This window comes from Pseudophryne corroboree, chromosome 6, assembly GCF_028390025.1.
Source record: "Pseudophryne corroboree isolate aPseCor3 chromosome 6, aPseCor3.hap2, whole genome shotgun sequence".
Lineage (NCBI taxonomy): Eukaryota > Metazoa > Chordata > Amphibia > Anura > Myobatrachidae > Pseudophryne > Pseudophryne corroboree.
This window is the reverse complement of record NC_086449.1, coordinates 555,326,541-555,903,256: the sequence shown is the minus strand read 5'-3', so window position 1 is coordinate 555,903,256 and position 576,716 is coordinate 555,326,541. Positions and strand designations below refer to the sequence as shown.

At 44.2% G+C, this 576,716-nt stretch overlaps 2 protein-coding genes, 2 long non-coding RNA genes and 1 pseudogene across 7 annotated transcripts; 2 read left to right on the top strand and 3 right to left on the bottom strand.

The window, feature by feature from the left end:
- Positions 1 to 47,091: 47,091 nt before the first annotated feature.
- Positions 47,092 to 47,209, top strand: LOC134936880 (5S ribosomal RNA; annotated as a pseudogene).
- A 175,079-nt stretch (positions 47,210 to 222,288) lies between these two features.
- On the bottom strand, positions 222,289 to 223,710 carry LOC134934621 (paraneoplastic antigen Ma1 homolog). The gene has a single exon (XM_063930014.1). It carries the CDS (start codon positions 223,708 to 223,710, stop codon positions 222,289 to 222,291), a length of 1,422 nt encoding a protein of 473 aa, XP_063786084.1.
- A 6,627-nt stretch (positions 223,711 to 230,337) lies between these two features.
- Positions 230,338 to 231,759, bottom strand: LOC134934620 (paraneoplastic antigen Ma1 homolog). Its single transcript, XM_063930013.1, has one exon. It carries the CDS (start codon positions 231,757 to 231,759, stop codon positions 230,338 to 230,340), a length of 1,422 nt encoding a protein of 473 aa, XP_063786083.1.
- A 46,123-nt stretch (positions 231,760 to 277,882) lies between these two features.
- On the top strand, positions 277,883 to 535,025 carry LOC134935447 (uncharacterized). Of its 4 annotated transcripts, none has more exons than XR_010180148.1 (5): positions 277,883 to 278,273; positions 354,259 to 354,342; positions 422,221 to 422,443; positions 496,888 to 496,941; positions 534,607 to 535,025. It is a non-coding gene; the product is annotated as an uncharacterized LOC134935447 (long non-coding RNA). The 4 variants fall into 4 exon arrangements; XR_010180147.1 differs by lacking the exon at positions 534,607 to 535,025 and adding an exon at positions 502,964 to 503,099; XR_010180146.1 differs by lacking the exon at positions 422,221 to 422,443.
- LOC134935446 (uncharacterized) lies at positions 327,068 to 328,120 on the bottom strand. Its single transcript, XR_010180145.1, has 3 exons — positions 328,058 to 328,120; positions 327,770 to 327,982; positions 327,068 to 327,151 (listed from the first exon to the last, which is right to left on the bottom strand). It is a non-coding gene; the product is annotated as an uncharacterized LOC134935446 (long non-coding RNA).
- Positions 535,026 to 576,716: the final 41,691 nt, after the last annotated feature.

Here is a 576,716-nt window from a genome sequence, read left to right as displayed (position 1 = left end):
AGCCACAGAGCCCACAGCACTGCAAGCACAGCGAGCCTGCAAGGGGACTCTTAGTGCTCGCCCCGCTGCCGGCATTCTGGCGGCTGGGATGCTTAGTCGGGATCTTGACAGCTGGCATCTCTCACCTGCCGGTAAATAGCATGTAACCCACCCCCCCCCAGCATATTTAAGGCAGTGGTATGAGGGCAGCACTGCTGATGCCTGTCAATCACAGCTCCATCAGTCTCTCAATGCTGGGCGAGGGTGCCAGCTGAGTGGCATTGTTATTAATATCAGCTGCTGCTTTGTCCATGCGCATTCACTGAGCAAAAGCCAAATGGAAATGCAGTCAAGATCCTCTGCAGCTGTAGTCTATCCACGACACAAATTGAGGCTCACACTGTTAATAAAAGGCTGTCCTGGGGTGCTTCAAAGCAGGAATCTATAGAATCCTACTAAGCTTAAGAGGTGCAATGAAGTGCTACTGTGTCTGTCTGAAAGCATCACCCAAGAAGATGACGATGGTAACTCAGATATGCACAAGTAGGTAACTGTAATCATCAGGGCCGGTGCAAGGTTTCTTGGCACCCTAGGCAAAACTTCTGCCTACTGCCGCTTCCCCATACCCACCCTTCAGGTGAAAGGCATGCTGCTGCTCTCCCCAACCCTCAGTCTGTTGCATGGCTGCTCTCTTCTCCCCATCCCCCCAGTCTCTGTGGGTGCCTGTTGCTCTCACCCAGTGTCGGACAGGGGCATGAAGGGCCCACCGGGGGAATGCAGTGATAGGGGCCCATACTTAGGGGTGTGGCCATCCTACAAAGGGGGTGTGGCCAGCCTCCACAGAGGCTTGAAATACACAATAGTCTAATGCAGTATAATGCAACATATCTACCATGCATAATACAAGTGCACAGTCTGGAACCTGATCCCTAGAGGAAGGAGTGGCACTCAGGCAGTGGGGCCTACCGGTGGTTTCCCTGGTACGCCTGTGGGCCAGTCCGACCCTGCTCTCACCTCCCCCCCCCCATTAAATGTCTGTTCTATCCCCCACCAACTGTGTGCATGCTGCTGCTTATCCCCCTAAGACTGTGTGCATGCCTGCTGCTCATCTTCCCCCCCCCCCCCCCCGCACACACACCCAGACTGCTGCTCTCCCCCTCTTTCCTTATCCTTATCAAACTCAGAGAGTGCACTGTGCAGCCACCTTTACCTGCAGGCTGCATTGCAGAGTAGACTGTGAAAGAACCAGATATGAAGAGTAGCACCGTATGTCACCCCTAGCCAGGACTCCAGGAGATGTCAAAGTTACTGCCTGTGGTGGGTGAAGGCGGAGCTTGGCAGTCGCGGCTACTGTAAGATGAGTGCTGGGGGGATTGCTGCAGCTGTAAGAGGTAGAACCATGGTACCTTTTTCAGGTAGCTGTAGCAGGCTGCCCCCTCAGGTCCCGGTGCCCCTAGGCAACTGCCTAAAGCTGCCTAGTGGAAGCTCCGGCCCTGGTAATCATGCACTATTACCTGTGTGTCTTTAATTCATGTACTGTACTTGTTGCACACACTTATCAACCACTTTGCACACAATACGGGGCATTTTCAAAGGTAATTCGTAAAATAATTTTTTACAATATTTGACAATATTTTCTGACTTCTTGTGACTTGGCTTTAAAAGTGTGATGGGCATCCCAAAGTTGGGGTAGATCGTATAGGCCTGTGATTTGCTATTTTTAAAAGGTATTTATTACCTGCAAAAAGCAAAAAAAGGATGATTGTCCCATGCCAGGTCAGACATAGAACAAAGAAGGCACATTTGCAGGACATTAATAAAAATACATATATAGAAATATATAGAAATATTGGGCCAGTAAGCCCCCCCCCCCCTCTCTTGTCACCCCTAGGTATGTTATTTGACATATGGGGTATTATGGTCTAGACCGATATGTATTACACCAGCCATCACTTAAGAATCCGAAAATTACTATGTGACGATTTTGCAATGCTAAATATTGACTTCTGCTACAATTGATGACTTTAATGTTAAAATTTGATAATACATGAATACATTTCATACCCAGTTCCAAGGCATTCACCATATGCTATTTAGTAAACTACACAAATCTGGCAGTACAAAAGTAAAGCTGAACCTTGCCAGCAAAACTGGCAGAACAAATACTCTGAAAATATGCTTTTTGTTACGATTCAGGTAACTGGTCGTCGTTTCTTACCAGTCAAGTGTCTTCTGAGGCTGGCTCTGCGTTCCAGGGTCGGGTCCCAGAGGTGTTGCTGATGTATATATTCTGCATCGCTTCACTGTTGGCCCGCAGCGCTGTTACAGTGCCCTTCTCAGTGTACTTGTCAGGTCCCAGAATGGCGTTCTCATCCCGCCGCGACCGCCGCAGCCGTGCCTGTGCTTTCAGTGTGCAGAGAGCTGGGTGTGACGTCTCATGCTCACTGCGGTCTCTGTCCCTGTCCCTGTGGCCTTGCTGCGCGGGTGAACAGGTGTGGCGTCTCCTGCCTGTCGCGGCCTCCGCCGCCATTGCTGTTGTTTTCCACATGGTTTTCCCCAAGCTGACTTTTCCCTCCAAGTGATTACATGGGCGCAGCCATGTTGGTTCTTGTCGCATGCTAGTGTTTCCTCCAATTCACTGCGTTACAGAACTCTGCCTAATTGACTACTAGCCAATGCCTGCATCCGAGTAGGTATAAATATCCTGTTTCAGAGCTGGAGGATGGTCAGTGCTTCAGTTGTCATCCCAGTGATACTAGTCTCTCCTCATTGTGGTTGTTCCTGTCTTCAATACTCCACTAGAGACTCGCACCAGTCCTACTCCTCATGGTGCAGCCTGACTCTGCAGTGTTTCATCATTGCACCCTGCGTCTGGCAGATTACTAAACACCGGCTTCCAACATTGCAGCTTCCAGCGGTGCCCTGTCTGTTCTACATCGATGCCCTGCCATCGTTCTCCAGTAATCTGCGATCCCTAGCATCACCTGTGATATTTCTTCGCTCCCTAGCTACATTAGTGCACTCCAGCACTTCCACTACAGCTATTTAGTTGGACCAGTCCCATCTGGTAAAACCCGGCAGTTTACAACACAGTCACCAGCTTCTGCATTACCTCAGCTGGCCAGTTCCCGTTTCCAATCCACTTCTAAGCGCATAGGTGTTGGTAAAGGACATACCACCTCCAGGTCCTTTAAGACTGTCTCCAGATTGTACCACACCTAGGGACTTCCTAATGCACTCCTAGGAACTGTGACTTTATCTTTGAATACCATACTGCAAACTGCCAATACACCTGTTGAGCTGTGTTCTTAATAAAACCCATTGAACATATCTTCAGTTGTCGTGGTCACGCCTTCGGGCATTGGTACCACAGGTCCACACGCATGTCCGGGAGTCCTATCTTATCTCCCAGGTTTAAGTACTCCTCAGCCCCTACAACTGAGGCTTCCCATAGTCAGCACCAGCCCTCATTTGTGACACTTATTTCAAAATAAATAGATGGAATGAATGCATGGCCAGTCAAGGATACCAGTTCCAATCCTCTACCCCTCCTTGCCTATGCACTCCCCATCCCACACCCACTTCTTACCTGTGTGCAGTAAGTGTAGGGGGTAGCTGTCACAGGTTGGAGATCTCAGTGTCTCAGTGATGCTACTAGCTTCTGATTCCCTGTGTCACCCTGGAAGTGTAGTATAACTCTGTGACAGTAATTAGAAATAAAACTGCTCCTCCACATTGATGGCCAAAGTAATCAAAGTAATCAAAGTAATCAAACACTGGTCATCTAGTGCTCAGTGTGAGGCCACCGGGAAACCAAAAAATACTAAATGATTGTCATGATGTCATGCATTCAGTGAGATGTGCACTTGAAATTTCGGGTTTTGTGTTTTGGTTTTGGGTTCGGTTCCGCGGCCGTGTTTTGGATTCGACCGCGTTTTGGCAAAACCTCACCGAATTTTTTTTGTCGGATTCGGGTGTGTTTTGGATTCGGGTGTTTTTTTCAAAAAACACTAAAAAACAGCTTAAATCATAGAATTTGGGGGTCATTTTGATCCCAAAGTATTATTGACCTCAAAAACCATAATTTCCACTCATTTTCAGTCTATTCTGAACACCTCACACCTCACAATATTATTTTTAGTCCTAAAATTTGCACCGAGGTCACTGGATGACTAAGCTAAGCGACCCTAGTGGCCGACACAAACACCTGGCCCATCTAGGAGTGGCACTGCAGTGTCACGCAGGATGGCCCTTCCAAAAAACACTCCCCAAACAGCACATGACGCAAAGAAGAAAAAAAGAGGCGCAATGAGGTAGCTGTGTGAGTAAGCTAAGCGACCCTAGTGGCCGACACAAACACCTGGCCCATCTAGGAGTGGCACTGCAGTGTCACGCAGGATGGCCCTTCCAAAAAACACTCCCCAAACAGCACATGACGCAAAGAAGAAAAAAAAAGGCGCAATGAGGTAGCTGTGTGAGTAAGATAAGCGACCCTAGTGGCCGACACAAACACCTGGCCCATCTAGGAGTGGCACTGCAGTGTCACGCAGGATGGCCCTTCCAAAAAACACTCCCCAAACAGCACATGACGCAAAGAAGAAAAAAAGAGGCGCAATGAGGTAGCTGTGTGAGTAAGCTAAGCGACCCTAGTGGCCGACACAAACACCTGGCCCATCTAGGAGTGGCACTGCAGTGTCAGGCAGGATGGCCCTTCCAAAAAACACTCCCCAAACAGCACATGACGCAAAGAAAAATGAAAGAAAAAAGAGGTGCAAGATGGAATTGTCCTTGTGCCCTCCCACCCACCCTTATGTTGTATAAACAGGACATGCACACTTTAACCAACCCATCATTTCAGTGACAGGGTCTGCCACACGACTGTGACTGAAATGACGGGTTGGTTTGGACCCCCACCGAAAAAGAAGCAATTAATCTCTCCTTGCACAAACTGGCTCTACAGAGGCAAGATGTCCACCTCATCATCATCCTCCGATATATCACCGTGTACATCCCGCTCCTCACAGATTATCAATTCGTCCCCACTGGAATCCACCATCTCAGCTCCCTGTGTACTTTGTGGAGGCAATTGCTGCTGGTCAATGTCTCCACAGAGGAATTGATTATAATTCATTTTAATGAACATCATCTTCTCCACATTTTCTGGAAGTAACCTCGTACGCCGATTGCTGACAAGGTGAGCGGCGGCACTAAACACTCTTTCGGAGTACACACTTGTGGGAGGGCAACTTAGGTAGAATAAAGCCAGTTTGTGCAAGGGCCTCCAAATTGCCTCTTTTTCCTGCCAGTATAAGTACGGACTGTCTGACGTGCCTACTTGGATGCGGTCACTCATATAATCCTCCACCATTCTTTCAATGGGGAGAGAATCATATGCAGTGACAGTAGACGACATGTCCGTAATCGTTGTCAGGTCCTTCAGTCCGGACCAGATGTCAGCATCAGCAGTCGCTCCAGACTGCCCTGCATCACCGCCAGCGGGTGGGCTCGGAATTCTGAGCCTTTTCCTCGCACCCCCAGTTGCGGGAGAATGTGAAGGAGGAGATGTTGACAGGTCGCGTTCCGCTTGACTTGACAATTTTGTCACCAGCAGGTCTTTGAACCCCAGCAGACTTGTGTCTGCCGGAAAGAGAGATCCAAGGTAGGTTTTAAATCTAGGATCGAGCACGGTGGCCAAAATGTAGTGCTCTGATTTCAACAGATTGACCACCCGTGAATCCTTGTTAAGCGAATTAAGGGCTCCATCCACAAGTCCCACATGCCTAGCGGAATCGCTCCCTTTTAGCTCCTCCTTCAATGCCTCCAGCTTCTTCTGCAAAAGCCTGATGAGGGGAATGACCTGACTCAGGCTGACAGTGTCTGAACTGACTTCACGTGTGGCAAGTTCAAAAGGTTGCAGAACCTTGCACAACGTTGAAATCATTCTCCACTGCGCTTGAGACAGGTACATTCCACCTCCTATATCGTTCTCAATTGTATAGGCTTGAATGGCCTTTTGCTGCTCCTCCAACCTCTGAAGCATATAGAGGGTTGAATTCCACCTCGTTACCACTTCTTGCTTCAGATGATGGCAGGGCAGGTTCAGGCGTTTTTGGTGGTGCTCCAGTCTTCTGTACGTGGTGCCTGTACGCCGAAAGTGTCCCGCAATTCTTCTGGCCACCGACAGCATCTCTTGCACGCCCCTGTCGTTTTTTTAAAATTCTGCACCACCAAATTCAAGGTATGTGCAAAACATGGGACGTGCTGGAATTTGCCCAGATTTAATGCACACACAATATTGCTGGCGTTGTCCGATGCCACAAATCCACAGGAGAGTCCAATTGGGGTAAGCCATTCCGCGATGATCTTCCTCAGTTGCCGTAAGAGGTTTTCAGCTGTGTGCGTATTCTGGAAACCGGTGATACAAAGCGTAGCCTGCCTAGGAAAGAGTTGGCGTTTGCGAGATGCTGCTACTGGTGCCGCCGCTGCTGTTCTTGCGGCGGGAGTCCATACATCTACCCAGTGGGCTGTCACAGTCATATAGTCCTGACCCTACCCTGCTCCACTTGTCCACATGTCCGTGGTTAAGTGGACATTGGGTACAACTGCATTTTTTAGGACACTGGTGAGTCTTTTTCTGACGTCCGTGTACATTCTCGGTATCGCCTGCCTAGAGAAGTGGAACCTAGATGGTATTTGGTAACGGGGGCACACTACCTCAAGAAATTGTCTAGTTCCCTGTGAACTAACGGCGGATACCGGACGCACGTCTAACACCAACATAGTTGTCAAGGCCTCAGTTATCCGCTTTGCAACAGGATGACTGCTGTGATATTTCATCTTCATCGCAAAGGACTGTTGGACAGTCAATTGCTTGGTGGAAGTAGTAAAAGTGGGCTTACGACTTCCCATCTGGGATGACCATCGACTCCCAGCAGCAACAACAGCAGCGCCAGCAGCAGTAGGCGTTACACGCAAGGATGCATCGGAGGAATCCCAGGCAGGAGAGGACTCGTCAGAATTGCCAGTGACATGGCCTGCAGGACTATTGGCATTCCTGGGGAAGGAGGAAATTGACACTGAGGGAGTTGGTGGGGTGGTTTGCGTGAGCTTGGTTACAAGAGGAAGGGATTTACTGGTCAGTGGACTGCTTCCGCTGTCGCCCAAAGTTTTTTAACTTGTCACTGACTTATTATGAATGCGCTGCAGGTGACGTATAAGGGAGGATGTTCCGAGGTGGTTAACGTCCTTACCCCTACTTATTACAGCTTGACAAAGGCAACACACGGCTTGACAAATGTTGTCCGCATTTCTTGTGAAATACTTCCACACCGAAGAGCTGATTTTTTTGGTATTTTCACCAGGCATGTCAACGGCCCTATTCCTCCCACGGACAACAGGTGTCTCCCCGGGTGCCTGACTTAAACAAACCACCTCACCATCAGAATCCTCCTTGTCAATTTCCTCCCCAGCGCCAGCAACACCCATATCCTCCTCATCCTGGTGTACTTCAACACTGACATCTTCAATCTGACTATCAGGAACTGGACTGCGGGTGCTCCTTCCAGCACTTGCAGGGGGCGTGCAAATGGTGGAAGGCGCATGCTCTTCACGTCCAGTGTTGGGAAGGTCAGGCATCGCAACCGACACAATTGGACTCTCCTTGTGGATTTGGGATTTCGAAGAACGCACAGTTCTTTGCGGTGCTTTTGCCAGCTTGAGTCTTTTCATTTTTCTAGCGAGAGGCTGAGTGCTTCCATCCTCATGTGAAGCTGAACCACTAGCCATGAACATAGGCCAGGGCCACAGCCGTTCCTTGCCACTCCGTGTGGTAAATGGCATATTGGCAAGTTTACGCTTCTCCTCCGACAATTTTATTTTAGATTTTGGAGTCCTTTTTTTACTGATATTTGGTGTTTTGGATTTTACATGCTCTGTACTATGACATTGGGCATCGGCCTTGGCAGACGACGTTGCTGGCATTTCATCGTCTCGGCCATGACTAATGGCAGCAGCTTCAGCACGAGGTGGAAGTGGATCTTGATCTTTCCCTAATTTTGGAACCTCAACATTTTTGTTCTCCATATTTTAATAGGCACAACTAAAAGGCACCTCAGGTAAACAATGGAGATGGATGGATACTAGTATACTTATGGATGGACCAGCGACTGCCGACACAGAGGTAGCTACAGCCGTGGACTACCGTACTGTGTCTGCTGCTAATATAGACTGGATGATAATGAGATGAAATCAATATATATATATATATATAATATCACTAGTACTGCAGCCGGACAGGTATATATATTTATTATGTAATGACTGATGACGGACCTGCTGGACACTGTCAGCTCAGCAGCACCGCAGACTGCTACAGTAAGCTACTATAGTAGTATGTATCAAGAAGAAAGAGAAAAAAAAAAAAACCACGGGTAGGTGGTATACAATTATGGATGGACCAGCGACTGCCGACACAGAGGTAGCTACAGCCGTGGACTACCGTACTGTGTCTGCTGCTAATATAGACTGGATGATAATGAGATGAAATTAATATATATATATATATATAATATCACTAGTACTGCAGCCGGACAGGTATATATATTTATTATGTAATGACTGATGACGGACCTGCTGGACACTGTCAGCTCAGCAGCACCGCAGACTGCTGCAGTAAGCTACTATAGTAGTATGTATCAAGAAGAAAGAGAAAAAAAAAACCACGGGTAGGTGGTATACAATTATGGATGGACCAGCGACTGCCGACACAGAGGTAGCTACAGCCGTGGACTACCGTACTGTGTCTGCTGCTAATATAGACTGGATGATAATGAGATGAAATCAATATATATATATATATAATATCACTAGTACTGCAGCCGGACAGGTATATATATTTATTATGTAATGACTGATGACGGACCTGCTGGACACTGTCAGCTCAGCAGCACCGCAGACTGCTACAGTAAGCTACTATAGTAGTATGTATCAAGAAGAAAGAGAAAAAAAAAACCACGGGTAGGTGGTATACAATTATGGATGGACCAGCGACTGCCGACACAGAGGTAGCTACAGCCGTGGACTACCGTACTGTGTCTGCTACTAATATAGACTGGATGATAATGAGATGAAATCAATATATATATATATATATAATATCACTAGTACTGCAGCCGGACAGGTATATATATTTATTATGTAATGACTGATGACGGACCTGCTGGACACTGTCAGCTCAGCAGCACCGCAGACTGCTACAGTAAGCTACTATAGTAGTATGTATCAAGAAGAAAGAGAGAAAAAAAAAACACGGGTAGGTGGTATACAATTATGGATGGACCAGCGACTGCCGACACAGAGGTAGCTACAGCCGTGGACTACCGTACTGTGTCTGCTGCTAATATAGACTGGATGATAATGAGATGAAATTAATATATATATATATATAATATCACTAGTACTGCAGCCGGACAGGTATATATATTTATTATGTAATGACTGATGACGGACCTGCTGGACACTGTCAGCTCAGCAGCACCGCAGACTGCTACAGTAAGCTACTATAGTAGTATGTATCAAGAAGAAAGAGAAAAAAAAACCACGGGTAGGTGGTATACAATTATGGATGGACCAGCGACTGCCGACACAGAGGTAGCTACAGCCGTGGACTACCGTACTGTGTCTGCTGCTAATATAGACTGGATGATAATGAGATGAAATCAATATATATATATATATATATATATAATATCACTAGTACTGCAGCCGGACAGGTATATATATTTATTATGTAATGACTGATGACGGACCTGCTGGACACTGTCAGCTCAGCAGCACCGCAGACTGCTACAGTAAGCTACTATAGTAGTATGTATCAAGAAGAAAGAGAAAAAAAAAAACCACGGGTAGGTGGTATACAATTATGGATGGACCAGCGACTGCCGACACAGAGGTAGCTACAGCCGTGGACTACCGTACTGTGTCTGCTGCTAATATAGACTGGATGATAATGAGATGAAATTAATATATATATATATATATATATAATATCACTAGTACTGCAGCCGGACAGGCATATATATTTATTATGTAATGACTGATGACGGACCTGCTGGACACTGTCAGCTCAGCAGCACCGCAGACTGCTACAGTAAGCTACTATAGTAGTATGTATCAAGAAGAAAGAAAAAAAAAAAAACACGGGTAGGTGCGGTATACATATACAATTATATATATATTATATACAATTATATATATATATATATATTAAACTGGTGGTGATTAATTAAACTGGTGGTCAGGTCACTGGTCACACTATCAGCAACTTGCAAGTAGTACTCCTAAGCAGACAATCACAATATATACTGGTGGTCAGTGTGGTCACAATGGCAGTGTGGCACTCTGGCAGCAGAGTGCCAGCAAAAGTGTGCACTGTACGTTAAAATATGTACTCCTGCTCTCAGACTCTAACTGCTCCCCACTGTCAGTGTCTCCCCCACAAGTCAGATATACAGTCACACTATCTATCACTTCAGCAAGTAGTAGTACTCCTCCTAATGCTCCCCAAAATTACTAAAGTAAATAATACTGTGTCTCTCTCTACTCTAGTCTCACTCTCTATAAACGGAGAGGACGCCAGCCACGTCCTCTCCCTATCAATCTCAATGCACGTGTGAAAATGGCGGCGACGCGCGGCTCCTTATATAGAATCCGAGTCTCGCGATAGAATCCGAGCCTCGCGAGAATCCGACAGCGGGATGATGACGTTCGGGCGCGCTCGGGTTAACCGAGCAAGGCGGGAAGATCCGAGTCGCTCGGACCCGTGTAAAAAAACCTGAAGTTCGGGCGGGTTCGGTTTCCGAGGAACCGAACCCGCTCATCTCTAGTGTCTATGACAGGTTGTCATGCTAAAAGACCTCCTCAATTCAAATAAATGAAAGCAATGGCCCCCAATAAAGTATGTGCACATGGAGCAGACATTTGTGTAATTCATTCTGCACACAATATTGTACAAATCTCATGTTAAAAATAAACAACACCCTGTTATATGCTTTCATTTCAATGGAGAAGTGGTGGAAAAATAATTGAACCAGGTAAATCTATAGTATGTCTCAATCTGTATGTACTGTATCTATATAAGGCTGAGGATGGAAGAACCAAGTACCGTATTTCCATTCCATTTTTCATGACTGTCTCTTCAGCATGCCATAAGGAATTACTGGTGGAGAGCTAGCGAGCACACACATTAATAGTACCATGTGACAACACTTTCTCTTACTTCCTCTTATAACATCTTCTGCCCACCTGCGGTGACGGAGGTCAGCCCTACTCAATGGCTCCATGTACATTAGTACATAGAGCCATTAGAATCTACATAAACCTATATATCATATAATTCCTGCTGTTTGCCTAACCATGGAAATTAAATAAATTGATCATATAATTCCTGCCATGTTTGCCTAACCATGGAAATTAAATAAATTGATGCATAAGAGCCTAAATAATCTTATCCAATCTACTAAGGCCAATAAATAGAAACCCACTACAGAGATTCAGATTTCCTTGCTCCGTAAAGTATCTCATCTCAAAAGTGACTATTGTGCTGAGATTAGTGTAATTTAATATAATGTAAACCAACAGATCGCAATGAGATTGCCTGAATGCTCATACTGAAACAATGGGAGTTTTCCGCTGGTCATGGTGAGACTGGCCTTTCATAGTATATTGAATTTCTGCCTTAGAGTGGGACCACCATGCACATTCAAACAGTTCATATGGAAATGCTTTCCATTCATTATAATGTACACAGACAGATTTTAAATGGTTTAATAGGCCCCAATATGAGAATATTTTGAGGTAATAAAAACCACAAGAGGAATGTTCCACATTTTTTAAAGAGAGCTATGTTTCTTAATGATGTTATCTTCCAACAACCATTATGTTTTTTTTCATAAACATTGAAGGTAGAACTGATGGAAAATCAGTTTGTTAGACGGCTTTTGCAGATCATGAACTATGTGTTGAGCCTACTTACATAACTTACAGGTCTGAGAGAGGCATTTTAAGATGTTAGTGACTGAAAAGTACATTAATGGTGGAAGCCATTAACAGGTGAACAAAACTGTAAGATTAAAGAGTTCAGTAATAAAATGTACAGTATGCTTTAGGTGTTGTAAACTATTAAAATTAATTGAACATTTCATTATTTATTATATATGTTGTCTCAAATCAGATGTATTTCCAAAATCACACAACTCAGCATAGCAGAGATTTATATAGGTGGCAGTGGTGTTATAAATTGGGGGCACTGCTCTGGGGCATATTATGACATGGGGGCACTGCTATGTGGTACTGTATTACGGATTCGGGGCAGAATATCAACAGTTATGATGACCTGATTTAAATGCTGGCACCTGGAAAATGACAAGAGGCGTGCACTGTAGCAGGTACCAAACAGCTTTCTAATCACTGACAACCTGCCGGGAGTATTCAGCCAGCCCAGCACTGACAATTTTGGTGGAGCTCGCAGCCTGCTGGAAATTCCCTTTATGCAGCCTTGTCAGCAAGCCCCCTGAGACCAGCATATTCTAAGGTCAGTGTCAAGTACTTCAACCCATTATGCTTATGATGCACTAAAATAACCTTTTTTAATAACACACACTTAAAAACCTCCATCCATTTTGTTGAAAAATTCACTCATTAAGAAAAAAGTTGAATGAAGCTTAAGCTTCAAGGCCTCTATACTGAGCCTCTTGTAGGGCCTCTACTATTAGTTTAATAGTAGAGATGAGCGGGTTTAGTTCTCAGAGAACCGAACCCCCCGAATGTCACACTCTGAGCCCGGAACCGAGTCTGGCTCGGGTCTTCCCACCAGACTCGGAAACCAGAATGAGTCAAAATGTCATCATCCCGCTGTCCGATTTTTGTGGGTTTTGGATTCCATATAAACAGCCGCGTGATGCCACCATTTTCACTCTGGACTTGAAGAGTGAGGGAGACAGACCTTTGTCTCTCTCTGTGGGTGGTGGCATTGGGTGGGGTCAGTTTGTGCGCTGTAGGGGTGCTTGGTGGTGGGGAATGGGGAGCGGTCACTTCTGTATTAGCCTAGGGTGGCTGGAACCAGGGCCGGTGCTAGGGTGTTCGGCGCCCCCCTGCAAACTATAAATTTGCGCCCTCCCATATTCCTTTGGCGCGCGCCGGGAAAAGGGGTGTGGTCTCACAAGGGGCATGGCCACACAGTAGTACCCCCATTTAAAATTACGCCACAATGTAGCACAATCTTATTAATCTTATACGTAATGCCCCACCCGTAGTAGTAGCGTCCTTATACGTAATGCCCCACCCGTAGTAGTAGCGTCCTTATATGTAATGCACCCCAGTAGTAGTAGCATCCTTATACATAATGCCCCTCCAGTAGTAGTAGCATCCTTATACATAATGCCCCCCGAGTAGTAGTAGCATTCTTATACATAATGCACCCCCAGTAGTAGTAGCGTCCTTATACGTAGTGCACCCCCAGTAGTAGACGCGTCCTTATACGTAATACCCCCCAATAGTAGTAGCGTCCTTATACGTAGTGCACCCCCAGTAGTATTAGCGTCCTTACACGTAATGGCCCCCCCAGTAGTAGCATTGTTACACGTAATGCCCCCCTGTAGTAATAGCGTCCTTATACGTAATGCCCCCCCAGTAGTGGCATCCATAGAGCGCGCGCACAGACATACCTCACACACACACAATTCACACATATATACACACACATCCACACACACACTTCTCTCTCACCCTCCACTTACCTAATCCAGTCTCCCTCTGTACAGCAGCCAGGTCCGTGTAGCTCCGCCCCCTTATGGCCCATTTAGCCACGCCCCCTACCGGGCCGTGTAGCTCCGCCCCCTTCTGTCCCGTACTCGGCGCTCTCACAGTCACACAGATGAGATAAGGTGAGGGGAGAGGCGTATCATGCTGCAGGTGCCCGCTGCCAGTGCCTGTCATACAGTGACAGACACAGCAGTGGCAGCAGCAGCAGGGGGGGGGGACTGGACGGCGCAGCAGGGAAGGGATGCAGAGCAGTGGAAGCGCCTATCCGTCCCAGCGCCTCCCTGCACTGCATCCCTTCGCTGAGCGGGTAGCGCCGGGCCTGGCTGGAACCCTTAATCAGACTATGATTGTGGTGACCATGTGCTGTTAGGGGTACTGTCCTGGCTGTCACTGGTGTTTCATGTGCTGTTAGGGGTGCTGCAGCTGTACATCGGTGTCACTGTCCTGGCTGTCACTGTGTTGTATGAGGGGCAGGGGCACTGTCCTCCTGTATGCAGTGAAAATACAGGGGTGCTGACTGTACAAATTCAGGAGTGCAGTGAAAATAAATGTACAGTGGCCCTGTCTTGTATACTGTAAAAAAATTCAGGGGTGCAGTGAAAATAAATGTACACTGGCCCTGTCTTGTATGCTATCAAAATTCTGGGTTGCAGTGAAAATAAATGTACACTTGCCCTGTCTTGTATGCTGTAAAAATTCAGGTGTGCAATGAAAATAAATGTACACTGGCCCTGTCTTGTATGCTGTAAAAATTCTGGGGTGCAGTGAAAATAAATGTAAACTGGTCCTGTATACTGTAAAAATTCTGGGGTGCTGTTGTTAAAATAACAGTAGAAATGCAAATGTTACCAACGCTCTACTTATATAAATAGTGTGGGGGTGGCAGCAGTACGTGTGCGAGGCTAAACCCTAAAGCCTCCAAAAGATTACTGAATGACGTTTAACAAGAATTACACAACTGCGCCTGCGTGCACAAGGAAAATGTTAATAATACTGTATTATAAGAAAAAACCCCAAGAGGATATGTATTATCGTTTAATATGTTAACATTTAATGGTATAGCTATAGTAGAGTCAAAGTTTACTTATTGCAATTATATAGCAATAAATATTAAAAATGAAAAATAAAAAAAGTGGTGGAAGTAAACAATAAAGAAAAAATGGAAAAATATGTATATTTGAAAAAATGATGAAAAATAAAAAATAAATGAAAATCGAAAAAAAGAGGAATTGTTCCAGGTCAGACTTTGTGTGCTGTGCCTGGAGAAAAGAAATAATTTGTAAAAGGTAAGTCTCAACTGTGTGTTGTGGATAGAGTGTGGCGTCCCACCTCTTTTCCACCTTGATGCAGTTCTGTACTATACAGTGACACAGTGGTGATTGGAATTTCTGAAATAACAGGGGAATTCTGGATTCTAGAGTCCGTTACAGTTTTTTGAAAGTTCTCCTCTTTCATAGACAGATTAAGGTCCGGATCCAGTGTGGTTTATTATGGGGTACCGCAAGGGTGGATAACGGTGGGACAAGGAGAGCAGGAAAGAGGTAACTATAAAGAACCCCGGACTCCCCGCTTATCTCCTCCTGTTTTACACAGTGAGAGACGTCCGTAGCCACAGACGTCTATTGTCTGTCAAACTGGAGGGACGCGGTCATGTCTCTGGGGGGAAGGTGTCACTGGCTTCGGGACCCACAGGGGGACTGTCCGCCGTGATCCTTCCCTCCTACGGAGTGTGTTACCTTCTCTCCTGCGCTTGGTTCCAGAACGTCCGTTTCCACTGCTTCCGTCTATCCTCTCTCTGTCAGGCGATCGGTGCTCTGCTCTCTGGTCTTTCTCCTCTCAGCCGTGCGGTTCAATCCTCCTCCACAAGTTCTCCTGTTGTTTTTTGTGTGTTCCGTCCAGATAGATTTCAAACGCTGCTGTGTCCTATGTATTATTGTAAAGGAATGCTGGTGCAGTTTTTGCTTTGTGTCTCCAACGCGTATCGACCCGTTTGGGCCTTCCTCAGGGAGTCAGAATGAGTCAGCATTCCTTTACAATAATACATAGGACACAGCAGCGTTTGAAATCTATCTGGACGGAACACACAAAAAACAACAGGAGAACTTGTGGAGGAGGATTGAACCGCACGGCTGAGAGGAGAAAGACCAGAGAGCAGAGCAGCGATCGCCTGACAGAGAGAGGATAGACGGAAGCAGTGGAAACGGACGTTCTGGAACCAAGCGCAGGAGAGAAGGTAACACACTCCGTAGGAGGGAAGGATCACGGCGGACAGTACCCCTGTGGGTCCCGAAGCCAGTGACACCTTCCCCCCAGAGACATGACCGCGTCCCTCCAGTTTGACAGACAATAGACGTCTGTGGCTACGGACGTCTGTCACTGTGTAAAACAGGAGGAGATAAGCGGGGAGTCCGGGGTTCTTTATAGTTACCTCTTTCCTGCTCACCTTGTCCCACCGTTATCCACCCTTGGGGTACCCCATAATAAACCACACTGGATCCGGACCTTAATCTGTCTATGAAAGAGGAGAACTTTCAAAAAACTGTAACGGACTCTAGAATCCAGAATTCCCCTGTTATTTCAGAAATTCCAATCACCACTGTGTCACTGTATAGTACAGAACTGCATCAAGGTGGAAAAGAGGTGGGACGCCACACTCTATCCACAACACACAGTTGAGACTTACCTTTTACAAATTATTTCTTTTCTCCAGGCACAGCACACAAAGTCTGACCTGGAACAATTCCTCTTTTTTTCGATTTTCATTTATTTTTTATTTTTCATCATTTTTTCAAATATACATATTTTTCCATTTTTTCTTTATTGTTTACTTCCACCACTTTTTTTATTTTTCATTTTTAATATTTATTGCTATATAATTGCAATAAGTAAACTTTGACTCTACTATAGCTATACCATTAAATGTTAACATATTAAACAATAATACATATCCTCTTGGGGTTTTTTCTTATAATACAGTATTATTAACATTTTCCTTGTGCACGCAGGCGCAGTTGTGTAATTCTTGTTAAACGTCATTACTTAAAATAACAGTACACTGGTCCTGTATGCTGTAAAAATACAGGGGTGCTGCTGTTAAAATAAAAGTACATGGTCCTGTCTGCTTTAAAAATACAGGTGTGCTGTTGTTAAAATACAAGTACACTGATCCCATATGCTGTAAAAATACAGGGGTGCTATTGTTAAAATAAATGTACACTGGTCCTGTATGCTGTAAAACTACAGGGGCGCTGTTGTTAAAATAAAAGTACAGCGGTCCTGTATGCTGTAAAACTACTGGGGTGCTGTTGTTAAAATAAAAGTACACTGGTCCTGTATGCTGTAAAAATACAGGGGAAAGAATTTCACAAAGAGAAAAAGAATTGGATTCTTATGGGTGCACTCCTTCCCCTTATTTTGTTGTTTAAAATACTGTTTATTTCATTTCATTAAAATTAGGTATAGACATACCACCCATATCTAAAAGCCTGTAGGGCTCATTTATTATTTTCAATTCAACCTTATTTCTGGTTGAGTAAAGCAAAGTATTAAAGAGTGAAATAGAGAAAAAAGAAAAACGTGACAAGAATAATATAATGAAAATAACTAAATATGTGTTAGAATAAAGTTTTAAAATTATTTTTTGTACCCGTTCTATTATGTGAGTATGATTTATTGTAGACTTCTCTTATTATTGATTTCTATTTGTACTTAAAGGCTAGAATCAAGTATTAACATGCAAAAATAAAAATTGATACATTTGTCTCCACACTTGTTTTGATGTCTTGTGTGTCTTATGGTGTATCCAGGTGTACACTTCACTATAGGGAATTTAACCCTTCTGTTGCAGCAATCTGGAGAGAATATGATGTATAATTCTAAAGGTGTTACCGGCAAGCTCTATGTGTCAGCTACTATAACTCCCAACTTCCATGTAGCAGTATTGCACATGTAATTATATCATGTGCTACGCTTTTGTTGTCCTGTTCTATGTATGGGACTATTTGCACACAATGTTATAATGTTACCCCTCTGTGTCTTATTTATTTTATTTTATTTACTATATTAATAGGGATTATTCACTAAGCATGAGTTCACACTTATGCTGTATGTCACTTCCAAGCACAGTCCCTTCTATGCACATATGATTGTTTTAATTTGCATGGGTAATTGGTCTGTGCCGTGTATTCACACTTGTGTTATGCATAATATTACAATGCTGCTGGCAGATTCAATAAATCAGCTGCCGCAATATCTAGCATTCATATAGTATTATAGCTCAAACAATACTATCCTATATGATATCTTAATTGTCCTATTATAGACACCAGATTTGTTTGTATACAGGGGTGCTGTTGTTAAAATAAAAGTACACTGGTCCTGTATGCTGTAAAAATACAGGGGTGCTGTTGTTAAAATAAAAGTACACTGGTCCTGTATGCTGTAAAAATACAGAGGTGCTGTTGTTAAAATAAAAGTACACTGGTCCTGTATGCTGTAAAAATGCAGGGGTGTTGTTGTTAAAATAAAAGTACACTGGTCCTGTATGTTCTAAAAATACAGAGGTGTTGTTGTTAAAATAAAAGTACATGGTCCTGTATGCTGTAAAAATACAGGGGTGCTGTTGTTAAAAATTAAGTACACTGGCCCTGTGTCTGTAAAATACAGGGGTGCAGTGAAAATAAATGTACACTGGCCCTGTCTTGCATGGTGTAAAATTACAGGGGTGTTGTGAAAATACAGGGGTGCTGGCACTGTCCGCTGCTGCGATGTCTAGGTCTGACCTTCACAACACTGTATGGGAAGAGGAGACTCCTACTACCATTTGCACACCCTCTGCAAGTGCTGGGAGGAGCACCGCCAGTCCAGTTGCTGTTATTGAGACTGAGGATGTCACTGTAGAAGTACACCAGGATGAGGAGAATATTGGTGTAGCTGGTGCTGAGGAGGAAGTTGATGATGAGGATTGTGATGGTGATGGGGTTTGTTTGAATAAGGCACCAGTGGAGACAGTTGTTGGCCATGGGATGAAAAAGCCCATTGTCATGCCTGGGCAAAATACAAAAAAAGGCAACTCTTCGGTATGGAATTATTGCTCCACAAATCCGGCAGACAGGTGTCAAGCAATATGTTGCCTTTGTAACGTTAACTACCTAGGAACATCCTCCCTTATACGTCACCTGCAGCACATTCATCATAAGTCATTGTCAAGTTTAGAAACTTTGGGTAAACAGTCCACTGACACCTAAATTATGTGGTTTGTTTGAATATTATTTCTCTGCGGGGATGAGGATGTAAACACTGAAGGAGGGAATCTGAGGATGAGGATGACATCTTGCCGCTGTAGAGCCAGTTTGTGCAAGTAGAGATTAATTGCTTCTTTTTTGGTGGGTGCCCAAACAAACCATTTCAGCCACAGTTGCGTGGCAGACTCTGTAGCTGAAATGATTGGTTTGTCAAAGTGTGCATGTCCTGTTTATACAACATAAGGGTCTTGCATATCCTATTTATAAAACATAAAGGTCTTGCAACATAATGGTCTTGCACATCTTTTCTTTGGGTGCTGCCCCTCTCCCCTATCAGTCCAGGGGTGCTGTCCCACTGCCATTTAAGTCCAGGGGTGCAGGTGCCTGTCTGCTGTACTGTGTAATTCTCCAGGGGTGCCCCCTATGCTATATGTCCAGTGTTGTGGCTGTATAATTCCAGGAGTGCTGCTGTTCTTAATCATAGGTTTAAATGAAAGCCTAGAGCAGAATATGAAACAACCTTCAACATCACAAACAGATTTGTAAAAACATAGCTGCAAAGGTGGAAATGTAAATTGCAATTTTGATGAAGTGTTTTCCAATGAGACCACATTAGTGGCCAAAGTCAGTCAATCTCAGAAGAGACAGAATCATAATTCAGCGTAACTGCTAGAGAGGTAAAAGAGAGATTTTCTGCCGGAGCATTAGAGAAAGGTTCTTTCTAGTGATTTCATGGTAGGGACTCACTCAAAGGAATGGCTCCAATTAGTCAAACTTCATTTTGATTTATTATTAATGTTCCACATTTTGGGATTATTTATTTACAAGATGCGCATTTGTTGTACAGGGTTCTTTTCCTAAAGGCTGCGTAGGGTTATCGCAAGACCTCACGGTGTTAGAAGAACAGAGTTCCATTGATCTTGCATTGCATCAGCTTTCCATTGCACTGCAGCACTAGATGGGTCAGGAGCTCCTGTGAGGCACAGTTACTGAATAAGGGCCAGTATGGAGTCTCATGGTGGCTTACAGCCAGGAAGAGGTCTGGCTTGCCATGCTGAGGCATGCTGTGGGCACAGAAGTAACATTGCTTCCTCCCACAGTTCTGCTTACAGTAAGAAATGATTGGCACACCTATCTATGTACATGTGATATCTTATTTTTTTTTGTTTTTAATAAGTTTGCCAAAATCTGAAATATATGCCAATACTATTTACACTGAAAAAACAAAGAAATCTGCATTCAAAAGGAAGACTAAGGCCAAGGTGACATATGCAAATCACTGATACACTTCAGACCTGCTACATAGCATTTAATGTAAATCATTTACATTGTATAACAATCATCAATTAGTAAATAAAAATTGGCAAACCAATGTTTAGGGATATAATTTAATGATGCCTCTTCTCAGTGGTGCAAGTATAAATATTTTCGTAGTGGTACTGAGTGTCGAAAAATGGGCGGGGCGTGGCTACATGTCACTAGTGGGAGTGGCTACATGACACTAGTGGCATGGCCACACAGCACAGCCTCTTTTCTTTGTTCTCTGGAGGCAAGACTAGAAATATACAGTAATGCCTCCAGTGTAATAGAAATATCTAGTGATACCCCCAGTATAATAGAAATATATAGTAATGCCTCCAGAATAATAAATATATATGGTAATGCCCCCAATTTAATAACAATATATAGTAATGCCTCCATTGTAACAGAAACAAATATACTGTAGTGGTGCCCATGGTATAATAGAAATATATAGTATTGCCCTCAAAATGATAGAAATATATACCTGTAGTAGTGTTCATACTATTAAAAATTAATTAACCCACAGTGAAGCCAGAGACATGCCCAGCAGCCAAGTGAATAACAAAAGCCGCACAGTGCTGAGACATCACACAAGCCGAGTGAATGGAAACAGTGCACTGCTGCTCCTAGCAAGGGGTCGCTGCAGGAAAGTGCAATCAGTCATCTCTCTTCACGCCAGTCACAGCCACCAGAGGATGTCACCGTCGTGTTCCCACTAACCCTAACAAAGTGGGAGGTGCCGTCATGCTGCCATGCACCATGGTCTTGTTGCTTTGTGGCGCATTATAATTGTGGTGATGGCGGTCACGGGTGCAAAGTGTGTGGCAGGTGGTACTGCGTACCTGCTGCCAAATTCTTAAGGGTATGCCATACCCGAGCGTACCTGCATACTTGCACCACTGCCTCTACTAAGCAGATGCCTTTAGGTCTGCTATTTTCTTACCAAAAAGGTTTCTGCAGTAATTTGAACTGGAAAAATTTAAAATATGCAAAATGGTTTTTAGAACATTTAAGAATATAATGCTGTTAAATACTTGCATAGTTAAGGCACGTTAAAAAGGACCATTTCATTGAAAACCATAACATCATAAATTGTGCCATCACACATGAAAGATTGTTATCGTAAAATCCAGAAGAGATTCTTATACGACAGTCTGTTCTATGGTAGCAATGCATTCCGGTTGTCTCTGCATTCCACACTTGCAGTCAAATTTATGCCAAAATGATCTTTTATGATAAAGCATAATTTTACGATTTATTTGCATTCTAACTTCACTTTTAATCACATTTTGGACCATTCAGTATATTTATGAAAATGCTGAATTTTTTGTTATTTCTTTTTTTCCCCCCAACAAGCTTTGTCTGGGTTGACAGTCTCTGTCAGAGGTTGCATCACATTACAGGTCGCAGTGAGTTGATCACCCCACCACCCAATGCAATTCAGCACAGAATGCAGCTTTGATGCTAACCTCAAGTTGTCTTGAAGAAGAGAAACTTCTAATGAAAATGTTAAAATGGCTGAGGAGCTGCTACCTGGTGCTGGCGATATTGCATTAGCAAGACTTTAAGTAGGAATATCATTGAGCCTCTTCCTAAGGTTTTCATTAGGTAGAGGCAATATTGGATCAAAATGAGTGTTCACACTGCTCAACGTGTAGTAACAATTTTTTTGTAACCATTTTCTAATTTCAAACTCTTTTGTATTGCCAGGCACTTGCTATTAGCTACATGTAGGGTATACGTTTAATTGGCCGGCTGTCAGGATCCCGGTGGTCAGGATACCGACGCCAAAATCCTGACACCTGGCAATGCCGACAGCTGGAATACTGGCGCTACAGGACTATTCCCACTCGTGGGTGTCCACGACGCCCATAGAAGGGGAATAGAACTTCGAGAGCCACAGGGCCCGCAAAGGGGACTTTTTGCGCTCTTCCCGATGTCGGCATACTGGCGGTCGGGATGCCACTATTGGTATATTCTGACTATAAAAATTATTAGTATAATGTAAAGAAGATATTTCTAACATATTCTTTGTAATTTTCATATACTTTTTATAGTCAAAACTCCAAACATTAGTATGACAGGAAAGGCTCTGCCTCACCACCGCATGTTATTGCTGGAGAGTGTTATGCTCCATCTTTTACTATACTCTTGCTGTAACAACTCCAGTTCAAACTAAAGATAAACCTATACAAACTATCCTTCTGACACCTCTCTGGAAGCTGAACTTTATCCTCGGGACCGCTGAGGTTAACTCATTTTTAGAAACAAAGTAGAGTAACTATTTATCTTCTGGGAGGCCCAGCAGCATAAGCAAGGACCCGTCAACTTCTAAGCTGTCAATTGTAGCCTGTCTCTGGCTTGACTGTACTGGCTGTTCTGAAATATCAGATATTGCACCAAGGGACTAGAAGAAAGGGAGGTATATTACAGGCTCAGCCTTCTAATTAACTTAATTTTAACCACGTGTCTAATAAGCAGGGGGAGATCAGAAACTCCATATGTAGTACTGCTGTGAGCACGGGACGGGAAATCAGGATTGCATTGCACAGTGTTTATGCATAATAATATATCTGTAGAAGAACAGGAATGTTTGGTACAATATTGTGGGTCATTTGCTTTTGGCTGAGAATAGTAACTACATTTGATAGGGGTTACATATGATCACCATATGGTTACCATTTCCAGCTATTATACTGTTTCCTTGACATACACATTTTTGCTATAAAGAGTCTGTGATTTCAGATGGGCAAATGTACTACTATTTTATAACTTGAAGTATTGCCTTTTGAAGCTGAAATGGAATGTAAGGAACTACAGGTAATAGGATCTGTAGGATGTCTCTATGCTTTTCTAAGCTGTAAAATGTATTCCTTAAGATAAAACTTTATACAGTGATAAACTGCAGAGCATGCACATAACATAAATGTGGCCATGTGTCTTAAGGCATAGGAGTGATTATCAATGAACAATAGAGATTTGAAAATAAAGTATAAAATGCATACTGTGCATTACAAAATGAATATATACCGTATATATATATATATATATATATGTGTGTATTACCAAATGTGATCTGTTGTTAAAAACTGGCAAAGATATTTGTTATATTTACTTGCTTTGGGCCTTATCATATCAAATGTCTTAGGATGGGTACACACTGGAGCGATGGGGATTCGTTCCGACATGGGAACGAATCTCCGTCAGCCTGAATTGCCTATACACACTGGGGTGATTTTAATGAAGGACAGAATGACCATGTTCCGTTCTTCATTAACATAATACAGAACGCTAGCGACGGACACTTGGCTTGATGTGCAGCACATCAAATCAAGCGTCTGTCGCATGCAACCGTGGGAGCGCATAATCCTCAGTACACACTGCGCGATGTAATGGATATGTCACACCAAACGACATTTTGGTGCAACATCGCTCCAGAATGTACCCAGCTTTAGAGAGGAACATAATGGAACAATAAGCATTGTGAGATAAAGAGGTTGGAATAGAAGGAGTGCTGTTCTGTAAACGCTACATAGGGAATCCCTATCTTAATTGTAGACTAAGCGGGTTATTCAGGTTTGTTAGCAAACCAAAAACGCACACAACTCTGCAAAACCATGTTGTGCTATAGGTGGGACAGATATAACATGTGCAGAGAGAATTAGATTTGGGTGGGGCGTTTTCAAACTGAAATCTAAATTGAAGTGTAAAAATGAAGCAGCCAGTATTTACCCTGCACAGAAACAATATGACCCACCCAAAACTAGCAATAGTATCCAGTGATGTACGGTAGGGTGAGGCAGATGAGGCAGACCCTTTCCTGTCATATCAATGTTTGCGCCAGAGTTTTGACTGTATAAAGTACCTTTAATGCACTTCTCTGATCAAAATCCACCAAATTTCTAGGAGTTTATACCTCTGCACCTTTGCACAATTGTTACATGAAGCATTTGGCTGATATATTGTGATTAAATCTGGCTCTGGTGCAAGCCAGTGCCTCCTCAACCATTTACCTCACTGCATGTACCTGGTAGTAACACAGGGGGTCATTCCGAGTTGATCGCTCGCTAGCTATTTTTTGCAGCGCTGCAATCAGATAGTCGCCGCCTATGGGGGAGTGTATTTTCTCTTTGCAAGTGTGCGAACGCTTGTGCAGCCGAGCGGTACAAAAACAGTTTGTGCACTTTCTGAGTAGGTCTGAACTTACTGAGCCGCTGCGATCACTTTGGCCTGTCCGGTCCCGGAATTGACGTCAGACACCCCTGCAAACGCTTGGACACGCCTGCGTTTTTCCAACCACTCCCTGAAAACGGTCAGTTGACACCCATAAACGCCTTCTTCCTGTCAATCTTCTTGCGATCGGCTGTGCAAATGGATTCTTCGTTAAATCCATCGCTCAGCACCGATCCGCTTTGTATACGTACGACGCGCCTGCACATTGTGATGCATATGCATGCGCAGTTTTGGCGAGTTTTGACCTGATCACAGCGCTGCAAAAAATAGCTAGTGTATGATCAGGTCGGAATGACCCCCACAGTCTTGTGGTTACTCTGAAGATAAATGCAGCTTGAATGCAAAGCAGACTTCTAGGTAAGAAACTTAGTAAAGCAGGACAGGTGTCGGAGGTAAGTCACAAGGAAATTACTAGTACACAAATGAAATAAGTCAGGATCATGACAGTACTCCCCCCTCTTCATTACTGAATCTGTGTGTCTAGCCGCAGTGCTAGTGACAATTTTTTTTAATGGCCAGGGATATCTAATAAAGCAGCAGCAGTTTGACCACAGAGCCCGCCAAAAAGGACACAGCCGAATAAGCAGCAGGTATCGTATAAACCGTTACAAACCTATCCTGGTCATATTGCAGTTTGAATACAAACATAAAAGGAAGAAACAAAACTTGTATTGGAGCCACATAAGGACTGGAGTAGATTTTAAGGGTATATATTTATATAGTGTAATATATTTTAAAATTGCAATAACTTTTATTGTTACTTTTTATTGGAATATTACATTTTGGGGGTCATTCCGAGTTGTTCGCTCGCAAGCGGATTTTAGCAGATTTGCTCATGCTAAGCCGCCGCCTACTGGGAGTGAATCTTAGCATCTTAAAATTGCGAACGATGTATTCGCAATATTGCGATTACACACCTCGTAGCAGTTTCTGAGTAGCTTCAGACTTACTCGGCATCTGCGATCATTTCAGTGCTTGTCGTTCCTGGTTTGACGTCACAAACACACCCAGCGTTCGCCCAGACACTCCCCCGTTTCTCCGGCCACTCCTGCGTTTTTTCCGGAAACGGTAGCGTTTTTTCCCACACGCCCATAAAACGGCTTGTTTCCGCCCAGTAACACCCATTTCCTGTCAATCACATTACGATCGCCAGAACGATGAAAAAGCCGTGAGTAAAAATCCTAACTGCATAGCAAATTTACTTGGTGCAGTCGCAGTGCGGACATTGCGCATGCGCATTAAGCGGAAAATCGCTGCGATGCGAAGATTTTTACCGAGCGAACAACTCGGAATGAGGGCCATTGTGTATATATCTTTGTTTGCTGAGTCTTGAAATTATTCAGTCATATTGGGGTGGTGAAATTATTAACGCAAGCCCATCCTGTTGCCAATGGGTAACAGCACTCAAATTATCCTTGGAAGGATGAGATTAACTTTTCCCTAACGCGAAGTCACAGAACTAGAAACTTCCTTAGATAAGGTGTTTATAGAAGAATTTTATTTCAAAGACTTTTAACTAAATTTTTTATTTACAGTGTCACTGAAGGCCAACAAGTTCGGGAGTATAGGCTCATCAGACTCGATTAGTGGATTAGCCCATTCTAAAGCTTCACCTCTGAATGACAGGAAAACATATTTACCAATATTGGTGGGGATAATACCAGACGCTAAGTCAGACTCCATGATAGTAAGGTATTGGTTAACCAGTGTGTGGTATTGCACCACATCTCCATCAAAGTAGACAGATGAATCATCAGGTGAGTTCTGAGAGGTTGAAGCTTGCGATGTACACCCAGGAGCAGAAATGGAATTAGTTTGAAGACCTTCAGACTAGTGAGAGAATGTCATCTCTGATGACTGGCTGAAAGCCTTCACTGGGACTGACAGACCACTTGGAGTCTCCACTTGAATTGAGATACTGGAAGCTTCCTCTGGAACTGCGGAGCTTACGTCATCTACTGATGCTAATTACTGGATACTTTGCTAAGTAAGTTAAATCAGAACCCCTTTCAGGAATGATAGGCTGAAGTCCTTTACTGGAACAGACTAATGAGAGTCCATTATACGGACACACAGATGGATTCGGATTGATTTTGGGGATACTTGAAGGAATCAAATCCGTATTGGAATTGGAGATACTAAATCCATCTGAGACCGGTGGAGACAGTACTTTAAGTACAGTTGACCCTTCTTGGGCCTGGACGATGCTGGTAGGATGGCACAAGGCAACAGAACCGGAAAAGTCAAATTACCATTTTGAGGCTAAAAGTTTAGGTACCCCTCCTGTGGTTGGAACATTGGATACCCCTTCTGGGGTTGCAGAACCAAATGCTTCTCTAGAAGTTAGCAGAAAAGATGTCTCCTTTGGAACTGAAGACTCATATGCTCCTTCCGGAGCTAGAACATTGTATGGCCCACCTGGGTCTGGCAGATCAGATGGCTCTTCGGGAGGCTGCAGGATTAGATGCTCCTACTTGGGCTATAGAATCAGACACTCACTCTTGAGCTACAGAATCAAATGACCTTCTTTGGGCTGTGTAATCAGATGCCCCTTCATGGGCTGTAGAATCTAATGCCTCTCCATGGGCTGGAACTTCAGAATCCCCTCCTCGGGTTGCAGAATCAGATGCCACTCTTGAGGATGGAACATTGGATGCTTTCCAGAGGCTAAAGGAACTAATATACCATCTGGGACTACATAATCTGACATCTCTGTGGTGATTAGAGATGTAAACATTCCTTTTTAAATCCCAAACTTGGTGTAAGATCTCCTTGTCACTGGACCCCAATCAGACTTAAACTTCCTTTCGAACAGCCTTCATAACCTCCCATGTCTAGAGCAGATGAAACTGGAAGCGTAGATAACTCATGAAATGGTTTATAGATACAAGCACTGTGACTTTGAGCTCTGTCTACTTTCCTCGGCATGTGGAGAGAACAGTATTTAACCACTTAACTGATTATTTATTTCGCCAAAAACTGCTTCGAAATTGTCATTTTTTTAAATCAGTGAATTAGGTGAAGAGCATGAATTTAACCCTATTCTGAATGATTTTAGATAAAAAAAATAAAAAAATGTATTTTTATTTTTTAAAATATTTTTCAAACTTCGAAACATTGATTGGGAACACCGTGACCATTGGAACATCAGAAACATCGCGCCCTTTGTGGCTTTTTGAAAGCCTCCAGATATACATGGGGGGTCTTGGGGTGGCTTGGGAAGGTTAATTTACACTCCCCAGCTGCTGCCATTGTCTGCAACCGCTGGAGGGGGGGGTGGACCTGCCATGCTGACCGATCAGCAGTGATCAGCAGCACGGCAATCAGTAGGGGAGAGTGCAGGGAGGCAGAGGGACTTTCCGGTCCCTCTGACAGCAGCAGCGGAGGAAAGTTTCTCTTCCCTGCCGCTGCTAACACTCTCTATCGGACTGGTCGCATCCTGTGCAACCAAGTCAAACAGAGCACTTGCAGGCATGGTCGCATCTGATGCGACCATGCCAGGCAAGTGGTTAATTACCAAACAAGAAAAGAGAAGGGTGTCTTGCGCCTAAGTAGCAGCTTTGTACTATACCCTCAAGAGCACCACTTCTTGACAAATACACATATACAAAAATAACAGAGTAGTCCACAAGCGCTACTACACTAAAAGAGTCTCTAGTTGATTTCCTCCCAGAGTGATAACTATATCTGGGTGTATAGATCTCCAGTATTCAGAAATTTTCTTCCTCCACACTTAGGTTCGCACCTCTAAACTGACTTCCGTTCAGTATAGGATGTACATCAAAAGGTATCTTTTGGATATTCTTCCACACCGGTATATGCTACATCAACCGAACATCATCCCGGTCCTCGTAAGAGACACTCACCTCTGGTCAATTCCCTATGTTCCTTGAAAGGTTTCTTTCCCACCACCCTGGTCTCTTCCAGACTTCCCGAGCCGACCGTGATATCGAGTATGGTGGCAGACACGGTAATTCAGATGGTTTAAAAAATAGGGAATTTTATTCCACAAAACATTAAAAACAAGCAAGTGAAAAACAAATAAGAATTGATAAAAAAAATTAAGAATCTCCACTATTTTCAGTTTGTTCTGCTATATACCCTCAGGAACCGATTGAATTCCACATGAAAAAATTATTATTCCTTGGATTCTGGATCAACTGTAGGGTTAAGCACAATAGCAAACAAATTACAAGTAGGGAGCAAAACAAGGGCCAACGCGTTTCGGATTCACAATCCTGCCCTGAGGAAGGATTGTGAATCCGAAACGCGTTGGCACTTGTTTTGCTCGGGAAGTCTGGACGAGACCAGGGTGGTGGGAAAGAAACCTTTCAAGGAACATAGGGAATTGACCAGAGGTGAGTGTCTCTTACGAGGGCCGGGATGATGTTCGGTTGGGTCTGGGACTGAGGGTCGACAGCACAAAGGTCGACACACCTTAGGTCGACGCCAATTGGTCGACACACCTTAGGTCGACATGGACAAAAGGTCGACATGGACAAAAGGTCGACAGGAACAAGGTCGACATGGAAAAAGGTCGACATGAGTTTTTTATGTTTTTTTGGTGTCGTTTTCTTCGTAGAGTGACCGGGAACCCCAATTAGTGCACCGCGTCCCCTCGCATGGCTCGCTTAGCTCGCCATGCTTCGGGCATGGTGCCTTCGATCCGCTACCGCTTCGCTCGGCACACGTTACCGTTCCAATCGTAGTCCACGTGGATCGTTAAGTATGAAAAGGTTCAAAAAAAGAAAAAAATCGTGAAAAACTCATGTCGACCTTTTTCCATGTCGACCTTGTTCCTGTCGACCTTTTGTCCATGTCGACCTTTTGTCCATGTCGACCTAAGGTGTGTCAACCAATTGGTGTCGACCTAAGGTGTGTCGACCTTTGTGCTGTTGACCTGGAGTCCGGATACCGTTCGGTTGAAGTGGTTAATTAAGTTGTCAGAACTCCCACAGTAGAATCAGAGGTACAGCCGCCAGTTAGGTGTGTGTTCAGCGCGTTTTGGCGACAGGTACTGTAGCTCTGAAACTTGTCTTTCCTCTGCATAGGCAAGAAAGACTTAGTTCTAAGGAAATCTGGAGCTTTTTTAGTCACAGCAGATCAAGGGAAAGTTTTCACTGCATCAGGACTCAGGAGTACTTCCAAGTATTTCTGATATGATCAAGTTATTACTGGATAGAAGATTTTTCAACAGATGAAGAATCTTCAAATGATCAGGGTTTGCAGTAGTAAAGACCTGTTGAACTGGAGCTGTATTGAATGCAGATGGAAGAACATGTGGGATAACTGAATACTGTCCAGAAGTAGAGACCTCTTGCAAGTACCATGAAACATGCTGCTGGGAGGCTTCCTGATTTCCAAGTCTTGACATAAGACCTAGTTGAGGGCCTGATCTGGTTACCACTTGAATCCATGTGCTCAGAACAGACTGTCATGGTAGAGGGTTCATGTGGACTTGGGGTGGACTCTGTCGGTGGTACGGCAGGTGGCACTAGATGCAGGAAGCTTGGGCTTATTGTATGACTTGCACATAAGGTACTAGGGATCTACTGTAGATACACTGTGACGGCAAGGATAGATTTTCTGGAATGAATGCACCATAAGGTGTAATGCTAGGTGCATCTGTAGCATGAAGTCAGACTGGACTAAGCAAGATGCACTTGTACAGATTGTGAGTTGTACTGAAACCCATCAAGCAGGATACTGTTGGGATGCTAGAGAGCTGGGTTAAACCCAGTGAGCAGAATACACTTGGTGTGCGGAGCTAAACCCAGCAAGCAGGTTGCACTCAGAATGCTAGTGTGTGGAGCTAAACCCAGCAAGCTGGATGCACAGCACAGGGACCGAGAATCAAAGCAGCAGTAGAGCACAGGAGCCAGAAGCCTAGGGACGTCACTCTGGAAAGTGACTTTGTTCTGAGCAACTTGCTGGAGTCTTTATCCCCCTTGCTCACTTGTGATTGGTTGTGGAAATCAACTAACTAATGGCGGTCAGTTGATCACTGGCAACATGGCAGTGCCCAGTAGCCAGAGATGGGAAAACTCATGAGGTACTCGCAGAGGAATCGGGGTGCACTTGCCAGCAGTAGACTCTAAGCGACTTAGAGGAAATGTACACTCAAGTGGGGTCATTCCGAGTTGTTCGCTCATTGCCGATTTTCGCTATGCTGCGATTTGCTGCTAAATGCACATGCGCATGGTATGCAGCGCGCATGCGCTTAGTTATTTAACTAAAAACTTAGTAGATTTGCTGGTGTTCGTGCGGCGCTTTTCAGTCGCACTGCTGATCGGTGAGTGATTGACAGGAAAGGGGCGTTTCTGAGTGGTAACTGAGCGTTTTCCGGGAGTGTACTAAAAAACGCAGGCGTGTCAGGCAAAAACGCAGGAGAGTCTGGAGAAACAGAGGAGTGGCTGGCCGAACGCAGGGCGTATTTGTGACGTCAAACCAGGAACTAAACGGACTGAGGTGATCGCAGTCTAGGAGTAGGTCTGGAGCTACTCAGAAACTGCAGGAAATTATTTAGTAGCAATTCTGCTAATCTTTCATACGCTATTCTGCTAAGCTAAGATACACTCCCAGAGGACGGTGGCCTAGCGTTTGCAATGCTGCTAAAAGCAGCTAGCGAGCGAACAACAGCACACCAATTGAACTGATTAACACTACTGCAATCAGGAATCCTGCAGACTGCATACACAGAAGAACTTACAGGTGAGTAATCAGCCTGGACGGAAGTGTAGCAGTAGTAACACAGTCTTGTGCTTACTCTGAAAGTATTGTAGCTTGAAACTTGGTAAAGCAGGACAGGTGGCAGAGGTAAGTCACAAGGAAATTACTAGTATACAAATGTAATATGTCAGGATTGTGACAATTATTATTTACTGGAAAGTAAATGTTAAGACGTGAAATATATACAAAAACAGTCACCAATCTGTGTCACAACACACGACAGAGACGTATTTATCATAGATTTCAATTACCAAGAACAAATCGGCAGTAGTCCATCATGTTTTGTATGAACACAGGAAATCCCGATTCTGCAAAGGATACCCTTTTGACTGAGCAAAACAATTGTTAAGCATAGGAATCACCTGTGATCCATGTGCTGCTGAAACGCATATCTAAGCAGAACTACAACACTGTGATTATTTCTTGTTTGACGAAAATGCTCTTTTTCATGACAGAAATTAAAGAATGTTTACTGTAGTAAAGACACCTTTGATCTCATTGTTACAAATATGTCTGTAAGATAACAGATGTTACAAGTGATTTCTGTAAATCTGGACTTGGTGTTATTGCAGCAACCATATTGTTGTATGACAAGCGTATATATCTCTGAATCTCTATCTGCCCATGATTTGTAACTCTGTGAGCAATTTTCTACCTTTATTATGAATATATACTGTAGTATACAATTACTAATGATAGAGAGTATGGGGTAGATTTACTAAAGTTTCTAAAAATTAAAAAGGTAGCAACCAATCCGATTATAGCTGTCATTTCTCTATTGCATTCCATAATGATAGAATCTAATTGGTTGCTATGAGCAACACCTCCACTTGTCTGTTTTAGAAGCATTCGTGAATCTAGCCCTTAGCATTGATTTTTCTCATACAAACTAGAAAACAGCTGCAGATCGTATATATTAGAAATGTATAAACAATAATTATAAAATATAGAAATTAGAAAGAAATAGAAATGAGAAAATAATGCGTTATACATTATTACCTACGTAACTCTAATTGTTCTGTTGTCTACCTTACAAATGAAACATATATTTTTTTAAATTATATATTTAATTATATGTCTGGAATTGCCCATACTATTGTTTTTAACTTATATTTTACATGTTTTGGGTACTAAATACATGTTTTCTGTTATTGTCCTTATCTTGATCTGAGTGTGTTGCTTGAATTGGGACTCTTTCTTCACTTCTCTTTATAATTGTCTATATCTTCCAAGTAAGACTGCACCAATCCTGTCCCATATAATCAATAATCCTGGTCCACTAAATCATTGGGGGTAAGGAACCCCCCTCCCCTCCCCCCGTCTTGGTGCCACTGAGCACGAATACAAATGCTATTTTGAGCCATGGTACTTGCAGTACTGTACCTTAGCCAAAGTTTGCAAATGGTACCCTCATAGCCCCCAATTCTCTGCTCAGCTTACATGACACAGTTGGCCACAGGTGGGATACCTGCAGCCAAAACATCTTTTTCATCATCTACTTTTTTTAAAATAATATTTAATTGACCTAGGTACAATATACACAGCAGTGTTGAAAATAGAGTGTTATATAATGCCTATATAAAATGCATTTGTACATTAGAAAGTGCTGAACAACCATAACTCATTAGCAAAAGGTAGGAGTACTGCAATATGAATGAGAACCTGTAATCAACAAGAAGCATGAATCTAACAATAAGGACAACAATGTGATATCAGCCAAAGAAAATACCTCCCAACTGTCCTGATTCCAAAGGGACAGTCCCGCTATTCGCACACTGTCCCACCCGCGGGCCGCAGTGTCCCATGGGTGGGGGGAAAAGGTTGGGGGAGCCTTTGATCACTGCTGCTCTACAAAGCATTGAGTGATCCCTGAATAGATGCCGTCTGCATGCACATACAGTGTAGGGGAGCTGCTCAGGGAGCTGTCATTTTAACATCTCGAACAAATAATATCAAATAATTTTATATATATATATATATATATATATATATATACCTCACAACTTTCATCTTGTCAGAATCGGGACTCATGCACGGCAAAGCCCTGGATGAGCATTCCTGAAAAGGTTGGGGGGTGGCCTTGGGGAATGGGGTCATGGCTTTGTGGTAAAGCCACAGTCATAAGCCACCGTCACTGAGGGGGCATGCCCAGCGCTCTGTGAGCTACTCGCATGCATGATCTCTACAAATGAAGAGATCAGTCAAATTGTGCAGTGGGAGGAACTAAGTTCTCCCCACACTGTACTTCTCCAGAGTATGCGCTCCAGAATTCCGGCCACAGACGCGATTCCAGAAGTGATGCTGGCGGTCAATGATTGTCACATCACTCTGAGAGATCTGAGGAGCCACAGGAGATCTGTTCTGTAGAATGGATCTCCTAATCATCATGACGGTGCAACGCAACACATGTGATGCGACCTGGCCAGGTACATGCGACAGTGGGTGTGGTATGGAAGGTAGATAGTAACTAGGTCGACAGTGTCTAGGTCGACCACTATTGGACGACAGTAACTAGGTCAACAGGGTCTCTAGGTCGACAGGGTCAAGGTCGACAGGTCAAAAGGCGACATGAGTTTTTAATGGGTTTTTTTCGTCGTTTTCTTTGTAGAGTGACCGGGAACTCCAATTAGTGCACCGTGTCCCCGCGCATGGCTCGATTCGCTTGCCATGCTTCGGGCAAGGTGCCTCGCTCCACTACCGCTGCGCTCGGCACAGGTTACCGTTCCCAATTGTAGTCCACGTGGAACGTTAAGTATGAAAAGGTTAAAAAAATTGTGAAAAACTCATGGCGACCTTTTGACCTGTCGACCTTGAACTAGAGATGTGCACCGGAAATTTTTCGGGTTTTATGTTTTGGTTTTGGGTTCGGTTCCGTGGCCGTGTTTTGGGTTCGAACGCGTTTTGGCAAAACCTCACTGAATTTTTTTTGTCGGATACGGGTGTGTTTTGGATTCGGGTGTTTTTTTCAAAAAAACCTAAAAAACAGCTTAAATCATAGAATTTGGGGGTCATTTTGATCCCAAAGTATTATTAACCTCAATAACCATAATTTACACTCATTTTCAGTCTATTCTGAACACCTCACACCTCACAATATTATTTTTAGTCCTAAAATTTGCACCGAGGTCGCTGGATGACTAAGCTCAGCGACCCAAGTGGCCGACACAAACACCTGGCCCATCTAGGAGTGTCACTGCAGTGTCACGCAGGATGGCCCTTCCAAAAAACACTCCCCAAACAGCACATGACGCAAAGAAGAAGAAAAAGAGGCGCAATGAGGTAGCTGTGTGACTAAGATAAGTGACCCTAGTGGCCGACACAAACACCTGGCCCATCTAGGAGTGGCACTGCAGTGTCACGCAGGATGGCCCTTCCAAAAAACACTCCCCAAACAGCACATGATGCAAAGAAGAAAAAAAAGAGGCGCAATGAGGTAGCTGTGTGACTAAGCTCAGCGACCCTAGTGGCCGACACAAACACCTTGCCCATCTAGGAGTGGCACTGCAGTGTCAGGAAGGAATGGCCCTTCCAAAAAACACTCCCCAAACAGCACATGACGCAAAGAAAAATGAAAGAAAAAAGAGGTGCAAGATGGAATTGTCCTTGGGCCCTCCCACCCACCCTTATGTTGTATAAACAGGACATGCACACTTTAACCAACCCATCATTTCAGTGACAGGGTCTGCCACACGACTGTGACTGAAATGACGGGTTGGTTTGGACCCCCACCAAAAAAGAAGCAATTATTCTCTCCTTGCACAAACTGGCTCTACAGAGGCAAGATGTCCACCTCATCATCATCCTCCGATTCATCACCGTGTACATCCCCCTCCTCACAGATTATCAATTTGTCCCCACTGGAATCCACCATCACAGCTGCCTGTGTACTTTGTGGAGGCAATTGCTGCTGGTGAATGTCTCCATGGAGGAATTGATTATAATTCATTTTAATGAACATCATCTTCTCCACATTTTCTGGAAGTAACCTCGTACGCCGATTGCTGACAAGATGAGCGGCGGCACTAAACACTCTTTCGGAGTACACACTTGTGGGAGGGCAACTTAGGTAGAATAAAGCCAGTTTGTGCAAGGGCCTCCAAATTGCCTCTTTTTCCTGCCAGTATACGTACGGACTGTCTGACGTGCCTACTTGGATGCGGTCACTCATATAATCCTCCACCATTCTTTCAATGGGGAGAGAATCATATGCAGTGACAGTAAACGACATGTCCGTAATCGTTGGCAGGTCCTTCAGTCTGGACCAGATGTCAGCATCAGCAGTCGCTCCAGACTGCCCTGCATCACCGCCAGCGGGTGGGCTCGGAATTCTGAGCCTTTTCCTCGCACCCCCAGTTGCGGGAGAATGTAAAGGAGGAGATGTTGACAGGTCGCGTTCCGCTTGACTTGACAATTTTCTCACCAGCAGTTCTTTGAACCCCTGCAGACTTGTGTCTGCCGGAAAGAGAGATCCAAGGTAGGTTTTAAATCTAGGATCGAGCACGGTGGCCAAAATGTAGTGCTCTGATTTCAACAGATTGACCACCCGTGAATCCTTGTTAAGCGAATTAAGGGCTCCATCCACAAGTCCCACATGCCTAGCGGAATCGCTCTGTGTTAGCTCCTCCTTCAATGTCTCCAGCTTCTTCTGCAAAAGCCTGATGAGGGGAATGACCTGACTCAGGCTGGCAGTGTCTGAACTGACTTCACGTGTGGCAAGTTCAAAAGGTTGCAGAACCTTGCACAACGTTGAAATCATTTTCCACTGCGCTTGAGACAGGTGCATTCCACCTCCTATATCGTGCTCAGTTGTATAGGCTTGAATGGCCTTTTGCTGCTCCTCCAACCTCTGAAGCATATAGAGGGTTGAATTCCACCTCGTTACCACTTCTTGCTTCAGATGATGGCAGGGCAGGTTCAGGCGTTTTTGGTGTTGCTCCAGTCTTCTGTACGTGGTGCCTGTACGCCGAAAGTGTCCCGCAATTCTTCTGGCCACCGACAGCATCTCTTGCACGCCCCTCTCGTTTTTTAAATAATTCTGCACCACCAAATTCAAGGTATGTGCAAAACATGGGACGTGCTGGAATTTGCCCATATTTAATGCACACACAATATTGCTGGCGTTGTCCGATGCCACAAATCCACAGGAGAGTCCAATTGGGGTAAGCCATTCTGCGATGATCTTCCTCAGTTGCCGTAAGAGGTTTTTAGCTGTGTGCGTATTCTGGAAAGCGGTGATACAAAGCGTAGCCTGCCTAGGAAAGAGTTGGCGTTTGCGAGATGCTGCTACTGGTGCCGCCGCTGCTGTTCTTGCGGCGGGAGTCCATACATCTACCCAGTGGGCTGTCACAGTCATATAGTCCTGAGTCTGCCCTGCTCCACTTGTCCACATGTCCGTGGTTAAGTGGACATTGGGTACAACTGCATTTTTTAGGACACTGGTGAGTCTTTTTCTGAGGTCTGTGTACATTTTCGGTATCGCCTGCCTAGAGAAATGGAATCTAGATGGTATTTGGTACCGGGGACACAGTACCTCCAACAAGTCTCTAGTTGCCTCTGCAGTAATGATGGATACCGGAACCACGTTTCTCACCGCCCAGGATGCCAAGGCCTCAGTTATCCGCTTTGCAGCAGGATGACTGCTGTGATATTTATCTTCCTCGCAAAGGACTGTTGGACAGTCAATTGCTTGGTGGAAGTAGTAAAAGTGGTCTTACGACTTCCCTTCTGGGATGACCATCGACTCCCAGCAGCAACAACAGCAGCGCCAGCAGCAGTAGGCGTTACACGCAAGGATGCATCGGAGGAATCCCAGGCAGGAGAGGACTCGTCAGAATTGCCAGTGACATGGCCTGCAGGACTATTGGCATTCCTGGGGAAGGAGGAAATTGACACTGAGGGAGTTGGTGGGGTGGTTTGCGTGAGCTTGGTTACAAGAGGAAGGGATTTACTGGTCAGTGGACTGCTTCCGCTGTCGCCCAAAGTTTTTGAACTTGTCACTGACTTATGATGAATGCGCTGCAGGTGACATATAAGGGAGGATGTTCCGAGGTGGTTAACGTCCTTACCCCTACTTATTACAGCTTGACAAAGGCAACACACGGCTTGACAAATGTTGTCCGCATTTCTGTTGAAATACTTCCACACTGAAGAGCTGATTTTTTTGGTATTTTCACCAGGCATGTCAATGGCCATATTCCTCCCACGGACAACAGGTGTCTCCCCGGGTGCCTGACTTAAACAAACCACCTCACCATCAGAATCCTCCTGGTCAATTTCCTCCCCAGCGCCAGCAACACCCATATCCTCCTCATCCTGGTGTACTTCAACACTGACATCTTCAATCTGACTATCAGGAACTGGACTGCGGGTGCTCCTTCCAGCACTTGCAGGGGGCGTGCAAATGGTGGAAGGCGCATGCTCTTCACGTCCAGTGTTGGGAAGGTCAGGCATCGCAACCGACACAATTGGACTCTCCTTGTGGATTTGTGATTTCGAAGAACGCACAGTTCTTTGCTGTGCTTTTGCCAGCTTAAGTCTTTTCATTTTTCTAGCGAGAGGCTGAGTGCTTCCATCCTCATGTGAAGCTGAACCACTAGCCATGAACATAGGCCAGGGCCTCAGCCGTTCCTTGCCACTCCGTGTGGTAAATGGCATATTGGCAAGTTTACACTTCTCCGACGATGATTTTATTTTAGATTTTTGAGTCCTTTTTTTACTGATATTTTGTGTTTTGGATTTTACATGCTCTGTACTATGACATTGGGCATCGGCCTTGGCAGACGACGTTGATGGCATTTCATCGTCTCGGCCATGACTAGTGGCAGCAGCTTCAGCACGAGGTGGAAGTGGATCTTGATCTTTCCCTATTTTTGGAACCTCAACATTTTTGTTCTCCATATTTTAATAGGCACAACTAAAAGGCACCTCAGGTAAACAATGGAGATGGATGGATACTAGTATACTTATGGATGACGAGCGACTGCCGACACAGAGGTAGCTACAGCCGTGGACTACCGTACTGCACGTCTGCTAGTATAGACTGGATGATAATGATATAAAAAATATATATATATCACTACTGCAGGACAGGTATATATTGTATAATGACGGACCTGCTGGACACTGTCAGCACTGCAGACTCCTAAACTACTAGTATGAAGAAGATAGAAAAAAAAAAAACCACCACAGGTAGGTATACAATTATGGACGAGCGACTGCCGACACAGAGGTAGCTACAGCCGTGGACTACCGTACTGCGCGTCTGCTAGTATAGACAGGATGATAATGATATAAAAAATATATATATATCACTACTGCAGGACAGGTATATATTGTATAATGATGGACCTGCTGGACACTGTCAGCACTGCAGACTCCTAAACTACTAGTATGAAGAAGATAGAAAAAAAAAATCACCACAGGTAGGTATACAATTATGGACGAGCGACTGCCGACACAGAGGTAGCTACAGCCGTGGACTACCATACTGCGCGTCTGCTAGTATAGACTGGATGATAATGATATAAAAAATATATATATATCACTACTGCAGGACAGGTATATATTGTATAATGACGGACCTGCTGGACACTGTCAGCACTGCAGACTCCTAAACTACTAGTATGAAGAAGATGGAAAAAAAAAACCCACCACAGGTAGGTATACAATTATGGACGAGCGACTGCCGACACAGAGGTAGCTACAGCCGTGGACTACCGTACTGCGCGTCTGCTAGTATAGACTGGATGATAATGATATAAAAAGTATATATATATCACTACTGCATGACAGGTATATATTGTATAATGACGGACCTGCTGGACACTGTCAGCACTGCAGACTCCTAAACTACTAGTATGAAGAAGATAGAAAAAAAAACCCACCACAGGTAGGTATACAATTATGGACGAGCGACTGCCGACACAGAGGTAGCTACAGCCGTGGACTACCGTACTGCGCGTCTGCTAGTATAGACTGGATGATAATGATATAAAAAATATATATATATCACTACTGCAGGACAGGTATATATTGTATAATGACGGACCTGCTGGACACTGTCAGCACTGCAGACTCCTAAACTACTAGTATGAAGAAGATGGAAAAAAAAACCCACCACAGGTAGGTATACAATTATGGACGAGCGACTGCCGACACAGAGGTAGCTACAGCCGTGGACTACCGTACTGCGCGTCTGCTAGTATAGACTGGATGATAATGATATAAAAAATATATATATATATCACTACTGCAGGACAGGTATATATTGTATTATGACGGACCTGCTGGACACTGTCAGCACTGCAGACTCCTAAACTACTAGTATGAAGAAGATAGAAAAAAAAACCCCACCACAGGTAGGTATACAATTATGGACGAGCGACTGCCGACACAGAGGTAGCTACAGCCGTGGACTACCGTACTGCGCGTCTGCTAGTATAGACTGGATGATAATGATATAAAAAATATATATATATCACTACTGCAGGACAGGTATATATTGTATAATGACGGACCTGCTGGACACTGTCAGCACTGCAGACTCCTAAACTACTAGTATGAAGAAGATAGAAATATAATGAATGACGGACCTGCTGGACACTGTCAGCAGAATGCGTTTATAGAATAAAAAAAAAAAACACCACACGAGTGTTTAACTTTTTCAGGCAGACAATATACTGGTGGTCACTGCTGGTCAGTCACACTGGCACTCTGGCAGCAAAAGTGTGCACTGTTAAAAATGTACTCCTACTATAACTGCTCCCCAGTCTCCCCCACAATTAAGCTGTGTGAGCAGTGAGCACTACTCAGCACAGTCAGATATACATAGATGATATTATCATGCAGCACACTGAGGCTGAGCACAGATATGGTATGTGACTGTGTATCGTTTTTTTTCAGGCAGAGAACGGATTATATTAAATAATAAATAAAACTGGTGGTCACCACTAGTATAACTATCAGCAAAACTCTGCACTCTCTGAGTACTCCTAAATTCCTAATGCTCCAGTAAATCAAGTGTCTCACTCTCTATCTAAACGGAGAGGACGCCAGCCACGTCCTCTCCCTATCAATCTCAATGCACGTGAAAATGGCGGCGACGCGTGGCTCCTTATCAGTGGCGGATCTTGCCACGGGCAAGCAGGACTTTTGCCCGGGGCGCCGCCTTCCGGAGGGCGCCGGCGCCATCCGGAGGGCGCCGCACCATGGCAAGATCCTCCACTGTCAGTGTGCGCCCCAGCAGTGTCCCCCCGCTGTGCCCCCCCTCCCGCTGTGAGAAGGGAACCAGACGCTATGCGTCTGGTTTCCCTTCGTGGCGCTGGTCCTCCCCCGCTCTGAAGGGAATCAGACGCTAAGCGTCTAGTTTCTCTTCATGGAGAGGACCTTTGGTGTGCGGTGCGCGATGATGTCATCGCGCACCGCACAGCAGTGTGGCATAGACGCTAGGGGTCATAATTGACCTCTAGCGCTTATGCTGTGCTATGGGAGAGACGTCATGACTGACGTCTCTCCCATAGATCCGAGGAAAAGAGCGGCGCCGGTCTGCAGGGTCTGGAAACAGGAGCGGGGTACAGTAAGTATACTTTTTTTTTCAGCGGCGCTACAAATGGGCGCGTGACTGACCACGCCCCCATGTTAAGCCACGCCCCTAACTTTTGCCCGGGGCGCCGCAAGGGCAAGAACCGGCCCTGCTCCTTATATAGAATCCGAGTCTCGCGATAGAATACGAGCCTCGCGAGAATCCGACAGCGGGATGATGACGTTCGGGCGCGCTCGGGTTAGCCGAGCAAGGCGGGAAGATCCGAGTCTGCCTCGGACCCGTGTAAAAAGCGTGAAGTTCGGGGGGGTTCGGATTCCGAGGAACCGAACCCGCTCATCTCTATCTTGAACATGTCGACCTAGAAACCCTGTCGACCTAGTTACTGTTGACCAATAGTGGTCGACCTACATAGTGCCGACCTAGTTACTGTCGACCTAGAGACCAGATCCCGCGACAGTACCAGGCAAGTGGTTAAATGAGACCGCTCCATTAGATCCCCTCTAACTACATATAAATTACGGTTCTAAAAAACAGAATTTTGTTAATATTTAGTACACCAATTGTATATAGGAGAAATTAATGACATTCTACTGTTCTGTATGCTGGCAATAAAAGGAAAGAAATCTGGTGCCAGTTCATTCACTTCCTTTACACTACAGACAGAGGAACACAGAAGGTGTCCATTAGAATTTGTAAGTAAATTTGGCTTCTAAATATTGACTCCAGCTATAGTATTATGTATTCCATTAACAATAATGTAAACCTGGTGGATTTTTATTTAACGGTGTTGTTAGTAAGATACTGGATGACAGACTTACAGGACAATCAAAATTTACAATAAATGTAATTGAGCTATATAAAGTATACAAAGGATCTTGCAACTATAATATTATACCACTGTCAAAGTCAGAAAAATGTCTCTATGCACGTTGCCATATTTGCACCGCACACTGGTCCGTGCTGCGCATGCGTACGCTCTCCCGTGAAGGCGCATACCCGCAATAGCGTGCACTCGCAGGCGCGGTATGCGTATTTACGGTAGAGTTTATGTAGTCGTAGCGTGCGACTCATTCGTTACATATTTTCACAATTAATGTAGTTTATAGATCATGGTCCCTTTGATAGTTTCTGAAAGTTTGGTTAATATAGAAGGTCCCTGAGCTAAGGAATCCCTCTTTGTATCGTACGAAGGGTCTAACAGGAATCATACAGCAGTGTTTGGTACCCATCGGAAGAGTATTTAATTAGCAATATTCCGGTGTTGGTTTGGAGCGTATTAATCGCTCGTGCGAATAGTTATGGACATAAGAAGTTTATGTCCATTTCTACTATTTACTCATACTCAGGTATGCGGCGGGAAACCTAGTTCCCCACCCACCTGAGCTGTTTGAAATCGTCACAGCCCACCTGTATGAATCAACCTATGACCTTTTGTTATGATGTAGGGCCGAATTCCGACGTCCAATGGACAATGGGATTGTAGGGACTGTAGGATTGCATTGTGTGTGGGGCATAAATAGGCAGGCCGACCACATCCAGCTCTCACTCTTCAACGGTTCTCATTGCTGAAAATCGGGTGCTGGATGTCCAGGCGCATGCGATCGTTTACCCTTGTGCGTAAGTTTTTCTCCGTAATCATTGTCTTTCTGTGAGCAAATTTCTCTCATCTCATCTCTCTCTCTCTCTCTCTCTTTCCCTTCTCTTTCTCTCGTATCTCCCCTAGACTAGTATTGTATTGTATTAGATAGTATTGTATTTTGGTTAGGAAGTCTTTGTTATATTGTAGTGTATCATTTGTACTGTTATCCCCTTTTTACAAGTATACTAGATATAATACAGTTAATAGGCTTTGGACCCTAAACCAGTATCTGTGTATTTCCTATAGTGTTAAGTGTTCACTTGAGCGACGGTGACGCTCAAGCAGCTTTGTAGTTAGTCAGGTTACACAAGGTTGCACTTACACCCTGTATTCACATTAAGGTATTCCGTGTATTTCATTGGTATAAGGTTTAGACATAAAGGTATAGCGTTGTGAGCGTCTGCGCCGCTGGTGATCTCCTCGTGGTCTCGAGCGTCCGCTACGCCATAGCGAATCATTACTCTAGTCATAGCCAATAACGTGTCCTGTGATCGCTGGGCCGTGAGCGAACGTGACGCTTGAGCGTCTCGCCTACGGCTGAGCGATCGTTACGCAACTAGCGTACCATTACGGTACTTCTTAAGTAAACAGCGTACAGTGTTCTTAGCTTCATAAAGGGTTGTTTATACGACAAGGGAATTTAGCATTGTCACCACAATGAGGTTACGATGTTGAGACAGAGTAATTGGAGTATGACAGTGGTTCATAAAATGGCTTCTCAATATAGGCATGCAGAAATACAGGGAAGAATATAAAAGGTTGACAAGTATGCATTATGGTGCAGGTCATAAGAGTATCCACCATCCCGTCTCTAATTTTCCGTATTTTTCTATTTTTTAACTGTCAGGTCCAGCTCATGTGAGGGACCCGGTGAGTGGAATGAAACTGGGGAAGACGAGACCTCAGGAGGATGGGAGCAAGAAGGATGGTTACTGTATTTGTAGGGCCTTGTGGAAGAGTGTGTTCTGGTGTAGCTGTGACAAGAAATGACAGACTGCTGTAGTCTGATACTGGGGGAATGAGATTTAGAAGAACAACTACCAAAGACTGGAACTGGAATGAGGGAAACTTGAAAACACAAACTGCTGAGGACTGAAGCTGGGTTAGGTGGAACTTAAAAACATGGACTAGTCAAGACTGAAGTTAATTAGATGAGACTTGAAAACGCAGACACAGAAAACTGAGATTGGAACAAGTGAGACTTGAAAACACGGACTGCTGAAGACTGAGACTGGAACAGTTGAAATTTGAAAACATGGACTGCTGAAGGACTGGATAATGGATACTGTGGCTTGCTAATAGAAACTGCAATACTTGAGTACTGATCTGTTGAGCAGGACCGGTTTGCAGGATAACCGGGACACGGCTGCAGGACTCGAGGACTGGACTGAGGAGCATATTACACTGGAGCAGGGCTGGAATCATAAAATACTGAAACCAGCTTGGAACCAGTATGCTGGATCCAGATTGGAACCGGTAAACACTGAGACTAGCCTGGAACCAGTACTTGCTGGTACTGGCTGGAACCGGTAATTGATGGGACTGGGCTGGAACTTGTATATGCTGAGACCAGGCTGGAACCGGTTTGCTGGGACCGAGCTGAAACTGGTAAACACTGGGACTGGACTGGAACTGGTAAACACTGAGACCGTACAGGAACTGGTAAATACTGGAACCAGACCGGAACAGTTATTTGTTGGAATTGCACTGGGACTAGGCTGGAACCGGTATATGCTGAGACCGGCTGGAGCTATTAAAGAGTCAGTGAGTGCTAGGATGACACAGCACAGGAGTCCATAGGCATGTAGTTATCAGAGAGAATCCCTGCAGATCTGTGGATGAAAACAAAGCACTGACATCAGGAATTGCTTTTGTAAGATCTTTATACCCCTGGGTGACTGTGAATTAGCTGGGAGTATCATGTGATCACAGACTGTCTTCCAGTTGGTGTTGACCAATCACCTGATCCAAACTGTCATGGCTGTATATCGGGGTATGGTGTTGGCTGTCACCTCACCCTTATGGGTGTAAGCTCATTGGTGAAGATCCATCACATTGTATACAGGCTGCTATGAAGGTGACCCTACACCTTTATCTAGGTAAGACCTAAATACATTTTTATAATGTGATAGTATTAGCGATGTTAGGGACCCATGTAATGAAGTAACCTGGTCGTGGTGAATGGGCTCACATATTTGTATGGGTGTTGTAGTGTATGAGAGGGGGGTGCCTGGGTATTGTAGTGTATGAGAGGGGGTGTCTGGGCATTGTAGTGTAGGAGGCAGGGGCAGAACTACCATTGGTGCAGCAAGTGCATTGCACCGGGGTCCCTGAGAACTAAGGGGACAAGTGCTGTCAAGATCAGCAATAAGTTATTTACCCTGCAGACCATTTTGAGCAATGTTGGATGAATAGACCAGTGCAGGGAGCAGGATGGGCCCATTGTCTGAGGGACCTGCTCCTACTTTAAGTAGGCAGGACTGACCTTGTGTGTGATGGACTGATAGGGGAGTCCTGCCGCCTATCAGCTCAGATGATCACAGACATATGCTGCCTCTAATTAAAAGACAGATACATATTTTCTGTTTCACTTCTATGTGCAAATTAATGGCAGCTCACAACCATGTAACTGGCACTGTCAGAGTCTGCCTGACCGAGTGACAAACTGAGGAAAGCACAAGAGGTTGGGGCCCCTGTCACAGGTCGAACCAAGGTTCATGTCTCCTTTTCTCTATACCTCGCAGGACATTGTGATTGTACCATTGTTACCCGCTGCCTCTCCATCACCCATTGCCTACCCCTGTCACTCACTGCCTCTCCCGGTAACCCTCTGCCTCCCTTTGCATTCCACTGTCATCCTCTGCCTCTCTATGGCATGCCCACACCACCTCCTTTTGCCTTATGCTGTCACTCTCTGCCTATCCCTGTCCCCCATTGTCATGTTGCATATTGTGAACTTGGGTTGGGGTGGAGGAGAGGGGTCCAATTATATTTCTGCACCTGGGCCCACCACTCACAAGTTCCGCAATGGTATGAGGTATTAGTATTGTATAGGGGGAAGTGCTGCTGGGGTGTTGGTAGTGAATTAAGGGCCAGGAGGATTGTCTGATATGCAGGGGTGTTGGTACTGGGGCATTCCATGTGAAAGTGAACCTGACCATTGTTTTTCAGAACCATTATAAAGGTTCAGTTTTTAATTATTTTGTTAGTAATTACTTCAAATTTAATATTACGTGAAAGAAAAATCATTTTGCAGCACCATTTATTGTCTTAAATCATGGTAGAAATGCATTGGTAGCTGACTACTGAAGACATTTGTTTCCAAAGTTGTCACCATTACATATGCTAAAAGCACAAATGAAGAGAAGAGAGAAGACTTTTTGGTTGGCGCACTCTTAAAACAGAAAAACAAAATAGACTAGTATGAATCTGTATTGCTATAAAGATATTAAAATATACCTTTTATTGAATCAATTTAAAATAAAGTCCCCTAAGAGAAATATTGAAATGGACTGATCGATTAATATCAGTTGGGAGGTTTTTTTTGGCGGCAAAGCAGGTCACTCACAGTGCACCTGTAGGCAGAGACAGAGAGCGCAGCTCCAGGGATTGGACAAACAACAGCCTACAGGCATCACAGCGGCAGCACGCAGGACCCCCAGTGCCAACAACAGAGAGCAGGATCTGGGGAGCGGTAACTTTCCCAACACAGTCTCTCCATAATCACCATTGTACACTGGTGTGTTACTTTTGCATAACAGCAGTTATATACCAACATCAGGCTGTTGTTTAACCCCTTGTCAGCATTACTAGTTGCTTCTTTTTGAATTGTGGTACTTAGCAATAGATATTGATCTGTGGGCTGTTTAACCCCTTGCCTGCAATATTAGTTTATTCTATTATCCAAGCATGAGGGCGAATTGTGGTACTTAGCAATAGATATTGATCTGTGAGCTGTTGTTTAACGCCTTGTATGCATTACTAGTTTCTTCTATTATTTAAAGCATGAAGGCGAATTGTGGAACTCAGCAATAGACATTTGAACAACTAAGGGTATGACTAGATATCATTTCTAAATACCTAACTAATCTACAGCTTGTTATTTTTCTCTGTTTACCAATTCATTGTATTATTACTGCAAGGGATAAACCCTGTGCTATTGTCTTTACTCAGCAACAGGTTCACCTGTACTGTGCAGCCTTACACTTTAATACGTGCTGTACCAGTATTTCCTATACCAGCTTAGCATTTGTTCCTGCACAATTTGTACATACAGGAACTCTACATTAATTCAATACATGTAAATAAGTTTATTATCTTGGATACCAAGGATAACCACATCTTTCTGATCTGTCAACATCCCTTTTTCGGTCTAGGACTCCCTGCTTTTTCTACTCTTTCTATCATTCAGGGACTCTCATTGGTGATCCAGTAGACCATTTACCTACGGCAGTTCTCCAACTGGTACAGTAGGTTGTGGTCGCTGCCTAACACCAACAGCAGATCCCACTATACTCCTGTACCAGGGCCTATTGACCTCTCTCTCCCAAATTTTTCATGAACTCTCATCAATGATTCTGGAGCTGAGTTGAATAGAGACTCTGGTGACCTGCTACCATACCATACTGCATATGCCCAATCTCGTCCGATCTTGGAAGCTATACAGTATAGGGCCTGGCCAGTACCAGGGGGGAGACTTCCTGGGAATACCCGGTATAGTAGATCGGAGCATTGGGGAAACTCAGGTCTAACATCGACAGCAGATTCATTCTGTCATTTCATTTGTACCTGTTGCCAGTCTTTGGCAATCAATTCTTATATTATCACAATTCTGTTTTTGATAGGGATTTGAGTCATGACCTACTAATGACTTATATAGTAGATATACATATATTATATATCTAAGATGTGTACAGGTGTATCGGATCAAGCACGTTGAGTTGATACAATTAATTCACGTTTACTCTCCTTATACAATTACAATATTACCTTTTTTGTACTCTCTCTATTCAAGCAAGAAAAACTTGAGATTTGTACTGTAATCATTGCTTATAAATACAGGTGTGCTTACATAAGTCCAATTTAGGACTAATAATTTGGGACTAACATCCCGGCTACTCCCGCCGCGCTTATAGATCCACACTGATATTCATCAGTCCATTTTAATATTTTTCTTTGGGGACCTTATTTTAAATTGATTCAATAAAAGGTATATTTTAATATCTTCATAACAATACAGATTCATACTAGTCTATTTTGTTTTTTTTGTTTTAAGAGTGCGCAAACCAAAAAGTCTTCTCTCTTCTCTTCATTTGTACTTTAAACTACTTTATGGTGCACTGCCAGCAGCATAAGTAGAGACAGTTCAGTCACATAATTTCGCAAATGCTGGTCTTTTTCTTATTCCTTAGGGCAGTGGATTCCAAACTTTTTTGAATCACGGTGCCCTAGAATATCAGAATTTTTTTCAATGCACCCCTAGGCCAAAAATTTCTTATTGAGAAATTTAGAAAGAAATATTACATTAAGTAGATCGCGTTTATATGTCATCCTTAGATTCAGTTGTGTGGTGAGAGACAGGATTTGCTTCTGTTTGACCACATATTTTATGACTGGCAGCCACCAACACTGGTTTTGACTATTATATTGACCATGAATAATTTGAATTGGTCCTGGACCACCAACCCAGGGCACCCCTGCAAGTGTCCCGAGGCACCCCAGGGTACCACGGCACTCAGTTTGGGAACCTCTGCCTTAGGGACTTGATTACTTTAGACTTATTGTTTTTTTGACTGGTGCGGAGTCACACCCACTTTTCTATTACCATTACATATACATTAGCTGTTTATGTTTTGCAAGTTCTTAGTGGCTCTTGATGCTAATTAAAGTGCTTACTTCAAGATTCATCTAAGAATTTGTTTTATAAGGTAAGTTTATGTATTTAACTTGCAAAAACAGGGTGCTTTAGTTGTCCCACCTGACAAAGCTAAATATTTATCATATATAATACCCTTTATGAGGTCTAAGAACACTGTACGCTATCTACGTATGAAGTACCATAAGGGTACGCTAGTTGCGTAACAATCGCTTTGCCGTGATCGAGACGCTCAAGCGTCACGTTCACTCACGGCCAAAAGATCACAGGCAGGCAAGTTATTGGCTGTTGACTAACGTAATGATTCGCTATAGCGTAGCGGACGCTCGGGACCACGAGGAGATCACCAGCGGCGCTGACGCTCACTATATTAAACCTTTGTATCTAAACCTTAAACAGTGTATTGTGCAGTAAAACCTTAGTGTAATGTTAGAGTGTAAATGCAACACAGTATAACCTTATTACCTTAAAAGCTGTTTGAGCGTCACCGACGCTCTGAGAATACTAGACACTATAAGAAATACACAGATACCTGGGCTTAGGGTCCAACGCCTAATATGTATATATTTTTAATGATAAACTTGCAAAAGAATTAATACAAATACAAATCATACACTACAATATAACATAGACTACCTAACCAGATAACTACACAGGAAATATAATACAATTACTATTTAAAGGAAAATAAGAGAGAAAGAGGAGAAGGGAGAGGGAGAGAGAGAAATTGGCCCACAATAACAAGAAGATCAATATAGTTGCGGAGAAACACTTACGCACAAGGGGAAACGATCGCATGCGCCTCGATATCCAGCTCCCGATTATCAGCAATGAGAACCGTTGAAGAGAGTGAACTGGATATGGTCGGCCTGCCTATTTATGCCCCACACACAATACAATTCAATGGTCCCTACAATCTCATTGTTCATTGGACACAGGAATTCGGCTTCGCATTATAACAAAAGGTCATAGGTTGATTCATACAGGTGGGCTGTGACTGCTTCCAACTGTTCAGGTGGGTGGGATACTGAGTTTCCCGCCGCATGACTAAATAAGAACAAATAATAGTAAATGGACATAAACTTCTTATGTCCATAACTATTCGCACGAGCGATTAATCCGCTCCAAACCAACACCGGAATATTGCTATTTAATAGACCCTTCGTACAATACAAAGAGGGATCTCTCTGTTCAGGAACATGCTATGTTAACTAAACTTTCAGAATCTATCAAAGGGACCATAATCTACAAAATACATTATTACTGAAAATATGTAACGATTGAGTCGCACGCTACGATCACATAAACTCTACCGTAAATACGCATACCGTGCGCCTGCGGGTGCCCGCGACTGTGAGTATGCGCACGCACGGGAGAGCGCACGCATGCGCAGCGCGGACCAGAATGAGGTGCAAATATGGCAGTGTGTATAGAGATATTTTTCTGACTTTGACAGTCCACCCTTTGGCAGTCAATAATAACTGCCACCTTCTAAAACATTTCAAAAGAGAAAAATATATGTCAGGGGTTAATACATTTACATGGTTGGGTAGGGGAGGAGAGGAGAAGGTAGGAAAAGGGTATGACCTAGTGAGATAGCAGAAGCATGTGTGTATGAATCCGTGCTTGGGGGTCATGTATCATCGTGCCGTACGTGTTTTAAATCAAGCTTCGAGGTATTGCGAAGTATACATTTGAATTCCTTCTTATCCCGTGGTACGGGTCTGTGGATGGGCTGTCAAACTTTACCGAGCTCTTTTCGGCTTTGGTTGTAACAAAATGGGGGAGCACATTTTAGTTGATGATACATGAATGGGGGAGATATGTGATTGCTGATATCTGTGCCTGTATTCCCTATCGACTATGTGTGTCATTACCTGAGGGTTGTAGAAATGAAGAAAAGACATAATTACGGTAAATGCGGTGGTATTCTATGTCAGGTAAATGTACATTCGTCGATTGAGGTCTTGTTTGGTGTCTGTTGAATGCAGTCTTCTTTGTACTTTTGCCCATAAGGTGCGAGCAAAAGCTGTCAATGTCCATAGATTTACAAAAGTGTTGGGCTAGCGTAATTTTAAAATTTCTAGGGAAACTGGGGATCCATGGCATAGTTTATCAAGAATCTGTGTATCAGGTTGTCAAAACTTCTTCTTTAATCCCTCTGTTGTCTGTATATCGGCTCATCAAATTCCTCGTCCAAGTGGGTCTTTTTACCTTGGAGAAAACGGAAAAACAGGTGAAAGAAACGGACCGTATAATCGCATTTTCATTACATCATTGTTTCTACATTTGGGTCATAAATCAAATCCATTGGAATTACAGTTTCCTCACTCCTCAAACTCATTACCCTCGTACGGTGTTTGCACTTCATTAAAGCCTGACCGCATCTAAATATCAATCCAATCGATATGACAACACCTAAGATACATAGGAGAAACTTCCCAACATCCATTATGACTCCTTGAGCCCAGTCTCCTAAACCAGAAAACCAATTTCGCGGGTTCAACCATGACACCCAACCAGTCAGCTCATTACCTACAGCAGCAAGAGTGAGATTGTGTCTCCTGCGAAATTCCCACTTCAGTTGGAGAATATCGTCCATCTTTTGGTCTATGACCTCGACCGGATCCTCAGTGCTATTCGTAATATATGTGCAACATTTCACGCCGTATTGTGTTGCCAGTGTGACACAATATCCGCCTGTCACTGCTGTGAGGTAATTGAGAACCATTCTATGCTGTACCAGTTCTGTTTTGTAAGCTTGAAGTTCCCTTCCAGTATACCTAAATGTGTCATCATACATTTCAGTGATATTATCTAACAAATTTGCGAGCGCCGATATGTATTTATAATTCAGCACTCCTCTAGCGGTGCGGGTGAAATCTAACGCGATTAAGAATTGAATCCCGGTGGATTCACTTATCAGATCAGAGGCCGGATGCTCTGTCTTCTCTATCAGGTGCCTTTTAACAACGTGCTCGTAATGGGTGTGAGTATAAGGAGCTTGGGCACCACGGTGTATGTCTTTCATTTTGTCATGTGATACAGTCATTACTTCAGGCAGTACTTTTCCAATATAACACAATCCTTCAGAGTTTGGGGCAAGCCACTTGTACTCCTTTCTCCCGCATATGAAATATGCATCATCGGGGAGAACATATGGGACGGAGTAGGACATAACCATATTACACACCTTCCATGTGAAATCTCCTAACCCTAATTCTTCCATCTGCTTAGTACACGTATCAGGTTGTATGATATGTGCACAGTATCCTGGTGATACCTCTCCAACTCTAGTAATCCTATTTCCTAAGGTATACCTATACCGGAAAGATTTTCCTCTACTGGCTATGTGGCGTACAAGCTCTGTATCTGTAGGCATTCTATCTGCTCTATGCGAAAAGGTCATGGTTTGGTTACTCCATGACACTTCCCAATTTCCCGGCTTTCGGGGATTGGAGATGTTGAAACATAATAGGGACCTATCCACGTGGTATTGGTGGAGCTTCAAACTAGGAGGACTGGAGATATTAAACCTCCTGTCCACCGGTCTCCCACCACTTAACTCAAGTACCTCCCCTATCGTTAAAGGAAATGGTACTAGCCCTGATTTGCTATGACCTTGAGGTACTTGAGAGCATACCCAACAATCTGTTTTATTTAACACACTACCCACTAAGGAGTGATAGTCACTCAATGGATGCCGGTCCATATGGATATTAAAACTGGATTGGCATTTCTTTATGCACCCATCCTCAATGACATTGTTACAGAGCCGACAGATACAGTTTTCTTCAGCTAACAATCCTTCACAATTCCTTCTATGGTCAATGCTATCGGATCGTTTTCTGATACTCGCCTTTACTTGTTGGTTAAGTTGTTCTTGGAAAACTACGCCTCCATCTTTATCATCAGAACCCATTCCAGAACCTCTCTCGACCTCCATGGTACTCTCGCCGGAACAGACTGCTCTGGTCAACATCATGGTCAACAGGAAAATCCGGATCACAGTCTCTTGGGGCAAGTCCATCTTGTAGGAGGAAACGGAGAAGAATGAGAAGGGGGAGAAAAAAATAATTTGAGGGAGAGGGGATGGGGAGTTGGAGAAAAACAATAAAAGGGAACAGGGGATCGACAACTGCTTTTGGTCTTGTGATTTTCAATGCTCAGGTGTTGCCTCAATCTTCCTGGAACAGACACTCCAGTGATACAACCTCTACCGTCTGTTCCTTATCACGGGACCTCTCTGGATCAGCAACCTTTTTACAGTGGGACGAATGAACCCAAGTCTCTCTCTCAGCAACCTTCAATGCTGTAGTGCTAGTCAATAAGACCTGGTATGGTCCTTCCCATCTGTCAATAAGGCAACCTGAGCGTAGAAAATTCCGTATCATTACATAATCCCCAGGTTCAATGTCATGACAATTACTATCTGGTAAATCAGGAATCACTAACTTCAGATTATCATTTTGATTCCTTAACTGTTTACTCATGTTAATCAAGTATTTTACAGTCACTTCATTGTTACACTTCAAATCATCCTGAGGGTTAATCATGACATGCGGTTGTCGACCAAACAAGATTTCAAAGGGAGACAGATTAAGAGGGGACCTGGGAGTGGTTCTGATGCTGTACAGTACAATGGGTAAAGCTTCTGGCCATGTCAATCCTGTCTCTGCCATCACTTTACTCAGTTTATTTTTAATAGTGCTGTTCACTCTTTCCACTTTCGCACTCGCCTGTGGACGGTATGGAGTGTGCAGCTTGCTATCAATTCCCATCAATTTACACATTCCTTGAAAGACATCACCTGTAAAATGGGTACCCCTATCACTTTCGATAATTCTAGGGATACCATATCTACATACAAATTCCTGCACAATTTTCTTAGCAGTAAACATAGCGGTATTTGTGGCCGCCGGAAATGCTTCGACCCAATTTGAAAAAACATCTATACAAACAAGTACATATTTCAAATTTCGACAAGGGGGTAATTGAATGAAGTCAATCTGTATTACTTGGAAAGGGCCGCCGGCAGGTGGGATATGGGATGGTTCTGTAGGTATTGCCTTTCCAATATTCTTTCTCAAACAGGTAAGGCATGACATGGCTCTTTTACTCGCATGAGAAGAGAATCCTGGGGCGCACCAATATGCTCTTACCAACTTGCACATCCCTTCCTTGCCTAGATGAGTCAGCCCGTGAGCTGCTTCAGCCAAACATGGAAGATATGCTCTGGGGGCCACTGGTTTACCATGTCCATCCGTCCAGAGTCCTGAGGACTCCTGGCCATATCCCTTTGCCTTCCAGACTGCCTTTTCCTGTGTGGAACACAGATTTTGCATTTCACACAACTTCTGTGTGTTGATGGTATTAAATACCATCAATTGTGTGGTGTCTGTCTGTCTGGGGGTAGCAGCTGCTAATTTAGCAGCTTCGTCTGCTCGGCTGTTACCAAGTGATACTGGGTCTTGGCTATATGTATGTGCTTTACATTTGATAACAGCCACTCTGTCGGGTTCCTGTATCGCTGTTAGAAGCCTTTTTATGTGAGCTGCATGCGCTACCGGTGTACCAGCTGCCGTCATGAAATTTCTGAGGCGCCATAGGGCTCCGAAATCATGGACTACCCCGAATGCGTATCTAGAATCGGTGTAGATATTGGCTGATTTTCCCTTAGCCAATTCACATGCTCTGGTTAGGGCGACCAGTTCAGCAACCTGGGCTGAGTGAGGTGGGCCTAGCGGTTCCGCTTCTATGGTGCCTTGGTCATCTACGACTGCGTATCCAGTACACAAGTCTCCCGAGTCTGACTGTCTATGACAACTACCGTCCGTGTAGAACGTAAGTTCTACGTCTTCCAGTGGGTTGTCACTGATATCAGGCCTTGCGGTAAAATTTTGGGTCAAATATTCCATACAATCATGAGTGTCTTCCTTTGTATTAAATCCTCCTTCCCCAGTACTCTCATCCTCCACCCTTTGGGTCTGTCTAGACACACCTGGGAGATATGTTGCAGGATTTAATGCACTGCATCTCCTTATGGTGATGTTTACGGGGGCCATTAGTGCCAATTCCCATCTTGTAAACCGCGCTGATGAGACGTGTCTGGTTTGGGCAGAATTCAACAAGGCTGACACTGCATGTGGTGTATGAATTGTGAGGTTATGACCTAGCACGACGTCTTCGCTTTTCGTTACTAGCAATGCTATCGCAGCAACGCTTTGCAAGCATGTGGGGAGGGATCGCGCTACCGTATCTAGCTGAGCGCTGTAATATGCTACCGGCCTGCTGGCATCACCGTGCTTTTGGGTTAGTACGCCTGCCGCGCACCCAGCACTTTCTGTTCCGTATAGTTCAAAGGGTTTCCCATAGTCCGGCATACCTAATGCTGGTGCCTGCGTTAGGCACTGTTTAAGTCTCTCAAATGCTGCCTCAGACTCGTCTGTATGCGAAATCCGATCAGGTTTGTTTGAGGAGACCATCTCCTGCAAAGGTAACGCTAAAATGGAAAACCCTGGGATCCAATTACGGCAATACCCACACATTCCTAAAAATGTTCTGATCTGTTGCTGGGTTTGTGGCAGAGTCATGTCTCTAATTGCTTGAATTCTATCAGCGGTCAGGTGTCTCAGTCCTTGTGTTAAACAGTGTCCCAAATATTTTACCTTAGTTTGGCATAATTGTAACTTGTCTTTGGAAACCTTGTGTCCTGTGTCTGAAAGATGAAACAGGAGCTGTTTCGTATCCTTCAGGGATGCTTCCAATGAATCAGAACACAGTAGTAGATCATCCACGTACTGTATTAATACTGATCCACTCACTGGTTGGAAAGACTGTAAACAATCATGCAAAGCCTGAGAAAATATACTTGGGCTATCTATGAATCCTTGTGGTAATCGAGTCCATGTGTATTGGACTCCTCTGTATGTAAATGCAAACAAATATTGACTATCAGGGTGCAGAGGTACCGAAAAGAAAGCGGAGCAGAGGTCAATAACAGTGAAAAATTTCGCAGTGGGAGGGATTTGCATTAGGATGACAGCTGGATTTGGCACTACGGGGAATTGACTCTCAACTATTTTGTTTATCCCCCTTAGATCCTGCACTAGCCGGTAACCCCTCCCCCCACTCTTTTTAACAGGGAAGATGGGACTATTGGCAGTGCTGGACGTTCTTACCAGAATGCCCTGTTGTAGCAAGCGCTCTATTACGGGATACACTCCTAACTCCACCTCTGGCTTCAGAGGGTACTGTGGGATTTTTGGAGCTATCCTACCATCTTTTACTTGTACAACTACCGGAGCTACGTTTGCCATTAATCCAGTGTCCTGTCCATCTTTAGTCCAAAGTGACTCTGGTATCTGAGATGTCATTTCTTCTACTTGGGAGGGAGTCCTATTTGTCATAATGGTATGTGACATTAATTTTGACGGGGAGTCTAACATGTCTCGCACTTCCTGAGCGTGATTCTCAGGTATGTACAAGAATACACCTTCAGGAGTACAATAAATGACGCACCCCATTTTACACAGTAAGTCTCTTCCCAGGAGATTAGTCGGTGCCGATGCAGCCAGCAAAAAGGAATGCTTGGTATGTAAAGGCCCTACTGTAATCTCGGCTGGTTTACTAACAGGGTAGTGCTGGACTACTCCCGTTACCCCTATGGCTGGAATTGTCTTACCAGTGGTTCTCATGCCCACTGTCGAATTTATCACTGATTTGGCCGCCCCTGTGTCTACAAGAAAGTTTAATGATTTACCAGCTACATTGATTGCAATTTCTGGTTCACTTTCAAGGCTTGCAATCAATTTTACTGGCTGCAGATTACAGGTATGGCCACACCCCTATTGGGTATGGTGACCTCCCTGAATCCCGCTGGCAGCAACTACTTGTGATGGAGTTAATTGGGAGCTACCAGAGGCTTGCCAGTCTCTGTTCGGGGGGTATCTTTTTGTTTCCCCTGTATGTGGCTCATAACTCCGTTTCTGCGGACCTTGCTCCCAATGTCGTGTGTCGTGTCGTTGTCTAGGGGGTTGGTATGAGTTTCGTGAATTCTTCATTCTACAATCTCGTGCCATGTGTCCCTGTTTATGACAAGAATAACAAGTAACCACATTTGACTTACCCACAGGGTTTGGTGATACAAACAAAGGCTGCCTTGTGGTCAGGGCCTGTATACGTACGGCCATTAATTTATCACCTTGTTGTTCCCTGTGTCTGGTGATGTTCCTATCGTGATCAATAGCAGCCTCTCTCAAAGTAGCCACAGACAGACCTCGCCAACATGGTTGTGTGGTCTGTACCCTAGTCTTCAATGACTCTTTCAAACCTTCCATCAGTACCGATACTGCTACTTCTCGATGGTTTGTGTTTGTTTTAATGTCCTCTATGCCTGTGTATTTTGCCATTTCTGATAATGCTCTGTGAAAATACTCTGCAGCTGTCTCTGACTCCTTCTGTTTAATGGAGAATATCTTGTTCCATCTGACTACCGCTGGGAAATACTCTTTTAACTGTAAGCTTATTCTTTTTACATTATCTTTGTTGTACACATCTGTAAGAGGTACATCCTGATCTAATCCGCAGTCAGCTAAAAATTGAGCTGCGTCAACATTGGAGGGTAAACATGCTCTCAGCAATATCTGCCAGTCTTTATTGTTGGGCTCTACAGTGTTACCTAAGTCTCTGATGTATTTTTGACTGGCAACTAAGTCTTTTCTAGGGTCAGGGAATTCAGACACTATGGTCCTTAATTCCATTCGGGAAAATGGGGTGTACATGGCAATGTTCCTAACAGGAGTGACTCCTGAAGTGTCTGTTTTCCCATTTGGAACTACTATTACCTTAACAGGATTAACTCTAACAACCTCATCCTGTGTAGATTCTACAGGCTGTGGTGAAATAGTTTCAGCATAGTGTATGGTGCCGTACTTACCCGTTGATACGACCTCACCTATCCCTCCGCTAGGGGCTTTCGTTACTAATCTCGGGGGTTGAGCTGTGCCTACTGTGGTCTCTGCTATGGTGGCTGCTAGAGAGAGCGCTGAAATTGTTGCCGATTCGTCCTCTTGATCACACTCCTGAGGGAAGTTCAAAACAGGGTACAGCTTGCATGGGTTAATACTTGCATTGGTTAATTGGTTAACATTATCTTTAACATTTACACAGTTGCTAAGAGTTTGTTGTTTGTTACACCTTAATGCGTCATTCTCCGCAACCAATTTTTCTCCTGATATATATGGTGGCGGTGGGGCCGTGGCGATCAGTTTCCTGATAGGGCCAGATCCCGCCGCTTGAGCCAATCCTCTCTGTATGTCACCTTCCTGTTGCCACAACTGCAAATAATCGTAATGTTTGATTCGTCTCTTTGTTGATTTAATGAGACATATCCTCCTCCTTAAATTTTGTAACACTTCTGAGCTGAAGCTACCTACTCTTGGGAATTTCTCCCCGTCATGTACTGTCATTCTCTCCCATTCATCACATAAAGCTTCTGTGTGACTTCCGTATTTCTCACACATTACATACCTTGCCGACCCAATTGGTCGGTTCACTGAATCAACCCGAACCGAGGTTGATCGCCCCCTACCTGAACAAGTGGCCCCCATAGTTCGAAAGTGTTGCTTTATCCAGCCAACCCTTACGCAAACCAAATGTCCAAAATAGGCTGACGGTGGCGGTTTACCGAGTACCCCACTCACTCGCCCACGCCGACCAATACGACCTGATCACACCGATATGGTGCTGGCGTACTCGACCTAGGGCCCCTGCGACCTGAACCTCTATTTACTGGAACCTGTGAGGGTGATCCGAAGAACACTTACTCTTTCCAGTAACTATTGGTTGCTGGATAGTTCCTGAGTGAGCAGCGAACTTCCCTTAAAATAAAAAAAAATTACACAAATCACGTTAGAATGTACAAATAGCGTTTATGACCTTCGTACACAAATAGTACCGGTCAGGTTTACTAATGCACACAATTACGTGCGGTACAATCGTTTAGTACACAAGCAACTAATCTTATGTACTGAGCGACCAACGGAATCGAAAATTTCGGCTGCGAATTCCTTCAGCCAGAGCTTATATGGCCTATATGGGTGTTGCGCCAACCCTTTCTTGGTGTTGTGCCTGTGGACTGTATAGCGGACTTCCTTGTCTGCTGTACCTGAACCTGCGGGTCTGTTATGACCTCCTGGTCTGTTACAGTATGACCTCCTGGTCTGCTACACTCTAATGCTCAAATTGTATATTTAACCAGGGATGCCTCCCTAGCCACCGTGTACGTCACTTACACGCATGTACCTCACGAGTACTCGACTTTTCTTGTGGTTCAACCTTTAAAATTGTAAAAACAAACACTCATTCACTGCATATACACTTTTGTTTCTATTTCTATTTCTGCGCAGAAATTTTTCTTTAGACCAGATGTGTTACCAATTAGGAGAAGGATCTGTTAATTTAAATTTGGAATGTAAAAAAAAGATTTGCGCGATTTATCGCCTGGCGTTATTTACCGCGTGGCGCTACTTATCACGTTGAGAGGAGAGAAAAAACTTGTGATTTGAGTTACGTGGGCGTACCCGTACGCTCCGTTGCGTAATATACGCTGCGTGCGTCGGCCTTTGGTTTGCGTGCACAAATCTCAGTCCTTGTTAGAGACACGTGTACGCAAAGCAAAGATCCACCGTAACACAATTTATACGTTTATCAATGTAGATGATCCTTTATCATCTACCACGCACCACACTGACTTCGCCTTGTCTCTCAGGCACAGCTGTGTGTTTGTCTATACTTTAACTATATTACCTTTACTCTTAAACTATTAAAATAGCGGCAAATCTCTCTCAGCACGTTTATCAACTATAGAACTGGCAAACAGGAGAGTGACATACGAAAATACACCAATGAAAAGGAAATGCAGATATATATGTGTGCGTGCGTGTGTACGCAAGACAGAAAAATAAACAGTTTTTTAAAAAAAAGACACTATTGTTTTGTTCTTACCTCCGGTTCCCGGATTCCTTCAGCACCCTTTACTAAGAGAAGCAGACGCTTATCCCGACAGCACCACGAGGAATACAACCTCCCGCCCTTTGCTGATGGATAATGTCTGCTGTATCTACCTAGTGCAGATATGTGAAGGACGGGCGAGCCGCCAATTGACAAAGCTAAATATTTATCATATATAATACCCTTTATGAGGTCTAAGAACACTGTACGCTATCTACGTATGAAGTACCGTAAGGGTACGCTAGTTGCGTAACAATCGCTTTGCCGTGATCGAGACGCTCAAGCGTCACGTTCACTCACGGCCAAAAGATCACAGGCAGGCACGTTATTGGCTGTTGACTAACGTAATGATTCGCTATAGCGTAGCGGACGCTCGGGACCACGAGGAGATCACCAGCGGCGCTGACGCTCACTATATTAAACCTTTGTATCTAAACCTTAAACAGTGTATTGTGCAGTAAAACCTTAGTGTAATGTTAGAGTGTAAATGCAACACAGTATAACCTTATTACCTTAAAAGCTGTTTGAGCGTCACCGACGCTCTGAGAATACTAGACACTATAAGAAATACACAGATACCTGGGCTTAGGGTCCAACGCCTAATATGTATATATTTTGAATGATAAACTTGCAAAAGAATTAATACAAATACAAATCATACACTACAATATAACATAGACTACCTAACCAGATAACTACACAGGAAATATAATACAATTACTATTTAAAGGAAAATAAGAGAGAAAGAGGAGAAGGGACAGGGAGAGAGAGAAATTGGCCCACAATAACAAGAAGATCAATATAGTTGCGGAGAAACACTTACGCACAAGGGGAAACGATCGCATGCGCCTTGATATCCAGCTCCCGATTATCAGCAATGAGAACCGTTGAAGAGAGTGAACTGGATATGGTCGGCCTGCCTATTTATGCCCCACACACAATACAATTCAATGGTCCCTACAATCTCATTGTTCATTGGACACAGGAATTCGGCTTCGCATTATAACAAAAGGTCATAGGTTGATTCATACAGGTGGGCTGTGACTGCTTCCAACTGTTCAGGTGGGTGGGATACTGAGTTTCCCGCCGCATGACTAAATAAGAACAAATAATAGTAAATGGACATAAACTTCTTATGTCCATAACTATTCGCACAAGCGATTAATCCGCTCCAAACCAACACCGGAATATTGCTATTTAAATACTCTTCCGATGGGTACCAAACACCACTGTATGACCCCTGTTAGACCCTTCGTACAATACAAAGAGGGATCTCTCTGTTCAGGAACATGCTATGTTAACTAAACTTTCAGAATCTATCAAAGAGACCATAATCTACAAAATACATTATTACTGAAAATATGTAACGATTGAGTCGCACGCTACGATCACATAAACTCTACCGTAAATACGCATACCGTGCGCCTGCGGGTGCCCGCGACTGTGAGTATGCGCACGCACGGGAGAGCGCACGCATGCGCAGCGCGGACCAGAATGAGGTGCAAATATGGCAGTGTGTATAGAGATATTTTTCTGACTTTGACACACCCTTGACAAAAAAACATACAAAAGTTTTTGTAGTAAGATAGTGGTTCTGAGGTTAGCGGTGCAGTTGGTGAGAAGTATTTGCTTAAGTTCATTACCCCTAAATATCATTTATACCACTTTCCTACTGCACAAATATTGCCTGGTAGACATGGGTCGCTGTGCGTGTCAAAGGGGTCACTGATGAATTCCCGGGTCACCTGGTAATTCAACCTGGAAATAAAGAAGGGGTATTCTCGGGTTATTACTGGGTCAGGTGCAGTGTGAATGGGTTGCCGGGTCAATGCATCCTAAGACCCATTCACAGCATAGACAGAGGTGGGGCGAAGATTATCTCATCTACCAGCACTGTCTCTGCGCTGTCCACGATGCAGGCTCTGTCCTCACCCCCAATGGCAACCTGCCCCGGCATATTGCCGGATCAGGAAGCCAGTTCGAAAGGGTCCAATGCCAGGTCACACCCGGGAAGGACCCATTTACAATAGCCGGGTGCAACCCGGCATTGCGATATGAAAGCAGTATTACTGTATTATACAGCTGCATTATTAAACTGTCCCACCCGTGACAAATTAAACACCAAGACTGATTGTTTTTAGAACCTCCAAAGGCGAAAATGATTGTCATGAAAGGAGTTTGCCTTTATATTTATTCATTCCTGCAAGTTAAAATTAATATAAAGCCATAGTTAATTAAATAGTAGTATTCGTGAACTTGAAACTTAATTATTGATTGCTCTTCATTGCTAGACTGTCCAGATTAGTGTTTGAATGTATGGAATGTAATTTGGGTGTTATTTGTGTACTGGGGTAATATGGGAGGGCTGTGTATAATTGAATGTAATTGGGGATGCTGTGTGCACTGAGGGGTTGTATGGGGAGGGGGGTCTGTGTATACTGCAATGGGATATGGGTGTACTGTGCATACTGAGGGGTAGTGTGGGGGAGGGAGAGGAGCTGTGGATACTGAGTGTAAAATCAGGGTGCTGTATGCACTGAGAGGTGTTATGCTGGAGGGCACAATGTATAATGAAAGTATTATGGGGGTGCTGTCTGTACTGAGTATTATTATGGGGGGTGCTGTGTATACTGAGTGGTATTATCATTATGGGGGGGTTATGGCTCCTGAGTGGTATTATGGCAGGTGTTGTGTATACTGAGTGGTATTATAAAGGGTGTAGTGTGTACTAAGGGGTGATCAGGGACATACTGTAACTACTGTATAGCGGGGCCCAGGAGCTTCTGGACTTGCTACCGACCATTCCACTCTGTCGCTGGGTGCCTCCTTAGTGGCTGAGCGTTGTCTCTCTGCAGAACATCTCTGCCAGACCACTTTGAGGTCCTTCATTCATTCCTTACTCCTTCTTTACTAAATAGACTCATTCGCCTCTAGCAAAACTTGTTTCGGTGAGGGGTCCAATGCACAGCACAGGAGCATTCCCTCCCTTATAGGGACACCTTTGAGACATCCCATGAAAAAAGAGAAAATGGGATTTTTGTTGTTAACTGTTAAATCCTTTTCTCTAAGTCCACGGGGGAAGCACTCCCTTATGTCCCTGGCTGGCAAGGGGATTATTCTATGGGACATATAAAAATCCAGGTCTGCCAACCACTGTTCGGTGGCTGTTTTATTTGCAACTGTTCTTCTCCTCCTCTCCTCCTATTCCCTGTCCTTGGGCTTTGTTACTATTAGCTGGCAGTTCCAGAACCATCTTCCAGAAATACTGCTCACTACAGATTTGCTGACATTGCACAGGGCTCCTATGAGGATGACGGTTCAGTGAAAGTTATGCTTTTGAAGTTTGTTGGGGAAAATGGAAAACTGTTCAAAACAAATGAAAATTATATAAATTTAGTAAAAGTTGATCAGATTCTTGCAGTTTTACCTATACCAGTTCTTAAAAAAAGTTAGAGTCAGTTTTTTTTTAATGTTTCCTGCTATGGTAGATGTGTTTAAACAGGGTTAAAAGTAGAATGTATAAACAAAACAAAATCTGTACTCAAACCAATAATATTTGTAATATGATTAACTAGAGATGAGCGGGTTCGGTTTCTCTGAATCCGAACCCGCACGAACTTCATGTTTTTTTTCACGGGTCCGAGCGACTCGGATCTTCCCGCCTTGCTCGGTTAACCCGAGCGCGCCCGAACGTCATCATGACGCTGTCGGATTCTCGCGAGACTCGGATTCTATATAAGGAGCCGCGCGTCGCCGCCATTTTCACACGTGCATTGAGATTGATAGGGAGAGGACGTGGCTGGCGTCCTCTCCATTTAGATTAGGAGAGAGAGAGAGAGATTGACCTGAGGCTGATACTGTAGAAGAGAGTGCAGAGTTTAGTGACTGACCACAGTGACCACCAGCAGTGCAGTTGTTTTATTTAATATATCCGTTCTCTGCCTGAAAAAAACGGTACACACAGTGACTCAGTCACATACCATATCTGTGTGCACTGCTCAGCCCAGTGTGCTGCATGCCTGCATCATCTATGTATATATTATATATCTGACTGTGCTCAGCTCACACAGCTTATAATTGTGGGGGAGACTGGGGAGCACTGCAGTGCCAGTTATAGGTTATAGCAGGAGCCAGGAGTACAAGACAGTCACATACCATATCTGTGTGCACTGCTCAGCCCAGTGTGCTGCATCATCTATGTATATATTATATATCTGACTGTGCTCAGCTCACACAGCTTATAATTGTGGGGGAGACTGGGGAGCACTGCAGTGCCAGTTATAGGTTATAGCAGGAGCCAGGAGTACATATTATATTAAAATTAAACAGTGCACACTTTTGCTGCAGGAGTGCCACTGCCAGTGTGACTGACCAGTGACCTGACCACACTGACCACCAGTATAGTTAGTAGTATACTATATTGTGATTGCCTGAAAAAGTTAAACACTCGTCGTGTGACTTCACTTGTGTGGTGTTTTTTTTTTTATTCTATAAAAAACTCATTCTGCTGACAGACAGTGTCCAGCAGGTCCATCATTATATAATATATATACCTGTCCGGCTGCAGTAGTGATATATATATATATTTTTTATATCATTATTTATCATCCAGTCGCAGCAGACACAGTACGGTAGTTCACGGCTGTAGCTACCTCTGTGTCGGCACTCGGCAGTCCATCCATAATTGTATACCACCTACCCGTGGTTGTTTTTTTCTTTCTTCTTTATACATACATACTACTACATCTCTTTATCAACCAGTCTATATTAGCAGCAGACACAGTACAGTACGGTAGTTCACGGCTGTGGCTACCTCTGTGTCGGCACTCGGCAGTCCGTCCATAATTGTATACCACCTAACCGTGGTTTTTTTTTCTTTCTTCTTTATACATACATACTACGACATCTCTTTATCAACCAGTCTATATTAGCAGCAGACACAGTACAGTACGGTAGTTCACGGCTGTGGCTACCTCTGTGTCGGCACTCGGCAGTCCGTCCATAATTGTATACCACCTAACCGTGGTTTTTTTTTCTTTCTTCTTCATACATACATACTACGACATCTCTTTATCAACCAGTCTATATTAGCAGCAGACACAGTACAGTACGGTAGTTCACGGCTGTGGCTACCTCTGTGTCGGCACTCGGCAGTACGTCCTTAATTGTATACCACCTAACCGTGGTTTTTTTTTCTTTCTTCTTTATACATACATACTACGACATCTCTTTATCAACCAGTCTATATTATCAGCAGACACAGTACAGTACGGTAGTTCACGGCTGTGGCTAGCTCTGTGTCGGCACTCGGCAGTCCGTCCATAATTGTATACCACCTACCCGTGGTTTTTTTTTCTTTCTTCTTCATACATACATACTACTACATCTCTTTATCAACCAGTCTATATTAGCAGCAGACACAGTACAGTACGGTAGTTCACGGCTGTGGCTACCTCTGTGTCGGCACTCGGCAGTCCGTCCATAATTGTATACCACCTACACGTGTTTTTTTTTTCTTTCTTCTTCATACATACATACTACGACATCTCTTTATCAACCAGTCTATATTAGCAGCAGACACAGTACAGTACGGTAGTTCACGGCTGTGGCTACCTCTGTGTCGGCACTCGGCAGTCCGTCCATAATTGTATACCACCTAACCGTGGTTTTTTTTTCTTTCTTCTTCATACATACATACTACGACATCTCTTTATCAACCAGTCTATATTAGCAGCAGACACAGTACGGTAGTTCACGGCTGTAGCTACCTCTGTGTCGGCACTCGGCAGTCCGTCCATAATTGTATACTAGTATCCATCCATCTCCATTGTTTACCTGAGGTGCCTTTTAGTTGTGCCTATTAAAATATGGAGAACAAAAATGTTGAGGTTCCAAAATTAGGGAAAGATCAAGATCCACTTCCACCTCGTGCTGAAGCTGCTGCCACTAGTCATGGCCGAGACGATGAAATGCCAGCAACGTCGTCTGCCAAGGCCGATGCCCAATGTCATAGTACAGAGCATGTCAAATCCAAAACACCAAATATCAGTAAAAAAAGGACTCCAAAACCTAAAATAAAATTGTCGGAGGAGAAGCGTAAACTTGCCAATATGCCATTTACCACACGGAGTGGCAAGGAACGGCTGAGGCCCTGGCCTATGTTCATGGCTAGTGGTTCAGCTTCACATGAGGATGGAGGCACTCAGCCTCTCGCTAGAAAAATGAAAAGACTCAAGCTGGCAAAAGCAGTAGCACCGCAAAGAACTGTGCGTTCTTCGAAATCCCAAATCCACAAGGAGAGTCCAATTGTGTCGGTTGCGATGCCTGACCTTCCCAACACTGGACGTGAAGAGCATGCGCCTTCCACCATTTGCACGCCCCCTGCAAGTGCTGGAAGGAGCACCCGCAGTCCAGTTCCTGATAGTCAGATTGAAGATGTCAGTGTTGAAGTACACCAGGATGAGGAGGATATGGGTGTTGCTGGCGCTGGGGAGGAAATTGACCAGGAGGATTCTGATGGTGAGGTGGTTTGTTTAAGTCAGGCACCCGGGGAGACACCTGTTGTCCGTGGGAGGAATATGGCCGTTGACATGCCTGGTGAAAATACCAAAAAAATCAGCTCTTCGGTGTGGAACTATTTCAACAGAAATGCGGACAACAGGTGTCAAGCCGTGTGTTCCCTTTGTCAAGCTGTAATAAGTAGGGGTAAGGACGTTAACCACCTCGGAACATCCTCCCTTATACGTCACCTGCAGCGCATTCATAATAAGTCAGTGACAAGTTCAAAAACTTTGGGTGACAGCGGAAGCAGTCCACTGACCAGTAAATCCCTTCCTCTTGTAACCAAGCTCACGCAAACCACCCCACCAACTCCCTCAGTGTCAATTTCCTCCTTCCCCAGGAATGCCAATAGTCCTGCAGGCAATGTCACTGGCAATTCTGACGAGTCCTCTCCTGCCTGGGATTCCTCCGATGCATCCTTGCGTGTTACGCCTACTGCTGCTGGCGCTGCTGTTGTTGCTGCTGGGAGTCGATGGTCATCCCAGAGGGGAAGTCGTAAGCCCACTTGTACTACTTCCAGTAAGCAATTGACTGTTCAACAGTCCTTTGCGAGGAAGATGAAATATCACAGCAGTCATCCTGCTGCAAAGCGGATAACTGAGGCCTTGACAACTATGTTGGTGTTAGACGTGCGTCCGGTATCCGCCGTTAGTTCACAGGGAACTAGACAATTTATTGAGGCAGTGTGCCCCCGTTACCAAATACCATCTAGGTTCCAATTCTCTAGGCAGGCGATACCGAGAATGTACACGGACCTCAGAAAAAGACTCACCAGTGTCCTAAAAAATGCAGTTGTACCCAATGTCCACTTAACCACGGACATGTGGACAAGTGGAGCAGGGCAGGGTCAGGACTATATGACTGTGACAGCCCACTGGGTAGATGTATGGACTCCCGCCGCAAGAACAGCAGCGGCGGCACCAGTAGCAGCATCTCGCAAACGCCAACTCTTTCCTAGGCAGGCTACACTTTGTATCACCGGTTTCCAGAATACGCACACAGCTGAAAACCTCTTACGGCAACTGAGGAAGATCATCGCGGAATGGCTTACCCCAATTGGACTCTCCTGTGGATTTGTGGCATCGGACAACGCCAGCAATATTGTGTGTGCATTAAATATGGGCAAATTCCAGCACGTTCCATGTTTTGCACATACCTTGAATTTGGTGGTGCAGAATTATTTAAAAAACGACAGGGGCGTGCAAGAGATGCTGTCGGTGGCCAGAAAAATTGCGGGACACTTTCGGCGTACAGGCACCACGTACAGAAGACTGGAGCACCACCAAAAACTACTGAACCTGCCCTGCCATCATCTGAAGCAAGAAGTGGTAACGAGGTGGAATTCAACCCTCTATATGCTTCAGAGGTTGGAGGAGTAGCAAAAGGCCATTCAAGCCTATACAATTGAGCACGATATAGGAGGTGGAATGCACCTGTCTCAAGCGCAGTGGAGAATGATTTCAACGTTGTGCAAGGTTCTGCTGCCCTTTGAACTTGCCACACGTGAAGTCAGTTCAGACACTGCCAGCCTGAGTCAGGTCATTCCCCTCATCAGGCTTTTGCAGAAGAAGCTGGAGACATTGAAGGAGGAGCTAACACGGAGCGATTCCGCTAGGCATGTGGGACTTGTGGATGGAGCCCTTAATTCGCTTAACAAGGATTCACGGGTGGTCAATCTGTTGAAATCAGAGCACTACATTTTGGCCACCGTGCTCGATCCTAGATTTAAAGCCTACCTTGGATCTCTCTTTCCGGCAGACACAAGTCTGCTGGGGTTGAAAGACCTGCTGGTGAGAAAATTGTCAAGTCAAGCGGAACGCGACCTGTCAACATCTCCTCCTTCACATTCTCCCGCAACTGGGGGTGCGAGGAAAAGGCTCAGAATTCCGAGCCCACCCGCTGGCGGTGATGCAGGGCAGTCTGGAGCGACTGCTGATGCTGACATCTGGTCCGGACTGAAGGACCTGACAATGATTACGGACATGTCGTCTACTGTCACTGCATATGATTCTCTCACCATTGAAAGAATGGTGGAGGATTATATGAGTGACCGCATCCAAGTAGGCACGTCACACAGTCCATACTTATACTGGCAGGAAAAAGAGGCAATTTGGAGGCCATTGCACAAACTGGCTTTATTCTACCTAAGTTGCCCTCCCACAAGTGTGTACTCCGAAAGAGTGTTTAGTGCCGCCGCTCACCTTGTCAGCAATCGGCGTACGAGGTTACATCCAGAAAATGTGGAGAAGATGATGTTCATTAAAATGAATTATAATCAATTCCTCCGCGGAGACATTGACCAGCAGCAATTGCCTCCACAAAGTACACAGGGAGCTGAGATGGTGGATTCCAGTGGGGACGAATTGATAATCTGTGAGGAGGGGGATGTACACGGTGATATATCGGAGGGTGATGATGAGGTGGACATCTTGCCTCTGTAGAGCCAGTTTGTGCAAGGAGAGATTAATTGCTTCTTTTTTGGGGGGGGTCCAAACCAACCCGTCATATCAGTCACAGTCGTGTGGCAGACCCTGTCACTGAAATGATGGGTTGGTTAAAGTGTGCATGTCCTGTTTTGTTTATACAACATAAGGGTGGGTGGGAGGGCCCAAGGACAATTCCATCTTGCACCTCTTTTTTCTTTTATTTTTCTTTGCGTCATGTGCTGTTTGGGGAGGGTTTTTTGGAAGGGACATCCTGCGTGACACTGCAGTGCCACTCCTAAATGGGCCCGGTGTTTGTGTCGGCCACTAGGGTCGCTAATCTTACTCACACAGTCAGCTACCTCATTGCGCCTCTTTTTTTCTTTGCGTCATGTGCTGATTGGGGAGGGTTTTTTGGAAGGGACATCCTGCGTGACACTGCAGTGCCACTCCTAAATGGGCCCGGTGTTTGTGTCGGCCACTAGGGTCGCTAATCTTACTCACACAGTCAGCTACCTCATTGCGCCTCTTTTTTTCTTTGCGTCATGTGCTGATTGGGGAGGGTTTTTTGGAAGGGACATCCTGCGTGACACTGCAGTGCCACTCCTAAATGGGCCCGGTGTTTGTGTCGGCCACTAGGGTCGCTAATCTTACTCACACAGTCAGCTACCTCATTGCGCCTCTTTTTTTCTTTGCGTCATGTGCTGATTGGGGAGGGTTTTTTGGAAGGGACATCCTGCGTGACACTGCAGTGCCACTCCTAAATGGGCCCGGTGTTTGTGTCGGCCACTAGGGTCGCTAATCTTACTCACACAGTCAGCTACCTCATTGCGCCTCTTTTTTTCTTTGCGTCATGTGCTGATTGGGGAGGGTTTTTTGGAAGGGACATCCTGCGTGACACTGCAGTGCCACTCCTAAATGGGCCCGGTGTTTGTGTCGGCCACTAGGGTCGCTAATCTTACTCACACAGTCAGCTACCTCATTGCGCCTCTTTTTTTCTTTGTGTCATGTGCTGATTGGGGAGGGTTTTTTGGAAGGGACATCCTGCGTGACACTGCAGTGCCACTCCTAAATGGGCCCGGTGTTTGTGTCGGCCAGTAGGGTCGCTTATCTTACTCACACAGTCATCGGGCTCACGGAGGAGGTCATGTGACTGTTGGTCAGCTGACCGGCGGTCACATGAATACCACCCCTACTACTGTGTGGTGTAATGTGTGTAATGGGCACTAATATTGTCAGGGATAATGTGTATAATGGGCACACTGTGTGGCATAATGTGTATGATGGGTACACTGTGCAGCTTAAGGTAGCTTATGAGGTGCTACTGCTGTGCTACATAAGGTTAATATGGAGTACTACTACTGTGTGGCTTAAGGTCTAAATGGAGTACTACTACTGTGTGGTGTAATGTGAATATGGAGCAATATTGTTTGGCAATTGAGTTTTTGGCATTTATTACAGTACATATAATGTGACATGGATCATATTAATTTATAAAAAGCCACTCATGGCTTAAATAGTTTTTTTTTTTTTTTTTTAATTAAAACCCCCCAGGCCTTGCTTAAGAGTGAATAAAAAAAGAGTCCAAAGCCTTTTTTTTAGATATTAAAAAACCTTATTTTTTAAAAGAAAAGCCATAGGCCTTGATCCAGACCTTGCTTATTTATTAATAAAAGCCCCAGGCCTTGCTTATTTATTTTCAAAAAACCCCAGTACTTGGTCTTTATTAATTATTTAAAAAAAAGTCCCAGCCGACAATAAAAGTTTCATATTTGTACATTTTATTTTGTAATCAATTATGTAAGCCATTTTATAGCAACTAACCTGGTTTATGTATCTATACAAGAATTCTATCTTGCTTTTATAGGTTTTTGTTTTTAGGGTGTGCCATTTTTCATTTTGCCCAGGACGCCAAAAACCCTTGTTATGCGTCTGCTTATCTCCACAACCCTACTTAAATCTTTTTTTTTTCCTGCATAGCCTTGTGTGAACTACTGCAACCCTCTCATTGGCTGGGATGTAATGAAATCCAAGTTTGGCGGCCATGCAGGATGCTGGCTGAACGCAGACTTTTTTAAGGGGCAATCATGTACAAGGCTAAACCATGCCTTCTACATGATTGCCCCTTTAAAAAAAATCAGAGTTCGGCCGGCTTGCTGAGTAATTGCTTATTATTCATTAATGTAATTTTAAGTTGCAGCTCATAGAATAACCTTCCCTTGTATTTAGCTCCCTGGTAAATTCAGACTTACTACCTTTATGTCTCCTTGTGAACTACAATTGGTACATAAATGCCACAGTTAAAAATATATTTCTTTAATTTAAAAAGCCGATAGGCTCTACCTTTATCTTTTCTTACAGCACATGCCCAAATTCCCCATTACACACACTCCATCACACCCTAATATATAACCTAACATTGACATTTAAAAAAAATTATATTGAATTATAATCTTCTCAAGGGATTTAAATGGACAGCCTTCCACCCCCTCAATTCAGATGTTCAGGGCTTGGGCCCCTCTGCTGCCTATCCTAAACATGGCATGCATGTGTTTTATACATGTTGTTAACTTTAAATGCTTTTTTCTGAGCTTAAATATTTCACTTCAGTAATTATTCATCCAACTTCGTTCTGGGTGTGATAGTATCTGGTTTTAATAGAATTGTCGAAGGCAACCAGTCCCAGAAGAGTTAGTGCATTCAAATTCCTTCAAACTACTGCAATGTGAAAAATTATCATAGTTATACTAGATGCCTAAAACAATAGTGGGGAGACTCCGCCAATGAGGAATGAAACAGATTTTCACAATGCTGGTTACCAGCCCGTCAAAATGACAAAACAACATAACAGCATACATCCCAAATGACCCGAATTTCGTGCGACAGTCACTTTTTGGGGGGACCGCACCGCCCTGTGCGCGGGGGGGTGGGGTGTGTGTAGGGGGGTAAATTGGAAATCTCCTGTCACTCACTGTCCTGCTTAGCAGAGCTGCGGTGAATAGATGCTGTGCGCACTGTGTATGACACAGTGTATTTCAGCCAAACACTGTAACATAATTTGGCATGCTGATAGAGTTGCGATTACACACTGAATATAGCCATGCCGCATATCATTTAAATCAGCATAAGCTACTTCTGCTTCAAACTTTCTGAGATCCCGAGTAGTGCCAGAGATAGACATATTAGATAATTCCATATTATCATTAGGTTGTAATTTAAAAACCTGATCCACTAGAGCCTTTTACAATACCCATTCCATATGTTTCCTCTTTCTCCATTTCCATGTTTAGTGAGTTTTCGCCTTCAAAAAAAGAGGTTGGTAAAAACACTGACCATGAGCAGTAGTGTCACAATAACTGCTTGGCTGTCTCCACGTAGGTGGTAGCATTTTCTAAAGGTAAATAAAAGTGTCCTCCCAGGACAAGTGTTGTAGACCTCCATCCATATATTGCCTTGCAGAGTTTGTTAAACAAACATGCCCAGTAAATCTGTTAAAGCAATGGTTGTTTGAAGATGTTGAATCATTGAATAAAGACTTCTTTATATACATTTATAGTAAATCCTCAGTTGTCTTGCTTTAGCATGCCCTGTTCATCAGTTGATACAACTATAACTTTGTCTTGCTGAGAGGAATTTGTTCAGGAAAAGGCAACATAACGTTGCCCATGACTAAATACCACAGATGATATATGCCAACAGAGTTTTATGTTTTACCTTGGCTTTTATTTATGGTCATCGAGAAAGAAGCTGTTTTGTTTTAATGTTATTGGATGGTCATGGTCACTTTATGTCAGTACATTTCAAGGGACAAACACCTTTCTACCCTTTGAATTTTCAGTCAATCAACCTTGATATCATTTCCTTGAATACAAATTCACCATTACACTCAATGGGGGTTACCATGTTTTGGGAATACCCTCTTCCTCAGACAACCAGAAACACCCTTCCCACACATAAGTGAGCAAAATACATAAGCGGCACAGACACACCGAGGCAGAAAGTGGGTCAGGTGCCCAGAATTGCCCAAATCCACTCACCCTTCCACCCCCCAACTAGAGCAACAAAAGAACTCTCTTTGGCATTGAATGGCATCAGTGGTGCTTCTCTTTGCACTACATATGCAAACATATCAAATTAAAATAATGGAGATGCTGCCTATGCCCAGCTGCCTCCAATGTGGATCTCTTCTTTTTTCCAGTGCCACCCTGCTACCAGGGACCGTCCTATGGAAATGGGAATTGCCTTAGGAAACTAGAGATGCTTGGTAACCATAACTTAAGGCAGTGATTTATAATACTGCTCATAAAGTGACCTGTACTGCTTTCATATGTCTATTGTTCATGGCCACATAAGTACCTCCACTGTGTGTAGCCATCCAAGGAGAATATAGGCTTGTATATGGGTGATTTACTTTTCCAAGCAAAAACATGAAGACTGTGGACTGGTCAGTAATTCAGGAACTATAAAGTCAGGAAAAAACCTGTTAGTTGTGAAGTCAGTTTTTAAAAAGTCACCTTTCTACAGTAAGGCCATACTAATTTCTACTGTTGAGGCCTTGTAGGGAAGTCTGGTGGCCCAATAGAAAGACTTTCAACCACTTAATTGAAGATTTTATTTTTTTTAAACATTGCAAATTGTTAATTTAAAAAAATATATATTTAAGTTTGGAACATCTTTGAAACAGCATACCTAGGGTATGTATGGCATTCCCCAATGTCCATATGTCTCCTTTGTAACAGTTGATAGAGAGGAGCACACTCCAGTGCGTACTCCTGCTCCTTTACTATTGTCAAAGTCAGAAAAATATCCCTATACACATTGCCATATTTGCACCTCACCCTGGTACGCGCTGCGCATGCGTGCGCTTTCCCGTGAAGGCGCATACCCGCTACTGTGTGCACTCGCTCGCACTCGGTATGCGTATTTACGGTAAAGAGTATGTAGTCGTAGCGTGCGACTCATTCGTTACACATTTTTATAAATAATGTATTTTATAGATCATGGTCCCTTTGATAGATTCTGAAAGTTTGGTTAATATAGAATGTCCCTGAACGGAGGGATCCCTCTTTGTATTGTGCGAAGGGTCTAACAGGAGTCATACAGTGGTGTTTGGTACCCATCGGAAGAGTATTTAAATAGCAATATTCCGGTGTTGGTTTGGAGCGGATTAATCGCTCGTGCGAATAGTTATGGACATAAGAAGTTATGTCCATTTATTATTATTTGTTCTTACTTAGTCATGCACCTGAACAGTGGAGACAGGTATCAGTGGGTCTCAAATGGCTCTTTGACCTCAGAGATCCCCCAAACAATAGTTTGCATGTTGGGAGGGCCTCATAACTTTACATGCATAAGGTAAGCACCGGAATAGTAATTGAAGATCAATTGTACTCCAAATCAGTATCTTTCCCGCAGACGGAGTACAATAGTCTTTAATTACACTGAGCTTTGAGACTCAATGAGGAGGGCCAACACCTGTGTTTTCGAATGGATTAGGGTTTGTATCCAGGAGAATGAGGGCTGAGATGTCATTGTCTCAACTGAAAGTGGACATCATGAATATAGAACAAAACCCAGACAGGATTCTGTTTTGTATTCGTCAAACAATAGCTCTCCAGAAGACAGGAATGTGTTGGTCATCACCCATTGTGTTGCATAAACAAGGCCACTGATACAACACAGCCCACCTGTATGAATCAACCTATGACCTTTGTTATAATGCGAAGCCGAATTCCTGCGTCCAATGGACAATGAGATTGTAGGGACCATTGGATTGCATTGTGTGAGTAGCATAAAAGACGGGCCTGTGGCATCCAGCTGGCACTTCTCATCAAACGGTTCTCATTGCTGATAATCGGGAAGCTGGCTGTCCAGAAGCGCTTGCGATCGTTACCCTTGTGCGTAAGTTTCTCTCCGTAATCATTGTCTTTCTGTGAGCCATTTCTCTCATATCTCTCTCTCTCTCTCTCTCTCTCTCTCTCTCTCTCCCTTCTCTTTTCTCTCGTATTTTCCCTTGATTAGTATTGTATTGTATTGTATTTCTTGTATAGTTATTTGGTTAGGAAGTCTCTGTTATATTGTAGTGTATCATTTGTACTGTGATTCTTTTTGCAAGTATAATAGTCATAATACAGATAATAGGCTTTGGACCCTAAACAAGTATCTGTGTATTTTCTCATAGTGTTAAGTGTTCACTTGAGCGTCGGTGACGCTCAAGCAGCTTTGTAGTTAGTCAGGTTACACAAGGTTGCACTTACACCCTGTATTCACATTAAGGTATTCTGTGTATTTCATTGATAATAGGTTTAGACATAAAGGTATAGCGTTGTGAGCGTCTGCGCCGCTGGTGATCTCCTCGTGGTCTCGAGCGTCCGCTACGCCATAGCGAATCATTACTCTAGTCATCACCAATAACGTGCTGTCCTGTGATCACTGGGCCGTGAGCGAACGTGACGCTTGAGCGTCTCGCCTACGGCTAAGCGATCGTTACGCAACTAGTGTACCCTTACGGTACTTCTTAAGTAAACAGCGTACAGTGTTCTTAGACTTCATTAAGGGTTGTTTATACGACAAAGGAATTTAACATTGTCAATTGGGGGACTCGTCCTGTCCTTCTCATATCTGCACTAGGTAGATCAGCAGACATTATCCCCCAGCAAAGGGTGGGAGGTTGTCTCGCAGTGCTGACGGGATAAGCGTCTGCTTCACTTAGATAAAGAGTGCTGAAGGAATCCGGGAACCGGAAGTAAGAACAAAACGCTTGTGTTTTTTTTAAAACTGTTTATTTTTCTTCTGTCTTGCGTATATACGCACGCATACATATATATATCTGCATTTCTTTTCCATCTGTGTATTTCATTTTTCGTATATCACTATCCTGTTTGCCAGTTTTATAGTTGAAAGAAAAGTGCTAAAAGAGACTTGCTGTTATTTCATAGTTTAAGAATAGAGGTAATAGTTAAAAGTGTAAGACAAACACACAGGTTTGCCTGGGAGATAAGGCAAAGCCAGTGGGGTACGCAGTAGATGATCAGGGATCGTTTACATTGATAAAAGTATATTGTGTTACGGTGGATCTTTGTTTTGCGTACACGTGTCTCTAACAAAGACTAGCGTACGCAATCCAAAGGCCGACGCACGCAGCGTTCATTACGCAACGTAGCGTCCGGTTACGCCCACGTAGCTCAAGTCACGATAAGCGATAATTAGCGCAAAGCGGTAGATAACGCGACGCGGTAAATAACGCAAGTCTATTTTTGGAAATCTGAAATTTAGTTTAACAGATCCTGCTCCTAATTGGTAACACAGCTGGGCTAAAGAAAATTTCTGCGCAGAAATAGATATAGAAACGAAAGTGTACATGTGTTGAGTGAGTGTGTTTTTATTACATAAGTTTATATAACTTAGAGGTTGAACCAAAAAGAAATCGGGTAGGACATACGTGTAAGTGACATATACGGTGGCTAAGGAGGCATCCTTGGTTAAATAAAATATGAGCATTAGAGTATAGCGGACCAGTATACAAGACCAGGAGGTCAGACCAGGAGGTCGTACAGAACAAGACCAGGAGGTCATAAGGAGACAAAGAAGGTCCGCTATAAAGATACAAGAAGCACAACCCCGGGGGTTGGTGCTAAAACCCATATAGGCCATTGGAAGCTCTGGCTGAAGGAATTCGCAGCCGCAATTTTCGATTCCACTGATCTCTCAGCACATAACAGGTAGTGCTTATGTACTGAACGATTGTACCGCACGTAATTGTGTGCAGTAGTTAGTAATCTGACCTAATACCATTAGAGTAAAGTGGTCACAAACGCTATTTGTACATTCTGACGTGATTTGTGTAATTTTTTATTTTTAAAGGGAAGTTCGCTGGTCACTCAGGAACTATCTAACAACCCCACCTTTACTGGAAAGAGTAAGTGTCCTGCGGGTAACCCTCATATGTTCCAGTAAACAGAAGGTTTCTGGTAGGGCCCTGTATCGAGTACGCCAGCACCATATCGGTGTGATCAGGTCGTATTGGTCGAGGTGGGCGAGTGAGTGGGGTACTCGGTAAACCGCCACCGCCGGCCTATTTTGAATAATTTGGTTTGCTGTAAGGGTTCGCTGAAGACCGTGATATAAAGATCAAAGGAGTAGTAAGCAACACCTGCAGATTATGGGGGCCAATTGTTCAGGTAGGGGGCGATCAACCTCGGTTCGGGTTGATTCAGAAGACCGTCCAGTAGGAGCGGCCAGGTACATAATGTGTGAGAAACATGGAAGTCACACAGAAGTTTTATGTGATGAATGGGAAAGAATGACTGTACATGATGGGGAGAAGTTCCCAAATATAGACAGCTTTAGCCCAAAAGTGTTACAAAATTTAAGGAGGAGGATATGTCTCATTGAACCAACAAAGAGACGAAGTAAACATTATGATTATTTGCAGTTATGGCAACAGGAAGGTGAATTACAAAGAGAGTCAATTGACTTTTCTGACTCTTATCTTGAGAAGAGAGACATGGCATCAGGGAGGATTGTGGTTGCGGAGAAAAGCACAAGGTTGAACAATAAAAACGCTCTTAGCAACTGTAGTATAGATCATAAGAATAAGTGTAATAAATGTAACAATGATTATTGTAATGTTGTTGAATGTACAACTATTAACCTATGCAAGTTGCACCCCATGTCAAACTTTCCCCAGGAATACAAACAAGAAAGTGAGCCCAGAACAATGTCGGCACCTCTTCCAGAAGCCATCCTACAAGACATCCAGGTGGACACGATCAAATCGGTAAAGGCAATAATCAAACCCCCTAACGGAGGGTCAGGTGAGGTCGTGTCCACAGGTACGTACAATGTTTTATATCACGCACAAACAAATGTACCCCATATTGTAAGACCAAAACAAGGTGATGTAGCTGAGTTCGATCCGGTCAGGGTGATTGCAGTCCCCAATGGGAAGACTGGCGATCAGGGAACCATTCCCGTCAAGGACAGTGCAATGCGCCATCCCTGGTCCCGGACAGAATTGAGATCAATCATATCTGATTACCCAGATCCTAGGAAAGATCTAACTGTATGATCAAAGATTCACAGAAGGTATATCAACTCCCTAGACAACGACATAATCATGGTATCCAAGGAATCAGGTAGGTACAGGGAAAGCGGTTGATGGTGATGAGCATCCAAGCGTTTGAGGAGGCATCAAATCAGCCAAGACCCCAGTTCACTGACACTTGGAGAAAGCCAAGGATCTGTTACCATTGTAGAAGAGAAGGGCATTATGCCAACAACTGTAATAACCCACATAAAGTTAGACCCCCTAGACCAAGAAATGAGCAAAATTACAACACACACCATTATAATCAGAGATCAGATAGGAGGAATTTTGAGCCACACCCATGATAGGTAGTCAAGAAAGATGAGCATACGACGGATGGTAAGCCTGAGGTAACGGTTAACAAAGTGGGAGGTCATTCACTGAAGACACAGGAATGACCAGGTGAAAAGTTGTAAATGTATTTGTGAAAAATGTTTTTTTTTCTCTCTCTCTCTATCCCCATCTCTGACGAGTAGTGGTAAGAATTCACACATTGCATATCCACTTGGTCCTTGCAGAAGTCTACCAAACCCCAGCATGACCTCCGCCACAATGTATTTCTGGCCAGATACAGACAGTGGAGTAATGCAGGTGCTGGTGGGGAGGGACTGCTCAAGGAGACCATTAGACACATAGATATGACAGCCTAATAAGTCTGACAATGTTTTTCTAATGCTAACAATGTTTTCTTAATGTTGACAATGTTTAAAAAAATGTTTTGTTTCTCTTTTCTTATTGATGGTTATTGTCGAGTTATGTAATGTATATATGCACATGAATTGTTCTCTATCTCTTTTGTTTTTTTTGTGTTTTCTCTCTCTTCTCACTCATGTTTCCATGGTTTAAAGATGCTATGTCACCCCTCAGTTGGACCAATGGTAATGCCAGATTTTTGCTCCTTACAGAAAGATCGTCGGTTAGGAAGGGAATTTTGCATCACCAGAATGTTCGTTTGGAAGACTGAGAGACAGCACCTTTGAGAGGACAGCAGAACAAGAAGAACAACAAGACGAGAGAACTTATTATCGTAACAAGTTCTCTCCCCCTCAAACTGTTTTCTTATACCCCCTTTACAAATTTCTCCTTTTCTCCTCCTGTAAGATGGACTTGCCCCAAGAGACTGTGATATGGATTTTCCCATTAACCATGATGTTGACCAGAGCAGTCTGTTTCGGTGAGAGTACCAGTGAGGTCGAGAAAGGATCCAGAAAGGTCCTGATGACTGAGACGGAGGTGTAAATTTCCAATAGCAACCCAATCACCAAGCAAAGGCGAGTACCGGGCACGATCTAACAACCATGTTATCTGTAAACATTTTCTTTGAAGGATTGTTAGTTAAAAAGAAAACTGTATCTGTAGGCTCTGTAACTATAATGCCAATCCAGTTTTAATATCCATATGGACCGGCATCCATTGAGTGACTATCACTCCTTAGTGGGTAACGTATTAAACCAAACAGATTGTTGGGTATGCTCTCAAGTACCTCAGGGTCATAGCAAATCAGGGCTAGTACCATTTCCTTTAACGTTAGGGGAGGTACTTGAGCTAAGTGGTGGGAGACCGGTGGACCGGAGGTTTAATATCTCCAGCCCTCCTAGTTTGAAGCTCCACCAATACCATGTGGATAGGTCCCTCTTATGTTTCAACATCTCCAATCCCCGAAAGCCGGGAAATTGGGAAGTGTCATGGAGCAACTTAACCATGACCTTCTCGCATAGAGCAGATAGAATGCCTACAGATACAGAGCTTGTACGCCACATAGCCAGTAGAGGAAAATCTTTCCGGTATCGATATACCTTAGGAAATAGGATTACTAGAGTTGGAGAAGTATCACCAGGATACTGTGCACATATCGTACAAACCGATACGTGCATTAAGCAGATGGAAGAATTAGGGTCAGGAGAGTTCACCTGGAAGGTGTGTAATATGGTAATGTCCTTCTCTGTCCCATATGTTCTCCCCGATGATGCATATTTCATATGCGGGAGAAAGGCGTACAAGTGGCTTGCCCCAAACTCTGAAGGATTGTGTTATATTGGAAAAGTATTGCCTGAAGTGATGACTGTTACACATGACAAAATGAAGGACATACACCGTGGTGCCCAAGCTCCTTATACTCACACTCATTACGAGCACCGAGTTAAAAGACAACTGTCAGAAAGGTTAGAGCATCCGGCCTCTGATCTTATCCATGAATCCACCGGGATTCAGGTTCTGGTAGCGTTAGATTTCACTCGCACCGCTCGAGGAGTGATGAATTATAGATACATTTCCGCACTCGCCAATTTGTTAGATAATATCACTGAAATGTATGATGACACGTTCAGATACACTGGAAGAGAACTTCAAGCTTATAAAACAGAACTAGTTCAGCATAGGATGGTTCTTAATTATCTTACAGCAGTAACGGGCGGATATTGTGTTACATTGGCAACACAGTACGGTATAAAGTGTTGCACGTATATCACAAATAGCACCGAGGATCCGGTAGAGGTCATAGACCAAAAGATGGACGATATTCTCCAATTAAAGTGGGAATTTCGCCGAAAACACAATCTCACCCTTGCTGCTGTAGGTAATGAGCTGACTGGTTGGGTGTCATGGTTGAACCCGCGAAATTGGTTCTCCGGTTTAGGAGACTGGGCTCAAGGAGTCATAATGGATGTTGGAAAGTTCCTCCTATGTATCTTAGGTGTTGTTATATCTATTGGATTGATATTTAGATGCGGGCAGGCTTTAATGAGGTGCAAACAAAGTACAAAAGTGATGAGTTTGAGGAGTGAGGAAACTGTAATTAACCTGGATTTGATTTATGACCCAATGATAGAAACCATGATGTGATGAAAATGCGATTATACGGTCCGTTTCTTTCACCTGTTTTTCTGCTTTTCTCCAAGATACAAAGACCCCCTTGGACGAGGAAGTTGACGAGACGCTATACAGACAACAGACAAGCACCAAAGATGAAGTTTTGACCACTTGAGAAATGGACATTTGATGAACTTTGCCATGGATCCCCAGTTTCCCTAGTATTCTTAAACTCACGCTAGCCCAACATTTTTGTAAATCTGATGGCACTGACAAAGCTATTTGCTCATGCCCAAGGAGCAATACAGCGCAAAGAAGACGACTCTCAACAGATACCGAACAAAACTTCAACAACAGATGTACATTTCCCTGACATAGAATACCACCGCATTTACCGTAATTATGTCTTTTCTTCATTTCTACAACCCTCAGGTAATGACACACATAGTCGATAGGGAATACAGGCACAGATATCAGCAACCACATACTTCCCCCATTCATGTATCATCAACTAAAATGTGCTCCCCATTTTGTTCAAAAGCCGAAAAGAGCTCGGTAAAGTTTGACAGCCCATCCACAGACCTGTACCACGGGATAAGAAGGAATTCAAATGTATACTTCGCAATACCTCGAAGCTTGATTTACAACACGTACGGCACGATGATACATGACCCCCCCCCAAACATGGACTCATACACACATGCTTCTGCTATCTCACTAGGTCATACCCTTTTCACACCTACTCCTCTCTTCTTCCTTACCCAACCATGGAAATGAATTAACCCCTGACTTATATTTTTCTCCTTTTGAAATGCTTTAGAAGGTGGCAGTTATTATTGACTGCCAAAGGGTGGACTGTCAAAGTCAGAAAAATATCCCTATACACATTGCCATATTTGCACCTCACCCTGGTACGCGCTGCGCATGCGTGCGCTTTCCCGTGAAGGCGCATACCTGCTACTGTGTGCACTCGCTCGCACTCGGTATGCGTATTTACGGTAAAGAGTATGTAGTCGTAGCGTGCGACTCATTCGTTACACATTTTTATAAATAATGTATTTTATAGATCATGGTCCCTTTGATAGATTCTGAAAGTTTGGTTAATATAGAATGTCCCTGAACGGAGGGATCCCTCTTTGTATTGTGCGAAGGGTCTAACAGGAGTCATACAGTGGTGTTTGGTACCCATCGGAAGAGTATTTAAATAGCAATATTCCGGTGTTGGTTTGGAGCGGATTAATCGCTCGTGCGAATAGTTATGGACATAAGAAGTTATGTCCATTTATTATTATTTGTTCTTACTTAGTCATGCACCTGAACAGTGGAGACAGGTATCAGTGGGTCTCAAATGGCTCTTTGACCTCAGAGATCCCCCAAACAATAGTTTGCATGTTGGGAGGGCCTCATAACTTTACATGCATAAGGTAAGCACCGGAATAGTAATTGAAGATCAATTGTACTCCAAATCAGTATCTTTCCCGCAGACGGAGTACAATAGTCTTTAATTACACTGAGCTTTGAGACTCAATGAGGAGGGCCAACACCTGTGTTTTCGAATGGATTAGGGTTTGTATCCAGGAGAATGAGGGCTGAGATGTCATTGTCTCAACTGAAAGTGGACATCATGAATATAGAACAAAACCCAGACAGGATTCTGTTTTGTATTCGTCAAACAATAGCTCTCCAGAAGACAGGAATGTGTTGGTCATCACCCATTGTGTTGCATAAACAAGGCCACTGATACAACACAGCCCACCTGTATGAATCAACCTATGACCTTTGTTATAATGCGAAGCCGAATTCCTGCGTCCAATGGACAATGAGATTGTAGGGACCATTGGATTGCATTGTGTGAGTAGCATAAAAGACGGGCCTGTGGCATCCAGCTGGCACTTCTCATCAAACGGTTCTCATTGCTGATAATCGGGAAGCTGGCTGTCCAGAAGCGCTTGCGATCGTTACCCTTGTGCGTAAGTTTCTCTCCGTAATCATTGTCTTTCTGTGAGCCATTTCTCTCATATCTCTCTCTCTCTCTCTCTCTCTCTCTCTCTCTCTCTCTCTCTCCCTTCTCTTTTCTCTCGTATTTTCCCTTGATTAGTATTGTATTGTATTGTATTTCTTGTATAGTTATTTGGTTAGGAAGTCTCTGTTATATTGTAGTGTATCATTTGTACTGTGATTCTTTTTGCAAGTATAATAGTCATAATACAGATAATAGGCTTTGGACCCTAAACAAGTATCTGTGTATTTTCTCATAGTGTTAAGTGTTCACTTGAGCGTCGGTGACGCTCAAGCAGCTTTGTAGTTAGTCAGGTTACACAAGGTTGCACTTACACCCTGTATTCACATTAAGGTATTCTGTGTATTTCATTGATAATAGGTTTAGACATAAAGGTATAGCGTTGTGAGCGTCTGCGCCGCTGGTGATCTCCTCGTGGTCTCGAGCGTCCGCTACGCCATAGCGAATCATTACTCTAGTCATCACCAATAACGTGCTGTCCTGTGATCACTGGGCCGTGAGCGAACGTGACGCTTGAGCGTCTCGCCTACGGCTAAGCGATCGTTACGCAACTAGTGTACCCTTACGGTACTTCTTAAGTAAACAGCGTACAGTGTTCTTAGACTTCATTAAGGGTTGTTTATACGACAAAGGAATTTAACATTGTCACTATGAAGCCAGACAGCCACCTTTACCAAGATGGCCGCCACAACCCGGCAACATCTTACATGTGTGTGACTGTGTTGTACTGCACAGGGTGCAGCGCATGTTACAAACTGTTGACAATTATATTTTTAAACTATACTATACAACTGACAGACTTAGTTGAGATTTCAGTCAAAATTATTTCACTGTTTTAGTTTCTTTAAGGGATTATTCTCACTCAGTTCTGCTCAAAATGTAAAGACAAATGAAACACAATATATTTTATATCAAACATATTTTATGACATTTATCTACACATGTCGATTTTGATGTTAGGCTCAGGCTTCATATTTTGCTGCAGCCTACAGGAAAGCATCTGTTGCTAGGATGCATAACTTTTCCACACACGTTTTATATATTCTTTCTTGGCCCATCCCCATGTTTGTTTTCCTTCCCTACAGAAAGTTTCTATGTACGCATTTTGTACTGAGGCACAATAGTTTAATTATTACATCCATGTCCACATCTGTATTGTGTAAACAACACATTATTTTTGTTGCTGTCTGTTAGGTGCTGTGGGGGTTCTGGGCTGGACCTAAGCCTATAGTTTACATAACTATGGTGATATAAATATCTTATCTACAGTATTCTTTCTAGAATTCTTTTATATCACATTGTACTGAGGATGAATAAAAAATGTTTTCAAGTGAACACACAGGTACCGATATAACAAGCTGTGTTGTGCAAAGGTATTATTTAATGTGATGCTTCTGTACAGTTTGTTACTGAAACAATTCTAACTTTCTATTTAGGAGTGTTATACAGAAAATGAGGAACACAGATTTCACAAACAGTATATGGGGAAATCCAGTTAGGTGCGAACTATGTGGCTGCAATCAAACATCTGCTAGTCCGGCACTAGAAGGGTCTATGAGGGGGACGAGTCTGTAAGCTGAAACCTGTTCAGCCCATTGATATTATGTCAGCCACAGCAACATTCACCATCAGTTTTGCTACTTGCACCAGCCAAATGCTAGGTGCAAGAGCTCTTTCTGAATAAGGCTTCCAATCCTCATCACACAGAGCTGACACTTCTATGGCTCTCCCACAAGACAGGGCAATTCCATGCACTTGAATTGTTGCCATCCAATTGCCACCCTGAAATGCCCAATTTCTCTGAAAGACAGATCTGTCCAGGTCCAGTATCACTCAGAACAGGCTGGAGATACACAGAATGTTTAAATACGCATTTGTGCATGCGCTGCCTATATGCAAACACTCACCATTTGCACACATGCACAGAGATCCAGCCAACTTAGTCCCTATGCATCTAATCCCCACGAGTTTTTGTGAAAAATGGCATCAGTTATGAGGTTAGTATATTCTGCATGGATGGATATGGATAGGTGGGAACATTCTCGTCATTGTGATTTATGCAAACTAGAGATGAGCGCCTGAAATTTTTCGGGTTTTGTGTTTTGGTTTTGGGTTCGGTTCCGCGGCCGTGTTTTGGGTTCGACCGCGTTTTGGCAAAACCTCACCGAATTTTTTTTGTCGGATTCGGGTGTGTTTTGGATTCGGGTGTTTTTTTAAAAAAACACTAAAAAACAGCTTAAATCATAGAATTTGGGGGTAATTTTGATCCCATATTATTATTAACCTCAAAAACCATAATTTCCACTCATTTTCAGTCTATTCTGAATACCTCACACCTCACAATATTATTTTTAGTCCTAAAATTTGCACCAAGGTCGCTGGATGACTAAGCTAAGCGACACTAGTGGCCGACACAAACACCTGGCCCATCTAGGAGTGGCACTGCAGTGTCACGCAGGATGTCCCTTCCAAAAAACCCTCCCCAATCAGCACATGACGCAAAGAAAAAAAGAGGCGCAATGAGGTAGCTGACTGTGTGAGTAAGATTAGCGACCCTAGTGGCCGACACAAACACCGGGCCCATTTAGGAGTGGCACTGCAGTGTCACGCAGGATGTCCCTTCCAAAAAACCCTCCCCAATCAGCACATGACGCAAAGAAAAAAAGAGGCGCAATGAGGTAGCTGACTGTGTGAGTAAGATTAGCGACCCTAGTGGCCGACACAAACACCGGGCCCATTTAGGAGTGGCACTGCAGTGTCACGCAGGATGTCCCTTCCAAAAAACCCTCCCCAATCAGCACATGACGCAAAGAAAAAAAGAGGCGCAATGAGGTAGCTGACTGTGTGAGTAAGATTAGCGACCCTAGTGGCCGACACAAACACCGGGCCCATTTAGGAGTGGCACTGCAGTGTCACGCAGGATGTCCCTTCCAAAAAACCCTCCCCAATCAGCACATGACGCAAAGAAAAAAAGAGGCGCAATGAGGTAGCTGACTGTGTGAGTAAGATTAGCGACCCTAGTGGCCGACACAAACACCGGGCCCATTTAGGAGTGGCACTGCAGTGTCACGCAGGATGTCCCTTCCAAAAAACCCTCCCCAATCAGCACATGACGCAAAGAAAAAAAGAGGCGCAATGAGGTAGCTGACTGTGTGAGTAAGATTAGCGACCCTAGTGGCCGACACAAACACCGGGCCCATTTAGGAGTGGCACTGCAGTGTCACGCAGGATGTCCCTTCCAAAAAACCCTCCCCAATCAGCACATGACGCAAAGAAAAAAAGAGGCGCAATGAGGTAGCTGACTGTGTGAGTAAGATTAGCGACCCTAGTGGCCGACACAAACACCGGGCCCATTTAGGAGTGGCACTGCAGTGTCACGCAGGATGTCCCTTCCAAAAAACCCTCCCCAATCAGCACATGACGCAAAGAAAAAAAGAGGCGCAATGAGGTAGCTGACTGTGTGAGTAAGATTAGCGACCCTAGTGGCCGACACAAACACCGGGCCCATTTAGGAGTGGCACTGCAGTGTCACGCAGGATGTCCCTTCCAAAAAACCCTCCCCAATCAGCACATGACGCAAAGAAAAAAAGAGGCGCAATGAGGTAGCTGACTGTGTGAGTAAGATTAGCGACCCTAGTGGCCGACACAAACACCGGGCCCATTTAGGAGTGGCACTGCAGTGTCACGCAGGATGTCCCTTCCAAAAAACCCTCCCCAAACAGCACATGACGCAAAGAAAAATAAAAGAAAAAAGAGGTGCAAGATGGAATTGTCCTTGGGCCCTCCCACCCACCCTTATGTTGTATAAACAAAACAGGACATGCACACTTTAACCAACCCATCATTTCAGTGACAGGGTCTGCCACACGACTGTGACTGATATGACCGGTTGGTTTGGACCCCCCCCAAAAAAGAAGCAATTAATCTCTCCTTGCACAAACTGGCTCTACAGAGGCAAGATGTCCACCTCATCATCACCCTCCGATATATCACCGTGTACATCCCCCTCCTCACAGATTATCAATTTGTCCCCACTGGAATCCACCATCTCAGCTCCCTGTGTACTTTGTGGAGGCAATTGCTGCTGGTCAATGTCTCCGCGGAGGAATTGATTATAATTCATTTTAATGAACATCATCTTCTCCACATTTTCTGGATGTAACCTCGTACGCCGATTGCTGACAAGGTGAGCGGCGGCACTAAACACTCTTTCGGAGTACACACTTGTGGGAGGGCAACTTAGGTAGAATAAAGCCAGTTTGTGCAATGGCCTCCAAATTGCCTCTTTTTCCTGCCAGTATAAGTATGGACTGTGTGACGTGCCTACTTGGATGCGGTCACTCATATAATCCTCCACCATTCTTTCAATGGTGAGAGAATCATATGCAGTGACAGTAGACGACATGTCCGTAATCGTTGTCAGGTCCTTCAGTCCGGACCAGATGTCAGCATCAGCAGTCGCTCCAGACTGCCCTGCATCACCGCCAGCGGGTGGGCTCGGAATTCTGAGCCTTTTCCTCGCACCCCCAGTTGCGGGAGAATGTGAAGGAGGAGATGTTGACAGGTCGCGTTCCGCTTGACTTGACAATTTTCTCACCAGCAGGTCTTTCAACCCCAGCAGACTTGTGTCTGCCGGAAAGAGAGATCCAAGGTAGGCTTTAAATCTAGGATCGAGCACGGTGGCCAAAATGTAGTGCTCTGATTTCAACAGATTGACCACCCGTGAATCCTTGTTAAGCGAATTAAGGGCTCCATCCACAAGTCCCACATGCCTAGCGGAATCGCTCCGTGTTAGCTCCTCCTTCAATGTCTCCAGCTTATTCTGCAAAAGCCTGATGAGGGGAATGACCTGACTCAGGCTGGCAGTGTCTGAACTGACTTCACGTGTGGCAAGTTCAAAGGGCATCAGAACCTTGCACAACGTTGAAATCATTCTTCACTGCGCTTGAGACAGGTGCATTCCACCTCCTATATCGTGCTCAATTGTATAGGCTTGAATGGCCTTTTGCTGCTCCTCCAACCTCTGAAGCATATAGAGGGTTGAATTCCACCTCGTTACCACTTCTTGCTTCAGATGATGGCAGGGCAGGTTCAGTAGTTTTTGGTGGTGCTCCAGTCTTCTGTACGTGGTGCCTGTACGCCGAAAGTGTCCCGCAATTTTTTTGGCCACCGACAGCATCTCTTGCACGCCCCTGTCGTTTTTTAAATAATTCTGCACCACCAAATTCAAGGTATGTGCAAAACATGGGACGTGCTGGAATTTGCCCATATTTAATGCACACACAATATTGCTGGCGTTGTCCGATGCCACAAATCCACAGGAGAGTCCAATTGGGGTAAGCCATTCCGCGATGATCTTCCTCAGTTGCCGTAAGAGGTTTTCAGCTGTGTGCGTATTCTGGAAACCGGTGATACAAAGCGTAGCCTGCCTAGGAAAGAGTTGGCGTTTGCGAGATGCTGCTACTGGTGCCGCCGCTGCTGTTCTTGCGGCGGGAGTCCATACATCTACCCAGTGGGCTGTCACAGTCATATAGTCCTGAGTCTGCCCTGCTCCACTTGTCCACATGTCCGTGGTTAAGTGGACATTGGGTACAACTGCATTTTTTAGGACACTGGTGAGTCTTTTTCTGAGGTCCGTGTACATTCTCGGTATCGCCTGCCTAGAGAAGTGGAACCTAGATGGTATTTGGTAACGGGGGCACACTGCCTCAATAAATTGTCTAGTTCCCTGTGAACTAACGGCGGATACCGGACGCACGTCTAACACCAACATAGTTGTCAAGGCCTCAGTTATCCGCTTTGCAGCAGGATGACTGCTGTGATATTTCATCTTCCTCGCAAAGGACTGTTGAACAGTCAATTGCTTACTGGAAGTAGTACAAGTGGGCTTACGACTTCCCCTCTGGGATGACCATCGACTCCCAGCAGCAACAACAGCAGCGCCAGCAGCAGTAGGCGTTACACGCAAGGATGCATCGGAGGAATCCTAGGCAGGAGAGGACTCGTCAGAATTGCCAGTGACATTGCCTGCAGGACTATTGGCATTCCTGGGGAAGGAGGAAATTGACACTGAGGGAGTTGGTGGGGTGGTTTGCGTGAGCTTGATTACAAGAGGAAGGGATTTACTGGTCAGTGGACTGCTTCCGCTGTCACCCAAAGTTTTTGAACTTGTCACTGACTTATTATGAATGCGCTGCAGGTGACGTATAAGGGAGGATGTTCCGAGGTGGTTAACGTCCTTACCCCTACTTATTACAGCTTGACAAAGGGAACACACGGCTTGACACCTGTTGTCCGCATTTCTGTTGAAATAGTTCCACACCGAAGAGCTGATTTTTTTGGTATTTTCACCAGGCATGTCAACGGCCATATTCCTCCCACGGACAACAGGTGTCTCCCCGGGTGCCTGACTTAAACAAACCACCTCACCATCAGAATCCTCCTGGTCAATTTCCTCCCCAGCGCCAGCAACACCCATATCCTCCTCATCCTGGTGTACTTCAACACTGACATCTTCAATCTGACTATCAGGAACTGGACTGCGGGTGCTCCTTCCAGCACTTGCAGGGGGCGTGCAAATGGTGGAAGGCGCATGCTCTTCACGTCCAGTGTTGGGAAGGTCAGGCATCGCAACCGACACAATTGGACTCTCCTTGTGGATTTGGGATTTCGAAGAACGCACAGTTCTTTGCGGTGCTACTGCTTTTGCCAGCTTGAGTCTTTTCATTTTTCTAGCGAGAGGCTGAGTGCCTCCATCCTCATGTGAAGCTGAACCACTAGCCATGAACATAGGCCAGGGCCTCAGCCGTTCCTTGCCACTCAGTGTGGTAAATGGCATATTGGCAAGTTTACGCTTCTCCTCCGACAATTTTATTTTAGGTTTTGGAGTCCTTTTTTTACTGATATTTGGTGTTTTGGATTTGACATGCTCTGTACTATGACATTGGGCATCGGCCTTGGCAGACGACGTTGCTGGCATTTCATCGTCTCGGCCATGACTAGTGGCAGCAGCTTCAGCACGAGGTGGAAGTGGATCTTGATCGTTCCCTAATTTTGGAACCTCAACATTTTTGTTCTCCATATTTTAATAGGCACAACTAAAAGGCACCTCAGGTAAACAATGGAGATGGATGGATACTAGTATACAATTATGGACGGACTGCCGAGTGCCGACACAGAGGTAGCTACAGCCGTGAACTACCGTACTGTGTCTGCTGCTAATATAGACTGGTTGATAAAGAGATGTCGTAGTATGTATGTATGAAGAAGAAAGAAAAAAAACCACGGTTAGGTGGTATACAATTATGGACGGACTGCCGAGTGCCGACACAGAGGTAGCCACAGCCGTGAACTACCGTACTGTACTGTGTCTGCTGCTAATATAGACTGGTTGATAAAGAGATGTCGTAGTATGTATGTATGAAGAAGAAAGAAAAAAAAACCACGGGTAGGTGGTATACAATTATGGACGGACTGCCGAGTGCCGACACAGAGGTAGCCACAGCCGTGAACTACCGTACTGTACTGTGTCTGCTGCTAATATAGACTGGTTGATAAAGAGATGTAGTAGTATGTATGTATAAAGAAGAAAGAAAAAAAAACCACGGGTAGGTGGTATACAATTATGGACGGACTGCCGAGTGCCGACACAGAGGTAGCCACAGCCGTAAACTACCGTACTGTACTGTGTCTGCTGCTAATATAGACTGGTTGATAAAGAGATGTCGTAGTATGTATGTATGAAGAAGAAAGAAAAAAAAACCACGGTTAGGTGGTATACAATTATGGACGGACTGCCGAGTGCCGACACAGAGGTAGCCACAGCCGTAAACTACCGTACTGTACTGTGTCTGCTGCTAATATAGACTGGTTGATAAAGAGATGTCGTAGTATGTATGTATGAAGAAGAAAGAAAAAAAAACCACGGTTAGGTGGTATACAATTATGGACGGACTGCCGAGTGCCGACACAGAGGTAGCCACAGCCGTGAACTACCGTACTGTACTGTGTCTGCTGCTAATATAGACTGGTTGATAAAGAGATGTCGTAGTATGTATGTATAAAGAAGAAAGAAAAAAAAACCACGGTTAGGTGGTATACAATTATGGACGGACTGCCGAGTGCCGACACAGAGGTAGCCACAGCCGTGAACTACCGTACTGTACTGTGTCTGCTGCTAATATAGACTGGTTGATAAAGAGATGTCGTAGTATGTATATATGAAGAAGAAAGAAAAAAAAACCACGGTTAGGTGGTATACAATTATGGACGGACTGCCGAGTGCCGACACAGAGGTAGCCACAGCCGTAAACTACCGTACTGTACTGTGTCTGCTGCTAATATAGACTGGTTGATAAAGAGATGTCGTAGTATGTATGTATGAAGAAGAAAGAAAAAAAAACCACGGTTAGGTGGTATACAATTATGGACGGACTGCCGAGTGCCGACACAGAGGTAGCCACAGCCGTAAACTACCGTACTGTACTGTGTCTGCTGCTAATATAGACTGGTTGATAAAGAGATGTCGTAGTATGTATGTATGAAGAAGAAAGAAAAAAAAACCACGGTTAGGTGGTATACAATTATGGACGGACTGCCGAGTGCCGACACAGAGGTAGCCACAGCCGTGAACTACCGTACTGTACTGTGTCTGCTGCTAATATAGACTGGTTGATAAAGAGATGTCGTAGTATGTATGTATAAAGAAGAAAGAAAAAAAAACCACGGTTAGGTGGTATACAATTATGGACGGACTGCCGAGTGCCGACACAGAGGTAGCCACAGCCGTGAACTACCGTACTGTACTGTGTCTGCTGCTAATATAGACTGGTTGATAAAGAGATGTCGTAGTATGTATATATGAAGAAGAAAGAAAAAAAAACCACGGTTAGGTGGTATACAATTATGGACGGACTGCCGAGTGCCGACACAGAGGTAGCCACAGCCGTGAACTACCGTACTGTACTGTGTCTGCTGCTAATATAGACTGGTTGATAAAGAGATGTCGTAGTATGTATGTATAAAGAAGAAAGAAAAAAAAACCACGGTTAGGTGGTATACAATTATGGACGGACTGCCGAGTGCCGACACAGAGGTAGCCACAGCCGTGAACTACCGTACTGTACTGTGTCTGCTGCTAATATAGACTGGTTGATAAAGAGATGTAGTAATATGTATGTATAAAGAAGAAAGAAAAAAAAAACCACGGGTAGGTGGTATACAATTATGGATGGACTACCGAGTGCCGACACAGAGGTAGCTACAGCCGTGAACTACCGTACTGTGTCTGCTGCGACTGGATGATAAATAATGATATAAAAAATATATATATATCACTACTGCAGCCGGACAGGTATATATATTATATAATGATGGACCTGCTGGACACTGTCTGTCAGCAGAATGAGTTTTTTATAGAATAAAAAAAAAACACCACACAAGTGAAGTCACACGACGAGTGTTTAACTTTTTCAGGCAATCACAATATAGTATACTACTAACTATACTGGTGGTCAGTGTGGTCAGGTCACTGGTCAGTCACACTGGCAGTGGCACTCCTGCAGCAAAAGTGTGCACTGTTTAATTTTAATATAATATGTACTCCTGGCTCCTGCTATAACCTATAACTGGCACTGCAGTGCTCCCCAGTCTCCCCCACAATTATAAGCTGTGTGAGCTGAGCGCAGTCAGATATATAATATATACATAGATGATGCAGCACACTGGGCTGAGCAGTGCACACAGATATGGTATGTGACTGTCTTGTACTCCTGGCTCCTGCTATAACCTATAACTGGCACTGCAGTGCTCCCCAGTCTCCCCCACAATTATAAGCTGTGTGAGCTGAGCACAGTCAGATATATAATATATACATAGATGATGCAGGCATGCAGCACACTGGGCTGAGCAGTGCACACAGATATGGTATGTGACTGAGTCACTGTGTGTACCGTTTTTTTCAGGCAGAGAACGGATATATTAAATAAAACAACTGCACTGCTGGTGGTCACTGTGGTCAGTCACTAAACTCTGCACTCTCTTCTACAGTATCAGCCTCAGGTCAATCTCTCTCTCTCTCTCCTAATCTAAATGGAGAGGACGCCAGCCACGTCCTCTCCCTATCAATCTCAATGCACGTGTGAAAATGGCGGCGACGCGCGGCTCCTTATATAGAATCCGAGTCTCGCGAGAATCCGACAGCGTCATGATGACGTTCGGGCGCGCTCGGGTTAACCGAGCAAGGCGGGAAGATCCGAGTCGCTCGGACCCGTGAAAAAAAACATGAAGTTCGTGCGGGTTCGGATTCAGAGAAACCGAACCCGCTCATCTCTAATGCAAACTGATTTGCTGAGTTACGCATCTCATTTAAGGTAGAATTTTCTTAATGGGACAGTGTATATAATTGAAACCAAAGGTGTTCTCTTTTCTGTTGACACAAATAATGCCCTGGGTGCCCTGGATGAATAAATATGCAGACAGGTTTCCAATAGGTAGTATACAGGAGAGTTTCCAGTTGCTTGGAAACGTTTGAAGAAACTCTGAGGTTCGTCAAAGGGAGCTTATAATGCTGGGTGATTTTAATTTAGTCCATGACCCCAAGTTGGATAGATCTTCTCCTCATGGTCACCCTTTTTCTCCTTGTGACACGGGCCCCTCACTAACTTTTAAGAACTTATTAGCAGAGTTTGATCTGTTATGACGTCTGATGCACCCATTTACCAGAAGAGAGGGATTATACTTTTTTCTCCTCTGTCCATAATAGTTAGTCAAGAATTGACCTCATTACTCTGGATAAAATAATTCTTCAATCCTCCCAATTACAAGGTCTGATCATGCCGCTATTTTATGAACATGAGATACAGGCCGTCATTTCCCTCCTGCGCATCCTTTGGTGTGCTCCTGAGTACCAATTAAATGACCCTGGGACTCTAAAGGCCCTTACTGAATCTCTCTAACTTCCCTACTGACACCTCGATTTTCACATATCGGTGTGCTTTAAAAGTGGTCTCCCTCGGAACTTTCATTCAGAAGGGAGTTCAGCTTAAAGCCCATTCCTGAAAACGCAGAGCGACTAAGAGTTTACTCTGTGGTCTTTGGAATCACAAAAGCAGGCTCACCCTACTAGAACATGACGTAAACAACTTCAGAAGGTGCAACAACAGCTTCAGAAACTTTTCATGCTAAGAATGCATTTAGTTCTTGCTCACTTCTGCCATAAATTGGAAATAAAGCTTCCCGCCTTCTGGCATGCAAGCTTCAAGATCATCAGCCCCGAAATAGGATCAAACATCTTCTCACTCCTTCTGGTTCAAAGTGTCTTAACCCTCTCTACATTGAAATTATTATGCAAAATTATTTAATTGATATGATGACCCTTCCATTCCAACCTTCCGTTAATGTTATTTTTTATTTTTTGGACGGCCAGTCTCTCCTTTCTTTAGATGATGATAGCCTCCTTAAATGCACCCTGGTCCCTGGAGGAAAAATAGATAGTAATTCAGCAGCTACCTAAGAGTAAGGCCCTTGGCCCCAATGGTTTTATCAACTTCTTTACTCAGCATTCAGTGAGACCCTTTCTCCAATTTTTTTTACGATTATATACAGACGCTTCTACCACTGGATCTTTCCCAGCTGATATGGTGAAGGCTCAAATCTTCACTTTTCCAAAACCTGGTAAGGACCCATCTGAGTGTAAAAACTATAGACCTATAGCACTATTTAACTCAGATGTAAAAAAAAACTATGCTAAACTGATAGTGAATTGTTTGAGCCCTTTGCTTCCACAATTGATAAATGCTGACCAGGTGGACTTTGTTCTCTGACGTCAGGCTCCTGACAACACCCATAGAGTTCTGGATTTCATTGAATGGGTGTCACATCCTTCTCTCTCTTAATACTGAAAAAGCATTTGATAGACTTCTGTAAACGTTGATTTACATACAGGACTAAAAGCAACACTTTAAAAAGACATTCAATACACTTTAAATGGAGCCGCTGCGGCCGCTGTAATAAATCCTTAGCCTATGTACTTTTTACACCATTAGCGTACAAATCCCTGTACCGTGTATGTACTTTGCGTACAAACGCTGCGCTGGCCGTACAAAGTACACGCAGTACAAAGATACTCCGTGAGCACTTTGCAGCTACACATGTGACTGAAATACACTTATAACCTTAGCAGTGAAAGGAGACACGACACCAGATTGTATTTAAAATGTCGGGTTCTGACACACCAACATATAATTACTGAAAGGGGGTTACAATAACAATACAATACAATACAATAGAAAAATGGCTACAGTCAGTGGTACATAGGTTTTGGTTTCGCCTGCGCTTCCCGGCCGGTCCTCAGTTATCAAGGGAGATGACCTTCAGAGTCTGTGATAGTGACCTGGCCTGCAGCTGGCTTTTTATACAGTGGATCAAAACATAATACAATAGACTCTGTGTGCTCTTCTTCCATTGGTTCGGAGGTGGGACATATCCTGTGCACTGGGGATCATTGGTCAGCTCAAGAGGTGGGCGATGGACAAGACTTGAGATGTAATTTCTGTTGTTTGCATCTGTGTTCCCGCCCCATGACCAGTTAAACCCATCACATTAATCATACATAAATCTGGTATTATTAACTGAATGTTGCAATATATGATAATATTCTTATACCCACCAGATTAATGTTTACGTGATGCTGAACAATATGATCCCACACATGATATGATTATCTATCTCCATCCTCAAGATATACATATATCCATACATATCCATATACATATATATATACATATATAGGGACAGGGACACATATATATATATATATATATATATATATACACACATACACACACACTCCTGCTATTACAATTTGTTAGGAAATATATTATATATATATATATATATATATATATATCTCCAAGAGTTTAGACTATGAATGTTATTACCTCAGATTTCTAAATGTCTGGTTTGTAATTTGTTAGCTATTGCTAATTGAGTTTCTCTTCAGTCAACCTAGGTTTCTGGATATTGTCTTTCTGTTTGTCCTGTATTCAGATAAGACAATGACAATCCAGTATTTATTGTCTTCGACAGATACTGGACAACTCTAGAACAATAGGGGTAAACAAAGGTATTTGCCTTCTTCATAGGATTTCAAAGCTTTGCGTAAATAAGGCCATCTGGTACATTGTATTTGAGTCTTTGGGAGGATAATTTATGTGCGAACCATCTTCATGCTATTAGAAGGGTGAGCAGACAGTGGGTGATTTATGCAATATATGGATTAAATATATGATATGTCTTTGTGGCTTTTCCATGCGAGTACAAATGCCTCCATAATTACTAATATCACGCGCTAACACGCACGACCACGTGAGCGATCATACACAATTTGCGAATATGTGCATGCACGGCCAAATACGTACACGCACGAAGGCCATCTATGTGGTGTTTGTACGTGATGTGTGTACTGTAATATTTTCCGACTTCGACAGTCCACCCTTTGGCAGTCATCAATAACTGCCACTAACTAATCAATAAACAGAAAAAAAATATTACCTATACAATATATACAAAAGCTTGGATGATCGGGGAGAGTTGTAGGTGGGAAATGTATAGCCTAGTGGGACAGTAAAAAGCATGTATGTATGAATCAATGTCTGAGGGGCATGTATCATCGTGTCATATATGTACTAAATAAGCTTCGAGGTATTGCGAAGTATACATTAAATCCTTCTCATCCCGTATTAAGGGTCTGTAAATGGGCCAACAAACACTACCAAGCTCTTTTCGGCTTCTTGTTCCAACAAATGGGGTGCACATTTAGTTGATGATACATGGAGGGGGAACATATGTGAGTGCTAGTATATGTGGATATCACCTGTCGACTATGTGTGCCATTAACTGGAGGTTGCAGAGATGAAGATAAGACACATATATAAAAATACATTCACATAAACACTTTGGGTAGGGCTGACTTCTTTTCCAGTTGGATGTATCTGGACAGAGGGGGGAGACAAAGAAAAACAGGTGAAAGAAACAGGCCATGAAATTCATTTGCAATCCTTATCATAACGCTGTCTCTATTGTGGGGTAATAAATGAAATCTGCTGCTATAACAGCGCCCTCGCTCCTTAGACTCATCAAATTTGTGCTGCGCTTGCGCCGCTTTAGAATTTGAACACACCTAAATATCAAACCAATAATTATGTTGACTCCCAGGATACAAAGGAGAAACTTCCCCACACTCATAATGACATTTTGAGCCCACTCTCCTAAACCTGAGAACCATTTGCGTGGGTTCAACCATGAGACCCAACCGGTCAGTTCATTACCCACAGTCGTTAAGGTAAGGTTGTGCTTCCTCCTGAACTCCCACTTCAGCTGCAAGATCTCATCCATCTTCTGATCAATGATCTCCGTGGGGTCGTCAGTGCTGTTCGTAATATATGTACAGCACTTCACACCATATTGAGTTGCCAGAGTAACACAGTACCCACCTGTCACGGCTGTAACATAATTAAGGACCATCCTGTGCTGGATCAGTTCCTTCTTGTAGGCTTGTAACTCCCTTCCCATATACCTGAAGGTGTCATCATACATCTCAGTGATAGTATCTATCAAGTTCGCTAGCGCATGGATATAACTATAATTTATAGTTCCTCTGGCAATACGGGTGATGTCTAATGCGAGAAGGAACTGAATCCCGGTGGATTCGTGGATCAAATCAGAGGCTGCGTGCTCTGCCCTATCTATGAGGTGTCTCTTGATGATGTGTTCATAGTGAGTATGAGTATAAGGAGCCTGAGCACTGCAGTGAACGTCTTTCATTTTATCATGGGTTATGGTCATGACCTCCGGTAGTACTCTCCCAATATAACACAATCCCTCAGAGCTCGGGGCAAGCCACTTGTACGCTTTCCTCCCACATATGAAATAAGCATCATCTGGGAGAATATAGGGGACAAAATGTAACATCACCATATTGCAAACTTTCCAAGTAAAGAAACCAATCCCTAATTCTACCATTTGCTCAGTACAAGTATCAGGCTGGATGATATGGGCACAATACCCTGACAATACTTTTCCAACCCACATGGTCTTGCTTCCACGTGTATACCTATACCGAAAATACCTCCCACTGTTGGCTATCTGGCGTACAAGTTCAGAGTCAATAGGTATCTTATCAGCTCTGTGTGAAAAGGTCATTGTCTGGTTATTCCATGTCACATCCCAATTTCCTGGTTTTCCGTAATTGGAAATATTAAAAAAAATAAGGACCTGTCTACATGATACTGGTGGAGCTTCCAGCTAGGGGGCCTGGAGATATTGAATTTCTTGTCCACTGGTCTCCCACCCTTAATTTGTGTACCTCATCTATTGCTAAAGGGTATGGTACTAATCCTGACTTACTCTAACCTCGAGGTACCTGTGAGCACACCCAGCATTCTGTCTGGTTTAAGACCTTACCCACTAATGAGTGGTAATCACTCAACGGATGGCGGTCCATGTCGATATTAAGGTTGGACTGACATCTCTGGATGCACCCATCCTCGACTATATTCTCACAATTCCTACAAATACAATATTTATCAGACAATAACCCTTCACAGTGCCTCCAAACTCCATGACTACCAGAGCGCTTACTGGTACCAGCCTTTACTTGAGTGATGTGCTGCTCCTGAGATCCTACAAATTCGTACTCACCATCAGAACCCATTCCAGATCCCTGGTCGACCTCTCTGGGACCCTCACCAAAACAAATTGTCCTGATCGAAAACAGAATTACTAGCAGAACCCGAAACACAGTCTCTTGTGATAGATCCATTTCGTTAGGGGAAAGAAAGAAAATAAGGAGGAGAAAAGGAAGGAAAATGCAAGGGGGGGGGGGTGAAAAAAGAAAATGGTGCGACAACCGTCCTAGATCTTGTTGCTCTCCGTGCTCAGGTGCCTTTCAACAGTCCTGCCTCTCACCTTTCCCGGAACAAACACTCTAGTGATATGAGGTTCTCTTCACCTTGCTCTTTGTCCCGAGTCCTCTCTGGGTCAGCGACTTCTTGCAGTGGGACGAGTGGACCCAAGTCTCTCTTTCGGCAACCTTTAGTGCTGTCATGCTGGTTAACAAGACTTGGTATGGTCCTTCCCACCTGTCTATGAGGCAACCTGAGCGTAAGAAATTTTGAATCATCACATTATCCCCAGGCTCAATGTCATGACAATTACTGTTCGGTAGGTCAGGAATCATCAGCTTTAGATTTATTTGTTGATTTCTCAGCTGCTGGCTCATCCCAACCAAATATTTCACAGTCACTTCATTATTGCATTTCAAATCATCCTGGGGGTCTATCATTACATGAGGTTGTCGACCAAAAAGAATTTCAAAGGGTGATAAGTTAAGTGGAGACCTGGGAGTGGTTCTGATGCTGTACAACACTAGTGGTAAAGCTTCTGGCCACAGCAATCCAGTTTTAGCCATCACTTTGCTCAGCTTGTTCTTAATAGTGCTGTTCACTCTCTCTACCTTTGCACTCGCCTGTGGCCGGTACGGAGTATGCAGCTTGCTATTGATTCCCATCAGTTTGCACATGACCTGAAAGACTTCACCTGTAAAATGGGTACCCCTATCACTTTCAATCATTCTAGGGATACCATATCTACACACAATTTCCTGCACCATTTTCTTTGCAGTGAACGTAGCAGTATTTGTGGCAGCAGGGAACGCTTCTACCCAGTTGGAAAATACATCAATACAAACTAACACATATTTCAAATTCCTACAGGGTGGTAACTGTATGAAGTCGATTTGTATTACCTGAAAAGGTCCATCTGTAGGAGGGATACGGGATGGCTCTGTTGGTATTGTCTTACCAATATTCTTCCTCAAGCAAGTAAAACATGTCATTGCTCTCTTATCTGCATGAGAAGAGAATCCTGGCGCACACCAATAGGCTCTTACCAGCTTGCACATACCCTCTTTGCCCATATGAGTCAGACCGTGTGCCGCCTCAGCTAGACTTGGAAGATATGCTCTGGGGGCCACTGGCTTACCGTGTCCACCTGTCCACTCCTGGCCATACCCCTTTGACTTCCAGACTGCCTTTTCCTGTAGGGAACACAAATTTTGCATTTCAATTAACTGTTGTTGTGTTGATTGTGTTAAATGTCATCATTGATGTGATGTTCATTTGTATGGGGGTGCTTGCTGCTGATTTAGCAGCTTCATCTGCCCGGCTGTTACCAAGTGAAATTGGGTCTTGGTTGCAAGTGTGTGCTTTGCACTTGATAACAGCCACTCTGTCTGGTTCTTGTATTGCTGTCAAAAGCCTTTTGATGTGGGACGCATGTGCTACAGGTGTGCCAGCTGCCGTCATGAAATTTCTGAGGCGCCATAGGGCCCCAAAATCATGCACCACTCCAAAGGCGTACCTAGAGTCTGTGTATATATTAGCTGACTTACCCTTGGCCAATTCACACGCTCTGGTTAGGGTGACCAACTCAGCAACTTGTGCTGAGTGCAGTGGGCCAAGGGGTTCAGCTTCTATGATACCTTCGTCATCTAAAACTGCATATCCAGTGCACAAGTCTCCCGATTCCGTCTGTCTGTGGCAACTACCATCAGTGTAGAAGGTAAAGTCTACTCCTTCCAGTGGGTTGTCACTGATGTCAGGTCTCGCTTTGAAAGTCTGATTCAGGTATTCCATACAATCATGCATATCAGTGTCTGCACTAAATCCTCCTTCACCATTATTCTCATCCTCCACCCTTTGTGCCTGTCCAGTCACACTTGGCAAGTAGGTTGCAGGATTTAGTGAGCTGCATCTCTTAATGGTGATGTTTACCGGGGCCATCAGTGATAATTCCCACTTTGTAAACTGAGCAGATGAGACATGTCTGGTTTGGGCAGAGTTTAGTAAGGCTGATACTGCATGAGGTGTATGGATTGTCAGGTCGTGTTCTAACACTACATCCTCGCTTTTACTTACCAGCAAAGCTATCACTGCAACACTTCGCAAGCAAGTGGGGAGAGACCGCGCTACAGTGTCCAACTGTGCACTGTAGTAGGCTACCGGTCTGCTGGAATCACCATGTCTCTGTGTTAAGACACCTGCCACGCACCCAGCACTTTCAGTACCATACAATTCGAAGGGCTACTCATAATCTGGCATACCTATTGCAGGTGCCTGTGATAGACACTGTTTGAGTCTCTCAAACGCCAGTTCGGACTCATCTGTGTGAGAGATCCATTCCGGTTTGTTCGAAGAGACCATTTCTTGCAAAGGTAAAGCCAGTATAGAGAAACCTGGAATCCAGTTTCGACAGTACCCACACATTCCAAGGAAAGTGCGAATCTGTTGCTGAGTTTGTGGCAGAGTCATGTCGCGAATCGCCTGTATTCTATCAGCGGTGAGGTATCTAAGTCCTTGAGTCAAGCAATGTCCCAAATATTTGACCATGGTCTGGCACAACTGCAACTTATCCTTTGAAACCTTGTGTCCTGTATGGGAAAGATGAAACAAAAGCTGTTTCGTGTCTTTCAAGGACGATTCGAGTGAGTCAGAACACAACAATAAGTCATCGACATATTGTATTAGTACTGATCCACTCTCAGGTTGAAAGGATTGTAAACAGTCATGCAAGGCCTGGGAGAAAATACTCGGGCTGTCAATGAAACCTTGGGGAAGACAAGTCCAGGTGCACTGTACTCCCCTGTATGTAAAGGCAAAAAGGTATTGGCTGTCGGGGTGAAGAGGGACAGAAAAGAAAGCAGAACAGAGGTCAATGACAGTGAAGAATTTTGCAGTAGAAGGAATTTGCATGAGGATGACAGCTTGATTGGGCACTACGGGAAATTGGCTTTCAACTATCTTGTTTATCCCCCTTAGATCCTGCACTAGCCTGTAACCCCTCCCCCCACTCTTTTTCACAGGGAAGATGGGACTATTGGCGATGCTGGACGTCCTGACTAGGAGCATGGTTCTCAGGTATATCTAAAAAGACACCCTCAGGAGTACAGTATATGACACACCGCATTTTACACAATAGATCTCTGCCGAGTAGATTAGTCGGAGCCGATGCAGCCAGCAGAAAAGAATGTTTGGTTTGCAAGGGCCCTATCGTAAGGTCTACTCAAAGGGTATTGTTGCACCATTCCTGTTACTCCCTTTGCCAAAATCATTTTTCCCGTTGTCTTTACACCTGATGTGGAGTTCAACACTGACCTGGCCACCCCTGTATCTACAAGAAAAAGGTAATGGTACACCAGCTACATCAACCGTGACCTCAGGTTCACTACCAAGGCTAGCAGTCAACTTCACTGGCTGCAGACTACAGGTGTGGCCCAACCCCTATTGTGTAGTGGGACCCTCCTGCAGCGCATTGGCAGCTACGATATGTGAGGGGGGTAGCTGTGAGTTTTCGGAGGCCTGCCAGTCTCTCCTTGGTGGGTACCTCCTTGTTTCCCCTGTATGTGGCTCGTAATTTCTCCTATGTGGTCCCTGATCCCAATTATGTGAATTGTAGTGTGGTTCATATTCAGGTCTAGGGGGTCTGTATACATTATGTGTCCTACTGCTCCTACAATCCTGGGCAAAATGTCCTTCCTTTTTACAAATGTAACATATTCTCGGCCTTTTTGCAAAAAGCAGGGGTCTGGGGTCTTGGCTGATGTGGTTTTGTTGTAAGAGCCTGTATACTTACTGTCATCAGCTTATCCCCCTGTGACTCCCTGGGCTTACTGATGTTCCTATAGTGCTCGACAGCAGAGTCTCTCAATGCAGCCACCGAGATACCTCTCCAATTAGGTAGAGAGGTCTGCACTCTTGTTCTCAGTGCCTCTTTTAACCCGTCCATTAATACTGAAACAGCTACCTCCCTATGGTGTGCATTATGTTTAATATCCTCGATCCCAGTGTATCTAGCTATTTCCTGCAGTGCCCGATGAAAATATTTGGATGCCGTTTCACCTTCCTTTTGTCTTATGGAGAAGATTTTATTCCATTTGACAACAGTAGGGAAATATACTCCTAATTGCGGATTGATTTGCCATACATTCTCCTGATTGTATTCATCAGTGAGAGGTACCTCTGCGTCTAATTTACAATCTGTTATGAATTTTGTGGTGTCAATATTTGAGGGTAAACACACCCATAGCACTATTCGCCAATCTTTATTTGTGGGCTCATGGGCGTTACCTAACTCTTTAATGAACTTCTGGCATTTGACTAGATCTTTTCTGGGACCGGGAAATTCTGACATAATTGACCTTAATTCTGCTCGGGACCAAGAACAATGCATGGCAATGTTCCTGATGGGAGTAACTCCCTGAGCGTCAGTCTTCCCATTGGGGACTGCAATCACCCTGACAGGATTTAATTCAATTAAATCATTCTGGTTTGACTGGTATAATGTGAGGAGCTATTGTTTCTGCATAGTGTATGGTACCGTACTTACCTGTGGACATGACCTCACTTATCCCTCCGCTAGGGGGCCTTGCTACAACCCTTGGTGGGTGGGCCGTGCCCACCTGAGTATCCTGTATGGTGGCTGCTAGAGAGAGTGCCGATATCGTGCTGAGTTCATCTTCCTGCTCACAGTCCTGGGGAAAACTTAAAATGGGATACAGCTGGCAAGGGTTAGCATTAGTACATTTATCAATCACTTTCCTATCCTGTACCAATGCACCATTGCTTGTAGCCACTTTCTCCCCATCAATATATGGTGGTGGTGGTGCGGTCGCCATTGTTTTCCCGCTAGGTTTGGCTGTGCGAGATAATTCCCTTTGCACATCCCCCTCTTGCTGCCACAAGTTTAAACAATCTGTATGTCTAATCCTTTGTTTTCTGGATTTATCAGACATATCCTTATCCTTAAGTTCTGTAATACCTCTGGCTCAAAGCTGCCCACCCTAGGGAATGATACCCTATTTTTGTCAGTCATACGTACCCACTCATTGCAAAAAAACTTCCGTGTGTGAACCATATTTTTCACACATGATAAACCTTGCTGACCCTTTTGGTCTCTTTTCTTCAGCCTGAACCCTGCACAAACGTCTCTCACTTGAGCAACTGGCTCCCATATTTGTGGGTCTTCTTAATAACTAAAAATTCCCACAAACACCAAAATACTCAATGCAAGTAGACGGTGAAAGTTCTTAGAGTGCTTTCACCCACTCTCGCCCATGTTGGCCGGTACTGCAATACACTGTTGAAAGCGGAAGGCAATGTACCCAACCTAGGGCTTCTATCAGACCTTACAGCACCGTGATTTCTCTCGGTGGATGTTCTGTTGGAATATTTTCCTGAGAGAGGCATCGAAAAATTCCTTTTCGGTATCTTTCTACTGGAATTTTTTTGTAGTGTGAAAAACAGAGAAATTAGATAACTATTGTTCACACTTTCCAGTGGAAGCCCACCAGGGAGATTTCCCGACGTTATCAAAGAAAAACCCCTTTGTCTATACAATCACATCTGCGTATGCTTTTCCACAGCGCATATGACACAATGCTATCACGTTGTGCTGTGTAGAACACACGGACATGCGATGCAATTGCACAGCCTATAGATACTAGTTATCTATATGCCCTAGGATTGCTGTAGACCACCTGAAACACCTAGAGATCACCTAGTTGTATGGGACACCTAGACCACTTCAGGTCACCTAGACCACCTAGTTCTAATCATGCAAGGTAGCGAACCCTACGCCACCGGGCCTCTACTAACCCAGTGTTTCCACTCTAGAATATCACCTAGACCACCTAGTTCCCTGGTTCAGCTCCACTCACTCCGCTTTCACTCACTCAAATACACCTTGTTTTTTTTATCTGTACAGAAAATTTCCACTCGTTCTGATCGGCAGCTTTTCCCCCAGAGGCAATACAGTTTAAATAAAAAAGTTTTCTAATAATCTGCTTTTGAAACCGGATAGTTATGTGCTATTGTAGCATGGCTACTATCCCACCTTTTAATTGAACGAAACTATCGTGTAATTTGTACTTAGTGTCCACACTCTTATGCACTTTGCGTAACCACGTGACCAGCGTGCATTTTACGCTGCGTGCGCGGTCCTGTACTTTGTCTGAACCACATGTACAAAATTGTGCATCCGCAATAAAACAAATCAGACAGTCTCTATAAATGTGAGCAATACTAACTACTATTGCCCACTAGACACAACTTGATCTGTGTAACCCTTTATGACTGGGCCAGACCTACGTTTGTGTCTTTACACTTACTTCCTTAAATACTTTTATTTCAAATTTAACTATATAGCAACAAATGTATCCGAATTCACACAGATCTAAACGAATCTAGCAATCTAAACCTTGTGGCAGACCAATATGAGAGGGTATGCAAAGTATCGGTGCCCTTTGTGTACGCTTTTGGCGCCAAAAAATTTTTACACAGAGATTTTTTAAATAGCTTTTTTCCTGTTTACCTATGGGTTCTATCATCACCTCTGCAGACCAGACAGAGCAGATGCAATCTAACAGCACACAAATAGGGTTTTTTAGAACATTCACCAACCAGGAAAAGGTTATGTAAGATAACTTTCCACCCTTTGCTGATAGATTAAGTCTGCTATGACCTGCTAGGCTGTGAGCATGTAAAAAACCGGAGGAGCCCCCAATTGTAAACATTTATTTACATACAGAACTAAAAGCAACACTTTAAAAAGACATTCAATACACTTTGAGCACTTAGCAGCTACACGTGTGACTGAAATACACTTATAACCTAAGCAGGGAAAGGAGGCATGACACCAGATTGTATTTAAAATGCCAGGTTCCGACACACCAACATATAATTACTGAAAGGGGGTTACAATAACAATACGATACAATACAATAGAAAAATGGCTACAGTCAATGGTACATACATTTTTGGTTTCACCTGCGCTTCCCGGCCGGTCCTCAGTCATCAAGGGAGATGACCTTCAGAGTCTGTGATAGTGACCTGGCCTGCAGCTGGCTTTTTATACAGTGGATCAAAACATAATACAATAGACACTGTGTGCTCTTCTTCCATTGGTTCAGGGGTGGGACATATCCTGTGCACCGGGGATCATTGGTCAGCTCAAGAGGTGGGCAATGGCTAAGACTTGAGATGTGATTTCTGTTGTTTGCATCTGAGTTCCTGCCCCATGACCAGTTAAACCCATCACATTAATCATACATAAATCTGGTATTATTAATAACTTAATGTTGCAATATATGATAATATTCTTATACCCACCAGATTAATGTTTACGTGACTCTGAACAATATGATCCCACACATGATATGATTATCTATTTCCATCCTCAAGATATACAGTACATATATCCATACATATCTATATCTATATCTATATATATATATATATATATACATACACACACACACTCCTGACCTGTACCTACCTCACTCTAAAGATAAGGAATATTTGCTTTTAAGTACTTTTAAAATATTTTTACTGTAGTTTTTAGTTTATTTAGTGTTTTTTAGTCCAGCTGTGTATTTATTGTTGTCCCATTTTTTATGTATGTTTTTTATATATGTTTATATGCATCTTTATATTAAATCAACTTTATTACTATAGGCGCCTAAAACTATTTATTGATACAGTGGTCGCTATATATCTCTCTTCCCCCGTATCTCACACAATTGTATCTCAGGGTTTACCACCCCTGGTTTAGTGAGAGACCCAGCTGACGCCCCATTATTAGCAATAGGGGAGTATCATTCAGGGCAGCCTATTCAAATACATATCTGTTATACATCACATGTGGCGCAGTATTAATCTCTATTTTTACGCATATATATATATATATATATATATATATAAAACAAATGAAAACGGCGGCACTCCAAGGACTTCCAAATGCAGAAGAATTACATCAACGTTTCGATTTTATTCAAATCGTCATCAGGATATACATAACAGTGAAACAAACAAACATATATAGCTCACCATCACCAAGGACGCCAGACCCGCTTCCTCCCGCCCTTCCGCACAACAAGCGCCGGCGGCTGTCAGTGACGTCACACGCTGCACTGTGCGTCTGACGTGTGTTGCCGTCCTGTCGCGTCCTGTTGCTAGGTAACGGGGGAACGCGAGAATATGTAAAAACTTTAAAAAAAAAAAAACAGGGCAATGTTCCTACTTGGTTAATTCAAGTCCTATCCACAAAAAGCGATACCAGTAATAGACTGTAATAAACAAATTGTAGCAGACACAAAAATATATACCGGAATTATATTACAACATAGAAAATAAACTGAACAGTTTATGCAATAGGTATAAATCCCTAAGTCTTACAGAAAACTATTTAATCCCAGATTTTCATTAAGACCATAAGGAGAAACAGTATTGAGGCAATGTATCCATCTAGCCTCCTTCTGGAGAAGGATTCTATCCCTGTCACCTCCACGTATTTTTTTCTCAACATGTTCAATGATTTTATATCTAAGGGTAGCTAGTCCATGATTGCATTCTCTAAAGTGACGAGTTACCGGTTGTTCTTGAGACACTACAGTACCCTCCACAGCTTTTCTAATGGAGGGTCTGTGCATGTTCATACGCTCTTTAAATTGCCTTGTGGTCTTTCCTATATAGAAAAGACCACAAGGACAACGTATAAAGTAAACAACATGGGTGGTAGTACAGGTAAGTACTTGCCGAATGGCAATACGTTTACCTGTGTGGGGATGAGCAAACAAGTCCCCAGTCTCTAAAAAAACTGCATGTAGTGCAACCCGTGCACTTGTAACACCCAGGTTTACGTCTTAAAAAAGTGCCCGGCATAACCGTGACTTTACTACCAGTAATATCATTCTTAACCAGCTTATCCTTTAAATTTCTGTTGCGGGAGAAGCTAGGTAAAACAGACATATTCTGAAACACTTTCAAATCAGGATCAGTAGATACCAATGGCCATAACATTTTAGTGTGCTTAACAAGGTGATCACTGCGTGAATTAAATCTTTGTACAAAAGGATTTTTTTTCGTTAACGCTACTGACTTACGATTAGTTGAATGTAAAAGTTCAGAGCGTGGGATAGCAAGAGCCTTTTCCTTAGCTTTTATCAAATCTGAATATTTATAGCCCCTGGCCAAAAACTGAGTGATCATGATATCAATATCTCTTTTCGTAGATTCGATATTGTCTGAAATCCTATGTACCCTCAAAAATTGAGAGTACGGAAGGCCTTTTATAGTAGATAATGGATGCTGGCTAGAGAAATGTAATACGTTGTTTCTATCAGTAGTTTTTCTAAACAAGGCAGTGTGTAACTGGCCTTGGTCAAGGGTTAATTTCACATCCAGGTAATTAACCTCTAGATTGCTGATACAATAAGTAAATTTGATAAATTCATTACAACTATTAGCATGTATCATTAATTGATGAAATTCTGCTTCATCCCCCAACCAAATAACCAATAGGTCGTCAATATACCTAACAAACAGTAAAATCTTGGAAGCAATATTAGAATCTTGAAAAAAGATGGTCTGTTCAATCTCAAACATAAAACCATTGGCAAAGGCAGGGGCCACGCAGGACCCCATTGCACAACCCTGGCACTGGAGATACCACTGCCCGTCAAAAAGAAAGTAATTCCGTTTCAGCGTTAATTCCAACAACTGAATAAAAAAATTTACATCAGGACCTGTGTACATATCACTAGATGCCAATAATTTCCTGATAGCTAGCAACCCCCCATCCTGTGGAATGCTGGTATAAAGATTGACTACATCTAATGAACATAGAAAACATGGAGGTAAAGGTGATGGTAATGAGTCCAACTTGCGTAATAATGTCGTTGTATCTTTCAAATAGGTCCCCTGTGCCTGTATCACAGGCTGAAGAAAACTATCTAAGTACTTGGATACTTTATAATACACAGAATCTCGAGCTGCAATAATGGGCCGGCCCGGAGGTCGGACCGGATCCTTATGAATTTTAGGGAGGGTGTAGAGTACAGGGGCGACAGGATTATCCTGTATCAATGCATTTTTAACCACAATGGTAATGATATTCTCATTAACCGCCTGTGACAGTACACCCTCCAATTCACGATTAAATACCCCAGTAGGGTCACTTGACAATTTACGATATACATTAACATCACCCAATTGTCGGTAAACTTCAGAGCAATATTTATCTAAGTCCTGAATAACAATCCCGCCCCCCTTATCAGCGGGACGGATAACAATGCTACGATCTTTGCTTAGCTGATTCAAAGTGTCCCATTCCTCCTTGGACATATTCGAAGCAACAGGAGACTGTTTATTAATAGAATGTTGCTCCAACCGACGTTGAAAACATTTAAGCGATGCATTAGACGTGTAAGGATCAAATGTCGATCTAGATTTGATAGAAGCAGGAAGATTCTCATCACTAGATGTAGTGATGCGTGATTGAAAATATTCTTTTAAGCGAAGATTCTCGCGTTCCCCCGTTACCTAGCAACAGGACGCGACAGGACGGCAACACACGTCAGACGCACAGTGCAGCGTGTGACGTCACTGACAGCCGCCGGCGCTTGTTGTGCGGAAGGGCGGGAGGAAGCGGGTCTGGCGTCCTTGGTGATGGTGAGCTATATATGTTTGTTTGTTTCACTGTTATGTATATCCTGATGACGATTTGAATAAAATCGAAACGTTGATGTAATTCTTCTGCATTTGGAAGTCCTTGGAGTGCCGCCGTTTTCATTCGTTATACTGTGGTGTGGATACATCGTGGTGAGCACCCGGGCCAGTTGTATTTTGTACTGTGAGTGCCGGCCAGAATTTTACTGTATTACTAAGGACATTTACAGTGGCTTCCAGCTAGGAGCATTGTTGCATTGTACCTTGGGCATGGCACCTATCGTCTATTGTCTGTATATATGACTCATCGGACTCAGTGACTTTGTTTTATAATACAGAGGAGATTGTTCTTACTGTGGTATTCTTCAGTGATTATCCATTATAAAGTTGGGATGGCTGAATCAATTGGCATTAGAGACATTACCTTACCGGTTAGAGAAACCTGGAGTTTCTCGGATGCAGATGCGGAATCCATTAGATTTAAGGAGAATTTACTGTTTACTGGAGGTGATGAAAGTAATGAACAACTGTTTACTCAATTACTACGTTTAAAAAAGAAGGAGGTTGATTATCTCTTGCACGGCATTACATTGTCAGATTACCACCGGAGCGGTCAGATTCCTAGGGGGTTCCGTATCAAGAATTCCCCAACAATTGGAAAATTTAGTAGCGATTTTTGTCGCAAATGGGCTGCAATTCTCAACAAATGCAGCCTTGACCTAATCCTGTTGGTGGTCGAGGAGTCGGCAAGGGAATTACAGCTTGTAAAGTCTAAGATTGCTACCTTTGAGGACTTGCATCTGGCTAAATTAACCTCCGATGTACCTAATGGCTGGATTGAAAAACTCACAGTACAAATTGATACCTATAAACGAAATTTGGTAAAATTTAAGCGTGATAAATTGGCAACAGTACAGCTGACTATGCTGAGAACAGAGTCTACACATGGGCTTATAACCCCACTCCTGTTAATAAAAACTTGTTTCGTTCTAGACAGAGGAAATTCCGCAAATTTCCAGGTGATACAGAAACATCTAGTGGGGGCGCCTCAACATATAGTGAATCTGAGGATGCTACCACAGGTAAACCCCCTTTAGGGATGAGTACACGCGCTCAACGTGGTGTCAAAAACGTTGCAAAACGAGGAGGGGGCAACAGTGCTTCCGGATCCGTAAAAGGGAAGCAAAACAAGTCCAAGAAGACTTAGTCTTCAATTTATCTAATAGAACGCTGACCAGTAAAGAATTGGACATTTTGAATAAAGGACTTTCATTCGTCCCTTCATGTGATCTCGATAATTTCCAGTGGAAACTGGATTCTTATCGTTTCAATAGGAATCTTCGCTTAAAAGAATATTTTCAATCACGCATCACTACATCTAGTGATGAGAATCTTCCTGCTTCTATCAAATCTAGATCGACATTTGATCCTTACACGTCTAATGCATCGCTCAAATGTTTTCAACGTCGGTTGGAGCAACATTCTATTAATAAACAGTCTCCTGTTGCTTCGAATATGTCCAAGGAGGAATGGGACACTTTGGATCAGCTAAGCAAAGATCGTAGCATTGTTATCCGTCCCGCTGATAAGGGGGGCGGGATTGTTATTCAGGACTTAGATAAATATTGCTCTGAAGTTTACCGACAATTGGGTGATGTTAATGTATATCGTAAATTGTCAAGTGACCCTACTGGGGTATTTAATCGTGAATTGGAGGGTGTACTGTCACAGGCGGTAAATGAGAATATCATTACCATTGTGGTTAAAAATGCATTGATACAGGATAATCCTGTCGCCCCTGTACTCTACACCCTCCCTAAAATTCATAAGGATCCGGTCCGACCTCCGGGCCGGCCCATTATTGCAGCTCGAGATTCTGTGTATTATAAAGTATCCAAGTACTTAGATAGTTTTCTTCAGCCTGTGATACAGGCACAGGGGACCTATTTGAAAGATACAACGACATTATTACGCAAGTTGGACTCATTACCATCACCTTTACCTCCATGTTTTCTATGTTCATTAGATGTAGTCAATCTTTATACCAGCATTCCACAGGATGGGGGGTTGCTAGCTATCAGGAAATTATTGGCATCTAGTGATATGTACACAGGTCCTGATGTAAATTTTTTTATTCAGTTGTTGGAATTAACGCTGAAACGGAATTACTTTCTTTTTGACGGGCAGTGGTATCTCCAGTGCCAGGGTTGTGCAATGGGGTCCTGCGTGGCCCCTGCCTTTGCCAATGGTTTTATGTTTGAGATTGAACAGACCATCTTTTTTCAAGATTCTAATATTGCTTCCAAGATTTTACTGTTTGTTAGGTATACTGACGACCTATTGGTTATTTGGTTGGGGGATGAAGCAGAATTTCATCAATTAATGATACATGCTAATAGTTGTAATGAATTTATCAAATTTACTTATTGTATCAGCAATCTAGAGGTTAATTACCTGGATGTGAAATTAACCCTTGACCAAGGCCAGTTACACACTGCCTTGTTTAGAAAAACTACTGATAGAAACAACGTATTACATTTCTCTAGCCAGCATCCATTATCTACTAAAAAAGGCCTTCCGTACTCTCAATTTTTGAGGGTACATAGGATTTCAGACAATATCGAATCTACGAAAAGAGATATTGATATCATGATCACTCAGTTTTTGGCCAGGGGCTATAAATATTCAGATTTGATAAAAGCTAAGGAAAAGGCTCTTGCTATCCCACGCTCTGAACTTTTACATTCAACTAATCGTAAGTCAGTAGCGTTAACGAAAAAAAATCCTTTTGTACAAAGATTTAATTCACGCAGTGATCACCTTGTTAAGCACACTAAAATGTTATGGCCATTGGTATCTACTGATCCTGATTTGAAAGTGTTTCAGAATATGTCTGTTTTACCTAGCTTCTCCCGCAACAGAAATTTAAAGGATTGGCTGGTTAAGAATGATATTACTGGTAGTAAAGTCACGGTTATGCCGGGCACTTTTTTAAGACGTAAACCTGGGTGTTACAAGTGCACGGGTTGCACTACATGCAGTTTTTTAGAGACTGGGGACTCGTTTGCTCATCCCCACACAGGTAAACGTATTGCCATTCGGCAAGTACTTACCTGTACTTCCACCCATGTTGTTTACTTTATACGTTGTCCTTGTGGTCTTTTCTATATAGGAAAGACCACAAGGCAATTTAAAGAGCGTATGAACATGCACAGATCCTCCATTAGAAAAGCTGTGGAGGGTACTGTAGTGTCTCAAGAACAACCGGTAGCTCGTCACTTTAGAGAATGCAATCATGGACTAGCTACCCTTAGATATAAAATCATTGAACATGTTGAGAAAAAAATACGTGGAGGCGACAGGGATAGAATCCTTCTCCAGAAGGAGGCTAGATGGATACATTGCCTCAATACTGTTTCTCCTTATGGTCTTAATGAAAATCTGGGATTAAATAGTTTTCTGTAAGATTTAGGGATTTATACCTATTGCATAAACTGTTCAGTTTATTTTCTATGTTGTAATATAATTCCGGTATATATTTTTGTGTCTGCTACAATTTGTTTATTACAGTCTATTACTGGTATCGCTTTTTGTGGATAGGACTTGAATTAACCAAGTAGGAACATTGCCCTGGTTTTTTTTTTTTTTAAAGTTTTTACATATTCTCGCGTTCCCCCGTTTCCTAGCAACAGGACGCGACAGGACGGCAACACACGTCAGACGCACAGTGCAGCGTGTGACGTCACTGACAGCCGCCGGCGCTTGTTGTGCGGAAGGGCGGGAGGAAGCGGGTCTGGCGTCCTTGGTGATGGTGAGCTATATATGTTTGTTTGTTTCACTGTTATGTATATCCTGATGACGATTTGAATAAAATCGAAACGTTGATGTAATTCTTCTGCATTTGGAAGTCCTTAGAGTGCCGCCGTTTTCATTTGTTATACTGTGGTGTGGATACATCGTGGTGAGCACCCGGGCCAGTTGTATTTTGTACTGTGAGTGCCGGCCAGAATTTTACTATATATATATATATATATATATATATATATATGAGTTTAGACTATGAATGTTATTACTGTACCTCAGATTTCTAAATGTCTGGTTTGTAATTTGTTAGCTATTGCTAATTGAGTTTCTCTTCAGTCAACCTAGGTTTCTGGATATTGTCTTTCTGTTTGTCCTGTCTTCAGATAAGACAATGACAATCCAGTATTTATTGTCTTCGACAGATACTGGACAACTCTAGAACAATAGGGGTAAACAAAGGTATTTGCCTTCTTCATAGGATTTCAAAGCTTTGCGTAAATAAGGCCATCTGGTACATTGTATTTGAGTCTCTGGGAGGATAATTTATGTGCGAACCATCTTCATGCTATTAGAAGGGTGAGCAGACAGTGGGTGATTTATGCAATATATGGATTAAATATATAATATGTCTTTGTGGCTTTTCCATGCGAGTACAAATGCCTCCGTAATTACTCATACCATGCGCTAACATGCACGACCGCGTGAGCGATTATACGCAATTTGCGAATATGTGCACGCACGACGAATAAGTACGTGCACGGAGGCCATCTATGTGGTGTTTGTACGTGATGTGTGTACTGTAATATTTTCCGACTTCGAGACTTCATTGGGATTATTTGCGCCAGGTGTTATCAAGGTTCGGACTTCAAGGTGATATTCTTTGATCCATAAATGCTTTCTATAATGGACCTTCAGCCTGATTTTTTAGCAATGGTTTCTCTCCTCTCCTTACTGGATTTCTAATGGTACTAGGCAGGGATGCCCCCTCTCCCCATTAATATTTATGTTATCCATAGAACCCCTGGCCCAAAAGATCAATTTAACTGCTAAATTTCCAGGGATCTCAGTTTATAATACCTCTCACAAACTGTGCCTCTTTGCTGATGATGTGTTATTATTTGTGACTGACATGGAGACCTTGTTGATATTCCTCCATAATATTTTGGACAGCTACAGTACAGTGCTGCTTCCTGTTATAAACTTAATGCTACAAAAACTGAAGCTTTACCCATTAACATTCCCCCTCGGACCCTACGATCTGTTTAAGGATGTTTCCCTTTTATTTGGAAGGATTCATCTTTATCTTATCTAGGAATTTCTATTCCTACCACTATTCAAAATGTTTTTAATGTAAATTATTTCCTGTTATTGATTCAAATTACATCTATGGCTACCACTTTGATGAACCATGAGGTCTGATGAGTGGGCTGCTTAGCAGCGTTCAAGATGATGTTATTGCCTAAATTGATGTATCCATTTTGAGCTATCCCATATACAATTCCACATAAATTGTTACATCAGATGCAGCGATTGATGCTCTCCTACGTGTGTAAACATAAAGCTCCTAAAATGGCTTATTGCCTTGCCATATGGTTCATTCTAAACCACAGGGCCTCAATCTCGCCGATCTGACTAGATACCATGAAGCAGCCTTACCATCTCAATTATGTGACTGGTTCCTTCTCCTTTGTTCTAATCCTTGGGTTGACCTGGAACATGCTCTTCTTCGAGGAATTCCCCTACCAGACCTCCTTTGGTTACCATACCAACTTCAACCACAGCTCCCATTCCTCCCTAAGCCTTCTTTGATACCCTGAAAACATGGGACATTAATTTTCCGACTTGTTTTAATTTTACGAGTTCCTGCTGGGAATGTTTTCTCTCCAAACGTTAGATAAATCTTTTGCTTGATCTCCATATGTCCTACTGGATATGTTTGGGTATTGAGTGCCTGGCAGATTTCTTTTCCTAGTCCTCTATTTTATTATTTTATAATTTCCTGACCTTTGCATTAAGTATACACTGCTCAAAAAAAATAAAAGGAACACTAAAATAACACATCCTAGATCTGAATGAATGAAATATTCTTATTAAATACTTTGTTCTTTACATAGTTGAATGTGCTGACAACAAAATCACACAAAAATTATCAATGGAAATCAAATTTATTAACCCATGGAGTTCTGGATTTGGAGTCACACTCAAAATTAAAGTGGAAAAACACACTACAGGCTGATCCAACTTTGATGTAATGTCCTTAAAACAAGTCAAAATGAGGCTCAGTAGTGTGTGTGGCCTCCACGTGCCTGTATGACCTCCCTACAATGCCTGGTCATGCTCCTGATGAGGTGGCGGATGGTCTCCTGAGGGATCTCCTCCCAGACCTGGACTAAAGCATCCGCCAACTCCTGGACAGTCTGTGGTACAACGTGGCGTTGGTGGATAGAGCGAGACATGATGTCCCAGATGTGCTCAATTGGATTCAGGTCTGGGGAACGGGCGGGCCAGTCCATAGCATCAATGCCTTCATCTTGCAGGAACTGCTGACATACTCCAGCCACATGAGGGCTAGCATTGTCTTGCATTAGGAGGAACCCAGGGCCAACCGCACCAGCATATGGTCTCACAAGGGGTCTGAGGATCTCATCTCGGTACCTAATGGCAGTCAGGCTACCTCTGGCGAGCACATGGAGGGCTGTGCGTCCCCCCAAAGAAATGCCACCTCACACCATTACTGACCCACTGCCAAACCGGTCATGCTGGAGGATGTTGCAGGCAGCAGAACATTCTCCTTGGCGTCTCCAGACTCTGTCACATCTGTCACATGTGCTCAGTGAGAGCCTGCTTTCATCTGTGAAGAGCACAGGGCGCCAGTGGCGAATTTGCCAATCTTGGTGTTCTCTGGGAAATGCCAAACGTCCTGCATGGTGTTGGGCTGTAAGCACAACCCCCACCTGTGGACGTCGGGCCCTCATACCACCCTCATGGAGTCTGTTTCTGATCATTTGAGTAGACACATGCACATTTGTGGCTTGCTGGAGGTCATTTGCGACCAAACTAATTAAGGGTATGGAGACGCTGGAATACGAGGAAAGGCTTGCAAGACTAGGCATGTTTACACTGGAAAAGAGGAGATTAAGAGGGGACATGATCAACATTTACAAATATATAAGGGGACAATATACAGATTTTGCGCAGGACCTGTTTTTGGTTAGATCAACACAGAGAACTCATGGACACTCGCTCAGGTTAGAGGAGAGGAGATTCCACACAATACGGCATAAAGGCTTTTTTTTACGGTAAGGACGATACGTGTTTGGAATTCCCTGCCTGAGGGAGTTGTAATGGCCGACTCGGTCAACACCTTTAAGAATGGGTTAGATAAATTCCTAATGGATAAGGATATCCAGGGTTACGGGGCATAGTCACGCACTATGGTTATTATAAAAAAAGGGGTAAAACATAACGGCAGTCATCAACTTCAGTCAAAATTTTATACAAGATAATCGTGCATAGGAGACCACAAATAGGTTGAACTCGATGGACAATTGTCTTTTTTCAACCTTAGATACTATGTTACTATGTTACTATGTTACTATTTTGCAGGGCTCTGGCAGTGCTCCTCCTGTTCCTCCTTGCACAAAGGCGGAAGTAGCGGTCCTGCTGCTGGGTTGTTGCCCTCCTTCAGCCTCCTCCATGTCTTCTGATGCACTGGCCTGTCTCCTGGTAGCGCCTCCATGCTCTGGACACTACGCTGACAGACACAGCAAACCTTCTTGCCACAGCTCGCATTGATGTGCCATCCTGGATGAGCTGCACTACCTGAGCCACTTGTGTGGGTTGTAGACTCCGTCTCATGCTACCACTAGAGTGAAAGCACCGCCAGCTTTCAAAAGTGACCAAAACATCAGCCAGAAAGCATAGGAGCTGAGAAGTGGTCTGTGGTCACCACCTGCAGAACAACTCCTTTATTGGGGGTGTCTTGCTAATTGCCTATAATTTTCACCTGTTGTCTATTCCATTTGCACAACAGCATGTGAAATTGATTGTCAATCAGTGTTGCTTCCTAAGTGGACAGTTTGATTTCACAGAAGTGTGATTGACTTGGAGTTACATTGTGTTGTTTAAGTGTTCCCTTTATTTTTTTGAGCAGTGTACATTAAGCCCTTCAGTCTGGTTTTACTATCTCCAACTAAGACACTGGTTTGCCATGATGCGTACTGGTCCTACTGTTTTTCAGACACATCGAGTCAAATATTGAATAAGTTATTTAAACCCTCCTCCTATGGTGCTATATCTTACTGGTATTCTCTATTGTCTCCTGCGGATTTAACAACCAAATTCTCAGTTAAGCTTCAGTGTAAAATGGACCTTCAGCACTCTTTCACCCTTAAACAGTGAGAGATTATTCATCTCTCTTCCTTTTCCTTATCTAAGTGCACTAGCCACACTGAAATGCATGTTAAACTTTTAAATAGACTATATCTGACCCCTTATAGACTGTATAAGATGTCCTTTAGTTTCAAAACTTTGCTGGAGCCTTTGCCACTCTGATGGCACTATCTTTTGATAATTTCTGGTACTGCATTGTTTTAAATCCTTTCTGGGAAGAAGTGTTTACTATTTTATATAAGATGTTCTAGGCCTCACCCTACGTCTAGACCCCTCTCTTGCCCTTCTACATTAGTTTCCCACTTCTGGGCCTAATTCAGACCTGATTGTAGCAGCAAATTTGTTAGCAGATGGGCAAAACCATGTGCACTGCGGGGGGGAGGGGTAGATATAACATGTGCAGAGAGAGTTAGATTTGGGTGGGTTATATTGTTTCGGTGCAGGGTAAATACTGGCTACTTAATTTTTATATACTCTTCCCTTCTTACAGGATCTATATATACAAACGGACGAATACGTATACCACAAAGCTGGAAAATTAACATATACGTCAGTATGTGCATATAGTTTCAGGCGCAATAATAAAAAAAAATTTTGGGGTTCAACTGTTATTGTATTGTAATCTTACTCAAAACAAATTTCTTTCTAAAAACTGGTCACCACAAATGTTATAAAACCTGTGAGCCGCTCCCACATAGTATTCTGAAGTTGTACTATAATCCTATCAAGCATATATAAATATCAGAGAGCGCATCAAGTTTTAAACCATTTATTATACAATAAAAAGCAATAAAATACTTTATCAGAAAAAAATTTCTTAGATCAATTAATAATACAATTGCATATAAACACCAAAAGGCTATTTTGAAACACTGCAGTATAAATTATATTCTGTAACTACAGATGAATTGGTCTTTCATGAGCATTTAACAGTCTTTACTTTCCATCTATTACCAGCTACTGCTTGGTGGAAAAATATATTTTTAACTCCTTAGATGGATGGTTAGCTTGTATCTAAAACACAGTTATTGTTTCTAAATCCGATTTTTAGGAAAATGCAGACTGTGGACCAATGTTATTCACTCAGCAATGCTAATATATCACCTGAATGTTGTTCCTTATTATGGCACAGTACATTGAAATTTACTGCCAGTCTACAGGTGATATTATACGTCGTGTCTCACCTCACCGCGGCCACATGCTATGATGTGATGTTCCGGAAAAAAGCAGTGCCCGGCTGTGGCAGCACGCCGCTGGATGAACCTTTGCTGGAGTCGCTTAATTACCGGAACAAATTAACTTTTTCTACCCCGGCTGGGGTCAGCGGTGCTTTCGTGTGGATAGTGGTGCCTGGCTGCAACTGCACGCCACCCAACTTCTCCTGGTTAATACCGCTCAGCTTCCCCTCTCACCGGAGCTATTGTTCAGTGATTTTGCTGTGGCTGGGTGGTGAGCACAGACGTTCCGAGTGCAAGAATGTTTCAAAGCCCAAATGATAAATGTCCTTAACGCGTTTCTCCGTTATGTCCTTTCAATGGTTTCCTCAGAAGGTATCCATCAATGCTTAGCACCCTCCTATTTATCTCAAATCTCCTCCAATCAACTTCATTTATTAATTAAAGGAGACAGGTGTGCTTCTGGTGTCTTATGCAATAATTAGTGACCAGCTGGATATTCTCTGTGCCAGTATATCAAAGGAAGTCACACATATATATATATATATATATATATATATAAATTTTTTCCATGGCACAATATATCCATAAGATTAAATGTCTCATAATAAACATCAACATAAAACCATTAGTAAAAATGCATATATATATATATATATATATATATATAGACGAATGCATAATGGCATTGGTGAATATCCAGCTGGTCACTAATTATTGCATAAGACACCAGAAGCACACCTGTCTCCTTTAATTAATAAATGAAGTTGATTGGAGGAGATTTGAGATAAATAGGAGGGTGCTAAGCATTGATGGATACCTTCTGAGGAAACCATTAAAAGGACATAACGGAGAAACGCGTTAAGGACATTTATAATTTGGGCTTTGAAATATTCTTGCACTCGGGACGTCTGTGCTCACCACCCAGCCACAGCAAAATCACTGAACAATAGCTCCGGTGAGAGGGGAAGCTGAGCGGTATTATCCAGGAGAAGTTGGGTGGCGTGCAGCTTCAGCCATTATTGTATAATAAATGGTTTAAAACTTAATGCGCTCTCTAAGTATATATGCTTAATTTTTACACTGCAATTTAGATTTCAGTTTGAACACACCCCACCCAAATCTAACTCTCTCTGCACATGTTATATATGACCCCCCCCCCTTCAGTACACATGGTTTTGCCCATCTGCTAACAATTTTGCTGCTATGATCAGGTCTGAATTAGGCCCTCTGTCCCTAAATCTGCCGGTTATGCCTTTGGTTTCATTTTGATATCTGCTAACGCTACTATAGCTCAACAGTGGAAATCCCCTTACCCCTCCAGTTATAGCCAAAATACGAAAGGAACTGCTTAGTCTATGACTCCCTCCTCCCCTACTGTAAAATGGTACCCTTGGAATCTTTATGTTATAGATGGAAAAGGGACACTTTTTTTTGTATCCCTATAAAATAGTTTTTGTTTTTTATCTTGAAATGTATTCAATAAAAATGTATTGCTGATTAAAAAAAAAAAAACATTCTGGGTATGATATGCTTTACTGGCGGTCGGGATGCTGGTGGTCAGAAAAACAATACCCCCCAACCCTAACCCTCCCTTCCTGTAAACCAGGGGTGGGGAACCCCCAGCCCGCGGGCTGTATAAGGCCCACAAAGCCATTTGTTCTAGCCCACCTGCTGCTGTGTGTCAGCGAGACACACCGCCCCTCAGTCCAGTGGCAGCGTGTCTCAGCTGTCAGGGCAGGGAGGAGAGCGCAGCTATGTCCGGTGGCAGCGGCGGGTAGGATCTCAAACCAGTCACAGCCGCCATGGCCGATCCGCGAGCTCTGATTGGCTCATGAAATCTGATTGGCTCTGATTGGCTGGTTTGACGTGCTACACGCCGCCACCACCGCCTGACATAGCTGCGCTCTCCTCCCTGCCTGGCCCCTGTCAACTGAGACACACCACCGCACAGAGCACTAAGGGGCAGGAGAGGTGCACGCTGCGCTCTCCTCCCCTGACACACAGCAGCAGCAGCAGCAGCGGTGAGCAGCATAGTGGGTTGGGGGGGGCATGTGTGGGGAAATATGTATCTGGCACTGTTGGGGCATATGTGTATCTGGCACTGTGGGGGCATTTGTGTATCTGGCACTGTGGCGGCATATGTGTATCTGGCACTGCAGTGGCATATGTGTATCTGGCACTGCCCTATTGGGGCATATGTGTATCACGTCCCATTTTAATTGGCCACACCCATTTTTTGGTGCACGCACTCAGTACCACTAAGGGGCATAACTACTGGGGGCATAAATACTGGGGGGCAGGGTAAATTTTAAGTTGACAATTTTTGTATGGCCCCCGAAGGATTTTATAAATATCCAATGGCCCTTGGTAGAAAAAAGGTTCCCCACCCCTGCTGTAGACTAACTCTGGACCCCAACCCAACCAACTCCCCCCCCCCCCCGCTGTCCCCCCTGTAGTCTTACCCTAACCCTCCCCAGTTGTGCCTAAACCTGAACCTCCCTCCCAGCAGCCTACAAAACTTTCAATCTCCACCATTGCAGTCCAGGTTTTAAGGTTATCCATGCTTGTGTCCAGATGGGTAAATTAATCCAATTGACTTAGGTATTACTTAAGTCACCTGTGTTGAAGCATGGCAAACTTTGATATAGACCATTTATAGTGTCAATTATTAATACTGTGCTACATGTTCTATCCAGTCTATAAGGAGACCAATGTGTACATACAGTATATGTCCAGGTCCAATGCTAGGTTTTTCTGCCATTTCCCAAGACTCTTGACTTGCAAAGCAAGGGACCTGGATACTGGAATAGTGCCCACATCTGGAAAAGTATTCAGCCCCATTCAGTCATAACTTTGTCTTCACTGCATATACGGTTGGGAGGTATGTCCTGCTTCACGATTCTCTGCTTGTGAAGGGTGAGCTGTGTGCACCTTACACAGTATTTCCTATGTATCTGAAGATGATGGGAATGAGTTGTAGAGAGGACTACACTGGATAAATGGATGCCCACAATGCTTGCAAAGAAATATGGATCACTCAGGTAGGGTAGATAATTATTATATTCTTCTTTCGTCCCTTTGGCAACTGGCCACACACCCTCAGGCAGCTTACATTTCACTTCAGTACTGCATTCCCTAGGTGGGCACTTCATGATGTCAGCATTTGGAGTCTTACCTCCGGTTCTGGTCCGTGCGGCCTTCCTGTTAGCCAGCTGGTATGGCTGCGGCAGATAGGAGTTACGGCAGCGAGGTCCTCCAGTGCGGCTGCTGGGTGTTTGGAGGCCGGGGTCCAGGGGAGCGGAGCATTGCAGCCGGAGGTGTCTGTTTCCAAGTGTTCTGTTGCTGGAGTGCGGCCTCTGGGAGGCTAAGGCCTGAGGTAGTGGCTGTGTGCTGGTTCCACATGTGTCCTAGCCAATAGGTATCCCAGTTTGCATCCAGCCAATCCGGTGCAGCCTTCCCTTATAAAAAGAGGTTGATGCTTAGTCATGGTGCCTGTGCTTCAAATTACTTGCTGCTGTAAGGTGCTCAAGCTCTGTGCTCCCAGGTTAATCCCTGGTATCCTGGTTCTGTTGTGGCTACCCGGTGGTCGGTTCTGTTATTGCAGTCCTTTGATCCCAGTCCACCTGCTCTTGCGGTTTAACTGCTGCGTCCTCTATCTGGCAGAGGGTCTCTATTTGCTGATGGTGCTCACAGCGATCCTCTCTTAAACATAATTTTTCAAGTCATCTCTTCATTCCGTGTTCTTCAGCATTGTTTACAAATCACAAGTCATCTCTTCATTCAGTGTTCTTAAGCATTGTTTACAAATCACAAGTCATCTCTTCATTCAGTGTTCTTCAGCATTGTTTACAAATCACAAGTCATCTCTTCATTCAGTGTTCTTCAGCATCGTTTTCAAATCACAAGTCATCTCTTCATTCAGCGTTCTTCAGCATTGTTTACAAATCACAAGTCATCTCTTCATTCAGTGTTCTTCAGCATCATTTACAAGTCACAAACATTTCGTCTTTCAGAATTCACTCAGACTTATCTCCTAGTCGTTGTGTATGATTGTGGTCTCAGTAAAGCTGAATTAATCTTTCTTTCTTCCGCTGTCGGCATACTGACAGAAATTGGTGCAGGCAGGCAAAAAGGCAGAGTGGCTTGCACAGACAAGAGAAGAAAGTGGATGACAAACAAAGGAATAGAAAAGAGAATGCAATAACAGGAGAAGGTAAGACAGACTGGCACAGACAGGACAGGTGACTCAGATAGGAGAGAGTGATAGGAAGACATAATTATTGTATAGTGTTTGCCTCCAAGGGTGGAGGAGAGGTTCTGCACCTCATTGGAAGTGCGATTAGATGGCAGGCAGCAAATATTGTGGCACTAGCTAATGGCCCACTCCAGATAAATATGGAGCTTGCACAGATCATAGCACAGCTGCTCTAGCACCTGGGTAATTTTAGTTTATGTTACAGCGGCTGTCCTCTCAGGTGACCACCAGGCTGTGATTTCCCTGGTGGACCCGTCTGAGTAATTATACAGGTTTATGTTTGTTAAGCCTATAAAATATCGTTGTATTGATCTGATAGATTTACATTAATATGTACACTGTATGAAGATTTAAAATGGGATTTGTGCTAGTTATATGAATTGTTGAATTTACTTTGCAGAATTTTAAGCCATTACAAAAAATATGGTTGCTTTAAATAAGAAGAATTTTCTAGTTATAGTATTTATAGTCTCCTAACCTTAGAACTCAATATATTTCTTTCCGATAGAACAGCTCCACAGATTAAAGCCATTTAACAAATCGCTAACAGTAACTGCTTGTTTGTTAAATATGCTAATAGTGAAGGCTACATATCTGCAAAATGTATTATTAAAATCTAAAAACGCCAGAAGCATGTTCTCCAGATATATTTTATATGCTGGAGCTTGGCAAGGATACGAGGTTAAATAATGCCACTGCCAGGCACATTAGTATAAGCCTCGATTTGTGAAATGAAGGCTAGTTGGAGCATACACCAGGAATGTTATGCTCATGGAACGTATTAAAAGATATAAATCATTTTTGTTGGCTCAAAACAATGCATACATAAAACATGAATTAAAGAGATATATCAGAGTGTGACATCTAGTGAGTCAAAACAGATAGTACAGACCATCAGGTTTACAGGATAACATATATTGGAATATTGGACCTTGAAAGTCAGCATGAGGTTGCAGGTCCAGCCAGTTTACATTCATGGCAACATGTATATTTCTTTATTGACTCTTTACGTATGCTCTATATAGGAGATCTTCAGGACCTCTGCTTGTATCTCTCAAAGTATTTGAACAACATTTTTGTATAAAATGGTAAAAAAGAAACATAAAGAATATTTAAGCTAGTATCTTAGATGCTATATTAACAAATATATTCCCATTTCATTTCAAGGACATAAGTTATACAGCGTGACATTGGGGCACCTATGTTTTATGCCCAGTGTTTATGAAGCTGAGAGATATATTACACGGTTCTGTACGCAGTACTTGTTAAAAAAAAATCACATCATCACATGCTAGTTGGATGTGCTGGTTACAAACGGAGGTTTAGTCCTGGCAAGCAGACTCTTTTTGCAAAGATTATTCCTTATCTCGATCCGATCTTGTTAGCATATAGGCGGTCATTCCGAGTTGACGAGTTGATCGCTAGCTGAATTTGTTTGCAGCGCAGTAATCAGGCAAAAAAATGGCAGTTCTGCGCATGCGGCGCAATGCGCACGTGTGACGTACGGGCACAACGAACGATGTAGTTTTGCACAGGGTCTAGCGATACATTTCAGTCACACTGCTTCCCGCAGAGTGATTGACATAAAGTGGGCGTTTCTGGGTGGCAACTGACCGTTTTCAGAGAGTGTGTGGAAAAACGCAGGCGTGCCAGGAAAAACGCAGGCGTGGCTGGGCGAACTCTGGGCAGGTTTGTAACGTCAAATCCGGAACTTAATAGTCTGAAGTGATCGCAAGCGCTGAGTAGGTTTTGAGCTACTCTGAAACTACACCAAAAAAATGTGTAGCTATTCTGCGATATAACCGTTCGCACTTCTGGCCCTTGGGTGGCTGGGGGGGACCCCTTGATTGAAGGGGTCCCCACTCCTCCAGTTTACCCTGGCCAGGGGTGACTAGTTGGGTATTTAATGCCACGGCCGCAGGGCGCTGTATAAAAGTGACCCCCGGCTGTGGCATTATCTGTCCAGCTAGTGGAGCCCAGTGCTGGTACAAAAAATATGGGGGACCCCTACTCTTTTTGTCCCCTGTATTTTTTGCACCAGGACCAGGCGCAGAACCCGGCGCTGGTTGTTAAAATACGGGGGATCCCCTGTCATTTCCCCCCCCGTATTTTGGCAACCAGGACCGGCTCAAAGAGCCCGAGGCTGGTTATGCTTAGGAGGGGGGACCCCACGCATTTTTTTTCTGATTTTTACACCATTCCATTAAAAATAAATTTTAAAAAAATAATATTTTTAAAAATATTTAAATAATACTTGTGCCTCCTAAATAGACAAACCAAGTACCTAATCCCTTCTAATATAAATAGATATGCTATTACCAATAAAAAAAAACACAAAAAAAACATGTCTTTAATTTTTTTTATTAGATTCCGCCAGCAAAGTGTGGCGGATTGAAAATGACGAATTTACTGTCTAAAAGCACTGTTGTCGAATTTACAATCTTCAATTGAATATACTTTTGTCGAAATGCCGCATTTATACCATTGCAGAAATGTCAAATTTGACAAATGTCGAATTTTCAAAAAGTCGAATTTGGAATGGCCGTTTTTTTGGCGAAAAGTACTCTATTGCATTGTCGAATTTTTTTTGGCGAAAATGTCCCGTTTTTTTACATTTTCGGGAATTCGACCGCAATTGCATATACCCCCATGTCTCTCTAATAGTCTGGGATCCTGATTATGACCTTGTCCTAACCAGCAGTCTTTGTTTTGGTTCTAATTCATCATCACATTTTTTTTTGTCGTATAAAACCACCCTCAAGTGTTTTGGTTTGGATTCGGTTATGGTTCAGTTAAAAATCGATATAAAAAGAAAAATCGATAAAATTTGTTTAATAATCATTGATAAAAATTAGTAAAAAACCAGCTAAAACAATGTGATTTTTGCAATCCAAAACGCAAAATTTGTATTTAAAATCCAATTTCCGAACTAGGACTCTATTCGGATCAGATCTCCTCAGGAGATCCAAAACAGTTTTTTAAAATCATTTTAATGATTGCCCATATTTGTAGGATTTGCGTATACCCAGAGCAGAGATGCGGAGTCTAACGTATTGGTGGTTTTTGCCAGGAACCCCCGCAAGGGTGTTTGGGCTTCACTGTGCCCAAGACATAGGTCATGGCCCTCTGACTGGGATCCAAGTGTATGGGACTGGTAGATTCTGGAGGAACTAAAGGCAGGTAGTAAACTGGACACATGAGGTGTATATAGTGTGGTCATCAGAAATGGATCAAAACTAGGTGGGAATGTGATACCAAGAGATAAGCAGGTTAGAAGAATAGCCAAATTCAGAACCAGGAAGTCAATAGAAGCTGTTTCAAGGGAGCAGGCAAGGAGAATAGGCAACACAAACAAAGCAAAGATCCCTTCTCAAGCGCTCCCAGTGTACTGCAGCTGTAATTTCAAAATGCTGATCAGCCCATCAGCTGTAGAACATATGCAAATGAGAAATTTTTTTGAAATCTCCACAGCGCTGTCACTCCAAATAAAGTCTCACTTCTTATTCCTTTTATATATGTTAATTAATTAATTAATTAATTAAAACTTGCACCAAAATTCTTCAGTCAGATCCATAAAAGTCCCAAGGAAACTTGATAAAAATCACCAACTTTTATTTAAAACACACACTATTGTCTGAACATGGAGCAAAATCCAGACACATTTGACAGGTAGTGCAGTGCAGCTATACGGAGAGATGTTCTGCTCACCGGACCTCCCAGACGGTAAGGATTTTTCTATATAGCGGTACCCACTCTATCGGGACTTTAGCTACCCGATGATATCCAAGATATTGGTTTTCTCTCACCCGCTTTTTGGTCCGTCACTCACGAGACGCCCGGTGCTCCCGTAGCCGCTAGCCACTACACCTCCCGCTTCCTCCGTGTCCGCTCCCGGCTTCTCCTTCCTTTCACAGTGACCAAATCCACCTGCCGACGCGTTTCCACCCAATCAGGGTCTTTGTCGAGGCATAGGTGGATTTGGTCTGGTCACCTTTTTATACTATCCTGGAAATCCGGTGAACAGAACTCTTATACAATTATACAGATTCTGACTCGTCTAATACACATTCCTGGGTTTGTGAAAATTAATAGAAAGCGCTAGGTGCTAATGAAATATATGAATGTATAGGTGAATTATTAATATTTTAAGTGCGGTACCTGTGGAAAAAAACTTACTGATTAGTATAAAATATTTACACTCTTTTGAGTGAGTATATCTAGGAGTAGCCAGCAACACTTTGGTTTTATTAGTCCTGGGTTGTCCGTGATTTTCCTACCTTTCCCTGTGCTTAGATGATTCTGTGCCGCTAAGAGCGCTGCGGCTCTGATGTTCCTTTCTGTTGCGGCGGCTGACGGCGCTTCCAGTCCCGCTGCGTCCAACGGGGCTGTGCGCTGATGTAGTCTGTATCCCGGCTCCAGGTGCAGCTGTTGTTAGCTGCTCGTGTTGCGGCCGATGGTATGGCCATGCAAAGGGCTTTCCTCCTTGTTAGAATAAGACTCTCCAACGCGTTTCATGCAGTTAATTGCACTTTTTCGAGGAGTGGAAGTGAATAAAAGGTCTTTATTAGGTTACGTTTTTTATATTAAAAAATACCGTCATTTCCGGCCGGAAATGACATCATTTTAAGTGGGAACCGTGTGTTAGGTTATATACCTGGTTTACAGCTCACCTGCCAACAGACTCAGTTCAGAATCAGCGCACAGCCCCGCTGGACGCAGCGGGACTGGAAGCGCCATCAGCCCAGCCAGCCGCCGCAACAGAAAGGAACATCAGAGCCGCAGCGCTCTTAGCGGCACAGAATCATCTAAGTATAGGGAAAGGTAGGAAAATCACGGACAACCCAGGACTAATAAAACCAAAGTGTTGCTGGCTACTCCTAGATATACTCACTCAAAAGAGTGTAAACATTTTATACTAATCAGTAAGTTTTTTTCCACAGGTACCGCACTTAAAATATTAATAATTCACCTATACATTTATATATTTCATTAGCACCTAGCGCTTTCTATTAATTTTCACAATATCTATTCCTAAGAAAGCAGCTTTTATTTAATTAAGCGCAGTAAATTAATTTTTTTTAGTAGAGAACATTCCTGGGTTTGTACGACAGGTATACTCTATAAAAACCTCTCTCAATACTGGTTCTGGCTGATTTCATTCATGTTGCAGGGTTTTTTTATCACAGGTGTATTCTATCAAAAAGCCTGTCTTTATATAATTATCTAGCAAATAACCCTGTATCTTTAAAAATACATTTATAAGATGTTTCCATCTGTTTAACAAAATTTCATCAAACACTTAAAAATCATAATCAAACCTCCTTATCAAAAAAATCATGCTGCCTTTCATTGTTTTATTTATCCGATTCATTATTAGTCAAAAAAAGGACTGAAAGACGACTCCTCCCAGAAGTGGATTTTTGAACCTTTTCTCCTTCACAAAAACCACTTAATTTCAAAGTTGCCGTTCAGACCTTCCGGCTGCAAAGTTTTTAATTCATAGATCCACCGCATCTCTGCTCTCGCAAGAGACGCGGCCGTATCATTTTTCCTCCAATTCCCCTTAACTTGTTCTATGGCTTTAAAGCTCACTATACTATTTATAGAGCATCCATGTTTTTCTTTGCAGTGGGCGGATAAACAGTGATTGTCAAAACCTTTCCTTATATTAGCTATATGCTCTCGCATTCTAATTTTAAAGGCTCTGCTCGTCCTCCCCACATATTGTTTCATACAGCTACATTGTATCAGATAAATCACATTTTTTGTTTCACAGGTCATAAATTGATTGATTTGATAGCTCTTTTTTGTTACTGTAGATGAAAAGGTTTCTATTTTACTTCCCTCATTACTTTTAATATTTTTACATGGTCCACACATTCCACACCTAAAATAGCCTTTTGTTTTATTTCTTGTAATCATTATGGGTACAGGGGCTATTGCACTTGACCAGGATTTTCTTTAAATTCGGAGCCTTTTTATATATAATTTTTGGCCTCCTTGATATCTTGGATATCATCGGGTAGCTAAAGTCCCGATAGAGTGGGTACCGCTATATAGAAAAATCCTTACCATCTGGGAGGTCCGGTGAGCAGAACATCTCTCCGTATAGCTGCACTGCACTACCTGTCAAATGTGTCTGGATTTTGCTCCGTGTTCAGACAATAGTGTGTGTTTTAAATAAAAGTTGGTGATTTTTATCAAGTTTTCTTGGGACTTTTATGGATCTGACTGAAGAATTTTGGTGTAAGTTTTAATTCATTAATTAATTAATTAACATATATAAAAGGAATAAAAAGTGAGACTTTATTTGGAGTGACAGCGCTGTGGAGATTTCAAAAGTTTTTCTCGTTTACAAGGAGAATAGGCAGGCAGACTGGATCTGAAGAAACAGGGAGCCCAAGTAGAACATATGCTGGAGATCAGGTAGTGAGCCTAATACTCTGGCATTGATACCCCAGTTTACATAGGTTGGACCATTTGCATTTGGAGCTAGACTGACATATGGTTGCAGCTACAAAGAGCACGGAGTGTCGGGAGCAGAGGAAAGGATGACTACTGATGCAGGTGCCAAACAACAGAAGACCAGAGCCAGCCTGTGACAGCCACCAGACCCAGTAAGGAAAAACAGGGCTCTGGCATGCTGTGACAGCCACCTTTTGCAGATATAACCACTAAACAGGCTGATGGCACTCTTTCTACAGTTGAAATCTCTTACTGTTTGGGAAATTCTTTTCAACACTGTTGCAGAAGTACCTACAAATGTGTTGCCTGTGTAGGATGCTTTGCTGTCACCATTCTGTCCAGTTAATCCCAGACTACCTTGATGAATGTAAGGTCTGGAATATCTTTGCTGGCCATTCCATTATTTGAAGCCTAATATTGTGTTCTTTTTCTCCAAGGTTGTTCTGAGTCCTGACATCGCCTGGTAGTATGTTTTGGGTCATTATCTTGCTCTAGGATGACCCATTGACAAACTAGGCATAGATCGGAGGGTATTACATGGCTATGCAAAATACTGCTTTGGGAAGCATGCTTACCTACTCTTCAGAAACGTCTGGGAGACTGTCAAATTTGGTCGCCAGTATGAAAAATTCCACAGTTCTCTGAAGAATATTTTATCAAGATCTTCACTTGTAACCCAGCTACCCTGCCAATGCCTTCTCCCACAGCTGGAACAAACATGTCAAGTTTAGATGAAAATGATCAGTAATTTCATACTGTGCATGCCCAAGCCTTAGAACTGAAACATTGTTAGATTTCCATGTAATGGCATGTCTGATTGTATAATTGGGTACATTTAAATAACTCCAGAATTATGCACAAATCCAAAAATCTACTTCTAATGTTTTAATACATTACCTAATTTTAAAGGTTAAAGAAAATTATACAAAAAATGAACTTGTCAGATATAATACTGTTGATGTACTGGGAGAACAAATGGATGTATGGCTGTCCACTCTCTCTGCCAGGAAAAGGCTGCACTTTTGCTGCACAAAGTTTAAGTTCTATTTAGTACACACTATATAAGTTCAAGCATCATTCCTCCATCTCTCTCTCTCTCTCTCTCTCTCTCTCTCTCTCTCTCTCTCTCTCTCTTTCTTTATAACTTTTAATACTTGGTTCAAATCCTGTACATATTGTTTTCCTTCAAATTAAATATATTATAGACTAAGGCTACAGTATTATTTCAAATCACCTTTTATATTGAAACAACATTTAACTATTCTCTATATTGTTACCCCATACACCACAAGAAAAAGAGCAGCTTTCCCACTCATATGTTTTGAACTAGAGGTAGTCAGTTTGGGATGCTTCATTGAGACTTACTGCATGGAATCACCATTAATCATTGTAACCAAATCCAGATGACCCTAACTATATGCTTTTCATAAACAGTGTGGTTTTAGTAAAGGGGATATATGGAGGAAAGGGGGTATAGTTCAATTCTATAGAAAACACAAAGCAACTAAAGCTAAATAAATTGTATGTGCTCTGGTGTTTTATTTTTTGATGATGCCCCAAGAGGTGGCAGTTAAACAACCTCCATACAGACCATTGTAGCACTGAGTTCCTTCAACAGCCAGACCCAGGGCCAGTTTGTGTGGGCTGGTTATCTTTCGCAGACATTATTCCTAGGAGTAACTATCCTCCACCCTTTCTAAACACAATGAATCCCAGCACCAAGAAACTTCATAGACATATTAAAATTATGGAGTTGATTTTGGTTAACATAATAAACTGGAAACTACAAACACCCCCAGCTTGCCAAAGCTGGCCTCTTGCTTTTAGTAGACAGGGTCAATAAAATAGACCTTTACAACTAGCAGCCAACCACAAAACTGAAAAATACAGTGGATGTTCTTCCAGAACAGCTTCCAGATAGAGATACAGCTTCTTCTTCCAGATACAGCTAATGGTTAGAGTAAAAGAGGGGTCTTCTCTCAAGAGGCGGACACTGCTTTGTCTATCCAGGATTACATTTACAAGGACAAAATCTCTGAGACTCTGACCCATAACTTAATTGACCCTGTACCAGCCGGGTGTGGTTCATCAAATCGACAGTGTCTAGGTCGACAATGTTTAGGTCGACCACTATAGGTCGACAGTCACTAGGTCGACATGGATGGAAGGTCGACAGGGTTTCTAGGTCGACATGTGCTAGGTCGACAGGTCTAAAGGTCGACATGAGGATTTTTTTTTTGGTGTCGTTTTCTTCGTAGAGTGACCGGGATCCCAAATTAGTGCACCGCGTCCCCTCGCATGGCTCGCTTCACTCGCCATGCTACAGGCATGGTGCCTTCGCTCCGCTACCGCTTCGCTCAGCACACTTTACCGTTCCAATCGTAGTCCACGTGGATCGTTAAGTATGAAAAAATTCAAAAAAAGGAAAAAAAAATGTGAAAAACTCATGTCGACCTTTAGACCTGTCGACCTAGCACATGTCGACCTAGAAACCCTGTCGACCTTCCATCCATGTTGACCTAGTGACTGTCGACCTATAGTGGTCGACCTAAACATTGTCGACCTAGACACTATCGATCTTCAGACCGGATCCCGTACCAGCCATCCTGGTCTACCAAGTTATGGTTACAGCACTTGAGTTATTCAGAGCTGGGATTATTGCTTTTCTGAAGGCCCATGCACACTAGAAGATTTTTGACATAGGTATGAGTGATAACGATGGTTGTGAACGATCAAATCATTCAAATCGTTCAAGTTTGTACACAGCAAATGATGAACGATGCGCAAATTTGAAGCAGGTTTTCAGTCGTTCATTCATGCAACTCAATCCCTTCAATCCCAGCAGTTAAATCCCAGCCAGATCATTCATCGTTCAAATCAAATATTAAAGAAAATCACCCAGCGCTAGCTGATAATATTTAAATATCTGCAGCCTCTGTAGTGGGTATGCTTCTCCCACAAAATAGCAAAAAAAACTGAAAAAGTTTTGTGGAAAAAACTTTTTCAATCGTTCAAATCGTTTGTAAAAAAAAGCTCAGTGTGTACACTCAATATCGTTTGTCAGATACTCAAGGGAAATCGCTTATCTTCCAAATTGTTCATCTTTTAAGTATTCTAGTGAGTATGGGCCTTTTGATTGGGGTAAAGCAAAAAGGGTTTTCCCTCTGACCTGCTAAAAAGTACAGGGACTCATCATGTCCAATATAGTACAGTGGTGAATGGAATGCCAGCTGGTCCATATATGGGACAACATTTGTTAACAGACTCTGTACTAGCCAACCTGGCACAGGTAATATGATTTTGTTTGTTTTTATGGTAGATTGGGGCTACACTAGCCCTCTGGGCAGTGGGAATGGTTACGGAAATGGAATGTAGATATGTAACCGGTTCACAATACTGGCACTTACATCCCAAACCCTCACTAACCCAATGGTTGGCATGCTGACCAACAGGGACTATTCCCTATTCTATGACAGCTCTCCACCGATCCTGCAGCGTGGCGAGCAAAGCGAGACTGCAGAGGGCTCTGTTGCACTCCCCCCCCCCCCCCCACCGGGCATGTAAAGGCCAATATCCCACCATCTTTATTATGACTGGCACACATACCCAACCCACAGAAACTTGTGTGAAGTTCCACAATATGCAACCTCTCATGTAGGAACATTTTAGTGATTAGTGAGGTTTGAAACCTAGCCGCTTGTTGCTTCTCATGATACTGTACGTAAGCTACTGTTCAACTGAGTATGCTGAACCTGGATCCAACATTCTGTTGTAGCATGGGCATTTCTTTTGAGAAACTGTAGGTCAGGGGAAAAAAACAATTATCACCCTATAAAAAATAAATTTTACTGAAGAAAATCCAAGAAAAAGACACATAGTCAAGTGGGAAGAAGTTAGACTTGTCCATAAAAGAATGGAGGCAGGTAAATTTACAATTGGTAGCTGGTCATCTTTCTTGGCCATGGGCACATATTTATAGCAGGTGTTCAAGATAAATATCTGTAAGATACATTTTTTGGCTGCTGCAGAAATTATCATTGCTAACTTTTTAACACCCTGTGCCACCCTAGTACCCTCCGGCATTATACCAAATATTGCCCATTCAGGGGTAAGCGGTAAATAGTTGACTAAGTGTTGAGTAGCATATCTCCATATCTGAACCCAAAATCTCCGGATTATGGGGCACTCCCATAGGCAGTGAAACAGCTCAGCCCGTTGTGTACCGCATCTAGGGCATGAAGAGTCTTCTAACAAACCCATTAGGTGTCTACGGTGTGGTGACAAGTATGTTCTATGCCAGATATTTAAAAAGAGTTCGACATAGGACGCAGTAGGTATTAATTTAGTGGATAGCTCAAAGGACTTCAACAATTTTGTCATAGTAAGAGACGGAAAATAAACTCTCCACTGTGCCATTCCTGTCGCCATGTCATCATATTGTAGGGGGGTGTGCAAGAATGAATAATGGGTAGAGATTGTCTTGGAAGAGGGGGTTTCCATCTAATAATAATTTATCTAACGGATTGTCATAGTCCTGCGGGGTTAACAACCTAGAAGCAACAGCCACGTAATGCTGAGCCTGTAGGTACGCTAAGGGAAATCTATTCAATATTGGAAAAAGTGCCACCGCCTGCGCAAACGTGAGTGGTTTTCGTAACTCGCCATTTGTAATTTGACGTATGGAGGTGATACCATGCCTCTCCCAGAGACTGAAAGGATAGCTCGCGTTTCCGTCCTGAAAACGGATATTGCGGACTAGGGGAAGGAAAAGGGACACATGGGGGTTTAAGGAGCATTTACACCGTAAGGTGTGCCAAACTCTCCGGGTGGACATCAGCAGTGGATTCGCGCGGACCGAAGGGGATATTTCTCAAGATAAATATCAACAAAAATCAAATCTCATCTGAATTGATCACATATGAATTTAAACAGCTAGAACATCTGATGGCTCTAGTGTACCAATAGGTGCATGATCAGCTTACATCATTACCTGGCCTCCAGGTCATCATGTGCATGGCAAGCTGGACACATTTCAATGGTCAGGCCTTACAGATAAATCTTCCTATTTATGGACAACAGAATTAATTTGGATAAAAAGGCCTTTTTACAGTTTTATTGCCATGCAATTTCTGTTTGAGTCCTTCATTATTACTTGGTAGAACACACAGCCTGACCTTATTGAATGTGACATTTAGGTCAGAGTTGAATTGTAATAAATGTTAACTGTTAATATTTAGATTGGCTGAAAAAATTGATGTGTAATGTGTTTATTTATTAATCCATGGTGCTTGGCAGGATATTGATAATGAATGAATGCGCTTTTTTGCAGAGACGTGTAAATTGCATATTGATATTACAATACTGTATTAAAGTGTTGTTTTCAAAAGACTTGTGAAGTTCCTGCATTTCTTTCCACAAAATTATGTGAGCCACGGACAAAAAATGTTGTTGAAAAAAATATATTCTGTTTAAAACTATTAAATCAATAAAGTTTAATTTCTGAATGTGTGGCATCACTTCTTTTCTCAGCATGCATTGGTAAGTCCTCAGGGAACTTTATATACGAGGTCCATGCAAGGATATATTAAAAATAGCAGAATTAATGAAGGGTATATTTAATGAGTCTGTTTTATCAAATCAATGCTTTGTTTTTCTGCAAATTATTAAGAGACCTAAAGCAAACCACGATTTAACTAGATTCTGTCATGTCTAACAATTTCCATACATAGGTTTGATCTACTAATATACATTGCATCCCATTCATTCACTGCTAATTTTTTTCACTCTCTGGGGCAGATGTATTAAGCCTGGAGAAGTGATAAAGAAGTTATAAGTGGAAGGTGATAACGCACTAGCCAGTTATTACGGGTTTGAAAAATGACAGGAGCTGATTGGATGGTCCGTTATTACCTTCCACTTATCACTTCTTTATCACTGCTTTATCACTTCTCCAGGCTTAATACATCTTCCACTCTTTCCCTTACACCTTTTATCCTGTTTTCCTTGCGTTCTCTGTTTCTTCATTGTTTTACATGGTGTTGGTGGTGATATGTCTCAATAATTATCACTATTCTATATGATGAAGACATTTTGCAAGTGTTGCATAGAAAATGTATAACTGTTATAAGGATAAAGTCAAACATCCTCTAAGTGTTGCTCTAGCAATTTGTTTAAGCAGTAGAGGGAATGCTTTGGATACCTCAATATAGCCTATGAGCCATAAATGTGTGACCTTGGTATATACTGTAGGTAATAATATTATATATTATTAAAGAGGGTGGGCCATCTTGAATTTGCTCAGTTGCAATTCCAGGTCAGTCACACCATTCCCTGCTCCTTTAGAGCATAATACTAGGGTTCCATGTTGTCAGAAACAAGTTAACCTCCTGAGTAGCTAAAAGTAATTTGTGGATAATATCATACACAGATAAGGCCCTGGTAGGAATTGAACCCAGGACCCCAGTTCTGTGAGGGAGTAATGTTAATCTCTTTGTGCTGTGCATCTATGTATATATGTATGTTTAGCTGTATATTTAGCATCTGTTATACTATGCTCAGCTGCCTATTACTGTGTATACAGTTAATTAAGGTAAAGCACATTTTCAGAGTGAGTACATTTTGGTTGTGGACATTTTTTGACTGTTGACACCTATTTAATTATATCTGCCTACTTGTACAGAACTACCTTTTCTTATGCTTATGCATGTATTATTTGTTTGCTAGTGTGTGAACTGTTACTTAGGAAAATCACATTTTAACATGCCTTGATAGAATCCTGGGACAAGGACAAATTGTTTTAACAGGAGAGTGTTCATAAAGTTGCAAGTACCCTGTGCGATTAACCCACAGATCATATACACAGTGCATGGCCTGCTCTTTATTTCAGAATTATCACACAACCTATACAGTACCAACTATCTCTGGCTGAACAGGAAGCGCAATCTGACACAGGCTGAGTCCTGTTCCTAACATTGGAGGGCAAGCTGAGTGTCGGTTCATGGCTTCCACATACCTCCCAACATGACCCTTTCCAGTAGGAACAGAATGCTTTGCTCCTGGATTTCCCTCTTAATTTATGATTACCATCACCTGTGCTGAAACACCTGTTCAAAACAGATGTCAGCAATCATACATTAAAAGAAAGTCCAGGAGCAGAGCATTTTGTCCCTCTTGAAGAGGGTCATGTTGGGAGGTATGCTTCCGTATCACTGGGGGTCACCCTGACTACAACAGCTCTGGGGTCTCCCTGATTGCCATATCACTGGGGGTGACATAGCATTGGAGGAGTGCAGTAGAATTATCAAGTGCTCAGACAATCCTGTTTCCAATATCGGAGTAAGATTTAATGACAATGAGATTCCTCTGCCATTGAGAAACTCACGCTCAGCTACCATAGCAGTGCTGTTAACATAGGAAGTGGAAATTATTTGGGACTCAGATGCTACATATTGAATGTGATTCCCCTAATACCTCCTGATCTCAGGACACTGCCAATATAGGGTAATTGAACTTTGTACTGTCCATCTATTATATATCACAAAGGGTCTACATATTAAACATTTGGGCAAATGCATATTCTTATTATGGAGCAATTATTGATATATATATATATATATATATATATATATACAGATATATCATATATTTTTGCTGTTATTGTGTGTTTTTATGTCTAGATATAATAAATTATGCTTTATATAAATGAGAAGCCATCCCTTATGACTCTAATGATGAGCAGATATATATGTAACTATAATTAATTTCCTCTTCATACTAGCACAGCAGTATTGTATGCATTACAAACTACCTTTAACCTAAAATGCGGGGTGTTTTATTATGTTCACTTCCTTTTTTTATACCAATATTTTGACTGTGTCTATATTTTAACTGTCTTCCTTATGTCCATGTCCACCTTTTGTTTGTCAACATTTTGGTATCAACATTTTGACTTGAGTGTCTAAGTTTTGACAAACTTTTGACTACTTCTCATGCCAGTGATAGTTCCTGCTTTGTTGTAACTGAGCCTGCATTATCTGTACTTTCATTACTTTTTCCTGGCATTTGATGTATGTATTCTCCTGACTTCCCCTGCTCATGACCTCAGCCTGTCTCTGGAAGATGTATTTGGCTGCTGCATACCTCACCTTAGCTTTATCTAACCATTTATGCTTGCCGGCTGCCAGCCCTGAACTAAACGGTCTTATTGTTTCTACCTGTCTGCAGCCTGCCCTCACCCAGCATTGTACGATCTGCATGACAGCAAACTACCGGTCCTGTTTGCCAGTAGCACCTCTTTGCTACTGTCTCACATCTGTGTCCAGTCACTTGTACTCAGTACTTGGACATCCTAGTGTCCTCTCCATCATAAACTTAGGCAATACCTCTATTACTTGGAGTGGGGGCTTATGAGTACCTAGAAGTGTGTCTAACTTGAAGGGGATGGCATAAATCATAAATCAATAATATGCTTTGTCTTGATTTGGTGTTTGGATGTCTCTGGACCTGTGTCAGAGTCTCTGGTAACTGGAGTTGTGTTCTGTTGGAAGCTAGGAGACTTTATGTGGGTCCTAATCATAGGAGTTGAGAGTTGTTCTGATCCTGTAGAAGGTCAGCAGGCGTTTAGAAACTAGTGCCAGGTGGTTGACTAGACACAGAGCAGGGGTATGGAGTCTTACCCCAGCGGTGGTCTTCTCCAGGGATCCCAGCAAGGGGATTTGGGTTTCACTGCAGTCAACAGGCCGGTCGCGGCCCCCTGTCTGGGTCACCCTGGCTAGCACTAGAAACTTGGAAAGGACCAGCCAGAGTCTGAAAGTTGAAGACTGTGATTTTATTGGGCAGGAACTGATGGACACTGTGAATGATATCAGAATGGAACCGATGGTGACTGAGAATGATATCAGACTGGCACCGATGGCTGGAGATATCGGACTGGCACCGATGGCTGGAGATATCGGACTGGCCCCAATGGCTGGAGATATCGGACTTGCACCGATGGCTGGAGATATCGGACTTGCACCGATGGCTGAAGATATCGGACTTGCATCGATGGCTGGAGATATCGGACTTGCACCGATGGCTGGAGATATCGGACTTGCACCGATGGCTGGAGATATCGGACTTGCACCGATGGCTGGAGATATCGGACTTGCACCGATGGCTGGAGATATCGGACTTGCATCGATGGCTGGAGATATCGGACTTGCATCAATGGCTGGAGATATCGGACTTGCATCAATGGCTGGAGATATCGGACTTGCACCAATGGCTGGAGATATCGGACTTGCACCGATGGCTGGAGATATCGGACTTGCACCGATGGCTGGAGATATCGGACTTGCACCGATGGCTGGAGATATCGGACTTGCACTGATGGCTGGAGGTATTGGATTTGCACCGATGATTAAGGAGTATCGGACATAAACTGGAGAGATTCAATACCAGAATCAAGATTCCCAGGAACTCTCATGCAGAGCTGTGTAACTTATGGCACTGACAACCTGAGCCCTGGAAAGCAGGAAGCTTTATACCCCTAGGTTGTTCTGAATTGGCTGAAAGTGTCAGCTGAGTACTAGACTGGACAGGATTGGTAGCGAGTCAGCTGACTGAAACCAAGATGGCAGCGTCGATGACTAGTTTTGGAGGGAACTTAGGTTTAAGTCCTAACACCAGGCAGTGGAGTACTATGGAGGATCACACTTAGGATTATACACAGACTGCTGAGAGCGCTGTGCAATATGTATAGACTTCACTGACAGCTAAGCACAATGAACAGAGAGACCAGCTGATGAACACAGAATCCTCCAATTACTCTCACAGAGGAATTCTCACACAGGTGAGTAATCAGGAGTTTTCAGCAGCAAGTAACAGACTGCAGCTTGTATACTGAACTGCAGGAGTGACGGCAGGGGTAAAACACAAAAATGAGGAATTGAGACAGGATTGTGACACACTTCTTATCACCCTTCCTCAGGTATTGTACTAAAACACCACCATAGACATGAGGCTTCACAGTTTTAGTAATAAATACAAAACTGACATTGCCCTATTATACACAATAAAATGTAGTGAAGTGTCAAACACACAACAGTGTCCTGACAGTGTGAATAATAAATGTAAAAGCTGCAAAGCCATAACGCTTACAAGGGATTATTAGAGCAAATATACAAATGTGTAAATTCTCCACATACACCAGTCACCTTATAGTGAGCATTGACTCCAGTGTCTAAGTGTATGTATTGAAAATTCAACCGGCATATAATTGTGGGTAACTGTGGGATTTATCCTTAGTGCGTACTGAATGCAACAACACAGCACAAATTACAAAATCCCATTGCCTGTTGAATATATTAACAAAATACGGAGTGTGATACAACTGAACATAATTGGGAGAAATTTCAATAACTGCCTAACTATGCATCCTTTGTGAGTGATATTGTTCATATCATGGAGTGAAGTGTAAATGAATGACATGATTCAACAATTTGAAATCTGGCAAGAATATTATACTTGTTATAGTGAGTAACATCTCCATCATCTACTTGTATTGAATGATAAATACTTTACAGGATCCAAACAGCAGGTTTAATAACTGTCTTTAAATCATCATATTCCTGGTATTGATAGCCATGTACAACCTAGGATAAATGACATCAAATACCCCTCTAACACTCATACTATAACTATACAGTGCCCATTTATATAGAAAGCACTGACCTACCATTGTCTAGAACCTGGCAAGAATAAAAGACATATTATAGTGAGTGCCATCTCCACTGTCTGCTTGCTGAGAATGAATAACATTCTATAGAACTGGGAAAACAGGCTGAATAATCGTCTATTAACTACGATACCCCTGGTATTAATAGCCATGTATAATACACGACAAATGATAGCAAATACCCCCCTAATATCTATATTTTCAACCATACAGTGCCTGGAGATACAGTATATTAAACACTGTCTAGAGAGCAACCTCTATTCCCCCTTAAATCATTGAGAATATCTCAATAAATATACAGCAGCTAACCATTACACTAAAGGGGGAAGTTATTCCCTACAGAGTATCTGGGAGAGGCAACGACATATTGAATCCAAACAATAATTATAAAGACAGACAAGCATTGGATGCTCAGTTGAGTTTTTAATACAAAAATTCTTTCCTTTATTCACTTGTATATTTTTTTAATAATAAAAGTTAAATTTTAAACAGATTTCTTCTGTCCAGTGCTCCAAATCAGACACTATTCTTTTTTTCTTTATGTTTTACTGTATGTGTGATATCAGTCTGAGGCAGCACCCACAAAGAGATACAATAATAATAGATACACTTCGATTTGGGGTATAAAAACAATAAACACTAGGACCCGTTGCAATAGAATCTCTTTATCTCTTCAAATAAATGTTTCAAATATCCAACTCACTTGGAGCAGTTTATTTTTATCCCACACATGTAGACGCTCGATTTCTTCTGATATTGTAATCAGACTGTAAGGTAATTATAATCACACATGTATCTATCCTGTTTTTTGAGTATGTGTATCAGTTGTTGTTCATTTAGTATTTATACACCACCGCCATACATAACAATGGGGTTCCCCGTGTTAGTGTATTAGCTCATGTTACTAGTGTATTAGCTCATGTTACCACCTAAGTCAGATTTTTGTCTTACTGGTATCACCTTTGGTTGTGATAGTATCACTTAGAGATGCATCATTAGGTAGGGTGTACTGCTGGCATTAATCACTAGGTGCGTAGGTGAAACACAACTTAACCCTCCTATAGACGGTAAATCACCATCAGACCAAACATTGCATCCTTAACATGGGCACAAATATAAATCCTGGATTTACTACAAATTGTGTTTGTCAAATTGATCAAAATTGGACTAAAATCTCAGAACAATAGACAAAATAAAGAGACCTGCACGAGCGCAGTGGGTTTGACTAAAGATCATACTGATCTGTGCAGGCTTTGGTGTATTATGCAGTAAATAAAGGGTTAAAATTTAGAAAAAAATAGTATGGTCATAAAGTAAAGCATAACCAGCCCCGGACCTCTAAGCACGGTCTGGCACTGTAAAATTGGTTCCCCTATTCCCCTATTTTCCCAGCAACCAACACCAGACTTAACCAACTGGGGGGTCTTATGTCATAGCAGTTAGATACACATTATGGGGTCCCACTGCCACTACTTAAACCTGCCCTAAACTTGTCAACCCAGGCCTGGAAATTAGCAGGAGTAGAGAAAAGGAGGGCCCAGGGCCATCTTAACAGCAGTGTAGGATCCTGGGTAAAGCAATGCACTGGAGCCCCTACCCATCCACCAGATGTGGGGGTGCTATTGGCAGCAGCTGTGATTTTACTGTGGGCAATAGGGGGTGTTCTATCTTCCACTCAGCATGCAGGACCTGGACCAGTAATTTCTGCTAATTAATCCTTTACTGAATGGTTGGGGGAAGGGGGTATTGGGCTGGTTGGGAAGAGGGTTATTGAGATGGGGGCAGAAGGGAGAATACTAAACTGTAGAAGGAGATCATTGGCATGAATGGGGGGGACATTGTGACCGGACTGGCTGGGGGATCTAGGTGGGAAGGCAGGGAGATAGGGAAGTGGGCTGATTTGAGAGGAAAGGGAGGAGACACAGATCTGCCAGAGTTGGAGACACTGGGATATGGGTGTGTCAGTGATATAGTGAGGACACTGAGCTGGAAACTAGATACTGGGATGAGAGGCGGGACACTGGTATGGGGAGATGGGAACACTGACCTGTAGACAGCCTGCCTGGCCCCACACAAGCACTCCAGCACCGTGCATACTGGCAGCAGCTCTACACTCTTCATGTCTCTGCTCTGGCTGCTGCTGCTGGGATCTGATGTGTCCAGAAAAGGTGGCTGCCAGCGATCACTGCCTCAACATAATGCAGAAGCCCAAATGCTGGGAGGAGTGGTACCATTTTCCATGGCAGTGCGCTCCGGCTCAGAGTAGAAAAGAGATACATTGTGCCCAGGCATCAGGCACACAGGTAGCCACCATATGTGGGAGCTGTAAGGACTGGAGGCAAGGTCTCCCTTCAGCACTCTCTAATTGATGAATGCAGAGGCATGGCTCCCAGTTTACTTACCAGGAACTCCCAAACTCCTTGATCCCAGTCCTCATCTATGGTGTATGCTGGGCCCTTAGCACCCCCCTCTATAGCCTCTGAGCCCACACCAGTGACCTCCAGAAGGGGGACAGCTTGCTATCGGCATGGCTGTTCGTTCAAGGGGAGTGGAGTATGGGTGCTATCAGTGCAGCTGGAATTTATTGGCCATGTGATCTTAGAATCCTTAAAAAGCCCCCCAAATGGGATCCCTCTCTCCTGAGGAATCTCCCAGGCATGGGCTGAAAGTCCAGGGCTATTCTCTGCATCCCTGGCGGCTGTGGATGTGGGATTATGGTGTCAAAAATATAATTAATTTTGCTCTTTACAGTGGAACTACAGGCATGACGGCACTTTGAGAAGTCGCAGGGAGTCAGATCTGGTCTGTATGGTTTTATGACCAAGCTCTTGGATGCATTCATGGGCTAGAAAATCCATCACTTTCCTGAACTTGTGGACAGATGCATTGTCAAGATTGAGAAGGACACCATGAACGTGATTTCTTGGATAGTGCATGGAAATTGTGACAACTGTGCAGGCATTGGTGCCTGACTCCAGTGACAGTTCACTGCTGCACAAGTGTGTCAGGACCAAGTGATTTTGTGAATCCGTTAACCTTAACCGAGGGTGTAGGTGCTGGAGTATGGTGAAAACAGGGGGCAGGACAAAGATAGTTCCATTTCATATATTTATTAATAGGCAACAATTCCAATAAGGAGTTAAATGATAATCTTTAGTCACCATATATAAACTGACGTATTGCAATGAATGGCATAAAGATAAGCAGGATCAGTATTAAAGATGCATTGAAGAAATGTTCATAAGAATAAGATAAAACGTGCCGAAGATTAATGAAGAATTGTCCAATATAAAGCAATGATTGGTGCCAAACTGTAAGAAGTGTTAACTGGATATTGTAGACATAGATGAATAACTGTAAAGACTTGTTACTGAAGCTTAAAAGGCTGAACAGAAGAACTGTGAAGAATTGTCTTTGAATAATGCAAAATGTAGATACAAATGCTGAAAGGAGTACTTGCAGGTTGTGAAGATTATACTTGAAACACTGTGAAGAGCGGCAGCAGACGACAACGGTGAAGAATGGGTTAAGCTGAGTGATGAGAGAACGAGGACCAGGATTAAGTAGAAACTTCCACAGGCTGTGTGATTTATAGCAGGCAGTCACTGAATGAACAGGGTAACCTCTCGCGAGCCTCCGGGAATCCACTTGTTGTCACTTGGAGAGCGATTGACTGACAGCACAGCAGGGAGCTGGTGGATCACTTGCGTTGAAGGCTGCAGGCAGACCTCTGGGAGCGGAGGAGATATCAGGACCGCTGTAATCACACAGAAATCCACAGGGAGAGCACAGAGCTAGGGTACAGAGTAGCTACAACAAAGCACTGGCCAAGAGTGAAATAATCCCAGCCTACTTATAGGCAGCACAAGCACAGGATTGGCTAACACTTACCCACAGGTGCTCACAGTTGCTCACAGGTGCTGCATTTGGTCTCCAACAAGGCCACCTCCTATACTGCAGACACACAGAGGCACCTCTGGCCATTTGGGCCCCGCACTCTCGGCTCCCAGAACCTGCATCACTTCTGCCACTGATCATGTCGCGTCCCCACATGGCTGCACGGCACCGTGAGCAACCGCACTGGCAACGGATAGACCCCAAAACCCACAGCGGTGAGTGATCGGTTCACGCCAGAGTGCTATGGTAGCTACATAACCAGTCTTGGACACAAAAATAGCCATCATCTTCTTGGCCACGCTGTGCTCTTGTTGGGACTTCTGTGGCAGCGCACCTCCATCAAGGGTCCTCTGGACTGACTATTGTTTGGTCTCAGGGTTGAAACTGTAGATCAAAGATTCATCGCCACTGATGATCTCTCAGGCAGTGTTTGAACAACCACCATCAAACCTGGCCAGCATGTTGCGACACTAAGTCACCAAAGCCTCCTTCTGCTCTCGAGTCAGCTGATGGGGCACCCAGCGTGCAGAACCCTTGCTCAGGGCAATATTTTCATGCAGTATCAATAAGATGGATCCCTATGAGATACCTATTTCCTTCTCTAACTGGGCCACGGTCACCCTGGTGTCCACATCAACTATGGCCTGCACTGCAGCAACGCTGTCCATGGTCATGGCGGACACAGGCTGCAGTGCTCCTCATCTTCCAGGCAAACTACTCAAACACAGTGGTTAGGATGGTACTTCCTCCACAAAAGTAGCTAGTAGTTGGTCAAAACTCTCCTGCTGTCACAGACCACTCTTGTCGTCATAGAAGATCATGGATATCCAGTGGCCTGTGTTGAACTCCAAAAGAAGTTTATAAAGGAAGAAAAATTATGACTTCTTTGGTGTGCAGTGCTGCTTATGTATGATTCTGTGCCTTGACATTTCACAAAAACTTTAGTCAGATATATTACACTTCACAGCCAGACAATCAGATTGTGTCTACCTATGCACTGAACATACGGAAACTTATTGTACAACCCTCATAATTCTAAGTAAACTGGACTATGCCTTTGTCAGTGGTTTTATTTATTTTATTTATTTAAATTAATTATTAAATGGTCATAAAGCACTCATCTTGCTATTAGCCCCTCTGTTATAATTATTTGATATTTTTGATAAGAGAATTGTGTTTCAAGCCAAGTTGTGTGCAAATTAATTTAATATTATTTATTTATTTATTTATTTATTTATTTTTACAAATATGGAGTAGAAAATGGAGTTTCTTTTTTATTTAAGCCCACCTTCAGGTAATGTAAAAGCTATGCCCTGCAATTGCCTTTAAATTTATATCTTTGATAATATGAGGAAGCACAGCTGTACTGCCGCATTACTGTATTTATTCAAAAGCTAAACCCAAAACAGATGTTTTAAGAATGTCCATATTTTAAACAACTGGATTCTTTGTACAGCATTCCTGACATCAGTCTTATTAACACAACTTTTCTTTCTGTTATACAGGTTGAGTATCCCTTATCCAAAATGCTTGGGACCAGAGGTATTTTGGATATCAGATTTTTCCGTATTTTGGAATAATTGCATACCATAATGAGATATCATGGTGATGGGACCTAAATCTAAGCACAGAATGCATTTATGTTACATATACACCTTATACACACAGCCTGAAGGTCATTTTAGCCAATATTTTTTATAACTTTGTGCATTAAACAAAGTGTGTGTACATACACAAAATTCATTTATGTTTCATATACACCTTATACACACAGCCTGAGGGTCATTAATACAATATTTTTAATAACTTTGTATATTAAACAAAGTTTGTGTACATTGAGCCATCAAAAAACAAAGGTTTCACTATCTCACACTCACTCAAAAAAGTCCGTATTTCGGAATATTCCGTATTTCTGAATATGTGGATATGGGATACTCAACCTGTACTAAAATTATTCTTATAATGTTATTAATCTTTTTTTATGTTTTTATTTTTTAATTCTGCTTGTTTCCAGTTTCAATACCACTCTATTAACCATTCATTAACAAAACACAAACACAATGATGTAATATTTTTTGTATATTTTTTTTAATTTCTTTTGTGGGTAGTATAAGTCTGTGTATATGTATACTTTCATATATATGACAAAAGTAATTGCCATCCATCATTGTTTATTCCATATTTAATATAAATCAGACTTTGTATTTGATTTTTGAGAGTTGGAGATACTGGGATATGGGTGTGTCAGTGATATAGTGGGGACTCTGGGCTGGAAGTTATAGATACCGGGATGAGAGGTAGGACACTGGTATGGGGAGATGGGAGCACTGACCTGTAGACAGCCTGCCTGGCCTCACACAACCACTCCAGCGCAGTGCATACTGGCAGCAAAGTTGGTTACAGTCATATGGACTTTTTTATACTTCTTAATAATATTTACAACTGTAGTCACAAGAACATCAAGCTGCATGGACATGGTCTTATAGCCTTTACTTTAACATGCTTGACTAGAATTTTCTTTCTGATCACCTTAGACAACTCTCTCCTTTGCTGGCCCATGTTCAGTGTGGTGCACACAATGATACCAAATACAGAGTGACTACATTTCTCCATTCATATAGGCTAAATGACTGATTAAAAGATTGAAACCATGTGTGATGCTAATTCAAGAAATATCACTATAATCCAATTTTTGTTGTCTTTTTGGAGTACCAACAAAAATCTGTCCAGGCCATTTTAGGATATCATCGGAGAATAAGCAATCATTTATCTCTTATTACAGTTTCATTGATTTATTCCATGGCATAGCAAAGATATGCAGGTACTGCATACATGACACAATAATGGTACTAACAAACAGGGCTGCCACCAGAATTTGTGGGGCCCGGGACTGACAAAATAGGCAGTCCCCCCCACCCCACCCCCACTTATACAAAAAAAATATTTTAGTTAGATATTTGACAGCCAGCCCCCGGGTCCCCTTCTGCCTCACTCACAAGTCACAACAATGACATAAATACATTACATACTTACCCTTTGAAAATCCGTCCTCTCTCCCACTCTGTCTGCTCCTGAGCTCTTCAGTCCGGACTCCAGCGTGGCTGCTCCTCTTCTCTTCACTGGTGTGGCGTGATGTCATGACGTCATGATGCGCCACATCCTACAACAATAACTTTATTAAACAGCAAGCTGGAGCTTGCTTGTTATGATCTGCGGCGGGTGGGAGGGAGCGGCCCACCGATGACAGGAGAAGGGGAGTGCAAATACAGAATTTATGAAGGGGGGTTTCCAAAGAGTGGGTGGAGCCAAGCATAAGGGTGAGGATACTGAGGTAGTATGCACTGTCTAACCTGCCACGGTGCCTCCCAACAGTAAAGAAATGCAATGGCAAACTATATATTTATTGAGGGATGTAGTTATGTGACCGGCACCGAACCCGCATCGTGGCCAACGCAGCAAGCCCGCAAGGGGCTTGTTGAGCTCCCCCCCCCCATCGGCATTCTGCTGCTGGGATACCCGCATACACAACCCATTATATATATATATATATATATACATATATACACACACACACACACACACACACACAAACACACATGTGCATGTGACCCCATTCCGCACCATGCACATCATCCCTCACTATGCTCCCCATCCCACACTGTACACACCATCCCCCACCCCACACTGTGCATCCCATCCCGCCACAGTAAACACCATTCCCCATCTCACACTGTACATTCCATCCCATAATGCACACACCATCCACTATTATGCACCAAATCACCCCCCTCCATGCTGCAGTTACCTACAAGGTGCTGCTGCCTGTGCAATATTCTGCAGCCAGGGACTGTGCCAACGCTGTCAATGGGGCTGGAGAGGCTGAGCGCTGGGCTGCCTGACAACTCGTGGCCCAGCCTGCCGTCGTCGCACACAATTTGAAAGCAGAGTTGGGGAGAGATAAGGTCCCTTTCCTCCTATGGCCGGAAACGTGTGTCCTCAGGCCACACCAGGTCAACAGAGCGGAGCGGCGGTGTACTAATGAGTCAGTTTGACTCATTATAAAGCTGCCGGCTGAGGGCCCTTGATTAGCAGTGGGCTAGTTCCGTTACTGGCACTAACCCAGCTGCTCCTCTGTCTCTCTCCCCACCACCGCTAGTGAGTGGCGCCGGGTGTTTACCAGCATTAGCAGCCACAGGCAGTCCCAATGGCGGCGGCCGCTGGGAATAGGGGAGGAGGTCAGCTTGAGCAGCCCAGGCCCTCCACTCTCTGGGGCCCGGGACAAGTGTACACAGGGCACCCTCTTGATGGCGGCCCTGCTAACAAATTTGTCCTCGTCTGTATATGGTACATATACATTTATTGACTTTGGACACTGCTGACGAGTGGTTTATTCTAGTAAAACAGTTTCATCTTTTGGAAAATATTGCCTTTTTTTGCCATTTATGCAGTTACATGTACATATATGCACCCTTACACACTTGTTATTGTTGTAACACCTGCCTTATTAATAAAATAACTATAGTTTATTATTAAATAATATTATCAGTTGATAATAGCTGTGAATGTTTTTTTTCATATTTACCATGTTTATTAGATTGATTTCTGATTACAGGGTTAGAGATTATGCATTCCCATAGATAATTAAATCATTAAGAAAATATATTTGGCGTCCCTTCTATGTTCAATTGTATCTCGTTTGACATAGTCCCTAACTGAAGTTAAACTTGTACAAACTGTGTCCCACAGTTCCTTCTATAAAGGCTCATATGTTGTGTAATCAACATAGTCCATTAATGTGACATTTGGCCTGACTACATAATAATAATAATAATAATAATAATAATAATAGTTATTTATATAACACTTTTCTGCTAATAGGACTCAAAGTGCTTTACAGCTCAAAATAAAAAAAAAAAGCTTAACAATAGATATTAGTGAAATGCTTATGATGCAAAATCAGCACAAATTTTTCTCTTTGACAGAATTTGCCATTTCTCAGCAAAATAGTCATACTACAATAAAAAAGGAAAATATTATTTTCTTTGGTTAATACAAGTGAAATGTTGTTTTCATACTTTAAATACTCTGGCATCTGTTTATTAGATATACAGTATAAGTCTCCATTTTTATTGTATTTTAATTTTACTCCACCAAAGATACCTACCTTTATTTTCCTACTTATGAACCAATGAAAATAGTTTAAACAAAAATAGATGAATTAGTAAAGCTCCTTAATGCAGTGCTATGTAAACAGATCTTTTCACTTCTTCAATTTTATAATTATTAAATTCTCAAAGGCATAATACAAGGGAGAACCAGAGGAACAAAAAGAATGAGGTTTGTGCCTATTTTCATCAATAAAATAAAATTGTTCAAAGAAAAGTTTTTGTATACTTTTAAGATTAAAATACTACTACTACTACTACTACTACTACTACTACTACTACTAATAATAATAATAATACAACTATACTTGTAAAAGTACAAAAATGTATATAAATAATAAAGGTCTCTTAAAATAGACATTATTTTCTGTTCTACCTCGAAAGAGTCTTCAATTAATTTAAGTCCATCTCTTTCCCTAATTATTCAATGATAGCATTTTACTCAAACAAAATAGTGGCATTGAAAAAAGTTCCAATGAAGACACCTTGATGCTTTCTAAGACCTCCCCACCATAAGTATTGTTTATGTTTGCAAAGAACAGTATGATTTTGGAATTTATTTATTTAAATAAGCAACTGAAATTTTTATTGCAGAAATACCACTTTAACCATTAATTAATAAATATTTAAGAAGCAGAGTGAAATTACATTCCAGACATATATTATCAAAGTTCTGAATTCAAAGACAATTTGGGTTTTCCTGTACTGGTTTTGCATAACGTGATTTCTTTCTATACTAAGATTGTCTTCAAGATACACAAATGTGATTATTGGGGTTGACTGCAGAAAAGAGTTGACCTAGATCAGGGGTAGGCAATATTTTTCTCTTTGGGTGGCAGATGTTCAACATTACAAGCCAAGAAAGTTTCCAGAGCACCACCATGATTACACCATATACAAATATTTACAAAATTAATTGCTGGATACTAAAAATGTTAGTAGCTTTCTTGTCCTTCTTTGTGATGCTTATTTGCTCAGGATAGGGTGATGATTTGTAGTCTGGAGATGAAACATGTTCCAGAATTTTGTACTTTTTAAACCACACTTTTTATTGAGAAAAACAAATTGCATATAAAACATGATAGTGTATATCACAGAAAAGAAGGAATTGCCAGGATGAAATATACCACCCGAGGCCCAGTTTTTGATGAAAAGGAGCATGGAGACCGGTAGTAAAATCAGGGTTATACAAGAAGGACATGACAGGAGAAGCTAGTGAAGAAACATTAGATAGTATTCTCAGTTTCTTCCAGCAATGCAAGGTGCTGGTGCTAGTGGGATGATCAACATTAGGGAGTTTCAGAAGTCAAGGGATTACTTCTATTTGGAGAACAAAGTAGCATTTTACCATTGAGACCCACTGTTTTGAATATTTAGCACATGTCCATTGTAGGATTTGGTTCAATAATATGGCATGGTGGTATCTAGTGATATGAGGGAGTTGTAGTCCAAAGATATGGTATAAAATGTCATGTTTACATCTAGGTAGTGACTGACCACATACAAATTGGGGAATATGATGTTGAACTGCCTGAAGCCACAATGGAGGAGTTTGAATTGGCAGGCTTTGCAGTAAATATAATACTTTTGGTAAAGAAATAATTTTAACTATGTACATCTTGCCTATCCAGGATAAGCTCTTTGATTGCCATTTTCTATAATCTGTGTGAATGGCCTGCAATAAGGGTATGAAATTCGATGAGAAAAGATCACAGAGGTCTCTAGTCTCTAGTCTAGTGAAACTGTCCTACAACTCGGACACAGGATGGAATCCTTTTCATCTTTAAGGAGGACAGTCATATGAGCCTCAAAGGATTGCTTGGAGAAACGGGTCTTAGCAGAGATGAAAGTATAGGCCTAGACTAATTGAGGTGCTAGTTTTTCTTTAAATGCTTTATAGTAGCCTATGGAAAAGCCATCAGTACCTGAACTTTTGCCAGTGTGGGGATGAAGAGATTACCTGCTCTACCTATTGCAAGTGGAAGGACTCTTCAAGAAAATCTATGTCTGCTTGTGATAGAGTGGGAAAGCGAATTGACCGAAGGTACTGATTTACTGCAATCCAATGGGTATAGAGGATGCTGGAGGGGGAGGTTAGGTTTAGGATTAGGGGTAGGGTAGAAATATTGATGGGAAGTGTCAGTATTCTGGCCAATGGAATCCCACTGTTAATCTTCTGACTGTTGGAATTGGAATCCCAACTGCCAGTATTGCGTACCCAACCCACCCATTTAAAGCTACCTGTGCCTCTTCAAGTTCAGCATAGTAAAGAGGGCATAAGGAGGATTTATGGAATGTTTCTAAATATTTAATTTTTGCGAATAAAGCATCTCATGTAAAGCATGGTGAGTCTTTTGCTGTTTCAAAATGGAGCCCAATTGGATGCACTTGTCCCTCAAGACACACTTATCATTACATTCGAAATAGGAATGTAAAGAGGACTCAAACTGGATCTTATAACGAGTATCTTGAAATTCAAGTCCAGGGTTTTAGAGAGGGGTGTGGGAGAGACAAGGGGTGTTTTTCTCACCATGTGATTGGGCCTGTAGCGACTTCATGCAATAGATGGAGATGATGGTGACTCAAAAATAATTAATTAATAATAATAATAATTTTATTTTTATAGCGCTCTTTCTCCAATAGGACTCAAGGCATTTAACGGATACATAGCATAATATAGTACAGAAAATAATGAAGTACAGAACAGCTTTTCATAAAATACAGAAGCATGTAGATACTAAAGGGACAATTGTTATGATTCCAGCACTCTGGTCTGAGGTGGTCCTATTGCAAGGACCGGAGCACTGGAACGGAATGCTGGGGAAGGGAGCGGGAATAGAAAGTAGCCCCTGGCGCCCTAACTCCGTTGTCTCGCCCGTGTGGTCAGAAATCCCCTGCGAGACTATGGTTGCTTGAGCCCATGGCAGCCGCGTTTGAAGGGCGGATTATGTCTGCCCAACTCCGATGCCCCCTCAGGTCTTAATGGGAGACAAAGGGAAATCCGAGACAGGGTGATAACAAGGGGCCCTCTGACTAAACAACCAGGCCAGGGGCTACAAGCTAACTGACTAAACCTGAGGTATGTGCGGTAACCCGCCAGGGAAAAGGACTACCAAAATCCACTAGTCCGTACTCCTACCCAGCACCGCTGGATACCAGAGTGGATCTGTGGGAGCGGAATCCCCCGCAAAAGCTCCGGAACACAAATAATAAATGATAAATAATTAAGCGGCCCAAGCCGCAACACACGGCTACGCCGTGACTCACGAACACCACTGGATGTTCAAAGGTGCTCAGTCAGGACTCCAGGAACAGATGACGACTTCCGAGTACAGGACAACTGAGAACAGGAACGACCGGATACAGCAGGACTGGAAACACTTTCAGCAAACAGATTCAGCATTCAGGAAGCTATTACCGGCGTCTGTGAGAAGCCCAGGAAGTGTATTTAACAGGGAGTCCTCCAATCAGCTGTTTGGAGGCTGATTGGATTAAATGCCATACAGCTGCCAAGCTGCATGGCCAGGAAAACAGACATCTCATTATTTAAATTGAACCCAGCAACGGGGAACGCAGTCCGTAAGTGGCGTCCCCGTTGCTAGGGTCCGTGCGGCTCCGTGCGCCCGGCGTCTAGCGTTGCCAGGGAGCCGGCGGCTGTACGCGCACGGCGTCCCTGGTTGCTAGGCGCCGGGCCGCAGCGACGAGCGGACCCCGGCGCCTAACACAATTATGGGAATGCTTGAGTCAAAAAGAAAGTCTTGAGTCTACTTTTGAAGGATTCTATAGTTGGGGACTCTCGCACTGTGCGGGGAAGTGAGTTCCATAGAGTCGGAGCTGCATGACTAAAAGCTCGACCCCCGGGTGAATTACGGGAGATTCTAAGTCCTTCAACTACAGATCTCAGTAATTGAGTGGGGCAGTATGGGGTCAGAAGCTGCTTCAGGTACCTTGGGCCCTGGTCATGTAGTGCTTTGAAACTCAGTAAGCCAATCTTGAAGATGATTCACCATTTTACAGGCAGCCGGTGAAGGGAGTAGAGTATGGGTGTTATGTGGCTAGAACGGGGCTGGTCGGTTAACAGCCTGGCAGCTGTGTTTTGCACCAGCTGTAAGCGGTGCAATTTTTTTGCTGGGAGACCAAGGTAGAGGGCATTACAGTAGTCTAATCGAGATGATACAAATGCATGGATGACTTTTGGCAGATCATCTGAGTGAATTAAGTGCTTAATTCTGGCTATGTTCCTCAGGTGAAAGAATGAGGATTTGATTGTGCTGATATCTGATGTTTAAGTGTCAAGCCACCATCCAGGACAACGCCAAGATACCGCACACGATCAATGGTTTGTAATTTTGAATCCCCGAGTCCAGTTGGTTGGCTATGCTGCAGTCTTGTCCTTTGATACTGCGGTCCTATCATAAGGACTTCTGTTTTATCCAGGTTCAGTCGCAGCAAACTGGCACTCATCCATTCCTGGAGTTCAGCTTCAGTGGAGTATACCAGGTGAGGGTGTGAGAAAAAAGGTATAATTTAAATCCAAAGGGTGGGATAATCTCCAAGCATAGTCCAGCTGGTGTTCATGCAGGTTACTTCTTACTTGCCTAATACTGGATTGGCTGGTGAGTATCACGATCATGGTCAAGAGTTCAATTTAAATCACCTCCCACCACCCCAACCCCTGCCAAAAGAGCCTCACCATTCTCCAACACAGAGGATATACTGTAAATTCAGGTTGATCTTGATTAGGTGTGTACAAGTTAAAAAAGGAGAATCACTGGTTCTAATTGACACTTGAACAAAATGCCTCTCACTCTTACAAGTCTATGTGAAGACACATCAAATAAAGGCAAGTGTCTGGCAAACAATATAGATCTTCCTGTTATGAACCAGGTCTAACCCAAATTGCAGTATACATTAAATCAAATACCTGAGTTCTCAGAAAACATGTCAGAATTGCAGCTGTGTAGCAAAGGGTTCTAGTTTTTATTTATGGGCAGAACACATCCAGCATAGCAGAATTTTCAATAAACTATTGCTCACCAAGTTGCAGTGCCCAGCAGATTTCAGCAATGCTATATCAAATCAATTTCAACAGCAGAGGTTGGTGGCAGGGAAATTAGACATTTCATAACATGCAACGCTAAATGGTAATGAACAAGGATCCAAGGCTATTAGCAGGTTCAGAAGTCTGTGACTGTAGACAAGGCAATTCCAGACATAGCTATTAGTAGGATACTGTTAGCAGGATTAGAAGTTTGCGGCTGTAGATGAGGCAATTCCAAACATTGCTGTGAGCAGGATTAAGTTTTAAAGGGAAGGAAAGAGATTGGGCTTTTGGGTGGCGCACAAGGAGTAAATAATCATACAATAAAATATAACTTTTATTTCATTAAATTAAAAGAGCCAATAACTGTGAAATATTAAAATTGCTAAAGACAGGTGCAGGACACAGTGTAACATATATTGTTAAAAAACCACACTCCCTTAGTCCACTGTGCTGTGCAATGTCCAATGTAATCAATGAAATAGTTTCAGGTTCTATGACCTTATACATAAATTAAGTCAGTGCTGTCAGACTATAATTCCAATAATCAATTGGGTTTATTAAGTGCGAACTCTAGTATGGTAATCACATATGTATTGTCTGAGGTTTTTAAGATCTCAGGCAGCTATCCTCTGATACATTAAATGATCCGCAATGGGAAAAATTAATGGACAGCTAGTGTTGCCACATGTAAGTTTTTATTATAAATGCTCTATATTCCTTTATGAGAGATATTCCCCAGTTATGAAACAATTAAGGGATTTCCAGACATCACATGTATTAGTGGGTATAGTATAAATGGTGCCTTTATATGCCCAGCTAGTTGGCGCTCTCAGTCTCTGCTGTCAGCGCCTATAAATGAGCATATATTGATAACATGTATGTGTAGGATTAGCTGGTTAATGGCAGTATTCATACCATAATGTACATTAGGGTATTGGTAGACTATTTTGCTTATAGTATTGCTCAACATTCTCAGTCTATGCTGTCAACGTATGCAGAACCACCCTTTTAGGCAATGACCAACTGTATATATGAAGCTGGTTAACTGGCGTTCTCAGTCACTGCTGTCAGCGCCTTTCTGTTATAACCTAACCTACACAAAACATGTATTGATGTGGTAAAATAGGTTAATCTGAATGTAATATTAGGCAGCGCTCTCAGTCATGCTGTCAGCGTTCACGATTTCACCTATAATAAATATATCCACCAACAACGGATGTCATTCCTATATGTAAGTCTATTCAATTAATTATAGGATTTATTGTTTCACCTTTATTAAAGTGCTTATAAACTGGGGAAAGCAATACACTATCAGTATGAGTGCTTTCAAGTCAAAAAGAATGAGCCTGTATTCCTTTTATAGCAGAGAATGGTATTTACAATAATAGTTAGTAGATATGTGATACACCAGGCTTATGTCAATAGTTGAACCTGTCTTTGCAACATAGTATATTTCAACATAAGTTTGAGTTCCAATATATCTATACAATGTTGCATTTACTTTGAAATGTTTCATATGTGATTCACAGTCAAGAAGCCGTTTCTGCAAGCCTTTATATAGTAATTATTGGTGCCTCTGCACTGCTAAAGCCTTATCAGGTGTAACCATCCTATGTATGTCCTGAAAATAAATACATTCACTGCATGCTGAGCTGTATATACAATGTTGCTATCTATCACTGCTACCTAGTGATTCTCAATCTATGTTTTAAAGTAGCATTTGCGCTCTCATTGTATACAAGTACAAGGTAAATTCCCCAGTATATGGTATGCAGGTCAGCTATTCATTCAGTGCTAGGCTATATCTTGCATAATGGAATTAACTTGACTGATAAAGCTAGTTAGAGAGCCTGTTTCGCCTTGATAAAGGCAAGTGAGGTCCCTCATATGACTAGGTCCGCACATGAAAATCACAAAATCACAAAGTTCTGACAAACACATCTAAATGTGACATGCACAATTTGTTAGGCACATGGACGGAGTGTGAATCGCCGACGCGCGTTTCACAGTTAGTTTCGTCAGGGTTCAGGATTAGAATTACAGTATGTTGCTGTAGACAAGGCAATTCCAGACAAGGCAAGAGTGCCTTAATAGTCTGATCTCACTAACTCCCCATTGCTGGTGATAGTCTGATTTGCTTCTGTCTGTAATCATTACCCGATATCTCTATTGGGGATTTATTCCAGACAGAAGCAAATCAGACTATCACAGCTATGGGAAGTTAGTGAAACCAGACTATTAAGGCGCTTGATTGCCTCACCTAACCCACTTGCTTGACTCTTACAATCAGATGCTCCACTAAGTATCTCCAAATGGCTACGCCCATAACCGTAGCTCCCAGTAGCCATGACAATTAGATGCACTGCACAAATTGCTGCACAGCATGCAGAAACAGATGACTATTTCTGGGCTGCAGTTTCCTGAATAACGCAGCACCTCCCACAGGTTCATATACTTCCTGACATAATTGTCACTACTAACGATATGATGATGATAATAATAATAATTATTATTATTATTATGTAAAGAGGGATATTTACCATAATTCAAATGAGCTTCCTGTACTAGAGCCATATTAATTTTATCAGCCCATAGCATTTTACATCATTTTCAGGAACATTTAACCCTTTGACAGTTATAGTTGTAACTCGTAAAGTGTCTTCTCGACCAGTCATGAGGATATGGTAAAAAGAGCTATACAGACTCCAGCCGTATGAGGAACAATGGAAATGGAGAACCATATGCAAGATAAGAGGGATTGGTGGGAAGGGAAGAAGAAAGGGCAGTGGGTTCAGAGGGAGGGACACAGGGATAAAAAAGCAAGACCACAAAAAAGGAAAAGCAATGCTTAAGGAAATGAACCAAAAGAGTAAATAACTCACAAAGGCTGCACTTGAAAGATGGGGAAAGTACAGGTTGAGTGTCCCATATCCAAATATTCCGAAATACGGAATATTCCGAAATACGGACTTTTTTGAGTGAGAGTGAGATAGTGAAACCTTTGTTTTTTGATGGCTCAATGTACACAAACTTTGTTTAATACACAAAGTTATTAAAAATATTGTATTAAATGACCTGCAGGCTGTGTGTATAAGGTGTATATGAAACATAAATGAATTGTGTTTGTACACACACTTTGTTTAATGCACAAAGTTATAAAAAATATTGGCTAAAATGACCTTCAGGCTGTGTGTATAAGGTGTATGTGTAACATAAATGCATTCTGTGCTTAGATTTAGGTCCCATCACCATGATATCTCATTATGGTATGCAATTATTCCAAAATACGGAAAAATCCCATATCCAAAATACCTCTGTTCCCAAGCATTTTGGATAAGGGAGATTCAACCTGTATAACCATCTCCTTGCCCAGGGTAACAAGTGTTGCAGTAAAGGGGCACAAAGGGACAGTAACAATGACCTCCCATAGGGATAACTAAATGAGGTGTGATTTAATGCTAAAGATTACAATAAACTAGATTTAAACAGTGAAAATTGCTACATAGCTAACAAATGGAATACAATAATAAGATTATTTTATAGCTGTAAGTAGAAAACAGGAACAATCTAACCAAAGTCAGAGGGGTTCAGGTTGCGTCAAGTGAGTTTGAGTTGGACAGACGTCGTGACTTTTAACTATTTCAAAGTTGTGTCACACTGCCAATTTTACCCATTCATAGGGAGAGAAGGGATCATGATGTGACAATGAAGGTCTGTCCATTCTGGAAGTACCAACAGTTGAATATCCAGGGATAAGTAAAAGGTGTTAAGGTCTGGTGGTGTATGTAATGATATAACCTTGCCAATTATAATTAACTTGCAGGGAAAATAAAAAATCACAATGATACTTCAAGTCATGTTTGTGGACGTTGTCTATAAGGAGTTTTAGGGTCCTCGATTGTTGTAAGGTATACCATAGCAGGTCAGGAAACACTTGTATTTTTTTTCCATTAGTATCAATACCATCAAGCTATTTTGGTCAAAACAACATGGTTCTTCAGAAAGAGTTTATAATGTGCCAACAGGGTTTCCTCTCTGAGAGAAGGAGGTAGAAGAGCAGTAACACACACGTCTAGTAGGAGAGGGACTGATACCATTTGTGCCACTAAAAACATCTTGTGGTACTAGTACCAAGGGTTGGTTACTCCTGACCTAGATATTGTAAAAATGTAAATACTGTATAAGCATCACCTATATGCACTCATTAAATTAAAATGGTATTACTGTGTTTTAGTAATGTTGTTTTGACCAAAACTGTATATATAATAAATACCACAAGATAGGATTTTCTACAGTATTGTGGTGTGTGTATAAAATGCAATGTAAAAAAATCCATAGGGAGTTGTTAAAATACATTAATCACTACATGATAAGAAGATGCTGGTGAGCACAGGTTAGGTAATATATGAATAAGAATTGAGGGAAAACATTAGTTAAAACAGGCCTGAACTTATTTTTTGGTAGACAGCTCATTTTATTCAGTCCAGATTTAGAAATAACTTCCAGGTGGCGAAACAATGCTGTACAAACAACATTTGTGATTCACAATGCCAGCAGAGGGATTTATGTCTCTCAGATGTGGCTGATGTTACTAGATTACAGAGACTAATATAATATTGTATATTGATTTAGGGAAAAGAAGAACAGGAAAGAACACTGATGGGCCAACTATTATTTAAGCAAAGAAGCACTGATATTAATCAGAAAATTACAAAGAATGATATGCTCATTTACATCATATATAACAATGACTAAATAGAACATGATCAATGGTATGAGATGTCAAAGGGATACATTTTTGGCACTCACTTGAACTTAATATGTATTATTATATTTTGGTCATGAATACATATAAATTGTATAAAATTAACTTTTGCATATACATTGAATGTCCATAATATGCATATATTTACATAATTGTCTTTGTCTGCCTGGCATATATGTTCTACAACTCAATACTCCAGCAAGTGGTCACAGTATAAAGTCTTAGTTACCATTAATGGTATTGGAAAATTAGAAGTTCCATAGACTGACAATAAGCTATCGTTGATGGATTAATACTAGGCAAAACTTTTCAATCCCCTCCATAAGAGTCTAAAGCAGTGGTTTTTAAACTGAGTGCCGTGGAAAACTGGGGCTGCCTCAGGGCACTTTATAGGGGTGCCTAGAACTGGTGGTCCAGGACCAATTTAAATGATTCATGGTCAATGTAATAGGCAAAACCAGCACTAGTGCCTGCCAATCATAAAATATGTGGACAAACAGAAGCAAATCTTGTCCCTCCCCAGACAATTATACCTAAGGATATATAAAACACAATTTAAATTAATTTAATATTTCTTTCTAAATTTCTCAATAAGAAACATTTGGCCTAGGAGTGCCATGAAAAAAATTCTGATACTCTTGGGCGCCGTGATTAAAAAACGTTTGGGAACCACTGGTCTAAATGGTTGACTCTCATTGTAGCAGCTACTGTGTCACGGCTGAGGTTATTTGTGAACCCGAACTGGTACTGGACACTGGGTTTGGTCCCTCTGGATCACTGGAGGACTTCCAGTGAATCTGGAGCTGCTGGGATATAGTGGCAGCGATGGCCCTTTAAATCATCCAGGGAGTCAGGCAGAGCAGAGAATGGTAATTTGCACCTAGTCTATTAGCAGTAGGAGATTCTGGAGCTCACTCCAGGCTGAGAGACACCAAAGCACGGACAGCTTGCTAGTGCTTGAGACCTGAAACTTATACCCAGTGCTTACAGCTGAGTGGATGAGCGGCTCACATGATGCAGAAGTGAATCCGGATTGGACTCTGGGAGGTCAGCTGACCAGGAACTGCCATGGCGATGTCCATAGCTGGTTTTGGAGGGAACTCCGGCGTGGTATGTGCATAGACAGGCAATAATGGCCACAGGTCCTGAGAGCACAGGAAGGTATATCTGGTAACCACTGGACTTGTGGATACTGGCACAGAAGTATAGAACTGCATGAGAATCCTCAATGGTTGCTATGCAGGCACACCATGCAGAGACTTACTGAGTTCTGAATTCACACAGAAGATTAATCACTACAGCTGCACTCGTTAGCAGAGAGTGAGCTCAGCACACAGAGAACTCATGATACTGGTGAGCTGTTTATCCCAGCCAGCAGAAAACATGCAGGTTACAGGACAGATAGCAGAGGTAAGTCATCCAAATGATATGATTTTAGTAAGGATTGTGACATACTGTATCGGAAAAAGAGGTTAACTTGTCAATATCGCACTGCCACAAGTGTACTAAATAAATAAAAACATTAATGAATAATCCTGATTCCTGAATGGTTTATTTACAGTGCATTCGGAAAGTATTCACAGTGCTTAACTTTTTCCACATTTTGTTATGTTACAGCTTTATTCCAAAATGGAATAAATTCATTTTTCCCTCAAAATTCTATACACAATATTCCATGATGACAATGTGAAAAAAGTTTTTTTTTGAGATTTTTGCAAATTTATTCAAAATAAAAAACTAAGAAATCATATGTACATAAGTATTCACAGCCTTTGCTCAATACTTTGTTGATGCACCTTTGGCAGCAATTACAGCCTCAAGTCTTTTTGAATATGATGCCACAAGCTTAGCACACCTATTTTTGGGCAGTTTCGCCCATTACTCTTTGCAGCACCTCTCAAGCTCCATCAGGTTGGATGGGAAGCGTTGGTGCACAGCCATTTTTAGATCGATCCAGAGATGTTCAATTGGATTCAAGTCTAGGCTCTGGCTGGGCCACTCAAGGACATTCACAGAGTTGTCCTGAAGCCACTCCTTTGATATCTTGGCTGTGTGCTTAGGGTCGTTGTCCTGCTGAACGATGAACCGTCGCCCCAGTCTGAGGTCAAGAGCGCTCTGGAGCAGGTTTTCATCCAGGATGTCTCTGTACATTGCTGCATTCATCTTTCCCTCTATCCTGACTAGTATCTCCGTTCTTGCCGCTGAAAAAAATCCTCACAGCATGAAGCTGCTACCACCATGCTTCACTGTAGGGATGGTATTGGCCTGGTGATGAGCGGTGCCTGGTTTCCTCCAAATATGACGCCTAGCATTCACCCCAAAGAGTTCAATCTTTGTGCCATCAGACCAGAGAATTTTGTTTCTCATGGTCTGAGAGTCCTTCAGGTGCATTTTGGCAAGCTCCAGGCAACGTGCCATGTGTTTTTTACTAAGGAATGGCTTCCGTCTGCCCACTCTACCATACAGGCCTGAGTGCTGCAGAGATGGCTGTCCTTCTGGAAGGTTCTCCTCTCTCCACAGAGGAATGCTGTATCTGTGACATAGTGACCATTGGATTCTTGGTCACCTCCCTGACTAGGGCCCCTCTCCCCCGATCACTAAGTTTAGACGGTTGGCCATCTCTAGGAAGAGTCCTGGTGGTTCCGAACTTCTTCCATTTACGGATGATGGAGGCCACTGTGCTCATTGGGATCTTGAAAGCAGCAGATATTTTTCTGTACCCTTTCCCAGATTTGTGCCTTGAGACAATCCTGTCTCGGAGGTCTACAGACAATTCCTTTGACTTCGTGCTTGGTTTGTGCTCAGACATGCACTGTCAAGTGTGGGACCTTATATAGACAGGTGTGTGCCTTTCCAAATCATGTCCAATCAACTGAATTTATCACAGGTGGACTCCAGTTAAGCTAGAGGAACATCTCAATGATGATCAGTGGAAGCAGGATGTACCTGAGCTCAGTTTTGAGCTTCATGGCACGGGCTGTGAATCCTTATGTACATGTGATTTCTTAGGTTTTTTTTTAATAAATATGCAAAAATTAAAAAAAAACTTTCTTAATGTTGTCATTATGGGGTATTGTGTGAAGAATTTTGAGGGAAAAAATGAATTTATTCCATTGTGGAATAAGGCTGTAACATAACAAAAATGTGGAAAAAGTGAAGCGCTGTGAATACTTTCCGGATGCACTGTATATCTGAGATACACATTAAGCTCTCATGTTTCATAAAACTGTGATAAAATATATAAAAGTAATTACTGTTTAGATGAGCTTTGACAAGTGCACATCATATTCCAGTATAATATGTAATGCCTAGAGTGGGTGCATTTTATTTCAAAACATTACTTTTATCATAAACCATCTTATTATGAAGATTTAATTGTATTATTTTTTTTCAAAGAGGAACATGTTTGTAAATTATGGAGCATTCGGATCAGAATCATCTGTACTGAACACTGCAAATATCCATGAATTTGCAATTAAAGATAATTTTTTCCAGAATGGTAAATTGGCTTTTCATGTTGGCTTTTTTTATGCAGTTTTTTCTAACTGATAACATTCACATAGATATTTTATACAAGTTGATTCCTTATAATAAGTTTTAAGGAAAAGGCAACTGCTGTAGGTGAACATCTTTCCAAGCAATGCTAGGATTTTATTACCTCCTTTCAGATGTTACAATAATAGAGTCCCAATACTCCATTACTTAAAAGTAGAGATGTGCACCGGACATTTTTCGGGTTTTGTGTTTTAGTTTTGGATTCGGTTCCGCGGCCGTGTTTTGGATTCGGACGCGTTTTGGCAAAACCTCCCTGAATTTTTTTTGTCGGATTCGGATGTTTTTTTTCAAAAACCCCTCAAAAACAGCTTAAATCATAGAATTTGGGGGTAATTTTGATCCTATAGTATTATTAACCTCAATAACCACAATTTCCACTCATTTCCAGTCTATTCTGAACACCTCACACCTCACAATACTATTTTTAGTCCTAAAATTTGCACCGAGGTCGCTGGATGACTAAGCAAAGCGACCCAAGAGGGCGGCACAAACACCTGGCCCATCTAGGAGTGGCACTGCAGTGTCAGACAGGATGGCACTTAAATAATTGGCCCCAAACAGCACATGATGCAAAGAAAAGAGAAAAAGAGGTGCACTGTGGATGCTGGACGGCTAAGCTAAGTGACACAAACACCTCAATATCACAGGAATTATTCGTTCTAATCAATGGTATTATTGGTCCAAATCACTGGAAGAAAATAACAAAATCACTGGAATTATTTGTTCTAATCAATGGTATTATTGGTCCAAATCACTGGAAGGAAATGACAAAATCACTGGAATTATTCGTTCTAATCAATGGTATTATTGGTCCAAATCACTGTAAGAAAATGACAAAATCGCTGGAATTATTCGTTCTAATCAATGGTATTATTGGTCCAAATCACTGGAAGAAAATGGAATGGATGGATACTTGCAGTGACACAGAGCTGCAAGATACAGCAATGGCCTACTGTACAACTATATACTGTTAGTGACCAAAATGCTGCATTGTAATACTAGAAGCTATAGAAAAGTATATATATTATTGTATATATCAGTACAGACAGAGCGGTGTAACTGTGACCCATGTGTCCTGACAAGCAGTATAGAAGCTATAGAAAAGTATATATATTACTGTATATCAGTAGTAGTACAGAGCGGTATAACTGTGACACATGTGTGTCCTGACAAGCAGTATAGAAGCTATAGAAAATGATTTAAAATTATTTTATATATCAGTACAGAGCGGTGTAACTGTGACCCATGTGTCCTGACAAGCAGTATAGAAGCTATAGAAAAGTATATATATTACTGTATATCAGTAGTAGTACAGAGCGGTGTAACTGTGACACATGTGTGTCCTGACAAGCAGTATAGAAGCGATAGAAAATTATTTAAAATTATTGTATATAATTCAGTACAGAGCGATGTAACTGTGAGACGTGTGTCCTGACAAGCAGTATAGAAGCTATAGAAAATGATTTAAAATTATTGTATATAATTCAGTACAGAGCGCTGTAACTGTGACCATGTGTCCTGACAAGCAGTATAGAAGCTATAGAAAAGTATATATATATATATATATACTGATGGTCCCCAGTCCCCACAATGCAGCACACTGATCAGATATTTGCAACACACTGAGCACAGATATGTAGCGTTTTCAGGCAGAGAACGTAGATATTTTCAGCACACTGACCACAGATTCTTTGCAGCACACTGAGCACAGATATTTTCAGCACACTGAGCACAGATTACGGAGCTTTTCAGGGAGAGAAAGCTGCCACGTCCTCTCCGTTCAATCTCCAAAGCACGAGTGAAAATGGCAGCGACGCTCGGCTCCTTATATAGAATACGAATCTCGCGAGAATCCGACAGCGGGATGGTGACGTTCGGCCTTGTTCTGGTTAACCGAGCAAGGCGGGAAGATCCGAGGCTGCCTCGGAACCGTGTAAAATGGGTGAAGTTCGGGGGGGTTCGGATCCCGAGGAACCGAACCCGCTCATCTCTACTTAAAAGCAGTAGATCCTTATCACTCAAAGGTATTGCCGGACTAGGCATGGACATAATACTAGTGTTGTAGGCATCAACTGAGTACTTGGCGAGCAACTGAGATGTACAGGAGGCAGCAGGATACGTCATTCGAGATGGTTAAGTAAGGTTATAGCACCAACAGTACTCATGGGTGGGATGAGATAGAAATGTCAGGTATGGTTAGGTCACCCTCCAGAACCCTTATGATGTCACCTGCAAGAAATCAATCCATGCTGTTATTTTGGGAAATGCCCACAATCGCAGCTTTGGAAGTTACATATAACAGGAATTCCTTTTGTTTACTGGATTTAGGGCCTAATTCGATGTTGATTGCAAAACAAAATTTATCTAACGTCCTAGTGGATACTGGCAGAGCCGGCCTTAGGCATAGGCAAACTAGGCAAATGCCTAGGGCATTTGGTATGCTTAGGGGCACCAGCAGCTTCTGCTGATTAAAATGATATGCAGCATGCCTATATTCTGTGGGTATTCCTGGAAATCACTGTAATGTAGCATTTCATATAAAGCAGCAGTCACACACAGAATACAGGCATGCTGCATATCATTATAATCAGCAGAAGCTGCATGTGCATCCTAGCCACATAGTAATACAAATAAGATGCATTTTCATTAGAGATGAGCGGGTTCGGTTTCTCTGAATCCGAACCCGCACGAACTTCATGTTTTTTTTCACGGGTCCGAGCGACTCGGATCTTCCCGCCTTGCTCGGTTAACCCGAGCGCGCCCGAACGTCATCATGACGCTGTCGGATTCTCGCGAGGCTCGGATTCTATCGCGAGACTCGGATTCTATATAAGGAGCCGCGCGTCGCCGCCATTTTCACACGTGCATTGAGATTGATAGGGAGAGGACGTGGCTGGCGTCCTCTCCATTTAGATTAGAAGAGAGAGAGAGAGAGATTGACCTGATTTACTGGAGATTAGGAGTACTGTAGAACTGTGTAGAGACTGAGTGCAGAGTTTACTAGTGACTGACCACAGTGACCACCAGACAGTGCAGTTTTATTTAATATATCCGTTCTCTGCCTGAAAAAAACGATACACAGTGACTCAGTCACACACATACCATATCTGTGTGCACTGCTCAGCCCAGTGTGCTGCATCATCTATGTATATATCTGACTGTGCTCAGCTCACACATCTTATAATTGTGGGGGAGACTGGGGAGCACTGCAGTGCCAGTTATAGGTTATAGCAGGAGCCAGGAGTACATATTATTATTAAAATTAAACAGTGCACACTTTTGCTGCAGGAGTGCCACTGCCAGTGTGACTGACCAGTGACCTGACCACACTGACCACCAGTATAGTTAGTAGTATAGTATACTATATTGTGATTGCCTGAAAAAGTTAAACACTCGTATCTGACTGTGCTCAGCTCACACATCTTATAATTGTGGGGGAGACTGGGGAGCACTGCAGTGCCAGTTATAGGTTATAGCAGGAGCCAGGAGTACATATAATTATTAAAATTAAACAGTGCACACTTTTGCTGCAGGAGTGCCACTGCCAGTGTGACTGACCAGTGACCTGACCACACTGACCACCAGTATAGTTAGTAGTATAGTATACTATATTGTGATTGCCTGAAAAAGTTAAACACTCGTCGTGTGACTTCACTTGTGTGGTGTTTTTTTTTTTATTCTATAAAAAACTCATTCTGCTGACAGACAGTGTCCAGCAGGTCCGTCATTATATAATATATACCTGTCCGGCTGCAGTAGTGATATATATATATTTTTTATATCATTATTTATCATCCAGTCGCAGCAGACACAGTACGGTAGTTCACGGCTGTAGCTACCTCTGTGTCGGCACTCGGCAGTCCGTCCATAATTGTATACCACCTACCCGTGGTTTTTTTTCTTTCTTCTTTATACATACATACTACTACTACATCTCTTTATCAACCAGTCTATATTAGCAGCAGACACAGTACAGTACGGTAGTCCACGGCTGTAGCTACCTCTGTGTCGGCACTCGGCAGTCCGTCCATAATTGTATACCACCTACCCGTGGTTTTTTTTTCTTTCTTCTTTATACATACATACTACTACTACTACATCTCTTTATCAACCAGTCTATATTAGCAGCAGACACAGTACAGTACGGTAGTCCACGGCTGTAGATACCTCTGTGTCGGCACTGGGCAGTCCGTCCATAATTGTATACCACCTACCCGTGGTTTTTTTTCTTTCTTCTTTATACATACATACTACTACTACATCTCTTTATCAACCAGTCTATATTAGCAGCAGACACAGTACAGTACGGTAGTCCACGGCTGTAGCTACCTCTGTGTCGGCACTGGGCAGTCCGTCCATAATTGTATACCACCTCCCCGTGTTTTTTTTTTCTTTCTTCTTTATACATACATACTACTACTACTACATCTCTTTATCAACCAGTCTATATTAGCAGCAGACACAGTACAGTACGGTAGTCCACGGCTGTAGCTACCTCTGTGTCGGCACTGGGCAGTCCGTCCATAATTGTATACCACCTACCCGTGGTTTTTTTTTTTTTCTTCTTTATACATACATACTACTACTACTACATCTCTTTATCAACCAGTCTATATTAGCAGCAGACACAGTACAGTACGGTAGTCCACGGCTGTAGCTACCTCTGTGTCGGCACTGGGCAGTCCGTCCGTAATTGTATACCACCTACCCGTGGTTTTTTTTTCTTTCTTCTTTATACATACATACTACTACTACTACATCTCTTTATCAACCAGTCTATATTAGCAGCAGACACAGTACAGTACGGTAGTCCACGGCTGTAGCTACCTCTGTGTCGGCACTGGGCAGTCCGTCCATAATTGTATACCACCTCCCCGTGGTTTTTTTTTCTTTCTTCTTTATACATACATACTACTACTACATCTCTTTATCAACCAGTCTATATTAGCAGTAGACACAGTACAGTACGGTAGTCCACGGCTGTAGCTACCTCTGTGTCGGCACTCAGCAGTCCATCCATAATTGTATACTAGTATCCATCCATCTCCATTGTTTACCTGAGGTGCCTTTTAGTTGTGCCTATTAAAATATGGAGAACAAAAATGTTGAGGTTCCAAAATTAGGGAAAGATCAAGATCCACTTCCACCTCGTGCTGAAGCTGCTGCCACTAGTCATGGCCGAGACGATGAAATGCCAGCAACGTCGTCTGCCAAGGCCGATGCCCAATGTCATAGTACAGAGCATGTCAAATCCAAAACACCAAATATCAGTAAAAAAAGGACTCCAAAACCTAAAATAAAATTGTCGGAGGAGAAGCGTAAACTTGCCAATATGCCATTTACCACACGGAGTGGCAAGGAACGGCTGAGGCCCTGGCCTATGTTCATGGCTAGTGGTTCAGCTTCACATGAGGATGGAGGCACTCAGCCTCTCGCTAGAAAAATGAAAAGACTCAAGCTGGCAAAAGCAGTAGCACCGCAAAGAACTGTGCGTTCTTCGAAATCCCAAATCCACAAGGAGAGTCCAATTGTGTCGGTTGCGATGCCTGACCTTCCCAACACTGGACGTGAAGAGCATGCGCCTTCCACCATTTGCACGCCCCCTGCAAGTGCTGGAAGCAGCACCCGCAGTCCAGTTCCTGATAGTCAGATTGAAGATGTCAGTGTTGAAGTACACCAGGATGAGGAGGATATGGGTGTTGCTGGCGCTGGGGAGGAAATTGACCAGGAGGATTCTGATGGTGAGGTGGTTTGTTTAAGTCAGGCACCCGGGGAGACACCTGTTGTCCGTGGGAGGAATAGGGCCGTTGACATGCCTGGTGAAAATACCAAAAAAATCAGCTCTTCGGTGTGGAAGTATTTCACCAGAAATGCGGACAACAGGTGTCAAGCCGTGTGTTCCCTTTGTCAAGCTGTAATAAGTAGGGGTAAGGACGTTAACCACCTCGGAACATCCTCCCTTATACGTCACCTGCAGCGCATTCATAATAAGTCAGTGACAAGTTCAAAAACTTGGGCCGACAGCGGAAGCAGTCCACTGACCAGTAAATCCCTTCCTCTTGTAACCAAGCTCACGCAAACCACCCCACCAACTCCCTCAGTGTCAATTTCCTCCTTCCCCAGGAATGCCAATAGTCCTGCAGGCCATGTCACTGGCAATTCTGACGAGTCCTCTCCTGCCTGGGATTCCTCCGATGCATCCTTGCGTGTAACGCCTACTGCTGCTGGCGCTGCTGTTGTTGCTGCTGGGAGTCGATGGTCATCCCAGAGGGGAAGTCGTAAGCCCACTTGTACTACTTCCAGTAAGCAATTGACTGTCCAACAGTCCTTTGCGAGGAAGATGAAATATCACAGCAGTCATCCTGTTGCAAAGCGGATAACTGAGTCCTTGACAACTATGTTGGTGTTAGACGTGCGTCCGGTATCCGCCGTTAGTTCACAGGGAACTAGACAATTTATTGAGGCAGTGTGCCCCCGTTACCAAATACCATCTAGGTTCCACTTCTGTAGGCAGGCGATACCGAGAATGTACACGGACGTCAGAAAAAGACTCACCAGTGTCCTAAAAAATGCAGTTGTACCCAATGTCCACTTAACCACGGACATGTGGACAAGTGGAGCAGGGCAGGGTCAGGACTATATGACTGTGACAGCCCACTGGGTAGATGTATGGACTCCCGCCGCAAGAACAGCAGCGGCGGCACCAGTAGCAGCATCTCGCAAACGCCAACTCTTTCCTAGGCAGGCTACACTTTGTATCACCGCTTTCCAGAATACGCACACAGCTGAAAACCTCTTACGGCAACTGAGGAAGATCATCGCAGAATGGCTTACCCCAATTGGACTCTCCTGTGGATTTGTGGCATCGGACAACGCCAGCAATATTGTGTGTGCATTAAATATGGGCAAATTCCAGCACGTCCCATGTTTTGCACATACCTTGAATTTGGTGGTGCAGAATTTTTAAAAAAACGACAGGGGCGTGCAAGAGATGCTGTCGGTGGCCAGAAGAATTGCGGGACACTTTCGGCGTACAGGCACCACGTACAGAAGACTGGAGCACCACCAAAAACTACTGAACCTGCCCTGCCATCATCTGAAGCAAGAAGTGGTAACGAGGTGGAATTCAACCCTCTATATGCTTCAGAGGTTGGAGGAGCAGCAAAAGGCCATTCAAGCCTATACAATTGAGCACGATATAGGAGGTGGAATGCACCTGTCTCAAGTGCAGTGGAGAATGATTTCAACGTTGTGCAAGGTTCTGATGCCCTTTGAACTTGCCACACGTGAAGTCAGTTCAGACACTGCCAGCCTGAGTCAGGTCATTCCCCTCATCAGGCTTTTGCAGAAGAAGCTGGAGACATTGAAGGAGGAGCTAACACGGAGCGATTCCGCTAGGCATGTGGGACTTGTGGATGGAGCCCTTAATTCGCTTAACAAGGATTCACGGGTGGTCAATCTGTTGAAATCAGAGCACTACATTTTGGCCACCGTGCTCGATCCTAGATTTAAAACCTACCTTGGATCTCTCTTTCCGGCAGACACAAGTCTGCTGGGGTTGAAAGACCTGCTGGTGAGAAAATTGTCAAGTCAAGCGGAACGCGACCTGTCAACATCTCCTCCTTCACATTCTCCCGCAACTGGGGGTGCGAGGAAAAGGCTCAGAATTCCGAGCCCACCCGCTGGCGGTGATGCAGGGCAGTCTGGAGCGACTGCTGATGCTGACATCTGGTCCGGACTGAAGGACCTGACAACGATTACGGACATGTCGTCTACTGTCACTGCATATGATTCTCTCAACATTGAAAGAATGGTGGAGGATTATATGAGTGACCGCATCCAAGTAGGCACGTCACACAGTCCGTACTTATACTGGCAGGAAAAAGAGGCAATTTGGAGGCCCTTGCACAAACTGGCTTTATTCTACCTAAGTTGCCCTCCCACAAGTGTGTACTCCGAAAGAGTGTTTAGTGCCGCCGCTCACCTTGTCAGCAATCGGCGTACAAGGTTACTTCTAGAAAATGTGGAGAAGATGATGTTCATTAAAATGAATTATAATCAATTCCTCCGCGGAGACATTGACCAGCAGCAATTGCCTCCACAAAGTACACAGGGAGCTGAGATGGTGGATTCCAGTGGGGACGAATTGATAATCTGTGAGGAGGGGGATGTACACGGTGATATATCGGAGGATGATGATGAGGTGGACATCTTGCCTCTGTAGAGCCAGTTTGTGCAAGGAGAGATTAATTGCTTCTTTTTTGGGGGGGGTCCAAACCAACCCGTCATATCAGTCACAGTCGTGTGGCAGACCCTGTCACTGAAATGATGGGTTGGTTAAAGTGTGCATGTCCTGTTTTGTTTATACAACATAAGGGTGGGTGGGAGGGCCCAAGGACAATTCCATCTTGCACCTCTTTTTTCTTTTCTTTTTCTTTGCGTCGTGTGCTGTTTGGGGAGGGTTTTTTGGAAGGGACATCCTGCGTGACACTGCAGTGCCACTCCTAAATGGGCCCGGTGTTTGTGTCGGCCACTAGGGTCGCTTATCTTACTCACACAGTCAGCTACCTCATTGCGCCTCTTTTTTTCTTTGCGTCATGTGCTGTTTGGGGAGTGTTTTTTGGAAGGGCCATCCTGCGTGACACTGCAGTGCCACTCCTAGATGGGCCCGGTGTTTGTGTCGGCCACTAAGGTCGCTAATCTTACTCACACAGCTACCTCATTGCGCCTCTTTTTTTCTTTGCGTCATGTGCTGTTTGGGGAGGGTTTTTTGGAAGGGACATCCTGCGTGACACTGCAGTGCCACTTCTAAATGGGCCCGGTGTTTGTGTCGGCCACTAGGGTCGCTAATCTTACTCACACAGCTACCTCATTGCGCCTCTTTTTTTCTTTGCGTCATGTGCTGTTTGGGGAGGGTTTTTTGGAAGGGACATCCTGCGTGACACTGCAGTGCCACTCCTAGATGGGTCAGGTGTTTGTGTCGGCCACTAGGGTCGCTTAGCTTAGTCATCCAGCGACCTCGGTGCAAATTTTAGGACTAAAAATAATATTGTGAGGTGTGAGGTATTCAGAATAGACTGAAAATGAGTGGAAATTATGGTTTTTGAGGTTAATAATAATATGGGATCAAAATGACCCCCAAATTCTATGATTTAAGCTGTTTTTTAGGGTTTTTTGAAAAAAACACCCGAATCCAAAACACACCCGAATCCGACAAAAAAAATTCGGTGAGGTTTTGCCAAAACGCGGTCGAACCCAAAACACGGCCGCGGAACCGAACCCAAAACCAAAACACAAAACCCGAAAAATTTCAGGCGCTCATCTCTAATTTTCATAAACAAAAGGTGCCCGACGTTAGCAGAGCTGCCAGCTGACTCATGCCAGGCATCTCTTGCAGAACTAGCGGCGGTGCTAGGGGGCAGCAGCCAAAATCTTGCCTAGGGCATCATATTGGTTAGGGCCGGCTCTGGATACTGGGGAACTGTACTTTGGTACCATGGGGCATAGAGCGCGTCCACTGGAGCCTGGCACTTTAAAACCTTTAGTGTATGTATGTGTGTGCTGGCTCCTCCCCCCTATGCCCCTCTTACCAGACTCAGTTTAGAAAAATGTGCCCAAGGAGCAGGGTGCAGTTCTCTGGAGCTCCAGAGAGTTTCCTTTCATCTTGTTTTCGTTTATTGTTTTACGTAGTCCTGGTTGGCAACCAGGCTACCTACTTCATGGGACTTAGAGGGGGGACCAAACCAACCTCCTGAGGATTAATGGTTTGTAATCCCAGCTGACAGGACACTGAGCTCCTGAGGGACTTATCACACATCGTTATTATGTGTGCCCACACCAGCAGCAAGCCGCCACCCTCTAACAGATGCTGAAGATCGCAGGTGCGGTGAGTAACACCGGGGTCCTGGTTAGCGGGTCCCCGGTACAGTTTGGTGGCAGGTCGCGCGGCGTTCACCGGCCACGAGCTGTGGTGCCCACTGCGGACATAACTGGCTCAGGGCTCATGTCCCACAGTGCTCACTGCCCCTAAGGGCTTGTCTGTACTGATATATATGTGTATTTCACTCATGGCCAGTATAATATGGTGAGAGACCACGCGCCATTGCACCATTTCCTGCTGCTGCGGATCATCAAGGCTGCATGCATGCTGCTCCTCTAGGGACCCACGCTGTTACAGACTGTGTACTGGTACCAGGGGGTCATAGCAGGGGTGAGCACTACAGCGATAACACCGCTGCACGTTTATCATGTTTATACATATTATTCCCATGCTGTGCTGCTGTGTGAGTGTGCTGGTCTTCGTTTCTCAGTGTCACTCCAAGGGATCTCTAGGGTCTGTGTGGGGGTGTTGTACAGTGAGCTGCACTGTTTTACAGTATTTAAGGATGTCTGTGGACATGGTTATGTGTACTGCTTGTAACTCTACCCCTTCATCAGGGGGGTATCTCATGTGTGAACAGTGCTCCTTGTATCCTCAGGGACATGTCATGATCCGGGTTATCAGGCCCCATTTACCTGCTAAGTGCATTCTGAGACTGGCCCGGCATTCCAGGCCCGGATTCCACCAGCGCTGTCTGCGGGCAGCGTGCTGCATAGCTGAATCTCAAGGTGCTTCTCTGGGATCGCTGCACCGCTGACATGGCAACATTACACTAAACATCCATCTGTTTAAAGTATGGCATCTCCTGCCCTCTGCGGCCTCCGCCGCCATTACTGCTGATTCTCACATGTGGAATACAAACAGACTTTCCCTCCAGTTTCAAACATGGGCGCAGCCATGTTTGTTTTGCATCACATGTTGTTCTCAGCCTATCCACTGCAGCCTGGACTCTGTGTAATTATCCAGCTAATCACTGCTCACCAGCTGGGATAAATATCCTGCTCCAGGACTGGATAATCGTCAGTGCTTTGGTTGTCAATCCTGCATACATGTCTCTCCTGTTTGGTGAATGCTCAGCTTGTCTTTCCAGGGATTCCAGCTCATGTGATTCAGCTTCTCCAAGAGACCGACACCAATTACCATTTTGCGGTGCAGCCTGACTCTTGCCCTGCTTCCTGGCTTTCTACAACAATCCTGATACCAGCTTCCAGCGCAGGTTCTATTCTGCCTTCAGCTTCCAGTGGTATTCTGGCATCATTACTGTTTCCAGTTATCTACAGCATCGCACTCTAGCTTCTGTGGTAAAGTGTCACTGGCTTCCAGCTTCAGTGTGTCGTTCACATCGCTCTCAGCTTCCAGCAGTGACTGATATTACCATCTGCCTACAGTGCTGCTTCATACCACCTACAGCGGTATTCCTATATCGCTCTGCATTATTGCATCGCTCACAAGCTTCAATGAACATTCATCACTGGCTTCCAGCTTCCAGCATTCCATCGCTTCCAGCTTCCAGCAGTGTTAGGTGTTACCATCTGTCCTCAGCGGTATTCCTATATTGCTCTGCCCTACTGCATTGCTCTCTAGCTTCAAGGTACAATTGTCACTGGCTTCCAGCTTCCAGCGTTCCATCGCTTCCAGCTTCCAGCAGTGTTGGGTGTTACCATCTGTCCTCAGCGGTGCTTCATCTCATCCCCAGCGGTATTCCTATATCGTCCAGCGTTTCATCCCACACAACATCGGAGCACAGTATCCATTGATGCTCACCATCAATCTGTTGCTCTACTGGTGAGTTCAAGTACAACTTTCCTCACACCGGTTCCGTCCGGTAGTCTCTGGCAATTCTTTTTACAATATTTCAACCTCAGTGTATCAGTGCCTATTCCAGTCTCCTGTTTACCATCTACTGTGCAGTACATGTTGTTCCTCTTTTCAGCGGTTAGCTTGGCCATGGACTTTCCACATCCAGATTTAAGTAAAGGACATTGTGATCTTGTTCTACATAGCCACAGTCTCAATTACCAATTGCATACTCAGGAACTGTACTGCATTTTTATCCTGCACTCACTGTTGACGCTATCTCTTTGCCAAGAGTTAGACTGTGCGTTCAATAAACTGACTGTTTATAATTTTACTCCGTTGTTGTGGTCACGCCTTCGGGCACATGGTGCTATAACCGTACTGCATGTCTAGGAACCTAATCTCTCCTCCAAGGTTCACCTACATGCCAGCCCCTACAACTGAGCCTTCCCTCAGTCAGCCTCAGCACTCAGTTGTGACAGGACACAGTTCACAGGCACCTGACTGGTTAGATAATTTTAAAAGCATGATTCAGAATGTCAATTCAGAATTAACTGCAGCTAAAAAGGATAGACAGGTGTTGAAACAGTCTATTGATTGTATGGCTAAAACAGCAGAAACCAAAAAGGGTTCTCAGCCCCCTCTGTTTGTTTCACTTAAACGCTCACTGCCACAGGTGCTCTAGTCTGATTCTGATCAGCCTGATGTGGATGATGATGATATGGATGAGGACAGCTTTTTGTCCCCTGGTGTGGAAGCCCTCATTTATGCTGTTAGAGAGGTTCTTCACATATCGGATCAGGACACAGAACCAGATGAGGAGTTGTATTTTAATGTTAGACCTAAGACCTCAGTAACCTTTCCTGTGTCTAAAGAATTAAGGGGGGTCATTCCGAGTTGATAGCTAGCTGCCGTTGTTTGCTGCATAGTGATCAGTGAAAAAAAAGGCTACTCTGCGCATGCGTATGCACCGCAATGCGCACGTGCGACATACGGGTACAAAGAGCATCATGGTTTTGCACAGGTTCTAGCGAAGCTTTAAGTTGCAAAGCCGATCGCAAGGAGATTGACAGGCAGAGGGTGTTTCTGGGTGTCAACTGACCGTTTTCTGTGAGTGTTTGGAAAAATGCAGGCGTGGCCGGGCGTTTGCTGGGCGGGTATCTGACGTCATTACCGTATCACTCGTCGCAGCAATCATCGCTCAGGATAAGTAACTACAGGGCTGGTCTTGTTTTGCACAAAATGTGTTTGCAGCCGCTCTGCTGCACAGGTGTTCACACTCCTGCAAAGCATAAATACACTCCCCAGTGGGCGGCGACTATGTGTTTGCATGGCTGCTATAAACTGCTAGCGAGCGATCAACTCAGAATGACCCCCTAAATTCTCTAGCCAGAAAGGCATGGTTAAACCCTGATAAGAAATGTCAAATTTCTCAGAGGTTTTTAGCTACTTTACCTTCCCAACAGAGGACAGGAAGGTATGGTAAAAACCCCCATCAGTCGATCCGTCTGTGTCCAGACTGTTTAAGAAATTGGTATTACCGATGCCAGGGGCTATCTCCCTTAAAGACTCTGCTGACCGTAAAAATGAGACCACTCTCAAGGCAATATGGTGGTCATTCCGAGTTGTTCGCTTGGTAATTTTCTTCGCATCGCAGCGATTTTCCGCTATTTGCGCATGCGCAATGTTCGCACTGCGACTGCGCCAAGTAAATTTGCTATGAAGATTGGTATTTTACTCACGGCATTACGAGGTTTTTTCTTCGTTCTGGAGATCGGAGTGTGATTGACAAGAAGTGGGTGTTTCTGTGCGGAAACTGTCCGTTTTATGGGAGTGTTTGAATAAACGCTGCCGTTTCTGGGAAAAACGCGGGAGTGGCTGGAGAAACGGAGGAGTGTCTGGGCGAACGCTGGGTGTGTTTGTGACGTCAAACCAGGAACGACAAGCACTGAACTGATTGCACTGGAAGAGTAAGTCTCGAGCTACTCAGAAACTGCACAGATAAGTCTTTTTGCAATATTGCGAATCTTTCGTTCGCAATTTTGATAAGCTAAGATTCACTCCCAGTAGGCGGCGGCTTAGCGTGTGCAAAGCTGCTAAAAGCAGCTTGCGAGCGAACAACTCGGAATGAGGGCCTATATACGGTGGCAGGCGTAGCACAGTGGATTTCCAGGGCTGTAGTTAAGTTGTCTGATTCTGTTGTTGATGGTTTGGATTCTCTCACAGAAGAAAAGGAGATACTCTGTGGCGCAAAGAAAGTTACATGTATTGTAAACAGTACATAACCAGGATCTTTCCTGTGGTTATAGCTTTTAACGATTCCTTGGAGGCGAATCAATTTTCCTTCATGCAGCTCCACTCGATGTACCTCAAACAGGTGAAAACACTTAGTGCAACACCATTTGATTTCTAAAGTACATAGGGAGACTTTTTGTTAAGTATCACACTCACATTTAGTAAGTATAAAACTTGCTCATCATCCTCCAAAGTGAAGGTGTTTCTTGAGATACCTTCCTTCAATCAAGCATATGAAACTCAGAAGGAGAAGGATTTAGTGCAACAATGTTTTTTAAAAACAAGATAATTTAATAAAGTTACACTTACATTTAATATAAAATCACAATCACATAAAAAACCTCCGTAGGGATGACAGCTCTCACTTGGACGGAGACCAGAACCAATAGGCCCATGCAGCACAATGGTCAAAGTCTTTGTCCTTAAGGTGTTTACAGGGGAGACTGCCCCATACTGTTCCCTTGGAGTCGCCTGGAGAACAACCTGCTTGGTTTGGACTCTCTGCCCAGGGATGAGGTCATTACTCTGTTGCAACACATACAGGATGCTGCAAATTTTATGAGCAAGGCTATAAAAGAACTGTGTAAGATAAATGGCGTACTAGTGCTATGGCTGTTTTGGCACGCAGAGCTCTATGGTTACGTCAATGGTCAGCAGACGCTGATTCCAAAAAGGGTATAGAAAATCTTCCCTTTACAGGTGTTGCCTTATTTGGGGACAAATTAAATAAATGGATCTCCCAGGCGACGGCGTGTAAGTCTACCTATCTGCCGTTGGCTGCGCCACCTGCTAAACGTTCTAACACAGGATCCTCCTTGCAGTCCTTTTGTGTGGCAAGGTTCAGAGGCAGGGGCCGGGGCGTCTCCACCACTCCGAGAGGATCTCGTGGGACGTCCTGTAAACCTACAGCTGCTGCCTCCCTGTACCAGACCACCGGATCCCCTGTCGCTAAGCCTTCCGCGTGACGGTTGGCCCCAGCAGCAAGGCAATTTCAGGTAGGTGCTCGACTTCAACACTTTGTCCACGTGTGGGCTAAGTCCTGCTGGGATCCTTGGGTGAGGGATCTCATTTCCCAGGGATACTGGCTGGAATTTCAAGCACTTCCTCCTCACAGAATTTTCAAATCGGGCTTACCAGTATTGCCCGCAGCAAAAGTTACCTTACAAGAGGCCATTCAAAAACTTTTGCAGACAGGTGTGGTGGTTCCGGTACCTCCTCTGTTACACAACAGGGGTTTTTACTCCAGTCTTTTTGTCCTTCCAAAACCAGACGGTTTGGTGCAATCCATCTTAATCCTGAAGTCTCTAAACCCGTGTTCAAATTGAAGATTGAATCCCTGCGGGCACTGGTGTCCGGTTTGGAGGAGGTGGAAGTTTTGGTATTCCTAGATGTCAAGTATGCTTACCTACACATTCCCATGTTGTCCCCTCATTAGGCTTCCCTCAGGTTTGCCATTTTGGACGACAATTTCCAGTTTCAGGCCTTGCCCTTTGGCCTGTCCACAGCTCTGAGTGTCTTCACCAAGGTCATGGCAGAGATGATGCTGCAACTGCGCATGTTGGGAGTCAACATAGTCCCCTACTTGGACGATCTCCTGATAAAAGCCATGTCCAGGGAGTGTCTACTGCACAACATCGATCTGACGACTCACCTGCTTACGGATCATGGGTGGATCCTCAACTGGTACCGACCCAACGTCTTCAGTTCCTGGGAATGATACTGGATACAATGTCTCAGAAGGTGTTTCTTCCGATGGACAAAACCTTGGCTATCCAGGCTATGGTCCGCTCAGTGTTCCGTCCTCGCAGGGTGTCAATACATCTTTGCATACGCTTGCTGGGCAGGATGTTTGCTGCTTATGAGGCAATCCAATATGGCAGATTTCATGCCCGGCCAATTCAGCTGGATTTGCTGGACAAATGGTTCGGGGTCTAACCTTCACATGCATCAGAAAGTGACCTTATCTCCGAAAGCCCAGATTTCTCTGTTATGGTGGCTGCAAGTTCCTCAGCTGATAGAAGGCAGGGATTTCAATATCTGCTGTTACTGTACCAGAACGAGGGATCCGCAGGCTGTAGCAGTGGACGCGCTGACGACACCTTGGACGTACCAGTTTGTATACCTTCTCTACCACTAATCCCTAGGGTTCTAAAAAGACTAAGAAGGAAAAGCGTTCAAGCAATTCTAATTGCCCCAGATTGTCCTCGACGGGCGTGGTACTCTGACCTCCTAACCAGGCTTCTGAAGGATCCCTGGCCTCTACCGCTCCAAGACGATCTTCTTAAGCAAGGTCCGTTCGTCTATCCAGTGGCTATGTTTGATGGCTTGGAAGTTGTGAGGGAGATTCTAGCAAGAAAGGGTCTTCCCTCCTGGCTTATTTTCACCATGGTCCAGGCCAGGAAGATGGTTACGTCAAAAGATTATCATCATATCTGGAAAAAGTATGTTTCCTGTTGTGAAAGTAGAAAGGTATCTCCCGTGGAATTTAGAATTGGTAATTTTCTACTTTTCCTGCAAGCGGGAGTGGCTATGGGCCTACGTTTAGGCTCCATCAAAGTCCAGATTTTGGCACTCTATTTTCTTCCAGAAAAAAATTGCCTTGTTGCTGGAAGTATGAACTTTCCTAAAAGGAGTTTTTTATATGCAACCACCCTTCGTACCTCCCACGGCTCCGTGGGATCTCAATGTGGTTCTGTCCTTTCTTCAATCAGACTAGTTTGAACTCTTACACAAGGTTAAAATTTCTCACCTGGAAGATGGTTATGTTGTTAGCATAGGCATCTGCCAGACGTGTCTCCGAATTAGGGGCCTTATCCTGTAAGAGCCGTTATTTGATTTTTCATGAAGACAGGGCGGAACTCAGGACCCATCCTCAGTTTTTGCCAAAAGTGGTTTCAGCTTTTCATGTCAATCAACCAATTGTGGTTCCGGTGTTGGCTGACGCTTCCATCGGACCAGAGTCCTTGGATGTGGTGAGGGCTCTGAATATTTATGCCAAGAGTATGGCTCATCATCGGAAATCTGTTTAGGTGTTTGTCCTGTATGATGCCACCAAGATTGGTCGTCCGGCTTCTAAGCAATCAATTGCTCGTTGGCTCAGGTTGACCATTCAACAGGTCTATACTTCGGTGGCTCTGCCTTTGCCGACTTCTATTCAGGCCCATTCGACGAGGTCTGTATGATCTTCCTGGGCAGCTGCTAGGGGTGTTTCGGCCTTACAGTTGTGCTGAGCTGCTACTTGGTCTGGTTTGAACACTTTTGTGATATTCTGTCGGTACGACACCTTGGCCAAAGATGACCTTCAGTTTGGTCAGGCGGTTTTACAGGGTTCTCAGCACTCTCCCACCCATTTGGGAGCTTTGGGACTTTCCCATGGTACTAAAGTACAGTTCCCCAGTATCCACTAGAGATGAGCGGATTCGGTTTTACTCGGTTCTCAAAACAGCATCTTATTGGCTCACGGATGTCACGTGTTTTGGATAGCCAATAAGATGCCGTTTTGAGAACCGAGTAAAATCGAGTAAAACCGAATCCGCTCATCTCTAGTATCCACTAGGACGCTAGAGAAAATAGGAATTTAATACCTACCGGAAATTCCTTTCTCATAGTCTGTTAGGTTCCTGGTGCTCAGAACAAGGGAGATGTTCATGAAGTGAGTCCAGAGCACCAGGACGTAACGCTGGGAAAGGGGAATGGAAAGGGAATAGCCCCTGGCGCCCTAACTCTGTTGTCTCACCCGTGCTATCGGAAATCCCTTGCGAGACTATGGTTTCTTGAGCCCTTGGCAGCCACGTTTGAAGGGCGGATTATGTCTGCCCAACTCCGGTGCCCCCCGGTCTTAATGAGAGACAAAGGGAAATCCGAGGCAGAATGATAACAAGAGGACCTCTAACTAAGCAAACAGGCCAGGGGCTACAAGCTAACTAAAAACCTAAAGTATGTGCGGAGAAACCGCCAAAGGAAAAGAACAACAAAGGAAATGCTGATCACACGCCGACACAATACCTTTGTGTACCGGCGGTGACAGCATAAGCAGAACCCTCTGCAAAACACCAGGGACAGAAACAATAATGGAATACAGCGGCCTAGGCCAACAGACGCGGGAGAGCCGCTACTCACGGAACCGGTACGAATACTGGCAAACGGACAGGAACTTCTAATGCTGCCGACACCGACTCTCAGAACTGGAGGATAGGCAGAATCCCAAACGACAGATCGGTGGACACCAGGAAGCCAGAAGACTTGACCAGGGACAGGCAAAGCCACTGGACCTCAGGGCAGGAACGCCTCACAGCAGGACACGGGATCAGACACAGGAATCGACACAGGGACTGACACAGGAATCAACACAGGGACTGACAGGAACCAGCTCACACTTCAAGCAGACTGCAAACCAAGGAATATCACTAGCATCTGTGAATTGCAGTCAGCCAGCATATAACAGAGAGGCCTAATTAATAATCCCATGCAGCTGCCCTGTTGCATGATTCCAAACTGACAAGATGCAATTAGCAGCCAGGTGAGGCTGAACACATGGGAACAAGCTGCAATTACACAGACTCACCAGCGGCAGCAGACAAGAGTATTCTAAAACAGAGCAACAGGAAATCCTGGCATGCAAGACAACTTTATAAACATAAAATAGGAATGAACCACTACCTGTGGTTCATAACAGTATCCCCTCCTTAAGGGTGAGCTCCGAGCACCCCATGACACCCACGGGGAACATAAACAGAAGTATAACATGAAATACAGAACAAAACTGCAAAACAGGAATGAGCCACAGCCGTGGCTCATAACATTACCCCCCCCCCCCCTTGAGGAGGGGTCAAAAGACCCCAAAATTCAGACTATCCAGAACAAGGGATACAAAAAAAAAAACCTGACACACTGGTCTAACAGACAAGAAAACAAAAAACAAGCTGTAGCAACAACTTGTAACAGTGCCCTCCCCTTGATGGTGGCCACTGGACACAAGACAAGGGGGAAAAAAAACTTTTTTTTTTTTTTTATCAAGGCAAGAGTCAAAAATTATTTATTTTCTTCTTCTTCTTTTTACAAAGCTCTTTAGGTCTGACCAAGGTAATTCCCCAAACATTGTCTGAACTGATGGTACCACCCAGCAAGGCTGCGTTCAATTCAGAGACAGGTCTCTTACCCTTGGGAGCTGAACTTTCTGGTAAAGTCCTATTATTAGAAGAAGAAGTCAAAAAAGCACATCCTGCAGTCAAAACAACGGGCTGGGACTCTTGTGCCGAGTTTACAGTATTTGGTGGACTCTCAGCAGACAAGACGGGTGACTTAGAGGAACCTGAACCAATTTCTTTGGAACCATATCTTTTAATAATTGCATCACTGAATGCTGGGGGATCCTGAAGAATGGGATCTTCAGCTTTCATTAGGCTGGTCGCCCACTCAAAAGGCTCTCCTCTAAAAGAATAAATCAGATAAAGCACAAGGTTCTCTGAAGTGATGCCCAGAAATGGTCTAGACAACATAATAATGTAATAGTGTTTGTAAAGTGCCAAAAATTGGGCTAAGTCCCCATCAAAGATTATGGATGTTGAGATACCAGAGTCAGGATCTGTTTCCTTCCCATCTGACTGACTGGAGTGCTTTGCTAGGACCTGGTCACTATTGACCTTACTCGAGGCTGAGACTCTCTGAACCCCACCCGGGGCAGTGACTTTCTGAACCCCACCCGGGGCAGTGACTTTCTGAACCCCACCCGGGGCAGTGACTTCCGGGAACCCCGCTGGGGCAGTGGCCTCCGGGAACCCCGCTGGGGCCAGCACCTCGGATTCTTTTACTGGGACCGGGCAGTTGGCCTCCCTGACTGGGATCGGGCCATCGGCCTCCCTCTCTGAGTCGATAATTATCGAAAGTTCTCCCGGGACTATGACTTCCGGGACTTTTGCTGAAGCAATAACGTTCAGATCCTCCACTAATGCTATGCTTCTTAAGTTCTTTCCTGGGGAAGCGACTTCTAGACCCTTCTTTGGGGCTGCGTCTCTCGAGACCCCACTTGGGGATATTACTTCAAAGATCCCTTCTGGGGTTTTGCTTCTCGAGTTCCCTTCAAGAACTATGGTTTTAGAGACCCTTTCTAGGGTTGCGCTTTTCAAGTCCCTACCTGGGGTAACAGCTTCTGAGACCGCTTCCGGTATGGACACCTGAACTATAATATTTGATGTCCCTCTATAAGCTAGGGCATCGGGTACCGCTCCAGCACTCTGGGCATCGGGTACCGCTCCAGCACTCTGGGCATCGGGTACCGCTCCAGCACTCTGGGCATCGGGTACCGCTCCAGCACTCTGGGCATCGGGTACCGCACCAAGAACCTGAGCATCGGGCACCACTCCAGGACCCTGGGCTACGGGCACCACTCCAGGACCCTGGGCATCGGGCACCACTCCAGGACCCTGGGCATCGGGCACCACTCCAGGACCCTGGGCATCGGGCACCACTCCAGGACCCTGGGCATCGGGCACCACTCCAGGACCCTGGGCATCGGGCACCACTCCAGGAACCTGGGCATCGGGCACCACTCCAGGGGCTTGCAACTCCGCTTCCACAGGAACCTCAAGAGAGGAGAGAAACATTCTCTTTTGATTCCTGAATCTATAATGGGGCTCCCTTGCCCAAGGACCCCAATTATAAGACAGAGAGCTTTTTAGTGTGGGTTGTGTGACAAGTACCTCTGCCACAGTAGAGACAGGAGTAGGTCTTGTATCATGACTCAACTTGGCCAGAGGGCAAGACTCGTCACCACACTTTGGCTTGCGCAACTCACAGGTCTGCAGATAGTGGCCTAAACCCCCACAATATAGGCATAAGTTTAAGTTTCTGCGACGCAGACGCTCCTCTTCTGAGAGCCTGGGCCGCAGAAAACTTTTAAACCTTTTCTCTTCAATTAAACCAGAGGATTCTCTTGTCACCATACTGTGAACAAGAGTCTCTTTAGAGATAGATGTACTCTCAACGACTTCTGGCAAGATGAGCGAGATTTTAGTCAGAAGGTTTTGCAGTTGCTTTAGGGATTGCTGCAAAACTTCTAGTCGCTCTGGTCTCAAAGCACTGAATACAGAGTTCAGGGCTGCGAGAGATGCCTGCAGGGCTTGCATAGTAGACATAGGAGGATTTAAAACTAGACAAGACAAGGCAAGACAAGGCAAGACTAAATTTTTGCTAAACAAAACAAGACTTTTTTTTTTTTTTTAAACCGGACTGGATTCTAAACACCGGACTGGATTCTAAACACCGGACTGGATTCTGCACACTGAATTCTAGACAGGACTGGATTCTAAACACCGGATTGGATTCTGCACACTGAATTCTAGACAAGACTGGATTCTAAACACCGGATTGGATTCTAGACTAGACACTGGACTGGGCCAAAAAAGAAAAAAAAAAGTTTTATTTCTTTTTTGTGGTATGGCTGGTGATAATGTTAGGTTCCTGGTGCTCAGAACAAGGGAGATGTTCATGAAGTGAGTCCAGAGCACCAGGACGAAACGCTGGGAAAGGGGAATGGAAAGGGAATAGCCCCTGGCGCCCTAACTCTGTTGTCTCACCCGTGCTATCGGAAATCCCTTGCAAGACTATGGTTTCTTGAGCCCTTGGCAGCCACGTTTGAAGGGCGGATTATGTCTGCCCAACTCCGGTGCCCCCCGGTCTTAATGAGAGACAAAGGGAAATCCGAGGCAGAATGATAACAAGAGGACCTCTAACTAAGCAAACAGGCCAGGGGCTACAAGCTAACTAAAAACCTAAAGTATGTGCGGAGAAACCGCCAAAGGAAAAGAACAACAAAGGAAATGCTGATCACACGCCGACACAATACCTTTGTGTACCGGCGGTGACAGCATAAGCAGAACCCTCTGCAAAACACCAGGGACAGAAACAATAATGGAATACAGCGGCCTAGGCCAACAGACGCGGGAGAGCCGCTACTCACGGAACCGGTACGAATACTGGCAAACGGACAGGAACTTCTAATGCTGCCGACACCGACTCTCAGAACTGGAGGACAGGCAGAATCCCAAACGACAGATCGGTGGACACCAGGAAGCCAGAAGACTTGACCAGGGACAGGCAAAGCCACTGGACCTCAGGGCAGGAACGCCTCACAGCAGGACACGGGATCAGACACAGGAATCGACACAGGGACTGACACAGGAATCAACACAGGGACTGACAGGAACCAGCTCACACTTCAAGCAGACTGCAAACCAAGGAATATCACTAGCATCTGTGAATTGCAGTCAGCCAGCATATAACAGAGAGGCCTAATTAATAATCCCATGCAGCTGCCCTGTTGCATGATTCCAAACTGACAAGATGCAATTAGCAGCCAGGTGAGGCTGAACACATGGGAACAAGCTGCAATTACACAGACTCACCAGCGGCAGCAGACAAGAGTTTTCTAAAACAGAGCAACAGGAAATCCTGGCATGCAAGACAACTTTATAAACATAAAATAGGAATGAACCACTACCTGTGGTTCATAACAGTATCCCCTCCTTAAGGGTGAGCTCCGAGCACCCCATGACACCCACGGGGAACATAAACAGAAGTATAACATGAAATACAGAACAAAACTGCAAAACAGGAATGAGCCACAGCCGTGGCTCATATCATAGTCCGTATTGGATACTGGGCACCTGTCTCAGTGCTTCGATTCCTGCTTACCTGTGTAAGTTTTGGTTGGACCGCCATTGCAGTCCCATTCTGTTGTTAGGATGGCTGTGCTATCCTGGTTAGGTTGGTGTTGCTATCCTCTGTTTTGTTTAGCGCCCTCCTTTCATTTATTGTTGTGTGTTGACTTAGTGCCTCACCGCTGTTGTACCTGTTTTCTTCTCTCATGGTATGTCCGTCTCCTCGGGCACAGTTTCCTAGACTGAGTCTGGTAGGAGGGGCATAGAGGGGAGGAACCAGCACACACATACACACACTAAAGGTTTTAAAGTGCCAGGCTCCAGTGGACCGATCTATACCCCATGGTACTAAAGTACAGAACCCCAGTATCCACTACGGACTTTGAGAAAAGGAATTACTGGTGATAGGTATTAAATTCCTATTTTTCCTCTATTGGGCAAACCAAGGGGGTAATTCCAAGTTGATCGCAGCAGGAATTTTTTTTAGCAGTTGGGCAAAACCATGTGCACTGCAGGGGAGGCAGTTATAACATGTGCAGAGAGAGATAGATTTGGGTGTGGTGAGTTCAATCTGCAATCTAATTTGCAGTGTAAAAATAAAGCAGCCAGTATTTACCCTGCACAGAAACAAAATAACCCACCCAAATCGAACTCTTTCTGCAAATGTTATATCTGCCCCCCCTGCAGTGCACATGGTTTTGCCTAACTGCTAAAAAATTTCCTGCTGCGATCAACTTGGAATTACCCCCCATGTGCACTGCAGGCAGTAGCGGATTTAGCACTAGGCGACATAGTCATCCACTTCGGGCCCGGCAGCTTGCAGGGGGCCGATTGACAGGGTTTAATTCAGAGCCGCCATCACGGGAAACAGGTGGGAGGCTCATACTGACATGGACAGGCCCCGCGCTACCGCTCAGCAGAGTCTGTAAAGCAGGTAAGCGCCAGTCTGGAAAGGCACTCTCCCTACTCTGCTACTCTGCTGCTCTACGCTCTTGCTGATGAAATGTGGCTCGCGGCTCTTCAGTGAGCTCACATGCTGATCTTCCGTCACTTCCTCTCAGGAGCGCACGCAGTGGGGGGGGGATTCAACCCACTGTGCACACACTGCATCTCCGTCGGCACAGGCTGTCAGAAACTCTCTCCTCTATCTCTGTACTTTACGTTCCTGCTCCTGAACTGTGATATGAGGCAAGGAATATTCTCCCTGCACTCCATTCTCTGTGCCCTCCCTGACTACATGCTGCACGGGAACTGTCTGTGTTCAAGGCATCAAGGCAATCTCAATAGTGAGTTTATCTCCTAGAAATCCCTGATTTTTTTCTAATTGCTTATGAATGCTCCTATTGCAAGTGCATCCTTGCGATTTTAATTTTTTACCAATGTTATTTTTATATATATCTATATATATCTATATATATATATATATATATATAATACTAGTCCGGCACTCACGGGTAAACAGCTGTGTGAGAAAATGCTCCAGTGCCCTCCCTCCGGGCTGGAAGTCCGTATATGCAGGAGAATAGAAATAAGGCGGCACTCAGGAAACCATAACGCGGTGAAACAAACGGGTGCTTTATCAACGTTTCGGGGTTCTAGACCCCGTCTTCAGGACACACTCACGTTGATAAAGCACCCATTTGTTTCACTGCGTTATGGTCTCCTGAGTGCCGCCTTATTTCTATTCTCCTATATATATATATATATATATATGTATATATTGATAATGTCAATATTATCTTAAACCATAAAGCTATACCTTTAAACACACTGTTACCATGGAGCCGCTGCGGCCGCTAGACTTAATATGCACTCTACGTACTTTGTCCGCTATTTGCGTACAGAGTCCCGTACCGTGTACGGACTTAGCGTACAAACGCCGTGCTGGGGGTACAAAGTACACCCAGTGCGCACACACCCCGAGTTATACTTTACTCCTTAGTAGTAATGCAATGCAATGATATTACACCTTAAACCTTATGCAGCAATGCAATGCAATAATGCTATTACACTTTAAACCTTATGCAGCGCTGACGGTACAAAGTACCCGCAGTGCGTACACACCTTATCAATACACTTTCACACCTTATACAGTTAGGTAATGTAATACGCTTTAAACCCTAGCAAGGAAAAGAGGACACAACACCGAATTGTAGTTAAACACTGGGTTCCGACACCACAGAGTATATATCTGGAAGGGGGTTAACAATACAATTTATACACTACAATACAACAAAGTAAATGGCTACAGTCAATGTACATACGTGAGAATATTTCGCATGCGCTTCTCGGTCCGGTCCTCCGCTATCAGGTTGAAAGCGTTGAGAGTCTTGTGTGACCAAGCCTGCTGCAGGCTCTTTTTATTCACTTCATCCAAAACATAACACAATGGATAATGTAATCCCTTTGTCCATTGGACACAGGGATGGTCATTTACAGTACAGGAGAGGTCATAGGTCTGTTTGAATAGGTGGGCGATGTCTTTCTTAACTGCTCTTGTGGGTGGTCTCCTCTGGATTACCCCCGCATACATAATATACAGTAAATACAGTTTATATCTATATTCTATTTCTGCACATGCGATCTTCCGCAGACCAACACTGGAATGTTTCCCTTAAAATACCCAACAGCTGGATACCAAACATCACCTTATAACCTTAGTCTGTCCCCTCTTATCCTGCAAAGGTGAATCCCTTTGTTCTGCAACCATTTAAACAGCTATAACTTTCTGATGTGGTGTAAGGAGACTGTGTACATGGTGCACTATTTGGATTAAATATGTAATGTGTTTTGATAGCTCTCCATGCGTTCACACCTCCGCCGTAAATACCCATACCACGCGCAGGTCCGCGGGAGCGACCATACGCAAATTGCGAGTATGTGCACGCACGGGAGAACAAGTACACGCGCAGAGGCCATCTGTGTGTGGTTTGTACGTGATGTGTGTATTGCAATATTTTTCGACTTTGACAGTCCACCCTTTGGCAGTCAACAATAACTGCCACTATTTAATCACTAAACAGAAAAATATCAATACAATATCTACAGACGATTGGATGATCGGGGGAGAGTGGTAGGTAGGAAATGTATGACCTAGTGGGATAGTAAAAAGCATGTATGTATGAATCCATGTCTGAGGGGCATGTATCATCGTGCTGTATATGGCCTAGATAAGCTTTGAGGTATTTCGAAGTATACATTAAATCCTTCTTATCCCGTATTAAGGGTCTGTAAGTGGGCCAACAAACACTACCGAGCTCTTTTCGTCTTCTTGTTCCAACAAATGGGGTGCACATTTAGTTGATGATACATGGAGGGGGAACATATGTGAGTGCTAATATATGTGGATATCACCTGTCGACTATGTGTGTCACTAACTGAAAGTTGTAGAGATGAAGATAAGACACATATCTAAAATACATTCACATAACATTTTCGTAATCATTCTTGGGTGTAGTCGATGTCTTTTCCGGATCGGTGTATCTGGGCAGAGGGGGAGACAAAGGAAAAACGGGTGAAAGAAACAGGCCATGGAATTCATTTGCAATCCTTATCATAACATTGTCTCTATGGATGGGTCGTAAATTAAATCTGCTGCTGTAACAATGCCCCCGCTCCATAAACTCATTAATTATGTGCCGTGCTTGCGCCGCATCAGAATTCGAACACACCTAAATATCAAACCAATAATTATGACGACTCCCAGGGTACAAAGGAGAAACTTCCCTACACTCATAATAACATTTTGAGCCCACTCTCCTAATCCTGAGAACCAATTTCGTGGGTTCAACCATGAGACCCAGCCGGTCAGTTCATTACTCACAGCCATCAGGGTAAGGTTGTGTCTCCTTTGGAACTCCCACTTCAACTGCAAGATATCGTCCATCTTTTGATCGATGATCTTGGTTGGGTCATCAGTGCTGTTTGTAATATACGTGCAGCACTTCACACCATATTGAGTTGCCAAAGTGACACAGTACCCACCCGTCACAGCTGTGATATAATTAAGGACCATCCTGTGCTGGATCAGTTCTGTCTTGTAAGCTTGCAACTCCCTACCCGTATACCTGAAGGTGTCGTCATACATCTCAGTGATATTATCTATCAAGTTCGCTAGCGCATGGATATATCTATAATTTATAATTCCTCTGGCAGTACGGGTGATGTCTAATGCGAGGAGGAATTGAATCCCGGTGGATTCGTGGATCAAATCAGAGGCTACGTGCTCTGTCCTATCTATGAGGTGTCTCTTAACGATGTGTTCATAGTGAGTATGAGTATAAGGAGCCTGAGCACTGCGGTGAATGTCTTTCATCTTATCATGGGTTTTGGTCATGACCTCTGGCAACACTCTTCCAACCTAACACAATCCCTCTGAGTTTGGGGCAAGCCACTTATACGCCTTCCTCCCACATATGAAATAGGCATCGTCGGGGAGAACATATGGGACAGAATATGACATTACCATATTACAAACTTTCCAAGTGAAAAACCCCATCCCTAGTTCTCCCATCTGCTCAGTACAAGTATTAGGCTGGATGATATGAGCACAGTACCCTGGTGATACTTCTCCAACCCACATGGTCTTGCTTCCTCGAGTATACCTATACCGGAAATACCTTCCACTATTGGCTATTTGGCGTACAAGTTGCGAGTCTATGGGTATCTTATCAGCTCTGTGTGAAAAGGTCATTGTCTGGTTATTCCAGGTCACTTCCCAATTTCCCGGTTTTCGGTAATTGGAAATGTTGAAATACACTAAGGATCTATCTACATGATATTGGTAAGCTAGGGGGCCTAGAAATATTAAATTTCTTGTCCACCGGTCTCCCACCCCGTAATTCGAGTACCTCATCTATTGCTAAAGGGTACGGTACTAATCCTGACTTGCTTTGACCTTGAGGTACTTGTGAGCACACCCAGCATTCTATTTGGTTTAAAACCTTACCCACTAGTGAGTGGTAATCACTCAATGGATGACGGTCCATGTTGATATTAAGGCTGGACTGACATCTCTGGATGCACCCATCCTCGACTATGTTCTCACAATTCTTACAAATGCAATTTTCCTCAGCCAATAACCCTTCACAGTGCCTCCGAGCTCCCTGACTACCAGATCGTTTTCTGATACTCGCCTTTGCTCGAGTGATGTGTTGCTCTTGAGATTCTACAAATCCATCCTCGCCATCAGAACCCATTCCAGATCCTTTCTCCACCTCTCTGGGACCCTCACCGAAACAGACTGTTCTCGTCAACAACAGGATTGACAGGGAAACCCGGAACGCAGTCTCTAGGGGTAAGTCCATCTTATTATGGGAAGAGAAAGGAAACAAGAAGGGGGAGAAAGAGAAGTAGAGAAGGAGGGTAGTGGGAGATGGGGAAAATAAAAAAATAATAAAAACTGGTGCGGAAACCGCCTCTGGTCTTGTTGTTCTCCGCGCTCAGGTGCCGTCTCAACAGTACTGCCTCTCAACCTTCCCGGAACAGACACTCCAGTGATACGATGTTCTCTCCGAGTCAGCGATCTTTCTGTAGGGAACATAAATCTTGCATTTCAATGTGTTTAACTGTTGTGTATTATCAGTTGTGTGAAGTAAACCATCTGTGGAAAGTGAAAAGAGAGGGGAAATAAAAAAGAAAATTTGTCAGATTTGCGTTCACCATCAGGCTGTCACACCATCATGTATATCGGTATCTATGCACAGTCTCCCTTCACCAGTATTCCCATTCTCCACCCTTTGTGCATGACCAGGCACACTGATACTGGTGTCCCTATGCTGGTGAGATATACTGGGTTTGGACAGAACTCTGAAAAGACCGAGTAGGCATGTGACGTTTGAACTGTAATCCTGTCGGTGAACGTAAGAGGATGAAGAGGAAACTTTGAAAACCAATTACATAGAGTTTAGTAACAGGTAAGCTTGTAAAGGCAAAGAAGATTTTTTTACAAAGTTTGACATCTGGATTGGGCACTACGGGGAATGATTTCCTAATCGGTCTGTTCCCCTTAAAAAAAATTCTATATGTGTTATATCTCTACTGGGACTATCCCAGCCATCAATCCAGTGTCTTGTCCATTCTAAGTTCATAGGGAACCCGGTATCCTTGAGATAATTTCCTCTGCCTGTGATGGACATGCATCTAAACCAGTGAAATGCAATATTAGTCTTTGTGGGTTTTTTAACATATTTTGTGCTTCCTGGGTGGGAGCACTCTATATGTATACCATGTCTAACAAAACTCCTGTTAAGTTACTTAGAGGTCACTTCTGCTAGAGAGAGAAGCCGAAGTTTAAAGGCCTCCTCCTAATCCCAGTAAGTTCTGTCAAAAGGGTAAAGTTGCATTTATTCTGTTCTTCCCATTAACCGACTCTGTGTTTTATATATGGCTCGTGATTCCTTAATATATGTCCCTTGATCCCGTCTATGTGTTTAATAACGTGGCTTGTTTATTCTGTCTAGAAGTCTATATTGGCTATGTGCTGTATTACTCTTACAATCTCTAGCAAAATGTCCTTTATTTTTACAAATGTAACATATTCTCTGTCTTTTGTTACTACTAGGGTTTTGGGGTTTGGGCTGATGAGACTTTGGTGTAAGAGCCTGCATACTTTCAATCCTCAGCCTCTCCTCTTGCAGTTTTCTACGCCTAGCAATATTCCTATGGTGTTCAATTGCGCACTCTCTAAGGTAAGCTACTGTGACCCCTCTCCAACCAGGCAAAGAGGTTTGTACTCTGTCCCTCACTGTCTGATCGAGTCCGTCCATCAGCACAGCGACAGCCACTTCTCTGTAATTTTCATCGTTCCCTGCATCCGATACCCATATGTATCTATCCATTATTTGCAGGGCCCGATGGAAATATTCAGATGCCATTTCATGTTCCCTCTGCTTTATGGAGAAAATTCTTCTCCACTTAACAGTTGTGGGGAAATACAACTCTAGTTGCCTGTTAATTTCCTCTAAGTTCTCCTGATTAAGTTTGTTAGTCATATGACTAATTAGTGATGTGCACCGGACATTTTTCGGGTTTTGTGTTTTGGTTTTGGATTCGGTTCCGCGGCCGTGTTTTGGATTCGGACGCGTTTTGGCAAAACCTATTTTTTTGTCGGATTCGGGGTGTTTTGGATTCGGGTGTTTTTTACAAAAAACCCTAAAAAATAGCTTAAATCATAGAATTTGTGGGTCATTTTGATCCCATAGTTTTATTAACCTCAATAACCATAATTTCCACTCATTTCCAGTCTATTCTGAACACCTCACACCTCACAATATTAGTTTTAGTCCTAAAATTTGCACCGAGGTCGCTGGATGGCTAAGCTAAGCGACACAAGTAGCCGACACAAACACCTGGCCCATCTAGGAGTGGCACTGCAGTGTCAGGCAGGATGGCACTTCAAATAAATTGTCCCCAAACAGCACATGATGCAAAGAAAAAAAGAGGCGCACCAAGGTCGCTGTGTGACTAAGCTAAGCGACACAAGTGGCCGACACAAACACCTGGCCCATCTAGGAGTGGCACTGCAGTGTCAGGCAGGATGGCACTTCAAAAAAATTGTCCCCAAACAGCACATGATGCAAAGAAAAAAAGAGGCGCACCAAGGTCGCTGTGTGACTAAGCTAAGCGACACAAGTGTCCGACACAAACACCTGGCCCATCTAGTAGTGGCACTGCAGTGTCAGGCAGGATGGCACTTCAAAAAAATTGTCCCCAAACAGCACATGATGCAAAGAAAAAAAGAGGCGCACCAAGGTCGCTGTGTGACTAAGCTAAGCGACACAAGTGTCCGACACAAACACCTGGCCCATCTAGTAGTGGCACTGCAGTGTCAGGCAGGATGGCACTTCAAAAAAATTGTCCCCAAACAGCACATGATGCAAAGAAAAAAAGAGGCGCACCAAGGTCGCTGTGTGACTAAGCTAAGTGACACAAATGGCCGACACAAACACCTGGCCCATCTAGGAGTGTCACTGCAGTGTCAGGCAGGATGGCACTTCAAAAAAATTGTCCCCAAACAGCACATGATGCAAAGAAAAAAAGAGGCGCACCAAGGTCGCTGTGTGACTAAGCTAAGCGACACAAGTGTCCGACACAAACACCTGGCCCATCTAGGAGTGGCACTGCAGTGTCAGGCAGGATGGCACTTCAAAAAAATTGTCCCCAAACAGCACATGATGCAAAGAAACAAAGAGGCGCACCACAGGTATAGAATGTAGATGGATAGTATACTTAATGACGACACAGAGGTAAGTACAGCAGTGGCCTTCCTTACTGCTATATATAGTATACTGGTGGTCACTGTGTCAGCAAACTGCAAAACTAAAATGCACCACAGGTATAGAATGTAGATGGATAGTATACTTAATGGATGACGACACAGAGGTAGGTACAGCAGTGGCTTACCGTACTGCTATATATAGTATACTGGTGGTCACTGTGTCAGCAAACTGCAAAACTAAAATGCACCACAGGTATAGAATGTAGATGGATAGTATACTTAATGGATGACGACACAGAGGTAGGTACAGCAGTGGCCTACCGTACTGCTATATATAGTATACTGGTGGTCACTGTGTCAGCAAACTGCAAAACTAGAATGCACCACAGGTATAGAATGTAGATGGATAGTATACTTAATGGATGACGACACAGAGGTAGGTACAGCAGTGGCCTACCGTACTGCTATATATAGTATACTGGTGGTCACTGTGTCAGCAAACTGCAAAACTAAAATGCACCACAGGTATAGAATGTAGATGGATAGTATACTTAATGGATGACGACACAGAGGTAGGTACAGCAGTGGCCTACCGTACTGCTATATATAGTATACTTGTGGTCACTGTGTCAGCAAACTGCAAAACTAAAATGCACCACAGGTATAGAATGTAGATTGATAGTATACTTAATGGATGACGACACAGAGGTAGGTACAGCAGTGGCCTACCGTACTGCTATATGTAGTATACTGGTGGTCACTGTGTCAGCAAACTGCAAAACTAAAATGCACCACATGTATAGAATGTAGATGGATAGTATACTTAATGGATGATGACACAGAGGTAGGTACAGCAGTGGCCTACCGTACTGCTATATATAGTATACTGGTGGTCACTGTGTCAGCAAACTGCAAAACTAAAATGCACCACAGGTATAGAATGTAGATGGATAGTATACTTAATGGATGACGACACAGAGGTAGGTACAGCAGTGGCCTACCGTACTGCTATATATAGTATACTGGTGGTCACTGTGTCAGCAAACTGCAAAACTAAAATGCACCACAGGTATAGAATGTAGATGGATAGTATACTTAATGGATGACGACACAGAGGTAGGTACAGCAGTGGCCTACCGTACTGCTATATATAGTATACTGGTGGTCACTGTGTCAGCAAACTGCAAAACTAGAATGCACCACAGGTATAGAATGTAGATGGATAGTATACTTAATGGATGACGACACAGAGGTAGGTACAGCAGTGGCCTACCGTACTGCTATATATAGTATACTGGTGGTCACTGTGTCAGCAAACTGCAAAACTAAAATGCACCACAGGTATAGAATGTAGATGGATAGTATACTTAATGGATGACGACACAGAGGTAGGTACAGCAGTGGCCTACCGTACTGCTATATATAGTATACTTGTGGTCACTGTGTCAGCAAACTGCAAAACTAAAATGCACCACAGGTATAGAATGTAGATTGATAGTATACTTAATGGATGACGACACAGAGGTAGGTACAGCAGTGGCCTACCGTACTGCTATATGTAGTATACTGGTGGTCACTGTGTCAGCAAACTGCAAAACTAAAATGCACCACATGTATAGAATGTAGATGGATAGTATACTTAATGGATGATGACACAGAGGTAGGTACAGCAGTGGCCTACCGTACTGCTATATATAGTATACTGGTGGTCACTGTGTCAGCAAACTGCAAAACTAAAATGCACCACAGGTATAGAATGTAGATGGATAGTATACTTAATGGATGACGACACAGAGGTAGGTACAGCAGTGGCCTACCGTACTGCTATATATAGTATACTGGTGGTCACTGTGTCAGCAAACTGCAAAACTAAAATGCACCACAGGTATAGAATGTAGATGGATAGTATACTTAATGGATGACGACACAGAGGTAGGTACAGCAGTGGCCTACCGTACTGCTATATATAGTAAACTGGTGATCACTGTGTCAGCAAACTGCAAAACTAAAATGCACCACAGGTATAGAATGTAGATGGATAGTATACTTAATGGATGATGACACAGAGGTAGGTACAGCAGTGGCCTACCGTACTACTATATATAGTATACTGGTGGCCACTGTGTCAGCAAACTGCAAAACTAAAGTGCACCACAGGTATAGAATGTAGATGGATAGTATACTTAATGGATGACGACACAGAGGTAGGTACAGCAGTGCACTCTGCACTGTACTCCTCCTATATAATATTAATTATACTGGTGGTCCCCAGTCCCCACAATAAAGCAGCACACTGAGCAAAGATATGGAGTGTTTTTCAGGCAGACAACGTATACTGGTGGTCACTGTCAGCAAAACTCTGCACTGTACTCCTGCTATATGCTGCTCCCCAGTCCCCACAATTAAGCAGTGTGAGCACTCAGCACAGATATATTATGCAGCACACTGAGCACAGATATGGTATGGAGCGTTTTTTTCAGGCAGAGAACGGATAAAAACTGGTGGTCACTAATCAGCAAAACTCTGCACTGTACTCCTCCTAACAGCTGCTCCCCAGTCCTCCCCACAATTAAGCAATAAAGCAATCAACTTCAACAATAAACGGAGAGGATGCCAGCCACGTCCTCTCCCTATCATCTCCAATGCACGAGTGAAAATGGCTGCGACGCGCGGCTGCTTATATAGAATCCGAATCTCGCGAGAATCCGACAGCGGGATGATGACGTTCGGGCGCGCTCGGGTTAGCCAAGCAAGGCGGGAAGGTTCGAACCTGCCTCGGACCCGTGTAAAAAGGGTGAAGTTCGGGGGGGGTTCGGTTTCCGAGAAACCGAACCCGCTCATCACTAATGACTATCCGACTCTAATCTACAATCAGTGATGAATTTTTGGGTGTCAATATTAGGGGGTAGGCACGCTTTCAAAACTATCCGCCAGTGTATTTTTGTCGGTTCGTACGCATTACCCAGATCTCTGATACATTTCTGACATCTGGCTAAATGCTTCCGAGGGTCGGGGAATTCTGAAATGACTGATCGCAGCTCATCTCTGGGCCACGGGCAATACATTGCATTATTCCTGGTGAGGATTATTCCCTGACTATCGGTTCCCCCATTGGGAGTTACTATCTCCAAGACAGGGTGTAATTCTACCATTCCGTTCCTAATCTGTTTACTGTGTGGTGTTGTTGTTTCTGTGCAATGAACTGTCTCACACTTACCGGTAGCTGTGACCTCACCCGTTCTTCAATATTATTACTGCACTACCTGGTTGAACAGGCCCCACCTGAGTTTCCTGCAAGGTGACTGCTCTGAGGAGAGCTGCGATTTGGCTGAATCCTTCATCTTCCTGTGACCTAAAACCTTGGAGAGACTTCAAAACAGGATACATTTTGCAAAAGTTAGGGTTAATACATTGCTCTTTCATATTACTATCATTTACTATCATTTACGGATGTATCATTGACTGTAGCCTTCTGTTCCCTTTCGACCTGTGTCGACAATGGTGTGTTTGGGTTCTCATTCCCGCTAGGTTTGGAACCTGTTGCATGAGTTAATTCTCTTTGCATATCACCCTCTTGCTGCCATAAGCTTAAACAGTTTGTGTGTCTGACCCTTTGCTTTCGGGATTTTATCAGACATATCCTAATCCTAATTCTGCAATACCTCTGGTTCAAAACTGCCTACCTTAGGGAATGGTTCCCTATCTTCCGCAGTCATACGTTCCCATTCATTGCAAAAAAACTTCTGTGTGTGGTCCATGCTTCTCACACATTATGTACCTCGCCGACCCCCTAGGCCGCGGAATGTCAACCTGAACCCTGGTTGAACGTCCCTTACTTGAGCAACTGGCCCTCATATTTTGCAGGTATTGTCCCTTTTGGCTAATCCCACAAAAAAAACCAAAATACTCAATATAAGGCAACGGTGAAAGTTCTCCGAGTGCTTTCACCCACTCACGCCACCGTTGGCCACTGCCAGTACTACCATACACTGTAGATAGCGCAGGCAATGTACCCAACCTAGGGCCCCTACATAACCTCTATTTACTGGAAGTATCTGGGAGTGACTTACCCTTTCCAGTAAATATTGGTCGTTAGAGAGTTCCTGAGAGAGACCAGCGAAAACTCCCTTAACTTTTATTATACACAAATCACGCTTGCGTATGCTATATTCAGCGCTAATGATAACGCGATTTTACGCAAAGCTCGTAAAAAGAGTATCACGTTGCGCTAACTATTGCACCCACAAACGCGCGGTCCAATCGCACAGCGTGTAGGTAATTGTTACTTATCCGCCATACGACCAATGGAATCGATTTTTCAGGCTGCGAAACCTCAGCTGGAGCGTATAAAAAACAAGCCTATATGGGTAAACCTCGCTAACCCCCTGGGCTGCGGTACTCTAAACCTCGCTGACCTCTTGGGCCACGGTACTCTAAACCTCGTTGACCTTCTGGTCTGCGGTACTCTGCTACCTTGCTCCTTTGTACTTCAATCTATATTAACATGAGTCAGTTGCCTCACGCCACCGAGTCTCCACTCACTCGGTGTACCACTTCAACGGGATCCCGAATTCCCTGGGTCCACAACACCTTTATTATGTTTGCTCACTCACGTTCCTTCACTCAAATACACTTTGGTTTTTCTGTACAGAAAATTAACTTTCATTCAGATAAACAGCCTTAGTACCAGAGGTAATGCAGTAAAAAAGGTTTTATTTAAACTAAATTTTGGAAACCGAGCAATTTGTGCTATTGTACCGTGGCTACTGTTCCGCCCCTAAACTAAACAATGCTATTGTGTAATTTGTACTTAGCAATCGTACCCTTACGCACGTTGCGTAAACACGCGACCGTGTGTATGTCTTTACGTTGCGTACGCAGTCCCGTACTTTGTCCGAGACACGTGTACAAAAACCGTACGTCCGCAATAGTACAAATCCCACACTTCTATAAATGTAAGCGATATTACCTATAATCGTTTACTTAACACAACACTGTTGTCTTCTGTATAAACCTTTACAACTAGGCCAGGCTGCGTGTGTGTCTTACACTTACTTCCTTAAATATTTATTTTATTTTTAACTATATAGCACCAAATATCACCGGTTTTCACATAGTTCTAAAATGAATCTAGCAATAATCAATAATTCAAATGGTATGATTCAGATTGGATAGCCATCTTGCAGAACATACATTGATATAAACACACAGATAATTATAATATTATATATATGTACCATTCACTGGTCTCCTGAGACTCACTTACCCATTAAGTGCTTCTAATTTGCATATAAATGCTATGTGCTATTGGCTGCCTGTAAAGGTGGGTGTTTTTTTTCACTGCTAGGAAAAATCAGTTACACAGGTTAATTTGCATTTCAATGGCTATCTTATAGCAAGCAGAGTTAATTGAATCTTAGAGGTAAAAGAAAAAAAAAAACTTTTTTTTATATCTGTGTGTACTTCTTATATCAAGTATTCATCTCACTATTAACTTTCTGTAGGCCCAGCTGAAACTATTTGTAATTGACTATGGCATGGGTTAAATAAATGCATTGGTAACTCATAAATTGTGATTTATTTATTTTTACCAAGGAGAGCTAATTATTCCGGGCAGTGAAAATCAGCCAATTAGAAAAATGACCTTCCCAACATGGCCGCTGCTCCTCCCCCTTCCACATCCATGAGGGTTACACAAAATGGTGGACAGGCCATGTGATTAGTCCAAAATGGAGGACAGACCATGCGGCTTCCTTTGTCACAAAGAAATCACACAGCATGCAAGCCCCTGAAGTTATTTTAGGCCTGAGTTAAAAAAAAAAACAATATATCAAGGCTATTGCAGCAACTTTTAAATGTACTTTTAACCCTACTTAACAGATAAGCAATCCAATCTGAATCAAACACAATATGACTCATTTGAACCTTGTTTTGCAACAATAAAAATACATTTTAGAATCTTAAATATTATGAGAAACGAATTGTCCCTTAAATTTCATATCAGCATCTTACTAATAACACAACACAATACACACGGATGTGATTTTTTCATTAGCTTCTCAATGCGTCCATTGGAGCCGGTCAATTTCAGCCGCGTTTGTAATGTACAGTGCATTATTAAGAACGTGATATCGTGGACCAGAGCCCCCAATTGATAATGTCGATATTATCTTAAACCATAAAGCTATACCTTTAAACACACTTTTACCATGGAGCCGCTGCGGCCGCTAGACTTAATATGCACTCTACGTACTTTGTCCGCTATTTGCGTACAGAGTCCCGTACCATGTACGGACTTAGCGTACAGAGCCGGCCATAGGCATAGGCAAACTAGGCAATTGCCTAGGGCATTTAATATGCCTAGGGGCATCAGCAGCTTCTTCTGATTAAAATGATATGCGGCATGCATATATTCTGTGTGTAGCATTTCATATGCAGATACAGCCACAGTATCGCACAGTATATAGGCATGCTGCATATCATTTTAATCAGCAGAAGCTGCTTGTGCATCCTAGCCACATAGCAATGCAAATAAGATGCATTTTCATAAAAAAAAATGTGCCCGACGTTAGCACTGAGGCAAGATATATGAGGACACATCTGTATCCAAGCAGAGGCAGAGGTCACAGTGTTAGTGGCAGTGTGAGTGCTGTGTGCATGTGAGTGGGTTGGTTGTGCAGTAGTGTTCGGAATATGTGTAAGGAGCATTATGTGTGTCATGTAAAAATGCATTTATAATGTGCAGCATATGTGTAAAGGGCCACTATGTGTGTCATTATGTGTATAAGGGCATTAATAATGAGCAGCAAATGTGTAGGGGGCAATATGTGTGTCATTATGTGTATAAGGGCACTAATAATGTGCAGCAAATGTGTAGGGGGCACTATGTGTGTCATTATGTGTATAAGGGCATTAATAATGTGAGGCATATGTGTAAGGGACATTACGTGTAAAAGGGCATTAATAAAGGTTGTCATAATGTGTAAGGCGCATTATGTTTATAAGGACATTAATAATGTGTCTCATATGTGTAAGGGACATTACTGTGTGGCATTATGTGTATAAGGTGCTCTACTATGTGGCGTTGCATACAGAAAGGGCACTACTGTGTCGTCTAATGTGAATAAAGAGCAATAGGGTGTGGTGTAATGTGAATAAGGAGCAATTCAGTGTGATGTAATGTGAATAAGGGGCTCTCCTGTGAGGAGTAACGTTTATATGGTAAAGTGGTACTACTGTGGGATGTAATATGAATTATGGACACTATCGCATGATCAAATGTGAATAAAGTTGCACTACTATGTAGCGTAATTGGAATTGGGGTTAGTATTGTGTGGCCATGCCCCTTACCAGTAAAAACACACCCCTTTTTGGGCTGTGCGCCAAATGTGCGAACTGTTATTATTTAAAATATAGGGGGTACAAACACCAAAATAAGGACTGCTATGGATGAGGGGTGATGGTGCTGGGAAAGAGGTGCAAGGTCAGAGGCGGAACCAGCGGTGGTGCTAGGGGGCACCAGCCAAAGTCTTGCCTAGGGCATCATATTGGCTAGGGCCGGCTCTGTTAGCGTACAAACGCCGTGCTGGGGGTACAAAGTACACACAGCGCGCACACACCCAGAGTTATACTTTACACCTTAGTAGTAATGCAATGCAATGATATTACAGCTTAAACCTTATGCAGCAATGCAATGCAATAATGCTAATACACTTTAAACCTTATGCAGCGCTGACGGTACAAAGTACTCGCAGTGCGTACACACCTTATCAATACACTTTCAAACCTTATACAGTTAGGTAATGTAATACGCTTTAAACCCTAGCAGGGAAAAGAGGACACAACACCGATTTGTAGTTAAACACTGGGTTCCAACACCACAGAGTATATATCTGGAAGGGGGTTAACAATGCAATTTATACACTACAATACAACAGAGTAAATGGCTACAGTCAATGTACATACGTGAGAATATTTCGCATGCGCTTCCCGGTCCGGTCCTCCGCCATCAGGTTGAAAGCGTTGAGAGTCTTGTGTGACCAAGCCTGCTGCAGGCTCTCTTTATTCACTTCATCCAAAACATAACACAATGGATAATGTAATCCCTTTGTCCATTGGACACAGGGATGGTCATTTACAGTACAGGAGAGGTCATAGGTCTGTTTGAATAGGTGGGCGATGTCTTTCTTAACTGCTCTTGTGGGTGGTCTCCTCTGGATTCCCCCCGCATACATAATATACAGTAAATACAGTTTATATCTATATTCTATTTCTGCACATAACTATCAGCAGGAACATGCGATCTTCCGCAGACCAACACCGGAATGTTTCCCTTAAAATACCCTACAGCTGGATACCAAACATCACCTTATAACCTTAGTCTGTCCCCTCTTATCCTGCAAAGGTGAATCCCTTTGTTCTGCAACCATTTAAACAGCTATAACTTTCTGATGTGGTGTAAGGAGACTATGTGTTGTGTACATGGTGCACTATTTGGATTAAATATGTAATGTGTTTTGATAGCTCTCCATGCGTTCACAAACTCCGCCGTAAATACCCATACCACGCGCAGGACCGCCGGAGCGACCATACGCAAATTGCGAGTATGTGCATGCACGGGAGAACAAGTACACGCGCAGAGGCCATCTGTGTGTGGTTTGTACGTGATGTGTGTACTGCAATATTTGTCGACTTTGACAATATATATATATATATATATATAGCAAAAAGAGAAGAAACGGCACTCAGGAACTCAGGCTCCAAACACTGGTAAAACATTTAAATCGCAAGGATACACTTGCAGATTTATATATATATATATGACTATATATATATATATATATATATATACTGCTGTCCAAGATCGCACTCTCCCCTCCTACACTACAACTCAGCCAGGTGTCCTTTGTATTGATTACAAAGGAACGTCACTCAAAGCATTCTCAAAGAACGACTGGAGCTGTGAAAAACAACTGAGTTCCTGTCATTCTTTCAGAATGCTGTGAATGCCGCTCCTTGGAATTGTGTAATACTGTATATATATCTATATAGATATATATATAAATCTGTGAAGGCGGCACTCCAAGTGGCTTTAAAAAAAAAGACAATCAGCATTGTGTTATCAATGTTTCAGTACCTGTTTACTTCAGTTCTCCATTACCAACTAGCTCCCTGCCACCCTCCCCTTACACCTTCTATATTGCTTACCAGGGCTGCCATCAGAAATTGTGTGGTCCGGTACCGACAAAATAGGCAGGGCCCCCATGGGGGGGAAAGGTAGGATGCAGATGTGGGCGGAGCTGTTGATAATGTGGGTGGAGCTACAGCAGGTGTGGGACATCAAAATATATAAATAAATACATATGCATATATATATATACACACACACACACACACACACACACACACACACACACACAATGAAGGAAACATAGGCGGTGGTAATAGGCTCACTGTTGTAAGCACAACCTATTGAGCTCCATGACTGCTGTTGCCACCTATGTTTGTTTTATTGTATGTTCAGCAAATATATATTTATAAGTCCCCATTCCATTAAAAAAAAAAGTGGGGCATGGCCTAGCTGCAGTGTAGTGCAGATGTATTTTTGCAGAGATCCTGCTCCAACCCTTATAGTTTTCCCCTTAATATAGTGCAAACACACTGTGTGCCCACCAACCGGACTCCTCTGTCTCCCTGGGGTCCCCCCAAAGTGAGCACTGAGTGTCACAGAGCCGGGGACAGCTCTGACTGTCCCTGCAGGCTGTGGCCTTGGCGAGTGTGGAAGACAGGGCCTCGGGTTTATTCTGTACCCGTGGTTTGAGCTCCAGAGTGCGGGCCGAACACAGAGAGGAGACACGCAATCGCGAGACTTACCCTGCTTGTCCCCACCTCCTGCAAGCTTCACTGGACCCCCGGCATGGAAATCAGCTGGGACGCCGGGTCTGGGCAGAGAGATTGAGTGGCGGGATCGGCACCTGGTGCTGTGGCGGCCATCTTGAGTCCCCCTGCAAGTACTGGGACTGACTGCTGTGGGAAGGCTTCGACACTGGCTGGACCATGTCTGGAGCTCTTATCTCGCAGCACAGGGCCTTACATTCCAAAGATGCCATCTTCTGGTGGAGGATGAGAGCCCTATACATATTACAGGGATCACATTTCACTTATAATAAGCTCTGGGCAAACTGATGCCTCCATAGCAAGTATACTCTCATGTTGCAATACGCCCACCCTGTGGTCACTGGGTGCAATTACATGCTCTGCACTACACAGTGTATTCTACTTATACAATATACCGTGCTGCTGGCTCTGTGAAAACACAGTTATTCCGGAACCAACGGCTGATTTCAGATATGCTGTCCTTGTGGTGAATTGATGTACCCGCGCCACCATTATTTTACATATATGTGAATACTTAATGTGACACTCCAGTACGTAATTGTACCTGCAACATACCACCCTGATATAGTCTGACCCCTGATATAGTCTGACGTGATTAGCATACTTGGATACTTCTTTCACCTAAATGCCAGAAAGATTCAAACTAGGCCCCCCCATTGAGCTTTATCAAACAGTCCCCTTTGTCACAAGGTATCAAGGGCAAACTCTCTACTGATAAAGTACATAAGCCACTTAATGCAATTCATAACCCACTTGATACCTCTACATCAACTCCAGTGGTGATGTCCAAGATGGGGGATGATGCCCCATTAATGATTGGCTCTATGAAACAACTCCTAGCCTCCTTTAAGTCAGATATCTCTCAGGAATTTAAACTGGCATTGCAAAGCTGCCAACAATCTGTAGATGCTATAGGCCAGCATGCAGACCATTTAGAAAACAAACTAGAAGAAGTGGTGAAATCCCACAATGAACTTATCTCCCTTTATGAAGACCTTCAGGTGGAGGTTACAGCACTGCGCAGTAAGGTCGGAGATTTGGAAGATAGATCACGTCGGAATAACGTGAAGATCAGAGGAATTCCAGAGTCTGTATCGAATTCCGACTTAACAGAATATGTCACTGATCTCTTCACGAACTTGCTGCCTACTGTCCATATTACAGCCTTTTTGCTAGACCGTATCCACCGACTGCCTAAGGCAAGATCTGCCCCAAGGGATGCGCCTAGGGATACTCTCATGCGGTTCCATTACTATCACATCAAGGAAAAGGTGCTCCAGGCTGCTAGATCTGTGGACAGTACCGACTCAATATTGGGGAATCTCCAGGTTTTTGGGGACTTATCTACTGCTACGATGGCACTTAGAAGGTCCTTCACTCCGATCATGAGAGCCCTCCGTAAAGCTAAAGGGGGTAATTCCAAGTTGATCGCAGCAGGAATTCTGTTAGCAATTGGGCAAAACCATGTGCACTGCAGGGGGGACAGATATAACATGTGCAGAGAGAGATAGATTTGGGTGTGGTGTGTTCAATCTGCAATCTAATTTGCAGTGTAAAAATAAAGCAGCCAGTATTTACCCTGCACAGAAACAAAATAACCCACCCAAATCTAACTCTCTCTGCAAATGTTATATCTGCCCCCCCTGCAGTGCACATGGTTTTGCCCAACTGCTAAAAAATTTCCTGCTGCGATCAACTTGGAATTACCCCCAATATGCAGTATCACTGGGGCTTCCCTACTCATCTAATTATCAGCCGAAATGGTAATACCAGTGTCATCACCTCTCCACATGAAGGTACCCGACTTCTGGTTTCCTGGAACTTAGAAGCTATTTCTTCTGGTCCCCGAGCACATCCAAATTAGCCCAGGACTGGTCAACTGTGAGCAACTCGACCTGAGTGTCGATATTTCCTATGTTCTATTTGTTGATTTAACTCTCCTAATAGGCCCGAAGTGTATTGGTCTTTGATATGAGGATTCATATTTGCGGACTGATAAAGAGACTCCTCTTGATAGTATTGAAGTTACAGGGTCTCTTTAAGTTTGTGGCTTTATGTTCTTTTATTTAATGTTTTGCTTTACACAGCTCACTTTCCTGGTATTTGCTCTTTCTAGTGCCGTGGTACCTAATGATATAGCTTATACAGGTTAGGTTGTGTGTTTTGCTGATATGTCCCTCCTCTGGTGCTCCATTCTTAAGTTTAATTACGGGAAGTTGGAGCTCCCGGAGATTTAAGTTAAATACGTATTACATTCCGTTTTCGGGTTCTATGTCGAGTGGTGGCGGTGGTTATTGATGCCACAACCCCCAATGTGCCACCGCTTTTGGTGGTCTAAAGTTGTACCTATATGGTGCATGGTTTGTTTATTTTCTATTTTTCCCCACCTCTCTTTCTTCTCTCACCCCCCCCCCCTTCCCCTATTTTACATGTAAGGGTTGCTAAAAGAGACTACAAGGAAGCAGGTATTAGTGTATATCCATCTACATGTGAACATGCTTGCACATTTGTTCTGTTATTACATTACTGGTCTGTACTGATATGTAATTTTGTCCAGATTTCTCATGATTAAGGTTATTTCTCTGAATGTCAAGGGTCTAAATTCTCTGAACAAACGGAAATTAGCGCTATCTCGTTTTGTAAAGCTTAAAGCCCACAATGTTGCCTTGCAGGAAACCCACTTTATGCCCCCTCCACCCCCAACATTCCACAATAATAAGTTCCCATTGTGCTATATGTCTAACAGCCCAATCAAGAAAGCTGGGGTTGCTGTTTTAATATCTCACTCCTGCAACTTTATAGTGACCAAGCAGCTCTCTGACTCCGATGGCAGATACTTGATATTGGTGGGCAAACTGGATGACAAACCCGTTACTTTAGCGGTAATCTATGCCCCCAATTCCAAGCAGATCCCCTTTCTTAGGAAGTTATGTAATGTCCTTCAGTCCTGTTTAACGGGATCTTTGCTCCTTTTAGGGGGTTTCAATACAGTATTTGATCTGAACCTAGATAAAACATCCAAGCACTGCCTCCCGAAGGCCTTGACTAAATGTAATCATTCCGCAGCATTTAGATGCATAATCCATGAATAGGAACTACTGTATATGATGTTTGGAGAGCCAAAAACCCTAATGGTAGAGATTACACTTTTTACTCATGGGTCATTCTCCAGGATTGATTTAGTGTTCTCAGATAAATGGACCCTCCAACAGATTAAACAAGCTACTATCCGGCCAGTTGCATGGTCCGATCACTCAGCCCTGTTCCTATGCTGGGACCCCCATTTTTTTAGAACTCCGCCATGTCCTTGGCGCCTTAGTGAACACCTACTCTCTAACCAGGAGACTAGGAACTCAATTGCCCAAATGCTTACCATGTATCTAGAAATGAATAACCCAGCCGACACTTCTGTGTTTACACATTGGTGCGCCCTCAAGGCAGTATCTCGTGGATCCGCAATCCAGGCAGCTGCACACCTGCGTAAACAGAAGGAGGCCTATCAGAGGGATGTAGAGATTAGGTTAGCAGACCTCGAGAAAAAACTCAAATCCTCCCCCTCTAATAAATCCCTCTACTATGAACTTCTAAAGGTTAGAGAGGAAAGGAACGTTCTTGCTCTGACAGAAGTTCAAAATAATCTGTTTAGGTTAAAACAGAGGTTTTACGCCCAAGGAGATAGAGTGGGCAGATTATTAGCTAGGAAACTAAGAGCAAAAACTGCAAAGGATCGGGTGAAGGTGGTCACCAATTCTCAAGGTACAAAAGTGACGGACCCGGGAGACATAGCCTTTGCTATTATGCCTCACTGTATAATCTAAAAAAAATATTCTTCAATTCCACAACTGACACCTGAAGATATTAATGATTTTTTGGGGAAGATGTCCCTGCCCCGTTTGGAGAAGTCAGATCTCCAGACCTTGGAACTCCCCTGGTCATAGAGAGAACTCTGAAAGGTTATTAAAACTCTTCTGTCAGACAAAGCACCTGGCCCAGATGGCTATATTAACACATTTTATAACGGCTTCCAAGAGATTCTGATCCCGGTATTGATCCCGGTTTTTAATGAAGCCTCTTTGGTGGGGGTCTTCCCCACTGAAATGTTAGAAGCTAGGATTTTCACATTCCCTAAACAGGGAAAAACCCTGCTTTGGTAACTAACTACCGTCCAATAGCTCTCTTGAACACGGACGTAAAGATCTACGCGATGCTAATAGCGAATAGGCTGAATCCGCTGATCCCTGCCTTGGTCACACGCGATCAGGTCGGGTTCGTCCAGGGTAGGTAGGCAGGCTCCAGACAACATTAGGAGGATCATTGATGTGTTGGATGCCTTCTCCGCGTCCTCGCAGCCGCTTTTGCTGCTTTCGCTGGACGCGGAGAAGGCATTTGATAGACTTCACTGGGGATATCTTTATGCGGTTCTTGGGAAGTTTGGAATCGGGGATAGAGCTGTTTCCTCTATAGCATCGTTGTATTCACACCCGACTGCCAGAGTCTTTGTGAACAGTATCCTTTCATCCTCTTTCCAAATTACTAATGGCACCAGCCAGGGTTGTCCGTTATCCCCACTGGTTTTCACTTTAGCGATTGAAACCCTAGTGGAAGCTATTTGATCCAAGGGGGCTGTGCTGGAGCCAGTTGTCTTTGACTGAATATAAAATTAGCTTATTCGCAGACGATGTTCTCCTCACATTAATAAATCCAGACACATCGTTACGCCATCTACAAATTATTTTGGAGGAGTATTCTTCTGTCTCATATTACAAGTTGAATACCTCCAAGACGGAAGCGTTACCAATTCATTTTTCCCCGTCCCAATTACATTTGTTGAAATCTCAATATGAGTATGCCTGGCAGGATAAGAGCTTAAAATATCTGGGGATACAGATCACTCCGAGAGTTTCAGACCTTGTGTCCAGTAATTACCTACCTCTTCTCAGTAAAATATCCCTCTTATTATCAGACTGGATGATGCACCATGTGACGTGGATATTGCAGCTCTAAAAATGATGGTACTCCCCAAATTATTATACCTGTTCAGAACGATCCCTATTCTGATTCCCAAAACTTTAATAGCCAAATTTAATTCAGCCTTCATAAAATACGTATGGAAGGGAACAAATCCTAGATTAGCTCGGGCCACGATGTCACTACCTAAACAAGAAGGGGGTCTAGTGTTCCCTGATATTCGATTATATCAACTAGCGTGCATTCTCTCCCATATTGGTGCTTGGATGGTAGAAGATAATACCAAACCCTGTGTGATTTTGGAACAGGGCTTGGTCTCCCCTCTTCTATTAGCTGATGTTCTTTGACTACCGGAATCAGATGGTCTGCGTTATGTTTCTCGCTCGGTGGTGGTACTTTCAGCGCGTAAGGCCTGGCTAGAACTGGTTTCTAAAATGAATGATACCCATCTTCCTTCAACTGACTTGTCGCTAACTGGTATAGCCTCCCTGATACCGGGTTTGTACATGGATGTCTGGGTATCCCATGGTCTGCCCTCACTTGGTGGTGCAATCAAGGATGGTGCCCTCCAGCCATTTAGTCAACTTAAATCTAGATTTTCCCTATCTCTTAGGGACTTCTTTAAATATCTACAATTTCGTCACTGGTTGCATAGTGTTACACCGGCCCCCCATAGAGTTTCCCCTCTTCCTAAACGCATATGGGTTTTACTAGGTAGAGTTGACAGTAAAAGGGGTATTAGTAGGTGGTATAATTTCATTATTGGCCTCTATTCTCCCTTAAAACTAAACTCATTAGAGAAATGGAAAAAAGATTTTGCTTGCATGATTACAGATGAGGAATGGCAGGGGGTGTTCAATACATGTTTCCATTTATCTAAATCCATGTCCTATATGGGACATTTTTATAAACTTTTACATCGCTTATATTTAACCCCATCATGACTCCATTCCATATGGCCATCCAATTCTAATATGTGTTGGCGCAACTGTAATAAGGTTGGTACATTGCTCCATATATTCTGGTCCTGCCCAGCACTCACTAATTTTTGGTATGCAGTATTTACTCTTTTATCTAAAGTCCTGGGGTTTCACATAACCCCGCTACCTAAACCAGCCCTTCTTCATATATTCAAAAGCGATCTTTCACCAAACGATCAATATGTGATGGGTCATATTTTAATTTCAACCAAACTGCTGATAGCACAAAATTGGCGCACATCCCTAATTCCCACCTTAGCAGCTGTAGAACGCTCAGTCCAATCCCATTACGAATTTGAGACTGCATGTTTGACCTATTCCTGTCAACAGTCAAACCATCTCCTCCACTGGTTTCCTTGATATACATATAGGTCTCTTAACCCATCAGGATAGACCCCTTACACTACCTACCTCTGCTGATCACCCCCCCCCCTCGAATTTGTTTTGTGGTTTACAACCATATGATGGATTCATTTTACTGACCAGTATATTTGTATGTCAATTCTCTGTTCGAACTTGTGTTGGCAGATTATCTTGTAACCTTGTATTTATATAATTGTATCCTCCCCTCCCTCCATCCCAATTTCCCTTTTCTCTTTTCTGTATCCCCCCTCCTATCTTATGCTTTATAAAACTTTAATAAAAATCTAATAAAAAAAAGTGTAATCAGCAGACCTCAGATCAATATGGGGCAACCAAATAAGTTGATTACTATATACTCACCTGCTGGGTGAGCTGCCTTCTGTCCTGCTGTCTGTCAGTGCTACAGCATCATGCATTCTGATTGGTGGATAGCTCCAGTCATCCACCAATCAGTGTGTGGAAGCATCCCACCACTGTGATTGGTAGATGGACAGAGCCATTCACTAATCAGCATCAAGGCTCTGCAGCCTAACACAGAGCGGACGACGCTGCAGTTCCTGTGACATCTGACGGCGGCTTGGAGATAGGAGTGATCAGGGATTCCTCAGAGTGCGCCGCTGATAATCTTTATCCACAGCTTAGGGGCCAGGGTGACAGTTGTGTAAAAAGCGCCGGGCTGCCAGTGTTGCACTAGCGCAACGGCAAGCAGCAGCCATGAAGTAACTAGAGACAGGGACAGTGGCTCTTGATCGGTTTCCAGTCTATGAGCCTCCAGCTCCTGATTGGCTGGCTGTCCGGAAGCTCCCATTGGTTCACGGCCAGTGCCACAATCGTAATGCCGCTGGCGCTGTCTCTAGTTACATTATGATTGCTGCTTGCCAGTGAGCTATCTGCAACACTGGCAGCCCGGCGCTATCTACAACGCTGCAATCCGAACCCCATTTCTGTCCGGGCCCATGACAGAAGTACCCTCAGAACCCCCTTGATGCTGTCGCTTACACCCTGTCGCTTACACCCAATGTCTCCCTGTCATCATCTCCCTGTCATCCAATGTCTCTTTGTCACCCACTGTCTCCCTGTCACCTTCTGCCTATCACACTCTGTATCCCTGTCACCCTTTCCCTGTCACACACACCCTGTCACCTATCTGCCTATCACCCTCGATATCCCTGTCACCCTCTTCCTGCACCCAATGTCTCCCTGTCACCATCCCCTGACACTTTCTATCTTCCTTTCACCCAATGTCTCCCTGTCATCCAATGCCTCTCTCTCACCTACTATCTCCCTGTCACCCCAATCATGACACCCACTATCTCCCTGTCACCCACTATCTCCCTGTCACCCTGTAACAGTCACCAACTATCTCCCTGTCACTCCTGCCTCCCCAGTCACCCATTGTCTCCCTGTCATCTTCTCCCAGTCACTTTAGGGGGGTGCACCAGCCAAAATGTTGCCTAGGACCTCAAAATAGTCAGGGACTATATATATTCTGACTATAATTTTAAATATTTATTAGGAATGTAGGCAGCACTGGCACCTGTCCTATGCACCCCCTACTTGTGTTTTTCTGTGATTGAAGATTTGGAAAACTCCCACTTAATTATCCTGCATTTGCCCCTTGCCTCGCTTCTCCTCCCTCCCCTCTTCTCTGCACCTATATGACAGACAGGCAGCAGCGGCAGGCACTTCAGTCATCATGCTGCCCGAGAAGATGCTCTGGAAACTGCCCCCACTGTGGGAGTGCAGGTAGAACTGCCCCCGCTGCTGCTTCCGCATCATTGATGTGTGAGGGAAGGAGGCACAAAAACAGCAGGCACAGCCAGGGACAGTGGTAACAGAATATAGTGTTATGGATTGCATTAGGAAGGGTGGCCCCAAATAGGTGCCTTGCTTAGGGCCTCATGAGGTCTAAATCCGCCTCTGACTGCAGATGAGGCAGATGTAATATGTGCAGAGAGAGTTAGATTTGGGTGGGGTGTGTTCAAACTGAAATCTAAATTGCAGTGTAAAAAAAAAGCAGCCAGTATTTACCCTGCACAGAAACAATATAACCCACCCAGGGCCGGACTGTCCATCTGGCACTTCTGGCAAATGCCAGAAGGGTCGATGTTCAGGGGTCATTCCGAGTTGATAGCTCGCTAGCAACTTTTTGCAGTGCTGCGATCATGTTAAAACTCGGCAAAACTGCGCATGTGTATGCACCGCAATGCGCAGGCACATCGTATGGGTACAAAGAGGATCGTGCTGGGCAATGGATTTAATGAAGAATCCATTCGCACAGTCCATCGCAAGGTGATTGACAGAAAGAGGGCGTTTATGGGTGTCAACTGACCATTTTCTGGGAGTGTTTGGGAAAACGCAGGCGTGTCCAAGCGTTTGCAGGGTGGGTGTCTGACGTCAATTCCGGGACCAAAAAGACTGGGGTGATCGCAGCGGCTGAGTAAGTCCAGAGCTACTCAGAAATTGCACAAACTGTTTTTGTGCCGCTCGGCTGCAAAGGCGTTCACCCACATGCAAACTGAAAATACACTCCCCCATAGGCGGCGACTATCTGATCGCAGTGCTGCAAAAAGTAGCTAGCAAGCAATCAACTCGGAATGACCCCCTTAGCTCAAATACAAAGCGTCTGAATCTCAGATTTATACATTTGTGTTTGCGCAAAGGAGTGATTTATTAAATCTTCTAAAAAGGAGACGTGGGGGTGCTGACCACAGCAACCAAACAGATTCTAACTTTAATTTTCTATAATGTACTAGATAAAAGATAAGTACAATGGCCCTCATTCCGAGTTGTTCGCTCGCAAGCGGATTTTAGCTGATTTGCTCACGCTAAGCCGCCGCCTACTGGGAGTGAATCTTAGCATCTTAAAATTGCGAACGATATATTCGCAATATTGCGATTACACACCTCGTAGCAGTTTCTGAGTAGCTTCAGACTTACTCGGCATCTGCGATCAGTTCAGTGCTTGTCGTTCCTGGTTTGACGTCACAAACACACCCAGCGTTCGCCCAGACACTCCTCCGTTTCTCCGGCCACTCCTGCGTTTTTTCCGGAAACGGTAGCGTTTTTTCACACACGCCCATAAAACGGCCTGTTTCCGCCCAGTAACACCCATTTCCTGTCAATCACATTACGTTCGCCAGAACGATGAAAAAGCCGTGAGTAAAATTCCTAACTGCATAGCAAATTTACTTGGCGCAGTCGCAGTGCGAACATTGCGCATGCGCATTAAGCGGAAAATCGCTGCGATGCGAAGATTTTTACCGAGCGAACAACTCGGAATGAGGGCCAATATTATTAGTTGCTATGGCCAGGGCCGGTGCAAGGGTGTTCGGCGCCTCCCTGCAAACTATAAATTTGCGCCCTCTCTCCCATACTTAATAAAGGGACAGTGCGCACCGAAGTCACACGCCGCAAGAAGCGGGTGGGGTGTGGCCACACAGTACCAATTAAAATCACTCCATAAAGTAGCACAATCTTGTTCACATTACACCGCACACTGGGGGTCATTCCGACCTGTTCGCACGCATCGGTTCTTCGCTGCAGCGCAAATGGGTCGGAACTGCGCATGCGCACCAGACGCATTGTGCATGCTCAGCGTTGCCTGGCGACGGCCATCACCGGGAAGCGACGTCGCCAGCGAGAAATGTGACTGCATATGCGATCGCAAGAAGACGGACAGGCAGGAGGCGTTCTGGGGCGGAAACTCACCGTTTTCCAGGCGTGGTGAGTCCAACGCAGGCGGATCCAGGCGTTTGGGAGGCGGATGTCTGACGTCACAGCCGGGAACATCATCGCTAGATCCGTCGCACTGGGGAGTAGCTGCAGGTCTGGTCTTGTTTTGCTTTAAACTGTTTTTTAGCATAGCAGGGCTGCACAAGCGATCGCAGCCCTGCTATGCTAAAATGGTTGGTTCTAAATCGGAGTCACTAGGGAAGGAGACACATCACCAGGGGGAGGAGCTACGGCCGAACAGGGTACCCCCGAAAAGTACGCTCGCTCCGCTCCGCTCACCACCTGATTACTATAGGTAATAGTTGGTGGTGTGGATAGTAGAGGACCTATCCCGCTGGCCTAGCTCCTCCCCCTTGTGTCGTGCCTCCTCCCCCTGTCATAAAAGGTCCCTTAGGCCACTTGAATCTCGCATACACTCCCCCAGATATGAGATAGAAAGATGGATAGATCGACAGACACATAGATAAATAGATAGATAATAGGCAGACACATAGATAGATAATAGACAGACACATAGATAGATAGATAAATAGACAGACACATAGATAGATAGATAGATAGATAGATAGATAGAGAGACAATCACACATAAAAAGAAAACTCACTTTAGTTCCTCTGTACTGGTCCCGGGCAGTCTCTTTTGTTTCTGAGTCCTGTGATGAGATGGCTCCGTCCATACAGATGGGGGCACCTAGTGGCTCCTGGCAGAACTGCAGTCAGCAGTTACTGCAGCTCTCTGCTCCCGAAGCTGTCCTTTGCTGGTCCCGCCCCCACACCTCCCCTTACTAGTGTCACAGCGCTGACACAGGAGGGGAGGATGAGACATCAGCGGCGGGGCAGGAGTGGGGGGGGACAGAAGATCCGCGATCCAGGCTGCCGCTGCTTGTACAGTGGTAGGCGCAGCGGCAGCCGACAACAACGGTGCAGTGAATGGATGCAGAGCAGTTAGAGTGCCTCTCCTGCCTGGCGCCTACCTGCACTGCATCCCTTCGCTGAGCGGGTTCCGCCGGCACTGGCTATGGCAATAAGTTCACTTCTCCTATTTGAAGGGTTTGATATACTGTATATGCCCCCAAGTTGAAAAGATCCAGCTTGCTGCCCTTGGTACAAAAAGACAACTTAACAGGGCAACATTCAGTCCTTGAGATTCAAAGTGGGCCCCAGCTCACCAGCCACTGAAGGGCCCACTGATACAATTTGTATGACTTATGGCGCTGCACTCAGTAAGAACCAGTGGTGCAAGTGGGCGGGTACGGGTGGGTACGGCGTACCCGTAAGAATTTAGCCGTGGGTACGCCGTACCAACACCGACGGGCCGCCGCTCCTCGCACCGCCGCTGATGTGAGGGAAGGAGAGCGCAGCCTGTGCCTCTCCTTCCCCTCAGTCTCCAGCGGGTGTCATAGTTTTATTCAGCGCCGATCCGTGAGCCAATCAGAGCTCGCGGTGCGAGCTCTGATTGGCTTACGGATCGGCGCTGAATTAAACTGTGAGACACCCGCCGGAGACTGAGGGGAAGGAGAGGCACAGGCTGCGCTCTCCTTCCCTCACACAGGACGGCAGCGGCCAGTGGCAGCGGTGAGCAGGGAAGGGGGGAGAGGGGAGGGGGGGCATGTTATACCTGGCACTGGGGGATATCTGGCACTGGGGGGGGCATTTCTATCTGGCACTGGGGGATATCTGGCACTGGGGGGGCATTTCTATCTGGCACTGGGGGATATCTGGCACTGGGGGGGCATTTCTATCTGGCACGGGGGGATATCTGGCACTGGGGGGCATATATACCTGGCACTGGGGGATATCTGGCACTGGGGGGGCATATATACCTGGCACTGGGGGATATCTGGCACAGGGGGTCATGTATACCTGGCACTGGGGGATATCTGGCACAGGGGGGTATGTATACCTGGCACTGGGGGATATCTGGCACTGGGGGGGCATGTATACCTGGTACTGGGGGATATCTGGCACTGGGGGCATATCTGGCACTGTAGGGGCATTTCTGTATCTGGCACGGGGGGCAATGTATATCTGACACAGTGGGAGCATTTGTGTATCTGGCACTGTGGGGCAATGTGTATCTGGCACTGTGGGACAATGTATATCTGGCACTGTGGGGCAACGTGTATCTGACACTGCGAGGCAATGTATATCTGGCACTCTGGGGGCATTTCTGTATCTGGCACTGTGGGGCAATGTGTATCTGGCACTGTTAGTCAATGTGTATCTGGCACTGTGGGGCAATGTATATCTGGCACTGTGGGGCAACGTGTATCTGGCACTATTGGGGTCATACGTGTATCTGCCCCTCCCCCATATGTGTATCACGCCCCCATTTTCATTGGCCACGCCCCATGTGGCATTTGGCCACACCCATTTTTTTGCGCGCGCGCCTTCGGTGCGCGCACACAGTACCCGTAAGACATTTTTTCTACTTGCACCACTGGTAAGAACCAAAACTTGCTAAACCCAATAGCAAAGATGGGAGAATTACATGTAGTGCAGATGGGGAATACTTAACATTAATGATGGTGGGATGACGTTACAGGGCTTTCTTGCCTCCCAACAAGGCCGCCATTGTGGAGCAAGCGGCATTGGATTCGCTGGCTCCATCCCCCTGCTGACAGTGCTAAATTGATAACATAGTAGTTCTGCATGACAGATAGTGGTATAGGTCAGCAACTCAAAATATGAATATACAAAATATAGGCATTAGTAACAAAACCTTGCAGAAATAATTTGTGGCATGCAAATATGTTAAACAAAGTGTAAATGTGCTGAATCTTTATAGAGCACACACTTAAACATAATTCTTACATAAATAGCTCTTAAATTGACAGTTCAAAGAAAAACAAAATAATTTTTTTTAGTGTAACCCTCCTTCCCTATTATTAATCTTATAAAATACTATGCAGTATTTTATTAAGGGATGGTTACCCAGTGTATGTGCCTCCACCCAAGCTATTTATGTGGGCTTGCCTGGGTAAGCCTCTCTTTAATAAACAACAATAATTGCAAAACCACTTGTCTCATAAATGTATATATGTGTGTAATTCTTTACCATTTTATACCTGTTCTTCTGTTTGCTCTTCCAGGATCTCCGGATGGATTTTTCAACTCACATTACAAATGGTAAGTATATTTATTCATCAAAGTAGTATTTGAAAGTTAAAGCAAACAAATTTTACTAGAATAGTAATACAATCACATTTATAATCCTGTCCCCCTATTTCCCTCTTTAGAACCTATACAATTTATTTGCATGCAACACAAAAATGACCTTTTTAAACACCACCATTAGGTGTTAGAGTGACCCGGGTACTCTTAAGTTAGATGAGCACAGTTACCGTTGGGGCCCAAAGAATCATAACATTTATACGTAACCGCATAGTATAATATCCAGAGTACAGTTGTAATAATACTATCCTATGGTTCTCCTTATGGATAGGGAAAGGTATTCTCCTTTTACTCCTGTATTTACTTTAAAACACAAAAAAAGAAATTCCTCCGCTAATATACTTCCTACGTAGGCCCTCTCAGTTTGACGTACTACTCATTGTAACACTGTATCGGCTGTGGCCAAAAAGAGAGTCGTCTAATATTCCGAAAGTCCGTTACTGCCTCCTTAGCTTAATCGCATTTTACCATATTTCAGTCAGTGGGACCTTACATCAATTAACATCACTGTTCTGGATATTATTCTTGAGTCTGTTACAGTTATTACATGCCATTACCCTTATATAAGTATGTGGGCTGCCTTCTTACGTTTCAATAGGTCCCCTGAATAATGCTGTATTTATTCTGTAAAAGATGTTCGGTGCTCTGTTACAATTGTATCTCCTTCTACTGAATGTATCTACCTTGACAGTAGTTACAGAACTGTTTCAATTACTTGACACATTTGGTTTGATCCTAGCTTGATGCTGTAAAATGATTACAGCTCTTTCTTTTATAGTTTTAACAAGAAATATGCCATATATATAAACAGTTACTTCACAACATGAGGAGATTTATGGCTTGCTTTAACAAAAAAACTTCTTCTTTTCCTGAAGTATAATACTGTTCTTCAATATATATCTATATATGGGGTAAGGAGATGTTATCCCATTACAAGTCTATAGATAGGTTGTAAATTCCTATAACAAAGGACAGGTGCGGTTGAGCTGAATGTCTATCTTAGAGAATTATCCTTCAAGCTAGAGGCTGCTTCATTTTGTAAATAGTCATTTGGCTGTAGCAGTATACTGCATTACATCGCCTGATCTGCAGTGTGATGTGCCTGACTTCACTTCTTAGAGATAATGGGCTGTGACTGTATGTTGCAGTGCATTTGTCTCACTTACAGTTTAGGCGTCTGCGCTGCTTACTCTTCCTCCTCAGGACTGACAGTCACTGCCAAGCTAGCCTCTATCTGATTCGGAGCTGGGGATGCAGCTGTGGGAAACATCAGCCCACACTCACTTCTCCATTTGGTTGCTAAGACGCGCTGCTCTATGATCCGTCACCACGGACCGCCCCATCCACCTCCGCTCTGCTGCCCGCTGCTTCCGATTCTCCAGCCGCCGCTTAGGATGTCACGGCTGCCCCGGCAATAGCGGCGCCTCAACGACGCGGCACTTCTTCCATCTCCGCCGGCACCTGGGGACCCGTAGACAGGTACACCGACTCAGCGGTCACTTCTGCCTCCGCTGCCCGCTTCTGGCACCTCCGCTAGCTATGTCTGGCACCGCTCCCCCTACTCTCAACCGCCGCCGTTCAGCTTACAGCAAGTTTACGGCTCTTAGCAGCGGTGAGCATCGGGATGCGGGCACTGACAAAGGGATCTGCAGACTGCCTCTCCGCCAGTGAGGAGCTCTTTTTATACTCCTCTAAACTCACGGCTCGTGCCCCCCTCTTCCCGCCTAAGCCACGAGCTATACCCCCCCGGTCAGCAGCGCTGTATAGCTCGCGGGGCTCTCGTGGCATTCTAGAGCCTTCTGTCAGAGCTGTTAATGCCTGACAGAATGTTCACTGACAGGAGCCACTAAATCCATACAGCCTCTCACTTTTGTTTTTTTTTGTTTCTATGCTACGTTAATACAGACTGTATTGTTAAAAAACTTGCACTCATAGCATATTTAATAAATAATTTACAAACATTTATCCCCTTTAAAATCCAGTTATATACACATTTATAAATATATTAAATGCCACCACAATTCTTCATTTAATATATATATATATATATATATTATTCATTAATACACACATAACTATATATATATATACACATTAGGCATATCATTTTCAAGGTCAACATGCATATGTGAACCACTACATCTATACTTCATTTCCAAAACAACAACCACAATCCCTGTTACACTCTCCCCCTGGTGATCTGTATAACTTTCATCCCAGTCCTTCAGATCACCACAAATCCATTATTTCCATTGAGTCCCACCCAAAGTAGGGCCAAGTGAGGACTATACTTGGATGAATTATTTGAGGTACATACACCGGTTTACCTAGTTCAGGATAAGTGAACATTACTGGCGGCTTTCGTTCCCTTAATGGCCGGTCACTACTCCGGATTTCTTCACTAACATTTGAACTAATGTGATCCATATCTGATCCATCCCTAATGCTAATAATTGGATCATTTACCCCACTTTCAGATGAAATTTCCCCATGTAATGCTTCTCCTGCTTCAGAGTTTTCTCTATATGACATAACACACTCTTTGTCCAAATTACTATCCTCTAGTATCGGTGGGGAGCTACAATGGGAAATCTGGGGAACATTGCTGGCACCAATACTGTCATAATAAAAATATCCTGCACCTTCCTCAGTGTCATTTGTATCATTGTGATTACTAACAGAACATCCTTGTAATTGATGTTGGCTATTTATAGATCGTAGTCTCCTACAATCTCTCAAATTGGGGTGTTCCAGTGGTTTTACTTCAGAATTCTCAGGGAAACGAATATCTTGGATAATAGGCATGATATGCTGTCGGTGATATGTAACAACTGGTCCCTCCCCCGATTCCAGTCGCAGTTTGTACACAGGGATATTGGGCAGTTGTTCAATTACTATATATGGGTCAGGTTTCCACCGATAAGCTATTTTTTGTCGTCTAGGAAGTCCCAGTTGCTGTACTAGCACTCTATCCCCTATTCTTAATACATTTTCTTTTACTCGCAGGTCATATCTGATTTTATTCTTGATCCCTGCTTTTTTTGAAGCTTCCTGAGCTAACTTATGTGCATGTCTAAGCTCTTTCCGTAATTTAATTATATACTGGGAATGTGTTTGTCCATCAGCATCCCGGGAGGGAAGTCCTAATGAAACATCTATGGGCAGTCGAGCTTCCCGCCCAAACATCAATTCATATGGGGAGTACCCAGTAGATTCATTCTTAGTGCAATTATAAGCATGCACTAGGTGACATATCCTTCTACTCCACTGTGTTTTGCACAAGGGGTCCAAGGTACCCATCATATCAAGCAGGGTGCGGTTAAAACGCTCTGGCTGAGGATTACCCTGTGGGTGGTAAGGAGTAGTCCGGGATTTCTTAATCCCACAGCACAGACATAGCTCTTTAATAATTTTTCCTTCAAAATCCCGCCCCTGGTCAGAGTGCAATCTGGCAGGTAAACCATAGTGAACAAAGAACCGTTCCCATAAGGTTTTGGCAACTGTAACGGCTCTTTGATCAGAAGTAACATAAGCCTGGGCATAACGGGTGAAGTGATCCGTTACTACAAGTATGTTACATTCCTTCCCAGGTGATGTTTCCAATGATAAATAATCAATGCATACTAGATCCATGGGACCATGGCTCTGAAAATTAACAAGGGAAGCGGACTTAGTAGGAAGAGTCTTCCTCAAAATACAGCTACCACAGGTCTTACAGTAGTTTTCAATATCCTGCTCCATCAAGGGCCAGTAAAACCGGTCAATTATCAGTCCCTTTGTCTTTTCTATCCCGAGATGGCCGTGCTGATCATGTAATGCTTTCAAAATAGTTTCCCTATAACATTGTGGAGTAATTAATTGTAATTTGAACTTCCCATTGGATTTTACTGACTCACGGTACAGTATTCCATTCCTGAGAGTTAATTGCTTTATTTGCCGCATCAATAACTTGGATGCATGTGTTAGAGAACTTTCATCACATTCAGCACCACCAGACTCAAGACAGAGTATGACAATGGAGATATCGGGATCATTCCTTTGATCCATGCGGATCTTTCCTGGACCTTTGTGTGGCAAGCCCCCTAATTCTATTTGGCTTAACCAACAATAGGCCAGAGGTAAAGCCTTGTCAGAGGCTCCAAGAGCACTAATACATTCCCCACTTTCTTCCATTACACATGGGATGTTAAAGCACAATCCCTTGATGGTGGTTGCAGGAACTTCAATCCACTCAGATCTATCTAATTCACTCTCGATTCTTGACAATCTAGACAAAGAATCGGCATCTATGTTATTGATGCCTGGGCGATATTTAATCTTGAAATCATAAATAGACAAAGCAGCTAACCACCTGTGCCCGGTGGCATCTAGTTTAGCAGTGGTGAGCACATAGGTCAGGGGGTTATTGTCGGTGAATACCTCAAAACTTGCCCCATACAGATACTCATGAAATCTATCAGCCACAGCCCATTTAAGAGCAAGGAACTCCAATTTGTGGACAGGATATCTCCTCTCACTATTGGACAATCCCCGACTGATATAAGATACAGGTTGTAACTTTCCTTCATGAGTTTGGTACAACACGGCCCCTAGACCATCAAAGGACGCATCCACATGTAATGTATAAGGCAGAGTGGGGTCCACATAGGCCAATACAGGAGCATTGGTAAGACTCCATTTTAGCTTGAGGAAAGCCTCTTCACACTCCTGGGTCCATCTATCCCCAAACTCTTCAGATGGTTTGAAATATCCCTTTTTTTTACATGATGTTGCCATTGTGGTTTTACCAACTGGCGGATACCCCTTGGTTAAATCAGTGAGGGGGCGACATATTACAGAATAATAGGGAACAAAACGGCGATAGAACCCACAAAACCCGAGGAATGATCTTAGCTCCTTTAATTTTGTGGGTCTAGGCCACTCATTCACCGCTTCCACTTTAGTGGGATCGGTGGAAATGCCCTGTCGACTTACTACATGTCCCAAATAAGTCACAGAGGGCAGACAGAACTTGCATTTGTCCAAAGAGAGTTTAAAACCTTTCTTCAATAATCTATCAAGTACTCGGAGCAGACGGTGGTTATGTTCCTGCAGAGAGGACCCAAAAACAATAATATCATCGAGATAAACTAATACCTCACGATAATTCATATCACCCACCGTCTGCTCCATGGTCCTCTGAAAAGTGGCCGGGGCACCCTTGATTCCCTGAGGCATCTTCAAAAATTCGAAGAAACCCAAAGGGCAAATAAAAGCAGTCTTTTCTCTATCCTGGTGACTCATAGGTATTTGGTAATACCCACTCCGCAGATCCAACACTGTGAACCACTGACTCCCCTGCAAACAGTCCAATGCCTCCTCTATCCTAGGAACAGTGTACTGATCAGGCACAGTGCGCTGATTAAGGGTGCGATAATCAATACACATTCTAATTTTGCCATTCTTTTTACGTGCCACCACAATGGGAGAGGCATAGGGACTTTCAGAGTGTTGAATAACTTCTGTTTCCAACAGAATCTGAAGATGCTGTCTGACATCATCGAAATCTGCAGGAGCAAGTCTGCGTGACCTCTCCCTGAAAGGAGTCTCATCAGTCAGCTTTATACAGTGCTCAACACCTTTTGCTTTTCCCAAATCCCAGTCTCCAAGAGAAAAGACATGCTTTCGTTCCAGCAATTCCTCACATAAAATATTTCTTTCTGCCAGCCCAATGTCACTCCCCTGGAAACAGGTATTTAAGCCTTCCCGGGACATACCCTGAACAAGAGAGGAATTTCGGTGCTCAGACTCTCCACTCCTGTATTCCTCATAGCAATTCGCCATCGTAAAAGCAGTCGCTTCCCTACACATTTTTAAACACCATTCACTGAGGACCTTAAATAAATGAGCATTAGTCCCAATGATCACTGGCATTGTAGTTTTATCACCTGGTGATTCTGGGCATACCAGAGCAATTAGAGGTAATGACTGACACACCCATAAACCCTTCCGGAAACTCTATGTTAATTACCACATAACCTAAATATGGGTATTTCTGTTCACTCAGTCCCCAAATTACCAGTCCTTCCAGGGGCAGGAGAGGGACATCAGATAAATAATGTCTATACCAATGCTCAAATATGATGGACACCTGGGACCCACTGTCCAGCAAAACAGGGCAGGGATGTCCATTTAATTTAACAACCACACGTGGAGTAGGTCCTACCATACCATCAGGAATAGAACTACTCCACTGGGCACTCCCCATTGAATCCATATCTAATTTCTGGGAGATGGCGAGGGGCCCACAAATCTCCCTCCATCGTTTCCCTGCTGAGGAGAAGTATTTAACTGAACATTAGTTCCCACGTCACTCATTCCCCAGTCTATTGAACATTCCATTGCCCTATGTCCTAATTGTCCACAGCGAAAACACCCTCTGTTTATAAAATTTCCACCTCTCCTAAAATTTCCCCTGCCACTGTTAAACCCCCTAGTAGAATTATTGGAAGTAATGATGGAGGGTTCCACCCTTTTATTTAGTGCTAAAATAAGCTGGTCTATTTTCTTACTTTGTTCCACTACCAGGGTAACCAACTTGTCTTCCTTTGACCCTTGGGCCTCAGGGGAGGGTATCACCATTTTGACAGATTTGGCATGAGTCTTTTCCCTATTAGCGATTAAAGCTTCTTCCTGTATAATTTCATTAATTAGATCATTAAGGGTGGGACTTCCTAATAATAAAGTTGTACAACGCAACCGCTGTGCTACAGGGTCAGTGGTTAATGCTCCCCTAATTAATTGTTTCAAACGTCTACTATCTACTTCAGCGGGAGCTAACCCTCCTTTATCTACAATTTTATGGATTAACTTATCAAGTCTGTATACATACTGGGACAACTTCTCCCCTGTCTTCTGATAAGTATGATGGAATCTGGCCACTAAATCACTGACGTCCTCCAATGTCCCATATGTGTATTCTAAGGCCTGAAAGTAGTCAGCCACAGCAGCCCCAGGATTACTTTTTCTAGTGGCTTGAATAATTCCCATAGCGGGTCCCCGTAAGCTCTCTACTATCCTTTGTTTTTTTATATGATCCGGGCAATGCCACTCTTCAGACTGCTGTATAGCAGCCTCCCTCCAGGCCTCATAAGGTTCCTCGCCAGTAGGTACAGGAATTATTCCTGAAAAAAGCCTCAATCGCCTATAACTACCCTCATAGTGCCACCTTTCCAATTGATGTACTACTTTATCAGCTATAACCTCTAACTGGTTACCTAATTTTTCCTCAACACCCTGTGTTTGACTACCTTCTCCAACAGTCAAGGAGGGATCTCCACTGGCTGGAGTAGACGTGTCACCCACAATTAATGGTTCAGCCGCCCTTTCACTTCCATCCTTTTCAGGCCATATAATTATCCACCGACGTTCTGGGTTAGATCTCACAGCCACCACTTTAGGAAGCAATTCAGACTCTAAATCATGACTGGTAGTTATTAATACAGCACACATCTCTCCATTTTCCCTGAATTGTTTATCAACTATCCTGGGTTGCTTCACTCCAAACAGAAACAACATCTCTGTCATAATTGTACCGTCAGTGGTGTCTGTGAGATCCCCCATTAATACAAAACTCCTTTCAGGAGTTACTCCCTTCCTTATACACCAGTCAAACACTTCACTCCTGGTATATTGTGGCATTCTGGCTACTGTGCTCACTAGCCCCTGAATATCTTACCAAAGTATCTCACGCGGTGCCTCCAAATGTAACCCTCCTTCCCTATTACTAATCTTATAAAATACTATGCAGTATTTTATTAAGGGATGGTTACCCAGTGTATGTGCCTCCACCCAAGCTATTTATGTGGGCTTGCCTGGGTAAGCCTCTCTTTAATAAACAACAATAATTGCAAAACCACTTGTCTCATAAATGTATATATGTGTGTAATTCTTTACCATTTTATACCTGTTCTTCTGTTTGCTCTTCCAGGATCTCCGGATGGATTTTTCAACTCACATTACAAATGGTAAGTATATTTATTCATCAAAGTAGTATTTGAAAGTTAAAGCAAACAAATTTTACTAGAATAGTAATACAATCACATTTATAATCCTGTCCCCCTATTTCCCTCTTTAGAACCTATACAATTTATTTGCATGCAACACAAAAATGACCTTTTTAAACACCACCATTAGGTGTTAGAGTGACCCGGGTACTCTTAAGTTAGATGTGCACAGTTACCGTTGGGGCCCAAAGAATCATAACATTTATACGTAACCGCATAGTATAATATCCAGAGTACAGTTGTAATAATACTATCCTATGGTTCTCCTTATGGATAGGGAAAGGTATTCTCCTTTTACTCCTGTATTTACTTTAAAACACAAAAAAAGAAATTCCTCCGCTAATATACTTCCTACGTAGGCCCTCTCAGTTTGACGTACTACTCATTGTAACACTGTATCGGCTGTGGCCAAAAAGAGAGTCGTCTAATATTCCGAAAGTCCGTTACTGCCTCCTTAGCTTAATCGCATTTTACCATATTTCAGTCAGTGGGACCTTACATCAATTAACATCACTGTTCTGGATATTATTCTTGAGTCTGTTACAGTTATTACATGCCATTACCCTTATATAAGCATGTGGGCTGCCTTCTTACGTTTCAATAGGTCCCCTGAATAATGCTGTATTTATTCTGTAAAAGATGTTCGGTGCTCTGTTACAATTGTATCTCCTTCTACTGAATGTATCTACCTTGACAGTAGTTACAGAACTGTTTCAATTACTTGACACATTTGGTTTGATCCTAGCTTGATGCTGTAAAATGATTACAGCTCTTTCTTTTATAGTTTTAACAAGAAATATGCCATATATATAAACAGTTACTTCACAACATGAGGAGATTTATGGCTTGCTTTAACAAAAAAACTTCTTCTTTTCCTGAAGTATAATACTGTTCTTCAATATATATCTATATATGGGGTAAGGAGATGTTATCCCATTACAAGTCTATAGATAGGTTGTAAATTCCTATAACAAAGGACAGGTGCGGTTGAGCTGAATGTCTATCTTAGAGAATTATCCTTCAAGCTAGAGGCTGCTTCATTTTGTAAATAGTCATTTGGCTGTAGCAGTATACTGCATTACATCGCCTGATCTGCAGTGTGATGTGCCTGACTTCACTTCTTAGAGATAATGGGCTGTGACTGTATGTTGCAGTGCATTTGTCTCACTTACAGTTTAGGCGTCTGCGCTGCTTACTCTTCCTCCTCAGGACTGACAGTCACTGCCAAGCTAGCCTCTATCTGATTCGGAGCTGGGGATGCAGCTGTGGGAAACATCAGCCCACACTCACTTCTCCATTTGGTTGCTAAGACGCGCTGCTCTATGATCCGTCACCACGGACCGCCCCATCCACCTCCGCTCTGCTGCCCGCTGCTTCCGATTCTCCAGCCGCCGCTTAGGATGTCACGGCTGCCCCGGCAACAGCGGCGCCTCAACGACGCGGCACTTCTTCCATCTCCGCCGGCACCTGGGGACCCGTAGACAGGTACACCGACTCAGCGGTCACTTCTGCCTCCGCTGCCCGCTTCTGGCACCTCCGCTAGCTATGTCTGGCACCGCTCCCCCTACTCTCAACCGCCGCCGTTCAGCTTACAGCAAGTTTACGGCTCTTAGCAGCGGTGAGCATCGGGATGCGGGCACTGACAAAGGGATCTGCAGACTGCCTCTCCGCCAGTGAGGAGCTCTTTTTATACTCCTCTAAACTCACGGCTCGTGCCCCCCTCTTCCCGCCTAAGCCACGAGCTATACCCCCCCGGTCAGCAGCGCTGTATAGCTCGCGGGGCTCTCGTGGCATTCTAGAGCCTTCTGTCAGAGCTGTTAATGCCTGACAGAATGTTCACTGACAGGAGCCACTAAATCCATACAGCCTCTCACTTTTGTTTTTTTTTGTTTCTATGCTACGTTAATACAGACTGTATTGTTAAAAAACTTGCACTCATAGCATATTTAATAAATAATTTACAAACATTTATCCCCTTTAAAATCCAGTTATATACACATTTATAAATATATTAAATGCCACCACAATTCTTCATTTAATATATATATATATATATTATTCATTAATACACACATAACTATATATATATATACACATTAGGCATATCATTTTCAAGGTCAACATGCATATGTGAACCACTACATCTATACTTCATTTCCAAAACAACAACCACAATCCCTGTTACACTCTCCCCCTGGTGATCTGTATAACTTTCATCCCAGTCCTTCAGATCACCACAAATCCATTATTTCCATTGAGTCCCACCCAAAGTAGGGCCAAGTGAGGACTATACTTGGATGAATTATTTGAGGTACATACACCGGTTTACCTAGTTCAGGATAAGTGAACATTACTGGCGGCTTTCGTTCCCTTAATGGCCGGTCACTACTCCGGATTTCTTCACTAACATTTGAACTAATGTGATCCATATCTGATCCATCCCTAATGCTAATAATTGGATCATTTACCCCACTTTCAGATGAAATTTCCCCATGTAATGCTTCTCCTGCTTCAGAGTTTTCTCTATATGACATAACACACTCTTTGTCCAAATTACTATCCTCTAGTATCGGTGGGGAGCTACAATGGGAAATCTGGGGAACATTGCTGGCACCAATACTGTCATAATAAAAATATCCTGCACCTTCCTCAGTGTCATTTGTATCATTGTGATTACTAACAGAACATCCTTGTAATTGATGTTGGCTATTTATAGATCGTAGTCTCCTACAATCTCTCAAATTGGGGTGTTCCAGTGGTTTTACTTCAGAATTCTCAGGGAAACGAATATCTTGGATAATAGGCATGATATGCTGTCGGTGATATGTAACAACTGGTCCCTCCCCCGATTCCAGTCGCAGTTTGTAAACAGGGATATTGGGCAGTTGTTCAATTACTATATATGGGTCAGGTTTCCACCGATAAGCTATTTTTTGTCGTCTAGGAAGTCCCAGTTGCTGTACTAGCACTCTATCCCCTATTCTTAATACATTTTCTTTTACTCGCAGGTCATATCTGATTTTATTCTTGATCCCTGCTTTTTTTGAAGCTTCCTGAGCTAACTTATGTGCATGTCTAAGCTCTTTCCGTAATTTAATTATATACTGGGAATGTGTTTGTCCATCAGCATCCCGGGAGGGAAGTCCTAATGAAACATCTATGGGCAGTCGAGCTTCCCGCCCAAACATCAATTCATATGGGGAGTACCCAGTAGATTCATTCTTAGTGCAATTATAAGCATGCACTAGGTGACATATCCTTCTACTCCACTGTGTTTTGCACAAGGGGTCCAAGGTACCCATCATATCAAGCAGGGTGCGGTTAAAACGCTCTGGCTGAGGATTATCCTGTGGGTGGTAAGGAGTAGTCCGGGATTTCTTAATCCCACAGCACAGACATAGCTCTTTAATAATTTTTCCTTCAAAATCCCGCCCCTGGTCAGAGTGCAATCTGGCAGGTAAACCATAGTGAACAAAGAACCGTTCCCATAAGGTTTTGGCAACTGTAACGGCTCTTTGATCAGAAGTAACATAAGCCTGGGCATAACGGGTGAAGTGATCCGTTACTACAAGTATGTTACATTCCTTCCCAGGTGATGTTTCCAATGATAAATAATCAATGCATACTAGATCCATGGGACCATGGCTCTGAAAATTAACAAGGGAAGCGGACTTAGTAGGAAGAGTCTTCCTCAAAATACAGCTACCACAGGTCTTACAGTAGTTTTCAATATCCTGCTCCATCAAGGGCCAGTAAAACCGGTCAATTATCAGTCCCTTTGTCTTTTCTATCCCGAGATGGCCGTGCTGATCATGTAATGCTTTCAAAATAGTTTCCCTATAACATTGTGGAGTAATTAATTGTAATTTGAACTTCCCATTGGATTTTACTGACTCACGGTACAGTATTCCATTCCTGAGAGTTAATTGCTTTATTTGCCGCATCAATAACTTGGATGCATGTGTTAGAGAACTTTCATCACATTCAGCACCACCAGACTCAAGACAGAGTATGACAATGGAGATATCGGGATCATTCCTTTGATCCATGCGGATCTTTCCTGGACCTTTGTGTGGCAAGCCCCCTAATTCTATTTGGCTTAACCAACAATAGGCCAGAGGTAAAGCCTTGTCAGAGGCTCCAAGAGCACTAATACATTCCCCACTTTCTTCCATTACACATGGGATGTTAAAGCACAATCCCTTGATGGTGGTTGCAGGAACTTCAATCCACTCAGATCTATCTAATTCACTCTCGATTCTTGACAATCTAGACAAAGAATCGGCATCTATGTTATTGATGCCTGGGCGATATTTAATCTTGAAATCATAAATAGACAAAGCAGCTAACCACCTGTGCCCGGTGGCATCTAGTTTAGCAGTGGTGAGCACATAGGTCAGGGGGTTATTGTCGGTGAATACCTCAAAACTTGCCCCATACAGATACTCATGAAATCTATCAGCCACAGCCCATTTAAGAGCAAGGAACTCCAATTTGTGGACAGGATATCTCCTCTCACTATTGGACAATCCCCGACTGATATAAGATACAGGTTGTAACTTTCCTTCATGAGTTTGGTACAACACGGCCCCTAGACCATCAAAGGACGCATCCACATGTAATGTATAAGGCAGAGTGGGGTCCACATAGGCCAATACAGGAGCATTGGTAAGACTCCATTTTAGCTTGAGGAAAGCCTCTTCACACTCCTGGGTCCATCTATCCCCAAACTCTTCAGATGGTTTGAAATATCCCTTTTCTTTACATGATGTTGCCATTGTGGTTTTACCAACTGGCGGATACCCCTTGGTTAAATCAGTGAGGGGGCGACATATTACAGAATAATAGGGAACAAAACGGCGATAGAACCCACAAAACCCGAGGAATGATCTTAGCTCCTTTAATTTTGTGGGTCTAGGCCACTCATTCACCGCTTCCACTTTAGTGGGATCGGTGGAAATGCCCTGTCGACTTACTACATGTCCCAAATAAGTCACAGAGGGCAGACAGAACTTGCATTTGTCCAAAGAGAGTTTAAAACCTTTCTTCAATAATCTATCAAGTACTCGGAGCAGACGGTGGTTATGTTCCTGCAGAGAGGACCCAAAAACAATAATATCATCGAGATAAACTAATACCTCACGATAATTCATATCACCCACCGTCTGCTCCATGGTCCTCTGAAAAGTGGCCGGGGCACCCTTGATTCCCTGAGGCATCTTCAAAAATTCGAAGAAATCCAAAGGGCAAATAAAAGCAGTCTTTTCTCTATCCTGGTGACTCATAGGTATTTGGTAATACCCACTCCGCAGATCCAACACTGTGAACCACTGACTCCCCTGCAAACAGTCCAATGCCTCCTCTATCCTAGGAACAGTGTACTGATCAGGCACAGTGCGCTGATTAAGGGTGCGATAATCAATACACATTCTAATTTTGCCATTCTTTTTACGTGCCACCACAATGGGAGAGGCATAGGGACTTTCAGAGTGTTGAATAACTTCTGTTTCCAACAGAATCTGAAGATGCTGTCTGACATCATCGAAATATGCAGGAGCAAGTCTGCGTGACCTCTCCCTGAAAGGAGTCTCATCAGTCAGCTTTATACAGTGCTCAACACCTTTTGCTTTTCCCAAATCCCATTCTCCAAGAGAAAAGACATGCTTTCGTTCCAGCAATTCCTCACATAAAATATTTCTTTCTGCCAGCCCAATGTCACTCCCCTGGAAACAGGTATTTAAGTCTTCCCGGGACATACCCTGAACAAGAGAGGAATTTTGGTGCTCAGACTCTCCACTCCTGTATTCCTCATAGCAATTCGCCATCGTAAAAGCAGTCGCTTCCCTACACATTTTTAAACACCATTCACTGAGGACCTTAAATAAATGAGCATTAGTCCCAATGATCACTGGCATTGTAGTTTTATCACCTGGTGATTCTGGGCATACCAGAGCAATTAGAGGTAATGACTCTGACACACCCATAAACCCTTCCGGAAACTCTATGTTAATTACCACATAACCTAAATATGGGTATTTCTGTTCACTCAGTCCCCAAATTACCAGTCCTTCCAGGGGCAGGAGAGGGACATCAGATAAATAATGTCTATACCAATGCTCAAATATGATGGACACCTGGGACCCACTGTCCAGCAAAACAGGGCAGGGATGTCCATTTAATTTAACAACCACACGTGGAGTAGGTCCTACCATACCATCAGGAATAGAACTACTCCACTGGGCACTCCCCATTGAATCCATATCTAATTTCTGGGAGATGGCGAGGGGCCCACCAATCTCCCTCCATCGTTTCCCTGCTGAGGAGAAGTATTTAACTGAACATTAGTTCCCACGTCACTCATTCCCCAGTCTATTGAACATTCCATTGCCCTATGTCCTAATTGTCCACAACGAAAACACCCTCTGTTTATAAAATTTCCACCTCTCCTAAAATTTCCCCTGCCACTGTTAAACCCCCTAGTAGAATTATTGGAAGTAATGATGGAGGGTTCCACCCTTTTATTTAGTGCTAAAATAAGCTGGTCTATTTTCTTACTTTGTTCCACTACCAGGGTAACCAACTTGTCTTCCTTTGACCCTTGGGCCTCAGGGGAGGGTATCACCATTTTGACAGATTTGGCATGAGTCTTTTCCCTATTAGCGATTAAAGCTTCTTCCTGTATAATTTCATTAATTAGATCATTAAGGTTGGGACTTCCTAATAATAAAGTTGTACAACGCAACCGCTGTGCTACAGGGTCAGTGGTTAATGCTCCCCTAATTAATTGTTTCAAACGTCTACTATCTACTTCAGCGGGAGCTAACCCTCCTTTATCTACAATTTTATGGATTAACTTATCAAGTCTGTATACATACTGGGACAACTTCTCCCCTGTCTTCTGATAAGTATGATGGAATCTGGCCACTAAATCACTGACGTCCTCCAATGTCCCATATGTGTATTCTAAGGCCTGAAAGTAGTCAGCCACAGCAGCCCCAGGATTACTTTTTCTAGTGGCTTGAATAATTCCCATAGCGGGTCCCCGTAAGCTCTCTACTATCCTTTGTTTTTTTATATGATCCGGGCAATGCCACTCTTCAGACTGCTGTATAGCAGCCTCCCTCCAGGCCTCATAAGGTTCCTCGCCAGTAGGTACAGGAATTATTCCTGAAAAAAGCCTCAATCGCCTATAACTACCCTCATAGTGCCACCTTTCCAATTGATGTACTACTTTATCAGCTATAACCTCTAACTGGTTACCTAATTTTTCCTCAACATTCTGTGTTTGACTACCTTCTCCAACAGTCAAGGAGGGATCTCCACTGGCTGGAGTAGACGTGTCACCCACAATTAATGGTTCAGCCGCCCTTTCACTTCCATCCTTTTCAGGCCATATAATTATCCACCGACGTTCTGGGTTAGATCTCACAGCCACCACTTTAGGAAGCAATTCAGACTCTAAATCATGACTGGTAGTTATTAATACAGCACACATCTCTCCATTTTCCCTGAATTGTTTATCAACTATCCTGGGTTGCTTCACTCCAAACAGAAACAACATCTCTGTCATAATTGTACCGTCAGTGGTGTCTGTGAGATCCCCCATTAATACAAAACTCCTTTCAGGAGTTACTCCCTTCCTTATACACCAGTCAAACACTTCACTCCTGGTATATTGTGGCATTCTGGCTACTGTGCTCACTAGCCCCTGAATATCTTACCAAAGTATCTCACGCGGTGCCTCCAAATGTAACCCTCCTTCCCTATTACTAATCTTATAAAATACTATGCAGTATTTTATTAAGGGATTGTTACCCAGTGTATGTGCCTCCACCCAAGCTATTTATGTGGGCTTGCCTGGGTAAGCCTCTCTTTAATAAACAACAATAATTGCAAAACCACTTGTCTCATAAATGTATATATGTGTGTAATTCTTTACCATTTTATACCTGTTCTTCTGTTTGCTCTTCCAGGATCTCCGGATGGATTTTTCAACTCACATTACAAATGGTAAGTATATTTATTCATCAAAGTAGTATTTGAAAGTTAAAGCAAACAAATTTTACTAGAATAGTAATACAATCACATTTATAATCCTGTCCCCCTATTTCCCTCTTTAGAACCTATACAATTTATTTGCATGCAACACAAAAATGACCTTTTTAAACACCACCATTAGGTGTTAGAGTGACCCGGGTACTCTTAAGTTAGATGAGCACAGTTACCGTTGGGGCCCAAAGAATCATAACATTTATACGTAACCGCATAGTATAATATCCAGAGTACAGTTGTAATAATACTATCCTATGGTTCTCCTTATGGATAGGGAAAGGTATTCTCCTTTTACTCCTGTATTTACTTTAAAACACAAAAAAAGAAATTCCTCCGCTAATATACTTCCTACGTAGGCCCTCTCAGTTTGACGTACTACTCATTGTAACACTGTATCGGCTGTGGCCAAAAAGAGAGTCGTCTAATATTCCGAAAGTCCGTTACTGCCTCCTTAGCTTAATCGCATTTTACCATATTTCAGTCAGTGGGACCTTACATCAATTAACATCACTGTTCTGGATATTATTCTTGAGTCTGTTACAGTTATTACATGCCATTACCCTTATATAAGTATGTGGGCTGCCTTCTTACGTTTCAATAGGTCCCCTGAATAATGCTGTATTTATTCTGTAAAAGATGTTCGGTGCTCTGTTACAATTGTATCTCCTTCTACTGAATGTATCTACCTTGACAGTAGTTACAGAACTGTTTCAATTACTTGACACATTTGGTTTGATCCTAGCTTGATGCTGTAAAATGATTACAGCTCTTTCTTTTATAGTTTTAACAAGAAATATGCCATATATATAAACAGTTACTTCACAACATGAGGAGATTTATGGCTTGCTTTAACAAAAAAACTTCTTCTTTTCCTGAAGTATAATACTGTTCTTCAATATATATCTATATATGGGGTAAGGAGATGTTATCCCATTACAAGTCTATAGATAGGTTGTAAATTCCTATAACAAAGGACAGGATCGGTTGAGCTGAATGTCTATCTTAGAGAATTATCCTTCAAGCTAGAGGCTGCTTCATTTTGTAAATAGTCATTTGGCTGTAGCAGTATACTGCATTACATCGCCTGATCTGCAGTGTGATGTGCCTGACTTCACTTCTTAGAGATAATGGGCTGTGACTGTATGTTGCAGTGCATTTGTCTCACTTACAGTTTAGGCGTCTGCGCTGCTTACTCTTCCTCCTCAGGACTGACAGTCACTGCCAAGCTAGCCTCTATCTGATTCGGAGCTGGGGATGCAGCTGTGGGAAACATCAGCCCACACTCACTTCTCCATTTGGTTGCTAAGACGCGCTGCTCTATGATCCGTCACCACGGACCGCCCCATCCACCTCCGCTCTGCTGCCCGCTGCTTCCGATTCTCCAGCCGCCGCTTAGGATGTCACGGCTGCCCCGGCAATAGCGGCGCCTCAACGACGCGGCACTTCTTCCATCTCCGCCGGCACCTGGGGACCCGTAGACAGGTACACCGACTCAGCGGTCACTTCTGCCTCCGCTGCCCGCTTCTGGCACCTCCGCTAGCTATGTCTGGCACCGCTCCCCCTACTCTCAACCGCCGCCGTTCAGCTTACAGCAAGTTTACGGCTCTTAGCAGCGGTGAGCATCGGGATGCGGGCACTGACAAAGGGATCTGCAGACTGCCTCTCCGCCAGTGAGGAGCTCTTTTTATACTCCTCTAAACTCACGGCTCGTGCCCCCCTCTTCCCGCCTAAGCCACGAGCTATACCCCCCCGGTCAGCAGCGCTGTATAGCTCGCGGGGCTCTCGTGGCATTCTAGAGCCTTCTGTCAGAGCTGTTAATGCCTGACAGAATGTTCACTGACAGGAGCCACTAAATCCATACAGCCTCTCACTTTTGTTTTTTTTTGTTTCTATGCTACGTTAATACAGACTGTATTGTTAAAAAACTTGCACTCATAGCATATTTAATAAATAATTTACAAACATTTATCCCCTTTAAAATCCAGTTATATACACATTTATAAATATATTAAATGCCACCACAATTCTTCATTTAATATATATATATATTATTCATTAATACACACATAACTATATATATATATACACATTAGGCATATCATTTTCAAGGTCAACATGCATATGTGAACCACTACATCTATACTTCATTTCCAAAACAACAACCACAATCCCTGTTACATTAGGAGAAAATATGCTTTGTTGAACATGGATTTAATCAACATATGATGCTTCAGTTACCCACCAGATTTTATCTATCTATCTATCTATCTATCTATCTATCTATCTATCTATCTATCTATCTATCTATCTATCCAGTATATATAGTAATGTAGAATGGCACTCAAGGTTCAATTGCACAGCTGCCGGGGTGCCCTCCAATATTCAAGATACAAGCTCAATGTCTGTATACACAGACCAGGCGGCACTCCATCGGACTTAAATAAATGGTACAGATTTATTTCTTAGAAGCCCATATATATTATTATTTATTACTAGTTATTTATAGCGCACACATATATTCCGCAGCACTTTACAGAGAATATTTGGCCATTCACATCAGTCCCTGCCCCAGTGGAGCTTACAATCTATTTTTCCCTACCACATGTACACACACACACATACAGGCTAGTATTAATTTTGTTGGGATCCAATTAACCTACCAGTATATTTTTGGATTGCAGGGGGAAACCAGAATACCCGGAGGAAACCCATGCAAGTACGGGGAGAATATACAAACTCCACACAGTTAGGACCATGGTGAGAATCGAACCCATGACCTCAGTACTGTGAGGCAGTAATGCTAACCATTACACCATCCGTACTGATATATATATATTAATATGATTTGGGGTCACAGTGTGTGACTTAGAGGCACAGTGTAGCATATAATGTGATTTGGGGACACAGTGTGGCATATATTGTGACTTAATGGCACAGTGTAGCTTATAATGTGAATTGGAGTACCCACACAGTGAGGAATATAATGCAGAGTCAGATTAAGGGGGGCTCACAGAGGGTACATTACCCCGGGCCCTCCTGTCTCAGGGGGCCCCGTGCGTGCCGTCCTGCACCCTGTCTCCAGCGTTTTTGCTGGTATGCACTGGAGTCCCAGCGGTGAACCGTGTGCAGGTTCCAGCCACACACAGAACCAGAGGTACAGTACTCTATAACACTCCAGGGAGCCGCGCCTCCTAGCCGCCCCCTTCTCCCAGCTGCAGAGGGGTGGCTGTCGACTGGCTTAGATATTAGATCCACTCCCCCGGGTCCGTCTCCATGTCTCTGGGGGTGCGGCATACACATAGCCATCTGACACCAGCAGTCACTGACCGCACTCCACCACTCTCCCCACAGCACATCGCTGTGCAGCTCCCCTCTATGCCGGCTTACCTCAGCCCACTTCTATCAGTCAGTTCTGTGGGTCCTTTGGGGGTATCTATCCATCTATCTGTACTTTTTTTAGTCTGTGGGGGCCCCTTTTTCCTAAGTGCCCCAGGCCCCCTGGAGCTTTAATCTGGCTCTGATATAATGTGAACTGGGGGCAATGTGTGTTATAAAATGGGAATTATGGCACAGTCCTGGCAAGGTTGGGGAGTTCAAAAATAGAATGTGCAGGGCCCAATAATTCTGTTGCTGGCTCTAGTAAAATAGGTAGTTTTCTAGATCATACACGTTACAATTTGGTTTTATATAGCTAAATACCTCTCAAGATTATTGCATGTCTGGGCTCTTTTATTGTACTCGGTTATTATTAAAGACACTGTCAGCTAATTTTCCTGCTCTACTTATTTGCAATATCTGTAATCAGTGTTAGACTTGGGCATGAAGGGCCCACCGGGGGAATGCAGTGGTAGGGGCCCATGTTAAGGGGCGTGACCAGTCTTCAGAGGGGATGTGGCCATCCACCACAGAGGCTTGGCTAACCATTAGAGAGTGCATGGTCTGGGCCTCTTGATAAATATATATGGTAAATACTGCTAGTGCATGCATGATAATGTATCAGACTAATAACAACAATGCACTGTAGAAAATACACCATAGTCCTGTGCAGTATAAGATAGCATATATATAATGTATAATTTAAGTGCACCATCTGGAACCTGATCCCTAGAGAAGGAGGATGACAGCCCAGGCAGTGGGGACCGCTGGGGGTTTCCCCTGGACCCTGTGAGCCAGTCCAACCCTGTCTATAGGGAGTTATGATTCATTATAACACTATACTAACTTTTTTAAGCAGTTCCAACCTTGCCTGTCCTCTTGGTTCCCTCAGCACCACTTATTGCCAACATCTGCCTACAGTTCTGCTCTCCATAACAAAGAAAAAGAGGAGATAGGTTAAAGACATAAAGGCCATTTTTCATCAATAGAGAAGAGAGGGTTTGCTTGTAATCAGAATAATGATGGTGGGTTAGGGTCTTTTTGTAGTCTCTTGTTATAAAGAATACTGGAAGTTGTCCAGTAAAAATAGTAGAACATTTACAAGTAGATAACGCTATTAAATAAATCTAATGGGGAAATTTAATTACTGTTACTGACTATTAATCATACCCTTTTTCCACTAGCTTATAAAACCTGGGTTTATCTGTGATGGCGTGCATAAACCTGGGATTTTTGGTAGTGGAAATGGCTCCCTCACAGAAAACCAGGGTCAAGTGACCCAGGAATCCTACCCGGGTAGCTACCAGGGTCGACCCGGGAATGACACGGGTAAGGGTGCAGTGTAAATGGGTTACCCGTGTCATCCGACCCGGGACATGTTTACAGCATGCATAGAGCCCATACCTCCCTGATCACAGTGTCCCATGGGCGAGCGGGAGGTTGGGGGTGTGGCCTAATGGTACTGAGGCCATGCTCAAATGGTCCCGATCTACCAGTTTTCTGGGCGCTTGTAGATGACGTCATCTCCAAGCGCCGGCCAGAAGACACTGCACCTGGGTGCAGTGTAAATGGCTCCGACCCAGGATATTCCTGGGTCGTGCCGCAGTGGAAAAGGGGTCATGTCTCGGGTCTGACCTGGCTTGGAACCGTGTTCCAAATTCCGGGTCAGACCCGCGACTTTAGTGGAAAAGGGGCATCAGTTTAACCATGATTCAACACATTAAGGAAAACTAATTTCGTATGAGAATCTTACTGGAATAAATCATGGAATCTTGAAAACTATTATAACAAGAGTAAAGTGGAACACGCAGTGAGCATAGATATGTGCAATAATGACATATATTAATCGATTTTACATTATTTGTTAGATCAGCAGTAAATAAATAGAATTTCAACATTTTTTAAACACACAACAAAGGACAATTAAGAGCAAAACAAATATTCTTTGTTGTTTTTTTGTTACTTTGTGTACTAAAATATACTGTTCATGCACAAATAAAGTCTCATTGCATCAATGGAGATTACAAAGGATACATGAGCATCTCTTGAGAAGAAAATATATGTACAGTAATCTGCCTCCACTAGCTGTCTGCAGATTATCGTTTACAACTGACAACAAAAGCTAACATTCAACTAAGCAGCAAATGTAAACAAAAAAATAACACTTCTACAGTTCTGACAAATTCTGTGAATTTTTACTTCAAGGCTGGGTACACAGTTTTCGATATATGGTTCGATTAATTGACCAACAATATATCTCTAGCCAGTGCCGTAACTAGACATTTTAGCGGTGTGTGCAAGATAGGGCATTGGCGCCCCCCCCCCCTCTATGTAAAAAAGGGGAGCGAGCAAAAAATATAGGGGCCGCAGTGTAAATGCTGGCAGCGCCGCATGCAGCTGTCCCTATCATTCCGTATTGGCTGGCCGCCGCCACTGTAAATGCTGGGATGAGGGAAGCACATCCCAGCATTCACAGCAGCGCCGGCCAGCCAATGCGGAAGGAGTCGGACTGCTGCAGTGGCGCCGCCACCAATTACATAGCGCTGCTGTGGGCTCCCTCCACCCCCTCCCTCCTCCTCCTTCTCCGCTGCTCCCAGTCCTCCTCTGGCACAGGCGGCTTCTGAAGAGTCAATTTGACTCATTACAAGCTGCTGACTTTAGGGAATGCCGTTGTGCCCTCAGTGCGACTGCGCTGTGTGCCAGGCACACCTGGCACACACATAGTTACGGCACTGTCTCTAGCAATCGGAGTACACCCGCTGTGAATGATCATTCACAAACATACATTATCAGGTTGGCCTTGTAGCACAGCCAATGCCTGTATTTCTTACAGATATATCCTTCCTTTTACCTGCTTGCATGGCCGAACCAGCAACTTCGTAACAGGTCTACCACAGCAGCCATTGAATAAGACATCACAAGTGGGTGGGCATATTCAAATGGATCTGCTGCCCAACATATTGGGCAGTGGATTGGTAAGTAACAGTGACGTGTGGTGAGGTCATAGGCTTAGGAGGCACTGATATTATATATATATAATCAATGCAATACCCAGCCCAGTGGCCCCCCCTCTCTCACCTGCGTGTCCAGTGTAGGCGCTGCTGCTGGCTGGGAGGGCAGAGGAAGGAGAGGGAAGAACATTGGCCTCTGCTGCCGCACGCACTCTGGGCTTCCCTCCACCACCGCTTCACTGCTCCACCGCTGCTGTAACCGGCCAGCTGCAACACAAATCATGTCCGGGATCCGCCGCCACTTCCGCCCGCCGTGCCGTGTATGAGTGATTAGACAGTGGATCCAGCACCGGATCCGCTGTCCAATCACAACTGCCTTGCTGACATGGGCGTGTTGTCCCTGTCAATGAGGCACTTATAGAAGTGCCGCTTACAGCATCTTTTTTAAAGGGCTTTACAGCACAGTGCTTGACCCCGCCCTCCGCTCTGTCCCCATTCCCATTATGTATGGGAGGCACTGCTATCAGTGCCTCTCAAACTAATTAAATGAGTTAAAATTATTAAAATAAAATAAAGAAGATACTTATGACACAGAAAATGTGTCATAAGTATCTTCTTTGTATTATTTTAATAATTAATCACAGGGGAGGCACTGCCTCCCCTGCCTCCCCTTGACTGCACGTCCCTGGTAAGTAAGTATACACAAGTTCATTTGTGCTTACATGTTGTTACCTATCAATAGATTAGTCGGCAAGCTAAATGTGTATCCGGCCTAACAACCATATTAGTAGCATTTAAAAAAAAGCCAAAACAACTTATATATTAGATGAAGTGATTCTTTAACAGTGTGCACACTCAAAATGATGGGGACAGTACAAAATTGATATAATGACATAACTAACGACTAGCCATCTTGTTGCGCTACATCTCAGCATATGGAAGAAAAAAATTTTATGTGCAGATTTTATCTTTGCATAAATTACACCCAATATGTATGCATCCAACTCAGCATCAGGCCCATAGGAATCCGGGAAAGGCAATCACTATATTTGGGGTCTGGGGCCATATTTTTTCAATGCTTTTGGCTATAAAGAAAGACACATAATAAAAAGTGTCTATAGTGCACATGTGACAAGTATTCTTTAGCATTTGTTGTGGAGACGTATTGTTTGCCATCTAACATTGATATGTTATCATTTTTTGCTGATACATTTCTAAATTCATTAAAAAGTTATACAAAAACACAATTTAGTGTTCTACACACATTTATATAAATCTGGAACATCTGGGTTTATAAGACATCTTATAAACAAAGATTTAAAACTAACAACCATTTTGTTATATTGTCCCGGCATATTATTTGGCCAGTGTTGAAGGGTATAAGCTAAGTTAATGTATGAAAAGAATGTAGAACATCACAATAACTTACACTGTGCCAAAGCAAGCTGGGGTGTAATAATCCCCTTCTTCTAACTGGCACAGCTCACAATAGCAATGTGATTGCCACTTACAGAATCATGCTTTATTATATGTGATGGCAGCTCCATTGTTTTCCTAAAATGCATACAATGAGGATTAGTATTTGCTATTAATGATGACTTATCGGGGATGATTTTCTATGGTATGAAACAAATAAATAACTGAGGTAACTTTGTGTGTGCTGTAAAGCATACCTCCCAGTTGTTTTCAAGGGACAGTCCTGATTCTGTGAAAAGGGTGAATGTTCCTGGGTGAATTGGTATGAAATTTGGGCGAAGAAGGGTGGGATTTGAGCTGATAGGGGGCACTGCCTATTTTACCCTGTTTTGGCATGTGTAAATGCTGCGAGGAATGCATAAGGTTTATACTCCAGCCAGGGCCGGTTCTAGACCATGGGGGGGTCATTCCGAGTTGATCACTCGCTGCCATTTTTTTGCAGCGCAGCGAACAGGTCACTACTGCGCATGCATATGCACCGCAATGCGCAGGTGCGTCGTACGAGTACAAAGCGGATCATTGCTGGGCGATGGATTTAACAAAGAATCCATTGGCACAGCCGATCGCAAGGAGATTGACAGGAAGAGGGCGTTTGTGGGTGGCAACTGACCATTTTCTGGGAGTGTTTGAAAAAATGCAGGCATGTGCAAGCGTTTGCAGGGCGGGTGTCTGACGTCAATTCCAGGACCAAAAAGACTGAAGTGATCGCAAGGGCTGAGTAAGTACAGAGCTACTCAGAAACTGCAAAAAACGTTTTCGTCTCGCTTGGCTGCACATGCATTCGCACACTTGCAAAGCGGAAATACACTCCCCTGTGGGTGGCTACTATGCGTTTGCATGGCTGCTAAAAGTAGCTAGCGAGCGATTATCTCGGAATGACCCCCATGTACATATTTGTACCAAGCCTTAGCAGCCAAATAGATGTTTTACTTGCATAAGACTGATATGAGCTGTTTGACTGCTAGAGGATGAGCATTGCTTAGCATTGTATAAAAGATGTATCAAGCCTTGGAGAGGCCAGTCAGTAAAACAGTAGGGATGACCATTGGTTTGTGTAAACATCAATGATCATCCATTAAATAGTTTGTAGCCATCAATTGTCACTTGCCAGTTCACCATCAATGGTAAACATACCGATGGCCACCCCTAACAAGAAAAGGGTGAGAAATTTGTTATTTCTCTAAATGATGTAATGTACTTCAAAGGAGAAACACTATTTACACCTTTTTCTATTTAAATGCTGGAGAAAAGCAGTTTTAAACTGTGCTAAACAGTCCCTTATAACTTTTAATGGGGCATAATCTCCCACACATTTTCTTATCAATAATAACAATTATAGTGCATTAAAAAACTTCATTCCAGAAAATGCATGAGTAGCTAATTAATAAGGAATTTTTTTTATTAAATTCACTGGACTGTGTCTGTATAACCAATTTACACATATACACATATAGACAATTTACACATATAGGGGTAAATTTACTAACATTCGTAATTTTCTGTTTGAGGTCAAAGTTCAATCACGAATGACATCGAAAGTGTAAATATGCAACTTTTTGAATTCATTGCGACTAATTTACTAAGCTGCCGTATTCTGCATTTTCGTTTTTTCCGATGTCGATGTCATTCGTTTTTTTAGGCAGTGTTTTACGTGAGTGACTTGTAAAACACTGCCGACTTTAATACAATGAATCTCGGCCGGATCTGAGAGATCCGTGCTGGGCTTCATTGTGCACCTTGTAAAAAAAATAAAAATGTTTAAACTTTAAAAAAAAAATTGCGTGGGGTCCCCCCTCCTAAGCCAAATTAGCCTCGGGCTCTTTGAGCCGGTCCTGGTTGCAAAAATATGGGAAAAAAATTGACAGGGGTTCCCCCATATTTAAACAACCAGCACAGGGCTCTGCGCCTGGTCCTGGTTCCAAAAATACGGGGGACAAAAAGCGTAGGGGTCCCCCGTATTTCTGAAACCAGCACCGGGCTCCACTAGCTGGACAGATAATGCCACAGCCGGGGGTCACTTTTATACAGCGCCCTGCGGCCGTGGCATTAAATACCCAACTAGTCACCCCTGGCCGGGGTACCCTGGAGGAGTGGGAACCCCTTCAATCAAGGGGTCCCCCCCTCCAGCCACCCAAGGGCCAGGGGTGAAGCCCGAGGCTGTCCCCCCCATCCAAGGGCTGCGGATGGGGGGCTGATAGCCTTTAGTTGAAAGTGTTGAATATTGTTTTTAGTAGCAGTACTACAAGTCCCAGCAAGCCTCCCCCGCAAGCTGGTACTTGGAGAACCACAAGTACCAGCATGCGTCGGAAAACCGGGCCCGCTGGTACCTGTAGTACTACTACTAAACAAATACCCCAATAAAAACATAAGACACACACCTTGAAAGTATAACTTTAATACATACATCCACACCACCATATACACATACTTACCTTATGTTCACACGAGGGTCGGTCCTCTTCTCCATGTAGAATCCATGGTGTACCTGTGGAAAAAATTATACTCACATACTCCAGTGTAGAAGCCTCTTCTGCTTGTAATCCATTTGTAATCCACAAACTTGTAAAAATAAAAAAAACGGACACCCGGCCTCGAACTGAAAGGGGCCCCATGTTTTCACATGGGACCCCTTTCCCCGAATGCCAGAAACCCCCTCTGACTTATGTCTAAGAGGGTTTCTTCAGCCAATCAGGGGCACCCTCCTGATCGGCTGTGTGCTCATGTACTGTATGACAGGCAGCACACGGCAGTGTTACAATGTAGCGCCTATGCGCTCCATTATAACCAATGGTGGGAACTTTGTGGTCAGCGGTGAGGTTACTTTCGGTCAACCGGACCCCTACGCTTTTTGTCCCCCGTATTTTTGGAACAGGACCAGGCGCAGAGCCCGGTGCTGGTTGTTTAAATATGGGGGAACCCCTGTCAATTTTTCCCTCATATTTTTGCAACCAGGACCGGCTCAAAGAGCCCGAGGCTGGTTTTGCTTAGGAGGGGGGACCCCACGCAATTTTTTTTGTAAAAATGAACACTTTCCCATCCCCTTCCCACTGATAAACATGCACGGATCTCATGGATCCCTGCATGCCTATCCAAACACGGGATAAAAAAGCAGGTCTGTTTTTTTTTAGCACTTTTTTACGAATTGTATTTCTGCACGGCAGTGTTTGGCTATTGTCGGCAGTGTTTGTGATTTGCACTTTTTAGTAAATTCCCGATTTCTACCAAATTGCAGGCGTATTTGACCGATGGTGTATTGATTCGTGATTTTTTCCTAGGACTTCCAAAATATTACGAATGCCTTCATCACTGCCGTGATTTTTGCTTAGTAAATTACCGAGATGACACTTTGAAGAAAAAACGGCATCTCGGTCAAAATCGGGACCTTAGTAAATATACCCCAGTGTATGCTAAGCTAATTACCCGACCACTTGCTCCCTTATAAAATGGTCAGTTAGGGACAGCAGGACAGTAGGCTTTGGTGACTCTTTTTGATCATTACTCTCAGATGTTAATTTGATTTCCTAAAACTGAATTAAGGTCTTTGAGATTAATTAGCATTCCTGGGCGAAAGCAAAATTAATATATATGCTGCAAAACAATAATTTATTACTGGTCATATTTTTTATATTTATTTTCTTTAATTGGGCTTGTCACAATCTTTCCCATTACTAGGAATTGGTAGACTTCATATCTAGATTTTATAAGAGTCCTCATATATTGCCCAAAGAGCAAAAAAATACATATACAGCTTAGTATAATTGTATTTATTATAATTTTTTTTCATAAAGCACTACCATTTTACATTACACCATACATTGAATATAAGTGTTACAGGTTGAGTCTCCCTTTTGCAAAATTGCAAAATACAGAACTATGGAATTTTGTGAGCGCAACTTATATAATGACATCTTTGTTTCTGATGGTTTAATGTCCATAGACTTGTTTAATGCGAAAAATTATAAAAAATATTGTATAAAAATACCTTTAGGCTCTGCGTATAAGGTGCATAGGAAACAAATGCATCTAGTACTTAGACTTGGGTACCATCCCCAAGATATATTATGGTAAGGTATGCAAATATTCCAAAATACTGAAAAATCCGATATCCAAAATACTTCTGGTCTGAAGCATTTGGAAATGGGAGACTCAACCTGTACTGTGAGAATGACCAGCAGTACAAATGTAGCGACTGAATAGTAAAAGAACATGATCTCAGATACTGGACAGCATACAACAACAGTTGGGTAGTTATGGATTGTTCTTTCTTGTTACATCGTGGGAAATGGGATGGTCTCCTGTCTCAGATGTAGCAGATGGTAACTTGCAGTTCTAGTAGAGTATTCCAAACCAGCCACAACATATACATGATTACAGCACAGTACATTTTATTTAATGATTATAGAACTTTTTATATTAAATTGTGCATTTACATGTGGCATATAACCTCAAAGCAAGTAAGGATAATTAAAGAATAAAATCATTATTTTTATATGAATCATTCATATGTCTGAAGTATAAAAAAAAGTCTGACATTTAAGGATGAGTGTGGTTGGTGTCGATAGATGCCTTTGATGTTAAAACTAGACTCACATCAACATATGGCCACCCTGAATACAAAAGAATTTGTGGTTGGTCTCAAAATTTCTCTTTCATTTCAGATAGTCTATGCAAACAGCAGAACTTGTCAGGGTTGTGTTTATATCATGTATCTTTTATGTTTTTCAGAGGGTTACTGTATAGTTTACTCAGATATCTTAGTTTGACAGATATGTCTAAGTGTGGCAAAAATATTGAATTAAAGTAATGTTTAACTTTAAATTTATATATATATCACACATTTAGTATCCTTTAGTTCCTATAAAAATACAAATCGAATGCTTATTTCTTTCTCCTTTTAAGCTTATTTTATGCTTTAAAAGCAAATGTAAAGCACTTTGAGTCCTATTGGTTCTATATAATTATTATTATTATTATTATTAATAATAATAATAATAATAATAATAATAATAATATTATATAAGCATAATGATTTGAAAATTATTTTCCCTTTTCAATACTTTATTTTTTACAATTTGCTGCTAAAATATTTTCTGCTGTATTTAAATTGTCTGAATAACTGTGATGTTGTTTAATTACAAATATGTACCATACAGTGCACCCTACCCAAATAAGTCATAAGCTTTATTTTGTTTATTCTAGTGGTTCCCAAACTAGGTCCTCAAGGCTTCTAACATGCCAGGTTTTCCAGGTTCCAGGTCCTTGAGGACCGAGTTTGGGAACCAGTGGTCTATTCTGTTTAGGAAGTGTACAATATATTTATAAATGTCATGATACTGAAGAAAGCTTTATTGTGTGTGTGTGTGTGTGTGTGTGTGTGTGTGTGTGTGTATAGATAGATAGATAGATAGATAGATAGATAGATAGATAGATAGATAGATAGATAGAATGTCCACACTCACATCTTGATAGCAATTATTGAGGTGCAGAAACCAATTGAATCCAGGATATAGCATCCAATATAGAAAGAGTAAAGGATGCACTCATCAGTTTTGTAGAAGCAATATGAGGTTTATTGAGACATCATAGATAAGTCACAACTGACATTTCAGTCCTTGTTTGGGATCTTTGAAGATAGATATTCAGAAGCAATCCCAAATTAAGTGAAGTGGAGATAGCTTGTGCTACTTCCGTGCCTTAGTTATTCCAGTGAGCAGCAGCCAGAATTTGGGAAACAGATTACCACATTTTGAAAAAAGGGTCATTATGTTTTTAATTGCCCCCAGGTGCCCCTTTATGGGGAGACAAAATATAAAGCATGTTTATAAAGTAAAATAAATATGCCTCATGTAATAAAGATTTTTTTATTTCATGTTGCACTTGATATTTCATTTGGCCTCATGAGATAAGCAATAGGACATGTGTTGCTTAGTTTTATAAAATGCAGAAATAATATAATAATGCAAGAAAAATAACACAGAATTGATGTGACAATAATATTTCTCAATAGCATATGTTAGATATAATTTGAATAAAGCAGTCTTTATAATATTTTGCAAGGCAAATATTAGCAGAGGGCAAGATAGCAGAGGGCTTGGAGGTAAATTACCTGGAGGTAATTCAGAAATGGACGCAGTGTAGTAGCAGCTGCTCTTTCTAAATTATACTTATGCCACAGGTAACACCTGAAGAAAGAAGACGCCTCCTTATGGCATTGTAAATCCGTGGTTGCGAAAGTTACAGCCATTGGCCAGCCTAAGCTTACTGAGAATGACTGCCATTACTCCTCTGCTGGAGCCAGGAAATCTGCATGAGAAGAAATAGACCCTGGCCTTGGCGCCACCCCCTTCCTGCTCCCAATGGGTGCAGTTTGGGGGTAACGGCATGCAATCTCACACACAGAGCAGGAGCAGTACTCTCAACATCGGAGTTGTATGCAAGCTATTGTGTTTGCATACAACTTTGTATCAGCCCAGGTTTTATTAAAAATAATCCTTATGAATGTATACTGTATGCTAGAGACAGACTGGAAATAACACTATATCTGTGAGCTATATATTTTTTATTAATTATAACATTTTATTTTTATTTTGGTGTAAGGCAGATATTATAAAAGGTGATAGACAGTAGACAAAATCTGCAATATTTTTGTAACCTTATAAACCCACAATAGGAATACATAATATATTGTTAGAGTAGTTGGTGGAGGGACAAAACGCCTGTTCATATTGCTAATCATGTAATTATTGGCTTTTATTATGAAGTTTTCTCCATGATCCCCAACACTGCGATTTTATAGAATTATTTCAGATGCTATTTCTCCTGGGAATGTAAACCTTAGAAGTAATAAGTCTCTTGTTAAAGAAGGAGCTGGCTGCAGCGCTTTCCTCTTTGCAGATTCCCAAGCAGTACAACTAAAGAAGAACGATTCCGTTTGTTGCAGAGGTGGGTGTGTAAACTTCTCCATGAATGCAAATTTACATATTAGGCTTTTAACTTCAAGAGAATAAGCAGAGGGTGAAGATTCTACAAAACTCATATGACTGGAAGTGGCTTCACCCCAACACCTAACCATGGGCCTAATTCAGACCTGATTGCAGCAGCAAAATTGTTCTCTAGTGGGCAAAACCGTGTGTACTGCAGGGAGGGGGGGGGGGGGGGGGGGGCAGATATAACAGGTGTAGAGAGAGTTAGATTTGGGTGGGGTGTGTTCAAACTGAAATCTAAATTACAGTGTAATAATAAAGCAGCCAGTATTTACCCTGCACAGAAACAAAATAACCCACCCAAATCTACAGTAACTCTCCCTGTACGTTATATCTGCCCCGCCTGCAGTGCACGTGGTTTTGCCCATTAGAGAACATTTTTTGCTGCTGCGATCAGGTCTGAATTAGGCCCAACGCCCCTCAAGTTAATACTATTATTTGAGTGGTATCCTGGCGGCCCTGAACGTTAGTGCAAAGTTGCAGCTGTGTAATAGTTGCTCACCTCCAATCAGCAATTAACTCATATCATTTTACTGTTAATCTAATGAAGAAGCAGTAGTGATCCGTTGCTGGGATTTACTGCACATTTACATTTATGCACCATGATAGTGTACAAGTACTATTTGTCTTCATGAGGAATCTGTGTTGTATAGCTTAATAGTCTTAACGATAATACATAGAGACATAGCCAACTTCTCTCTTAATTTATGTGTCTGCTAAAAAAGTATGTCTTATTCTATATTAATGAACTGTAAGAAGGATAATATTTGGTTAATTTCTACATTCTGAAGGTCGTACGTACTGTAATGAAAATAATCTGGGTGTTTGTACAATTCTGCTCTGAGACGTTTCATATTAATCCAGACACTGCACCTTGTTAAGGTTGTGGTTTCTTTGAAGTTCTTGAGAATGACAGAAATCCCTTATGATATACAGCAGCTGAAAATTAATTTAAGATGTCAAATTCCCAAATAAGAGACCCAGCAATTTTGCAGCATTCTTTTTGTGGTCTAATGCTACATTTGCCAGAGAAGTGCCTTTTCTGTATTAAGTCAAATATTTTTTTTTTTTTTTTTTTAAATGGAGCAATCTGCAATTAGTTCAAGCAGAAAAGATTACAGCCAGGTGCAGCTTTTGATGTGATTGCTGGGCCCTTTTGTTAATTGTGTCTTAGTACTAGTTTGGTACTGGTCATTCTGTAGGCATGTGTGGAATTCATGGATATTGCAAGTTAGCTTGTCTAGACAACAAGATCTGGCATCAGTGGAATTTGTAAGAGGTTATTGGATTTATTGATGGTTGTCTTCTTAGAGAAGTAAAAGACAGAGTGATATACCCCATTGCCATTGTAAATAGAAATCATGCTATTATCATAGTTTATATTTTTATTTTATTTTAATCCATAGTAGACAACATGCCTTTAAATTACTGTGCAAAAACATGCAATGTGAGGTATTTCAGGTATACTTATATATTTCTGCATGTGTGTGTGTGTGTGTGTGTGTGTGTGTGTGTGTGTGTGTGTGTGTGTGTGTGTGTGTGTGTGTGTGTGTGTGTGTGTGAGTGTGTGTGTAGTCCTGCTTCACTAATTATGAATGTTGGGAAGTATGCAGCACCCTGGTTGACCACCCCACCAGCCAGTGGTGGTCCTAGGGGCAGGCAAGCAGGGCAACCGCCTGAGGTGCTGCAGTCTGAGGATGCAGCAGCAGTCACCCCACTGGCGCCCACCCACTTTTGCATGCTGTCAGCCTATGTCCTGTTTATAGTCACAGCCTCTGCTGTCTAAGAGCAGAATGAGGATGGCTGAGATATCTCCCTATGGCCCCTTCCCTTCCATCTGAAATGCACTTGTAATACTGTCTGTAAAAAGTTTTACAATATATGTCCCCACCGCAGGGGGTCGGTACCCATTTTTTTGTATACCAAGCCAACAGCAATATGTTCCCTAGCCGTATAGTTAAGTTAGGAGTGGTGACCATTTTCTCTTTGTCTGAGCTTATGCCTTTGTTCTATCATTTATTATTGTGCTGGTGGGTTATACTGTAGTGTCCTATTACTATAATACAGTGGGCACAGACGCCCATGGTTACTATAATACAAGGGATGCAGACTACATTGTTACTTTAATACATGTGGCTATCCTCCAATCAGGGAAAATTGCAGTGTTAGCGCGCTGACTCAGAGAGCGACGCTGACCCGCTGTGGCGTTGGTTTTTTCATTTTATTTGAATTGAAGAAGTAAATTGTTAAATACAGTTACTTCCATAGCAGCTCTACTGTGGTGTAACATGTATGAGGGGCTCTACTATGGCACAATGTTTATAAGGGGCTCTACTGTGGCATAACATGTAAAAGTGGTTCTAATGTGGTGTAACGTGTATAAGGGGCTCTACTGTGTGCCATAATGTGTATAAGGGGTATTACTGTGTGTTGTATTGAGAATAGTGTACACTACTGTGTGGTGTAATGTGAATTGGTACTTTTCTGGTCCATGCCCCTCCCTCATGAAGTCATGCCCCTATATTTTTGACATCTGCCTTTGATGCACACTGTCTATTTTAACTATGGGGGGGGGCATCCAAGGAAACTTTTGTCCTGAGCACCACAAAGTCTAGAACCAACTCTGGCACCAACATAGCCAGCACAAGGAAGAATCGATAGTTACTGTATGGGACCAATAAAAGGTAGAATAATACTGAAATGTTTTCCAATTTTCTGTTTGTGTACATGTGTTGGTTATGGGCTCAGGGTCTGATGGTGAGTGAGGAGAATTGCACAGAGTGATGTATTGAGTCAAGGAGTAGAATGGTAATATATCAGGAAGAGCTGGTGAGTGACGATGAGTCAATTTTGACTACCTCACAGTTCACAATATTGTTTTCATCCAGTTTAGACCAAAAGGCAGCAGCAGGCTGGCTGGTTACTAACAGAGCTGCATCACAAAAATGCGGCAGTTTATAGCACATCTATGAAACCGTACCACACAGCAGTAACAGAAAAGAAAAGAAAAGTGGTGCAAGATGGAATTGTCCTTGGTTCCTCCCACACACCTTTATGTTGGATATTAAAAAGGACACACTGTTTATCAAGCAAGCACTTCAGCGACAGGGACTGCCACTTTTGTGGCTGAAGTACTTGGCTTGTTTGGGCATCAACAAAACAAGCTACAAATCAGCTTAAGGCAGCTAAGCTAACAGTGCTGACAATGATCTCTCCTTACAGTGGCAAGATGTCATTGTCAACCTTATCCTCATCAGTGTTTACATCCTCCTCACAATATTAATTCATCCCCGCTTGAATCCACCATTACAGAAGTCTGTCATTTTGTTCTGGATACGTTCCTGTATTTACAGATCCTGTCGCTGATGCTGATTTAAATACATATGTTTAAAAAGAAAAAAACAGCTTTAAGAACACTCATGGAAAAAAAAGCATATTTACCCCCATCAGTGAGAAGTACAGTATATCAGTTGCATACGCAAAAGGTTTATTAAGGCTGTTCTTATATCCAAATACATTTACATCCAACCAAGGGTTCTGATATAGAAGATAGACATTATAAAGATAGACAGTCATTAGGTCTACAGTAAAAGGTCAACAAGGTCAAAAGGTTGACAGTCACAATGTTGACAGGGTCATAAGGTCGACAATCGAAGCCCCTTTTGTCAAAAGGTTGATAGGATCAAAAGGTCGACAGTCAAAAGGTCGGCATGGTTAAAAGGTTGACACACAAAAATAAAATTTTGGTGTTGTTTTGTGTTTTTAAACATTTTTTACACCAATCTGTTGAAATGCGTCCCCTCGCGGGCTCGCTTCACTTGCTATGCTTCGCTCACCAAGCTTTAGGCTTTGGGGGCTTGCTTCGCTCGCCACAAGGTTACTAAAGGTAATAGTTTGTGACATGGATAGTAAATGCAGCAAAAGTTGTAAAAATGTTTAAAAAAAACAAAACACATGTCGACCTTTCGGCCATGTCAACCTTTAGACCCTGTCAACCTTTTGACGACCTTTTGAACCTGTCTACCTAATGCATGTCGACCATTAGTGGTAGAGGTGTAACAAGAGTTTTTGGAGCCCAGGGCAAGATTATGAATCCCCCCCTCCACCCAAAAAAAGCTATATAAATGAAGATATGTGCGCGTGCCTACGGTGCGCGTGAAAAATGGGTGTGGTCACGCACCAGAGGGGGCATGGTCACGCACCAGAGGGGGCATGGTCACGCACCAGAGGGGGCATGTTACTGCACCAGAGGGGGCATGGCCACTGAAAATGGGGCGTGCCGACATGACATGCCACCTGTTTCACGTCAAATTGGAAACATTCTTTTCAATTGCACACGCACCTTACCTGTATGATGGTTTCTCACAATAGAAACATAGAAACATAGAATTTGACGGCAGATAAGAACCACTTGGCCCATCTAGTCTGCCCATTTTTTTTATCCTTTAGGTAATCGCAACCCTTTTTGAACCTTAATTCTTTGTACCACAATGTGAAACCTCTGGAGAAATGTATCCTCTAAGGTAGACAGCGTCTTCAGTCGGTATTCACTATTCATGTAGGAGATCATATCGTCCAGAAGATGCCTGGTTGTGTAGGATTATTAACAAGGTCAGCATCCTACAATAGCGGTTCAACCAGACTCAAATCCTGCACCCTGCATCTCTTAGCCACACCATCACCTATCCCCTGTGTCGTCTATCAGCACACCATCACCTATCCCCTGTGTCATCACTCAGCACACCATCATCTACCCCGTGTCGTCACTCAGTACACCATCACCTATCCTCTGTTGTCTCTCAGCACACCATCACCTACCCCCTGTGTGATCACTCAGCACACCATCTCCTACCCTGTGTCGTCCCTCAGCACACATCACCTATCCTCTGTCGTCTCTCAGCACACCATCACTTACCCGTGTTGTCACTCAGCACACCATCACCTACCCCGTGTCGTCACTCAGCACACCATCACCTATCCTCTGTTGTCACTCTGCACACCATCACCTACCCCATTTGTTGTCACTCAGCACACCATCACCTACCCTGTGTCATCCCTCAGCACACCATCACCTATCCTCTGTCGTCTCTCAGCACACCATCACCTATCCCCTGTCGTCACTCAGTACACCATCACATTTTATGTCTCCCAGTATCCCCCCATGTCTTAGTGTCTCACACCCCCTCCAGTCCTATCAATGTGTTAACTCTCTCTCACCCCCTCCCCTTACCTAGTGGGAGCCGGGTTGAGGTGGCAGGCAGCAGGGGCATAACAAGTCCTTTGTGGGCCCCATAGCAGAATTTTGCAAGGGCCCCTACAGCACTCCGCAAGAACAAGGTGGCATTTGGTGTCGGACTGACGAAACGCATTGGGTGATCTTTCATGTGACTCTCCATACTAAGATAAGCGAATTCTTTCACACACAAAAACAATTGTTTCTCTTATAATCAGTATTTTTTACTAATTTATTTTTTTATATTTTTTAATTTTTGTTCATTTAAATTAACTGATTTTATTTTCTGCGTAAGAAACCTTCTTTGATGTGAATTTTTTATTGTCCTCTACTAATAAATGTCATTTTAAAAGTAATTAGCCATATCCCAGCCTTATTTTATGCCACAAGATATTGTTTTCTTAAAATCTTTTATAAACACCGTTCGTCGCTTGAACCCTTATTCCCCACACCGTATTCTAAATTGTACAGCATTTTACCTTTGCTGAATACTTAAGGCATAGGTCTGCAAACTGGGTCCTTATAACCCCACACAGTGCATGTTTTGCAGGTAACTCAGCAGGTGCACAGGTGTATTAATTACTCACTGATACATTTTAAAAGGTCCGCAGGTGGAGTTAATTATTTCACTTGCGATTCTGTGAGGAGACCTGCAAAACATGCACTGTGTGGGGTATTGAGGACAGAGTTTGCAGACCTATGACTTAAGGGATAGCTGGCGTCCTATAACTAATAGAGATGAGCGGATTCGGTTTTACTCGGTTTTACTCGGTTCTCAAAACCGAATCTTATTGGCTCACGGATGTCACGTGTTTTGGATAGCCAATAAGATTCGGTTTTGAGAACCGAGTAAAACCGAGTAAAACCGAATCCGCTCATCTCTAATAACTAAGGGAGTGTTTTTGGTTATTGTCAATAATTGACTGCTTATATTGTTGTTTCACATACACATGTGGTGCTTTACTTCTATTGCTCTCATATATATATATATATATATATATATATATATATCCATCTATACTATATATAGTATAGATGGATGAAGTCCAGACTTTTTCAGATACAAAAGTTCACAAATCTTTATTTATTTGTTGTCGATGTTTCGGCCACCATTGCTGACCTTTGTCAAGACTTCTTAAAACATATCCAGAGTCCGGCCACCACTCCGGAGAAGTCTGTAAAAAGCCCATAAATGGTGGCCGAAATGTCGACAACACGTAAAAGGAGATTTATGTAGACTTACCATTGTTAAATCTCTTTCTGTGAGGCACACTGGTTTCCACAGGGAATACATCAGGGTGTAGAGATGGATCTTGATCCAGGCACCAACAAGTTAAAGCTTTAGCTGTCCCAGGATGCATTGGGGCCTCCTCTGTAGCCCCACCTCCAGGCACTGTGAGCTCAGTTTCATTAACCAGTCCAATGTAGGAGCAGGTAAAAGAGAAGGCAGATGTTAGTCACATAGAACCACATTCTCACGACAGGAGAAGGGACCAGCGGCTAATGCCATACCAACCCATAGAAGCTAGGTGCGTCAGGGCGGTTGCCCTGTGAAACTCAGTGTACCTCACAGAAAAAGATTTAACAATGGTAAGTCTACCATAAATCTCCTTTTCTGCAGCGGGGTACACTGTGTTCCACAGGGAATACATCATGGATGTCCTAAAGGTAGGCCCCATTTGTCTACTAGGAGTTGAAAGACTTCCGGATGAAGACTCCACTCTCTGGTGTGCACGTCCTGGCGACTGAAGAAGTCCACTTCCCAGTTGATGACACCCGGAACGAAAAATGCTGATATTGCTGGCAGATGACATTCTGCCCATTGAAGGATTTTTGACACTTCCAACATTGCCATGCAGCTTTGAGTGCCGCCATGATGGTTGATGTATGCCACCGTGGTGGCTTTGTCTGACCCTATATGAACAGGCCTGTTCTGTACTAGAGAAATCCAGAATGTTTATCGGGAGGAGTGATTCCTCCTTGGTCCACCGAATCTGAAAACAGTGTTGCTCCAACACCGCGCCCCATCCCCTCAGTCTGGAGTCCGTTGTCAGCAGGACCCAGTCGGGGAAGCAGAAGGGACGGCCCCTGCTTAATTGCTGGTCCTGAAGCCACCAGGTCAGCAACAGACAAACCTCCAGAATCAAAGTGATCATATGAGACCTGATCTGATGAGCTAGGCTGTCCCATTTGGAAAGGATTAACCTCTGTAGAGGGCGGGAATGAAATTGAGCGTACTCTACCATGTTGAATGCCGACACCATCAGACTGAGTACTTGCATTGTCGGGTGTATCGATACTCTGGACCGACAAAGGAAGCATCTTATCCTGTCCTCAGGGCCAGATTAAGCCTTGGGGGTACCCGGGGCACTTAAGACAGGGAGGCCCCAATGAAAGGTGCGGGATAAATATTAAATTGTGCATACCTCCCAACATGTCCCATTCCAGGAGGGACAAAATGCTCTATACCTGTGTTGACCTATTTAATTAATAAGAATGGTACTTCAACACAGGTGATTGCAATCATAAATTAAGAAGGAAGTCCAGGTAGAGAGCATTGTGTCCCTCCAGGAATGGATCTTGTTGGGAGATATGGATTGTGTATATTAAATTTAAACCAATGGTGTATATTAGTTTTAACTAATAGTGTAATAATGCCTGGGTACTGTTTATAGCTCCACCTAATTGAAAGACAACTATTTTATAAACATTTCTTGCAGTGGAACAAAGACAACTTAACCTTAAAATACACATAGAAAAATAAAATAATTTATCTTGTCACATGCAAGAATAGCAGCAGTCTCTACTATTTACACACTGGGATAGGACTCAGGAGGACTCTGTGTGTGTGTCTCCATCTCTAGACCAAAATGATTTGGTTGCATAACAGTTTACACAGGACTCATACACCCAGGCAGGGAGGAGAGGCCAGTGTCCCTGTGTCACTTACAGATCTCTCCACCCTCCTACTGTATCTCTTCTCTGGTCAGAAAGCTCTGTCGGTAGCTCATGAAACATGATATTCCTGTGTCTCTACCTACACTGCATACTGTCCTGCTCGTATTCTGGTGGATAGTTCTGCTGCTGTTTAAGAGGTAAAGCTATTGATAGCAGTGTGCTCTGGCTGAGGAGGGCCCTGACAAAGGGGGCCCGGGGTAGAGTACGTCCTGCATCCCCTCTTTAATCTGGCTATGCCTGTCCTGAAGCTTCAGGATCTTCTCTGGAGACAGAAACAGCCATTGACTGTGCGTGTCCAGCAGGCCCCCAGGTGCACCATGCTCTGAGCTGGGACCAGTGAGGATTTCTTCCAATTGATGAGCTGCCCATGGGCTTGTAGGAAGCTTACTGTCAGTTGTCGATGGCTTAGAAGGACATTGTGGGAGTTTGCGAGGATCAGTCGTCCAGATACGGCAGGATCCTGATTCCCTGGCGACGGAGATGAGCCGTCATCACGGCATAACCTTGGTGAAAATCTGAGGGGCCGTAGCCAATCCAAAAGGCAGAGCCTGGTGGATGATGCCAATAGCAAACCGCAGATATTGCTGATGCGACATGGCAATAGGTATATGCAGGTATGCATCCTGTATATCCAGGGATACCATATAGTCTCCGGGTTCCATGGACAGTACAATTGAGCGCAGAGTTTCCATATGGAACTTGGATACTATCACAAACTTGTTCAATGATTTGAGGTTGAGTATAGGCCGGAAAGACCCATTGGGTTTCGGAACTAGAAACAGGATCGAATAGTATCCTTTGCCTCTCTGGGACAGAGGTACCGGCACCACCACTCCTTTATCCAGGAGGGAACTCACCACCAATTGTAGAGCATGCACTTTTAACGGATCCGAAGGGATAACCGTGGTGCAGAACTGGCGAGGGGGACGTCTCTTGAAGGAAACTGGATACCCATGAGAGACGACTTCCCACACCCATGCATCTGAAGTGGTCTTTAACCAGACTTGGGTGAACTGTAGAAGTTGGCCTCCCACCCTGGGATCCCCCAGGGGGAGGCCCACCCCGTCATGCGGCAGGCTTGTCTTGTTTAGAAGCAGGCTGATGGGCCGCCCAGGACTGTTTTGTTTTGGCCTTTGTGGTTTTGGTAGCACAAGACTGTCTCGGGTATGCCTGACCTTTTGCTTTCCCATGATGCTGAAAGGAACGAAAAGTGGTACCTTTTGCCCTCTGTGCAGAGGGAGTAGGATTTGGGAGAAATGCAGTCTTAGCACCCGCTAAATCAGATACAGTTTTATTTAGGTCTTCCCCAAACAAAATGTCTCCCTTAAAAGGGAGTGCCTCTAGGTCTTTTTGGAGTCCAGGTCCACCTTCTATGACCTCAACCACAAAATACTGCAGGCGAGGACAGACGTAATCGACGCCTTAGCCGCCAATACACCTGCCTCAGAGGATGCTTCCTGGATATAATAGGCAGCGGTGGTAATGTGAAACAGATATTGTCTGGCCTTGTTAGATAATTCATCAGGTAGCTCTTCCTCCAGTGCCTGAACCCATGCTTAAATACCTTTTGCCACCCAGGAGGCAGCAATAGTGGGTCTATGTATAGCACTTGTTAGGGAGTAAATAGATTTCAGACAGCCCTCCACACATTTGTCTGTCGGTTCCTTCAATGAGGTGACAGTAGTGACAGGCAGAGTAGAAGATACCACCAGACGGGTGACATGGGAATCCACCGGCAGCGGATTTTTCCACTTGCTACATAACTCTGCAGGGAGAGGATATTGAGCTAAGGTCCATTTAGATAGGGGGAATTTCTTCCCTGGAACAGACCAGGGTTCTCGGCGTATATCCACTAAATGGTCAGAATGTGTAATAGAGTTTTAGTTACCTTCTGACATTTAAACTTGTCAGATTTCTTAACCACTGCAGTGGTATCCTCATCATCATCAGATATTTTGAGGATCTGTCTAATAGCAACCACCAAGTCAGGGACATCCACCTGTAAAGAAGATTCCTCGTCATAAGCATCCGATTCAGTGTCTGACAGGACAGTTAGTTCCCCATCCTCATCAGTAGAAACTTCTGAGAGATGCGTGGACTGTGAGGAAGTAGCAGCCCGCATAGATGACCCAGGGGCACGAGTGTGACCTATAGCAGATTTATGTCTAACCAAAGATTGGTTTAATTGCTGTAACTGGTTAGACAAATTATCAACAAAAGGCGGATTAACCATAGGGACAATATGTGACTGTAGTGGCACAGGTGATCTATGGCCTAAGGCGGTCCACCAGAGTACCCAACAGAGTTGAGAACATACTGTACCCCAGGGTGGCTCCTGATTGGTTGCAGGAGCTGCAGACTAACTGGGAGAGGTATGGCACACATTACACAAACCATCATGTAAAACTTCCCCCTCAAGTAAATCCTTGGTGCATGCCCTGCATGATGCGGGAGCGTCCCCAGATTTACTGCCCGTTTTGTTAGACATTTCAGTAAATGCAACAATAGAGTGTATAAGTACGATAAAGCCAGACAGAGTACACTACCTGCGAATAAATTCTTTAGTATGTGACTGAGTCCCCCGTACACAACACCTGTGAATAGTTCCGGTAGTAGGTGACTGAGTACACAGTATAATACGTATAATTGGTAAATACTGTGACGCACTATATAAACGACCCTGACGCACCTAGTCCCTTAGAATATAGTGATAGATATAACTGTGTAAACACTGAAAGTGAAATCCACACAGCAGATACAGATACACGCAGTCCCAGTAACAATGCAGATAATTATTAGTTATGACAATAAAAATGCACTGGACTAGTATACAATAGCATATCAGTGTATGTATATATATACTACTGAAAAGGACTATGGTGCATTCTCTACAGTGCATTGGTGTTATTAATCTGGTGCATTATCATGCATACACTAGCAGTATTTACTAGAGATGAGCGGGTTCGGTTCTCAGAGAACCGAACCCTATCGGACTATGCCTTCCGAGTTCGGTTCTGAGCCCGGCTCGGGTTTTACCGCGGAAATTTGGATTCCATATAAGGAGCAGCGCGTCGCGGCCATTTTCACTCCAGTCTCGGAGAGTGTATTGAGAGGACGTGTCCTCAGTGTTCAGTGTCTGTGTGGGGGCGGGAAAGTGGGGTGGCGAGTCTTGTGTTGTGCTGTGTTGTGCTGCTCAGTCCAGTCCAGTGTAGTCACAGTGTTGGTGTCCTCTGCTGCCATATATCCAGTGTAGCTGTATAAAGTGGTGCTGTGTTGTGCTGTCCAGTCCAGTGTAGTCAGTGTATTGTGCTGCATAAGTCACAGTGTTGGTGTCCTCTGCTGCCATATATCCAGTGTAGCTGTATAAAGTGGTGCTGTGTTGTGCTGTCCAGTCCAGTGCAGTCAGTGTATTGTGCTGCATCAGTCCAGTTAGTCACAGTGTTGGTGTCCTCTGTTGCCATATATCCAGTTTAGCTGTATAAAGTGGTGTTGTGTTGTGCTGCATCAGACCAGTGGTAGTGTCCTGTCTCATCAGTCATTCCAGTAATGAGGCAGTCACAGTGGTATCTGCTGCTATATGTCCACTGCTGCCGTATAATAATAATAATAACTACAACAACAACAACAACAACAACAACAGCAACAACAAGTCCCTTACAGTGTTGCTGTGTTTGTGCTGCATCAGACCAGTGGTACTGTCCTGTCTCATCAGTCATTCCAGTGACGAGGCAGTCACAGTGGTATACGCTGCTGCTATATGTCCACTGCTGCCGTATAATAATTATAACAACAACCATAAGTCCCTTACAGTGTTGTTGTGTTGTGCTGCATCAGACCAGTGGTAATGTCCTGTTCATCAGTCATTCCAGTGATGATATACGCTGCTGCTATATGTCCACTGCTGCCGTATAATAATTATAACAACAACCACAAGTCCCTTACAGTGTTGTTGTGTTGTGCTGCATAAGACCAGTGGTAGTGTCCTGTCTCATCAGTCATTCCAGTGACGATATACGCTGCTGCTGTATGTCCACTGCTGCCGTATAATAATTATAACAACAACCACAGTATTGTTGTGTTGTGCTGCATCAGACCAGTGGTAGTGTCCTGTCATTACTGTGCTGCATATTGGCCCTCATTCCGAGTTGATCGCTCGCTGCCGTTTTTCACAGCGCAGCGATCAGATGAAAAATCTGCATTTATGCGCATGCGCATGGTACGCAGCGCGCATGCGCTAAGTACTTTCATGCAAAACGTTGTAGTCAGAAGCTCGAGCGGCGTTTTTCAGTCGCTCGAGTGTTCGTTGTTTGATTGACAGGAAGTGGGTGTTTCTGGGTGGCAACTCAGCGTTTTCAGGGAGTGTGCTAAAAACCACAGGCGTGCCTGGCAAAAACGCAGGAGTGGCTGGGGAAACGGGGGAGTGGCTGGCCGAACGCAGGGCGTGTTTGTGACGTCAAACCAGGAGCCAAACTGTCTGCAGTGATCGCAAGGAAGGAGTAGGTCTGGAGCTACTCAGAAACTGCATGAAAAGATTTCCGAGCAGTTCTGCTAATCTTTCGTTCGCACTTCTGCTAAGCTAAGATACACTCCCAGAGGGCGGCGGCTTAGTGTTTGCACTGCTGCTAAAAGCAGCTAGCGAGCGATCAACTCAGAATGAGGGCCATTGTCTCATATAACTCCCAAAAAATAATAATGGAGAACAAAAACTTTGAGGATAAAATAGGGAAAGATCAAAAAGAACCACTTCCTCCTAGTGCTGAAGCTGCTGCTACTAGCCATGACATAGACGATGAATTGCCATTAACGTCGTCTACCAAGGCAGATGCCCAATGTGACAGTAGAAGGCATGTAAAATCCAAAAAGCCAAAGTTCAGTAAAAAGAACCAAAAAAAAAGATATTTAAATCGTCTGAGGAGAAACGTAAACTTGCCAATATGCCATTTACGACACGGAGTGGCAAGGAATGGCTGAGGCCTTGGCCTATGTTCATGGCTAGTGGTTCAGCTTCACATGACGATGGAAGCACTCATCCTCCAGCTAGAAAAATTAAAAGCGTTAAGCTGGAAAGAGCACAGAAAAGAACTGTGCGTTCTGAGATGGCATCACAAATCCCCAAGGAGAGTTCAAGTGTGTCGTCAGTTGCGATGCCTGACCTTCCCAACACTGGATGGGAAGAGGTGGCTCCTTCCACCATTTGCATGCCCCCTGCAAGTGCTGGAAGGAGCACCCACAGTCCAGTTCCTGATATTCAAATTGAAGATGTCACTGTTGATGTACACCAGGATGAGGATATGGGTGTTGCTGGCGCTGAGGAGGAGGTTGACGATGAGGATTCTGATGGTGATGTGGTTTGTTTAAGTCAGGCACCGGGGTAGACACCTATTGTCCTTGGGACGAAGAAGCACATTGTGATGCCTGGGCAAAGTACCAAAAAAGCCCCCTCTTCAGTGTGGAATTATTTGTCCACAAATCCGGACAACAGGTGTCAAGCCGTCTGTTGCCTCTGTCAATCTGTAATAAGTAGGGGTAAGGATGTTAACCCCCTAGGAACATCCTCCCTTATACGTCCCCTGCTGCGTATTCAACAGAAGTCAGTGTCAAGTTGTGAAACTTTGGGTAAGAGCGTAAGCAGTCCACTGACACCTAAATCCTTTCTTCCTCCTGTACCCAAGCTCCTGCAAGCCACACCACCAACTCCCTCAACGTCAACTTCTTCCTCAGTCAGGAACATCAGTAGTCCTGCAGGCCATGTCCTTTCAAGACTGAGGAGTCCTCTCCTAACCGGGATTCCTCTGTAGGATCCTTGAGTGGTACGCCTGCTGTTCCTGCCGCTGCTGTTGTTTCTGCTGGGAGTGGATCGTCATCCCAGAGTGGAAATCGGAAGACCACTTGTACTACTTCCAGTAAGCAATTGACTGTCCAACAGTCCTTTGTGAGGAAGATGAAATATGACAGCAGTCATTCTTTTGCAAAGCGGATAACTGAGGCCTTGACAGCTTTGTTGGTGTTAGACGTGCGTCCAGTATCCGCCATTAGTTCAGTGGGACTTAGAGAATTGTTTGAGGTACTGTGTCCCCGGTATCAAATCCCATCTAGGTTCCACTTCTCTAGGAAGGTGATACCGAGAAAGTACAGACGTCAGAAAAAGAGTCACCAGTGTCCTACAAAATGCGGTTGTATCCAGTGTCCACTTAACCACGGACATGTGGACAAGTGGAACAGGGCAGACTAAGGACTATATGACTGTAACAGCCCACTGGGTAGATGTATTGCCTCCCGCAGCAACAACAATAGCAGCATCTCGCAAACGCCAACTCGTTCCTAGGCAGGCTACGCTATGTATCACCACTTTCCTTAAGAGGCACACAGCTGACAACCTCTTACGGAAACTGAGGAACATCATCGCAGAATGGCTTACCCCAATTGGACTCTCCTGGGGATTTGTGATATCGGACAACGCCACCAATATTGTGCGTGTATTACATCTGGGCAAATTCCAGCATGTCCCATAGTTTGCACATACAATTAATTTGGTGGTGCAGAATTTTTTTTAAAATGACGGGTGTGCAGGAGATGCTGGTGGCCAAAAAAATTGTGGGCCACTTTCGGCATTCTGCCACTGCGTGCTGAAGACTGAAGCGCCAGAAAACACCCCTGAACCTTCCCCGCCATCAACTGAAGCAAGAGGTGGTAACGAGCTGGAATTCAACACTCTATATGCTTCAGAGGATGGAGGAGCAGCAAAAGACCATTCAAGCCTATACATCCACCTACGATATAGGCAAAGTAGGGGTAATGCACCTGACTCAAGCGCAGTGGAGAATGACTTCTGTCTTGTGCAAGGTTCTCCAACCCTTCGAACTTGCCGCACGTGAAGTCAGTTCAGACCCTGCTAAGTATGTGAGACTTGTGGATGGAGCCCTTCATTCTCTTTGTCAGGATTCAAGGGTGGTCAGTCTGTTGAAATCAGAGCACTACATTTTGGCTACTGTGCTCGATCCTAGGTTTAAAGCCTACGTTGTATCTCTTTTTCGGGCAGACGCAAGTCTGCAGAGGTTCAAAGACCTGCTGATGAGACAATTGTCAACTGAAGCGGCACGTGATCCGTCAACAGCTCCTCCTTCATTTTCTCCCGCAACTGGGGCTGCGAGGAAAAGGATAGACTTTCCCAGCCCACCCACTGGTGGTGATGCAGAGTAGTCAGGAGCAAGTACTGACATCTGGTCTGGTCTGAAGGAGCTGCCAATGATTACTGACATGTCTACTGTCGCTGCATATGATGCTGTCTTCATTGAAAGAATGGTGGAGGAATATATGGGTGACAGCATCCAAGTAGGCATATCAGACAGGCTGTATGTATACTGGCAGGAAAAGAGGCAGTTTGGAGGCCTTTACACAAACTGGCTTTATTTTGCCTAAGTTGCCCACCCTCCAGAGTGTTTAGTGCAGCTGGTAACCTTGTCAGCAATCGGCGTAGGAGGTTACTTCCACAAAATGTGGAGAAGATGATGTTCATCAAAATTAATGATAAATTCCTCCAGGAAGACCTTTACCAGCAATTTCCTACAGAAAGTACACAGGGACCTGTGATGGTGGATTCCAGTGAGAATGAATTAATACTCTGTGAGGAGGAGGATGTACAAACTGAAAGGGGTGAGAAATCGGAGGATGAGGTTGACATCTTGCCTCTGTAGAGCCAGTTTGTGCAAGGAGAGATTGATTGCTTCTTTTTTGGTGGGGACCCTAACAAACCAATAATTTCAGCCATAGTCATGTGGCAGACCCTGTCGCTGAAATGATTGGTTTGTTAAAGTGTGCATGTCCTGTTTATACAACATAAGGGTGTGTGGGAGGGCCCAAGGACAATTCCATCTTGCACCTTTTTTTTCATCTTTGCATTATGTGCTGTTTGGGGCCTAGTTTTTAAAACTGCCATCCTGTCTGCCACCGCAGTGCCACTTCTAGAGGGGCCAGGTGTTTGTGCCGCCCACTTGGGTCGATTAGCTTAGTCATCCAGTGACCTCATTGCACCTTTTTTTCTTATTTGCATTATGTGGTCTTTGGGGCCTAGTTTTTAAAACTGCCATCCTGTCTGACACTGCAGTGCCACTCCTAGATGAGCCAGGTGTTTGTGCCACCCAGTTTGGTCGTTTAGCTTAGTCCTCTAGCGACCTTGGTGCAACCTTTTGGCCTAAAAACAATATTGTGAGGTGTCCAGAATAGACTGGAAATAAGTGGAAATGAATGATATTGAGGTTAATAATACCGTAGGATCAAAATTACCCCCAAATTCTGTGATTTTAGCTGGGTTTTTTTTCTTTCAAAAATCATCCAGATCCAAAACCAAAACCAAAACCTGAAAGGGTGGTTTTGGCAAAACCAATCCAGATCCAAAACTCGAGCGAGGATTCAGATCCAAAACCAAAACACGAAAAGTGCCCACCACACATCTCTAGTTTAAACATGTCTATTATAATGATAACAAAAGAAGTTATACAGTACTGTTCTATCACAAGTATTTAATAAAATATATTTACATTTAATCCACAGCACCATATTAAATTAAATTTAAATATTCATTGGTATGTGTTTTTATTAGAGATGAGCGGGTTCGGTTCGTAGAGATCCGAACCCCCCCCCGAACTTCGCCTATTTTACACGGTTCCAAGGCAGCCTCGGATCTTCCCGCCTTGCTCGGTTAACCCGAACGAGGCTGAACGTCATCATCCCGCTGTCGGATCTCGCGAGATTCATATTCTATATAAAGAGCCGCGCGTTGCCGACATTTTCACTCGTGCATTGGAGATTGAACGGAGAGGAAGTGGTGCTGTGTTGTGCTGTCCAGTCCAGTGCAGTCAGTGTACTGTGCTGCATCAGTCCAGCTAGTCACAGTGTTGGTGTCCTCTGTTGCCATATATCCAGTGTAGCTGTATAAAGTGGTGTTGTGTTGTGCTGCATCAGACCAGTGGTAGTGTCTTGTCTCATCAGTCATTCCAGTATTGAGGCAGTCACAGTGGTATACGCTGCTGCTATATGTCCACTGCTGCTGTATAATAATAATAACAACAACAACAACAACAAGTCCCTTACAGTGTTGCTGTGTTTGTGCTGCATCAGACCAGTGGTAGTGTCCTGTCTCATCAGTCATTCCAGTGACGAGGCAGTCACAGTGGTATACACTGCTGCTATATGTCCACTGCTGCCGTATAATAATTATAACAACCACAAGTCCCTTATAGTGTTGTTGTGTTGTGCTGCATCAGACCAGTGGTAGTGTCCTGTCTCATCAGTCATTCCAGTGACGATATACGCTGCTGCTATATGTCCACTGCTGCTGTATAATAATTCTAACAACCACAAGTCCCTTACAGTGCTGTTGTGTTGTGCTGCATCAGACCAGTGGTAGTGTCCTATCTCATCAGTCATTCCAGTGACGATATACGCTGCTGCATAATGTCCACTGCTGCTGTATAATAATTATAACAACAACCACAACGCCCATACAGTGCTGTTGTGTTGTGCTGCATCAGACCAGTGGTAGTGTCCTGTTTCATCAGTCATTCCAGTGACGATATACGCTGCTGCTATATGTCCACTGCTGTTGTATAATAATTATAACAACAATCACAAGTCCCTTACAGTGCTGTTGTGTTGTGCTTCATCAGACCAGTGGTAGTGTCCTGTCTCATCAGTCATTCCAGTGACGATATACAATACTGCTATATGTCCACTGCTGCAGTATAATAATTCTAACAACAACCACAAGTCCCTTACAGTGTTGTTGTGTTGTGCTGCATCAAACCAGTGATAGTGTCCTGTCTCATCAGTCATTCCAGTGACGATATACGCTGCTTCTGTATGTCCACTGCTGCCGTATAATAATTATAACAACAACCACAAGTCCCTTACAGTGCTGTTGTGTTGTGCTGCATCAGACCAGTGGTAGTGTCCTGTCTCATCAGTCATTCCAGTGATGATACACGCTGCTGCTATATGTCCACTGCTGCCGTATAATAATTAGAGATGAGCGGGTTCGGTTTCTCTGAATCCGAACCCGCCCGAACTTCAGTTTTTTTTACACGGGGCCGAGCGACTCGGATCTTCCCGCCTTGCTCGGTTAACCTGAGCGCGCCCGAACGTCATCATCACGCTGTCGGATTCTCGCGAGGCTCGGATTCTATCGCGAGACTCGGATTCTATATAAGGAGCCGCGCGTCGCGGCCATTTTCACACGTGCATTGAGATTGATAGGGAGAGGACGTGGCTGGCGTCCTCTCCGTTTAGAAATTAAAATAGATAGGAGAGTGAGAGTGAGACACTTCATTTACTTACTGGAGCTTAGGAGGAGTTATACTAGTGACTGATGACCAGTGACCTGACCACCAGTGCAGTTTTATAATTTATTATTATTTAATAATCCGTTCTGTTCTTGTTCTCTGCCTGAAAAAAACGATACACAGTGACTCAGTCACACTCACATACCATATCTGTGCTCAGCCCAGTGTGCTGCATCATCTATGTATAATATCTGACTGTGCTCACACAGCTTAATTGTGGGGGAGACTGGGGAGCAGTTATAGGTTATAGCAGGAGCCAGGAGTACATATTAAACAGTGCACACTTTTGCTGCCAGAGTGCCACTGCCAGTGTGACTGACCACTGACAACTGTGACCAGTGACCTGACCACACTGACCACCAGTATAGTATATTGTGATTGAATGTCTGCCTGAAAAAGTACACTCGTCGTGTGACTTGTGTGGTGTTTTTTTATTCTATAAAAATTAAAAAACTCATTCTGCTGACAGACAGTGTCCAGCAGGTCCGTCATTATATAATATATACCTGTCCGGCTGCAGTAGTGATATATATATATTTTTTATATCATTATTTATCATCCAGTCTATACTAGCAGCAGACACAGTACGGTAGTTCACGGCTGTAGCTACCTCTGTGTCGGCACTCGGCAGTCCATCCATAATTGTATACCACCTACCCGTGGTTTTTTTTTTCTTTCTTCTTTATACATACTACATTTCATTATCATCCAGTCTATATTAGCAGCAGACACAGTACAGTACGGTAGTCCACGGCTGTAGCTACCTCTGTGTCGGCACTCGGCAGTCCATCCATAATTGTATACCACCTACCCGTGGTTTTTTTTTTCTTTCTTCTTTATACATACTACATCTCATTATCATCCAGTCTATATTAGCAGCAGACACAGTACAGTACGGTAGTCCACGGCTGTAGCTACCTCTGTGTCGGCACTCGGCAGTCCATCCATAATTGTATACCACCTACCCGTGTTTTTTTTTTTTTTTCTTCTTTATACATACTACATCTCATTATCATCCAGTCTATATTAGCAGCAGACACAGTACAGTACGGTAGTCCATGGCTGTAGCTACCTCTGTGTCGGCACTCGGCGGTCCATCCATAATTGTATACCACCTACCCGTGGTTTTTTTCTTCTTTCTTCTTTATACATACTACATCTCATTATCATCCAGTCTATATTAGCAGCAGACACAGTACAGTACGGTAGTCCACGGCTGTAGCTATCTCTGTGTCGGCACTCGGCAGTCCATCCATAATTGTATACCACCTACCCGTGGTTTTTTTTTTCTTTCTTCTTTATACATACTACATCTCATTATCAACCAGTCTATATTAGCAGCAGACACAGTACAGTACGGTAGTCCACGGCTGTAGCTACCTCTGTGTCGGCACTCGGCAGTCCATCCATAATTGTATACCACCTACCCGTGGTTTTTTCTTTCTTTCTTCTTTATACATACTACATCTCATTATCAACCAGTCTATATTAGCAGCAGACACAGTACGGTAGTTCACGGCTGTAGCTACCTCTGTGTCGGCACTCGGCAGTCCATCCATAATTGTATACCACCTACCCGTGGTTTTTTTTTCTTTCTTCTTTATACATACTACATCTCATTATCATCCAGTCTATATTAGCAGCAGACACAGTACAGTACGGTAGTCCATGGCTGTAGCTACCTCTGTGTCGGCACTCGGCGGTCCATCCATAATTGTATACCACCTACCCGTGGTTTTTTTCTTCTTTCTTCTTTATACATACTACATCTCATTATCATCCAGTCTATATTAGCAGCAGACACAGTACAGTACGGTAGTCCACGGCTGTAGCTATCTCTGTGTCAGCACTCGGCAGTCCATCCATAATTGTATACCACCTACCCGTGGTTTTTTTTTTCTTTCTTCTTTATACATACTACATCTCATTATCAACCAGTCTATATTAGCAGCAGACACAGTACAGTACGGTAGTCCACGGCTGTAGCTACCTCTGTGTCGGCACTCGGCAGTCCATCCATAATTGTATACCACCTACCCGTGGTTTTTTCTTTCTTTCTTCTTTATACATACTACATCTCATTATCAACCAGTCTATATTAGCAGCAGACACAGTACGGTAGTTCACGGCTGTAGCTACCTCTGTGTCGGCACTCGGCAGTCCATCCATAATTGTATACCACCTACCCGTGGTTTTTTTTTCTTTCTTCTTTATACATACATACTACATCTCATTATCATCCAGTCTATATTAGCAGCAGACACAGTACAGTACGGTAGTCCGCGGCTGTAGCTACCTCTGTGTCGGCACTCGGCAGTCCATCCATAATTGTATACCACCTACCCGTGTTTTTTTCTTCTTTCTTCTTTATACATACATACTACATCTCATTATCATCCAGTCTATATTAGCAGCAGACACAGTACAGTACGGTAGTCCACGGCTGTAGCTACCTCTGTGTCGGCACTCGGCAGTCCATCCATAATTGTATACCACCTACCCGTGGTTTTTTTTTCTTTCTTCTTTATACATACTATATCTCATTATCATCCAGTCTATATTAGCAGCAGACACAGTACAGTACGGTAGTCCATGGCTGTAGCTACCTCTGTGTCGGCACTCGGCAGTCCATCCATAATTGTATACCACCTACCCGTGGTTTTTTTTTTCTTCTTTATACATACTACATCTCATTATCATCCAGTCTATATTAGCAGCAGACACAGTACAGTACGGTAGTCCACGGCTGTAGCTACCTCTGTGTCGGCACTCGGCAGTCCATCCATAATTGTATACCACCTACCCGTGGTTTTTTTCTTCTTTCTTCTTTATACATACTACATCTCATTATCATCCAGTCTATATTAGCAGCAGACACAGTACAGTACGGTAGTCCATGGCTGTAGCTATCTCTGTGTCGGCACTCGGCAGTCCATCCATAATTGTATACCACCTACCCGTGGTTTTTTTTTTCTTTCTTCTTTATACATACTACATCTCATTATCAACCAGTCTATATTAGCAGCAGACACAGTACAGTACGGTAGTCCACGGCTGTAGCTACCTCTGTGTCGGCACTCGGCAGTCCATCCATAATTGTATACCACCTACCCGTGGTTTTTTCTTTCTTTCTTCTTTATACATACTACATCTCATTATCAACCAGTCTATATTAGCAGCAGACACAGTACGGTAGTTCACGGCTGTAGCTACCTCTGTGTCGGCACTCGGCAGTCCATCCATAATTGTATACCACCTACCCGTGGTTTTTTTTTTCTTTCTTCTTTATACATACATACTACATCTCATTATCATCCAGTCTATATTAGCAGCAGACACAGTACGGTACGGTAGTCAACGGCTGTAGCTACCTCTGTGTCGGCACTCGGCAGTCCATCCATAATTGTATACCACCTACCCGTGTTTTTTTTTTTCTTTCTTCTTTATACATACATACTACATCTCATTATCATCCAGTCTATATTAGCAGCAGACACAGTACAGTACGGTAGTCCACGGCTGTAGCTACCCCTGTGTCGGCACTCGGCAGTCCATCCATAATTGTATACCACCTACCCGTGGTTTTTTTTTTCTTTCTTCTTTATACATACTACATCTCATTATCAACCAGTCTATATTAGCAGCAGACACAGTACAGTACGGTAGTCCACGGCTGTAGCTACCTCTGTGTCGGCACTCGGCAGTCCATCCATAATTGTATACCACCTACCCGTGGTTTTTTTTTTTCTTTCTTCTTTATACATACTACATCTCATTATCATCCAGTCTATATTAGCAGCAGACACAGTACAGTATGGTAGTCCACGGCTGTAGCTACCTCTGTGTCGGCACTCGGCAGTCCATCCATAATTGTATACCACCTACCCGTGGTTTTTTTTTTCTTTCTTCTTTATACATACTACATCTCATTATCAACCAGTCTATATTAGCAGCAGACACAGTACAGTACGGTAGTCCACGGCTGTAGCTACCTCTGTGTCGGCACTCGGCAGTCCATCCATAATTGTATACTAGTATCCATCCATCTCCATTGTTTACCTGAGGTGCCTTTTAGTTGTGCCTATTAAAATATGGAAAACAAAAATGTTGAGGTTCCAAAATTAGGGAAAGATCAAGATCCACTTCCACCTCGTGCTGAAGCTGCTGCCACTAGTCATGGCCGAGACGATGAAATGCCAGCAACGTCGTCTGCCAAGGCCGATGCCCAATGTCATAGTACAGAGCATGTCAAATCCAAAACACCAAATATCAGTAAAAAAAGGACTCCAAAACCTAAAATAAAATTGTCGGAGGAGAAGCGTAAACTTGCCAATATGCCATTTACCACACGGAGTGGCAAGGAACGGCTGAGGCCCTGGCCTATGTTCATGGCTAGTGGTTCAGCTTCACATGAGGATGGAAGCACTCAGCCTCTCGCTAGAAAACTGAAAAGACTCAAGCTGGCAAAAGCACCGCAAAGAACTGTGCGTTCTTCGAAATCCCAAATCCACAAGGAGAGTCCAATTGTGTCGGTTGCGATGCCTGACCTTCCTAACACTGGACGTGAAGAGCATGCGCCTTCCACCATTTGCACGCCCCCTGCAAGTGCTGGAAGGAGCACCCGCAGTCCAGTTCCTGATAGTCAGATTGAAGATGTCAGTGTTCAAGTACACCAGGATGAGGAGGATATGGGTGTTGCTGGCGCTGGGGAGGAAATTGACCAGGAGGATTCTGATGGTGAGGTGGTTTGTTTAAGTCAGGCACCCGGGGAGACACCTGTTGTCCGTGGGAGGAATATGGCCGTTGACATGTCTGGTGAAAATACCAAAAAAATCAGCTCTTCAGTGTGGAGATATTTCAACAGAAAAGCGGACAACAGGTGTCAAGCCGTGTGTTGCCTTTGTCAAGCTGTAATAAGTAGGGGTAAGGACGTTAACCACCTCGGAACATCCTCCCTTATACGTCACCTGCAGCGCATTCATAATAAGTCAGTGACAAGTTCAAAAACTTTGGGCGACAGCGGAAGCAGTCCACTGACCAGTAAATCCCTTCCTCTTGTAACCAAGCTCACGCAAACCACCCCACCAACTCCCTCAGTGTCAATTTCCTCCTTCCCCAGGAATGCCAATAGTCCTGCAGGCCATGTCACTGGCAATTCTGACGAGTCCTCTCCTGCCTGGGATTCCTCCGATGCATCCTTGCGTGTAACGCCTACTGCTGCTGGCGCTGCTGTTGTTGCTGCTAGGAGTCGATGGTCATCCCAGAGGGGAAGTCGTAAGCCCACTTGTACTACTTCCAGTAAGCAATTGACTGTTCAACAGTCCTTTGCGAGGAAGATGAAATATCACAGCAGTCATCCTGCTGCAAAGCGGATAACTGAGGCCTTGACAACTATGTTGGTGTTAGACGTGCGTCCGGTATCCGCCGTTAGTTCACAGGGAACTAGACAATTTATTGAGGCAGTGTGCCCCCGTTACCAAATACCATCTAGGTTCCACTTCTCTAGGCAGGCGATACCGAGAATGTACACGGACGTCAGAAAAAGACTCACCAGTGTCCTAAAAAATGCAGTTGTACCCAATGTCCACTTAACCACGGACATGTGGACAAGTGGAGCAGAGCAGGGTCAGGACTATATGACTGTGACAGCCCACTGGGTAGATGTATGGACTCCCGCCGCAAGAACAGCAGCGGCGGCACCAGTAGCAGCATCTCGCAAACGCCAACTCTTTCCTAGGCAGGCTACGCTTTGTATCACCGGTTTCCAGAATATGCACACAGCTGAAAACCTCTTACGGCAACTGAGGAAGATCATCGCGGAATGGCTTACCCCAATTGGACTCTCCTGTGGATTTGTGGCATCGGACAACGCCAGCAATATTGTGTGTGCATTAAATATGGGCAAATTCCAGCACGTCCCATGTTTTGCACATACCTTGAATTTGGTGGTGCAGAATTTTTTTAAAAACGACAGGGGCGTGCAAGAGATGCTGTCGGTGGCCAGAAGAATTGCGGGACACTTTCGGCGTACAGGCACCACGTACAGAAGACTGGAGCACCACCAAAAACTACTGAACCTGCCCTGCCATCATCTGAAGCAAGAAGTGGTAACGAGGTGGAATTCAACCCTCTATATGCTTCAGAGGTTGGAGGAGCAGCAAAAGGCCATTCAAGCCTATACAATTGAGCACGATATAGGAGGTGGAATGCACCTGTCTCAAGCGCAGTGGAGAATGATTTCAACGTTGTGCAAGGTTCTGATGCCCTTTGAACTTGCCACACGTGAAGTCAGTTCAGACACTGCCAGCCTGAGTCAGGTCATTCCCCTCATCAGGCTTTTGCAGAAGAAGCTGGAGACATTGAAGGAGGAGCTAACATGGAGCGATTCCGCTAGGCATGTGGGACTTGTGGATGGAGCCCTTAATTCGCTTAACAAGGATTCACGGGTGGTCAATCTGTTGAAATCAGAGCACTACATTTTGGCCACCGTGCTCGATCCTAGATTTAAAACCTACCTTGGATCTCTCTTTCCGGCAGACACAAGTCTGCTGGGGTTGAAAGACCTGCTGGTGAGAAAATTGTCAAGTCAAGCGGAACGCGACCTGTCAACATCTCCTCCTTCACATTCTCCCGCAACTGGGGGTGCGAGGAAAAGGCTCAGAATTCCGAGCCCACCCGCTGGCGGTGATGCAGGGCAGTCTGGAGCGACTGCTGATGCTGACATCTGGTCCGGACTGAAGGACCTGACAACGATTACGGACATGTCGTCTACTGTCACTGCATATGATTCTCTCAACATTGAAAGAATGGTGGAGGATTATATGAGTGACCGCATCCAAGTAGGCACGTCACACAGTCCGTACTTATACTGGCAGGAAAAAGAGGCAATTTGGAGGCCCTTGCACAAACTGGCTTTATTCTACCTAAGTTGCCCTCCCACAAGTGTGTACTCCGAAAGAGTGTTTAGTGCCGCCGCTCACCTTGTCAGCAATCGGCGTACGAGGTTACATCCAGAAAATGTGGAGAAGATGATGTTCATTAAAATGAATTATAATCAATTCCTCCGCGGAGACATTGACCAGCAGCAATTGCCTCCACAAAGTACACAGGGAGCTGAGATGGTGGATTCCAGTGGGGACGAATTGATAATCTGTGAGGAGGGGGATGTACACGGTGATATATCGGAGGATGATGATGAGGTGGACATCTTGCCTCTGTAGAGCCAGTTTGTGCAAGGAGAGATTAATTGCTTCTTTTTTGGTGGGGGTCCAAACCAACCCGTCATATCAGTCACAGTCGTGTGGCAGACCCTGTCACTGAAATTATGGGTTGGTTAAAGTGTGCATGTCCTGTTTATACAACATAAGGGTGGGTGGGAGGGCCCAAGGACAATTCCATCTTGCACCTCTTTTTTCTTTAATTTTTCTTTGCGTCATGTGCTGTTTGGGGAGGGTTTTTTGGAAGGGACATCCTGCGTGACACTGCAGTGACACTCCTAGATGGGCCCGGTGTTTGTGTCGGCCACTAGGGTCGCTTATCTTACTCACACAGCTACCTCATTGCGCCTCTTTTTTTCTTTGCGTCATGTGCTGTTTGGGGAGGGTTTTTTGGAAGGGACATCCTGCGTGACACTGCAGTGCCACTCCTAGATGGGCCCGGTGTTTGTGTCGGCAACTAGGGTCGCTTATCTTACTCACACAGCTACCTCATTGCGCCTCTTTTTTTCTTTGCGTCATGTGCTGTTTGGGGAGGGTTTTTTGGAAGGGACATCCTGCGTGACACTGCAGTGACACTCCTAGATGGGCCCGGTGTTTGTGTCGGCCACTAGGGTCGCTTATCTTACTCACACAGCTACCTCATTGCGCCTCTTTTTTTCTTTGCGTCATGTGCTGTTTGGGGAGGGTTTTTTGGAAGGGACATCCTGCGTGACACTGCAGTGCCACTCCTAGATGGGAACGGTGTTTGTGTCGGCCACTAGGGTCGCTTATCTTACTCACACAGCTACCTCATTGCGCCTCTTTTTTTCTTTGCGTCATGTGCTGTTTGGGGAGGGTTTTTTGGAAGGGACATCCTGCGTGACACTGCAGTGACACTCCTAGATGGGCCCGGTGTTTGTGTCGGCCACTAGGGTCGCTTATCTTACTCACACAGCTACCTCATTGCGCCTCTTTTTTTCTTTGCGTCATGTGCTGTTTGGGGAGGGTTTTTTGGAAGGGACATCCTGCGTGACACTGCAGTGCCACTTCTAGATGGGCCCGGTGTTTGTGTCGGCCACTAGGGTCGCTTATCTTACTCACACAGCTACCTCATTGCGCCTCTTTTTTTCTTTGCGTCATGTGCTGTTTGGGGAGGGTTTTTTGGAAGGGACATCCTGCGTGACACTGCAGTGACACTCCTAGATGGGCCCGGTGTTTGTGTCGGCCACTAGGGTCGCTTATCTTACTCACACAGCTACCTCATTGCGCCTCTTTTTTTCTTTGCGTCATGTGCTGTTTGGGGAGGGTTTTTTGGAAGGGACATCCTGCGTGACACTGCAGTGACACTCCTAGATGGGCCCGGTGTTTGTGTCGGCCACTAGGGTCGCTTATCTTACTCACACAGCTACCTCATTGCGCCTCTTTTTTTCTTTGCGTCATGTGCTGTTTGGGGAGGGTTTTTTGGAAGGGACATCCTGCGTGACACTGCAGTGCCACTCCTAGATGGGCCAGGTGTTTGTGTCGGCCACTAGGGTCGCTTAGCTTAGTCATCCAGCGACCTCGGTGCAAATTTTAGGACTAAAAATAATATTGTGAGGTGTGAGGTATTCAGAATAGACTGAAAATGAGTGGAAATGATGGTTTTTGAGGTTAATAATACTTTGGGATCAAAATGACCCCCAAATTCTATGATTTAAGCTGTTTTTTAGGTTTTTTGGAAAAAAACACCCGAATCCAAAACACACCCGAATCCGACAAAAAAAATTCGGTTAGGTTTTGCCAAAACGCGGTCGAACCCAAAACACGGCCGCGGAACCGAACCCAAAACCAAAACACAAAACCCGAAAAATTTCCGGCGCTCATCTCTAATAATAATTAAAACAATAACCACAAGGCCCTTACAGTGTTGTTGTGTTGTGCTGCATAAGACCAGTGGTAGTGTCCTGTCTCATCAGTCATTCCAGTGACGATATACGCTGCTTCTGTATGTCCACTGCTGCCGTATAATAATTATAACAACAACCACAGTATTGTTGTGTTATGCTGCATCAGACCAGTGGTAGTGTCCTGTCATTACTGTGCTGCATATTGGCCCTCATTCCGAGTTGATCGCTCGCTGCCGTTTTTCGCAGCGCAGCGATCACATGAAAAATCTGCATTTATACGCATGCGCATGGTACGCAGCGCGCATGCGCTAAGTACTTTCATGCAAAACGTTGTAGTTTTACAGAGGTTCGAGCGGCATTTTTCAGTCGCTCGAGTGTTCGTTGTTTGATTGACAGGAAGTGGGTGTTTCTGGGTGGCAACTCAGCGTTTTCAGGGAGTGTGCTAAAAAACGCAGGCGTGCCTGGCAAAAACGCAGGAGTGGCTGGGGAAACGGGGGAGTGGCTGGCCGAACGCAGGGTGTGTTTGTGACGTCAAACCAGGAACCAAACTGTCTGCAGTGATCGCAAGGAAGGAGTAGGTCTGGAGCTACTCAGAAACTGCATGAAAAGATTTCCGAGCAGTTCTGCTAATCTTTCGTTCGCGCTTCTGCTAAGCTAAGATACACTCCCAGAGGGTGGCGGCTTAGCGTTTGCACTGCTGCTAAAAGCAGCTAGCGAGCGATCAACTCAGAATGAGGGCCATTGTCTCATATAACTCCCAAAAAATAATGGAGAACAAAAACGTTGAGGATAAAATAGGGAAAGATCAAAAAGAACCACTTCCTCCTAGTGCTGAAGCTGCTGCTACTAGCCATGACATAGACGATGAAATGCCCTTAACGTCGTCTGCCAAGGCCGATGCCCAATGTGACAGTAGAGGGCATGTAAAATCCAAAAAGCCAAAGTTCAGTAAAAAGAACCCAAAAAAAAGAAATTTAAATCATCTGAGGAGCTACCGTGGCTGCCGTGCTCGATCCTAGGTTTAAAGCCTACGTTGTATCTCTCTTTGGGCAGACGCAAGTCTGCAGAGGTTCAAAGACCTGCTGGTGAGACAATTGTCAACTGAAGCGGCACGTGATCCGTCAACAGCTCCTCCTTCATTTTCTCCTGCAACTGGGGCTGCGAGGAAAAGGATAGACTTTCCCAGCCCACCCACTGGTGGTGATGCAGAGTAGTCAGGAGCAAGTACTGACATCTGGTCCGGTCTGAAGGAGCTGCCAATGATTACTGACATGTCTACTGTCGCTGCATATGATGCTGTCTTCATTGAAAGAATGGTGGAGGATTATATGGGTGACAGCATCCAAGTAGGCATATTAGACAGTCCGTATGTATACTGGCAGGAAAAGAGGCAGTTTGGAGGCCCTTGCACAAACTGGCTTTATTTTACCTAAGTTGCCCACCCTCCAGTCTGTACTCCGAAAGAGTGTTTAGTGCAGCTGGTAACCTTGTCAGCAATCGGCGTAGGAGGTTACTTCCACAAAATGTGGAGAAGATGATGTTCATCAAAATTAATTATAAATTCCTCCAGGAAGACCTTTACCAGCAATTTCCTACAGAAAGTACACAGGGACCTGTGATGGTGGATTCCAGTGAGGATGAATTAATACTCTGTGAGGAGGAGGATGTACACACTGAAAGGGGTGAGGAATCGGAGGATGAGGTGGACATCTTGCCTCTGTAGAGCCAGTTTGTGCAAGGAGAGATTGATTGCTTCTTTTTTGGTGGGGGCCCTAACAAACCAGTAATTTCAGCCATAGTCATGTGGCAGACCCAGTCGCTGAAATGATTGGTTTGTTAAAGTGTGCATGTCCTGTTTATACAACATAAGGGTGTGTGGGAGGGCCCAAGTACAATTCCATCTTGCACCTTTTTTTCTTCTTTGCATTATGTGCTGTTTGGGGCATAGTTTTTAAAACTGCCATCCTGTCTGACACTGCAGTGCTACTCCTAGATGAGCCAGGTGTTTGTGCCACCCAGTTTGGTCATTTAGCTTAGTCATCTAGCGACCTTGGTGCAACCTCTTGGCCTAAAAACAATATTGTGAGGTGTCCAGAATAGACTGGAAATGAGTGGAAATGAATGATATTGAGGTTAATAATACCGTAGGATCAAAATTACCCCCAAATTCTGTGATTTTAACTGGGGGTTTTTTCTTTCAAGAATCATCCAGATCCAAAACCAAAACCAAAACCTGAAAGGGTGGTTTTAGCAAAACCAATCCAGATCCAAAACTTGAGTGAGGATTCAGATCCAAAACCAAAACACAAAACACGAAAAGTGCCCACCACACATCTCTAGTTTAAACATGTCTATTATAATGATAACAAAAGACGTTATACAGTACTGTGTTCTATCACAAGTATTTAATAAAATTTATTTACATTTAATCCACAGCACCATACTAAATTAAATTTAAATATTCATTGGTATGTGTTTTTATTAGAGATGAGCGTGTTCGGTTCGTAGAGATCCGAACCACCCCGAACTTCACCTATTTTACACTGTTTCCGAGGCAACCTCGGATCTTCCCGCTTGCTCGGTTAAGCCGAACAAGGCCGATCGTCATCATCCCGCTGTCGGATTCTCGCGAGATTCGTATTCTATATAAAGAGCCGTGCGTCGCCGCCATTTTCACACGTGCATTGGAGATTGAACGGAGGGGACGTGGCTATGTTCTCTGCCTGAAAAGCTCCATATCTGTGCTCAGTGTGCTGCAAATATCTGTGCTCAGTGTGCTGCAAATATCTACGTTCTCTGCCTGAAAAGCTCCATATCTGTGCTCAGTGTGCTGCAAATATCTGTGCTCAGTGTGCTGCATTGTGGGGACCACCAGTATATAATTATAGTAGTACAGTACAGTAGGCCATTGCTGTATCTTGCAGCTCCGTGTCACTGCAAGTATCCATTTCATATCTGTGCTGCATTTTTGTGAGCAGTATATATAGTAGTACAGTGCAGCATTTTGGTGACCAACAATATATAGATGTACAGTACAGTAGGCCATTGCTGTATCTTGCAGCTCCGTGTCACCGCAAGTATCCATTCCATATCTGTGCTGCATTTTTGTGAGCAGTATATAAATGTAGCCCGTATCAAATACAGACAAAGGGGTGTATATATAATTGTAATATTTATTGTAAATTGCTGTGATAATATGTGGATGTACCCTAAATGCAATGTATATATATGATTGTGCCTGATATGAATCCATAGTCTGCAGGGATATTCCACGTGGGGACAGTTGGAGAGAAATTTCTAGAGACTGTCCCTCATGACTGGAGAGCTGGAGCGTGCGGGCAAGGATAGTGACAGTTGAGAAGAAAAAAAAAAACCGCTGGGCTGACGCTGAGGAGGTGTGATGCAGACAGGAGCCCCAGAGAGATACGCGACGGAGAACGGGAAAATACCGGACTATATTCAGGGAGAACTGTATCTCGGCTGGCCGCAGGGAGGAAAAAGGAGAGCAGACTTACCCATATATGGCTGTCTAGATCCCGGATCGCCGCAACAAGTCGGAGGGAGAGCAGCCGTGCACACGCCATACAGTCGAAGTAGAGAGGAGGTAGGCGGGCTGGAGCAATAGGGGGAGGCACCATCAGATCTGACCCGTCAGGAAGGGATAGGATCAGCCCAACTATTGCCGCCCAGCAGGAGGAGTTGGGGGAGGATCAGCCGATGTCATCGTCATCCCCTCCTACAGTATATAAACGTGAGTGATATGCCTAGTGCTACAAAGTCAGCCCTGAACTCAGTGTATATCTAGTTATTAAAGTAGATAGCATCTACACTTCAAGAGATATACAGGCTGTAGGTAATCAGTAAACATGAACTGCACCAGTGGGACCGACTAGTGGATCTTAGTAAATAAAGCACTCAGAGACTGTTGGATTGCATATAGCACTGACATTTATTATAACGCACCCGGATGCAATATAAACTGAACCTGCTGGTGCGTCAACCCTAGATTTTCAGTATCATTAAACTTTCTACTGCATATACCTCATTGACCTTAAACTACACCTCCGTACAAGCAAGCCGTAAAGTTGTGTTTAGAGGCTAATCAGCAGTATATCCAGATAAGGAGAGACAGTAATAATGATTTGATACAGATAGTTAGTATCATCCTTTTCTGGAGCACAGGTAATAATATTGAGTCAGTGTATCACACTAGTAGTCACCTAAAATAAGGAAGAACTACAGTAATACTGGGCTGACTACTTCCTATCAACACCCCGTGGTAGTGGGAAGGAGGTAGAGGCTCAACGGATGATATAGGTTGATACACCCATGATGAATTGCCTTCAGAACATTACAGGTTGATGGCATATACTGATTGAAGACGATCCACAGTGCATACGGATGAGTTCAACTGTGGTTTATTGGATTAATACTGCGCACTTGATCTAGATGAAATATTGATCTGGATCCAATTCACACGCGGTTACTTGAAAATCTTACATTTGGGCCCCAACTGTGCACCAACGCAGTACTCAGGTCGACCAGTATTGGGGATAATTTTAATGGACTGCCAGAAAGACAATCTGGTAGGGGGAGTACATAGGTTGATAGTATTATTTGATGCATCACCTTCATTTTTACCGGTTTAATATTTTTTGTAATGCATGCAAATAGTAGTTGTATTATACCGTAACTATTGATACTTACAAGACAAATTGTGATGATAATACTTGTTGTTACATATTCATTGATGGATTAGTAAAACAAAACAAGAAATACATAAGTTAGTTGAGTGTTAATTAATATCATTAATTGTATTAATACTTACCAATACTATACCAGCGGACGGGAGTACTGTTGATCTTGTCACAGGAAGCTCTGAAACCACAAAAGAAGAACAAGCAGTGAAGGTATGATAGTTATTACAATCGGAGTAAGTGTTAACAATAGCTAGTATTCACAGGCTTTCCCAAGCAAGCCTAAATTAAACTCAAGCTTGGGTGGAGGCACTTATATATTGAAACGCTGAATAATATCATAATCCAAATTACCAACTTGAATAGGGTTACATATAGTAGTACAGTGCAGCATTTTGGTGACCAACAGTATATAGTTGTAGGCCATTGCTGTATCTTGCAGCTCCGTGGTGTCACTTCAAGTATCCATATCTGTGCTGCATTGTTGTGAGCAGTATATAGTAGTATAGTGCAGCATTGTGGTGACCAGTATACTACAGTACAATAGTCCAGTGCTGTTCTCGCTGCTCAGTGTCAGTTCTCCGTAGTATCATCAGTGCTCAGTAAAATCAGTTCTCAGTATAATCAGTGATTGATCAGTATAATCAGTTCTCAGTATAATCAGTGTGTTGTTAGACGTGCGCCTGTTTTCCGCCATTAGTGCATTGGGATTTAGACAATTGATGAAGTTATTGTGTCCCCGGTACAAAATCCCATCTAGATTCCACTTCACTAGGCAGGCGATAGCGAGATTTTACCAATTAATATCAGTGATTTGTAATTAATTATCAATTACAGTGATCTTGCCCAATGATTCCAGTGATTTTGTCATTTTCTTCCAGTGATTTGGACCAATAATACCATTGATTAGAACAAATAATTCCTGTGGTTTTGTCATTTTCTTCCAGTGATTTGGACCAATAATGCTATTGATTAGAACGAATAATTCCTGTGATTTTGTAATTTTCTTCCAGTGATTTGGACCAATAATACCATTGATTAGAACGAATAATTCCTGTGATTTTGTAATTTTCTTCCAGTGATTTAGACCAATAATACCATTGATTAGAACGAATAATTCCTGTGATATTGAGGTGTTTGTGTCGCTTAGCTTAGCCGTCCAGTGACCACAGTGCACCTCTCTTTCTCTTTTCTTTGCATCATGTGCTGTTTGGGGCCAATTTTTTCAAGTGCCATCCTGTCTGACACTTCCGTATATGTCCAGTGGTACTGCCATTTGATATAATTTCCGACATTACTGCCATTTAATTCCAGTGATTTTGTAATTTTCTTCCAGTGATTTGGACCAATAATACCATTGATTAGAACAAATAATTCCTGTGGTTTTGTCATTTTCTTCCAGTGATTTGGACCAATAATGCTATTGATTAGAACGAATAATTCCTGTGATTTTGTCATTTTCTTCCAGTGATTTGAACCAATAATACCATTGATTAGAACGAATAATTCCTGTGATTTTGTCATTTTCTTCGAGTGTTTTGGACCAATAATACCATTGATTAGAACGAATATTTCCTGTAATATTGAGGTGTTTGTGTCGCTTAGCTTAGCCTTCCAGTGACCACAGTGCACCTCTTTTTCTCTTTTCTTTGCATCATGTGTTGTTTGGGGCCAATTTTTTTAAGTGACATCCTGTCTGACACTGCAGTGCCACTCCAAGATGGGCCAGGTGTTTGTGCTGCCCTCTTGGGTCACTTAGCTTAGTTATCCAGCGACCTCGGTGCAAATTTTAGGACTAAAAATAGTAGTGTGAGGTGTTCAGAATAGACTGGAAATGAGTGGAAATTATGGTTATTGAGGTTAATAATACTAGAGGATCAAAATTACCCCCAAATTCTATGATTTAAGCTGTTTATGAGGGGTTTTTGGAAAAAAAACCACCCAAATCCGACAAAAAATTTTCAGGGAGGTTTTGCCAAAACGCGTCCAAATCCAGAACACGGCCGCGGAACCGAATTCGAAACCAAAACACAAAACCCGAAAAATTTCCAGTGCACATCTCTAGTTTTTATACTCTTAGTACAAACCACAACATTTACTTACAATAGAGATGACCGCTTAATGCCCCAACCTTATCAATAGTACCCACCCCGCATATTATACTGTAATGAACACCCTCTCCTCGCCAGCAGTACACACCCCTTGTATTATACTGTAATTAACACCCTCCCCTCACTAGCGGTATCCACCCCATGTATTATGCTGTAATTAACACCCTCCCCAACAGTACCCACCTCATGTATTATACACTAACACCCTCCCCTCATCAACAGTACCCACCCCATTTATTATACTGTAACTATCACCCCCTCACCTCACCAACAGTACACAGCCCATGTAATATACTGTAACTGACATCTCCACCCTGTTTTATAAAAGGCACACTCCCATGTAGAACCCCATTAATCATTCTAACATGTACTCTGCTTTCTCAGTCTTAGATGATGGAGGAAGCTAAACAGCCTTGAACAACAAGGAGGAGGGGTGGAGCCGCCCTTGAGAGAAAGCAGGAAGAAGGGATGAAACAACAGGAAAGGAGGGGGTCTGGGGGAGTGAAGCAGATAGATGAGAGCATGTTAACCAGAGTATGGAACAGAGAAAGGGGAGGCGGGCAGATAACAGGAGGAGGGGCAGTAAGTTGCTAGGAGCTCAGCAAGAAGAGCGGGCACTGATCCTAATGGAAAACCAAGACTGCAGGCCACTGATGAACCTTGTTAATAAAGGAAAATACATAAAAGAGGAAGAAAAAAAACACACAGACCCACAAGCCCCCTAAGCGTTCAAGCTCCATAGCACCCATTGAACCTTTATAACAATGTCAGTGGGCGCTGCTCTTCATGCTGCCAGCGCCACTGCCTATCACACAGTCCTACAAGCGCAGAGGCAGCAAGAGTAGATACATCTGCAGGGTAGCAGAGCAGGGAGAGCGCCTCTCCAGCAAGGTGCCTCCATGCAATGCATGCCCTTGCTGAGCGGGTTACGCCGGCTCTGCCAGCTCCTGACATATGTAATACTTCACAGCCCTGTACGCTACACCTTATCTGCATTGGTTATGTACAAAACTGACCTATCCAGCCTAGCAGCCATATTTTCAGCTAGTAGAAACTGCTCCCTCCTGCTAAAGTGAGCTGCCGCCAAGTTGCATATGCACACCTGGAAAATAAAACATTCTGCTCAGGCGTGCTTGCCCTACTGTCACACCTAACGGCTTGCTGTCATCACTGGCCCTGATTACTGTATGTCTAAAATATTACATACGCTGCACTGTATGAAGTGCTAAGTATAGTATGCCCCCTTCCTATGCTGTCCACACTTGCTCTAAAGTCAAGCATTTGTAAACCCTTCTCTAGAAATCCTGTGTTTGCCTGGTCAAAAATCTGAATGTAATGATTTTGGAGGAACAGCAATTTACCATCCGATCTGGACGCCTCATCAGACTTATTTATGGTCTGCACTGCAGGACTGTCACTACCAGTTTCAGGCCCTGACATTTGTTCTCTCCGTGGCACCGAGGGTGTTCACCAAAGTGATGGTAGAGATGATGATGTTGCTCTGCAGACAGGCAGTGAACATAGTTCCGTACTTGGACGATCTTCTGATAAAGGCACCGTCCAGGGAACACCTGTTGGAGAACATTGCCCTCTCAACCAGACTACTCCTGGATCATGGGTGGATTCTGAACCTGTCAAAATCTCACCTAGAACCAACACAGAGGCTTCAGTTCCTGGGAATGATACTGGACACAGTCTCAGAAAGTATTCCTTCCCTTGGAAAAGGCAATGGTAATCCAGTCGATGGTTCGGGCCATCTTTAAGCCGACCCGAATCTCAGTTCATCTCTGCATATACCTTCTGGGGAAGATGGTGGCTTCTTACAAAGCAATTCAGTATGGAAGGTTTCATGCAAGGCCCTTCCAGCTGGATCTGTTGGACAAATGGTCCGGATCGCATCTTCACATGCACCAGAGGAGTTGTCTGTCACCAAAAGCCAGGATCTCCCTCCTGTGGTGGCTACAGACTTTTCACCTAGTCGATGGTCGGAGGTTTCGGGATTCAGAATTGGATTCTGATAACCACAGAATCCACAAGCCTCAGAGGTTGGGGAGCAGTCAACCAGGGGGTGCATTTTCAGGGAAAATGGTCAAGTCAGGAAGTCGTCCTTCCAATAATTATCCTGGAACTCATGGCTATCTACAATGCCCTTCTGCAGGCCTCATCTCTTCTACAGAATCAGGCCATTCAGGTCCAGTCAGACAATGTGATGGCAGTAACGTACATAAACTGACAGGGCGGAATGAAAAGCAGAGCTGCAATGTCAGAGGTGTCAAGAATTCTTCTCTGGGCGCAAAAACTCGCTGTGGCATTGTCGGTGATCTTCATTCCGGGAGTAGACAACTGGGAAGCAGACTTCCTCAGCAGACACAATCTGCACCTGGGGGAATGGGGCCTCCACCCGGAGGTGTTCTGGTAGTATCCACAACTCGACATGATGGCCTCTTGACTCAACAAGAAGCTCAAGCGGTATTGTTCCAGGTTGAGGGACCCACAGGCAGTAGTGGTAGACGACCTGACAACTCCATGGGTTTACCAGCTTGTGTACTTGTTTCCTCCCATTCCACTGATCCCAAGAACTCTAAAAAGAATAAAAATGGAAAAGGTTCAAGCAATCCTCATTGCTCAGGACTGACAAAGAAGGGCCTTGTATGCGGATCTTCTCGAGATGCTGATCGAAGATCTGTGGCCTCTGCCTCTTCGAGAGGATCTTCTGCAGCAGGGCCCATTCGTCTATCAAGACTTACCACGGCTACGTTTAACGGCATGGAAGTTGAACGGTTGATTCTAGCCAGGAGTGGGATTCCTGACAAGGTCATCCTGACTATGATCCAAGCCAGGAAGGGGGTAACGTCTAAACATTACCATCGTAACTGGAAGAAATATGTCTCTTGGTGTGAGAGCAGACAATATTCTGCGGTGGAATTTAATCTGGGACGTTTCCTGCTTTTTCTGCAGTCAGCAATGGATGTGGGCCTACGCCTAGGCTCCATTAAAGTTCAAATTTCGGCCTTGTCTATTTTCTTTCAGAAACAATTGGCTTCACTCACTGAGGTCCAGACGTTCTTGAAAGGTGTTCTGCACTTACAACCTCCTTTTTTGCCTCCTACAGCACCTTGGGATGTCAATTTGGTACTACAGTTCCTTTAATCGGACTAGTTTGAACCGTTGCAGGAGGTAGATGTAAAGTATGTTACGTGAAAGACCGTCACACTGTTGGCCTTGGCTTCAGCAAGACGTGTGTCGGAGCTGGGGACGTTGTCTCACAAGAGCCCCTACTTAATTTTCCATGAGAACATAGCAGGACTCATCAGCAATTTCTTCATAAGGTGGTGTCCGCGTTTCACATCAACCAACCTATTGTGGTTCCGGCTGTTACAGACGCCTCTGCTACTTCAAAGTCTTTGGATGTCGTAAGGGCTTTGAAGGTCTATGTTAAGAGAACAGCTCATCACAGGAAATCGGACTCGCTGTTTGTTCTTTATTATCCCAATAAAATTGGGTGTCCTGCTTTGAAACAGTCCATTGCATGCTGGATCAGGTTCACTATCCAGCATGCTTATTCCACGTCAGGTTTTCCAATTCCGAAATCTATCCAAGCCCACTCTACTAGATCGGTGGGTTCCTCTTGGGTGGCTTCCCAGGGTGTCTCGGCTTTACAGCTCTGCCGAGCAGCTACTTGGTCGGGTTAGAATACGTTTGCTAAGTTTTACAAGTTCGATACTTTAGCCTCTGAGGACCTTCAGTTTGGTCAATCAGTTCTGCAGGAACCTCAGCACTCTCCCACCCGGTTTGGGAGCTTTGGTACATCCCCATGGTACTAAATGGATTCCCAGTATCCCCTAGGGTGTAAGAGAAAAAAGGATTTTAATTACCTACTGGTAAATTCTTATCTCATAGTCCATAGGGGATACTGGGCGTCCGCCCGGTGCTTCGTACTTCCTGCTTTTTTACTTGGTTAAGTAATGTTGTTTGGTTCAGCTGTTGCTGTTCCTGTTTGCAAGTTTGGTTAGCATGGCTTTCCTCTTGTTCTGGTTGTGCTGGTTCGAATTCTCACCACTTTCCTATTCTATATCCTTCTCTCAAAGTATGTGTGTCTCCTCGGGCACAGTTTCCTAGGCTGAATCTGGTAGGAGGGGCATAGAGGGAGGAGCCAGCACACACAATCAAACTTCTATAGTGCCCATGGCTCCTAGTGGACCCATCTATTTTATTTTCCTTTTTTGTGGGGGGGAAGGGAGGGGGGGTTCTGCCAAACCCCTACCTCGCCCCAGGTGACAAAATTCCTATTTTTGGCCCTGGTATGCACGGTGTAGAAAAACGAGTAACACTGTTACATGTTCATGAAATGCTTTTACTTTTGCCCAGTTGACACACAGGTATATCATATTTCACAGACAGAAAAAAATGTCTGAGATGCATGTGACTCAGAGAATCAAATTGTGCATGTTTGATTCAGCATATATGTCATTTCCTAGAACACGAAAGGGGCCTGGTTCAGACATTTCACGCAAATGCCTGTTTAAAAAAAATGTATTTGCACGTGCGCAGGATCTGCACTGTATGTGCAGATTGGGTCCTGCAACGCTGGTTGCAGTGCCCAAAAAGTTGCAGCATGATTGACATGCTGCCAGCATTTGAGAGCAGTGTCTGAGAGCGTTCAAGAAAATGGGCGTGCCAAAGCCAATTTCACTGGCTCCGGCAATGTGTTTTTTCCAGACATCCTAAGTTATCTGAGGGTAACTCAGATGCCTGATGGGCTGACTGATGTTCACACAGTGGATCTTATGCTGCATCTTCGGACACAGCAGATGATCACAGAAACCTGTGGCTTTTGCATGTTTTAGAACAGGCACTGCATAGAAAGACGCATCCATTGCAGAGGCGTCACCGGGTCTGGTGACACCTGGTGCACACTCGATATTCCCACTGTGTGTGATTAAAAGGAGGGTGGTCTACTATCAAGGGACATGGCCTCATGGGGAATCCTGATTACATTATTCCGGGGGCATGTCCACCATCCCCAGAGATGTTGTGTTGCCTACAGAGACTAGTGCCTGTACTGTCGGCTATTCCTTTGTGACAGGTGCCGAGAGCTGCAGAAGAATGTCACACTGTAGCACCCAGCTCCTGTCACTGCGGAGGTGCCAGCATTTTGTTGTCACCATCTCTGAAGGTGATACCCAAGAGTGGTAAGCACCGCCGTAGTGATCCCACTGATCGGTTGTGCCATAAGCATCCACCTCTTATCAGCCCCTAGATGCAGCCATATATTCAAGGCTACATACAACACAGAATTAGACTGATATTCTTTCTACTGTAGAGGGCCATCTTTTCCTTTGGTAATGCTACAAAGTATTTACCATTTTAAAAAAGAATGACTTTAAGATGTCTTGTTTTCATGTATTGCATATCTAACCTTTGAACCTATGTTATTAACGGATTTTAATTGGAAAGTACCAATCAAGTTAAACCGTCTTTAGACACAGTTAAAAATATTCCTAGAATGTATTCAAAAGCTGTAAACATAAAACATATTCAAGCACAGGCTGTCTTTCTGTTTCTCATGAACAGCCAAAACCTACAAAGTAAGTTCTAGTTGTCAAATGTCTGTTCATTCTCTGGGCTGCCTTTAGATTTACCTCCATTACTTTTCCTTACACTATTTGTTCACTTAATACTGCTGATAACTAATCCCTTTTCATGGATATTTTATGAACACAATACATATATATCACTAGGGATCTGAGTTGACATTACTTTTGATGTCTCCTTCCTTCAAATATAATACAATCTCTTGACATGTCTCCAAAAATAGGATAACTTTATTTTTCAGTAAATCTGACTGATTATATGTAACTTTAAATACTTTAAACCTGGCTTGGCAAAATAAACTGAGTTCTCCCATGTCCTTGAATGCCTTTAGATGTCAAAAAGAAATGCATTATGCAGGAATTGTGGAACTGCCTTGAGGCATGCCAAAGCTTGCTGCCTTTCTGTACTTAAGAGACACCTTATGAAACCAAGCATGGGATATGCTTCTATATAAATAGTTTCTGGGCAGAATGTCTGTACTAAATAAAATCTAAAATCTTGTTGGGTCAGAGGACTGATATTTAACTGTCACTCAAACTCGAATGAAACAACCACAGATTCTTTTGTAAATGTTATTACTTTAAATATATTATATTATAAGTTTTTAACCTTCTAAGGGTGAGCTGTATCAAAGAATGTAAAAATACTACATTCTAATTTGACTCTCTACAAGTACTTAATGCCTTTTTGTCTGCCAATGTATCACTATAATTGTGCCAGGACAGCTCCCTGGTATATTGCTATTCCCCAAAAATCATTACATTCGGGTTTTGGATATGGCACAGGGACAAATGCAGGATTTCTAGAGGAGGGTTTCCAAATGCTTGATTTTAGCACAAGTGTGGACAGCATATGAAGGGGGCATACTGTACTTAGCAATTAATACAGTGCAGTGTATGTAATATTTCAGACATACAGGGGGGGATGTAATAGGGTGTGACAATCATAAAGTGAGAGATTTTGTGAGAGTTCGACAGTTTTTTTTAAAGTGGCAATCATTTGCATGGCAGAACCAGGTTCATTTTGCCATGTAAATGATTGGCACTTTAAAAAATAAAAAACCAGAGGAACTCTAACAAAATGTCTTACTTTCTGATTCTCACAACCTATTACATTCCCCCCACAGTATATAGGGTCAGTGAAGACAGCAAGCTATGCTCTGAAGGGGTTTCTGCTCAACTGGAAACCCCCCCTGCATTTGCCTATGTGGCATTTATGCATTTATGCAAGCTATGGGGACTGCTCTGCTGAACATAAACTGAAGAAATGCAGTTCATATCTCAGTTGTATATCCCTGATCATAAACATGGGGATACTTAACTAATGTTGTCATTTACAGGAAACAGCAATTTTCTGAAGATTTACCACAAGTCCATATTGCTATTAGAGATGAGCGGGTTCGGTTTCTTTGAATCCGAACCCGCACGAACTTCACTTTTTTTTTCACGGGTCCGAGCGACTCGGATCTTCCCGCCTTGCTCGGTTAACCCGAGCGCGCCCGAACGTCATCATGACGCTGTCGGATTCTCGCGAGACTCGGATTCTATATAAGGAGCCGCGCGTCGCCGCCATTTTCACACGTGCATTGAGATTGATAGGGAGAGGACGTGGCTGGCGTCCTCTCCATTAGAATAGATTAGAAGAGAGAGAGAGAGAGAGAGATTGTGCAGACAGAGTTTACCACAGTGACCAGTGCAGTTGTTGTTAAGTTAACTTTTATTTAATATATCCGTTCTCTGCTATATCCGTTCTCTGCCTGAAAAAAACGATACACAGCAGTCACACAGTGTGACTCAGTCTGTGTGCACTCAGCTCAGCCCAGTGTGCTGCACATCAATGTATAAAAGCTTATAATAATTGTGGGGGAGACTGGGGAGCACTGCAGGTTGTTATAGCAGGAGCCAGGAGTACATAATATTATATTAATTTAAAATTAAACAGTGCACACTTTTGCTGCAGGAGTGCCACTGCCAGTGTGACTAGTGGTGACCAGTGCCTGACCACCAGTATAGTAGTATATTGTTGTATACTATCTCTTTATCAACCAGTCTATATTAGCAGCAGACACAGTACAGTGCGGTAGTTCACGGCTGTGGCTACCTCTGTGTCGGCAGTCGGCAGGCAGTCCGTCCATCCATAATTGTATTATAATATATACCACCTAACCGTGGTTTTTTTTTCATTCTTTATACCATCATAGTGTCATACTAGTTGTTACGAGTATACTACTATCTCTTTATCAACCAGTGTACAGTGCGGTAGTTCACGGCTGTGGCTACCTCTGTGTCGGCAGTCGGCAGGCAGTCCGTCCATCCATAATTGTATTATAATATATACCACCTAACCGTGGTTTTTTTTTCATTCTTTATACCGTCATAGTGTCATACTAGTTGTTACGAGTATACTACTATCTCTTTATCAACCAGTGTACAGTGCGGTAGTTCACGGCTGTGGCTACCTCTGTGTCGGCAGTCGGCAGGCAGTCCGTCCATCCATAATTGTATTATAATATATACCACCTAACCGTGGTTTTTTTTTCATTCTTTATACCGTCATAGTCAGTCATACTAGTTGTTACGAGTATACTACTATCTCTTTATCAACCAGTGTACAGTGCGGTAGTTCACGGCTGTGGCTACCTCTGTGTCGGCACTCGGCAGGCAGTCCGTCCATCCATAATTGTATTATAATATATACCACCTAACCGTGGTTTTTTTTTCATTCTTTATACCGTCATAGTGTCATACTAGTTGTTACGAGTATACTACTATCTCTTTATCAACCAGTGTACAGTGCGGTAGTTCACGGCTGTGGCTACCTCTGTGTCGGCAGTCGGCAGGCAGTCCGTCCATCCATAATTGTATTATAATATATACCACCTAACCGTGGTTTTTTTTTCATTCTTTATACCGTCATAGTGTCATACTAGTTGTTACGAGTATACTACTATCTCTTTATCAACCAGTGTACAGTGCGGTAGTTCACGGCTGTGGCTACCTCTGTGTCGGAACTCGGCAGGCAGTCCGTCCATCCATAATTGTATTACAATATATACCACCTAACCGTGGTTTTTTTTTCATTCTTTATACCGTCATAGTCAGTCATACTAGTTGTTACGAGTATACTACTATCTCTTTATCAACCAGTGTACAGTGCGGTAGTTCACGGCTGTGGCTACCTCTGTGTCGGAACTCGGCAGGCAGTCCGTCCATCCATAATTGTATTATTATAATATATACCACCTAACCGTGGTTTTTTTTTCATTCTTTATACCGTCATAGTGTCATACTAGTTGTTACGAGTATACTACTATCTCTTTATCAACCAGTGTACAGTGCGGTAGTTCACGGCTGTGGCTACCTCTGTGTCGGCAGTCGGCAGGCAGTCCGTCCATCCATAATTGTATTATAATATATACCACCTAACCGTGGTTTTTTTTTCATTCTTTATACCGTCATAGTCAGTCATACTAGTTGTTACGAGTATACTACTATCTCTTTATCAACCAGTGTACAGTGCGGTAGTTCACGGCTGTGGCTACCTCTGTGTCGGAACTCGGCAGGCAGTCCGTCCATCCATAATTGTATTACAATATATACCACCTAACCGTGGTTTTTTTTTCATTCTTTATACCGTCATAGTCAGTCATACTAGTTGTTACGAGTATACTACTATCTCTTTATCAACCAGAGTACAGTGCGGTAGTTCACGGCTGTGGCTACCTCTGTGTCGGCACTCGGCAGGCAGTCCGTCCATCCATAATTGTATTACAATATATACCACCTAACCGTGGTTTTTTTATACCACCTAACCGTGGCAGTCCGTCCATAATTGTATACTAGTATCCAATCCATCCATCTCCATTGTTTACCTGAGGTGCCTTTTAGTTCTGCCTATAAAATATGGAGAACAAAAAAGTTGAGGTTCCAAAATTAGGGAAAGATCAAGATCCACTTCCACCTCGTGCTGAAGCTGCTGCCACTAGTCATGGCCGAGACGATGAAATGCCAGCAACGTCGTCTGCCAAGGCCGATGCCCAATGTCATAGTACAGAGCATGTCAAATCCAAAACACCAAATATCAGAAAAAAAAGGACTCCAAAACCTAAAATAAAATTGTCGGAGGAGAAGCGTAAACTTGCCAATATGCCATTTACCACACGGAGTGGCAAGGAACGGCTGAGGCCCTGGCCTATGTTCATGGCTAGTGGTTCAGCTTCACATGAGGATGGAAGCACTCAGCCTCTCGCTAGAAAACTGAAAAGACTCAAGCTGGCAAAAGCACCGCAAAGAACTGTGCGTTCTTTGAAATCCCAAATCCACAAGGAGAGTCCAATTGTGTCGGTTGCGATGCCTGACCTTCCCAACACTGGACGTGAAGAGCATGCGCCTTCCACTATTTGCATGCCCCCTGCAAGTGCTGGAAGGAGCACCCGCAGTCCAGTTCCTGATAGTCAGATTGAAGATGTCAGTGTTGAAGTACACCAGGATGAGGAGGATATGGGTGTTGCTGGCGCTGGGGAGGAAATTGACCAGAAGGATTCTGATGGTGAGGTGGTTTGTTTAAGTCAGGCACCCGGGGAGACACCTGTTGTCCGTGGGAGGAATATGGCCGTTGACATGCCAGGTGAAAATACCAAAAAAATCAGCTCTTCGGTGTGGAGGTATTTCACCAGAAATGCGGACAACAGGTGTCAAGCCGTGTGTTCCCTTTGTCAAGCTGTAATAAGTAGGGGTAAGGACGTTAACCACCTCGGAACATCCTCCCTTATACGTCACCTGCAGCGCATTCATAATAAGTCAGTGACAAGTTCAAAAACTTTGGGTGACAGCGGAAGCAGTCCACTGACCAGTAAATCCCTTCCTCTTGTAACCAAGCTCACGCAAACCACCCCACCAACTCCCTCAGTGTCAATTTCCTCCTTCCCCAGGAATGCCAATAGTCCTGCAGGCCATGTCACTGGCAAGTCTGACGAGTCCTCTCCTGCCTGGGATTCCTCCGATGCATCCTTGCGTGTAACGCCTACTGCTGCTGGCGCTGCTGTTGTTGCCGCTGGGAGTCGATGGTCATCCCAGAGGGGAAGTCGTAAGCCCACTTGTACTACTTCCAGTAAGCAATTGACTGTTCAACAGTCCTTTGCGAGGAAGATGAAATATCACAGCAGTCATCCTACTGCAAAGCGGATAACTGAGTCCTTGACAACTATGTTGGTGTTAGACGTGCGTCCGGTATCCGCCGTTAGTTCACAGGGAACTAGACAATTTATTGAGGCAGTGTGCCCCCGTTACCAAATACCATCTAGGTTCCACTTCTCTAGGCAGGCGATACCGAGAATGTACACGGACGTCAGAAAAAGACTCACCAGTGTCCTAAAAAATGCAGTTGTACCCAATGTCCACTTAACCACGGACATGTGGACAAGTGGAGCAGGGCAGGGTCAGGACTATATGACTGTGACAGCCCACTGGGTAGATGTATGGACTCCCGCCGCAAGAACAGCAGCGGCGGCACCAGTAGCAGCATCTCGCAAACGCCAACTCTTTCCTAGGCAGGCTACGCTTTGTATCACCGCTTTCCAGAATACGCACACAGCTGAAAACCTCTTACGGCAACTGAGGAAGATCATCGCGGAATGGCTTACCCCAATTGGACTCTCCTGTGGATTTGTGGCATCGGACAACGCCAGCAATATTGTGTGTGCATTAAATATGGGCAAATTCCAGCACGTCCCATGTTTTGCACATACCTTGAATTTGGTGGTGCAGAATTTTTTAAAAAACGACAGGGGCGTGCAAGAGATGCTGTCGGTGGCCAGAAAAATTGCGGGACACTTTCGGCGTACAGGCACCACGTACAGAAGACTGGAGCACCACCAAAAACTACTGAACCTGCCCTGCCATCATCTGAAGCAAGAAGTGGTAACGAGGTGGAATTCAACCCTCTATATGCTTCAGAGGTTGGAGGAGCAGCAAAAGGCCATTCAAGCCTATACAATTGAGCACGATATAGGAGATGGAATGCACCTGTCTCAAGTGCAGTGGAGAATGATTTCAACGTTGTGCAAGGTTCTGATGCCCTTTGAACTTGCCACACGTGAAGTCAGTTCAGACACTGCCAGCCTGAGTCAGGTCATTCCCCTCATCAGGCTTTTGCAGAAGAAGCTGGAGGCATTGAAGAAGGAGCTAACACGGAGCGATTCCGCTAGGCATGTGGGACTTGTGGATGCAGCCCTTAATTCGCTTAACAAGGATTCACGGGTGGTCAATCTGTTGAAATCAGAGCACTACATTTTGGCCACCGTGCTCGATCCTAGATTTAAAGCCTACCTTGGATCTCTCTTTCCGGCAGACACAGGTCTGCTGGGGTTGAAAGACCTGCTGGTGACAAAATTGTCAAGTCAAGCGGAACGCGACCTGTCAACATCTCCTCCTTCACATTCTCCCGCAACTGGGGGTGCGAGGAAAAGGCTCAGAATTCCGAGCCCACCCGCTGGCGGTGATGCAGGGCAGTCTGGAGCGACTGCTGATGCTGACATCTGGTCCGGACTGAAGGACCTGACAACGATTACGGACATGTCGTCTACTGTCACTGCATATGATTCTCTCAACATTGATAGAATGGTGGAGGATTATATGAGTGACCGCATCCAAGTAGGCACGTCACACAGTCCGTACTTATACTGGCAGGAAAAAGAGGCAATTTGGAGGCCCTTGCACAAACTGGCTTTATTCTACCTAAGTTGCCCTCCCACAAGTGTGTACTCCGAAAGAGTGTTTAGTGCCGCCGCTCACCTTGTCAGCAATCGGCGTACGAGGTTACATCCAGAAAATGTGGAGAAGATGATGTTCATTAAAATGAATTATAATCAATTCCTCCGCGGAGACATTGACCAGCAGCAATTGCCTCCACAAAGTACACAGGGAGCTGAGATGGTGGATTCCAGTGGGGACGAATTGATAATCTGTGAGGAGGGGGATGTACACGGTGATATATCGGAGGGTGAAGATGAGGTGGACATCTTGCCTCTGTAGAGCCAGTTTGTGCAAGGAGAGATTAATTGCTTCTTTTTTGGGGGGGGTCCAAACCAACCCGTCATATCAGTCACAGTCGTGTGGCAGACCCTGTCACTGAAATGATGGGTTGGTTAAAGTGTGCATGTCCTGTTTTGTTTATACAACATAAGGGTGGGTGGGAGGGCCCAAGGATAATTCCATCTTGCACCTCTTTTTTCTTTTCTTTTTCTTTGCATCATGTGCTGATTGGGGAGGGTTTTTTGGAAGGGACATCCTGCGTGACACTGCAGTGACACTCCTAGATGGGCCCGGTGTTTGTGTCGGCCACTAGGGTCGCTAATCTTACTCACACAGCTACCTCATTGCGCCTCTTTTTTTCTTTGCGTCATGTGCTGTTTGGGGAGGGTTTTTTGGAAGGGACATCCTGCGTGACACTGCAGTGCCACTCCTAGATGGGCCCGGTGTTTGTGTCGGCCACTAGGGTCGCTAATCTTACTCACACAGTCAGCTACCTCATTGCGCCTCTTTTTTTCTTTGCGTCATGTGCTGTTTGGGGAGGGTTTTTTGGAAGGGCCATCCTGCGTGACACTGCAGTGCCACTCCTAGATGGGCCCGGTGTTTGTGTCGGCCACTAGGGCCGCTAATCTTACTCACACAGCTACCTCATTGCGCCTCTTTTTTTCTTTGCGTCATGTGCTGTTTGGGGAGGGTTTTTTGGAAGGGCCATCCTGCGTGACACTGCAGTGCCACTCCTAGATGGGCCCGGTGTTTGTGTCGGCCACTAGGGTCGCTAATCTTACTCACACAGCTACCTCATTGCGCCTCTTTTTTTCTTTGCGTCATGTGCTGTTTGGGGAGGGTTTTTTGGAAGGGACATCCTGCGTGACACTGCAGTGCCACTCCTAGATGGGCCCGGTGTTTGTGTCGGCCACTAGGGTCGCTTATCTTACTCACACAGCGACCTCGGTGCAAATTTTAGGACTAAAAATAATATTGTGAGGTGTGAGGTATTCAGAATAGACTGAAAATGAGTGTAAATTATGGTTTTTGAGGTTAATAATACTTTGGGATCAAAATGACCCCCAAATTCTATGATTTAAGCTGTTTTTTAGTGTTTTTGGAAAAAAAACACCCGAATCCAAAACACACCCGAATCCGACAAAAATAATTCGGTGAGGTTTTGCCAAAACGCGTTCGAACCCAAAACACGGCCGCGGAACCGAACCCAAAACCAAAACACAAAACCCGAAAAATTTCAGGCGCTCATCTCTAATTGCTATATCTAACCCTTTGGGTTTCAAATGCTACCAATTACCAAACATAGGGGTTTATTTACTAAGATTCGTATATTTCAGAATCATGTTCAAGTTCAATCGCGACTGACATCGACAGTGTAAACTTGCAACTTTTTGAATTGATTACGACTCATTTACTAAGCGTTCGTATTCGTATTTTTTCAATCTTCCGATGTCGATGTCATTCGTGCTTTTCTGCTGTTGATTGCGGCCGCGTTTGCTATTTCGCGGCCGCGTTGTGGTTTTTTTTTTACGACTGCGTCACAAGTCTGTTACGGCAGTGATTTGGAATTTGCTGCCGCGTTTTGACTTCTAAGTTTCGTTTACGTCACGCGGCCGTGATTGGTTGTATTCGTAAAGGAGGAGTGTCTGTGCATGTTACTATAAAAACGCCCCAAACACTCCGCACCTCGTGGGTTTAGCTAGTGGAGAGGAGAGAGGAAGGTGTATTTGGAGTTGGTGAGTTTGGTGGAGTTTTTGGTGGATTTGGAGAGGAGTTTGGTGATTGTTGAGTGCTGTACTGTGTGTGTTAGGAGTCTTGTGAACTTTGTAGTATTGTTTTTTCCCAGTTTGTAAGCTTTTTTGTCCTTGTTTTATTATTTCAGTCTTTTGTCATTGTTTGTGAGTGAGTGAGCGTGTGTTGGCTGTGTGGTGTGTAGTAGGAGTAGTGGAGGAGTGTGTTTTGTGTTTTCATTTTTCAGTGTTTTATGTTGTTTGTCATGTCCGACTCAGAGGTCAGTGTGGTGGCGGAGGTTAGTGAGGTGGAGGCTGGTAGTGAGGTGGAGGCTGGTAGTGAGGTGGAGGCTGGTAGTGAGGTGGAGGCTGGTAGTGAGGTGGAGGGGGGTAGTGAGAGGGAGGAGGTTAGTGAGGAGGAGGAGGGGGTGCCTGTTGCTGGATTTTCCAGTGATAGTGATGGTGTTGTGGCTCCGCAGCCACGCACCACTACCAAGACTGGCAGGAATATAAAGTTCAGCTATGCTGAAAACATGGCGTTGGTACGTGAGCTGATGAAGCACCATCGCCAATTGTTTGGTCAGGATGCTGCCAGGGTGTCCTCCCGCAGGAAGTCTGCCCTGTGGGGGCAAGTTATACTTGCTGTAAATAGTGAGGGTGTGGTGAGGCGGACAGAGGACACGTGCCGCAAGCGATTTTACGATATTAAGCGGCGTGTCAAGGCCAAGATGGCCAAAGAGTCCAAATCTGCACGTAGAACCGGAGGTGGGCCACCTTTACGTGTAAGCTATCGGGACTGGGAGGAGCCTGTGCGGGCATTGATTCCTGGCGAGGTGGTGTCTGCTACTCATGTCCGGGATTCGGACCGACCCACGCAGGATGGTAAGTTTGTTTTGTATTATTGTTCTTAAAATGTGTGTTCAATTTCTTTAATGTAATTTTTAAAGTTTTAAGGATGTTTTTTTTTGCAAAAAACAGATTGCATGCCTATGCTCCCTTAAGGTGTGTTTGTTTTTTGAATGTGTTTTTTTGCTCCTTTTTTTTTTTTTTTTTTTTATAACAAAAACATGTGCAGTTTTTTTAAATGTTTTTTTTTTTTTTTTGGTGCTATTTTTTGCGATAATGCTTGAACATGTGTGTTTGTTTTAAAACCTCAAAATGTATTTGTTTTAAGTAAAAACTTAAAAGCGGGGCAATTTTTAAAACATTAAATTATTTTAAAATTGCCAAGTACTGAATCTCTGCAATATCTGAGTCCAAAATCTTTTAGGTATAAACTTTATTGTGTGCCACATCAAGTACATTTTGATATTCAACTAAAAATCATGAATATAGAAGCTCTTAAGCTTATTTTTTTTTTGGAAACCAAACCAAATAGATGCTTACAGTACATTAATGGTTTTCACTGGTTCATTTGACTAAAAACATGGTAATAATGTTGGGGTCACTTTTTCCACAGTCACACAGACCAGCCGCCCAGACAGGCCTCAGACCAGTCAGGATGATGGTGGTATTGCAGGTAAGTCTTCACTGTAGTCACATATTCTGAAAACACATAGAAGTACAAAATAATAATGCTAAATTTTGCACCTAGGTTCTGCTTCTGGAAGCCGACCTCCTGTAAGGCGCCCATCACAGGGCTTGGGACACTTACCCAGGAGGCCAACTAAGACACGGCGTCTTGGCTCTGATTCTGCACCTCCATCATCCCCACCCAGGCGAAGACTATCGGCAGTGTCACCCCAGCCACCACTGGCACTATTGGCGAGTTCGCAGAGTGATGAGCCCAGATCACCTCAGTTATCTGGTGAGTAAAAACATAAATTAAACACATAAGCAATAATATACACAGTACACTTAAGATGTTGTTAGTTGGTTTGGAGTTTACATGTTTTCCTCAACAAGCAATGTGATGTCACGTCTTCAATTGCTCAAGGTGCTTTATTAAAAATAGATAAGGTCTTAGTGGATGGTCTAGACAACCTATTTGTATGAAAAGAACAGATTTGAGTATACATTAAGCACACACACGTTCACATTTTTCAAAAATATGAAGACAAATAAATTTTGGGCCCAAAAAAAAAACCTATTACAGTGTTCACACATCGCCCCTGTCCAGTATGTAGATGGCTTACTTGCTCAGCTCCTCTGGACTATACAGGTAAGTAGTCTATATCGTGGTGAGGGGAGGGAATCTAACAGTGTAATGTTGTGGAGGGAAGTTAGTTAGGTGAGGAATATGCTAATTTGCCAATGTTTGCGCCTGTGTTGTTTTTTTTATCAAAAAATGTTAACAATTTTTTAAGTTGCAAAAAACAAGAGCTACTAATGCAAAAATGTAGTTTTAGGAATGTAATAATGTGTTGCATTAGCCTTGACAAATTCTAAAAATTACAACATTGCATGTTGCCTACCCCATACAGAGCACAACCTGATGTCCGCCGAGGACCAGCAGGGACCAGAACAACAGCCATCCTTCACACTGCAATTAACAGCTGTGGATCCAAGCATGCCAATCCAGTTGCAGGATATACCCCAACCATCCAGCAGTCCACAACTGCCACAAGCTCCGCCCCCAAGCCAAATTCCGGACGATTTTTGGGCAAGTTGGACAAGCCAACAGGCCCAAAGCAATGCCACCCTGACCCAACATACACAACACCTTGCCAGTCTGCCCCATCATCTACCGCGTATTAGTCGCAACTCGGGCAGACTAATAGTACAAGTAGGGAGAATGGCTACCTCTATGGAGCAAATTAGGGCAGAAAACAGCCAAATGAATGCTAATTTATCCCGCATTATAGATGAACAACAGCGACATCAGCAGGCACTAGTTCAGATAATTCAACACAATCAAGTGGTGAATGAGGCCTTATCCAGGATTGTAGCCAGCCACACTGCTACAAACACTCAGCTGATTGCCAGTTTAAATAATCTGAGCAGCAATATTGCTATGATGGGTGCTCAGCAAGTTACCTCCAGCTCGGGAACCACGACCCCTGTTCAAACGCCAGTAACCTCCCCTGTCCGGCGTTCATCAAGAGCACGTGCCAGTGAGCCAGCACCCAGCACACACAAAAGAAAAAAATAACATAAAACTTTTTGTGCAAATAAATAAAAGAATTTGTTAAAAAAACACATTCCTGTGTCCGTCTCCAAAATTTAAGAAGCTGGTCTGTATGTATGTAGTTATGTTTTTCAAGGGTAATGACTGTAAATGTTTTGTTAGCATCAACTAAGCACAATGGACACACCACTATAAACAACAAACAGTAAGTAACAGAACACACAATAGAAAGTAGAGCAAAGTGTTTAGTGAAGGATAATTACAGCATAATAAAACTTACCTGTAAAATATCGCAGGATCACTTCTTGACGTACCTGCCTCCCTACAATTGTACTCACACTGTCACCAGATGTATCTAACTCCTCTGCTTGCTGACTGCTTTCTCCCTCACCATGTGCCAGATGTTGACTTAAACACAGATTATGGAGAAAACAGCAGCAGAACACAATTCGAGTCACCTTTGAGGGACTATACAACAAAAGGCCACCAGATTTATCAAGACACCGAAAACGTGACTTCAGCACCCCAAAACATCTTTCTATCACATTCCGCGTAGCCTTATGTGCATGATTATAACTGTGTTCAGCAGGAGAATCAGGTAGGGACAATGGAGTAAGGAGCCAAGAGTAGCAGCCGTAACCCCCATCACCTGAAAAACATATATAGTCAACATTAGGACATATGTTAGATTATTCTCTCACCTCCTCCAAAATCTAGGCTGTGGTTAAAAGACATACACACATAACATTTTCAACATACCCAACAGCCAGCCATCAGGCATTTGTCCCTCCTCAAATTTATCGAAGAGCGATGACTGACTGAGGATGAAGGAGTCATGGCAGGCACCAGGGTAACCTGCAACAACACTCATAATTTTTAAGTTTGCATCACAGACCACCTGGACATTAGTTGATTGATCCATATGCCTATTAGTATATATATACTGGCGGCCCTTAGGTGATCTCAGCTGAACGTGTGTGCAATCTATGGCCCCCAGCACATTGGGCATGCCAGCAAGCTCATAGAAAGCTACCCTGACAGCACTCCACTCCGACTCCTCAGTAGGGAAGCAGATTGAGGCTTTAATGTGTGGCTCCAACACATCCAAAACCTGAGTGGACATTAAATAAGCTAAGGTGAGTGTCATGTTAGGTATTCTCTACAATACTGTGGTGTTTCAACTTACACAAGCAACACTTAGCCATAACCGCATATGTATTTTTAGACTCACCTGCATCAAAGATTTTGAAAAGGTGGGCTGTGAGATCCCAATGACGTCGCCTGCCACAGCCTGGAAGCTCCCAGTAGCCATAAAGTGTAACACAGCCAGGAGTTTGTGTAGGCCTGAGACAGAGCGAGAGCGTGCTGTCTCAGGGTCTATGCCCAGTTTGACAAGGTCATACAGGTGAAAAATGTTGTTTCTATTTAGGCGGAACATCTGTATGACCCTATCATCGGACAATGCATTTAGGTTTAAACGACCTCTAAAAAAACGAGGCTGGCGCAGCCTCCGCGGTACCTGGACAACCTGTTGGCCATGTTCACTTACCTGGTCCTGATTCCTGGAATTCTCATGGAGCAGTCTAACGTATCCCACAGCCAACAAAAATCCATTGCCACACACCACAGCCGCCATTTCAGAGTGAGAGAAGTTCAGAATGTGCCTGAAACACTTTTATAGGGCCAAAAAAACAGGTGTGAGTAATGGATAATTCAGTTCACATGTAAACGCGGTTTTCAAAGGCTGGCGCGTTTTTTTTTAGGAAAAAAATGCGAATCGTAATTTTTCGCGGCCGCGAAACCATTTTCGCGGCAGCAAATACAATTACGAATGGTTAGTAAATGACCGAGATTCACATCTAAACAGGCGTAATTTGACCGATGGTGTATTCATTCGTAATTTTTCACTTGGACAAGAAAAAAAATACGAATGGCCTCATCACTGCCGTGATTACTGTTTAGTAAATGACCGAGATGCCACTTAGAACAAAAAACGCCATCACGGTCAAAATCGGGAGCTTAGTAAATATACCCCATAGCTTAGGTTTGCTGGAGTGGAATACTCATGACCTCCAAAGACTTTTCTATCAACAGAATGCTGTTGGTAACAAACACCTCAGAACCTTAGCATCAGCTCATTCTAAAATGGGACCCTGCTCATTTCCTTACTTTTTATTAATTATCCTCGCATCAAAATTGCAAAATTACATGTAATTAAGAATGCCTTCCAAACACAAGATGTAATATTAGACATTGTGTGTGATGTTACTTTAACATGTGTAGTATTAGGGCCTCATTCAGGTTGGATCGCAGTGTGCGATCCAACCACAAAAAATACAAAAAAGTTACGGGCGCATGTGCAGCACCTGTCCTGGGCATGCGCCCAGATTTTCCTGCAGGAGAGCTGCAGAAAATGTGATCGCCTCTACCTGTCAATCAGGGCGGAGACGGAGCGTTGCTGGGGCGGCAACGGGGAAATGGTGGGCGTGATGGGGGCATGATCGCGGTGGCTGCATGATGTCACGTGCAGCTGCCATGATTGGAAACATGGCGGCGGGCCTCCTGCGGGCGCAGCTAAGCTGCACTGGCAGGAGGCAACTTTCATTTCTGCTAACAAGCAGAATTGCAATGCGATCGCAATTTATGCATGTTGAAGGGGGGAGACGGCGGTCAGCATGCTGGGAAGCCTTGCCCTGGGGTGTTGTATGGCTGACCAATGGTCACCATACCGACGCCAGAATCCCGGCAGCGCAATCCTGGTGGGGGGCAAGTGTAGAAATCCCCTTGCGGGCTCGCTGTGCTTGCCACGCTGCGGGCACGATGGTGACCGGTACTCTTCCTATTCTATGGGTGTCGTGGACACCCACGAGTGGGAATAGTCCCTGTTGGTCTGCATGTCGACCGTCGGGATAGTGAGGGGATGTAGGGGGAGGTCATGTGATCGTCGGTCAACTGACTGCCGGTCACATGAATACATCCCCTTGCCCTGTGATGGGCTGCCCCCAGCATGCTAACAAAAGGATTGCAAATTCTGCTAATCAGCAGCATTTGCAATCTTTGCTGAATTAGGCCTTTAGTTCCTTGAGAGCCACTATTCCATGCTCTAACTGGCTAAAGCTATCAATGATTGCTGTGCTCTTCTACTACTGATCATGCAGGCATGACAATCATCCATGTCCCTTGCATGCATCACTAATGAATAACATTCTCATGAACTAGACTTAATTAAGAATTCCACTGCATTTCTGGGCTTGTCCCATCATTCAAAATTTCTGGCATTTAATTTGTAGATATGCAGAAGCTAAACTTATTAACTATGTCACATTTACCCCAGAGTGGTAAATTTACCCCAGAGTGGATAATCTTGGGAATTTTTTATCTGAATTAATGTATGACTTTGGAAAAGTAAAAAAAGTTTGTTAATGCTCAGTGCGGCTGGAAGAAAAACAATATTACAGGGATGGTTAGACAGAACACCTCCACAAATACCCCTATTCATGACCAAACTTAACTTTATATTCAGGATGGACTGGATAGAAATACTTTTACAAAACGAATAGAGTGGAACACATTTTTCTGATATTGTAAAACTTACATTGATGCCTTACCATTTTCCACTAGAAAGCAAATTCAACACAGTTTAAAAATACTACATGGTATCTTACCAGAATAGTGCTAAGATTACTTACCACTATTCCCACTAACCCGCCGACAGGGCAGGCTCAGGGTCTTTTAGCGCCCCAGGTGGCCATAGGGGGTGTGGCTTCATACAGGGGGCGTGGCCAGTTACGTCATCGCGCACCGCACAGCAAAGGTCCTCTCCATGAAGGAAAACTAGACGCTATACGTCTAGTTCCCTTCGTGGAGAGGACCTTTGCTGTGCGGTGCGCGATGACGTCAACGCGCACCCCACATCATTACCGAAAAGGTACTCTCCACGAAGGGGAAACTAGACGCGTAGCAGCGGTCAGCCCACGAAGGGAAACTAGACGCGTAGCGACTAGTTTCCCTTCACAGCGGGACAACGGGCAGCGGGTACAGCGGGCAGCGGGGGGCACAGCAGCCGCGGATCTTGGCGTGGTGTGGTGCCCTCTGGATGGCGCCGCCCCGGGCAAAAGTCCTGCTTGCCCGTGGCAAGATCCGCTACTGCCCGCCGATAACTATATCCTAATAGGGTCGGTTGTGTATCTCACAGGTTCCTGGAAACTGCCCTAGGGTAAACTTAATGTGATCACTTGTCATCTTATTGTATTGTTTTCCATACAAATGACAAAATAACAAAATGTGTGTAGACTGACACAAAATTTGTGAACTGAATCTTTATTTTCAATCGTATTTACCAGTGATTAAGAAACAACATGTTTCAATGTTTATACAATGTTTGTACATTGAATGCAAACTTTCTGTATTGTAATTTTATGATGCCTCAAAAAAAATTATTATAAAAAAAATTGAATCTCGGATGTATGTAAGACCCTCCCTCGTTTTTTCAGGTGCCATTTCACTCAGGAAAGTTATGTTGAGGTGTGCAAGAATGACTGGAAATTAATGTTATTGATTTAATAATACTATAGAAACAAAAAGAGGTTTAAATTGCATGATTGTTATAAGAAACCCACATACAAAACTGAACCCAAAACATAACAAAATACGACGATTATTAAGATCCCCTACTGCCTGATTCTGATCATTTCTGGTCAGAACCGGTGAACATGGGGAATTGGCCCAATTCATTATTATCCTTTATTTATATGGTGCTACAAGGGATCCGCAGTGCCCAATTAGAGAGTACATAAACAAAATAATCAAAACAGGAAAATAGTGACTTACAATTGAAGAAAATATTGAACAAGTAGAGGGTAATTAAACATAGCTACATCAGCAAACGACACTGACATAAGTATCAGGGTGGCAAAAAAACGTATGGTTTGGTGCCGTCGAAGAAGGTCTAAGTAAGAGAAGGATTGAGGGTTGAGGGACCTGCTCATGAGAGCTTAATTGTAGATGTATTTCCATTTCCTGTTTTGTCAAACTTGTGCCTTTTCTGACATTACAGTGAAATGTACAGTATGGTGTTTTAACCACTTAACTGGCATGGTCAGATCACATGCGACTGCACCGCCCCACTGTGTCCTCCAGTTTTTGAGGAGGAGATCTGTTCTGCATATGTGCATAATATAATATTTAAATATTTTAAAAAATACTTTTTAAACTACTTAAAATAAAAAAATGTTTAACAAACAATGCCATGAATGATTTTGAAGGGAAAAATCGTCAGTTAATATAGGACTGTGACCAGAGGTTAAAGTGAGCCGGAATGGGGCAGAGCTACGTTCCGTCAGTTCCATTTGGAGCCGAAACTCAGTTCCGCCTCCTCCAGCTCACCTAACCCAGGAAAAAGCGCCCACTGAGATTGTGTTACCAGCGGGTGCCCGGCTTCTTCCTCTCAGTTGCCGCCGGACGCGTGAGCTCCAGCTTCCAGCTCAGGCAGTGTGTGTGTGCGGTGCTATGGGAGAGATGACCTCTCCCATAGATCCGAAGAGCTGGTGGCCAGGTGGAGGGCAGCAGCGGTCCGGAAGCAGGTGCGGGGCTGGTGAGTGTAGTGTTTTGTTTTATTTTTTTTGTATGTGTGTAAGCGGCGCAACTAGGGGGCACATCTATCGGGGGCACAATAGCTGGGGGCACATCTACTGAGGGCATAATGGCTGGGGGTGCATCTACTGGGGCACATCTGCTGGGAGCACAATGGCTGGGGCAAACTGCTGGAGGCACAATGGCTGGGGGCACATCTACTGGGGGCACAACTGCTGGGAGCACACCTGCTGGGGTCACATCTGCTGGGAGCACATCTGCTGGGGTCACATCTGCTGGGAGCACAATTGCTGGAGGCACAATTGCTGGGGGCACAACTACTGGAGGTACAACTACTGGGGGCACAATTGCTGGGGGCACAACTGCTGGGTTCACATCTGCTGGAGCCACATCTACTGGGGACACAATTGCTGAGGGCACAACTACTGGGGTCACATCTACTGGGTAGACATCTACTGGGGGCATAACTTCTGACTGGGGCATAACTACTAGGGGCATATCTACTGACTGGGGGCACAACTATGGGGAGCATAACTACTGGGGGAAATCTACTGGGGCATAATTACTGGGGGCATAACTACTGGGGGCATTACTACTGGGGACAACACTACACGAGGCATTACCACTGGGGGCATTACTACTGGGGGCACTACTAATGGGGGCATTGCATAGGGGGCACTTTATAAGGGGCATCACTCCTGGGGACATAAGGGGCACTTCTACTGAGGGCATTGTATAAAGGGCACTATTGTGTGGTGTAATGTTAATAAGATTGTGTTACTGCGCGGCATAATTTTAATTGGGGATACTATTGGGTGGGGATCAGTATGAAATACCTACAATCAAAATCCCGATGATCGAAATCCCGACAGCAATTGACCGATGGTCAAAATCCCAACAAGGTCAAAATACTGACATGGACAAAATACTGACATTTAAAATACAGACAAGGTCAAAATACCGACATGTAAAATGTCGACAGGTCAAAATGCCGACATGAGTGTTTCATTTTTTTTGTGTGTATGTTGGACGCCATAGAAGTGTACCGCGTCCCCTCGCATGGCTCGCTGCGCTCGCCATGTTTCGGGCACACTATTATATTCCAGGTCCACTGGGATGGTAAAGTATGAACAGGTCGGTTTCAATGAAAGACTAATGTCGGCATTTTGACCTGTCAGCATTTTACATGTCGGTATTTTGACCGTCGGTCAATTGCTGTCTGTATTTTGACCGTAGGGATTTTGATTGTCGGTAAATTGACTGCATCCCATTGGGTGACCACGCCCCTTTCTTTTTTAAACCACACCACGCATGCAATCCCTTTAATTCACGGCAGTGGGGGAGGGGGGGGGGAGTTCCACCACCTCTCTAGGACTACTTTAAGCACTGACTGTGACACTATACACACCATACACACAGAATAATATCAATAATGACCGCAGTTGCAAAAACCTACAGTACTATGCATCTCTAGCACCAATACTTGCCTTCAAATTGTTAAGACATTAAAAATACTGGGAACTTTTATTCAGGATGAATGTTGGTAGGTTTTCGAAAGTCCCCTATACATTGGAAAAAAAAATTAAAATCTGGTTTCAGTAGAATTTGTTACACTATCTGATGTTGAAGTGAGACCACCAGATAATCAAATTTATTTATGTCCTTTTGATAAAGCATCTAAATAACAAATTATTTGTAATGTTTAGTTTCAGTTATTATAACTCAAGTTTTTAAACATTAAAATACATACTATAACAATAATTTTATGTTAACTTATGCAGCTGTGTTATTTAGTATATAATTATACTGTGCAGTGGTCCAAATTGACTGGAAATGCCTGTAAATGCATGTTATTGAGGTTAATGAAACTGTAGGAAAAAGTGGCCCAAATTATGTGATTTTAGCAATTTTTATAATTTTTTTGGGGGGAAAAATACATAACCAAAATGCGAGGTGCGGTGGCAAAACCAAAATACAAATTTAATACAGATCCAAATCCATAACCAAAACACGAGGATCAGCGCACATATCTAGTAGGTACACATCAGGCCAATATTGTCATGATTCGCTGTATCTGAATGACAAATCATGTACATCATCTGATATGTATGCTCAATTGCGCTCTCATGCAGGTTGCAAGCGACATCTTCCGGTCAGCCATACTGCACATTCAACCGGATGATATCACATGTTGTGCTTTGCATATTAATGAAGAACACATCATTACGTTGTTCATAAAATAGTCTGATCTGAACGGCCAATCGGGGATAATACCGGGATAAAGTAAAATCGTCCCATCCATTGGCCTAATTGCCCATTGTTCTGCTGTGTACTCAGCATTACATTCCATAGAATATTTATTGGTCACCAGTGGAGGGTTGTCTAGACAGGAAGTGATGTCATGGGAAGTGTACTCTTTTGTGAAATGGAATGCAGATTTGTGATCCAATTGCAGCAGTGATTCTCAGCTCCAGTTCTTCATTTCCTCCCAAATGGTACAGTTTTGAGAATTTTCATCCATGGGGACAGGAGAGAAATTATTGTCATGCCTAAATAGTTAATCTCACCTGTACATGATTACCAAAATCTGCAAAACATTGCCTGGAGCATTTGATGACCAGTGTAGAGAAACTTTGACAGAGTACTTCCACCATAATCCGTCATAGTTATAAAACAAAGATTTCTCCATAAACAAAGTAAAACATTAACCCAGTTAATATGTGTTCCATACACATAATTATAAAATGGCGTAATCTTACTACTACAGGTACGTAGTATATGCTTAGATTGCGATACCAGAATGATCAGAGTGCAATTCTAGTTTCTAGAACATTTTCCACAAAAGACAAAACATAAAGCCACAGGCAGTAACAATCCCTTCACGTAAAACAGACTGTAAATAACTTACATTATGAAAGTTATGAAAAAGTGATGTGACATAAACTAAATGTTCATACAACACAAATAACGAGTTTTATGGTAAGACCTTACCTTTGTTAAAACTCTTTCTGCGAGGTACACTGGGCTCCACAAGTCTGGACAATGGGGTGTAGAGTAGGATCTTGATCCGAGGCACCAACAGACTCAAAGCTTTGACTGTTCCCAGAATGCACAGCGCTGCCTCCTATATCACCCCGCCTCCCAGCACAGGAGCTCAGTTTTTAGTTAACCAGCACAGTGCAGTAGCAGGAAAAGAGACGACAACGGTTAGTAGCCACATATACCACACTCTCATGACAAGAGAAGTGTCAGCGGCTAATGCCATATCAACCCAAAGAAGCTAAGTGCGTCAGGGTGGGCGCCTTGTGGAGCCCAGTGTACCTCGCAGAAAGGGTTTTAACAAAGGTAAGTTCTTACCATAAAACTCGTTTTCTGCTGCGGGGTACACTGGGATCCACAAGTCTGGACAATGGGGATGTCCTAAAGCAGTTCCTTATGGGAGGGGACGCACTGTAGCGGGCACAAGAACCCGGCGTCCAAATGAAGCATCCTGGGAAGCGGCAGTATCGAAGGCATAGACCCTTAAGAACGTGTTCCCGGAGGACCACGTAGCCGCCTTGCACAATTGATCAAGGGTCGCACCACGGTGGGCCGCCCAAGAAGGTCCAACAGACCGAGTAGAATGGGCCTTAATGTGATCAGGAGCAGAGAGACCAGCCTTCACATAAGCATATGCAATCACCATTCTAATCCATCTGGTCAGAGTTTGCTTGTGAGCAGGCCAGCCACGTTTGCGAAATCCAAACAAAACAAAGAGAGAATCAGATTTTCGAATAGAAGCAGTTCTCTTCACATAGATACGGAGAGCCCGTTCCACATCCAAAGACCGCTCTTTGGGAGACAAATCAGGAGAGACAAGTGCTGGAACCACAATCTCCTGATTAAGGTGAAACGAAGAAACCACCTTAGGTAAATATCCGGGACGAGTCCTAAGAACCGCCTGGTCACGGTGAAAAATCAGATATGGGGAACTTCAAGACAAGGCACCCAGATCCGACACTCTTCTAGCAGAGGCAATAGCCAGCAAGAACACCACCTTAAGGGAAAGCCACTTAAGGTCAGCTGAACCAAGAGGTTCAAATGGAGGCTCCTGCAACGCCTCCAAAACCACCGACAAGTCCCAGGGAGCAGCAGGCGGGACATAGGGAGGTTGGATACGTAACACACCCTCAGTGAAAGTATGAACATCAGGTAAAGTCACAATTTTTCTCTGAAACCACACCGACAAGGCAGAAATATGAACCTTGAGGGAGGCCAGACACAGGCCTAAATCTAGGCCCTGCTGCAGAAAAGCCAAAAGTTTGGCTGTACTAAACTTGGAAGCGTCATAATTGTTAGATGCGCACCAAACAAAGTATGAATGCCAGACCCTATGGTAAATCCGAGTAGAAGACGGTTTCCAGGCCCGCAACTTAGTTTTAATGACCTCTTCAGAAAAACCCTTAGCCCTCAAGACGGAAGCTTCAAGAGCCACGCCGTCAAAGATAGCCGGGCTAGGTCCTGTTAGACACAAGGGCCCTGAACGAGGAGGTCTGGGCATTGTGGAAGTAGAAGTGGATGCTCTGACGATAGGCCTTGCAGGTCTGAGAACCAGTGCCGTCTGGGCCACGCTGGAGCTATGAGAAGCAGATTTCCTTTTTCTTGAACTTCCGAATTACCCTGGGCAGTAGTGACACCAGAGGGAACACGTACGGCAGCCGAAACCTCCACGGCACCGCCAGCACATCCACGAATGCTGCTTGAGGATCCCTTGTCCTTGCTCCGAAGACCGGAACCTTGTGATTGTGTCGAGATGCCATCAGATCCACATCTGGAAGACCCCACCTTTCCACGAGGAGTTGAAACACTTCTGGATGGAGGCCCCACTCACCGGCATGCACGTCCTGACGACTGAGAAAGTCCACTTCCCAATTCAGGACTCCCGGAATGAATATTGCCGGTAGATGGCGTTCTGCCCACTGTAGAATCCGTGAGGCTTCCTTCATTGCCAAACGGCTTCGAGTGCCGCCTTGATGATTTATGTAAGCCACTGTGGTGGCATTGTCCGACTGTACTTGAACAGGACGGTTCTGAATTAAATGCTGGGCCAGGTTCAACGCATTGAAGACCGCCCGCAACTCCAGAATGTTGATCGAGAGGAGAGATTCCTCCTTGGTCCACTGACCCTGTAAGGATTTCTGCTCCAGCACCGCGCCCCAACCTCTTAGACTGGCATCTGTCGTCAACCGGACCCAGTTGGATATCCAGAAGGGACGGCCACTGCACAATTGTTGGTCCTGGAGCCACCAGAGCAGCGACAGACGGACTTTCGGAGTCAATGAGATCATGTGAGACCTGATCCGGTGAGGCAGGCCGTCCCACTTGGCTAGAATCAGCTTCTGGAGGGGGCAAGAATGGAATTGAGCATACTCCACCATGTCGAATGCTGACACCATGAGGCCCAGCACCTGCTTAGCCGAATGTATCAACACTTGCGGACGAGAAAGGAAGCAATGAATCCTGTCCTGAAGCTTCAGGACTTTCTCCTGAGACAAGAACAACCTCTGGTTGTGAGTGTATAACACCGCTCCCAGGTGCACCATGCTCTGAGCAGGGACCAGGGAGGATTTCTTCCAGTTGATGAGCCACCCGTGGGCTCTTAGAAACCGGACCGTCATATCCAGCTAACACAGAAGAAGATCTGGGGAATTTGCCAGGATCAACAAGTCGCCCAGATACGGCAGTATCCTGACCCCTTGATGGTGGAGTACCACCGCCATAACCGCCATAACTTTGGTGAAGACTCGTGGAGCCGTTGTTAAACCAAGAAGGTAACGCCCGAAACTGGTAATGGATGTTGCCAATAGCAAACCTCAGGTATTGTTGATGTGACACTGCTATAGGAATATGCAGGTAAGCATCCTGTATGTCTAAGGAGAGCATGTAGTCCCCAGGTTCCAAGGCCAGAACTATAGAGCGAAGGGTTTCCATACGGAACTTGGAAATCTTCACAAACCTGTTCAATGCCTTGAGGTTGAGAATGGGCCTGGAGGACCCATTCGGTTTCGGGACTAGAAACAGCGGAGAATAGTACCCCCGGCCCCTCTGAGCAAGAGGCACGTGTACTACGACTCCTGTATCCAGGAGGGTATGTACCACCGAGTGTAGAGTTTTTGCCTTTGTCCGGTCCAAAGGGACGTCTGTCTGGCAAAATCGATGAGGGGGCCGGTTTTTGAAGGCAATGGCGTAACATCGAGTGACGACTTCCCGTACCCAGGCATCTGAAGTGGTCTTTAACCATTCCTGGGTATACCCTAGAAGCCGGCCTCCCACCCTGGGATCCCCCTGGGGGAGGCCCGCCCCATCATGCAGCAGGCTTATCGTCTTGGCAGCTGGCTGACGGGCAGCCCAGGCTCTTTTGGGCTTCGGCTTACCAGGTTTGGAAGTGCGGGCCTGCTTATGGTACGCCTGACCTTTTGCTTTACCTGAAGGATGAAAGGGTCGAAAGGACGTCTCTTTAGCCTTCGACACAGAAGGAGTGGTATTAGGTAGACAGGCAGTTTTGGCAGTAGCCAAGTCAGCCGCTATCTTATTTAAGTCCTCCCCAAACAGAATATCTCCCTTGAAAGGGAGTACCTCCAGGGTTTTTCTAGAGTCCAGATCCACAGACCAGGATCTCAGCCACAATATCCGGTGAGCCAGGACTGACGTAGTAGAGGCCTTGGCTGCCAGGATACCTGCATCAGAAGCCGCCTCTTTAATATATCGAGAAGCTGTGACAATATATGACAAGCATTGTCTAGCATGGTCAGAAGAGATTTCAGCTACTAATTCCAAGGCCCATGCTTCAATAGCCTCAGCAGCCCATGAAGCTGCAATAGTAGGCCTTTGTGCAGCTCCCGTGAGGGTGTAAATCGCTTTTAGACAACCCTCCACACGTTTATCCGTAGGCACTTTCAGAGACGTGACGGTAGTGACAGGTAGAGCTGAGGAGACCACCATCCTAGCTACATGTGAGTCCACTGGAGGAGGCGTTTCCCAATTCTTAGACAGCTCCGGCGTGAGGGGATAGCGAGCCAGCATCTTCTTTTGAGGCACAAACTTCGTACCCGGGTTTTCCCAGGGTTCCTGACGTATATCAATTAGGTGGTCAGAGTGAGGTAAAACTTGTTTAATCACCTTCTGACGCTTGAACCTATCTGGTTTCTTAGGAGGAACGGATGGCTTGGGATCATCCGTAATCTGTAAAATTAACTTAATAGCCTCCAAAAGATCAGGAACATCCACATGTGAACTACCCTCCCCATCAGCCGTATCTGAGTCAGAACCTGTGGGGTCAGTGTAAGTGCCGTCTTCATCCGACGAGGTGTCAGTGACAGCAGTGGATTGTGAGGAGACAAGCACTCGCTTAGAGGACCCCTTGGACGTAGGCGAGCGACGGTCAGACTTTTTAGTAGTCAGGGACAGGTTCAACTTCTTTATTTGAGCAGATAAATCGTCCGCCCACGGCGGGTTAGCTGCAGGGACCACATACGGTTGTACCGGCATTGGGGGTCCCATAGGGGGTGTTAGTTTATGAACTAGCGTATGCAGAAGCATGGAAAAAGCGTCCCACAGTGGGTCAGTATGTGCCTCCATTGCCACAGTCCCACTGGGGGGCAAGGAGCCCCCAGAACCAGAGCCCACAGCTGCTATATTCTCCTCATATGTGACTGTGGCTTCAGCAACACCAGCAGTGTGTTCCGCCCCAGAACCGTTACCCTCAGAAGCAGACATGATATAACTTGCAGTATGAGGTAAACCAGTACAATTATCAGCAGCACAATATCCCAAACCCAAACCCCTGCGCAGTGTAGTCAGCACTAGCAGAGTTAAAGGAGAGATATAGTGACCAAATCACAGAGAAAAATACGTAATACAGTATATCTTTGTGAAAATCCTATATTAAATAACACCTGACGCACCAAGCCCCCTCAGGTTATAGAATATAGGGATAGCAAGTTGAGTGAAAGACACGAGATGGACAACACTCAGCTATCAAATGCACACACAGAAGGTCAAAGTTTGTACAATGCAGAGGTTATTACAGACAATAATACTGCACTGGACTAGCTTACACAGCTATATAACAGTAGATATAACAGTACACAGTAAGTACTGGATGTATTTCACAGGGTAATTGTACTAGTATAAAACCCTGACTAAATGCACTCTTTCTTAACTATCACTGTCTAAAAAGGCAGGTAGAATACTTAAGTGTCATGTAAAGGCACAGCGCTGACAACCAGGCGGCTTTACATAGGAGGATTTTCCCAAGCAGTCCCAGGAACAGTGAAGCTGAGGGATAATGGCGCCGCAGTCACTGACTGGGAGTGAGGAAAAGACAGATATGCAGCTCCAGGGTGGGAACATTTGCGGGAAATGGCGCCCTGGGGCTGGGGGAGGGGCTTCAGGTCTAAGCCTTATCCCCCTTGCTGGCAAAACTTCCAGGTACTCTGGGCGATATAAGAAGTGGTTTAGAGAGAAAACCCGACCTGCGCCCATGCCCTGGTGATCTAGTGGGATCGCCTGTACTGCCACAGTGTCCACCACCAGCGCGCGCGGCCCGCCTCCCACTGACCGCGCCGGATCGCGATAAAGACCGGGTCCCACGAGCGGGCCCAACTTACCACCTCCCAAAGCACGGCTACGCGATCCTGGAGAGTCCCAGCCGTGTGTGTCTAACATGATGAAAACCGGAGCCTCCGCTGTAGGTTCCCGGCAACCAGGGCTCGGGAGTGTACAGTGCCGCTGGGGAGAGCTGGAGCTGCAGCTGTGAATGTCACAAAACATTTACCACCGCTGCTGCCCTTGAAGTCTTCACTTTTTACCTCATAAAAAGCTTTTCTTAGGGCTGCTTGGAGCAGCCCCTCTGTTAAGTGCCTGCTCACTGCAGCACCAACTGACAAACTGAGCTCCTGTGCTGGAAGGCGGGGTGATATAGGAGGCGGCGCTGTGCATTCTGGGAACAGTCAAAGCTTTGAGTCTGTTGGTGCCTCGGATCAAGATCCTACTCTACACCCCATTGTCCAGACTAGTGGAGCCCAGAGTACCCCGCAGCAGAAATAGAGTTGATAAATGCACTGAATGTTTATTCTAGGGTGTACACTTGGTTTATTACAGTTATATAGAACAAGGATTATGATACAACACACTACTGCACAAATTAAAGTACATATTTTGGGGGTGAGGGGAGGAATAAGAGTTGTACCATATAATGTGCCTAATTCAGTAAGGATTGCAAAAACCAAAATGAGAACTCGTGGCGCTACCGTAACCACAAACACATTCAGAAAGGTGGTCTATGATTCACAAAAGACCAGAGTATGATCCACTTACATAGATAGAACTGGATTCTAGAACAATAAAAGAAATAAACACAATAGTGTAATATATAATGATAAATATCCAAAGCGTGTTTTTATTGGTTCCACTCACATAGATAAACTTTCGTCAGTGCATATCATCCTCATACGAGGTATATCCAGGGGTCATCAACAGGATAATAGATGGAATTAATCTGTATGCGTCATCCTTATAGGAGGAATATCCAGAAATTCCCAGCGAAATACTGAAGATTCTGCTCCAGTTGGTAGGTTCCCTCGCTTCAGAGGTTGAAGCGAGGGAACCTACCAACTGGAGCAGAATCTATGTAAGTGGATCATACTCTGGTCTTTTGTGAATCATAGACCACCTTTCTGAATGTGTTTGTGGTTACGGTAGCGCCACGAGTTCTCATTTTGGTTTTTGTATGGTGTATAGATAAAGTCTTGGTGAAGGCTTTTTTGTGGGAACACGGGCTGTCATCATAACCTGTAAGCACGGTTCTGAGATAAAATCTATATTCAGTAAGGATTGCATCGCCTGCTGGGGGGCCGCCCATCACAGGGCAAGGCTGCACAGCATGATGACCGCCACCTCCCCCCTTGATGAAGCAGAAATTGCGATCGCAGCTTAGCTGCACCCGCAGGAGGCCCGTCGCCATGTTTCCAATCACGGCGGCTGCGTTTGACATCATGCACCAACATGATCACGCCCCCGCCACCCCCCCCCATTTGCGCCGGATCCCCCTCGTTTGGCCACCTCCGCCCCCGCAATGCTCTGTCATCTTCCTGGAAATGGAGTGTTGCTGTCCCGTCACCCCCGCCCAGCATTGCATTTTCAGCGCCCCCCTCTGCAGAAAGTGCAGGCGCATGCACAGGATGGGCGCTGCGCATGCACCCACAGGGCGATCGCAATAATTCCGGTTGGATCGCGATTTGCGATCCAACCTGAATTAGCCCCAATGTACTGTCTTACTGTATTCTTTACATGTAAAGTTATTTATGATCTATGGAAAATATTTAATTTGAAAATGGAATTTTTTAGACTTTCCCTCATCACCACTGGACAAGGCTACATGCCTCTGTACCGTGTCATATGGTATGGAAAGCTATAATATATCTTTTAATTCAATGCTGAGACTCATGGCTCCAGAGTATTAGACTGAGCAAAATATTGCCAATAAAATGCTGATTTTGACTTCCTGCCCAGACAAATCATGTTTTTCCACCAAATACACCAAGATAACTGACCCTTTAGATTATTGCTGTTTGAGCCAAAAATGGCTGGGTCGTTTTCCAACTAATCTAAAAGGTTAGTCTTTTATTAGTAATTAATGATCATAAATGAGTTACAGTTTATCTCATGATGCTATTCTTTGTATTTATTTTAGTAATGTCACCGATACATTACATTGAACAATGTGAAAATTGAATCTCCAATATGTTATTTTATGGCATAGAATTGTAAAGAGAAAAAAATGGCTAAATATAGTTTAAAAGAGTGAAAGTATATCACATGTGTGATGATCAGACATTGCCAATATGAAAAAACCCTCCATTAATAATAATTTCTCTATTACTCAAATGGTATTATTTGAAGTTTGTTGTTGTTGTTGTTGTTGTGGTTGTTGTTGTTGAGTGCTGATTATCTGAATAATATTATATGCCTTTTGTTAGGTGTTTCTGACCTGTGGCATTTTTCACATACAGTACAGAGGGTCATCAAGGAACATCATACATGACTTAACCTTTAAAATACTGTTTGCAGTAAGTGAGAAATTGCGCTGCCATGTGTTGCATGTAGCTGGTGGTTTCTCCTTAGTTTCACTGGTGTTGAACCTGCATACTGTATATCAGTGAGTATATGGTCTTATCTGGGACCTTCTCAGTCCATTAAAGTGGAAGTCAAATTATTTTCTGAAATTTGCAAAACTAACAAAATCTGTGGACTGTGGGCCTAATTCAGCAAGGATTGCAAATCAGCAAAATTAGCAAAAAAAGCGTAAAAACACAAATTCTGCAACTTAAATAGCAAAAACTGAGAAAAAAAACAATTTACGAATAGTAGGCGTGTAGGGGGCGTACTAAAGGGCTGGACTCACAAAAACTATGATCAGGGGCGTGTTGCGGGGCGTGTTGTGGGCGTATGCTGATGGTCGGTGGGCGGTGCACTTGCAATTTTTACAACAGATCGCACATTTCTGATGTGCAGTTTCTGAGTGACTACAGGTCTACCTTAAAAATTGCACAAGCTGACCTCAGTTGTAGAATGTTCAATATATACTGCAATCATTGCTTCACTACACCCAGCTGAAGCAGCTCACACATCAGACCACAAATCACTTCATTCAGCTGTATTGGAAGTTAAGGGGGGTACACACGGAGCGATAATCTAAGCAATCTGACTAGATTGCTTAATTTTCAGCAAGATTGCTCCGTGTGTACCCCTCACAGCGATAGCGATGCGCAGCCCCGCGCATCGCTATCGCTGGTGCTAGATTGGCCTGCATGCAGGCCAATCTAGCGGGTCGCTCACTTCACCCGCTGGGTGAAATGAGCAGCCCCCCCCGTCTCCCCCCGCACGCTCAGCACAGATCACGCTGTGCTGAGCGGGGGGAGAGATGTGTGCTGAGCGGTTCAATCAGCACACATCTCTCCCGCATCGGGCCGTGAGTACTGGCCTTAAGAAACATGTAAGGTATTGTTTAACTCTGTAACACATGTTGATTGTGAAAATATGTTACTAACCGATTTGTGTTTACACTTACTAACAATCGAGGTTTGGCAACCACACTATTTGATAGAAGCAAATGTAAAATAACCTTTACAAGCATTTTGCTTAGTTGTACCTGCTGAATGACATTTAGCTTCCTAACATTTTTGTATTTTTTTTAACAACCAACATTTTTTTGTTAAACAAAATATACCCACATACATTTTTTTTATTTTTTAAATTTTATTTGTGCGCTACACACATAAACATATGTTGAAGAACAGCAATACCATCTTTTTATTTTCAAGTTTTGCAAATTCTGCTCCATTTGTATACTTATTGAAACAAATATTTACACATAATTCCTTAAAGTATGGTTCGTAAATAAAAGCAAAGAAACAATAATATGTAATGTTTGACCACTTCACAATCAAAAACACACTATTTTTTTTATATAAATGTTACTGTTGTTTCCGAATTAAAAGATTTTGACTCCAAAAAAAGTGTGTTTGTTAAAACATATACCAATAATTGCTGTTGTGTAGGATTTAGAGGGTAGAATTCACACTCTCTCTAGATGAATATATTTGAACACAGTTATGGGCATTAGTCAGTGTTTGAAGAAAAACACTATGGTGTCCTTAAGATAATAATTGCTAAATTACCACAAGATCATTTGACCAATTAAGTGATGATTGAATTGATTTACAATTGTTGAGTAGTTTCTTTAATTTGGGTGCAGGAAAGTAGGTTGTGCAATTTGTAAGGAAAAAAAACACCTTTGTTAGCAAAAAATGCAACATCAGAAACATGTGCACAAAAATTGCGTACATTTGCAATATTTGTAATATTAGGATGGTTTTTGCAATATTTGCACATTTCACAAGGCCACCTTTTTTTAAATTAAATTAGTGTTGCAGTTTTTCCGTTTGGGAGTGCTTTCGCAATTTTGCTTTTGCTCGCAATTTTTGCTAATTTGCAATATTTGCAATCCTTACTGAATTTGCCCCTATATGTGTTATGGTATTGGGAATATAATAAGTAAATTGCTTACCTTTTTGCCAGTGAATTTTTTTCACCGATTCATAATGTAGCTGCCACCAAATTGTTTGTGGACTGTCTCCTCTATCAAGTCCTGGCTAGTACTTCAGCAGTTGCAGAGCAGATGGTACAAAATATGCCCAGCACTAGGCTCATCTGCCGCTGATCCATGAGGAAAGTGACTGTAGACCAATAGCTTCTTATTGGTTACTATTGTTAATAATTTGCCCCTCATATGGTTGGCCTATGCTGAAGCTGCACACACAGCCTTGGGGCATTTGTGCACATCTTATGACTGTACGGCTTACTCTCTCTGGCCGTCTTTCTTATCATTCATGGATCTACACTTCACATAGAGTATATTATTATTCATGAATTGTTATCAGCAACCATGTAACTCCTGAAAAATGAATTATATACGCTACAGAGCAACCCCACAATCAGGTCACATACTCTCTCTACTTGGTTGCACGGTGGAAAGTACAGAACTGACCGCAGTGCAGTCATGCAGCAGATATATTTCATGTGTTTAAAGATTTACATAGTTGGTATATTAACCTTAGGATTTCTGGATTTCCCTACAGTCATAACTGGCCTCCCTGAACAGGACCTTATAGTAGAAGGACTAAATGTAATACTGCAGTAGCTATAATTTATTTATGTGTCACCTAGGGTCACTGCAGAGTAATGGTCATGACAACCTGGATTTCATATGGGTGTGGTATGTGTGACTGGCAGTAAGGAGACCACCGGTCAGCATACCGACGCCGGGATCCCAGTAACGGAATCCCAGCGGGGGTTGGCGAGTGCAGCAACCACTTTGCGGGCTCGCTGTGCTCACCACGCCTTGGGCACGGTGGTGACCTGCGGTCGCCATGGGTTCTATTCCTACTCTGTGGGTGTCATGGACGCCCATGATTGGGAGTAGTCCCTGTTGGTCGGCATGCCAACCGTCGGAATTGTGTGGGGCCGGGATGTAGGGGGAGGTTATGTGACCATCTCTTTCATATAATTGAACTGGCAAATGGGTGATTGTTTATCAACTGGTTTGCCATTTGTCATAGTGTGCCACTGTTTCTTCTACAGTACTTTCCTAAAGGACTTTTTAATTGGATGTTCCTAAATAAAAGCAAACACATACTGCACACACACAGAACAGAATACATTTGAATAGCAGCAGAGATGCTTTAATGTCCCTGATTCAGAGGTGGATGTTATTCGCGTCTATGTTGCGTTTTAGTATGTTGCGGATATAAGGAAATATGCAAATGTCGCAGCTGCCATCTTTTGTACAGAGACGCCCAAGACTGCTTCTCAGATCTGCATGCAAAGAAGCAGCATCAGGAGAACATCAGTCACATCATCGGACCTCAGAACAGAGCCGGATTAAGGTGGGCCCGGGGGGTATGTACCCCGGGCCCCCCTTCCTAAAAGGGCCCCCCGCCGCAGATCGGAGCTCTTACCGATCTGCGGCGCTGCGCTGCATTTCCGGCTCCCGTTTGGTTGCCCTGGCAACCTAACACCTGAGCCGTGGCTCCGGCGCCGCCTATCAGTACAGGACAGCTGAGCGACGGCTCAGCTGTCCAATAGTGTAACAGCCTGCGGCTCAGTCACCGTCTGAGCGCGCAGGCTGTATGAGAGAATGTAGTGTAGGGAATGGCAGCAGTACGGAGCAGTGTTTGGAGAAGGAGAGGAACGAACACTCACTCACCTGTCTCCTGTGCTACAGCAGCCTGCCAGCAAAAGTAAGGCTGGCTGTATAATTATAGCTCACGTTTGTTAGTATTTATATATATATATATATATATATATATATATATCTGTATATATCTTTATCTGTGTATATATCTTTATCTGTGTATATATCTGTGTGTGCATATACAGTATATGTAAACATACTGTTACTGTATATGCGTGTGTATATATGTATTTGTATTTATATGTGTATGTATGTTTACGTGTGTGTGTATATATATATATATATATATATATATAAAATCAGCTGCCTGCCTTTTAATTAGGGGCCTCGCTCTCTGAAGTGCCCCGGGCGCCCCAGAGCCTTAATCCGGCTCTGCCTCAGAAGTTTGGTTGCAACTAAGCCACTGGGGCCAGTGACATTGCCCCTGAGAATGCAGTTGCTGGCTACAGCACCCCCACCCCAATACAGATGCGTCATGCCTGCGTTTTCATCACCTCTCCCCCGTTACCTCCCCAAATGGTCACTGGCAATCACCCTGCATTCTAATCCACACAACGACTGCCATTGCGAAACCATCGCAGCACATGCACAGTGCAAATTGCAGTGTAGACATTAAGAAGCCAGTATTTACTAGGGATGTGCACTTGAAATTTTTCGGGTTTTGTGTTTTGGTTTTGGGTTCGGTTCCGCGGCCGTGTTTTGGGTTCGACCGCGTTTTGGCAAAACCTCACCGAATTTTTTTTGTCGGATTCGGGTGTGTTTTGGATTCGGGTGTTTTTTTCAAAAAACCCTAAAAAACAGCTTAAATCATAGAATTTGGGGGTCATTTTGATCCCAAAGTATTATTAACCTCAAAAACCATAATTTCCACTCATTTTCAGTCTATTCTGAATACCTCACACCTCACAATATTATTTTTAGTCCTAAAATTTGCACCGAGGTCGCTGGATGACTAAGCTAAGCGACCCTAGTGGCCAACACAAACACCTGGCCCATCTAGGGGGTATATTTACTAAGCTCCCGATTTTGACCGAGATGGCGTTTTTTCTTCAAAGTGTCATCTCGGTCATTTACTAAACACTAATCACGGCAGTGATGAGGTCATTCGTATTTTTTTGCTAGTCCAAGTTCAAAATTACGAATGAATACTAGAGATGAGCGCCTGAAATTTTTCGGGTTTTGTGTTTTGGTTTTGGGTTCGGTTCCGCGGCCGTGTTTTGGGTTCGACCGCGTTTTGGCAAAACCTCACCGAATTTTTTTTGTCGGATTCGGGTGTGTTTTGGATTCGGGTGGTTTTTTCAAAAAACCCTAAAAAACATCTTAAAACATTGAATTTGGGGGTCATTTTGATCCCATAGTATTATTAACCTCAATAACCATAATTAACACTCATTTTCAGTCTATTCTGAACACCTTACACCTCACAATATTATTTTTAGTCCTAAAATTTGCACCGAGGTCGCTGGATGACTAAGCTCAGCGACCCTAGTGGCCGACACAAACACCGGGCCCATCTAGGAGTGGCACTGCAGTGTCACGCAGGATGTCCCTTCCAAAAAACCCTCCCCAAACAGCACATGACGCAAAGAAAAAAAGAGGCGCAATGAGGTAGCTGTGTGAGTAAGATTAGCGACCCTAGTGGCCGACACAAACACCGGGCCCATCTAGGAGTGGCACTGCAGTGTCACGCAGGATGTCCCTTCCAAAAAACCCTCCCCAAACAGCACATGACGCAAAGAAAAAAAGAGGCGCAATGAGGTAGCTGTGTGAGTAAGATTAGCGACCCTAGTGGCCGACACAAACACCTGGCCCATCTAGGAGTGGCACTGCAGTGTCACGCAGGATGTCCCTTCCAAAAAACCCTCCCCAAACAGCACATGACGCAAAGAAAAAAAGAGGCGCAATGAGGTAGCTGACTGTGTGAGAAAGATAAGTGACCCTAGTGGCCGACACAAACACCGGGCCCATCTAGGAGTGGCACTGCAGTGTCACGCAGGATGTCCCTTCCAAAAAACCCTCCCCAAACAGCACATGACGCAAAGAAAAATAAAAGAAAAAAGAGGTGCAAGATGGAATTGTCCTTGGGCCCTTCCCACCCACCCTTATGTTGTATAAACAAAACAGGACATGCACACTTTAACCAACCCATCATTTCAGTGACAGGGTCTGCCACACGACTGTGACTGAAATGACGGGTTGGTTTGGACCCCCAACAAAAAAGAAGCAATTAATCTCTCCTTGCACAAACTGGCTCTACAGAGGCAAGATGTCCACCTCATCATCATCCTCCGATATATCACCGTGTACATCCCCCTCCTCACAGATTATCAATTCGTCCCCACTGGAATCCACCATGTCAGCTCCCTGTGTACTTTGTGGAGGCAATTGCTGCTGGTCAATGTCTCCGCGGAGGAATTGATTATAATTCATTTTAATGAACATCATCTTCTCCACATTTTCTGGATGTAACCTCGTACGCCGATTGCTGACAAGGTGAGCGGCGGCACTAAACACTCTTTCGGAGTACACACTTGTGGGAGGGCAACTTAGGTAGAATAAAGCCAGTTTGTGCAAGGGCCTCCAAATTGCCTCTTTTTCCTGCCAGTATAAGTACGGACTGTGTGACGTGCCTACTTGGATGCGGTCACTCATATAATCCTCCACCATTCTATCAATGGTGAGAGAATCATATGCAGTGACAGTAGACGACATGTCCGTAATGGTTGTCAGGTCCTTCAGTCCGGACCAGATGTCAGCATCAGCAGTCGCTCCAGACTGCCCTGCATCACCGCCAGCGGGTGGGCTCGGAATTCGGATTTGGGATTTCGAAGAATGCACAGTTCTTTGCTGTGCTGCTTTTGCCAGCTTGAGTCTTTTCATTTTTCTAGCGAGAGGCTGAGTGCTTCCATCCTCATGTGAAGCTGAACCACTAGCCATGAACATAGGCCAGGGCCTCAGCCGTTCCTTGCCACTCCGTGTGGTAAATGGCATATTGGCAAGTTTACGCTTCTCCTCCGACAATTTTATTTTAGGTTTTGGAGTCCTTTTTTTTCTGATATTTGGTGTTTTGGATTTGACATGCTCTGTACTATGACATTGGGCATCGGCCTTGGCAGACGACGTTGCTGGCATTTCATCGTCTCGGCCATGACTAGTGGCAGCAGCTTCAGCACGAGGTGGAAGTGGATCTTGATCTTTCCCTAATTTTGGAACCTCAACTTTTTTGTTCTCCATATTTTATAGGCAGAACTAAAAGGCACCTCAGGTAAACAATGGAGATGGATGGATTGGATACTAGTATACAATTATGGACGGACTGCCACGGTTAGGTGGTATAAAAAAACCACGGTTAGGTGGTATATAATACAATTATGGATGGACTGACTGCCTGCCGAGTTCCGACACAGAGGTAGCCACAGCCGTGAACTACCGCACTGTACACTGGTTGATAAAGAGATAGTAGTATACTCGTAACAACTAGTATGACACTATGACGACGGTATAAAGAATGAAAAAAAAACCACGGTTAGGTGGTATATATTATAATAATAATACAATTATGGATGGACGGACTGCCTGCCGACTGCCGACACAGAGGTAGCCACAGCCGTGAACTACCGCACTGTACACTGGTTGATAAAGAGATAGTAGTATACTCGTAACAACTAGTATGACACTATGACGACGGTATAAAGAATGAAAAAAAAACCACGGTTAGGTGGTATATATTATAATAATAATACAATTATGGATGGACGGACTGCCTGCCGACTGCCGACACAGAGGTAGCCACAGCCGTGAACTACCGCACTGTACACTGGTTGATAAAGAGATAGTAGTATACTCGTAACAACTAGTATGACACTATGACGACGGTATAAAGAATGAAAAAAAAACCACGGTTAGGTGGTATATATTATAATAATAATACAATTATGGATGGACGGACTGCCTGCCGACTGCCGACACAGAGGTAGCCACAGCCGTGAACTACCGCACTGTACACTGGTTGATAAAGAGATAGTAGTATACTCGTAACAACTAGTATGACACTATGACGACGGTATAAAGAATGAAAAAAAAACCACGGTTAGGTGGTATATATTATAATAATAATACAATTATGGATGGACGGACTGCCTGCCGACTGCCGACACAGAGGTAGCCACAGCCGTGAACTACCGCACTGTACACTGGTTGATAAAGAGATAGTAGTATACTCGTAACAACTAGTATGACACTATGACGACGGTATAAAGAAAGAAAAAAAAATACCACAGTTAGGTGGTATATATTATAATAATAATACAATTATGGATGGACGGACTGCCTGCCGACTGCCGACACAGAGGTAGCCACAGCCGTGAACTACCGCACTGTACACTGGTTGATAAAGAGATAGTAGTATACTCGTAACAACTAGTATGACACTATGACGGTATAAAGAATGAAAAAAAAACCACGGTTAGGTGGTATATATTATAATAATAATACAATTATGGATGGACGGACTGCCTGCCGACTGCCGACACAGAGGTAGCCACAGCCGTGAACTACCGCACTGTACACTGGTTGATAAAGAGATAGTAGTATACTCGTAACAAGTATGACACTATGACGACGGTATAAAGAAAGAAAAAAAAATACCACGGTTAGGTGGTATATATTGTAATACAATTATGGATGGACGGACTGCCTGCCGAGTTCCGACTGCCGACACAGAGGTAGCCACAGCCGTGAACTACCGCACTGTACTGTGTCTGCTGCTAATATAGACTGGTTGATAAAGAGATAGTATACAATACATACAACAATATACTACTATACTGGTGGTCAGGCACTGGTCACCACTAGTCACACTGGCAGTGGCACTCCTGCAGCAAAAGTGTGCACTGTTTAATTTTAAATTAATATAATATTATGTACTCCTGGGGGCTCCTGCTATAACAACCTGCAGTGCTCCCCAGTCTCCCCCACAATTATTATAAGCTTTGCCTTTTATACATTGATGTGCAGCACACTGGGCTGAGCTGAGTGCACACAGACTGAGTCACACTGTGTGACTGGCTGCTGCTGTGTATCGTTTTTTTTCAGGCAGAGAACGGATATAGCAGAGAACGGATATATTATATTAAAATAAATAAAAGTTAACTAACAACAACTGCACTGGTCACTGTGGTAAACTCTGTCTGACTCTGCACAATCTCTCTCTCTCTTCTAATCTAATTTCTAATGGAGAGGACGCCAGCCACGTCCTCTCCCTATCAATCTCAATGCACGTGTGAAAATGGCGGCGACGCGCGGCTCCTTATATAGAATCCGAGTCTCGCGAGAATCCGACAGCGTCATGATGACGTTCGGGCGCGCTCGGGTTAACCGAGCAAGGCGGGAGGATCCGAGTCTGCTCGGACCCGTGAAAAAAACATGAAGTTCGTGCGGGTTCGGTTTCAGAGAAACCGAACCCGCTCATCTCTAATGAATACACCATCGGTCAAATTACGCCTGTTTAGATATGAATCTCGGTCATTTACTAACCATTCGTAATTGCATTTGCTGCCGCGAAAATGATTTCGCGGCCGCGAAAAATTACGATTCGCATTTTTTTCCTAAAAAAAAACGCGCCAGCCTTTGAAAACCGCGTTTACATGTGAACTTAATTATCCATTACTCACACCTGTTTTTTTGGGCCTATAAAAGTGTTTCAGGCACATTCTGAACTACTCTCACTCTGAAATGGCGGCTGTAGTGTGTGGCAATGGTTTTTTGTTGGCTGTGGGATACGTTAGACTGCTCCATGAGGCTTCCAGGAATCAGGACCAGGTAAGTGAACATGGCCAACAGGTTGTCCAGGTACCGCGGAGGCTGCGCCAGCCTCGTTTTTTTAGAGGGCGTTTAAACTTAAATGCATTGTCCGATGATAGGGTCATACAGATGTTCCGCCTAAATAGAAACAACATTTTCCACCTGTATGACCTTGTCAAACTGGGCATAGACCCTGAGACAGCACGCTCTCGCTCTGTCTCAGGCCTACACAAACTCCTGGCTGTGTTACACTTTATGGCTACTGGGAGCTTCCAGGCTGTGGCAGGCGACGTCATTGGGATCTCACAGCCCACCTTTTCAAGATTTTTGATGCAGGTGAGTCTAAAAATACATATGCGGTTATGGCTAAGTGTTGCTTGTGTAAGTTGAAACACCACAGTATTGTAGAGAATACCTAACATGACACTCACCTTAGCTTATTTAATGTCCACTCAGGTTTTGGATGTGTTGGAGCCACACATTAAAGCCTCAATCTGCTTCCCTACTGAGGAGTCGGAGTGGAGTGCTGTCAGGGTAGCTTTCTATGAGCTTGCAGGCATGCCCAATGTGCTGGGGGCCATAGATTGCACACACGTTCAGCTGAGATCACCTAAGGGCCGCCAGTATATATATACTAATAGGCATATGGATCAATCAACTAATGTCCAGGTGGTCTGTGATGCAAATTTAAAAATTATGAGTGTTGTTGCAGGTTACCCTGGTGCCTGCCATGACTCCTTCATCCTCAGTCAGTCATCGCTCTTCGATAAATTTGAGGAGGGACAAATGCCTGATGGCTGGCTGTTGGGTATGTTGAAAATGTTATGTGTGTATGTCTTTTAACCACAGCCTAGATTTTGGAGGAGGTGATAGAATAATCTAACATATGTCCTAATGTTGACTATATATGTTTTTCAGGTGATGGGGGTTACGGCTGCTACTCTTGGCTCCTTACTCCATTGTCCCAACCTGATTCTCCTGCTGAACACAGTTATAATCATGCACATAAGGCTACGCGGAATGTGATAGAAAGATGTTTTGGGGTGCTGAAGTCACGTTTTCGGTGTCTGGATAAATCTGGTGGCCTTTTGTTGTATAGTCCCTCAAAGGTGACTCGGATTGTGTTCTGCTGCTGTTTTCTCCATAATCTGTGTTTAAGTCAACATCTGGCACATGGTGAGGGAGAAAGCAGTCAGCAAGCAGAGGAGTTAGATACATCTGGTGACAGTGTGAGTACAATTGTAGGGAGGCAGGTACGTCAAGAAGTGATCCTGCGATATTTTACAGGTAAGTTTTATTATGCTGTAATTATCCTTCACTAAACACTTTGCTCTACTTTCTATTGTGTGTTCTGTTACTTACTGTTTGTTGTTTATAGTGGTGTGTCCATTGTGCTTAGTTGATGCTAACAAAACATTTACAGTCATTACCCTTGAAAAACATAACTACATACATACAGACCAGCTTAAAAAATTTTGGAGACGGACACAGGAATGTTTTTTTTAACTAATTTTTGTATTTATTTGCACAAAAAGATTGGTGTTATTTTTTTCGCTTGTGTGTGCTGGGTGCTGGCTCACTGGCACGTGCTCTTGAGGAACTCCGGACAGGGGAGGTTACTGGCGTTTGAACAGGGGTCGTGGTCCCCGAGCTGGAGGTAACTTGCTGAGCTCCCATCATAGCAATATTGCTGCTCAAATTATTTAAACTGGCAATCAGCTGAGTGTTTGTAGCAGTGTGGCTGGCTACAATCCTGGATAAGGCCTCATTCACCACTTGATTGTGTTGAATGATCTGAACGAGTGCCTGCTGATGTCGCTGTTGCTCATCTATAATGCGGGATAAATGTGCATTCATTTGGCTGTTTTCAGCCCTAATTTGCTCCATTGAGGTAGCCATTCTCCCTACTTGTACTATCAGTCTGCCCGAGTTGCGACTAATACGCGGTAGATGATGGGGCAGACTGGCAAGGTGTTGTGTATGTTGGGTCAGGGTGGCATTGCTTTGGGCCTGTTGGCTTGTCCAACTGGCCCAAAAATCGCCAGGAATTTGGCTTGGGGGCGGAGCTTGTGCCAGTTGGGGACTGATGGATGGTTGGGGTATATCCTGCAACTGTATTGGCATGCTTGGATCAACAGCTGTAAGTTGCAGTGTGAAGGATGGCTCTTGTTCTGGTCCCTGCTGGTCCTCGGCGGACATCAAGTTGTGCTCTGTATGGGGTAGGCAACATGCAATGTTGTAATTTTTTTTAATTTGGCCTGGCTAATGCAACACATTAATACATTCCTAATACTACATTTTTGCATTATTAGCACTTGTTTTTCTCAACGTTAACAATTTATAATTTTTAGATTTTAAAAAACCAACACAGGCGCAAACATTGCCAAATTTGCATATTCCTCACTTAACTAACTTCCCTCCACACCATTACACTGTTAGATTCCCTCCCCTCACCACGATATAGACTACTTACCTGTATAGTCCAGAGGAGCGGAGCAAGTAAGCCATCTACATACTGGACAGGGGCGATGTGTGAACACTCTAATGGTTTTTTTATTTCGGTCCAACATTTAATTTTATTCATATTTTTTAAAAAATGTGAACGTGTGTGTGCTTAATGTATCCTCAAATCTGTTGTTTTCATACAAATAGGTTGTCTAGACCATCCACTAAGACCTTATCTAATTTTATTAAAGCACCTTGAGCAATTGAAGACGTTACATCACATTGATTGTTGAGGAAAACATGTAAACTCCAAACCAACTAACAACATCTTAAGTGTACTGTGTATATTATTGCTTATGTGTTTAATTTATGTTTTTACTCACCAGATAACTGAGGTGATCTGGCCTCATCACTCTGCGAACTCGACAATAGTGCCAGTGGTGGCTGGGGTGACACTGCCGAAAGTCTTCGCCTGGGTGGGGATGATGGAGGTGCGGAATCAGAGCCAAGACGCCGTGTCTTAGTTGGCCTCCTGGGTAAGTGGCCCAAGCCCTGTGATGGGCGGCTTACAGGAGGTCGGCTTCCAGAAGCAGAACCTAGGTGCAAAATTTAAACTTAATATTTTGTACTTCTATGTGTTTTCAGAATATGTGACTACAGTGAAGACTTACCTGCAATACCGGCATCATCCTGACTTGTGTGAGGCCTGTCTGGGCGGCTGGTCTGTGTGACTGTGGAAAAAGTGACCCCAACATTATTACCATGTTTTTGGAAAAATGACCCACTGAAAACCATTAATGTACTGTAAGCATCTATATGGTTTTGTTTAAAACAAATTTTTAAGCTTAAGAGCTTCTACATTCATGATTTTGAGTTGAATATCAAAATGTACTTGATGTGGCACACAATAAATTTATTTAAAATAAGTTTTTGGTCTCAGATATTGCAGAGATTGAGTACTTGCAAATATTTTTAAAATGTAATGTTTTTAAAATTTCCCCGCTTTTCTGTTTGTTAAAAAAACAAAAACCTTTTGTGGATTTTAAACAAACACACATGTTCAAGCATTATCGCCAAAAATTGCAACAAAAAAAGAAAAAAAAACATTCAAAACACAAACACACCTTAAGGGAGCATAGGCATGCAATCTGTTTTGTGAGAAAAAAATCATCCTTTAAACTTTAAAAATGAAATTAACTAAATTATACAGACATTTTAAGAACAATATTACAAAACAAACTTACCATCCTGCGTGGGTCGGTCCGAATCCCGGACATGAGTAGCAGACACCACTTCGCCAGGAATCAATGCCCGCACAGGCTCCTCCCAGTCCCGATAGCTTACACGTAAAGGTGGCCCACCTCCGGTTCTCCGTGCAGATTTGGACTCTTTGGCCATCTTGGCCTTGACACGCCGCTTAATATCATAGAAACGCTTGCGGCACGTGTCCTCTGTCTGCCTCACCACACCCTCACTATTCACAGCAAGTATGACTTGCCCCCACAGGGCAGACTTCCTGCGGGAGGACACCCTGGCAGCATCCTGACCAAACAATTGGCGAAGGTGCTTCATCAGCTCACGCACCAACGCCATGTTTTCAGCATAGCTGAACTTTATATTCCTGCCAGTCTTGGTAGTGGTGCGTGGCTGCGGTGCCACAACACCATCACTATCACTGGAAAATCCAGCAACAGGCACCCCCTCCTCCTCCTCCTCACTAACCTCCTCCCTCTCACTACCCCCCTCCTCACTACCAGCCTCCACCTCACTACCAGCCTCCACCTCACTAACCTCCGCCACCACACTGACCTCTGAGTCGGACATGACAAACAACATAAAACACACAAAAATGAAAACACAAAACACACTCCTCCACTACTCCTACTACACACCACACAGCCAACACACACGCTCACTCACTCACAAACAATGACAAAAGACTGAAAAAAAAAAACAAGGACAAAAAAGTTTACAAACTGGGAAAAAACAATACTACAAAGATCACAAGACTACTAACACACACAGTACAGCACTCAACAATCACCAAACTCCTCTCCAAATCCACCAAAAACTCCACCAAACTCACCAACTCCAAATACACCTTCCTCTCTCCTCTCCACTAGCTAAACCCACGAGGTGCGGAGTGTTTGGGGCGTTTTTATAGTAACATGCACAGACACTCCTCCTTCACGAATACAACCAATCACGGCCGCGTGACGTAAACGAAACTTAGGAGTAAAAACGCGGCCGCAAATTCCAAATCACTGCCGTAACAGACTTGTGACGCAGTCGTAAAAAAAACGCAACAACGCGGCCGCAAAATAGCAAACGCGGCCGCATTCAGCAGCAAAAAAACACGAATGACATCGACATCGGAAGATACGGAAAATACGAATACGACTGCTTAGTAAATGAGTCGTAATCAATTCAAAAAGTTGCAGATTTACACTGTCGATGTCAGTCGTGATTGAACTTGAACATGATTCTGAAAAATACGAATCTTAGTAAATATACCCCTAGGAGTGGCACTGCAGTGTCACGCAGGATGGCCCTTCCAAAAAACACTCCCCAAACAGCACATGACGCAAAGAAAAAAAGAGGCGCAATGAGGTAGCTGTGTGAGTAAGCTAAGCGACCCTAGTGGCCGACACAAACACCTGGCCCATCTAGGAGTGGCACTGCAGTGTCACGCAGGATGGCCCTTCCAAAAAACACTCCCCAAACAGCACATGACGCAAAGAAGAAAAAAAGAGGCGCAATGAGGTAGCTGTGTGAGTAAGATAAGCGACCCTAGTGGCCGACACAAACACCTGGCCCTTCTAGGAGTGGCACTGCAGTGTCACGCAGGATGGCCCTTCCAAAAAACACTCCCCAAACAGCACATGACGCAAAGAAGAAAAAAAGAGGCGCAATGAGGTAGCTGTGTGAGTAAGCTAAGCGACCCTAGTGGCCGACACAAACACCTGGCCCATCTAGGAGTGGCACTGCAGTGTCACGCAGGATGGCCCTTCCAAAAAACACTCCCCAAACAGCACATGACGCAAAGAAGAAAAAAAGAGGCGCAATGAGGTAGCTGTGTGAGTAAGCTAAGCGACCCTAGTGGCTGACACAAACACCTGGCCCATCTAGGAGTGTCACTGCAGTGTCACGCAGGATGGCCCTTCCAAAAAACACTCCCCAAACAGCACATGACGCAAAGAAGAAAAAAAGAGGCGCAATGAGGTAGCTGTGTGAGTAAGATAAGCGACCCTAGTGGCCGACACAAACACCTGGCCCATCTAGGAGTGGCACTGCAGTGTCACGCAGGATGGCCCTTCCAAAAAACACTCCCCAAACAGCACATGATGCAAAGAAGAAAAAAAGAGGCGCAATGAGGTAGCTGTGTGAGTAAGCTAAGCGACCCTAGTGGCCGACACAAACACCTGGCCCATCTAGGAGTGGCACTGCAGTGTCACACAGGATGGTCCTTCCAAAAAACACTCCCCAAATAGCACATGACGCAAAGAAGAAAAAAAGAGGTGCAATGAGGTAGCTGTGTGAGTAAGATAAGCGACCCTAGTGGCCGACACAAACACCTGGCCCATCTAGGAGTGGCACTGCAGTGTCACGCAGGATGGCCCTTCCAAAAAACACTCCCCAAACAGCACATGACGCAAAGAAGAAAAAAAGAGGCGCAATGAGGTAGCTGTGTGAGTAAGCTAAGCGACCCTAGTGGCCGACACAAACACCTGGCCCATCTAGGAGTGTCACTGCAGTGTCACGCAGGATGGCCCTTCCAAAAAACACTCCCCAAACAGCACATGACGCAAAGAAAAATGAAAGAAAAAAGAGGTGCAAGATGGAATTGTCCTTGGGCCCTCCCACCCACCCTTATGTTGTATAAACAGGACATGCACACTTTAACCAACCCATCATTTCAGTGACAGGGTCTGCCACACGACTGTGACTGAAATGACGGGTTGGTTTGGACCCCCACCGAAAAAGAAGCAATTAATCTCTCCTTGCACAAACTGGCTCTACAGAGGCAAGATGTCCACCTCATCATCATCCTCCGATATATAACCGTGTACATCCCGCTCCTCACAGATTATCAATTCATCCCCACTGGAATCCACCATCTCAGCTCCCTGTGTACTTTGTGGAGGCAATTGCTGCTGGTCAATGTCTCCACGGAGGAATTGATTATAATTCATTTTAATGAACATCATCTTCTCCACATTTTCTGGAAGTAACCTCGTACGCAGATTGCTGACAAGGTGAGCGGCGGCACTAAACACTCTTTCGGAGTACCCACTTGTGGGAGGGCAACTTAGGTAGAATAAAGCCAGTTTGTGCAAGGGCCTCCAAATTGCCTCTTTTTCCTGCCAGTATAAGTACGGACTGTCTGACGTGCCTACTTGGATGCGGTCACTCATATAATCCTCCACCATTCTTTCAATGGTGAGAGAATCATATGCAGTGACAGTAGACGACATGTCCGTAATCGTTGTCAGGTCCTTCAGTCCGGACCAGATGTCAGCATCAGCAGTCGCTCCAGACTGCCCTGCATCACCGCCAGCGGGTGGGCTCGGAATTCTGAGCCTTTTCCTTGCACCCCCAGTTGCGGGAGAATGTGAAGGAGGAGATGTTGACAGGTCGCGTTCCGCTTGACTTGACAATTTTGTCACCAGCAGGTCTTTGAACCCCAGCAGACTTGTGTCTGCCGGAAAGAGAGATCCAAGGTAGGTTTTAAATCTAGGATCGAGCACGGTGGCCAAAATGTAGTGCTCTGATTTCAACAGATTGACCACCCGTGAATCCTTGTTAAGCGAATTAAGGGCTCCATCCACAAGTCCCACATGCCTAGCGGAATCGCTCCCTTTTAGCTCCTCCTTCAATGTCTCCAGCTTCTTCTGCAAAAGCCTGATGAGGGGAATGACCTGACTCAGGCTGGCAGTGTCTGAACTGACTTCACGTGTGGCAAGTTCAAAAGGTTGCAGAACCTTGCACAACGTTGAAATCATTCTCCACTGCGCTTGAGACAGGTACATTCCACCTCCTATATCGTGCTCAATTGTATAGGCTTGAATGGCCTTTTGCTGCTCCTCCAACCTCTGAAGCATATAGAGGGTTGAATTCCACCTCGTTACCACTTCTTGCTTCAGATGATGGCAGGGCAGGTTCAGGCGTTTTTGGTGGTGCTCCAGTCTTCTGTACGTGGTGCCTGTACGCCGAAAGTGTCCCGCAATTCTTCTGGCCACCGACAGCATCTCTTGCACGCCCCTGTCGTTTTTTTAAAAATTCTGCACCACCAAATTCAAGGTATGTGCAAAACATGGGACGTGCTGGAATTTGCCCATATTTAATGCACACACAATATTGCTGGCGTTGTCCGATGCCACAAATCCACAGGAGAGTCCAATTGGGGTAAGCCATTCCGCGATGATCTTCCTCAGTTGTCGTAAGAGGTTTTCAGCTGTGTGCGTATTCTGGAAACCGGTGATACAAAGCGTAGCCTGCCTAGGAAAGAGTTGGCGTTTGCGAGATGCTGCTACTGGTGCCGCCGCTGCTGTTCTTGCAGCGGGAGTCCATACATCTACCCAGTGGGCTGTCACAGTCATATAGTCCTGACCCTGCCCTGCTCCACTTGTCCACATGTCCGTGGTTAAGTGGACATTGGGTACAACTGCATTTTTTAGGACACTGGTGAGTCTTTTTCTGACGTCCGTGTACATTCTCGGTATCGCCTGCCTAGAGAAGTGGAACCTAGATGGTATTTGGTAACGGGGGCACACTACCTCAAGAAATTGTCTAGTTCCCTGTGAACTAACGGCGGATACCGGACGCACGTCTAACACCAACATAGTTGTCAAGGCCTCAGTTATCCGCTTTGGAACAGGATGACTGCTGTGATATTTCATCTTCCTCGCAAAGGACTGTTGGACAGTCAATTGCTTGGTGGAAGTAGTAAAAGTGGGCTTACGACTTCCCCTCTGGGATGACCATCGACTCCCAGCAGCAACAACAGCAGCGCCAGCAGCAGTAAGCGTTACACGCAAGGATGCATCGGAGGAATCCCAGGCAGGAGAGGACTCGTCAGAATTGCCAGTGACATGGCCTGCAGGACTATTGGCATTCCTGGGGAAGGAGGAAATTGACACTGAGGGAGTTGGTGGGGTGGTTTGCGTGAGCTTGGTTACAAGAGGAAGGGATTTACTGGTCAGTGGACTGCTTCCGCTGTCGCCCAAAGTTTTTGAACTTGTCACTGACTTATTATGAATGCGCTGCAGGTGACGTATAAGGGAGGATGTTCCGAGGTGGTTAACGTCCTTACCCCTACTTATTACAGCTTGACAAAGGCAACACACGGCTTGACAAATGTTGTCCGCATTTCTGGTGAAATACTTCCACACCGAAGAGCTGATTTTTTGGGTATTTTCACCAGGCATGTCAACGGCCCTATTCCTCCCACGGACAACAGGTGTCTCCCCGGGTGCCTGACTTAAACAAACCACCTCACCATCAGAATCCTCCTGGTCAATTTCCTCCCCAGCGCCAGCAACACCCATATCCTCCTCATCCTGGTGTACTTCAACACTGACATCTTCAATCTGACTATCAGGAACTGGACTGCGGGTGCTCCTTCCAGCACTTGCAGGGGGCGTGCAAATGGTGGAAGGCGCATGCTCTTCACGTCCAGTGTTGGGAAGGTCAGGCATCGCAACCGACACAATTGGACTCTCCTTGTGGATTTGGGATTTCGAAGAACGCACAGTTCTTTGCGGTGCTTTTGCCAGCTTGAGTCTTTTTATTTTTCTAGCGAGAGGCTGAGTGCTTCCATCCTCATGTGAAGCTGAACCACTAGCCATGAACATAGGCCAGGGCCTCAGCCGTTCCTTGCCACTCCGTGTGGTAAATGGCATATTGGCAAGTTTACGCTTCTCCTCCGACAATTTTATTTTAGATTTTGGAGTCCTTTTTTTACTGATATTTGGTGTTTTGGATTTTACATGCTCTGTACTATGGCATTGGGCATCGGCCTTGGCAGACGACGTTGCTGGCATTTCATCGTCTCGGCCATGACTAGTGGCAGCAGCTTCAGCACGAGGTGGAAGTGGATCTTGATATTTCCCTAATTTTGGAACCTCAACATTTTTGTTCTCCATATTTTAATAGGCACAACTAAAAGACACAGAGGTAGCTACAGCCGTGGACTACCGTACTGTGTCTGCTGCTAATATAGACTGGATGATAATGAGATGAAATCAATATATATTATATCACACTAGTACTGCAGCCGGACAGGTAGATATATTTATTATGTAATGACTGATGACGGACCTGCTGGACACTGTCAGCTCAGCAGCACCGCAGACTGCTACAGTAAGCTACTATAGTAGTATGTATAAAGAAGAAAGAAAAAAAAAACCACGGGTAGGTGGTATACAATTATGGATGGACGAGCGACTGCCGACACAGAGGTAGCTACAGCCGTGGACTACCGTACTGTGTCTGCTGCTAATATAGACTGGATGATAATGAGATGAAATCAATATATATATATATATAATATCACTAGTACTGCAGCCGGACAGGTAGATATATTTATTATGTAATGACTGATGACGGACCTGCTGGACACTGTCAGCTCAGCAGCACCGCAGACTGCTACAGTAAGCTACTATAGTAGTATGTATAAAGAAGAAAGAAAAAAAAAACCACGGGTAGGTGGTATACAATTATGGATGGACGAGCGACTGCCGACACAGAGGTAGCTACAGCCGTGGACTACCGTACTGTGTCTGCTGCTAATATAGACTGGATGATAATGAGATGAAATAAATATATATATATATAATATCACTAGTACTGCAGCCGGACAGGTAGATATATTTATTATGTAATGACTGATGACGGACCTGCTGGACACTGTCAGCTCAGCAGCACCGCAGACTGCTACAGTAAGCTACTATAGTAGTATGTATAAAGAAGAAAGAAAAAAAAAAAAACCACGGGTAGGTGGTATACAATTATGGATGGACGAGCGACTGCCGACACAGAGGTAGCTACAGCCGTGGACTACCGTACTGTGTCTGCTGCTAATATAGACTGGATGATAATGAGATGAAATCAATATATATATATATTTCTCTAACGTCCTAAGTGGATGCTGGGGACTCCGTAAGGACCATGGGGAATAGCGGCTCCGCAGGAGACTGGGCACATCTAAAGAAAGCTTTAGGACTATCTGGTGTGCACTGGCTCCTCCCCCTATGACCCTCCTCCAAGCCTCAGTTAGATCTCTGTGCCCGAACGAGAAGGGTGCACACTAGGGGCTCTCCTGAGCTTCTTAGTGAAAGTTTTAGATTAGGTTTTTTATTTTCAGTGAGACCTGCTGGCAACAGGCTCACTGCATCGAGGGACTAAGGGGAGAAGAAGCGAACTCACCTGCGTGCAGAGTGGATTGGGCTTCTTAGGCTACTGGACATTAGCTCCAGAGGGACGATCACAGGCCCAGCTTGGATGGGTCCCAGAGCCACGCCGCCGGCCCCCTTACAGAGCCAGAAGGCAGAAGAGGTCCGGAAAATCGGCGGCAGAAGACGTCCTGTCTTCAACAAGGTAGCGCACAGCACTGCAGCTGTGCGCCATTGCTCTCAACACACTTCACACTTCGGTCACTGAGGGTGCAGGGCGCTGGGGGGGGGGGCGCCCTGAGACGCAATAAAAACACCTTGGATGGCAAAAAAAAATGCATCACATATAGCTCCTGGGCTATATGGATGCATTTAACCCCTGCCAGAATCCATAAAAAAGCAGGAGAAAAGTCCGCGAAAAAGGGGCGGAGCCTATCTCCTCAGCACACTGGCGCCATTTTCCCTCACAGCTCCGTTGGAGGGAAGCTCCCTGTCTCTCCCCTGCAGTCACTACACTACAGAAAGGGTTAAAAAAAGAGAGGGGGGCACTAATTAGGCGCAGTATTAACTATACAGCAGCTATAAGGGGAAAAACACTTATATAAGGTTATCCCTGTATATATATAGCGCTCTGGTGTGTGCTGGCAAACTCTCCCTCTGTCTCCCCAAAGGGCTAGTGGGGTCCTGTCCTCTATCAGAGCATTCCCTGTGTGTGTGCTGTATGTCGGTGCTTTTGTGTCGACATGTATGAGGAGAAAAATGATGTGGAGACGGAGCAGATTGCCTGTAATAGTGATGTCACCCCCTAGGGGGTCGACACCTGAGTGGATGAACTGTTGGAAGGAATTACGTGACAGTGTCAGCTCTGTATAAAAGACAGTGGTTGACATGAGACAGCCGGCTACTCAGCTTGTGCCTGTCCAGACGTCTCATAGGCCGTCAGGGGCTCTAAAGCGCCCGTTACCTCAGATGGCAGATATAGACGCCGACACGGATACTGACTCCAGTGTCGACGGTGAAGAGACGAATGTGACTTCCAGTAGGGCCACACGTTACATGATTGAGGCAATGAAAAATGTTTTTCACATTTCTGATAATACGAGTACCACCAAAAAAAGGGGTATTATGTTCGGTGAGGAAAAACTACCTGCAGTTTTCCTGAATCTGAGAAATTAAATGAGGTGTGTGATGATGCGTAGGTTTCCCCCGATAACAACGGATAATTTCTAAAATGTTATTGGCATTATATCCTTTCCCGCCAGAGGTTAGGGTGCGTTGGGAAACACCCCCTAGGGGGGATAAAGCGCTCACACGCTTGTAAGGGCTCTTCCTTCGCCTGAGATGGCCGCCCTTAAGGAACCTGCTGATAGAAAGCAGGAGGGTATCCTAAAAGGTATTTACACACATACTGGTGTTATACTGCGACCAGCAATCGCCTCAGCCTGGATGTGCAGTGCTGGGTTGGCGTGGTCGGATTCCCTGACTGAAAATATTGATACCCTAGATAGGGACAGTATATTTTTGCCTATAGAGCATTTAAAAGATGCATTTTTATATATGCGTGATGCACAGCGGAATATTTGCCGACTGGCATCAAGTCTAAGCGCGTTGTCCATTTCTACCAGTAGAGGGTTATGGACACGTCAGTGGTCAGGTGATGCGTATTCCAAACGGCATTTGGAAGTATTGCTTTATTAAGGGAGGAGTTATTTGGGGTCGGTCTTTCAGACCTGGTGGCCATGGCAACAGCTGGGAATTCCACGTTTGTACCCCAGGTCGCCTCTCAACATGAGAAGACGCCGTATTATCAGGCGCAGTCTTTTCGTGGACAAGCGGGCAAAAGGTTCCTCATTTCTGCCCCGTGACAGAGGGAGAGGAAAAAGGCTGCAGAAATCAGCCAGTTCCCAGGAACAGAAACCCTCTCCCGCCTCTGCCAAGCCCTCAGTATACGCTGGGGCTTTACAAGCAGAATCAGGCACGGTGGGGGGCCCATCTCAATGAATTTCAGCACGCAGTGTGCTCACTCGCAAGTAGACCCCTGGATCCTTCAGGTGATATCTCAGGGGTACAAATTAGAATTCGAGACGTCTCCCCCTCGCCGTTTCCTAAAGTCGGCTTTACCGATGTCTCCTTCTGACAGGGAGACAGTTTTGGAAGCCATTCACAAGCTGTATTCCCAGCAGGTGATAATCAAGATACCCCTCCTGCAACAGGGAACGGGGTATTATTCCACACTGTTGTGGTACCGAAGCCGGACGGCTCTGTGAGACCGATTCTAAATCTAAAATCTTTGAACACTTACATACAGAGGTTCAAATTCAAGATTGAGTCACTCAGAGCAGTGATTGCGAACCTGGAAGAAGGGGACTACATGATGTCTCGGGACATCAAGGATGCTTACCTTCATGTCAAAATTTACCCTTCTCACCAAGGGTACCTCAGGTTTATGGTACAGAACTGTCACTATCAGTTCAGACGCTGCCGTATGGATGGTCCACGGCACCCCGGGTCTTTACCAAGGTAATGGCTGAAATGATGATATTCCTTCGAAGGAAGTGAATTTTAGTTATCCCTTACTTGGACAATTCCCTGATAAGGGTAAGATCCAGGGAACAGTTGGAGGTCGGTGTAGCACTATCTCAGGTAGTGTTGCGGCAGCACGATTGGATTCTCAATATTCCAAAATCGCACCTGGTTCCGACGACGTGTCTTCTGTTCGTAGGGATGATCCTGGACACAGTCCAGAAAAAGGTGTTTCTCCCGGAGGAGAAAGCCAGGGAGTTATCCGAGCTAGTCAGGAACCTCCTAAAACCGAGCCAAGTCTCAGTGCATCAATGCACAAGGGTTCTGGGTAAAATGGTGGCTTCCTACGAAGCAATCCCATTCGACAGATTCCACGCACCAGTGGGACCTGCTGGACAAATGGTCCGGGTCGCATCTTCAGATGCATCAGCGGATAACCCTGTCACCAAGGACAAGGGTGTCCCTCCTGTGGTGGTTGCAGAGTGCTCATCTTCTAGAGGGCCGCAGATTAGGCATTCAGGACTGGGTCCTGGTGACCACGGATGCCAGCCTGCGAGGCTGGGGAGCAGTCACACAGGGAAGGAATATCCAGGGCTTATGGTCAAGCCTGGAGACATCACTTCACATAAATATCCTGAAGCTAAGGGACATTTACAATGCTCTAAGCTTAGCAAGACCTCTGCTTCAAGGTCAGCCGGTGTTGATCCAGTCGGACAACATCACGGCAGTCACCCACGTAAACAGACAGGGTGGCACAAGAAGCAGGAGGGCAATGGCAGAAGCTGCAAGGATTCTTCGCTGGGCGGAAAATCATGTGATAGCACTGTCAGCAGTATTCATTCCGGGAGTGGACAACTGGGAAGCAGACTTCCTCAGCACGACCTCCACCCGGGAGAGTGGGGACTTCACCCAGAAGTCTTCCACATGATTAAAAACTCGACAGGTATTGCGCCAGGTCCAGGGACCCTCAGGCAATAAGCTGTAGACGCTCTGGTAACACCGTGGGTGTACCAGTCAGGGTATGTGTTCCCTCCTCTGCATCTCATACCCAAGGTACTGAGATTGATAAGATGGAGAGGAGTAAGCTCTATATTCGTGGTTCCGGATTGGCCAAGAAGAACTTGGTAACCGGAACTTCAAGAGATGCTCACGGAAGATCCGTGGCCTCTACCTCTAAGAAGGGACCTGCTCCAGCAAGGACCCTGTCTGTTCCAAGACTTACCGCGGCTGCGTTTGACGGCATGGCGGTTGAACGCCGGATCCTGAAGGAAAAAAGGCATTCCAGATGAAGTCATCCCTATCCTGATCAAAGCCAGGAAGGATGTAACCGCAAAAACATTATCACCGCAATTGGCGAAAATATGTTGCGTGGTGCGAGGCCAGTAAGGCCCGACGGAGGAAATTCAACTGGGTCGATTCCTACATTTCCTGCAAACAGGAGTGTCTATGGGCCTGAAATTGGGGTCCATTAAGGTTCAAATTTCGGCCCTGTCAATTTTCTTCCAAAAAAGAACTAGCTTCAGTCCCTGAAGTTCAGACGTTTGTAAAAGGGGTACTGCATATACAGCCTCCTTTTGTGCCTCCAGTGGCACTTTGGGATCTCAATGTAGTTTTGGGTTCCAAAAGTCACATTGGTTTGAACCACTTAAATCTGTGGAGTTAAAATATCTCACATGAAAAGTGGTCATGCTGTTGGCCCTGGCCTGGGCCAGGCGCGTGTCAGAATGGGCGGCTTTATCCTGAAAAAGCCCTTATCTGATTTTCCATTCGGACAGGGCGGAATTGAGGACTCGTCCTCAGTTTCTCCCCAAGGTGGTTTCAGCGTTTCACCTGAACCAACCTATTGGTGGTGCCTGCGGCTACTAGGGACTTGGAGGCCTCCAAGTTGCTAGACGTTGTCAGTGCCCTGAAAATATATGTTTCCAGGACGGCTGGAGTCAGGAAATCTGACTCGCTGTTTATCCTGTATGCACCCAACAAGCTGGGTGCTCCTGCTTCTAAGCAGACTATTGCTCGTTGGATTTGTAGTACAATTCAGCTTGCACATTCTGTGGCAGGCCTGCCACAGCCAAAAATCTGTAAATGCCCACTCCACAAGGAAGGTGGGCTCATCTTGGGCGGCTGCCCGAGGGGTCTCGGCTTTACAACTTTGCCGAGCAGCTACTTGGTCAGGAGCAAATACGTTTGTAAAATTCTACAAAATTGATATCCTGGCTGAGGAGGACCTGGAGTTCTCTCATTTGGTGCTGCAGAGTCATCCGCACTCTCCCACCCGTTTGGGAGCTTTGGTATAATCCCCATGGTCCTTACGGAGTCCCCAGCATCCACTTAGGACGTTAGAGAAAATAAGAATTTACTTACCGATAATTCTATTTCTCATAGTCCGTAGTGGATGCTGGGCGCCCATCCCAAGTGCGGATTGTCTGCAATACTTGTACATAGTTATTGTTACAAAAATCGGGTTATTATTGTTGTGAGCCATCTTTCAGAGGCTCCTCTGTTATCATGCTGTTAACTGGGTTCAGATCACAGGTTATACGGTGTGATTGGTGTGGCTGGTATGAGTCTTACCCGGGATTCAAAATCCTTCCTTATTGTGTACGCTCGTCTGGGCACAGTATCCTAACTGAGGCTTGGAGGAGGGTCATAGGGGGAGGAGCCAGTGCACACCAGATAGTCCTAAAGCTTTCTTTAGATGTGCCCAGTCTCCTGCGGAGCCGCTATTCCCCATGGTCCTTACGGAGTCCCCAGCATCCACTACGGACTATGAGAAATAGAATTATCGGTAAGTAAATTCTTATTATAATATCACTAGTACTGCAGCCGGACAGGTAGATATATTTATTATGTAATGACTGATGACGGACCTGCTGGACACTGTCAGCTCAGCAGCACCGCAGACTGCTACAGTAAGCTACTATAGTAGTATGTATAAAGAAGAAAGAAAAAAAAAAAACCACGGGTAGGTGGTATACAATTATGGATGGACGAGCGACTGCCGACACAGAGGTAGCTACAGCCGTGGACTACCGTACTGTGTCTGCTGCTAATATAGACTGGATGATAATGAGATGAAATCAATATATATATATAATATCACTAGTACTGCAGCTGGACAGGTAGATATATTTATTATGTAATGACTGATGACGGACCTGCTGGACACTGTCAGCTCAGCAGCACCGCAGACTGCTACAGTAAGCTACTATAGTAGTATGTATAAAGAAGAAAGAAAAGAAAAAACCACGGGTAGGTGGTATACAATTATGGATGGACGAGCGACTGCCGACACAGAGGTAGCTACAGCCGTGGACTACCGTACTGTGTCTGCTGCTAATATAGACTGGATGATAGTGAGATGAAATCAATATATATATATATAATATCACTAGTACTGCAGCCGGACAGGTAGATATATTTATTATGTAATGACTGATGACGGACCTGCTGGACACTGTCAGCTCAGCAGCACCGCAGACTGCTACAGTAAGCTACTATAGTAGTATGTATAAAGAAGAAAGAAAAAAAAAAAAACACGGGTAGGTGGTATACAATATTATATATATATTATATACAATTATATATATATATATATATTAAACTCACTGGTGGTGATTATTAAACTGGTGGTCAGGTCACTGGTCACACTATCAGCAACTTGCAAGTAGTACTCCTAAGCAGACAATCACAATATATATTATACTGGTGGTCAGTGTGGTCACAATGGCAGTGTGGCACTCTGGCAGCAAAAGTGTGCACTGTACGTTATATGTACTCCTGAGTCCTGCTCTCAGACTCTAACTGCTCCCCACTGTCAGTGTCTCCCCCACAAGTCAGATAATACAGTCACACTATCTATCACTTCAGCAAGTAACTACTAGTACTCCTCCTAATGCTCCCCAAAATTACTACTGTGTCTCTCTCTACTGTCTCACTCTCTTCTCTATAAACGGAGAGGACGCCAGCCACGTCCTCTCCCTATGAATCTCAATGCACGTGTGAAAATGGCGGCGACGCGCGGCTCCTTATATAGAATCCGAGTCTCGCGATAGAATCCGAGCCTCGCGAGAATCCGACAGCGGGATGATGACGTTCGGGCGCGCTCGGGTTAACCGAGCAAGGCGGGAAGATCCGAGTCGCTCGGGCCCGTGTAAAAAAAACTGAAGTTCGGGCGGGTTCGGATTCCGAGGAACCGAACCCGCTCATCCCTAGTATTTACCCTGCACAGAAACAATATAACCCACCCAAATCTAAATCTCTCTGCACATGTTACCTCTGCCTCCTCTGCAGTGCACATAGTTTTTGCTCAATTGCTAACTTTTTTGGTTTGCTAACAAACCTGAATAACCCACATAATCCATTTTGTTGTTTAGATTTAGCCCTTATTTATAGAACACTGTTCGGTCCTTGTGGTTCAAATTCATTTAAGCAGTTGTGGAAGTATATTCCCACTAATCCTGTTAATTGAAATGAGAAATGTTTCAGGACATGGTTCAAACACCAATTTGGTGCAAACAACATAAAAGTTTAAGTAAATAATTTGGAAGCTGGGACAATTGCTGAAAGAATGGACATATTTGATCCTTTATGTTTGTAATATACCCACTAATTTTAAAACATATTGGGTGGGATTTAATGAAGTCTGAGTTTGGCGGCCTTGCGGGATGCCGGCCCAACTTGAATGTTTTCTTTTTTAAAAGCAGTCATATACAATGCATAGTTTAGCCTTGTACATGATTGCCCCTTTAAAAAGTCAGGGTTTGGCCAGAAACCCACATAACCGCTGAACTCGAACTTCATTCATCCCAGCCATTAAATTGGTTTGTAATTGTGGGGCAGATTTATTAAGCCTAGTGAAGTGGTAAAGTGGAAGGTGATAACGCAGCAACCAATCAGCTCCTAACTACCATGTCACAGGCTGGGTTTGAAAAAATGTCAGATAGGAGCTGATTGTCTGGTGCATTATCACCTTCCACTTTATCACTTCACCAGGCTTAATAAATCTGCCCCTGTAAGTGGTGATGATGCAACTAATAAGTACAACAAAAGTACCCAGTGCTGCACAGAATGTCACCTTAGTGTAAGAGCTAGAATAGTAGAACATTTATCAGTAGGGGCATGCAATGCATATCTGTGTAATGTGTACATAGCGAAATGTATACAGTGTAGGTCAGACATTTTGCCAATTTGTAAGTATTGAAAACTGAAAAGTAATGCAGGGACATCAGGAGCAGTAAGTAAATATTCATGATGTCCCCCAAAAAATCAAATGTATGATCCAGTAAGTGAGTTATATGTCACTAGAGAGATTTAGCTATCTCAGCCTTTTATGCAGCATTGGAGGGAAAGATAAATAGTAGTGCTGAATGGGAAGTCCACATTTCCATCAATTTGAGAGTTAGCTTCAAAATCAGTCCCTTTTCCTGGTTCTATCTAAAATATGCACCTGGTAAAGGCAATGTTTTTATTTTCTAATTGAAAAGGAACAGGCGTAAATATTTAACTTCATGATTTTTTCAAGACCAGCATTTGCAAGGAATGTATGTAGTGTACAGTGGGTGCATGAAATAGTTTTCTGCTTTTGTTTTTCTGGCTCATTCCTAATGTAATTTATGTGAAAAGTCCAAAACTACATGCGTTTCCAAATGCACTGTATGGGGGTGTGGTATAAAAGACCTACAGTTATTACAGTCAGTAGGTCAACACCATATGGTCGACATGTGTTAGGTCGGCAGGGTCAAAAGGTCAACAGGTAAAAGGTAGACAGTACAAAAGGTCAACAGGTACAAAAGGTCGATGGTCAAAAAGTTGACATGGAAATGTTTGACACGCAAAAGTTCAACACAAGTTTTTTATGTTTTTTTTGTGTCATGTTGTATGTTTCATCACCTGTGACCCAAATTAGTGGTAACGTAGACCTTTGCCTGCTCACTTCGCTTGCCTTGCTTCATGCAAGGTGCCTCGCTCTGCTACCGCTGCTCTCGGCAAAGGTGACTATCCCCAATCATAGTTCACGTGGATGGTAAAGCAATCAAAATCTGAAAAAAATTGAAAACCTCCAAAAAATGTGTGTCGACCATAAGTGTGTCGACCTTTGCCAGGTTGGCGTTTTGAACCTGTCAATCTTTTGTCTGTTGTCCTTTTGATCCTGTCAACCTTTTGACCCTTTTGACCTAATGCCTGTCAACCATGTGGTGTCAACTTATTGACTATCTATCTAGACAGTGTCTATCCATAGTCCGGAACCTATGTATGCATAGCTAAGAATTTTCTGTAGCTCCAAGATGAAAAAACATTTTATGTAATCCAAAGGTACAACTGAGTTGCAACAATTTTCTATTCTCTCAGCTACCAAAATAAAACTTGTAACAAGTAAAATAAATAAACAGAATTCTTAGTTGCAATTATAGAAGAGCCACCTATCGTTTTATAGTGACTATGGAGGCTATGTACTAAGCCATGGAAAGAGATAAAGTGGAGAGAGTTAAATACCAATCAGCTCCTGTCATTTTGCAAACACAGCCTGTAACATGGCATTTAGCATGAGCTGATTGGATGGTATTTTATCTCTCTCCACTTTATCACTCTCCAAGGATTAGTACATATACCTGTATGATAGGGTGGGTTTGATAATAATAATAATAATAATAATAATAATAATAATATTTATTGTTACCTCCCAAAGGTGCTTCCAAATGTGATTTCATAAAGCAAAAATAAATCAGTTGCTCAGACCACGTTTAAAATAAGAATTTACTTACCGATAATTCTATTTCTCGGAGTCCGTAGTGGATGCTGGGGTTCCTGAAAGGACCATGGGGAATAGCGGCTCCGCAGGAGACAGGGCACAAAAAGTAAAGCTTTAGGATCAGGTGGTGTGCACTGGCTCCTCCCCCTATGACCCTCCTCCAAGCCTCAGTTAGGATACTGTGCCCGGACGAGCGTACACAATAAGGAAGGATTTATGAATCCCGGGTAAGACTCATACCAGCCACACCAATCACACTGTACAACCTGTGATCTGAACCCAGTTAACAGTATGATAACAGCGGAGCCTCTGAAAGATGGCTCACAACAATAATAACCCGATTTTTGTAACTATGTACAAGTATTGCAGATAATCCGCACTTGGGATGGGCGCCCAGCATCCACTACGGACTCCGAGAAATAGAATTATCGGTAAGTAAATTCTTATTTTCTCTATCGTCCTAGTGGATGCTGGGGTTCCTGAAAGGACCATGGGGATTATACCAAAGCTCCCAAACGGGCGGGAGAGTGCGGATGACTCTGCAGCACCGAATGAGAGAACTCCAGGTCCTCCTTAGCCAGGTTATCAAATTTGTAGGATTTTACCAACGTGTTTGCCCCTGACTAAATAGCCGCTCGGCAAAGTTGTAAAGCCGAGACCCCTCGGGCAGCCGCCCAAGATGAGCCCACCTTCCTTGTGGAATGGGCATTTACATATTTTGGCTGTGGCAGGCCTGCCACAGAATGTGCAAGCTGAATTGTATTACACATCCAACTAGCAAAAGTCTGCTTAGAAGCAAGAGCACCCAGTTTGTTGGGTGCATACAGGATAACAGCAAGTCAGTTTTCCTGACTCCAGCCGTCCTGGAACCTATATTTTCAGGGCCCTGACCACATCTAGCAACTTGGAGTCCTCCAAGTCCCTAGTAGGCGCAAGACACCACAATAAGCTGGTTCAGGTGAAACACTGACACCACCTTAGGGAGAGAACTGGGGACGAGTCCGCAGCTCTGCCCTGTCCGAATGGACAAACAGATATGGGCTTTTTTGAGAAAAAAACCACCAATTTGACACTCGCCTGGTCCAGGCCAGGTCCAAGAGCATGTTCACTTTTCATGTGAGATGCTTCAAATCCACAGATTTGACTGGTTTTAAACCAATGTGTTTTGAGGAATCCCAGAACTACGTTGAGATCCCACAGTGCCACTGGAGGCACAAAAGGGGGTTGTATATGCAATACTCCCTTGACAAACTTCTGGACTTCAGGAACTGAAGCCAATTCTTTCTGGAAGAAAAATCGACAGGGCCGAAATTTGAACCTTAATGGACCCCAATTTGAGGCCCATAGACACTCCTGTTTGCAGGAAATGCAGGAATCGACCGAGTTGAAATTTCTTCGTGGGGCCTTCCTGGCCTCACACCACGCAACATATTTTCGCCACATGTGGTGATAATGTTGTGCGGTCACCTCCTTTCTGGCTTTGACCAGGGTAGGAATGACCTCTTCCTGAATGCCTTTTCCCTTAGGATCCGGCGTTCCACCGCCATGCCGTCAAACGCAGCTGCGGTAAGTCTTGGAACAGACATGGTACTTGCTGAAACAAGTCCCTTCTTAGCGGCAGAGGCCATAAGTCCTCTGTGAGCATCTCTTGAAGTTCCGGTTACCAAGTCCTTCTTGGCCAATCCGGAGCCATGAGTATAGTTCTTACTCCTCTACGTCTTATAATTCTCAGTACCTTAGGTATGAAAAGCAGAGGATGGAACACATACACCGACTGGTACACCCACGGTGTTACCAGAACGTCCACAGCTATTGCCTGAGGGTCTCTTAACCTGGCGCAATACCTGTCCCGTTTTTTGTTCAGACGGGACGCCATCATGTCCACCTTTGGTAATTCCCAACGGTTTACAATCATGTGGAAAACTTCCCCATGAAGTTCCCACTTTGCCGGGTGGAGGTCGTGCCTACTGAGGAAGTCTGCTTCCCAGTTTCCATTCCCGGAATGAAACACTGCTGACAGTGCTATCACATGATTTTCCGCCCAGCGAAAAGTCCTTGCAGTTTTTGCCACTGCCCTCCTGCTTCTTGTGCCGCCCTGTCTATTTACGTGGGCGACTGCCGTGATGTTTTATCCCACTGGATCAATACCGGCTGACCTTGAAGCAGAGGTCTTGCTAAGCTTAGAGCATTATAAATTTACCCTTAGCTATATTTATGTGGAGAAAAGTCTCCAGACTTGATCACACTCCCTGGAAATTTTTTCCTTGTGTGACTGCTCCCCAGCCTCTCGGGCTGGCCTCCGTGGTCACCAACATCCAAAACTGAATGCCGAATCTGCGGCCCTCTAGAAGATGAGCACTCTGTAACCACCACAGGAGAGACACCCTTGTCCTTGGATATAGGGTTATCCGCTGATGCATCTGAAGATGCGATCCGGACCATTTGTCCAGCAGATCCCACTGAAAAGTTCTTGCATGAAATCTGCCGACTGGAATTGCTTCGAAGGAAGTCACCATTTTTTTACCATGGCCCTTGTGCAATGATGCACTGATTTTAGGAGGTTCCTGACTAGCTCGGATAACTCCCTGGCTTTCTCTTCCGGGAGAAACACCTTTTTCTGGACTGTGTCCAGAATCATCCCTAAGCACAGGAGACTTGTTGTCGGGATCAGCTGCGATTTTGGAATATTTAGAATCCACCCCTGCTGTTGTAACAGTATCCGAGATAGTGCTACTCCGACCTCCAACTGTTCCCTGGACTTTGCCCTTATCAGGAGATCGTCCAAGTAAGGGATAATTAAGACGCCTTTTCTTCGAAGAAGAACCATCATTTCGGCCATTACCTTGGTAAAGACCCGGGGTGCCGTGGACAATCCAAATGGCAGCGTCTGAAACTGATAGAGACAGTTCTGTACCACGAACCTGAGGTACCCTTAGTGATAAGGGCAAATTTGGGACATGGAGGTAAGCATCCCTGATGTCTCGGGACACCATATAGTCCCCTTCTTCCCGGTTCGTTATCACTGCTCTGAGTGACTCCATCTTGACTTGAACCTTTGTAAGTGTTCAAATTTTTTTAGATTTAGAATAGGTCTCACCTAGCCTTCTGGCTTCAGTACCACAATATAGTGTGGAATAATACCCCTTTTCTTGTTGTAGGAGGGGTCATTTAATTATCACCTGCTGGGAATACAGCTCGTGAATTGTTTCCCATACTGCCTCCTTGTCGGAGGGAGACCTTGGTAAAGCAGACTTCAGGAGCCTGCGCAGGGGAAACGTCTCGACATTCCAATCTGTACCCCTGGGATACTACTTGTAGGATCCAGGGGTCCTGTACGGTCTCAGCGTCATGCTGAGAGCTTGTCAGAAGCGGTGGAACGCTTCTGTTCCTGGGAATGGGCTGCCTGCTGCAGTCTTCTTCCCTTTCCTCTATCCCTGGGCAGATATGACTCTTATAGGGACGAAAGGACTGAAGCTGAAAAGACGGTGTCTTTTTCTGCAGAGATGTGACTTAGGGTAAAAAACGGTGGATTTTCCAGCAGTTGCCGTGGCCACCAGGTCCGATGGACCGACCCCAAATAACTCCTCTTCCTTTATACGGCAATACACCTTTGTGCCGTTTGGAATCTGCATCACCTGACCACTGTCGTGTCCATAAACATCTTCTGGCAGATATGGACATCGCACTTACTCTTGATGCCAGAGTGCAAATATCCCTCTGTGCATCTCGCATATATAGAAATGCATCCTTTAAATGCTCTATAGTCAATAAAATACTGTCCCTGTCAAGGGTATCAATATTTTTAGTCAGGGAATCCGACCAAGCCACCCCAGCTCTGCACATCCAGGCTGAGGCGATCGCTGGTCGCAGTATAACACCAGTATGTGTGTATATACTTTTTATGATATTTTCCAGCCTCCTGTCAGCTGGCTCCTTGAGGACGGCCCTATCTATAGACGGTACCGCCACTTGTTCTGATAAGCGTGTGAGCGCCTTATCCACCCTAAGGGGTGTTTCCCAACGCGCCCTAACTTCTGGCGGGAAAGGGTATACCGCCCATATTTTCTATCGGGGGGAACCCACGCATCATCACACACTTCATTTAATTTATCTGATTCAGGAAAAACTACGGTAGTTTTTTCACATCCCACATAATACCCTCTTTTGTGGTACTTGTAGTATCAGAAATATGTAACACCTCCTTCATTGCCCTTAACGTGTGGCCCTAATAAGGAATACGTTTGTTTATTCACCGTCGACACTGGATTCAGTGTCCCTGTCTGTGTCTGTGTCGACCGACTAAAGTAAACGGGCGTTTTAAAACCCCTGACGGTGTTTTTGAGACGTCTGGACCGGTACTAATTGTTTGTCGGCCGTCTCATGTCGTCAACCGACCTTGCCGCGTGTTGACATTATCACGTAATTCCCTAAATAAGCCATCCATTCCGGTGTCGACTCCCTAGAGAGTGACATCACCATTACAGGCAATTGCTCCGCCTCCTCACCAACATCGTCCTCATACATGTCGACACACACGTACCGACACACAGCACACACACAGGGAATGCTCTGATAGAGGACAGGACCTACTAGCCCTTTGGAGAGACAGAGGGAGAGTTTGCCAGCACACACCAAAAACGCTATAATTATATAGGGACAACCTTATATAAGTGTTTTCCCTTATAGCATCTTTTTTATATATTTCTAACGCCAAATTAGTGCCCCCCCTCTCTGTTTTAACCCTGTTTCTGTAGTGCAGTGCAGGGGAGAGCCTGGGAGCCTTCCCTCCAGCCTTTCTGTGAGGGAAAATGGCGCTGTGTGCTGAGGAGATAGGCCCCGCCCCTTTTTCGGCGGCCTCGTCTCCCGCTCTTAACGGATTCTGGCAGGGGTTAAATATCTCCATATAGCCCCCGGAGGCTATATGTGAGGTATTTTTAGCCAAAAATAGGTTTTCATTGCCTCCCAGGGCGCCCCCCTTCCAGCGCCCTGCACCCTCAGTGACTGCCGTGTGAAGTGTGCTGAGAGGAAATGGCGCACAGCTGCAGTGCTGTGCGCTACCTTAAGAAGACTGAGGAGTCTTCATGCCGCCGATTCTGGACCTTCTTCTTGTTTCAGCATCTGCAAGGGGGCCGGCGGCGAGGCTCCGGTGACCATCCAGGCTGTACCTGTGATCGTCCCTCTGGAGCTAATGTCCAGTAGCCAAAGAAGCCAATCCATCCTGCACGCAGGTGAGTTCACTTCTTCTCCCCTAAGTCCCTCGTTGCAGTGATCCTGTTGCCAGCAGGACTCACTGTAAAATAAAAAACCTAAGCTAAACTTTTCTAAGCAGCTCTTTAGGAGAGCCACCTAGATTGCACCCTTCTCGGCCGGGCACAAAAATCTAACTGAGGCTTGGAGGAGGGTCATAGGGGGAGGAGCCAGTGCACACCACCTGATCCTAAAGCTTTACTTTTTGTGCCCTGTCTCCTGCGGAGCCGCTATTCCCCATGGTCCTTTCAGGAACCCCAGCATCCACTAGGACGATAGAGAAATAACAATAGGTGCTAATGAGAAGACTTTACAGTAGTTTACAGGCAAACCTAGACATTCCCTAGGGCGCAATGTTTTAGAATGCACCTAGAACATGGAAATGTAAGCTGCTAATTGCTCCTCTTTCTTATTATGAGCCAGACGAATCTTTCCCAGTTCTGTCTTTCCATGAAATAGGGCATTTCAGGACAGGAACTGGGTAGTGTCATGCGAATGCCATGGCAATATCCAGCGCATACTGTAAATCAAAAGCTCATTGTGCTTCTGAGTCGTACTTACAGGGAAGGGAATATTGTTCTGCTGGATCCCTTGCACTTAGTATGGGGCTGGAGAAAGTGCTGATACTAATGATTTTGGTTGCGACTGTTTGTGTAATAAGAATAGGCAGCACTGGTTTCCACTTGCACACACACGCTTTCTCTCGTTAGCTGAATGGATACTCACATTAGCATAAAGTAATAAAACATGCTTCTGCAGCTGCACGCAACTACAGCCACTTTTCCTGCAATTCTGAAGCAGCCCCCATATATGCAACCACACAATGCACAAGATTCTGAATCACACTGATAGCCTGACAGAGTAGCTGAGGATCATATCCCAATCATGTGCACACATGGTAAGAAGTGGATTTTGTGGTGAGTAATGTGACAGCTATGGCCTGATTCTGCTGTCTGCATATTTTGTCGTAGCTTGTCTGCAACATTATGCAAATACTGCTACAGGTCCTTCCCTAGTGTTCAGCTGTGCATCTGAAGGGGAAAGGACTGAGATGCCCAATTGGAGCATCTATGCTTGGTACATCTTCAGATGCAACAATTGAATGCAGCATCATTAGTTGCACCAGCACCATGCTAGGTAGAGGTTATGCATCAGATCGCGGGCATTCCCATAAGGTGCCCAGAGGTAAAATATACGATGATGAGACTGCCACCCACACCCCTTGGCAGTAGCGCAACTGAGGAGACAAAGGAGGAAATAATGTGCCAGTAATCCTTCCACCCAGTTCTCTGTCATGTTTCTGTAGCTCCAGCTCGCCAAGGGTGTCTGTCCAGCAAGCTCCCCAGTTTCTGTCCAGCTGACCCTCTTCTGTCTCACTAGCCTCCCCCCTTCTGTCTCATCCATCAGCACCCTTCTACCTCTCCAGCCAGCACCTACTATCTCTGTAGCCAACACCCCTTCTTTCTCATCAGCCAGCCCTCTTCTGTCTCATCAGAAACTATCCCTTCTTTTTCATCAGCCAGCCCCCTTTCTGTCTCTCCAGCCAGTCCCCCTTCTGTCTCTCCAGCCAGCCCCCTTTTGTCTCTCCAGCCAGCCCTCTTTCTGTCTCATTAGCCAGCACCCTGCTACCTCATCAGCCACCCCCTTCTGTCTCTCCAGCCAGCCCCCTTTCTGTCTCTCCAGCCAGCCCCCTTTCTGTCTCTCCAGCCAGCCCCCTTTTGTCTCTCCAGACAGCCCTCTTTATGTCTCATTAGCCAGCACCCTGCTTCCTCACCAGCCACCCCCTTCTGTTTCTCCAGCCAGCCTCCATTCTGTCTCTCCTGCCACAGCTATGTCAACGGTGAGGCGCATGTGATGTCATGACATCATACGTGCCTGTCTCAATTAAAAAAACAAACTTTATTGTACCAGCCAGCTGTCAACAAGCAACAGCAGCTGCTTGTAAACCACATATAGATCCATCTATAACTGCTGCCTGAGCAGCTGCAGTGATCAGTAGAGTACAGGCATCAGTTACAAATTAATTTTTCTGTGCATCATGTGCCCCCCTGACAGAGGTAAATAGACTAGATTGAAAACGTTCTGATTGTAGATACATAATTTGCAGTGGGTACACTGGATATTCACCACTTGCACATCTAGAGCTGAAACTCCAGAACCTATTGTAGATGAATAATAGATAATACACTTGTTATATATGGCTCTGTAACCAAATGAATACACTTTATTACAGTGAGCTTGATGAGAATAGATCAATTTATTTTTATTTTAGATTATTTTTCTCTTTATATATATAATATGATTTTATACACTGTAACCCTCCATAATGCATTGTAGCAGACACTATCTCACCACTCTTTCAGTTTAAACCAACAAAGTAACATTCCAGTAATAACAAAATCTCAAATCATACCTTAACATAAATGTCTGTATATACTGTTTTATTAATTAAGTGCCACCCATTAGACTGCTACAGTGCCTAAAATAGATAAATCCATAGCACATCTTTCATGTGTATACTTTTCTATCAACTGACCTATTTTTACAGTAGGCGTATATTTAAACACATATGGAATGAGTAAACATGCCTTACATCTTGAAGAAATATGCTTGTCTGGTTTAAATAGTATTGCTACCCTGACCATTCATCCCTGTCTGATACGTTCCCAGTGGTAAGCTGATTTAGAATGTGGTGACACCCATGTTCACTCACAATTCAAATGTGAGGTTGTTATGATCTTACCTTCTTGGTTAGTGATATATAAATGAGTCTAGTGTGGGAAAATGTGGGAAATAGGAGGTGAATAGTGAACAAAGAATTCCCTATGTCTATTGCTGTGTAAGCTGTCTTCTAGAGGTGAAAGAAACTGAGTTAGTATGTGACCGACTGACTCATGCATTTATACAGTAAAAAGACCACACATATATTTATTTAAAACCTCATGTGTATTTGAGTAGGTGCTCAAGACATATGCAAAAAAATGTGTCAACGTTACACAGGGTCAGACAGCTCACTGTCCCCTTATTATTATTTTTTCAGATTTATCTGTAGTACTATAGAAGTGGATGATGGGCCCAATTCCGACACATCGTTCACAATATCGTCTAGTTATGTCGCTGATGATGCGTGCTCCAATGCATCATCAGTGGCATCGCCATCGGACATGCATGCAGGTCAATCCAGCGATATAGCCGAGGGTCATGCTGCCGAATTCAGGATGGCCGCCGCACCCCCACCCCGCTGTCGTTTGTCACTGCCGGTGTATGCACTTGCCGATGCCGGCCCCTCCAACGTGTCCCATCGCAGACGATATCACTGGGTACACATATCCGTTTAGTGTGTACCCAGCTTTAATCATTTAGCTGTTATCAGCAGTTTTGTTTTCCAGCTTCATATACTGTAGAAGTTATGTATCAATAAAATATTTGTTGCTTCTATGCCTTTAAAAAACACCTAAAGTATCATCAATTAAACAAATCGATGATACAAAATAAGTAGGTTTTCAAATGAGGAATTAATTGACCAATAATTCTGCTGGTGCCATGATGCAATATTGCACAAAATATATAAAGGTGAACAAAGTGCATGGTCTGGAATTCTCTGCCCTAAATGGAAAGGCTCCAAAAGGGGTGTAGAATAGTTTTCGTAAACACTTTGGACATAAGGGAGAACAAAGGAACCAGATTTCTGCCAAATACATATTCAATTCAATAAAGATTCAATATACAGTATTTAGATTGAAGCATGCAAGTCTTGATGTGTTTTGATATATGTTGGCAGGTAACATAGCTATTGGCAGAAGTCTACACGTTTGTAGGTGCGAAGCGGATATGAGCAAGGTGGTTAGTTCATTGATTCCAAACCAGAGTAGGTTTTATTGAATAAACAGGATACATATGATAGAAGACAAACTGCAGTCAATAAAATAATGCTATCAATCAATTTCCCTGCCTCCCACAGCTTGCCAAGTTGTCAGCAGCCAGATTCATTGCCCAGAGCCCGGCTCCCAACAACAAGAAAGAACAAACTGAACAGCCTATGGAGGTAAGATAGGACTATTTAGGGTCAGATAGCCAGCACCCCTACTACTCAATGCAGATTAAATCCTGTGGAGGAGCTGCGGCCGTTGAAATCTCAGGGTCCCCCTCACAAATTATCTCCTAATACATTATTAATTTTATCTAACAACAGTTTATAATCTGGAAACTGTAATATGAATCTGATGTCTATGGTTTATGTGCTTTAAGTTGTTAATGGGTTTATTACATTAATACAGTATTTTCTTTATAGAGTCTTTAATGTAAAGTTTTTGTTTCTGTGAGCTGATTAATTTTTTCTATCTTTTGGAAATTTAAGAAAGCTTGATTGAAATTTTCTTTCAAGATCAAATCAATATTATTTTGATCTGTTGTCGTGGTGCCCCTAAAAGGCGTTGAGCCCATAGGCCAGAACCAGTTTGCCTTTTTGGTAATCCGGCACTGCTACTATTACTTATGAAACTGTGATTTTTGGACATTGAGCACTCCACATATACTCCATAATAGAGCAATAAACATTATTACCTGGTTTATTATGCAGCAGTGTATGTGTGTGTTTGTTTTTACATTTTTTACATATGTTAGGGCACTTTTTGTTTTTTTGGGCAGTAATTTTTATTGACATAAAAGGCAAAAATAATCACAGAGCAAAACAAACACATTACATGGCTGGTACAGTACATATAAAACATGAGTGTGAAAAAGCATGATCACAATAATAACATAACTCTTTAATAATCAACCAGGAGTAATAATCCACATAGTATACAAAACAAAACATTTGTATGTAGGTAACTGAATGAGTAAGTGGAATGATAATGGAGGTCCTATGGTACATGTTGACAACCATGAAGGGTGATAAGAATTTATCTAGGATTAAAAGGGTGATCTAGGTTTAAAAGGGGGCACCCCTATTCAGGAGAGTCAAATTGTACTACTGTAAGTCATCAGTTGGAAACTACGCTTGAGTGCTAGCTTTAGTTTAGGTGACAGAGTCTTACATAAGGTAGCCAGACGGAGAAAAATTTGTCAGCTGAGCCATCCTTATTCACGGACGTTGCTGTCCAGTCCATAGTGAATAAATATGAAAGTTTGGGTAACAATAAAGTTAGAGCGGAGGTGGTTGGATCAATCTACTGTGAAAGGATGTTTTGTTTTTTTGCGGCAGCAGCAACTTTCACGATCAGTCATCTGCAGTGTCAGACTGGTGCATGAAGTGCCCATCGGGAAATTTAGTGCTAGGGGCCCATGCTTAAGAGACTTGGTTAACCATTAAAGAGGACATAACCTGAAGACAACATGGATACTACAGTCCCTGGGCCTACATTATATATACAATATACACATACAGTATATTTATGCATGATGTTACTGATGCTGTTCTTCATGATTTTGTCAAAGTCACCTAAGAAGCTTTTTTTAGATTTAGAGTCCGTGCTATGTAATCTTGATCCAATGATCATGACGTAATTTTGTGGTGCCATTTTCTTGGCTCAGATACACGCCGATACACATGATGTGTTTTTTTAGCATATATATGGTGAGTCTGTTTTTTACTGTTATTTGTGTCCTGATGACGATAGAATGAATATTCAAAATGTTGAAACTTACCTGAATGTAAAGTGCTTTATTACCTGAGTATAAACAGTACACATAAGCTCTAGCCCCATTTGTCTCTTGAGGGCACCAGAGCATTTATTTTAGTCAGTGGAGTAATATATATACAGTATAGTGACAGAACCACATAGATGGAGTGCAGTCCAAAACTCACTTTATTTCCACCTCAGGCAGGTTAAGCAGTACATGCAGGTATTGCAGGTCGGGTTTTACAGGCAGTCTTTAAACAGCATCATAACATTCCAAGTTCTAATAAGCACAAGTAGTACATATATATATATATATATATATATATATATATATATATATACTAGTGATGAGCGGGTTCGGTTCCTCGGAAACCGTACCCCCCCGAACTTCACCCATTTTACACGGGTCCGAGGCATACTCGGATTCTCCCGTATGGCTCGGTTAACCCGAGCGCGCCCGAACGTCATCATCCCGCTGTCGGATTCTCGCGAGATTCGGATTCTTTATAAGCAGCCGCGCGTCGCCGCCATTTTCACTTGTGCAATGGAAATGTTAGGGAGAGGACGTGGCTGGCGTCCTCTCCGTTTAATAATGTTGATGCAAATATTTGTGCTTATTGCTTAATTGTGGGGACTGGGGAGCAGCTGTATTATATAGGAGGAGTACAGTGCAGAGTTTTGCTGACAGTGACCACCAGTATACGTTGTCTGCCTGAAAAACACTCCATATCTGTGCTTAGTGTGCTGCATATATCTGTGCTCACACTGCTTTATTGTGGGGACTGGGGACCAGCAGTATTATATAGGAGGAGTACAGTGCAGAGTTTTGCTGACAGTGACCACCAGTATATGTTGTCTGCCTGAAAAACACTCCATATCTGTGCTCAGTGTGCTGCATATATCTGTGCTCACACTGCTTTATTGTGGGGACTGGGGACCACCAGTATATTATATAGGAGGAGTACAGTGCAGAGTTTTGCTGACAGTGACCACCAGTATACGTTGTCTGCCTGAAAAACACTCCATATCTGTGCTCAGTGTGCTGCATATATCTGTGCTCACACTGCTTTATTGTGGGGACTGGGGACCAGCAGTATTATATAGGAGGAGTACAGTGCATAGTTTTGCTGACAGTGATCACCAGTATAGGTTGTCTGCCTGAAAAACACTCCATATCTGTGCTCAGTGTGCTGCATATATCTGTGCTCACACTGCTTAATTGTGGGGACTGGGGAGCAGCTGTATTATATAGGAGGAGTACAGTGCATAGTTTTGCTGACAGTGACCACCAGCATACGTTGTCTGCCTGAAAAACACTCCATATCTGTGCTCAGTGTGCTGCATATATCTGTGCTCACACTGCTTTATTGTGGGGACTGGGGACCACCAGTATATTATATAGGAGGAGTACAGTGCAGAGTTTTGCTGACAGTGACCACCAGTATACGTTGTCTGCCTGAAAAACACTCCATATCTTTGCTCAGTGTGCTGCATATATCTGTGCTCACACTGCTTTATTGTGGGGACTGGGGACCACCAGTATATTATATAGGAGGAGTACAGTGCAGGGTTTTGCTGACAGTGACCACCAGTATACGTTGTCTGCCTGAAAAACACTCCATATCTGTGCTCAGTGTGCTGCATATATCTGTGCTCACACTGCTTAATGGTGGGGACTGGGGAGCAGCTGTATTATATAGGAGGAGTACAGTGCAGAGTTTTGCTGACAGTGACCACCAGTATACGTTGTCTGCCTGAAAAACACTCCATATCTGTGCTCAGTGTGCTGCATATATCTGTGCTCACACTGCTTAATTGTGGGGACTGGGGACCACCAGTATATTATATAAGAGGAGTACAGTGCAGAGTTTTGCTGACAGTGACCACCAGTATACGTTGTCTGCCTGAAAAACACTCCATATCTGTGCTCAGTGTGCTGCATATATCTGTGCTCACACTGCTTTATTGTGGGGACTGGGGACCAGCAGTATTATATAGGAGGAGTACAGTGCAGTTTTGCTGACAGTGACCACCAGTATATATAGCAGTACGGTACGGAAGGCCACTGCTCTACCTACCGCTGTGTCATCAAGTATACTATCCATCTAGATTCTATACCTGTGGTGCATTTTAGTTTTGCAGTTTGCTGACAGTGACCACCAGTATATATAGCAGTACGGTACGGAAGGCCACTGCTCTACCTACCTCTGTGTCGTCAAGTATACTATCCATCCATACCTGTGGTGCATTTCATTTGTGCGCAGTATATATAGTAGTAGGCCATTGCTATTGATACTGGCATATAATTCCACACATTAAAAAATGGAGAACAAAAATGTGGAGGTTAAAATATGGAAAGATCAAGATCCACTTCCACCTCGTGCTGAAGCTGCTGCCACTAGTCATGGCCGAGACGATGAAATGCCATCAACGTCGTCTGCCAAGGCCGATGCCCAATGTCATAGTAGAGAGCATGTAAAATCCAAAAAACAAAAGTTCAGTAAAATGACCCAAAAATCAAAATTGAAAGCGTCTGATGAGAAGCGTAAACTTGCCAATACGCCATTTACGGCACGGAGTGGCAAGGAACGGCTGAGGCCCTGGCCTATGTTCATGGCTAGTGGTTCAGATTCACATGAGGATGGAAGCACTCATCCTCTCGCTAGAAAACTGCAGTGCCACTCCTAGATGGGCCAGGTTTTTGTGTCGGCCACTTGTGTCGCTTAGCTTAGTCACACAGCGACCTTGGTGCGCCTCTTTTTTTTTTTTGCATCATGTGCTGTTGGGGACTATTTTTTTGAAGTACCATCCTGCCTGACACTGCAGTGCCACTCCTAGATGGGCCAGGTGTTTGTGTCGGCCACTTGTGTCGCTTAGCTTAGTCACATAGCGACCTTGGTGCGCCTCTTTTTTTCTTTGCATCATGTGCTGTTTGGGGACTATTTTTTTGAAGTGCCATGCTGCCTGACACTGCAGTGCCACTCCTAGATGGGCCAGGTGTTTGTGTCGGCCACTTATGTCGCTTAGCTTAGTCACACAGCGACCTTGGTGCGCCTCTTTTTTTTCTTTGCATCATGTGCTGTTTGGGGACTATTTTTTTGAAGTGCCATCCTATCTGACACTGCAGTGCCTCTCCTAGATGGGCCAGGTGTTTGTGTCGGCCACTTGGGTCGCTTAGCTTAGTCACACAGCTACCTCATTGTGCCTCTTTTTTTCTTTGCATCATGTGCTGTTTGGGGACTATTTGTTTGAAGTGCCATCCTGTCTGACACTGCAGTGCCACTCCTAGATGGGCCAGGTGTTTGTGTCAGCCACTTGGGTCGCTTAGCTTAGTCACACAGCTACCTCATTGCACCTCTTTTTTTCTTTGCATCATGTGCTGTTTGGGGACTATTTTTTTGAAGTGCCATCCTGCCTGACACTGCAATGCCACTCCTAGATGGGCCAGGTGTTTGTGTTGGCCACTTGGGTTGCTTAGCTTAGTCACACAGCTACCTCATTGCACCTCTTTTTTTCTTTGCATCATGTGCTGTTTGCGGACTATTTTTTTGAAGTGCCATCCTGTCTGACACTGCAGTGCCACTCCTAGATGGGCCAGGTGTTTGTGACGGCCACTTGGGTCACTTAGCTTAGTCACACAGCTACCTCATTGCACCTCTTTTTTTCTTTGCATCATGTGCTGTTTGGGGACTATTTTTTTTAAAGTGCCATCCTGTCTGACACTGCAGTGCCACTCCTAGATGGGCCAGGTGTTTGTGTCGGCCACTTGGGTCGCTTAGCTTAGTCACACAGCTACCTCATTGTGCCTCTTTTTTCTTTGCATCATGTGCTGTTTGGGGACTATTTGTTTGAAGTGCCATCCTGTCTGACACTGCAGTGCCACTCCTAGATGGGCCAGGTGTTTGTGTCGGCCACTTGGGTCGCTTAGCTTAGTCACACAGCTACCTCATTGTGCCTCTTTTTTTCTTTGCATCATGTGCTGTTTGGGGACTATTTGTTTGAAGTGCCATCCTGTCTGACACTGCAGTGCCACTCCTAGATGGGCCAGGTGTTTGTGTCGGCCACTTGGGTCGCTTAGCTTAGTCACACAGCTACCTCATTGCACCTCTTTTATTCTTTGCATCGTGTGCTGTTTGGGGACTATTTTTTTGAAGTGCCATCCTGCCTGACACTGCAATGCCACTCCTAGATGGGCCAGGTGTTTGTGTCGGCCACTTGGGTCGCTTAGCTTAGTCACACAGCTACCTCATTGTGCCTCTTTTTTCTTTGCATCATGTGCTGTTTGGGGACTATTTGTTTGAAGTGCCATCCTGTCTGACACTGCAGTGCCACTCCTAGATGGGCCAGGTGTTTGTGTCGGCCACTTGTGTCACTTAGCTTAGTCACACAGCAACCTTGGTGCGCCTCTTTTTTTCTTTGCATCATGTGCTGTTTGGGGACTATTTTTTTGAAGTGCCATCCTGTCTGACACTGCAGTGCCACTCCTAGATGGGCCAGGTGTTTGTGTCGGCCACTTGGGTCGCTTAGCTTAGTCACACAGCTACCTCATTGCGCCTCTTTTTTTCTTTGCATCATGTGCTGTTTGGGGACTATTTTTTTGAAGTGCCATCCTGTCTGACACTGCAGTGCCACTCCTAGATGGGCCAGGTGTTTGTGTCGGCCACTTGTGTTGCTTAGCTTAGTCACACAGCGACCTTGGTACGCCTCTTTTTTTCTTTGCATCATGTGCTGTTTGGGGACAATTTTTTTGAAGTGCCATCCTGCCTGACACTGCAGTGCCACTCCTAGATGGGCCAGGTGCTTGTGTCGGCCACTTGGGTCGCTTAGCTTAGTCACACAGCTACCTCATTGCACCTCTTTTTTTCTTTGCATCATGTGCTGTTTGGGGACTATTTTTTTGAAGTGCCATCCTGTCTGACACTGCAGTGCCACTCCTAGATGGGCCAGGTGTTTGTGTCGGCCACTTGGGTCGCTTAGCTTAGTCACACAGCTACCTCATTGCACCTCTTTTTTTCTTTGCATCATGTGCTGTTTGGGGACTATTTTTTTGAAGTGCCATCCTGTCTGACACTGCAGTGCCACTCCTAGATGGGCCAGGTGTTTGTGTCGGCCACTTGTGTCGCTTAGCTTAGTCACATAGCGACCTTGGTGCGCCTCTTTTTTTCTTTGCATCATGTGCTGTTTGGGGACTATTTTTTTGAAGTGCCATGCTGCCTGACACTGCAGTGCCACTCCTAGATGGGCCAGGTGTTTGTGTCGGCCACTTATGTCGCTTAGCTTAGTCACACAGCGACCTTGGTGCGCCTCTTTTTTTTCTTTGCATCATGTGCTGTTTGGGGACTATTTTTTTGAAGTGCCATCCTATCTGACACTGCAGTGCCTCTCCTAGATGGGCCAGGTGTTTGTGTCGGCCACTTGGGTCGCTTAGCTTAGTCACACAGCTACCTCATTGTGCCTCTTTTTTTCTTTGCATCATGTGCTGTTTGGGGACTATTTGTTTGAAGTGCCATCCTGTCTGACACTGCAGTGCCACTCCTAGATGGGCCAGGTGTTTGTGTCGGCCACTTGGGTCGCTTAGCTTAGTCACACAGCTACCTCATTGCACCTCTTTTTTTCTTTGCATCATGTGCTGTTTGGGGACTATTTTTTTGAAGTGCCATCCTGCCTGACACTGCAATGCCACTCCTAGATGGGCCAGGTGTTTGTGTTGGCCACTTGGGTTGCTTAGCTTAGTCACACAGCTACCTCATTGCACCTCTTTTTTTCTTTGCATCATGTGCTGTTTGCGGACTATTTTTTTGAAGTGCCATCCTGTCTGACACTGCAGTGCCACTCCTAGATGGGCCAGGTGTTTGTGACGGCCACTTGGGTCACTTAGCTTAGTCACACAGCTACCTCATTGCACCTCTTTTTTTCTTTGCATCATGTGCTGTTTGGGGACTATTTTTTTTAAAGTGCCATCCTGTCTGACACTGCAGTGCCACTCCTAGATGGGCCAGGTGTTTGTGTCGGCCACTTGGGTCGCTTAGCTTAGTCACACAGCTACCTCATTGTGCCTCTTTTTTCTTTGCATCATGTGCTGTTTGGGGACTATTTGTTTGAAGTGCCATCCTGTCTGACACTGCAGTGCCACTCCTAGATGGGCCAGGTGTTTGTGTCGGCCACTTGGGTCGCTTAGCTTAGTCACACAGCTACCTCATTGTGCCTCTTTTTTTCTTTGCATCATGTGCTGTTTGGGGACTATTTGTTTGAAGTGCCATCCTGTCTGACACTGCAGTGCCACTCCTAGATGGGCCAGGTGTTTGTGTCGGCCACTTGGGTCGCTTAGCTTAGTCACACAGCTACCTCATTGCACCTCTTTTATTCTTTGCATCGTGTGCTGTTTGGGGACTATTTTTTTGAAGTGCCATCCTGCCTGACACTGCAATGCCACTCCTAGATGGGCCAGGTGTTTGTGTCGGCCACTTGGGTCGCTTAGCTTAGTCACACAGCTACCTCATTGTGCCTCTTTTTTCTTTGCATCATGTGCTGTTTGGGGACTATTTGTTTGAAGTGCCATCCTGTCTGACACTGCAGTGCCACTCCTAGATGGGCCAGGTGTTTGTGTCGGCCACTTGTGTCACTTAGCTTAGTCACACAGCAACCTTGGTGCGCCTCTTTTTTTCTTTGCATCATGTGCTGTTTGGGGACTATTTTTTTGAAGTGCCATCCTGTCTGACACTGCAGTGCCACTCCTAGATGGGCCAGGTGTTTGTGTCGGCCACTTGGGTCGCTTAGCTTAGTCACACAGCTACCTCATTGCGCCTCTTTTTTTCTTTGCATCATGTGCTGTTTGGGGACTATTTTTTTGAAGTGCCATCCTGTCTGACACTGCAGTGCCACTCCTAGATGGGCCAGGTGTTTGTGTCGGCCACTTGTGTTGCTTAGCTTAGTCACACAGCGACCTTGGTACGCCTCTTTTTTTCTTTGCATCATGTGCTGTTTGGGGACAATTTTTTTGAAGTGCCATCCTGCCTGACACTGCAGTGCCACTCCTAGATGGGCCAGGTGCTTGTGTCGGCCACTTGGGTCGCTTAGCTTAGTCACACAGCTACCTCATTGCACCTCTTTTTTTCTTTGCATCATGTGCTGTTTGGGGACTATTTTTTTGAAGTGCCATCCTGTCTGACACTGCAGTGCCACTCCTAGATGGGCCAGGTGTTTGTGTCGGCCACTTGGGTCGCTTAGCTTAGTCACACAGCTACCTCATTGTGCCTATTTTTTTCTTTGCATCATGTGCTGTTTGGGGACTATTTTTTTGAAGTGCCATCCTGCCTGACACTGCAGTGCCACTCCTAGATGGGCCAGGTGTTTGTGTCGGCCACTTGTGTCACTTTGCTTAGCCATCCAGCGACCTGGGTGCAAATTTTAGTACTAAAAATAATATTGTGAGGTGTGAGGTGTTCAGAATAGACTGAAAATGAGTGGAAATTATGGTTATTGAGGTTAATAATACTATGGGATCAAAATGACCCCCAAATTCTATGATTAAAGCTGTTTTTGAGGGTTTTTTGTAAAAAAATACCCGAATCCAAAACACACCCGAATCCGACAAAAAATTTCAGGGAGGTTTTGCAAAAACGCGTCCGAATCCAAAACACGGCCGCGGAACCGAATCCAAAACCAAAACACAAAACCCGAAAATTTCCGGTGCACATCACTAATATATACTGAACTTGATTGATGGAAGGGAGAATTTTGGTGTAGTTTCTATAGAATCAAACAAAGCATCCATGTTCATCTATTTTCTACCAAGTAACTGACCGTGTTCCTGCTCTATCAGGTACTGTAACTGACCCTCTAAGAGATGAAAATATATAATGCAAGTGAACAGACTGGAACCTGACACTGGAGGAGGGATTTGGGTCCACTGGCGCTGGGGCCCATCAGGGATTTTCCCTACACCTCTATGGGTTATGGATAATTTACTCCAACATACCCAATTAGCTGACATGGGGATTTTAATATTGTCACAGATGGTAACATTTGTGAATCAGTTGGATGTGTGCTAGCAGTAGAAGTGCATGCCTCTGAGGAGAAAACAAGGAGGATGAATGTAGATTCTTCTCATATGCTTTTATTAACAAAAAGACATATACGAGAAAATATTTAAAGACCAAAGATGAAGAATTCCAAAAGATTAGGATGCAGATTATACATGGGCAGAGTTATTGAAAGAGTCCGTATAATAAATGATTGATATGGCTAGTGAATACTGAAAGCGTTTGTACGTTGGATAGTTAATTGTCATGACTGAAGAACACTGAAGGGCTTTTGCAGAATGGATGATGGTTAGAAGTGGGAGAACACTGAAGGGGTTTTGCAGAATGGATGATTATTAGACATGGCTAAAGAGCACTGCAGGACTGCTGGGAAATCCTCTACGGTTAGGACTCCAGGAAACACTGTCCTAAGTGGCAGGCTGTGACCCGCGGGGCCGGGGTAACCACTAGCAGTTGTACAGCAAACGACAGCTGAGGTGATAATTCCGTGGAGCTAAATATCCAAGGGAGACTGAAAAGCACACAGGTGGACCTGTGGGAGCGCAGAGCTAAGACACCTGTACTGGGACAGAAACATAAAGCACTGGCAAGGTTTGAAACCAATGGAAACAATGTTTTTATGCTGACTGCGCACTGAGGTGCGCGGTGTTACGGGGAGTGCTGCTTATGTATAACAAGTGGGTCCGTCTTGTTAGGTACTGAGGAATAAACACAACTGTTTAAGGTTTGAAACCACACTGCCCCCTTTTACCAGAGAGCTCAGCCTGTGATTGGCTGGAAGAGACCAAATCCCATTGGCATACTATGAATTTGTCTCCAACATGGCGGCCCCCAGTACTGCAGACATGCCAGAGAAGGGGACCTTGCTCAGGCAGCCTCCCATCACAGTGCTCCAGAGCATGTGATCTTACACAGGCAGCCTCCCTGCACAGAGCACCAGTGACAGCAGGCCACACAGTGACCAGCTCCCTCTCAACTGCAGCACACCAGCGGCCCTCACAGACCTCCGCCACCGCAGTGCGAGCCATCTGACAGAGAGCCCCCGGAGACTATCACATGACAAATATACAGGGTGTTTTTAATATTATAATGCACTGTATCCCAAAATCCTGCTACTTTAGAACAAGACCAATCTCCCGTTATGGCACGCCATGCATGCCGTGATGTGTTCGCATCATGGCCAAGGATGGAAGAGGACACATCTGTATGTAAGGCTGCAGTGTACAAACATCTACAGTACCACTGATATAAAAAGCTTTAACTTTGGAGAGACCAAGTCCTAATGTAACTGGAAGACCTACTGCCAGGGAAGGCCAGGTTTCCCAGCAGAAGAAGAAAATGAATGAGAAAGAGATAGTTTTAAAAGAGTTAAACTGCCTCCAAGCTGCGCACGTAGGTGCCAGAAGGACGTTATTTTTGATCTCCTGGGGTAAAGCATGTGGTTGCATGTGAAGTAATGCAGATGTATACCTGGGCTAAAAGCCTGCTCAGTGGAGAAGGTTGTGTATTATTGACCTTGCCAATCCTGTCTATGGTATAACGATAGTTGGCAGCCAGGGAATAGTGCTGTGCCCATGGAAGATTTAAGCCACCTAAATCAGTGGTCTGTTTTAATTTATAAAGGGAAATTCTCAGGCACTTTTTGGCCCATATGAACTTCTGCATTTCTTTATTCAAAACCTGGAGATCCTTCTTAGAAGGAGCTGGAGAAGCCGACCATTTTAATCCTGTAATACCTACCTATATAAGAGAGTGACACCATTTAAAGTCAGCAACTGTGTCTAATGTGTATGTAATCAATTTATGATCATTGACTATATAAACAGTAAGGGTGAGGAGGAGTAATAATACCCAAGTATTTTACCTTGGAGGTTAGTGCACACTTTTTGTCTTACTTCATTGTTTATTCCCTAATACTTACTATTTATCTGACTGACCAGCTTTCTTTATATCAATGCACAATACTTCTTGCATTCTTTTTCTCTTTGATTTATACCTTTGTGAAGTGACTTGGTGGCAGGACATGGGGCAAGATCAGGGGCAGTGTAGTAAAAGTAAGAAGATCTACACTCAAAGTGGAACTTCCTGCATTATGAAGTATCACCCTGAGGTAGGATCTGGTTGGCATGTCCCTTCTTCTTCCTTGGTATCGCACTCAATGGAAACTACGTACAGTATTCTCAATCCTGAAGGCCCCGCAGACATGGGGCTTCCTTGAAAGATTCAATGGCTGCCAATAGGGATGGAGAACTTGAAGCATTGTTATTGTCAACAAGGTTAGGTAAGATAGGAGGACAATGAGATATGGGGGGTCATTCCGAGTTGATCGCCAGCTGAAAATGTTCGCTGCTCAGCGATGAAGCAAAAAATCGGAACTTCTGCGCATCCCTGTGTGGCGCAATGCGCACTCGTGACATACTTTAACAATGGCTGATGCAGTTTCACACAAGGTCTAGCGAAGCTTTTCAGTCGCACTGCTGGCTGCAGAGTGATTGACATGAAGTGGGCGTTTCTGGGTGTCAACTGACCGTTTTTAGGGATTGTTCAGAAAAACGCAGGCGTGCCAGGAAAAATGCAGGCATGGCTCGAAGAACGCAGGGCGTGTTTGTGACATCAAAGCCGGAACTGAACAGTCTGAAGTGATCGCAAGCTAGGAGTAGGTCTGGAGCTACTCTAAAACTGCACAATTTTTTTTTTTGTAGTCGCTCTGCGATCCTTTCGTTCGCACTTCTGCTAAGCTAAAATACACTCCCAGAGGGCGGCAGCTTAGCGTTTGCACGACTGCTAAAAACTGCTAGCGAGCGATCAACTCAGAATGACCACCATAATCTCTTATCATGCTTCCATATAGGATAATGTAATGTGTACATAATGTAAACTGGAGGGCACTCTGAGTAGTAAAATATAGTATGGCCTAATATGAATTGGGGCACTAAGATGTTCATAATATGAACTGGAAGCATGTGGCATAAAATCAATTGCATGGCACTATAATAAGGACACTCCAAAGGAATCCACAGCGCTGTGTTCATTAGTTCCATAAAATCATGCGGATATCATTATTCCCATACAATTACTGTATAGCACTCCATCGTCAGTTTTATTGCAAAGTCTTGTATTCTACAAGATATATGTCCACAAATATGGTTAGCACTCCACAGCAGACTTAATTAGCGTATTTAAATCTTATACTCTGTGCAATGTACTTCCATGAAAACAAGTCATAACACTCTGATCAATTATGAACTGCACTGAAAGGTAGTAACGCTTACTGTATATGAAGGATTGTCTGGTTTAAAAAATGCTTTAAGAACTCATTTAATAAAAAAATATTATTTTGACATATGTATAGCAATGATAAAGATTTTTTTAAATAATTTACAGTTTATATGTAACAATAAAAAAATATATATTCAGTTGATCAATTAATTGTCAACCCACACAACGTGATATATAAGATGTGTATCAACTGCACACAATACCACAGTAGAAATAAATTAGTTGAGAATGAAAATAGATCCAATTATATAACTCCACCACCCCCAAGAAGAGATCTAGGAGCAAGACCTAGATCTCTACAAATGTTTTTTTTTAGAACAGTGAAAGTGAATATTTCCAGAGACCAATACCAGGACTGGGACATATCAGAAGGGACTCAAGGAAGAAGAAGAAACTCAAGTTTCGAGGTAAAAGGGAAGGCAAGAGAGAAAAATCTAGGAAATTAAAATCAATAAAAAAAGAACATAAAATAAAAAATATCTATAATCTATCCTCAAAAAAGTTGAGTTACAGTGAGCTTCAGATTTCAAGCAAGGGATTAAAACTCAACATCCCCCAATATTTTTGATCTATTTGTAGAATTAAATAGATTTGTCAGTGCTTTATGTAGAAAGAAATATTTAGCAAAATAAACCACATTAAGGCAGGAGAAAATAGCATGGAAGGCAATCAATTTGCCTGCTGTAGGGATCCTGGGAGTCAGGATACCAATAACGGAACTCCAACAGCAGGCAATGTCGACAGCTGGAATACTGGCTCACACGGACTACTCCCACTTGTGGGTGTCCATGACACCCATAGAGTGGGAATAGATCTTGTGGTGAGCGCAGCAAGCCAATGAGCCTGCAGCATGGCCAGTGTAGTAAGCCTGCAAGGGGACTCGTAGTGCTCGCCCCGCTGCCAGCATTCAGGTGGGCGGGATGCCGCTGTTGGGATACTGACAGCCGGCATCCCATCCGCCGGAAATACATTTGTATTCCAACAGCATATCCCATCCTTCTAGATACAGTAGATCTACAGCTATTGAATATTTTGAAAGAACTAATGAGAGTAATGATAGCTCTGCCATTAAACAGTGAGAGAAAGAAATTCACATTAAGATCAGAATGTTATACTATCAAATCAATGTTATGCACACCAGTGCCTGCAGGAATGTACTGGTGTCTGAACTGTTATGCACACCAGTGCCTGCAGGAATGTACTGGTGTCTGAACTGTTATGCACACCAGTGCCTGCAGGAATGTACTGGTGTCTGAACGGATAGGGATGCACAAAACAAATGAACTCACAGACAGACTGGGGAATATGACATTACGTACACAGAAGGTGATAGGGTAACAAAATAAACACAAAGTGAACAGAGAAGCCCAGAGGCTAAGGAACTGGGTGTCTCCCTATTATTAGGAATGCTCAGATGAAAAAAGCAAGATGTTGTGTTTAATACGTAAAGAACCCGAAATGCTGTTGCTAAGGGCAACAGCAAAACCCTAAAGGGTTACCAACGGGTGTGGCAGTAAACTCCTTGGTCAGAGATGGAATGATAGACACAAGGAGAGTCTCCACAATCCTAATCATCACTTGCAGTGCACAGGTTCAGCTTACTGCCACTAAACTGAATACCTGAAAACCTTGCACAGTGAGACAGGATTTAGGCAGGCAGTCTGAGAATACAGCCGCAAACCTGCTAAGTTCACAGAGTAGCAAAAGAACCCCAGCAGGTTAAACGACTGACTCCAGTCTTACTGCTAGGTCTGGATTGGCAGAGTGTAGTACCAAATCCCCAGGCCTATTTGCAGTAAGCAACAACAAATACATAGCTACACAGTACTGGCTAACTTTCAGGAACTGACTAACCAACAAAGATTCAGCAGCATCTGCTTAACCTGAGAAGAGGCCTTATAAAGCAGGTGCTGTCCACGCCCCACTCAGACCTCACAGACTGTGAGCACAAAAACCAGCACCGGATCCCCTGCCGTGCACAGAGCCTGTAACCACTGCACAGCAAAAGACCCGAACCGGAGTATCAGCTGCGCTCAGGTTACTCCGCTAGCACTTGTCTCCCGGTTGCCATGACGATGTGGCAGCACAGGGCAGGAGACCCTAACAGTACCCCCCCTCTGACGAGGAGTCAAAGAACCCCTACCACCGGGTTTATCGGGGAACTGCGAGAAGAAAGAGCGTATCAGTCTGGGGGCATGAAGATCACAACTGCGCACCCACGACCGCTCCTCCGGGCCATACCCCTTCCAGTGCACCAAAAATGACAGCCGACCCTGAACCATCTTGGAGTCAAGAATCCTTTCAACAACAAACTCCTTCTGGCCACGTATCAGAAGAGGAGAAGGTCTTCCACTGGAAGAAGGATTACTAATCGCTCGTTTTAAAAGGGAACAATGAAATGTTTTATTAATACCCAAAGAACGGGGCAGGTCTAACTGAAATGCCACCGGATTGATTACCCTGGTGATCTTATAAGGGCCGATGAACCGGGGGCCTAACTTATGAGATGGCTGTCTCAACTTCAAATTCTTGGTAGACAACCAGACGAAGTCTCCTAATTTGAAGCTGCAGGGTCTTTTCCGCTTATCAAAAACCCTTTTGGTCACTAATGACACAGACACAAGGGCTTTCTTCACTTTCCTCCAAATACCTCTAAGGACAGAAACCACAGAGGAACCACCAGGCGTGGAGTTCAGGGGGTCAAAAGAATTGGCCTTAGGATGATGCCCATACACACAAAGGAAGGGAGAGATCCCTGTAGCAGAGTGAGTCGCGTTGTTATAGGCAAACTCCGCCATGGACAGATGAGCAACCCAGTCAGTCTGACACTTGGAGACATAACACCTGAGGAACTGCTCCAAGGACTGGTTCAGCCTTTCAGTCTGCCCATTAGACTGCGGATGGTAGCCTGACGACAAGCTGACAGAAATCTGGAGATCGGAACAAAATGCCCTCCAGAATTTGGCCACAAACTGGGATCCGCGGTCAGAGACCACATCAAGTGGCAACCCGTGGAGACGCACAACATGCAGCATAAATAATTCAGACAGGCGTCTGGCCGATGGCAGCCCAACCAGTGGAACGAAGTGCGCCATCTTCGAAAACCTGTCAACGACAACCCAGATGGCTGTCATCCCCGAGGATTTGGGCAAGTCCACCACAAAATCCATTGAAATGTGGGTCCATGGCTTAGATGGGATAGAGAGTGGATGTAATGGGCCAACAGGAACCCCTCTAGGAGTCTTATTTCGGGCACAGATGTCACATGCCCGAACCCACTGATCCACATCCTTAGCCACCGAGGGCCACCACACCGCCCTAGATAGCAACTCCCGAGTTCTGGCAATACCCGGGTGACCTGCCGACTTCTTGGCATGGAATTCCAGGAACACTCGCTGTCTTAACCTAGGAGGCACAAACAAAAGACCTACCGGAAGGTCTGGAGGAGCCTGCTCCTGTGCTCTAAGGACTAATGACAAGAGGTCCTGGGTAATGCCCACTTTAATACATGATGGGGACACAATGGGCAGCGGCTCCTCGGTGGTCTCCTGGATTGGAGCAGAACTCCGCAAGAGCGCATCAGCCTTGATGTTTTTTGACCAAGGGCGATATGTTATCAAAAAATTAAAGCGAGCAAAAAACAAAGCCCATCGTGCCTGCCTGGCATTGAGACGCTTCGCTGACTCTAAATATGCCAGATTCTTTTTTTTTTTTTTTAAATATATTTATTGAAAGTTTTTCAGTTATACATAAATGAACAGAAAGGTCATCAGACCGTAAAAGAAAATGCTGAACCGAGTACGTATGTAAAATCAAATACAGAGTGGAGAAAAACAGCCTATTACAAAGACTCCTTGATATACAGAAGGACAATGATATATAGCAAGTTTTAACATATTCGCAAAAATAAATCCTCATTGTACAATCTTTGCATTACAATGCAGTGCATGAATGGGATGTAACAGACAAAAAACCTTTCAAGTTTTCATTCTCGAAAAGTGTGTCCAACCCACACCCATACCATTATCTCTGTATATTCAGTGATTTCACACTGTATTAGATAACGTGAGACAGATATCAATTAGAAATAAAGAGGACAGCAAGATAAAGTAGTATTAGAAATCGAATATGGGGGAATACAAGAGGGGAGGGGGGGTGGGAAGGATGGATGCATGCTAAAGACGAGTAATAGGGACCAGCCCTAATATTCATTAAATGTGATTTTATGTGATCTAATTGCCAGAGAAAACCACCTATAAACTGTATCAGTGAAATGCATTAATCATATGCATACAGTTCATATGAGGCCATAGAACAATCAAGAGTTTTTAATATATGTTGTTTGGTTGTAAGAGGCAAAGTGTCTAAGACAGGACTCCATTTGCGGCAAAACTTTCGAGTGCTAAAAGAGGGTGACAATAACACTGTCTTTCTATCATAGTACATCAATTGCAATAGTTTTTGCTGAATTTCCGTAATGGATGGAGCTGAACGGTTGACCCATTTAATCAATATACATTTCCTGCCAATCGTAAGAATTACACTAATGATGGGAAAAAACTTCGGAGTAATCTGCCAGCTTGCAAAATTTAAAGCAAGACATGCCAACTGGTCCGGTAGTATATGTGAAGAGATTAACCTATTAATATAAGCGACAAGTTTACACCAAAAACGCCTAATTTTCCTGCATTCCCACACACAATGTATAAATGTTGCCGATGACCTTCCACATTTGTGGCATTCGCCGGTCTCTGTGGGAACCATGTGGGCTCTTTGAGAAGGAGGAATATAGGCCCTGTGTAAAAATCTCAGGTGAACTTCCTGGAAATATGCTGAGGACAACAATTTTAAAGATCTCTCACAAGAATGTGTGAGATCAGTAATGCTTGTCAAAGCAGGTATATCGGCTTTCCATTTCGAAAATAAGATATCCCATTGTACGGTGGGCAGGCATGTTAACAAAATAGAGTACATATATTTCACTTTGTATGGCCGTATCTTAAAGGAACGTAATAGTGCGTCTATAGCATGTGAGGCTAAATTCAAGCCACTGGGGTCTTCCCCTTGGGGTCTCTCACCATAAGATAGTACAAAGTGACGCACCTGGAAATACATATACATATGTCTTGGAGAAAGTCCATATTTTTGGCATAGATCCGGGTAGGAGTATAAAAAACCTCCAGGATCAAAAACTTTATAGAAAGCATCAAGACCTTTCTCCTTCCATTGTAAATATGTGGCATTAAGCAACGAGGGTGGGAACATTGGATTTCCCCATAATGGGATGTATTGTGAGAAGCGAGGATCTCGATGACATAATTTGTTAATAGTTAACCATGCGGAAAAGGAGTCTCTAAATAATATATGACTTTTTATCGGCGCCGGGATCCGAGTCGGGTGTAGGTGCAAAAGTGCGCTAGGAGCATATGGGGCAAATATCTTTGCTTCCAGGTCGTAATCAATATATTGAGATGAACAATGGAGCCAGTCAGCAATGTATCTAAACTGAACTGCTAAAGAGTATGCCTGTACATCTGGAGCTGCAAAGCCACCTTTTGATTTAGGGGATTTCAATTTCTGTCTGGCTATTCTTGGTCTCTTACCTTGCCAAAGGAACTTCGAAAATATTGTCTCAATCTTAAGGATATCAGAGCGGGTTAAAGATATAGGGAGCATTTGTATAAAATAAAATAACTTTGGGAAAATAATGCATTTAATCACTTCCATTCTGCCTAATAAAGACAGAGGTAGGTCCTTCCATGTTTCTAATTTAAGGGCTAAATTTTCTATGACGGGGGAGTAGTTAATTCTGTAGAGATTGGATAAATCTGCACAGACATTAATACCTAAATATTTAAAGTGGGAGTGTGACAGTTTAAAAGAAGTTACATCTGGGTGGGATAGTAAAGTTGGTGATGATTTACCTAGTATCATGAGTTCTGACTTATTAACGTTTATTCTATATCCGGCTACTTTCCCAAAAGCGTGTATCATTTTTAATAAGGAGGGAAGTGATTGCTCAGGATTTGTTAAAAATAAAAGAGTATCATCAGCAAATAATGCAATTTTCAGAGTCTGCGAGCCAATTGAAATTCCATATATATGAGGTGAACTACGTATAGCTTGTGCTAGGGGCTCAATTGAAAGATCAAAAAGGAGAGGGGATAGGGGGCAGCCTTGCCTCGTCCCCCTCTGCAATACAAATGGGGAAGAAAGAAGGCCGTTACAGGAGATAGATGATAAAGGTGATGAGTATAAGGTACGTATGATTGAAATAAAAATCTCTGGGAAACCAAAATTATGTAAGGTTCTAAAAAGAAAGGGCCACAGTAAAAGGTCAAAAGCCTTTTCTGCATCAATAGATAATATGAGAGCAGGGGAGGAGGTGTCAGAGGAATTTAAGTTAGTATGCTGGATGACCGAGAGGACACGTCTAAGATTCACAACCGAGTGACGACCAGTTATAAAACCAGTCTGATCTTTGTGAACAAGAAGTGGCATAATTGGTTTAAGCCTCTGGGCTAAAATAGAGGTAAAAATTTTGAAGTCCACATTTAATAATGATATAGGCCTATATGAGCCCGGTAAAGAAAGATTTCGTCCTGTTTTGGGCAATACTTTAATCACTGCGTCTGTAAATCTATCTGGCATAATCCCCTCGGTCAAAATTTTGTTAAAGACAGCTTGCAAAGTCGAACCTATTTTAGGGGACATTTGTTTGTAAAATTCATTCGTGTATCCGTCTGGCCCTGGTGCTTTGCCCTGTTTAAGACGTTTTATAGTCGTTAAGACTTCCGAAAGTGTAATCGGAGCAGTTAATGAGGAGACCAAGTCAGCAGGTACTTGGGGCAAGTTTAGGGTATCCCAGAATTGGGGAGGATAATCGTCTTGAGACATAAGGGTATCAGTTGGATCTGGGGAAGCGTATAAGGATACATAATATTCACGCAGAATGGCCGCAGTTTGTATGTTGGAATTAGAGAGGGAGCCATCCAATTTTTGTAACGGATGAACCATCATTGGTTTTCTGGTTCCCTGTAACAGAGAGGTAAGAAGCTTACCTGTCTTATTTCCAAAACGATGGAACTTGTAGCTTACATTAAACATATATTTATCACCTATCAATTGCAGAAGATTATTAAAAGTAGACTTGGCTAGAAGGTAGGTAGTTTTATTGTCAGCAGTGGGATGAATTTTAAAAACTTGATAAGATGTGGATAAAGCAGCTTGTGATTCTAAGTATGCCTGATTAAGCGATTTCTTGAGATGTGAATAATAAGAGATCACTTCACCCCTTAACACTGTCTTAGCAGTTTGCCAGAAAAGAGAAGGATTAGCTGATTCATGTGGAGAATTATCCTTTCGGAAATTTTCCCATGTCTCATCACATTTCTGTTGGAAACCATCTGATTTCGCTAGATGGGAGGGAAATTTCCACATTGGAGAAGAAGGTTTTTCCTTTGAGTAAATCATTTCGGTCCAGACCATACCATGATCCGATATAGAGATCGGCTCAATGGTGGTCTGGGAAATATTAGGAAAGAGCAGGGAGGAAACTAAAATATAGTCTATGCGGGACCAAGTGTTGTGAGCCATGGATAAACATGAGTACTCCTTTTCAGTAGGGTGTAATGCTCGCCATGTATCAACTAAGTTAAATCGTTTAGCTAACCATGGAACACCTAGTTTGGGGAGAGGTCTAGCACTTTTGGAAAATTGGGATTTATCCAAGTATAAGGAGGAGACCAGATTAAAGTCGCCACATAAAATTAGGGAAGCGCTGTCAAAGCCATATAATTTAACCATAAGTGAGGAAAAGAATGATTTCTTATAGATGTTTGGTGCGTATATATTACCTATATGGTACAATTTATTACCCAGTTTAACTTGAATAATGACATACCTGCCATCTGGGTCTGCGTCTACTTTCAAAACTTCAATGGGAAGAGATCGTCTCGCCAAAATTACCACTCCACAGGATTTAGAATTGAGCGATGCTGCTCCCAGTAAAGACCAGTTCAGCATTTGCAATTTTTTAGTTTCCTGTAAAACCAGGTGCGTCTCCTGTAAACATGCAATGTCGATACTATGTTTGTTCATATAAGATAATATTTTCCGCCTTTTAGCTGGTGTGTTAATACCTCCTACATTAAAAGTACCTATCTTAACAGTTGCCATCCCATAGGAAGTAAGAAAGGTTCATCTGGCAAAGAAAAGACTAGGTAAAACATTGCATCCATAAAGAGACAGTGTACGATTGGATGGGGGGGGGGGGATAGGATAAAACATGAGGTAAGCAAGACATACTGGGGGTACATACCTAAGAAAAGTGAAAGAAAGAAAAAGAGACAGCAAATAAAATAGTAATGATACATACATTACATGAATTAACTAGTAGAAACAAGCGGACTTCGGGTAGAACACCACTAATTGGTGGTAATAACTATATGCAATCGACAGATGGGCAGGGCTGCTCCATTACCGCCAACTACAATGTGAAAACATATTTGGAAGAAAATATAAACCACAGCTCAAACTCTTATAATAAAATTTGTAGCAAAAGACATATTGGCTAGATAGGATAGCTTTGCTCAGCCAAACAAGTTCAATATACGTGAGCACAAAAAACAGCGTGATGAAATCTTGTGAGGTATTGTGAAAAAAAACCGGAGGGGAGTATGGGGGGAAATATATCACTCTGGGGCGTCTGAAATGTCATTATTAAGAGAATCCTCTTCCTCCTTGATAAAGGCTTCTGCATCTCCCGGTGTAGTAAAATCAGTGAATGACGTTCCCCTAAAAATTCTAAGCCGAGCCGGATACATCATAGCAAATTTACGTTTGTTTTGTACCAGAAGGGAGCAAACGGGATTAAAGGCCTTACGCAGACGAGAAAGTTCCGCAGAATAATCCTGGAAAATCCGTAAAGTGTTACCTTCCCATCGGAGTTCTGTCTTGCGAGACGCCTTCCATATAGCATTCTTATGGAGAAAGTTCAGGATTTTGAAGATAACCACTCGTGGTCTCTTAGAACTTGCACTTGCCTGGTCTCCCATCCTGTGTATCCGCTCAATTACCATGTCAGCACAAACCTCTTCAATATGGAGCAATTTAGGCAGAGTGTTTCGCACAAAATCATCTAGACCTGGGCCCTTAATAGATTCGGGTAAACCTATTAAACGAAGGTTGCACCTGCGCGTACGGTTTTCAATATTGTCCATTTTATCAAGAAGATGTTTATTGTCTTTTTCCAGTCGCCCTACTGTGGATTTTAATATTTCAATTTCATCCATAGTAACCCCTAGATTGATTTCGGTATTAGATACCCTGGTAGAGAGTTGCTGCAATTGAAGAGTAATGTCCCCCACTGCTTTCTGTAATAGTGGAGCCATAGTATCATGAATGGCCGCCACTATATCTCTATATGTCAGGGAAGTGGTGGATGAGTCAGAATCATTACGCACCTGTAATTGTGCGTCATCAGAGGCTACTTTAACTGGCTTCTTGGCGACCGGTTTCACTGGGCTGGAATCTGCACTTGTTATAGAGGACTGATCAGCGCGTCTTTTTTCCTGCCTGGGAGGCATTGCTGACGGAATTTTAGACATGTTTGAGGGACCCAGAAATTTTTCCATTCTGTGCAGAACAGATGTAATATTGTGCCAAAAGTATTATTGACAAACACACTGCTGTTTTGGATTATCTATATATTGCTAGACCGAATGAGCTGACACTCTAAATCAGAGAATGTAATGGGATCCAGGGTTTGCAGATGACATATGAAAGGCTATATGTGTCTATTAATACAGCTCCTACTTCTGAGCAAGTAGTTATGTTGATAGCCACCGATTTGTGCCTGTATATCATAGATGTCACAGGCATCACAGGCGAGTGAGGAGAGAGCGGCCGGGATCACTGTCTGTCCCCATAAAGAGCCCCCACAGTACGGGCAACTTTTTCAACGTGGCCAGTGACAGCGACGAGGGTACAGGCTGCTGTGCTGTGATAAATCCCCAAGCCGCCTCCGTGCAGCGCCTCAGCGCGTGCTGCGTGGGCGGCCGACAGAGCAGGAGTGAAAGCCTCGTCACAGGCCTTCGTCGGAGCGCGGCACTACGGCGTCAGTCTCCTTGCACAGTAGCTGTCACACTTACAGCTGACGATCGCCCGGGTAGTGGGGAGTCCGGAGGGCACAGGGATTAGATCACCTCTGAAAATTATGCCTTTTAGGAGCTGGGCATCTGGCGGTAACGGAGGAGCGCACAGGAGCTGCTGCTTACTCCGCCATGCCGGAACCGGAAGTCCTCAATATGCCAGATTCTTATGGTCGGTGAGAATTGAGACCACAAACTTAGCCCCCTCAAGCCAGTGTTTCCACTCCTCGAGTGCATCCTTAATAGCCAACAATTCCCGGTTACCCACGTCATAATTCATCTCGGCAGGCAAAAATTTACGGGAAAAGTAAGCACAGGGATGAAGGCGATTATCAGACACTCCCATCTGAGAAAGCACTGCCCCAATACCCATCTCAGAGGCATCCACCTCCACCACAAAAGGACGCTCTGGATCTGGGTGTCGCAGCACCTTGGCCGAGACAAATGCCCTTTTGAGACGGGCAAAAGCCGCTTTAGCCTCACAAGACCAGTGAGCAACATCCGCCCCTTTCTTAGTGAGTGCCACCAAGGGCGCCACTATAGACGAAAATCCAGCGATAAATCGTCTATAAAAATTCGCAAAGCCCAGGAAACGCTGAAGCGCCTTCAAACTAGTGGGCTGCACCCAATCCAGGACTGCCTGTACCTTGGAACCCTCCATTTGGAAACCTTCTGGGGAGATAATATATCCTAGAAATGCGATTTGCTGAACTTCAAATTCGCACTTCTCCAGCTTCGCCCCAAGCCGGTGGTCTCTGAGTTTCTGGAGGACTAAGCGTACATGCTTCCGATGTTCCTCCAGGGAATGGGAGAAGATTAGGATGTCATCTAAGTATACAACTAAGAATCTATCCAAATATTCCCTGAGTACATCGTTCATGAAATCCTGGAAGACTGCCGGGGCATTACAGAGCCCAAAAGGCATCACCAAATATTCATAATGCCCTGAGTGGGTTTTAAAGGCAGTCTTCCATTCATCCCCCTCTCTTATTCGGATTAGATTGTAAGCCCCGCGTAGGTCAATCTTAGAAAAAATGGTGGCAGTACGAAGCTGGTCAAACAAGACAGAAATGAGAGGCAGTGGGTATGAGTTTTTAATCGTGATACGGTTCAATTCCCTGAAGTCGATGCAGGGTCGCAACGAACCGTCCTTTTTACCCACGAAGAAGAACCCCGACCCAACTGGAGACTGTGAAGGTCTGATAAATCCCTTAGCCAAGTTCTCCTGAATGTACTCTGCCATAGCCTGAGTCTCAGGACGTGACAGGGAGTACAACCTGCTCTTGGGAAGCTTAGCATTTGTCAACAAATCAATGGCACAGTCATAGGGGCGATGGGGAGGTAGTACCTCTGCAACTTTTTTGGAGAACACGTCCGCAAAATCTGCATAACACCCTGGCAATCCTGGCAAACTTAGCTGCGAGAGCCTGACTGGAAGGCTCAAGCAACTCCTGAAACAATCAGTACCCCAACTAAGAATCTCCCCAGAGACCCAGTCAAATTGAGGATTGTGGGCCCTTAACCAGGGTAACCCCAACACCAATGGGGCAAAAGTACAGACAGTCACATAAAAGGACAATTTTTCAGAGTGTGTGGCTCCAATAAACAAAGAAATCTGGCTAGTGCAAGAGGTAATTTTACCTTGGGATAATGGTTCCCCGTTTAACCCACAAATCTCAATTTCCGATGCCAAGGGTACTAAGGGAACAGAGTGTTTCAGGGCGAATTGGCGGTCCATAAAAACCCCGTCGGCCCCACTGTCCACAAAGGCCTCAGTCTTGACAGTTTGACCGAGGATCTTCAAGGTCACCGGAATGATAAAAGTCTTCTTGGGAAATTCTGACTTCTGGCCTGACAGGATATTTCCCATCACCCTCAGGCCCTGAAGTTTTCCGGCTTTTCTGGGCATGATACTACCACATGACCTTTATTCCCACAGTACAAACACAACCCCTGCTGTCTCCTCCGCGTCTTCTCACGCGAGGAGAGGCTGGTAGCCCCAATCTGCATAGGCTCCTCGGAAAATTCCTCAGAGTCTGAGGTTCCCTTGGGAAAGAAGGAAACCTCGGTCTCCCTTTCAAGCCTACGCTCTCTCAGCCGCCTATCCACCCGGATGGATAACTGCATGAGCTGATCCAAACTATCAGGCAAGGGATATTGTACCAGTTGGTCTTTTATCTGGTTAGAAAGACCTCTTCGGTACTGGTGTCTCAGGGCTGGGTCATTCCACTGGGTATCATGGGCCAACCTCCGAAACTCCGTACAGTAAACCTCAACTGGCCTTCGCCCTTGCTTAAGGATCGAAATCTGAGCCTCAGCTGAGGCCGTCTTGTCAGGGTCATCATACAACATGCCCAGTGCCGTAAAAAAAACATCAACACTTTTAAGCGACGGACAGTCAGGCTGCAACCCATATGCCCAGACCTGTGGGTCTCCTTGTAGCAAGGAAATCACTATGCCCACCCACTGAATCTCCGACCCTGAAGACTGAGACCTAAGCCGGAAGTACAGCTTGCAGCTCTCCTTGAAAAAAAAGAACTGCGAGCGATCTCCAGAAAAACGATCCGGGAGATTTACTTTCGGCTCCTTAACCCCTGAAGGTGCTGCTGCTGCGGGAGTTCCGCCAGCGGCCTGGGAGGTGTGCATTTTAATGGACAAATCATTAAATTGTCGAGTCAGGACCTGCACCTGATCGACCACCTGTTGCAACGTATTTTGAGGGGTATGCTCCATATTCCCACAAAATTTCAACAGGAGTATTAGGCTGCTGAATATGTTATGCACACCAGTGCCTGCAGGAATGTACTGGTGTCTGAACTGTTATGCACACCAGTGCCTGCAGGAATGTACTGGTGTCTGAACTGTTATGCACACCAGTGCCTGCAGGAATGTACTGGTGTCTGAACGGATAGGGATGCACAAAACAAATGAACTCACAGACAGACTGGGGAATATGACATTACGTACACAGAAGGTGATAGGGTAACAAAATAAACACAAAGTGAACAGAGAAGCCCAGAGGCTAAGAAACTGGGTGTCTCCCTATTATTAGGAATGCTCAGATGAAAAAAGCAAGATGTTGTGTTTTAATACGTAGAGAACCCGAAATGCTGTTGCTAAGGGCAACAGCAAAACCCTAAAGGGTTACCAACGGGTGTGGCAGTAAACTCCTTGGTCAGAGATGGAATGATAGACACAAGGAGAGTCTCCACAATCCTAATCATCACTTGCAGTGCACAGGTTCAGCTTACTGCCACTAAACTGAATACCTGAAAACCTTGCACAGTGAGACAGGATTTAGGCAGGCAGTCTGAGAATACAGCCGCAAACCTGCTAAGTTCACAGAGTAGCAAAAGAACCCCAGCAGGTTAAACGACTGACTCCAGTCTTACTGCTAGGTCTGGATTGGCAGAGTGTAGTACCAAATCCCCAGGCCTATTTGCAGTAAGCAACAACAAATACAAAGCTACACAGTACTGGCTAACTTTCAGGAACTGACTAACCAACAAAGATTCAGCAGCATCTGCTTAACCTGAGAAGAGGCCTTATAAAGCAGGTGCTGTCCACGCCCCACTCAGACCTCACAGACTGTGAGCACAAAAACCAGCACCGGATCCCCTGCCGTGCACAGAGCCTGTAACCACTGCACAGCAAAAGACCCGAACCGGAGTATCAGCTGCGCTCAGGTTACTCCGCTAGCACTTGTCTCCCGGTTGCCATGACGACGTGGCAGCACAGGGCAGGAGACCCTAACAATCAAAGGGCACAACCATAGAAAGGGGCTAGATATACTACATTCCAGCTGCTACATTTGTAGGGACCCGCAGCACACTCGCTACCAGCACCTGTCCGGATCTGCCAGCAGCAATGTTGAGACCACTGGCAGGCTGCTAGAGTAGGCATAACCCATTGGGCTGCCAATTATGCACAGTGGTTTACTAGCGGCACATTCGCCTTTGTCTCCAATTAACTTTTGGAGCATGGTGAGACTGATTGTCACGAACTGAGAGTCTCTCCAGTTGGAATATATTTGGTAACTATATCAACTTCTTTGTTACATTCTATCTGTGCAAGGCAGCTACTTAAGCTTCAGATATTAATTGCTTACATTGTTGCAACAGTGAAATGTTTTATACCCTTTTATTCTGTCTATGAAACAAACACCTGCTGTTGTAATACTGTGCTGTTCCAATACTGTGCTGTTCCACAGTATATAACCCCCAGGGATTGTGATTATATTTTGTTCTAATATTATAAAATTAGAGATGTGCGGCTGGCACTTTTCGTGTTTTGTGTTTTGGTTTTGGTTCTAATTCTCTGCTCGTGTTTTGGTTTTGGCTTGGTTTTACCAAAACCACGCTTTTGTGTTTTGGTTTTGGATCTGGATGATTTTTAAAAAAAGCATAAAAACAGCTGAAATCACAGAATTTGGGGGTAATTTTGCTCCTACGATATTATTAACCTCAATAACATTCCTTTCCACTCATTTCCAGTCTATTCTGAACACCTCACAATTTTGTTTTTAAGCATAAAAGTTGCACCGAGGTGGCTGTAGAACTAAGTTAAGCGACACAAGTGTGCGGCACAAACACCTGGCCCATCCAGGAGTGGCACTGCAGTTGCAGACAAGATGGCACTATTCAAAAACTAGGCCTCAAACAGCACCTCATGCAAAGATGTAGAAGAGGTGCAATGAGGTAGCTGTATGACTAAGCCAAGCAACACAAACAATTGGCCCATCTAGGAGTGACACTGCAGTGGCAGACAGGAGGGCAGATATCAAAAAAAGGTCCCAAACAGCACATGATGCAAAGAAGAAAAAAAGGTGCACCGAGGTTGCTGTATGACTAAGCTAAGCGACACAACCACCTGGCCCGTCTAGTAGTGTCACGCAGTGGCTGAATGTCGAGAGTGGGCTGCAATTGTTCGGTCCACTGACAGCATCTCCAGCACACCCCTGTCATTTTAAAAATATTCTGCAATTGGTGGACTTATACGGCAGTACCCCAGGACTAATACAGCAGTACCCTTGGACTCATACAGCAATGTCAGACAGGATGGCACTTTTTAAAAACTAGGCCCCAAACAGCACCTCATGCAAAGATGTCGAAAAGGTGCAATGAGGTAGCTGTATGACTAAGCCAAGCGACACAAACAATTCCCACTGGAATTATATGTCTAAAGCACTGGAATTGTATGTCCAAATCACTGGAATTAAATGGCAAAATCATGGAATTATACGTCCAAATCACTGGAATTAAATGGCACTGGACATATACGGAAGTGTCAGACAGGATGGCACTTTAAAAAAATAGTCCCCAAACAGCACATGATGATAAGAAGAAAAAAAGGTGCAAGATGGAATTGTCCTTCGGCCCTCCCACCCACCCTTATGTTGTATAAACAGGACATGCACACTTTAACAAACCAATCATTTCAGCGACAGGGTCTGCCACACGACTGTGGCTGAAATGACTGGTTTGTTTGGGCCCCCACCAAAAAAAGAAGCAATCAATCTCTCCTTGCACAAACTGGCTCTACAGAGGCAAGATGTCGACCTCATCCTCATTCTCCGATTCCTCACCCCTTTCATTGTGTACATCGTCCTCCTCCCAGAGTATTAATTCGTCCCCACTGGAATCCACCATCACAGGTCCCTCTGTACTTTCTGGTAAAGGTCTTCCCGGAGGAATTTATAATTAATTTTGATGTACATCATCTTCTCCACATTTGGTGGAAGTAACCTCCTACGCCGATCGCTGACAAGGTTACCGGCTGCACTAAACACTCTTTCGGAGTACACACTGGAGGGGGGCAACTTAGGTCAAATAAAGCCAGTTTGTGCAAGGGCATCCAAATTGCCTCTTTTTTCTGCCAGTATACATACGGACTGTCTGACATGCCTACTTGGATGCTGTCACTCATATAATCCTCCACCATTCTTTCAATGGTGACAGAATCATATGCAGTGACAGTAGACATGTCAGTAATCGTTGGCAGGTCCTTCAGTTTGGACCAGATGTCAGCACTCGCTCCTGACTGCCCTGCATCACCGCCCGCGGGTGGGCTAGGAAATCTTATCCTATTCCTTACAGCCCCAGTGGGGGGAGAAATTGAAGGAGGAGCTGTTGACGGGTCATGTTCAGATTGAGTTGACAATTTACTCACCAACAGGTCTTTGCACCTCTGCACACTTGTGTCTGCCGGAAAGAGAGATACAACGTACGCTTTAAACCTAGGATCGCGCACAGTGGCAAAAATGTAGTGTTCTGATTTCAACAGATTGACCACCCTTGAATCCTGGCAAAGCGAATGAAGGGCTCTATCCACAAGTCCTACATACTTTGCGGAATTGCTCCGTTTTACCTCCTCCTTCAATCTCTCCAGCTGCTTCTGCAAAAGCCTGATGAGGGGAATGACCTGACTCAAGCTGGCAGTGTCTGAACTGACTTCACGTGTGGCAAGTTCGAAGGGTTTGAGAACCTTGCACAAAACAGAAATCATTCTCCACTGTGCTTGAGTCAGGTGCATTCCTCCTCCTTTGCCTATGGCTTTAATGGCTTTTTGCTGCTCCTCCATCCTCTGAAGCATATAGAGTGTTGAATTCCACCTCGTTACCACCTCTTGCTTCAGTTGATAGCAGGGCAGGTTCAGTAGTGTTTGCTGGCGCTCCAGTCATCAGCACGAGGTGGCAGAATTTCGAAAGTGGCCCGCAATTTTTCGGGCCACCGACAGCATCTCCTGTACACCCCTGTCATTTTTCAAAAAATTCTGCACCACCAAATGAATTGTATGTGCAAAACATGGGACATGCTGGAATTTTCCCAGATGTAATGCACGCACAATATTTGTGTCATTGTCTGATATCACAAATCCCCAGGAAAGTCTAATTGGGGTAAGCCATTCTAAGATGATGTCCCTCAGTTTCCTTAAGAGGTTGTCAGCTGTGTGCCTCTTACAGAAAGCTGTGATACATAGCGTAGCCTGCCTAGGAACGAGTTGGCATTTGCGATATGCTGCTACTGTTGCTGCGGCTATTGTTGCTGTGGGAGGCCATACATCTACCCAGTGGGCTGTCACAGTCATATAGTCCTTAGTCTGCCCTGCTCCACTTGTCCACATGTCATGGTTAAGTGGACACTGGATACAACCGCATTTTGTAGGACACTGGTGACTCTTTTTCTGACGTCTTTGTACATTCTCGGTATCGCTGCCTAGTGAAGTGGAACCTAGATGGGATTTGGTACCGGGGACACAATACCCCCATCAATTGTCTTAATCCCACTACACTAATGGCGGATACCGGATGCATGTCTAACACCAACATAAGTGTCAAGGCCTCAGTTATCCGCTTTGCAACAGGATGACTGCTGTTATATTTCACCTTCCTCACAAAGGACTGTTGGACAATCAATTGCTTAGTTGAAGTATTACAAGTGGTCTTCCAACTTTCCCTCTGGGATGATGATCCACTCCCAGCAGCAACAACAGCAGTGGCAGCAACAGCAGGCGTACCACTCAAGGATCCTCTGGAGGAATCCTGGTTAGGAGAGGACTCCTCAGTCTTGACAGTGACATGGCCGGCAGGACTACTGACGTTCCTGACTGAGGAGGAAGTTGGCATTGAGGGAGTTGGTGGTGTGGCTTGCAGGAGCTTGGGTACAGGAAGAAAGGATTTAGGTGTCAGTGGACTGCTTATGCTCTTACCCAAAGTTTCACAACTTGACACTGACTTATGATGAATGCGCTGCACAATGGGCTTCTTCATCCCATGGACAACAGGTGTCTCCCCCGGTGCCTGACATAAACAAACCACATCACCATCAGAATCCTCATCGTCAACTTCCTCCTCAGCGCCAGCAACACCCATATCCTCATCCTGGTGTACTTCAACAGTGACATCTTCAATTTCAATATCAGGAACTGGACTGTGGGTGCTCCTTCCAGCACTTGCAGGGGGCGTGCAAATGGTGGAAGGAGCCACCTCTTCCCGTCCAGTGTTGGGAAGGTCAGGCATTGCAACTGCCGACACACTTGGACTCTCCTTGGGGATTTGTGATACCATCTCAGAATGCAGTTCTTTTCTGTGCTTTTTCCACCTTAACTCTTTAAATTTTTCTAGTGGGAGGATGAGGGCTTCCATCGTTATGTGAAGCAGAACCACTAGTCATGAACATAGGCCAGGGCCTCAGCCGTTCCTTGCCACTCCGTGTCGTAAATGGCATATTGGCAAGTTTACGTTTCTCCTCAGACCATTTAAATTTCTTTTTTGGGGTCTTTTTACTGAATTTTGGGTTTTTGGTTTTGACATGCCCTCTACTATCACATTGGGCATCAGCCTTGGCAGATGCCATTGATGGCATTTCATCGTCCATGTCATGGCTAGTGGCAGCAGCTTCGGCACTAGGAGGAAGTGGTTCTTTATCTTTCCCTATTTTATCCTCCAAATTTTTGTTCTCCATTATTTTTCTGGAGTTATATAACACAATGGCCCTCATTCCGAGTTGTTCACCAGTATCACGGGAATTATATGACAATATCACAGGAATTATAGAGCAATGTCACAGGAATTATACGGCAGTATTCCAAGAATTATACGGCAATGTCACAGGATTTTACGGCAATATCATAGGAATTATACGCCAGTATTCCGAGAATTATACGGCAATATACAGGAATTATACGCCAGTATTCCGAGAATTATTTGGCAATATCACAGGAATTATACGCCAGTATTCCGAGAATTATACGGCAATATCACAGGAATTATACGCCAGTATTCTGAGAATTATAAGGCAATATCACAGGAATTATACGCCAGTATCACAGGAATTATATGGCAATATCATTGGAATTATATGGCAATATCTCAGGAATTATACGCCAGTATCCAGAGAATTATACAGCAATATCACTGTAATTATACGCCAGTAACACTGGATATATGGCAGCAGAGGACACCACCACTGTGACTGGTCACTGGACTGATGCTGCACAAGAGAGACACTACCCCTGGTCTGATGCAAGACAACACAGCAAAACTGCAAGGGACTTATCAGCAGCCAGCAGCACTGGGGACATATAGCAGCAGAGGGCACCAACACTGTGACTGGCTGGACTGATGCAGCACAATACACTGACTACACTGGACTGAGCAGCACAAGACAGCACTAGAATCGCTACCCCACTTTCCCACCCCCACACAGACACTGAGGACGGAGACACGTCCTCTCACTACACTATCAGAGACTGGAGTGAAAATGGCCGCGACGCGTGGCTCCTTATATGGAATCTAAATCTCCCAAGAATCCGACAGCGGGGTGATGACGTTTTGCCTCGTTCTGGTTTCCGAGACAGACGGGAAAACCTGAGCCTGACTCGGAACCGGACTCGAATGGTAAAGTCCGGTTGGGTTCGGTTTTCAGAGATCCGAACCCGCTCATCCCTAATTCTGATAAATATTTGTCTGTTTTTATAAAACTGTTGTACGCATTACTAAGTGCCATTTGGATATTTGACCTTTTTAAGCAAATTATGTAGTATATCTTGAGCCAAAAGAGGAAGATAAAGTTTTAAACATGCTCAAATCAATCATAATATAAGTAGATACCAACCAATATACTCAATTTTGAAAATAGGGCAAAATAAGTTATGCCCCAAATCCATCTATTTTGCAATGAGCCACATGTAAATGCAGGCTTGGTGACATGGGTCTACTATGGGGACCCACCTACGAGGACCCAAGGCATCAGCACAAATACACAGCCAACTAGGAGCACCGAATTGTCTGGGGTATGCAGTTCAGCTGGTGCACACCTTGTGTGTCTCACTCCTGCGCAAGATTAAAGCTGGAGTTAAGAAGATGAAGAAGATGACAGTGCCTGTGATGAGATGGTAGAGCAGGGGCCAGATAGATGTATCTCATGGATCGGGGCTCACTTTAAAGGCTGGTAATTGTGATTGCCATATCTGTAGTTAAGCAGCTGTTCTTTTGTAGCTGATCGAGAGATATACAGATGTCACAGGTTTCTTTCCTGGATACGTCATACCCATGTATGTACTGTAGAACTTGCTCTGGAGGATCCGTTTGGAGTTTTGATGTACTGTAGTCCTATGGATGACATGATATTTTTACATTACATACTAATATCTCTTTGTTTGCAGCATGATAAACTTCCACAAGCATGTATGGTGAAAAGATCCCTGTTCTTTTAAAAAGACAGGCTGTTTGTCCACTGATTGTCATCCCATAGATAGTAGATATTTTGAAGATAAATAAGGGTCAGGTATTTTCTATGCCTAAAGGGTTACAACTTTTGCCACTCACGGATATGTGATATAGGATCATTTTCCCCAATAAAAAAAAAATGAGCATGTCTATTTTCTTAATCTCATTTGTTTGATTTGGTTCTCTTTGTCTACTTTTAGGACTTGTGTGAAAATCTGAGGTATTTTTAGGCCAAATTTCAGCAGAAATATATCAAATTCTAATGGGTTCAAGAACTTTCAAGCACTATTGTATATAGGAAAACTAAAAGCAAGTTGGTTGAAACGATAGTCATGTAGGCTGTTGTCACTGTTCTCTGGACTTTTCATGGACTCCATGTGAGTTTTTCAAAATAAAAGCTGCATAAATGTGAGTGCAGGTTCTTTGCTTTTTTTCATGACAATGTGTTTATTTTTTCATTTAAATCTGGCACCACACCTGTATTTATCAAGGCGGTAGGGGCGTCTTAAGAAAGGAGGGGACCCATGTGCAGCCTCCATTGCCGGCCCCCTCCTCTCCAGCAGCAAGTAGACTCTTTGATGCAAGTGTTCCTAGAAGAATTGATTCTGTTTTGAAGGAAAATGGTGGTCATACTAAATTTTGATTCGATTTAGATTTCTCTTCTCTTCATGCACTTTGCATTTTGTTAGTTGATAAAAAATGAACTGTTAACATTTCTATTAAGAAAAATGGTCAAAAGGTATTAACAGCATACTCATACCATATACAGGTTAGTCCTCCCCGAAAAGAACCACTTAACTATATATAGTCCACTTAACTATATATAGTCATAATGGGAGTCACCACCTGGTACTATACTTTTTTCCCCCCTGTATTAGTGTACAGAGCCCAAGATTTCTGTTGCCGCAGCTGAAGTCACTATGGCCCTCATTCCGAGTTGTTCGCTCGTTGCCGATTTTCTCTTTTTTGCGATTAGTCGCTTACTGCGCATGCGCAATGTTCGCAGAGCGCATGCGCTTAGTTATTTTACTCAACAGTTAGGTATTTTACTCACGGCATTACAAGGAATTTTCTGCGTTCTGGAGATCGGAGTGTGATTGACAGGAAGTGGGAGTGTCTGAAGAAACGGGGGAGTGTCTGGGCGAACGCTGGGTGTGTTTGTGACGTCAAACCAGGAACGAAACTGACTGAACTGATCACAGTGGCAGAGTAAGTGTCGAGCTACTCAGAAACTGCTAAGAAATTTCTATTCGCAATTTTGAGAATCTTTCGTTCGCAATTCTGCTAAGCTAAGATTCACTCCCAGTAGGCGGCGGCTTAGCGTGTGCAATGCTGCTAAAAGCAGCTTGCAAGCGAACAACTCGGAATGAGGGCCAATGTACAGTGGCAAACGCAGGATTTCTAGAGGGAGGTTTCCAAATGAAATCCACAATCTCCCACTTTGCGGAACATGGAATACAATAGTAATATTTAACACTATAGATGGTCTATAGTATAGGCTGTATCAAACGTATTTAATATAAATAAGATACTGTAAGTCAGGCATGTCCAAACTGTGGCCCTCCAGCTGTTGTGAAACTACATATCCCTGCATGCCCTGACACAGTTTTGCTGTCAGAGAATGCTAAAGCTGTGTCAGGGCATGCTGGGATGTGTAGTTTCTCAACAGCTGGAGGGCCGCAGTTTGGACATGCCTGCTGTAAGTGGTCAGGAAAAGGTTAAACATACCATAATAAATAAATACACAAACATAATAGAACCAGTACTGCACTTTCTAAGCACACATTCTCCCACCTCATGGTAAGGCTCCTGTCTCTTCTTCCTGATAGCTTCTCTCTGGCACTGATTGAGGCCTCAGAAGCAGAAAAAGCTACTACCCCTGGGCATGTGCAGCATTTTAAACTGCATGATGTGACGTCAGCTCTAGTAATTGTATTATATGCCATTGCAATTGTCATGATTTGAGCCACTTGCCAAGAGGAGGGGGGTTTCAAGGCAACCAGAAACCCCCCCTGCGTTTGCCTATGATGTATAAGGAGACATCTGTAGGAGTAGTGTAGCTCCCCAAGGACCAAATTTAACATACGTAATAATGTTTCTTATGTGCAAAAAATCATAACTTTTTTAGTGGACCTATGGTCATATCTCTGATATGCTTTAGAGAAAAATGTTATATTGGGCAGCTTGGTAGTACCAAGGTGTTACCAAGGAGTGGTCTATTAGGTCAACAATGCTTCCCATTCTTCCTAAGCTACCTTCTAAACTCCCGGAGGAGGTATAGTACTGTATGCAAGAGTACATGTGAGTGCTATGACCAATTCTGCTATATATTCACAAAACTGTTTTGCGTTTGTTTCTGTGTGCTATTCAATAAACAAAAAATGTGACTCTATGACATGTTAAATGCCACTTAATAATGTTCTGTATGTATGTTCTTAAATAATTCTTTGTTTTCATAACCCTATGTTTACAGTCTCTCTGATTAAATAAAGTTTTGATTACACTTTCAGAAAAATCAGGGTATAAATGAAAACTTCATAAGAGTGTCATTTGCTGAACAAAACAGTGGTGACATGACTTTGGGTTTAATAGTTTACACAGGGCCGAAACTAGGATTTTCGTCACCCGGGGCAAGGCAGTAATTTTGCGCGATCCCAGGTACTGGAGCTCACTCGCACAGCGTTGGAGCCAGCTGCGAGCAGACAGGTGGGTCAGATACACTGCCCTGGGAGCTGTCTGCTGTCTCACTGGAGCAGCACAGCACTGCCAAAAAAAAACCACAAAAAAAAACCCTGCTCCTCTTTAACTCCTTGGTGCCCCCTCAAATCCTGCACCCGGGGCGCATGCCCCCTTAGACCCCCCTAGTTACGGCCCTGGTTTGCAGTATATGAGTTACCATTTTGGCAGCTTTTACTAATCTTATACAGATCTGGTAGTTTTTTTATGCTGGGGTATTCCATAAAATGCCCTCCAGCTGCTGTGGAACTTCATATCCCATATACCTGCCGTAGTTTCACTATAAGAGTATGCTAAAACAGTGGCAGTGCATGCTGGAATGTGTAGTTCCAGCTGGAGGGCCACATGCTGAATAACCCTGGTTTAAACTTTCAACACCCACATCTCATGCATGTTCACATTGTGACGCCAGTAAAAACAAATACACAGTATGTTGTAAAACTCAGCTACTGTAGTGCTGTACAAGGTATGGCGCTACTAACTTGACATATTTAATTCAAAACTCTCTGTGGCAGAGCAGAGCCATCTAAGCTTTCTGTTTTAGTACAGTATGTCCACCTTTTGCTGCACATGGGAGTTAAATGTGATATAAATACTGACAGGATTGAGCAAAGAGTATATTTTACACACTTTAGCAGCAAATACCTACATTGAAAGAAAGTTTAAATATATCACACTGTATATTTGAGATTAAAGAATATGCAATAAGCACTGACATCAGCCCTCTGGCACCCACAGTTGATGATGTGCTTACTGAAAAGTATATGTGCATCTCTGTGAGGGGATCCGGTCTGAAGATCGACAGTGTCTAGGTCGACAATGTTTAGGTCGACCACTATAGGTTGACAGTCACTAAGTCGACAGGGTCATAATGTCGACATGTTCTAGGTCGACAGGTCAAAATTAGTTTTTCAATTTTTTTCCTTTTTCCCCCCCTTTTTCATACTTAACGATCCACGTGGACTACGATTGGAATGGTAATCTGTGCCGAGCGAAGCATGGCGAACGAAGCGAGCCATGCGAGGGGACATGATGCGCTAATTGGGGTTCCCGGTCACTCTACGAAGAAAACGACACCAAAAAAAACATAAAAAACCCATGTCGACCTTTTGACCTGTTGACCTAAAACATGTTGACCTTCTGACCCTGTCAACCTTCTGACCCTGTCGACCTAGTGACTGTCAACCTATAGTGGTTGACCTAGACACTGTCGATCTAATGATCCACACCCCTCTGTGAGGGGCTGTTTCAGTTTGTAATTACATGAACAGACCCTAACTCACCTCATTTGGATCTGCATTCCCCTTCATTGCATCATTCTACCTCGCCAATTTTAAGGTAATGTAAGTATCAAATATCCATACAAATGAAGGTGTGTACTTTTTGGATGGACATATGCACTACAAATTTGCATCATTTACGCTAGCCAAATGTGTGTACATCTATCTCAGAATGAGCCCCACTCTGTAATTTTATGTACACTTTTTTTTACAATGATCCATAGAAAAAACAAAGTTTATATATATATATACTAGGTGATTCATCGCGCCCTGCGGGCGCTCTTCACACCGTCGTAAGGGGCTACGCCCCCTTAACCCCTGTATGCAGTTCAATATATGTATTATATGAAGTATTACCTGCATTCCTAGTTTTTTGAGTGGTTAAATATTGCACAATGAAAGGGCGTTGGATGGTGAAGGGGGCGTAGTCCCTTGCGATGGTGTGAACAGCGCCTGCAGGGCACACTGTACAGAATGCAGCGGGTGTGGGGGAGAACGCGGATGGGGTCGTGAGGCGCGGGGGAGTGGAATCCGGAGGCGGTATGGGTGGGGGAGAGCGGGGGGTGCTGCGGGTAGGGTAGGGGCAGGAGCAGGTACGGGGATCTGGGGGATGGGTGAGGGGGTTCCGGAGGCGCTGCAGGTGGTGAAGGGGCGAGTGCGCCGCGGGTGGGGTAGGGGGTCCGGAAGTGACGCGCGTGGCGTAGGGGGGTTTGGCAGATGGGGTCGGGAGGAGCAGCGGGTAGGTGCGGCGGGTAGGGGAGGGGCAGGTACGGGGATCTGGCGGATGGGGGTTCCGGAGGCGCTGCAGGTGGGGAAGGGTCGAGTGCGCCGTGTGTGGTGGAGGGGCAGGTGCAGCACATGGGGGAGGGGGTTGGGAGGTGCTGCGGGTGGTGGAGGGGCGGGTGCAGTGGGGCAGGCTGTCAGAAGGTGGTGCGGGTGGAGAAGGGGTGAGTGCGCTAAGGGTGGGGTAGGGGGTCCAGAAGCGATGCATGTGGGGGAGGAGCAGGTGCGGGAGTGTGGCAGATGGGGGAGGGGGTCTGGAGGCGCTGCGGGTGGTTGAGGGGTGGGTGCAGTGGGGTAGGAGGTCAGGAGGTGGTGCGGGTGGGGTTGGTTGCGGGGAATGACTGCGGATGGGGGAGGATGTCTGTAGATGTTGTGGGTATCCTGCGGATGGGGGTGTGCGGATGGGATGTTCTGTGGATGAGGGAGGGGCAGCGGAGTGTGGTGCGTGGGTGGTGTAGAGGGTCTGGAGGCGCTGCGTGTGGGGGAGTGGCAGGTGCGGCGGATGGTGGAAGGGTCCGAGGGCAGTGCGGGTGGTGGATGGGTGGCTGCGGGTGTGCTGCAGGAGCGGTATGGGGTGAGGAGGCGTTGCGTGTGGGGGATGTGCGGCTGCGGGGGTTGACGGTGGATGGGGGAGGGTGTCTGTAGAGGCTGGGGGGTCTGGAGGCGCGGAATGTGGGGGTGGGGTGGTGGTGCAGCGGATGGTGGAAGGTGGTGGATGGGCGAGTGTGGGGGTGCCACAGGTGGGGTAGGGGGTAAGGAGGCGCTGGGGGTGGTTGTCCATTAGCAGCAGCAAGTCCGCAGGCCACCCAGGCGCAGTGTCAGGGTAACTGTGGGGTGTCCCTGCTCCCGCGTGAGGCACTCTGCCTCACATTTCCCCCGCCCCCACAGCCAGGCACATGTCTCCCCCCAGCCAGGAACATGTCCCCCCCCCCCAGCCAGGCACATGTCCCCCCCCCAGCCAGGCACATGTACAGTATATCCCCCCCCCCTCCAGGCACATCTCCCCCCCCCAGCCAGGCACATGTGTGTCCCCCCAGCCAGGCACATGTACAGTATATCCCCCCCCCCCTCCAGGCACATCTCCCCCCCCCCAGCCAGGCACATGTGTGTCCCCCCAGCCAGGCACGTGTACAGTATATCCCCCCCCCTCCAGGCACATCTCCCCCCCCCCCCCCCCAGCCAGGCACATGTGTGTCCCCCCAGCCAGGCACATGTGTGTCCCCCACGCCAGGCACATCTCCCCCGCGAGGCACATGCCCCCCCCGCCAGGCGGACCATCCCCCTCTGCAGGCACATCTCCACCCCAGGGCGCCAGGCACATCTTTCCTTCCCCCCCCCCCCCCAGGCAGCCGGGGACCCGCTGTACCTGGAGGTCCGGACGGAAGGTTGCCTCTCTCCTCACTGGGCAGACGGCAGGAGGGAGGCGGGGAGCGGGAGTGACAGGCGCTCGGCTTCAGACAGAGCGTCGCCTCCCGCCCTCACATCTTCGGCGCGGGTCCGGGGGGAGAAGGCTGTGTGACGTCAGTAGCTTAGCCCACATCTGTGACTCCGCCCAGCGTTACGGCCAGTACAGAGTCACAGACTTGGGCTAATATATAGGAGATATATTTCATATATTATACTTATTTATAATTCAAATTCATACTATCAAGTATAAACTAGGACATCAAATTCTTTATGGATTGTTTAAGTTTTAACAAAATAATACTATAATACTTCCCCGGCATTGCTATATACACAGTGGTGCCGAGGGGGGGGGGGGAGTGGGTACTCTTCACCCGGGCCCATTGGAGGGTCCCGTTGCCCACCACCTTTCCCGTTTCTGACAGCCGCACATAACGTCAGGTGGGGAGAGAGGACTGGCTACCGCTGCAGCAGCCTTTCTCCCAGCCCAGCACAGCGGCGGCCAGTCCTCTCTCCCGTGATGAAAGGAAGCAAACGTGCCCGGCCCCCCACCACCGCAGTCCGCCCCTCACTAGCTGCCGCCAACCGGTTCTGACACCAGCGCCCCCTCCTCATGTGCAGTTAATTTTTTCATAATTTTAATGCAGCTATTTGGCCACACCCCCTCCTCGTTGGCCATGCTCCTTCATTACCGTGGCCCAGAAAAGCTGTCGGCGCCCCTGTGTATACCAACATTCAGTAGGCAATGTTGCCTACGAAAGGTGGGAGCAAAGAAATCTGAATACTTGTATGTACAGTAGCTCTGTTTTCTGAAATATTGGGGCAGAGTTATTAAGCCTGGTGAAGTGATAAAGTGGAAGGTGATAACGCACCAGCCAGTCAGCTCCTAACTGTCATTTTTCAAACCCAGCCTGTAACATGCAAGTTAGGAGCTGATTGGCTGGTGCGTTATCACCTTCCACTTTATCACTTAGTTGGAGGCTCAGAAGCTAAGAAAACTTTAGATTTTCAAAAGTTACTTGTCTCTAAGAGGAAAGCATTTGTTATTTTAGCTACATGATTCAATAATAGACAGCTGTAAATATTCACTATTATTTATAATATTGCAGCAGCTACAAATAAAATATTTTACAAGAAAGGCATTGGACCTATTTGTAGCTCCATCTGGTGAATGTCATCACCATCTCCCTTAGCAGGGAATTGCATAGCTTGTCGTCCCACATACTCACTGATGTTTGGATTTCTGCCACCGGAACATTGTCCTTTGTTGGATTCACCACATTATGAGTGCAGTTTTGACAAAGTTAACAATAGGAAACATTGATTCATACATTTAACATGTTGTCTATACTGTAATATTATCAAAAGGATAACAGCATGAAACAAGAAGAGTCCATGCAGAGCTGGTGCTAGGGTGTTGGTCACCCCCTGCAAATGAAAAAATTTGTGTTGACCCTACCATATATACTAAAGCGATACTACGTACTGAAGGGGTGTGGTCTCACAAGGAAGGGGTGGGGCTACACAGTCGTACCTCCAATTCAAATTATGCCACACAGTGGCACAAACTTATTCACATTACACTGCATGTAGTGCCCCTGATTCATATTGCACCACATAGTAGTGTCCCTTATTCACGTTATGACACACAGTAGTGCCCCTTATTCACATGACATCACACAGTAGTACCCTTTATACACAATACCCACAGTAGCAGTACCTCTTACACTTAACGCCCACAGTAGTAGTGCCCCACATAATGCCCACAGTAATAGTGCCCCTTACACATAATGCCCACAGTAGTAGTGCCCCTTACATATAACGCCTACAGTAGTAGTGTCCCTTACAAATAACTTCCACAGCAGTAGTGCTACACATAATGTCACAGTAGTAGTGCTCCTTACGCTTAATGTCCACAGTAGTAGTGTCCAACATAATACCCACAGTACAGTCGTGGGGCCCTTTACACTTATGTCCACAGGAGGGGAGGGGAGAGAGGGGAGAGTGCGGTACTTACATGGGAGATCTGTGGGATGGATTGGAAATTGAAGTTCCACCACTTAAAACTGCCAGCGTTGCTGCCACAGTTGCAGCGGAGAGGATGGGGAGAGGGAGCGGAGGGATCCAGAGGGACCTTACATGGGGAGCTGTGCTTCACGCTGCCGGTGCTGCTGCCTGACATACAGTTTGACAGGTGCAGCTGGCAGCAACATCAGTGTAGCAGAGTAGGGAGAGCGCCTCTTTAGTGCGGTGCCTCTATGCAATGCATGCCCTTGCTGAGTTGGTTGCGCCGACATGATCTGTCTGATTGATGCAGTAAATATAATCTTAGTTCAACTGCATTCATCATATTGTGGGCAGGATGCATCAATGGCAAAAATATAATCAAACCTCTGAAAATGGTGTTTTCGGAGGTTTGACCGCATTTGCCATATGCACTGTTTAGCTTTCCAGATCTTGGACGGAATAAGCAATGTCATGTATAAATGGCAGTGCCTAATAGATGCCTAGGTTTTTCTCATTGCAATGTTCCGTGAGAGGGATCTCTGCTATCGGATCCCTCCCAGTGTTCCCTGTGACTCATGCATGCACAGAGGGACTCCTAGTTCATAAACCCTGAAGTTATTATAACGTAAAGGACACCTATTATCAGGAGAGCTGTCCTTTACCATTTTACATGCAATTGATCAAGCATATGGCATTACTAAATGCATACAACCAGTGGCGGGATGTGATGCTTGAAGAATACCGCCCTCTGAGAGTAACCCGGGTCAGTGTGTATTCTAAAAGGAGTATGTGTATGCAGTAGGGAACATAGGGGGAAATTTATCAAACCTTGGAGAGAGATAAAGTACCAACCCATCAGCTTCTGTCATTTTACAAACGCAAACTGTAAAATGACAGAAGCTGATTGGTTGGTACTTTATCTCTCACCGTGTTATCTCTTTCCAAGCTTTGTTAAATGTCCCCATAAATGTAGGCACCACTGGTGCATGGACTTTTGTAAATGGCTACATATCCTCATGTAATGATCAACAGCTTCATCAGAACAATCTTCTAATGAAGCCGCTGATCGCTACATGAGGAGGGGAAACACATTACGGACTTGGTTACAAGCTACACCAGCTGGTTTATTTGTTTGGTCCCTGATTTCTATCGACACACCTGGGGTAGGTACACTCTGGAGAGGGCTGCCTTATAGGAGAGCACCAGCAGCCGGGAGGTGCATACACTAATGCCTGAACTCAGGAGTTCATCACTGGGACTATAGAGCACTAGAAGCCACCATATTGCTTAACTTCAAAATACACAGTGCCTGGCCAGGAGTGCTAAGTTGGGTACACATTAGACCAGTGGTTCTTAAACTCGGTCCTCAGGATCCCAGACAGTTCATGTTTTGCAGGTCACCCGGTAGGGGTAAAGGTGTAATCATAACTCACTGACACATTTTAAAACATCCACAGGTGGATCTAATTATTTCACTTGGGATTCTGTGAGAAGACCTGGAAAACTTGAACTGTTTGGGGTCATTAGAATCTGTGCACTAGACAATGTGCAAATGACACAATGGTCATCCTGAATTCCCTTGAATCCCGAATAAACGATATAGGTCCTTATTCAGGTTTGTTAGCAAACCAGAAAAGCTCACTAATGGGCAAAACCATGCTGCACTGCAGGTGGAGCAGGTGTAACATGTGCAGAGAGATTCGATTTGCAGGGCTGCCATCAGAAATTATGGGGCCCGGGACTGACAAATGAGGGCCCACAGTGCCAGATACACATATGCCCCACAGTGCCAGATATTAGAGATGAGCGGGTTCGGTTTCTCTGAAACCGAACCCGCACGAACTTCATGTTTTTTTTACGGGTCCGAGCAGACTCGGATCCTCCCGCCTTGCTCGGTTAACCCGAGCGCGCCCGAACGTCATCATGACGCTGTCGGATTCTCGCGAGACTCGGATTCTATATAAGGAGCCGCGCGTCGCCGCCATTTTCACACGTGCATTGAGATTGATAGGGAGAGGACGTGGCTGGCGTCCTCTCCATTAGAAATTAGATTAGAAGAGAGAGAGAGATTGTGCAGAGTCAGACAGAGTTTACCACAGTGACCAGTGCAGTTGTTGTTAGTTAACTTTTATTTATTTTAATATAATATATCCGTTCTCTGCTATATCCGTTCTCTGCCTGAAAAAAAACGATACACAGCAGCAGCCAGTCACACAGTGTGACTCAGTCTGTGTGCACTCAGCTCAGCCCAGTGTGCTGCACATCAATGTATAAAAGGCAAAGCTTATAATAATTGTGGGGGAGACTGGGGAGCACTGCAGGTTGTTATAGCAGGAGCCCCCAGGAGTACATAATATTATATTAATTTAAAATTAAACAGTGCACACTTTTGCTGCAGGAGTGCCACTGCCAGTGTGACTAGTGGTGACCAGTGCCTGACCACCAGTATAGTAGTATATTGTTGTATGTATTGTATACTATCTCTTTATCAACCAGTCTATATTAGCAGCAGACACAGTACAGTGCGGTAGTTCACGGCTGTGGCTACCTCTGTGTCGGCAGTCGGAACTCGGCAGGCAGTCCGTCCATCCATAATTGTATTACAATATATACCACCTAACCGTGGTATTTTTTTTTCTTTCTTTATACCGTCGTCATAGTGTCATACTAGTTGTTACGAGTATACTACTATCTCTTTATCAACCAGTGTACAGTGCGGTAGTTCACGGCTGTGGCTACCTCTGTGTCGGCAGTCGGCAGGCAGTCCGTCCATCCATAATTGTATTATTATTATAATATATACCACCTAACCGTGGTTTTTTTTTCATTCTTTATACCGTCATAGTGTCATACTAGTTGTTACGAGTATACTACTATCTCTTTATCAACCAGTGTACAGTGCGGTAGTTCACGGCTGTGGCTACCTCTGTGTCGGCAGTCGGCAGGCAGTCCGTCCATCCATAATTGTATTATTATTATAATATATACCACCTAACCGTGGTTTTTTTTTCATTCTTTATACCGTCGTCATAGTGTCATACTAGTTGTTACGAGTATACTACTATCTCTTTATCAACCAGTGTACAGTGCGGTAGTTCACGGCTGTGGCTACCTCTGTGTCGGCAGTCGGCAGGCAGTCCGTCCATCCATAATTGTATTATTATTATAATATATACCACCTAACCGTGGTTTTTTTTTCATTCTTTATACCGTCGTCATAGTGTCATACTAGTTGTTACGAGTATACTACTATCTCTTTATCAACCAGTGTACAGTGCGGTAGTTCACGGCTGTGGCTACCTCTGTGTCGGCACTCGGCAGGCAGTCCGTCCATCCATAATTGTATTATTATTATAATATATACCACCTAACTGTGGTATTTTTTTTTCTTTCTTTATACCGTCGTCATAGTGTCATACTAGTTGTTACGAGTATACTACTATCTCTTTATCAACCAGTGTACAGTGCGGTAGTTCACGGCTGTGGCTACCTCTGTGTCGGCAGTCGGCAGGCAGTCCGTCCATCCATAATTGTATTATTATTATAATATATACCACCTAACTGTGGTATTTTTTTTTCTTTCTTTATACCGTCGTCATAGTGTCATACTAGTTGTTACGAGTATACTACTATCTCTTTATCAACCAGTGTACAGTGCGGTAGTTCACGGCTGTGGCTACCTCTGTGTCGGCAGTCGGCAGGCAGTCCGTCCATCCATAATTGTATTATTATTATAATATATACCACCTAACCGTGGTTTTTTTTTTCATTCTTTATACCGTCGTCATAGTGTCATACTAGTTGTTACGAGTATACTACTATCTCTTTATCAACCAGTGTACAGTGCGGTAGTTCACGGCTGTGGCTACCTCTGTGTCGGCACTCGGCAGGCAGTCCGTCCATCCATAATTGTATTATTATTATAATATATACCACCTAACCGTGGTTTTTTTTTCATTCTTTATACCGTCGTCATAGTGTCATACTAGTTGTTACGAGTATACTACTATCTCTTTATCAACCAGTGTACAGTGCGGTAGTTCACGGCTGTGGCTACCTCTGTGTCGGCAGTCGGCAGGCAGTCCGTCCATAATTGTATTATTATTATAATATATACCACCTAACTGTGGTATTTTTTTTTCTTTCTTTATACCGTCGTCATAGTGTCATACTAGTTGTTACGAGTATACTACTATCTCTTTATCAACCAGTGTACAGTGCGGTAGTTCACGGCTGTGGCTACCTCTGTGTCGGCAGTCGGCAGGCAGTCCGTCCATCCATAATTGTATTATTATTATAATATATACCACCTAACCGTGGTTTTTTTATACCACCTAACCGTGGCAGTCCGTCCATAATTGTATACTAGTATCCAATCCATCCATCTCCATTGTTTACCTGAGGTGCCTTTTAGTTCTGCCTATAAAATATGGAGAACAAAAAAGTTGAGGTTCCAAAATTAGGGAAAGATCAAGATCCACTTCCACCTCGTGCTGAAGCTGCTGCCACTAGTCATGGCCGAGACGATGAAATGCCAGCAACGTCGTCTGCCAAGGCCGATGCCCAATGTCATAGTACAGAGCATGTCAAATCCAAAACACCAAATATCAGAAAAAAAAGGACTCCAAAACCTAAAATAAAATTGTCGGAGGAGAAGCGTAAACTTGCCAATATGCCATTTACCACACGGAGTGGCAAGGAACGGCTGAGGCCCTGGCCTATGTTCATGGCTAGTGGTTCAGCTTCACATGAGGATGGAAGCACTCAGCCTCTCGCTAGAAAACTGAAAAGACTCAAGCTGGCAAAAGCACCGCAAAGAACTGTGCGTTCTTTGAAATCCCAAATCCACAAGGAGAGTCCAATTGTGTCGTTTGCGATGCCTGACCTTCCCAACACTGGACGTGAAGAGCATGCGCCTTCCACTATTTGCATGCCCCCTGCAAGTGCTGGAAGGAGCACCCGCAGTCCAGTTCCTGATAGTCAGATTGAAGATGTCAGTGTTGAAGTACACCAGGATGAGGAGGATATGGGTGTTGCTGGCGCTGGGGAGGAAATTGACCAGGAGGATTCTGATGGTGAGGTGGTTTGTTTAAGTCAGGCACCCGGGGAGACACCTGTTGTCCGTGGGAGGAATATGGCCGTTGACATGCCAGGTGAAAATACCAAAAAAATCAGCTCTTCGGTGTGGAGGTATTTCACCAGAAATGCGGACAACAGGTGTCAAGCCGTGTGTTCCCTTTGTCAAGCTGTAATAAGTAGGGGTAAGGACGTTAACCACCTCGGAACATCCTCCCTTATACGTCACCTGCAGCGCATTCATAATAAGTCAGTGACAAGTTCAAAAACTTTGGGTGACAGCGGAAGCAGTCCACTGACCAGTAAATCCCTTCCTCTTGTAACCAAGCTCACGCAAACCACCCCACCAACTCCCTCAGTGTCAATTTCCTCCTTCCCCAGGAATGCCAATAGTCCTGCAGGCCATGTCACTGGCAAGTCTGACGAGTCCTCTCCTGCCTGGGATTCCTCCGATGCATCCTTGCGTGTAACGCCTACTGCTGCTGGCGCTGCTGTTGTTGCCGCTGGGAGTCGATGGTCATCCCAGAGGGGAAGTCGTAAGCCCACTTGTACTACTTCCAGTAAGCAATTGACTGTTCAACAGTCCTTTGCGAGGAAGATGAAATATCACAGCAGTCATCCTACTGCAAAGCGGATAACTGAGTCCTTGACAACTATGTTGGTGTTAGACGTGCGTCCGGTATCCGCCGTTAGTTCACAGGGAACTAGACAATTTATTGAGGCAGTGTGCCCCCGTTACCAAATACCATCTAGGTTCCACTTCTCTAGGCAGGCGATACCGAGAATGTACACGGACGTCAGAAAAAGACTCACCAGTGTCCTAAAAAATGCAGTTGTACCCAATGTCCACTTAACCACGGACATGTGGACAAGTGGAGCAGGGCAGGGTCAGGACTATATGACTGTGACAGCCCACTGGGTAGATGTATGGACTCCCGCCGCAAGAACAGCAGCGGCGGCACCAGTAGCAGCATCTCGCAAACGCCAACTCTTTCCTAGGCAGGCTACGCTTTGTATCACCGCTTTCCAGAATACGCACACAGCTGAAAACCTCTTACGGCAACTGAGGAAGATCATCGCGGAATGGCTTACCCCAATTGGACTCTCCTGTGGATTTGTGGCATCGGACAACGCCAGCAATATTGTGTGTGCATTAAATATGGGCAAATTCCAGCACGTCCCATGTTTTGCACATACCTTGAATTTGGTGGTGCAGAATTTTTTAAAAAACGACAGGGGCGTGCAAGAGATGCTGTCGGTGGCCAGAAAAATTGCGGGACACTTTCGGCGTACAGGCACCACGTACAGAAGACTGGAGCACCACCAAAAACTACTGAACCTGCCCTGCCATCATCTGAAGCAAGAAGTGGTAACGAGGTGGAATTCAACCCTCTATATGCTTCAGAGGTTGGAGGAGCAGCAAAAGGCCATTCAAGCCTATACAATTGAGCACGATATAGGAGATGGAATGCACCTGTCTCAAGTGCAGTGGAGAATGATTTCAACGTTGTGCAAGGTTCTGATGCCCTTTGAACTTGCCACACGTGAAGTCAGTTCAGACACTGCCAGCCTGAGTCAGGTCATTCCCCTCATCAGGCTTTTGCAGAAGAAGCTGGAGGCATTGAAGAAGGAGCTAACACGGAGCGATTCCGCTAGGCATGTGGGACTTGTGGATGGAGCCCTTAATTCGCTTAACAAGGATTCACGGGTGGTCAATCTGTTGAAATCAGAGCACTACATTTTGGCTACCGTGCTCGATCCTAGATTTAAAGCCTACCTTGGATCTCTCTTTCCGGCAGACACAGGTCTGCTGGGGTTGAAAGACCTGCTGGTGACAAAATTGTCAAGTCAAGCGGAACGCGACCTGTCAACATCTCCTCCTTCACATTCTCCCGCAACTGGGGGTGCGAGGAAAAGGCTCAGAATTCCGAGCCCACCCGCTGGCGGTGATGCAGGGCAGTCTGGAGCGACTGCTGATGCTGACATCTGGTCCGGACTGAAGGACCTGACAACGATTACGGACATGTCGTCTACTGTCACTGCATATGATTCTCTCAACATTGATAGAATGGTGGAGGATTATATGAGTGACCGCATCCAAGTAGGCACGTCACACAGTCCGTACTTATACTGGCAGGAAAAAGAGGCAATTTGGAGGCCCTTGCACAAACTGGCTTTATTCTACCTAAGTTGCCCTCCCACAAGTGTGTACTCCGAAAGAGTGTTTAGTGCCGCCGCTCACCTTGTCAGCAATCGGCGTACGAGGTTACATCCAGAAAATGTGGAGAAGATGATGTTCATTAAAATGAATTATAATCAATTCCTCCGCGGAGACATTGACCAGCAGCAATTGCCTCCACAAAGTACACAGGGAGCTGAGATGGTGGATTCCAGTGGGGACGAATTGATAATCTGTGAGGAGGGGGATGTACACGGTGATATATCGGAGGGTGAAGATGAGGTGGACATCTTGCCTCTGTAGAGCCAGTTTGTGCAAGGAGAGATTAATTGCTTCTTTTTTGGGGGGGGTCCAAACCAACCCGTCATATCAGTCACAGTCGTGTGGCAGACCCTGTCACTGAAATGATGGGTTGGTTAAAGTGTGCATGTCCTGTTTTGTTTATACAACATAAGGGTGGGTGGGAGGGCCCAAGGATAATTCCATCTTGCACCTCTTTTTTCTTTTCTTTTTCTTTGCATCATGTGCTGATTGGGGAGGGTTTTTTGGAAGGGACATCCTGCGTGACACTGCAGTGCCACTCCTAGATGGGCCCGGTGTTTGTGTCGGCCACTAGGGTCGCTTATCTTTCTCACACAGTCAGCTACCTCATTGCGCCTCTTTTTTTCTTTGCGTCATGTGCTGTTTGGGGAGGGTTTTTTGGAAGGGACATCCTGCGTGACACTGCAGTGCCACTCCTAGATGGGCCCGGTGTTTGTGTCGGCCACTAGGGTCGCTTATCTTACTCACACAGCGACCTCGGTGCAAATTTTAGGACTAAAAATAATATTGTGAGGTGTGATGTGTTCAGAATAGGCTGAAAATGAGTGTAAATTATGTTTTTTGAGGTTAATAATACTTTGGGATCAAAATTACCCCCAAATTCTATGATTTAAGCTGTTTTTTAGGGTTTTTTGAAAAAAACACCCGAATCCAAAACACACCCGAATCCGACAAAAAAAATTCGGTGAGGTTTTGCCAAAACGCGGTCGAACCCAAAACACGGCCGCGGAACCGAACCCAAAACCAAAACACAAAACCCGAAAAATTTCAGGCGCTCATCTCTACCAGATATACATATGCCCACAGTGCCATATACACATATGCCCTACAGTGGCAGATACACATATGCCCACAGTGCCAGATACACATATGCCCCCAGTGCCAGATATACATATGCCCCACAGTGCCAGATATGCCCCACAGTGCTAGTTATAGATATGCCCCACAGTGCCAGATATACATATGGACCACAATGCCAGATATACATATGCCCCACAGTGCCAGATACACATATGCCCCCACAGTGTCAGATACACATATGCCCGCAAGGGATCCGGTCTGAAGATCGACAGTGTCTAGGTCGACAATGTTTAGGTCGACCACTCTAGGTCGACAGTCACTAGGTCGACATGGATGGAAGGTCGAAAGGGTTTATAGGTCGACATGTGCTAGGTCGACAGGTCTAAAGGTCGACATGAGTTTTTTTTTTTTTTATTCTTTTTTTTAATTTTTTCATACTTAACGAACCACGTGGACTACGATTGGAACAGTAAAGTGTGCCGAGCGAAGCGAAGGCACTATGCCCATGCGAGGGGACGCGGTGCACTAATTTGGGATCCCGGTCACTCTACGAAGAAAACGACACAAAAAAAAAAATCCTCATGTCGACCTTTAGACCGGTCGACCTAGAAACCCTGTCGACCTTCCATCCATGTCGACCTAGTGACTGTCGACCTATAGTGGTCGACCTAAACATTGTCGACCTAGACACTGTCGATTTGATGGACCACACCCGCCCCCACAGTGCCAGATACACATATGCCCCCAGTGCCAGATACACATATGCCCCACAGTGCCAGATACACATATGCCCCACATATGGCTTACAGTGCCAGATATACATATGCCCCACAGTGCCAGATATACATATGCCCCAGTGCCAGATAAACATATGCCCCATAGTGTCAGATATGTCCCACAGTGCCAGTTATACATATGCCTCACAGTGCCAGATATGCCCACATCGCCAGATATACATATGCCCCACAGTGCCAGATACACATATGCCCCACAGTGCCAGATACACATATGCCCCACAGTTCCAGATACACATATGCCCCCACAGTGAAATATACATATGCCCCACAGTGCCAGATATACATATGCCCCAGTGCCAGACATACATATGCTCCACAGTGCCAGATATACATAAGCCCCACAGTGCCAGTTACACAAATGCCCCACAGTGCCAGTTACACAAATGCCCCACAGTGCCAGATAAACATATGTCCCACAGTGCCAGTTATACATATGCCCCACAGTGCCATATATGCCTCACAATGCCAGTTATACATATGTCCACGTTGCCAGATATCAGTCAGTATACCGTTGCCCCCCCACTGCTCACATGCTGCTGCTGTGTCAGGGAAGGAGATTAGAGCGCAGCGCGGTCCCATCCCTCAGTGCTGCTCAGTCAGACTCTGGTCTCTGCCGGCGGCATGTATCTTCTCAAATGAGGCGCCGGTTCATTAGCTAATCAGAGCTCATGGACCGACAGCCCATCAGGATCCACGACTGCCGGTCCGCGAGCTCTGATTGGCTAACAAACCAGTGCCTCAGTTGAGAGGATACACGCCGCGGCCAGAGACCAAAGTCTGACTGAGCAGCACTGAGGGACGGGACCACTCTGCGCTCTCCTCTCGTACCGGCTGGCAGTTTCTTACAGATACGCAGTACCGCCCCATACTGCCATACTTGCAGCACTGCCCTGCACAGAAACAATATAACCCACCCAAATCTAAATCTCTCTGCACATGTCACATCTGTCCCACCTGCAGTGCAGTATGGTTTTGCACATAAGTGTGATTTTTGGGTTTGTTAACAAATCTGAGTAAGGCCCATAGTGCATACACACTCTGCAATCTTCCAAACTACTGAACAATACTGTATATTGTACATAACTATATATATGTATATATATATATATCTGGTAGTGCATACAAATTGCATTATGGGGGTCTTTCCGAGTTGTTCGCTCGCAAGTGAATTTTAGCAGATTTGCTCATGCTAAGCCGCCGCCTACTGGGAGTGAATCTTAGCATCTTAAAATTGCGAACGATGTATTCGCAATATTGCAATTACACACCTCGTAGCAGTTTCTGAGTAGCTTCAGACTTACTCGGCATCTGCGATCATTTCACTACTTGTCGTTCCTGGTTTGACGTCACAAACACACCCAGCGTTCGCCCAGACACTCCCCCTTTTCTCAAGCCACTCCTGCGTTTTTTCCGGAAACGGTAGCGTTTTTTCCAACACGCCCATGAAACGGCCTGTTTCCGCCCAGTAACACCCATTTCCTGTCAATCACATTACGATCGCCAGAACGATGAAAATGCCGTGTGTAAAATTTCTAAGTGCATAGCAAATTTACTTGGCGCAGTCGCAGTGCGGACATTGCGCATGCGCATTAAGCGGAAAATTGCTGCGATGCGAAGATTTTTACCGAGCGAACAACTCGGAATGACCCCCCATGTGCTGAAATCATTGCTGATACTTTTAGATTTACCTGCATGTAAGAGCAGTCTGAATATGCAAAGAATGACTCACAGGAGTGTGCAAAAGTGCGTACACACTAGACGATGACAAATCATCCAAAGTATCATTTAATGTGTACTTAGCTTAAGTGTGTGAAGGTATATATCTTTTTTTTATTTTAGATGATCCAAGCAGGCATCCTCCAGTCTTTGCAGCCTCTCCAGAGCATCCTGAGGATACACTGGGTAGTGCTGCTCTTACTGGCGCCAGTGACTTTACCCCATGTGTGACACCATTGTCAGGGTGTGGCCTAGGAAGTGGCCGGCACAGGGTGCACTTTACTCCTGTATGGAACTTAATAAATAAACCACTGTGGCTAGCTCTTTTCAGATCTTTTTTTGTTTTGTTTTTGTTTAGTTTACTCTTTTGATATGAAAGATTATATAAAGTACACCTGTCCATAGACCTTTTGTATATGACCTGCACGATTTAACCTGATTGGATGCTGTGCTGGGTTATTAGATTCAAGGTATTGGTTTTGCAAATATTGTTTGCAATATCTGAACGTCTCTTGAATATTATTTTATTTATTATTTTTTAATACCAGTTATTTATATAGCGCACACATATTCCGCAGCATTTTAAAGAGAATATTTGGCCATTCACATCAGTCCCTGCCCCAGTGGAGCTTACAATCTATTATTACATGTACACACAGACACATTCACACTAGGGTTAATTTTGTTACAACCTACAGTACCAGTATATTTTTGGATTGTGGGAGGAAACCAGAGTACCCGGAGGAAACCCACGGGGAGAATATACAAACTCCACACATTTAGGGCCATGGTGGGAATCGAACCCATAACCTTAGTGCTGTGAGGCAGTAATGCTAACTATTACACCATCCATACTTCCCAATATTATAGATATATTTAGGACAAAGGTCTTCTGTCTAGGGATAACATATTTGTAAATCCAACCTGAGCAATGTAATGTAATCTAGTTTTGGGATAATAGAATTCTGTAGTTTTTAGAAGCATCTGGAATTACTCAGATACTGTAGGATTTGCATGTGGTGACAGCTTGCTGTTTCCTATCAGACAGAAGGATATCACACGAGAATAGAAGCTGTCCGGAAATAGGGTGAAAACTCTTTAGTGGTCATTGTAACAATAAAAGCTGCATTTCATACACACTCAGACACTTCTGAGGCCAAATAGCTTTCTGTAATCTTACAGTGCCTTACAAATTGGGGAAGGATCTGGATTTCCTCACATTCAATTAGCAAAGAGATCTCCTTTAACCAAGTTCTGCTGGGTCAAAGGTTACTAAATAATAGAAGTTCATATAAGTGAGATCACCATAACATTAATACTATTGCCAACAACTGCAAGGGGAACATTTCAAATGAAAGAGATTAAGTAGCATGTGGATTATTTCACTAAGTAATTAAGAAACTTAGTTTGTGTAATTGTGTCTTCTTACCTATTTCCATTGCATTGCAGTGATGCAGTAATAGTCTTGGGTGGCCAGAACATAATTCAAAAATTGATTATATATAAAATTCCAGTTTCACTACAGATACTGCCTGTGTAACATCCTGGAATTCCTCCCCACGACACATGACTATGAAATATGCTGTTTAGTTGTTTTATTATCTCAAGCCAGCTATGTGTTACTGATAATAAATGATGACAGCCTGGTCCTGAAAATGAAAAATGAAAGTGTTGGTGCTGAAACTGACTAAGTTGTGAGCGGGGAAACTTAAACATTAGTCAAAGCAAAAGAAACTGTGAACATTTGCTTCTTGTCTCATATAGTCTATTGGTCTAGCTAAGTGACAGATTATTTCAGTTTATCATTTTAAAATTTATAAAAAGCGATCACTTGCATTGAAGTGAAATAATAAAATGGATATCAGAGAAGAATCAAACATGATTTGTTTTAATAATAATAATAATAATAATAATAATAATAATATGGGGAAATTGCAATTTACCTGAGTGACTTGTGTGGAGCAGAACATTCTGTAAAAAGCTCAATCAAAATAAAACAGCATTTTGTAATACTGAATAGGAATACTGTATCTCTCAACCCTAAATTGTGTATCCAGCTGAATCTCAGACCACTGATCTTCTGTATGGGATATACAAAATTTACTGTATTGCAGATGTCTTATCTGTCTGCTGCCTAAAATAACAAAATGCGTGAACATTTGTGCCTGATATACAACATAATCTATTATTTTACATAGCACAAGCAATTGTTCCCATTTCTGAATGCAAAATAATTCTGACCCTGTCAATATGATAATCTAATTTTGGTGTCTGGGACATAGGAAGTGTCAGCAATTTGGCTAAGGAACTGACACTGGAATTCAACCCAAAAGTTCTTGGTATCATTTTTAATAAATTAGTTTATTTGACCTCTTCAACAAATTAATTCCTCAGTTCTAATCTTAAGTAACCTGAATAGGCAATAGTTTATGGAATGTCTGCATGTTCTGAGACAATGAACTATGCAATATACAGCCTGTTGGAGGTAATTGATGAAAGTGTTAAGAAATTATTCCCTATCCTTTAAACTGCATGAAGCACTGAAGCCATGAAGAAAGTAAACCAAAATTCATAATTGCAGATTTTCACTTTATAATTCCTGATTAGTTTACAACAAATTGCTCTATAAAGTCACATAGCAGGTTAAGTAAAATAAATCTGTGTTTTCTCATTCACATTTAATCCAGTAATGATCCAACATAAATTATTCAACCTGTTCTGATGTGTGATTTGAATTTGAATAAGGTAAAAACTTAAAAGAGAAGAAAAAAAGGCTGTTTTTATACATGCTATGCATCCATTAAGGTTATGGTTGTTTACATGAACCACAGAATATACAATAAGAAATGTCATTACACATCAAGGAATGAAAAAAATGAACATTAAAATAATTTCAGAAGACTTATAGGCCCTACATACTGGCCGATTTTCTGAAAGATATGAACAATCTCGTTCATAAATGAACGAGAACTCGTTCATATCTTTCAGTGTGGAGACTCCAGCGATGAACGATGCGCGGCCCCGCGCTCGTTCATCACTGGTCCCCCGTCAGCTGTGCATGCAGGCCAATATGGACGATCTCGTCCATATTTGCCTGCACTTCAATGCAGCCGCGTGACGGGGGGAGTGAAGAAACTTCACTCCCCCCGTCACTGCCCCCCCCGTTTCGGCCGTCGGGCACCTCGGCAGCGCATCGTCAAATGAGTAGGGCCCCTAAGACTGGGTACATACTTGACGATATGCAACAGATATATCGTCCGAGACAGTGGGTCGGGCAATATACACACTATATCGTTAATGATGCCCACTCACGCATGCCGTCACTGACGATATGAGTGACAATATCGTTTTAGTATGTGTGTCTGATATCGTTACACTTGACGGTGTTGCATCTTATATGCATTGTCAAGTGTGTGACCAGTATATTAATATGTTATGGGAACATTGGCACATTAGTAACCATTCTTGCTGGGCAATCCATGTGCTGACACTTTCCCACGAACTATGGAATACACAAATTGCTCCATACTTAGGCTTATGGTTCTCATGGCTCTATCTTCTTCATATGAATTAGGATTGTCACCTTGAGCTGCATCTCCACCAGGGGCGGAACTAGCAGCGGTGCAAGCGGTGCATTGCAACGAGGCCCGCTGCTATTAATGGGTCCACAGCCAGCAGCATTATAATGAGTCATACTGACTCATTACGCGCCACGGGGCTGTGACAATTATTGCCTGGGGTGTAGGAGGCAGTAGAGGAAGCCACAGCGCTATTGCTATCTCTTTAATGAAGGGTGATGAGAGTAATTATCACCCTTCAAGTCATCTGTGTCACCACTGAAGCCATATATCTGATGATCCGTGCCGGAACGCTGAGTGACTACTGAGACACACCTCCCTCTCCTACCTCCTCTGTGTGTTGTGCGTGCCGTGCAGTGTGGAAGGCGCAGGCGGGTAAAGAGTCTGCCTTACCGCTAGAGCTAGCATACAGAAATACAGTATGTACTTCATTAATATGCTGTGAAACTAAGATATATATATATATATATATATATATATATATATATATACTTGCAAAACTCCCGGCACTCGTCTGGAACTAATTATAATGCTGCGGTGCCTTCCCAGGGGAACAAATCCTCCATAGAGTATGTAGAATGAAGGCGGCACTCAGACAGGCTATGTTAGTGAAGAAAAGTCAGCTTTATTCGAATAAAGCTGACTTTTCTTCACTAACATAGCCTGTCTGAGTGCCGCCTTCATTCTACATACTATATATATATATATATATATATATGTGCAAAATCCGGCACTCTTAGGACAGCGTTACCTCTTAATACCCTGCTGGTGTGCCATCCAAGGGGTAATATCTCCCATAAATATTGTAGAACAAAGGCGGCACTCCCAGACTTATAAAGGTGAAGAAAACTTTATATCGTTGATATAAAGTTTTCTTCACCTTTATAAGTCTGGGAGTGCCACCTTTGTTCTACAATATATATATATATATATATATATATATATATATATGCAATCATGGATCGGCACTCACGTTACTGTCCCACAGAAATGCTCCGGTGCCCTCCTTAAGTCAAGCAGACTCCAACATAACACCCACGAAGGCAGCACTCGCAAGGCTTCCAATAAAGGAATAATGAGACTGACAGCGTCTATAGTTCAACGTTTCAGTCTAATGGACTTTTTTCAAGAACAAAAAACAACATGTGCAATCTTACCTTAAATAGTGAATACCGTCCAGGCCGCCATGCCCGCCTTCCGGTCACCTCGAGTCCCCGTCCGATGATGTCACCGCGCTGGCCGTTTTTGCTCGCCGCAGCCTTCAGTCCGGTCACCTGATCTCCTCACTCTTTGTGACCGCTTCCGGCGCTGGCTGCATGGAACGCAGCACGTGACCCACCATCCGGAAGGGTAGAGGAAACCGGGTGGTTACTATGGAGACCTGTAAGCGGGAAATTAACAACACAGTTCTAAAAAACCTAATAAAACCAACAAACAAGAATATGGTGCAAACCGGGTGGTTACTATGGAGACCTGTAAATGGGAAATTAACAACACAGTTCTAAAAAACCTAATAAAACCAACAAACAAGAATATGGTGCAAATACATATAAGTCATATGCCGACTCAGATTAAAAATACAGAAATGTAAATTCAAAAAACGAAGTGTTGTATTAGTGTCTACCAACCGAGCAATGTAAGATACAGCGGGCAAAATTTAATAAGCTCCCCTGTAATGGTACTGTGGAAAATAAGGAAAAGGAAAAAAAGGGTGGGAAAAATCAGCAGCGCACTGCCAAGTGAAGGAGTATGTTACACTGTGATTAAAAAAAGGTCATGTGGAATTACACAGACCCTGCTCGGTTGGTAGACACTAATACAACACTTCATTTTTTGAATTTACATTTCTGTATTTTTAATCTGAGTCGGCATATGATTTATATGTATTTGCACCATATTCTTGTTTGTTGGTTTTATTAGGTTTTTTAGAACTGTGTTGTTAATTTCCCATTTACAGGTCTCCATAGTAACCACCCGGTTTCCTCTACCCTTCCGGATGGTGGGTCACGTGCTGCGTTCCATGCAGCCAGCGCCAGAAGCGATCACAAAGAGTGAGGAGATCAGGTGACCGGACTGAAGGCTGCGGCGAGCAAAAACGGCCAGCGCGGTGACATCATCGGACGGGGACTCGAGGTGACCGGAAGGCGGGCATGGCGGTCTGGACGGTATTCACTATTTAAGGTAAGATTGCACATGTTGTTTTTTGTTCTTGAAAAAAGTCCATTAGACTGAAACGTTGAAATATAGACGCTGTCCGTCTCATTATTCCTTTATTGGAAGCCTTGCGAGTGCTGCCTTCGTGGGTGTTTTATATATATATATATATATATATATATATATATATATTTTACACAACATTTAGATCGGTATCTCTCTCTATAAGTGTTAAATATATATATATATATACAGTATATATATATATATATATATATATAAAATCATCAGCAATACATCAATCAGCGGCACTCAGAGACTAAGCAAGTTGGATAACGATAAAGGTGCTAGGTGCTTTTAATCCATCATGTCAGCTTGTAAACCAACGTTTCGGGGTGCGAACGTCCCTTTGTTAAGGTGAGCATAACAAAAGTGGTCAAATAGAATACAGTGCATTACCTTTATGGTGATTGAGGACCCGCCGGCGGGAAGCGCAGCAGTGACCGGGGGAGCTGTTCGCTTCCGTCCCGGTGTGTGTGACGTATGTGCGCCGTGGTCACATGGTTGCCCTGCGCGTCGTTGGATCACGTCGTTGTCCTGGCAACCTTGCATGCAGACGTTGGCTTCCGACGTGTCCCGATCACAGAGGTTGTGTGGCCGGGCTGTTAAAACAAAGTGATTAAAGTTAAAAACAAACACTTATTTAAAGGTATACAAGAACAGTGCAATTAATGCTGTGCTATAACTGTGACATACAAATATTAGTTGTATAAGGGCCCTGACTATGTGACTTTATATGAGTTTTTATAGCGAGGGGTATATTGTTAATTAAATTAACTGTCATCCTATGTCGATGGTCTACTGGAACTAACCATACTACTGAATTTAATATATGACCCCTTGAATTAAAATTATCCCAATACATTTTATGACCCCAGTCTCAAGTCCATCTGAGGATCGTCACTTATCAGGAAATAGGGGAGATCAGAATATACTCCATTGTATTCTGTCATTGAGACCTTTGGGTCTCACCGTGTCCAATTTAAATATCCAACTGGCTTCTCGTTTGAGCAGCGTTCCTGCCCTGTCTCCTCCTCTCAGAGAGCAGGGAATATGGTCGATGATTTGAAATCGTAAGTCCTTGAGTGAATGTTGTTTTTCTGCATAGTGTCTGGCGACAGGCTGTTCAGATTTTCTCTGTATCAATGCAGCTTTCACAGCAGACCTGTGTAGTGTGAAGCGTTCTCTAGCATTACGTATGGTCTTGCCTACAGATTGGTAGTTGCAGGGACAGGTGATCAAGTAGACAATAAATGGGGTTGTACATGTGAGTACATGACATATGTTGTAACTTCTACCTGATGAACTGGACGTGAATGTGGAGCCCGGAGTCATGTATTTGCATGTTTAGCATCCTAGACATTTGTAACAGCCAGAAGGTTTTGTCATAACATTGGTGACTGGTACCCGTTCGAATCCGGTAATGTCCGTGTGGACAATAAAATATTTAATGCTTTTACCTTTGGTATGACACACCATGGGTCGTTTCTTGAGCAGAGAATTTTAATTCTTATCTGTGGACACTACAGGCCATAACGCTTTAAGGGCTCTAGAGACCACCGGACTGGACGTGTTGTGTCTGGAGATGAAAGGTACTATCTGCTGATCACTTTTAATTTTTTGTTTCAGAAGATCTTCCCTATTCATGGCTGCTACTTGTTGTTCATGCTCGCGTAAGGTTTCCATTTTATAGCCCCTATTTCTGAAGCATTTAGTTACATCTGCCAGTGCTTCATTAAGTTTGACGGGGCCACTCGCGATTCTGGCTGCCCTGATGTATTGTGACTTAGACAAGCCCCTTTTGAGGGCAACTGGATGATGGCTGTTGTACCGCAATAAAGTATTCTTATACGTGGGCTTATGGTATACCTCCGTATTTATTGTGTTGTCATGGATGGTCACATTCACGTCTAAGTAATTTAGCCTGGATGGATCGCATTGTGCTGTAACCCTTATAGGTGAATTCCTGTGGTTGATCTGGGTAATGAACGTTTCAAACTTTTCTTTACCACCGGTCCACAGGACAAAAACGTTGTCTATATACCTGGAATAGTGCAAGATATACTTGGTATATTCAACACTGTTAAAAAACATAAATTTTTCTTCCATCAGCATGAATACATTGGCGAAAGAGGGAGATACGTTGCTTCCCATGGCACAGCCGCTTACTTGGCGGTAAAACTTACCGTCAAATAAAAAGTAATTGTGCGTGAGCGTAAGGTTTAGTAATTCAAGAAATAAGGTATGGTCAATGCTTTGCATCTTGGATTGAGCTAAAAACAATTTCATAGCTGTTAGGCCTTGATCATGCGGGATGCTCGTGTAGAGACTACAAATGTCTATTGTGCAAATGATGGTACCTGTGGGAATGTCTCTAACTGTTTTTAAATGGTTGAGGAAGCTGGTGGTGTCGTTAATGTAATTTGGTTGTTGGCTGATGAGCGGCTGTAATATACTGTCCAGGAATATGGATATAGGTTGGTAAAGTGCATTGTGCGCAGAGATGATGGGCCTGCCGGGCGGATTGTCCATACTTTTATGAAGTTTAGGCACCATGAATAGTATTGGCACTACTGGGAACTCTTGTTTAAGAGCCATACATAATCTGTTGGAAATTAGTTTGCTTGTGCATGCTGAGTCTAAAATGTCATCAACTTCTGCCTTGTATTGTATCGTAGGATCTGTGGTGAGAGCTTCATATACGTTGCAGTCTGCCAATTGTTGGTATACCTCTCTTCTGTAGTCAGACAGATTCATTGTGACTATTCCGCCCTCCTTATCAGCGGGGAGGACTATAATGTCCTTGTAAGTGCCAATTTTTTTTAGGGCTTCAAATTCAGAACGAGACAGGTTGTGGTGGACATTCTCGTTTGCTCCTGTGTATTTCATCACTGACTCATCCATCAGTCGGGTGAAGGTTTTTATCGATGGGTTGGACGATATTGGATCAAACTTGGAGTTCCGTACAGAGTTAATGAAAACCTGGTGTGGTTCATGAGTGACAGCGAGCGTGTGTTCTTGAAAGAATTCTTGTAAACGAAGTTTACTGGGCAAATTTGTTCAACTCAGTCTGCCATGTTAGATCATCGAACTTATTAGTTGGCACGAACGACAGTCCATAATTGATTACTTTAATTTCCAGGTTGCTCAGTTGACGGTCGGATAAGTTGTAAATTACGGTGTCTTTTTGGACACAGTGCTTCTGGAGCCTCGTATTTTGCTGGCCCCTCGGGTGGGCGTCCTCTTGTTTTTGAGCCTGCTGCCGCGGCAGGCATAACCCCTAAAGGGGTCTTGTTAGACTCTGTAGGCCCCTCCATATCTGCTAAAGCAAAGTCGCTGTCGATGTTTGAAGTGAAAGTTTCCCTTGGTCGCTCCTCCCTGCGTCTGCGCCAGCTGTGTTTCGATCGGTAATTGTAGGGTTTGTTATTGCCTGGTTCGCCGCCAGAGAGCCAACGGTAAACTCTGTTGGTTTCGTAATCTTCTTGGACCGTGTGTTGTTTAACCCTTTTGAACTTGATAAGTTCCTTTTTGTGATTGTCGCATAATCCTTGAATCTTTTTCATCATGGCTTGATTGCTCTCTGCTGTTAATAACTGATGGTGTTCCAATTCAAAAGCTTGGATCTTGTCCCTTGTTATTTTAAGTTCTCCGCCAGCTTCCTCCACCACTAGCAGCATCAGATCCATACTGCATTTGTTAAGGATCCCTGTCCAACGGCTGCAAAATTCAGTATTAAACCGACCTATGGTGAGAACATTGCGAATGCGGAAGCCTCTCTGTATCATCCTGTCTCATAGTAATTAGACAGGGAAATGCCGTGCAGTAGGAAACCTAGTTCTCTTTTCTTCATTTTAACTAGTTGGTGATACACGTCATCCATACTTAGTTGTTCATCAGCTTCTGAAAGGCCCTCAGTAAATAACAGTCAATCAGCATCTGCATTGATAAAGCTGTACAAATTGGTCTGAGATGCGGATGGACCTCCCTAACCTGCCGGTTGTGACATTCTCAGGTGTTAGCGGATATTAGATCAACAATTGAAATATCTTTTAAAACTGTGAATAATGGTGTACACAATTTATAGTCCACAAAACAAAGTGCTAGGACTAAGTGCCAAGTGAAAAGTGCCAGTGCTAAAGTGCTGTGACGTGCTGTGCTTGACTCCTGTAGCTCCAATCCTCCACAAAGAGTACTTCTGTCTTGGTTCAATGTATAATACATGCAGTATATATTAAACGCTGGGGTGCCTTATCCCAGGTGGACCATGGGCTATATGCATAGCTGGGGTCCCATGAATTATGTTTGCATCGGATCGGCACTCTCCTTCCTTAGATAGATTTGCTCTGGTGCCCTCTGGAACATTTCATCCAATCATCAGCAATACATCAATCAGCGGCACTCAGAGGCTTTTTTTGTTATGCTCACCTTGACAAAGGGACGTTCACGCCCCGAAACGTTGGTTTACGAGCTGACATGATGGATTAAAAGCACCTAGCACCTTTATCGTTATCCAACTTGCTTAGTCTCTGAGTGCCGCTGATTGATGTATTGCTGATGATTGGATGAAATGTTCCAGAGGGCACCAGAGCAAATCTATCTAAGGAAGGAGAGTGCCGATCCGATACAAACATTATATATATATATATATATATATCTCAAAGGTGCGGGGGCACTCTGGGGTACAAACCACAAGTAGCACTTGTATAACTTCTACATTCCAGTTTTATGTAAACAACCATCGTCAGGCATGAATAAAACCGAAACTTAAAAGTTATACATGTGCTTCTAGTGGTTTGTGCCCCAGAGTGCCCCAGCACCTTTGCTGTACATTGCATTTAAATTGGACGGCACTGGATCTTTAAAAGAGTGGATGGCAAGGAGTAGCAGTTATAAGAATATGATAGACATCTGCCGTGTTGCCAAAACCAATAATATACAAGGTTAGCAATATTTTCGGCTTTAATCGCCCATCGTCAGGCAGTACACATAACGTTATGTGTACTGCCTGGCGACCAGGGCCGGCTCAGGGTCTTTTAGCGCCCCGGGCGGCCATAGGGGGCGTGGTTTCATACAGGGGGCGTGGTCAGTTACGCCCCCTGTACAGTGGTAGCGCCGCTGAAACGATGTGCGGTGCGCGATGACGTCATCGCGCACCGCACAGCAAAGGTCCTCTCCATGAAGGAAAACTTGACGCTATGCGTCTAGTACCCTTCGTGGAGAGGACCTTTGCTGTGCGGTGCGCGATGACGTCAACACGCACCGCACATCATTACAGAAAAGGTCCTCTCCACGAAGGGAAACTAGACGCTACGCGTCTAGTTTCCCTTCACAGCGGGCAGCGGCAGCGGGGGGCACAGCAGCAGCGGATCTTGCTGCGGTACCGCGCCCTCCGGAAGGTGGCGCCCCGGGCAAAAGTCCTGCTTGCCCGTGGCAAGATCCGCTACTGCTGGCGACGGGCGATTAAAGTATGAAACGCTGCTAACCTGGCGTGTTATATGCTTTGTTGATGGATGCTGCATGAACCACTGAGTGCCAATTTTCAGATGGTATATAAATAAGCTGAAAACCAGGCACTCTCTCAAGTAGGTAAAAGGTGCATTCTTAGGGTCGGAAACCCATATACCATATATAGTAGTGGTGGAGGTGGCACTAAGAAGTGTTTCCAACATTTCAATACTCAGCCCGTCATGTATATACTATTGTCATAATATCATTAAAACATTGGATTATCTTTGAGTCTCTGTGTGTTTAGTAGTGCTGTGAGTGCTGCTCCACTGCTTTATATTTGTATACTTTTCCAGATTTTTTTTATGAGACTGAAGGATGTATTGATGTTCACTAATGCTGTCTGTAGTATATGGCAGTTCTAATGCTGTCTGTAGTATATGGCGGTGCTAATGCTGTCTGTAGTATATGGCGGTTCTAATGCTGTCTGTAGTATATGGTGCTCAATAATGCTGTCTGTAGTATATGGCGGTGCTAATGCTGTCTGTAGTATATGGTGCACAATAATGCTGCCTGTAGTAAATGGTGCTCAATAATGCTGTCTGTAGTATATGGCGGTGCTAATGCTGTCTGCAGTATATGGTGCTCAATAATGCTGTCTGTAGTATATGGCAGTGCTAATGCTATCTGTAGTATACTGTGCTCAATAATGCTGTCTGTAGTATATGGCAGTGCTAATGCTATCTGTAGTATACTGTGCTCAATAATGCTCTATATGGGGGGGTCACTGATGCTGTCTGTAGTATATGGGGTGTCACTGATGCTGTCTGTAGTATATGGTGTTTATTTATGCTGTCTATAGTATATGGTGGTGCCAATTCTGTCTGTAGTACAGTATATTATTTATTCTGTCTATAGTATATGGTGGTGCCAATTCTGTCTGTAGTATATTGTGTTCAGTAATCCTATGTGTACTATATTTAGGTCACTAATGCTGTGTACATTGCGGGCACTGATATTGTCTCTATTATATGGCTGCATATTGCTAAAGGGTGATTGCTATCTACTGGTGTAAGGAGGCTCCAGGTGGCAGAAAGGCTTGCTTCACCCATGGGGAGGAGGAAGTGAGACCCCTTCCCCTCTCCACCCCTCATATCTTAGAGTTCCCAGGTATTCTTCTCTGCCTTCCTCAGGCAGTCCTGCTCTTGCTGCCAGCATCAGCGACCTGACATCTCAATCTCATGATCATCACCAACACAAAAACCCAGGAAGAGGAGCTGCCCTCAATGTGCTGCAGTTCTGGCGTGGGTCTAGTTAAGGAAAGACTCTTCGGAATCTCTGCCCACCCCATTCACACTTCTGCTGTGCTATCTGACCAAATCCCCGGCCTGCATACACAGCACACACTCCACACAGGGTATTAGTATTATTCTGATTTTATTGAACACTATTTTGCATTGTACATAAATAATACTAATACCCTGTGTCCTGCACATGGCCATGTCCCTTTTTTGGGCATGTGCCTTAGTCGCATGCAAAGAATCTATAATTCGGGGTTGGGGGCCCAAAGCATATTGTTGCACCTGAGCCCACCACTCACTAGTTCTGCCACTGATCTTCACAGTGAACTTACACGTGGCATAGGGGGTGATTCAGACCTGATCGCTAGGGTGCGTTTTTTTGCATCCCTGCGATCAGGTAGCTGCCGCCTACAGGGGAGGGGGTAATCGCTGTGCAGGTGTGCGATCGCTTGTGCAGAGAGCTGCACAAACAAAAGTTTGTGCAGTCTCTGCACAGCTCAGGACTAACTCAGCCGCTGCGATAATTCGGTCAGGAGCTGACGTCAGGAATCATCCCTCCAAACAGCTGGGCACGCCTGCGTTTTTCCGGACACTCCCTAGAAACGGTCAGTTGACACCCACGAATGGCCTCTTCCTGTCAATCTTCTTGCGATCGCCTGTGCGATCGCTTTCTTTGTTAAATACGTCGCTGTCCGGCGATCCCCGTTGCCACCGGCCCATGCGCCTGCGCATTGCAGAGCATACGCATGCGCAGTTCAGACCCGATCGCACTGCTGCAAAACAAGCTAGCATGCGATCGGGTCTGATGACCCCTACAGTTCTCTAAATAAGCTCTTGCTGGCTGCTAGTGCTGCTATAGTGTGCCTTCTGTTTTCTGATCAAATGCAGGACTTCACTGATTACTTCACAGGCAGGGTATTGTGGCATATGTGGTGTCTGTGCCCACAACTTGTTATGTCCTATTGGTGTAGAACCTAGGAGGTTAACAATAGGCACCAGCAGAATTGCTAAATGGAGTGTATGTCACACAGTGTTCTTTAACAAGGCTTACAGTTTTTTGAGTAACAGCAACAAGACAGTGACAGCGGTAACAGACAGTAGTAACAGTCATGGTAATCCCATACTGCAGTGGTGACATCAGCGGTAGTAGGTACCCACACATATTGCAGCACTGTACCACTGTACACAGTGTGTTGCACATGCGCAGTAACATCCCTAGTGGGCATATAGATGCACCAATATGGATTTGCATAGATGCTGCAAGTGGGCGTCTCAGTATTCACAAAATGGGTCACCGCAGTAGCATACAGATGCAGACCACCTGAGGCAAAAGACACAGACATGGCCACATGCGACTTGGAATCAGCCCCTTTGCCTTGTTATGTTTGCACGGTATCTGTTATGCACTTTGCAAGCCACTGCAGACCCATTGTGGTGTTCTATAAATAAAGAATAAAAGTAATTTCGGCTACTGCTGAATTCATTTATTACAATAACTATACAGGATTTCAGATGACACCAAATTGGGCAGGTTATTAGATGATAGGACCAGATCATTGTAACAATATCTGTTAGAAGATTAACAAAGCTGAAGATTTAATTGAAATGTTATATTGTGGGGTAATCCAATGTTTACTTCTATACTGTAAGTGCTCCAATTTGTCTGCCAAGCGCATTAAGGATGCACCCTCACTTTCTGGTCTTTGGAACACTGCATGTTTTAGCTTTATTTATGTTTTATATTAATCATGCCAATGAGAGACATTGAGACTGTGGTGATTACATATAGCACTATTCATTACTGTACAGTATGTCTCTCTTAGTTACTGTATATTCAGTGAATTTTTTCATGTATCTCTTAGTTATATTCAATGAATCTTTTCTTTACTCTGCTTAATAAATTAACAATTAACTTATTTAAAATCCATTTTAAATGTGTGTAATTATAATGATTACAAAGGTAGCATTAAGGGAAATCATTTCAACAAATATGTCAACATATCAAGCACTAGACATTAATACTATGTATTGATACACTAAAACGACAGTGCATTGGCAGATATCAAGTAGCTCTTGATGTGTCTTGTGATCATGTATTCTATAAAATAGTTCTGTTTAAATACACTGCTCAAAAAAATAAAGGGAACACTTAAACAACACAATGTAACTCCAAGTCAATCACACTTCTGTGAAATCAAACTGTCCAATTAGGAAGCAACACTGATTGACAATCAATTTCACATGCTGTTGTGCTAATGGATAGACAACAGGTGGAAATTATAGGCAATCAGCAAGACACCCCCAATAAAGGAGTTGTTCTGCAGGTGGTGACCACAGACCACTTCTCAGCTCCTATGCTGAGATCGCATGGACAAAAGGTCGACATGAACAATGTCGACATGGAAAAAGGTCGACATGAGTTTTTTATGTGTTTTTTTTGGTGTTGTTTTCTTCGTAGAGTGACCGGGAACCCCAATTAGTGCACCGTGTCCCCTCGCATGGCTCGCTTTGCTCGCCATGCTTTGGGCAAAGTGACTCGCTCCACTACCGCTGCGCTTGGCACTGATTACCGTTCCCACTCAAAGTCCACGTGGATCATAAAGTATGCAAAAGTTCTAAAAAATGTTTTTAAACTGATGTCGACCTTTTTCCACGTCGACATTGTTGATGTCGACCTTTCGTCCATGTCGACCATTCGTCCATGTCGACCTAAGGTGTGTCAACCAATTGGTGTCGACCTAAGGTGTGTCAACCTTTTTGGAGTTGACCTGGAGTCCGGATACCATCTGAAACACAGGCATTTTAGTTTATGGAGTCTATACAACACTGTTTGGAAACTTGTCCCGATAACTAATCCCTTAAATGTATAACTGCTAGTAGTATCAGGTTATTTACCATTATTTTTATGCAGCTAGTCCGATAAGAATGTTTTTACCCCTGTTCTTTTATCACTGTTCACAGCAGCAAAAGATTACACTGCCAGAGTCTGTCCAGGCAGTGCTACTGTGCAGGCGTACTGAAAGGGAATCATCAGGAGAGGGGGGATCTCTTTGCACTCCCATGGCTTGTTTGATAGGAAAGAGCCTCTAACTCCACCTTACTGTAGCTAAGATTTTGGAAGCTTCATAAATTAGAGAAGACTGCCGTTTCCATACAGGACTGGGAGAGCAGTATCCAGCGTAAGGTGACTTTAACACAGGAGATATCTGCGTAATCTACTGTTATATAGCTCTGCTACTTAAATGTAAGATATTTATGCAGAACTTACCTTATGAAAATCAGGGAGTAAAAGGTTCATAACAAAGCCCCTGTATCACAGGCGGAGCTGTATGCAGGGTATTCTATTAGTTCTTTCCATTATAGGTCGTCCCTAGCTAGTTCATTAGTCCAGGGGGTCTATTCATGAAGCAGTGAAAAGTATGGAGAAGTCAGCCAGTGGAGAAGTTGCCAATGGAAGCCAATCAGTGTTGAGGTGACATTTAGAAGTGCATTCTATAAAATTATAAGTAGCAGCTGATTGGTTGCCATGGGCAACTGCTCCACTGACTCACTTCTCCACACTTTTCATTGCTTCATGAATAGACCCCTAGTATGTAGCAAGCTAAAGAGCTATAACCCTGAAGAACACTATTCAATTGGAAAGACTGTGATTGAGAAACTGAGAAAGAGCAGATTACGCAAAACATTTACCACTCTTCAAACAGTGTGTTCAAGTAGTGCCACCACCAGTACAAAAGGCGAAGTGACATATATATTTGCCCCAGTGGAACCTATATTTGACTTGTGGGGTACCTGGAACAACCCTCTGCTGTTTAAAGAGCCACCAAAAGCCAACTAAGCATGTCCTTAGGATGTGCCCGACTGTCTGCTGCTCGGTGCCCTGCTATAGCACTGCCCTCAACCCGCTAGGTGCATAAAGGCAACTAGCAGCATAGGGGATATATCATAAACTATCTACACAGTGAAAACATAATCTTTAGAAATATCACTATTTAAATGATTATACTGTATCTAGTAATGATGACAAAATATCTGAGAAGCGGTGAAAAAACGCTGCACCGGATCCCAGCGAACACAATGACGACGCACTGCGTTACAATGCCAGTGCTGGAATACCGGGATTCCGTGCACCACAAACTTTACTCCCTTATGGGCTATTAAGCCCTTAAGGTGCTTAATAGCGCTCACCCCGCTGCCGGCATCCTGGTAGCCGGAATACCGCTGTCGGTATACTAGTGGGCATTGGTATTACATACTGATTCCCTTAGGCTTGTGAGTGACAAGAGAAACATAATATTATAACATTAATAAAGGCTATGTACATTTTAAACCACTTCACACACACTATTTGTAGCAATTTTGTTGGAGACTAGGCAGCAGTAGGCGTACCTGGACAACGATGGCTATAAAAGGTATTCACACCACTTCGCCTTTTCACATTTTGCTGTTTTAACAGGGAATGATGATGGTTTTAGTTGATATTTATTCCCACTGAACAAAACAAAGTCCTTAATTATTTTCAAAGATTTTTTTAATCCATTTATTTGTCAACATGATTTCGACTGAAAACAAATTATTTCTTTAGTATTCATTTTTAGGTGTACTTATCATTATACAGCAAGTAGGACTCCGATTTTAACAGTTTGGCCTGTGTCATATAAGTCTAAAAGGTGGTTCAGTTATTATTGTTGATTAATTGTATTGTGCCTCCATTGTGCGCAGTACTGTATAAAGACTATTTGGATGCACATTGGTCTCTGCCTCATTAGGGCTTTCACACTTTTCTCTAATTCCCTTAGACACAAGAGCACAGGCACAAAATAGTTAATTTTTAATACAGAAACCGGTTCCAGGAGCAGTCAGTACAAATGTATATAAACTATTCAAATTTATGTCAGAATCCAATTATCCTACCAGAATGCTTTTGAATTGTGGGAGGAAACCTGCGCACCTGGAAGAAAACCCACGTAGACACATGGAGAACATACAAACTCCACTCAGCAATGGAACCACTGTGCCACAGTGCTGTTCAAGACATAGTGTCTGAGGTAGCATATTTTCTGGCACAAAAAGCTTTGAAATTATTTTAAGTAATGACATTTTTAAACTGCAAAAGTCCCAATTATTTTGGGTCAAATACATATTTATGCTAGATTTTTGTTGCTGTGAAATGTGAAATCAGTATTTACAAACATTGAAGCAGGGCATTCAACTGTAAAATTGTCAAGTCTGTTGAGTTGTTTTGCCTACTCTTGTCTTGCTAAGGATGTAATTATACTATTGTTTTCTTCTCTTTCATTTATAATAATAAATTACTAAAATTTGCACTGATAAATACTGACATATTACCCTGCAATTAGAATAGTTCTTGAAATATAAAAGGTATCCAGACAAAATCATATAAGAAAAGTCGACAGTAAATGCATTATAATCTATAAAAGTATTATCTGCCAAATTGAGCAGTAGAGTATGCTGTTTAACCACTGTGCAGCAATGTCGCCATCTAGAGACAGAAGTCTATTATTATTCATATTTTTCTGGGCTGGTGACTGACTGAAAATTAAATTGTGTTTATTTGAAAAACAATATGTATATTTAGCTTACAAGGTAATCCACCTAGAGGTAAAGCTGGTAATCACCTAATGCTCAGTTTCTATCCACCATGCACTCTTAAATCTGCATCTAGCTTGATAGATTGGTAACCTACTAATGTAGGAACAGGCTATTCTCAGAAAGAATACAAGGCCTACTGAAATCTATTCCATTCATGGGAACCTGGGCTAAGGTTTTCCAAATCACCTACAGTATGCCTAATGCCGAATGGCTTCTATCTGGTGAGGGTGGGGCCAGGTGCTCCTGGATACACTAGGGTCTAGTGCCCTTAATCACTTCAAGGACTTTGTGCCCATGTGCCTAACCCCATTTGGAGTGGCTGTAGTTGGTGCCTTCATATAGCCCTTTTCTTTACACCACCACAGGTGCTCTTTGGTTCCAAGTCCTCAGATTTCCTCTCAATGACAGCCAATATCCTCAATACACTGCTGCAGTGAGAAGTTTTCTGTCATTATGACTTCCGGTCCTTCCACAACTCTTCTCCTGGGAATTGTTCCCGACATTTTTTCTCTGTACTAGCCAGTTCTTCGCTTGTGGTCTTTAATATAAGATTATATTATGATTGGCCGATGTACCAATTCCAAAAGGGAAGACTGTTATTGGTGGAGCTTGAATCACTTTGGATTTATACTCACTGGAAGAAGCCATAATCGGACACTAGAGCCCTATCAACAAGGACATAGGGCAGCAACTTGACCACAAGGGGACTGAGAAACCCTGAGGAAGATTTTGCTACTTCTGCAACCAGCAAACATGTTAAAATATTAAGCTCAGTCCCTACTATCTGGCTAGAGGAGTGAAAAGTGTGGCTCAGTGGCCAGGATTGTGCATCCTAAAGACTGATAGTGTTAGGACTCTGTTCTGTTTGACCTGTGTAGTACTGGTGTGCACCAGTAGTGGCTGCTTCTGGGAATTAGCCCTTACTGTTCTGGACTATTGACCTGAGTGCTAAGAGTAAATCATCCTGATTAGTGGCATCTGTGGTGGAGGTACTTAACTGCTCTCCTTCCTGTGCATTGCTGATCCTTTCATTCCTGTTCCATTCTTGGTATCTGCCTCTGAAGATACTGGGGGTAATTCCAAGTTGATCGCAGCAGGAAATTTTTTAGCAGTTGGGCAAAACCATGTGCACTGCAGGGGAGGCAGATGTAACATGTGCAGAGAGAGTTAGATTTGGGTGGGTTATTTTGTTTCTGTTCAGGGTAAATACTTGCTGCTTTATTTTTACACTGCAATTTAGATTGCAGATTGAACACACCACACCGAAATCTAACTCTCTCTGCAAATGTTATATCTGCCTCCAACTGCAGTGCACATGGTTTTGCCCAGTTGCTAAAAAATGTCCTGCTATGATCAACTTGGAATTACCCCCACTGACATTTCTATGATGTTCCTGGATGTTCATGAATACTGACCTTTCTGATGTGCCTATGTCTGGTGTTGCTCTCTGCCTGAACTTTGTACTCTGGACTTATTTGTCTGCAGCCTGCCTGTGATATACACTTTCACTGGGACTTTACCTGCCTGTTACTGCTGGAGTCAGGTCAGTATATATATATATATGCAAAGTGTGTCTGCACTCAATCCCTCTCGATCGGTAGCATGCCTCGGTGCCCTCTTAAAATCACGTGTAACAGTGATCTATGGGGGTCATTCCGAGTTGTTCGCTCGTTATTTTTTTCTCGCAACGGAGCGATTAGTCGCTAATGCGCATGCGCAATGTTCGCACTGCGACTGCGCCAAGTAAATTTGCTATGCAGTTAGGAATTTTACTCACGGCATTACGAGGTTTTTTCTTCGTTCTGGTGATCGTAGTGTGATTGACAGGAAGTGGGTGTTTCTGGGCGGAAACTGGCCATTTTATGGGAGTGTGTGAAAAAACGCTACCGTTTCTGGGAAAACGCGGGAGTGGCTGGAGAAACGGAGGAGTGTCTGGGCGAACGCTGGGTGTGTTTGTGACGTCAAACCAGGAACGACAAGCACTGAACTGATCGCACTGGAAGAGTAAGTCTCGAGCTACTCAGAAACTGCACAGAGAAGTCTTTTCGCAATATTGCGAATCTTTCGTTCGCAATTTTGATAAGCTAAGATTCACTCCCAGTAGGCGGCGGCTTAGCATGTGCAAAGCTGCTAAAAGCAGCTTGCGAGCGAACAACTCGGAATGAGGGCCTATGTAGCAAAGTTTGAGGTAAGAACTCACAGGACTTCCAGTAACAGTACACCATGTAGCTGTCAGCGTTTCAGATTTAATAGATAAAACTTTCGTCAGGACAAGGAGGACCTTCATTCCGAGTTGTTCGCTCGCTAGCTACTTTTAGCAGCCGTGCAAACGCATAGTCGCCGCCCACGGGGAAGTGTATTTTTGCTTTGCAAGTGTGTGATCGCATGTGCAGCCGAGCGGAACAAAAACATTTTGAGCAAAACAAGACCAGCCCTGTAGTTACTTATCCTGTGTGATGATTCCAGTGACGGAGGTCCCGGAATTGACGTCAGATACCCGCCCTGCAAATGCCTGGACACGCCTGCGCTTTCCCTACCACTCCCAGAAAATGGTCAGAAAGCGATCAGTTGACACCCATAAACGCCCTCTTCCTGTCAAACTCCTGGCGTTCGGCTTTGCGAATGGAATCGTCGCTAGAAGCAGTGCACAGCAATGATGCTGTTTGTACCCATACGACGCACGTGCACATTGCGGTGCATACGCATGCACAGTTTTGCCATTTTTTTACCTGATCGCTGCGCTGCGAAAATTGGCAGCATGCGATTAACTCAGAATGACCCCCCAGATACAATACAAAAACTGTGATCCGACCTCCGCTGCCGCGCTAAGATGATTTTTGTATTGTATCTTGTCCTGATGAAAGATTTATCTATTAAATCTGAAACGTTGACAGGTACATGGTGTACAGCGTATGCCTTATATTGTTGCTGGAAGTCCTGTGAGTGCCGCTTACCTTAAACGTTGCTATATATATAAATATATATATATATAGTTAGAGTATAAGCTCGCAAGAGCAGAGCCTTCTCCCCTCATGTGCCTTTCCTTCTCTTACTTACACTATCTTATACTCCAGACCTGGGCAAAGTACAACCCGCGGGCCACATTACGGCCCTTTGTCAATCCCTGTCTGGCCCGCGTAGGCTCTCCGCCCACAGGCTCCCTGCAAGATGGATTTATCATTAATGCGTGTGTGGGGTATTGTGCGCCGCCCAGGACGTGAGCACCACTGGGGTATTGTGCTCCTCCCAGGAAGTGAGCAGATCAAGTCAGCCAGAGGATTAGGATCTGAGGCCACTGGGGTATAGAAAAGTTGATTCCAAATGCAGCGTTTCAACAAGACATGGACTGCTAAATATTCAATACAGAAATCAAGGGTAAAGCTGTGTGCTAAGTTTGTGGTACACAAGTCGCTGTGTTTAAGGATTACAATCTGAATCGCCACTACGTGACCAAACACGAGGATAAATATAAGAACTTATCTGACCAAGAGCGCGCAAAGGAGTCTGAGGCTTTGCTATCCAAGCTGCAATCTCAACGAACGCTTTTTACAAAACTTAGCGCATCCAGAGATACAGCTAGCAAGACAAGTTATGTCATATCTCATAAAATAGCTAGAAAAAGTAAACCGTTTTCTGACGGAGAGTTTATTAAGGAGTGTTTGGTGGACTCTGCTGCGCTAATATGCCCAAAGAAAAAGGGCACATTTGAGAACATCCCCCTCTCCCGGCGCACTGTAACGAGAAGGGTTGAGGACATCTCTGGAAATATGGAGTTTCAGCTGAAGAACAGAACGGTTAACTTTGACTGTTTTACCCTGGCTCTGGATGAGAGCTGCGATGTACGTGACACTGCCCAGCTACTCATCTTCTTACGTGGGATCACTGCAGACTTTAAAATAACGGAGGAGCTGGCAGCCATGCAGTCAATGAAAAGGATAACAACAGTGAGTGATTTCTTAACGGAGGTAAATGCATGTTTGGACAAGTTGGGACTGAAATGGGACAAACTTGTAGGTGTGACAACAGATGGTTATCCAAATCTGACGGGGGAAAAATGTTGGATTTTTGAAGAGACTGCAGGATAAAGTGACAGAAATGAACACTGAGCAGAAATTAACATTTTTGCATTGTATTATACATCAGGAAGTGTTGTGTAAGTCAGTATTAAAAATGAACCATGTTGTTGATGTTGTAACTAAAACAGTTAACTTCATCAGAGCAAGAGCACTGAATCACAGACAGTTTGTTGCAGTTTTGGATGAAATTGAAACTGAATATCGTGACATCAGCTACCACACATCTGCCAGGTGGCTCAGCCTGGGAAAAGTGCTGAAAGTTTTCTGGGACCTGAGAGAGGAGATCTTGGAGTTCTGTGTGAAGAAGGGAAATGACATCCCTCAGCTTTCAGAAGCAGACTGGCTGGTAGACCTTGGTTATGCTGTAGATGTGACTGCTCAGATGAACGAACTGAATGTCAAACTGCAATGCAAGGGCCTTTTTGTGCATGAAATGTACAGCTCAGTGAAGGCTTTCATGAGAAAGTTGCAGTGTCTCTCAAGCCAAATGGGGGACAATATTCTCACTCACATGCCAACACTAAAGGAAGCCACACCATCAGCTGATCACCTCCACAGGTACACATCCATGTTAGAAGCACTGCATGATGAGTTTTCAAGGCGATTTCAAGACTTTAAAACACTTGAGAGTGAAATGAACATGGTTTCTTCTCCCTTCACCTGCAGTGTGGATAATCCACCCAGTGATGTTCATATGAAACTCATTGACTTGCAGTCTGACAGACTTCTGACAGAGCACTTTAGGTCAGTCCCACTGCTTGAGTTTTACTCTTCACTCAAAGAGGAGAACTTTCCACACATGAGGAGACATGCTCTGAGAATTCTAGTCCTCTTTGGAGCTACCTACACATGTGAACATACATTCTCAGTGATGAAGTTCAACAAATCCAGACACAGATCCTCTATCACTGATGATCACCTCTCAGCTATCCTTTGCATAGCCACCTCAGACATTCAGCCAGATTTCAGTGCACTTGTTCAAGCCCAGGACAGACTGGATTTTTTTCTTTCCTGCTTTGCTCGTTTGGTTATGTACTCTGGAATGATAATAATTATATATGTGTAGAGTCCCACACTCTCACCCATCCAAGATAGCTGCTGGGGTGCCAATCAGAGCCTTTAGTACAGTACAGTGTTTCCCACAGCAGTGGTAAGGATAGCACTCTCCAGACTTAGTCACAATAATAGAAAAAACATTTAATCAACAAAAAAAAGGAAAAGTTCATCTCACAGTTCCATAAGTATCAAGTATCACCAATGTTTCGGTCCAAAACCAGGACCTTTTTCAAGATGCAACAGCAGAGTCAGAGCAGTAGCAGAGTCACATATGTCAACAGCAAGGGACTGGAGTAGAGGACCATGCCTCCCAGGCCCCTGTATTTACCTTGTCAAATACTGGAAAGGGTGCCAATCCCACCCTAGCTGGCCGGTGCGCTCCAAACCCTGGAGAGCACACGTCACTTCTAGTCCCGGGAGTGCCCGGCTGGTGCGTGTAGCGCTTTTACAAAAGTATTAAATATAGTGTTATGCACACCAGTGCCAGCAGGAATGTACTGGTGTCTGAACGGAGAGGGATGCAAAACAAATGAACTCACAGACAGACTGGGGAATATGACATTACATACATAGAAGGTGATAGGGTAACAAAATAAACACAAAGTGAACAGAGAAGCCCAAAGGCTAAGAAACTGGGTGTCTCCCTAGTATTAGGAATGCTCAGATGGAAAGAAGCGAGATGTTGTGATTTAATACGTAGAGAACCCGAAATGCTGCTGCTAAGGGCAACAGCAAAACCCTAAAGGGTTACCAACGAGTGTGGCAGTAAACTCCTTGGTCAGAGATGGAATAATAGACACAAGGAGAGTCTCCACAATCCTAGTCCTCACTTGCAGTGCACTGGTTCAGCTTACTGCCACTAAACTGACACCTGAACACCTTGCACAGTGAGAAAGGATTTTGGCAGGCAAGTCTGAGAATACAGCCGCAAACCTGCTAGGTTCACAGAGTAGCAAAAGAACCCCAGCAGGTTAAACGACTGACTCCAGTCTTACTGCTAGGTCTGGATTGGCAGAGTGTAATACCAAAACCCAAGGCCTATTTGCAGTAAGCAACAACAAATACAAAGTTTACACAGTACTAGCTAGCTTTCAGGAACTGACTAACTGACAAAGATTCAGCAGCATCTGCCTAACCTGAGAAGAGGGTTTATATAGCAGGTGCTGTCCACGCCCCACTCAGACCTCACACACTGTGAGCACAAAAACCAGCACCGGATCCCCTGCCGTGCACAGAGCCTGTAACCACTGCACAGCAAAAGACCCGAACCGGAGTATCAGCTACGCTCAGGTTACTCCGCTAGCACTTGTCTCCAGGTTGCCATGACGACGTGGCAGCACAGAGCAGGAGACCCTAACAGTACCCCCCCCTCTGACGAGGGGTCAAGAACCCCTACCACCGGGTTTATTGGGGAACTGCGAGAAGAAAGAGCGTAACAGTCTGGGGGCATGAAGATCACAACTGCGCACCCACGACCGCTCCTCCGGGCCATACCCCTTCCAGTGCACCAAAAATGACAGCCGACCCCGAACCATCTTGGAGTCAAGAATCCTTTCAACAACAAACTCCCTCTGGCCACGTATCAGAAGAGGGGAAGGTCTTCTACTGGAAGAAGGATTACAAATCGCCCGTTTTAAAAGGGAACAATGAAATGTTTTATTGATACCCAAAGAACGGGGTAGATCTAACTGAAATGCCACCGGATTGATAACCCTAGTGATCTTATAAGGACCGATGAACCGGGGGCCTAACTTATGAGATGGCTGTCTCAACTTCAAATTCTTGGTAGACAACCAGACGAAGTCTCCTAATTTGAAGCTGCAGGGTCTTTTCCGCTTATCAAAAACCCTTTTGGTCACTAATGACACAGACACAAGGACTTTCTTCACTTTCCTCCAAATACCTCTAAGGACCGAAACCACAGAGGAACCACCAGGCGTGGAGTCCTGGGGGTCAAAAGAATTGGCCTTAGGATGATGCCCATACACACAAAGGAAGGGAGAGATCCCTGTAGCAGAGTGAGCCGCGTTGTTATAGGCAAACTCCGCCATGGACAGATGAGCAACCCAGTCAGTCTGACACTTGGAGACAAAACACCTGAGGAACTGCTCCAAGGACTGGTTCACCCTTTCAGTCTGCCCATTAGACTGCGGATGGTAGCCTGACGACAAGCTGACAGAAATCTGGAGATCGGAACAAAATGCCCTCCAGAATTTGGCCACAAACTGGGATCCGCGGTCAGAGACCACATCAAGTGGCAACCCGTGGAGGCGCACAACATGCAGCATAAATAATTCAGACAGGCGTCTGGCCGATGGCAGCCCAACCAATGGAACGAAGTGCGCCATCTTCGAAAACCTGTCAACGACAACCCAGATGGCTGTCATCCCCGAGGATTTGGGCAAGTCCACCACAAAATCCATTGAAATGTGGGTCCATGGCTTAGATGGAATAGAGAGTGGATGTAATGGGCCAACAGGAACCCCTCTAGGAGTCTTATTTCGGGCACAGATGTCACATGCCCGAACCCACTGATCCATATCCCTAGCCACAGAGGGCCACCACACCGCCCTGGATAGCAACTCCCGAGTTCTGGCAATACCCGGGTGACCTGCCGACTTCTTGGCATGGAATTCCAGGAACACTCGCTGTCTTAACCTAGGAGGCACAAACAAAAGACCTACCGGAAGGTCTGGAGGAGCCTGCTCCTGTACTCTAAGGACTAATGACAAGAGGTCCTGGGTAATGCCCACTTAAATACATGATGGGGACACAATGGGCAATGGCTCCTTGGTGGTCTCCTGGATTGGAGCAAAACTCTGCGAGAGCGCATCAGCCTTGATGTTTTTTGACCCAGGGCGATATGTTATCAAAAAATTAAAGCGAGCAAAAAACAAAGCCCATCGTGCCTGCCTGGCATTAAGGCGCTTCGCTGACTCTAAATATGCCAAATTCTTATGGTCGGTGAGAATTGAGACCACAAACTTAGCCCCCTCAAGCCAGTGTCTCCACTCCTCGAGTGCATCCTTAATAGCCAACAATTCCCGGTTACCCACGTCATAATTCATCTCGGCAGGCGAAAATTTACAGGAAAAGTAAGCACAGGGATGAAGGCGATTATCAGACACCCCCATCTGAGAGAGCACTGCCCCAATACCCATTGCAGAGGCATCCACCTCCACCACAAAAGGACGCTCTGGATCTGGGTGTCGCAGCACCTTGGCCGAGACAAATGCCCTTTTGAGACGGGCAAAAGCCGCTTTGGCCTCACAAGACCAGTGAGCAACATCCGCCCCTTTCTTAGTGAGTGCCACCAAGGGCGCCACTATAGATGAAAATCCAGCGATAAATCGTCTATAAAAATTCGCAAAGCCCAGAAAACGCTGAAGCGCCTTCAAACTAGTGGGCTGCACCCTATCCAGGACTGCCTGTACCTTGGAACCCTCCATTTGGAAACCTTCTGGGGAGATAATATATCCTAGAAATGCGATTTGCTGAACTTCAAATTCGCACTTCTCCAGCTTCGCCCCAAGCCGGTGGTCTCTGAGTTTCTGGAGGACTAAGCGTACATGCTTCCGATGTTCCTCCAGGGAATGGGAGAAGATTAGGATGTCATCTAAGTATACAACTAAGAATCTATCCAAATATTCCCTGAGCACATCGTTCATGAAGTCCTGGAAGACTGCCGGGGCATTACAGAGCCCAAAAGGCATCACCAAATATTCATAATGCCCTGAGTGGGTATTAAAGGCAGTCTTCCATTCATCCCCCTCTCTTATTCGGATTAGATTGTACGCACCGCGTAGGTCAATCTTAGAAAAAATGGTGGCAGTACGAAGCTGGTCAAACAAGACCGAAATGAGAGGCAGTGGGTATGAGTTTTTAATCGTGATACGGTTCAATTCCCTGAAGTAGATGCAGGGTCGCAACGAACCGTCCTTTTTACCCACGAAGAAGAACCCCGACCCAACTGGAGACTGTGAAGGTCTGATAAATCCCTTAGCCAAGTTCTCCTGAATGTACTCTGCCATAGCCTGAGTCTCAGGACGTGACAGGGAGTACAACCTGCTCTTGGGAAGCTTAGCATTTGTCAACAAATCAATGGCACAGTCATAGGGGCGATGGGGAGGTAGTACCTCTGCAACTCTTTTGGAGAACACGTCCGCAAAATCTGCATAACATCCTGGAAATCCTGGCAAACTTAGCTGCGAAAGCCTGACTGGAAGGCTCAAGCAACTCCTGAAACAATCAGTACCCCAACTAAGAATCTCCCCAGAGACCCAGTCAAATTGAGGATTGTGGGCCCTTAACCAGGGTAACCCCAACACCAATGGGGCAAAAGTACAGACAGTCACATAAAAGGACAATTTTTCAGAGTGTGTGGCTCCAATAAACAAAGAAATCTGGCTAGTGCAAGAGGTAATTTTACCCTGGGATAATGGTTCCCCGTTTAACCCACAAATCTCAATCTCCGATGCCAAGGGCACTAAGGGAACAGAGTGTTTCAGGGCGAATTGGCGGTCCATAAAAACCCCGTCGGCCCCACTGTCCACAAAGGCCTCAGTCTTGACAGTTTGACCGAGGATCTTCAAGGTCACCGGAATGATAAAAGTCTTCTTGGGAAATTCTGACTTCTGGCCTGACAGGATATTTCCCATCACCCTCAGGCCCTGAAGTTTTCCGGCTTTTCTGGGCATGATACTACCACATGACCTTTATTCCCACAGTACAAACATAACCCCTGCTGTCTCCTCCGCGTCTTCTCACGCGAGGAGAAGCGGGTAGCCCCAATCTGCATAGGCTCCTCGGAAAATTCCTCAGATTCTGAGGTTCCCTTGGGAAAGAAGGAAACCTCGGTCTCCCTTTCAAGCCTGCGCTCTCTCAGCCGTCTATCCACCCGGATGGATAACTGCATGAGCTGATCCAAGCTATCAGGCAAGGGATATTGTACCAGTTGGTCTTTTAACTGGTTAGAAAGACCTCTTCGGTACTGGTGTCTCAGGGCTGGGTCATTCCACTGGGTATCATGGGCCAACCTCCGAAACTCCGTACAATAAACCTCAACTGGCCTTCGCCCTTGCTTAAGGATCGAAATCTGAGCCTCGGCTGAGGCCGTCTTGTCAGGGTCATCATACAACATGCCCAGTGCCGTAAAAAAAGCATCAACACTTTTAAGCGACGGACAGTCAGGCTGCAACCCATATGCCCAGACCTGTGGGTCTCCTTGTAGCAAGGAAATCACTATGCCCACCCGCTGAATCTCCGACCCAGAAGACTGAGGCCTAAGCTGGAAATATAGCTTGCAGCTCTCCTTGAAACAAAAGAACTGCGAGCAATCTCCAGAAAAACGATCCGGGAGATTTACTTTCGGCTCCTTAACCCCTGAAGGCACTGCTGCTGCGGGAGCTCCGCCAGCGGCCTGCGAGGTGTGCATTTTAATGGACAAATCATTAAATTGTCGAGTCAGGACCTGCACCTGATCGACCACCTGTTGCAAAGTATTTTGAGGGGTATGCTCCGTATTCCCACAAAATTTCAACAGGAGTATTAGGCTGCTGAATATGTTATGCACACCAGTGCCAGCAGGAATGTACTGGTGTCTGAACGGAGAGGGATGCAAAACAAATGAACTCACAGACAGACTGGGGAATATGACATTACATACATAGAAGGTGATAGGGTAACAAAATAAACACAAAGTGAACAGAGAAGCCCAAAGGCTAAGAAACTGGGTGTCTCCCTAGTATTAGGAATGCTCAGATGGAAAGAAGCGAGATGTTGTGATTTAATACGTAGAGAACCCGAAATGCTGTTGCTAAGGGCAACAGCAAAACCCTAAAGGGTTACCAACGGGTGTGGCAGTAAACTCCTTGGTTAGATATGGAATAATAAACACAAGGAGAGTCTCCACAATCCTAGTCCTCACTTGCAGTGCACTGGTTCAGCTTACTGCCACTAAACTGACACCTGAACACCTTGCACAGTGAGAAAGGATTTTGGCAGGCAAGTCTGAGAATACAGCCGCAAACCTGCTAGGTTCACAGAGTAGCAAAAGAACCCCAGCAGGTTAAACGACTGACTCCAGTCTTACTGCTAGGTCTGGATTGGCAGAGTGTAATACCAAAACCCAAGGCCTATTTGCAGTAAGCAACAACAAATACAAAGTTTACACAGTACTAGCTAGCTTTCAGGAACTGACTAACCAACAAAGATTCAGCAGCATCTGCCTAACCTGAGAAGAGGGTTTATATAGCAGGTGCTGTCCACGCCCCACTCAGACCTCACAGACTGTGAGCACAAAAACCAGCACCGGATCCCCTGCCGTGCACAGAGCCTGTAACCACTGCACAGCAAAAGACCCGAACCGGAGTATCAGCTACGCTCAGGTTACTCTGCTAGCACTTGTCTCCCGGTTGCCATGACGACGTGGCAGCACAGAGCAGGAGACCCTAACAGTACCCCCCCTCTGACGAGGGGTCAAGAACCCCTACCACCGGGTTTATCGGGGAACTGCGAGAAGAAAGAGCGTAACAGTCTGGGGGCATGAAGATCACAACTGCGCACCCACGACCGCTCCTCCGGGCCATACCCCTTCCAGTGCACCAAAAATGACAGCCGACCCCGAACCATCTTGGAGTCAAGAATCCTTTCAACAACAAACTCCCTCTGGCCACGTATCAGAAGAGGGGAAGGTCTTCCACTGGAAGAAGGATTACAAATCGTATTTGTCATAGAAGATATCTATTGTACATAATGGCAGGCTTAATGCACCATTGCACACTGGGGAGTGTGCATCAGTGTAACCGCCTCCAGGCGCCGTGTTTGCGTTCCACAAGCTGGAACGCTGATGTCAGGCTGGAACGCTGATGTCACTTCCGGGTAGTGATGTGCACAGGAAATTTTTCGGGTATTGTGTTTTGGTTTTGGATTCGGTTCCACGGCCGTGTTTTAGATTCGGACGCAATTTGGCAAAACCTCCCTGAAATTCTTTTGTCGGATTCGGGTGTGTTTTGGATTCGGGTGTTTTTTTTACAAAAAAACCCTCAAAAACAGCTTAAATCATAGAATTTGGAGGTCATTTTGATCCCATAGTATTATTAACCTCAATAACCATAATTTCCACTCATTTTCAGTCTATTCTGAACACCTCACACCTCACAATATTATTTTTAGTCCTAAAATTTGCACCGAGGTCGCTGGATGACTAAGCTAAGCGACCCAAGTGGCCGAAACAAACACCTGGCCCATCTAGGAGTGGCACTGCAATTTCAGACTGGATGGCAGATTTAAAAAATAGTCCCCAAACAGCACGATGCAAAGAAAAAAAAAGAGGTGCACCAAGGTCGCTGGATGGCTAAGCTAAGTGACCCAAGTGGCCGACACAAACACCTGGCCCATCTAGGAGTGGCACTGCAGTGTCAGACAGGATGGCACTTCAAAAAAATAGTCCCCAAACAGCACATGATGCAAAGAAAAAAAGAGGCACAATGAGGTAGCTGTGTGACTAAGCTAAGCGACCCAAGTGGCCGACACAAACACCTGGCCCATCTAGGAGTGGCACTGCAGTGTCAGACAGGATGGCACTTCAAAAAAATAGTCCCCAAACAGCACATGATGCAAACATAAAAAGAGGCGCAATGAGGTCGCTGTGTGACTAAGCTAAGCGTCACAAGTGGCCGACACAAACACCAGGCCCATCTAGGTGTGGCACTGCAGTGTCAGACAGGATGGCACTTCAAAAAAATAGTCCCCAAACAGCACATGATGCAAAGAAAAAAAAGAGGCGCAATGAGGTAGCTGTGTGACTAAGCTAAGCGACCCAAGTGGCCGACACAAACACCTGGCCCATCTAGGAGTGGCACTGCAGTGTCAGACAGGATGGCACTTCCAAAAATAGTCCCCAAACAGCACATGATGCAAAGAAAAAGGAAAGAAAAAAGAGGTGCAGGCATCGCAACCGACACAATTGGACTCTCCTTGGGGATTTGTGATTTAGAAGAACGCACAGAACTGTGCTGTGCTTTGCTGTGCTTTTGCCATCTTAACTCTTTAAAGTTTTCTAGCAGGAGGATGAGTGCTTCCATCATCATGTGAAGCTGAACCACTAGCCTTGAACATAGGCCAGGCCCTCAGCCGTTCCTTGCCACTTCGTGTCGTAAATGGCACATTGGCAAGTTTACGCTTCTCCTCATACGATTTTGATTTAGATTTTTGGGTCATTTTACTGAGCTTTATTATTTTGGATTTTACATGCTCTCTACTATGACATTGGGCATCGGCCTTGGCAGACGACGTTGATGGCATTTCATCGTCTCGGCCATGACTAGTGGCAGCAGCTTCAGCACGAGGTGGAAGTGGATCTTGATCTTTCCCTATTTTACCCTCCACATTTTTGTTCTCCATTTTTTAATGTGTGGAATTATATGCCAGTAATATATCAATAGCAATGGCCTACTACTATATATACTGCGCACAACTGAAATGCACCACAGGTATGGATGGATAGTATACTTGATGACACAGAGGTAGGTAGAGCAGTGGCCTACTGTACCGTACTGCTATTTAGTATATACTGGTGGTCAGCAAACTGTGCAAAACTGAAATGCACCACAGGTATGGATGATAGTATACTTGACGACACAGAGGTAGGTAGAGCAGTGGCCTACTGTACCGTACTGCTATATAGTATATACTGGTGGTCAGCAAACTGTTCAAAACTGAAATGCACCATGGGTATGGATGGATAGTATACTTGATGACACAGAGGTAGGTAGAGCAGTGGCCTACTGTACCATACTGCTATATATTATATACTGGTGGTCAGCAAACTGTGCAAAACTGAAATGCACCACAGGTATGGATGGACAGTATACTTGACGACACAGAGGTAATTAGAGCAGTGGCCTACTGTACCGTACTGCTATATAGTATATACTGGTGGTCAGAAAACTGTGCAAAACTGAAATGCACCACAGGTATGGATGGATCGTATACTTGACGACACAGAGGTAGGTAGAGCAGTGGCCTACTGTACCGTACTGCTATATAGTATATACTGGTGGTCAGCAAATTATGCAAAACTGAAATGCACCACAGGTATGGATGGATCGTATACTTGACGACACAGAGGTAGGTAGAGCAGTGGCCTACTGTACCGTACTGCTATATATTATATACTGGTGGTCAGCAAACTGTGCAAAACTGAAATGCACCACAGGTATGGATGGATCGTATACTTGACGACACAGAGGTAGGTAGAGCAGTGGCCTACTGTACCGTACTGCTATATAGTATATACTGGTGGTCAGCAAACTGTGCAAAACTGAAATGCACCACAGGTATGGATGGATAGTATACTTGACGACACAGAGGTAGGTAGAGCAGTGTCCTACTGTACCGTACTGCTATATATTATATACTGGTGGTCAGCAAACTGTGCAAAACTGAAATGCACCACAGGTATGGATGGATAGTTTACTTGACAACACAGAGGTAGGTAGAGCAGTGACCTTCTGTACCGTACTGCTATATAGTATATACTGGTGGTCAGCAAACTGTGCAAAACCGAAATGCACCACAGGTATGGATGGATAGTATACTTGACGACACAGAGGTAGGTAGAGCAGTGGACTACTGTACCGTACTGCTATATATATAGTTATACTAGTGGTCAGCAAACTGTGCAAAACTGAAATGCACCACAAGTATGGATGGATAGTATACTTGACGGCACAGAGGTAGGTAGAGCAGTGGACTACTGTACCGTACTGCTATATATATATAGTTATACTGGTGGTCAGCAAAATTCTGCACTGTCCTCCTACTATATACTACAATGCAGCACAGATATGGAGCATTTTTCAGGCAGAGAACGTATAATACTGGTGGTCACTGGTCACTGGTCAGCAAAACTCTGCACTGTCCTCCTACTATATAATACTGCTGGTCCCCAGTCCCCACAATAAAGCAATTAGCACACTGAGCACAGATATTTGCAGCACACTGAGCACAGTCAGATATGGAGCGTTTTTCAGGCAGAGAACGTATAATACTGGTGGTCACTGGTCACTGGTCAGCAAAACTCTGCACTGTCCTCCTACTATATAATAGTGATGAGCGTGTTCGGTTTCCGAGAAACCGAACCCCCCCGAACGTCACACTTTTTACACGGGTCCGAGCCATACTCAGATTCTCCCGTATGGCTCGGTTAACCCGAGCGCGCCCGAACGTCATCATCCCGCTGTCGGATTCTCACGAGATTCGGATTCTATATAAGCAGCCGCGCGTCGCCGCCATTTTCACATGTGCATTGAGATGATAGGGAGAGGACGTGGCTGGCGTCCTCTCCGTTTATATACTAATACTAGTAGAAGACAGTTGATCTGATTGCTTGTTTATTACTATAATTGTGGGGAGGATTGTGGAGCAGCTGTTAGGAGGAGTACAGTGCAGAGTTTTGCTGATAAGTGACCACCAGTTTTTTATCCGTTCTCTGCCTGAAAAAAATGCTCCATACCATATCTGTGCTCAGTGTGCTGCATGATATATCTGTGCTGAGTGCTCAAACTGCTTAATTGTGGGGACTGGGGAGCAGCTATAGCAGGAGTACAGTGCAGAGTTTTGCTGACAGTGACCACCAGTATACGTTTGTCTGCCTGAAAAACACTCCTGTGGTGCCTTTTTTTTAGACTAGTTTAGCAGTTTGCTGACAGTGTCCACCAGGTCCAGTATACTATATATAGCAGTACGGTAGGCCACTGCTGTACCTACCTCTGTGTCGTCACTCGTCATCCATTAAGTATACTATCCATCCATCTACATTGTATACCTGTGGTGCCTTTTTTTTAGACTAGTTTAGCAGTTTGCTGACAGTGTCCACCAGGTCCATTATACTGTATATAGCAGTACGGTAGGCCACTGCTGTACCTACCTCTGTGTCGTCACTCGTCATCCATTAAGTATACTATCCATCCATCTACATTGTATATCTGTGGTGCCTTTTTTTTAGACTAGTTTAGCAGTTTGCTGACAGTGTCCACCAGGTCCATTATACTGTATATAGCAGTACGGTAGGCCACTGCTGTACCTACCTCTGTGTCGTCACTCGTGATCCATTAAATATACTATCCATCCATCTACATTGTATACCTGTGGTGCCTTTTTTTTAGACTAATTTAGCAGTTTGCTGACAGTGTCCACCAGGTCCATTATACTGTATATAGCAGTACGGTAGGCCACTGCTCTACCTACCTCTGTGTCGTCACTCGTCATCCATTAAGTATACTATCCATCCATCTACATTGTATACCTGTGGTGCCTTTTTTTTAGACTAGTTTAGCAGTTTGCTGACAGTGTCCACCAGGTCCATTATACTGTATATAGCAGTACGGTAGGCCACTGCTCTACCTACCTCTGTGTCGTCACTCATCATCCATTAAGTATACTATCCATCCATCTACATTGTATACCTGTGGTGCCTTTTTTTTAGAATAGTTTATCCATTAAGTATACTATCCATCCATCTACATTGTATACCTGTGGTGCCTTTTTTTTAGACTAGTTTAGCAGTTTGCTGACAGTGTCCACCAGGTCCACTATACTGTATATAGCAGTACGGTAGGCCACTGCTGTACCTACCTCTGTGTCGTCACTCGTCATCCATTAAGTATACTATCCATCCATCTACATTGTATACCTGTGGTGCCTTTTTTTTAGACTAGTTTAGCAGTTTGCTGACAGTGTCCACCAGGTCCAGTATACTGTATATAGCAGTACGGTAGGCCACTGCTGTACCTACCTCTGTGTCGTCACTCGTCATCCATTAAGTATACTATCCATCCATCTACATTGTATACCTGTGGTGCCTTTTAGTTGTGCGCAGTATAAATAGTAGTAGGCCATTGCTATTGATACTGACATATAATTCCACACATTAAAATATGGAGAACAAAAATGTGGAGGTTAAAAAAATAGGGAAAGATCAAGATCCACTTCCACCTCGTGCTGAATCTGCTATCACTAGTCATGGCCGAGACGATGAAATGCCATCAACGTCGTCTGCCAAGGCCGATGCCCAATGTCATAGTACAGAGCATATAAAATCCAAAACACAAAAGTTCAGTAAAATGACCCAAAAATCAAAATTAAAAGAGTCTGAGGAGAAGCGTAAACTTGCCAATATGCCATTTACGACACGGAGTGGCAAGGAACGGCTGAGGGCCTGGCCTATGTTCATGGCTAGTGGTTCAGCTTCACATGAGGATGGAAGCACTCATCCTCTCGCTAGAAAAAAGAAAAGACTTAAGCTGGCAAAAGCACAGCAAAGAACTGTGCGTTCTTCGAAATCACAAATCCCCAAGGAGAGTCCAATTGTGTCGGTTGCGATGCCTGACCTTCCCAACAGGAGGATTCTGATGGTGAGGTGGTTTGTTTAAGTCAGGCACCCGAGGAGACACCTGTTGTCCGTGGGACGAATATGGCCATTGACATGCCTGGTCAAAATACAAAAAAAAATCAGCTCTTCGGTGTGGAATTATTTCAACACAAATGCAGACAACAGGTGTCAAGCCATGTGTTGCCTTTGTCAAGCTGTAATAAGTAGGGGTAAGGACGTTAACCACCTTGGAACATCCTCCCTTATACGTCACCTGCAGCGCATTCATCATAAGTCAATGACAAGTTCAAAAACTTTGGGTGACAGCGGAAGCAGTCCACTAACCAGTAAATCCCTTCCTCTTGTAACCAAGCTCCTGCAAACCACACCACCAACTCCCTCAGTGCCAATTTCCTCCTTACCCAGGAAAGCCAATAATCCTGCAGGCCATGTCACTGGCAAGTCTGACGAGTCCTCTCCTGCCTGGGATTCCTCCGATGCATCCTTGATTGTAACGCCTACTGCTGCTGGCGCTGCTGTTGTTGCTGCTGGGAGTCGATCGTCATCCCAGAGGGGAAGTCGGAAGACCACTTGTACTACTTCCAGTAAGCAATTGACTGTACAACAGTCCTTTGCGAGGAAGATGAAATATCACAGCAGTCATCCTGCTGCAAAGCGGATAACTGAGGCCTTGGCAGCCTGGGCGGTGAGAAACGTGGTTCCGGTATCCATCGTTAATTCAGAGCCAACTATAGACTTGATTGAGGTACTGTGTCCCCGGTACCAAATACCATCTAGGTTCCATTTCTCTAGGCAGGCGATACCGAAAATGTACACAGACCTCAGAAAAAGACTCACCAGTGTCCTAAAAAATGCAGTTGTACCCAATGTCGACTTAACCACGGACATGTGGACAAGTGGAGCAGGGCAGACTCAGGACTTTATGACTGTGACAGCCCACTGGGTAGATGTATTGCCTCCCGCTGCAAGAACAGCAGCGGCGGCACCAGTAGCAGCATCTCGCAAATGCCAACTCGTTCCTAGGCAGGCTATGCTTTGCATCACCGCTTTCCAGAATAGGCACACAGCTGAAAACCTCTCACGGCAACTGAGGAAGATCATCGCAGAATGGCTTACCCCAATTGGACTCTCCTGGGGATTTGTGACATCGGACAACGCCACCAATATTGTGCGTGCATTACATCTGGGCAAATTCCAGCACGTCCCATGTTTTGCACATACCTTGAATTTGGTTGTGCAGAATTATTTAAAAAACGACAGGGGCGTGCAAGAGATGCTGTCGGTGGCCAGAAGAATTGCGGGCCACTTTCGGCGTTCAGGCACCGCGTACAGAAGACTGGAGCACCACCAAAAATACCTGTACCTGCACTGCCATCATCTGAAGCAAGAGGTGGTAACTAGAGATGAGCGCCTGAAATTTTTCGGGTTTTGTGTTTTGGTTTTGGGTTCGGTTCCGCGGCCGTGTTTTGGGTTCGAACGCGTTTTGGCAAAACCTCACCGAATTATTTTTGTCGGATTCGGGTGTGTTTTGGATTCGGGTGTTTTTTTCCAAAAACACTAAAAAACAGCTTAAATCATAGAATTTGGGGGTCATTTTGATCCCAAAGTATTATTAACCTCAAAAACCATAATTTACACTCATTTTCAGTCTATTCTGAATACCTCACACCTCACAATATTATTTTTAGTCCTAAAATTTGCACCGAGGTCGCTGTGTGAGTAAGATAAGCGACCCTAGTGGCCGACACAAACACCGGGCCCATCTAGGAGTGGCACTGCAGTGTCACGCAGGATGTCCCTTCCAAAAAACCCTCCCCAAACAGCACATGACGCAAAGAAAAAAAGAGGCGCAATGAGGTAGCTGTGTGAGTAAGATTAGCGACCCTAGTGGCCGACACAAACACCGGGCCCATCTAGGAGTGGCACTGCAGTGTCACGCAGGATGGCCCTTCCAAAAAACCCTCCCCAAACAGCACATGACGCAAAGAAAAAAAGAGGCGCAATGAGGTAGCTGACTGTGTGAGTAAGATTAGCGACCCTAGTGGCCGACACAAACACCGGGCACATCTAGGAGTGGCACTGCAGTGTCACGCAGGATGTCCCTTCCAAAAAACCCTCCCCAAACAGCACATGACGCAAAGAAAAAAAGAGGCGCAATGAGGTAGCTGTGTGAGTAAGATTAGCGACCCTAGTGGCCGACACAAACACCGGGCCCATCTAGGAGTGGCACTGCAGTGTCACGCAGGATGTCCCTTCCAAAAAACCCTCCCCAATCAGCACATGATGCAAAGAAAAAGAAAAGAAAAAAGAGGTGCAAGATGGAATTATCCTTGGGCCCTCCCACCCACCCTTATGTTGTATAAACAAAACAGGACATGCACACTTTAACCAACCCATCATTTCAGTGACAGGGTCTGCCACACGACTGTGACTGATATGACGGGTTGGTTTGGACCCCCCCCAAAAAAGAAGCAATTAATCTCTCCTTGCACAAACTGGCTCTACAGAGGCAAGATGTCCACCTCATCTTCACCCTCCGATATATCACCGTGTACATCCCCCTCCTCACAGATTATCAATTCGTCCCCACTGGAATCCACCATCTCAGCTCCCTGTGTACTTTGTGGAGGCAATTGCTGCTGGTCAATGTCTCCGCGGAGGAATTGATTATAATTCATTTTAATGAACATCATCTTCTCCACATTTTCTGGATGTAACCTCGTACGCCGATTGCTGACAAGGTGAGCGGCGGCACTAAACACTCTTTCGGAGTACACACTTGTGGGAGGGCAACTTAGGTAGAATAAAGCCAGTTTGTGCAAGGGCCTCCAAATTGCCTCTTTTTCCTGCCAGTATAAGTACGGACTGTGTGACGTGCCTACTTGGATGCGGTCACTCATATAATCCTCCACCATTCTATCAATGTTGAGAGAATCATATGCAGTGACAGTAGACGACATGTCCGTAATCGTTGTCAGGTCCTTCAGTCCGGACCAGATGTCAGCATCAGCAGTCGCTCCAGACTGCCCTGCATCACCGCCAGCGGGTGGGCTCGGAATTCTGAGCCTTTTCCTCGCACCCCCAGTTGCGGGAGAATGTGAAGGAGGAGATGTTGACAGGTCGCGTTCCGCTTGACTTGACAATTTTGTCACCAGCAGGTCTTTCAACCCCAGCAGACCTGTGTCTGCCGGAAAGAGAGATCCAAGGTAGGCTTTAAATCTAGGATCGAGCACGGTGGCCAAAATGTAGTGCTCTGATTTCAACAGATTGACCACCCGTGAATCCTTGTTAAGCGAATTAAGGGCTGCATCCACAAGTCCCACATGCCTAGCGGAATCGCTCCGTGTTAGCTCCTTCTTCAATGCCTCCAGCTTCTTCTGCAAAAGCCTGATGAGGGGAATGACCTGACTCAGGCTGGCAGTGTCTGAACTGACTTCACGTGTGGCAAGTTCAAAGGGCATCAGAACCTTGCACAACGTTGAAATCATTCTCCACTGCACTTGAGACAGGTGCATTCCATCTCCTATATCGTGCTCAATTGTATAGGCTTGAATGGCCTTTTGCTGCTCCTCCAACCTCTGAAGCATATAGAGGGTTGAATTCCACCTCGTTACCACTTCTTGCTTCAGATGATGGCAGGGCAGGTTCAGTAGTTTTTGGTGGTGCTCCAGTCTTCTGTACGTGGTGCCTGTACGCCGAAAGTGTCCCGCAATTTTTCTGGCCACCGACAGCATCTCTTGCACGCCCCTGTCGTTTTTTAAAAAATTCTGCACCACCAAATTCAAGGTATGTGCAAAACATGGGACGTGCTGGAATTTGCCCATATTTAATGCACACACAATATTGCTGGCGTTGTCCGATGCCACAAATCCACAGGAGAGTCCAATTGGGGTAAGCCATTCCGCGATGATCTTCCTCAGTTGCCGTAAGAGGTTTTCAGCTGTGTGCGTATTCTGGAAAGCGGTGATACAAAGCGTAGCCTGCCTAGGAAAGAGTTGGCGTTTGCGAGATGCTGCTACTGGTGCCGCCGCTGCTGTTCTTGCGGCGGGAGTCCATACATCTACCCAGTGGGCTGTCACAGTCATATAGTCCTGACCCTGCCCTGCTCCACTTGTCCACATGTCCGTGGTTAAGTGGACATTGGGTACAACTGCATTTTTTAGGACACTGGTGACTCTTTTTCTGAGGTCTGTGTACATTTTCGGTATCGCCTGCCTAGAGAAATGGAACCTAGATGGTATTTGGTACCGGGGACACAGTACCTCCAACAAGTCTCTAGTTGGCTCTGCAGTAATGATGGATACCGGAACCACGTTTCTCACCACCCAGGATGCCAAGGCCTCAGTTATCCGCTTTGCAGTAGGATGACTGCTGTGATATTTCATCTTCCTCGCAAAGGACTGTTGAACAGTCAATTGCTTACTGGAAGTAGTACAAGTGGGCTTACGACTTCCCCTCTGGGATGACCATCGACTCCCAGCGGCAACAACAGCAGCGCCAGCAGCAGTAGGCGTTACACGCAAGGATGCATCGGAGGAATCCCAGGCAGGAGAGGACTCGTCAGACTTGCCAGTGACATTGCCTGCAGGACTATTGGCATTCCTGGGGAAGGAGGAAATTGACACTGAGGGAGTTGGTGGGGTGGTTTGCGTGAGCTTGGTTACAAGAGGAAGGGATTTACTGGTCAGTGGACTGCTTCCGCTGTCACCCAAAGTTTTTGAACTTGTCACTGACTTATTATGAATGCGCTGCAGGTGACGTATAAGGGAGGATGTTCCGAGGTGGTTAACGTCCTTACCCCTACTTATTACAGCTTGACAAAGGGAACACACGGCTTGACACCTGTTGTCCGCATTTCTGGTGAAATACCTCCACACCGAAGAGCTGATTTTTTTGGTATTTTCACCTGGCATGTCAACGGCCATATTCCTCCCACGGACAACAGGTGTCTCCCCGGGTGCCTGACTTAAACAAACCACCTCACCATCAGAATCCTTCTGGTCAATTTCCTCCCCAGCGCCAGCAACACCCATATCCTCCTCATCCTGGTGTACTTCAACACTGACATCTTCAATCTGACTATCAGGAACTGGACTGCGGGTGCTCCTTCCAGCACTTGCAGGGGGCATGCAAATAGTGGAAGGCGCATGCTCTTCACGTCCAGTGTTGGGAAGGTCAGGCATCGCAACCGACACAATTGGACTCTCCTTGTGGATTTGGGATTTCAAAGAACGCACAATTCTTTGCGGTGCTTTTGCCAGCTTGAGTCTTTTCAGTTTTCTAGCGAGAGGCTGAGTGCTTCCATCCTCATGTGAAGCTGAACCACTAGCCATGAACATAGGCCAGGGCCTCAGCCGTTCCTTGCCACTCCGTGTGGTAAATGGCATATTGGCAAGTTTACGCTTCTCCTCCGACAATTTTATTTTAGGTTTTGGAGTCCTTTTTTTTCTGATATTTGGTGTTTTGGATTTGACATGCTCTGTACTATGACATTGGGCATCGGCCTTGGCAGACGACGTTGCTGGCATTTCATCGTCTCGGCCATGACTAGTGGCAGCAGCTTCAGCACGAGGTGGAAGTGGATCTTGATCTTTCCCTAATTTTGGAACCTCAACTTTTTTGTTCTCCATATTTTATAGGCAGAACTAAAAGGCACCTCAGGTAAACAATGGAGATGGATGGATTGGATACTAGTATACAATTATGGACGGACTGCCACGGTTAGGTGGTATAAAAAAACCACGGTTAGGTGGTATATATTGTAATACTATTATGGATGGACGGACTGCCTGCCGAGTGCCGACACAGAGGTAGCCACAGCCGTGAACTACCGCACTGTACACTGGTTGATAAAGAGATAGTAGTATACTCGTAACAACTAGTATGACTGACTATGACGGTATAAAGAATGAAAAAAAAACCACGGTTAGGTGGTATATATTATAATACAATTATGGATGGACGGACTGCCTGCCGACTGCCGACACAGAGGTAGCCACAGCCGTGAACTACCGCACTGTACACTGGTTGATAAAGAGATAGTAGTATACTCGTAACAACTAGTATGACACTATGACGGTATAAAGAATGAAAAAAAAACCACGGTTAGGTGGTATATATTATAATAATACAATTATGGATGGACGGACTGCCTGCCGAGTTCCGACACAGAGGTAGCCACAGCCGTGAACTACCGCACTGTACACTGGTTGATAAAGAGATAGTAGTATACTCGTAACAACTAGTATGACTGACTATGACGGTATAAAGAATGAAAAAAAAACCACGGTTAGGTGGTATATATTATAATAATACAATTATGGATGGACGGACTGCCTGCCGACTGCCGACACAGAGGTAGCCACAGCCGTGAACTACCGCACTGTACACTGGTTGATAAAGAGATAGTAGTATACTCGTAACAACTAGTATGACACTATGACGGTATAAAGAATGAAAAAAAAACCACGGTTAGGTGGTATATATTATAATAATACAATTATGGATGGACGGACTGCCTGCCAAGTTCCGACACAGAGGTAGCCACAGCCGTGAACTACCGCACTGTACACTGGTTGATAAAGAGATAGTAGTATACTCGTAACAACTAGTATGACTGACTATGACGGTATAAAGAATGAAAAAAAAACCACGGTTAGGTGGTATATATTGTAATACAATTATGGATGGACGGACTGCCTGCCGAGTTCCGACACAGAGGTAGCCACAGCCGTGAACTACCGCACTGTACACTGGTTGATAAAGAGATAGTAGTATACTCGTAACAACTAGTATGACTGACTATGACGGTATAAAGAATGAAAAAAAAAACACGGTTAGGTGGTATATATTGTAATACAATTATGGATGGACGGACTGCCTGCCGAGTTCCGACACAGAGGTAGCCACAGCCGTGAACTACCGCACTGTACACTGGTTGATAAAGAGATAGTAGTATACTCGTAACAACTAGTATGACTGACTATGACGGTATAAAGAATGAAAAAAAAACCACGGTTAGGTGGTATATATTGTAATACAATTATGGATGGACGGACTGCCTGCCGAGTTCCGACACAGAGGTAGCCACAGCCGTGAACTACCGCACTGTACACTGGTTGATAAAGAGATAGTAGTATACTCGTAACAACTAGTATGACTGACTATGACGGTATAAAGAATGAAAAAAAAACCACGGTTAGGTGGTATATATTATAATACAATTATGGATGGACGGACTGCCTGCCGACTGCCGACACAGAGGTAGCCACAGCCGTGAACTACCGCACTGTACACTGGTTGATAAAGAGATAGTAGTATACTCGTAACAACTAGTATGACACTATGACGGTATAAAGAATGAAAAAAAAACCACGGTTAGGTGGTATATATTATAATACAATTATGGATGGACGGACTGCCTGCCGACTGCCGACACAGAGGTAGCCACAGCCGTGAACTACCGCACTGTACACTGGTTGATAAAGAGATAGTAGTATACTCGTAACAACTAGTATGACACTATGACGGTATAAAGAATGAAAAAAAAACCACGGTTAGGTGGTATATATTATAATACAATTATGGATGGACGGACTGCCTGCCGAGTGCCGACACAGAGGTAGCCACAGCCGTGAACTACCGCACTGTACACTGGTTGATAAAGAGATAGTAGTATACTCGTAACAACTAGTATGACACTATGACGGTATAAAGAATGAAAAAAAAACCACGGTTAGGTGGTTTATATTATAATACAATTATGGATGGACGGACTGCCTGCCGACTGCCGACACAGAGGTAGCCACAGCCGTGAACTACCGCACTGTACACTGGTTGATAAAGAGATAGTAGTATACTCGTAACAACTAGTATGACACTATGACGGTATAAAGAATGAAAAAAAAACCACGGTTAGGTGGTATATATTATAATAATACAATTATGGATGGACGGACTGCCTGCCGACTGCCGACACAGAGGTAGCCACAGCCGTGAACTACCGCACTGTACACTGGTTGATAAAGAGATAGTAGTATACTCGTAACAACTAGTATGACTATGACGACGGTATAAAGAAAGAAAAAAAAATACCACGGTTAGGTGGTATATAATTATACAATTATGGATGGACGGACTGCCTGCCGAGTGCCGACTGCCGACACAGAGGTAGCCACAGCCGTGAACTACCGCACTGTACTGTGTCTGCTGCTAATATAGACTGGTTGATAAAGAGATAGTATACAACAATATACTACTATACTGGTGGTCAGGCACTGGTCACCACTAGTCACACTGGCAGTGGCACTCCTGCAGCAAAAGTGTGCACTGTTTAATTTTAAATTAATATAATATTATGTACTCCTGGCTCCTGCTATAACAACCTGCAATGCTCCCCAGTCTCCCCCACAATTATTATAAGCTTTTATACATTGATGTGCAGCACACTGGGCTGAGCTGAGTGCACACAGACTGAGTCACACTGTGTGACTGCTGTGTATCGTTTTTTTCAGGCAGAGAACGGATATAGCAGAGAACGGATATATTAAATAAAAGTTAACTTAACAACAACTGCACTGGTCACTGTGGTAAACTCTGTCTGCACAATCTCTCTCTCTCTCTCTCTCTCTTCTAATCTATTCTAATGGAGAGGACGCCAGCCACGTCCTCTCCCTATCAATCTCAATGCACGTGTGAAAATGGCGGCGACGCGCGGCTCCTTATATAGAATCCGAGTCTCGCGAGAATCCGACAGCGTCATGATGACGTTCGGGCGCGCTCGGGTTAACCGAGCAAGGCGGGAAGATCCGAGTCGCTCGGACCCGTGAAAAAAAAAGTGAAGTTCGTGCGGGTTCGGATTCAAAGAAACCGAACCCGCTCATCTCTAGTGGTAACGAGGTTGAATTCAACCCTCTATATACTTCAGAGGATGGAGGAGCAGCAAAAGGCCATTCAAGCCTATACATCTGGCCACGATATAGGCAAAGGAGGTGGAATGCACCTGTCTCAAGCGCAGTGGAGAATGATTTCAACGTTGTGCAAGGTTCTGCAACCCTTTGAACTTGCCACACGTGAAGTCAGTTAGGACACTGCCAGCCTGAGTCAGGTCATTCCCCTCATCAGGCTTTTGCAGAAGAAGCTGGAGACATTGAAGGAGGAGCAAAAACAGAGCGATTCCGCTAGGCATGTGGGACTTGTGGATGGAGCCCTTAATTCGCTTAACCAGGATTCACGGGTGGTCAATCTGTTGAAATCAGAGCACTACATTTTGGCCACCGTGCTCGATCCTAGATTTAAAACCTACGTTGTATCTCTCTTTCCGGCAGACACAAGTCTGCAGGGGTTCAAAGACCTGCTGGTGAGAAAATTGTCAAGTCAAGCGTAACGTGACCCGTCAACAGCTCCTCCTTCACATTCTCCCGCAACTGGGGGTGCGAGGAAAAGGCTAAGAATTCCGAGCCCACCCGCTGGCGGTGATGCAGGGCAGTCTGGAGCGAGTGCTGACATCTGGTCCGGACTGAAGGACCTGCCAACGATTACTGACATGTCGTCTACTGTCACTGCATATGATTCTCTCACCATTGAAAGAATGGTGGAGGATTATATGAGTGACCACATCCAAGTAGGCACGTCAGACAGTCCGTACGTATACTGGCAGGAAAAAGAGGCAATTTGGAGGCCCTTGCAGAAACTGGCTTTATTCTACCTAAGTTGCCCTCCCTCCAGTGTGTACTCCGAAAGAGTGTTTAGTGCAGCCGTTCACCTTGTCAGCAATCGGCGTACGAGGTTACTTCCAGAAAATGTGGAGAAGATGATGTTCATTAAAATTAATTATAATCAATTCCTCCGTGGAGACATTCACCAGCAGCAATTGCCTCCAGAAAGTACACGGGGACCTGAGATGGTGGATTCCAGTGGGGACGAATTAATAATCTGTGAGGAGGGGGATGTACACAGTGAAAGGAGTGATGAATCGGACGATGAGGAGGAGGTGGACATCTTGCCTCTGTAGAGCCAGTTTGTGCAAGGAGAGATTGATTGCTTCTTTTTTGGTGGGGGCCCAAACCAACCAGTCATTTCAGTCACAGTCGTGTGGCAGACCCTGTCGCTGAAATGATGGGTTCGTTAAAGTGTGCATGTCCTGTTTATACAACATAAGGGTGGGTAGGAGGGCCCAAGGACAATTCCAACTTGCACCTCTTTTTTCTTTCAGTTTTCTTTGCATCATGTGCTGTTTGGGGACTATTTTTTTGAAGTGCCATCCTGTCTGACACTGCAGTGCCACTCCTAGATGGGCCAGGTGTTTGTGTCGGCCACTTGGGTCGCTTAGCTTAGTCACACAGCTACCTCATTGTGCCTCTTTTTTTCTTTGCATCATGTGCTGTTTGGGGACTATTTTTTTGAAGTGCCATCCTGTCTGACACTGCAGTGCCACTCCTAGATGGGCCAGGTGTTTGTGTCGGCCACTTGGGTCGCTTAGCTTAGTCACACAGCGACCTTGGTGCGCCTCTTTTTTTCTTTGCATCATGTGCTGTTTGGGGACTATTTTTTTGAAGTGCCATCCTGTCTGACACTGCAGTGCCACTCCTAGATGGGCCAGGTGTTTGTGTCGGCCACTTGGGTCGCTTAGCTTAGTCACACAGCTACCTCATTGCGCCTCTTTTTTTCTTTGCATCATGTGCTGTTTGGGGACTATTTTTTTGAAGTGCCATCCTGCCTAACACTGCAGTGACACTCCTAGATGGGCAAGGTGTTTGTGTCGGCCACTTGGGTCGCTTAGCTTAGTCACACAGCTACCTCATTGTGCCTCTTTTTTTCTTTGCATCATGTGCTGTTTGGAGACTATTTTTTTGAAGTGCCATCCTGTCTGACACTGCAGTGCCACTCCTAGATGGGCCAGGTGTTTGTGTCGGCCACTTGGGTCGCTTAGCTTAGTCACACAGCTACCTCATTGCGCCTCTTTTTTTCTTTGCATCATGTGCTGTTTGGGGACTATTTTTTTGAAGTGCCATCCTGTCTGACACTGCAGTGCCACTCCTAGATGGGCCAGGTGTTTGTGTCGGCCACTTGGGTCGCTTAGCTTAGTCACACAGCTACCTCATTGCGCCTCTTTTTTTCTTTGCATCATGTGCTGTTTGGGGACTATTTTTTTGAAGTGCCATCCTGTCTGACACTGCAGTGCCACTCCTAGATGGGCCAGGTGTTTGTGTCGGCCACTTGGGTCGCTTAGCTTAGTCACACAGCTACCTCATTGCGCCTCTTTTTTTCTTTGCATCATGTGCTGTTAGGGGACTATTTTTTTGAAGTGCCATCCTGTCTGACACTGCAGTGCCACTCCTAGATGGGCCAGGTGTTTGTGTCGGCCACTTGTGTCGCTTAGCTTAGCCATCCAGCGACCTCGGTGCAAATTTTAGGTCTAAAAATAATATTGTGAGGTGTGAGGTGTTCAGAATAGACTGAAAATGAGTGGAAATTATGGTTATTGAGGTTAATAATACTTTGGGATCAAAATGACCCCCAAATTCTATGATTTAAGCTGATTTTAAGGGTTTTTTGAAAAAAACACCCGAATCCAAAACACACCCGAATCCGACAAAAAATTTTCGGTGAGGTTTTGCCAAAACGCGTCCGAATCCAAAACACGGCCGCGGAACCGAACCCAAAACCAAAGCACAAAACCCGAAAAATTTCCGGTGCACATCACTACTATATAATACTGCTAGTCCCCAGTCCCCACAATAAAGCAATTAGCACACTGAGCACAGATATTTGCAGCACACTGAGCAGTCAGATATGGAGCATTTTTCAGGCAGAGAACGTAGATATTTGCACTTGCAGCACACTGAGCACAGATATTTGCAGCACACTGAGCACAGATATTTGCAGCACAATTTGCAGCCCACTGAACATAGAAACTGAGAGGACGCCAGCCACTTCCTCTCACGATCATCTCCAATGCATGAGTGAAAAATGGCGGCGACGCGCGGCTCCTTATATAGATTACGAATCTCGCGAGAATCCGACCGCGGGATGATGACGTTCGGGCGCGCTCGGGTTAACAGAGCAAGGCGGGAGTATCCGAGTCTGCCTCGGACCAGTGTAAAATGGGTGAAGCTCGGGGGGGTTCGGATCCCGAGGATCCGAACCCGCTCATCACTACTTCCGGGTAGTGCCGGACTTGTAAAGAATGTAAATAAACTGTATAAAAACCAAGTAGATGTGGAGCGCTAATATAAATAACTATTAGAAACTAGAGATGAGCGCCTGAAATTTTTCGGGTTTTGTGTTTTGGTTTTGGGTTCGGTTCCGCGGCCGTGTTTTGGGTTCGAACGCGTTTTGGCAAAACCTCACCGAATTTTTTTTGTCGGATTCGGGTGTGTTTTGGATTCGGGTGTTTTTTTCAAAAAACACTAAAAAACAGCTTAAATCATAGAATTTGGGGGTCATTTTGATCCCAAAGTATTATTAACCTCAAAAACCATAATTTACACTCATTTTCAGTCTATTCTGAATACCTCACACCTCACAATATTATTTTTAGTCCTAAAATTTGCACCGAGGTCGCTGTGTGAGTAAGATAAGCGACCCTAGTGGCCGACACAAACACCGGGCCCATCTAGGAGTGGCACTGCAGTGTCACGCAGGATGTCCCTTCCAAAAAACCCTCCCCAAACAGCACATGACGCAAAGAAAAAAAGAGGCGCAATGAGGTAGCTGTGTGAGTAAGATTAGCGACCCTAGTGGCCGACACAAACACCGGGCCCATCTAGGAGTGGCACTGCAGTGTCACGCAGGATGGCCCTTCCAAAAAACCCTCCCCAAACAGCACATGACGCAAAGAAAAAAAGAGGCGCAATGAGGTAGCTGTGTGAGTAAGATTAGCGACCCTAGTGGCCGACACAAACACCGGGCCCATCTAGGAGTGGCACTGCAGTGTCACGCAGGATGTCCCTTCCAAAAAACCCTCCCCAAACAGCACATGACGCAAAGAAAAAAAGAGGCGCAATGAGGTAGCTGTGTGAGTAAGATTAGCGACCCTAGTGGCCGACACAAACACCGGGCCCATCTAGGAGTGGCACTGCAGTGTCACGCAGGATGTCCCTTCCAAAAAACCCTCCCCAAACAGCACATGACGCAAAGAAAAAAAGAGGCGCAATGAGGTAGCTGACTGTGTGAGTAAGATTAGCGACCCTAGTGGCCGACACAAACACCGGGCCCATCTAGGAGTGGCACTGCAGTGTCACGCAGGATGTCCCTTCCAAAAAACCCTCCCCAATCAGCACATGATGCAAAGAAAAAGAAAAGAAAAAAGAGGTGCAAGATGGAATTGTCCTTGGGCCCTCCCACCCACCCTTATGTTGTATAAACAAAACAGGACATGCACACTTTAACCAACCCATCATTTCAGTGACAGGGTCTGCCACACGACTGTGACTGATATGACGGGTTGGTTTGGACCCCCCCCAAAAAAGAAGCAATTAATCTCTCCTTGCACAAACTGGCTCTACAGAGGCAAGATGTCCACCTCATCTTCACCCTCCGATATATCACCGTGTACATCCCCCTCCTCACAGATTATCAATTCGTCCCCACTGGAATCCACCATCTCAGCTCCCTGTGTACTTTGTGGAGGCAATTGCTGCTGGTCAATGTCTCCGCGGAGGAATTGATTATAATTCATTTTAATGAACATCATCTTCTCCACATTTTCTGGATGTAACCTCGTACGCCGATTGCTGACAAGGTGAGCGGCGGCACTAAACACTCTTTCGGAGTACACACTTGTGGGAGGGCAACTTAGGTAGAATAAAGCCAGTTTGTGCAAGGGCCTCCAAATTGCCTCTTTTTCCTGCCAGTATAAGTACGGACTGTGTGACGTGCCTACTTGGATGCGGTCACTCATATAATCCTCCACCATTCTATCAATGTTGAGAGAATCATATGCAGTGACAGTAGACGACATGTCCGTAATCGTTGTCAGGTCCTTCAGTCCGGACCAGATGTCAGCATCAGCAGTCGCTCCAGACTGCCCTGCATCACCGCCAGCGGGTGGGCTCGGAATTCTGAGCCTTTTCCTCGCACCCCCAGTTGCGGGAGAATGTGAAGGAGGAGATGTTGACAGGTCGCGTTCCGCTTGACTTGACAATTTTGTCACCAGCAGGTCTTTCAACCCCAGCAGACCTGTGTCTGCCGGAAAGAGAGATCCAAGGTAGGCTTTAAATCTAGGATCGAGCACGGTGGCCAAAATGTAGTGCTCTGATTTCAACAGATTGACCACCCGTGAATCCTTGTTAAGCGAATTAAGGGCTGCATCCACAAGTCCCACATGCCTAGCGGAATCGCTCCCTTTTAGCTCCTTCTTCAATGCCTCCAGCTTCTTCTGCAAAAGCCTGATGAGGGGAATGACCTGACTCAGGCTGGCAGTGTCTGAACTGACTTCACGTGTGGCAAGTTCAAAGGGCATCAGAACCTTGCACAACGTTGAAATCATTCTCCACTGCACTTGAGACAGGTGCATTCCACCTACTATATCGTGCTCAATTGTATAGGCTTGAATGGCCTTTTGCTGCTCCTCCAACCTCTGAAGCATATAGAGGGTTGAATTCCACCTCGTTACCACTTCTTGCTTCAGATGATGGCAGGGCAGGTTCAGTAGTTTTTGGTGGTGCTCCAGTCTTCTGTACGTGGTGCCTGTACGCCGAAAGTGTCCCGCAATTTTTCTGGCCACCGACAGCATCTCTTGCACGCCTGTCGTTTTTTAAAAAATTCTGCACCACCAAATTCAAGGTATGTGCAAAACATGGGACGTGCTGGAATTTGCCCATATTTAATGCACACACAATATTGCTGGCGTTGTCCGATGCCACAAATCCACAGGAGAGTCCAATTGGGGTAAGCCATTCCGCGATGATCTTCCTCAGTTGCCGTAAGAGGTTTTCAGCTGTGTGCGTATTCTGGAAAGCGGTGATACAAAGCGTAGCCTGCCTAGGAAAGAGTTGGCGTTTGCGAGATGCTGCTACTGGTGCCGCCGCTGCTGTTCTTGCGGCGGGAGTCCATACATCTACCCAGTGGGCTGTCACAGTCATATAGTCCTGACCCTGCCCTGCTCCACTTGTCCACATGTCCGTGGTTAAGTGGACATTGGGTACAACTGCATTTTTTAGGACACTGGTGAGTCTTTTTCTGACGTCCGTGTACATTCTCGGTATCGCCTGCCTAGAGAAGTGGAACCTAGATGGTATTTGGTAACGGGGGCACACTGCCTCAATAAATTGTCTAGTTCCCTGTGAACTAACGGCGGATACCGGACGCACGTCTAACACCAACATAGTTGTCAAGGACTCAGTTATCCGCTTTGCAGTAGGATGACTGCTGTGATATTTCATCTTCCTCGCAAAGGACTGTTGAACAGTCAATTGCTTACTGGAAGTAGTACAAGTGGGCTTACGACTTCCCCTCTGGGATGACCATCGACTCCCAGCGGCAACAACAGCAGCGCCAGCAGCAGTAGGCGTTACACGCAAGGATGCATCGGAGGAATCCCAGGCAGGAGAGGACTCGTCAGAATTGCCAGTGACATGGCCTGCAGGACTATTGGCATTCCTGGGGAAGGAGGAAATTGACACTGGGGGAGTTGGTGGGGTGGTTTGCGTGAGCTTGGTTACAAGAGGAAGGGATTTACTGGTCAGTGGACTGCTTCCGCTGTCACCCAAAGTTTTTGAACTTGTCACTGACTTATTATGAATGCGCTGCAGGTGACGTATAAGGGAGGATGTTCCGAGGTGGTTAACGTCCTTACCCCTACTTATTACAGCTTGACAAAGGGAACACACGGCTTGACACCTGTTGTCCGCATTTCTGGTGAAATACCTCCACACCGAAGAGCTGATTTTTTTGGTATTTTCACCTGGCATGTCAACGGCCATATTCCTCCCACGGACAACAGGTGTCTCCCCGGGTGCCTGACTTAAACAAACCACCTCACCATCAGAATCCTCCTGGTCAATTTCCTCCCCAGCGCCAGCAACACCCATATCCTCCTCATCCTGGTGTACTTCAACACTGACATCTTCAATCTGACTATCAGGAACTGGACTGCGGGTGCTCCTTCCAGCACTTGCAGGGGGCGTGCAAATGGTGGAAGGTGCATGCTCTTCACGTCCAGTGTTGGGAAGGTCAGGCATCGCAACCGACACAATTGGACTCTCCTTGTGGATTTGGGATTTCGAAGAATGCACAGTTCTTTGCTGTGCTGCTTTTGCCAGCTTGAGTCTTTTCATTTTTCTAGCGAGAGGCTGAGTGCTTCCATCCTCATGTGAAGCTGAACCACTAGCCATGAACATAGGCCAGGGCCTCAGCCGTTCCTTGCCACTCCGTGTGGTAAATGGCATATTGGCAAGTTTACGCTTCTCCTCCGACAATTTTATTTTAGGTTTTGGAGTCCTTTTTTTACTGATATTTGGTGTTTTGGATTTGACATGCTCTGTACTATGACATTGGGCATCGGCCTTGGCAGACGACGTTGCTGGCATTTCATTGTCTCGGCCATGACTATTGGCAGCAGCTTCAGCACGAGGTGGAAGTGGATCTTGATCTTTCCCTAATTTTGGAACCTCAACATTTTTGTTCTCCATATTTTAATAGGCACAACTAAAAGGCACCTCAGGTAAACAATGGAGATGGATGGATTGGATACTAGTATACAATTATGGACGGGCTGCCGAGTGCCGACACAGAGGTAGCCACAGCCGTGAACTACTGCACTGTACTGTGTCTGCTGCTAATATATAGACTGGTTGATAAAGAGATAGTATACTCGTAACTAGTATGTATGTATAAAGAAAGAAAAAAAACCCACGGTTAGGTGGTATATACAATTATGGACGGGCTGCCGAGTGCCGACACAGAGGTAGCCACAGCCGTGAACTACCGCACTGTACTGTGTCTGCTGCTAATATATAGACTGGTTGATAAAGAGATAGTATACTCGTAACTAGTATGTATGTATAAAGAAAGAAAAAAAAAACACGGTTAGGTGGTATATACAATTATGGACGGGCTGCCGAGTGCCGACACAGAGGTAGCCACAGCCGTGAACTATCGCACTGTACTGTGTCTGCTGCTAATATAGACTGGTTGATAAAGAGATAGTATACTCGTAACTAGTATGTATGTATAAAGAAAGAAAAAAAAACCACGGTTAGGTGGTATATACAATTATGGACGGGCTGCCGAGTGCCGACACAGAGGTAGCCACAGCCGTGAACTACCGCACTGTACTGTGTCTGCTGCTAATATATAGACTGGTTGATAAAGAGATAGTATACTCATAACTAGTATGTATGTATAAAGAAAGAAAAAAAAACCACGGTTAGGTGGTATATACAATTATGGACGGGCTGCCGAGTGCCGACACAGAGGTAGCCACAGCCGTGAACTACCGCACTGTACTGTGTCTGCTGCTAATATATAGACTGGTTGATAAAGAGATAGTATACTCGTAACTAGTATGTATGTATAAAGAAAGAAAAAAAAACCACGGTTAGGTGGTATATACAATTATGGACGGGCTGCCGAGTGCCGACACAGAGGTAGCCACAGCCGTGAACTACCGCACTGTACTGTGTCTGCTGCTAATATATAGACTGGTTGATAAAGAGATAGTATACTCGTAACTAGTATGTATGTATAAAGAAAGAAAAAAAAACCACGGTTAGGTGGTATATACAATTATGGACGGGCTGCCGAGTGCCGACACAGAGGTAGCCACAGCCGTGAACTACCGCACTGTACTGTGTCTGCTGCTAATATAGACTTTTTGATAAAGAGATAGTATACTCGTATCTAGTATGTATGTATAAAGAAAGAAAAAAAAACCACGGTTAGGTGGTATATACAATTATGGACGGGCTGCCGAGTGCCGACACAGAGGTAGCCACAGCCGTGAACTACCGCACTGTACTGTGTCTGCTGCTAATATATAGACTGGTTGATAAAGAGATAGTATACTCGTAACTAGTATGTATGTATAAAGAAAGAAAAAAAAACCACGGTTAGGTGGTATATACAATTATGGACGGGCTGCCGAGTGCCGACACAGAGGTAGCCACAGCCGTGAACTACCGCACTGTACTGTGTCTGCTGCTAATATATAGACTGGTTGATAAAGAGATAGTATACTCGTAACTAGTATGTATGTATAAAGAAAGAAAAAAAAACCACGGTTAGGTGGTATATACAATTATGGACGGGCTGCCGAGTGCCGACACAGAGGTAGCCACAGCCGTGAACTACTGCACTGTACTGTGTCTGCTGCTAATATATAGACTGGTTGATAAAGAGATAGTATACTCGTAACTAGTATGTATGTATAAAGAAAGAAAAAAAAACCACGGTTAGGTGGTATATACAATTATGGACGGGCTGCCGAGTGCCGACACAGAGGTAGCCACAGCCGTGAACTACCGCACTGTACTGTGTCTGCTGCTAATATATAGACTGGTTGATAAAGAGATAGTATACTCGTAACTAGTATGTATGTATAAAGAAAGAAAAAAAAACCACGGTTAGGTGGTATATACAATTATGGACGGGCTGCCGAGTGCCGACACAGAGGTAGCCACAGCCGTGAACTACCGCACTGTACTGTGTCTGCTGCTAATATAGACTGGTTGATAAAGAGATAGTATACTCGTAACTAGTATGTATGTATAAAGAAAGAAAAAAAAACCACGGTTAGGTGGTATATACAATTATGGACGGGCTGCCGAGTGCCGACACAGAGGTAGCCACAGCCGTGAACTACCGCACTGTACTGTGTCTGCTGCTAATATATAGACTGGTTGATAAAGAGATAGTATACTCGTAACTAGTATGTATGTATAAAGAAAGAAAAAAAAACCACGGTTAGGTGGTATATACAATTATGGACGGGCTGCCGAGTGCCGACACAGAGGTAGCCACAGCCGTGAACTACCGCACTGTACTGTGTCTGCTGCTAATATATAGACTGGTTGATAAAGAGATAGTATACTCGTAACTAGTATGTATGTATAAAGAAAGAAAAAAAAACCACGGTTAGGTGGTATATACAATTATGGACGGGCTGCCGAGTGCCGACACAGAGGTAGCCACAGCCGTGAACTACCGCACTGTACTGTGTCTGCTGCTAATATATAGACTGGTTGATAAAGAGATAGTATACTCGTAACTAGTATGTATGTATAAAGAAAGAAAAAAAAACCACGGTTAGGTGGTATATACAATTATGGACGGGCTGCCGAGTGCCGACACAGAGGTAGCCACAGCCGTGAACTACCGCACTGTACTGTGTCTGCTGCTAATATAGACTGGTTGATAAAGAGATAGTATACTACTAATATTATATATACTGGTGGTCAGGTCACTGGTCACTAGTCACACTGGCAGTGGCACTCCTGCAGCAAAAGTGTGCACTGTTTAATTTTAATATAATATTATGTACTCCTGGCTCCTGCTATAACCTATAACTGGCACTGCAGTAGTGCTCCCCAGTCTCCCCCACAATTATAAGCTGTGTGAGCTGAGCAGTCAGACAGATATATAATATATATAGATGATGCAGCACACTGGCCTGAGCCTGAGCAGTGCACACAGATATGGTATGTGACTGACTGAGTCACTGTGTGTATCGCTTTTTTCAGGCAGAGAACGGATATATTAAATAAACTGCACTGTGTGTCTGGTGGTCACTCACTATATAATATATTATGTACTCCTGGCTCCTGCTATAACCTATAACTGGCACTGCAGTAGTGCTCCCCAGTCTCCCCCACAATTATAAGCTGTGTGAGCTGAGCAGTCAGACAGATATATATAATATTATATATAGATAATAGATGATGCAGCACACTGGCCTGAGCCTGAGCAGTGCACACAGATATGGTATGTGACTGAGTCACTGTGTGCTGTGTATCGCTTTTTTCAGGCAGAGAACGGATTATAAATAAAACTGGTGGTCACTGGTCACTATCAGCAAAACTCTGCACTGTACTGAGTACTCCTAATGCTCCCCAAAATTAGTAAATCAAGTGTCTCTCTAATCTATTCTAAACGGAGAGGACGCCAGCCACGTCCTCTCCCTATCAATCTCAATGCACGTGTGAAAATGGCGGCGACGCGCGGCTCCTTATATAGAATCCGAGTCTCGCGATAGAATCCGAGCCTCGCCAGAATCCGACAGCGTCATGATGACGTTCGGGCGCGCTCGGGTTAACCGAGCAAGGCGGGAAGATCCGAGTCGCTCGGACCCGTGAAAAAAAACATGAAGTTCTGGCGGGTTCGGATTCAGAGAAACCGAACCCGCTCATCTCTATTAGAAACAGGTATACACACAAGAGTTATAGTTTAAGAATGGCACCAGATATGTGTATTAATCTAAATATAAACATCACATGTATATATATGTATATATGCATACAATAACCTTAATAGAGAATAGAACCTGGTGTCTAAAGATATAACAGAGACCTGGGGGCAGTCATATATTGAAATACTTAAACCAACAGTTCAAGTATATAAGTTACCACATAATGTCTACAAGTATCAATCAAACAGATAGATCCTCGTAATAGACCATATTGCAGATGATAGAAATAATACCAGAAACCACTCAATCACTACATAGGAACTAACCATAAAAGAAAAAGGGTTACTAGTGTTACCAGATGAATGTGACACCACTAATAAAAATAATTTTAGAAAAATGGACAGAGGGTTATTCTCATTCATACCCCTTGGGGCAATAGTGTCCAGTCTATGGATCCAGTAACTCTCTTTTTTTCGGAGCAGAAGTGCTCGATCGCCTCCACGGGCTGGTGGTGGATTCCAATCGATGAGTTAAGTTAGAGCAGAGGTTCCCAAACTGTGTGCGTTGGCTCCCTGGGGTGCCTCGGGACACTTGCAGGGGTGCCCTGGGTTTGTGGTCCAGGACCAATACAAATTATTCATGGTCAATATAATAGGCAAAACCAATGCTGGTGGCTGCCAGTCATAAAATATGTGGCCAAACAAAAGCAAATCTTGTCCCTCACCACACAACTAACCCTAAGGATGACATATAAACGCGATCTACTTAATGTAATATTTCATTCTAAATTTCTCAATAAGAAATGTTTGGCCTAGGGGTGCCAAGAAAAAAAATCTGATATTCTAAGGTGCCGTGATTTTAAAAAGTTTGGAAACCACTGAGTTAGAGACTTGATGCCATGAGTTGAGAAAGTGGCGTGCGGCCGGTTGTTCTGCTATCCCTGATTCCGTTCCTTGGTGTATAGCCGTGCGATGATTCGCCATCCGGTCACAAAACCGTCTAGTGGTCATTCCTACATTGTAGAGGCCACAAGGGCACGTTAAAATATATACCACATGGGCCATAGTACAATGTAATTTAAAGTTAATTGGCCGTCCCGTATGAGGGTGTGGGAAAGTAGGGCCCATTAACATGCTCCTGCACGTTAGGCACCCAGTGCATTTGAAGAAACCTGGCTTCCTTTCATGTAGCCAAGTCGCAGAGGAGGTCTTGTTAGGATTAGCAGTAGGTCACAATAAGAGTTGTTTGAGATTCGGAGCTCTACGATATGCCATCATTGGTGGGCCACTTTTTTTTTAGCTTTAGATGGGTATCAGTGGCTACGATTAGCCAATGTTTATGTTAGAGATGAGCGGGTTCGGTTTCTCTGAATCCGAACCCGCACGAACTTCATGTTTTTTTCACGGGTCCGAGCAGACTCGGATCCTCCCGCCTTGCTCGGTTAACCCGAGCGCGCCCGAACGTCATCATGACGCTGTCGGATTCTCGCGAGACTCGGATTCTATATAAGGAGCCGCGCGTCGCCGCCATTTTCACACGTGCATTGAGATTGATAGGGAGAGGACGTGGCTGGCGTCCTCTCCATTAGAAATTAGATTAGAAGAGAGAGAGAGATTGTGCAGAGTCAGACAGAGTTTACCACAGTGACCAGTGCAGTTGTTGTTAGTTAACTTTTATTTATTTTAATATAATATATCCGTTCTCTGCTATATCCGTTCTCTGCCTGAAAAAAAACGATACACAGCAGCAGCCAGTCACACAGTGTGACTCAGTCTGTGTGCACTCAGCTCAGCCCAGTGTGCTGCACATCAATGTATAAAAGGCAAAGCTTATAATAATTGTGGGGGAGACTGGGGAGCACTGCAGGTTGTTATAGCAGGAGCCCCCAGGAGTACATAATATTATATTAATTTAAAATTAAACAGTGCACACTTTTGCTGCAGGAGTGCCACTGCCAGTGTGACTAGTGGTGACCAGTGCCTGACCACCAGTATAGTAGTATATTGTTGTATGTATTGTATACTATCTCTTTATCAAACAGTCTATATTAGCAGCAGACACAGTACAGTGCGGTAGTTCACGGCTGTGGCTACCTCTGTGTCGGCAGTCGGAACTCGGCAGGCAGTCCGTCCATCCATAATTGTATTACAATATATACCACCTAACCGTGGTATTTTTTTTTCTTTCTTTATACCGTCGTCATAGTGTCATACTAGTTGTTACGAGTATACTACTATCTCTTTATCAACCAGTGTACAGTGCGGTAGTTCACGGCTGTGGCTACCTCTGTGTCGGCAGTCGGCAGGCAGTCCGTCCATCCATAATTGTATTATTATTATAATATATACCACCTAACCGTGGTTTTTTTTTCATTCTTTATACCGTCGTCATAGTGTCATACTAGTTGTTACGAGTATACTACTATCTCTTTATCAACCAGTGTACAGTGCGGTAGTTCACGGCTGTGGCTACCTCTGTGTCGGCAGTCGGCAGGCAGTCCGTCCATCCATAATTGTATTATTATTATAATATATACCACCTAACCGTGGTTTTTTTTTCATTCTTTATACCGTCGTCATAGTGTCATACTAGTTGTTACGAGTATACTACTATCTCTTTATCAACCAGTGTACAGTGCGGTAGTTCACGGCTGTGGCTACCTCTGTGTCGGCAGTCGGCAGGCAGTCCGTCCATCCATAATTGTATTATTATTATAATATATACCACCTAACCGTGGTTTTTTTTTCATTCTTTATACCGTCGTCATAGTGTCATACTAGTTGTTACGAGTATACTACTATCTCTTTATCAACCAGTGTACAGTGCGGTAGTTCACGGCTGTGGCTACCTCTGTGTCGGCAGTCGGCAGGCAGTCCGTCCATCCATAATTGTATTATTATTATAATATATACCACCTAACTGTGGTATTTTTTTTTCTTTCTTTATACCGTCGTCATAGTGTCATACTAGTTGTTACGAGTATACTACTATCTCTTTATCAACCAGTGTACAGTGCGGTAGTTCACGGCTGTGGCTACCTCTGTGTCGGCAGTCGGCAGGCAGTCCGTCCATCCATAATTGTATTATTATTATAATATATACCACCTAACCGTGGTTTTTTTTTCATTCTTTATACCGTCATAGTGTCATACTAGTTGTTACGAGTATACTACTATCTCTTTATCAACCAGTGTACAGTGCGGTAGTTCACGGCTGTGGCTACCTCTGTGTCGGCAGTCGGCAGGCAGTCCGTCCATCCATAATTGTATTATTATTATAATATATACCACCTAACCGTGGTTTTTTTTTCATTCTTTATACCGTCGTCATAGTGTCATACTAGTTGTTACGAGTATACTACTATCTCTTTATCAACCAGTGTACAGTGCGGTAGTTCACGGCTGTGGCTACCTCTGTGTCGGCAGTCGGCAGGCAGTCCGTCCATCCATAATTGTATTATTATTATAATATATACCACCTAACCGTGGTTTTTTTTTCATTCTTTATACCGTCGTCATAGTGTCATACTAGTTGTTACGAGTATACTACTATCTCTTTATCAACCAGTGTACAGTGCGGTAGTTCACGGCTGTGGCTACCTCTGTGTCGGCAGTCGGCAGGCAGTCCGTCCATCCATAATTGTATTATTATTATAATATATACCACCTAACCGTGGTTTTTTTTTCATTCTTTATACCGTCGTCATAGTGTCATACTAGTTGTTACGAGTATACTACTATCTCTTTATCAACCAGTGTACAGTGCAGTAGTTCACGGCTGTGGCTACCTCTGTGTCGGCAGTCGGCAGGCAGTCCGTCCATCCATAATTGTATTATTATTATAATATATACCACCTAACCGTGGTTTTTTTATACCACCTAACCGTGGCAGTCCGTCCATAATTGTATACTAGTATCCAATCCATCCATCTCCATTGTTTACCTGAGGTGCCTTTTAGTTCTGCCTATAAAATATGGAGAACAAAAAAGTTGAGGTTCCAAAATTAGGGAAAGATCAAGATCCACTTCCACCTCGTGCTGAAGCTGCTGCCACTAGTCATGGCCGAGACGATGAAATGCCAGCAACGTCGTCTGCCAAGGCCGATGCCCAATGTCATAGTACAGAGCATGTCAAATCCAAAACACCAAATTTTAGAAAAAAAAGGACTCCAAAACCTAAACTAAAATTGTCGGAGGAGAAGCGTAAACTTGCCAATATGCCATTTACCACACGGAGTGGCAAGGAACGGCTGAGGCCCTGGCCTATGTTCATGGCTAGTGGTTCAGCTTCACATGAGGATGGAAGCACTCAGCCTCTCGCTAGAAAAATGAAACGACTCAAGCTGGCAAAAGCACAGCAAAGAACTGTGCGTTCTTCGAAATCCCAAATCCACAAGGAGAGTCCAATTGTGTCGGTTGCGATGCCTGACCTTCCCAACACTGGATGTGAAGAGCATGCGCCTTCCACCATTTGCACGCCCCCTGCAAGTGCTGGAAGGAGCACCCGCAGTCCAGTTCCTGATAGTGAGATTGAAGATGTCAGTGTTGAAGTCCACCAGGATGAGGAGGATATGGGTGTTGCTGGCGCTGGGGAGGAAATTGACAAGGAGGATTCTGATGGTGAGGTGGTTTGTTTAAGTCAGGCACCCGGGGAGACACCTGTTGTCCGTGGGACGAATATGGCCGTTGACATGCCAGGTGAAAATACCAAAAAAATCAGCTCTTCGGTGTGGAGGTATTTCACCAGAAATGCGGACAACAGGTGTCAAGCCGTGTGTTCCCTTTGTCAAGCTGTAATAAGTAGGGGTAAGGACGTTAACCACCTCGGAACATCCTCCCTTATACGTCACCTGCAGCGCATTCATAATAAGTCAGTGACAAGTTCAAAAACTTTGGGTGACAGCGGAAGCACTCCACTGACCAGTAAATCCCTTCCTCTTGTAACCAAGCTCACGCAAACCACCCCACCAACTCCCTCAGTGTCAATTTCCTCCTTCCCCAGGAATGCCAATAGTCCTGCAGGCCATGTCACTGGCAATTCTGACGATTCCTCTCCTGCCTGGGATTCCTCCGATGCATCCTTGCGTGTAACGCCTACTGCTGCTGGCGCTGCTGTTGTTGCTGCTGGGAGTCGATGGTCATCCCAGAGAGGAAGTCGTAAGACCACTTTTACTACTTCCACCAAGCAATTGACTGTCCAACAGTCATTTGCGAGGAAGATTAAATATCACAGCAGTCATCCTACTGCAAAGTGGATAACTGAGGCCTTGACATCCTGGGTGGTGAGAAACGTGGTTCCGGTATCCATCATTACTGCAGAGCCAACTAAAGACTTGTTGGAGGTACTGTGTCCCCGGTACCAAATACCATCTAGGTTCCATTTCTCTAGGGTTGCGATACCGAAAATGTACACAGACCTCAGAAAAAGAGTCACCAGTGTCCTAAAAAATGCAGCTGTACCCAATGTCCACTTAACCACGGACATGTGGACAAGTGGAGCAGGGCAGGGTCAGGACTATATGACTGTGACAGCCCACTGGGTAGATGTATGGACTCCCGCCGCAAGAACAGCAGCGGCGGCACCAGTAGCAGCATCTCGCAAACGCCAACTCGTTCCTAGGCAGGCTACGCTTTGTATCACCGGTTTCCAGAATACGCACACAGCTGAAAACCTCTTACGGCAACTGAGGAAGATCATCGCGGAATGGCTTACCCCAATTGGACTCTCCTGTGGATTTGTGGCATCGGACAACGCCAGCAATATTGTGCGTGCATTACATCTGGGCAAATTCCAGCACGTCCCATGTTTTGCACATACCTTGAATTTGGTGGTGCAGAATTTTTAAAAAAACGACAGGGGCGTGCAAGAGATGCTGTCGGTGGCCAGAAAAATTGCGGGACACTTTCGGCGTACAGGCAGCACGTACAGAAGACTGGAGCACCACCAAAAACGCCTGAACCTGCCCTGCCATCATCTGAAGCAGGAGGTGGTAACGAGGTGGAATTCAACCCTCTATATGCTTCAGAGGTTGGAGGAGCAGCAAAAGGCCATTCAAGCCTATACAACTGACCACGATATAGGAGGTGGAATGCACCTGTCTCAAGCGCAGTGGAGAATGATTTCAACGTTGTGCAAGGTTCTGCAACCTTTTGAACTTGCCACACGTGAAGTCAGTTCAGACACTGCCAGCCTGAGTCAGGTCATTCCCCTCATCAGGCTTTTGCAGAAGAAGCTGGAGACATTGAAGGAGGAGCTAAGACAGAGCGATTCCGCTAGGCATGTGGGACTTGTGGATGGAGCCCTTAATTCGCTTAACAAGGATTCACGGGTGGTCAATCTGTTGAAATCAGAGCACTACATTTTGGCCACCGTGCTCGATCCTAGATTTAAAACCTACCTTGGATCTCTCTTTCCGGCGCACACAAGTCTGCTGGGTTTCAAAGACCTGCTGGTGAGAAAATTGTCAAGTCAAGCGGAACGCGACCTGTCAACATCTCCTCCTTCACATTCTCCCGCAACTGGGGCTGCGAGGAAAAGGCTCAGAATTCCGAGCCCACCCGCTGGCGGTGATGCAGGGCAGTCTGGAGCGACTGCTGATGCTGACATCTGGTCCGGACTGAAGGACCTGACAACCATTACGGACATGTCGTCTACTGTCACTGCATATGATTCTATCACCATTGATAGAATGGTGGAGGATTATATGAGTGACCGCATCCAAGTAGGCACGTCACACAGTCCGTACTTATACTGGCAGGAAAAAGAGGCAATTTGGAGGCCCTTGCACAAACTGGCTTTATTCTACCTAAGTTGCCCTCCCACAAGTGTGTACTCCGAAAGAGTGTTTAGTGCCGCCGCTCACCTTGTCAGCAATCGGCGTACGAGGTTACATCCAGAAAATGTGGAGAAGATGATGTTCATTAAAATGAATTATAATCAATTCCTCCGCGGAGACATTGACCAGCAGCAATTGCCTCCACAAAGTACACAGGGAGCTGACATGGTGGATTCCAGTGGGGACGAATTGATAATCTGTGAGGAGGGGGATGTACACGGTGATATATCGGAGGATGATGATGAGGTGGACATCTTGCCTCTGTAGAGCCAGTTTGTGCAAGGAGAGATTAATTGCTTCTTTTTTGGTGGGGGTCCAAACCAACCCGTCATTTCAGTCACAGTCGTGTGGCAGACCCTGTCACTGAAATGATGGGTTGGTTAAAGTGTGCATGTCCTGTTTTGTTTATACAACATAAGGGTGGGTGGGAAGGGCCCAAGGACAATTCCATCTTGCACCTCTTTTTTCTTTTATTTTTCTTTGCGTCATGTGCTGTTTGGGGAGGGTTTTTTGGAAGGGACATCCTGCGTGACACTGCAGTGCCACTCCTAGATGGGCCCGGTGTTTGTGTCGGCCACTAGGGTCGCTTATCTTTCTCACACAGCTACCTCATTGCGCCTCTTTTTTTCTTTGCGTCATGTGCTGTTTGGGGAGGGTTTTTTGGAAGGGACATCCTGCGTGACACTGCAGTGCCACTCCTAGATGGGCCCGGTGTTTGTGTCGGCCACTAGGGTCGCTTATCTTTCTCACACAGTCAGCTACCTCATTGCGCCTCTTTTTTTCTTTGCGTCATGTGCTGTTTGGGGAGGGTTTTTTGGAAGGGACATCCTGCGTGACACTGCAGTGCCACTCCTAGATGGGCCCGGTGTTTGTGTCGGCCACTAGGGTCGCTAATCTTACTCACACAGCTACCTCATTGCGCCTCTTTTTTTCTTTGCGTCATGTGCTGTTTGGGGAGGGTTTTTTGGAAGGGACATCCTGCGTGACACTGCAGTGCCACTCCTAGATGGGCCCGGTGTTTGTGTCGGCCACTAGGGTCGCTTATCTTTCTCACACAGTCAGCTACCTCATTGCGCCTCTTTTTTTCTTTGCGTCATGTGCTGTTTGGGGAGGGTTTTTTGGAAGGGACATCCTGCGTGACACTGCAGTGCCACTCCTAGATGGGCCCGGTGTTTGTGTCGGCCACTAGGGTCGCTTATCTTTCTCACACAGTCAGCTACCTCATTGCGCCTCTTTTTTTCTTTGCGTCATGTGCTGTTTGGGGAGGGTTTTTTGGAAGGGACATCCTGCGTGACACTGCAGTGCCACTCCTAGATGGGCCCGGTGTTTGTGTCGGCCACTAGGGTCGCTAATCTTACTCACACAGCTACCTCATTGCGCCTCTTTTTTTCTTTGCGTCATGTGCTGTTTGGGGAGGGTTTTTTGGAAGGGACATCCTGCGTGACACTGCAGTGCCACTCCTAGATGGGCCCGGTGTTTGTGTCGGCCACTAGGGTCGCTTATCTTACTCACACAGCGACCTCGGTGCAAATTTTAGGACTAAAAATAATATTGTGAGGTGTGATGTGTTCAGAATAGGCTGAAAATGAGTGTAAATTATGTTTTTTGAGGTTAATAATACTTTGGGATCAAAATTACCCCCAAATTCTATGATTTAAGCTGTTTTTTAGGGTTTTTTGAAAAAAAACACCCGAATCCAAAACACACCCGAATCCGACAAAAAAAATTCGGTGAGGTTTTGCCAAAACGCGGTCGAACCCAAAACACGGCCGCGGAACCGAACCCAAAACCAAAACACAAAACCCGAAAAATTTCCGGCGCTCATCTCTAGTTTATGTATGGCTCCACTAATTATTGTAGAGCCCCAAAACACATGGAGATCTTGCTGTCTCTAGTCTCTGGGTGCCGTCATCTTGGTCCTGGTCAGCTGAATGTGGAGAGACCAATTGGACTGCACTTCCAGTCCAGCTGACCATGTCGACCAAAGTCTGACTAGTAAAAGGGATAAAAGGTACCTTCTGTTGATCAGAAAAGTACCAGAGCAGTGTTTGACTTCAGGCATTCCGTGGCTCTAGTTACCAGGTTTTCCTGTGTATCTGCATTGTGCTAAGCTATTCCGGTCCAGCCCGTATCCATAGTACCAAGCTATTAATTGTTCCAGGCCTTTCAGGTTCAAGCCTGGACCCATTGTGCCAAGCTATTCTGGTCCATCCTGGATCAATTGTACTAAGTAATTCCAGTCCAACACAGATCCATTGTACTAAGTCATTCCAGTCCAGCCCAGATCCAATGTACCAAGCTAGTCATAGTGCCTAACCATTATGGTTCAAGCTCAGATCTATTATGCCAAGCTTTTGCGGTCCAGCCTGAATCCAGTGTACCAAGTTATATTGACCATTCCAGTGTGGACATAGGGCCTAATTCAGAGTTTATCGCAGCAGCAAATTTGTTACCAGTTGGGCAAAACCATGTGCACTGCAGGGAGGGGCGTGTCAGATATAACATGTGCAGAGAGAGTTAGATTTGGAAGGGGTGTGTTCAAACTAGAGAAAAGCGGGTTCGGTTCTCAGAGAACCGAACCCTACCGAACCTCCCTACCCGAGTCCGGATAGGGGGTTTCCCACCTGACTCGGAAACCAGAACGAGGCAAAGTGTCATCATCCCGCAGTCGGATTCTCGTGGGATTTGGATTCCATATAAGGAGCTGCGCGTCGCCGCCATTTTAACTCCAGCATTGGAGAGTGTAGAGAGAGGACGTGTCTCCATTCTCTCAGTGTCCGTGTCTTGTGCTGAATCTGTCCAGTCATAGTGCTTGTGTCCTCTGCTGCCATATGTTCAGTGCTGCTGTATATGGTGCTGTGTTGTGCTACATCAGTTCAGGGTGGTATAATTTGTGCTGCATCAGTCCAGTCACAGTGGTGGTGTCCTCAGCTGCCATATGCCCAGTGCTGCTGTATAATTAGCTGTGTTGTACTGCATCAGACCAGTGGTAGTGTCCTGTGCATTAGTCAGTCCAGTGACCATTCACAGTGGTGGTGTCCTCTGCTGCCATATGCACAGTGCTGCTGTATAATTAGCTGTGTGGTCCTGCATCAGACCAGTGGTAGTGTCCTGTGCCATCCTGTCTGACACTGCCGTATGTGTCCAGGGGTACTGCTTTATTAGTCCTGTGGTATTGCCATATAAGTCCACTAATGGCAGAATTTTTTAAAAATTACAGGGGAGTACAGGAGATGCTGTCAGTGGACCGAACAATTGCGTCCCACTTTCGACATTCAGGCACTGCATGACACTACTAGATGAGCCAGATGGTTGTGTCGCTTAGCTTAGTCATACAGCAACCTCGGTGCACCTCTTTTTCTTCTTTGCATCATGTGCTATTTGGGGCCTTTTTTTGGATATGTGACCTCCTGTCTTCAGCTGCAATGCCACTCCTAGATGGGCCAATTGTTTGTGTCGCTTGGCTTAGTCAAACAGCTACCTCATTGCACCTCTTCTACATCTTTGCATGAGGTGCTGTTTGGGGCCTAGTTTTTGAAAAGTGCCATCCTGTCTGACACTGCAGTGCCACTCCTAGATGGGCCAGGTGTTTGTGCCGCACACTTGTGTCATGTAGCATAGTCATACAGCCACCTTGGTGCAACCTTTTGGCCTAAAAACAATATTGTGAGGTGTGAGGTGTTCAGAATAGACTGGAAATGAGTGGAAATCAATGTTATTGAGGTTAATAATACATTAGGATCAAAATGACCCCAAAATTCTGTGATTTTAGCTGGTTTTATTTTCCCCCCCAAAAATCATCCAGATCCAAAATCAAAACCAAAACACGAAATGGTGGTTTTGGCAAAACCAAGCCAAAACCAAAACACGAAAGTGGAATTAGAACCAAAACACAAAACATGAAAAGTGCCAGCCGCACATCTCTACTTCAAACTGAAATCTAAATTGCAGTGTAAAAATAAAGAAGCCAGTATTTACCCTGCACAGAAACAAAATAACCCACCCAAATCTAACTCTCTCTGCAAATGTTATATCTGCTCCACCTGCAGTGCACGTGATTTTGCCCAACTGCTCACAAATTTGCTGCTGCGATCAACTCTCAATTACCCCCTTAGTCCTTATTGTTTTCACCAAGATCCTGTCTATTCAAGCAAAGTCTCTAGTATCACATTATTATTTCAAAGTTTTCCTTCCAGCCATTGATATTCTATGAAGAGAAATAAATTGCATCCACATACTGTAGCTTCCTACCCTTTAAGCAAATAGCCTGTTTCAGACCCTGATCTCTCCAACCTAAACAAAGCCCTGAAATCTGACAGATTGCTCTGGCACAATGGATACAGGAGTAGATCAGAATATGGGTATCCGTGCTATACCTGGGTTTATGGCTAGACTTGAAAGCCAGGAGACTGCTTGATGACAAATAAGGCAATTTCTTCAAGAATTATCTACCCGTCTAGATGGCTTTCAATCTCACTTGACCAATATAACTCCAGCTCTATCAGTGTTTTGTTTACAGTTTCCAACTCGTAGCAAATTTGATGGCATTCCGAAACGTTGTCGTGAATACTTAAGTAAATGTGAAATACTGTACATTTTAATCTTTTGCCTTATAATTTCCTAATATCTAGATCAAGAGTTGATTATATTGTCTCTTTGCTGTTGGGCTCGGCACTTGATTAAGTCTCACTACTATTGGACCGAGCTGATCAACTTCTACCTAGCTATGCCAACTTTGTCTCATCCCTCCGGAAAATTTTAAATGAACCTGGTAGGCATTACTTTGCCTCATTGGATATTCTTTACATAAATCAAGGTTCTTGCTCCATGGCTCAATATGTTAGTCAAGTTCAAACTTTGGCTTCAGAGTTAAAGTGGAACAATGACGCTTTGACAGCAGCCTTTCTGATTATCTGATAGAATTAAGGATGAACTGACTTCAATGGATTTGCCAGATAAGTTAGAAGATTTAGGGCTGAATTCAATTAGTTGTGAAATTGTGGTAATTTACCATGATTTCCGTTTTCCTGGCTTTTGTGTCTTTATTTTGCGTGTATGCATGCTCCTAAGATTTGCATATGAATTTGCAAATTTGCAGATACGGGCTTACAGCAAAAACTGTTGCTGGCAGTGGAAAGTGAAAAATGGGTAAACCTGCCTGTAACCTCTAAAAAAAAGCTAAACTAACATCGGATAACAGTATAGATGTTTATTATTGGTTATAATAGAAGTATTTGGGGTATTTAAATTGGGTCAAATGGCTGTCAAATTCATTTTTTTGAAGTGTGAAAAAAGTATAGAAAACAAGTGTTAAATTAAGTGCTAACATTACACTGGGGGTAAATAAAAATAAGTATAAGTATATATTAGGGTCATTTTACATCACTTTGAAAAAGTTCCACAAAAAAAAACTTAATTACTCCCACCTGCAAGCATAAAAAGACTTGTCTTACTCATAAAGCACCTCAATATACCTGACCCATACTTTGTACCCCAATTTCTATTATTTTGCAATTTTTCACACCAAAAATTGCATGTCATTATTGGCTCATTAAAAATAATTAAAGACTTCTAAGTGCCTAATTAGTCATTCAAGGGGGCGTCTCAGGGGTTCTGAACCAAATTATGACATTTTCAACTTAAAAATAGCTATTTTTCCCAAGTTTTCACCTGCTCAGAGATGGTGAATTGAAATTTGCAGTAAAATTACAGCTAATCCATTTTCGCTTCCAACTGATTAAACACTTTTTGCAATTTGCAGAAAATTTGCTTTTTTTGCAGCAAAAACAAGTTTTTGCGGCTAATTGATTTCGGCCTTTAATCTCTTTACGTACCAAGATTGATATTTGTATCCATGAGCGAGCTGGTGAGAAATTCAGGGGTGATCATTTTAAACCACCTCGGCCTTTTATCTCTTTATGTACCAAGATTGATATTTGTATCCATGAGCGAGCTGGTGAGAAAGTCAGGGGTAATCATTTTAAACCACTTCAAGTATCCCGACTAAGTCCCCAGCCATCTTTTGAAGAAGAACCCATGCAGAGAAATTGTTCAAATTTTTCTCAAGATGAACGTCAACGAGAAAAAATATGTTTCTACTGTGTCGCGTCAACCCACATATTAAGTGTCTGTCCTTTTTGGCCGGGAAATGCCAGAATGAGTAAATAGTTGTTATGGAGTGATAATGTCAAATATTACCTTAAAACATAAAGGTATACACTATTCCTGTGGAGCCGCTATGGCCGCTAGACTTTTTAGACACACTACGGACTAAGTACGCTATTTGCGTACTGAGTACCGTATGGATACGCACTTAGCGTATCAGACGCTGTGCTGTGGGCGCGACGCACGAGCGGCACATACGCACACGGATTCACGCTTCGTACTAAGCATGCTGTTGGCGCACTGAGTACCGTACTGATACGCTATTAGCGTATCAGACGCCGTGCCGTGGGTACAACGTACACACGGCGCGGACGCACACAGAGTGATATACAGTAAACCTTTAGTAATGAAACAATGTAAGGATGTGCTTATACTTTAAACCTTAGCAGCCTAGTACTTCAATGATGTAATACCTTAAAACCTTAACAATGCTTATACACCTTATAGCGATTGAGACGCTAAGAAAGCCCGTTGCAGGAAAGTGAAACACAACACCGGTTTGTGGTAAACCACTGGGCTCTAACACCGCAGCAGATTATTCAGAGAAAAGGGGTAAACAGAAACAAGTTATACACTACAGGCTAACAAGGAAATCTAAACAGAATAATAGAGAATAATGGCTACAGAGAATATACATACGTGGGGAATCGTTAGCAAGCGCGTCCTGGACCAGTCCTCAGCTATCAGGGAGAAAGCCTTCAGAGTCTTGTGTCCGGCCAGGCAACAGTGGTCTTTTTATACACAACATGCATATACAATACAATGGTCCCTGTAATCTCATTGTTCATTGGACACAGGGATGTGTCCCTACATTACAGCAAAGGTCATAGGTGGATTTGAACAGGTAGGCGATGTCCTTCCCCAACTGCTCTGGTGGGAGGTATGCTCTGGATTCCCGCCGCATGTGTAATTTACAGCAAATACAGTTAATGTTCATAATCTACTTTTGTACATAACTATATGCAGGAGCAAGCGATCTTTTCCTAACTGACACCGGAATGTTACCCTAAAAATACCCTACAGCTGGATACTAGACATCACCTACCAACCTTTATCTGACCCTTCCTATCATGCAAAGATGAATCCCTCTGTCCAGGAACTGTTTAAACTAACATTACTCGCTGACATGATCTAAGCGAACTATTTCTACAAAATGCACTATTTGGGTTAAATATGCTATGTTCGAGTCGCACGCTACACGCTCACAAACTCCGCCGTAAATACACATATCACGTGCAGGGTTGCCGGAGCGACTCCTACGCAAACAGCGTATCACGCACAGGATCGCTGGAGCGACTCCTACGCAAATTGCGTATATGTGCACGCACAGAGGACTGAGTGCACGAGCAGCGGGCATGTGCATGGGGTTAGTGCAAGGGATATGTACAACAATATTTTTTGACTTTGACAGTCCGCCCTTTGGCAGTCAACAATAACTGCCACAATCTAAACAATTAAGCAGAAAAATATATCAATACATATGAAATACCTATAAATGATTGGGTGGAGGGAGGAGAAGAGTAGGCGGGAAATGTATGACCTAGTGGGATAGTAAAAGCATGTATGTATGAACTTCATGTCTGAGGGGCATTTATCATCGTGCCGTACTTGTTCTAGATAAGCTTCGAGGTATTGCGAAGTATACATTAAATCCTTCTTATCCCGTATTAAGGGTCCTTAAGTGGGCCAACAAACACTACCGAGCTCTTTTCGGCTTCTTGTTCCAACAAATGGGGTGCACATTAGTTGATGATACATGGAGGGGGGAAAAACATGTGAGTGCTAATATATGTACCTATATCACCTGTCGACTATGTGTGTCACTACCTGAAGATTGTAGAGATGAAGATAAGAAACATGTCACAAATACATTCACATAATAATGTGTGCAGTTGTCCTTGGGTGTCTGTTGAAGTCTTGTCCGGATAGGTGTATCCTTGCTGTGGGTGATAATCAAAGTCCTTCAAGTGTCAATAAAAAGTCTCTAAAGTGTCTATTAAAGTCTGTAGAAATGTCCATCAAAGTCTTTAGTCTTCTTCCGAATGGATGTCTTTTTTCCTTGGAGAAAAACAAAGGAGAAACGGGTGAAAGAAACGGACCGTGGAATCACGTCTTATCACAGCATTGTCTCAATTGATGGGTTATAAATTAAACCAGTTTGGGTAACAATGCCCTCGCTCCTTAAACTCATCACTTTGGTAATGCGCTTGCACTGCATTAAAATCCGAACACATCTAAATATATGCCTTCCTACCTCTGTCTGTCTGTCTTTGCCCAGTTTTGTTCTATAATTGTTGTTCTAATTGTAAAGCGCAACGGAATATGCTGCGCTATATAAGAAACTACTAATAAATAATAAAATAAATAATAAATATCAAACCAATCATTATGACAACTCCCAGGATACAAAGGAGAAACTTTACTACATTCACGATAACATTTTGAGCCCATTCTCCTAAACCTGAGAACCAATTGCGTGGGTTCAACCATGAAACCCAGCCGGTCAGTTCATTACTCACAGCAGTAAGGGTAAGGTTGGGTCTCCTTCGGAACTCCCACTTCAATTGCAAGATATCATCCATCTTTTGATCTATGACCTCGGTTGGGTCATCAGTGCTGTTTGTGATATATGTACAACACTTCATACCATACTGAGTTGCTAGGGTGACACAATACCCGCCTGTCACCGCTGTGATGTAATTGAGAACCATCCTGTGCTGGATCAGTTCCGTTTTGTAAGTTTGCAATTCCCTCCAAGTATACCTGAAGGTGTCATCATACATCTCGGTGATATTGTCTATCAGGTTCGCTAGCTCATGAATATACCTAAAATTTATAATTCCTCTGGCGGTACGGGTGATATCTAACGTGAGTAGGAATTGAATCCCGGTGGATTTGTGGATCAAATCAGAGGCTGCGTGCTCTGTCCTATCTATAAGGTGTCTCTTAACGATGTGTTCGTAGTGAGTGTGAGTGTAAGGAGCTTGAGCATTGCGGTGTACGTCTTTCATCTTATTATGGGTAATGGTCATTACTTCTGGCAACACTCTTCCAATGTAACACAATCCCTCTGAGTTTGGGGCAAGCCACTTATACGCCTTCCTCCCGCATATGAAATATGCATCATCGGGGAGAACATATGGGACAGAATATGACATCACCATATTGCAAACCTTCCAGGTGAAAAATCCTATCCCTAACTCTCTCATTTGTTCAGTACACGTATCAGGCTGTATGATATGCGCACAGTACCCTGGAGATACTTCTCCAACCCGCATGGTCCTACTTTCTAGAGTATACCTGTACCGAAAATACCTCCCACCGTCGGCTATTTGGCGTATAAGTTCAGGGTCTAGGGGCATTCTATCAGCTCTGTGTGAAAATGCCATGGTTTGGTTGTTCCATGTCACTTCCCAATTTCCCGGCTTTCGGGGATTGGAAATGTTGAAACATATTAAGGACCTATCTACATGATATTGGTGGAGCTTCAAACTAGGTGGCCTAGAAATATTAAATTTCTTGTCCACCGGTCTCCCACCCCTTAATTCAAGTACCTCATCTATTGTTAAGGGATACAGTACTAATCCTGACTTGCTCTGACCTTGAGGTACTTGTAAGCACACCCAGCATTCCGTTTGGTTTAAAACCTTACCCACTAATGAGTGAAAGTCACTCAATGGATGACGGTCCATGTTGATATTAAGGCTGGACTGACATCTCTGGATGCACCCGTCCTCAACTATGTTTTCACAATTTCTACAGATACAATTTTCTTCAGCCAATAACCCTTCACAATGTCTCCTAGTGTCATGACTACCAGATCGTTTTCTGATACTCGCCTTTGCTCGGTGAATGCGTTGCTCTTGGAATTCTACTAATCCGTCCTTGTCATCAGAACCCATTCCAGATCCTTTCTCGACCTCTCTGGTACTCTCACTGAAACAGACTGTACTGGTCAACAACAGGGTCACCAGGAAAACCCGGAACGCAGTCTCTTGGGGTAAGTCCATCTTGCAGGAGGAGAAAGAAAGAGTGGTAATGGGAGGTAAAGAAAATAATAGAAGGGAAAGAAAACTGGTACGATAACCGTCTCTAGTCTTTTTGTTCTCCTTGCTCAGATGCCGTCTCAACAGTGCTGCCTCTCAGTCTTCCCGAAACGGACACTCCAGTGATTCTTTCCGAGTCAGCGACTTTTCTGTAGGGAGCATAAATCTTGTATTACCATGTGTTTAACTGTTGTGTGAAATACCATCCGTAGAACATGAAAAACAAAGAGAGAGAGAATAATAAAAGAAAAAAATTGTCAGATTTCCGTTCACCTTCAGGCTGTCACACCAACATGTCTATCGGTATCTCTGCACAGTCTCCCCCACCAGTATTTCCACTCTCCACCCTCTGTGCATGGCCAGGCACAATGATGCTGGTGAGATATACCGGGGTTGGGCAGACCTCTGAAAAGACCGAGTAGACATGTGACGTTTGAGCTGTAGTTCTGTCGGTGAACGTCAGAGATGAAGAGGAAACTTTAAAGATAAATCACAGAGTTTACCTGGCCGCCCTTGTATCTACAAGAAATGACCTGCCAACTACATCAACTGTGACCTCAGGTTTACTTCCAAGGCTCACAATCAACTTCACTGGCTGCAGACTACAGGTGCGGGCCAAAACTTTCCCTATGTGATCCCTGATTCCAATTACGTGCGTCATAACTTTGCTTGTTTTCTTGTCTAAGGGGTCGATATACCTTATGTGGGTCTCTACATCTGCAACTCCGTGCAATATGTCCTTCCTTATGGCAGTTATAACATTTTACTATATACGACTTACCATCAGGGGTCTGGGGTTTCAGCTGATGTGGCCTTGTTGTAAGGGCCTGTATACTTACTGTCATCAGCTTATCCCCCTGTGACTCCCTGTGTTTAATGATGTTCTGATCATGCTCAATAGCGGACTCTCTTAACGCAGCCACCGAGATACCTCTCCAGCTAGGTTGAGTGGTTTGTACCCTGGTTCTCAACACTTCCTTTAACCCGTCCATTAATACGGACACCGCTACCTCCCTATGGTGCACATTATCCTTAATGTCTTCGATCCCAGTAAATCTAGCCATTTCCTGCAGTGCTCGATGGAAATAGTCAGAAGCAGTTTCACCTTCTTTTTGTCTAATGGAGAAGATTTTGTTCCATTTGACAACAGTTGGGAAATATACTCCTAACTGCAGATTGATCTGTTTTACGTTCTCCTGATTGTATTCATCAGTGAGAGCTACTTCTGCATCTAATTTACAGTCCGCAATGAATTTCACGGGGTCAATATTGGAGGGCAAACATGCCCGTAGCACTGTCCGCCAATCTTTGTTATTGGGTTCGGTGGCGTTACCTAGTTCTCTAATAAACTTCTGACATGCGGCTAGATCTTTCCTGGGATCGGGAAATTCAGACATAATTGTTCTCAATTCTGTCCGGGACCAGGGGCAATGCATAGCAATGTTCCTGACGGGAGTGATTCCCTGAGCGTCAGTCTTCCCATTGGGGACTGCGATCACCCTGACAGGATTCAGTTCAATTACATCATTTTGTGTTGACTCTACAATGTGAGGTGCAATTGTTTCTGCGTAATGTACAGTACCGTACTTACCTGTGGACACGACCTCACCTGTCCCTCCACTAGGGGCCTTTGCTACTGTTCTTACTGGTTGGGACGTGCCCACTTGAGTTTCTTGTATGGTGGCTGCTAGAGAGAGTGCCGATATCGTGCTGGGCTCATCTTCTTGGTCCTGAGGGAAGTTTAAGATGGGATACAACTTGCACGGGTTAGCATTAGCATTAATACATTTATCTACTTTACTCCTATCGTCATTAATTCATTTATTAAGTGCACTCTTATTGTATACCAGTATGCCATTCTCTGTAGCCATTTTCTCCCCTGTAATGTACGGTGGTGGTGGTGCAGTTGCTATCAATTTCCTGCTAGGGTTGGAACCAGCTGCTTGAGCTAATCCCCGTTGTATCTCACCCTCCTGTTGCCATAACTGTAAACAATCATAATGTCTAATCCTTTGTTTCCTGGATTTTATCAGACATATCCTTCTCCTTAGATTTTGCAACACCTCAGGACTAAAACTGCCTACCCTAGGGAACAGTTCCCTATCTTCCACAGTCATACGTTCCCATTCATTGCATAAGACCTCTGCGTGTGATCCATATTTCTCACACATTATGTACCTCGCCGACCCTTTGGGCCGCCAAATATCAACCTGAACCCTGGTTGATCGTCCCTTACTTGAGCAACTGGCCCCCAGTCTTTGCAGGTATTGCCTTCTCAGCTAATCCTTACAAAAACCAAATTACTCAGTTGTAAGGCGACGGTGAAAGTTCTCCGAGCGCTCTCACCCACTCACGCCCACGTTGGCCAGTAGACCCACACACCGTTCCCAATGCTGGTCGTACCCAACCTAGGGCCCTGCGTAACCGCTATTTACTGAGAGCGTGTGGGAGTGTGCTACCCCTCCCAGTAAATATCAGTTGTTGGAGATTTCCTGAGTGAACTCCCTTAAATAAAAAAAACTGTTACACAAATCACGCGTGCGTGTACAATTAGCGTCTATGATCCCGCGATTTTACGCAAATGGCGTAATGGGTATCAAGTTGAACTAACTAATGCACACACTAACGCGCGGTACAGTCGCACTGCATATAAGTAACTATTACTTATCCGCCGGACGACCAACGGAATCGATTGTTTAGGCTGCGAAACCTCAGCCGGAGCGTCTTCTCTAAACGGGCCTATATGGGTACTACGCAAACCCCCGGAGCTGCGCTCTCACCGCTGACCTTTCTCAGGCCACGGTTTTCAGAGCTTCGCTTGACTTAGTCAGCGGATTTCTGACTTCGCTGACCTTTTGGTCTGCTGTTATACTTGCTACCTTGCTCCTTTATACCTTATACAATGTTAAACGTGAGCAAGCCAATCTCACACCACCAAGTGTTCACTCCACTGGTGTACTCCTACGGGATCCCGAATTCTGGGTTCACAAAACCTTTATTTGCATACACACGCTTGTTCACTCATATACACTTTGATTTTTCTGTACAGAAAATTAACTTTCATTCAGGTGAAACAGCCTAGTCCCAGAGGTGACGCAATAAGAGAAGGTTCTTTTAAACTAAATATTGGAAACTGAACAAATTTGGGCTATTATCGCGTGGCTACCGTGTCGCCTAAACTAAAACAATGCTATCGTGTGATTTGTTTTAAGTGGGCGCACCTGTACGCACGTTGCGTAAAATACGCCACGCGTGTAGGCCTTTGCGTTGCATACGCAGTCTTGCACGCTGTCCGAGACACGTATACAAAGGCTGGATACGTCCGCAGTAATACAAATAACACGCTTCTATAAATGTAAACGATATTTAACCATAATCGCTTACCAACACCACACAGTAGTTCCTGTATAAACCTTTATAACTAGGTCATGCTGCGTGTGTGTTTTACACTTACTCCCTTAAATATTACTCTTTATTTTTAACTAAATAGCAACACATTTCTCAGCACGTAATCAATGCAAATGGCAACAAGCGAGTAGATATGCAAAATACACCAATAAAATACAGGTGTGTGCGTGTGTTACGTGTGTTGCGTGCGCAGTTGGCACCAAACAGAAATTTAACAGATTTTTTTAAAAAACAATAGCTTTACGTTCTTACCTTTCGGATCCCACCAGCATCCCTACAAACCATGCGGAGCAGACGCTTATCTAATCAGCACCAGTGTATCCCCGACCACAAAAAGGCTAACAGGGGATACTACCTTCCCGCCCTTTGCTGATAGATAAAGTCTGCCTTCTCCTGCTAGGCTGTGGATATGAGGAGGACCGGACGATGCCCCCAATTGATAATGTCAAATATTACCTTAAAACATAAAGCTATACGCTATTCCTGTGGAGCCGCTATGGCCGCTAGACTTTTTACACACACTACGGACTAAGTACGCTATTTGCGTACTGAGTACCGTATGGATACGCACTTAGCGTATCAGACGCTGTGCTGTGGGCGCGACGCACGAGCGGCACATACGCACACGGATTCACGCTTCGTACTAAGCACGCTGTTGGCGCACTGAGTACCGTACTGATACGCTATTAGCGTATCAGACGCCGTGCCGTGGGTACAACGTACACGCGGCGCGGACGCACACAGAGTGATATACAGTAAACCTTTAGTAATGAAACAATGTAAGGATGTGCTTATACTTTAAACCTTAGCAGCCTAGTACTGCAATGATGTAATACCTTAAAACCTTAACAATGCTTATACACCTTATAGCGATTGAGACGCTAAGAAAGCCCGTTGCAGGAAAGTGAAACACAACACCGGTTTGTGGTAAACCACTGGGCTCTAACACCGCAGCGGATTATTCAGAGAAAAGGGGTAAACAGATACAAGTTATACACTACAGGCTAACAAGGAAATCTAAACAGAATAATAGAGAATAATGGCTACAGAGAATATACATACGTGGGGAATCGTTCGCAAGCGCATCCTGGACCAGTCCTCAGCTATCAGGGAGAAAGCCTTCAGAGTCTTGTGTCCGGCCAGGCAACAGTGGTCTTTTTATACACAACATGCATATACAATACAATGGTTCCTGTAATCTCATTGTTCATTGGACACAGGGATGTGTCCCTACATTACAGCAAAGGTCATGGGTGGATTTGAACAGGTAGGCGACGTCCTTCCCCAACTGCTCTGGAGGGAGGTATCCTCTGGATTCCCGCCGCATGTGTAATTTACAGCAAATACAGTTAATGTTCATAATCTACTTTTGTACATAACTATATGCAGGAGCAAGCGATCTTTTCCTAACTGACACTGGAATGTTACCCTAAAAATACCCTACAGCTGGATACTAGACATCACCTACCAACCTTTATCTGACCCTTCCTATCATGCAAAGACGAATCCCTCTGTCCAGGAACTGTTTAAACTAACATTACTCGCTGACATGATCTAAGGGAACTATATCTACAAAATGCACTATTTGGGTTAAATATGCTATGTTCGAGTCGCACGCTACACGCTCACAAACTCCGCCGTAAATACACATATCACGTGCAGGGTCGCCGGAGCGACTCCTACGCAAACAGCGTATCACGCACAGGATCGCTGGAGCGACTCCTACGCAATTTGCGTATATGTGCACGCACGGAGGACTGAGTGCACGAGCAGCGGGCATGTGAATGGGGTTAGTGCAAGGGATATGTATAACAATATTTTTAGACTTTGACAGGAGGAGTCAGGTTAGGGGTTCAAGCTCCTCCAAAGACTGATTTTACAGTGTCAATGATCTTGGAGTGTTTTCAGAAATCCCAAGCTTTAATTGCCTTCTATGATTCAGGAGCTGTAGGCAATTTCCTCATATCTTCTATTGCTCAAGCACTAAGTATACTTTTGAAAACTTTAGCCAGACCAATAACACTAACCGCAGTTGATCTTAATTGTATCTCAGAAGGATTGATCTTGCACTCCACACAACCAGTTTATCTACCTATTGGAGCCTTGCGTCAAGAACAGATTCAATTCCTAGTAATCACTAAAGCCTCTCATGGTAATTGTATTAGGTCTTCCTTGGTTACGATTACATAATCCTCAAATAGACTGGTCAACCTATATTTGTGCTCTGGAGTTCATCTTGCTTTCAGTCTTGTCTACCTCGAATCACACCCCTAAGAGAAACTACTTCTAAGTTTTCTATTAAGCTTCCAGAAATCTACAGAGAATTCATTGATAGTTTCAGTGAACAGGCAGCTAATGAATTACCCCCTCATCGTTAGTGGAACTGTCCTATTTATCTCATGCCAGGAAAAATGCCACCCAAGGATCATACATATCCTCTATCTATTCCAGAGACTCACGCCATGTCTGACTATTTTCATGAATTTACAGAAAGGTTGCCTCAGACCATCGTCGTCTTTTCCTGGTGCCGGATTCTTTTTTGTGAAGAAGAAGGTCTTAATGATTGATATTACTATCAAGAATGGTTATTCTCTTCCACTGATTACTGAGCTCTTTGACAGAGTCAAAAGGGCCACCATTTTCACTATGCTAGATCTGCGAGGAGCATATAATTTGATCAGGATTTGAGTAGGTGATGAATGGAAGACTGTTTTCAATACCAGAGATGGACACTTTGCATATCTCGTCATGCCTTTTGGTCTCTCAGTGTACCAGCAGTGTTCAAACACTTTGTCAACAAAATCTTTGGGGATGTACTATACAATTTGCTGTTGTGTACAGTGGTGCTTAAAAGTTTGTGAACCCTAAAGAATTTTCTATATTTCTCCTATTCTATTTGGCCTAAAACTACCTCAGATTTTCACATAAATCCTAAAAGTAGATAAAAAGAACTAAATCAAACAAATGAGAATTTTTTTTAGACATGCTCATTTTTTATTGAGGAAAATTATCCAATATCACATATCTGAGTGGCAAAAGTATGTGAACCTTTGCTTTCAGTATCTGTTATAACCCCCTTGTGCAGCAATAACTGCATGTAAACATTTCCGGTAATTGTTTATTAATCCTGAACATCGGCTTTGAGGAATATTACACCATTCCTTCGTACAAAAACAGGTTCAACTCCGTTATATTGGTGGGTTTCCTCCCATGAACTGCTCGCTTCAGGTCCTTTCACAACATTTTGATTGAAGTAAGGTCAGGACTTTGACTTGGCCATAAAATATATATATATATATATAATTTAAATAATGTAAATATATACATACCTTTTTCTGTTAAAGAACATGTCACAATCACAGACCTTATTTAGTTCTTTTTTTATTTTATGTGTAAAATAATAAAAGTGATATTTTAATAAAATCTAATTATTTCATTATTTAAGTGTGCCCTATTATTTGAATACTGACCTATTTGACTATGGGTTAATCATGTTATTATGCCCAGCGGTGCAAGTATGTGGGTACGCTCAGGTACGGAGTACCCATAAGAATTTGGCAGCGGGTACTCAGTACCACCTGCCACACACGTTGCCATTACCACAATTATAATGTGCCACAAAGCAACAAGACCATGGTTATTGGCAGTATGACGGCTCCTCCCACTTTGTCAGGGTTACTGGGAGTGCGACAGTGGCTGTATTTTCCTGTTACAATAGAGGCATTACTACAGTATATATTGTTATTAAATTGGGGGCATTACTATATATTTCTATTATACTGGAGGTATCACTATATATTTCTGTTATACTGGAGGCATTACTATATATTTTTAGCCTTGCCTCCAGATTCCCCCCCAAAAAAGGGGCTGTCATGTGGCCACGCCGCTAGTGTCATGTAGCCACTCCCACTGGCAGCATGTGGCCACGACCCCTCAAAAAACATGCCCACGCCCATTTTTCGGCACTCAGTACCACTAAGAAAATATTTCTATTTGCACCACTGATTATGCCATTGTGCTAAAATGATGCGATTGGCATATAATAGCATCATTAGGTCCCGCCCTCTCAGCCGGTACTGCCGTTCATTGCGCTCACCCCCCTCCCCGCTGGGCATCTAAAAGCTGGGATCCCGGCATTGGTATTGTGACCGGCAGTCTCCTGACCGATGGTCTCGCATACCCAACCAAAAACTGCAGCAGAGAAGTGTCTCTCTAGAAGCATTGGGACGGGAGCCCCTTCAAAATGTTGCTATGGGGCCCACAAAGTCCTGGCTATGCCCCTGCATATGTCCCACAGTGCCAGATACACATATGCCCCACAGTGTCAGATACACATATTCCCCACAGTGCCAGATACACATATGCCCCACAGTGCCAGATACACATATGCCCCACAGTGCCAGATACACATATGCTCCACAGTGCCAGATATACATATGCCCCACAGTGCCAGGTGCACAAATGCCCCACAGTGCCAGATATACATATGCCCCCAGTGCCAGATATACATATGCCCCACACAGCCAGATATACATATGCCCCACAGTGCCAGATATAAATGTAACCCCTAGTATGTATGAGGGTATTCAATAGTATTAATGATCCACAGTGGTCTTTCATGACATATGTATATATTATATGTGTACACAAATGATTTGTAATAATTATTGTATATTTATTTATTTATTTGTGCATGCATAAATTTCAATGGGATGTGAACAAGTAACCAATACCTGCATATTCGGGGGCATAGAGTGGTACACGAGGGACAGAGAGGTTGAGCTGGAGGCTCCCCGTGCCCAAGGGAAACTGCCTGGGGGTGAGCTGAGACTGACTCGCGGGGAAGAGGAAAAAAACGGTTGCTCGTGTGAGGTCGTTGGTTGGTGGCGCAGAGAGGAGAGACAGAGCAGCAGCGGAGGTGTGAGCACCGGACGATAGAGCAGAGGTGAATGTACGGAAAGATTTGGGGGAGTGTATCCACAAAGCTCCCTGCCACCCACATGGATCGATCCGCTGTAAGACGTACAGAGGCGAGTGGATCTCGTCTATGCCCCGTCAGAAGCCGCACTGAAGTCCGCCTCCTAAGTGAGTGGGCGTTATGTACTGTCAAGGCAGAGAGCCAGGATGGAGGTGCAGCTGGGATACTAAGAGCGACGCGACCCTCCGGAGCTGCTGGATATATACCAGAATCCCAAATAGTTTAGGTGGAGGCACTGGGCGGTGATACAGGGTACCCCTGGGTGAATAGAGGGGTTACATTGGAGGCACTGCTGAGATCCGGAAGGAAAGTAATTCCACAGACACATCTGGATCTCCTGTTTACCAAATCTGTGAAGTATGGAGGAGATTAATACGGAAGACATCTACCGATGGTGTAGAGAAAAAGGGGTGGAACCACTGTGCAGTTTTGGATTGGGGGACCTCTAACGTCAGTCAACAATGAAACTGTACTAAAAGTGGTGGGAAGTCTTTATGGGATCTGTCAACCTTGGGTGGTGGAACGGCGGAGAGGACATGCTGGCAATACCCTTGCTATATTGGTGAGCAATCAATGTCCATTGGATCCCACTCTATTCCCCCATATGGTGATCATGGAGGGCGCTCCAGGGCGAAAGATACAATTATTTTGGCCCGAAGGGAGAGATAGTGAGGAGGCCACCTCAGAGGAGGACCATGGGGATAATGCCCCCTCTACTGGGGAGTGTTTCCACACCACTAGTGTGGGAATGGAACCAATGGAATCACCAGAGATTCGAGATGGAGCTATTGCATCTGAGGTGGATACAGTAGTAGATAAAATGGTTAGCCAGATGGAACGCTGGCATTATGAAGGCGGATACAGACAGTTAAAGAATCTTCTCTGGGTTCACTCCGGTGCCTGCTGGCGAAGAGAATTATGACACTTGGCGTGAGGCAGCGGTACAGCATTCAGAAGAATGGCAATGCCCAGAGCATATAAAGAAACAACGTATTGTGGAAAGCTTCCGCGGACCAGCCATGGGGGTGGTACAGGCCACCAGACGGAGTAAGATGACCGCGATGCTCAAAGATTATATTGAAGCCTTAGACTTTTCTTTTGGCACACTTGAGGATGTAGGGGATCTAATGGCCAGATTGACCCGCACATATCAAGAGCCAGGTGAGACCTTAACTCATTATATCTATAGAGTGGACCGTTTGCTTTACAAAATTATAGATAAAGGAGGAATTGATAAGGACGCAGTTGATGCCAGTAGGATGAAGCAGGTGCTTAAATGGGCGTTGACCACCAATCCTGTGGCTCAGAGGCTCAGATGTACACGGGCTACTGGTCCCCCCCCCCTACATTGACCGAACTGGTGAAAGAAGTAAAGCTTGAAGAGGTACAAATTGAAACTAGAGAACGGAACATAAAGAAAGTGAAAGTGGTAATACCAGCTGCCACTCCTCCGATGGATGGATGAACGACTACTTAAATTGATTGAGGAGCAACATAGGAAAATTGATCAGTTGATTGCACTACAAACTCCTGACACTTCCAGCCGCCCATATTGGTCTCTGGGAACAGGGCGAGGAGGGAATCGTGGAAGGGGAAGTAGAAACCCTATTATCTGCTACAGTTGTGGACAGCCAGGACACCGATCTTTTGAGTGCCTGGGTAATTGGTCACGGAGAGGAGAAAATAGTGAATTTCTAAGGAGACACACTACTCAGTTGGAAAACCCAAACGGGAGTCCTGTGACCCCCTCACAGGCTCCCCAATTATAAACGTTAGAGCAATGGGGAGTGCCCAGTGGTCCGCCACCATCCCAGATAGCCTAATGGGACAGGCATCGCTGGTCAAAGCGATGATCAATGGCCAGGATTGTAATATACTAATGGATAGTGGCTCGCAGGTCTCTATTGTGTTCGAGTCGTGGTATCGGGAGCATTTGGCTGACATCCCCATTCAACCGCTTAGTGGCCTTACTGTCTGGGGCCTAAGTGAGCAGAAGTACCCTTATTTAGAATACATTATAACCCAGATTACGTTTGAACCGGGACTAATCACTCCCAATGAGACTGTTCCTCTGGTAGCCCTGATTTGTCCCAACTCTCCTGGGGACAATGGTCAGCTTCCAGCAATCGTGGGTACCAACACTCACATGTTCAAGAATCTTATCAGATGGTGTGAAAAGCAAGACAAGGATAATCTGCATCTCTTGGGAGGGTTATCTAACAATGGGGACTATCAATGCCACCGGGTAGAAAGCCACCCAGATGTCCTCTATGGGAGTTGATCTAGCCCCGTGTTTTTTGGGGAGTGATATCTCTCATGGAGATAAGCAGCAGTTGACGGAGTAACTCCTTTTGCGAGAAGCCGTGTTCTCTCACAGTGATTGGGATTTAGGGACTGCAAATGGCGTAGAACATCACATTAACCTGAATGACAACACTCCTTTCAGAGAACGATCGCGATGGTTAGCACCAGCCGATTTCGATGATGTGAGAGCACATCTGCGTAATTTGTTAGAGAACCACGTAATAGCTGACTCAGAAAGTCCTTATGCGTCACGAATTGTGGTAGCTTACAAGAAAAATGGAGAAATACGGTTGTGCATCAACTATCGTACTTTATATAGCCGTACTGTGCCTGACCAGTACACCGTACCAAAAGTTGATGAAGCACTAGATTGTCTCCAAGGAAGCCAATGGTTTTCGGTGCTGGACCTGAGGTGTGGATATTACCAGATCCTGATGAGTGTGGCTGATAGAGCTAAGACTGCCTTTATATGCCCCATAGGGTTCTTCGAGTTCCTGAAAATGCCTCAAGGTATCAAAGGAGCTCCTGCCACTTTTCAGCGGGCAATGTAAAAAAAACGTAGATGACATGTGTTACCGAGAGGTTTTAGTATATCTTGATGATATCATTGTGTTTGGTAAAAACTTGGAAGATCACAATCAACGTCTATTGAAAGTATTGGATCGTCTTCAAGCGCGTGGGCTGAAATTATCAATCGAAAAATGTAAATTATGCCAAACTTCGGTTAAGTATTTGGGGCATATTGTGAGCAGACTAGGTATATCTACGGACCCTGATAAGGTGGCTGCGGTGAAGAATTGGCCCAGACCCGACAACCTAAAGGATTCACGGTCATTCTTGGGGTTCTGTGGTTACTATAGGAAGTTTGTGCCTCACTACTCCAAAATTCCGCTACCATTGACTGAGTTGACCCGTGGCTATCCCCCGGCCCATAAGAACCACAGTCGTGCAAAGGACAAGGAGCAGGTCTACTATAAACTTCGGGAGTCATTTGAAATACGGTGGACTGAACAGTGCGAAGAGGCTTTCTGTCAATTAAAAGATAGCTTGACACAAGCACCAGTGTTAGCCTGTGCTCACCTTGAGCTACCTTATGAAGTACATATAGATGCGTCATTTGACGGTCTGGGGGGAGTACTCTATCAAATCCAGGATAACCGACTGAGACCCATTTCTTATGTAAGCAGAGGACTGTCTTGAAGTGAGAAGAACTACCCAGTTCATAAATTAGAATTTCTAGCACTGAAATGGGTAGTCAGTGAAAAGTTCCATGACTACTTGTATGGGGTGTCATTCGTAGTTCAAACCGACAACAATCCTCTGACCTACATCCAGACGTCAGCGAAGTTGGATGCAACTGGCCATAGGTGGCTAGCAGCTTTAGGTAATTACAACTTTACGATCAAATATCGCCCTGGAAGTAATAATCAGGATGCTGATGCATTGTCCCGAATGCCACACTGTGAAGCTGGTAATGTAGGGGATGAATGGATTGAGGTGCCTGCTGCTGCAGTAAGAGGATTATGCCACCAAATAAGCATCAATCGGTACACTGATTCTGCTGCCATAATGTCTCTGGGAGCTTCGATGGCTGCTATCCCTTCCGCTTATTGTCACTTGAATCGTATCGCATTGGATGGGCTTAGTCGGGTTACTAAGGAACAAATGGCGTGGGAACAGCGAAATGATCCTACCATTAGTCCCATTCTAAGGATGGTAGAGAATTCAACCCTACTGGTTGACCGAGAGACATTGTCCCTGGAATCCAAGATCTTGTGGAGGCAACTAAGAAAGTTGGGCTTGATAAAGGGAATATTATATAGGAGAACCCAGAGACCTCATGGAACTTGTAAGCTGCAGATGGTATTGCCCGCTAGGTATAAACAACTGGTGCTTAAGTCATTACATGATGAACACGGGCACTTAGGATACGATAAAACCTAAAGCTTGGTCTCGGATCGATTCTTTTGGCTGTTTATGAACCATGACATCAACCAGTTCTGCAGAACGTGTGGAAATTGTATCCTCCGAAAGACATTGCCAACTAAGGCCGCACCACTAGTGAACATTCAGAGTGCTGGACCGATGGAGTTGATTTGCATTGATTTCCTGACTTTGGAGGGTACACGGGGGCAAGATTGTCATATATTGGTGGTAACCGATCATTTCACCAGATACGCCCAAGCTTATATAACCTCCAATCAAAAGGCTGTGACAGTTGCGAAAAAACTCTTTGGGACAAGTTTTTTGTCCACTACGGACTTCCCATCAGAATACATTCTGATCAGGAAAGGGAATTTGAGAGCAGAGTGATCAGAGAATTGAGTCAATGCTGTGGTATTCAAAAATCTTGTACAACGCCTTACCATCCCCAAGGTGATCCACAGCCTGAGCGCTTCAACTGGACCCTGCTGAACATGCTAGGTACTTTAAATGCCCAATGGAAGCTGCAATGGAACCGCCACGTATCCCCACTAGTACATGCGTATAACTGTACAAGGAACAAGGCCACTGGATACACACCATATTATCTAATGTTTGGTAGAGAAGCTCGGCTCCCAATTGATGTTTGTTTAGGAACTCAGATGACCACCCTGCCTACGTCACATACTCAATACGTTAAACAGCTCAGACAGCAATTAAAGGAAGCCTATCATCTGGCACAAAATACTGCCTATAAAATGGGAGAAAAGAATAGAACCCAATATGATCGACATGTAAAAGAACAGCAGCTGAACCCCGGAGATAGAGTGCTAATTAGATCCCTAGGGTTACCAAGGAGGCAAAAACTAAATAATCAGTGGAAATCAGAACCTTATATAGCAGGGGTGTCAAAGACAAGGCCCGCGGGCCAAATCCGGCCCGCCAGACCTCGTCTGATGGCCCGAGGTGCCGCCGCCATGAAACCCCCTTCTCCCGAGTGCCCAGCTCGGGGGTGGGGGCGGGGTTTCGCGGAATGACGCGATTGCGTCGTGACGTCACGGCGCAAACGCGTCATTCAACGAAACCCCATCGGAGGAGGGAGAAGGGAGCCGCGCAGACGAGGAGGGAGAGGCGGCTGAAGAGCGGCGAGAACCGCTTCAAATGTAAATCAGCCCCTCTCCCTTCCTCTCTTTCTCTCTCTCTCCCTCCTTCCACCACCTGCCACAATGTGTAAAATGGGGACCTGTACCTGCCGCTATGTGTAAAATGGGGACCTGTACCTGCCGCTATGTGTAAAATGGGGACCTGTGCCTGCCACAATGTGTAAAATGGGGACCTGTGCCTGCCACAATGTGTAAAATGGGGACCTGTACCTGCCGCTATGTGTAAAATGGGGACCTGTGCCTGCCGCAATGTGTAAAATGGGGACCTGTACCTGCCGCAATGTGTAAAATGGGGACCTGTGCCTGCCACAATGTGTAAAATGGGGACCTGTACCTGCCGCTATGTGTAAAATGGGGACCTGTGCCTGCCACAATGTGTAAAATGGGGACCTGTGCCTGCCACAATGTGTAAAATGGGGACCTGTACCTGCCGCTATGTGTAAAATGGGGACCTGTGCCTGCCACAATGTGTAAAATGGGGACCTGTGCCTGCCACAATGTGCAAAATGGGGACCTGTACCTGCCGCTATGTGTAAAATGGGGACCTGTGCCTGCCGCAATGTGTAAAATGGGGACCTGTGCCTGCCGCAATGTGTAAAATGGGGACCTGTGCACTATAAAAGGGGGCACATGGCTGGGCACTATAAAAGGGGGCACATGGCTGGGCACTTTAAAAGGGGGCAGATGGCTGGGCACATATAAGGCAGGTGGAGCGGTAAATTTTGGATAGACCTACAGATACAACCGGCCCTTTGATGGGGACCAAACTGCTGATGCGGCCCCCGATGAATTTGAGTTTGACACCCCTGTTATATAGTAATGAAGCAGTTACCTGGTATACCTGTCTATCAATTGATGTCTACAGATGGTACCGGGCCCATATTAACCTACCATAGACAACATTTACTGCCCATAGCACAAGATATTCGGTGGGAGGATAGCCGAGACTGGGATCTGTGGGAGGAGGAGTATCCTGTAGCTACTGTCCCTACTCCCATTATTACTAATACAGATGAAGATGATGATAAGGCAGAGTCAGAGGAATACACTTCGGGATACTACTATCAGGATAGTGCTGAGCCCACGGAACACCTTGTGCCTTCTCAAATTCACCAATCTACTCAGCTAGATATGCCTGATGACTCTGATAGATGGGGACAGGAGGATGATGATATGGACAGGGACGAAAGTTGGGGAATAGGTGGAGAGGGGTCCCATTTACCAATCAATCTGAGTAATGATTCAGAGGGTGCTGGTGGACCAACCCAATGGTCCCCTAGGCCTCAAATGGCTCGGAAGCCCCATAAATTACTTACCTACGATCAATTAGGAACTCCCACGGTAGTGCCGTGGGTACTACAACCCCATCTAGTGAGGTCCTGGCCCTATTTTGGGTATACTGTTTAAAGCAGTGAGATAGAAAGTGAATAGAGTGATTAACTTTCGTAATTAGATGGTGAAACCCATTTTTAACAAGAAAAATTTATTCACCAGGGGGAGAGTGTAACCCCTAGTATGTATGAGGGTATTCAATAGTATTTATGATCAACAGTGGTCTTTCGTGACATATGTATATATTATATGTGTACATAAATGATTTGTAATAATTATTGTATATTTATTTATTTGTACATGCATGCATTTCAATGGGATGTGAACAAGTAACCAATGCCTGCATATTCGGGGGCATAGAGTGGTACGCGAGGGACGGAGAGGTTGAGCTGGAGGCTCCCCGTGCCCAAGGGTAACTGCCTGCGGGGTAAGCTGAGACTGACTCGCGGGGAAGAGGAAAAAAATGGTTGCTCGTTTGAGGTAATCGGTTGGTGGTGCAGAGAGGAGAGACAGAGCAGCAGCGGAGGTGTGAGCACCGGACGTTAGAGGAGAGGTGAACGTATGGAAAGATTTGGGGGAGTTTATCCATGAAGCTCCCTGCCACCCGCATTGATCGATCCGCTGTAAGCCGAACAGAGGCGGGTGGATCTCGTCTATGCCCTGTCAGAAGCCGCACTGAAGTCCGCCTCCTAAGTGAGTGGGTGGTATGTACTGGCAAGGCAGAGAGCCAGGAGGGAGGTGCGGCTGGGATACTAAGAGTGACCCGACCCTCTGTAGCTGCTGGATAGAGGACACAGCCTCATAGAGACTGAAGGGCAGCTGTCCTGGCCAATCATTGAGTTGGGAGGAGGAGTCGAGGGAGAGTCTATTCCCCTTGCAGGCTGACAGATGAATACGTAAGTGTTTAAGACAGCCACACTGCACATAGGTCTAGCATCTATCTGAGCTCATGATGTAAAGATGACAGGACTAAAAACTGTCAGGAGGAAGCTATTATTGCCAAACATATTTAACACTCCTATTAGGTACCAAGAGTATAATCTGCTATTCCCTGCTGTTCTCACATGACTGCCATAGAATGCTGGTAATCATCTGTAGACTACTAAACCATTAAAATCAGATGAGGAGTGCCCAAAACAGTAGAATCATAATACACCAGACTATTTGAACTATATTCGAGAAATTATAATTTCTACCATTATACTACTACTTAACGAGATGGTGAGAGGAGGAGGAATCTGCGATACTCAGTTATGTTGCCTGAAACTGAATACCTTAACAGTCAATATTTATGGATACTGTCCGTGCATATAACCCACTAGTGGATAGTGCATAGGGTCCTATTGCTTATAACCGGGGCCATTACTGGTTAACCAAAGTCTAGCTCCAGAAAACAAGATATCTTCAGTAATAGTACAGCTCTGATGAGGACTCAAAGAGTTGAGTATAAAACACTAGGAATATGGAGTACCACTGAAGGACTCCCTGAATGCGGGTCTGTATTATTCAATTAAATACCCTTCAAGCCAGCCCAATAGCAGAAGGAAGGAGGGCCAGCCAAATTTAAAGGGAAAGCCACTTCAATTGCACGGGAGTAACAATAGGAGCGGTGAACCCATTAGACTTCTAATATAATTTGCAGCTTGGAAAGTTTACTGTCTAACAGACCTATATTTAAGGATACAATTCTATCATAATCGTAATGAACTGCAGTGTGCACACTATAACCGTTTGCCCAAGTAACTGAGTATATATATAACTCATGTATGAGTACCCGGGTCACTCTAGGTAAATTTTTTGGTTTCACCCACAGTTTTTTTGTCTTGCATGCATTACTGATTGTATAGGCAGAAATTTTTTGTCAGTATATGTATTATATGTTATGTTGTGAGTACCATCAATATAACCCTAATTGTTGTAGAATTAAACCTGTTGGTAATAAACTAACCTTAAGAATACTAACCGGTGACGTTGTTTCCACATCCAAGGAAGAACCTGCAACGAAGAAATAGAAGGTGTAAAAGGTAACGCCGTGATATGAGGTACTTTACTATTAAGCAATTCATAATATTAAAACACTATTCACTCCTCCAGTAGATGGAGTACTGGGGTAATTGGATTGGTGTACTGGGTGGAAATTACTCCAACACAATCACAAACGGCAGTCCTAAGCAAGCCGGGGAGATATACCAGAATCCCAAATAGTTTAGGTGGAGGCACTGGACGGTGATACAGGGTACCCCTGGGTGAATAGAGGGGTTACATACATATGCCCCACAGTGCTACATATACATATACCCCACAGTGTCAGATATGCATATGCCCCACAGTGCCAGATATGCATATGCCCCACAGTGCCAGATATGCCCCACAGTGCAAGTTATGGATATGCCCGCAGTGTCAGATATGCCACACAGTGTCAGTTATACATAGTCCCACAGTTCCAGATATCACCCCTCCCTCCCCCAGCTGCTCACCTGCTGCTGCTGTGTCAGGGAAGGAGAGGAGAGCGCAGCGCAGTCCCTCAGTACTCAGTCAGACTCTGGTTTCTACTCTCCAGCGGCAGCGTGTATATTCACAAATGAGACGCCAGTTCGTTAGCCAATCAGAGCTCGCAGAGAGGCAGCCAATCATGAGGAGCCACTGCTGTCGGTCCTCGAGCTCTGATTGGCTAACAAACTGCTGCCTCAGTTGAGAAGATACACGCCGCCGCCGGAGACCAAAGTCTGAGTGAGCATGCCACTACACTGAGGGACCGTGCTGCACTCTCCTCTCCTTCCCTGACACAGCAGCGGAATGCAAGCATTGCAGTTGGCCCGGTGGTACTGCGTACTGGCTGGCAATTTCTTACCAGTACGCAGTACTGCCCCCTACCGCCATACTTGCAGCACTGCTTCTAATTCAGAAAGTCTTTGGTGCTCTGTGAGAATTTTTACCCTATGGGTTACAAAGCAGGTAGCAAGGAAAGCATGCCCAATAGGATTTTTGAGCAAAACATTGAGGAAAGAGGATTTGTGTGCGGGAGTATTTATTCCTACTATAGTGTTTTATATTGCGTGTGTGTGGTTTTTTCCCCCCCCAGCACTTTAAAATGTCTTGTTAAAGGTTCCAGTGGGCACTAAATACCAGGCATGCTGTCATTTATAGTTTGACAAGTGCCAGCTTGCTATTGTAGCCTTTGGAATGCTGGAACTTGTAGTACTATAAGTGTCAGCAAACCCATGCTTACATGTATCTTTACAAAGTTTTTAACCTCATAATCACCACAAAGCAGAAGCATAGGAAGAACCCTAGAGGTAGATTTACTAAGGTTTCTAAAAAGGAAACATTGTGGTGTTGCCCATACCAATCAATCAGATTCTAGCTATAATTTCTTTATTGCATTCAAGATAATGAGAGACAGAATCTGATTGGTTGCTATGATCAACACCACTTGTCTGTTTAGAAGCTTTAGTAAATCTACTCCCTAGTACTTTAAGCACAGGGTATGGATGGCCATCAGTGGACTGTCCATACATGGTGCTATTAGCGATAACAATTGGTGGCACATAAACCATCTATGGTGAACCATTGGTGGTTTGCATCACTTGCTGGCCACCGCTGGCAGATGCTTAGTTGGCCATGGACCAATCAAACAAGGGGGTGGGGCTTATTGGGATGCCAGGTGCGGGTCTAAGCTCTGTGCCTAGAAAAAAAGAAACATATTTGGTTCCACTCAGCCATTGATGCCAGAGAACCACTGTCTCTCTGCCATCAATTGCAAAACCATCGATCATCGGTAGTTAGCCATGGCAGCTATCGATGGTCAATGGCCATCTCTAGCACAGGATTTTCTTAGGGTGGATGCCTATTATGTTTTGCAGACTCTCTTCTAACTAAGAGTACAGAACCGTGTTCAATTGGCTAGAGTTAATTCTCATTATGGCAGGGGGACTTCATGCTGCAGGTACCACCAGCCCTGCTTATCATTGTTCAGTGCTGGTATCAACATTTTAAGGGGACTCAGGGTAATTCAGACCTGATTGCTAAGGTGCATTTTTTGCATCCCTGCAATCAGGTAGTCGCCTCCTACAGCGGGAGGGGGAATTCGCTGTGCAGGTGTGCGATTGCATGTGCCGGAGAGCTGCACAAACAGCAGTTTGTGCAGTCTCTGCACAGTGCAGGACTTACTCAGCTGCTGCGATGATCGGGGCCGGAGCTGACATCACAGATGCCTCCCACAAAACGTCGGGTCCCTCCAGCATTTTTCCGGACACTCCCTAGAAACGATCAGTTGCCACCCACAAACGCCCTCTTCCTGTCAATCTTTTTGCGATCGCCAGTGTGCTCAGATTTGTCGCACCATCCCGTTGCTGCCTGGCACTCCCCGTTGCTGCGGACCGTCGCACCTGTGCATTGTTGTGCATACGCATGCGCAGTTCAGACCTGATCGCCCTGATCGCGAACAGGTCTGAATTAGCCCCTCAGTCTATTTGGCTGCTTTTTTTTACCAGACTCCAGCTTAGGCTATAAGTAAGAAGGACTTTGGGGAACACAGGTTTTAGTTTACAAAAAACTATTTATTTAAAAAAAATTTTTTATCACACATTCAAGTTAAATATGGTCAGTGTCACATCATTACCACATGATATGATTAAAGCATATTATACATTTGGTGATGGATTCAATTAGCCACAGAAAAAGTTCCTGGAGCTATTCAACTACAGATGGTGCGAGCAGTAATGAACATTGGGGGTCATTCTGAGTTGATCGCTCGCTAGCTACTTTTTGCAGCCATGCAAACAAATAGTCGCCGCCTACAGGGGAGTGTATTTTAGCTTTGCAAGTGTGCGAATGCCTGTGCAGCCGAGCACTACAAAAATAGTTTGTGCAGTTTCTGAGTAGGTCTGAACTTACCAAGCCACTGCGATCACTTCAGCCTGTGCTGTCCCGGAATTGACATCAGACACCCGCCCTGCAAACGCTTGGACACGCCTGCGTTTTTCCAACCACACCCAGAAAACGATCAGTTGACACCCATAAACGCCTTATTCCTGTCAATCTTCTTGTGATTGGCTCTGCGAATGGATTCTTCGTTAAATCCATCGCCCAGCAACTATCCACTTTGTACCCATACGACGTGACTGCGCATTGCGGTACATGTGCATGCGCGGTAGTGACCTGATCGCTGCGCTGCGAAAAACAGCAGTGTGTGATCAGGATGGAAATTACCCCAATTAACTGTGGCCTCGAGGCTGATAGTGGGTTGATTTGGGGTCTGTAATTGAATAGCTCTGAGCACTTTACTAAGGGTAACCGAGTGCACAAATCAGCTTGCAGCTAATTGAATCTGCCACAGTACATTGCATGCTTTAAGAATGCCTTTGTTCGCAATATACATTTTGCATTCTCTGTAGAGTTGCAGGCATCTATTCTATACACTGTTTTTCTAACTTTGCATTTACTCATGGATGTTGTCTTTGGTTTACACTGGCATACTATGGTCCATCCGGCGCACTTAAATGTGCAAATCTAGAAGTGCAGATAGGTGAGCAGAGAGTCAGAAAAGTTTCAAGAGATGCCCTGTGCAGGCATATAACATCGCATAAAAGTGCTAGCCTCCTACCACTTTAGAACCATCATTTTTCACCTAAAATTTTGAGAGTAAGCAGTGTGAGCTGCTGCAGTCTAGAGGTAAGCAGTGTTGAACTGCTGCGGTCTGGGGGTAAGCAGTGTGAGATGCTGTGGTCTGTGGGTAAGCAGTGTGAGCTGCTGTGGTCTGTGGGTAAGCAGGTTGAGCTGCTGTAGTCTGGGGGTAAGCAGTGTGACCTGCTGTGGTCTGGGGGTAAGCAGTGTGAGATGCTGTGGTCTGTAGGTAAGCAGTGTGAGCTGCTGCTGTCTGTGGGTAAGCACTGTGAGCTGCTGCTTTCTGTGGGTAAGCACTGTGAGCTGCTGCTGTCTGTGGGTAAGCAGTGTTAGCTACTGTGGTCTGGAGGTAAGTAGTGTTAGCTGCTGTGGTCTGTAGGTAAGCAGTGTTAGCTGCTGTGGTCTGTGGGTAAGCAGTGTGAGCTGCTGTGGTCTGTGGGTAAGCAGTGTGAGCTGCTGTGGTTAAGCAGTGTGAGCTGCTGCTGTCTGGGGATAAGCAGTGTGAGCTACTGTGGTCTGGGGGTAAGCAGTGTGAGCTGCTGTGGTTTGTGGGTAAGCAGTGTGAGCTACTGTGGTGTGCGGATAAGCAGTGTTTGCTACTGTAGTCTGAGAGTAAGCAGTGTGAGCTGCTGTGGTCTGGGTGTAAGCAGTGTGAGCTGCTGTGGTCTGGGGATAAGCAGTGTGAACTGCTGCGGTCTGGGGGTAAGCAGTGTGAGCTGCTCTGGTCTGGGGGTAAGCAGTGTGAGCTGCTGCGGTCTGCGGATAAGCAGTGTGAGCTGCTGCGGTCTGCGGATAAGCAGTGTGAGCTGCTGCGGTCTGGGGGTTAGCAGTATTAGCTGCTGCTATCAGATTCTCCAATCTCTGGAGCTATGGAATTGTGAGGAGACTGTGGGGAGGCTGTGGTTAGTAAGTACCCAAATTATTGCACATTCTAAGCATTGTAAATTACATTATAAAAATGTAAAAAGTTGCAAAAAATGGAATATATATAAAATAGTAGACCAACATTACTAGAGATCAAAACTCTTGGCATGAGTATGGAGCGATAAAATATTCATGAAAGTGATGTTCACTCTGAGCATCTATTTATTCTCATAATAAGTACAGCGATTGACATCTTTAATCTTCATTATAGTCATCATTCATCAGCAGTCTCATACTGACTGTTTTTTGAATTGTGTTTTAGATATTATTTCTAACATTTGTTCTTAACAATTGTGTTAAATATGATGTTGCTTTCAGTAAAAATGAAAAAAGCAACAACCACTAGTGTTCAAAAATTGTGTTTTTTTTCTGGAGAGGTGACACCACTTTAGTTTCCCCAGGTACAAAAATGCCCGTCCTCATCCCAACTCTGTTTGTTACTTACTGTACTGTAAGTAGCAAAAGTTTAATGTCAAAGTGACTAAATCAAGTTCAGAAATACAATTATTATTATTATTTATTATTATTATTATTATTATTATTATTATTATTATTTCTGAACTAGGCAGTACTTGATTTCTTTATTTTGGTCAATAATGTACAAAAAAATTAATTAGCCACTAGATGGAGCCAGAGATCCAACTAAAGAATCAAAGGGAGCTTTAATAGAGGTTTTTGCCTTCTGGCCTTTTTTGCGCAGCCAAACTATACATGAATGTGCAATATTTCAAAGCACCTATTTTAAAATTGTCATCCCAATTTTGACAGTATGAAAAGAAAGAAAATTGTGCAATGTATTACAGATATTTGTAAAACTGCACATAAAACCCACCAGGAGAAGGCAGGCTTTTTAAACATGGTTCTGAGATTGCTGAAACCACATACTGTATCTTGGCTGTCAGACAGTGGCAAGACTTGCGTCAGTGCAACCAGTGCACCGAGACCTGCCGCAGTCAAGGTACCCACAGGCATTATATATGCCACCGCAAGCCATCCGCCGCCAGTCCTAGCCAGCAAAAATCATAAGCTGTGCCACTGACTGCTGTCTTTGCAGCTGGAGACAGGGAGAAGGAGGAGAGCCATCCTGCCCCCTCTTTACCTGTTCCATTCCTCTCGTCTCCCCGTCAATCTCCGATCCTGGCCTGGCTTTTCCTCTTTGATGCCAAACATACCAGGGAATTGAAGTAGAAGCATGCTGCCCTTGCCCCTTTCCACACCACTGCAGTTACTCTGGCAAGCACCGCACTATCTGGGTGCAGGACACCAGGCCAGGTACTGTAGAGACTGAGCCCAGTCAGCCCTGGACTACTGACTACTTAATAATGGAATAAATAGTACTTAATAATGGTATACATACTACATATGCAAAATGCAATACTTATGTAGTATGTATGCCATTATTTCTGTATGTACTATGTAACCCATGTTTTGTATTGTACTGTATATTATGCATACATAGTACATATACATGTTAACCTCCCACTAACTTGCCTCCCTATCCACTTGTTTCTGTAGCATTTATGTAATGTGGACAAACAGTTTCCTCAACTTCTGTGTATACTCACTATTGCTTCTGAATGAATGGAAATTGAATAGGAGCTGCACCACAACCACAGAGGAAGTGGACTGCATCCCGGCAGGCCACCAGTAGCTAGAGATATTCGCTGAAACCCCATGTTTTGGTTTTGGTTCTAATTCATTGTTTTTGGTTTTAGTTATCAAAAATTAATAAAAATAGCTAAAATAACATAATATGGGCCTTTTTTGTTCCAACAGTAATATTAACCTCAATATCATCAATTTCCAGTCATTTCAGTAAATTTTGACTACCTCACAGCTCACAATATTGTTTTCATCAATATTGAGCAAAGGCTGCAGTGAGCGGGCTGTTTACAAAGTGACAGAGCAGCTGCACAAACACACAACAGTTTATAGCACATCTATGAAACATTGCCACACATCAGTGGCAGAAAATGAAAGCAGAGCAGGATGGAATTGTTCTTGAGCCCTCACACCAATCTGTTTGTTGGATATTAAACAGGACATGCAGTGTTAAACAAACCAAACACTTCAGTTACAGGGACTGCTACTTTTTGGCTTGGTTTATTTAGGCCCCCACAAACCAATTTTTTGGATGGACTACCGTTGATCACTAATGAGGAGGTTGATGATGAGGATGTTGGTGGTGGAGACTGCATGGGCTGACCAAACTACTGGTAGTTGATACTGGATTGCTTGTTATTATTTTACAAATTATTATAATTTTGTAAAAGAAATTTCATGAACTCGCCGCAAACATGGAGGAGGTGCCTAGATGGCTAACATCCTTACCTTTACTAACTTTGTCCTTACAAATGGAGCAGATGGCTTCACAACCATTGTCAGGATTTTGGGTAAAAATAATCCCACACCCAAGAGGAGGCTTTTTTGGTCTTATGCCAAGGCATCACAATGATTTTCTTTTTATAAAGAGCAAGAACTGCTTCCACTGGTGCCTAACAAACACAAACAACATCCTTATCATCAACCTCCTTATTAGCACTGGTGTCAGCTACAAAAATATCCTTCTCACCCTGTTGCACTTCCACAGTAGCATCCTCAATTTCAATTGTTTCTTCATCACCATATTTGCTTGTACTGCTCATCTCCACATTTGCAGATGCTGCAGAAATGGTGGAAGGAGGCGAAGGATGCCTCTCTGGGAGTACAGTGTAAGAAATGTCAGACTCACATATAGCTAATGTGGACACCCCTAGACCTTCCTCAGTGATTTGTGAACACACAGTTTACTCTTTGTCACGCTCAGCTTGAATTGAGGATCTGATGATTGATAATTGACCAAGGGAGCAGCTTTTGGCAAAAGGAAGGAAATGAGGTAGCTGAATGTAGCTCTTACTCATCGATTGATGACTTAGGCCCAAAGATGAAGAGGGTAGGCAATGAGGACAATGACCGAGAATGATACACTGAAGAAAGATTAATTCAGTTTTACTGAGACCTCAATCATACACAACGACTAGGAGATAAGTCCGAGTGAATTTTAAAGGACAAAATGTTCATGACTTGTAAACGATGCTGAAGAATACTGAATGAAGAAGTAACTTGTGATTTGTAAATGATGCTGAAGAACACTGAAGGAAGAGATGACTTGTGATTTGTAAACGATGCTGAAGAACACTGAATGAGGTGATGACTTGTGATTTGTAAAGATGGTGAAGAACACTGAATGAGGTGATGACTTGTGATTTGTAAACGATGCTGAAGAACACTGAATGAAGAGATGACTTGTGATTTGTAAACAATGCTGAAGAAGGGATCGCTGAGAGCACAGTTAGCAAATGGAGACCCTCTACCAGATAGGGGACCCAGCGAGTAAACCGCCAGGGCAGGTGGACTGAGAGCAAAGGACTGCAATAACAGAACTGACCACCGGGCGGCCACAACAGATCCAGGATACAAGGGGTTAACCTTGGAGCGCAGAGCTTGAGCACCTTACAGCAGCAAGTAACTTGAAGTACTGGCACCATAGCTAAGCATCAACTCCCTTTTGAAAGGGAAGACTGCACCAGATTGGCTGGACGTGAACTGGGATACCCATTGGCTTGGCTTGGTCTACAACATTGCAGCTCCCTGCACAGAGGACACATGTGGAACCAGCACACAGCCACTATCTCTGGCCTCAGCCTCCCAGATGCTGCACTCCAGCAACAGGGCACTTGGAAACAGACACTTCTGGCTGCCATGCCCCTGCTCCCCAGGACCCGGACCTCATCCTCTGGTACAGCTGTTGGGCACCTGGAGGCCATCACTGCCACAGCACCTATCCACCGCAGCCACACCAGCCAGCTAACTGGAAAGCCGCAGGGACAAGAACCGGAGGTAAGACTCTGGATGCTGACAGTACCCCTACTTTTTAGGGTGGTCTCTGAACACCCATGCTGCTTAATGGGATTCTTGGCATGAAAGGCACGAATCAGTCTTGGAGCATGAACATCCTCTGCAGCCACCCAAGATCTCTCCTCCGGACCATATCCCCTCCAATCTATGAGATACTGGTACCGACCATACCTCTTGCGGGAGTCAAGAATCTTATGAATCTCAAATTCCTCATTTTGAGTGGCTTGAACCTTGGAAGGTTTATGGAAAGCTGCCTGAAAACGATTTAGTACAAGAGGCTTTAGCAGAGAAATGTGAAAGGCATTGGGGATTTTCAAATAGGGAGGCAGTTTCAACTTGTAAGAAAAAGGATTTAACACTCTTTCAATAGGATACAGGGGGTCATTCCGAGTTGATCGCTAGCTGCTTGCAGTGCAGCAATCAGGCTAAAAAACTGCATTTCTGCGCATGCGTATGCCCCGCAATGCGCACGCGCGACGTTCGGATACAAAGCTCGTTGTGGTTGTGCACAAGTTCTAGCAAAGTTTTCAGTCGCACTGACGGCCACAAGAAGATTAACAGGAAGGGGGCATTTCTGGGTGTCAACTGACCGTTTTCAGGGAAGGTTTTCAAAAACGCAGGGGTGTCTGAAAAAATGCAGGCGTGGCTGGGCGTTCGCTGGGCAGGTGTATGATGTCAAATCCGGACACGAATAGGCTGAAGTGATCGCAAGCGCTGAGTAGGTTCAGAGGTACTCAGAAACTGCACAAACTGTGCAGATCTCGGCTGCACATGCGTTCGCACTTCTGCTAAGCTAAAATACACTCCCCAGTGGGCGGCAGCATAGCGTTTGCACGGCTGCTAAAACTAGCCAGTGAGCGATCAACTCGGAATGACCCCCACAGAATGATGAATCTTGGAGCAAACTTCATGGTAGGAACTTTGAGTCTGAGGTTTCTGGTGGATATCCAAACACTATCTCCCACTTTGAGACTAAGTACAGCCTTCCTTTTTCGATCAGTGTAGGTCTTATATTTCTGGGAAGTCTTCTTAAGTAGTGCCTTGTGAATTTGTCCCCAAATCTTAGTGAACTGAAAAAGAGCGGATTCAGTAGCAGGAGCCTCAAGAGCTGGGAGAGATTCGAAGGAAGGAACTCATGGATGAAAATCGTAGTTAATGAAGAAAGGAGGGGACATGAACAACCGTAAGAAAGTCTCCAGATCCTGGTTGACTCTTTCAGTCTGTCCATCAGTCTTGGGATGATAGGCTAAAGAGAAATTCAACTTGATTCCTAGGACAGAGCTGAAGACTTTCCAGAATTTGGCCACAAATTGAGGACCCCGATCAGAAACTATTTCCTGTGGGAGACCATGCAAACAGAAAATCTCTGAGAAAAACAATTTGGATAGCTGAGGAGCAGAGGGAAGGCCAGAGAGGGGTATGAAGTGTGCCATCTTTGAAAAATGGTCCACAATGACCCAAATGATGTTGTGCCCTCTGGAGACTGGCAAATAGGTTATGAAATCCATGGAGATGTGAGTCCAAGACTTTTGAGGTGGTGGAAGTGGATGAAGAAGACCCGAAAGTAGATGTTCGTGGACTTTTATGTTGAGCACACTTGGAACAGGCTGCTACAAATTCAAAGACATCCATTTTAAGATTAGTCCACCAGTAGAATCGTTGAATGAACTTAAGGGTCTTAATAATCATGACCCATGAAAGATGAAGAATGAGCCCACGTAAGCAATTTCCTGCAAAGTTTTGGTGCTACAAAAGTTCTACCTTGGGGAGGAAGAGGAGCAGTATGAGTTGAACCAAATGAAGCCGGATTCAGAATAAATTGTTTCAAAGAGGAGTCAAGTGAATCATCCATTTGAAAAGAACGAGAAAGTGCATCTGCTCTTCGATTTAAGGTTCCTGGGCGGTAAGACAGTTTGAAGGAGAACCAAGAGCAGAAGCTCACCTGACTTGCTGTGTGTTTAAACAACAAGCTGTCTGGAGGTACAGAAGATTCTTGTGATCCGTGATAACAGAGATAGGATGCTGGGCTCCCTCTAATAAATATCGCCACTCTTCATAAGCTAATTTTATGGCCAACAGTTCTTGGTCACCAATAGAATAATTTTGCTCTACTTGGGAGAATCTATGAGAAAAATATGCACAAGGATGACTTTTCTTATCTTCGAAGAGCTGAGAAAGAACTCCCCAACTTCCACCGAAGAGGCAACTACTTTTACCTGAAAGGGATGATTGAGATCAGGTTGGCGAAGAATTGGAGCGGACATGAAGGCCTATTTTAAGAACGTGAAGGCTTTCAGAGCCTCTGGTAGCCAAATTGAAGGATTGGCTCCTTTCCTGGTTAACATGGTAATTGGGGCGACAATAGTGGAGTAGTTCTTGATAAATTTTCTGTAAAAGTTGGCAAAGCCAAGAAATCATTGGATCCCTTTTAGAGTGGTAGGAAGAGTCCAATCACAAATCGCTTGGACCTTGGTTGAATCTGCAGCTCCTGTCCGGAGATGACATAACCGAGAAAGGCGATGGAGGTACCTCAAAGGTACACTTTTCTAACTTGCAAAAAAGATGATTCTTTCTAAGACGGCTTAAGACCTCTTTGACTTGCTCACAATGGACCTTCAAATCTTTAGAAAAAATTAGAATATCGTCCAAGTATACCAATAGACAACTGTAAAGAAGATCTTTGAATATCTTGTTCATGAAGTTCTGGAAAGACCGCCGGGGTGTTACAGAGACCAAAGGGCATCACTAGATACTCATAATGCCAGTCCCGGGTCTAAAAGGCTGTCTTCCATTTATCTCCAGAACTAATAAGTATCAGATTATAAGCCCCTCGAAGGTCCAACTTAGTGAAAATGGTGGCCCCTTTCACTCGTTCAAATAACTCAGGAATCAGGGGCAGAGGATATCTGTTCTACACTGTGATCTAATTCAAACCCCAGTAGTCTATGAATGGCTGCAAACCCCCATTCTTCTTTTTCACGAAAAAAAACCCCTGTCCCGGCCAGGGAGGAAGAGGGGTGAATAAAACCTTTACTGAGATTCTCTGAAATGTAGTCTAACATGGCCTGGGTCTCTGGAAGGGATAACGGGTGTGTTCGACCTCCTCTTGGAGGAGTCTTGCCAGGTATCAAATCAATGGGACAGTCTCAACTACGATGGGGAGGCAAAGCATCAGCTCCCTGTTTGCTAAAGACATCTTGAAAGTCCTGATAGACTACCGGGAGTTCAGAGGGAATCAAATTACAAAGAGGTTTCAGATGCCAAGCACTCAGTGAAGCAAGACTCACCCCAAGCGAGCACATCCATAGTTTGCCAATCGATGCAGGGATTATGTCATTGTAGCCAAGGGAATCTGAGAATTAATTCTTGAGAGACTTTAGGAATTACTAGGAAAGATATGTTTTCTGAATGAAGAGCTCCAATCTTTAATTTGAGAGTAACAGTGCGGTGAGTAATGATTCCTTCGGGGATGTAACTTCCATCATCTGGAGTGACTGAAATAGGATGATCCAACTTCACAGTTTGAATTCTGGTTCATTTGACTATTGCCCAAGTGATAAATCTCTCAGCTGCTCCAGAGTCGAGTATTGCAGAAACAAAAAGAGAAGAGGAGAGCCCTAGACAAGTGGTAAGCACGTATTCTTTCCTGAAAGGTAATTCTGAGGAGACTCCTAACTTAACCTCTCCAGCATAAGTTAGGAGTGGGAGTTTCCCGGCCGATTACTGCAGGACTTGACAAAGTAATCAGCCGCTCCGCAATACATACAGTAGTTACCTCGTCTCCGCCTTTGTCACTCTTCATCAGTGAGATGGGACTGGTTAACCTACATGTGTTCCTCTGCGGATGGAGAAGATGGACTAGGAAGAGGAGCAACCTGAGGTCTCGGATGGTCCGACTTTGATCTCTCCAAGCAAAGCTCTCTATTCCTCAGATCCAACTTGTTGCACAGAGAGACTAGTTTGTCCAACTTGTCTGGAATGTCTAGGGTTGTTAGATCGTCCTTAGTCTTATCTGAAAGACTCTTCCAGAAAGCTGCTATGAGAGCTTTTTCATTCCAACCAAGTTCAGAAGAGAGGGTATAAAACTGGATAACGTATTGACTGACAGTTCGAGTTCCCTGTCGCAAACGCAGAATCTCCAAAGAAGCTGAAGAAGTCCTACCTGGTTCGTCGAAAATCCTTCAGAAAGTTAATACAAATTTGGAGTAATTTGAAAGAATGGGATCTGCTCTCTCCCATAGAGGAGATGCCCATTCTAACCCCTGACCAGTAAGCAGAGAAATAACTTAAGCTACCATGGTCCGGGTAGTTGGGAAATTCACAGACTGTAACTCAAACTGAATCTCACATTGGTTGAGGAAACCGCGGCATTGCTTTGGAGTACCGTCAAACTTACTAGGTGAAGGTAATTGCAACCATGGAAGTGGAACTGGCACAGGAGCTGTTAGAACTGGAGTGGCAGAAATGGGAGCTGGCAATGGAGGTATGGATATGAGTGCATGGAGAGAGTCTAGACGAGCTGACATACTTTGCATGAACTGCACAATTCGAGTTTGCATAGCTTCCTGCTTATTTAGACATGACAGGATGTCCGAGGCTGTGTCACCCCCAGAAGCCTGATCAATCGTTGGATCCATGAGGCCAGTGCTTACTGTCACACTCGGCTTGAATTGAGGATCAGACGACTGATAATTGACTGAGGGAGCAGCTTTCGGCAAAGGAAGGAAATGAGGTGGCTGAATGTAGTTCTTACTCATGGATTGAGGACTTAGGCCCAAAGATGAAGAGGGGTAGGCAATGAGGACAATGACCAGGAAAGATACACAGAAGAAAGATCAATTCAGTTTTACTGAGACCTCAATCATACACAACGACTAGGAGGTAAGTCCGAGTGAATTCTGAAGGACGAAATGTTCATGACTTGTAATCTTGTCATTTGTACACGATGCTGAAGTACACTGAAGGAAGACATGACTTGTGATTTGTAAACGATGCTGAAGAACACTGAATGTGGTGATGACTTGTGATTTGTAAAGATGCTGAAGAACACTTAATGAGGTGATGACTTGTGATTTGTAAAGATGATGAAGAACACTGAATGAGGTGATGACTTGTGATTTGTACATGATGTTGAAGTACACACTGAAGGAAGAGATGACTTGTGATTTGTAAACGATGCTGAAGAACACTGAAGAGATGACTTGTGATTTGTAAACGATGCTGAAGAAAGGATCGCTGACAGCACAGTCAGCAAACGGAGACCCAGCGGTTGAACCGCCAAGACATGTGGACTGAGAGCAAAGGACTGCAATAACAGAACTGTCCACCGGGCTGCCATAACAGAACCAGGATGCCAGGGGTTAACCTGGGAGCACAGAGTTTGAGCAACTTACAGCAGCAAGTAACTTGAAGCACTGCACCAGATTGGCTGGACGTGAACTGAGATACCCATTGGCTTGGCTTGTTCTCTGACATGGCAGCTCCCTGCACAGAGGACACATGTGGAACCAGCACACAGCCACTATCGCGGGCCTCAGCCTCACAGGTGCTGCACTCCAGCAACAGGACACTTGGAAACAGACACCTCCGGCTGCCATGCCCTGTTCCCCAGGACCCGGACCCCAGCCTTCAGACACAAGGCAGCTGCACCTGAGTACTTCACTGCCGCAGCTCCTATCCACCACAGCCACACCAGCCAGCTAACAGGAAGGCTGCAGGGACCAGAACCGAAGGTAAGACTCCGGATGCTGACACTCTTCAGCCTTTGTGATCTTTTTCTTGGGCACTTATTTTTCAGTTTTTGATGTGAAACCTTTACCCCTTTTTTAACATTATGAACGATTTTGATGCCACAGCACTAGTACTTGGTTGTTGCTCCTGCTCTTTGATCGACTGATTGTGATCCATATCGACTCAGTGCTTATATTTATTAATGAAGTTAGGCATGGCACCTACTGGGCTTTATTGTATGCAGAAGTTGTACAGAAAAATAACAGTTTCTTTGTTTTTTCCCATTAATGACAAATTCACACTGTTGACTCACAGTGCTTGGATTTATTAATGCAGTGACAAGGCACCTACTGAGCTTTACTGAACACATACAAGTTGTACAAAAAGATAGAAACAACTTTTTTGTCTCACTTTTTTCACAGGTGACAACTCACACTGTGGACTCACAGTGCTTATATTTATTAATGCAGTGGGGCACGGACTGGCACTAAACATGTACAAGTTTTTTTATTATTTATTTTTTTACACACAGCTGTGAATCTCTGCTCTTATATTTTTATAACAATGGTGGCATGCAAAAGTGTACACAAATAAAGGGTACATGCTGCACTGTGGGCAGTGGAAAAAAGAACATCAGTGTGCACCGTGCACCAAGGATTAATGCTGCCCCTTTAATAGTAGGACATCTGGACTGCACTGTGGGCAGTGTAAAAAATAGCACCAGTGTGCATTGTGCACCAAGCGTTAATGCTGCCCCAGTATTAGATGGACCTCTGGGCTATAATTCAGAGTGACAAAAGAAACACCAGTGTGCACTGTGCACCTAGGGATAATGCTGCCCCTGTATTAGGACCTTTGGGCTGCACTCTAAGCAGTGCCAAAAAAACACAAGTTTGCACTGTGCGCCAAGAGTTAATGCTGCCGCTTGTCACAGCTGCCAGAGCTAGGGTGGACTTCAGAGCTCTAAAGGCCTGCTTACACTCTGCTGTCCATGAGACCACATTTAGACACTTCTTTTGGGTCAGGAAGGTTAGGGGATTGGCATAGGTTACAAATTTATGGTAATACCCTGCAGTCACCAAGAATGATCTGACCTGTTTCTTATCCCAAGGATTTGGCCATGCTGTGATTTTCACTTTGCTTGGTTCTGGGTGCAGAATATCTGACATTTTTTCTGGCTTAGTAATCAAGCCTACCCCAGTGATTTTGCTCAGTATACTGTAAAGGTGTCTCGGGTGTTTTTCCCAGGTCTGGCTGAACACTGCAATGTCATCCAGAAGCACCATCACATGGCCCTCCTGGCCAGCCAGCACATCATTGATCAGGCACTGAAAGTATGCAGGGGCATTTTTCATTCCAAAGGACATGCCATGGAACTCAAACAGCCCAATGCTAAATGCTAAATGCTATATCTCGTGGGCAACAGGTGATAATGGGATCTGCCAGTACCCTTGGCTGAGATCTATGATAGTAATGTAGTGTGCCTGGGCAAACTGATCTAGCAATTCATCTATCCTAGGCATGGAAAAGGTATCAAATACATTGGTGTCATTTAAAATCCTGTAGTCCACACAGAACCAGGTGCCTCCACATTTCTGTGACAGCAGTACCACTGGAGCAGCCCAATTACCTGTCATGATACGCTTTGAGCATGTTAATGTAGTACATTTTCTTTCTTTTCTGACCTGCCTCTTGCCCCACTACATAATTCACATAACTGATGCACTGTACTATTGTGTAGGGTCCATGCCAAGCAGCATGCAACTTGTTCTGCCACAGTGGGTTTAGAACCAGGACCTACCTCAAGTATGCATTCTCTCGCATTGCGATCATGCCACCTCTTTTGTTTCACCCGCACAGCTTTCAAATGATCCTGCTCCATCCCCATCAGGGATTGCAGCTTCTCCCTGGACTGTACTACAGAGTAGACCACTGACTGATCAGGGGTGACCAGCTTACCTTCCAACTCTTCCCTGATCAACTCTAAATGGCCACGCCCGCAGGGACCATATAGGAGTTCAATGGGTGAAAAATGGGTAGATTCCTGTGGCAACTCATTGTATGCAAAGAGGAGATGCAAGAGGAACCTCTGCCAGTCTATTCCCTTGGACTCCTTAAAGGTCTGCAACATCTTTTCCAGGGTGCCATTGAGGTGTTCCACAAGCCCATTCGTTTGGGACTGAAAGGGGGTCGTGATGAAGTGATCCACATGCATCTTTTTACAGAGCTCCTGCATGAGATTTGACATAATCTTGGTCAGTTAAAATCTCCTTTGGGAACCCCACTATGGAAATCATAGCTATAAGGGCATCAACAACCTTATCTGCCTGGGTGGATGACAGAGCCACTGCTTCTGGATACCGGGTGGCATAATCTACCAATGTCAAAATATACTCCTTCCTAGAGCTACTGGTAATAGCTAGGGAGCCCACAATGTTTACAGCAACCAATTCAAAAGTTTCTGAGAAGCCTGGCAAGGGGATTGGGGGTCCATTTTACATCACCAGATTTTGCAACCATTTGGCACACATGGCTTGAACGACAGTAGTTAGATATGGCTGTCATCATGCTGGGAGATAGAGATTGTGTAATAACCGACCCTTGGTTCTGGTTACACCTAAATGTACTGAAAGGGGAATCTCATGGGCTACCTTCATCAGCCCTTACCTATAGGACTGTGGCACTACCAGTTGCCTCTCAACAATAACATTTGAATGCCCACCTTTGACCTTTTTCCACATGGTACAAAAGCCCATTTTCCAAAGATATTGTAGTTGGGTCACCTTCTGCATCTCCTGAATAGCACACAACCTTACAAATTCTGGGTTTGTGTTCTGACATACTTAAACACACTGCTCCTCAGTAGGGGGCATCAGACTGGATAGCTGCTCCCCATCCTCAACTCTCACAGGAGAGAAGGAGAGGGGGGAAAGAGGGATTGCCATCCAGCGAGCTGTAATCCACACCTGAAGTGGTTAATATACACGCTTTCAGTGCTGCTGACACAACAGAGGGGGTGAAGGGGGTGTAGGTCCTAGGTGGTAATTTACACTCTTCCTTTGAGGCAGCACTGCGTGCAGTCACTACCAAAACCTTAGGGACAGGGCTGCTCATAACATTTATAGTGTGCCCTGACTCTGTTACATTTGTAATTTCATTTGTTAATGTGACCCTTCATTGCATGCAGTCATAGGTGTTGGATGTAGAGATACATGGTTAGCAGGTGGTATAACAACAGGCTTTATTACATACATTCAATGCATTCTACCCAAATCTGTGCTTAAAAGTACAATAGCGGTCAGGTCTGCAAGTACCCCGACATCACAGATTCCACGACCTGACCCCCAGTCTAAATAAACCCTGGCTAGGGGTACTGCAGAGTATACTCCACCCACTCCCTGCACAGACATTATTCTCCCAGGTAAAATGTTTTCAGGGTGGACTAAGTCTGGATGTATCAATGTCACACCAGCCCCAGAGTCACGCATCCCAATTGTTACTAGGTCGCAGACTTGTACTTCTTGTATATTGTCCCATGCACACTCCAGGGGGCCCCCAGCACACAGGACAGCTGGTACGGATTTCCCTGGTGGACCTCCCACACGAAGGGACACTGACTTCTGCTTGGAGGGGTACTTGGCTCTGATGTCAGGGATGTGTGGCGAGGTAAATGGCTCAGGTGGCACTGGCTTGTACCAGAGACTGATTTACACACAATATATGAGCCCAAGGGTTCAAGTGAGCGTTATACACAGGTGCAGCAATTTAAAAATTTGTTAATTTTGATTAAAGATGTGCGAAAAAGGTAGGCAGTGCCTCACCTGCCATAAATGCTTTACTCCAGTTTTTTTACTATGAAAATGATTAGAATAATACAAAGAACATATTTCTAATATATTCTTTTTATTATTCATATAATTTATATAGTCAAAACCATGGCTTATACATTAGTATGATAGGAAAGGCTCTGCCTTACCTGCCACACCTCACTGCACTTCACTGTACCTCACTGTCTGATGTTCCACATGGTGTTGCAATTAAAACAACTGTGGACATTGCATGAAACAGGTTCACCCGCCATCCACCCAAAAGGTGCAATCGCAGCTGTTTAAGTTGATGGTGCAAACATGGAAGGTTTGCCTATCTAGGATGCCTCTCCTTCCAGGCTGACTGCCCGTACATCCCAGATGGTTTATTTGAAGCTGGAGCCCAGTTCGTGATGTACTTGTTGGCCAGGCTGGCAGCCTCCTCAGCTGAGTCATGATCCACAACCCATTCTTTCATATCTGCTAGGCACAGTGAGAGAAGCTGCTCCTGGATAATTTAGTCCTTGAGTTTGGCATATTCTGTCACTCAACACACTGATAGAATAGGGTCGTCAGTTGAGCCGAAAGTCCAGAATATGTATCAGGGGTACTGCATTGAAAGCATCTGAATTTCTTTAGGTAATTTTCCAGGGTGAGATTGAATCGCTTTAGCAAAGCTTCCTTAATGGTGTGGTAATCACCATCCAGTTCATGGGGAAGGTTGACAAATGCCTCCAACACTTTCCATTTCAGTCCTGGTGTTAAATAGCTAGCACACGTACTGGGTTCCAGTGCAATTGTCGGCAAGTAACCTGAGGAATGTATCAAGGTCAATGTCCTTCCCCAACACAGGTAATTGTTTGTGTCATGGCTTTTTCCTACCCGGGTCATGGACTGCATTCTTAGCACTGAGCATGGCTAGCTACATTTGGAATAGGTGCTCAGCTTGTTATTCCTCCATGGCAGCCCCACGCTCTATAGCTGCTTGGTATTCTGTATGAACCTGTTGCACCAGCTGCAGGGGCGTCACATTGTCCATATTTTTCACATACTTGAGGTCAGTCATCTAGCATTAATCCAAGATAATATTGTCACTGGGATTAGTAGGGGCATCTGACACCTGCCTAATATCTGCTGTAATGTCCAGTACAGCCTCTGCAGCAGGATTGTCTGTTGCCTGGCTTTCGTCAGCAGCTAGAGTCTGATTGGCCTCCATGAGTGCCCAGATCAGTTGATTTTTGCTCTGGCTTGTCCAGGAAATGTTCCTTTCCACACACACTGCCACAAGGTCATTACTTCTCATGGCTGGTGCTGAGTGGTAATTCTGGACCTTACACTTTTTGACAAATAAAAAGACAGAAAGAGAAAAACAAGAGAAGGGGGGACAAAAATCAACTGTGCAAAGCATGTATTTTTAAAATTCCTAACCCTGAACATACTCTCTAATGAATTAGACAAAATATCAACATCCACCAGTTTGGCGTAGCACCCTGCCTCAGCCTGTGCTCAGATACACCACAGGCAGTCGTGACATGGGTGTTACCCAAGCTGCTGCCATGAAGAGTATTAAATAGTACTCTTGCATTTACCAGATGCTAAAATTATACTTGCAAAATTCACAGTTATTACCTAAATGTAGCAGGGGCCTCTCCAGGCTTGTGGATTCTTATAGTACAGAGATAACACAAATAAAGTTTTAAGATATATTGAGAAAATAACTCCTGGGTTTATTTACAAAGAAATACAAAGGTAAATAATCAAGACGTACAATTATGATATACACACACAATGATTTCAAGTAAATACAAAGGAATAAAAGTCATACAAACCTAAATAATCTTACTGTGAGGTTTTAGGGTTATTCTGAGTAGGGGAGTCCACAGGAACCCAAGATGGGACACACTCCTAGCATGAAGTTACTCCCTTGGAGAGTGACACTGCATTGTCTGCTTCTGAGCCATATAGTTCCACAACCCACTCCTTCCTCAGCAGCCCGCACCCTTGACGTTAAACAAGGCTGTTCCTTTGTTCTCACAAAAGTCTGCGCAGATGTAAATGTGACTTGTCTCCCTGGGACACTAAACTCATATCTTTTTGGAGGATTTTTAATCCTCAAACATAGATAGGTTTTATGGCAGGAAGGCTAACACACTCCTAGCCTATTTGTCTATGTCCAGAGCAGGGGCTCCCCTTCTGTGAAAAGCAAACATTGTCCCAGGAAGCTTAATCCTCCAAAGATTAAAAGATTCTGATTCACACCTTGTCAAAGCTTACACAATGCAGACATGGTTTTGAAACTGGCAAAACAGACATTCACGAAATATACATTTTGGGAGAACTACAGTATAATAATTCACATCATGGATATGGCCAGGCTATCACTCATAGTACTGTGAGCACAAGTTACCCAGGCCACACAAAATGCATGCAGTCACGACACATGATTTTGAAGAATCACCATAACCCATGGCAATGCCACACCCATGTATTAGGTGGACCTGGTGGTGACAAAAAAAATACACCTACAGTTTGTTAAACCATGCCTTGTACATGATTGCCCCTTTAAAATTGTTTACAAGTTTGGCTCGCATCCTCATGTTGCTCAACCCAGTGGTTTTGAAATGGATAGGGGGACGTTTGACAGTATCATCAAAGAAGGTGCTTATGAACAGCTGATTGATAATGGGGATGGAGGTATCAACTCACACAAAGAACAAAAAGGGTCTGTGATCACACCTAGGAGCTGCTCTTTGTTTTGAAGGTTAAGAGTGGGCACACCAAATATTGATTTGATTTAGATTCCTCTTCTGTTCATTCACTAGAAAACCACTAGAAGGTGGTTGAAACGGCTGTCGGCCGCTGCCGCTGCTACATGGATTCTGTTTGAAATGTGAACTGATGTTTTTGGAATAAACATCTTGCTAAATGTTAGTGCTGGTCTTTGTGCTTTTTCCATAAACTGAGTGCGTTTATATACTTTTTCTGGAACTTGCACTATTGCCTTGAAATTTTTATATTTGAGCGCTGTCTCACTCCCTGGACTTGAAATGAAACAAACAAGATGTGCTTTAATTTGAGGGTATTTACATCCAAATCAGGTTAACAGTGTAGGAATTATAACGGTTTATATATGTGCCTCCCACTTTTTAAGGGACCAAAAGTAATGGGACAAACTAAATCCTAAATCAAACTTTCACTTTTTAATACTTTGTTGCAAATCCTTTGCAGTCAATTACAGCCTGAAGTCTGGAACGCATAGACATCCCCAGACGCAGGGTTTCATCCCTGGTGATGCTCTGCCAGGCCTCTACTGCAAATGTCTTCAGTTCCTGCTTGTTCTTGGGGCATTTTCCCTTCAGTTTTGTCTTCATCAAGTGAAATGCATGCTCAATCGGATTCAGGTCAGATGATTGACTTGGCCATTGCATAACATTCCACTTGTTTGCCTTAAAAAACTCTTTGGTTGCTCTTGCAGTATGCTTCGGGTCATTGTCCATCTGGCATTTGACTGAATATGAACAGATAATATTGCCCGAAACACTTCAGAATTCATCCTGCTGCTTTTGTCAGCAGTTACATTATCAATAAATACAAGGGAACCAGTTCCATTGGCAGCCATACATGCCCACGCCATGACACTACCACCACCATGCTTCACTGATGAGGTGATATGTTTTGGATCATGAGCAGTTCCTTTCCTTCTCAATACTTTTCTCTTCCCATCACTCTGGTATAAGTTGATCTTTGTCTCATCTGTCCATAGGATGTTGTTTCAGAGCTGTAAATGCTTTTTTAGATGTTGTTTGGCAAACTCTAATCTGGTCTTCCTGTTTTTGTGGCTCACCATTGGTTTACATCTTGTGGTGAACCCTCTTTATTCACTCTTGTGAATTCTTCTCTTGATTGTTGACTTTGACACATATACACCTCCCTCCTGGAGAGTGTTCTTGATCTGGGCAACTGTTGTGAAGGGGTTTTTCTTCACCATGGAAATAATTCTTCTGTCATCCACCACAGTTGTTTTCCGTGGTCTTCCAGGTCTTTTGGTGTTGCTGAGCTCTCCGGTACATTCTTTCTTTTTAAAAATGTTCCAAACAGTTGATTTGGCCACACCTCATGTTTTTGCTATCTCTCTGATGGGTGTGTTTTGATTTTTCAGCCTAATGATGGCTTGTTTCACTGATAGTGGCAACTCTTTGGATCTCATATTGAGAGTTGACAGCAACAGATTCCAAATGCTAATGTCACACCTGGAATCTACTCCAGACTTTTTACCTGCTTAATTGATGATGAAATAATGAGGGAATTGCCCACTCCAGTCCATGAAATAGCTTTTAAATCGATTGTCCCATAACTTTTGGTCCCTTAAAAAGTGGGAGGCACATATAGAAACCATTCTAATTCCTACACCGTTAACCTGATTTGGATGTACTTACCTTCAAATTAAAGTGGAAAGTCTGCAGTTAAAGCACATCTTGTTTGTTTCATTTCAAATCCATTGTGGTGGTGTATAGAGCCCAAAATATGAGAATGGTGTCGATGTCCCAATATTTATGGACCTGACTGTATATATACAGGTTGAGTATCCCATATCCAAATATTCCGAAATACGGAATATTCTGAAATACGGACTTTTTTGAGAGAGAGTGAGATAGTGAAATCTTTGTTTTTGATGGCTCAATGTACACAAACTTTGTTTAATACACAAAGTTATTAATAATATTGTATTAAATGACCTTCAGGCTGTGTATATAAGGTGTATATGAAACATAAATGAATTGTGTGAATGTAGACACACTTTGTTTAATGCACAAAGTTATAAAAATATTGGCTAAAATTACCTTCAGGTTGTGTGTATAAGGTGTATATGTAGCATTCTGTGCTTAGATTTAGGTCCCATCACCATGATAGCTCATTATGGTATCTAATTATTCCAAAATACGGAAAAATCCGATATCCAACATACCTCAGGTCCCAAGCATTTGGATAAGGGATACTCAACCTGTATATATATATATATATATATATATACAGTATATATATGTATATATATATAGTATGCAGTTATTTTGATGGCGGTCGGGATGCTGGCAGTCAGGATACCGATGCAGGAATCCCGACTGCTGAAAATGCCGACAGCTGGAATCCCGGCTAACAGGGGTTATTCCCACTCTTGTGTGTCCACGACACCCGTAACCTGGGAATAGAACCCACAGCGTGGCGAGCTCAGCGATCCTGCAAGGGGACTCTTTGCAATCATCCCGCTTTCGGCATACTGACGGCCCGTATGCCGTTGTCGGAATACTGATGGCCTGCATCTTACTGATCCCATATATAGTGTACAGAGGGAAAAAGTTGCAGGTGCACTATCTCACACTAGCTAAACCTGTAATAACCAGAGGCGTTTAGCATATTCCTGGCCAGGGCTATGAGCTTACCCATCGCATCAAGGTAGCCTCTCATTGGGTAAGTCCCTAACACTAACTACAGGGGTTCAGGTCAGGGGGGCAGGACACCCCAAAGCCACCCAGCCAGCCAACCCCAGGGCACCACAAGAGTGATACAAATGGCACTTATAGTTTGTTTTATATAGATGTAATACTTTCACCCCAATTTCTTTCACTCTTCACATTACTTACACATGCAGCAGCAGCTGCTCCTATTCACTTAACTCTTTGTATCACTCTTGCGGTGCCCTGGGGTCAGCCTTAACAGTGCAAAGTTTTAAAATACATAGATTTAATATATAAAAAAAATGACATAGGAATGGCTGAAAAACACACATACAAGATAAAAAAATATATAAAGCTTATCTGTCCATAAAGGAGATATCTGCAAAGCGTCCCAACGTGTTTCGTCCATCAGTGTCTGGACTTCATCAAGGGGATATACACAATGAGTCTGGAGGCTCCATTTATACCAGAGGGAAGTAGTTGTTTATGTCCAGTAATTATGACATCACTTGTAAAGTTGTGTCAATTTTGTTTTGAGAAATATGGAGACAAAAAAAATGTTTTGGGGAATTTTTGTCCGTCTGTTCATTCTGGCATCACGCAATGAATGAATTTGGATCACATTTTCACTATTGTATAGCTTAATGACCTAGAAAGAAACTGAGGTATGTATGATCGTGAGGTGACATCAGGAAAAGGAAAACCCAGTTCCATGACACTCGGAGTCTGAAGTGTGCAGGCAAGCATCTGCTTCGCTATGATGATCAGCAAGTTATATTCCAATTAATGTTCATGATGAGTTCACCTGGCAAGTAGACCTTCACCACTTTAGTCGCAAGTTGCGGCTACAAGAGTTTTACCAGCATAATAAAGAAACCATGAGACCATCAATTTTTGATAATTTTCTATTTTCACGTTCCAAATCTTCATTTGACCCACAGTCCAGCAATCCTTCACTTAAAACCGTCTCCTTGACGACTCAGTAAATAAATACATGAAAGCAACGTCCACAGTAAAGTACAATTTGTCAAAAGCAGAACGGGCTGCATTAAGGAACCTGGTGTTATGTTCTGCGTACTTGGAACCCAGGAGATTGGGTGGCACCAGAAGAGTTCCAAATACAGACACCTGAAGCTACAACTGGACTGAGATTTGCAGCAACCCTGACTCCGTTGTCATTCCCAAGTGTTTCTTGGGCCCACGGCAGTCGCGTTTGAATGGGCGGATTAGGTCTGCCCGAACTCCGATGCCCCACGGTCTTAGTTGGTAACAGGGCATTAACCAAGACAAAGAGAGAACAAGGGGAAAACTAACTAAGACAGACACAAAAGCGAAAGGGGAAGCCACAGAAAATAATAAACTAATGTAATACCCTGCACCAGTAAAGTTATTTCATATATAGTCACCCATATGTGTTAAATAGTTATGGTAACAATTAAAGTTCATGGTGTTTCTTTCATAAAAATACCACTTAGTGGTAAAAGTTGTTAAAATGTATATAATACTCTCACAGAGGGTAAAGACTTTTGTGATAGGAATATCACCCCCACGGAAAGTGAATAGTTTGGGCAAAGACAGTTCAGAGCCCAGGACAAACTGATGGGCTCGTGGCCCCAGGACTTGGCGACTGGCCAGATTGAGGGGGGTGCTGTGGCCACCACTAAGAAGAGAGAAGCGGCGCGTGAGGAGAGCGGGACTGATCCGGGAACCTAGCGGAAGCCGATAAAAGGAGAAACAGAGCGGACCGTTGGGAACTCTCTGAGGTGAGGACAACAGAGTGGGACGCTGTGCTGTTTGAGCGGCGGGACGGACGGAGACGGAGAATCGCTGCCGGGAAGTGGAGAAGCCGGCAAGACTGACCTTAACTCCGGTGACTACTGAGTGGATCAGCGTGATTAAGGCTCCCGTGTCGCGGGCAGTGGAGTGCGGGTCGCGGAGGTGACGGAGGAGGAGCGCTGTCGGGGCGGCCGAGGTAGCAGAGTCCTTCCCCCAAGCACGCCCTGCGGGAGGCGGCCGAGGTCAGATCAGCCAACCGGACGCTGGAGCAGTGAATGTTCACAAAAGGGGAGAGTGTTAGGCGGTCCCGGCTACTCCATATAAGGTCAGGGGTGGACCCGTAAATAAGAGTGACAGAGAAAGGGCCTCCAACTGAAGGGAGTTTACCATTGACATATACTGAAGGATGAACAGTCAGAGAAAGGGCCTTCTACAGAAGGGAATTTACTGAAATACATTGTCACAGGATACTAGAGACACTCAGCATAAGAGGACACTTAAGGAGTACTTTCAATTAACTAGTTGTCAGGCCTGACTAAATTACACTGTATTTAAACTAAAAAGATCAGCCAGCAGAGTACAGTTGCTCAATTCCTGACAGAGATATACTTACCGCAGCTACAGTCCAACTACAGAGAGTGATGAACAGTGACGTCATTAATCCGGTCAGTGTGTCTGTTGGAGATAGTGTCAGAAAGCTCCTCTTCAAGTAGATAGCTAAAACAAATAAGAAAATCAATATCAGTTTTTATAAATAACGAAGATTACCACAGAACCATCTAGTGTAACTCACTTCAGCTAACTCGAAACCAACACAGATATATTAATTATAGTTCCATTAGCCTTGGAGGATTCAAGACTTCACTACATAGTATCTACCAGGGAGTACAAAAATATTTAGTTCCCATCAGTTCGGCAAAGAGATAACCATAATAGTTTATACATTTCGTTTGGAGGATATTGACTATTATAGACTCCATGTGCACCAACGTGATGGCCATAAGTCCCTGCGCAGTCTAGACTATTCATAAAAAATTATTAGAGTCTAAGATAGTTTCTTTATTAAGAGAAATGCATTAGTAAGATACAGTGTTGCTAGATACAATATGGTGTCAATGGTATTGATTAATAGTAGACATATGCATATATTGGTTGTTTCATGTGAGTAATGCTGTTACAGATAATCTAAAATTTTCATTTCTGCCAGCCGGAGTCAGCTGAGATCGTCGGTTGCAGTATAATAAAATTCTTACGTTTATTTGCTTAGGTGTACTGGTAATTACTGTTATAATACAGTGCTATTTGTATTGACATAGACTTTGAAGTTACTATTGGCAAAAGCTCATTTAATGTATCTGTCAGTATGAACATATAAAAAAAAACACAAAACACAATTGAAAGTAAATTGTTCCAGTTATAACCACAAGTTATAAAATGTACTTCCAGCAATCGTCTCTCTGCAAAGGTCAAGAGGATCCCAGAAAAGGTATCGTCATTATAAAATAATATTACATCAAGGATAACGATCCAAACGCAACAATTATCTGAGGTGTACACTAATTTATGTGCGGCACAGCTGCCAATTAAAACCGTAACCAAAGTAACGTTGCCCAAATGCCAAATACGAATCCATCATAGTTTGGCAAGGACAACAGTGGCGGAACCTCTGCAGAAAACACAACAGCAAGATGATTAGAATAATACGGCTTCATCCGTAAGGTGCGGTAGAGCCGCTACTCACGACACCACAGAAGGTGCGCGCAGGAAACGTCTGGAACCCCAAGGCTTCGGACACCAGACCACTCCACTGGAAGATAAACTCAGAGGACAGCAGGAAATGATCCCTCAGACTGTACTCCAGAAACTGGACACAGGACAATGGAGTACACAAGCTGGATGCAGGAACACACCAGAGGCAGGAAGACAGGCTCCACTGGAAGCTGCTGACAGGGACCAGGAATAAGCTTACAGGAAGCTAACCAAGAACTGGAACATACAGGTATAATAACAAACTTCTATCACCGGCGCTGGACTGCAGGGCTTGCTGGGTAATAAGCACACCCCAATCAGGATGGCTGGAAGCCAGGCACAAGGTAATGGCCAAAATACTGGCAGGTGAGGTTACACAGACAAGAGCCAGACTGCAGTACACAGACTCACCACATAATGACCAAATATCTGACAGGTGAGGCGTAACACATAGAAAACAGGCTGCAGTTACACAGAATCACCACCGGCAGCCAATAAGAATCTTCTAAACAAGTACAAGAGAAATCCTTGCATGCAAACAGAACTATAACATAAAATTCATGAACAGAAAGCAAACAGGAATGAACCACTGCTTGTGGTTCATAACACCTGGGTGATTACTGTGACGTAATCTTCTGCTCGGTGGATAAAGGAGGGGGCATCGTGATACAGAGCCTAAAGGACTACGCCAAGGAAATATAGACAATTGTCGGACCACAATACATATGAAAAGCTCACTTATGATCCTACTCAGATCTACAAGAGGGAATTAGACAACATCCTCAAGGAAGCAAGATCAGAGAGTCTTATTTCCACTAAGATCCAGGAAGCTATGACACAAAGCCACCCAGTGGTCCCGAATCTGTTCACGGTCCTCAAGATGCAAAAAAACCCTGTACAACTGCCAGGCAGGCTGATCATATCGGCAAGGAATTCCATTTATCAACCTGTTTCACAGTTATTAGACACAATTTTACAACCATTGGTGGTGAAGCAACCCACCTTCATAAAGGACACCACCAACTTACTAAATTTGTTAACAGCAATGGAAGAGGTCCCAGCGGGCACATTATTATGTGTCATGGACGTATGCAATTTGTATACGAGCATCCCTCATCAACAGGGATTGGAAGCCATGAGGGAGGTTTTAATTCAGGAACAGGTTGACTGCATGGACCATGGTCTCTTTCTAAAATTGTTGGAACTAACTCTATGACGTAACTACTTCTTATTTGATGGAGGTTTTTACCAGCAGTGCGTAGGCTGGGCAATAGGCAGCAACATGGCATCATCATATGCAAACATTTTCATGTTTAAATAAGAAAGGTCACTGTTTTTCTCAGACAATTCAATATCACAGAACATACTGATATATGCTAGAGATGAGCGGGTTCGGTTCCTCGGGATCCAACCCCCCCCCCCCCCGAACTTCACCTATTTTACATGGTTCCAAGGCAGCCTCGGGTCTTCCCGCCTTGCTCGGTTAACAAGAACGCGCCTGAACGTCATCATCCCGCTGTCGGACTCTCGAGAGATTCATATTCTATATAAGGAGCCGCGCGTCGCCGACATTTTCACTCGTGCTTTGGAGATTGAACGGAGAGGACGTGGCTGCGTTCTCTCCCTGAAAAGCTCCGTAATCTGTGCTCAGTGTGCTGAAAATATCTGTGCTCAGTGTGCTGCAAATAATCTGTGCTCAGTGTGCTGAAAATATCTACGTTCTCTGCCTGAAAACGCTCCATATCTGTGCTCAGTGTGCTGCAAATATCTGATCAGTGTGCTGCATTGTGGGGACTGGGGACCACCAGTATATAATATATACTTTTCTATAGCTTCTATACTGCTTGTCAGGACACATGTGTCACAGTTACACTGCTCTGTACTGATATACAGTAATATATATACTTTTCTATAGCTTCTATACTGCTTGTCAGGACACATGTGTCAAAGTTACACCGCTCTGTACTGATATACAGTAATATATATACTTTTCTATAGCTTCTATACTGCTTGTCAGGACACATGTGTCACAGTTACACTGCTCTGTACTGATATACAGTAATATATATACTTTTCTATAGCTTCTATACTGCTTGTCAGGACACATGTGTCAAAGTTACACCGCTCTGTACTGATGTACAGTAATATATATACTTTTCTATACCTTCTATACTGCTTGTCAGGACACATGGGTCACAGTTACACCGCTCTGTACTGATATATACAATAATATATATACTTTTCTTATTTTCTATAGCTTCTATACTGCTTGTCAAGACACATGTGTCACAGTTACACTGCTCTGTACTGATATATACAATAATATATATACTTTTCTATAGCTTCTATACTGCTTGTCAGGACACATGGGTCACAGTTACACCGCTCTGTACTGATATACAGTAATATATATACTTTTCTATAGCTTCTATACTGCTTGTCAGGACACATGTGTCACAGTTACACTGCTCTGTACTGATATATACAATAATATATATACTTTTCTACAGCGTCTATACTGCTTGTCAGGACACGTGTCACAGTTACACTGCTCTGTACTGATATATACAATAATATATATACTTTTCTATAGCTTCTAGTATTACAGTGCAGCATTTTGGTGACCAACAGTATACATATATAGTACAGTACAGTAGGCCATTGCTATTGATATATTACTGGCATATAATTCCACACATTAAAAAATAGAGAACAAAAATGTGGAGGGTAAAATAGGGAAAGATCAAGATCCACTTGTCATAGTAGAGAGCATGTAAAATCAAAAAAACAAAGGTTCAGTAAAATGACCCAAAAATCAAAATTAAAAGCATCTGATGAGTAGCGTAAACTTACCAATATGCCATTTACGACACGGAGTGGCAAGGAACGGCTGAGGCCCTGTCCTATGTTCATAGCTAGTGGTTCAGATTCACATGAGGATGGAAGCACTCATCCTCCTGCTAGAAAAATAAAAAGACTTAAGCTGGCAAAAGCACAGCAAAGAACTGTACGTTCTTCTAAATCACAAATCCCCAAGGAGAGTCCAATTGTGTCAGTTGCAATGCCTGACCTTCCCAACACTGGACGGGAAGAGGTGGTGCCTTCCACCATTTGCATGCCCCCTGCAAGTGCTGGAAGGAGCACCCGCAGTCCAGTTCCTGATAGTCAAATTGAAGATGTCACTGTTGAAGTACACCAGGATGAGGATATGGGTGTTGCTGGCGCTGAGGAGGAAATTTACAAGGAGGATTCTGATGGTGAGGTGGTTTGTTTAAGTCAGGCACCCGGGGAGACACCTGTTGTCCGTGGGACGAATATGGCCATTGACATGCCTGGTCAAATTACAAAAAAAATCACCTCTTCGGTGTGGAATTATTTCAACAGAAATGCAGACAACACGTGTCAAGCCGTGTGTTGCCTTTGTCAAGCTGTAATAAGTAGGGGTAAGGACGTTAACCACCTAGAAACATCCTCCCTTATACGTCACCTGGAGCGCATTCATCAGAAGTCATTGACAAGATCAAAAACTTTGGGTGACAGCGGAAGCAGTCCACTGACAACTGAATCCCTTCCTCTTGTACCCAAGCTCCTGCAAACCACACCACCAACTCCCTCAGTGTCAATTTCTTCCTTAGACAGGAACGCCAATAGTCCTGCAGGCCATGTCACTGGCAAGTCAGACGAGTCCTCAACTAACTGGGATGCCTCCGATGGATCCTTGAGTGTAACGCCTACTGCTGCTGGCGCTACTGTTGTTGCTGCTGGGAGTCGATCGTCATCCCAGAGGGGAAGTCGGAAGAAAACTTGTACTACTTCCAGTAAGCAATTGACTGTCCAACAGACATGTGGACAAGTGGAGCAGGCCAGACTCAGGACTATATGACTGTGACAGCCCACTGGGTAGATGTATTGCCTCCCGCAGCAAGAACAGCAGCGGTGGCACCAGTAGCAGCATCTCGCAAACACCAACTCGTTCCTAGGCAGGCTACGCTTTGTATCACCACTTTCCATAAGAGGCACACAGCTGACAACCTCTTACGGAAACTGAGGAACGTCATCGCAGAATGACTTACCCCAATTGGACTCTCCTGGGGATTTGTGACATCGGACAACGCCACCAATATTGTGCGTGCATTACATGTGGGCAAATTCCAGTGGGCACGAATTAATAATCTGTGAGGAGGGGGATGTACACAGTGAAAGGGTTGAGGAATCGGATGATGAGGATGAGGTGGACATCTTGCTTCTGTAGAGCCAGTTTGTGCAAGGAGAGATTGATTGCTTCTTTTTTGGTGGGGGCCCAAACCAACCAGTCATTTCAGCCACAGTCGTGGGCATGTGGGCAAATTCCAGCACATTTCATGTTTTGCACATACATTGAATTTGGTGGTGCAGAATTTTTTTTAAAACGACAGGGGCGTGCAAGATATGCGGAACGTGACCCGTCAACAGCTCCTCCTTCACATTCTACTGCAACTGGGGCTGCGAGGAAAAGGCTAAGTATTCCGAGCCCACCCACTGGCGGTGATGCAGGGCAGTCTGGAGCGAGTGCTGACATCTGGTCCGGACTGAAGGACCTGCCAACGATTACTGACATGTCGTCTACTGTCACTGCATATGATTCTGTCACCATTGAAAGAATGGTGGAGGATTACATGAGTGACCGCATCCAAGTAGGCACATCAGACAGTCCGTACATATACTGGCAGGAAAAAGAGGCAATTTGGAGGCCCTTGCACAAACTGGCTTTATTTTACCTAAGTTGCCCCCCCTCCAGTGTGTACTCTGAAAGAGTGTTTAGTGCAGCCGGTCACCTTGTCAGCAATCGGCGTACATGGTTACTCCAGAAAATGTGGAGAAGATGATGTTCATCAAAATGAATTATAATCAATTCCCTCGTGGAGACATTCACCAGCAATTGCCTCCAGAAAGTACACAGGGACCTGAGATGGTGGATTCCAGTGGGCACGAATTAATAATCTGTGAGGATGGGGATGTACACAGTGAAAGGGGTGAGGAATCGGATGATGAGGATGAGGTGGACATCTTGCTTCTGTAGAGCCAGTTTGTGCAAGGAGAGATTGATTGCTTCTTTTTTGGTGGGGGCCCAAACCAACCAGTCATTTCAGCCACAGTCGTGTGGCAGACCCTGTCACTGAAATGATGGGTTTGTTAAAGTGTGCATGTCCTGTAGATACAACATAAGGGTGGGTGGGAGGGCCCAAGGACAATTCCATCTTGCACCTCTTTTTTTATTTATCTCTGCATCATGTGATGTTTGGGGCTAATTTTTTTAAGTGCCATCCTGTCTGACACTGCAGTGCCACTCCTAGATGGGCCAGGTGTTTGTGCCGGCCACTTGGGGCGCTTAGCTTAGTCATCCAGCGACCTCGGTGCAAATTTTAGGACTAAAAATAATATTGTGAGGTGTTCAGAATAGACTGGAAATGAGTGGAAATTATGGTTATTGAGGTAAATAATACTATGGGATCAATATGACCCCCAAATTCTCTGATTTAAGCTGTTTTTGAGGAGTTTTTGGAAAAAAAACACCCGAATCCAAAACACACCGGAATCCAACAAAAAAATTTCAGGGAGGTGTTGCCAAAACGCGTCTGAATCCAAAACACGGCCGCGGAACCGAATCCAAAACCAAAACACAAAACCCGAAAAATGTCCGGTGCACATCTATGCAAGATACATAGACGACCTGTTTTTATTGTGGATAGGAGGGGAGGAGTCATTTATGCAAGTTATGAACAATGTTAATAAACAACGGCACAGTATTTTACCACTTCTATCAACTACTTGGATGTTACAATCTCGATTTCCAACAATAAATTGTCGACAAGGCCATAAAGCAAACCAACAGACAAAAACACATTGTTACGAGCAGACAGCCACCATCCCAAATCCCTTTCACAAATGATAAGAGCAGCTAGCATTAATAGCGACAAAAAAGTTTTGAAAGAAGAATTGGATCAAGTGGTGTCAAAGTTGGCACCCCGAGGATATAAATTGGTGGCACTAAAAGAACAGCAACATCAAGTAGAGGAATTAGACAGGGAATTCCTGTTGAAACCAAAGGAGAGAGAAAACAAACACATCAATCCCTGGAAGAACAAATTTAGTACATCCAGCCCAGTGGATCAGAGAGCCACCAGAGCTCTGTGGCCCATAGTAGCCACAGACAACAACCTACCTTGCTTTAAGAATAAAAGGCCCATGGCCTGCTTCATTCGAGCCAGGAGCATTAAAGACATAACCATTTATTGAGATATCACAAATTTCTCTACTTCGAAACAACCAGGTTTCATTACCATGTAACAATGGAGGGGGTATGGTTCAGTGGCGCAACCTTCCTATGCTGCCTGTGTGTAATAACCTGGTCTCCCTGGGACCAGTAAGTGTGATTGAGAAAGAAGGTTGTTATGTACACACTGGGCGCTGGAGTGTTTTTCAAAATAAAATGAAATGTTTAATACAATACCAAGCTTTGATAAAGAGCCCAAGGAGGCTCAAAACGCATTGGAAAGTGATCATTTGAGACTGCCCTGTGTATAAATCTCTGGAGTCCAGCAGTGTGTATATTCCAAATAGCACACCGCTTTTTACCACCTGTGGCTCCATCTCAAGAGATCAGTTAAGAACTCCTTTCACAACAAGGTTCTCCATATCCATACTAGGAGTATACATCATCTTTTGATACATGCAATGTATTAGGAAGATCTGTTGTTTTGCTGACAACCAGAAGTTTTTATTTGTCTTGTTTGTCTCTCTTTATGTTTTATATTGTATTAAACATTTTATTTTATTTTGAGAAACACTACAGCGCCTAATGTGTACATAACAACCTTCTTCATGACCAGGCCACCTGGCTCTTACAAATGCCTAGGCTGCACGACCTATAAAAATACGCTAACCGGCTCCACATTTTCTAATTCCCAGAAAAACTAAGCTTTTCATATCAAACATGTCCTCATGTGCACATTCACTTTCCTCATCTATCTCATTACATGCCCATACCTCCCAACATGACCCTCTCCAGGAGGGACAAAATGCTCTGCATATGGACTTTTCTCTTAATTGAAGATTGCCGACACCCGTGTTGAACAGGTTAATGGATAAGAAAGGTGTTTTATCACAGGTGATGGCAATCATAAATTAAGAGGGAAGTCCAGAAGCAGAGCATTCTGTCCCTCCTGGAGAGTGTCAAGTTGGGAGGTATGCATGCCCGTGTGGCTTAAAATATGTGGGGAAGACCACAAGGACATTCAGGGAATGGATGGCACTCCATTGATCTGCCATTAAAGCTGCCCTAGAGGGTAAACCGTCAGAGCACCAGTGGAGAAGCACTTTTGAGACAAGGGCCGTTGCCTAATGTCCCTGAAGCATATCATTATCGCTCATACTTCAGCCACACTCAGAGAAGGCAACAGTGACAGTAGATTATTAAAATTAGAAGCTTGTTGGATATTTAGACTCAACACCATCCATCCCCAAGTTCTCAATGAAAAAATTGCATGGAACGTACTTTATTAAGCCATTGGGCACATATAGTGCAAGGCTATGGGACTAACAGGACACTCATGCCACACGATATACATAGCTCGTTTTTTGCAATTCTGTTTGATTATGATTGGCATACATTTTTGTTCACTAATGCATTTCTGCCTTTCTTGCATGTTACTGTACGTATGTCTTCCCATCACTTTTTTTCCCTTTTTCCTCTTTTTCTTTCTTCGTCTCTTTCCTCTCCTTACTTAATCTAACGACAAGTTTGAAAATGCAATCCATATTTCAGGAGCACGCACACAGTTCTAAATATTAAAAGTTTAGATCAGGGGTGGGCAATTATTTCAGCTGAGGGGCCACTTGACACTTTCTTGTCACTATCCGTGGGCCACACATAAAATAGCAGCTCCCCCCCCCACATGCCAAAAATATAGGGACGTGGCTTCGTGTGGAAGGGGCATGGCCAACAAATAATACAGATTCATATTAGGCTGCTCCATTATTGAAATTGCGCCACACAGTAGCGCCACTTACACACATTACACCAGGTAGAGCCCCTTTTATACACATTATGGCAGGTAGAGCCCCTTTTACACACATTATGGCAGGTAGAGCTCCCTTATACACAGTATGGATGGTAGAGCCCCCTTTTACACATTACAGCAGCTACAGCCCCTTTTACACATTACAGCAGGTACAGCCCCCTTTTACACATTACAGCAGGTAGAGCCCCCTTTTACACATTAACATTTTATTTGGGATAATCATTGCGCAGCAAGCAAATTATCCAGTGTCTTGTGGCCCCTGGGGAAAGGTGTGACACAGTGATAGAACTCGGGGGGTGACACAGTGACAGAACACGGGGGGGGGTGACAGAGTGACAGAACACGGGGGGGGGTGACAGTGACAGAACACGGTGGGTGACACAGTGACAGGACACGGGGGGTGACACGGTGACAGAGCACTAGGGTGACACGGTGACAGAACACTGGGGTGACACGGTGACAGAACACGGTGGGGGTGGCACAGTGACAGAACACGGTGGTGTGACACAGTGACAGAACACAGGGGGGTGACAGAACACTGGGGTGACACGGTGACAGAACACGGTGGGGGTGACACAGTGACAGAACACGGGGGGTGACACAGTGACAGTACACGGGGGGTGACAGTGACAGAACACTGGGGTGACAGTGACAGAACACTGGGGTGACACGGTGACAGAACACGGTGGGGGTGACACAGTGACAGAACACGGGGGTGACACGGTGACAGAACACTGGGGTGACAGTGACAGAACACGGTGGGGGTGACACAGTGACAGAACACGGGGGTGTGACACAGTGACAGAACACAGGGGGGTGACAGAACACTGGGGTGACACGGTGACAGAACACGGTAGGGGTGACACAGTGACAGAACACGGGGGGTGACACGGTGACAGAACACGGGGGGGGTGACACAGTGACAGAACACGGGGGGTGTCACGGTGACAGAACACGGGGGGTGACATGGTGACAGAAAACGGGGGGTGTCACGGTGACAGAACACGGGGGGGTGACATGGTGACAGAACACGGGAGGGGTTTGTACAGTGAGAGCTAAAGATCTCTACCCCCAACCTAAAAGCAGTCTGACGCCACTGCCCGCACACACAAATATACACACACTAACACACACACACTTTATTTCTTTCACTCACTTTTTCCAGTAACTCACTGATCTGGCTGGCAGTGCAGGAAGGATTGATCTGTAGTAGTCTGCTCGTCCCTGTAGCCCCGCCCCCTGAGGTCCTGTGTAGCTACGCCCCTTCATCGGCCCGTGGCACCGCCCCTTTTTCGGCTGAACACAGCCGTTGTCACTGGGGACTCTGGAGGCGCCGTGCAGCAGCAGCAGGGGAGACTGCATCGGCAGCTTGAAGGTACTGCAGAGCAATGACAAGCAGTCGGGCCGCTTGTCATTGCTCGCTGGTGGGAGGCAGTGGGCCGGGCAGGATCGGTTTGCGGGCCGCATCCGGCCCGCGGGCCGTATTTTGCCCACCCCTATTTTAGACACATGTCTGATAGCCCACAGGTTAATTTTGATGGTGAGCTGCTCCACTGTAGCATGTCAGTCGGCCCTCATGCACCTCCATAGCCACTGTTCACCTTTCACATCAATGGCACGTGGTGCTCCGCAGTTTCCATGTTGGTTATTTGCAATGGTGCCATTTGTCCAGTCACGATACACATCACCACATGAACAGTTCACAAACTGCGCTGTTTCAGAAATACTGTTACCTTTAGCCCAAAAGCCAATATTCATAAATCGCCCATTTTACCCATGACAGCAATGAGTAATATCTGTGCAGACAGCCTATCACACACCTTATATACCCACCCAGCCAGCACACGACATGTGATGTACTTCATGGGCTTCACGCTGCCACCATCAAATGTAGGAGCTGGTTATAATAATGTGACTTGACTGTGTATATTTTTAGACTTGGATAGATTTTCTTTGACATTACAGTCATTATACTTGACATGTAGAAATTTACAATGACAAGTTAAAAACTGTTTCTTGTGAAAAAAAAACATCCTAACCACTTTATTCTGTGCTGTTCTCAGTCACAGCCAGATTGTAATGACGATGCTTTTATTTATGGGTGGTTCATGGTCACATGACAACAAATGTTCACAATTGCCTAGATACAGCGGATGGGTCAACTTACCCACAGGCTCATCTTACTCCCCTTTCCTCTATGTGTTTGGGCTGTCTAAGTGAGCATGTGCATTAGTCCCCTATTTAAAACAAAGATACAGTGTATACTGTTTTCCTTGAAATCCAGGGGTCTGAGATAGAAATCATTTAAGTTCCTCGCCTATATGGTCTCCATTATTAGGAAGTCTGCTACTGGCTCCTTGTTCTGAACGGTGGAATGCCCCTTGTTGCCCATTTTTTAAATAACCCTGTCTGGTCATCATACTCTAGTTATCTAGAGACATGGATAAGTGTACCGCACAAAATATCATCCACTTATTATAACAAATTATATTTAAAAGCAAAGTGCAATGTGCTTGCAGGCTTTCATTATTAGAAAATCCTAATAAACTAGATTGCTTACTGTTGGCACAGCTGAAGTTTAGCCTTATATACTGTTTTTTAGCATTTTAAGTTAGAAACATTCTTTTAGGAATAATATTAAATCACTGCTAATGATGTCTGTTTTATTTCCATTGGACACAATTCAGGAAAGCCTAAGAAAAGTTTTGAAAGCCATGGATATGCTCTCTGAACACAGAATGTAGAATTTTGTCTCTCTGCAAACTATTTAAACAGTAATAAAGAAAATAGCCTGAATGTAATTTTATTTGCATAGACTAATGACTTAATGGTGTTAATGCATTAAATCTCTACCAGAAAGCGATAACATTATATTTGGAAACTCTCCAATATATGCAAAAGATTGATGACTTTTAAAGTAAAGTTGCAACACTAACTCTAAATCACTTATCTGCAACTAAGGATAAATCGTAAAAAATGAACATGAATATATTTTATTACATTCATCTTTCTTTTATAATTTAGGAATGTGTGTAGGAGAAACTAATAGAGACTAACATAATGTTCTACAAAACAGTGGATATTTTCTTTTGTAGACTTTTTTCATTTGTTACCATTGTATTTTATGTATTTATTTCCTTGTAAAATATTTTATTAATAAACAATAATGACTTAATCATGTTAAATGTTTTAATGCTTTACATTTTATTGCTTTATATTCTAACCATTTCTTTCATGTCCAATCAAAAACTTGTAATAGATATATAGGTTGAGTATCCCTTATCCAAAATGCTTGGGACCAGAAGTATTTGGATATCGGATTTTTCCGTATTTTGGAATAATTGCATACCATAATGAGATATCTTGGCGATGGTACCCAAGTATAAGCACAGAATGAATCTATGTATCATATACACCTTATACACACAGCCTGAAGGTCATTTTAGCCAATATTCTTAGTAACTTTGTGCATTAAACAAAGTGTGTGTACATTCACACAAATCATTTATGTTTCACATACACCTTATACACACAGACTGAAGGTCATTTAATACAATATTTTTAATAATTTTGTGTATTAAACAAAGTTTGTTTACGTTGTGCCATCAGAAAACAAAGATTTCACTATTTCAGGCTGACTCCAAAAATTCCGTATTTCGGAATATTCTGTATTTCTGAATATATGGATATGGGATACTCAACCTGTATACTGTAGTTCGATGAAGGGTCTATTTAGTCAGTATGGTATCTAGTGAAATTAATAAAAACAATATGAGACATTAGATATGTATATGAAAAAACAATGCTCAGTTAACGCAAACAGTATTATATGTAAATAGCAGAGAGACCTTGTAAAGTATACGTACTGTTTTGTATAATATCAGGGACAGATTAAGGTCTGTGGGGCCCCATGGCAAAAAAGTTGTGGTGTCCCCCTTAAAGAAAAACATTTATATTGTGTAACAAGCGACCTTCCACCAGACAAGACGCTGACACCGTTGCATGGGAAAAGCAGTCCGTTTACTTTCACTGCACAGTAATCAGGTCTTTATCACAACAAGTTTACCGGATACCTTAATCAGGCACTGGTCCACAAACAGCATATACACAAATCTCAGGCTCCCTGTCTCTAACCCACTGGCCCGCCCTTTATCGCCTGGCCACTTGTTGGCATCAGGAGCCCTGAGTCCTTGCCATAACGAGCTTTATAAAAATGTGGCATAGGTGTGCCTGATTGCTGGGAGCGCTTGCTCCAACACCTGGACCGGACCTACATGGATGGGTTCTCATGTATGAAATTGCATAGTATTTCTGTGTATTAACAGCAAGCAATAATATAATTTCCAACTGCCAGATAATCTTTGACACAATATTACAGAGGCAACCTGAATTTACCCAACACCCCCCCCCCCTGGGGCTTCCTCTTGGTCCAGTCCTAAACTCAGGTTGCTTTGGCCCGGCGCACCAGAACTATTGTGCCCTGTCCTTCAAACACCCGGGGTGGCATGAGGACTGGACTGCCACAATAGATATTGTCCCTGCTGGCAGCGTTGCCTACCTCTACTGCTCCCTGCCAGCAGGATTCACACTGTTTCCCCCCATCCATCTGTCCGTGCCCAGCAGCAGCTTACAGGAGTGTCTAGAAGACGCGATGACGGTGCAGGAGCTGGGTGTTGAGGTCCTCTAAATTTGGGGGCACCGGGACGACCATCCCTGTATATTGCAAAATGACATAAAATGACATTAATTACAGTAAAAAGCATAAACTAAATGCGTCTCAGTTCAATGTTTAGTCTTTTTAAAGACTTTGGGTTCTATTCATGAAGCAGTGAAAAGAGTGGAGAAATGAGCCTGTGGAGAAGTTGCCCAAGGCAACCAATCACCTGCTCCGTACAATTGTATAGTATGCAAATTATAAATGTTACTTCAATGTTGATTGGTTGCCATGGGCAACTTCTCCACTGGCTCACTTCTCCACACTTATCACTGCTTAATGAATAGACCCCTTTATGAGCATTAGCGGGTGATATTGTTTGGATTGTACTAGAGCAGGCTTTATGGTAAAATGATTCTACACTTTCCCTACCTTCTCCTCGTTGTCGGAGCTTGTGGACCAGCAGCCAATCAGGAGCTATCAAGTGGCAGCTCCTGATTGGCTGCCGGTCTGCAAGCTCCGATTGGCTGGCACTAAATTAAAAATACCGCCGCCGGCTCTCTCCCTCCCTGGTTGTCTGCCGCTGATCCCAATCAACAATGCTGCCACCCTGGCTCCCTCTCCGTGCAGGCCTGGGACTGAAGTCCCTGCCTTCCCTCCTTGATGGTGACCCTGATCACTACAAATTTATCATTTGCTTTGGATCTACTGAGAGCTACAGTACTATCTGTGACCCTAACAGACTGGACCATTATCAGGGCATTAATACTACTCGGACAATGGCCCTGACAATTTCTAACTGGGACTCTGTTTCCTAATCCGCACGTGATGGGGAGAACTCTAGCCTGAAGGCTCCAAAGCATCATTTAGTTTTATAAGTGATTTCAATATTGACAACGCTCCAATTATTCTCATGTAACTAAAATGCTTGATATCAGCTCATAATCTGAACCTACAGCAAGAAGCGATAACTCAATTGTATTTTTCATCTTGTCCAGAGGACTTTCATGTACATGGTTTCAATAATACATGGATTCAAAAGTTGCTATGCCTTTGAAATGAGACAATCTGATGTTTAATATATGATTTATGCCATTTTATATATATAAACATTAATATATTATTATTTGAAACTTGGGTCAGTAACCTGTTTTTTTTTTGTATTTTGAGCACAGGCATGCACAGGCTGTAGTTAAGGGGTGTGTGTGACACCCCCCCCCCTTCCTCCTGTAGGACATAGACAACTATAGACATAGACAACTAATCCACCCTCCAAAGACATAGACCACTAACCACCCCTCGCCCCTTCCCCTTAACAGAGTTGTTCTCCTGTGACGGGCCCTATACGAGTCCTGGTGTCTACTTTCTTCTCTGCTCTTCCAGGCGGCCTGTTGTTGATGTGGCAACACCGTATTGAAATGCTGTTGACAACATTGCTGCACAGCCTCTTCTCCAAGTAGACTGCTGGGATCAGTGTCAGTGTCTGCCGGACCAGACACACAAACCTATTTTGTTTTGCAATAATACATGAATTTTCGACCATCTCAGCTCACAGTTAGTGATGGTCTTGTCTCTTCCTCTACCTTTTATAGGGAGCATTTTGCATCTTCCAGTTGCATTTCAATTGCAAACATATGCTATGGCCAATTTCCCCAATATAAAAATATTCTTTAAGCTCACAACAAGATTACATTATGAATACAATCACGATGAACCCACTTTTTTCAGATTTATTTAACCAATAAATAGGCTAAACAGAGTAGTATTTTAGAAGGAAAACTGAAATGGCTTGATCAGTGAATAGGGCTGTTCTATAATGGTAAGACACTGGAAGTGTATGAGATTGTAACCTTTTGCACGGTCAACATTTTCTTATTTTGGGACCCTGATAAGGACTTACTAGCAGAGGCATCTTTAAAGATGGGAAAATTGAACTGTGCTGTGTGAGTCAGAAACAGTAGGAGCACTCGGGCAAACCCAGCCTATTTGCAGAAAGCATCCTGTTCACATAATAAATAATCCTGAATTTTCTATTTTTATCAGTTCCCCTATTTAAAGCAGAAATGCCAAGAAGAGTATGCGGAAGTAGTAGTTGTCAAGGTTACAATACATGGAGAATATGTATTATCCAGACAGTTACAGAATCTGAAGACTGAGAGGAAATTGTTGCAGATTATGGGCCCGATTCAGACCTGATCGCTGTGCTGCAAATGACACTGTCCAGCGATCAGATAGTCGCCGCCCAGCGGGAGTGAAAATTTGTCCCGTGCAGTGTGCGATTGCATGTGTACATTGTGTGAAAAATCCCCTCAGGCAGCAGACAGCTGACTCACCATCAAATGTTTTTCCCATTCTGTGCAGTGTGTGCAGTTTGTGCATAGCTCAATACTTACTCCTCCAGTGCGAAGAAATCAGGCTGATCTGGGCCAGAGCTGATGTCACACACCAGCCCTGAAAACGCTTGGGAACGCCTGCGTTTTTCCTGACACTCCCTGAAAATGGGCAGTTACCACCCAGAAACGTCCTCTTCCTGTCAATCACCTTGCGAACAGCCATGCGATCGAAATTTTTGCACCATTCTGTCTAGTGATGTGCACTGGAAATTTTTCGGGTTTTGTGTTTTGGTTTTGGATTCGGTTCCGCGGCCGTGTTTTGGATTCAGAAGCGTTTTGGCAAAACCTCCCTGAAAATTTTTGGGCGGATTCGGGTGTGTTTTGGATTCGGGTGTTTTTTTTACAAAAAACCCTCAGAAACAGCTTCAATCATCGAATTTGGGGGTCATTTTGATCCCATAGTATTATTAACCTCAATAACCATAATTTCCACTCATTTTCAGTCTATTCTGAACACCTCACACCTCACAATATTATTTTTAGTCCTAAAATTTGCACAGAGGTCGCTGGATGACTAAGCTAAGCGACCCAAGTGGCCGACACAAACACCTGGCCCATCTAGGAGTGGCACTGCAGTGTCAGACAGGATGGCACTTCAAAAAAATAGTCCCCAAACAGCACATGATGCAAAGAAAAAAAGAGGCGCAATGAAGTAGCTGTGTGACTAAGCTAAGCGACCCAAGTGGCCGACACAAACACCTGGCCCATCTAGGAGTGGCACTGCAGTGTCAGACAGGATGGCAGATTTAAAAAAATAGTCCCCAAACAGCACATGATGCAAAGAAAAAAAGAGGTGCACCAAGGTCGCTGGATGGCTAAGCTAAGCGACCCAAGTGGCCGACACAAACACCTGGCCCATCTAGGAGTGGCACTGCAGTGTCAGACAGGATGGCAGATTTAAAAAATAGTCCCCAAACAGCACATGATGGAAAGAAAAAAAGAGGTGCACCAAGGTCGCTGGATGGCTAAGCTAAGCGACCCAAGTGGCCGACACAAACACCTGGCCCATCTAGGAGTGGCACTGCAGTGTCAAACAGGATGGCAGATTTAAAAAATAGTCCCCAAACAGCACATGATGCAAAGAAAAAAAGAGGTGCACCAAGGTCACTGGATGGCTAAGCTAAGCGACCCAAGTGGCCGACACAAACACCTGGCCCATCTAGGAGTGGCACTGCAGTGTCAGACAGGATGGCAGATTAAAAAAATAGTCCCCAAACAGCACATGATGCAAAGAAAAAAAGAGGTGCAAGATGGAAGCTGTGTGACTAAGATAAGCGACACAAGTGGCCGACACAAACACCTGGCCCATCTAGGAGTTGCACTGCAGTGTCAGACAGGATGGCACTTCAAAAAAATAGTCCCCAAACAGCACATGATGCAAAGAAAAAAAGAGGCGCAATGAGGTAGCTGTGTGACTAAGCTAAGCGACCCAAGTGGCCGACACAAACACCTGGCCCATCTAGGAGTGGCACTGCTGTGTCAGACAGGATGGCACTTCAAAAAAATAGTCCCCAAACAGCACATGATGCAAAGAAAAAAAGAGGCGCAATGAGGTAGCTGTGTGACTAAGCTAAGTGACACAAGTTGCCGACACAAACACCTGGCCCATCTAGGAGTGGCACTGCAGTGTCAGACAGGATGGCACTTCAAAAAAATAGTCCCCAAACAGCACATACTGCAAAGAAAAAAAAAGGCGCAATGAGGTAGGCGTGTGACTAAGCTAAGCGACCCAAGTGGCCGACACAAACACCTGGCCCATCTAGGAGTGGCACTGCAGTGTCAGACAGGATGGCACTTCCAAAAATAGTCCCCAAACAGCACATGATGCAAAGAAAAATGAAAAAAAAAAAAAGAGGTGCAGGCATCGCAACCGACACAATTGGACTCTCCTTGGGGATTTGTGATTTAGAAGAACGCACAGTTCTTTACTGTGCTTTTGCCATCTTAACTCTTTTAAGTTTTCTAGCAGGAGGATGAGTGCTTCCATCCTCATGTGAAGCTGAACCACTAGCCTTGAACATAGGCCAGGCCCTCAGCCGTTCCTTGCCACTCCGTGTCGTACATGGCACATTGGCAAGTTTACGATTCTCCACAGACGATTTTGATTTAGATTTTTGGGTCATTTTACTGAGCTTTATTTTTTGGGATTTTACATGCTCTCTACTATGACATTGGGCATCGGCCTTGGCAGACGACGTTGATGGCATTTCATCGTCTCGGCCATGACTAGTGGCAGCAGCTTCAGCACGAGGTGGAAGTGGATCTTGATCTTTCCCTATTTTACCCTCCACATTTTTGTTCTCCATTTTTTAATGTGTGGAATTATATGCCAGTAATATATCAATAGCAATGGTCTGCTACTATATATACTGTGCACAACTGAAATGCACCACAGGTATGGATGGATAGTACACTTGACGACACAGAGGTAGGTAGAGCAGTGGCCTACTGTACCGTACTGCTATATATTATATACTGGTGGTCAGCAAACTGTGCAAAACTGAAATGCACCACAGGTATGGATGGATAGTATACTTGACTACACAGAGGTAGGTAGAGCAGTGGCCTACTGTACCGTACTGTTATATAGTATATACTGGTGGTCAGCAAACTGCAAAACTGAAATGCACCACAGGTATGGATGGATAGTATACTTGACGACACAGAGGTAGGTAGAGCAGTGGCCTTCTGTACCGTACTGCTATATAGTACATACTGGTGGTCAACAAACTGTGCAAAACTGAAATGCACCACAGGTATGGATGGATAGTATACTTGACGACACAGAGGTAGGTAGAGCAGTGACCTACTGTACCGTACTGCTATATATATAGTTATACTGGTGGTCAGCAAACTGTGCAAAACTGAAATGCACCACAGGTATGGATGGATAGTATACTTGACGACACAGAGGTAGGTAGAGCAGTGGCCTACTGTACCGTACTGCTATATAGTATATACTGGTGGTCAGCAAACTGTGCAAAACTGAAATGCACCACAGGTATGGATGGATAGTATACTTGACGACACAGTGGTAGGTAGAGCAGTGGCCTACTGTACCGTACTGCTATATATATAGTTATACTGGTGGTCAGCAAACTGTGCAAAACTGAAATGCACCACAGGTATGGATGGATAGTATACTTGACTACACAGAGGTAGGTAGAGCAGTGGCCTACTATACCATACTGCTATAAAGTATATACTGGTGGTCAGCAAACTGTGCAAAACTGAAATGCACCACAGGTATGGATGGATAGTATACTTGACGACACAGAGGTAGGTAGAGCAGTGGCCTACTGTACCGTACTGCTATATATATAGTTATACTGGTGGTCAGCAAACTGTGCAAAACTGAAATGCACCACAGGTATGGATGGATAGTATACTTGACTACACAGAGGTAGGTAGAGCAGTGGCCTACTGTACCGTACTGCTATATATTATATACTGGTAGTCAGCAAACTGTGCAAAACTGAAATGCACCACAGGTATGGATGGATAGTATACTTGACGACACAGAGGTAGATAGAGCAGTGGCCTACTGTACCGTACTGCTATATATTATATACTGGTGCTCAGCAAACTGTGCAAAACTGAAATGCACCACAGGTATGGATGGATAGTATACTTGACGACACAGAGGTAGGTAGAGCAGTGGCCTACTGTACCGTACTGCTATATAGTATATACTGGTGGTCAGCAAACTGTGCAAAACTGAAATGCACCACAGGTATGGATGGATAGTATACTTGACGACACAGAGGTAGGTAGAGCAGTGGTCTTCTGTACCGTACTTCTATATAGCATATACTGGTGGTCAGCAAACTGTGCAAAACTGAAATGCACCACAGGTATGGATGGATAGTATACTTGACGACACAGAGGTAGGTAGAGCAGTGGACTACTGTACCGTACTGCTATATATATATAGTTATACTGGTGGTCAGCAAACTGTGCAAAACTGAAATGCACCACAGGTATGGATGGATAGTATACTTGACGACACAGAGGTAGGTAGAGCAGTGGCCTACTGTACCGTACTGCTATATAGTATATACTGGTGGTCAGCAAACTGTGCAAAACTGAAATGCACCACAGGTATGGATGGATAGTATACTTGTCGACACAGAGGTAGGTAGAGCAGTGGCCTACTGTACCGTACTGCTATATATTATATACTGGTGGTCAGCAAACTGTGCAAAACTGAAATGCACCACAGGTATGGATGGATAGTATACTTGACGACACAGAGGTAGGTAGAGCAGTGGCCTACTGTACCGTACTGCTATATAGTATATACTGGTGGTCAGCAAACTGTGCAAAACTGAAATGCACCACAGGTATGGATGGATAGTATACTTGATGACAAAGAGGTAGGTAGAGCAGTGGCCTACTGTACCATACTGCTATATATTATATACTGGTGGTCAGCAAACTGTGCAAAACTGAAATGCACCACAGTTATGGATGGAAATATACTTGACGACACAGAGGTAGTTAGAACAGTGGCCTACTGTACCGTACTACTATATATTATATCCTGGTGGTCAGCAAACTGTGCAAAACTGAAATGCACCACAGGTATGGATGGATAGTATACTTGACGACACAGAGGTAGGTAGAGCAGTGGCATACTGTACCGTACTGCTAAATATATATAGTTATACTGGTGGTCAGCAAACTGTGCAAAACTGAAATGCACCACAGGTATGGATGGACAGTATACTTGACTACACAGAGGTAGGTAGAGCAGTGGCCTACTGTACCATACTGCTATATAGTATATACTGGTGGTCAGCAAACTGTGCAAAACTGAAATGCACCACAGGTATGGATGGATAGTAAACTTGACTACACAGAGGTAGGTAGAGCAGTGGCCTACTGTACCATACTGCTATATAGTTATACTGGTGGTCAGCAAACTGTGCAAAACTGAAATGCGCCACAGGTATGGATGGATAGTATACTTGACGACACAGAGGTAGGTAGAGCAGAAGCCTACTGTACCGTACTGCTATATAGTATATACTGGTGGTCAGCAAACTGTGCAAAACTGAAATGCACCACAGGTATGGATGGATAGTATACTTGACGACACAGAGGTAGATAGGGCAGTGGCCTTCTGTACCGTACTGCTATATAGTATATACTGGTGGTCAACAAACTGTGCAAAACTGAAATGCACCACAGGTATGGATGGATAGTATACTTGACGACACAGAGGTAGGTAGAGCAGTGGCCTACTGTACCGTACTGTTATATATTATATCCTGGTGGTCAGCAAACTGTGCAAAACTGAAATGCACCACAGGTATGGATGGATAGTATACTTGACGACAAAGAGGTAGGTAGAGCAGTGGCCTACTGTACCGTACTGCTATATATTATATACTGGTGGTCAGCAAACTGTGCAAAACTGAAATGCACCACAGTTATGGATGGATAGTATACTTAACGACACAGAGGTAGGTAGAGCAGTGGCCTACTGTACCGTACTGCTATATATATAGTTATACTGGTGGTCAGCAAACTGTGCAAAACTGAAATGCACCACAGGTATGGATGGATAGTATACTTGACTACACAGAGGTAGGTAGAGCAGTGGCCTACTGTACCATACTGCTATATAGTATATACTGGTGGTCAGCAAACTGTGCAAAACTGAAATGCACCACAGGTATGGATGGATAGTATACTTGACGACACAGAGGTAGGTAGGGCAGTGTCCTTCTGTACCGTACTGCTATATAGTATACACTGGTGGTCAACAAACTGTGCAAAACTGAAATGCACCACAGGTATGGATGGATAGTATACTTGACGACACAGAGGTAGGTAGAGCAGTGGCCTACTGTACCGTACTGTTATATATTATATCCTGGTGGTCAGCAAACTGTGCAAAACTGAAATGCACCACAGGTATGGATGGATAGTATACTTGACGACAAAGAGGTAGGTAGAGCAGTGGCCTACTGTACCGTACTGCTATATATTATATACTGGTGGTCAGCAAACTGTGCAAAACTGAAATGCACCACAGTTATGGATGGATAGTATACTTAACGACACAGAGGTAGGTAGAGCAGTGGCCTACTGTACCGTACTGTTATATATTATATCCTGGTGGTCAGCAAACTGTGCAAAACTGAAATGCACCACAGGTATGGATGGATAGTATACTTGACGACACAGAGGTAGGTAGAGCAGTGGCCTACTGTACCGTACTGCTATATAGTATATACTGGTGGTCAGCAAACTGTGCAAAACTGAAATGCACCACAGGTATGGATGGATAGTATACTTGACGACACAGAGGTAGGTAGAGCAGTGGCCTTCTGTACCGTACTGCTATATAGTATATACTGGTGGTCAACAAACTGTGCAAAACTGAAATGCACCACAGGTATGGATGGATAGTATACTTGACGACACAGAGGTAGGTAGAGCAGTGGCCTACTGTATCGTACTGCTATATATATAGTTATACTGGTGGTCAGCAAACTGTGCAAAACTGAAATGCACCACAGGTATGTATGGATAGTATACTTGACGACACAGAGGTAGGTAGAGCAGTGGCCTACTGTACCGTACTGTTATATATTATATCCTGGTGGTCAGCAAACTGTGCAAAACTGAAATGCACCACAGGTATGGATGGATAGTATACTTGACGACACAGAGGTAGGTAGAGCAGTGGCCTACTGTACCATACTGCTTTATATTATATACTGGTGGTCAGCAAACTGTGCAAAACTGAAATGCACCACAGGTATGGATGGATAGTATACTTAACGGCACAGAGGTAGGTAGAGCAGTGGCCTACTGTACCGTACTGCTATATATTATATACCGGTGGTCAGCAAACTGTATAAAACTGAAATGCACCACAGGTATGGATGGATAGTATACTTGACGACACAGAGGTAGGTAGAGCAGTTGCCTACTGTACCGTACTGTTATATATTATATCCTGGTGGTCAGCAAACTGTGCAAAACTGAAATGCACCACAGGTATGGATGGATAGTATACTTGACGACACAGAGGTAGGTAGAGCAGTGGTCTTCTGTACCGTACTGCTATATAGCATATACTGGTGGTCAGCAAACTGTGCAAAACTGAAATGCACCACAGGTATGGATGGATAGTATACTTGATGACACAGAGGTAGGTAGAGCAGTGGACTACTGTACCGTACTGCTATATATATATAGTTATACTGGTGGTCAGCAAACTGTGCAAAACTGAAATGCACCACAGGTATGGATGGATAGTATACTTGACGACACAGAGGTAGGTAGAGCAGTGGCCTACTGTACCATACTGCTATATAGTATATACTGGTGGTTAGCAAACTGTGCAAAACTGAAATGCACCACAGGTATGGATGGATAGTATACTTGTCAACACAGAGGTAGGTAGAGCAGTGGCCTACTGTACCGTACTGCTATATATTATATACTGGTGGTCAGCAAACTGTGCAAAACTGAAATGCACCACAGGTATGGATGGATAGTATACTTGACGACACAGAGGTAGGTAGAGCAGTGGCCTACTGTACCGTACTGCTATATAGTATATACTGGTGGTCAGCAAACTGTGCAAAACTGAAATGCACCACAGGTATGGATGGATAGTATACTTGATGACAAAGAGGTAGGTAGAGCAGTGGCCTACTGTACCATACTGCTATATAGTATATACTGGTGGTCAGCAAACTGTGCAAAACTGAAATGCACCACAGTTATGGATGGAAATATACTTGATGACACAGAGGTAGTTAGAACAGTGGCCTACTGTACCGTACTACTATATATTATATCCCGGTGGTCAGCAAACTGTGCAAAACTGAAATGCACCACAGGTATAGATGGATAGTATACTTGACGACACATAGGTAGGTAGAGCAGTGGCCTACTGTACCGTACTGCTATATATATAGTTATACTGGTGGTCAGCAAACTGTGCAAAACTGAAATGCACCACAGGTATGGATGGATAGTATACTTGACTACACAGAGGTAGGTAGAGCAGTGGCCTACTGTACCATACTGCTATATAGTATATACTGGTGGTCAGCAAACTGTGCAAAACTGAAATGCACCACAGGTATGGATGGATAGTAAACTTGACTACACAGAGGTAGGTAGAGCAGTGGCCTACTGTACCATACTGCTATATAGTTAAACTGGTGGTCAGCAAACTGTGCAAAACTGAAATGCACCACAGGTATGGATGGATAGTATACTTGACGACACAGAGGTAGGTAGAGCAGTGGCCTACTGTACCGTACTGCTATATAGTATATACTGGTGGTCAGCAAACTGTGCAAAACTGAAATGCACCACAGGTATGGATGGATAGTATACTTGACGACACAGAGGTAGGTAGAGCAGTGGCCTACTGTAACGTACTGCTATATATATAGTTATACTGGTGGTCAGCAAACTGTGCAAAACTGAAATGCACCACAGGTATGGATGGATAGTATACTTGACTACACAGAGGTAGGTAGAGCAGTGGCCTACTGTACCATACTGCTATATAGTATATACTGGTGGTCAGCAAACTGTGCAAAACTGAAATGCACCACAGGTATGGATGGATAGTAAACTTGACTACACAGAGGTAGGTAGAGCAGTGGCCTACTGTACCATACTGCTATATAGTTATACTGGTGGTCAGCAAACTGTGCAAAACTGAAATGCACCACAGGTATGGATGGATAGTATACTTGACGACACAGAGGTAGGTAGAGCAGTGGCCTACTGTACCGTACTGCTATATAGTATATACTGGTGGTCAGCAAACTGTGCAAAACTGAAATGCACCACAGGTATGGATGGATAGTATACTTGACGACACAGAGGTAGGTAGGGCAGTGGCCTTCTGTACCGTACTGCTATATAGTATATACTGGTGGTCAGCAAACTGTGCAAAACTGAAATGCACCACAGGTATGGATGGATAGTATACTTGACGACACAGAGGTAGGTAGAGCAGTGGCCTTCTGTACCGTACTGCTATATAGTATATACTGGTGGTCAACAAACTGTGCAAAACTGAAATGCACCACAGGTATGGATGGATAGTATACTTGATGACACAGAGGTAGGTAGAGCAGTGGCCTTCTGTACCGTACTGCTATATATTATATACTGGTGCTCAGCAAACTGTGCAAAACTGAAATGCACCACAGGTATGGATGGATAGTATACTTGACGACACAGAGGTAGGTAGAGCAGTGGCCTACTGTACCGTACTTCTATATAGTATATACTGGTGGTCAGCAAACTGTGTAAAACTGAAATGCACCACAGGTATGGATGGATAGTATACTTGATGACACAGAGGTAGGAAGAGCAGTGGCCTACTGTACCATACTGCTATATAGTATATACTGGTGGTCAGCAAACTGTGCAAAACTGAAATGCACCACAGGTATGGATGTATAGTATACTTGACGACACAGAGGTAGGTAGAGCAGTGGCCTACTGTACCGTACTGTTATATATTATATCCTGGTGGTCAGCAAACTGTGCAAAACTGAAATGCACCATAGGTATGGATGGATAGTATACTTGACGACACAGAGGTAGGTAGAGCAGTGGCCTACTGTACCATACTGCTATATATTATATACTGGTGGTCAGCAAACTGTGCAAAACTGAAATGCACCACAGGTATGGATGGATAGTATACTTAACGACACAGAGGTAGGTAGAGCAGTGGCCTACTGTACCGTACTGCTATATATTATATACTGGTGGTCAGCAAACTGTGTAAAACTGAAATGCACCACAGGTATGGATGGATAGTATACTTGACGACACAGAGGTAGGTAGAGCAGTGGCCTACTGTACCGTACTGTTATATATTATATCCTGGTGGTCAGCAAACTGTGCAAAACTGAAATGCACCACAGGTATGGATGGATAGTATACTTGACGACACAGAGGTAGGTAGAGTAGTGGACTACTGTACCGTACTGCTATATATATATAGTTATACTGGTGGTCAGCAAACTGTGCAAAACTGAAATGCACCACAGGTATGGATGAATAGTATACTTGACGACACAGAGGTAGGTAGAGCAGTGGCCTACTGTACCATACTGCTATATAGTATATACTGGTGGTCAGCAAACTGTGCAAAACTGAAATGCACCACAGGTATGGATGGATAGTATACTTGTCGACACAGAGGTAGGTAGAGCAGTGGCCTACTGTACCGTACTGCTATATATTATATACTGGTGGTCAGCAAACTGTGCAAAACTGAAATGCACCACAGGTATGGATGGATAGTATACTTGACGACACAGAGGTAGGTAGAGCAGTGGCCTACTGTACCGTACTGCTATATAGTATATACTGGTGGTCAGCAAACTGTGCAAAACTGAAATGCACCACAGGTATGGATGGATAGTATACTTGATGACAAAGAGGTAGGTAGAGCAGTGGCCTACTGTACCATACTGCTATATAGTATATACTGGTGGTCAGCAAACTGTGCAAAACTGAAATGCACCACAGTTATGGATAGAAATATACTTGACAAAACAGAGGTAGTTAGAACAGTGGCCTACTGTACAGTACTACTATATATTATATCCTGGTGGTCAGCAAACTGTGCAAAACTGAAATGCACCACAGGTATGGATGGATAGTATACTTGTCGACACATAGGTAGGTAGAGCAGTGGCCTACTGTACCGTACTGCTATATATATAGTTATACTGGTGGTCAGCAAACTGTGCAAAACTGAAATGCACCACAGGTATGGATGGATAGTATACTTGACTACACAGAGGTAGGTAGAGCAGTGGCCTACTGTACCATACTGCTATATAGTATATACTGGTGGTCAGCAAACTGTGCAAAACTGAAATGCACCACAGGTATGGATGGATAGTAAACTTGACTACACAGAGGTAGGTAGAGCAGTGGCCTACTGTACCATACTGCTATATAGTTATACTGGTGGTCAGCAAACTGTGCAAAACTGAAATGCACCACAGGTATGGATGGATAGTATACTTGACGACACAGAGGTAGGTAGAGCAGTGGCCTACTGTACCGTACTGCTATATATATAGTTATACTGGTGGTCAGCAAACTGTGCAAAACTGAAATGCACCACAGGTATGGATGGATAGTATACTTGACGACACATAGGTAGGTAGAGCAGTGGCCTACTGTACCGTACTGCTATATAGTATATACTGGTGGTCAGCAAACTGTGCAAAACTGAAATGCACCACAGGTATGGATGGATAGTATACTTGACGACACAGAGGTAGGTAGAGCAGTGGCCTACTGTACCGTACTGTTATATATTATATCCTGGTGGTCAGCAAACTGTGCAAAACTGAAATGCACCATAGGTATGGATGGATAGTATACTTGACGACACAGAGGTAGGTAGAGCAGTGGCCTACTGTACCATACTGCTATATATTATATACTGGTGGTCAGCAAACTGTGCAAAACTGAAATGCACCACAGGTATGGATGGATAGTATACTTAACGACACAGAGGTAGGTAGAGCAGTGGCCTACTGTACCGTACTGTTATATATTATATCCTGGTGGTCAGCAAACTGTGCAAAACTGAAATGCACCACAGGTATGGATGGATAGTATACTTGATGACAAAGAGGTAGGTAGAGCAGTGGCCTACTGTACCATACTGCTATATATTATATACTGGTGGTCAGCAAACTGTGCAAAACTGAAATGCACCACAGTTATGGATGGAAATATACTTGACGACACAGAGGTAGTTAGAACAGTGGCCTACTGTACCGTACTACTATATATTATATCCTGGTGGTCAGCAAACTGTGCAAAACTGAAATGCACCACAGGTATGGATGGATAGTATACTTGACGACACAGAGGTAGGTAGAGCAGTGGCATACTGTACCGTACTGCTAAATATATATAGTTATACTGGTGGTCAGCAAACTGTGCAAAACTGAAATGCACCACAGGTATGGATGGACAGTATACTTGACTACACAGAGGTAGGTAGAGCAGTGGCCTACTGTACCATACTGCTATATAGTATATACTGGTGGTCAGCAAACTGTGCAAAACTGAAATGCACCACAGGTATGGATGGATAGTAAACTTGACTACACAGAGGTAGGTAGAGCAGTGGCCTACTGTACCATACTGCTATATAGTTATACTGGTGGTCAGCAAACTGTGCAAAACTGAAATGCGCCACAGGTATGGATGGATAGTATACTTGACGACACAGAGGTAGGTAGAGCAGAAGCCTACTGTACCGTACTGCTATATAGTATATACTGGTGGTCAGCAAACTGTGCAAAACTGAAATGCACCACAGGTATGGATGGATAGTATACTTGACGACACAGAGGTAGATAGGGCAGTGGCCTTCTGTACCGTACTGCTATATAGTATATACTGGTGGTCAACAAACTGTGCAAAACTGAAATGCACCACAGGTATGGATGGATAGTATACTTGACGACACAGAGGTAGGTAGAGCAGTGGCCTACTGTACCGTACTGTTATATATTATATCCTGGTGGTCAGCAAACTGTGCAAAACTGAAATGCACCACAGGTATGGATGGATAGTATACTTGACGACAAAGAGGTAGGTAGAGCAGTGGCCTACTGTACCGTACTGCTATATATTATATACTGGTGGTCAGCAAACTGTGCAAAACTGAAATGCACCACAGTTATGGATGGATAGTATACTTAACGACACAGAGGTAGGTAGAGCAGTGGCCTACTGTACCGTACTGCTATATATATAGTTATACTGGTGGTCAGCAAACTGTGCAAAACTGAAATGCACCACAGGTATGGATGGATAGTATACTTGACTACACAGAGGTAGGTAGAGCAGTGGCCTACTGTACCATACTGCTATATAGTATATACTGGTGGTCAGCAAACTGTGCAAAACTGAAATGCACCACAGGTATGGATGGATAGTATACTTGACGACACAGAGGTAGGTAGGGCAGTGTCCTTCTGTACCGTACTGCTATATAGTATACACTGGTGGTCAACAAACTGTGCAAAACTGAAATGCACCACAGGTATGGATGGATAGTATACTTGACGACACAGAGGTAGGTAGAGCAGTGGCCTACTGTACCGTACTGTTATATATTATATCCTGGTGGTCAGCAAACTGTGCAAAACTGAAATGCACCACAGGTATGGATGGATAGTATACTTGACGACAAAGAGGTAGGTAGAGCAGTGGCCTACTGTACCGTACTGCTATATATTATATACTGGTGGTCAGCAAACTGTGCAAAACTGAAATGCACCACAGTTATGGATGGATAGTATACTTAACGACACAGAGGTAGGTAGAGCAGTGGCCTACTGTACCGTACTGTTATATATTATATCCTGGTGGTCAGCAAACTGTGCAAAACTGAAATGCACCACAGGTATGGATGGATAGTATACTTGACGACACAGAGGTAGGTAGAGCAGTGGCCTACTGTACCGTACTGCTATATAGTATATACTGGTGGTCAGCAAACTGTGCAAAACTGAAATGCACCACAGGTATGGATGGATAGTATACTTGACGACACAGAGGTAGGTAGAGCAGTGGCCTTCTGTACCGTACTGCTATATAGTATATACTGGTGGTCAACAAACTGTGCAAAACTGAAATGCACCACAGGTATGGATGGATAGTATACTTGACGACACAGAGGTAGGTAGAGCAGTGGCCTACTGTATCGTACTGCTATATATATAGTTATACTGGTGGTCAGCAAACTGTGCAAAACTGAAATGCACCACAGGTATGTATGGATAGTATACTTGACGACACAGAGGTAGGTAGAGCAGTGGCCTACTGTACCGTACTGTTATATATTATATCCTGGTGGTCAGCAAACTGTGCAAAACTGAAATGCACCACAGGTATGGATGGATAGTATACTTGACGACACAGAGGTAGGTAGAGCAGTGGCCTACTGTACCATACTGCTTTATATTATATACTGGTGGTCAGCAAACTGTGCAAAACTGAAATGCACCACAGGTATGGATGGATAGTATACTTAACGGCACAGAGGTAGGTAGAGCAGTGGCCTACTGTACCGTACTGCTATATATTATATACCGGTGGTCAGCAAACTGTATAAAACTGAAATGCACCACAGGTATGGATGGATAGTATACTTGACGACACAGAGGTAGGTAGAGCAGTTGCCTACTGTACCGTACTGTTATATATTATATCCTGGTGGTCAGCAAACTGTGCAAAACTGAAATGCACCACAGGTATGGATGGATAGTATACTTGACGACACAGAGGTAGGTAGAGCAGTGGTCTTCTGTACCGTACTGCTATATAGCATATACTGGTGGTCAGCAAACTGTGCAAAACTGAAATGCACCACAGGTATGGATGGATAGTATACTTGATGACACAGAGGTAGGTAGAGCAGTGGACTACTGTACCGTACTGCTATATATATATAGTTATACTGGTGGTCAGCAAACTGTGCAAAACTGAAATGCACCACAGGTATGGATGGATAGTATACTTGACGACACAGAGGTAGGTAGAGCAGTGGCCTACTGTACCATACTGCTATATAGTATATACTGGTGGTTAGCAAACTGTGCAAAACTGAAATGCACCACAGGTATGGATGGATAGTATACTTGTCAACACAGAGGTAGGTAGAGCAGTGGCCTACTGTACCGTACTGCTATATATTATATACTGGTGGTCAGCAAACTGTGCAAAACTGAAATGCACCACAGGTATGGATGGATAGTATACTTGACGACACAGAGGTAGGTAGAGCAGTGGCCTACTGTACCGTACTGCTATATAGTATATACTGGTGGTCAGCAAACTGTGCAAAACTGAAATGCACCACAGGTATGGATGGATAGTATACTTGATGACAAAGAGGTAGGTAGAGCAGTGGCCTACTGTACCATACTGCTATATAGTATATACTGGTGGTCAGCAAACTGTGCAAAACTGAAATGCACCACAGTTATGGATGGAAATATACTTGATGACACAGAGGTAGTTAGAACAGTGGCCTACTGTACCGTACTACTATATATTATATCCCGGTGGTCAGCAAACTGTGCAAAACTGAAATGCACCACAGGTATAGATGGATAGTATACTTGACGACACATAGGTAGGTAGAGCAGTGGCCTACTGTACCGTACTGCTATATATATAGTTATACTGGTGGTCAGCAAACTGTGCAAAACTGAAATGCACCACAGGTATGGATGGATAGTATACTTGACTACACAGAGGTAGGTAGAGCAGTGGCCTACTGTACCATACTGCTATATAGTATATACTGGTGGTCAGCAAACTGTGCAAAACTGAAATGCACCACAGGTATGGATGGATAGTAAACTTGACTACACAGAGGTAGGTAGAGCAGTGGCCTACTGTACCATACTGCTATATAGTTAAACTGGTGGTCAGCAAACTGTGCAAAACTGAAATGCACCACAGGTATGGATGGATAGTATACTTGACGACACAGAGGTAGGTAGAGCAGTGGCCTACTGTACCGTACTGCTATATAGTATATACTGGTGGTCAGCAAACTGTGCAAAACTGAAATGCACCACAGGTATGGATGGATAGTATACTTGACGACACAGAGGTAGGTAGAGCAGTGGCCTACTGTAACGTACTGCTATATATATAGTTATACTGGTGGTCAGCAAACTGTGCAAAACTGAAATGCACCACAGGTATGGATGGATAGTATACTTGACTACACAGAGGTAGGTAGAGCAGTGGCCTACTGTACCATACTGCTATATAGTATATACTGGTGGTCAGCAAACTGTGCAAAACTGAAATGCACCACAGGTATGGATGGATAGTAAACTTGACTACACAGAGGTAGGTAGAGCAGTGGCCTACTGTACCATACTGCTATATAGTTATACTGGTGGTCAGCAAACTGTGCAAAACTGAAATGCACCACAGGTATGGATGGATAGTATACTTGACGACACAGAGGTAGGTAGAGCAGTGGCCTACTGTACCGTACTGCTATATAGTATATACTGGTGGTCAGCAAACTGTGCAAAACTGAAATGCACCACAGGTATGGATGGATAGTATACTTGACGACACAGAGGTAGGTAGGGCAGTGGCCTTCTGTACCGTACTGCTATATAGTATATACTGGTGGTCAGCAAACTGTGCAAAACTGAAATGCACCACAGGTATGGATGGATAGTATACTTGACGACACAGAGGTAGGTAGAGCAGTGGCCTTCTGTACCGTACTGCTATATAGTATATACTGGTGGTCAACAAACTGTGCAAAACTGAAATGCACCACAGGTATGGATGGATAGTATACTTGATGACACAGAGGTAGGTAGAGCAGTGGCCTTCTGTACCGTACTGCTATATATTATATACTGGTGCTCAGCAAACTGTGCAAAACTGAAATGCACCACAGGTATGGATGGATAGTATACTTGACGACACAGAGGTAGGTAGAGCAGTGGCCTACTGTACCGTACTTCTATATAGTATATACTGGTGGTCAGCAAACTGTGTAAAACTGAAATGCACCACAGGTATGGATGGATAGTATACTTGATGACACAGAGGTAGGAAGAGCAGTGGCCTACTGTACCATACTGCTATATAGTATATACTGGTGGTCAGCAAACTGTGCAAAACTGAAATGCACCACAGGTATGGATGTATAGTATACTTGACGACACAGAGGTAGGTAGAGCAGTGGCCTACTGTACCGTACTGTTATATATTATATCCTGGTGGTCAGCAAACTGTGCAAAACTGAAATGCACCATAGGTATGGATGGATAGTATACTTGACGACACAGAGGTAGGTAGAGCAGTGGCCTACTGTACCATACTGCTATATATTATATACTGGTGGTCAGCAAACTGTGCAAAACTGAAATGCACCACAGGTATGGATGGATAGTATACTTAACGACACAGAGGTAGGTAGAGCAGTGGCCTACTGTACCGTACTGCTATATATTATATACTGGTGGTCAGCAAACTGTGTAAAACTGAAATGCACCACAGGTATGGATGGATAGTATACTTGACGACACAGAGGTAGGTAGAGCAGTGGCCTACTGTACCGTACTGTTATATATTATATCCTGGTGGTCAGCAAACTGTGCAAAACTGAAATGCACCACAGGTATGGATGGATAGTATACTTGACGACACAGAGGTAGGTAGAGTAGTGGACTACTGTACCGTACTGCTATATATATATAGTTATACTGGTGGTCAGCAAACTGTGCAAAACTGAAATGCACCACAGGTATGGATGAATAGTATACTTGACGACACAGAGGTAGGTAGAGCAGTGGCCTACTGTACCATACTGCTATATAGTATATACTGGTGGTCAGCAAACTGTGCAAAACTGAAATGCACCACAGGTATGGATGGATAGTATACTTGTCGACACAGAGGTAGGTAGAGCAGTGGCCTACTGTACCGTACTGCTATATATTATATACTGGTGGTCAGCAAACTGTGCAAAACTGAAATGCACCACAGGTATGGATGGATAGTATACTTGACGACACAGAGGTAGGTAGAGCAGTGGCCTACTGTACCGTACTGCTATATAGTATATACTGGTGGTCAGCAAACTGTGCAAAACTGAAATGCACCACAGGTATGGATGGATAGTATACTTGATGACAAAGAGGTAGGTAGAGCAGTGGCCTACTGTACCATACTGCTATATAGTATATACTGGTGGTCAGCAAACTGTGCAAAACTGAAATGCACCACAGTTATGGATAGAAATATACTTGACAAAACAGAGGTAGTTAGAACAGTGGCCTACTGTACAGTACTACTATATATTATATCCTGGTGGTCAGCAAACTGTGCAAAACTGAAATGCACCACAGGTATGGATGGATAGTATACTTGTCGACACATAGGTAGGTAGAGCAGTGGCCTACTGTACCGTACTGCTATATATATAGTTATACTGGTGGTCAGCAAACTGTGCAAAACTGAAATGCACCACAGGTATGGATGGATAGTATACTTGACTACACAGAGGTAGGTAGAGCAGTGGCCTACTGTACCATACTGCTATATAGTATATACTGGTGGTCAGCAAACTGTGCAAAACTGAAATGCACCACAGGTATGGATGGATAGTAAACTTGACTACACAGAGGTAGGTAGAGCAGTGGCCTACTGTACCATACTGCTATATAGTTATACTGGTGGTCAGCAAACTGTGCAAAACTGAAATGCACCACAGGTATGGATGGATAGTATACTTGACGACACAGAGGTAGGTAGAGCAGTGGCCTACTGTACCGTACTGCTATATATATAGTTATACTGGTGGTCAGCAAACTGTGCAAAACTGAAATGCACCACAGGTATGGATGGATAGTATACTTGACGACACATAGGTAGGTAGAGCAGTGGCCTACTGTACCGTACTGCTATATAGTATATACTGGTGGTCAGCAAACTGTGCAAAACTGAAATGCACCACAGGTATGGATGGATAGTATACTTGACGACACAGAGGTAGGTAGAGCAGTGGCCTACTGTACCGTACTGTTATATATTATATCCTGGTGGTCAGCAAACTGTGCAAAACTGAAATGCACCATAGGTATGGATGGATAGTATACTTGACGACACAGAGGTAGGTAGAGCAGTGGCCTACTGTACCATACTGCTATATATTATATACTGGTGGTCAGCAAACTGTGCAAAACTGAAATGCACCACAGGTATGGATGGATAGTATACTTAACGACACAGAGGTAGGTAGAGCAGTGGCCTACTGTACCGTACTGCTATATATTATATACTGGTGGTCAGCAAACTGTGTAAAACTGAAATGCACCACAGGTATGGATGGATAGTATACTTGACGACACAGAGGTAGGTAGAGCAGTGGCCTACTGTACCGTACTGTTATATATTATATCCTGGTGGTCAGCAAACTGTGCAAAACTGAAATGCACCACAGGTATGGATGGATAGTATACTTGACGACACAGAGGTAGGTAGAGTAGTGGACTACTGTACCGTACTGCTATATATATATAGTTATACTGGTGGTCAGCAAACTGTGCAAAACTGAAATGCACCACAGGTATGGATGAATAGTATACTTGACGACACAGAGGTAGGTAGAGCAGTGGCCTACTGTACCATACTGCTATATAGTATATACTGGTGGTCAGCAAACTGTGCAAAACTGAAATGCACCACAGGTATGGATGGATAGTATACTTGTCGACACAGAGGTAGGTAGAGCAGTGGCCTACTGTACCGTACTGCTATATATTATATACTGGTGGTCAGCAAACTGTGCAAAACTGAAATGCACCACAGGTATGGATGGATAGTATACTTGACGACACAGAGGTAGGTAGAGCAGTGGCCTACTGTACCGTACTGCTATATAGTATATACTGGTGGTCAGCAAACTGTGCAAAACTGAAATGCACCACAGGTATGGATGGATAGTATACTTGATGACAAAGAGGTAGGTAGAGCAGTGGCCTACTGTACCATACTGCTATATAGTATATACTGGTGGTCAGCAAACTGTGCAAAACTGAAATGCACCACAGTTATGGATAGAAATATACTTGACAAAACAGAGGTAGTTAGAACAGTGGCCTACTGTACAGTACTACTATATATTATATCCTGGTGGTCAGCAAACTGTGCAAAACTGAAATGCACCACAGGTATGGATGGATAGTATACTTGTCGACACATAGGTAGGTAGAGCAGTGGCCTACTGTACCGTACTGCTATATATATAGTTATACTGGTGGTCAGCAAACTGTGCAAAACTGAAATGCACCACAGGTATGGATGGATAGTATACTTGACTACACAGAGGTAGGTAGAGCAGTGGCCTACTGTACCATACTGCTATATAGTATATACTGGTGGTCAGCAAACTGTGCAAAACTGAAATGCACCACAGGTATGGATGGATAGTAAACTTGACTACACAGAGGTAGGTAGAGCAGTGGCCTACTGTACCATACTGCTATATAGTTATACTGGTGGTCAGCAAACTGTGCAAAACTGAAATGCACCACAGGTATGGATGGATAGTATACTTGACGACACAGAGGTAGGTAGAGCAGTGGCCTACTGTACCGTACTGCTATATATATAGTTATACTGGTGGTCAGCAAACTGTGCAAAACTGAAATGCACCACAGGTATGGATGGATAGTATACTTGACGACACATAGGTAGGTAGAGCAGTGGCCTACTGTACCGTACTGCTATATAGTATATACTGGTGGTCAGCAAACTGTGCAAAACTGAAATGCACCACAGGTATGGATGGATAGTATACTTGACGACACAGAGGTAGGTAGGGCAGTGGCCTTCTGAACCGTACTGCTATATAGTATATACAGGTGGGCAGCAAACTGTGCAAAACTGAAATGCACCACAGGTATGGATGGAAAGTATACTTGACGACACAGAGGTAGGTAGAGCAGTGGCCTTCTGTACCGTACTGCTATATAGTATATACAGGTGGTCAACAAACTGTGCAAAACTGAAATGCACCACAGGTATGGATGGATAGTATACTTGACGACACAGAGGTAGGTAGAGCAGTGGCCTTCTGTACCGTACTGCTATATATTATATACTGGTGCTCAGCAAACTGTGCAAAACTGAAATGCACCACAGGTATGGATGGATAGTATACTTGACGACACAGAGGTAGGTAGAGCAGTGGCCTACTGTACCGTACTGCTATATAGTATATACTGGTGGTCAGCAAACTGTGCAAAACTGAAATGCACCACAGGTATGGATGGATAGTATACTTGACGACACAGAGGTAGGTAGAGCAGTGGCCTACTGTACCGTACTGCTATATAGTATATACTGGTGGTCAGCAAACTGTGCAAAACTGAAATGCACCACAGGTATGGATGGATAGTATACTTGACGACACATAGGTAGGTAGAGCAGTGGCCTACTGTACCGTACTGCTATATAGTATATACTGGTGGTCAGCAAACTGTGCAAAACTGAAATGCACCACAGGTATGGATGGATAGTATACTTGACGACACAGAGGTAGGTAGGGCAGTGGCCTTCTGAACCGTACTGCTATATAGTATATACTGGTGGGCAGCAAACTGTGCAAAACTGAAATGCACCACAGGTATGGATGGAAAGTATACTTGACGACACAGAGGTAGGTAGAGCAGTGGCCTTCTGTACCGTACTGCTATATAGTATATACTGGTGGTCAACAAACTGTGCAAAACTGAAATGCACCACAGGTATGGATGGATAGTATACTTGACGACACAGAGGTAGGTAGAGCAGTGGCCTTCTGTACCGTACTGCTATATATTATATACTGGTGCTCAGCAAACTGTGCAAAACTGAAATGCACCACAGGTATGGATGGATAGTATACTTGACGACACAGAGGTAGGTAGAGCAGTGGCCTACTGTACCGTACTGCTATATAGTATATACTGGTGGTCAGCAAACTGTGCAAAACTGAAATGCACCACAGGTATGGATGGATAGTATACTTGACGACACAGAGGTAGGTAGAGCAGTGGTCTTCTGTACCGTACTGCTATATAGCATATACTGGTGGTCAGCAAACTGTGCAAAACTGAAATGCACCACAGGTATGGATGGATAGTATACTTGATGACACAGAGGTAGGTAGAGCAGTGGACTACTGTACCGTACTGCTATATATATATATAGTTATACTGGTGGTCAGCAAACTGTGCAAAACTGAAATGCACCACAGGTATGGATGGATAGTATACTTGACGACACAGAGGTAGGTAGAGCAGTGGCCTACTGTACCATACTGCTATATAGTATATACTGGTGGTTAGCAAACTGTGCAAAACTGAAATGCACCACAGGTATGGATGGATAGTATACTTGACGACACAGAGGTAGGTAGAGCAGTGGCCTACTGTACCGTACTGCTATATATATAGTTATACTGGTGGTCAGCAAACTGTGCAAAACTGAAATGCACCACAGGTATGAATGGATAGTATACTTGACTACACAGAGGTAGGTAGAGCAGTGGCCTACTGTACCATACTGCTATATAGTATATACTGGTGGTCAGCAAACTGTGCAAAACTGAAATGCACCACAGGTATGGATGGATAGTAAACTTGACTACATAGAGGTAGGTAGAGCAGTGGCCTACTGTACCATACTGCTATATAGTTATACTGGTGGTCAGCAAACTGTGCAAAACTGAAATGCACCACAGGTATGGATGGATAGTATACTTGACGACACAGAGGTAGGTAGAGCAGTGGCCTACTGTACCGTACTGCTATATAGTATATACTGGTGGTCAGCAAACTGTGCAAAACTGAAATGCACCACAGGTATGGATGGATAGTATACTTGACGACACAGAGGTAGGTAGAGCAGTGGCCTACTGTAACGTACTGCTATATATATAGTTATACTGGTGGTCAGCAAACTGTGCAAAACTGAAATGCACCACAGGTATGGATGGATAGTATACTTGACTACACAGAGGTAGGTAGAGCAGTGGCCTACTGTACCATACTGCTATATAGTATATACTGGTGGTCAGCAAACTGTGCAAAACTGAAATGCACCACAGGTATGGATGGATAGTAAACTTGACTACACAGAGGTAGGTAGAGCAGTGGCCTACTGTACCATACTGCTATATAGTTATACTGGTGGTCAGCAAACTGTGCAAAACTGAAATGCACCACAGGTATGGATGGATAGTATACTTGACGACACAGAGGTAGGTAGAGCAGTGGCCTACTGTACCGTACTGCTATATAGTATATACTGGTGGTCAGCAAACTGTGCAAAACTGAAATGCACCACAGGTATGGATGGATAGTATACTTGACGACACAGAGGTAGGTAGGGCAGTGGCCTTCTGTACCGTACTGCTATATAGTATATACTGGTGGTCAGCAAACTGTGCAAAACTGAAATGCACCACAGGTATGGATGGATAGTATACTTGACGACACAGAGGTAGGTAGAGCAGTGGCCTTCTGTACCGTACTGCTATATAGTATATACTGGTGGTCAACAAACTGTGCAAAACTGAAATGCACCACAGGTATGGATGGATAGTATACTTGATGACACAGAGGTAGGTAGAGCAGTGGCCTTCTGTACCGTACTGCTATATATTATATACTGGTGCTCAGCAAACTGTGCAAAACTGAAATGCACCACAGGTATGGATGGATAGTATACTTGATGACACAGAGGTAGGTAGAGCAGTGGACTACTGTACCGTACTGCTATATATATATATAGTTATACTGGTGGTCAGCAAACTGTGCAAAACTGAAATGCACCACAGGTATGGATGGATAGTATACTTGACGACACAGAGGTAGGTAGAGCAGTGGCCTACTGTACCATACTGCTATATAGTATATACTGGTGGTTAGCAAACTGTGCAAAACTGAAATGCACCACAGGTATGGATGGATAGTATACTTGTCAACACAGAGGTAGGTAGAGCAGTGGCCTACTGTACCGTACTGCTATATATTATATACTGGTGGTCAGCAAACTGTGCAAAACTGAAATGCACCACAGGTATGGATGGATAGTATACTTGACGACACAGAGGTAGGTAGAGCAGTGGCCTACTGTACCGTACTGCTATATAGTATATACTGGTGGTCAGCAAACTGTGCAAAACTGAAATGCACCACAGGTATGGATGGATAGTATACTTGATGACAAAGAGGTAGGTAGAGCAGTGGCCTACTGTACCATACTGCTATATAGTATATACTGGTGGTCAGCAAACTGTGCAAAACTGAAATGCACCACAGTTATGGATGGAAATATACTTGATGACACAGAGGTAGTTAGAACAGTGGCCTACTGTACCGTACTACTATATATTATATCCTGGTGGTCAGCAAACTGTGCAAAACTGAAATGCACCACAGGTATAGATGGATAGTATACTTGACGACACATAGGTAGGTAGAGCAGTGGCCTACTGTACCGTACTGCTATATATATAGTTATACTGGTGGTCAGCAAACTGTGCAAAACTGAAATGCACCACAGGTATGGATGGATAGTATACTTGACTACACAGAGGTAGGTAGAGCAGTGGCCTACTGTACCATACTGCTATATAGTATATACTGGTGGTCAGCAAACTGTGCAAAACTGAAATGCACCACAGGTATGGATGGATAGTAAACTTGACTACACAGAGGTAGGTAGAGCAGTGGCCTACTGTACCATACTGCTATATAGTTATACTGGTGGTCAGCAAACTGTGCAAAACTGAAATGCACCACAGGTATGGATGGATAGTATACTTGACGACACAGAGGTAGGTAGAGCAGTGGCCTACTGTACCGTACTGCTATATAGTATATACTGGTGGTCAGCAAACTGTGCAAAACTGAAATGCACCACAGGTATGGATGGATAGTATACTTGACGACACAGAGGTAGGTAGAGCAGTGGCCTAATGTAACGTACTGCTATATATATAGTTATACTGGTGGTCAGCAAACTGTGCAAAACTGAAATGCACCACAGGTATGGATGGATAGTATACTTGACTACACAGAGGTAGGTAGAGCAGTGGCCTACTGTACCATACTGCTATATAGTATATACTGGTGGTCAGCAAACTGTGCAAAACTGAAATGCACCACAGGTATGGATGGATAGTAAACTTGACTACACAGAGGTAGGTAGAGCAGTGGCCTACTGTACCATACTGCTATATAGTTATACTGGTGGTCAGCAAACTGTGCAAAACTGAAATGCACCACAGGTATGGATGGATAGTATACTTGACGACACAGAGGTAGGTAGAGCAGTGGCCTACTGTACCGTACTGCTATATAGTATATACTGGTGGTCAGCAAACTGTGCAAAACTGAAATGCACCACAGGTATGGATGGATAGTATACTTGACGACACAGAGGTAGGTAGGGCAGTGGCCTTCTGTACCGTACTGCTATATAGTATATACTGGTGGTCAGCAAACTGTGCAAAACTGAAATGCACCACAGGTATGGATGGATAGTATACTTGACGACACAGAGGTAGGTAGAGCAGTGGCCTTCTGTACCGTACTGCTATATAGTATATACTGGTGGTCAACAAACTGTGCAAAACTGAAATGCACCACAGGTATGGATGGATAGTATACTTGATGACACAGAGGTAGGTAGAGCTGTGGCCTTCTGTACCGTACTGCTATATATTATATACTGGTGCTCAGCAAACTGTGCAAAACTGAAATGCACCACAGGTATGGATGGATAGTATACTTGACGACACAGAGGTAGGTAGAGCAGTGGCCTACTGTACCGTACTTCTATATAGTATATACTGGTGGTCAGCAAACTGTGTAAAACTGAAATGCACCACAGGTATGGATGGATAGTATACTTGATGACACAGAGGTAGGAAGAGCAGTGGCCTACTGTACCATACTGCTATATAGTATATACTGGTGGTCAGCAAACTGTGCAAAACTGAAATGCACCACAGGTATGGATGGATAGTATACTTGACGACACAGAGGTAGGTAGAGCAGTGGCCTACTGTACCGTACTGTTATATATTATATCCTGGTGGTCAGCAAACTGTGCAAAACTGAAATGCACCATAGGTATGGATGGATAGTATACTTGACGACACAGAGGTAGGTAGAGCAGTGGCCTACTGTACCATACTGCTATATATTATATACTGGTGGTCAGCAAACTGTGCAAAACTGAAATGCACCACAGGTATGGATGGATAGTATACTTAACGACACAGAGGTAGGTAGAGCAGTGGCCTACTGTACCGTACTGCTATATATTATATACTGGTGGTCAGCAAACTGTGTAAAACTGAAATGCACCACAGGTATGGATGGATAGTATACTTGACGACACAGAGGTAGGTAGAGCAGTGGCCTACTGTACCGTACTGTTATATATTATATCCTGGTGGTCAGCAAACTGTGCAAAACTGAAATGCACCACAGGTATGGATGGATAGTATACTTGACGACACAGAGGTAGGTAGAGCAGTGGACTACTGTACCGTACTGCTATATATATATAGTTATACTGGTGGTCAGCAAACTGTGCAAAACTGAAATGCACCACAGGTATGGATGAATAGTATACTTGACGACACAGAGGTAGGTAGAGCAGTGGCCTACTGTACCATACTGCTATATAGTATATACTGGTGGTCAGCAAACTGTGCAAAACTGAAATGCACCACAGGTATGGATGGATAGTATACTTGTCGACACAGAGGTAGGTAGAGCAGTGGCCTACTGTACCGTACTGCTATATATTATATACTGGTGGTCAGCAAACTGTGCAAAACTGAAATGCACCACAGGTATGGATGGATAGTATACTTGACGACACAGAGGTAGGTAGAGCAGTGGCCTACTGTACCGTACTGCTATATAGTATATACTGGTGGTCAGCAAACTGTGCAAAACTGAAATGCACCACAGGTATGGATGGATAGTATACTTGATGACAAAGAGGTAGGTAGAGCAGTGGCCTACTGTACCATACTGCTATATAGTATATACTGGTGGTCAGCAAACTGTGCAAAACTGAAATGCACCACAGTTATGGATAGAAATATACTTGACAAAACAGAGGTAGTTAGAACAGTGGCCTACTGTACAGTACTACTATATATTATATCCTGGTGGTCAGCAAACTGTGCAAAACTGAAATGCACCACAGGTATGGATGGATAGTATACTTGTCGACACATAGGTAGGTAGAGCAGTGGCCTACTGTACCGTACTGCTATATATATAGTTATACTGGTGGTCAGCAAACTGTGCAAAACTGAAATGCACCACAGGTATGGATGGATAGTATACTTGACTACACAGAGGTAGGTAGAGCAGTGGCCTACTGTACCATACTGCTATATAGTATATACTGGTGGTCAGCAAACTGTGCAAAACTGAAATGCACCACAGGTATGGATGGATAGTAAACTTGACTACACAGAGGTAGGTAGAGCAGTGGCCTACTGTACCATACTGCTATATAGTTATACTGGTGGTCAGCAAACTGTGCAAAACTGAAATGCACCACAGGTATGGATGGATAGTATACTTGACGACACAGAGGTAGGTAGAGCAGTGGCCTACTGTACCGTACTGCTATATAGTATATACTGGTGGTCAGCAAACTGTGCAAAACTGAAATGCACCACAGGTATGGATGGATAGTATACTTGACGACACATAGGTAGGTAGAGCAGTGGCCTACTGTACCGTACTGCTATATAGTATATACTGGTGGTCAGCAAACTGTTCAAAACTGAAATGCACCACAGGTATGGATGGATAGTATACTTGACGACACAGAGGTAGGTAGGGCAGTGGCCTTCTGAACCGTACTGCTATATAGTATATACTGGTGGGCAGCAAACTGTGCAAAACTGAAATGCACCACAGGTATGGATGGAAAGTATACTTGACGACACAGAGGTAGGTAGAGCAGTGGCCTTCTGTACCGTACTGCTATATAGTATATACTGGTGGTCAACAAACTGTGCAAAACTGAAATGCACCACAGGTATGGATGGATAGTATACTTGACGACACAGAGGTAGGTAGAGCAGTGGCCTTCTGTACCGTACTGCTATATATTATATACTGGTGCTCAGCAAACTGTGCAAAACTGAAATGCACCACAGGTATGGATGGATAGTATACTTGACGACACAGAGGTAGGTAGAGCAGTGGCCTACTGTACCGTACTGCTATATAGTATATACTGGTGGTCAGCAAACTGTGCAAAACTGAAATGCACCACAGGTATGGATGGATAGTATACTTGATGACACAGAGGTAGGAAGAGCAGTGGCCTACTGTACCATACTGCTATATAGTATATACTGGTGGTCAGCAAACTGTGCAAAACTGAAATGCACCACAGGTATGGATGGATAGTATACTTGATGACAAAGAGGTAGGTAGAGCAGTGGCCTACTGTACCATACTGCTATATAGTATATACTGGTGGTCAGCAAACTGTGCAAAACTGAAATGCACCACAGTTATGGATGGAAATATACTTGACAAAACAGAGGTAGTTAGAACAGTGGCCTACTGTACCGTACTACTATATATTATATCCTGGTGGTCAGCAAACTGTGCAAAACTGAAATGCACCACAGGTATGGATGGATAGTATACTTGTCGACACATAGGTAGGTAGAGCAGTGGCCTACTGTACCGTACTGCTATATATATAGTTATACTGGTGGTCAGCAAACTGTGCAAAACTGAAATGCACCACAGGTATGGATGGATAGTATACTTGACTACACAGAGGTAGGTAGAGCAGTGGCCTACTGTACCGTACTGCTATATATTATATACTGGTGGTCAGCAAACTGTGCAAAACTGAAATGCACCACAGGTATGGATGGATAGTATACTTGACGACACAGAGGTAGGTAGAGCAGTGGCCTACTGTACTGTACTGCTATATAGTATATACTGGTGGTCAGCAAACTGTGCAAAACTGAAATGCACCACAGGTATGGATGGATAGTATACTTGATGACAAAGAGGTAGGTAGAGCAGTGGCCTACTGTACCATACTGCTATATAGTATATACTGGTGGTCAGCAAACTGTGCAAAACTGAAATGCACCACAGTTATGGATGGAAATATACTTGACGACACAGAGGTAGTTAGAACAGTGGCCTACTGTACCGTACTACTATATATTATATCCTGGTGGTCAGCAAACTGTGCAAAACTGAAATGCACCACAGGTATGGATGGATAGTATACTTGACGACACATAGGTAGGTAGAGCAGTGGCCTACTGTACCGTACTGCTATATATATAGTTATACTGGTGGTCAGCAAACTGTGCAAAACTGAAATGCACCACAGGTATGGATGGATAGTATACTTGACGACACAGAGGTAGGTAGAGCAGTGGCCTACTGTACCGTACTGCTATATAGTATATACTGGTGGTCAGCAAACTGTGCAAAACTGAAATGCACCACAGGTATGGATGGATAGTATACTTGACGACACAGAGGTAGGTAGAGCAGTGGCCTACTGTAACGTACTGCTATATATATAGTTATACTGGTGGTCAGCAAACTGTGCAAAACTGAAATGCACCACAGGTATGGATGGATAGTATACTTGACTACACAGAGGTAGGTAGAGCAGTGGCCTACTGTACCATACTGCTATATAGTATATACTGGTGGTCAGCAAACTGTGCAAAACTGAAATGCACCACAGGTATGGATGGATAGTAAACTTGACTACACAGAGGTAGGTAGAGCAGTGGCCTACTGTACCATACTGCTATATAGTTATACTGGTGGTCAGCAAACTGTGCAAAACTGAAATGCACCACAGGTATGGATGGATAGTATACTTGACGACACAGAGGTAGGTAGAGCAGTGGCCTACTGTACCGTACTGCTATATAGTATATACTGGTGGTCAGCAAACTGTGCAAAACTGAAATGCACCACAGGTATGGATGGATAGTATACTTGACGACACAGAGGTAGGTAGGGCAGTGGCCTTCTGTACCGTACTGCTATATAGTATATACTGGTGGTCAGCAAACTGTGCAAAACTGAAATGCACCACAGGTATGGATGGATAGTATACTTGACGACACAGAGGTAGGTAGAGCAGTGGCCTTCTGTACCGTACTGCTATATAGTATATACTGGTGGTCAACAAACTGTGCAAAACTGAAATGCACCACAGGTATGGATGGATAGTATACTTGATGACACAGAGGTAGGTAGAGCAGTGGCCTTCTGTACCGTACTGCTATATATTATATACTGGTGCTCAGCAAACTGTGCAAAACTGAAATGCACCACAGGTATGGATGGATAGTATACTTGACGACACAGAGGTAGGTAGAGCAGTGGCCTACTGTACCGTACTGTTATATATTATATCCTGGTGGTCAGCAAACTGTGCAAAACTGAAATGCACCACAGGTATGGATGGATAGTATACTTGACGACACAGAGGTAGGTAGAGCAGTGGACTACTGTACCGTACTGCTATATATATATAGTTATACTGGTGGTCAGCAAACTGTGCAAAACTGAAATGCACCACAGGTATGGATGAATAGTATACTTGACGACACAGAGGTAGGTAGAGCAGTGGCCTACTGTACCATACTGCTATATAGTATATACTGGTGGTCAGCAAACTGTGCAAAACTGAAATGCACCACAGGTATGGATGGATAGTATACTTGTCGACACTGAGGTAGGTAGAGCAGTGGCCTACTGTACCGTACTGCTATATAGTATATACTGGTGGTCAGCAAACTGTGCAAAACTGAAATGCACCACAGGTATGGATGGATAGTATACTTGACGACACATAGGTAGGTAGAGCAGTGGCCTACTGTACCGTACTGCTATATAGTATATACTGGTGGTCAGCAAACTGTTCAAAACTGAAATGCACCACAGGTATGGATGGATAGTATACTTGACGACACAGAGGTAGGTAGGGCAGTGGCCTTCTGAACCGTACTGCTATATAGTATATACTGGTGGGCAGCAAACTGTGCAAAACTGAAATGCACCACAGGTATGGATGGAAAGTATACTTGACGACACAGAGGTAGGTAGAGCAGTGGCCTTCTGTACCGTACTGCTATATAGTATATACTGGTGGTCAACAAACTGTGCAAAACTGAAATGCACCACAGGTATGGATGGATAGTATACTTGACGACACAGAGGTAGGTAGAGCAGTGGCCTTCTGTACCGTACTGCTATATATTATATACTGGTGCTCAGCAAACTGTGCAAAACTGAAATGCACCACAGGTATGGATGGATAGTATACTTGACGACACAGAGGTAGGTAGAGCAGTGGCCTACTGTACCGTACTGCTATATAGTATATACTGGTGGTCAGCAAACTGTGCAAAACTGAAATGCACCACAGGTATGGATGGATAGTATACTTGATGACACAGAGGTAGGAAGAGCAGTGGCCTACTGTACCATACTGCTATATAGTATATACTGGTGGTCAGCAAACTGTGCAAAACTGAAATGCACCACAGGTATGGATGGATAGTATACTTGATGACAAAGAGGTAGGTAGAGCAGTGGCCTACTGTACCATACTGCTATATAGTATATACTGGTGGTCAGCAAACTGTGCAAAACTGAAATGCACCACAGTTATGGATGGAAATATACTTGACAAAACAGAGGTAGTTAGAACAGTGGCCTACTGTACCGTACTACTATATATTATATCCTGGTGGTCAGCAAACTGTGCAAAACTGAAATGCACCACAGGTATGGATGGATAGTATACTTGTCGACACATAGGTAGGTAGAGCAGTGGCCTACTGTACCGTACTGCTATATATATAGTTATACTGGTGGTCAGCAAACTGTGCAAAACTGAAATGCACCACAGGTATGGATGGATAGTATACTTGACTACACAGAGGTAGGTAGAGCAGTGGCCTACTGTACCGTACTGCTATATATTATATACTGGTGGTCAGCAAACTGTGCAAAACTGAAATGCACCACAGGTATGGATGGATAGTATACTTGACGACACAGAGGTAGGTAGAGCAGTGGCCTACTGTACTGTACTGCTATATAGTATATACTGGTGGTCAGCAAACTGTGCAAAACTGAAATGCACCACAGGTATGGATGGATAGTATACTTGATGACAAAGAGGTAGGTAGAGCAGTGGCCTACTGTACCATACTGCTATATAGTATATACTGGTGGTCAGCAAACTGTGCAAAACTGAAATGCACCACAGTTATGGATGGAAATATACTTGACGACACAGAGGTAGTTAGAACAGTGGCCTACTGTACCGTACTACTATATATTATATCCTGGTGGTCAGCAAACTGTGCAAAACTGAAATGCACCACAGGTATGGATGGATAGTATACTTGACGACACATAGGTAGGTAGAGCAGTGGCCTACTGTACCGTACTGCTATATATATAGTTATACTGGTGGTCAGCAAACTGTGCAAAACTGAAATGCACCACAGGTATGGATGGATAGTATACTTGACGACACAGAGGTAGGTAGAGCAGTGGCCTACTGTACCGTACTGCTATATAGTATATACTGGTGGTCAGCAAACTGTGCAAAACTGAAATGCACCACAGGTATGGATGGATAGTATACTTGACGACACAGAGGTAGGTAGAGCAGTGGCCTACTGTAACGTACTGCTATATATATAGTTATACTGGTGGTCAGCAAACTGTGCAAAACTGAAATGCACCACAGGTATGGATGGATAGTATACTTGACTACACAGAGGTAGGTAGAGCAGTGGCCTACTGTACCATACTGCTATATAGTATATACTGGTGGTCAGCAAACTGTGCAAAACTGAAATGCACCACAGGTATGGATGGATAGTAAACTTGACTACACAGAGGTAGGTAGAGCAGTGGCCTACTGTACCATACTGCTATATAGTTATACTGGTGGTCAGCAAACTGTGCAAAACTGAAATGCACCACAGGTATGGATGGATAGTATACTTGACGACACAGAGGTAGGTAGAGCAGTGGCCTACTGTACCGTACTGCTATATAGTATATACTGGTGGTCAGCAAACTGTGCAAAACTGAAATGCACCACAGGTATGGATGGATAGTATACTTGACGACACAGAGGTAGGTAGGGCAGTGGCCTTCTGTACCGTACTGCTATATAGTATATACTGGTGGTCAGCAAACTGTGCAAAACTGAAATGCACCACAGGTATGGATGGATAGTATACTTGACGACACAGAGGTAGGTAGAGCAGTGGCCTTCTGTACCGTACTGCTATATAGTATATACTGGTGGTCAACAAACTGTGCAAAACTGAAATGCACCACAGGTATGGATGGATAGTATACTTGATGACACAGAGGTAGGTAGAGCAGTGGCCTTCTGTACCGTACTGCTATATATTATATACTGGTGCTCAGCAAACTGTGCAAAACTGAAATGCACCACAGGTATGGATGGATAGTATACTTGACGACACAGAGGTAGGTAGAGCAGTGGCCTACTGTACCGTACTGTTATATATTATATCCTGGTGGTCAGCAAACTGTGCAAAACTGAAATGCACCACAGGTATGGATGGATAGTATACTTGACGACACAGAGGTAGGTAGAGCAGTGGACTACTGTACCGTACTGCTATATATATATAGTTATACTGGTGGTCAGCAAACTGTGCAAAACTGAAATGCACCACAGGTATGGATGAATAGTATACTTGACGACACAGAGGTAGGTAGAGCAGTGGCCTACTGTACCATACTGCTATATAGTATATACTGGTGGTCAGCAAACTGTGCAAAACTGAAATGCACCACAGGTATGGATGGATAGTATACTTGTCGACACTGAGGTAGGTAGAGCAGTGGCCTACTGTACCGTACTGCTATATATTATATACTGGTGGTCAGCAAACTGTGCAAAACTGAAATGCACCACAGGTATGGATGGATAGTATACTTGACGACACAGAGGTAGGTAGAGCAGTGGCCTACTGTACCGTACTGCTATATAGTATATACTGGTGGTCAGCAAACTGTGCAAAACTGAAATGCACCACAGGTATGGATGGATAGTATACTTGATGACAAAGAGGTAGGTAGAGCAGTGGCCTACTGTACCATACTGCTATATAGTATATACTGGTGGTCAGCAAACTGTGCAAAACTGAAATGCACCACAGTTATGGATAGAAATATACTTGACAAAACAGAGGTAGTTAGAACAGTGGCCTACTGTACAGTACTACTATATATTATATCCTGGTGGTCAGCAAACTGTGCAAAACTGAAATGCACCACAGGTATGGATGGATAGTTTACTTGTCGACACATAGGTAGGTAGAGCAGTGGCCTACTGTACCGTACTGCTATATATATAGTTATACTGGTGGTCAGCAAACTGTGCAAAACTGAAATGCACCACAGGTATGGATGGATAGTATACTTGACTACACAGAGGTAGGTAGAGCAGTGGCCTACTGTACCATACTGCTATATAGTATATACTGGTGGTCAGCAAACTGTGCAAAACTGAAATGCACCACAGGTATGGATGGATAGTAAACTTGACTACACAGAGGTAGGTAGAGCAGTGGCCTACTGTACCATACTGCTATATAGTTATACTGGTGGTCAGCAAACTGTGCAAAACTGAAATGCACCACAGGTATGGATGGATAGTATACTTGACGACACAGAGGTAGGTAGAGCAGTGGCCTACTGTACCGTACTGCTATATAGTATATACTGGTGGTCAGCAAACTGTGCAAAACTGAAATGCACCACAGGTATGGATGGATAGTATACTTGACGACACATAGGTAGGTAGAGCAGTGGCCTACTGTACCGTACTGCTATATAGTATATACTGGTGGTCAGCAAACTGTGCAAAACTGAAATGCACCACAGGTATGGATGGATAGTATACTTGACGACACAGAGGTAGGTAGGGCAGTGGCCTTCTGTACCGTACTGCTATATAGTATATACTGGTGGTCAGCAAACTGTGCAAAACTGAAATGCACCACAGGTATGGATGGATAGTATACTTGACGACACAGAGGTAGGTAGAGCAGTGGCCTTCTGTACCGTACTGCTATATAGTATATACTGGTGCTCAGCAAACTGTGCAAAACTGAAATGCACCACAGGTATGGATGGATAGTATACTTGACGACACAGAGGTAGGTAGAGCAGTGGCCTACTGTACCGTACTGCTATATAGTATATACTGGTGGTCAGCAAACTGTGCAAAACTGAAATGCACCACAGGTATGGATGGATAGTATACTTGACGACACAGAGGTAGGTAGGGCAGTGGCCTTCTGTACCGTACTGCTATATAGTATATACTGGTGGTCAACAAACTGTGCAAAACTGAAATGCACCACAGGTATGGATGGATAGTATACTTGACGACACAGAGGTAGGTAGAGCAGTGGCCTTCTGTACCGTACTGCTATATATTATATACTGGTGCTCAGCAAACTGTGCAAAACTGAAATGCACCACAGGTATGGATGGATAGTATACTTGACGACACAGAGGTAGGTAGAGCAGTGGCCTACTGTACCGTACTGCTATATAGTATATACTGGTGGTCAGCAAACTGTGCAAAACTGAAATGCACCACAGGTATGGATGGATAGTATACTTGATGACACAGAGGTAGGAAGAGCAGTGGCCTACTGTACCATACTGCTATATAGTATATACTGGTGGTCAGCAAACTGTGCAAAACTGAAATGCACCACAGGTATGGATGGATAGTATACTTGATGACAAAGAGGTAGGTAGAGCAGTGGCCTACTGTACCATACTGCTATATAGTATATACTGGTGGTCAGCAAACTGTGCAAAACTGAAATGCACCACAGTTATGGATGGAAATATACTTGACAAAACAGAGGTAGTTAGAACAGTGGCCTACTGTACCGTACTACTATATATTATATCCTGGTGGTCAGCAAACTGTGCAAAACTGAAATGCACCACAGGTATGGATGGATAGTATACTTGGCGACACATAGGTAGGTAGAGCAGTGGCCTACTGTACCGTACTGCTATATATATAGTTATACTGGTGGTCAGCAAACTGTGCAAAACTGAAATGCACCACAGGTATGGATGGATAGTATACTTGACTACACAGAGGTAGGTAGAGCAGTGGCCTACTGTACCATACTGCTATATAGTATATACTGGTGGTCAGCAAACTGTGCAAAACTGAAATGCACCACAGGTATGGATGGATAGTAAACTTGACTACACAGAGGTAGGTAGAGCAGTGGCCTACTGTACCATACTGCTATATAGTTATACTGGTGGTCAGCAAACTGTGCAAAACTGAAATGCACCACAGGTATGGATGGATAGTATACTTGACGACACAGAGGTAGGTAGAGCAGTGGCCTACTGTACCGTACTGCTATATAGTATATACTGGTGGTCAGCAAACTGTGCAAAACTGAAATGCACCACAGGTATGGATGGATAGTATACTTGACGACACAGAGGTAGGTAGAGCAGTGGCCTACTGTAACGTACTGCTATATATATAGTTATACTGGTGGTCAGCAAACTGTGCAAAACTGAAATGCACCACAGGTATGGATGGATAGTATACTTGACTACACAGAGGTAGGTAGAGCAGTGGCCTACTGTACCATACTGCTATATAGTATATACTGGTGGTCAGCAAACTGTGCAAAACTGAAATGCACCACAGGTATGGATGGATAGTAAACTTGACTACACAGAGGTAGGTAGAGCAGTGGCCTACTGTACCATACTGCTATATAGTTATACTGGTGGTCAGCAAACTGTGCAAAACTGAAATGCACCACAGGTATGGATGGATAGTATACTTGACGACACAGAGGTAGGTAGAGCAGTGGCCTACTGTACCGTACTGCTATATAGTATATACTGGTGGTCAGCAAACTGTGCAAAACTGAAATGCACCACAGGTATGGATGGATAGTATACTTGACGACACAGAGGTAGGTAGGGCAGTGGCCTTCTGTACCGTACTGCTATATAGTATATACTGGTGGTCAGCAAACTGTGCAAAACTGAAATGCACCACAGGTATGGATGGATAGTATACTTGACGACACAGAGGTAGGTAGAGCAGTGGCCTTCTGTACCGTACTGCTATATAGTATATACTGGTGGTCAACAAACTGTGCAAAACTGAAATGCACCACAGGTATGGATGGATAGTATACTTGATGACACAGAGGTAGGTAGAGCAGTGGCCTTCTGTACCGTACTGCTATATATTATATACTGGTGCTCAGCAAACTGTGCAAAACTGAAATGCACCACAGGTATGGATGGATAGTATACTTGACGACACAGAGGTAGGTAGAGCAGTGGCCTACTGTACCGTACTGTTATATATTATATCCTGGTGGTCAGCAAACTGTGCAAAACTGAAATGCACCACAGGTATGGATGGATAGTATACTTGACGACACAGAGGTAGGTAGAGCAGTGGACTACTGTACCGTACTGCTATATATATATAGTTATACTGGTGGTCAGCAAACTGTGCAAAACTGAAATGCACCACAGGTATGGATGAATAGTATACTTGACGACACAGAGGTAGGTAGAGCAGTGGCCTACTGTACCATACTGCTATATAGTATATACTGGTGGTCAGCAAACTGTGCAAAACTGAAATGCACCACAGGTATGGATGGATAGTATACTTGTCGACACTGAGGTAGGTAGAGCAGTGGCCTACTGTACCGTACTGCTATATAGTATATACTGGTGGTCAGCAAACTGTGCAAAACTGAAATGCACCACAGGTATGGATGGATAGTATACTTGACGACACATAGGTAGGTAGAGCAGTGGCCTACTGTACCGTACTGCTATATAGTATATACTGGTGGTCAGCAAACTGTTCAAAACTGAAATGCACCACAGGTATGGATGGATAGTATACTTGACGACACAGAGGTAGGTAGGGCAGTGGCCTTCTGAACCGTACTGCTATATAGTATATACTGGTGGGCAGCAAACTGTGCAAAACTGAAATGCACCACAGGTATGGATGGAAA

Bases quoted from the DNA above. Each gene is read 5' to 3' on its own strand.
- LOC134934621 (XM_063930014.1), bottom strand. From the start codon at position 223,710: ATGCCACAATATACCAGGAGTGAAGTGTTTGACTGGTGTATAAGGAAG.
- LOC134934620 (XM_063930013.1), bottom strand. From the start codon at position 231,759: ATGCCACAATATACCAGGAGTGAAGTGTTTGACTGGTGTATAAGGAAG.